The 548,054-nt window shown below is 45.4% G+C and overlaps 53 protein-coding genes and 3 long non-coding RNA genes across 181 annotated transcripts; 33 read left to right on the forward strand and 23 right to left on the reverse strand.

Moving 5' to 3' along the window:
- Positions 1-2,011: 2,011 nt before the first annotated feature.
- Positions 2,012-10,621, reverse strand: slc17a6a (solute carrier family 17 member 6a). Its single transcript, XM_037253603.1, has 12 exons — positions 10,082-10,621; positions 8,829-9,084; positions 8,564-8,682; positions 6,712-6,826; positions 5,698-5,785; positions 5,454-5,540; positions 5,209-5,351; positions 4,967-5,116; positions 4,562-4,694; positions 4,362-4,472; positions 3,729-3,856; positions 2,012-3,615 (listed from the first exon to the last, which is right to left on the reverse strand). The coding sequence occupies exons 1-12, from the start codon at positions 10,168-10,170 to the stop codon at positions 3,286-3,288; spliced, it is 1,749 nt and encodes a 582-aa protein (XP_037109498.1). The 5' UTR covers positions 10,171-10,621; the 3' UTR covers positions 2,012-3,285.
- A 1,225-nt stretch (positions 10,622-11,846) lies between these two features.
- Positions 11,847-23,225, reverse strand: ano5a (anoctamin 5a). Of its 7 annotated transcripts, none has more exons than XM_037253518.1 (22): positions 22,977-23,225; positions 21,606-21,658; positions 21,169-21,297; positions 21,057-21,098; positions 18,641-18,742; positions 17,862-17,933; positions 17,523-17,801; positions 17,313-17,432; positions 17,117-17,232; positions 16,923-17,057; positions 16,742-16,847; positions 16,586-16,646; positions 16,164-16,315; positions 15,508-15,585; positions 15,045-15,267; positions 14,787-14,965; positions 14,612-14,709; positions 14,399-14,529; positions 13,907-14,112; positions 13,627-13,820; positions 13,418-13,523; positions 11,847-13,294 (listed from the first exon to the last, which is right to left on the reverse strand). In XM_037253518.1, the coding sequence occupies exons 1-22, from the start codon at positions 23,038-23,040 to the stop codon at positions 13,016-13,018; spliced, it is 2,925 nt and encodes a 974-aa protein (XP_037109413.1). In that variant the 5' UTR covers positions 23,041-23,225; the 3' UTR covers positions 11,847-13,015. The 7 variants fall into 7 exon arrangements, with proteins under 7 accessions (XP_037109413.1, XP_037109412.1, XP_037109414.1 ...); XM_037253517.1 differs by lacking the exon at positions 15,508-15,585 and adding an exon at positions 15,857-15,937; XM_037253519.1 differs by lacking the exons at positions 15,508-15,585; positions 21,169-21,297 and adding an exon at positions 15,857-15,937.
- A 2,756-nt stretch (positions 23,226-25,981) lies between these two features.
- LOC119124001 (anoctamin-9) lies at positions 25,982-36,917 on the forward strand. 4 transcript variants are annotated; one of them, XM_037253553.1, is made up of 24 exons: positions 25,984-26,354; positions 27,962-28,036; positions 28,790-28,918; positions 28,994-29,130; positions 29,273-29,322; positions 29,401-29,459; positions 30,708-30,787; positions 31,193-31,327; positions 31,402-31,495; positions 31,565-31,625; positions 32,447-32,529; positions 32,627-32,731; positions 32,803-32,967; positions 33,046-33,082; positions 34,007-34,118; positions 34,203-34,260; positions 34,327-34,424; positions 34,515-34,711; positions 34,797-34,949; positions 35,334-35,481; positions 35,560-35,682; positions 35,756-35,849; positions 35,948-36,060; positions 36,196-36,917. In XM_037253553.1, the coding sequence occupies exons 1-24, from the start codon at positions 26,334-26,336 to the stop codon at positions 36,245-36,247; spliced, it is 2,379 nt and encodes a 792-aa protein (XP_037109448.1). In that variant the 5' UTR covers positions 25,984-26,333; the 3' UTR covers positions 36,248-36,917. The 4 variants fall into 4 exon arrangements, with proteins under 4 accessions (XP_037109447.1, XP_037109446.1, XP_037109448.1 ...); XM_037253554.1 differs by having other exon boundaries at positions 28,796-28,918; XM_037253552.1 differs by having other exon boundaries at positions 25,982-26,354; positions 28,796-28,918; positions 29,273-29,459.
- A 544-nt stretch (positions 36,918-37,461) lies between these two features.
- Positions 37,462-40,891, forward strand: sigirr (single immunoglobulin and toll-interleukin 1 receptor (TIR) domain). Of its 3 annotated transcripts, none has more exons than XM_037253610.1 (10): positions 37,462-37,712; positions 38,302-38,601; positions 38,661-38,868; positions 38,937-39,064; positions 39,355-39,495; positions 39,562-39,705; positions 39,845-39,947; positions 40,030-40,180; positions 40,255-40,432; positions 40,601-40,891. In XM_037253610.1, the coding sequence occupies exons 1-10, from the start codon at positions 37,643-37,645 to the stop codon at positions 40,771-40,773; spliced, it is 1,596 nt and encodes a 531-aa protein (XP_037109505.1). In that variant the 5' UTR covers positions 37,462-37,642; the 3' UTR covers positions 40,774-40,891. The 3 variants fall into 3 exon arrangements, with proteins under 3 accessions (XP_037109505.1, XP_037109503.1, XP_037109504.1); XM_037253608.1 differs by having other exon boundaries at positions 37,465-37,712; positions 38,252-38,601; XM_037253609.1 differs by having other exon boundaries at positions 37,466-37,712; positions 38,252-38,577.
- A 2,445-nt stretch (positions 40,892-43,336) lies between these two features.
- pkp3a (plakophilin 3a) lies at positions 43,337-56,612 on the reverse strand. Of its 2 annotated transcripts, XM_037253549.1 has the most exons (14): positions 56,392-56,612; positions 54,000-54,177; positions 51,212-51,297; positions 50,070-50,806; positions 49,309-49,432; positions 48,684-48,888; positions 48,086-48,260; positions 46,956-47,073; positions 46,703-46,867; positions 46,199-46,381; positions 45,959-46,112; positions 45,504-45,699; positions 45,316-45,403; positions 43,337-44,310 (listed from the first exon to the last, which is right to left on the reverse strand). In XM_037253549.1, the coding sequence occupies exons 1-14, from the start codon at positions 56,392-56,394 to the stop codon at positions 44,269-44,271; spliced, it is 2,454 nt and encodes an 817-aa protein (XP_037109444.1). In that variant the 5' UTR covers positions 56,395-56,612; the 3' UTR covers positions 43,337-44,268. The 2 variants fall into 2 exon arrangements, with proteins under 2 accessions (XP_037109444.1, XP_037109443.1); XM_037253548.1 differs by lacking the exon at positions 56,392-56,612 and having other exon boundaries at positions 54,000-54,277.
- Positions 56,613-59,104: 2,492 nt separating this feature from the next.
- LOC119124085 (CD81 antigen-like) lies at positions 59,105-65,834 on the reverse strand. The gene is made up of 8 exons (XM_037253750.1): positions 65,652-65,834; positions 64,441-64,555; positions 60,524-60,621; positions 60,366-60,440; positions 60,178-60,291; positions 59,864-59,962; positions 59,673-59,756; positions 59,105-59,587 (listed from the first exon to the last, which is right to left on the reverse strand). The coding sequence occupies exons 1-8, from the start codon at positions 65,715-65,717 to the stop codon at positions 59,525-59,527; spliced, it is 714 nt and encodes a 237-aa protein (XP_037109645.1). The 5' UTR covers positions 65,718-65,834; the 3' UTR covers positions 59,105-59,524.
- A 1,335-nt stretch (positions 65,835-67,169) lies between these two features.
- On the forward strand, positions 67,170-77,624 carry kcnc1b (potassium voltage-gated channel, Shaw-related subfamily, member 1b). Of its 3 annotated transcripts, none has more exons than XM_037253599.1 (4): positions 67,170-67,968; positions 71,857-72,772; positions 73,645-73,818; positions 74,663-76,459. In XM_037253599.1, the coding sequence occupies exons 1-4, from the start codon at positions 67,405-67,407 to the stop codon at positions 74,800-74,802; spliced, it is 1,794 nt and encodes a 597-aa protein (XP_037109494.1). In that variant the 5' UTR covers positions 67,170-67,404; the 3' UTR covers positions 74,803-76,459. The 3 variants fall into 3 exon arrangements, with proteins under 3 accessions (XP_037109494.1, XP_037109493.1, XP_037109495.1); XM_037253598.1 differs by lacking the exon at positions 74,663-76,459 and adding an exon at positions 76,912-77,624 and having other exon boundaries at positions 67,303-67,968; XM_037253600.1 differs by lacking the exon at positions 73,645-73,818 and having other exon boundaries at positions 67,303-67,968; positions 71,857-72,750; positions 74,638-76,459.
- Positions 74,483-85,383, reverse strand: sergef (secretion regulating guanine nucleotide exchange factor). 4 transcript variants are annotated; one of them, XM_037253678.1, is made up of 12 exons: positions 85,281-85,383; positions 84,953-85,091; positions 84,573-84,725; positions 84,345-84,439; positions 84,189-84,249; positions 84,004-84,117; positions 83,864-83,926; positions 83,457-83,615; positions 83,239-83,390; positions 81,998-82,034; positions 80,776-80,824; positions 79,419-79,624 (listed from the first exon to the last, which is right to left on the reverse strand). In XM_037253678.1, the coding sequence occupies exons 1-12, from the start codon at positions 85,320-85,322 to the stop codon at positions 79,561-79,563; spliced, it is 1,128 nt and encodes a 375-aa protein (XP_037109573.1). In that variant the 5' UTR covers positions 85,323-85,383; the 3' UTR covers positions 79,419-79,560. The 4 variants fall into 4 exon arrangements, with proteins under 4 accessions (XP_037109574.1, XP_037109571.1, XP_037109573.1 ...); XM_037253677.1 differs by lacking the exon at positions 80,776-80,824 and adding an exon at positions 82,695-82,891 and having other exon boundaries at positions 79,566-79,624; XM_037253679.1 differs by lacking the exons at positions 79,419-79,624; positions 80,776-80,824 and adding an exon at positions 74,483-74,529.
- LOC119124123 lies at positions 79,622-81,821 on the forward strand. The gene is made up of 2 exons (XR_005098188.1): positions 79,622-80,836; positions 80,914-81,821. It is a non-coding gene; the product is annotated as an uncharacterized LOC119124123 (long non-coding RNA).
- Positions 85,384-85,466: 83 nt separating the features above from the next.
- On the reverse strand, positions 85,467-89,886 carry tph1a (tryptophan hydroxylase 1 (tryptophan 5-monooxygenase) a). 2 transcript variants are annotated; one of them, XM_037253636.1, is made up of 11 exons: positions 89,694-89,886; positions 88,429-88,560; positions 88,103-88,286; positions 87,925-88,025; positions 87,781-87,848; positions 87,502-87,698; positions 87,296-87,431; positions 87,100-87,226; positions 86,919-87,014; positions 86,438-86,571; positions 85,467-86,351 (listed from the first exon to the last, which is right to left on the reverse strand). In XM_037253636.1, exons 1-11 carry the CDS (start codon positions 89,781-89,783, stop codon positions 86,177-86,179), a joined length of 1,440 nt encoding a protein of 479 aa, XP_037109531.1. In that variant the 5' UTR covers positions 89,784-89,886; the 3' UTR covers positions 85,467-86,176. The 2 variants fall into 2 exon arrangements, with proteins under 2 accessions (XP_037109531.1, XP_037109532.1); XM_037253637.1 differs by lacking the exon at positions 89,694-89,886 and adding an exon at positions 89,173-89,277.
- Positions 89,887-94,576: 4,690 nt separating this feature from the next.
- On the reverse strand, positions 94,577-98,177 carry saal1 (serum amyloid A-like 1). Of its 2 annotated transcripts, none has more exons than XM_037253641.1 (13): positions 98,030-98,177; positions 97,633-97,829; positions 97,380-97,478; positions 97,223-97,306; positions 97,045-97,124; positions 96,907-96,966; positions 96,716-96,831; positions 96,163-96,325; positions 95,974-96,056; positions 95,712-95,897; positions 95,573-95,641; positions 95,294-95,386; positions 94,577-95,016 (listed from the first exon to the last, which is right to left on the reverse strand). In XM_037253641.1, exons 1-13 carry the CDS (start codon positions 98,031-98,033, stop codon positions 94,976-94,978), a joined length of 1,275 nt encoding a protein of 424 aa, XP_037109536.1. In that variant the 5' UTR covers positions 98,034-98,177; the 3' UTR covers positions 94,577-94,975. The 2 variants fall into 2 exon arrangements, with proteins under 2 accessions (XP_037109536.1, XP_037109535.1); XM_037253640.1 differs by having other exon boundaries at positions 95,484-95,641.
- A 2,095-nt stretch (positions 98,178-100,272) lies between these two features.
- On the forward strand, positions 100,273-123,913 carry LOC119123967 (mucin-2-like). Of its 50 annotated transcripts, none has more exons than XM_037253409.1 (68): positions 100,273-100,430; positions 100,501-100,756; positions 100,831-100,945; positions 101,319-101,409; positions 101,516-101,637; positions 101,708-101,924; positions 102,014-102,139; positions 102,213-102,327; positions 102,465-102,615; positions 102,719-102,832; positions 102,904-102,973; positions 103,054-103,191; positions 103,280-103,444; positions 103,518-103,612; positions 103,771-103,897; positions 104,283-104,538; positions 104,704-104,756; positions 104,849-104,952; positions 105,017-105,189; positions 105,275-105,413; positions 105,549-105,659; positions 105,755-105,934; positions 106,054-106,293; positions 106,368-106,524; positions 106,722-106,850; positions 106,978-108,099; positions 108,208-109,446; positions 109,552-110,004; positions 110,170-110,544; positions 110,650-110,850; positions 111,076-111,123; positions 111,289-111,723; positions 111,769-111,969; positions 112,195-112,242; positions 112,408-112,842; positions 112,888-113,088; positions 113,314-113,340; positions 113,506-113,961; positions 114,007-114,207; positions 114,433-114,480; positions 114,646-115,080; positions 115,351-115,620; positions 115,834-116,052; positions 116,278-116,325; positions 116,716-117,111; positions 117,172-117,516; positions 117,742-117,849; positions 118,018-118,317; positions 118,378-118,710; positions 118,873-119,139; positions 119,226-119,386; positions 119,706-119,880; positions 119,965-120,212; positions 120,526-120,709; positions 120,784-120,994; positions 121,059-121,234; positions 121,335-121,404; positions 121,497-121,597; positions 121,673-121,704; positions 121,781-121,958; positions 122,038-122,142; positions 122,235-122,275; positions 122,368-122,490; positions 122,851-122,949; positions 123,115-123,243; positions 123,326-123,365; positions 123,449-123,572; positions 123,644-123,913. In XM_037253409.1, exons 1-68 carry the CDS (start codon positions 100,325-100,327, stop codon positions 123,852-123,854), a joined length of 14,169 nt encoding a protein of 4,722 aa, XP_037109304.1. In that variant the 5' UTR covers positions 100,273-100,324; the 3' UTR covers positions 123,855-123,913. The 50 variants fall into 50 exon arrangements, with proteins under 50 accessions (XP_037109304.1, XP_037109303.1, XP_037109284.1 ...); XM_037253408.1 differs by having other exon boundaries at positions 109,552-109,731; positions 109,957-110,004; positions 115,834-116,325; XM_037253389.1 differs by having other exon boundaries at positions 108,208-109,005; positions 109,051-109,446; positions 115,834-116,325.
- Positions 123,914-125,548: 1,635 nt separating this feature from the next.
- LOC119123960 (mucin-5AC-like) lies at positions 125,549-134,850 on the forward strand. Its single transcript, XM_037253380.1, has 24 exons — positions 125,549-125,670; positions 126,243-126,281; positions 126,593-126,854; positions 126,934-127,048; positions 127,423-127,495; positions 127,586-127,674; positions 127,747-127,957; positions 128,037-128,165; positions 128,587-128,704; positions 128,787-128,925; positions 129,101-129,205; positions 129,277-129,346; positions 129,450-129,587; positions 129,656-129,820; positions 130,064-130,158; positions 130,364-130,506; positions 130,616-130,799; positions 131,353-131,504; positions 131,584-131,722; positions 131,802-131,909; positions 132,362-132,474; positions 133,963-134,144; positions 134,491-134,690; positions 134,782-134,850. The coding sequence occupies exons 1-24, from the start codon at positions 125,586-125,588 to the stop codon at positions 134,848-134,850; spliced, it is 3,123 nt and encodes a 1,040-aa protein (XP_037109275.1). The 5' UTR covers positions 125,549-125,585.
- A 15,655-nt stretch (positions 134,851-150,505) lies between these two features.
- gtf2h1 (general transcription factor IIH, polypeptide 1) lies at positions 150,506-154,546 on the forward strand. Its single transcript, XM_037253604.1, has 15 exons — positions 150,506-150,702; positions 151,053-151,222; positions 151,297-151,489; positions 151,612-151,780; positions 151,867-151,960; positions 152,046-152,195; positions 152,274-152,353; positions 152,449-152,582; positions 152,655-152,736; positions 152,811-152,899; positions 153,038-153,155; positions 153,278-153,368; positions 153,476-153,591; positions 153,672-153,764; positions 153,941-154,546. Exons 2-15 carry the CDS (start codon positions 151,069-151,071, stop codon positions 154,025-154,027), a joined length of 1,650 nt encoding a protein of 549 aa, XP_037109499.1. The 5' UTR covers positions 150,506-150,702; positions 151,053-151,068; the 3' UTR covers positions 154,028-154,546.
- A 97-nt stretch (positions 154,547-154,643) lies between these two features.
- hps5 (HPS5 biogenesis of lysosomal organelles complex 2 subunit 2) lies at positions 154,644-163,760 on the forward strand. Of its 2 annotated transcripts, none has more exons than XM_037253495.1 (23): positions 154,644-154,759; positions 156,840-156,973; positions 157,093-157,203; positions 157,395-157,459; positions 157,522-157,714; positions 157,840-157,970; positions 158,224-158,442; positions 158,522-158,593; positions 158,711-158,799; positions 158,880-159,058; positions 159,152-159,310; positions 159,458-159,617; positions 160,240-160,357; positions 161,046-161,192; positions 161,263-161,331; positions 161,500-161,996; positions 162,082-162,202; positions 162,273-162,422; positions 162,492-162,611; positions 162,676-162,789; positions 162,874-162,980; positions 163,055-163,328; positions 163,414-163,760. In XM_037253495.1, exons 2-23 carry the CDS (start codon positions 156,866-156,868, stop codon positions 163,472-163,474), a joined length of 3,264 nt encoding a protein of 1,087 aa, XP_037109390.1. In that variant the 5' UTR covers positions 154,644-154,759; positions 156,840-156,865; the 3' UTR covers positions 163,475-163,760. The 2 variants fall into 2 exon arrangements, with proteins under 2 accessions (XP_037109390.1, XP_037109391.1); XM_037253496.1 differs by lacking the exon at positions 154,644-154,759 and adding an exon at positions 155,103-155,124.
- A 74-nt stretch (positions 163,761-163,834) lies between these two features.
- On the forward strand, positions 163,835-169,193 carry epx (eosinophil peroxidase). Of its 2 annotated transcripts, XM_037253536.1 has the most exons (16): positions 163,835-164,648; positions 164,716-164,776; positions 164,852-164,936; positions 165,000-165,184; positions 165,303-165,435; positions 165,548-165,677; positions 165,744-165,950; positions 166,022-166,364; positions 166,496-166,656; positions 166,746-167,004; positions 167,075-167,245; positions 167,309-167,546; positions 167,616-167,827; positions 167,888-168,052; positions 168,130-168,213; positions 168,318-169,193. In XM_037253536.1, the coding sequence occupies exons 1-16, from the start codon at positions 164,631-164,633 to the stop codon at positions 168,467-168,469; spliced, it is 2,604 nt and encodes an 867-aa protein (XP_037109431.1). In that variant the 5' UTR covers positions 163,835-164,630; the 3' UTR covers positions 168,470-169,193. The 2 variants fall into 2 exon arrangements, with proteins under 2 accessions (XP_037109431.1, XP_037109430.1); XM_037253535.1 differs by having other exon boundaries at positions 164,852-165,184.
- On the reverse strand, positions 169,036-174,440 carry rab3il1 (RAB3A interacting protein (rabin3)-like 1). Of its 4 annotated transcripts, XM_037253665.1 has the most exons (13): positions 174,308-174,370; positions 174,189-174,225; positions 173,879-174,119; positions 171,757-171,940; positions 171,576-171,671; positions 171,419-171,496; positions 171,141-171,353; positions 170,716-170,844; positions 170,535-170,647; positions 170,296-170,319; positions 169,915-170,014; positions 169,780-169,846; positions 169,036-169,689 (listed from the first exon to the last, which is right to left on the reverse strand). In XM_037253665.1, the coding sequence occupies exons 3-13, from the start codon at positions 174,046-174,048 to the stop codon at positions 169,604-169,606; spliced, it is 1,260 nt and encodes a 419-aa protein (XP_037109560.1). In that variant the 5' UTR covers positions 174,049-174,119; positions 174,189-174,225; positions 174,308-174,370; the 3' UTR covers positions 169,036-169,603. The 4 variants fall into 4 exon arrangements, 3 of the variants coding, with proteins under 3 accessions (XP_037109560.1, XP_037109559.1, XP_037109561.1); XM_037253664.1 differs by lacking the exon at positions 174,189-174,225 and having other exon boundaries at positions 174,308-174,439; XR_005098163.1 differs by lacking the exons at positions 170,296-170,319; positions 174,189-174,225 and having other exon boundaries at positions 169,915-170,082; positions 174,308-174,440.
- Positions 174,441-174,498: 58 nt separating this feature from the next.
- Positions 174,499-179,187, forward strand: best1 (bestrophin 1). Its single transcript, XM_037253569.1, has 10 exons — positions 174,499-174,821; positions 174,933-175,199; positions 175,419-175,513; positions 176,013-176,246; positions 176,817-176,971; positions 177,047-177,124; positions 177,201-177,353; positions 177,598-177,678; positions 177,817-177,968; positions 178,111-179,187. The coding sequence occupies exons 2-10, from the start codon at positions 175,048-175,050 to the stop codon at positions 179,156-179,158; spliced, it is 2,148 nt and encodes a 715-aa protein (XP_037109464.1). The 5' UTR covers positions 174,499-174,821; positions 174,933-175,047; the 3' UTR covers positions 179,159-179,187.
- Positions 179,188-179,233: 46 nt separating this feature from the next.
- Positions 179,234-185,770, reverse strand: LOC119123996 (inner centromere protein). Of its 3 annotated transcripts, none has more exons than XM_037253538.1 (21): positions 185,607-185,770; positions 184,781-184,944; positions 184,592-184,702; positions 183,885-184,504; positions 183,763-183,799; positions 183,474-183,537; positions 183,277-183,397; positions 183,160-183,193; positions 182,910-182,994; positions 182,671-182,811; positions 182,335-182,352; positions 182,041-182,150; positions 181,841-181,961; positions 181,670-181,777; positions 181,463-181,593; positions 181,142-181,226; positions 180,879-181,010; positions 180,633-180,668; positions 180,365-180,427; positions 180,102-180,255; positions 179,234-179,506 (listed from the first exon to the last, which is right to left on the reverse strand). In XM_037253538.1, the coding sequence occupies exons 1-21, from the start codon at positions 185,607-185,609 to the stop codon at positions 179,328-179,330; spliced, it is 2,517 nt and encodes an 838-aa protein (XP_037109433.1). In that variant the 5' UTR covers positions 185,610-185,770; the 3' UTR covers positions 179,234-179,327. The 3 variants fall into 3 exon arrangements, with proteins under 3 accessions (XP_037109433.1, XP_037109432.1, XP_037109434.1); XM_037253537.1 differs by having other exon boundaries at positions 181,667-181,777; XM_037253539.1 differs by lacking the exon at positions 182,335-182,352 and having other exon boundaries at positions 181,667-181,777.
- A 345-nt stretch (positions 185,771-186,115) lies between these two features.
- On the reverse strand, positions 186,116-190,380 carry pgghg (protein-glucosylgalactosylhydroxylysine glucosidase). Its single transcript, XM_037253573.1, has 15 exons — positions 189,992-190,380; positions 189,708-189,847; positions 189,378-189,629; positions 189,063-189,273; positions 188,554-188,989; positions 188,359-188,478; positions 188,137-188,268; positions 187,958-188,069; positions 187,669-187,741; positions 187,463-187,599; positions 187,259-187,392; positions 187,072-187,167; positions 186,910-187,007; positions 186,619-186,842; positions 186,116-186,525 (listed from the first exon to the last, which is right to left on the reverse strand). Exons 3-15 carry the CDS (start codon positions 189,613-189,615, stop codon positions 186,449-186,451), a joined length of 2,088 nt encoding a protein of 695 aa, XP_037109468.1. The 5' UTR covers positions 189,616-189,629; positions 189,708-189,847; positions 189,992-190,380; the 3' UTR covers positions 186,116-186,448.
- Positions 190,381-191,111: 731 nt separating this feature from the next.
- zmp:0000001167 (protein phosphatase 1 regulatory subunit 12A) lies at positions 191,112-202,915 on the reverse strand. Of its 3 annotated transcripts, XM_037253532.1 has the most exons (25): positions 202,489-202,914; positions 199,661-199,791; positions 199,427-199,545; positions 198,507-198,663; positions 198,281-198,425; positions 198,112-198,186; positions 197,912-197,991; positions 196,247-196,452; positions 196,062-196,171; positions 195,609-195,803; positions 195,448-195,530; positions 195,285-195,374; positions 195,063-195,164; positions 194,182-194,283; positions 194,014-194,104; positions 193,802-193,936; positions 193,606-193,708; positions 193,269-193,372; positions 193,129-193,188; positions 193,021-193,043; positions 192,898-192,946; positions 192,713-192,817; positions 192,453-192,503; positions 192,235-192,285; positions 191,112-192,073 (listed from the first exon to the last, which is right to left on the reverse strand). In XM_037253532.1, exons 1-25 carry the CDS (start codon positions 202,762-202,764, stop codon positions 191,987-191,989), a joined length of 2,730 nt encoding a protein of 909 aa, XP_037109427.1. In that variant the 5' UTR covers positions 202,765-202,914; the 3' UTR covers positions 191,112-191,986. The 3 variants fall into 3 exon arrangements, with proteins under 3 accessions (XP_037109427.1, XP_037109429.1, XP_037109428.1); XM_037253534.1 differs by lacking the exon at positions 195,285-195,374 and having other exon boundaries at positions 202,489-202,915; XM_037253533.1 differs by lacking the exon at positions 192,235-192,285 and having other exon boundaries at positions 202,489-202,915.
- A 1,583-nt stretch (positions 202,916-204,498) lies between these two features.
- On the reverse strand, positions 204,499-210,122 carry pnpla2 (patatin-like phospholipase domain containing 2). Its single transcript, XM_037253611.1, has 9 exons — positions 209,589-210,122; positions 208,768-209,000; positions 208,594-208,659; positions 207,200-207,409; positions 207,053-207,113; positions 206,759-206,962; positions 206,530-206,662; positions 206,330-206,452; positions 204,499-205,683 (listed from the first exon to the last, which is right to left on the reverse strand). The coding sequence occupies exons 1-9, from the start codon at positions 209,773-209,775 to the stop codon at positions 205,314-205,316; spliced, it is 1,587 nt and encodes a 528-aa protein (XP_037109506.1). The 5' UTR covers positions 209,776-210,122; the 3' UTR covers positions 204,499-205,313.
- Positions 210,123-211,603: 1,481 nt separating this feature from the next.
- On the forward strand, positions 211,604-217,551 carry pidd1 (p53-induced death domain protein 1). Of its 2 annotated transcripts, none has more exons than XM_037253524.1 (14): positions 211,604-212,526; positions 212,756-213,169; positions 213,260-213,461; positions 213,547-213,748; positions 213,819-213,968; positions 214,048-214,221; positions 214,307-214,454; positions 214,610-214,757; positions 214,825-214,975; positions 215,087-215,210; positions 215,284-215,399; positions 215,635-215,742; positions 215,822-216,018; positions 216,895-217,551. In XM_037253524.1, the coding sequence occupies exons 1-14, from the start codon at positions 212,001-212,003 to the stop codon at positions 217,130-217,132; spliced, it is 2,898 nt and encodes a 965-aa protein (XP_037109419.1). In that variant the 5' UTR covers positions 211,604-212,000; the 3' UTR covers positions 217,133-217,551. The 2 variants fall into 2 exon arrangements, with proteins under 2 accessions (XP_037109419.1, XP_037109420.1); XM_037253525.1 differs by having other exon boundaries at positions 214,622-214,757.
- Positions 217,552-217,884: 333 nt separating this feature from the next.
- On the forward strand, positions 217,885-231,445 carry slc25a22a (solute carrier family 25 member 22a). Of its 3 annotated transcripts, none has more exons than XM_037253706.1 (11): positions 217,885-218,091; positions 223,004-223,129; positions 223,210-223,335; positions 223,411-223,466; positions 223,975-224,065; positions 224,516-224,570; positions 225,090-225,150; positions 227,053-227,197; positions 227,270-227,424; positions 227,496-227,571; positions 227,653-231,445. In XM_037253706.1, exons 2-11 carry the CDS (start codon positions 223,110-223,112, stop codon positions 227,804-227,806), a joined length of 939 nt encoding a protein of 312 aa, XP_037109601.1. In that variant the 5' UTR covers positions 217,885-218,091; positions 223,004-223,109; the 3' UTR covers positions 227,807-231,445. The 3 variants fall into 3 exon arrangements, with proteins under 3 accessions (XP_037109601.1, XP_037109603.1, XP_037109602.1); XM_037253708.1 differs by lacking the exon at positions 217,885-218,091 and adding an exon at positions 218,549-218,692; XM_037253707.1 differs by lacking the exon at positions 217,885-218,091 and adding an exon at positions 219,811-220,304.
- Positions 231,446-236,511: 5,066 nt separating this feature from the next.
- syt7a (synaptotagmin VIIa) lies at positions 236,512-305,540 on the forward strand. 6 transcript variants are annotated; one of them, XM_037253566.1, is made up of 13 exons: positions 236,512-236,779; positions 267,430-267,533; positions 272,889-272,968; positions 273,922-274,056; positions 276,745-276,912; positions 279,063-279,464; positions 282,836-282,973; positions 290,270-290,372; positions 291,149-291,416; positions 291,514-291,683; positions 291,815-291,929; positions 292,952-293,151; positions 294,444-299,650. In XM_037253566.1, exons 1-13 carry the CDS (start codon positions 236,746-236,748, stop codon positions 294,546-294,548), a joined length of 2,022 nt encoding a protein of 673 aa, XP_037109461.1. In that variant the 5' UTR covers positions 236,512-236,745; the 3' UTR covers positions 294,549-299,650. The 6 variants fall into 6 exon arrangements, 4 of the variants coding, with proteins under 4 accessions (XP_037109461.1, XP_037109462.1, XP_037109463.1 ...); XM_037253567.1 differs by lacking the exon at positions 273,922-274,056 and having other exon boundaries at positions 236,513-236,779; XM_037253568.1 differs by lacking the exons at positions 279,063-279,464; positions 282,836-282,973 and having other exon boundaries at positions 236,514-236,779.
- Positions 305,541-311,418: 5,878 nt separating this feature from the next.
- On the reverse strand, positions 311,419-312,767 carry LOC119124054 (leucine-rich repeat-containing protein 10B). Its single transcript, XM_037253691.1, has one exon. The coding sequence runs from the start codon at positions 312,757-312,759 to the stop codon at positions 311,623-311,625; it is 1,137 nt and encodes a 378-aa protein (XP_037109586.1). The 5' UTR covers positions 312,760-312,767; the 3' UTR covers positions 311,419-311,622.
- Positions 312,768-316,317: 3,550 nt separating this feature from the next.
- fads2 (fatty acid desaturase 2) lies at positions 316,318-320,897 on the forward strand. 4 transcript variants are annotated; one of them, XM_037253650.1, is made up of 13 exons: positions 316,318-316,350; positions 317,326-317,533; positions 317,598-317,708; positions 317,974-318,171; positions 318,242-318,343; positions 318,406-318,531; positions 318,617-318,677; positions 318,754-318,830; positions 319,242-319,339; positions 320,250-320,346; positions 320,426-320,505; positions 320,570-320,695; positions 320,763-320,897. In XM_037253650.1, the coding sequence occupies exons 2-13, from the start codon at positions 317,342-317,344 to the stop codon at positions 320,812-320,814; spliced, it is 1,320 nt and encodes a 439-aa protein (XP_037109545.1). In that variant the 5' UTR covers positions 316,318-316,350; positions 317,326-317,341; the 3' UTR covers positions 320,815-320,897. The 4 variants fall into 4 exon arrangements, with proteins under 4 accessions (XP_037109545.1, XP_037109546.1, XP_037109547.1 ...); XM_037253651.1 differs by lacking the exon at positions 316,318-316,350 and adding an exon at positions 316,669-316,900 and having other exon boundaries at positions 318,248-318,343; XM_037253648.1 differs by lacking the exon at positions 316,318-316,350 and adding an exon at positions 316,672-316,900.
- Positions 320,898-321,034: 137 nt separating this feature from the next.
- Positions 321,035-323,864, reverse strand: LOC119124058. 2 transcript variants are annotated; one of them, XM_037253697.1, is made up of 6 exons: positions 323,658-323,864; positions 323,036-323,129; positions 322,875-322,962; positions 322,558-322,798; positions 321,725-322,365; positions 321,035-321,659 (listed from the first exon to the last, which is right to left on the reverse strand). In XM_037253697.1, the coding sequence occupies exons 1-5, from the start codon at positions 323,674-323,676 to the stop codon at positions 321,734-321,736; spliced, it is 1,074 nt and encodes a 357-aa protein (XP_037109592.1). In that variant the 5' UTR covers positions 323,677-323,864; the 3' UTR covers positions 321,035-321,659; positions 321,725-321,733. The 2 variants fall into 2 exon arrangements, with proteins under 2 accessions (XP_037109592.1, XP_037109591.1); XM_037253696.1 differs by having other exon boundaries at positions 321,035-322,365.
- Positions 323,865-324,210: 346 nt separating this feature from the next.
- Positions 324,211-325,171, forward strand: LOC119124092 (CD59 glycoprotein-like). Its single transcript, XM_037253771.1, has 3 exons — positions 324,211-324,572; positions 324,686-324,787; positions 324,921-325,171. The coding sequence occupies exons 1-3, from the start codon at positions 324,275-324,277 to the stop codon at positions 325,121-325,123; spliced, it is 603 nt and encodes a 200-aa protein (XP_037109666.1). The 5' UTR covers positions 324,211-324,274; the 3' UTR covers positions 325,124-325,171.
- Positions 325,170-327,762, reverse strand: kcnj11l (potassium inwardly rectifying channel subfamily J member 11, like). 2 transcript variants are annotated; one of them, XM_037253661.1, is made up of 7 exons: positions 327,659-327,762; positions 327,069-327,228; positions 326,632-326,871; positions 326,066-326,335; positions 325,911-326,009; positions 325,802-325,820; positions 325,170-325,710 (listed from the first exon to the last, which is right to left on the reverse strand). In XM_037253661.1, exons 2-7 carry the CDS (start codon positions 327,225-327,227, stop codon positions 325,292-325,294), a joined length of 1,206 nt encoding a protein of 401 aa, XP_037109556.1. In that variant the 5' UTR covers position 327,228; positions 327,659-327,762; the 3' UTR covers positions 325,170-325,291. The 2 variants fall into 2 exon arrangements, with proteins under 2 accessions (XP_037109556.1, XP_037109555.1); XM_037253660.1 differs by having other exon boundaries at positions 325,802-326,009; positions 327,659-327,761.
- Positions 327,763-328,348: 586 nt separating this feature from the next.
- mphosph6 (M-phase phosphoprotein 6) lies at positions 328,349-329,592 on the forward strand. Its single transcript, XM_037253773.1, has 5 exons — positions 328,349-328,505; positions 328,619-328,731; positions 328,998-329,088; positions 329,156-329,259; positions 329,365-329,592. The coding sequence occupies exons 1-5, from the start codon at positions 328,458-328,460 to the stop codon at positions 329,510-329,512; spliced, it is 504 nt and encodes a 167-aa protein (XP_037109668.1). The 5' UTR covers positions 328,349-328,457; the 3' UTR covers positions 329,513-329,592.
- Positions 329,593-329,618: 26 nt separating this feature from the next.
- gpia (glucose-6-phosphate isomerase a) lies at positions 329,619-334,368 on the reverse strand. Its single transcript, XM_037253586.1, has 18 exons — positions 334,063-334,368; positions 333,340-333,430; positions 332,424-332,492; positions 332,237-332,356; positions 332,085-332,168; positions 331,809-331,955; positions 331,670-331,741; positions 331,544-331,588; positions 331,400-331,453; positions 331,271-331,331; positions 331,151-331,194; positions 330,932-331,084; positions 330,708-330,837; positions 330,558-330,634; positions 330,284-330,412; positions 330,149-330,224; positions 330,006-330,072; positions 329,619-329,922 (listed from the first exon to the last, which is right to left on the reverse strand). The coding sequence occupies exons 1-18, from the start codon at positions 334,182-334,184 to the stop codon at positions 329,799-329,801; spliced, it is 1,665 nt and encodes a 554-aa protein (XP_037109481.1). The 5' UTR covers positions 334,185-334,368; the 3' UTR covers positions 329,619-329,798.
- Positions 334,369-334,515: 147 nt separating this feature from the next.
- lsm14aa (LSM14A mRNA processing body assembly factor a) lies at positions 334,516-338,797 on the reverse strand. 2 transcript variants are annotated; one of them, XR_005098164.1, is made up of 10 exons: positions 338,450-338,797; positions 337,669-337,832; positions 337,357-337,513; positions 337,031-337,216; positions 336,785-336,958; positions 336,400-336,544; positions 336,280-336,318; positions 335,932-336,145; positions 335,618-335,722; positions 334,516-335,473 (listed from the first exon to the last, which is right to left on the reverse strand). XR_005098164.1 is itself a non-coding variant. In XM_037253670.1 (9 exons), exons 1-9 carry the CDS (start codon positions 338,571-338,573, stop codon positions 335,699-335,701), a joined length of 1,227 nt encoding a protein of 408 aa, XP_037109565.1. In that variant the 5' UTR covers positions 338,574-338,796; the 3' UTR covers positions 334,516-335,698. The 2 variants fall into 2 exon arrangements, 1 of the variants encoding a protein (XP_037109565.1); XM_037253670.1 differs by having other exon boundaries at positions 334,516-335,722; positions 338,450-338,796.
- A 223-nt stretch (positions 338,798-339,020) lies between these two features.
- On the forward strand, positions 339,021-344,056 carry LOC119123993 (transcription initiation factor TFIID subunit 4-like). Of its 2 annotated transcripts, none has more exons than XM_037253529.1 (15): positions 339,021-340,185; positions 340,264-340,421; positions 340,501-340,596; positions 340,686-340,889; positions 340,966-341,088; positions 341,159-341,248; positions 341,322-341,480; positions 341,581-341,644; positions 341,722-341,827; positions 342,026-342,195; positions 342,304-342,434; positions 342,508-342,633; positions 342,709-342,765; positions 342,870-342,992; positions 343,162-344,056. In XM_037253529.1, exons 1-15 carry the CDS (start codon positions 339,135-339,137, stop codon positions 343,321-343,323), a joined length of 2,820 nt encoding a protein of 939 aa, XP_037109424.1. In that variant the 5' UTR covers positions 339,021-339,134; the 3' UTR covers positions 343,324-344,056. The 2 variants fall into 2 exon arrangements, with proteins under 2 accessions (XP_037109424.1, XP_037109426.1); XM_037253531.1 differs by having other exon boundaries at positions 340,501-340,590.
- Positions 344,057-344,422: 366 nt separating this feature from the next.
- nup160 (nucleoporin 160) lies at positions 344,423-352,299 on the forward strand. The gene is made up of 34 exons (XM_037253484.1): positions 344,423-344,539; positions 345,108-345,219; positions 345,325-345,535; positions 345,600-345,825; positions 345,904-346,088; positions 346,176-346,415; positions 346,490-346,587; positions 346,672-346,756; positions 346,833-346,901; positions 346,983-347,066; positions 347,154-347,324; positions 347,400-347,499; positions 347,566-347,719; positions 347,791-347,915; positions 347,993-348,153; positions 348,258-348,394; positions 348,482-348,552; positions 348,786-348,936; positions 349,045-349,114; positions 349,274-349,372; positions 349,447-349,569; positions 349,658-349,753; positions 349,836-349,930; positions 350,000-350,096; positions 350,174-350,279; positions 350,352-350,506; positions 350,574-350,634; positions 350,923-351,033; positions 351,113-351,236; positions 351,317-351,418; positions 351,503-351,644; positions 351,751-351,876; positions 351,984-352,079; positions 352,151-352,299. Exons 1-34 carry the CDS (start codon positions 344,449-344,451, stop codon positions 352,232-352,234), a joined length of 4,158 nt encoding a protein of 1,385 aa, XP_037109379.1. The 5' UTR covers positions 344,423-344,448; the 3' UTR covers positions 352,235-352,299.
- A 537-nt stretch (positions 352,300-352,836) lies between these two features.
- On the forward strand, positions 352,837-363,832 carry LOC119123972 (zinc finger C3H1 domain-containing protein-like). Of its 5 annotated transcripts, none has more exons than XM_037253463.1 (34): positions 352,837-353,510; positions 355,141-355,533; positions 355,599-355,744; positions 355,916-356,195; positions 356,266-356,453; positions 356,516-356,639; positions 356,735-356,796; positions 356,863-357,024; positions 357,094-357,249; positions 357,318-357,580; positions 357,708-357,815; positions 357,898-358,072; positions 358,141-358,266; positions 358,371-359,003; positions 359,055-359,176; positions 359,268-359,399; positions 359,486-359,607; positions 359,684-359,785; positions 359,846-359,971; positions 360,037-360,202; positions 360,278-360,464; positions 360,525-360,713; positions 360,779-361,019; positions 361,084-361,189; positions 361,260-361,458; positions 361,586-361,680; positions 361,756-361,863; positions 362,010-362,120; positions 362,209-362,347; positions 362,422-362,522; positions 362,592-362,693; positions 362,768-362,807; positions 363,022-363,084; positions 363,272-363,832. In XM_037253463.1, exons 1-34 carry the CDS (start codon positions 352,955-352,957, stop codon positions 363,401-363,403), a joined length of 5,955 nt encoding a protein of 1,984 aa, XP_037109358.1. In that variant the 5' UTR covers positions 352,837-352,954; the 3' UTR covers positions 363,404-363,832. The 5 variants fall into 5 exon arrangements, with proteins under 5 accessions (XP_037109358.1, XP_037109361.1, XP_037109360.1 ...); XM_037253466.1 differs by having other exon boundaries at positions 359,073-359,176; XM_037253465.1 differs by having other exon boundaries at positions 357,711-357,815.
- Positions 363,833-364,640: 808 nt separating this feature from the next.
- LOC119123971 (receptor-type tyrosine-protein phosphatase beta-like) lies at positions 364,641-376,251 on the forward strand. Of its 4 annotated transcripts, XM_037253461.1 has the most exons (33): positions 364,642-364,854; positions 365,374-365,809; positions 365,930-366,484; positions 366,593-366,700; positions 367,241-367,790; positions 367,891-368,164; positions 368,288-368,563; positions 368,654-368,920; positions 369,000-369,266; positions 369,336-369,599; positions 369,666-369,929; positions 370,013-370,276; positions 370,366-370,629; positions 370,708-370,977; positions 371,044-371,307; positions 371,475-371,741; positions 371,969-372,265; positions 372,430-372,720; positions 372,792-372,941; positions 373,063-373,312; positions 373,378-373,472; positions 373,549-373,657; positions 373,715-373,791; positions 373,929-373,956; positions 374,279-374,360; positions 374,441-374,531; positions 374,597-374,673; positions 374,753-374,887; positions 374,969-375,091; positions 375,155-375,318; positions 375,382-375,517; positions 375,615-375,705; positions 375,919-376,251. In XM_037253461.1, exons 1-33 carry the CDS (start codon positions 364,803-364,805, stop codon positions 375,945-375,947), a joined length of 6,867 nt encoding a protein of 2,288 aa, XP_037109356.1. In that variant the 5' UTR covers positions 364,642-364,802; the 3' UTR covers positions 375,948-376,251. The 4 variants fall into 4 exon arrangements, with proteins under 4 accessions (XP_037109355.1, XP_037109354.1, XP_037109356.1 ...); XM_037253460.1 differs by having other exon boundaries at positions 364,641-364,854; positions 373,715-373,792; positions 373,936-373,956; positions 374,969-375,318; positions 375,919-376,241; XM_037253459.1 differs by having other exon boundaries at positions 364,641-364,854; positions 374,969-375,318; positions 375,919-376,241.
- A 140-nt stretch (positions 376,252-376,391) lies between these two features.
- Positions 376,392-380,442, forward strand: LOC119124028 (fibroblast growth factor receptor substrate 2-like). 3 transcript variants are annotated; one of them, XM_037253617.1, is made up of 6 exons: positions 376,392-376,847; positions 377,637-377,733; positions 377,827-377,923; positions 378,096-378,282; positions 378,947-379,084; positions 379,159-380,442. In XM_037253617.1, the coding sequence occupies exons 3-6, from the start codon at positions 377,855-377,857 to the stop codon at positions 380,301-380,303; spliced, it is 1,539 nt and encodes a 512-aa protein (XP_037109512.1). In that variant the 5' UTR covers positions 376,392-376,847; positions 377,637-377,733; positions 377,827-377,854; the 3' UTR covers positions 380,304-380,442. The 3 variants fall into 3 exon arrangements, with proteins under 3 accessions (XP_037109512.1, XP_037109513.1, XP_037109514.1); XM_037253618.1 differs by having other exon boundaries at positions 379,183-380,442; XM_037253619.1 differs by lacking the exons at positions 376,392-376,847; positions 377,637-377,733; positions 377,827-377,923; positions 378,096-378,282 and adding an exon at positions 378,401-378,539 and having other exon boundaries at positions 378,850-379,084.
- Positions 380,443-380,840: 398 nt separating this feature from the next.
- On the forward strand, positions 380,841-385,778 carry tbc1d15 (TBC1 domain family, member 15). Its single transcript, XM_037253577.1, has 17 exons — positions 380,841-380,948; positions 381,643-381,744; positions 381,837-381,911; positions 382,158-382,311; positions 382,377-382,590; positions 382,899-383,001; positions 383,069-383,263; positions 383,339-383,467; positions 383,537-383,640; positions 384,085-384,179; positions 384,268-384,384; positions 384,466-384,566; positions 384,631-384,730; positions 384,803-384,900; positions 384,982-385,098; positions 385,176-385,262; positions 385,411-385,778. The coding sequence occupies exons 1-17, from the start codon at positions 380,925-380,927 to the stop codon at positions 385,609-385,611; spliced, it is 2,016 nt and encodes a 671-aa protein (XP_037109472.1). The 5' UTR covers positions 380,841-380,924; the 3' UTR covers positions 385,612-385,778.
- A 1,382-nt stretch (positions 385,779-387,160) lies between these two features.
- On the forward strand, positions 387,161-389,748 carry tph2 (tryptophan hydroxylase 2 (tryptophan 5-monooxygenase)). Of its 2 annotated transcripts, XM_037253613.1 has the most exons (11): positions 387,161-387,412; positions 387,482-387,598; positions 387,709-387,892; positions 387,961-388,061; positions 388,140-388,207; positions 388,280-388,476; positions 388,548-388,683; positions 388,756-388,882; positions 388,948-389,043; positions 389,141-389,274; positions 389,342-389,748. In XM_037253613.1, the coding sequence occupies exons 1-11, from the start codon at positions 387,242-387,244 to the stop codon at positions 389,514-389,516; spliced, it is 1,506 nt and encodes a 501-aa protein (XP_037109508.1). In that variant the 5' UTR covers positions 387,161-387,241; the 3' UTR covers positions 389,517-389,748. The 2 variants fall into 2 exon arrangements, with proteins under 2 accessions (XP_037109508.1, XP_037109507.1); XM_037253612.1 differs by having other exon boundaries at positions 387,161-387,598.
- Positions 389,749-390,055: 307 nt separating this feature from the next.
- On the forward strand, positions 390,056-395,738 carry rpgrip1l (RPGRIP1 like). The gene is given in 24 exon segments (XM_037253491.1): positions 390,056-390,195; positions 390,411-390,494; positions 390,581-390,716; positions 390,785-391,104; positions 391,183-391,282; positions 391,363-391,455; positions 391,522-391,627; positions 391,720-391,866; positions 391,949-392,022; positions 392,085-392,221; positions 392,339-392,445; positions 392,518-392,568; positions 392,642-392,794; positions 392,859-392,976; positions 393,047-393,185; positions 393,187-393,464; positions 393,524-393,633; positions 393,697-394,027; positions 394,103-394,407; positions 394,476-394,700; positions 394,775-394,961; positions 395,037-395,121; positions 395,184-395,320; positions 395,394-395,738. Coding segments are annotated over 23 exon segments (3,528 nt in total). The 5' UTR covers positions 390,056-390,195; positions 390,411-390,418; the 3' UTR covers positions 395,507-395,738.
- A 42-nt stretch (positions 395,739-395,780) lies between these two features.
- Positions 395,781-399,531, reverse strand: LOC119124113. 2 transcript variants are annotated; one of them, XR_005098178.1, is made up of 3 exons: positions 399,393-399,531; positions 398,661-399,155; positions 395,781-398,555 (listed from the first exon to the last, which is right to left on the reverse strand). It is a non-coding gene; the product is annotated as an uncharacterized LOC119124113 (long non-coding RNA). The 2 variants fall into 2 exon arrangements; XR_005098177.1 differs by having other exon boundaries at positions 395,781-399,155.
- nox5 (NADPH oxidase, EF-hand calcium binding domain 5) lies at positions 396,005-400,113 on the forward strand. 6 transcript variants are annotated; one of them, XM_037253546.1, is made up of 16 exons: positions 396,005-396,150; positions 396,217-396,367; positions 396,449-396,659; positions 396,726-396,963; positions 397,027-397,180; positions 397,241-397,413; positions 397,530-397,712; positions 397,785-397,917; positions 398,002-398,141; positions 398,253-398,459; positions 398,524-398,568; positions 398,629-398,753; positions 398,825-398,909; positions 398,986-399,085; positions 399,148-399,314; positions 399,399-400,113. In XM_037253546.1, the coding sequence occupies exons 1-16, from the start codon at positions 396,031-396,033 to the stop codon at positions 399,528-399,530; spliced, it is 2,364 nt and encodes a 787-aa protein (XP_037109441.1). In that variant the 5' UTR covers positions 396,005-396,030; the 3' UTR covers positions 399,531-400,113. The 6 variants fall into 6 exon arrangements, with proteins under 6 accessions (XP_037109441.1, XP_037109442.1, XP_037109437.1 ...); XM_037253547.1 differs by having other exon boundaries at positions 398,253-398,450; XM_037253542.1 differs by having other exon boundaries at positions 396,217-396,659.
- A 74-nt stretch (positions 400,114-400,187) lies between these two features.
- Positions 400,188-407,687, forward strand: ambra1b (autophagy/beclin-1 regulator 1b). Of its 3 annotated transcripts, none has more exons than XM_037253485.1 (19): positions 400,188-400,465; positions 401,385-401,569; positions 401,645-401,703; positions 401,793-401,976; positions 402,048-402,220; positions 402,297-402,366; positions 402,431-403,776; positions 403,842-403,928; positions 403,999-404,187; positions 404,257-404,337; positions 404,402-404,505; positions 404,582-404,692; positions 404,809-404,997; positions 405,078-405,232; positions 405,309-405,448; positions 405,630-405,734; positions 405,804-405,985; positions 406,065-406,169; positions 406,418-407,687. In XM_037253485.1, exons 1-19 carry the CDS (start codon positions 400,456-400,458, stop codon positions 406,840-406,842), a joined length of 3,900 nt encoding a protein of 1,299 aa, XP_037109380.1. In that variant the 5' UTR covers positions 400,188-400,455; the 3' UTR covers positions 406,843-407,687. The 3 variants fall into 3 exon arrangements, with proteins under 3 accessions (XP_037109380.1, XP_037109382.1, XP_037109381.1); XM_037253487.1 differs by having other exon boundaries at positions 406,083-406,169; XM_037253486.1 differs by having other exon boundaries at positions 405,312-405,448.
- Positions 407,688-408,104: 417 nt separating this feature from the next.
- Positions 408,105-409,598, forward strand: LOC119123961 (muscarinic acetylcholine receptor M4-like). The gene has a single exon (XM_037253381.1). It carries the CDS (start codon positions 408,105-408,107, stop codon positions 409,287-409,289), a length of 1,185 nt encoding a protein of 394 aa, XP_037109276.1. The 3' UTR covers positions 409,290-409,598.
- A 1,729-nt stretch (positions 409,599-411,327) lies between these two features.
- Positions 411,328-422,042, forward strand: phf21ab (PHD finger protein 21Ab). 5 transcript variants are annotated; one of them, XM_037253555.1, is made up of 18 exons: positions 411,328-411,569; positions 413,001-413,035; positions 414,983-415,034; positions 415,167-415,256; positions 415,633-415,665; positions 415,747-415,812; positions 416,305-416,457; positions 416,575-416,811; positions 416,872-417,198; positions 417,264-417,374; positions 417,446-417,497; positions 417,637-417,716; positions 417,834-417,894; positions 418,385-418,605; positions 418,806-418,961; positions 419,141-419,216; positions 419,297-419,400; positions 419,677-422,042. In XM_037253555.1, exons 3-18 carry the CDS (start codon positions 414,993-414,995, stop codon positions 420,268-420,270), a joined length of 2,403 nt encoding a protein of 800 aa, XP_037109450.1. In that variant the 5' UTR covers positions 411,328-411,569; positions 413,001-413,035; positions 414,983-414,992; the 3' UTR covers positions 420,271-422,042. The 5 variants fall into 5 exon arrangements, with proteins under 5 accessions (XP_037109450.1, XP_037109451.1, XP_037109453.1 ...); XM_037253556.1 differs by having other exon boundaries at positions 416,875-417,198; XM_037253557.1 differs by lacking the exon at positions 418,385-418,605 and adding an exon at positions 418,362-418,384 and having other exon boundaries at positions 411,329-411,569.
- A 207-nt stretch (positions 422,043-422,249) lies between these two features.
- Positions 422,250-432,103, reverse strand: fkbp16 (FKBP prolyl isomerase 16). 2 transcript variants are annotated; one of them, XM_037253647.1, is made up of 8 exons: positions 431,343-432,103; positions 430,176-430,345; positions 429,228-429,316; positions 425,149-425,366; positions 424,339-424,529; positions 423,118-423,195; positions 422,681-422,809; positions 422,250-422,616 (listed from the first exon to the last, which is right to left on the reverse strand). In XM_037253647.1, exons 1-8 carry the CDS (start codon positions 431,740-431,742, stop codon positions 422,530-422,532), a joined length of 1,362 nt encoding a protein of 453 aa, XP_037109542.1. In that variant the 5' UTR covers positions 431,743-432,103; the 3' UTR covers positions 422,250-422,529. The 2 variants fall into 2 exon arrangements, with proteins under 2 accessions (XP_037109542.1, XP_037109541.1); XM_037253646.1 differs by having other exon boundaries at positions 424,339-424,532.
- Positions 432,104-433,307: 1,204 nt separating this feature from the next.
- On the forward strand, positions 433,308-446,272 carry LOC119124019 (RNA polymerase II elongation factor ELL2). Of its 2 annotated transcripts, XR_005098160.1 has the most exons (13): positions 433,308-433,471; positions 435,515-435,562; positions 440,076-440,197; positions 440,952-441,106; positions 441,990-442,231; positions 442,392-442,516; positions 443,621-443,753; positions 443,903-444,308; positions 444,458-444,512; positions 444,748-444,919; positions 445,024-445,068; positions 445,383-445,582; positions 445,633-446,272. XR_005098160.1 is itself a non-coding variant. In XM_037253602.1 (12 exons), exons 1-12 carry the CDS (start codon positions 433,334-433,336, stop codon positions 445,491-445,493), a joined length of 1,752 nt encoding a protein of 583 aa, XP_037109497.1. In that variant the 5' UTR covers positions 433,308-433,333; the 3' UTR covers positions 445,494-446,272. The 2 variants fall into 2 exon arrangements, 1 of the variants encoding a protein (XP_037109497.1); XM_037253602.1 differs by having other exon boundaries at positions 445,383-446,272.
- Positions 446,273-447,080: 808 nt separating this feature from the next.
- pex11a (peroxisomal biogenesis factor 11 alpha) lies at positions 447,081-449,743 on the reverse strand. The gene is made up of 3 exons (XM_037253743.1): positions 449,472-449,743; positions 449,249-449,364; positions 447,081-448,229 (listed from the first exon to the last, which is right to left on the reverse strand). Exons 1-3 carry the CDS (start codon positions 449,525-449,527, stop codon positions 447,661-447,663), a joined length of 741 nt encoding a protein of 246 aa, XP_037109638.1. The 5' UTR covers positions 449,528-449,743; the 3' UTR covers positions 447,081-447,660.
- A 7,263-nt stretch (positions 449,744-457,006) lies between these two features.
- On the reverse strand, positions 457,007-468,510 carry gnrhr4 (gonadotropin releasing hormone receptor 4). The gene is made up of 4 exons (XM_037253692.1): positions 468,411-468,510; positions 467,096-467,654; positions 458,988-459,192; positions 457,007-458,379 (listed from the first exon to the last, which is right to left on the reverse strand). The coding sequence occupies exons 2-4, from the start codon at positions 467,606-467,608 to the stop codon at positions 457,967-457,969; spliced, it is 1,131 nt and encodes a 376-aa protein (XP_037109587.1). The 5' UTR covers positions 467,609-467,654; positions 468,411-468,510; the 3' UTR covers positions 457,007-457,966.
- On the forward strand, positions 460,096-461,566 carry LOC119124125. The gene is made up of 2 exons (XR_005098190.1): positions 460,096-460,156; positions 461,243-461,566. It is a non-coding gene; the product is annotated as an uncharacterized LOC119124125 (long non-coding RNA).
- A 9,537-nt stretch (positions 468,511-478,047) lies between the features above and the next one.
- On the forward strand, positions 478,048-490,691 carry slco3a1 (solute carrier organic anion transporter family, member 3A1). Of its 2 annotated transcripts, XM_037253570.1 has the most exons (10): positions 478,048-478,594; positions 481,287-481,743; positions 486,641-486,739; positions 486,808-487,083; positions 487,273-487,437; positions 487,511-487,709; positions 488,176-488,320; positions 488,425-488,472; positions 488,550-488,662; positions 488,729-490,691. In XM_037253570.1, the coding sequence occupies exons 1-10, from the start codon at positions 478,433-478,435 to the stop codon at positions 489,177-489,179; spliced, it is 2,115 nt and encodes a 704-aa protein (XP_037109465.1). In that variant the 5' UTR covers positions 478,048-478,432; the 3' UTR covers positions 489,180-490,691. The 2 variants fall into 2 exon arrangements, with proteins under 2 accessions (XP_037109465.1, XP_037109467.1); XM_037253572.1 differs by having other exon boundaries at positions 478,049-478,594; positions 488,425-488,662.
- A 147-nt stretch (positions 490,692-490,838) lies between these two features.
- st8sia2 (ST8 alpha-N-acetyl-neuraminide alpha-2,8-sialyltransferase 2) lies at positions 490,839-497,776 on the forward strand. 2 transcript variants are annotated; one of them, XM_037253671.1, is made up of 6 exons: positions 490,841-491,223; positions 492,962-493,009; positions 493,539-493,679; positions 493,774-494,031; positions 494,725-495,018; positions 496,095-497,776. In XM_037253671.1, the coding sequence occupies exons 1-6, from the start codon at positions 491,072-491,074 to the stop codon at positions 496,411-496,413; spliced, it is 1,212 nt and encodes a 403-aa protein (XP_037109566.1). In that variant the 5' UTR covers positions 490,841-491,071; the 3' UTR covers positions 496,414-497,776. The 2 variants fall into 2 exon arrangements, with proteins under 2 accessions (XP_037109567.1, XP_037109566.1); XM_037253672.1 differs by lacking the exon at positions 492,962-493,009 and having other exon boundaries at positions 490,839-491,223.
- A 121-nt stretch (positions 497,777-497,897) lies between these two features.
- On the reverse strand, positions 497,898-500,131 carry fam174b (family with sequence similarity 174 member B). The gene is made up of 3 exons (XM_037253777.1): positions 499,554-500,131; positions 498,832-498,963; positions 497,898-498,389 (listed from the first exon to the last, which is right to left on the reverse strand). The coding sequence occupies exons 1-3, from the start codon at positions 499,844-499,846 to the stop codon at positions 498,386-498,388; spliced, it is 429 nt and encodes a 142-aa protein (XP_037109672.1). The 5' UTR covers positions 499,847-500,131; the 3' UTR covers positions 497,898-498,385.
- Positions 500,132-507,852: 7,721 nt separating this feature from the next.
- chd2 (chromodomain helicase DNA binding protein 2) lies at positions 507,853-522,284 on the forward strand. Of its 8 annotated transcripts, none has more exons than XM_037253471.1 (38): positions 507,862-508,972; positions 510,970-511,201; positions 511,366-511,479; positions 511,735-511,796; positions 512,080-512,184; positions 512,792-512,974; positions 513,127-513,266; positions 513,359-513,584; positions 513,664-513,764; positions 513,824-513,865; positions 513,948-514,123; positions 514,194-514,318; positions 514,395-514,611; positions 514,684-514,773; positions 514,890-515,080; positions 515,167-515,355; positions 515,446-515,608; positions 515,687-515,839; positions 516,407-516,478; positions 516,607-516,756; positions 517,142-517,290; positions 517,364-517,460; positions 517,546-517,638; positions 518,081-518,251; positions 518,376-518,545; positions 518,630-518,671; positions 518,748-518,887; positions 518,947-519,085; positions 519,157-519,307; positions 519,420-519,542; positions 519,621-519,740; positions 519,980-520,120; positions 520,237-520,353; positions 520,427-520,605; positions 520,725-520,824; positions 520,901-521,081; positions 521,161-521,401; positions 521,465-522,284. In XM_037253471.1, exons 1-38 carry the CDS (start codon positions 508,914-508,916, stop codon positions 521,742-521,744), a joined length of 5,424 nt encoding a protein of 1,807 aa, XP_037109366.1. In that variant the 5' UTR covers positions 507,862-508,913; the 3' UTR covers positions 521,745-522,284. The 8 variants fall into 8 exon arrangements, with proteins under 8 accessions (XP_037109373.1, XP_037109366.1, XP_037109367.1 ...); XM_037253472.1 differs by having other exon boundaries at positions 512,083-512,184; XM_037253474.1 differs by having other exon boundaries at positions 511,366-511,452; positions 512,083-512,184.
- Positions 522,285-526,065: 3,781 nt separating this feature from the next.
- rgma (repulsive guidance molecule BMP co-receptor a) lies at positions 526,066-533,206 on the reverse strand. The gene is made up of 4 exons (XM_037253662.1): positions 532,595-533,206; positions 529,861-529,976; positions 528,197-528,708; positions 526,066-527,038 (listed from the first exon to the last, which is right to left on the reverse strand). Exons 1-4 carry the CDS (start codon positions 532,606-532,608, stop codon positions 526,394-526,396), a joined length of 1,287 nt encoding a protein of 428 aa, XP_037109557.1. The 5' UTR covers positions 532,609-533,206; the 3' UTR covers positions 526,066-526,393.
- Positions 533,207-548,054: the final 14,848 nt, after the last annotated feature.

A 548,054-nucleotide genomic window follows, 5' to 3' on the forward strand; every position in this document is an offset into this window, starting at 1 on the left:
AATGGCTACGTAGGCGATAGTGTGGAGAGGCGCTAGGGTACAATTTGGCGAGGGGAACACGGCCAGCAGGATAATTGCATGCTGGCGGGCTCCCCGGGGAAGAGCGCAAGCCCCGTCATCAAACACTCATTCGGCTGCGGCCTCATCCCATTACAGTCCCGCAGGAGCCAAACTGCACCTGCCCCACACTCCGACAACAGGACATCCTCTCGCCCTCTATTTCAAAAACAGTGACGTGAACCTGATGATCCCCAACGTCAGCATTGTGACTCCAGATTTACAGGTAGTCTAATTATAGCGCACCGTCAAGCTAACAAGCTTGTCACCGGTGCAACGGCCGTGACCACTGTGACTGGTGTGGCAGGAGGAAAACACATTCCGCATGACTGCAGACTCAATTGGGTTTTCCGTCAAATTAACACGTGTGCTTAGGAGGCAGGCAGTAGCGAGTGTTAATGTTTTTTTTACCTTCCTTTCTCCGCCTCGGCCGACGAGGCGATTATCCAGGGAAGAACTGAGATTTATTGTAATGGCTTGATGCTTGCATAGAGATATTTTAGTGATCAGATGGAACAGTAAACACTAAGATGACTCCATCGTGGGCAAAGAGCCACGCTCGGCCCCCACCCTCATATAAATAGCTCGCCTGTTAACCCGCCACTGGTGCAAACTAAGTGAATAAAAATAATGAAAAAAACTAACCACTAAATACTTTAAGGACATTTAATGTGAGTAAATGCCACGTAAATTTAAATGGGCACCAGTGCAAGCTGCCATGATAATGTAAACATCATTAACTCAAAACTGATCGTTATAATCTTTGTAAAGGCAATTTGCTTTACTCTGGATCTCATTAGATTGTGGAGACGTACATACAAGATTACAATTGGGCACAGTGATATTCCATTCATGAAACCGTCAAGTCGTTGTTACTGCAGGGGAGGGAGAGAGGCTCACAGTGATGCATGCGAATGGTTAGGCGCCATCTTTGCTCTGAATTATTCACCGCCTTGTGAGCGAGCTGTAGTAATCAGTCGCTCGGGCTGGGTGTTGGGCTGGCCAAGCTTCTAACATGGCTGCTCACAATCGAGACTGAACACAAAAGACTTTCATTGCCAGACGTTTTTTTTTTATTACGATTGGCCGTTCATTCACATTTGACTGACTGTCTGCCTATCATCCATTCGACTGTCTGTCTGTCTGTCTGTCTGTCTGTCTGTCTGTCTGTCTGTCTGTCTGTCTGTCTGCCTATCATCCGTCCATCCATCCATCCATCCATCCATCCATCCATCCATCCATCCATCCATCCATCCATCCATCCATCCATCCATCCATCCATAAAAACCAACAATGTGACCCGACCTTGTTGTCAACTCAATTGAAACTTTATTGCTACAAATGTATGGAATACGTTATTTCACTCCGGAGGTATTGATTCGTCTGTATCATGCCGAGATTTAATTTTGAAGCCGGGTCAATATTTGCTGCGTGTTGCACGACTGACCTCAGAGGTGTGGAGAAGGACGCGCTGACGTGCGTAAGGTGTGCCACACTATTGTATATCCACACGTGCGCCACAAATAGAATAGAATGCCCTCTATTGTCATTGATTCACTTAACTGTAGTGTAGCAAATGCTGTTAGCAATTCTTAGATGCATAGACCAGGGGAAAAAAAGTAATATTTTGTCCCTGTCTGTTAAATTCGTTCATACATAGGCTTACTCATAGATTTTACACCATTGAATAGAAAGATAATGATTCTTGTGAGAATGTTAACTCCAGCCATTCCAATTAACATTGCTGTTCCTCCCTCCGTCTACCAATTACCAAGCGACCGAGTCCAATACTTTGCTTTGGACCCAGGAGACTTCCATCATTGATTTACAAATGAGAAACTCTGAGAGAATGGGAACACAACATGCCGATTGGAGAAGGCGCTTAAGTGGTTCGGTTGCTAAACACCCCAAGAATCATCGCTAGACCTCCACAAGGAATGAAAAGACAAAAGCATAGTTGTTGTTGGTTTTTTTTTTATATATAAAATGAGAATTTTTATAGCACTTTTTCAACATCAACATACCTCTTTGTTAAACACAATATTTGTATCCATAAAATCACATTTATCAGTATACATTGACTTCAGGCACAATGCCATGAGAACATCTTTTTGGCCATCTTTAAACATTCTTAAATATTCATATAGTTTAAACATCCTTGCAGATTTCATACAGTAAATGGTGGAACAAAGTAGCAAAGAAATTTAAATGGAAGAGCCTTTTTATGAATCAATGCGGTCCACTCGCGTGTCCATAAAGTAGCTTGAGTGACAAGAAGCGAGAAACACCAAAGGAGTCGTCCACATACAGTACTGCATTCCTCACTGTCAAAAATCGGCACCATGAGCACTAAAGCCGGAGTCTCGGGAGGGACACGAGTAAAATTGTTAAAAACACACATCTCATCGATGACTCCAAAGCAAGAACAATTTGATACAGCAAGCTAGTGTTACGTTACAAAAACAGAAGGTGGCGGACGGGTAGCAGCCGTTACACAGGATTTATTGCAGTGCACACCAAATTTGTATGAACAACCGCCTTCTGATTTGTCTCACTTGAACGTCTCACTGCGCAAAAGTTTCTTTTCTCTTCTATCGTGGCGGGCGGGTGTATGGATGAGGACAACGCTGCATCTCAACATTGATTGCAAAGTCATGCAACAAACACACTACAATCCTAGAAGGTTCACTCGCTCTATTTTTGTCTCGGAGTATTACAGGTCTCGCTCGAGGAAGACCTTTTTTGCAAGCAGACATCTCCCTGAAAAGGTGCTGTCCATGAAAAATATGGCCTTTTTATATTTATGTTCAACACAGATCAACGACCCAAATCCACAATAGTCTCACAGAAACAGTATACAGGTATATACAGTACATAAAACACAATAGAATCTGGGGTTTTTTTTCTTGTAGAATTCTTGTAGTGGTTTCAGTGCAATAGAAGACCTTGCGTGACGGTCTACTGCAGTATCATCTGGCTCATGTTGTTCAAGTAAACTGATGAGGTTTGGATGCCCGAGACTACAACATAGGCCTGCAGCTTGCTTTGCAACCTCTCTACGCTTGACTGTAGATGGAATGAGATGTGTTTGAGAATCTAACATGGATTCTCCATTTAAACTAGCTGTCAGAAACAAGAACAGCCCGAAAACTAGACTACACAGAATGGATTCCTCTATCTATAATGTTGGATTGTGCAATCTTTGATGGCAATCGGACATTAATCCTTTTAAGAATAGCCTCGCTCTGAGTAGATCTTCCCGGCCGGTTCCTGAACGTACTCCTCGGTCTTATCCCAGTCCTGGACCCATCCGCCATTGAGCTGCGCTGTAGCTCCGTAGGTTTTAGCAGGGGCTCCCATAGCGCCGTAGCCCTGCGTGATGTCACCCGTCTCTTCGGCCAGCTCGTCCTCCTCAATGAATCCGCACTTCTCGTCGCTGGTCTCCTCTGGGTCGGCCCATGGCTGTTTTTCCCCGGAGGCGAAGATGCCATAGAAGACCACGCCCCCGTAATGCACCAGGGAGGCGATCAGGAAGACATACTGCCACTCTTCCCGAGTCTGCATGTCAGCAAAAATAGCGATTAGACCTTATTACAATTTAAAGGCCCACAGAAGTGAGTGAGCCAAGTCCAGGGTGTACCCAACTATTTGTCCAACCAAAATTAGCTCACCTTATTCTTTGTCATGGCTCCCACGATTAAAGGGCAGACCATCCCTGACAGGGTCCCCACGCCATTGGAGATGCCCATGAGGATGCTAGCATAGCGCGGAGCGATATCTAAATGGTTGACATTGAAACCTACAAACAAAAGAATGTTGTACAAATACAAATAATAATTTATCACTGTCCTTGAGTGTTATTTTAGTCCTTACAACTCAAATAAGATTTTTGTTGTTTGATGTTGCTAGCTACAAGACTGATTCATAGCGAATGTGATGTCTTGTGCTAGCTTCGAAACCACCTGAGCTAGCGTTCAAAAAATCAGATACAAATATTTTGTTACTGTCCATGAGTCGATTTTCCTTGAATGTTATTTTAGTCCCTACAACTGGAATAAGATTTTTGTTGTTTGATGTTGCTAGCTACAAGAGCGAATGTGATCACATAGCGAATGTGATGTCTTGTGCTAGCTTAGAAACCACCTCCACTAGCGTTAAAAAAAATCTCTCTAATCTAGGACACATATGAACAGGCCCATTTTTTCATCTTCATTTAGTCTCTTCACAGTGTTAGCAAAGCTGTGGGAATTTGTAATTTTGCCACCTCTGCCTAAATCAAAATCTGGAATTACTTGAAGCCTCACCTGATATTGCAAAGCCACTAAATCCCACCGCCAGCACCAAGAAGGAGATGGCTATCCCCTTACTGTGTGAGTAACCCACCACCAGGAGGAGGGTGGCCTCCATCCCGAATCCTAAAATCAGCCAGACGTCGCATTGGTGAACTGTAATACATCCTTGTCGCCAATTCACTTTGTACACACGCACACGCTAGCTAGCTCACCTCCGCAGTTCATGATCTTGCGGACGGTCGTGGTGGACATGATGTTGTGCGTACGCCAGTAGTCGGCTAACTGGCCTCCTAAGGGCACGATGATGGTCATGACCAGGTGGGGGAGCGCTGACACAATTCCAACCTGGGTAGCACATGTAAAAGAAAGATGATTCTTTCGGTGTGTGTGTTTATGTTTGAGTGTGTGTGTGTCTACTGTCTGGGCCGTATATCACCCTCAGCAATCACACTCTCCTCCTCAACCTGAATCACAACTGCCAGACAGGCTTGATTCATGCTTCTCTCGCATGAGGGGGGTGAGATTATTCCGTTTAAAGATGAGACAGTGACAGATTTGGGAACGCTAAATCTCACGAGTGCTTTAATTCCGATTTGGTTTCTGGTTGATAGGCTTACCTTGCTTATTTCAAAACCAAAAACCTCCTCAAAGTACGCAGGCTGGCTGATGAGCAGCAGATAAAAGGTCCAGCTCCTGCAGAAATTTGCCACGATAATTGCATAGACTGGCATGGAGGTGAAGAATTTCTTCCAGGGGGTTTTGAATTTCTGATTTAAAATAGGAGGAGAAAAAATAGGCTTGAACTGAATGTGTCGCTTGTGGAGTTAGACAAATTACTCGACTGAGATGGACAAGTGACCTCCATGGCACCCATCAGCTGGGCGCTTTCGCCGATGCTCTCCTCGATATAACGCCGCTCCTCCTCCGTAATGGTCGGGTGCTCGGCCGGGCTCTCGTAGGACACCAAGATCCAGAACATGTACCAGATTAAACCAAAGGTACCTGTGAGGATTGAAAGGTCCACTGGTGAGATAATAATGCGATCCGGAATGATACCCGAACTACGGTGTACACGTTGACTGAGGAGATGACTAGTTTACTGACCATACACGTAGAAGACGGACGACCACCCTGTGTACTGCACCAAGATTCCCGCCAGAGGCATGGCTATGACCGCACCAGCGTAGGATCCTGCACAGGACGAATACTATGAGCAGGCAGAATATCACAAGCCGCCTATCGACACTATCGAGTCTTCAGTAGACTTCAGCAGAATCGTGCAATATTTTGCAATTATAAAGCAAAGTATGTCATTTCCAGACATGCTAATTGTGCTTTTTCCAAGTACCACAGAAAGAGATGGTTGCCAAACGACTCCTTTCCAGAGGAGGAGCCCATTTACTCCAGATTCCGTGACAAGCTGGATAAGTCACTCCCTGAAAACGGAAACATCACTGTGCTTAGTTTACAGCACGTCAGCAAAGAATTCCCTGTAATTGAAAATAATTGTCTTCTGAATTTAACACAACGTATTGTTAGCAACCCTGGCAAATTTGAATGATTAAAAAAATTGCTGCAACAACGAGGCGCTCTAAAGCAGGCACACCAATATAAAGACTTTTTTTCTTTGAAAATGGTGGAGAGGGGCTTTGTTTTCATGCACTCCCCCAAATAGCCTATCATTGTTTATTTTCTACACAAACCGTATCCAGTGCCGTGCTAAGTGTGTCGGTAACAAATTGGAATTGATAACAAAGAACGCGACATGGTTGTAGCTGACCTCTCTAATGGTGACTAATAGGTGAAGTGTGAGTCCGTACAAATTCAACCAGACTGCCACTTGATGGAGGAAAAACAAAATCATCATTAAATCTTCATTAGTCACTAAGTGGCATACAATCAACTATTGATAGACACAAATTGCTGGGGCTCGCAAAGGGACACAAGTCCAAATGCTAATGTTTAATTTGCAGTAATAAGTGGATGCGCGGCTTTCGCTCATGGTCACGAGGCGCCATTGAAGTGACCATATGTAGCCGAACAAAACAACATAACCTTCAGTCTTATAATAGCAAATGAATCTTTCTATCGAGCCGCGTGCATTTAGTGCTTTTGTCCAGAGCGCTTTTGTTCTGTGTGAACATTTGGAGTACACCACATAAGCCCCGCGATTCACTCTTTGTTGAGCACTCTGGCAACCGTATGCGCTACGGTGAAAGGCGTGATCCATAAAGGAGACAGAAGGTCATTAAATAGAGAATGTCAGGACACTTTCATCAGGGGAGCGGACAAATTCTAGTTAGATAATGATTTTTGTTTGTTTTTGTTTGAACCATGCTAAAGTTTCAAATGAAAGCAGTACCTCAACCAAGCCTTGTAATATCCTCACAAAGATGACGCAGCCGTAGTGCGTGCGGGCCGCAGAAGGGATGAACATGTTCAGGATGGATGTCAGTACGATCGCAGCCCCAAAAACTCTGCACAGACAAGGCAGTCGGGTATTAACAAAGAATCGAAAAGTTTTTACCACATATTGACAGTAGACGAAAGACAAAGAGACACAAGGACGTATTTCACAATAGAATCAATCTGCTTCTGTAGTACAGTGTTAGCATTTTTTTTTTGTTAATATATTCATGTGAATTTTATATTGTCTGTCTTCATGTGTTGCTCCACTGTTGGTGGTCAAATTCAGTATTATTTTCTTGAAGGGTTAGAACATTTCGAAACTGTTGCTATTATTGTGAGATTTTTTTGTCAGTTTTTGCATGGAAACAAAGATACAAATATTTGTAGTAAGAGTATTTTAATGTCGTTATTAACTAATTTTACACTTGTATGTCTTTTACAATTTTCCTTAAAAATGCCTGCATGAGACTCCGTGATGATGGCAGCAGTTCGACCCTGCAGCAAGTTATTTCTTTTTCCATTATTTAAAAAAATAAAAACGTCTCGCGACAAATTGTGTTACACTGTACAACGTAATCAATAATATTCCGTATATCGCATACGGAAGTATAACACACACACACACACACACACACACACACACACGAAAATTGCCGCTGTTAAAGCATATAAATCACACTTAAATTGGATGCAACACACACACACACATACACACACATTGGGGAGAGAAAAGGAGGTGTCTGGAGCAGAAGGTGTCTGTGGGCTCAGCTTACTTGGCCACATGATACCACTCAAATATTTGCTCCTTCGCTTTTTCAAGCAGCAATATTTTTTTTCTCTTGCTTCTTTTCATGACTATCAATATCATTTGAAGTGCATACTGGTTGTTGCATAAGCAGTACTCTGAGATTTGTGCATATCCCATTGTTTGTTTGCACACTATTGGAGATGACTTTCACTCAAAGGCCACTTCATTTTAGATTCTTCTAAACTTTGCTCTTTGCTGCCGCTCCTCCTCTTGTCTTAATGATATTGTGGCTGCTCCTTCATTCTATCCAATTGTCCCTGTTGAATAGTTGTAGAAATCATGCGTCACGGATCGGAATCATCCCACAATTATTAGTCTCAGCCACATTTCACACAGGGCCTTGGCTGGGGCGGTCGCCATGCCGACATGTGAACATAAAGGATTAGACACGGTGTCTCCCATGGGAGCTCATTAACATGGAGGGAGGATGGAGGCACGCCTGCCTGGTGGGCATCAGCACAATTCTCACTTTTATCAACTGGGACCGTTTCAAGATACACACTCGATGTGGACATGGCTGATATTTCTTTTGTTTCAAAAGAAGGAATGCATTTTTAAGTATGGCCACAGTATTGGGTGGATTATGATTTGTGCTATATTTTACCTATTTATGTATTTATTTATAGGCTTCACATTATATTAAAAAAATGTCATTGCGATAACAGCATGTGCAATATGAATATCGCAACGACGTGTGATACATTCACACTTTCAAATAGAATTGTAAGCTTTTATCTGACTTGGACCAATCAGAGGCTACCTTAGGAGAAAAGTACATTTACAAACACAAAATAACTTATCACATATTGCTTTTATCCAATATCATAAATCCCTAAAGTATAAAATTTTGGTTTATTTCCGTTTCTTCAAATGTGCAAGAAAAACGCAATTTCATACAGACGAATATCATTAAATACTAAAAATGAAACACAAAGGTAATTTTAACAATTATTACAATATTGCATCCAAGCAGGCTGTTATAACCAACTGGATCAACCTGTTAGCGGCCAGTCTGGAAGAAATGTATCCCCCTGGAATTTGGGTGACGATATAACCCCAGAAGAAAGAGCCATGGATCATCCCCACCGTTTCTGGATCCCAGTTAAATTTGGCTTTCTGTATAAAACAAAACAAAAAACGAAGACATACAACAAAGACTATTAACGTATTGCATGAGACGAGTGGCATGCAAATACGAAGAATGGATTCCCTGCACGAACTCAGAGGGGAGGGGCTGAGTGGGGGTTATTCCACGCACGCACCTCTTTAATGATGATCTTGCCGTTCTGGTGGATGGTGCTGTTGTTGACCATGCTGACGATGGCCACGCCCAGGTTGCAGCGAATGCCGAAGGAGATGCAGAAGCCCAAGCCGCTCAGCATGGCGATGATGTACCTGCGTGGGAGACCGAAACACGTGCAGTCGCACAGGGGCCCCCTGCGGCCCTCCTCGGCCCGGGGCCGGCCATCCTCGGTCAGCTCGATGGCCTCGCCCGTTTGCTGCCGCTTCTCCAACTTCCTGCGCGGCACGAAGCATTTCAAAAAGAAAAAAAAATCAGTCGTGCCTTGTAGTCAATTAAGTATTTCTTCACATTCACATCGCAAGCAACTCGGATATTTAAGGCAAATTCGCAGAATGTGCATTCGCAGATTTTTTTTTATTTGCAAAATGCTGCCTGTAAAAGCACACTTTTTTTCGGTGGTGGTTATTTGAAAATTGAAAATTACATTCATTTCCCTCAAAGGAAACGCAATGACCTTCATACCGCATTGCAGCAACAACTGCCTCTCTGCGTTTTTTGTAAATACATGTCTTTTAAATATATCTCTAATGAACATGATATGTCGCTGTTATTCCTAAAATAATAAAAGATCGTTTTAAAACACCAAAGATGTTAAATGTTTTGGCCTTGACAAAACGTGGGCCTGCACCAGATTTTTTTTAAACACCTTTGAGTCACGTTTTTGTTTCCAGCTCGAAGGCAAATGACTTTGTTTAAAATCCGTTATTTTTCTCTCTTAAATATATGCGCAACCACCAGAACCACCAGAGAAAATAACGCTTATTTGTTATTTTCCTCGCCTCACAAGATTCGTTAAAACGTCAACTAAATACTTGGAAAATGTATCGCAGCGCTATATCTAAAAAAAAAAAAAAAAGAGTCGATTAACTTGACTGGCATCGATTTTGCATTGATATAAACGGATCCAAATGTTAATAGATATCATGGCAGACTTTCTGTCACGACCGCTTCAGTTTCATTTATTATTAATTTAAAAAAAAAGACGCACAGCTGCTGGTGAAAGGGAGGGGGACAACCTCCTGGGAAATATGTGATCCTTAAATATTCGTGTGCTCTCTACATCCTGACATTCATCCCAGCCTGTATTTTTTTTCTCTTAATCTTGGCGTAAATATTGACAAAATGAGCTGACATTTTCCCTTCAATATTCTTAACAAGAAAATGCATTTTATTCATTTTAATAGATTCATAAATGATTTACATTGACCTTACCTGTACAGAGTTCCGAGGGCCTTTCCCGCAATTTGTTTTAGTCCATCTTTAGTCTTTGGTAAAGCTCCCTCATTGCGCTCAGGCTCCATTTCCCCTCCCCAAAATGATTTGCACGACTATTCTAGTGTAAGAAACGCAAGTGGTGTGTGTACATATTGTTAGTATAATCCGAATAATGCGAGATTTTGTTCTGCTTCTCCCAAAAGAAACGTCTGAATATCCTGGAGATCCAACAGAACTGGAATCAGGAGAGTCCGAAGATCCTCAGTGTGCACACTGCTTCCACAGTCACAAAGAGGCGCTCCAGTAAGTCCGTTTTTGCCTTGCGCAGTCTCTTAATCCACGCAGAGCCATTTTTTTTTTAAGATCCAGCGGCAGATATGGAAAGACGAGCGTCAAGTTTTCAAGGGGCGGGGGTTGGAGGTGTCGTGGTGGGATGATATTGTACGGGGATGCTGGGGTGAGGCAGCTGGTTGAAAAGGTCCGGGTCCGGAGTGAGAGAAGCTTTCAGCACCAAGGACAGAGCAGGAGCGCCCCACCTGTATGTAGCCGGAGCCCCACCCATTCGTGATCACATCGAGGATGCTACTTACTCCTCCTCCTGCTACAATAAGATGGTCGGACGCCATAAATCGCATTAGAGAGCGAACCCTGACACTTTGCGCGCGTCGGAAAAAATTGGAAAGTGAACACACAAAAATCTAAAAATGATGCAGTGGTTGTTCACATTATCACTGTGCCTAATATAATGTGATCGAATGCAACTCAACGTCGCTAACATTGATTTTTGTTATTGATTAGCACCACGTGATATTGAGTTACCGAAAGCAATTCTTAAAGTTCAGCATTAAAGATTCATAAGGATTGTGCTAATGGTAAAAATCCACGCGAATAATTCACTCATAAATTTCATGAATAAAACAAACAAAAATATCTAAAAAAAAAATAGTTTGATTAAAAATTTAAAAAAAAATCACAAATAGTGGACTCTGCAATGCCGAATCGCTAATAGCAACATTTTATTTTACAATGTTAGTAAATGTGAAGAATATTTATCAAATATAAATTATGCATGAATTAATTTAACATATAATTTGTGGCTAGAATAATTCTATGAACAGCCACATAAATCAGCTAGAGGCAACAGCAGTAAGGTCTGATTCATTTAAAAAACATGATCATTTACAGCGATCACAGGTCAAATTAGACATCTGCTCCATTCCATGCCTGCATATAACAATAAAAAATAATTAAAATTGCAACAGACAAATCTTAAAATGAGTGCACTTCAGGCCCCCACCAGCAGATGGCAGCAGCAAACGTAACAACTTCCAGCCACCGTCAATTGACATTGTAAGAAACTAGTTGGTAGCCTTAATGCATCATTAAACTGGTCTACAAAGTACATACCGCAGAAGAATATGGAAAAGCAAAACAATTAGGCACAGGCATGTTTTGTGCTCACTCGCCATGTCTGCAAACAGAGAGCAAATGTTATTAGTTTTGTTTTTGATGTGTCTATAAAGTCAGCGTGGATGCAGACCGACCGATCATTTTGAGGCTGTTGCCTTTGTGTTTTTGTCTGCCAGGTGAGAAGAGCGTGCCAACGTATTTGGGTGTTAACCACACCCACTAGTGTGAGCAAACACCGACTAGGAAGCAGCCTCTTCTCGAGCCATCTGTTGTGCGAATGTTCATGCTTGCCAATGTCCTCGGCAAAGCAGTGCAAGTGGTCAGTTTGAGCATTTAGGAATTATGCAAACGTGGGCTCAACTGGGCTTTATTCTGGACATTTGGGAAATGCTTAAAAAAATACAGAAGCAAATGATTTGATAGAACATGTACAGTAAACGTTTTTTTTTTTTTTTTTAAATGCCAAAATACACCAGGCTTCAAAACATGTTGCTAATTCACAGAGAAATAACTGAAAAAAAAGCACAAAATTATCAAAGGACCGAATTACATACATTTAAATACTTCAATTGAGACGGACAACCTTTTATAAAATAAAATATCCTTCATATTAGCAACCTCCATTAAACGTTGCTGTTTTAAAAACACTCAAAAGACTGGACGTGTTGTCATGACAACGGAAAGACTGGCATGCTTGTGACTTGTTAAGTCATCTCATCAAGTGCGTGGTGCGATTTAAAATCCAAAACATTTCTCTCGTTCTGCGTACAGATGCAGCTGAATGTGACCGTGCTTTGTGTAACGGAGAAAACACAGTTAAGCAGGCGGGTCACGGGATTTTCATTATCTCCAGCATGTTGGTAAACATGAACCCATTAAAAGGGATCTCTTCACTCAGTGGTGGCTTTCACTTCACAACACACAGCAGCTGTTAAGCCTAGATGACCCGGCCGTGTCAAACCATCTTTTTAATCACAGTGGTAAAAGCAACAGATTTTTGAAACGACAAGTCACATGTCAGATTTTGGTTTCAAGAAATGTTGATACTTCATATAAAAAGTGTAGTTTTGTAGGCCTATTCTGCCTAAGTTTTTAGCTTTTTATATGCGAATGGCCATCTTATGCCTAAAAAGTGATTCCTCAATTTTTGGCAAGTAACACCGGAGTTGTTCAAACGATTGCACATATGACGGGAAAACATTGGCATATCAAAGTAAGGACAACATGTGATACATAGCTACTATATATTTATATATATTAAGGCGTGTACTTTTAAGCTAGCGGCTAAATAAATAGTCCTGAAAGGCGTGGCTTAACTTCCTTTTAACTGCATCAAAATGTGATCATTTTACAGCATTGAATCAAAGGCCATAAATACGAGGCAGATATGTTCAAGTCTTCTAGGTTTTCAACATGCTTGAAGCAGGTTAGCTGAGAAAGGAGGACACCTCTAGCTCAATTCGTGCGGCATTACATGATGACATTTAAAAGTCAACACCAGTGATCAACATTTTTAAATGTCTACACATCACCGCCATAACGTTTTGCTAAATGAGAACCATCTTCTCTGTGATAAAGATTCTCAGAAAATCCCTGATGCCTAGGCAAAGCTGGGTCATCCATTTCATCACAGGTACAATCGTCCAGGTTTGCGCCGATTCGGTTCGTCAGCCTCTCCACTTCGTACTTGTGCAAGTACTCCTGGACCAGGTAGCGCTCTCTCTTTATGCGATCCTTCACGTCGGCCGGAACGTCAGGAATCATCCAAGCCAAAAAGAACTTGACGAAAAAAACGACGTGCTGTAGAGCAAAGAGGCGGAGTACAAATAATTATGCATGGCCAATGGCCATGTAGAGACACACTATACTAAGGAACATTTCTTCAAGCATCTATTTTTTTGTCAGTGTATCTATTAGGCTTACCTCCATGACGATAATGAAGAGCAGCTTGGCAGCAAAAATATGCCAATACTGCAATGTGTGGGTGTACTGATCCACATGGCCAGGAGGGTAGCGGTAGTCAGGGTACCTGCGTAATTGGTGTGTTAGCATTAGCATTCAGCACTCTGATACCAAAGTGCAGATAAAAAATCCGTAGTAAACAAACATACAGCTAAGACACACACACACACCTGCAGGTTGTAATGGAGCCGTTGAACCAGGGCGGAATCTCGTCGGCTTCTGGCCTGCTGTCCAGTGGCATGTCTTCAATTTTGAACACAGACAGGCTGTTGTTGATGTAGCCTTTCATCGTAAATCCTGGCTCGTAAGCATACATATACACCAGTCGGGGGATCATTTCAGACGTGTAGGCCACAATGAATGCCTGCAACAGAAAAAAAAAAGGATTTTTATTTTGTGTATTTGGGCAGATACCCAGTGGGGAAAAAAAAGTTGTAGTCCACCTCTTACATTGGTAACAACAGAAAGGATAGCGACCCCACTCAGGATTTCCTCCCAGGCGCCGATGCTGTGAGTTTTGGATGCCACAGGACGTCTGAACTGAGTGGTAAGTTTCCAGGCATCGACTCTAACCTCAATGATGTTGTTGAAGAGTGCCAGCAGGGGAGCCAATGGGAAGGAGGCCACAAACAGAGTGATGAAACCAAACTGGATCACTGGAGCACAAAGGAAAATGATAAGGGAGTCATTTAGGCAAGGAACACTGCCATCTGCAGGATGTAATTGTCTAGGCCTTGCACTGCAACTGGCTTTGAAGTGCAAGTATAGCAATTTATAGCAAAAATAGCAAAAGCAATAATTCCTCCAACATTCTCTATTGAACCCGAGCATTACATTTTTTTTTTTTAGCAAAAGCAGAATTTATCCAGGCCTTGTACTGTGTCTCAATAGGTTGCGCAAGTGTACCTAAAATAACCACTGAAACTAAACTGGCTATTTTACCCATTTCCAGATACTCGTAGAAGAGTTCCAGCTGCCCAAACATCAGCAAGTTGTAGTCTTGCTCCCAGCGGGTGTACAGACTCTCCGGTTGGCAACGATTTTTTCTGCCGCGCCACCAGTTCATTAACCACCTGACAGACACAAGTAAGTGAACGAGAGCAGGCAATTTTGATTCGTACGGTTTATTACTAGGCGATATTTGGGCAAACTTACGGGACCAGAGACTCCTGGATGTTGCCCCACACTTGCCTACCAGTCATCACGATAACCAGCTGGGTAGTTAACTCAATCAAACAGCCGCCGGGGTCACACTGAATGTAAACGGACAGAAGTTGAATGATAGAAACAGAATGAAGCTGGAGTTGAATCAATACAGATCTTTATCTACCTCTTCGTTCCTGAGTTTGGTCGTCTGGCCAAACATGTATGAATAACCTCCAGGATAGCCGATGAATTTGCCCTTAAAGAAAGCCACGTAGAAGCAGGAGGAATAATAGTTGACAAACTGGAAAAGGAACATCTTGACTGTCAGCTTGTTTTCATATTCCACGTGGGTCTTGGGAATTTCTGTTGAAACGATAGACGAGAAAAAAAGATGATACGTTTGAATCATTCCGAATGTATCACCGAGAGGCGATGTTCTTACCGAGGTTAGTTATCCAAATAGCCACTCGTTCATACATGACGTTGAGGATGACGATGGTGACAAAGTTGATGCAGGAGCCCGTGACAGCCGTGGCCAGCTGCGGCGTGATAGCCGAGCCCATCTTGTTCAGGTGAGCGTTTTCCTTCATGAAGCTGGCGAAGGCGGCGTATACCGCCAGGCGGTAGGCGATCACACCAATGATGCATGAAATAGTCAGAGAGATCTTTGGGACAAAAACAAAGATGGCTGCCATGACAGGATGAACGAAGCGGGAAAACCCCACACAGAGGGCGAAATACAGACACGCAGGCATAACGCAAGCTGAGAGTTGGAATGATGCATGAAACACCTCACATGCACAGTTGACGAATTTATAAAACACCACATTATGGTCGTAACAAGATACGGCTGCGGCTAGAATTAAAAATAAATGTGAAAGATAATATGTAAACAGAATGCTCACCCACAACAGGACAGTGGCTCCAGACAGACATATGCGTGCACACGTGACTGTTGTTACGGGTAAATAAGGCTCCACTTCCTATACCGCGAGCAAGCAAAGCGTATACAGGAAAAAAAAAAAAAAAAGGTCAGTCACACTTTGTTATATCTTGAAAAATAACTCCACAAGGTTCCTTTTGATTCCCGTTTATATTTGAGACAAACCAATTTAGAGCAATTATTTGCGTGAGAGCCCAATTATCACACAATACAGAAGGAAACTTGTGCCTTTGAGTCTTTTTCAGCAACGTACACCACAAGAAAAACACTCCCACATGAAACTGGCAATCCACTTTCAGCACCACCCTTACCCAGAATAACACGGCGACCCAGCAAAGAAATAATTTCCCCACTAGGTCAGTTGCAGTCCTCTCAAGAACAAACTCTGTTTCCTACAGGTGGGCACCATACGGTCAAAACAAATGTTTAACCATCCATTTTCTCCAGTTTCAGTTTCTATCAAGTCGGTCCTTATCCAATAAGTGGTGCCTTGAGAAACGAGTTTAATTTGTGTTAATGTGTGCCAATTGACCTCATTAAAACAAATGGATATGTTAGTGTTAGCTAGCTTTCGTCGCTCAAGACACCACTATATTTAAACGTCCAGCACATAAACACCTGAGTGATGGGATTCAGCTTGCGGCTGGTGCATTTGCTCTCGTACTCGGGCCGGATCTGCAGTCGTTGTTGCTCCTCCTCAAAGTCCACCAGATCCCACTCGTACGCCAGACGGGCCTGACGCCTCTTCCAGAGCTCCAGGAATAATGTGACTGTCAAATGAAACAGAGGTGGATTGTCAGGCTTTCTATGTTGCCATATATCAGACGTACTGAGCTATATTAAATCACATTTCTAAAATATGTTTTTTTAAATTATAGCAATACCTATGTAGCAATTTATTGAAACAATACATTGTAGACAATAACAGACAAAGTTACGGTTAGCCCATTTTTTGTGCTCTAGTGACAAGCTGGCAGAAGTTTGACAAGGTCCACTAGGTGGTGCTGCAGCTAAGAATTAAAAGTCTTGAATTGACTCACCCCAAATCCCCATGAAAACAGCAAACACCAAAGTTCCCCCGTTGTCAAATAGATTTGATTGCTGGAAGAAAAAAAAAAAAATAGGAAGAGATTGTTGAATCATACTTGAACAGTTGCCATTTTAGAGTCGAGCACGTATTTTGAAATATTTCTCACCCATGAAGCGTTGCATGTTATGTTGAGTTTCCAGTAGCTACATTTCTTGTCACAGAGCGGACACATGATAATATTGCCTCCGATTTCTTCACTGCAGATTTCCTTACTAAGCACAATTGGACATCAAAGCAAATGATCAGCATAAGCGTTCTTCATCTAATGCGCTCCTTCCCAAACTCACCTCCACTGATTATCTTTGTATGTGGACAATCCGTACACAAAACAAAGTGTTCCTACAATGGCGGCAACAAACAACATCTCAGTGTAGAAGCCAAGCCAGGCAAAATATAGTCCAATCCTCTCCCCGTAATACTTCCTGTCGAGGGGGAGAACACGTTTTAGTATGAACACGCACATGCAACTCCGTTTTGTTACCGTATGAGGTCGAGGGGTTGCTCTTTGAAGAAACACGAGAGTTTGGCCCAGTATTGGTAGAGACTGTATCTTTCACTTTCACAACTAGCATCTTTAGATCTTGTCCAGTATCTGCACTGCAGTACACATGAGAAAGTATTAAAAGTCTTCTTTTGATCAAATATTTCAACAATATTGCCACAAAAAAGTCTCTCACATCGTGCAGAGGAAATGCGGCTGTGTAGGTTCCGTTGTTGAGCAACCTCTTGATTCCCTTTTTGTCTTTATCTATGCTTTCATTCTCCACATATGGACATCGGGAGAGGATATAGTAGACCTTGTTAAAAAGAAACATAAAACATTGTATGGTTTTACTTTTCAACTTGAGATAAAAAATGAGCAACTATATGTTGAAAAATATACGTACTATCCTGTTGCGAGTGGAAGGGTTAAAAAACGTGTCTCTGTCCTCGATGAGGAAAAAGTCAGACTTATCCTTGTTGAAGGTGGCGGTGAAATAATCCGGTTCGGGATTCATGATGTGATCCGGAAGACGAAAAGAGTCGGCCAGGCATTTGATGGTCTTTTTCTTTGGTATGTCACTAGCCTTGAAGGGGACTTTGATCTTCAGCACATCTGCGTAGGTGGCCAACACTTCCCACGGAGCGTGGATCTTCACAAAATAGGTATTTCCATCTTCGGATTCCTGAGGGAAATCATTTGCTTTTCAGGCTTCTGTTGTGAGACGCTATCGGTGAACACTTACAGATTTATGTTCCGTCTCCAGCTGCAAGCCGGCTTTCTGTAGGTTGGCCTCGAAGAGCTCCCTTTTTCTTCCCTTTTGGTAGAAAATAATGCAATATTTTATTATTCTTTAAAGTATTGTCGGCATCATAGACTAATTATAACATTGGTCATATGGTGCTACACGTTTTTATAAGTATTACTTGGTGGAGTTTGAAAACCACTAACCCAGCCCATTAAATGACGGGTCAATCAGCCTCTTGTTATAGCTGACATTTACCGAAAAATACAGACAACAGCCGGGACGTGTCTTCCTATTTCCTCCTCTTTAGAAAGAAAAAAAAAAATGCTCATGTTCCCGGCAGACCAGTGATTTGCCTTTTTTGAAAAGACGTTGAATTCAACAAACCAAAATCACATAGAAGTGCAAACAAGCAGACGTGAAAGCTTTTCTGGCGACCTCTAAAAATCTCAGCAACTTAACAATGCTTGCCACAAAGTTTGCTGTGGAAACCGACCTTGTCAAACTGAGGATAACTTGTAGAAGCTGAAAACACTTGTGTCTTTTTATCAGTGTTGTGCTATCGACAGTATGTCGCTGCTGACTCCTACTGGGCTTGGGGGGCATCCTGTAAGAACCGTTTTTTCCCAGACAACTCAAAAAGGGCTAATGGAATGGAAAAATGGTAGCTATCTTTTAAAGACACATACTGTTGGACTGTTCCACTTGATAAGAGCTATAGCGAAAGCTCTAAAACTAAAATAAAAAAAATAAAAAAGTGGTGTGCACTTGTTTCTTACCTGTTTGCTCGCATTTTCCTCAGTGTAGGCCAGGACAAAATCAATCCTGCGCACTCCATCGCGGAAGAACACAGAGTCTTTGCTCTGCTGCTGTCTCTCGATCTAAGACGGGATAGCGGAGGTCACAACATGCATGTGTGATTAGAATGACAAATATCTTTGAGCGCAATTAATAACATCTCACAGTGTGTGTCAGTACAAAGCAGGCAAGTGATGTGTGGACTTCAATTCATACCATAATGTTATGTAGAGGCAGGTCGAGTAGCCAAAAGTTGCATTTGCATTCACTTTAGTAAGTATTTGGGGGGGAAAAGCATATAATATAATATAATATATATTGCTCAAATTACATTGGGTTAGCATGGTAATGCCAAGAGCACTCGATAATAATAAATCAGATAGCAAAATCTAGCATTTCTCCCCTGTAATTCATGCACTTTTATTGGGCTTAATCAATTTTAATGCAGCCTGTGTACATGTCAGGTATGAGGATTAGTCAGCAGCAGCCCCTGCAGTGCTTTGCTGAAGGCAAAACAACTGCACAGGAATGGTTCAAAAGAGGACAGGACATTATGTCTGCTAGCGGCCGGTGCTTCTTCAGCTGTTCGCTCAGCTAAACATAACCAACATCACCGCAGTTGCAAAACACTTTTAGTAGAAAGACACCACCCACCACCACCAGCAAAAGTGGGCCCTGCCTGTCTGCACTCTGCAAGGAGGAGACATCGCACTTTACCTCCATGTCCCTCCTCCCTTTATGGCTCTGATGCATCAGGGAAAAAGCCGGCTTCCCGAACGAGCGCCCTCGGCTTCCTCCGGTGTGTGCAGGCGAGCACTCAAAGCATTGCTGCCTTCAAGTCTCACTGCAAGCCCTCACTCGCTCACGCAAAGACTCGAGGTGGAAGGGAGCTCAGAGGGCAAAAAAAAAAAGACTACTAGGATGAGAAATGCTATCTGCTAGCAGGCTAATTCAATAGCAGCCATGGCTATTCCATTAAAAAAACATATCATGAATAATCTATTTTGAAGAGGCTGATAAAGGGTGAAGAAGCGCTGCGGTCTGGCTACTCAAGAGTCTAAAAGCAATCAATCAATATGTGCAAATCCTTTGTGGGAGGGAAAAGCTGGACACTCATTTGCCAGAGCAGCCTTTAAGTCTAAATGTTTAACTTTTTCAACCGCTGTCTGATCCCGAATAAAACCCGAATTCCCACATTTGCTCTTGTATTGAATTACTTCATGCTGACCATGCGAGGGTGGCGGCCTTCCGTAACAACGGAGAAAAAAAACTCTCTAATTTGCTGTAATTACAGATCTGCCATATGTGCTTCTGTTTGGAGCCACGTCTGCCAAGTGGAGCGGCTCAAGGTCTGTCCATCCGCCGCTAACCTCAAACTACTGGGTGATGTCTTGCTTCCTTTCTTGTCTGCTTTCTACGCCATTATGTATGTGGTATGTGTAAAACATGGTGTAACACAGCAAGTTACTAATTTCAAGGGGAAACATAAAACTAATATTTTTAATTGTGACTTTTTCAGAGGTTGACATTTTTGGCACCTAAATACTACTTAGAAATTCAAGTTTACACACCCCTGGTCAAATGCTGGGCATTTGCGAAAAAAATAAAATTTTCAAAATTGGCTCCACCAATGTGACCTACATTCTGTACAACTCAAATTGGAGGGGGAAAAATAAATGTTTTCAAAAGGTAAGTTAATATAAACAATTGAGATAATGCGGTTGCACAAGTGTGCACACCCACTGAGAATGTTCCTGTATTTATAATCAACCAATCATATTTAAAGTTCCTCTGATTAACCTCAAGTAAAGGTTTGAATTGTGCTGTAAAATGTCTATTAAAATATCAAAAGCCTTTTAGAACATTGATTTGGGATTTAGTACTTGAAATGGTGGCTGGTGTGTGCTGACATCCCTGAACCATGTTTTTTAATTTAATTGGATATTTCAGCACAGCCACATCCCACCAACAGTTTTTGGTGTCATTTTTAAAACTCTTCCTCAAAATACATTTTCAGTCATGCAAGTTAAGAAAATCTCTATAAAGTTCAGCCCTCCCTGTAAGTTCAGTGCAGCATCTGGATCGATAACATACTGATGATGCTGAGGTCAATAAATGCAAAAGAACACACAAACACACACCGAGGCCAATAACAAGTAGCAAACACTCCAATTACCACTTCCTCAGTGAAGCATAAAAATCACAAGTGAGAAGAAAGCAGCTTTAATGAACTCTCATGATGCACCGCCCCAGCATGTTTCCATGACTCGGCAGGAGTTAAAAACATGCTACAAACAACCAGCTCGTGCAGATTGATTTCAGCCGACAAACATTACGCAAACAATACGACGCATGGAATTGCATCACATCAAAAGCATGTTTTTTACCATGCCATACCCTCGAACGAAACTTGAAGAACAGCGCCCGCTTTTTCCAGAACTGTGGAGCAAAGGAACCCAGTTGACAGTGAGGTGAGCCTCACAGTAGAGTCCTACGACTAGTGTCTTACCCCAGTCAAAGAACTGATGGGCTCTAAAGTGTGAGCGTCCATCTGATCTTCATCACTGTGGTCAGACGAGACCAGCGTAGCCATGCTGGTGTTGAGAGACTCACAGGTCTCCACACACACATCATGACACTTTAGGAAGACGGGGAAGAGGACACATTAGCATGGGGCCATCTCAAGACTTTCAAAACCTGCAGTTCCATATAAGACTGACTAAAAACAGGACTGCCTTCATAAAAAGAACCAGGCCTGGTTTGCAATCTCAGATCTCTTGGCTAGTTGTCTGTGCACTTGAGTACTGTCATGTTGGAACAAAAAAAGGGCCTTTCCCAAACTGTCCCCACAAAGTTGAAAGTTGATAGGAGTATCCAAAATGTGCAAATCACAGAATCAAACTCTAATCAATTAATAGATTTTTAAGGAATGCATGTTGTCTTTACCGCTGCTTCTCGATGTCGAGATCCTGGGCCGCCGTGGTAGCCATTTATATCATCTGCAAAACAACAACATGAGAACCACAAAAATAATGTCAGACCCAGGTTCGAGTAACAACACTGATTCATTGATTCAAGAATGTGACCGGCATTTCTGTGGCACTGAAGTGGACTTAGAAAGTTTTAATCAACAGCTGCAGAAAGGTTTAGTGCAGTCAGTGTTGGGGTCTATTTTTGGACTAAGGTTCCCACCAGCCACAGAACATGGCTATGACACACTTATGGTGTCATGTGCAGTCAGTGTGTCAAGTCAAAACACTGCCTAACAAATTAATTCCATTTTTAGAGACAAGACATTCGCATAAATTACATAACCAAATACCATCAGAATTACAGAACTAAATCTATTTCTGCACAACTGGTAGAGTGCCTGTAAGCAAGCAGCAAGCACGTACTTGATAGTCGCAACTTTGTTCAGAAGATACAAGATACACATATTGCAAGTGTTACTTTTTAGATGACATTTTAGAAGCATGTTCACAAGTAGCCACAAAAACAGTGTCATCTGTGGAAGCCAAATTAAGTTAGAACCAGAGAGATTTTTTTTTGGACGAGTGGCAGCCTGTCTCTGTGAGGCTGTTTCCAGTAAGAGGGCCAGCTGTCAGACTGAGTGGCTTGAAAAGTCACTCTTTCCATTCACACCACAACATACTTGCGAGGAGGCTAAACTTAGGACAACCATTCAAGAGGGATAGTGTTGATTATTTAATGTTTAAAAAAATGCAATGCAAATGTAAAAAGGATCATTTTGACAAAGATGTAACACTACTTTAGTCAACACTGATGGAAATGTCTCTTATGATTCCAGAACTCTTCTTCTCTTTACTTTTTACACCTTGAGACCGCCAACAGGCCGCTGGTGGAACAGCAGGCAGCTAACAAAGTTTGGTCAGACACAGGGGAGGCACTGTGGGATGTCACTGACAGCTTTTATGCTTTTAAAGTTGAACCTTTAATTATAATTATCAGTAATAGTTTTTTTTAATGCACATCACTTTATTTCAATTTATTTTAAGATGCAAAATGTACTGAGGTGGCGAAACTAGAGAGTCATTTTTAAGGTGCATGTAGTTAGTGATGACCTCATCTCAATGGGAAAAACAATCTTATGTGAAGGACAGCTTTCACTGGCTGAAACAGTTGAGCAATTATAATCTCAATATGAAATTGATTTTGCAGAGTTGACATCCTTATACTGTAATAGAACCCCCTCCAGAGTCAAACCACCTCGGATCATTTCAGTGGGCGCCAGTACCGTCCAATTTTAAACACTTTACGAGTCATGCAATGCAAACTAATGGTGCTTCAGCTACTCACCATGACAAGAGTCAGTCGGGCTCATCTCTATCAAATTATCCACTCCACTCCTGCCTCGGTTCATGTCGAGTCTTTTGACTGGCCAAAAGGAGCGCGTTAATCCACATCTAGCTGAGTGTGTCCCGAGACAAAGACGACCTTCCTCGGGGTCTTTCTCCTTTCTGGCTGACTTCTACCGGATGACTCTGCAACCTGGTCCCGGGGGTTCCATCCACTCAGTGACCTGACCGCCGCCTGCTACCGTACGTCCCCCCAACTGCGCAGAGGGAGGTCCGCGAGGGGAGTGGCGACCCGTCTCAAGCCAATGATATGAGCCTGACGGAAAACTGAGAGCCTACTTGTAATTTAGATACGACACTGAAGTGCACATTTTTAGTACAAAGACGACTAGACGGAAGCTAACTAATGATGTCCCGCTTAGTTAACCTGGGGCAACTTGCGCATCCTGCACCTGCATGAAGTAAATGACATTTTGTTTGACGTGATATTTGTCTTAACGTTGCAACTACGTGTTTTCTTTATTAACTTGGTTGCCTTATGATTTGCGTTGTCACGCCCACTCACATTGTTTTTTTTTGCCCATTCGTTGTTTCAAAAACTTTGATTGAAAGATGTGACGTCACATATGCCAGCCAATCGTGTGTTGGAATTGATCGCTTTAACTACAAAAGTATTTGGTTTTTTTACGTTGTCTTTGATCTGTTTTTATACAAATTGTATGACAATACAATACAAGACAGGGGTGAAAGTGAGTCAGTATGATCAAATGAAATGTTTAAAATGTCAATTTTGTTCTGACATTTTTACTTGGTACTTTACTTTTACTTGTCATTAGATTTTGCTAATGTAAAATGCGCATCTATCACAGTATTACAATATAAAAGACCCCAGGAAGCATAGTGCTGTTGTCATTTGACAAAAACAAGGAATCACCTTAATTGGACGAATTATAATTGAGAAACGTTTCTTGGTGTTTTAAATGATAAATAATATGTCACTTGTATGCCGCTTTTCCGCACACTAAGGCCTTCAAAGCACTTCACACTGATTTATAATTGGATGATAAGGTTACAGTCAGGAAAGGTTTACACCAGCCTTATTAAGTTATTGCAATGGTGGATATCTGCTGCCCTGAACATGGCTGCCGAGTATGGCTCCAAAAATGTAATAAAAGAGGAAATACAACTAAGGTGTAACAAGCAAAGTTTTGTGACATTTCTTTTTTTCTCTGATGCAGTTCACAGCGTTTAACCTCAATTCCACTCTGCACCCTGTCCTCCAGTTCAGGAAAGCCTCTCCCTTGCCGTCGCCCATGAATTTAAATTTAGTGTCCGGGCCTTCTTGCTGTCCTTCATGTGGCCTCCATCGTCCTGTACTCGTGTAATTACGTTGGGCTGCACTGCGGGGTGTGGCAGCATGCACAGAAATACAGCTACTCATTTCCCCTAACCACTTTTTCTTCAGTCTCATATTGTCCGTTCTCCGCAACATGTGGCGCTTCTTGGGTGTGCACTGCCAATGTCTAATGGTAAACAGTTGCCAGTAATGACAAGACAAGCAGGACCACCTTTGATTTTGATCCGATGAACTGTAATATTGGAATATACAGTAGGTAATTCAGTATATCGCTTACAGTAAATACAAGTTGAAAGTGGAAATTTTAAGATGGACACACTTTGTCCAAATGTTTCTCTTGTGTGTCGAGTTAAATGAAGACTACTGATAAAAAGTATGATATCCCCTCTGTGACCAGTCCTGAGATGGCCGCTGTGGAAAATTATTTCATGTGTCCAAATACTCCCAAATTTGATCCCCTTGCAATCTTGCAGGCACATGTGGAGGCCCGCCTTATGTTCACCAGTGAACATTTAAATGATACAGCTCTGGCGAAAGTGCTGTGGTTAGATGAGCCCAAAGTTTTTTGGCATCAACTCGTCTTGTCGTGTTTGGAACACCATTCCCACAGTTAGTTTTGGATGAGGAAACATGTTTTAGGGCTGCTTTATAGCAAAGGGCACGATGACCCAAACCATACTGCCAGACAATAAAGGAGCGGCTCAGGAAGAAGCTTATCAAGGTCATGAAGTGACCTCAAATCAACAGAAAAACTGCTGGAGCTGGAAGTTTCCAGGGTAATCCAAGAAACTTGAAGGCTTTAGCGCTGGGGTGTCACATTTGTTTTAATTGGAAGATACATTGAGCTAAACTCACGGAGGGTGAGCGACAGTTATAATGGTAAAGCCATATGCAAGAATGCATTACCACGAGGGAAGCAAACGGTTGGACAAAAGTCACAGTTTGATACATAGCTTCGGTTCATCTAAGGCAGGGGTCTCAAACTCCAGTCCTTGGGGGCCGCATTCCTACATGTTTTCCAAGTTTCCCTCATTAAACCCACCTGATTCAATTATCAGGCTCCTGCAGAACGTGAGGATGAACTGATCATTTGGTAGGAAACAAAATGCAAAACAAACCGCATGTGTTTTGTGTAAACAGGAACAGATTTATTGACATTTAAAATAAAACATCAAGTTTAGGTCACCAATGGGCAATTTAAATGCTAGAGTGGGGGCACAATTGGTCATCAGTGTTAAACGGGGTCCATATATAGACACACTTCCTAAACAGATGTATGACGTAAATGCTCTGATTATTTCATTTTTTATAATACATTTTCCTTTTTTCAACGCAGGTTCAAAAGATTCATCCCATGCAGTATAATTACATAATTGTCCAGGTATGTGGTTGTCATTTTTATGGTTAATTTTGAAAGGAAATTAAAATTGTAGTAAGCTTCCCGTAAGAGTCATGGCTCGCTACCCTTGTGTGTGTCTCTCACTACACGAAGTATAAATTTATAAGACAGACAGACACGAGTAATTGGTTCGTTTAAAATGTCCAAATAACCCTTTCGTACTCAAGCGTGCCCATCCCTGATTTAAATAATTGCATTTGCTGCCACCTAGCGGTCAGCACAAGCCACTATGCATCACTTGAGGAGGCGGCAACAAATTCATTCCATCGCACCTGAGGAGGACCTACCTACACCAGAGAGAAAGCTTGGTCTGCATGAAGCTAATACGTTCGTGGCTCAAGTGTTTACATCGCCCGCTGCTCTCAGCGAAGCGACAGAAAGGAAGAGGCTGGTCGTATCGGCGTCAGCAACAGGTGGAGTCGCTCCTACATTCTTTGCAACAACAACGACACGTTTTTTGCGTAGGAGGACTACGGAAGTTACCTGGCTGAGCTCAGGAGCTCAGAGCAGGCTACGGAAGGACGTGGAATCACCGCCGAGGAGAGTCACTTCTATTTTCCTTGTATTTATTTATTTTTTAATCCGTTTGCGCGCTGCCGATCATGTCAAGACACAAGAGGCAGGTAGGAAATCATTCTTAGGCATTTTATAGTTTTAAAAATTGCGTTACGTTACTAAATGTATGCCACCACATTCGGCAAAACACATGCATGCGTGTTGTTAACATGACACCATCTCACAATATAGCCAGTGGTCAAAGTACCAACTGGAATGGCCTCACATCATCATCAGATGTAGGTCCAACTCGAGAAAAGCATTCAACAGTCCTCCCTTTGAAAGATTCACTTTTGATAGACACCGTGAATAGATTGTTGTGGGTGTACAACTGCCTTGTTTCATACCCGAAGGCTTTTGTCAACATTTTTGTTTACCACATTTATCCATATAGAGTTCTTCTTCTCGGCATGGTTCTACTTTGCATTTTTCCACCACTGCAACTATAAGTATAAACATTAAATAAATACCTCCGTGATGATGTCGATTAAAACGGAGCATTAATGTGACCTGGAAATCCCAGGTTAACAATTGTTAACCTGGGATTTCCAAGTCAGTTTCATTTGTCAATACTGACACCTAATTCTTGTTTATCAGCTTTTATGATGCATGTACTGTGTCAATGATTTGAAGACTTCCCTGAAGATCAAAACAGTGAAAGCGTTTGTTGCTATTCACACTGCAACAATGAAATGTAATAAAATAGCGGTTTTGAAAAAAAAAAAAAAAAAGGGACAACATTGTGCAGTTAACTCGCATGCACGTTCTTTGGATATAAAATGTCTCCACACCACTACTCGAACTTCCGGATTTTGAAATATAAAATGTGACACCCAAGATTTTCTCACCATGAATTTGACCTAGAACACATATAGCACAATCTGACTTTTTTTTTTTAGAAATCTAACAATTGAAACAATGTAGTGGGAGTATACACTAAAGGCGTCACGTTAATCAATTAATTGGCATCTAATCGATTATCAAAAACAATCAGTCCTACTCGTGTGACATTGCTCAATTGTTTAGTTTGTAAATCACTAAACATTATGTAGTTTTTAACAAACACAACCAAAAAATTAATCTGTATTACAAAAACAATTATAGATATTTTTGGGTGTTTTCTAAGTTAGCCTAATGTGAAGGCCAGTTTATGAATTTGATAAATTGCTCAACGCTACTATTCACAAGCCCACCGATTCAAATGGTCACGTTCAATATGTTGCATGTGATCGCTGTAGGGTTTGTGTAGGTGTAGCCAATGTAGTGTCATTATGTTGTCATCATGTTGATACACAATCACAGCCTGCCACACGCAGTTTTGTGCCAATTGCGTCTGTGCATAAAACAGCGTGACATTGAGAACGCACATGCCACCACATGCTCCCCGGTCATATTGGATTAACCTCGTCCGCTGACAGCGGTGAGTCAGAATAACCGCGGAGGGGTGATAAACAGCAGGCCTTCTCTTTCCCCCACAAACACACACGCTCACACGCCCACATGAGCGTTTAACTGGATTCTTTTCTACGTCGATAATGATCCTTCTACCTGATTTTTATCACCAACCCGAGTGTTATTCCTTTAACTGAGATGTTTCAGTCGTTGCAAAGGAATCGTTCAGCAACAAAATAATGCATTGCTTGTTGTTGTTGTTGTTGTTGTGTGTGTTCAATAGTCCAGCATAGAGCTACTGGAGTTAATGGGAATTGTACAAGAGAATGGCAATGAGCAGATGTCACGTCCTCATTTGGTAAGTTATAAAATGTGTTATTAACAAAGCAGTGCTAGATACCATTAAAACATTTTTTGCCAATCTGTTTCAATTTATTTAATAAGAGGCATCAAGAATTTAATTTGACCATTTTACAGCGACGGTTGGATTCACTTCAAAAACTTTCTGCCTTTCCAAAAATGATAATGGTTTGATTACAGTATTTGGCTATGTGATAAACAATCAGCAGTTATGTACCACTGCCAACTCTAATTGCAAAATTATTGATTGACAATCTCAATCAAAACCCATTTGCTCTTTTTGGATACAGTTTTTGTACTGGAGCTCACTTCTATTGATGTCAAGATTAATTGATTAATCTACAAAAGATTGAATTAAATTAAATTATCAAATTAATATCAAATTACTCACCTCATATTTTGATAATGGAATAATAGAGCCATTTTTAATCAAAATAAGACGTCTGCAAACATCTTGAGTGCTACTGCTTAACTGTTTAGTTATTTTTTAATCACTAATACCAAATAAACAAAAATAATTGGTTAATAAACATAAATTGTGCAAAAACATTTTTTAATAGACTAACAAAATTAATTGTATCCAAATTATTCAATTTATGAGTTGAATCATCGATAGAACAATCCATTCTAAAAATATTCATCAATGACAAGCCCTACTCACATCAGCAGAAAGAACAACTTGCCGATTGTTGTCATATTATGTGTCTCTGTTGCATGTCAATGGTCAAATTATTGTTCCACTGTTTTTGAGCTACAGTACAACCCACTCGCATACGACTACGTCCTGGTTGCCAAATCAAGAGAGCACCTGGATCGAGAGTCCATCAAGAAGCAAAATGAATTCATTGAGCAGCTGAAAAGGAAGAAATTTAAAGTCACAGTGAGTGGGAAGATATTAAACAATTCTTTCCGCGTGTAACACTTAAGTGACATAATTCATCTTTTCGTTCAACAGAAAATTCTAAACGATGACTTGGTTTTCTTTGGCGTAAAAGCTCCTCTTGAGATTTTTGAGAAGTACAGATATCTGCTCAAAGTATCTGACACCTGTAACTGGAGCTCAGACCAGAACAATCTGCCTCTCAGCACCAGGTAAAATGGAAATAATTGAAGAAATAAATGGAGAAAAGCAAGAAGACATTCTTCTTGGTCACATCATTTAAAATCACAACACAACATTGTGCATTGAATTCCTATTCAATGTTTTTGTAAACAATGGCCGTTTCTCTTTCAGGATAAGGGTTGTCCACTTTATCTTGAACCACACACCTATCAGTTCAGGAGGTAAGATGCTATTAACATACTGCCAATCCTCTTTGAAAATGGAGAAAGCTCATTTGACTGCTCTATTGATCCTGCCAGAGGGTCTGCGAGTTCTGATGAAGACGAAGGTTTTCGAGGCAAAGTTTTGCCTGCATGAGGTAACGAGTTCATTATGCTGTCATTGATTTAACTGGTCGGACATCCATCCATCCATTTTCTGAACCGCTTAGTCCCCACGGGGGTCGCGGGAGTGCTGGAGCCTATCCCAGCTGTCATCGGGCAGTAGGCGGAGGACACCCTGAACCGGTTGCCAGCCAATCGCAGGGCACACAGAGACAAACAACCATTTGCACTCGCACCCACACCTAGGGACAATTTGGAGTCTTCAATCGGCCTACCAAGCATGTCTTTGGGATGTGGGAGGAAACCGGAGTGCCCGGAGAAAACCCACGCGGGCCCGGGGAGAACATGCAAACTCCACACAGGGAGGGCCGGAGGTGGAATCGAACCCGCACCCTCCTAACTGTGAGGCGGACGTGCTACCCAGTGCGCCACCGAGCCGCCCTGGTCGGACATGTTTTTTTAAAATAATATCTTGCATGTGTCCCCGCTAGTTTAAACACGGCATTCTGATTAATATTGCGTTTGTGGAATATGAGTTATGCAGCAAAATTCACCCGTTTGTATCCATCTCAGGGGGGCGGCCATTTTGCCACTTGCTGTTGACTGAAAAGAAAGAAGGAAAGTGTGTGGAAAGAGCAATCGGTCACATAAACGGTCCAATTAAACACAACAGAACAGGAGAGCTCGTAACACTGTTAGCAACTGTTAAATATCAGCACATCACAGGTCACCAAAGTGTTTTACATTCCTCTCGAGAAATGTGTAACACAACTCGGCAAAGGTCTTTGCAAACAATAAAACCGGTGCTAGTGAAGTTCACTGACTGCATGTGAGTCATTAAGTGACGTCTCATGCCGGTGACTCATCCAAGTCAAGTGAGAGGGTTTGATTTCTTCAAGCCTGCGCCTCTTCAGGTCAGCAGGTTTTTCCTTTCACGAGATTCATTGGTGGGAAAGCGGAAGCAAGATGACACGTGATAGTTGCATTGCTGATTTGTGCTTTTAAATCCTGTAAGGCTCATTTTCATGAAATTTAAGCAATAATCAATCATCTTAGTGTCTTCAGTGTTCCTTTTTTTTAATTATTATTATTATTATCTTTATGATTATTATTATTAATATTATTACTGTGATATGGGGGGTCCTCCGTCTTTGTCATCCAAGATGTCCTTAGCGTTATTGCCACGTTATGAACAGCCTTATGCAGTGTTTTGAGATGATGCCATCCATCCTCACCGTGTGCTCTCGTTCCCTTGATGACGCTGATTCGCTTTACCTCCGCAGAAAAAGAAACAGCGAGAGCTGACGGAGAGCTGGGCTCGATGGACCGCTTGTTTCCAAGGGCAACCCATCACTGCTGTCAGGTTGGCATTGCAACACCTCTTCAAACGTTTGTTTTCTTGTCCACACATCAAGCCTTTGCGGCCATATTGTTTATATGATATAATGAGATTGTCATCCTTCACACGTGACGTGACTCATATGACACACACCTTGTTTGAAGTCATTATTAAAAACAAATTACTAAATGCCTGGGAGGGTTGGAGTTGTGTTCTGTGGGTTCACTTTGTTAAAAATAGCATGTAAAAGTTCACAAAATGGCATCTCTTGATTTACTACAGTTTCACTTTATTTGAATCTTCCCAGTTGCTGCCATTTTTACATTAGAATTCATGTGTGCATATCAGCTTGGTGTTCATTTCAACAGGCATGGATTTAATGCGAGGAAGTTCATTTGTGAGCTTAAAGATACCGTGTTGTGTTTACAGGAACTATTTTGGAGAGAAGGTGGCCTTGTACTACTTGTGGCTTGGCTGGTACACGTACATGCTTGTCGTTCCCGCTCTCATCGGGGTTGTCGTCTTCCTCTATGGCGTCGCCTTTTTCAACACGTCGCCCCTCATGTGAGATTTGATCCTTAGATGGCAGCAGTTTTAACGAGCCATTACGACCAACCCAAATGTTTGTTGTCTTGCAGAAAGGAGGTCTGCGACATCGATGTAGTCATGTGCCCTCTTTGTGACAAGAGATGCAAAGTGTGGCTGTTGTCTGACACGTGCACTTATGCCAAGGTTGGTTGCTGCATCACTTTCCCAATGTGTTTTTTCTTTAGTCTTACTGTTGGTTTCACATGTTCACAGGTGAGTCTCCTGTTTGACAACGAAGGCACGGTGTTATTTGCCATGGTCATGGCTGTTTGGGGTAAGTAAACTAGCCAATGTTATAAGGAAGATATTTGAATGCAATGGTGCAGCAACACATGTAGACAGACGATACACAAAGGCAATCATAGGATGAAAAGATGCTATCATTGTTCTGGGCCACCAAGGGAGCCACCGTGAGACAAATTTGAGATCTAATTGGAAAAAAAGAAACAGTCTCATAGCTATTATAGGTCAAGTTACACAAGCTGGCTGATTGTGAAGACTCTGGTCAGTTTAGGTTGTCATGGCAACACATCAAGGTTGAAGTCTGAATGGACAGAAAAATAATGTAACATCAGTGAGAGAAATACTCCCAAATGAAGATTCTTGGAATCAAATGAATACAATTTCATGGAACAAATATTAGAAGAGTATCAAATGCAGCAGAGAATCCTTTTTTGTGAGTGTTTTTGTTCACTATTTTTCCAGATGCAGCCTGTGTAGTTAAGCAGTACAATATTGATTCAGCCAATGATGTTGGTTTAACGTTATTTGAACAACCTTCTGAAGAGTACACAATTGGGAGGAAGTACAGTCTTAGTGACAAAGGCCCAACATGACTGTACATAAAAGAGATAAAAAGATAAAGAATCAAATGGGGGTATAAAAGTGGAGGCGCGGATGAACATAACTTATCTTCTTTGCACTTTGGACTATCCTGTTTGAAGTGATGACAAATATTTTCCTTAACATGGTTGTAACCCACTGGAATCTAATTTTAACAAATTATAATATTATTATTTTAACGGGCAGAAGTATGCTACTAGGTTCATTCAAGGCTTGTTAATTAATTTTGCACATTTTCTTTTCTTTTTACAGCCACACTATTTTTAGAGTTCTGGAAACGACATCGGACTTCCTTTGTGTGTGAATGGAAGGTGTCCGATTGGTGTGAGGAGGAGGTATGAGCGATCATCTTTTCAAAGGAACGGCATCTTTAGCTCTAGGCTTACTCTCCGTGCTGTTTCTTTCTCTTTGTATGTGTCTTTTTTTATTTAGGAGGAACTCATCTTGCACGTTGTCAACAATGCTAACACTGCTCCCAAGAAATTCAAGCACTCCTATCTGCGCAGCACGCTGGTTTTAATTTGTGTTATTATTATGGTAGCTACTTTTTCTTCGCCGGAAAAATCCAAATGTCCCATTGAACGGTACTAAATAATGTGTTTTCACAGATATTGGTTATCATCGGCCTGACGCACGTGCTGGTGGTGTTCAGGGTGATCGCAGCGGTGCAATTGGCCGAGGGGTCATGGGAGTTCATGACCACGCACTCCAACAGCATAGCCATGATGCTTGGAGCTGTTCTTCATTACCTGATTATCACCGTCATGACTCGGGTACAAAAAGGCCTAATTACGTCCTTGTCTTCTTTGAGTAGCGTCTTTTGTAAGGTTGATCACACTTTGTGCTTGCAGGTCAACAGGAGTGTGGCTATGAAACTCTGTGAATTAGGTAAATATTTTTTTCAAAATGTAATTCTATTTGTTTATATAGTCTAAATCCCAAATGAATGGTGCTGCTGTGACAAATATCAATAAAACACCAAAGTATGTATTATTATTCTTCTACACCTAATTATTTTCCAGATTTGAAAAGTTGCTTCTATTTGATTGACAGTTCAAACTGGTTTGAAGAGCTGAAGGCGAGCCATATTTGGATTACACACATTCCTCCAGAGAGCATCCAAAAGACACAATCACACACGCAAAATGCAAAACAATGCAAATCTTCATTCACATGATCGCATACAATAAGCAATTTGCAAACAATAGATGAAAATTAGCCGGATATGACCGTAAAGTGATCCTTCTGATCTAAAATTTGGAAACTGCTCAAGTCAGAAAAACACGTTTTGAGTTGTCTGGTATCTGCCCACGTAGCGAGGCTGTCAGTCAAAGCTGCACGCTGATAATTTGCAGCAGAGCAGCCTGGCACCAGAACGTGGATCCAATAGTCCAAGAGCCCTCTGGCCCAGATTCACTGTTCACTTTTTGAATTAAACTAGTAGCTTGGAAAGGCAACACTTTTTTTTTCTATGTGACGTTAGCGTCTGGGTTCTTGGAGAAAGCAAAGTGTCGCGATGGTATCAAGGTGTGGTCACAAACAAACAATTAGGTGACTAACTTTGAATGAACTTTGGAACTGGGCCACCACAAAGAGTCACATGAAACAGCAGGTGACCTCCCAAAACAAAGCTCAATGATAGGCTGCTTGACGAATTGCAAGTTTATTTAAAAAGACGCTTAAATGTATTCGGCGTGGAAACGGACTATAGATGACAGTCACTGGCGTAGCTAGGGGGGGGTCTGTGGGGGCACTGCCCCCCCCCCAATTCTAAATGAACCTTATTGCTGATAAGAATGATGTCTCTGGCAGAGAAAACCAGATCGTTTGCTACCACGGAGAGGAGTTTCACCGTCAAGATGTTCACCTTCCAGTTCTTCACCTATTTCTCCTCGCTCTTCTACGTTGCCTTTTTTCTCGGCAGGTAAGAAACTCCGCAATGAACACAATTGATTGTATTAAAAGACACGATTCTAATGACTGATGATGTCTCATCTTAAATAACCAGGATAAATGGTCATCCCGGTCATTATGTCCGTATCGCAAGTAAATGGAGATTAGAAGAGGTGAGTAAGCGTATTACAGTTCAAATTTTTCCTTTTCACCTTACCGTTTTCAATCCATCCATCCAGTGTCATCCCAGCGGGTGTCTCACAGATCTCTTCATCCAAATGGCCATCATAATGGTCCTCAAGCAAACCCTTAGCAATGTCTTTGAGTTCACCGGCCCGTACGTATGAAGCAATCGTATGTATTATACAAAACGCGCTCTCCCTACAATGTGTCCAAAATAGTCTGCCTTTCCTCCTGCTGGCATCAGGTGGTTTGGCAAGTGGCTGAAGCGGAGAAGAACTCACAAGCTTCAGAGGAAATGCGCCAACTGCTACCTAAAAGACGAAGCTCAGGTGAAACTCGGAGCCGAGCTGTGCGATAACTGCAAGATGCGAGACTGGCTCAACAACTACCGACTCAATGATGTGGACTCCTTCAGCCTCTTCAAGGAGTTTCTAGAAATGAGTACATATCATCGCAAATTTAAATAAATAAAGAGATAGTTAAATGGCTGCTTTGCTTAATGTATATTTGTTTTCCCTCCATGCAGTGATCCAGTTCAGCTTCACCACCATATTTGTGGCAGCGTTTCCTCTCGCTCCACTTCTGGCCCTCATCAATAACGTCATTGAGATTCGCCTGGATGCCATTAAGATGGTCACCCTGGAGCGCAGATTGATTCCTAAGAAGACCAATGATATTGGTGAGTAGGATGGAGAAGCAACAGCTCATCTTTTTACATTAGGTGTCATTTTAGAGCATTCATTGGAGATTGTGTAAGAATAGACTTTCTCCTTTTACCAGGAAACAACATGACTGCCTTTTTCCATTGTTTTATAATCAGAAGTGAAACAAACGTAGGTTTTGGATTTTTGTTTCTGCAATAAGTTCCGCTTCCAGTTTTGTTCTTATTTTTAGGTGGTACTTGATGTCAAACGTTTGAGGGCAGTTTTGCGCAATGAACCTCTGAGTAGGGGTCAATACAAAAACTGCAAATGTGCGACTCAAAATACTCCCGTGGAGTGTAACTTTAAATGCTGTTTGGATAAGTTATGATGGATTTGTTGAAATATTTGCTTTTGCTCAGGTGTGTGGATCGATTTGTTGGAGGCGATCGGGGTCTTAGCCGTCATCGCAAACGGGCTGGTCATCGGCGTGTCGTCGGACTTCATCCCTCGACTGGTGTACCGTTTTATCTACGGACCTTGCGCCAACGGCACTGCAACCGATATCGAGTGAGCATCCAAAAACAAATCCCAACATTCTGCTATGCCCCGCTCAATATATTTGTCTTTCTTTTCTTTCTCCCTAAGTTGCATGGTCGGCTACATAAACAATACTCTATCCACTGTCTCCACGTATAACCCAGAAATCCGCAAGGAGTTTTCGCCTCTTCAGATGGTGACTCCCAATGGAGCGAATGTCACTTCTTGCAGGTTGGTTAGCAGTTGTCACTCCCACAAGGAAGACATTTTCAGAATCAGATTCAATCCACTTTATTTTTCACAGCTATAAAGACTACAGAAACAACGAGGACTATAACCTTACACCGCAGTTCTGGCTTATTTTAGCCGTGCGCTTCGCATTTGTTATTCTGTTTGAGGTAAGCTTCCAGCAAATGCCTTTATCACTAACCTAATTACGACGACAATATATTGTATTTGTCATTCCTTGAGAAACTGATGTCATTTCTATTTGCAGCACATTGTGGTCATATGCAAATTTATCGCAGCCTGGTTTGTACCGGAAGCGCCCATGCAGGTCAAGAACGACAGTCTCTATGATAAATTCGAAAGACTAAAAGAAGAGCTCAGGTGAGATACTGAGTTCTGATTCTCAGTTTTTTTTTTCCAAAGTTCAATATAAAAATGTCAAATCTGTCAATCCTTATTGTGATTCACAATCCTGAGAGAGTTTCTAAATGTAAAGACCAATTTAATTCTCCACAGGTCATTTGAAGAAAGCCAGCGCCGACATTTTGCTGGAGCAAATGGAATGTGAACCCACAGTTTCCTTGTGCATTCAAAGTATCCCAAAAATCAGAATTGAGTTGGGTCAACTTCCAAGCCATCACCTTCAAGTGTTCAGATAGAGGGCTCCGACTGTCTGTCTGTCTGTATAATGGCTGTGTGGATTCCCAACAGGCGTATTCGTGGACCAAACAAATGTACAAGTCACTCATTGTGCTGTCGTCTTCAATGAGATTATTGGTATTCTATTGTCAGAATGCACTCAATGTTTTTTTTAATGGTGACTTTTATTTGTGGTCCTCGCCTGATGACGATTTATACAACTGGTCCCCCAGTTTGTTCTGATTGTATTACAATGTTGCCTTATATCGTGAAAAGCGTTGTGGTGATCACCATTATTGCCGAGAGACTAAGAGAGGGCTTAGAAATGTTTTGCATCGTAATTTTTATAGTAAATATAAAACAAAAATATCACATCCTCACCAAAATATATGGTTGTCTTGTGTGGCAATTGTTAATAAAAAGTATACCTAATTACATTTTTGACAACAAATGCATGTAAATCTACTTCTGCCTGAGGTTTTTATATAATTGTACACAATGTTTACAATTGTTTGTCAGTGTTATTTGGATACAGTCTCTTTTTGACCCTGACCAAAATAAAGATCTTCCTGTGGTTATGGTGAGCACTTAAGTAATCAGCATACAGTGTATTTCTCTTCTACACTCCAAGAATTAAAAGGCTGATTTCTCAACAATGAATAAATAATTATTGGTTAAAATAACGTGTGATTTGCTGGCACACTGCTTGGATTGTGAAAAATCAATGATTAAATTAATCATTGAGAGGGATAATATTTGTCAGAGCTTTAACAATACTTTTTGTAATATCATCATTGAAGTTAAAGGTAGGAGTGAATCATTTATTTGATTGATGCTGTATTAAATGTATGTTTATTGTGAATGTTAGTGGTTTACTGTATATTTAGTTTCACTTTTATTTACGCAGTGCTGTGTATTGAAGCTGATCAGGCTCGCATTTTTTTAAACAGCTCATTTAATAGTTATTTTTATTTATTGGATCAACCACAACAACTATTACTGTTTTACTGTGCATGCGTACTTTTTCCACTAACTTAATGTATAAAATGTGTAGGTTGAGCTCAGACCAGATTTCAACTACAATACTATACTTCCTATTATGGAAAGCAGGTGATACTCGTGGCTAAGACCACGTGACAAGGCACAGCCAATAGGAAGAGGTCTCTCCAGGTGCAGGTGTCGGACGACTGCGCTGTTGACTCGATCCGTACCTCTGTACGCTTTCGGTAAAGTTACCATTTCGTAGCAAACAACAAAACAAACAAAAGAGCTGGAATTGAAAAGTTTCTCCATTTTTTGTTAGCGGGAAAGGACAACGGACGACATGGTATTCTTTTTTGTCGTATGTATTTTGGTGACCTCGTTTTTGTGGACCAACTCTGTCCTCTCGCTTGGTAAGGATGCCCTATATAACACATTTTGTTTACTTAAATTGGAGTGGGGAGAGGTTTAGGCTTAAATTGTCATACACTGTGTTATTTATGTCTACGTTCGTAATTAAAAGTAATATAATTAGGGCTGTTCAATTGGCTATCTATGTGGGGTCCAGCTAGCTGTCTCGCAGTCACGTGCTGTTGCCTAGTAACAGAGGACCAGATTTAGACTTTGGACTCGGATGAGTGGTATTATTGTGTGTGAATTGTCTAACTGAAAGCACAAAGAGGCCAAAACAAAACAATCTATGACCAATCAGCCAGGGCCAGTCGTGCCGGTTATTTAGTAGGTTTGGTCACGTCGCACAATGAATGTGCGCATGCGCAAGATAGCCCGTCCAACTGGTCCGCAATCAGTGACACCTCAAAGTGCTGTATTCTTATTATGCGATCAGTTGTCAGTGTCCTCTTCCCATCTAATTTTTAATAAACAAATACAAACAGTAATTGAAACTGCTACTCTAACCCTGATCTCCAGCATCGCTGTGTTTGCCTCTTAGCAAAGAAAATTCTGCGTGTAACTCTCCTGTGTTTGCAAATCAACATGAAGCTTGTGTTGATGAGGACCGTTTTGAAGAACGCATACTCAATGCGGGACAGCAGGACCCCCCATACCGGCTCAACTGCTCCTTGGAGCCATTTCCTCATGCCCAGGGAGACTCTCGGCCCCAGGTGGCTTGGCTGAAGGACTGTCAGCAGCTCAGTGCCCAGCAGGGAAATTACTACCTGGAGTTTTCAAACATCTCTTTCGAAAGCGGAGGGAACTACACCTGTTTGCAGCCTGGAAACAGCACAGCTTCGTTCACGGTGCGCCTAATCGTTAAAGGTGAGCTCCACATTCGCCTCACATGTAAGTCTGAACGATTACAATTACCCGTATAGATTTGTTTATTGCTCTTGTTTGTGCAGCTTTAGAATGCTCCAAGGCTCCAACGTTTCCTTCTAAGGAGGTTCAGAGCAGCCTCTGGGGACAGGTGGGCTCCGCCGTGGATCTGAATTGCACCGCCCTGCTCTCCTGGGACCCGACTGACGAACAATGTGACGCCTCACTGCACTGGACCAAAGATGGCCGTCCCCTGGACAACGGCTCCTTGATTTTACAAAACACCTCCTCATGGTGAGTGGAAGGAACTTTCACAGTGTGTGTGTGACCAAGGAGAATGCGACCGTTTATTTTCTTGCTAGGTTTCAAGCTGGAGGTCAGCTGGTGGTGAGCAGCGTGCTGGTGGTCCAGCTTCAGGAGTTAGAAGACTTTGGACTGTACAGCTGCACAGTGAGGAACTCTTCTTCCAACTTCAACCTACAGAAATCAAGTAAAAACCCCCACATGATTTTGTATTTTAGTCATTTTGATGAATGCGGAAGTCAAACTTCTCACGTTTTAATGTGAGCTATATCTTATAACATGAAATCTATCACTTTAAAACGAGGCTGTTAACTTGCTCGACTACCTCTACTATCGCTATGCTACAATTCACTACAAATGAAATTCACCTTCATGACGAAAAAATCCAAAGCCTGGTAGCGCAGCCATTTTAGTTATTTCATTGATTTCTAATCTGTTTGAGTTTTTTTTTATTAAATATTTTTTGGCAATCCTTAGGCACCCCAAGCCACACTGCTGCTGTCACCGGGGCCTTAGTCCTCCTCCTCTTCTTGGCTGTGGCTGCTGTCATCTACTCCAAGTGCCACCTGAACATCAAACTGTGGTACCGCGACTCTTACGGGGACTACGAGATGAGCGGTGAGTGCTAAGAGTGCCCCGTGTCTGAGGACATTGACAACTTGACAAATGTTGTGTTTTTGTCAGATGGCAAGTTGTACGACGCCTACATCTCTTACGTGAACAATGACTACGACAGGAAGTTTGTCAATTTTATTCTCAAACCTCACCTGGAGAATAAACACGCACACAAGGTGCATCTCAATGAAAACGACATCATGCCTGGCTTGGGTAAGTCAAACTCAACATATATAATAAGTCATCATACCAAAAATAACCCAGAGAAAGAAAATTCTAGATTTTCATTTAATGAACTCGTGTGTGTGTTTCCTTGTCTCACATCTACCCATCAATGCAACTCCAATTAAAGAACCTTCGGCAGAGCTTTTAATGAACATTAGTCGCTCCCGACGTCTCATCGTGTTGATGTCTCACGCATATCTGGAGCAGGACTGGTGCTCCAACAACTTCAGGTCAGGACTTCAGAATGAGTCCATACGTGTGTAGGTGATGTATCATATGTTGTACCCTGCATGTATGTGTGTATTTTCTCAGACAGGGCCTGCTGCACTTGTTGGAGCTGTGCCGGCAGCCCATCGTCATCATACTGGAAGGTCAGCTGAAGCGCATGAGGCCTGAAATCAAGCAGCAGTTTAGTGAGCACCAACACTGTCTCACCATACTCACATGGAGGCACAACTCTGTGGTAAGAAAGCGCAACCAAGTGGCTCAATCGTGACAAGAAAAAAAAATTTCCAGTGCCTGTCCTCCTGTCCACAGACTCCCTCCTCCGCATTCTGGAAGGAGCTGGCCTTGGCCATGCCTCGCAGGGTCGTCTTCCGCAACAAGGCGGCGGGGGACCCCCAAACCGTCCTACAGGATGACAAAGACCCCATGCTGACCCTTGACCCTGACTATCTGGACTGCCGCTCTGACACAGACCCCGCTGGGGACCTTGGTAAGAGTCATAAAATTATATTTAATAGGATAATCAAAAAGGAAGTATGATGAAAGCATTTTTAATATTTTGGCTAACTTATCACAAGCATTAATATTTTCACAATTTAATATTTGATACCTCCAGTCAATGAACATGACATGTAAGTGTTGTTTCTTGGTCTTGTAGGAGTGCGTCTCCCCATATACAAAGCTATGACCTCGAAGGCCCCGGTCCTCCCAGTTGTATCCAGTAGCGAGCGAGGACCCAGAAACCCAGACATAGACGTGTCGGACTTGGGAGCACGCAACTACGGAGCCCGCTCAGACTTTTACTGCCTGGTCACGAAGGAGGACATCTGACCCCCGCACACACACTTACCTCTGATGAACACAATTAGGAAGTCTAGCTGTATTTGTCCCGTGTCATTTTTGTGCATTTGTTTGAAATCACAATGTCCCTCGTGGTCCTTTCCATTTATTGACTCTGTGTTTCGAAAGCAGTATTTGCAATTTTCATTTATGGCACTGAGCTTCCCACTGTTGAAAATGTTGCTTTGTGCCCAGCAGAGGGCAGACTCTTGACAGCTAAGACTAAAGTACAAACAGACAGCCGTGAGCATAACAAGTGCAAAGTACAAAAGTCAGAACATCGCTGCTAGGCACAGCTTCAGTTTGCGAGATAAACACAACCTTTAACCGAGCGGGACTGCAAGCTAGTGTTGGCTCGTGAGTGAACGATTCGTTCAAAAGAACGAATCACTTCCTAAAGTGATTCGTTCTTTTTTCAGTTCATATGACTTCAGCCAGTAGGTGTCGGTAATGCGCAATGAAGCTGGTACCACCTCGCCGTAAAACAAAACGATGAATAAAATGACGTAACTTCCCGTTCACGAACGAACGAATCAGTGAGTGAGTGATTTGCATTTCCAGTTCATCGCGGAGAACGGATCAGTGAGGGAACGAATCCTGACTTTCCCGTTCGCGAACGAGCCAATGGGTGAACTGCCTTCTTCCCGTGCATCAACGGATCAGTCAGTGAACGTGTTGCGTCTCCCTCCTGGCGTGAACTATGTAAGCCAGAATGTCGATTTACGATTTGCCAAGGAAAGAAAGAACCACTCACTGAAACACCACTTCTTTTATGCACGTTTTCTCCAAGCTAACGGCTGACTTTATTGCATGAAGCGATGCGCCGTTATGCAAAAACGGGGAGATTGTGCTTCTCTTTGGGTAATCTTAATTTCATAACACTTAAAATAACGTATGCGCATATACGCCTAAATATTTTTATCCAATATATCTACTGCAATTTCACCTCAGATTGCTGGTTTGAAATTTACTTGAATTATTTTAATAAACATTAAAACCTGTTAAAACTTGTCTGGTGTTTTATTCCTTGTTTTTACTTTTTTGGGCATGAAAACAAAAATCTGACATTTGGTTAACTGCTTTATATGACAATATGTATACGTGTTTTACGTTGTGTAATATGTGTTGGTGTCCCCCAAAATAAAGAGCAAGTAGTCAAATACACATTCTTGACACGTACAAAAAATGCATAAAGTTATTAGGTACACCTGAAAATTGTGGTGTACCTAATGGAGTGTCCGTGTGACGTCACAGATCAACCAGCCAATCAGGAGGTGGGGGTGAGGGCGGGTGTGACACTTTTCACTTTCTGTTCAGCTTTGGCCATGATTTTTCCCTAATGAAGTGGCCTGTTATTAGGTACACCCGAAAATGGCGGCATACCTAAAGGAGTGTCCGTGTGACGTCACAGATCAACCAGCCAATCAGAAAGTGGGGGTGAGGGCGGGTGTGTCACTTTTCACTTAAACCAGGGGTGTCGACCTCCAGTCCTCGAGGGGCCGCATTCCAATATGTTTTCCAAGTTACCCTCGTTAAACACACCTGCGTGAAAAGATTTTGTTTATTTTCACGTTCTGCAGGAGCTAAAACTTTTCACGCAGGTGCACTTAACGAGGGAATCTTGGAAAACGTGTTGGAATGCGGCCCCGAGGACTAGAGCTTGACACCTGTGACCTTTGACCATGATATTTACCCAATAAAGTGGCCTGTTATTAGGTACACTTGAAAATGGCAGTGTACCTAATGGAGTGTCCAAGTGACGTCACAGATCAAACAGCCAATCAGAACGTGGGGGTGACGGCGGGTGTGGCACTTTTCACTTAAACTAGGGGTGTCGACCTCCAGTCCTCGAGGGGCCGCGTTACAATATGTTTTCCAAGTTACCCTCGTTAAACACACCTGCGTGAAAAGATTTTGGTCATTTTCATGTTCTGCAGGAGCTGAAACTTTTCACGCAGGTGCACTGAACGAGGGAATCTTGGAAAACATGTTGGAATGGGGCCCCGAGGACTAGAGCGTGACACCTGTGACCTTTGACCATGATATTTCCCTAATAAAGTGGCCTGTTATTAGGTACACTTGAAAATGGCGGTGTACCCAATGGAGTGTCCAAGTGACATCACAGATCAAACAGCCAATCAGAATGAGGGCGGGTGCGGCACTTTTTACTTTCCGTGAAGCTTTGACCATGATTTTTGATTATTTGATTTATAAAAAAAAAAATAAAATAAAAAAAATAAAATAAAAGGATCAGTGTGTGTGTGAGGCGGGACGATTCGTTGAACGAATCTTTTGAGTGAACTGATTCTAAAGATTCAGTTCACTTAAAAGAACTGGAATGCACATCACCACTGCAAGCCATGTCACGGTTAAGGCAAATAGAATTTTTATTTCTCTCCTTGTGCTCTCATTTTGAGCCACGGTGAAGTGGGAGACTGAAGAAGGGTGCAGCAGGGAAGGGCTGGAATCATTCCTGTCTGAGCAAGAGAAAATATGTAAAGAGGGAGTGGTCGACACGTTGGCCCGCTGCAGCCTCAAATACACATGCACCTCATTCAGCAGATCTGTTTCTTTATTAAATCAGATGGTACAGCTTCACACAGAGCAAATAACTTTTATTTTTAATACAAGAGAAGCCAGTCCCCAGAGTTGAAACAACTTAACTAGGTGTCAGGTCATTTTACAACTGAAAATTTATAGACTCCATATCTTGACAGGTGTCAAATGTAATGGATCATTTACAAAAATAAAAAGCAGTGACTAAACACATTTGAAAACTTGTTAGGACTGCATTCTTTTGTCAAAGCATGGTTTCTCAATCACACACATGCATGCACTTACAATACCACTGTAACCTTTTTTAAAAACTGCATAAGCTAGACAATATAACATAACTTACATTTGTAGCATAGCATTTGAGACTAAATGTTCATCTTCTGAGGTGCACACCAATATCCCAAACTTTGTGAAGCAAAAAGCATAGACAATGATAACATTGTTGTTATTATTATTGATAACTCTGGAGTACATTCACTTCCAAAGCATTCTCACTTAGTTCATACACTATTAAAAAAATAAAGAGTGACAAAAGTCACAACATGAGAAAGTCCTTGGTTACAGTGTATAAAACATGATTTTTAAGTAGAACTTTAAGCAATATATACAAATAAGCCGTATAAGTACCACAATGTCATCGTCAATCATAACTTCACACTGTTTTTTACGTGTGCTTGTACAAAACACACATCCCCACATTAGAATTTAGAGCTCACATTTGCTTAGCAGTAAATATTCCAGCATATTCCACTCCTTTCTCTCTAACGTTAATTGAATGTTTATATCACAAACATTATGCCAGATAAAAACAGAGCCTGGATTATGTCGGAATAGTAGACAAGGCCGATGTAGTGCTTCGCCGTCCGATGACCCGTGGCGTGCAGGACTGATGATCTAGAAGTCGACTTCTACTTCACGTTACCTTCCATTTTAAGCAAGCGTGTTTACAAAGTCTGGTCTCATAAAGCCTTTCTGTAATGTTGAACAAAGAAGGCAAGATAGTTATTGAAAATAGTTGTGCATAGAAACGGATAGTTATTGAAAATAGTTGTGCATAGACAAACGGACAGGGCATTCTTCTTAGGTAGTACAACATAAATCTAGTTGACGACACTACGCACATGGATGAAGAACATACAGGAATACCAAATAGATCACAAAACTCCCTTTTTTCTACAACAAGACAGCACATATTTTATTTGAGTGAAAGCATTTTCGTGTCGTCAAGACTTGTTCATTAGCACATAAGCTAAATGCCGCGCCCTTGGATGGGGCAAGTCAGAAGCTGCAGGCGGTTAACCTCGAGTTTTGGCTGAGACGCGCATGAGGGCTTGGGTGTGACTGAAGATATGTGATTTTTGAACGACTGCCTTCAAAATAAAAGGGAAGAATTCCACAGAATAATTTACCTGTCATTTTTTCCCTGGGACGCATAAGCACACATTCCAAAAGTCAACTGACGGGGGTTTTCCGAAAGTGTTTTGACCATGAGAACATGCTATATTATATGTAAGTGAAAATATGGGTTTGGATGATTATGGAAATATATAAATTTGAGTATTAAAATCTCAAATAATAAACACATTTATATATAAGAAACTTTAACTCCAAAATCTCACCTTTATATTTACTTTGTAATAATAACTACAAAATAAAGAACAATAATACATTCAAATAGCAATAATAAACAACTGATGAATATGAATTCCAGCTGTTATGTTCACCTTGGCCTCTGAGGGGCAGTGTTCTCACTTACATTAAGATAAAAAGAGTAGAAGAATAACGATGTTCTGTCACTTATCACCTCCATGCTAATTTTCTATGAGCCTGTCAATGGGATTTTACATTGACTACTAGCATTAGTGCCCGCAATGTTTCTAAAAACAAAACATGTCTTGTATTTACATATACTATATATAACAACTAATTTAAAAAACTCTTTGAAAAATTAGATAAATCTATTAAGAGTTTCCATACGTTTTTGTAGTCTTTGTGCAGCTTCTTGTACTGGAACATGTTGCTGAGCACTGTGGCGGCTGCTTTGGCTGCTTTCATTTTTCCATAACTGCAACAACACCAAAAATAACAAACCACATGTGGCACCAATACTTGTCTATTCAACATTCTTGTACGCCACAAATGGAATGTCGGCGCTGTCGCCTCACCTGGAGTCATTGGTGTTCTTGATGGCGACCAGTTTGGGCAAGCCGTCAAAGAAGCACACGTCTCTGGCGGCGACCGAGCTGGAGGTCACCAAGTTGTTAAGAATCCCGCAGATGTTGACCACCACATCGCTGGATGGCTCCTTCTGGTAGCCGTCGGCGGGCAGCTTGGTCACTAGATTGTTCACTACTTTTGTGGCTTGAAAAACAAAACAGCAACAATCAAAATCTGTTAGAACGTGTGTTCATGGGTCATTTTGTTTACTTATTATTCATTATTTCAGTTTCAGAAGTTTATTTTACCACTGAAATCTGTTAACATAGCTTATTGAAATTGTCACTAATAATTATGATTATCATTTTGGCTACAATTTACTCTTTGTATTACAATTTTACACATAGTACGGGTATTCTAGAAAGTATCTCCAGTGGGTCACTTTAGAGAGAGACTGACTCACCCATGTGATTCTTATCCTTGGCGTGGCGGGACAAATTTCGTAAGAAACCCGTGATGGAACGCAGCTCCAGGTCGTTGTTGGTGCGCAACAGGTCCAGTAGAATGGGCAACATGCGCTCCTGTTCCAAGGCCAGGCGGCTCAGGACTCCCGCCCACTGAAGCAAAGTCAGACAATTCACTTCAATTAGTCAGCGTTGCGTCATTTGGATGAAGTCCGAGGTCTCCGTCGCCCGGCGCTGACCCGCTTGTCTCCTGCCGTGAGGTTCTGCAACGCTCCCGCCGCCGCCTCTCGCGTGGTTGAGTTGATCTCGCACTGCTGCAGCACGCGGTTGTACAAGGTTAAGATCTGCGGATGCCACAGCCACTCCATCCCCTTTGGAACGCGGACCACCTCGGAGAACGTGGACAGGTCCTGGTTCTTGCTCTGTGGGGGAGGGAAGGGCCAAAAGAGTGTTAGGATCTGGGCTGAGTACAAGACAAAAAAAAAGTATTAGTAATACAAATATTTATTAGTGATTTGATTGGTAGATGAATTGTGTTATTTACATTGTGTGTCCGTGTGTGTGTGTGTGTGTGTGTGCGTCTAGTTTGGTTCCAAAGGCACGGTGCCATCAGTGCCTTTTGTCATTCAGACAGCTTGGTGCGCGGGGCTAGCATGTGCAAACATTTTCACGGTTGGCGCCTGCGGTTTTGAAGCACCTCATGAAATTCATACAAAAGAAAGGGAAGCGTCACGTGTGCGTACTTTGTTGGCCTTCTTGCTCTGAGGCGTGAAGCAGCCGATGGCTTCGCCTTTGCCGGAGTCCTCGGCTCGGCTCGGCCCCTCCAGGTGAATTAGAGCCGACGGCGGCATCTCGCTGTACAGCTGGTAGGAGAGGTTCCTCAAGACACACACTGCATTTTCCACCCCCTGAAGGACACACACACACACAAACGTCAACACACAGACACCACAAAGGGCCGAGGTAGTTCTTAGCTCGGCGCTCAGGTGTGCTCACCTTGTCCTCGGCCTTGTTCTCCTCCAGCGAGCCCTTGATGTATCTCACCAAAGAATCGACCAGCCCGTGGGTTTGTCTCATCTGCTGGCGGGTCTTTTCATTCACTGAGCTCAGATTCCTGCCAAATGTGTGACAGACCATTAGAGGTGGCTTCTATTTCCCTCTGCCTTAAAATCAGCTAGTACTACTACTTTTCTTCTTCTGTAGCTACTGATGTGCAGCAAGACCAAAATAAATACATTCAAAATTAATTGTGAAAGCTCGTATATTAATTGAGAAAGACAAAAACAACATTTTTACTTTGGTTATAGTTAGTTTTAGTGCCGAAAGATAAACTTAGTTTATGTGTTTTCAAAGCATTTTCCTTTTTTTTTTTTTTTTTTTTTTTTTTAAAATGAAAAATATTTTTTCAATTTAAATTTTATGATTTTGGTCAGTTTTCTCGCTCTTACTCAGTATTTTTAAAGCCATATAAAGCTCATGCGAGAAGTCATTTGGAACGACTGGCAATACCAAAATAATTTGAACTATTTGCACAGTTGAACTGATCCATCACATTTTCCAGAGTAAAAGTTGGAACATTGCAAAGTCACAAATTCAAAGACATTAGGTTGTCATTTGATGAAAAATGAAGGAGAAAATTAATCTACTAAAAGTGCACAAATAAAAAAAAATATGTGTAGTCTGTATTTAAATGATAAATGTCTCAGACAGGATTATAGAAATTTTGGATTTGTTATATTTAGTTTTATTTTATTTCTTTATTTTTTTAGATTGTTTAGTATTTATAACAAGTCTGCTTCATTTTAGTTGACTTTTTATTCATTTGTTTTCTTCGTATAATAAATATTTGTTGAATGCAAGTTACAAAAAAAAGCTCAAACTAAATTCTGTGTAATAAGATAAAAAACTGCTCATTGAAGAAATACCGTAATTAGAGATGTTACATTTTAGGAATGTGTGAAAGTGATAGCAACTATTCAAAACATGACTTGTTTCTTTTTATAGGTAATCTCACAACCTTTCCCCGTGATTACAAGTTGAGTCACATCATTTTGTGACTCCATACTGACACGTTTGCACTTCACAGAGGCCTTAAGAAACCAAGACAAATATGAGCTAAGGCGCACCTGAGACACCCGGTGGTATTGTAGAAGATTTCCGCCTCAGAGGCCGACTGCGTGATGGCCTCCGAGCCCTCGCTGCCCGACAGCGGGATGAGGATCTTATCGGTCAAATCCGGAAGAGCCTCTCGGGCTAGTTTCTCCTTCAGGGTGTCTTTGGATGAAAGGTTCCACAAGATGCCTGGAGGAGCAGAAGAACAAGTTAGTTATGTTGAGCTCATCTCAGGCCATGACAAAATAAATATGATTTGAATATTTAAAATGATTTCTGATAAATTAAAGTGTTAGCTAAAAAGCTAATACAAACTTTTTTTTTTTTAGTAGCTGTTCAAAATGGAACATTTAATCCATATTATGAGAAAGAATAAAGGCCTATTGAGAATAAAGGCGCGGTCGCTATCATCTCACTTTAAGTTCATGAATGAGCCAACACAAAAGAGCAACAGACGAAAGGGGAAAAAAGTCAAAAGGCCCGAAATGGGTGTGGCAGGTATGATGGCAGTCCAGAAAATGAAATGAAAGCTGCATGTGACATTTGGCAGGAGATGATGAACAACAAGTTGAGCTCTGCATGTCGCGTCACGCTGTGACTGCACATTCTTACCGGTGATGTTCTTTTGGAGCTCGTCGTCGGGCTCCTTGAGCGCCTCCACCAGCTGGGGGATGCCGCCCTCCTCGATCAGTGCCACTTTGTTCTCCATGTTCTCGTAGATGAGGTTGCGCGTGGCGCCGGTGGCGTAGCGCTGCACTTCTTGATTCTCCGAGTTGAACAGTTTAACCAGCTCGTTGATGCCCTTGGATTGACGCACCTTGGAAAGAAAAAAATTGTAGCTGGTTTTTAGCTAGCTGAAGCTTCCTTCATTTTTGGCCTCAACTTACTCTAATGGTCAAAACCACCACATTTCATTTCTGCACTTTTTGTGGGGAGGAAATAACGTCAGCATTTATTTTGAACGTAAACCACTCTGGTTCTTAGACGCCAGCTCCTAACACCAAACAAGAAGCTGAAAGTAGCTGGACCAAAGTGAGTCGCGACAACAGTGTCCGTTCATCGATGACACCTTGTTGACCAAAATGACAACAAACAGTCACGTATGGAACCCGCCCGACCAAAAGTAGAGCGTCACCTCCAACGTGTTGACGGCAAAAATAATTTTTGTGGTTTGAGTTCCTCAATAATATGTTAGCCTGAGGAATTCCAAACCACAAAGCTCATCTGTTTGTCGTACCTCATTTTTGGCGTCGCTGTCATTGTAACACTCGTGTTGAATATAAGCTGCACCCAGGACTTGCAAATCGGGGTCCGGTTCTCTCAGGTACTGGACAGCTCTGGCCATATCCAAAGTTTCAATCCTGTTTGAGAAACACGAGAACTTACATCCAAGACAGTAGCTGTTGTTGCACAAAATATTACTTTTTTTTTTAAAGCGCAACATCTTCATTTTCTTCCAGTGTGATGAATTGCCACTAAATCTCACAGAAGTCTGCAAATCCACTTGGCTAACCGCACCGTGTGGGATGTGTGAAACGCGAGGCCTGAAATTGAGCCACCACGCCCAAAACCAGTCGTACAGCTATGAAGCCAGGTCACAATCCATGGCACTTACTGTGAACTCACAGCACCATAAAACACTCAAATTTGAAAAGAAGGGACACCATCACGTCTTCATGTTGTCGCTGCCCTCTATCACCCATTTGAAAATTAATCACATTTTTGCACTGATTGAAACATTTCAAAATAAATACATTTGAGGACTGTAATTGCAATACTGTGATACAATAAAACAGCAAAATAGTTGCTCAAGGTTATCACAGCTTCGGAAATCTGAGACCGGACCATATCTTGGATCTGCCAAAAGTGTACAGTTTGCTATCATTTATCTTAAGATATGCTCGCGAGTTTAAATGTTTGGTTGTAGTACTCAACAAATCCTCACAAGAATGCAAATGAAACTTTTAGAGACGAGATAAACAATGACAAGCGTCTTACCCGTTGAGATTCCCCAAGCTTCCGATGCCCATCTGCCCGTTGAAGACGTCGTAACCTCGGCCCACACTCTGCATGCTTTTGACCGACATGGCCCGAGACATAGTGCTTTGACGCCGCTGCATGCCTAAATTTCCCTGGGAACCGGAGGAAATTCCTGGCCCGATGAAGCCCGAGTCCACTTTGTCCCCTCCGAACATGCTGGACGCGCTTGACATCTGGCGCTGCAGGGTCCCCGACATGGAGCCCATGCTCATCCGGTTTCGGTGGTTAATCCTGTTGATGGTGCGGTAAGCCGGGCCTTTGTAGGAAGTTTGCTGGACCATCCCCATGTCAATCTCCGGGCCACACGGGATAGTGCCGCTGAGGGATCGGCGCATGGACCCCGCCGGGAGCGTCATGCATCCTCCTCCTTGCCTCACCTGGCCCATGTAGCCATTGCCTTGCACGAAATGGCGGTTGAAGCCGGCGTCACGGTCGGAGGCCAAGCTGGCTCCGTCGCTGCCGTCCACCTTCCAAGCGTTTGCCGGCATCGTCTGCTGCCTCATGGTGTGCAAGGCGACCATATCAGGTTCCAGGCGGGCTTGGTACTGGTTCCCCTGGTAAGTACCCATGTGGGCATCTTCACGGTAATGACCTCCGCCGAGTCGTCCGCCGCCGACGCTGATCTTGTGGATCTGGGCCATGTCCGGGCCGGCCGAGAGAGAGCTGTAACCGGACCTTTGCGATATCTGTGGCGTCTGGAGATGAAGGAGGGAGCGAGTGTTAGACTTCAACGTCGAGGGAGTGTTACTTATTGCGATCCGTGTTCTGTTTGTGTGGGAGCGCGTGTATGCGTCACTTAATTTAGAGGAATCAACGTCGGTTTCCCAATACCCAATGCATGAGTCAATCGCAAGGTATTGATTTCCTCACATATTCTACAGAGGTCTAAAATTTCATGTCAGTATTTAATCTAGACAAACTAATCCAGGGACCTCCTGTGGGGGTAAAAAAAGCGCAAAATTGGAATCTAGAAGGTGGATTTGAAATCCCTGAATGGATCTTTTGACAGCTGTTTGTGAAATACCACACATGCCAGTAGAGGGACCGCTCACACTTTGTGAATACACGCTCAAAGTTGGAGTTTAGGGTGAAATACTCACCATTGTCCTGGAGCCTGAGAAGACGTAGGACGCCTTGGAGCTTGGATTGTACGTCTGGTATTTCATAGTGGAAGACCCACCGTAGTCTGGAGGAAAACAAATAGTTACTACCGGCCGTGTCAGTTAAACAAGCGCACCACCTCAAATGCCTCTTAAATCTTTCAGCTCGACTTTTCACATGGCTTGAGAAAAATGTGGACGTAGAGCAAGACATTTCACGTGGCTATTTGAAATACATTTGTTACTTGAAATAAGGATGGTATAAGTTATTTTGTTCAATGTTTTAGTGAGGAACAGGACGGGAGTGATTTCAAAAAACAGGTCAAGGCAGAAAAACAACAAAGATGATCGGAGGTTTTGTCCAAGGAAGGCTCTCCCTCCCACACATTTAACTTCCCATCACTGTTTCTCTTCATACGAATTTTCACTTTATTAAGCAAAGCGCTTCATAAAAGCTGGCTCAGCCTTTGAGTGCCACTCAGAGGTCAAAGGAGGTTGGAAAAAAAATGACTCATGCATTTTCTGCATTTCTGTTTGTGTAATAAACACTCAGCAGTGAGACTGAACAAGTTTGAGAGAGACAAATGCGACCCTCCCCCACCTTTCAATACGTATTATGACTGTGATTTAATATGTTATTATTTTTTATTTTTCAAGGTCCTTTTATGTGTTTTTTTGTATTAAAATAAGCAATATCAGATTTAAGATAAAGTGTTTTGGTGCAAGAATAAATCAGTAAATTGGGATTTTCAGCCCTTTTCAGCAAACAAGAGCCATGTCAAAAATCCTTATTTTAAATCAACGGTCTTAAAAGGATATTTTTGTGGCTTGTGCTGGTGTTTACTATAATACAACACGTTCGTAACACTGCGCATTTTGATATACAGTAATTCAGTCATCAAAACAAGGACTAACCAAATCCTGATAATAAGGGGACTTAACCCGCATCCCTGAGGATTTAAATACGGGGCAAAAACTTGCTCTTTATTTATAGTTCACAACCAAAGCACATCCTGCTCATTTTTCTCAGCAGTCTGTTCCACAACTCAAAGCAGGTATCTTTTCAAATAGTGGGCCAAAAAATGGGTCACAAGAGAACAGCAAAGTGCAATTCTATTTAGTCAAAGATAGGTGGGATAGTCACAACCAAGCAGTTGGACTTAAGTTAACGTCTGTTAGTCCAGTCCAAACATGAAAGTCTGTCTCATCAACCTGAGAGCAAAAGTGACATGAGTCGCCGCTTCACGCTTGATAAGACGTGAACACACACAAACCGGTTTGTACAGAGAAGAATGATGACTGATGCGTCCCTAACACCCCCCCCCGCGTCAAGTGTCAACGCCCAAGCACACCTGAGACATCGCACATAAAAACGCGCCCCGTCACCATTTAAAAAAATCGCTGAACTTTTTCCCCCCTCCCGTCTAAAGTCATCAATGACTGTTGCCAGTGCCTCCCTCGGACGTTGATATTTACAGGAAGCGTGTACTGTACAGGAAACACAGGAGGACTGACTTTCCTTCTAAATTCTTATTTTAAACACTGGCTCCTATTTTCTCAGTAATGGGCGTGTCTTGTGCTGAGTCTTGTACCAGTTGCAAAAGAGGGTCTATGGCGTGACGCAACAACTCGCAACTTGAAGTGATCCTCCTCGCCGAGCGGTCATGTTTTACCTCAAGCGTGCTTCAAAGTTAATCCAAAGAAATATCGACACTAAAATGCTGCATTCCAGACGTTTAGGAGGATACTTGGAGTGTACATAAAGACAGAACTTACAGAACGTGCCTGTGGGCTGATGAAGCTTCATTTTGAAGAAATCATTTTGAAAGGGTCACGTGAGCTTTATTAAAAGAATCAAGTGAACAAACGATACACAGCTTAAGGAAGTTCACTCATGACCCTTCACTTCCCCTTTGGAGACTCCAAGTTTATGTAAGCACCTCACCGTGACGTGGGCATACATGAGCTTCTTGATAACGCCAAGCTCACGAATAACTCACGATAGCATGACCTTAGAGGTGTCGGTTTTTCCGTACCACTGTCACCTCTTAACATGTGACTAAGAGCAGGAACTCGGAGGGGCAGCCCAGAGGCGCAAGTTCATCTCACTCTGCTATCGCAGGAACGTTGATGAAAGCCATGCTTGTTGCAGCCTGTTATACATTAACCCTTTGAAATGCTCAGCTCGCAAAGAAATTCTGGCTGGTGTGTGGCAATAACCTGCAGGCAACCTGAACGGACACATTCCGATTTTAGTTGATGAAGTTTCCTGCTAACTTCACACTGCTATTGGTGACATTTTGAATTGTTGGCTAATTATGGAAAGCAAATGTTTTCTTGAGACCAACTTAATTTTAATTTAATGATCTTTTTATTGAGTAGTATAAATTATCACTAATTTTACTTATATTGAAGGCTCTTAAGCTTCCTGTGAGAATGTCAATTTGTTTTCTACATGTATGTAACTTTATTTCTTATGTACAGGCTGTCTTATCAATTTGAAGAAAACACTAAGGGGGTGGGGCTTGTGCTAAGAAAGATTTCAAATTGCAGATATGGGATGTTTTTAAGTCCCTACTATCACACATACAATTTTTGTTTATTTTTCTCAATATCACAATATAGGATTGCAATAAATGGGTGTCTCAAGTGCATTTCGGTCATTCTAAATTTATGCGTGTTTTTTAAATTTATTTTATTGATTTGAATAACTTTACTTTTATTAATCGGACGTCTCGCGCTGCGGATTTAATTAAATACAACAATGGCGGACTAGTTGTTGTCTTACCTGACATGGCGGAGGTGACAGCGGAGCCATTGTGACGCGGAAGTGTCGACTTTTCGGCCAACCTCATCTGAACCTGCTGTTGGACCCGGCGAGCCCTCGCCATCTCGTCCGAGTTCGAGGTGCCGCACCCGAGATGGATGTCGGTCGGGAGGCCGTAGGTGGTGACCGAAGTGTTGGGCTGCAGAGCGGACAGAAAGACATTCTCAGAGGCCACGGAGCTCATTTTGGGAAAAGTAGCGCGTCCAGGCGCGGTGCTCGCGGAATGAGGGAGTGGAGGCGCGCTGAGGCTCCCCCACTCAGCAGAGGTGCATCAGGAGGGGGCGGAGCCATAGCACACTGGATCGCGCCTGACGCACACAGGTGAGCGAAACGCTTCTTGCGTAACAACATACTTACAGAGAAGTACAGACGTTTGAGTCAAAACAATACTTTTGGCTTTTCAGGTTCAAGTAGAAGCATGGATTCAATTCACGTCCTTCAAAGTAAAACACCATATACTTTGAAGTATTAAGTCCACAGCCTGGATTCAACCTCCCAACTGTATGACCAGTCGAAACGTTGGAGACACCCTCAAATTCGAATGGTCTCAAACACAATACGAGATAAATCTTAATAATGTACAGGTCATAAAACATCATCTACATCATAAAGCCGACTGAGAAAACACTAAGATGTGCAAAGCTGCTATCTAGGCAAAAGGGGCATACTTTGAAGATTCAATTATAAAACATTTAGTTGTGCATCAGTATTTATTCATATTGTCAATGACTTAGGTACAAATGTACAATTCAGTAAATTTGTAAATAATAAAAAAAACACTGGATTAGTTTAATAACTTAGTTAAGTCATACTGTACATTAGTGCTGAACACTTTTCTAATCTAATTGTGACTTTTTTCTACAACATTGTGATTTAAATACAGTAAGGAAGTATTTGTACCAAAAGATGTTCAAAGATACTACAAAACAATAAAATACTAGCTTAGTAATGAATACAGTAATTAAAAAGAAAGTGTATTCTTTTTTATTTTCCATGTTTTTATTTTGCTTTCTGTGACTTGCCTGTTTCCAAAAGGAGCTGAACAAAAATGCCCCCCCCCCCCCCCCCCCCCCCCCAGACACAACACAGACATCCGTCTGGATTAGTCATTGTGTGCAACTCTGTGGATCTACATTGCTTAAAGACTCAATGATCCCATTAAGAAATCGCATCCATTCTGTGATATCATCATGCTAAATTATTACTTTTCAGGGTCATTTTCAATGATTTTGTTGATTTTATTTTTTTAGGTATACCCTGCCTCAACAACATCTAATATTTACATAATAACCATGTGTTGTTGGAGTTTGATTATAGTTTAATTTTAGTTTAGTATGGCTTAGCTTATCTTAGTTTAGTTTGATGAGTTTGATAACACATTAATCGCGAGTGTATGTGCACGAGGAAGCAGACAGTCTTTCCTGCCAAACTGGCTCATCAAATGAGTCATATTGTATTTTTTGTCCACAAAGTTTGAATAAACACCAGGATGCTTTGTTTTTAAAAATATTTTAAAGTTTACATGTTATTATAAAATATTATATGTAAATGTATTTATATTTGTGGTTTGAAGACAAAATACAAAATGTATTTTGATTCCCACTACTGTCCGTCATGTACAAAATACTGCACGTACATGACAAAACCACAGCAGTTCACCTTCATATATTTTGTAGGTTTTAAATTGGGATTTGAGTTTATGTGTGAATAGCCACAAATGGGTACAAGGTGTGGCGCAGTCGTTAGGTGACTCCACACCCAACATTTATCTCGAGTGTGTTACTATGAGTCAGTATTCTAACAGCAAGCAAAGAGCAAGTTTGCATATGCCTGCATGTTTAGACTTAGACTTTAGACTTAGACAAACTTTATTGTCATTTTGTGCTTGCTTGGGATATTACCCTTTGACAAAAACATGTTCTTGATTTCACTTCTACAATTAATTGTCCACCAAACATGGCAAGTGGTTGTTAAAATTTGATAACATGTGGAAGGATGCGATTCCACCCAACCCATCAGTGAAGGAAAATAAACACTGCCAACTGTCAGGCAATATTTTAAGTTTCGTTAACATTCTTATGTCTTAAGTACAAGTCATAAAACACTCAAGTTTTGGCTTAAGGACAGACGACAAATGTCAATAAAGAAAATAGTAAAAGATAAAAAGGCCTAGCGGGGTACAATAAATGAGTTATAATTAAATATAATTAGAGAAGTACTGTATGTTTAAAAACATGATTAAAAAATGGAATAGAAAATACTTTTCTGGAATGAATTAAGCAGTGAAATTAGCAATTCTAAAATATATAGCTAGCTTTACATTTCTAACGCTAATGAATAAATGCTGACCTACCATTGCCACTGAGGCTCAGCTGTTTGTAGATGTGATATACCTTCCTTCCTTCCAAGCGGGTGAGCAGATGTGTTACAATTTCGTCCCCAAGTCTTAATTGTTACGTCTGTGTGAACTGTCACCGCCCTGAAAAAAATTTAAATTCTAACTGCGTGTCAATACAAGACAGGCCCCAAACAAAAGATGAGTCAATGAGAGGCCGGTGACAGCGCAGCAGGGTGTGTTAGCGAAAGGCCGCAGGGGAGTGCACGGTGACAGGAAAGAGAAGTGAGATCCAAATAAGTATGACGCTTTCCTACAAGACGTGGGAAGTCTTCACGAGAAGTCGGGGGTGGTTCAGACTCGCTTCTGCCAAATCCCCGCATTTTATTTTTAGTCTTTCATGTACTGAAATTATTGTGAAGGGTGTTACTTTTGTGAAGGAATGATTCAAGACATCACATCATCTATTCTCTGTCCCATTCAGATGATGTGTGTGACAGGAATTTAGCAAGCGTGATCTCGTCACTGTTAGTTGGTCAGGGTGTGTTTGGGGTTGATATGAGAGCGTGATTGGCAAGTGAGAGTGCTAAGCTTGTTTTGCAAGCTGGCTCATACCTGAGGGGAAACGGCCCGCAACAGTCACTACCGCTTTGAGATCAATCTGTCGGTCTGTCTATCGATTAGGGACGGAATACTGGAATGTGAAAAAATGGGAGAAAAAACAAAACAAACTCAGGTCATGACTTTAGTAAGGTGACGATATGATATATTGAGAGGAGACATGTTGGCTTTTGCATGAAAATGTCTCCACAGCCATCCAGTGTAAAATAAATAATGTTAATCTTTGGTCATCCGTCAATTTCTGAAAATGCGCCTTTAAGTGAGCCGTTGTGCACTTTCACCCATCTGTTACATAACCATGCCCACACATGAGATTCTCGGCCCCGACCATATCCAGCTAGACTGGGCGAGCTACTACTCTGATAAGTTTATTTATATAGCTGATAATCACAAGCTAGTGTCACAAGCTAATCACAAGTGTGTCATAGTACCATGCTTTTATGTAAATACACTAAAAAACATACTGTTTCGGTATAATTCAAAAATTTCCAGCAAAATACCACAAAATAAAAGTCATAGTTTCTTAAGAATGAACACTGGCAACGAGTTTCAGATAATTTGCCAGAGGCGTCACGGGTAAAATTATCTATCAGTACAAAGCTGTTTTTGAAGGAGGGGAACTCAGGTTAATGTGGGAGAATTTTACTTGGCACACGACAGTAACAAGCAGATGTCTGCGCCGGTCGCCAGGCAACTGCTCTCCGTTTGAAAATAATAAGATGGTAGTAATCCTCGCTTATCCCTCTGCCAGATAATTCTCTTGAAGCACACTATTATGATCCACAGTGCCGTCAAATAATCAAATATTGTTTTGGATCAAATGGAATGATCCAACTAATGCAGTAGTATTTTACAAGAGTATCGTATAATATTGGCAAATATCCCATCACAACATCTAGATCTGGGGATTTTTCCAAAAATTTCTGAATGACAGACATGGCAAACAAATCTGTTTTATGTAGAATTAAACTTTTTGTTTTATTTTCTCATTTAGAATTCTATTAAGCTCTTGTCAAATACATACAAAATATGTTGTATTGTATCATCATCTGGTATTAGTTTAAAATCCAAGTCCTTGAAAACATCAATTAATTATCAACAGCCAAGAATAACTCAAATTAATGCACTGTACATTATAGCTTTTGGAGTGGCTACAGCGGCGCCCCCTGCTGGCCAATATGGTAATTACAGTAGCATATACACAGTATAATGGTTCATAATCATAATACAATAGGTATAAAATGCAAGTGACTACATCCCAGAATGGTGAGTGTAAAGTTAATCGTGCGTTGTCGCTGCCTAATATAGATCAAATGATAGGTAAACATGTAAACACTATTTTATCAGGTATAAAAAGTCTTAAAAGTTAAGTCATTGTTTGACTTGCTCTCGCACACTTTGCGGTTGGTTGCACACAATTGCTGCTTCGTGCCACAGGAGCTTCACACGCCATTGCTCTCATTAAAGGTACCCGGAAGAAGGCCTGGTAACCTTTATCATCCTTAAAATAGTCATTATTTTTCCGCATCATAATTTAAAACAGTTACTAGGTATCTAAGCTTGTAACGATACATTCCTATTCAATTTCACAAGCAATCTTAATCGCTCGCAAGCGGTTCCATTATTGACCAAACCTGCTGGGTTCGACCTTGTGACGTCACCAGCAAGTTTCCATGACAAGGAAAGTGCACTGGGTGTGTCTGTGCCGGAAATACAAGTCAGTTAGGTTTTGATGTTGTGGGAGTGTACTGCGCGATGTTTTACAACCTGCCTCCTCGTGGTGATGTAAGGCATTACAATAGCCACTGTTTTTTATATTGATACGTTACACCTCAATAAGTGCAGTTTTTAAATCAAATATATTGTTATAATGTACTAAAACCAAGCATATTTTTATTCTCACAGTGTTCTCTCGACAAATCTGCATTAGATGTTAATTGTGGATTTCTGCATTTTTTAATGGATTTAAGGAGGCAACATGTGGTGAAGATCTGAACACATCTGCCTCACTTTCCTCCTTTTATTCAAATCAGGGAGATGTTAGCGCTCTGAGGCAGATGTTCTAACCACTAATCCACCACGCTGCAGAAGACAAAAAAATCTGCACAGATACAGCACGAAGATGGTTTATTAAACAAAATTGACTGAAAACATTGCGGTGCGATAAAATAATAAGGTTGCAGGTGACTGTTGAACCCCTGCTGGTCCGATCATGTAACAGAGAGACGTCACAATCAAACATGGCCGCTCCTGAGATCAACATAAGACGTGCATATGTACATTTTATACATCCATAAAAAAACAGAAAGTCAGCAAACTATTCCACAGCATACTGTTTGTACACTGTAGAGAGTTAAGTTATGGATATGCTATATAATAAATAGACATATACCCTAATTGTATTTAGTATAAAACAAAATAAAAGCAGAAATATCCACCATGCTGTGTTCTAGAAATAAGAAAGAGGAGCTACTGCATGAAAACCAATGTAAGTCCATGAAAGCGTCACGGTGCTCATCCGTGTGTGGGCTCAGTACGCTGGAGCGTTATGGATCCCGCAGCAAAGCACCATGGTGAAGATCATCTCAAAGATCTAAAAAGGGAGATAAAGAAAAATCCCACTTGACTCACATGGTTCTTGCGTTGGCATGCGCATGTAGGTGGGGCAACCGGCTCACCATGATAACGGCTACCACCAGAGCGGCCAGACCGATCAGATAAAGCTTCTCGGAAAAGAGCTCGATCAGCTTGTCGTGACAGCTCTATTTGGAAACACAAACATTTTACCACAGTTGTACAGAAAATACAGGCTGGAATAAGGAGAACAAAAAAAAAAAAGGAAAATACCAAATTAGGAGTGTTTTACTACCTGAGACTTGAGAAAATCTTCTGGTGACTTTCTGGGACATAAAGTGCCGACGACTTGTTTGAAGAGCGCTGTGTCTTCTCCTTTACCACAACAGTCGAGCTGGAGCGAAGGCAAATCAAAACTTGATTATCTAAATGTAGCCTAACTTGCCAAAACATTAGATACACACGCATAATTTAATTTGGTACAAATGTTGATCGTATTGTTCAATTAATAGCTCTCCAAGGTGATGAAATCATTTCTTATTCTTGTACAACTAATATGGCTAGAAAAAAACTGAGTCTACAAACCCTAAAATTAAACCTTTGACCTACTGTGGTGTGAAAAACATCCAGCACTTTGATGGCAGCGTCTTTACTGGGAGAGCCTGAGACGTCCACAGCCTTGATGTACGCCGAGTCGTAGAAATTGATCAATTCTTTGGAGATCTGCAGACAGGCTTGTTGTTACTGTCAATCAAAATCGTTGATATGATGAGCAAATGTTGCAAATGTGTCCTCACTGTATCCTTGTTCATGAAACCCCAGATGGCTGCAGCCACTTCACAAGCAAAGAGGATGACCAAAAAGAAAAAGAACTGCAGAAAAAAAATAGAATTTCAGTCCAACAATATTTATGAATTTTCAATGTATTATGTATTTTAAGTCAATATATTCTCACCGTTCCCAAAAGGCATTGAGATTCTTGAATGGCACCATAACAGCCGAGGAAGCCCACCAGCATCATCACAGCGCCAACAGCTATCAGAATGTAGACACCTGGCAAAAAAAAAAACCAAAAACATGAAATATGACCCAATAGAGAACGCTCACTACCACCACCAGGGGGCGACAAAGACAACATAGAGCTTGTATGTTCCTTGTTCATTGATCCATATACTGTTTGGTAATGGACTTCCTGGATGTTTCTGGCTCCCTGTAGGGTGACATGACATTATTGACATCCTGGAGATAAACAGCTCCCAGATCCCGTGTGGGGAGAAGAGGCGGAGCCTCAGGCCAGGAAGTGGCTCCCAGACACACTCACACAATAAACCTCTCTGACCTCTCACCCCCACACAGCATTATCCATCCCACGCAAGAGACATGAGCGCCGCGAAGATCAACACATCTAAACATTCTCAAACTTAACATCGATATCTTCCTTGACATCTTTGACTGATTGTGACATCCACTGATTTGAATGGCGGTATTGTACAGGCGGTCCTGCAGTAGTAAGCAATGAGTAAAAATAAAAAATATAAAAAAATAATAAAATATATAAAAAATATAATATAATAAAATATACAGCCAATTTTTTCTGGATTCATTATTTAGCTCCGGGAAAGGTGGACTTTGAATAATAATAATTTGTACATTCTTTGTATAAACAGACAGACACTAGCCCAGTAAGAATTTAATTGCTCAGTTTTGTGTTTTTTTTATTGTATACAGTAAATTTTGAATTTCAAATTTTTGTTAGTGTTACATCTAATCTTATTACTCTTATTTGTAAGTGAAAAATAATGTTGATGATTTTTAAGGAATAATCTAGTTTCACAGCAATTCCAAGGCCTCTCGGCACCTGCAGAATGAAATCTTTTCAGGCAGACGCTGTGGGAGCAGTCGGATTTGAAAAACAACATCCACACTTACGCAGCCTGACAGTGGTCGAAAAAGAGTCTGACAGATTCCGACTCTCTGCAGACCTCACAAACAGCACACGCACAAACCTTCCATATATCTCCATCCCTCCTCCTCCTCTTTCAGGACCCTGAGGTTTTTTTTTGTTCCAGCGAGCCCAGTTACCAGGCTCGGTAACCCAGCAATGTGGGAAAAGCAGCCATTATTTCCACTGCCTTCCATTACTATGACAACACCCTTTGAGATTTGAAGGCCATTGAGATGGCACCGGGGAAGTTCATTTATTTCTTGTCTCACTGTGTAATCTCTATGGGGGGAGGGGGGAGGTGAATAGCCACTAAAAGCCCCCACTTGGATGTCTCTTTTCGTCTTCTCTCAGCCACTATTTACAACAACAAAAAAACATGGCGAAGTCAAGTCCTTGCTGTCTTTTGTCATTGGTCCCAGTCTTAGGGAGTGCTTGTTGATCCATGATAAAGAATATAATCTTTGAAAGGAGTCATAGTGAAGATAAGCGTTCATGACAAATACACGTAAGAATGAAAATACTAAGCGCAATAATCTCTAATGGTACTTAATATTATGATTATGATGAAAATAAAGGTAGACAATATTTGCCATGACCAATATAGTAGCCAAATCCAGTAATTAGCGCTGGATAGAAATGATGAAATTGACATTTTTGGGTGTGTAGTCGAGGTGATTAATCGACAACTAATCCAATTATTCAACTCGAGACCTTGTTTACGTTCAAACCGTTTTTGTTTATTTCAGCATTTTAGCAGTAAATATCCCCAGATTTCTCTAGTCCTCCATAGAAGCAGACTGATTATCTTTGTGTTGAATAATAATAATAAAAAAAACATTTGAAAAACAATCAGCAACATTTTGGCTGTCAATTTGAAAAACGCCCTGTTTTTTAATAAAGGGTGGAAAATTCAAATCAAGATTCATTTTTTGCTTTGGTTTGGTGGCATTTTGTTTCATTCTTATTCCACAAACGCTATATTAATCAAAATTCTGTATTTTAGACTAGTGGGGGACGCTTTATGGCAAATAAAAATGTTGCCTTGAGTTCCCCTTTAAGATTCAGAAGTTACAACATAATCTCGAGAGCATTAAGAACTGCGTCTTAAAATTGGATTTTTATTGTCTTTCCCATTCTCGGTTCTGAGAAGAAGCTGCAAGCGGCGTGCCAGCAGCAACTGCGCTCAAGCAATGCCCCAAAGTTTGGACAATATGTATTTTGAGCCTTACATAAACACCAGGTTGATGTGCCAGCGTGCTAAAAACATCCATGCTAAACTCTAATTTGAAGGTTAATGTGCAGATGTCCAAGGATATTTGAATTATGTCGGGGCGTATGTTTAAGGGCGGGCCAAAACAGAAACAGTCCCTTGATCTTGCTTGGGTGGGCCTCTCCAAAATCACTAGTGGGCCTTTCCTCTATAAAAAGCCTGCATTTGTGAAGCTTCCTTATACTTAGTGAGGAGGGAAGTATGGGAGAACGGAGAGCGGGCCAAATTGAAATGAATGGGTTCACGCCACAAAAAGGCAACATGATGGAAATGTTGAAATTGTATCATGTTTCGCATGTTTGGGGGCCAGCTGAAGGCACTGAAGGAAAATGACGGATGCCGTGAGTTAACCTGAGGAGCACATTCCCGATTGTGGAATTCCGTTAAGGAAACAAATCAACACGCGTGATGGCTTTATTTTTGCACCGTGCTCGCAACATCTGTTGACAACATCTGGCCTCTCTCAATGGAGCATGCTGTTTTTTTCTTTTTTCTTTTTTTTTTTTTTAGGACTTGGAGGTGGAAGATTGAATGCACACCTTCGGAGTGTCAGACAGACAGCTGGTTGAAAATGTCACGCTGCGGATTTACGCAGGTCCTGTTTCCTGGTCTTTTCTTAGAGGTCAAAGAGATGTTTGTATTTGAGCCCCAAGATTTGTATCTTCTAGAAAATGACCTTCCTGTCTCGTAAAAAAAGTCATTCAAGAGACGAGATGTCTGCGACTTCAAGGGTTGAATACATTTAGAGAATAAACTATGGTGTGATTTAATAAGGCGAGGCTCCATTAAACATTCCCCAGCAACCAATATTTCCTTTCCTATTATTAAATATTTAAGATTCACTTTGGAGATGGATGCCTTTAGTTGATACTCGCATTTGGATCCAGCTCCAAAACATCTGCTTTTACTCACTTCAGTAACGATTACTGTTGTGATTATTATTATTGTGGTTGTAGTTTTTATTGTTGCAGAACGCCACAGTGTCATAAATCACACAGTGGGTGTTAAATTGCCAGTTTGCTCACGCTAACAAATTGGGCGCTGTTGGCAACAGCTGTAAAAATGGTGGCGAAGTCCATATTTAAACCTGAGGCAAGTAAATACAGAGTTGAAAGGGGATTTGTCATCTCCCATTTGACCATGGGCGGAGCTAGGATCATTTTCGTGGAGGGGTTGGAGGGGATGGGTAAAGGAGTGGGTACACAAAACATTTTTTTGACAAACCCAAATAATTTGTAAGAAAGTGAGAATAAATATTCATTATATTGTCCTTACAGAGGATGGGTGGAAATGTTGAAAAGAAACATCCCAAACAAATCCGAAAATACCCAAAAGTAAATTATCTGCCCTGGAAACTGGGGGGGGCGTACTTACTCAAACTTTTTTTCATTGCTTAGTGTTCAACCCTGGTAGATGTCTGCACTCTACTGACAACAAATTATTTGTAAGGACGACTTATTTATACAAAGTCGAACAACCCCCGCAACCAACAATGTTGACAAAGTTTCTTAAATGAGAACAAGCAACCACAAAGCTCAAGCTGTCTCCCTGTGCTGGTGACTAACATACAAGTAAGTCTTTAACCCCAAAAAACATTCTAATTTGCATCAGTTACCATGAGCAAAGCTTTAAAATGTTTATTTCCCACTTGACTCACTGATATAGAAGGTGCCCGGTGCCTGTTGGCCTTCAAACTGAAGCATGAGGAGGCTGCCTGTTTGACTGTCATGACGGAGCCACAGGGCAACTCCTAAGATCACTCCTCCAGCCAGCTGCAATGAAAGGAGGGATACTATCAGTATGATGTCATCGTTATTCTCGGTCCATCACGAAGAATTCCAAATTTTGTTAAAGTCATGTGTTACAACATCCCTCTTAGAAATTCAACTTCTATCAGCGCTCACGTGTGTGCAGGTCTACTGGGAGGCTGTGAACTGTCCGCTGGGCTTTATGGAAAGTGATGAGAGGACTTCCTGACACGGCAGTGACCTACCGTGGCCTCCCAAAAAATGAACTCTTCAACATTATCTCCTCTCTGTTTCTCTCCTACGCTACGCAGAAGGAATGCGGACCACAGGCTGAGATGTACTACAATGTCACACATGCTGTGATTGTACAAAAAGTACAAATTTGTAGTTCATCCAAAGTTTATACAAAGTCATCCACACATTTAGAACCCTCACGGCATTGCATTGTTCTCCAAGACAGGAAGCCAAATCCTCAACATGAAAAATGGCTTTTTTTTTTCACAATGACAAGCCAACAGAGGAAATACTCGAGTGTGTGTGCGTGTGGCATGTCCAGGATATGCTGTTCATCTAAAAAAAGACAAGTAGCGAGAAAAAGCAAGTGGAAATTCACAACTGGTCAATTCCGGGTATTTATGAAACAAGAATAAAGAACGTGAACATGTTTTCAGGAAGTATGATGTGATGGTGGCAAATTAGAGAATTATAGAACCCTAACCCCCCCCTAATAGCTCTGTTCATGTCTTTCTGTTTATTCTGAGAAAGGGCTGGAAATCATCAATTGAGAATTTTGAAGTTGTTCCCTGTAACCCGTTATTTTGCTCACATGGTTAACGTGAGATGTATAAAAAGAGGAGTAAATGTTTAGACCCAAGCCCACCCAGCGTGAAATCCTCCCCTCTCCTTCTTCTTCCAGCCACCCCACACTGCTGCTTGACCATGCAGAAAATTACAGCGACATTTGCTGCACTTTGCCTCCTCAATTGATGCAGCTCCCTTTGCACAATTAGCAAAGTAAAGTAACCAAAGTTCACAAAAGCACACAAATGTTACGCCGCTCGCTCGACAAAAATGCTATTTGTTGGAACACAAAAGATGAAAAGGTTAAAAAAAAACTTACCCAGAAAATAAAATTAAAAAAGAATAACATATATTTAATGCATTGCGTGCATCCTGTCACCGCCATGTTGCCAGCTTTTTTTTCTCAGTTTCTCTTCTTTGAGTCCGGTTAGGATGTGAGGCCAGTCAACAAATCCAGAATCACCCACACTCGCCACCAGTTGAGGTATAAAGAGCCCGAATGCTGCAAACTCCTCCTTTATAATGAAGAGTGAAAACTGAGACACAGAACTGCCCACTAGGAGGGGGAAGACTGAGGGGATAACATGGCCCCCGTCTGGTCTGCGCCCACTTTCTTTCCAAGTCTGAACTTAGAAAATAAACTTTGGCTCTACTCTAAAGAAGTTCAAGAAAATATCAAGATACACAGAGCCAATAAAAACATTTTGGAAGGGAAATGTTCAACTATAAAATGACCTAAATTGCTTCATTTAACAGTCATTGTTCAAACGGGACTGTCCACCCACCAATAAACCAGGCACTAAAAGTCTACACACCCACTTCAAATGCCCCTTTTTTTTTTTGTTGCGATATATCTTTCACCAATAATGTAGATGTAGAGAAGTAAACATGTCTTAAATGAATCTAACGTGCATCTCAAAACTGTGAGGCAAACATGCAAAAAATCTAGTCCACCGAGAAGCCCGCGTCAAAAGCAATTATTATTTTAGTACAGCCGGGATTATCACGATCATTACATTCTACAGAAGTGCTTAATGAAGTGTCCATTGGGTGTATGCATCTATTAGGAGTGAATGAGGTATACTTTCGAGATCAGCAAATATAATAATGGGCAGCCTCCGTGACTTCTCCTCTTTACAATGAACAACAGCTCCCCCTGCTGGCGGATTAAAACCAAACAAAAGCCACCTTTTATTATGAGCGGATGCGCACAGGAGCCACGTCTGACTCACGGTCACTCTTTAACTCTCGCAGTGCGTCTTGGTCACGGCACACTGTTGTTAGCGCGAAATTAAAATGTAACAGTGAACGCCTTCAATCATTTTCCTCCATTGTTGTTGTTTGGTGAGGGGCGGATCGTTGCTCACACCTTCTGCGTGACAAGAAGGGAAATTGGGCATTTTAAAGCGCCGTAATTGGAGAGCAGTCCTATCAGGATGCATCACTGGGCATGCTCCGTTTGATATGACAGTGGAAGCAGCGGGCATGTTGTGAGCCACATTCCTATCTCAGCTTCTCCGATTTTGGATTTCTGCTACTGACTGATTGCTTTGCTCTTTTTTTCTTTTTGCGGCAGCAACAGTAAAAGAGGAGAGGGAGACGTGTCAGTGGTGCCGAGACAAAGAGCTACACTCGGCTGCTGCGCGTCGGTGTGAAGGAGGCGCGTCCGGAGGAGGGACCGAAAACCAGGAGGACCAGAAGCAGCAGCAGGACAGGCGCTGTCCGCTCAGCACCAGCACCGTAATCACCTTGGCTCAGACGAGTCAGTAAAAAGTGAAGATTAGTTAGACGCGCGGACTTGATTGTCTGTTAGTTCTCGCTGGATTTGGTGACGATGTGACGCCCATTATCCATGTGATGCCATTGACCGCGTTCATTTTGGATTTCGCCTCCAGCCTGACGGGCACGTCAGCGTCCACATCCCCAAAGCGCGCCGCCGCCTGACGCGCGACGAGCCGGCGGCGATTTGCTTTTGTTTCCCCGCCGGGGAAACGACAGGTGGCTCGGCGCGTCGCTCTCACCTTTGCCACCATGACGAGGGGAACTTGGCTAAGCGATGTTTAAGGGACGCGATGGGCCTGAGCGACGACAAGGATCGCATCGTGATCAACGTGGGAGGGATCCGGCACCAGACATACCGCAGCACCCTTCGCACCCTACCCGGCACCCGACTGTCGTGGCTGGCCGAGCCTGACGCTCCTAACCACTTTGACTATGACGCCAAGATCGAGGAGTTCTTTTTCGACCGCCACCCGGGCGTCTTCGCGCACATCCTTAACTATTACAGGACAGGTAAGCTGCACTGCCCGGCCGATGTGTGCGGGCCGCTCTACGAGGAGGAGTTGGCGTTCTGGGGAATCGACGAGACGGACGTGGAGCCGTGCTGCTGGATGACCTATCGACAACACCGGGAGGCGGAGGAGGCCCTTGATAGTTTCGGCGGCGGGGGGTTGTTGGACTTGGGCAACGACGATGCAGAGCCCGAGCAGGAGCACGGGGAGGACGATATGGATGAGATGACGCGGAGGCTGGCGCACGGAGACTCTCCCGACGCCCGGAGCGGCACTTTGTGGAGCCGCTGGCAGAAGCGCGTTTGGGCTTTGTTTGAGGACCCCTACTCCTCCAAATATGCACGGGTGAGTTGCTCGCATACTTCTCTTTTTTTCCTACCCGTGCAATCACTGGGTGAATTCATGAATGACTGGTGACCTTGAAATTGTTCTCCCAATGCATAGGTGGAACACTAAGGCTAGTAAAATTATAAACCCAAAATCTAGCTGGCCAGAGGAATAATAACTAACAATTTTGCAAAGGTACAGTATACATGGGCACATTTTTCTTTCATACCATATAGACAAAAATCAATGAGTGATTAATTGTAAAACTTATCAAGTGCCATGCAAATGTTCAAGCATGCAATGCATGTACAAATATTCACAGTGAACACTTGTTGCTAGGCAGAGTTCATAGGGCTCAACCCGCGATGCTGCCAAAAAAGGGGCTGATGGTGCTTTGCCAATCGGAATAGGAAGTCAATCAGAAACACATTCAAGCACTGTTGTCGTGTCCGAGAGAATGAGGGACATCCAATATCATATTTATAATATAATATAATATAATAACATATTTCGTCTTTCTATGCCAGCGACATATGCTGACCGGCAGAACAATTAAATGGTCTTCCATTAATTAGCTGAGGCAGGGCTACCTGTATCCAGTCCACCATTCATATAAAAAGTCATGGCTTCCTGTAGATTTGTGTTCAGTTTAACACGCAATAGGCACAATTGAAACCATATGAGATATGGAGTCAAATATGCATCCCAAGTCACTACTACTATATGTGTAAAATAACTAAGACATTAAAAAATGCCCCTGATTCAGAGTCGCCACAGCTCATATGAGAAAAATTAGGACTGATCTTTCCGGGGTACGTGGCACCCTGGGTAGATTTGGTAAATGGGTCAACAGCACATTAGGGAAGCACATCTTTTGCACCATGTAGCAATATTTCAGTGGCAAACCTCCAGACTAAATCAGGTTGCTGTCCAAGGTGACATTTTTGGTCCCCGCTTTTGGGCATTTTTCCATTCGAGCCTCTAAAAAGTGACAATTACTTCACATCTCCACATGTTCGTTGACAAGTGTCCTCTTCTGAAGCCTGCTGCGATGCATGCTGCTTCAACAGCTGTAGCAGCCTGATTATAACCCCCCCAACGCCCTCCCCCATCCAGTGGTAGCTAACTATATCCGCAGTTTCTCACTCTGGATATAATCCACAGTGGATATAAAAAGTCTACACACCCCTGTGTGCCAGATTTTTGTGGCATAAAAATGAAACCAAGATAAATCATCTTCATTGACAACTTATAAAATTAATTGACATTTTTGATTAATTAATTCAAATAAAATATTGTGGTTGGTTAATTAATTCCAACAAAATAATGTGGTTGCACAACTATGCACACACTTTTAATTACGATGTGACTGTGTTAAGAACATGACCAATCACATTCAAACTTCGATGTTCAGCACACCAAGCACCATTTAAAGTGACTGATTATCCCAGAATAAAGTTCTGCTGTTCTAGTAGGCCTTTCTTGGCATAATGTTGGTTTTCTAGCAAAACACAAAGTTTTCTGCTAACACTGAGCTGTTCATTATTCCCTCCACCTTGAAAACCAAACAGAACAAAAACAACCCCAATGTCGGCTTTTCCCAGAATATTTTGTTTTCACCTGGAATTGGGACAAATAACAAAAAATGCCACACGTTGCATCATCTTTCAAGCATCACATAGAAATCTCCCACAGCACATCTTCCGTTTAGGTAAAAGCAGAGCAAGGTTGGACAAAGTGCAACTAAGACAGGCAAGAAAATTAATTAGAACAGAGCCCCAGACTTAATTACAGACTCTATTCACAGTGGATACATCAGTGGAAAAGCCTTGTCACAGCACATCAAGCGCCAGCTCGCTGTTTTAGAGTTCATTAACCAATAAACAGGCCGTGGTGTTCACCTGGCACCTTTCCCTCAATGCTCACGCTTTTCCCAAGTGTCACTGAGACAAAGGCGCTGTGATGACATGGAGTGTTTGAAAGGGTGCGATTGTTCGTTCACAGGCCACAGAGCAAAGTAACTTCATCACACTTATGACCGATAATGACCTCGACTTTGCCAAAAATATCAACGCGTAATAGTCGCGGGAAGCAATTGAAACGTAGAAATCAATTCTAATCAAATCACTATGTCACAAGATACTTTCAGATGGCAAAATACAAAGATAAACATGAACATGACTAGCTCGCCTCAGTATTTGACATCATAGATCCATAAATCTGTGTAATAAGTTGATCGGCATTTTCGATTTTTGAATTATGCATGATCCAATCATAGCTATAAATTAGAGATTAGATCATCCCAAAGCATTTTTTGTTAACGTAATCACATTACGGCGTGCCTGCATGGCCTGGATTGATTTTATTTTTGAGGTTGAAGTTTCTATTATATATTATTGTCGGGATTTATTTTGTGCATAGCGCAACGTAGAGGAGGCGTAGCGAACAATAACTTTATGCAATAGATCACAACAAAAGCATACACAATGTGAGCACCTCAATGCTGGTAACCAAACTGATGAGATGTCACTGCTTCGAAACAGAAATAAAAAGAAAAGCTTCATATAAAGCTAAGATTTAGGGGGAAACTATATCATTTGGAGCTCGCGTGGTATGCATGTGTGGTGTTTGTTACTCTCGAGCTCACCTTTTTATTTTAGAGTGCGTAGCTGCGGGGGTTTGTGTATGCGCACAAAGCTTGCAGAGGCGGAATGCGGTGCTAAACTTTCGCTCCAACATTTTGTGCTTTAATTCGAGGCTGATGGTAAAAAATTGGAGGAAGAGGGCAGGGGGGGCGATGTTGACAGAAAAAAAGTCATCGAGCTGGAGTCAAGTCAACAAGAAATCTTACTCGGACAGGAAGCAGACGTTCATCAGCAAACCATTTCCTCGTCGCAATTCCAACAATTGCCACTGATGACTCGATGTAATGAGGGCCTGCTTTCCATCTCAGCCGGCGTCGAAGCACTCGAATGACTTGAGATGCAGTTTTCCCTTTGCTCACTAGAATATATAATTCTCTCATGCCTAGACATGCCCGGTTCCAGTTCCGTCGTCCCTCCCGTGTGTATTCATTACTCCACCCAACTTCTTAACTTGTGCATTAGCGAGAACGCGCACTTACTGCACCTACCCGCTAAACCCAAATTTGTTGACATCATAAAGTGACAACGGACTCATTTCTCAGTGATTGATCTGCTGATTGGCTGATTTCCCCCAACTGGCAGGGGTGGTAACGCATACTGTAATCCAGTATGATCAGAGGATAGCGCAAAGACAGAGCCAACGATCAATACCCAGGAGAGCATTGTGTATCGGTTACACCTACATATGTAGTGCAGATCAGAAATATCACAGGCTAAATGTGATGAAATGCGATCGTCAAATCAATGCCGACGAAAAGTAAAGCACTCTGCAGCCATCGGGGATGATGTTGCTTCGACATAAAAGTGGAGCTCATCCTGATCAGTCTCGGCCCACCCTGATGAGTCCCAGGAGTTGATTATCTAGTCAATGTGACCTTGGTTGGGGAAAAACCAGCGCTGAATCCAAGTTTCACACGTAAATGTCCCGCATGTTACTGCTGACGGCTCCTAACCTTGAATATTCTGTGACCTTGAGATGGAGCAGAGGAAGGAAGGAGGGGGGGTGTTGAGCTCGCATTGATTGTTCCTGTTTAATGTCACTTCGGAATCAAGACGCGGCGCGCAGAACTGTCATTGTCACTGCAGATGCCGATGTCTCCGATTAAATTGCAATGCTAAGAATGGCTGCCTGGGGTTGATTACATTGTGTGTTACTGTGCTCACTCACCACTCTGTCCTTCTTCATCCTCTACCACTCCACCCCCACCACCCGCCCCCCTCTCTGTTGCTTTCTCCTGACTCTATGTGGTTTCCCACACAGTGGGTGGCTCTGGCCTCGCTGTTCTTTATCCTGGTTTCCATCACTACCTTCTGTCTGGAGACCCACGAAGCCTTCAATCCCATCATCAACCGCACAGAGGTGGAGCTGGTGGACAACGTCACGGTGGAGCACACCTACCAAGAACCTGAGACGGCGGCCTACCTCACCTACATTGAAGGCGTTTGCGTAGTGTGGTTCACTTTTGAATTCCTCATGCGAATAACTTTCTGTCCGAACAAATTTGATTTCATCCGGAATGCCCTGAACATTATCGACTTTGTGGCCATCCTTCCTTTCTACCTGGAGGTAGGCCTCAGCGGGCTATCTTCAAAGGCAGCTAAGGATGTGCTGGGTTTCCTCCGAGTGGTCCGCTTTGTTAGGATCCTGCGTATCTTCAAGCTGACTCGCCACTTTGTGGGTCTGAGGGTGCTGGGCCACACGTTGAGGGCCAGCACCAACGAGTTCCTTCTCCTCATCATCTTCCTCGCCCTGGGTGTCCTCATCTTTGCTACAATGATCTACTACGCCGAACGCATCGGCGCCAACCCAAACGACCCTCGAGCCAGCGAGCACACGCAGTTCAAGAACATCCCGATCGGATTCTGGTGGGCCGTGGTGACCATGACGACCCTTGGCTACGGCGACATGTACCCTCAGACCACCTCTGGTATGCTGGTGGGAGCCTTGTGCGCCCTGGCAGGCGTACTAACCATCGCCATGCCCGTCCCTGTGATTGTCAACAATTTTGGAATGTATTACTCCCTGGCCATGGCGAAACAGAAACTACCAAAGAAAAAAAACAGGCATATCCCACGGGCACCCCAACCTGGTTCTCCAAATTTCTGTAAATCAAGCATCAGCTCACAACACCAGAGCCCCATCGCCCACGACGACGTTTTCGAGATAAAGTTTCAAGGTAGGATGAAGCTCTTTACATATTATAACTCAAAAACATTCCTTGTTGACATCATCAACAGTTTGCTGGCCTGGGAAAAAAAACACTATTCAGCTGTTTCTCTCTTCCCACACTTCAGTCAGCTGGTGAGTCAGGCGAGAGATTAAACAGCAGACTTCCCCAGCACACGATCAATAAAATACATGATTTTCATACCCTGAATGGAAAGAATGACTGAATTGGGCAAATCATTAGTAGTTTTGCACTTGACTGTTCACAACTTCATTCAGTGATTCAATCAGCTTGGCTTTTAGGGAAGAGCAGTGTCATGTCCACTAGTGGAGCTAGAGGGGGGGCTTTTAGGGAAGAGCAGTGTCATGTCCACTAGCGGAGCTAGAGGGGGGGGCTTTTTGGGCACTGGTCCCCCTTTGAGTATTTGGCAGGGTCCATTCATATGATCAGGATCGTTACCAGGCTCTTGCTGATTGGCTGATCATTTGAATTAGGTTTGATGGAGGAGGGAAACATCTGAAAAATGCAGGATAGCGGACATCGAGGCCCAAAGTATGTCAACTGGGACTCAAATGAATTCTAGCTTGGCGCATGTGCCTCCCCCAATACTTTGTGTTATCATGCTCAACAAAGAATTGGCAACCAAACTGCAAATCAAACAATGGGCTACCTCTTGCGTTTACATTTTTACCTTGGTATATAAACAGAGCCCGCATGTGCTTGCAAACCTTCGAAAGACAAATTGCAAGGTAAACATGACACAGCAGCGACACAATAATCCGCGTACGGAGCCATTATGGAAAACGTAGACATGACGATGACTAGATCCCCCCCTGCCGCTCCCTATGTGCTCTTTTATTTGTTCTTTGTTGTATGCAAAGATTCCAAGCTGAACGGTGAGGCCGCCAACGCCGCTCTGGCCAATGAGGACTGCCCTCACATCGACCAGGCCATATCTCCCGAAGAAATCTTCAGCCCCAGCGAAAGAGAGCGGCCCTGCTTCCTGGTCACCACGGCCGAGCGGCCCAACCACACGGGGGGCAGAGTGAGGAGGGGTACGTACAGTAACAGCCAATCGCAGGCCCCCGTAAGATACTGACACGCCCTAGACAGGACACGCCCCCTTTCCCCCCCCCCCTTCTTTGCAGAGTGTTATTACTCGCACAAAAAAACACACTCACACAACTGCAAACCTCTTAATACGACACCTTCACAGCCGCTGCTTCTCCTCGATTATTCCCTCGGGAATTGTACATAGTCCGAGTTAAGGCCAAGCACAATCACCACAAATGTCAACAATAGTTGTCTACATCTACATAATCTATTTTTTGATACCACGCATAATGTAATACCCCTATTTACTTACCAGTAAAAATATTTTGAAGATTTATATGATCTAGAATGTCATGCTTAGGAATATATTGATGTGCTATGTATGTATGTATGTGTTTTTAATGACAAATATCATGTGGGATCCTGATTTTGAGTACATTGCCCTTGACCATAATGGTGCATGAAGTGTCTTGCTGATGGGTGCTATCAGAATGGTGAAGGAGCACAACACAATTTTTCTTTTTTTGAAGTCCCAACTTTATGATTCTACCCAAACATTCCCAATACACCAAGTAGCCCTTACCTGAGGTGCCTACCTTTTCTAGTGTTCTCCTCCGAACCATTCCAGTACCACCCGGTGCATGTCCTCATACTCCGGAAGCACTCAATGCATGAAGAAATCTAATCCGTCTCAAGTGTGTGTTGACCTCTCTCTTTGGAGACAAAAACAAGAAAGCAACAGGTGTAGTATTACCGAGGAGAAGCACACCAAAAAAAACAACAACGGTCATGTCATGGATACGGTGCTGCGGTGTACTCAGAACGTTCTCTGTTTTTCAACTGAAGGTTATGAAAAGCCTTGGAGCCTTAACAGCATGTCTGGCATGAGCGGGGATGCCTCTGGAGTGTCCTCAGTGTCCGCCCTGCCCTGCAGCCCACCCTGTCTAATGCAGCACTCACATTCTCCCATCCCATCCATTATGTAGCATGGTTGAGTAGCAGATACAATGCCATTGGAAGGCCAGTCCACACTTCTACTCGTATCGTTTACTGTCAGATAACCCTGCCCCCACACACACATTTTGTTTCCTACTTTTTGACACTTTTTGTTCCTGCTTTTCCCTTTCCTGGAAAACTCAACTCTCTCTCTCGAGGGGGGTGTCATCATATCCTAGACGCCACACGTGCATGGGTCACCTCAGTTGCTGACAAAGTTCTACAAGTTCTTAAGCCCACCACTTTCGCCTAAGTTGACTTCATTGCCTGTTGCTCTGTTGCTTTTGAGCTCACATACTTTTCTGCCGACAATTTTTTTTTTTAAGTCTCATCTGCTTTTGACAATTCTGTGAAGGGAACTTTCATAAGATGTAATATTATGCTGGATATTAACAACACATGGCTTTTTTAAAACATATCCAACATTGCCAGGTGTTAAGGAAACTCCTCTTAAGTGCTTTCTTTGTATGTTGCAAAAGTAGTAGACGATTCTGAACAAGCCAATGTTGTTGCAATGGCCACACACAAAAAAAAAACAAAAAAAACAAACAAACAAGCACAGCAAGATGATGTCCGATGCAGCTTGGAGATGATGAGAATTCTTATGACACTAGTAATGAATAATGTCAACAAGAACTAAAAAAAGTGTTTGGTCCTTTGCATGAACTGCATGAGAAATTATGTTCTACAAGAAGCTAACTGTAATGCAGTAACTGTAAGAGAAAAAAACATTTGTCTTTCAAAACCATCGCAAAGCTTTGCCATTTTTATGCATTTCCTGAGACAGCTTTATACAAGAGACTCAGCCATAGCAAGATTTTTATGTAGCTGCCATTCTTTGCCTTTCCCCAATATATCAGATATTTTCTTGGATCCATTCGACAACTGAAATTATTTGGTACAAATAATTTATTTGGTACAAATAATTTTTTTAAACGACTATATCTACCGATAGGACTTTTTTTTCAAATCGTCTGTTGAAATTGAGGCAAAGTAAAAAAAAAATATATTTTTGACCGAATACAACTTTGTTGTAGCATGAATACACTTATAAGCTGCTTACGATTTCATTTAACAACACACAGCTTAAGTCCAAGGAAATAATTTTTTGCTTATTATGGTGAAAATATTTAGAAAATAATTGTTAGAAGAGGGAAAAAAAAAAAAAATCAGTTCGCAAAATGAAGCACATAATTTATTCAGGGGCCACTCAAAAACATACGAGATATATACTGTATATTACGTTAGAATAAACTATAAGAATAATTTAAAAAAAAATACTGTTCTAATTATGATACACATTTTTTCAAGGCACTTTAACACATCTTATGTTGACCAATCAGAAATTTGACAAATTTCAAGAATATTTAAATACATAGTACGTTCATTCTGAATGAGCAGAGTTTTACATTTCAAGTCATGTCTTTTGTGGTGATCAATGGACATTATATATTAAGAAAAAAAAATCTTGTGAAGATTTGTTGTGAAGAGATGCAGGTGGAGAAAAAAATTTACAAAACTATGGGATGTGGGTCTTTTTGGGGAAAGGTAAATGCATGTATTTTCCATTTATGCAACAGAAAAGTATTCAAATAAAAAAAATGTACAGATAAGTCCTTGCATGAAATAAATTTTGTACTCAATGAGCGTTTAGACTCCATTTTTATTCAACTGCACATGCATACAGACCCCCCCCCCCCCCCCCCTCCCGATACTCGTGTATCGGAACAACAAAGAAACAAAACAAAGGTGACCAACGGTGAGAGCATGACAAAAAATCCGCATGACAAAGACTGAAAATATCTCTACCTTTAAAAGGCCGCATGATCGGGCATGTTGATTAACCGACTCTTGAGTCCGGACCAGACAATCCGTTTTTTGTCTGATGCCTTGGCTACGCATGGGAAGTACCACACATGGTAAAGCTGCCTTTTACCATGAGCGACTAACAGAGCACTTTTTTTTTTTACCCTCCAAGTGTCATTTCACCTCTCCCTGCACCGCGGAGGTATCAGCCATCAACCATCAATTCCGTCATAAAACATACTTGGTGTAATAATTTCTTTTCATTATTTTTGTTTTTTTTTATATGTTTATAGAGATCCAGAGACAGCACCGGAGCAGACAACCAACTGAGTCAGTTTGTGTTATGAACCATGGTGTACCGACCACTATGTGTATGACCCATAATGGCCCATCACCCACCTGATTAGCATTATTGTGTGTATTACTTAGTATTTTGAAAAAGAGCGTGAGAGCGGCAACCTGATCATCACAAACTCAGCATAGATGTAGCACCGAGGACGTTTTGTTGTCAAGCCTTATGTAGCTAAATATCTGTGACTGGTTACTGTGTTGTAATCTGTGTGCCTATTTTACGTGTATGTGTGTGCCAGTGCTGTAAATACGCTTTTTTTGTGTACGTGTGCCGACGTTGTGTGTAGCAATGTTTTGGAGTGATCATCAAATATGTGTGTGCTTCCTGTGTTCAAACACAAAAGTGGTTGCTGCGATTTGTGATCACCTTCCTTCCCCCCCTGTCACGAAAAACACACTTTGCACACTCATGCTCACCTCTTTTTTAGACTTTTGCACTTTTTTGCACCGCTCTACTTTTAACATTCCTTTGATGAGGTTATAGGAAACATCCATGTCATACTTGAACTCCAGATTGATTTTGTATTTTATTTTAATATTTTTTTTTTTTGAGGCCTTGAATGGTTAAATACGCTGTTAAGAACTCACAGAAAATCAAATTAGTAATACTTGTATTTACAGATGCCAAAACACTGTAAATACACACCGTGCTGGACAAGTGCCTCTGTCATACAAATTCTTATAACTTGTTTAATATGATGAAATAATGTATCACAGGTAGCGATAATTTCATTGTTATCAGTCAACAGATAGAGCTCATCCAACACACAGACAGTTGATATATAAAGTTAACACCTCCTGTAAAATAGCAAATTTGGTGGTGATGATGGTTGTATAATAAAATTAACAAAATTTAAGTTTGAACAAAATCTCTTAAACCATTTGTTCAGACTCAAGACAATTTTTTTGGTAAATGTTATATTTTTTTACTAATTTGTTCTCTGGGGTCAAGTCAGTCCCCATATGTATGTTTTTGTTATTTTAAGTGTGTAGATTGTTAATTGTTCTTTGGTTTGGTGAAAAATAATAATTTTGGGACACCAGAAGTTTATTTGTCAAATTTTAAGTAGTAGTCTAATCATCACAATAAAAATGTCATTTTACAGGGGGGGTTGATTTTTAATACATGCAGGATGCCCAGTGTGGATCAGTGTGGAGAGGCAACAAACATCATAACGAGTAGATAACAACCACGATCGCCTTGTTCGAGACGCAGCTTTCATTGTTTGGAAAAGTTGAAAATAAAAGGGACTAGCTTTTTAACAAACAATTGCAATTACACTGCCAACAAACCACTGGGAACTGTGTGCTAGTCACTATCAGAGAAACAATAACACATCGGCACCATTACGATTAAACACACTCATTAAAGAATTCATAAAACATACGAGGCAATGAATGTGTGACATTGAGTGAGATTTAAAGAGTGTGTGTTTTTGAACACCGTGCAATTTGTGGTTAGTTCTCTTAGTCGGGTGTTCAGTGGTAGTTTTGATTGGTTTGTTGGTTCAGGGTTTTTTGGTGTCTTTTCTGAACAATATTGTTCGGACTTGTACAAGAAATAGTGTTAAATAAAATTTCAAAAATAACAAACACGAGATTTTCAGGGGGTGTTGGTTTATTGTTTTGGAAAATCGTGTCTGTATTATATTAGCATAAATATACATACCTAAATAAAAGCAGCAATAAATCAACTGGAGTAGATGAAACAAAAATCCAATACTACCCAAGGGCCCATTGCCCTTGACCTTCATGTGGTCACCAGGTACTGCACTGCAGATGTCGGCATAGCTTATAAATATTCAAGCTGGGTCAAATGCAGCAGGCAAAGTTCCCCAAGTGGAATTAATGCCACGTACGTATGAAAGTGGTAACGAGAAAAGCAATTCTGAATGCGACAGTAAATCATGAGGTGGTATTTGCTACGACGGACTTTGAGTCCCTCCCAACATTCAAGATCACGGTAATAAAAGCGCTGACGTGGAAAGATGAAGCTCTAGCCCATCCCTCACACTATCAACCCATGGAAAGAAAATTTTCTAAATTGCTTTCTTGTGCTGATTTTGAATATGACCGCATTTTTTTCTCTGGCAGGTTTTCATAATAATAGTATACTAACCATAATATACTGTATTTTTCAGACTATGAGGCGTACTTAAAATTCTTTCATTTTCTTAAAATTGACAATGTGTCTTATAATCAGGTGCGCCTGTCAAATTGGAGTTGAACGCAAGCTTTTATAGGTCAAACTTAAAAACTTAAAATAACCTCAAAGCCTAATAAAAAGAACGTAAATAAATTTTTTGAATCAGTGTTAAAATGATACAAATATGGGATTCATAAAGCCATGTCTGATTCAAATTTGCCGTTGAGCAGTGTAATCAGTCAGCTGAACGTTCATTCATAAAATAATTCCAAAATATGAATGCAGGTGTAAATCCGGGTTGCACGTTGGCTCCAATGTAAATGGCGTGCATGTAGTTTGTCACTTGTCTTCACACGTATTCCCGGCGCACACAGCCATAGAGTGTCCGGCCCCGCAGCCAATGACAAGAGGTCTGAGGCCGGGAACGACTTGCGGCTCAAAGACGTCAACCAGCGAACCGTCTCCGCACATTCCGTGTTCGTTCCAGCCCCAGGAAAGGAGACGCTCCCCTGAGAAGCAGACGGATCGGGGGGGTCAGTGTAGCAACGCCTGAGCTAATCTTAACAGCCTGGGGGCGGATGAAGCAGAGTTGCAAAGGCGAAAAGAAATCAGAAAACAAAACACGCACACATGCTGACAACCAGTCGGCCTCCCCGCTCATCACAGCTGGACGGTTTGTTAGTGGGTGTGGTCGGGGCTGCATCACCGAGGAGACACGTGCCATGGCAACACTGTTACCTAATAGGCTCCATCACCATGGCAACAGAAGCGAGGGTAACACATCCTTGAGCTCTCCCAATCTGGCTGTCGTGTCTTTCATGCTTTGTTTGTCCGTCCGTCCGTCCGTCCGTCCGTCCTCTCTCGCTCGGCGTCAAAAGATTTGAACACGCACAGCCAAACATATGCGTTTGCCGGCGAGCACACCAAGATGTCATGCCAGCAAGCTTATGTCAAGTGTGACACTCTGCCAGCTAGCAAGGGCTACCAACAGACATGTGCCGAAGATAACGTTTACCTCCAAATCGCTATTCGGGATCCAGTAACAAGTGTTCATCTCGAAGTGAATTTTCAGTTTCAGTTTCAGGCCTGTGCTCAGCGGAGGTGAGAGCGCTATTTGGGCGCCGTGCTTTATTCATGGACTCACTGACAGGAGCATAGCACACATCAGTGTTTCCATGGTAACAAAGTGCTGCACTTTCTGCGCAACAAAAAAAGGATCGAGATCAAGATGCTGAGACCAAATGCAATTTCCTTTTCAACGCATCCTGTTGATAATGATTTTTCCCGTTCGGCCGCCTAAATGTCAACTAATTAACACTTGTACAGTTTGGGATGACTTCTTGTTCTATTTTAGGGCATGTGAACCATGTTTTGTCATAAACTAAAATATTTTCTCAGATTGGATGAAGAGCACCTTCGGACCCTCTCGCACCCTTGACCACGAATCTCATCGGTGGGGAGGGGCACTTACTCAGGTGCAGAGCCGGCAACAAATATGCTATGCTCCTGGTTGCTTTCCGCCTGACCTACTTGAGGACCAGAAATAGCAGCACTCAGGTCTCTATTTCCAATCCTGTTTTGCTATTTCATTGCTCCCGCCGCCGCTGCGCTCAAGACGGCTACAATGAACGAGGGGACCGTGGTGGAGGAAGGGAGTTACGTGAGGTTGACTTGAGCACCTCCCGTTCCCTGGTCTGCCTTCTCAGCATCTGGAGCGAGGGGTGGGCAAAGTCAGTCAGCGGGCCACACATGGCCCGCACCAGCGCTGACTTTTTAAAAGCTAAATCACCTCTTTCAGAATCCAAGAAGCAGTTCCCTGATGCTTTGTTTTTACAAATTAACACTAATGGTCAGTCCCTATGTGGGTCTGTTGTTTTCACAAAATATTGAATATTAAAATGGCTTGCTCTTTAATTGCTCAATAAAGATGCAACCCCCCCTGAAAAGTGATGCTTTTGGAGAGATTCCACTTTTTAAATTTTTAATTAAGAGTATTATAAAGAAATAGCATTATTATAATTTTTACAGAATTTATGAACAACCTGGCCTAAAATATGGCCCTTGAACGTTAGCCTATCCCTGTCAATATCGATTGCGAGTTCCTGCTCACTATTTCTTCATTTTGTCCGAAGAGCACACAATGCAACTTTAATTTTTAAAAGAAAAAAAAGAGAAAAGATATATATTTATCTGCATGTGCTTTGAAGGAACATTCTGCTCGTGTTTCATCTTCCTCAGATGTATTTATATTCGCTGTGATGTAACAACTGGGTCAGTGTTCAAAATTTAATGTGAGAAAAATTTGACTTCTAAAAATTCTTCATCAAGCCAGTTGCTGGATGTGAGGCGGGGAGTAAAAGAGGCACACATCTTTGTATATTTGATGAGAGAGCACAAGAAGATTTGTTGCCTTCTCGTTCTGGAATGTGTCATATTTTGCTCTTACGTGTCTCAAAGTCCTCCAACAGGAAAAAGTCGCCTGAAAATCTGTGTGGGACTAATTCCGCTCATTTACAGGCCTGCTCGCGTAATTGCATCCGTCAGTGATCCCAATCCCGGTGTGCTATAATTACTTCCTAGTGGAAAGGGCCGCAGAACCATGAAATGACATCAGAAACCTTCAGAAGCCGACAGAAGGATAAATGTTTCACAATGACGTGTAATCTCTAACATACTGCCAGAATGAATCTTTGGGAGTCAAAGAGACTTATTATGTCTTCCCTCTCTTGTTTCAGCCGCTTGTAACAATGTGGCATAATCGCTTTAGCGTTGTTCATTTCCAGTGCAATTGAGTGGATAATTTGCCCAGATCTTAGTCATAACACATCATCTAAGACAACATAAACAATCGCATGACATGTAGCCTTTAGGAGAGTACTCACCTACAATGGCAAGGTTATGTTCAGATCCACAGGCAATCTGCAGGGGAAAAAAAGACGTTTAATATGCGCACTGGAGGCTGCCGCTGAACTTTCACAAAGGGCGTCATTGCGACAAACTGCTGAGCCAGCAGACACGCCAAACGTACACACCAATATCTACACAAAAAAAAAACAGCAAACCTTTTTCAAGACTGAATTAATCTTGTAGGTAAAAACAAAACAAATCCCAAATTAAGAAAACACTGCTGTGTTGCCAGAGGACTTTATGCTAAGGACAAATGTGTGCGCTGACTTTGTTGACTTTTTTTTTCTTCTTCTAAGCAATTGATTTTCTTTCTGGAGCTTTTCCACTGTTTGCAACAGCAGCAGAAATTGGAAGTGACACCTAGCAGCAAATGAATAAATCTCCACTTGAGTGGAAGCCCAGAGGTCTCTAAGTGCTACTATATAGCTTTCTCCTATTGCAATCAACATCTTTACTAATCGGGCTTTATCTGCTTACTGCCTGTTCCCGCTTCCGCAAAGAAGAGTTGCAGGTCAGCCCGACGACAGACAAGGCTATTATTTGTTGTGCTCATACGCCTCATAAAAATGTGACGGCTATGTAAACATTGACTCTGTGGGTGTGGACGCACGTCACGCCGAGCCCCGGCGGACTCGGAGAGATTCATTGTCCACTCAGCAAATCCATCTTCACCTTTAGCTTTACGCACGTAAGGTGACGGCACGATGACATACGCCGCCGCTGCGTCGACGATCCCCGCGCGTTGGATAAAAACGATCCGGAGTTTCACCCTTGGCCAACCTTGACATCTGTTTTATAAGCAGCCCTCTCTTGTCATATAGCAACCATTTGGATTGCAGGTTAACAGCCACGCGGCCATGCAATGGGCCCTATGGGAGAAAAAAAACCCTCTGACTGCGCAAGATATTAATGGTTCCCTCCCTTGTGGGTGATAATGGAAAAGTGCGCATGTTTTTTTTATTGCGCGTATAATGATGTATTTCATCAAGGTGTCTCACTCTCACGAGGCGAACTATGACACATCCAATGGCAAACAACTTTCAGCTTCCTTTATCTTCCTTTTGTGGGTGTTGGCTGCCCCCTGCTGGACTACTAAAGTACTTACATGATGAATACCTGCCAGACCACAAGGCCAACGTCGAAATTAATAAAAGAAAATATATATAAGTTGCGTTTCTTACAGGGTCATCATGCTTTATATGGCTATAAGGCTTACCTGTGTTGCTCCGTAGAGGACATTCACCTCAGCAGGCAAGAAAGTCTGCCCGCCACTGTTTGCTGATTGGTGCTCAGGATTTGGGCCTTTGGGCGGGGGTCGGCCCAGTTGTCCGTAATTCCCTCTGCCCCAAGTGAACACTCTCCCAGTCTCTGAAATATATGCCTCTCTTTAATTATGTGAGACTAAAAAAACACATTGCTTATACTGCAGCTCACCTGTTTGAGCAACAATGTGAGTCCAACCGCTCCACACATTTACAATTTTCTTTCCATTCAATCGTGAGCGCTCGAGCGGAGCGGGCGTAGACAGAAAGGGCTCGGTGGCCGTCAGCTGGCCGTGCTTGTTGCTTCCCCACAGAAATAAATCACCGTCTCCTGGATGAAACAAACAGGGCAACATTAGTCTTCATTTGGCAAAGGCAGAGCAGTAATCAGGAGCCACCGATCCACTAATTACAAGACAGACTAAATAGAAAGATGGGTATGTTGTGCATGACAGTTCAGAAGTGCAAACCAGCAGGCCTTGCAGGTAGAAAAATATTTGAAATGCACTTTTAAATGATGGTCTCTTGACAACCCTGGTTATTAATGTACTTTGAGGTGAACTATTTTGCTATTATTACCTGTAAGGCACCCACAGTGTGCTGAGCCTGCAGTGACAACACGAGAAATCTTCTGATCCAAACCTGCAACATGACCAAAACAACCCATGTCACCACAACAAATATCAAACTAGGCATCACTCCTCCCCTTTCTGTCTTACCTGGCACCAGAGAAGGAACCTTGGAGTTGAGGTGTGACGGAACAGGGTCGGGACTCAGTGCTTTCTTGGCAAGGCTATGAAGACCTGTCCCCCACTGGTAGACGCATCCTGAGTCTGGGAGCAGAACAGATTGGGCAGGATTTATTGCTGACAGGAAACACAGTGATGCCTTTTATAGTGAATACCTGTGATTGCAAGAGCGTGCCGGAGACCTGCTGCTACGTTCACCACACGCTCCTTCAAACCCTAAGAGTAAGCAACAGAAGGAAAAATCAGAAGCCACGACATAAGGTGCAACTACACACTTAAAAAAAACTTGAATGCATCTATTATGTGCTCACCTCAATGAGCACCAGTTCTGCAGAGCGTGAAGTCATCTGACCAATACCCAGCTGTCCAAACACATTGGAGCCACACGCTAATAGCTTACCGCAATCTGTGTGAAATAAGATGATTAGCGCTGTTTCAGAATATTTACGGCTTAACTTAATTCATTGTTTGTTTTTTCTTTCAATGGAATGTTAACATTTGCTGCAGTGAGACAACAGTGAAAGGCTCTCAATAATCACCAGTAAGAAGAAGAGTAAAGTCCCAGCCACAGGCAACATTTGTGACCCTCTGATTCAGGCCCGAGCAGTGCTGAAGTGTTGAGCAGCTGGCAGTGTGGCCGAGTCCAAGCTGGCCTCTGTGATTTTGCCCACACACAAACGCCTCTCCATCGTCTGTACAAAAGCACATGATGGTGGAATTCTGTTTCCAGTTTTTTGTTTTATATACACCCTAAAAGTCTTTCACAAAGTACACAATGATCGTACATATACATGAAGTACACGGCAGATGCTGAAAATGTGTTAGGTTCATTGAAGCTATTGAATACAATGTGGCAATTTTTTACGAGTTGGTTTATGAACTGCTCAACTGATGCTTGATTGTTATATTGATGACGTACCAGTGACAACCACCGTGTGTCCCCCGCCACCGCAAACAGCCTGGACCGTCCTTCCATGAAGAGCAATTTTGTTCGAGAGGCGTGGGACTGCCTGGTCCTCCTCATGTCCCTGCCCATGTTGCCCGTAACTGTTGGCCCCCTGACAAACAAGTTTTCATAAAGTTTGATTGCGTCCAAACATGGCTTATATAAAATGACGTAGCGTCGAAGTTAAAACCTTTTCAACGAATTTTAAGATAACATTAGAAAAAGAGCATGGCAGCATTCATGAAACGAATAAAAACACAACTCCTAAATGTAAACATTGAATACTAGGTTACAAACTTACCCACGCGAGTAAACAAAATTCCTGCCGCAAGATAGTTGCCATGGGCCATAAAGGGTTACGTTGGGATGATTCGCGACACTGTCGTACAACGTAATTATGCAGTGCTGTGAACGTGTACGTCGTACACTGTACGCGATTTTTTTTTTTTTTTTATCAACCGCAGTCCTCAAACTAGAATTCCAAAAGTTGATTCAAACATTTTAATTTCATGCAATAAACTACAAATATGCATATATACATACTACAGAAGCAGTTATAACGATTTTTACCAAATTGAGGCAAAAGACATTTTAGACATCATAATTAACTCTTATGTCTATACATTGATTTGTAGAAAAATATGGTTTTTTTTTGTTATTTCAGAAGAGCTCTAAATATATCTGCATTTAAAAATGTAGGCCTATTACTGGAAGGTGTGCATGGGCTTGTCAGAAGAAACCACCAAAATACTTTCATTACATTGCTCGTATAATTTCACTCAGCATTACACAGAAAGAAGCATGATACATAGACAATAAAAATATAAAGGTGCATTTTATATTTAATCACAAGTGTGAGGAAGATTGGATAATGAACCAAAACAATAAAATAAAAAAAAATCACAAGATCATGTACAACAGCAGGTTAGCCGACAGGGTTGACTTGAATTGAGGGGATTTTCTGGTACAAAAGCATACAGACAGGACGCAGAGTAAAAGCCAAATAAATGAATCTTTTGGTTTGTGCAATTCACTGACATCATAGCATGAGTGTCTCTGTACGCAGGAGGGACAACAGGGTCTTTTTGTCAAAATTAGTGCACATTCAATGACAAAGGTTGATACACAAGCAGCATATCTAGAGCAGCAGTGCTTGGGGGGTACGACACAAAAGGGCTGCAAGCGGGCTTTGAAATTTCAGACTCCGAGTTGCTTGTTGAGGCGGTTCAGCGCGTCACCCACAATGTCGAGCTCATGTCGGAGTTCCTCCACAACACTGTTGATGCTGGGAGTGTCTTTAAGCACATCCACACTTTGGGTGTAGGGGTTGTACCGTACTGTGAAGGGACGCTTGATGGTCTTGGCAAACTCCCTGGAATAAACGAGATGAAGAAAATTTCCTCTTAAATCGTCATAATCTGGAATTTGGATGAAGATTCGCGAGTAGATCATGTTTACCTCATCTTGACTTTGGCCTCCTCAAAGCTGTCTGATACAAAGTAAACATCCTGAAAAGTTGTGATGATGCATTCTTGTTTGGATGTTACTTTGGGGTCGAATGGCATGATCTTTGATTTTCCAGAAAGGGCGTGCTGCAAAAGAGGACAATGTACCTTAGCTGACACTTGATTGAATTTGATGGGAAACAAGGACTGTGACAGTGCGGATGAAAAGAAGAGCAGCTGTGATTTATACTGTGTCAAAAAAGTTCCAGGACTGGTTTCACATAAGATAGAATGCCTTGAACATCTATCTGACAGTTCCTGGCTGAGAACATTGTTGTGCAGCTAGAGCACTTTAGCATCCCAACCAATCTGGCTAATAAAATAAAAATAAAAATAAAATAAAATAAAATAAAATAAAATAAAATAAAATAAAATAAAATAAAATAAAATAAAAGCCAAAAAGAAAATTCAGATTCAATTGTTTATGTTTTCACCTTGAGCTCACTGATGGATGAAAGCAGTCCAGCCCCATATGCTCTCAGCTGTCCTTCCTGTTTGCATAGGCCAAACTCCACTGTGAAAAAATAACACTGAAACAAAAAAAAGACAAAAGGAGTCATGAAAATCAAGCATGAAAGCATCGATTCAAATACAGGCTTTAGCAAGTTCACTCACTGTGGCCAGTTTCTGAATAGAGTCGTCCGAGGCTCCCAATGAAGCCAGGCCGATCTCCTGGGAAAATTGTGCAAAACTGGGCTCCGCCAGTAGGGGGACGTGACCCAGTAGCTCATGACACGTGTCCCTGGATAATGATCAGGTTTTCATGAATGCCTGCTTTCTTCTTCACATTTGCGTGCTGTGTAATACTCACGGCTCAGGGGTGTATAAGGGGTCAGAGCTGTGTCGCACATACTGGGTGCAATGGAAAACACGGAAAGCCAAACCAGCCAGGAAGTCACGAGGGGACAGGTAACCAGCCACAGGCCTGATGGTAAACCCGGTGCGTTCTGGAGAACACCAACATCTTCAGCATTTCAAAATCAACACAATGGGATATTCAGATTTAACGAAACTCACCCCTGAGGAAGCGAGAAACGTCTTCCAGTTGGGGAATATTGTCTTCTCGACATTCACAGTATTTGGAGAGCAGTGGCAAGTTTTTCAAGTATTCCCTACAAGCGTGGCTGGGGTACAACTTGTTGAGCTCTCTATACACAACACCCCATGTTTTCACTTCCTCCTCTGTAAACTCTATGCGAGGAATCAGCTCACCGCTTTGGAAAACAAGAAATCCCCCGTCAGTTACACAAAAAAAAACATTCCACTAATTCCTAAATGAGACTTAACAAAGCTTACTGTTTGTAGGCCATTGCGAGATCTGCAAAATACTTTCGTCTTTTGCGGTAGACATTGTCCTTGAAACCCTGAAGGAGTCCAATAGAACAAATGAAAATTATTAAAAGGTGAAGAGTCCAATTAAATGGAATTGCTCCCACATACCGGATGATCAGCATCCAAATCAGAACCGTACATCAGGACACGATTGGCACACTTGTCCAAGTCGGATATTTTCTTTGGGAACCACGGTACATTCTGCATATCTGTCGGTGACGCTTGAGTGAGTTAGATTCATGATGGAAAAAATAAAATAAAAAAATAATAAAAAACGTGACTATACCTTCCTCCGGTAGACAGGAATTATCTGGAGGCTCCATGTCCACCACGCTCACATGCTTCCGCAACAGCTGGATGATTTCGTTGAGTTGTTCGTGGTTGCTGTCACAGTCCACAAAGATTTCAAACTCGGAGTTGCGCCTTTTCGATTTCCTGGACTCGATGTGCACTAGGTTGACGTGATTTTCCTGCAACCCATGAAAAAAGTTTACCTTCCAGTTAAACTGTGTGTAAATCAAAATATTATAACATTATAAACCAACCACATGGTACCGATCACCAAACAGTAATTAAAAAATTTAAGATGTAAATATGATAATATATTCATACCTGGAAGAGTTTGAGTGCCTTTACAAGTCCTCCCACTTCATTCTTAAGGGAAAAGATAATTGTTGCTCTGCCTTTCTCCAGTGTATTCTTCTCAGTGTTTTCTTCTATTTTTGTGAAGGTTGATTTGTTAATCTGGAAACAGTAATCATTCATAGATGGATCGCAAAAAATATACAATGTGAGGCACAAAGGAATTAGCACCTTTTCTTTTCATTTCTACTTAAAAGTTACTTGCATGATTTGCATATCCAAGTAAATATTCTGAATACCTTGGAAGAAAAAAATATGTTATAAAATTAACAATAATTATATTAAGTAATTATGCAATTAATAATTATTATTATAATCAGTTCATAATGATTCTTGCAAAATAAAAATATTCCCTTTTGTTGATTGCTTTTATAGCGGCTCATGTCAAATAAGCTACAGCCACTTAAAAGCATGGCGCCATCCAAAAAGTATTTCCACATATGCAGATAAGAGCGCGCTAAGTATGTCAATGTTTCAGACAGACAGAGGCACACATGCAGAGATTAACGTCACGAGATTCCAGTTTCAGAACCAGGGACAGTACCCTCACGTTGACGCACATATGCTCACGCCATGGGAAAATTCATTATAATCCTTATCAAGTAACATAGTAGCATTTAAAATAACATTGTCATATGCAGAAATTGGAACACATTAAAATTCAAAAGACATTTTTATTCTAACATTTTCCCACAATATATAGTTGCTGCCTACCATATTTTGCCTTTCAAGTGTACCACAAACCACCCGGGTGAGTATTTTTCGGTGGATCCATGTCTGTAAGGCCCCTGAAAACATCACTGCATCAGGTTGTCCCGGGTCAACTTTTTGCGTCTCGGTTTAACCAAGATGAACTCGTCTCTGTTTCCTCAAATCGCCCTGCAGCAATCGCTTGTAGAGTTAAGGGAAAGCCTATTATTAACCCCTCGTGAGTTCAAATCTGAGCAGGCAGCGTGCCTTTCACCACCCACTGTGGAAAAGTATTTTAGAAAATTTTCTGGGAATAATCTGATAGACAGCATCATTTGTTGTGATTTCCCCTTTTTGTTTTGTGGTAAATTAAATCTGTTTTTTTAATAAAATTTTATTTGTATTTCTTTAAAATAATCAAATAAAAAAATAATTTAAGAAAAAAAAGTAACTTCAATTGAATTAATTGAAAGAAAATCCTTGAAATAAATTTATGTGACAAAGTATCTTTAGCATTTTGGTCAAAAGAATGAAAATTCTCTTACCTCATTGTTGAGTAGTTTTTCTTCATAGGCTTTATTCATGGAGTCGAATGATCTCCCCCTTCGAGGTCCATCAATCCTGTTGGAATACATTTCAAAATGCAGCTTGGCTTTTTCCACCTCAACTTTATTATTCAGCCGTTGCAAGTGGATTATCTGTCAGCCCCCCTCGATGTAAAGCAGGATGTGTAACCCTGAGAACCAGCGCGCTTTGCTATTTAACCACAGAGAGAACGAGGAGGGGGGCTTAGGAGGCCAATAATCTCAGGGACAGCAGCAAATGAAAAAAGAGCATCATCACTTACGTAATTTGGGTGGGAAAATGTGCCATCTATTTTTTGAAAAAAAGCTTTGCAACCAATCACAAAGCCTGATTTTGGCAAACTGGATTTTTTTTTTATTTATAGTTGCAAAGTCATTTTTTATGCAGATGAATAAAAAAAAAAATCAAACAGTTAAGCATGGACAATGTCGACATTGATGCTGGAAAACATTACAGAGTTCATTCCGGTAGTTTGGCCAAAGAGGAGGTCAAGGTTTAAGAGGATTTAAGAGCGTAGACCACCTGCCTTCATTGTGCAATGATCCCAACATACCCCCCACCCCCTTCCCTTTAAAATCCACAGCTCTGCACAGTAAGCAGATTCGGGTTTGGGTGCACATGACACCAATAATCTACATGTTTTGCTTTCTCCAAAGCAATCAGTGAAAAAGGGGGCCAATTAAAACAAGTGCAAGCTTTAAATAAGTAACTTAAAACAACACGGCCAACTCTCGGCAGGTCGACTGTGCTGGTACATGTGGCTGATGCACATGGCGATCGTCTCAGGTGGATCTGGCCTATGTCACCCGTGACAGAGACGCTTGCTTTACACAATCGAGGAAGCAACCAGGCCAACTTCCTCCAGTCAGAAGCTGGACCCAGATCAGCACTTATTAGCAATATTATGCAAAAAGATAAAGAGGGGGAGAGGTATGAGTCAACAATAATGTGAGCGCTTACTGATGTATGTTTTAAATGATTTTTATGGAGCACAAGGGTTAAATGGTGGTCACTAGGAAGGATTTAAAATAAATCCGGCTTATAATTAACACAGTAGAAATCAGTGCACAGGAAGTCTGTGCTCATAAAAGAAACAATTATTGCTGCACAAAGAGGAATTCAGTTCGCACCATATTTAACAAAGTAGGTTGAATCATGATGAATTTACATTTTTTAAAGCAATCTAATGGCTAAAGCATTTTTTTTTTTTAGCAGAAATGATGACATATCTGGGGGCTTAAGCAAAATACAGTTTTTATGCTAGGTCATGGAATTCTTAAGACATTGATTGTAGCTAATGAATAAGGTGGCTCATTGGCGAATCCAAAAAGATATAATAAAATTAAATTGCCCCAAAAGATGACAAAACTCACTAACTTGATGATGTGAACTTTTTATATTTACGACAGATTAGAATGACTTTCTCCTCTGGTAGTACGTCGTGTGGCAGACCTGTCTGAGCGTGAGTCTGTCCCAGTTCTGTTCACTTTAATCAAAGAGGATTTACTTTGTGTCTGAGCATCAAGCTACAGGAGATTTGGATGGCTAATCTCACGCGAGGCGCTGCCCAAAACATTTATTAGATTGAAATCTCACTATATGGTGACTGGACCAAACAAAGCTCTATGATAGACTAATAATTCATTAACTAGAAAATCCCAGCAGAGATTTAAATTCCTGTCAATCCTGTGAAACACATTTACTCTTATTTAAGGTTTTAGAAAAAAATAATGCAAACATAAAAAATGAAATTATTCAATTGCAGGGCTTTGTGGTTTCAATTTAAGTGAATCATTCCTATTAAAACATTATACCAATGAAAAGTATGCTTATTGAATTTCAACAATGAACTCAAGGTCCTCAGGATGCTTTCTGTCAATAGAATCTTTTCACACGAGCCTGGCTCTTGTTTAAACGAGAACAGTGAATGGCCTGCTTACGTGCATTTCCTCCCGTAGCTTTAATTACCGCCAATTCTTTCACCGCACAGCAAACAGCGGTGCATGCTACTTGGTGACAAGCATCGTGCGCACAAGGACAAGATGCAGCTGCACTTGTAAACACCTGCCACATTCACAATGCAAACAACTACCGTGAATGAGGTAAATGCAACATAAAATAAATATGACAGAAAAACATGTAAAATCAAACTGTGAAGTAGATAAATGTGAAAAATAAAAAATAAAAAGGAAAATATATGTGGAAATGAATACAAAATTAAACCAATTTAAATATTTTTAAATTTATTTTTCAAATTACCGTTTTTTTCCATGTATAATACGCACCCTAAAAATGGCATGTCGATGCTGGAAAAAAGCCTGTACACATGTATAATACGCACCCAAATTCTGACTCCTACTTAAATCCGTAAACGTAAAATTATTTCAGAAAAAAGATCATCTTTGGGAACAACCGGATGTTATTCTGCCGGTCAGTATCACTGCGCATGCGCTAGCAAACTCGATAGCGAAGAAATGTTTCGGATTTGTGTAGGGTACATTGTGACAGCAAACGAGCGGGTGATCGAGCAAGCGTCTGATACGAGAGCATTGTGTTCGTATGGAGCGTGTTTGAAGTGAACAGCAGAGAAGAAAGGAACAAGGCAAAGTGTTGTGAAATAAAATATTACCTGTAATATGCATTTAGGTAGAGAACTGAACTCTCGCTCTTTATATAGCTGACGTGTCTTGCGCATCCGTTCTGCGCATCTGTAATGGCGGCCTCCGTATGATATCCGGTTTGCGATGGAGATTAAAAAACAAACAATATTTGACAATAACACACCATCAAGGATTGCACCATCGCATCAAACGATGTGTCGACAATTATGAATTTTACTGACTAAGTGTGTTGGGCAGGATGGCTGAATGCAATGCGCAATTGACAACAAACAAGAAGAAAGGTGATTTCAAGTTTTATTTCGAGGGAGATTTTCTTCAAAAAAAAAAAAAAAAAAAAATGTACCCATGTATAATGCGCACCCCAGATTTTAGGACAATAAATTAGTTACATTTTGCGCATTATACATGTAAAAAACGGTATATACTTTTTTAGATTTGTTTTTATTTGAAACAAAATAAATACAACAGAAAAAGATCCAATCAAACTGAAAATAAGTAGAAACATGTGAAAAGTTAAAAATAAAAACCAAACAATATGTAAATTAAACCAATTGAACTATTTTAAATTTATTTTTCAAATTATATTATTTTTTTAGATTTGTTTTTATTTTCACTTTAATGTAGTATTTTTGGATTTGACAGTTTTGGTCCTACATGAGCATAACATGTAGTGAATACCATTGGGAGAATCTGCGTCATTTTAGCCGCACGTCACTTGTCTATTCATTATGATCAGCTGACAGGAGACAGAAAGCCAAAGAAGGCAGTAGACAAGCAGAAAGCCGCTTTGATCACATCCAAAAGCATCACGTTTGAATATGAGCATGCCAAGACCAGGTGCTTGTGAATAAGCCGGCCGGGCCTAGGAATGAAAGGACACGACACCACGGACGTCATTATTGCTCCTGCTCACCCAGCAACACGTTTGCAGTTGCATCCATTTGCAACTCAGAAAAATACACCAATTATTTTTGTGATTTCCCACATTTTAGTTGGGATATTTACTGATACTATAATAATGCTTAGTTTAGTGACCGTATGAATTACATACAGAGGGACTGGAATAGTCACAAAAAGGCAGAGAAATGGATGGACATCCTTGAAAATGTATCGCTCATTGGTGAATGTTGTCATTCAGCTCCTTGTTGCAGAACATCAAGTTATACAGAGTGATGTCATAGATGCTATTTTGAAATATGCACCAAAACAAAGCTCTTTAAGTTTCTTCATTCAAAAAATCCATCTAAAAATTAAATAGCCAACTTGAAATATAAATTTGAATCAATACCGCTGTTGTATATTTAAGGGAAGAATTAAAATATCAAGTGTGGTACATTGTGCTAGATAAAACGCAATGTAGTTATTATTATTGGTCTTTGTGTACATGATGTGACGTTCATATCTTGAAATATAAACATTCACATAAAGACAACATCAAAATAGAACATGTTTCACCGAAATGTCAGGTCATGACAAAGAACAGCGTGGGCGGCGATGAAAAGTCAAAAGTTAATAACTGCCATCAAACATCAGCGTCAGATGGACAGCCTCATGTTACGAGCGTGCCGTCGGATCATATCACACGGCGCCCAAGACTGGCAGACCGCCGATCAAGTTTGGCAGGGTGGCGGCAAGCATCTGAGCTTCATTCTCATCTGGGTGACGTGACTCGCCCGGGAGGGACACCTAAGGGCCTCGCGCCCGTTAGAGTGTAAGACACAGTCCGTCGGCCATCTTTAAAGGCCACGCACATTTCAATCTGAATTATTCTATGCTACACAAACATCCTAGTTAAGGTACTGCGTGTACAACCCAGATTTAAAAAACTGTTTTTTTTTGTTCCCATGAGGTGATCTGTGTCCCTCCTTACTTGCTCACCATCTCCAGATTTCCATTAGAAAGCGTGTTCTCCATATCAATCCAAGCTTTAATTAAAAAGCTGCTATATTCACAGCGCCCTCCTGGTAAGCACGCCGGTAATACGTAGGCAGGTCTGTTCTTTGCCGTGAGTGGACGAAATGGTGCATTTGGAAAGCAAATGAGCTCATTGTTGCCAGGCATGAGCCTTTCATCTAATGTTATTGTCCTTACTAGGTGACTGTCACCCTCGGGTAAACACTTGATGTTGCCAATCAGCATTAGTACCATTACTCATACGCTTGGGAGAGATGACTCAATACCAGTTCGGTGAGGTTCAGATGATGCAAGAAATAAAGACAGAATTTGGTTCAAAGGGCTTTTTAGTGTTTTTTTTTATTTTTTTTTTTATCATATGGCCTCATGTAAAACATTCAGAACAACCTTTACACAAAAAGGAGTATCTTTAATGATTAAAAAAAAAACAATCAAAAAATACAAAAAAAAAAAGTTATATTCAGAGAACAATGCAATGCAAGTGGAGGGAAATACTAAGAATAAAAAAAGTCAGTTTGTCAATAATAATGGACTGACTAAGTTGGATGAATGACTCTCCAGTGGAAAGTCAAATATTGGGACTGGGGCAGGTCTGGAGGGGGAAGAAGGCTTCCGGAAAAAGCAAGCGGAATTGTCCGAGTGAGGGCTGAACACTGACCTGCGGCGGCCATCAGACAGGAAACTGCTTCCTCACCTTGTCAGCTAACTCAGGATCCGCTTGGGACAACATGAGCAGCAGGTGTTGAAACTACCAGACGAAAGAGAACAAGTGGAGAAAAAATGGTTAGGTTAATTTTCCACATGAGTTGCTTGCTTGTGACATCAGCATGTCCTCACCTGACACAAAGACCAAAATTTAAAAAAAAAAAAATTCTTCTGTTATTACGACTTGATGATAAAGCAAAACTTGAAAAATCAAATTCCTATTATGGTCCTGTTAAAAATAACAGGCTAAATTAAATTAGACATCTTCACAGGTCTGCAAACATCTTTCGCTTGAATCTGAAGATACTGAAATAACTTACTGATGTCTGATAGTTGGGAAGTAAACTTCCAAAAGCCGTTATATAGTTCTTCTCTGTCAGGTAACCTCGCTTTACTAAGGCTGTTACCGTGTCCTGCAAGAAAAACAAAATATATAGTCGTTTTTATTATTTTTTTGGTCAGTCTTGGCTTCACGAATCTAAAAATCTCCTGTGACACTTTCAACATTACCTTGGAGGTCCGACTACATATGTCTGACAGAAATTCACTTGTGATTTCTGATAAAGTTAGGAGCTGCTCATCTTGAGCATCTTCCTTACTCGTAGAATCTTCTTTGTGGTCACTCTGGCACTGCATCACCCTCAAAATGGCTCCAACAAGAGACAGACCTCAGAGAAAAAGAACAACAACATATTCAGACTGCCTGCAATTTGTTGCTCGGCAAATAATTACACTTACTTGTGTCATCTTTGCTGCCCGACTGTCCCTGGAACCCATAGAGTGCTTGTAAAACAGAAAAGGCCTGCATCAAAGCGCCTTTCTGCTCCTGCAGAACAACTGCAAGATCATTTGGCTGGCAGAGGTCATCGCAGACAACCTCACACACAAAATTCCATATCGCTTTTCCTGGTCCTTCACTGGAAGCTGGAAGAAACAAATGGGACAATTTGTTCTGTTTAAACTGCTGAATGGATCCCATAACTGTGTTCATCGCACTTACCAAACATTTGAATGCCCTCGTTTACAGTAGTTAAGAGCTGCATGATATGAAGGTAAACCTCCAAGCCGTTTGGACTCTCTGATCTGTATGCATAAATAAATAAAATAAAATAAATAAAAAAATAAATGAATAAAGAAATAAAGAAATAAATATAATAAATACAATGCACTTTCAGCTGGAGACTCATACCTAAGCTGCTTGGCAGCCTCGAGAAGGCATGAGGCTAAATCCAGACAGCTATCCCCATCATCGCTCTGCTCACCAGGCTGAGCTGTGATCCAACTTTTCATCAGCTCCTCATCAAGGTCAAACAACTTGTCAACGAGCTCGCCTACTTTCTCAAGAAGGTCCGCTGGAAAAACAGCACCACTAACGTCAGCAATCAATGGGACAAAGAGTTGCTGACAAGGACAAAATGTGTAAGCCTGGTGTGTTATCTAAGATACAGTCTCATTTGTCATACTTATGTACACAAGCCAAAATGAAACAAGCACCGAAAATAATACGTCATTGTTTTAGTTTGTGACTTCCGTGAAATGATCTGCGTTTATATTGTATGACGATAGCTGTTGGTCCCTTTTTTTTGGCTCAAGTGAAGTTTACATTATGTCATCATTCACAAACCAGATGGCATCCTGCTGAAAAAACAGATTTTCGGTAACTATATTGTGCAGTTGAAGCTAACGTTGCGGGTGGTGCACATCGCACTGAAGCATTTGTAAAAGTAAGTAAATGTAAATACTGTTGGTTGAACTGGACATGATGAAAAGGAGGTTGGCGCGCACAGACATCTGCTGTCGTATTCGCTGAAGCCAGAGGGACGTGACATCTTTTTGGGAAAGGCAGGTCAGAATCAATCTGTAAACATCACAAGAGAAAATGAAGAATTTGCTGAGGGTTGTCTGACGCCCTCTCAGAAGTTGCTCACGACACCTGCTTGTCTCTAGAAGGGTTGGTGGATCGGTATCTCCAAACAGAAGCAACAGCACCGCCCTGTGGACAAACGGGAAATCGCATCAAAAAAGGATGAATGACAACTTCGTATATATTTGAATGCAGGCTGTCATTTACCCCAAATCTTCATTTTGGCTAAGAGTCAAACAAGTGTCTGGAAAGCAAGCAATGTTTCCAAGTATTCCTACACAAATTTCCTAAGGAAGCACAACAAAGAACTTTAATAAATTGCACAGGCTCATAAATAATGTTGTGTTGAAAATAAAATGTTACAAAGTTCAACAGGGAAACTTACTGTCAGACGTGGATTAGTAGACTTGGCAATCACTCCAAGAAGGATGTCTGTAGCTTTGAACTCTTGCAGGAAACCAGCCACATCCTGCACACAGTAAATTAAAAACAAATAAATATATTATGTATCCAAGGCTTGACATTAACAATGACACACCCACCTTATCCATTGCCATGTCCCAAACTCGACATAGATCATCTTCCTCATCATCAGTGAGTTGCATCTGGCCATCTGACTCCTCTGAAAATTTTGTGACCATCTGAGGGAACCACATGTTATGATTGCAATGTTTGACAAACAAAAGCGCCCAATATTGCAAGGCTTGCACATCAACAATGCATCATTTAAAAAATCAAGATTAGTTTTTGCAGAACTTTCATTCTAAAAACTGCAAAGATTTTTTTTCTCGTAACCTGGATGAGATGAGACAGTGTGCTGAAAAGCCAGTGCTTGCTGTATACTGTGTCTCCAATTGCATCTGTCTCTTCAGCCTCATCTCCATCGGCTGTACTTGGAGGAGGTGATGGATTCCGTTCCATTTGTGGGGAGAGATCTTTCAGTGGTGAGCTTGTCTCTCTTACTACGTCTTCAGCATCATCAATGCTGTGATCTGAAATTAGAAAAGTGAAAATGGGGTAATATACTCGTCAATAGGACAGAATCGACAGTCCAAAATCGTGTTTGAGCTAATAAGTGACCATTAAGAAACATCAATGTGCTTTACAACTTTAGCTAAATGCTACCCATTGGCAGAGCTTAGATCAATCAATTTTTCTGATGCACACCTACGATGTAAATATTCGGACTTACCCATTGTTGCCGTTTATTTAGTAGACATAATAATCGGTGGCGATTGCGTGTAGCATTGGAAAGTAAAATCTTTTTCAAATTATTACCACCATACAAGTTGAACAGCTAGCGCATGCGCATTGTCGGGACATCGCTGTCTTCTTCGTGAAGTATACGCATCACAGTTCAACCCAATGGCGCCCCTGCGGACAATTGAGGGATCACATGTTTATGGGACCTACTTGAGGGTTGGTGGCTAACGATTTGCCTAATATTGCATTTGGATTTCTTTTTTTCTTCTCATATTTAATTCAGTGTTGTGCGCTTTACTCTTCTGGCCCTTATTTAAACCGCGGCAATCAATAACGCATATAGTTGGTTGATGAAAGTTTTGCAGAATATTTGTTCACATACCAGCTATGTGCTTCCTTCATTTTATACAATCTCATTGGATTTATGTAATTCTGACATATCCCATACGTTTCTCTGCTGTGTAATTTTCGTCATACTATGTTTGCAGTTTTTAACATGTCCACTCTGTCAGTGAGAAATATCAGATGATAAAAAAGCATTTTAGAATATTGAAGGCTTTTTGTGAAATAGTACTGTTTGCTAACTAAATCTTCTTGTTACGTAAGAGTCCAACATGTGCTCACTAAATCTATAGTGTCATTGTCCACCCTGTCCTTCGCTTGTCATGTTTTTGGAAATGGGATCATCATTTCCATGGATCAAACCAACCATTAACCTGTCATGTCAAAGGAAACATTTCTGTGTTATATAGTCAAGGTTTGAAAAATTCATGAATAAAATGAGTTTCAGTGTATGTAAGTCAACAAGGCCGTATGTATTGTCTTTTAATTTCGTGTTCTGTTAAGGTCAAGAAAATACACAAGATAGCTTCATAACTGGCAAATTATTACGAATCTACTGCAGTCTTCACATACAATGAGGGAGTAAATGCAAGCCAATTCAATTGGTTCTATAGTTAAAGTGTTGAAAAAGCTCATCTTAATGTAACCAACAAGAATTGTAAAGTCACAAATTTATGCCCATGCTAATCAAAATTGCTGTTCGGCAATCTGGTGCGTCTGCTGTCCACCTTGGGTCAACACAATTAAAGCTTTCAGTCAAGAATGACTCTACACGTCCTCATCATACAGCTGTACAATAGTGGGAGTTGTCCGTAACCCTGTTTGCACTTGGAGGAGCTTCCACGAAATCACTATTTGGGATCACGGAACGTAACCCTGTGTTCGGTTACAAGAAGTAATCATAATACAATGAGTAAGAATATTTTGGAGACCTAATGTTCATGATAAGCGAATATTAAAGACTGTTTCAGCATTTTAGGTCTGATATTAATGAACAGGTGACACATTGTTCTTGGTACATGTCCAGTTTGTAAATACTGTTTCAAGGTCGCAAGATGATTAAAAGTAAAAGTTGGGTTTTACAATCGCACTGACATGATATGTTTGATGTGGGGAAAATTCAGCTCAGCATTTGAGAGCCAAATGAAATGGAAAAATAATAATAATAAAATAAATGTTTATGTAAGAAAATTAATCAAGATGACCGGTGATTTCCTGAACACTAAAAAAAACAAAGAAATCTTTTTGGAAATTATTACAAAAACATTTAAACCAAAATCCAGCCGTGTAAAAAAAATCATCCAAGTACATTAATTCAGGGAAAAATTTAACTGCATTGTGGAGATTTGTTTTAACAAGATTTAGAGGATTGTCAAGTTTATTCAAGTCATCTCAAGTTTTCACAAGCCTTCTCCCGATGACGCATTTTGATTTAAGAGTAATGGTGTCGTATCCAAGATTGTTTATCCTTAGAGCGTTGGGAACTACGTGTGTTGAGATACACTAAAGCTGATTGTGGCCTCTTTTGTGTGAGAAATGTTGCGTCTTCACTTTTGGTGTGTGCTTGTATTTAAAATATGCCCTAAAATATTACTTCATTTCCAACAGCATCTGTTCCCTTTAAATATTCCCTGCACTTGATAGGAAGAACTTCGAATAACCTTTATAGAAGACCAGGAATTGAATAATACCTTCCTCTGTGATTAATACTTTAGTGTCAGTGGCAGATTATGTTTTTCAATATCTTGTTCATGAAAATCTTTCCATTGATCTGCAAGCAAATTTGCTCAATGATGTCACAAGGAGGATGTGGGTATCATTGTATTGGCGTCAGACCTCCATTCAACTCGTTTTCCATGTGGTGGCAATAAAAGTTGCCTGAAAGAAGGTGTGATCAAATCGAGCAGTCTAAATATAAGGAGCTGCCCAGAAGAGTCAGCCTATGTTACCCGCGTTGTCCATGGGAACTGTGGCAGCCATGAGGTGGGAACGAGTGGCCTTGTTTTTCCTGACTGTGTCTGTTGGGATTGAAGTCAAGGCCAGACTGGGTAAGACCAATCAAACACCTTTTCGTCATTTCATCCTAAAACGCACCACTCTGTTTTCCGTCCCGTTCAGTCAGCAACCATGTCGGCAGCATCTGCAGTACGTGGGGCAGAGAACACTTCAAGACATTCGACGGAGACGTTTACCAGTTCTCCGGCACGTGCGAGTATAACCTCGCTTCGGATTGTCACGAGGCTATGCAAGAGTTCTCGGTGCATATGAGGAGGGAGCAGAATGATGGGAACCCCACCGTGGCCTACCTGGTGGTCACCATCAATGACCTGGCGTTCCGTCTCACCAAGGAAGGGGTCACTGTTAACGGCCAGATGTAAGTTGAAAACCAAAAGATTCCAAGTTTCTTTTTTTTAAATTTAATTAATGAGATGTCTTGTTTTTTTGTAGAATCGAATTGCCGTACTATAATAGTGGAGTTCAAGTCGAAAATAATGCTGTATACATCAAACTGCAGTCTAAAGTCGGCCTTGTTGTCATGTGGAATGGTGACGATGCGGTCATGGTAAGTATCAGATTTTTTTTAGTAATTTTGAATTTTGTACGTTACAAGACTTTTAAGAACTATATTTAAAATGCATATATGTGTTTATAATACACACTGCATCTTAAAATGAAAAGAAAATTAAGCTTAATTTGGAAAAAAACTGATGACTAGAAAAATTGAAATGCAAAGGTTTTATTATAAATAAAGTAATGAATTTTACCAGCATGCCTTAGATGGAACTGGTGGGTTGTTGTTTTTTATTAACTTTAGTAAAATTATAAATTATCGTCATTAATCTCCATACTGACTGGGAAGCTTCCAACTATATCCGACTCTCTAAAAGTCGCAACGTCTGAATCTTATTATTCTCGATTTATCTATGTTTTTGTAGGTCGAGGTTGATCGTGACTACGCTAATCACACTTGTGGACTCTGCGGCGATTACAATGGCGATCATATCTACAATGAGTTGATTTACAATGGTTGGTTTATGAAATTATTATAAAATTGTTATGAAAAACATTATGTTCATAAAACTATTATTATTAATATTATTATTATTGACAGTACAAACAAAACCCTTTGCAGATCGAATAATCAGCCGCATTGAGTTTGGCAATATCCACAAGGTTCATAACCCAAATGATGACTGCGAGGACCCCTTTGAGGAGTTGGAAGATGTTCAAGCTGAGGATTCCTGCGATGAGTTTGTGAGTTGCATTTGTCATGTGTTATCAAAAGCATCCACATATAAGTAACGCTTTTCTGTTTTCCTTTTAGAGAACGACCTGCAACCAATTGCTGATTTCCGAGCCTTGGAGTCCCTGCACGCAGCTTATCGACCCTACGCCCTACCTGCAGGCTTGCGTGCAGGACTTGTGCAGCTGCAACAACCGCACAAACGACACTTGTGTCTGCAGCACACTCTCCGAGTTCTCCCGACAGTGTTCCCATGCTGGTGGAGTGCCTCCCAACTGGAGGACACAAGACTTCTGTGGTAAACTTATACAGCTATTAACATGATTTGAATAGATTGGAAACAACGTTACTGGCATTAAACCACACCCCTGCTCTCTTTTGTTACAGCTAAGCAGTGTCCTTACAACATGGTGTATGAGGAAAGCGGTTCTCCTTGCATGGACACGTGCACGCACCAGGACACCAGTTCCTTGTGTGAAGACCACCGAATGGATGGCTGCTTCTGCCCACCTGGTCAGTCCTCTTTGCATTTGAATCACGGTTTGCATTTACGTTGTGATTCTAAAATGACAGTGACACTTTTTAGGCACTGTGTTTGATGATATTTCCATGAGAGGATGCATTGAGCAATCGGAATGTCAGTGCATGCATGGAAGAATCTACAACTCTAGTGAGGGCTATCAACAAGACAAGGAGATATGGTGAGCGAAATATTTTATAATCATAAAATTAATGTTAATAATTATATTATATTATATTATACTAATAATGATAATCATTAATATTATTATTATGTTTTCCTGTTGGTCAAGTGTTTTAATTCCATGTGTTATCTCAGTACGTGTTTTCAGGGGAGATGGTCTTGTGAGTATCTTCAGGGCCCGGCTACGTGCGCAGTGGAGGAAGGTTTCCATATAAGCACCTTCGATGGCAAATCTTACACCTTCCACGGAGATTGTTATTACACACTAGCCAAAGTGGAAAGCAAGGTGAATTAATCCGAGCTTTCTTTGGTGGAGAAAATACTGTCTGACAGTAATTTAACGTCCTGCTGTGACATTGATCTCATTTAAATGTTTGTGTGTGTTCCAGGATGACTCGAGTCCAAAGTTTACCATCCAAGCGCAGTTGGTGCCGTGTGTAAACCAACGTTTTGACACTTGTCTCAAGGCGCTGAAAATCCTGATAAACAATGACCGAAATAATGTGAGTCAAATATGATAGGCCGTATGCGAGTCTGATCCACGGCTTAACTAATTTTTTATTTTGGTGTTTAGGTGTTAATGTTTATTTCTGATGGGACAGTCAAGCAGAACCAGCAAAGCATCACTTTGCCGTACCAGACAGGTGGCTCGCGCAATCCAAGCCTCATCTTTACTTTGTGTCACCAAGTGATTAATTGTTGTGTTTCTGTATTTTCCTCATAGCCGACATCAACATATTCCACGCGTCATCTTTTCACATCCTGCTACACACCAGTTTTGGGTTGCAAATTCAGATTCAGCACGTGCCTCTTATGCAAGTGTATGTCCGGCTGGATGAGAGCTACAACGGAAAGACACGCGGTGAGTTTTATATGAATACAAATTGTTAGAATTTAGGGTGACAACGCCAACATTTGATTACATTGACATTCCTTGTTTCCCCCAAAAGGCTTATGTGGCAACTACAACCTGGTCGTGTCCGATGACATGAAAACCCCTCAGGGGATCGTCGAGGGGACGGCCACTTCATTTGGTAACGCCTGGAAATCCAGCCTCATGTGCCGAGACAGCAGGGAAAGACTTGATGACCCTTGTTCTCTCAGTCTGGAAAATGGTACACGTCGACAGCGTTTAAACCTTCGTGTTTGTTTGTTGTGATTATAAAAGATATTTTCCATATTTTCCAGACTTGTATGCCAAGCATTGGTGCGCCTTACTGTTACAACCAAATAGCACCTTTGAACAGTGCCATTCCTTCGTGGATCCTGCGGCGTACTACAAGGTACCGACTAGTCTTTATTTAACACAGTAAATCCATCTTAATTCATAAAAACTGTTCATTTCAGTATGCCAAGGAAAGATATTGGTTATTTTTTTGGGTCATTTTATTTTTGGTCACATTTACAACAAGCAGTTAGCAGTTTTTGCTTTATTCTGCAGCGCTGCACTTACGCTAGTTGCAACTGTGACAAGAGTGAAGCCTGCCTGTGTGCCGTCTTCTCTTCCTATGCCCGAGCGTGTGCCTCAAAGGGAGTCTTCTTGATGGACTGGAGAGCCAACGTGTGTGGTAAGAGCTTCCTGATGGCTATCTGATTAACATTTTCTTATATGATCTGCTAAAAATTTCATTTGAATGTAAATAAATAAATAAATTGAAAACTAAATAAATTGAAAACTAACTAAATGAATAAGTAAATACATAAATAAATGTGAATTTGGTGAAGTTTTTATTAGCACTTTAAAGAAAATACATGGATAGATAATTGGTAATTTGTACTTTTTTTAAGGTGAAAGAATACTATCAATGATAAATAATTAGTTTGTTTACATGTCGATAATTTGACCCTTCCTTTGTTACAAGCCATTGGACCCTATAAAATGATTTAGATAAATAGTTTTCATCTGTGACAATCTCCTATGACATAACCTTTCTTGGATTCCGCTCTAAACAGACAAATACACAAGAACCTGCCCACAAACTCAGATCTTCTCATACAAGCATCAACGGTGCGAGCTGACCTGCAGATCGTTGAGTTCAACACTGCAAACTTGCCCATCTGACTTCCTGCCCGTGGACGGCTGCTCCTGCCCCGAGGGTCAATACCTGGATGACCATTCCATCTGCATCCCCAAAGAAAAGTGTCCCTGTTATCATAATGAGGCCATCATCCAGCCTGGGAAGTCGATCAACATCAAGGATGAACACTGGTTAGTTTAAACAGCATTTTTGTATTAAAAGTGGCTTTTAATTTTTATTCCCCGTTTGGCTCAATTACAGGGATAAAATATTAAAACACCTCACAATATTACCAACGACAATTTAAAAAATTATTCTTATATGCACCACTGACACTTTCTATCCAAACACTTTAGTGTGTGCAGTAATGGGGTGCTGCATTGCCAATCTTGGAGAATCCGCTCATCAGGTAAGACGCGTTTGTGTGTGTACCTTTTTTTTTTTTTTTTTCCATTGAGTCATTCATTTGGTTAAACTGCAAATATTGTCCCTATCTTGCAGCATGTCCACCACACAAAGTGTACTTCAACTGCTCCGACCCTGGCTCAGGACAACTCGGAGTCCAATGCGCGGCAACGTGTTTGAATCTGGACAGCGATGAATGTGTAAGTGCTTTTTTTGCCCAGTTTTCCTCTCATCTGGGAACTTTTCCTGTTCATTTTCAATTAGCTCTTTGGTCTTTCTTGGCAGGACTCCAACGATTGTGAATCAGGTTGTCGGTGTCCAGATGAGCTTTTTGACGACGGCAGAGGTTACTGTGTGGAAAAGTCACAATGTCCATGTAAACATGATGGAATATTCTATGCTCCTGGAACACAAATTCCAAATCAATGCAACACATGGTATGAACTTGTTATCACTTTGCAATATGATTGTTTTACATTATCTCCATATTAACAACTCTTATGTTTATTGTTTGTAATCCAGTATCTGCAGAAGTGGAAAATGGCAGTGCACAGAGGAAAAATGCCCTGGAACCTGTATTATATATGGAAGTGGCCATTATAATACATTTGATCAGCGGACATATGGCTTTCAAGGGCACTGCAGCTATGTTGCAGTAAAGGTCAGTAGAATACGACAAATAGAGAATTTCAGTGGTGTCAAATTACAGAATTGGAATAAGACAGAATTATAATTCTTAACAAGGTTTTAGAAATGACTGATTTGTATTTACATTACTATGCATCTCCCTTTTAAGAACAAATGTGGCAATAAAACAGTACAGGACAACTTTGGAGTAATCACAGAGAACGTGCCGTGTGGCACGACAGGCACCACATGCTCAAAAACTGTCCGAATCCAGTTAGGGGTAAGACTTAAAGCAACGCCAGAATATTATAAGACACTTTAAGGTCTGTTCTTGTCATTGTAACACAATCAACATGAACTTTATTTACATTTCAGCGAATGGAAATCAAGCTATCCAAAGGAAAGTATGAGGAGATCGAACTGGACACGGGCAATGAAATAAAGTACACGATAAGGACAGTCGGCATGTATTTGGTGGTGGAATCTGTATTTGGCATGGCGGTGATGTGGGATCGCAAAACAACTGTTCGGATCCTCTTGGAACCTCAACACAGTGTAAGTTCAAGTATATGATTGAAGGGAGAAATAAAGAATTAATGTTGTATACAAATAAGAAATGTCACCTTGATACTGCGCAATAGTTTGAGAAATAACTTATTTGTTTGATTGTGCAGGGAGAAGTATGTGGCCTGTGTGGAGATTTTGATGACAATGAACAAAATGACTTCACTACTCAAGGTCAACTGTTAGTGACAAATATGTTAGAATTTGCAAACAGCTGGAAAACAGGCAGCAGTTGCCCAAATGTGGAAGTAAACGGCGACCCCTGTAAGGCAGCACCTTCTCGTCACCACTGGTCGAAAATGATGTGCGGCATTATAACTGGAAAAACATTCCAACCATGTCACAATACGGTAATGGCAGATTTATCTTGAAAATGTTTGACATTTTACAGTTTATCTGACCGGCATATGATTTGTCTGAACAGGTGGATCCGCTTCCATTTTATGAAAACTGTGTACAAGACTCGTGTGCCTGTGATGCTGGAGGCGACTGTGAATGTTTCTGCACAGCAGTTGGAGCCTATGCTCAAGCTTGTAATGAAGCTGGTGTATGTGTTGGATGGAGAACTCCAGACATCTGTCGTAAGTAAATTATATCAATTTGTGCCTAACAACAGAACTGAGATTTGTAGAGTTCATTTGAAGTTACTAATAAGCAATGAGGAGTGACTCATTGTCCATTTAAATAAAAATTGACCGGCAACTAGGCTTACAACGAGATAAGACAATAAATGGATGGCTTTACAATTTTAATGTTCTTTTCTTTTCTTTGCCCTTAGCCGTCTACTGTGATTACTACAACAACCCAGATGAATGCCGGTGGCACTACAACCCATGTCATCAACCTTGCTACAAGACCTGCTTGAATCTCGAGGGAGTTTGTAGCAACCCCTTACCCAGCCTGGAGGGTAAGATTATGAAATGATCATATTTCATATACTATTAGAAAATGAAACAATAATTAAGCATACATATTGGCATGACACTGACATGGTTAGACAATCTTCAAATTAAAATGTGCTAATTTATTTTCAGGTTGTTATCCTGTATGTCCAGAAGATAAGCCCATATTTGATGAGGATCACCAGATATGTGTTGAAGAATGTGAAGGTTGCTTTTACAATGGATCAAGATATGATGAATATGAAGTTATTTACAATGTGACGGACAACCTCGGAATGTGCTACTATGCAATATGCATTAATAGAACAGTGATATTTGGAAATGAAACCTGTGCTACTACAACAGCGGCTCCGCCAACAACTCCAATAACTGAAGGTCCAAGCACCACCTACACAATACCTACAACCACACCAACAGTAAATTACACTACCACTGTAGAAGTAACCAGAACAACAATATCCACTACCATATCAACAGAACCTCCAACTACAACTGAAGGAATGACAACCACAAAATCAACAACTGTACCTCCTTTGAGTTCAACAACAAATGAAGGACCTATAACTGAAAGCACACAGCCCACAAGCCAAGCAACTGCCCCTGTTGTGACTGTACACACCTCAACAACTGAAGGAACCACTACGACTATTAAATCTACAACCACACCATTAGGTTCCACCACAACGGAAAGTCCGACAAGTACAACTACACTAGCAGGACCCAGTACAACAACCGAAATACCAACTACCTCAACAAAATCTACGACGACACCCGCAAGACCCAGCACCACAACTGAAGGTCCAACTACGACAACAAAATCTACAACCACACCATCAGGACCCACCACCACAACTGAAGGTCCGACAACTACAACCACACCTGCAGGACCCAGCACAACTACTCAAGGTCCAACTACCACAATTAAAGCTACAACCACACCTTCAGGACCCAGCACAACTACAGAAGGACCAACTACTACAACTAAATCTACAACGACACCCGCAGGACCCAGCACCACAACTGAAGGACCAACTACGACGACAAAATCTACAACCACACCATCAGGACCCATCACCACAACTGAAGGTCCGGCAACTACAACCACACCTGCAAGACCCAGCACAACTACTCAAGGACCAACTACCACAACAAAATCTACAACCACACCCGCAGGACCCAGCACCACAACTGAAGGTCCAACTACGACAACAAAATCTACAACCACACCATCAGGACCCACCACAACAACTGAAGGTCCAACAACTACAACCACACCTGCAGGACCTAGCACAACTACTGAAGGTCCAACTACAACAACTAAATCTACAACCACACCTGTCGGACCCAGCACAACGACTGAAGGTCCAACTACCACAACTAAATCTACAATGACACCCGCAGGACCTAGCACCACAACTGAAGGACCAACTACGACAATAAAATCTACAACCATTCCATCAGGATCCACCACAACTGAAGGTCCAACAACTCCAACCACACCTGCAGGACCCAGCACAACTACTCAAGTTCCAACTACCACAACTAGAGCTACAACCACACCTGCAGGACCCAGCACAACAAGTGAAGGCCCAACTACAACAACAAAATCTACAACGACACCCTCAGGACCCAGTACCACAACTGAAGGACAAACTACAACAACAAAATCCACAACCATACCATCAGGACCCACCACCACAACTGAAGGTCCGACAACTACAACCACACCTGCAGGACCTAGCACAACTACTGAAGGGTCAACAACCACAACTAAATCTACAACCACACCTGCAGGACCCAGCACAACAACTGAAGGCCCAACTACAACAACAAAATCTACAACGACAACCGCAGGACCTAGCACCACAAGTGAAGGACCAACTACAACGACAAAATCTACAACCATACCATCAGGATCCACCACCACAACTGAAGGTCCAACTACAACCACACCTGCAGGACCCAGCACAACTACTCAAGGTCCAACTACCACAACTAAATCTACAACCACACCTGCAGGACCCAGCCCAACTACAGAAGGACCAACTACAACAACAAAATCTACAACGACATCCTCAGCACCCAGTACCACAACTGAAGGACCAACTACAACAACAAAATCTACAACCATACCATCAGGATCCACCACCACAACTGAAGGTCCAACTACAACCACACCTGCAGGACCCAGCACAACTACTCAAGGTCCAACAACCACAACTAAATCTACAACCACACCTGCCGGACCCAGCACAACAACTGAAGGCCCAACTACAACAACAAAATCTACAACGACACCCGCAGGACCTAGCACCACAACTGAAGGACCAACTACGACGACAAAATCTACAACCATACCATCAGGATCCACCACCACAACTGAAGGTCCAACAACTACAACCACACCTGCAGGACCTAGCACAACTACTCAAGGACCAACTACCACAACTAAATCTACAACCACACCTGCCGGACCCAGTACCACAACTGAAGGACCAACTACAACAACAAAATCTACAACCATACCATCAGGACCCACCACCACAACTGAAGGTCCGACAACTACAACCACACCTGCAGGACCCAGCACAACTACTCAAAGTCCAACTCCAACAACTAGATCTACAACCACACCTGCAGGATCCAGCACCACAACTGAAGGTCCAACTACAACCACACCTGCAGGACCCAGCACAACTACTCAAGGTCCAACTACCACAACTAGATCTACAACCACACCTGCAGGACCCAGCACCACAACTGAAGGCCCAACTACAACAACAAAATCTACAACGACACCCGCAGGACCTAGCACCACAAGTGAAGGACCAACTACGACGACAAAATCTACAACCATACCATCAGGATCCACCACCACAACTGAAGGTCCAACTACAACCACACCTGCAGGACCCAGCACAACTACTCAAGGTCCAACAACCACCACTAAATCTACAACCACACCTGCCGGACCCAGCACAACTACTGAAGGCCCAACTACAACAACAAAATCTACAACGACAACCGCAGGACCTAGCACCACAAGTGAAGGACCAAGTACAACGACAAAATCTACAACCATACCATCAGGATCCACCACCACAACTGAAGGTCCAACAACTACAACCACACCTGCAGGACCTAGCACAACTACTCAAGGACCAACTACCACAACAAAATCTACAACGACAACCGCAGGACCTAGCACCACAAGTGAAGGACCAACTACAACGACAAAATCTACAACCATACCATCCGGATCCACCACCACAACTGAAGGTCCAACTACAACCACACCTGCAGGACCCAGCACAACTACTCAAGGTCCAACTACCACAACTAAATCTACAACCACACCTGCCGGACCCAGCACAACAACTGAAGGCCCAACTACAACAACAAAATCTACAACGACACCCGCAGGACCTAGCACCACAACTGAAGGACCAACTACGACGACAAAATCTACAACCATACCATCAGGATCCACCACCACAACTGAAGGTCCAACAACTACAACCACACCTGCAGGACCTAGCACAACTACTCAAGGACCAACTACCACAACTAAATCTACAACCAAACCTGCCGGACCCAGTACCACAACTGAAGGACCAACTACAACAACAAAATCTACAACCATACCATCAGGACCCACCACCACAACTGAAGGTCCGACAACTACAACCACACCTGCAGGACCCAGCACAACTACTCAAAGTCCAACTACAACAACTAGATCTACAACCACACCTGCAGGATCCAGCACCACAACTGAAGGTCCAACTACAACCACACCTGCAGGACCCAGCACAACTACTCAAGGTCCAACTACCACAACTAGATCTACAACCACACCTGCAGGACCCAGCACCACAACTGAAGGCCCAACTACAACAACAAAATCTACAACGACACCCGCAGGACCTAGCACCACAAGTGAAGGACCAACTACGACGACAAAATCTACAACCATACCATCAGGATCCACCACCACAACTGAAGGTCCAACTACAACCACACCTGCAGGACCCAGCACAACTACTCAAGGTCCAACAACCACCACTAAATCTACAACCACACCTGCCGGACCCAGCACAACTACTGAAGGCCCAACTACAACAACAAAATCTACAACGACAACCGCAGGACCTAGCACCACAAGTGAAGGACCAAGTACAACGACAAAATCTACAACCATACCATCAGGATCCACCACCACAACTGAAGGTCCAACAACTACAACCACACCTGCAGGACCTAGCACAACTACTCAAGGACCAACTACCACAACAAAATCTACAACGACAACCGCAGGACCTAGCACCACAAGTGAAGGACCAACTACAATGACAAAATCTACAACCATACCATCCGGATCCACCACCACAACTGAAGGTCCAACTACAACCACACCTGCAGGACCCAGCACAACTACTCAAGGTCCAACTACCACAACTAAATCTACAACCACACCTGCCGGACCCAGCACAACAACTGAAGGCCCAACTACAACAACAAAATCTACAACGACACCCGCAGGACCTAGCACCACAACTGAAGGACCAACTACGACGACAAAATCTACAACCATACCATCAGGATCCACCACCACAACTGAAGGTCCAACAACTACAACCACACCTGCAGGACCTAGCACAACTACTCAAGGACCAACTACCACAACTAAATCTACAACCACACCTGCCGGACCCAGTACCACAACTGAAGGACCAACTACAACAACAAAATCTACAACCATACCATCAGGACCCACCACCACAACTGAAGGTCCGACAACTACAACCACACCTGCAGGACCCAGCACAACTACTCAAAGTCCAACTACAACAACTAGATCTACAACCACACCTGCAGGATCCAGCACCACAACTGAAGGTCCAACTACAACCACACCTGCAGGACCCAGCACAACTACTCAAGGTCCAACTACCACAACTAGATCTACAACCACACCTGCAGGACCCAGCACCACAACTGAAGGCCCAACTACAACAACAAAATCTACAACGACACCCGCAGGACCTAGCACCACAAGTGAAGGACCAACTACGACGACAAAATCTACAACCATACCATCAGGATCCACCACCACAACTGAAGGTCCAACTACAACCACACCTGCAGGACCCAGCACAACTACTCAAGGTCCAACAACCACCACTAAATCTACAACCACACCTGCCGGACCCAGCACAACTACTGAAGGCCCAACTACAACAACAAAATCTACAACGACAACCGCAGGACCTAGCACCACAAGTGAAGGACCAAGTACAACGACAAAATCTACAACCATACCATCAGGATCCACCACCACAACTGAAGGTCCAACAACTACAACCACACCTGCAGGACCTAGCACAACTACTCAAGGACCAACTACCACAACAAAATCTACAACGACAACCGCAGGACCTAGCACCACAAGTGAAGGACCAACTACAACGACAAAATCTACAACCATACCATCCGGATCCACCACCACAACTGAAGGTCCAACTACAACCACACCTGCAGGACCCAGCACAACTACTCAAGGTCCAACTACCACAACTAAATCTACAACCACACCTGCCGGACCCAGCACAACAACTGAAGGCCCAACTACAACAACAAAATCTACAACGACACCCGCAGGACCTAGCACCACAACTGAAGGACCAACTACGACGACAAAATCTACAACCATACCATCAGGATCCACCACCACAACTGAAGGTCCAACAACTACAACCACACCTGCAGGACCTAGCACAACTACTCAAGGACCAACTACCACAACTAAATCTACAACCACACCTGCCGGACCCAGTACCACAACTGAAGGACCAACTACAACAACAAAATCTACAACCATACCATCAGGACCCACCACCACAACTGAAGGTCCGACAACTACAACCACACCTGCAGGACCCAGCACAACTACTCAAAGTCCAACTACAACAACTAGATCTACAACCACACCTGCAGGATCCAGCACCACAACTGAAGGTCCAACTACAACCACACCTGCAGGACCCAGCACAACTACTCAAGGTCCAACTACCACAACTAGATCTACAACCACACCTGCAGGACCCAGCACCACAACTGAAGGCCCAACTACAACAACAAAATCTACAACGACACCCGCAGGACCTAGCACCACAAGTGAAGGACCAACTACGACGACAAAATCTACAACCATACCATCAGGATCCACCACCACAACTGAAGGTCCAACTACAACCACACCTGCAGGACCCAGCACAACTACTCAAGGTCCAACAACCACCACTAAATCTACAACCACACCTGCCGGACCCAGCACAACTACTGAAGGCCCAACTACAACAACAAAATCTACAACGACAACCGCAGGACCTAGCACCACAAGTGAAGGACCAAGTACAACGACAAAATCTACAACCATACCATCAGGATCCACCACCACAACTGAAGGTCCAACAACTACAACCACACCTGCAGGACCTAGCACAACTACTCAAGGACCAACTACCACAACAAAATCTACAACGACAACCGCAGGACCTAGCACCACAAGTGAAGGACCAACTACAACGACAAAATCTACAACCATACCATCCGGATCCACCACCACAACTGAAGGTCCAACTACAACCACACCTGTAGGACCCAGCACAACTACTCAAGGTCCAACTACCACAACTAAATCTACAACCACACCTGCCGGACCCAGCACAACAACTGAAGGCCCAACTACAACAACAAAATCTACAACGACACCCGCAGGACCTAGCACCACAACTGAAGGACCAACTACGACGACAAAATCTACAACCATACCATCAGGATCCACCACCACAACTGAAGGTCCAACAACTACAACCACACCTGCAGGACCTAGCACAACTACTCAAGGACCAACTACCACAACTAAATCTACAACCACACCTGCCGGACCCAGTACCACAACTGAAGGACCAACTACAACAACAAAATCTACAACCATACCATCAGGACCCACCACCACAACTGAAGGTCCGACAACTACAACCACACCTGCAGGACCCAGCACAACTACTCAAAGTCCAACTACAACAACTAGATCTACAACCACACCTGCAGGATCCAGCACCACAACTGAAGGTCCAACTACAACCACACCTGCAGGACCCAGCACAACTACTCAAGGTCCAACTACCACAACTAGATCTACAACCACACCTGCAGGACCCAGCACCACAACTGAAGGCCCAACTACAACAACAAAATCTACAACGACACCCGCAGGACCTAGCACCACAAGTGAAGGACCAACTACGACGACAAAATCTACAACCATACCATCAGGATCCACCACCACAACTGAAGGTCCAACTACAACCACACCTGCAGGACCCAGCACAACTACTCAAGGTCCAACAACCACCACTAAATCTACAACCACACCTGCCGGACCCAGCACAACTACTGAAGGCCCAACTACAACAACACAATCTACAACGACAACCGCAGGACCTAGCACCACAAGTGAAGGACCAAGTACAACGACAAAATCTACAACCATACCATCAGGATCCACCACCACAACTGAAGGTCCAACAACTACAACCACACCTGCAGGACCTAGCACAACTACTCAAGGACCAACTACCACAACAAAATCTACAACGACAACCGCAGGACCTAGCACCACAAGTGAAGGACCAACTACAACGACAAAATCTACAACCATACCATCCGGATCCACCACCACAACTGAAGGTCCAACTACAACCACACCTGCAGGACCCAGCACAACTACTCAAGGTCCAACTACCACAACTAAATCTACAACCACACCTGCCGGACCCAGCACAACAACTGAAGGCCCAACTACAACAACAAAATCTACAACGACACCCGCAGGACCTAGCACCACAACTGAAGGACCAACTACGACGACAAAATCTACAACCATACCATCAGGATCCACCACCACAACTGAAGGTCCAACAACTACAACCACACCTGCAGGACCTAGCACAACTACTCAAGGACCAACTACCACAACTAAATCTACAACCACACCTGCCGGACCCAGTACCACAACTGAAGGACCAACTACAACAACAAAATCTACAACCATACCATCAGGACCCACCACCACAACTGAAGGTCCGACAACTACAACCACACCTGCAGGACCCAGCACAACTACTCAAAGTCCAACTACGACGACAAAATCTACAACCATACCATCAGGATCCACCACCACAACTGAAGGTCCAACTACAACCACACCTGCAGGACCCAGCACAACTACTCAAGGTCCAACAACCACCACTAAATCTACAACCACACCTGCCGGACCCAGCACAACTACTGAAGGCCCAACTACAACAACAAAATCTACAACGACAACCGCAGGACCTAGCACCACAAGTGAAGGACCAAGTACAACGACAAAATCTACAACCATACCATCCGGATCCACCACCACAACTGAAGGTCCAACTACAACCACACCTGCAGGACCCAGCACAACTACTCAAGGTCCAACTACCACAACTAAATCTACAACCACACCTGCCGGACCCAGCACAACAACTGAAGGCCCAACTACAACAACAAAATCTACAACGACACCCGCAGGACCTAGCACCACAACTGAAGGACCAACTACGACGACAAAATCTACAACCATACCATCAGGATCCACCACCACAACTGAAGGTCCAACAACTACAACCACACCTGCAGGACCTAGCACAACTACTCAAGGACCAACTACCACAACTAAATATACAACCACGCCTGCCGGACCCAGCACCACAACTGAAGGCCCAACTACGACAACAAAATCTACAACCACACCATCAGGACCCACCACCACAACTGAAGGTCCGACAACTACAACCACACCTGCAGGACCCAGCACAACTACTCAAAGTCCAACTACAACAACTAGATCTACAACCACACCTGCAGGATCCAGCACCACAACTGAACGTCCAACTACAACCACACCTGCAGGACCCAGCACAACTACTCAAGGTCCAACTACCACAACTAGATCTACAACCACACCTGCAGGACCCAGCACCACAACTGAAGGCCCAACTACAACAACAAAATCTACAACGACACCCGCAGGACCTAGCACCACAAGTGAAGGACCAACTACGACGACAAAATCTACAACCATACCATCAGGATCCACCACCACAACTGAAGGTCCAACTACAACCACACCTGCAGGACCCAGCACAACTACTCAAGGTCCAACAACCACCACTAAATCTACAACCACACCTGCCGGACCCAGCACAACTACTGAAGGCCCAACTACAACAACAAAATCTACAACGACAACCGCAGGACCTAGCACCACAAGTGAAGGACCAAGTACAACGACAAAATCTACAACCATACCATCAGGATCCACCACCACAACTGAAGGTCCAACAACTACAACCACACCTGCAGGACCTAGCACAACTACTCAAGGACCAACTACCACAACAAAATCTACAACGACAACCGCAGGACCTAGCACCACAAGTGAAGGACCAACTACAACGACAAAATCTACAACCATACCATCCGGATCCACCACCACAACTGAAGGTCCAACTACAACCACACCTGCAGGACCCAGCACAACTACTCAAGGTCCAACAACCACCACTAAATCTACAACCACACCTGCCGGACCCAGCACAACTACTGAAGGCCCAACTACAACAACTAAATCTACAACGACAACCGCAGGACCTAGCACCACAAGTGAAGGACCAAGTACAACGACAAAATCTACAACCATACCATCCGGATCCACCACCACAACTGAAGGTCCAACCACAACCACACCTGCAGGACCCAGCACAACTACTCAAGGTCCAACTACCACAACTAAATCTACAACCACACCTGCCGGACCCAGCACAACAACTGAAGGCCCAACTACAACAACAAAATCTACAACGACACCCGCAGGACCTAGCACCACAACTGAAGGACCAACTACGACGACAAAATCTACAACCATACCATCAGGATCCACCACCACAACTGAAGGTCCAACAACTACAACCACACCTGCAGGACCTAGCACAACTACTCAAGGACCAACTACCACAACTAAATCTACAACCACACCTGCCGGACCCAGCACCACAACTGAAGGCCCAACTACGACAACAAAATCTACAACCACACCATCAGGACCCACCACCACAACTGAAGGTCCAAAAACTACAACCACACCTACAGGACCCAGCACAACTACTGAAGGTCCAACTACCACGAAGAAAGCTACAACCACTTCATCAGGACCCAGCACAACTACAGAAGGACCAACTACTACAACTAAATCTACAACGACACCCGCAGGACCCAGCACCACAAGTGAAGGACCAACTACAACGACAAAATCTACAACCATACCATCAGGATCCACCACCACAACTGAAGGTCCAACTACAACCACACCTGCAGGGCCCAGCACAACTACTCAAGGTCCAACTACCACAACTAAATCTACAACAACACCTGCAGGACCCAGCACAACAACTGAAGGCCCAACTACAACATCAAAATCTACAACGACACCCTCAGGACCCAGCAGCACAACTGAAGGACCAACTACGACGACAAAATCTACAACCATACCATCAGGATCCACCACCACAACTGAAGGTCCAACTGCAACCACACCTGCAGGACCCAGCACAACTACTCAAGGTCCAACAACCACCACTAAATCTACAACCACACCTGCCGGACCCATCACAACAACTGAAGGCCAAACTACAACAACTAAATTTACAACGACACCCGCAGGACCTAGCACCACAACTGAAGGACCAACTACGACTACAAAATCTACAACCATACCATCAGGATCCACCACCACAACTGAAGGTCCAACAACTACAACCACACCTGCAGGACCTAGCACAACTACTCAAGGTCCAACTACCACAACTAAATCTACAACCACACCTGCAGGACCCAGCACAACAACTAAAGGTCCAACTACAACAACAAAATCTACAACGACACCCGCAGGACCGAGCACCACAACTGCAGGACCAACTACGACGACAAAATCTACAACCATACCATCAGGATCCACCACCACAGCTGAAGGTCCAACAACTACAACCACACCTGAAGGACCTAGCACAACTACTGAAGGTCCAACTACTACAACTAAATCTACAACCACACCTGCAGGACCCAGCACAACAACTCAAGGCCACACTACAACAACAAAATCGACAACAACACCCTCAGGACCCAGCACCACAACTGAAGGACCAACTACAACAACAAAATCCACAACCACACCTGCAGGACCCAGCACAACTACTCAAGGACCAACTACCACAACTAAATCTACAACCACACCTGCAGGACCCAGCACCACAACTGAAGGCCCAACTACAACAACAAAATCTACAACGACACCCGCAGGACCCAGCACCACAACTCAAGGTCCATCTACAACAACAAAATCGACAACCACACCATCAGGACCCACCACCACAACTGAAGGTCCAGCAACTACAACCACACCTGCAGGACCCAGCACAACTACTCAAGGACCAACTACCACAACTAAATCTACAATCACACCTGCAGGACCAAGCACCACAATTGAAGGCCCAACTACAACAACCAAATCTACAACAACGCCCGCAGGACCCAGCACCACAACTGAAGGCCAAACGACAACAAAATTTACAACCACATCATCAGGACCCACCACCACAACGGAAGGTCCAAAAGCTACAACCACACCTGCAGGACCCAGCACAACAACTGAAGGTCCAACTACCACAACTAAATCTACAACCACACCTGCAGGACCCAGCACAACAACTGGAGGCCCAACTACAACAACAAAATCTACAACCACACCATCAGGACCCTCCACCACAACTGAAGGGCCAACAACTACACCTGCAGGACCCAGCACCACAACTGAAGGCCCAACTACAACAGCAAAATCTACGACAGCATCCTCAGGACCCAGCACAACAACTGAAGGACCAACTACCACAACAAAATCTACAACCACACCTGCAGGACCCACAACCACAACTGAAGGTCCAACGACAACCATGGGACCTAGCACAACACATGAAGGACCAACCACTACGTCAATATCTACAACCACATCCACAGGACCCAGCACAACAACTGAAGGGCCAACAACTATAGTAATATCTACCACTCTACTCAAACCTACAACTACAAATGAAGGCACAACTACGCCATGCTTCTGCGTAATAAATGGCAAGCACTACAACCCAGGTAAAGAAATTCATTCGTCCAAACATTCGACAGATTATTACTTTATAGTTTGTGTTGTTTGTTCAACTTTTTTCCCATATGTGCAGGTGAAACAATTTTTGACAGGGAACATATTGGATCGGGAATTTGTCTCACAATGATTTGTTCCAATATTTGTGAGATTCAAAACAAGACTGAACCTTGCTGGACTACACCCTTGCCAAAACCTACCCCCAGCGTTCCTTGGTGCCCTGAATGGGATGTTCTCGTAAGAGCTTCCATTTATCCAGAATCTGTTACGCCTTTATTCAGATGTACAGTGATGCCCTGACATACACGTGACATGGTTTATGAATTCTGTTATTGCTTTATATTGTGCCACTTAATGTAGTTTTGCCTCCCCTGACTCAATTATATATTTTTATAATTTTTTTAGGTGGAGGCCAGAACAATTTAATAGTAAGCGTAGTCACTTAAATAATTAAACTTCTATCTGAGGGCACAACTGTACATATGTATATGTAATCTATTCTGCCTCGTTTTAAATTAATCCATTTTTCTAAACATTCTTTCTTTGTTTTTCTCAGCAAAATGAGACCTTCGTTTTGTGTAACTGCACAATGGCGAGATGCATCGAGAACAACACGATTGAAATCATTCCATACGAATGTCCGCCCTTAAAGAACATCACTTGTGCCAATGGAAAGGATCCTGTTCTTGTTTATGACGACAACGTCTGCTGCCAACAATATGTTTGTGACTGTAAGCTCTTTTCCGCTGATTTCCGACTAATTCTAACTCATTAAGTTTGTTTCATTCCTGTTTTTATCATTTCTTGTTTTTCAGGTGAATGTAAAGGCTGGGGAGATCCCCATTACATCACATTTGATGGCCTCTACTATAACTATCAAGGAAACTGTACATATGTCCTAATGGAAGAGATTACGCCAAAATATGATTTAAAGATTTATGTTGATAATGTCTACTGTGATGCCATTCAACATGTTACCTGCCCACGGTCATTAATTATATCGTACGAAGCCAACGTTTTTGTACTCAAGACCCAAAACCTTATTGGAGCGTCAGAACTAGAGGTAATATATGATTTGTTTTTTTCAATATGTATTATCTTGAAAATTAACAGTGTAATATTTTAAATTTGGAACCCTGGATTTCTTTGATTGTTGATTGTCAAGGCAACTCTTGATCTTTGCTGGTCTGTCCTAGATATATATTACTCTTACATCCAAAGAATGTTCTTATGTTAGTGTTGTATTCAAAAGAAATTATGTTCCTAACAAAATAGTTGACCTGTAATTCCTTAATCTCAATTTTTTTACACATACAAAATGTTTTCCGCTGATACTTTAATAATCCCTTTTTTTGGGTCAAATTTTTGTTTTTTAGGCCTTCAAAGATGAAAAGCGTCTGAGACTTCCTTACATCCAACAAGACATTGTGATCTTCAGTTCTGGCATTGAATTAGTTGTAAAGATCATACCCTTAGAAGTGGTTATTACCTTTGGTATTAGTGACTTCACTATCAACCTGCCCTCTAAGAATTTTGACAGCAACACACAGGGCCAGTGCGGTAAGCTTTCCATTCCAGTTTCTGCATTCATACATCACCATTCCATGTACTTTGAGGTATTGTATTGCGTCTAGGCAACTGCAACAACAACCAGGCAGACGACTGCATGCTTCCCGGAGGCCAGATTATCCAGAGCTGCAGTTTGATGGCAGACTTTTGGCCCGCCAAAGACATCTACCAACCCAACTGCCAAATACCGTCTGTGATCCCGACTAACGAACCTCTGCCCCCACCCACACTGATTCCATGCAAGCCAGACTCGGAATGTGATCTAATCTTGAGCAGGTAGATCGACGGCGGCGTGTAATTTGCCAACATGATTGTTTGAACTTGTGTTTTGCTTCCACAGCGTCTTTGAGGAGTGCCACCCCTTGGTCAAACCCGACGACTACTATCAAGGATGTGTTTTTGACAGCTGTCATGTTTCCAACCCAACAATAGAATGCACAAGTTTGCACATGTACGCCGACGCCTGTGCTCAAGCTGGAGTTTGTTTGCACTGGAGGAATCACACCACACACTGTGGTAAAAAACCCGTTTCCTTTCATTGTCATCGAAATCGTAATGTTTGTTTTATTTGGCAAGAAATGTCATCCAACAAGGAAAATCTTTTCTTCACTCACAGAAAGTGACTGCCCTCTCGACAAAGTGTACAAACCATGCGGTACTGTTCAGCAGCCAACCTGTGAAGACAGGTACGGAATGTTACAATAATGACTCTGTGATCTGTTGCGTTTTTGCTTTTTGTGAAGTGTTACAACTGTATATGTCAATTGGACCTTCACAGTCCTTATAAACAAAGGCTGGACTACCAAACTGAAGGCTGCTTCTGTCCTGATGGTATGAAGCTCTTCAACAAAGACTCCAACATATGTGTCGAAGAGTGCGGTGAGCTTAACTACCTTACCTAACCTTCATCGCAAATCACGAAAAAGTCTAATGACGTTGCAAATATTCCAACAGGATGTATTGATGCTGGGGGTATTCCTCGTGTGGTGAGTCCGGTTCAGAAATCTTTGTGCCATCGATGCCCCAAAGGACAATTTCAGTAATTGTGATTTATTCCGTTAGTTTAATGAAAGGTTTGAGTACAACTGCCAGAACTGCATCTGTGAGAAGACCACCAAGGCCGTAACATGCCAACCAAAGGTTTGCCCGCCACCGCCGGCCCTCAACTGCTCTGTTTCAGGATTCGCCCTTGTTAACCAGACCAACCCAGCGGACCCGTGCTGCTCCATTCTAGCTTGCCGTAAGATGCACTGTCACTTTCCATCTGTTCATGGTCATGAAGATAAAGGTGGTCTCAGGTCATTTCGTCTCATCCACAGGATGTCAAAGCAACACTTGTCCACACATCGACCCGGAGTGTCCAATTGGATTCACTGTCAATATCGATGTGCCAGAGGGGAAGTGCTGTCCCGAATACACATGCGGTGAGCTTTTCACTTTTCGGCTTAATTTCTAGGACCACTAATCGGCCTAACCTCATATGATGCGCTTCGCCATGTCTCTTATTCCGTTCCAGAGCCCAAAAACGTTTGTGTCCACAAAAACGGTATATATCAGGTACATGGTTTATTTAATATATTTGGAACTTTCAGTAAATTCAAGTTGCAGCATCATACACTTATTATGAACACTTCCTATTTATTCTCTAGCTTGGTGAGTCGGTTCCTGTGGTTCCATGTCAGGACTGTGTCTGTACCGATCTGGTGGACCCCACAAATGGTTTATTACAAATAAAGTGTGAGGTTCAGCAATGCCAACAGCTCTGTGAACAGGTATGTAAAAATAAGTACAGTACAAACTGCGGTGTGGCCTGATTTGGGACTTGGCCTGTTGTTTGGCCATTTTTATGCTTTGAAAAAACAGCGATATGAATGCAAGATTTTATAGATTGGGTAATAAATGGCATCTGTGAGGCGGTATTATAACACATATTTGTCTACAATAGATGTAGACAGGTAATATATTCACAGTTATAAATTCTTTATCCTCTGCGAAGATCCGGTAGTATATTACTGGCTACTGAGAAGGTGTGACTGTTCTGTATGTCCGTATTGTACTGCTCCCAGGTGGCCAAGTCGCACACACAAGGCACAGAAATACAATTGAACTGAAACAGTTTCATTATTTTTCAGGGTTTTAGATATGCAGAACCTCGAACAAATGAATGCTGCGGAAGGTGTGTTCAGACGCATTGCCTCTTCAACGTTAGTGGAAATGAGCAGGTGCTCAGGGTAAGTGAGTGTTGCCATTTACACAACAGAATGAAAACTTTGTGTTCAGCTAAACAGGCCAAGATATCACATTGAGTTAATTTAGACAGCGTATCTATGTTTTGGGGCTTTTTTGTTTGTTGGAGTGTCTCGTTGTAAGTGACAGTCATCCGATTATATTTCCAGCAAGGTGACATTTGGTCCCCACCGAACGATCAATGTGAGCATTACACATGCGTGAGGAGCGGCGAAGCTTTAACTGCCATCGGCACACGAATTGTGTGCCCGCCATTCGAGCTAAGCAACTGCCAACCTGTAAGTTTCACCAATGTATTGAGAAATAATTCACAATTTAAAAAAAAAAAGCCTCATTTTGCGTTCATATTTCTTCCTTTAGAACACCATTCAAACTGCAGCAAATGGATGTTGTCAAATTTGTGAGTACCCATCATGTTCTTACGCTTTGCCCCTAGTGGTGAATTTGGTACAAGGCAGCTAATTGTGCTTCTCTGTCTAAAAGGTATGGAGCAGGAAAAGGCTTGCAAGCCAGTGCCAAATAAAGTGCACATCACGCACAAGAACTGCCGATCTACTGAGGAGTTAGACATTCCATATTGTGAAGGATCTTGCAACACTTACACAAAGTACGCTCATTGCACACAACACACAAGAATTGATCATATTTATTGATCTGACATTTTGTTTGCGCCTTCAGATACTCACTGGAGACAGCCACGCTCCAACCTACTTGCTCTTGTTGTAAGGGGTACCGATCTAGCAATCGCACGGTCGACTTGCTGTGTATCAACGGAGACGTCGTTCCTTACACCTACATCCACGTGGACGAGTGTAGATGTGCCCTCAGCGACTGCTCCAAAACTGCGGCAGCTCCAGCTCGAAGACGGCGAAGTTTTACTCTCTTGTAATATCAACATGTTGGCACAGCTCCTGACATTGAACATTAAATAAAAAGTTATGCATCTCATCATCGTCTTAGTGTGTTTTTGTGTTTCACTTTTTTTTTTTTTTTGTATTGCCTTTGATTAACACAAATACGTTTCTTTTGTTCTAGTCGGTTTGTTTGAGCTGAAGCATTTTGTGCTCAGACCTTCAGGCTTCTGCTAAAGAGCAAATAAAATAAGCAAAGTCTACTACAACATCTGAACTTTATTTGTTGTTAATCAGAGGCATTTATAATTGTGGCAGGTGATTGGTTAATTCTGAACACAGCCCTTGTTAAGAGGGTGTGCACACTTGTGCAACCCCACAAAATATTTTTTGTTCACATTAATGGTAGTTGTGAAATGATTTATCTTGGTCTCATTTTTTAATCGCACAAAATCTTGACATTTAACATGGGTGTGTAGACTTTTTATACCCATTGTAACTAAGACTGTCAAGCAGATCCTCCAAGGACAAACACTATAGGGGTCCACACCTAGAATAAAAGATAGCAAAGATCCACTCGTGCTTGTCTTCGTGTGGCAGTGGGCACGGTTTGTTGTCAGAGCTTTGCCAAATTGCTGGAGACGGTTTTGACGAGAGGCTTGATTGTTCTCCAGCTTGTGAATGCGTATTGACACAATGATGTTTAACTTAAGCGGGACATTTTATTTTCCAAAAGTGAGCTATGACTCAGTGGGTTTATACAAACAGAAATATGTGAGTAGGATGGGGCAGGACTTAACAAAGAGGACAGAAAGTTCTGTATTTTGGATAAATGAAAGTGAAACATTATGTGGCCTATTGTACATGATGTTTTTGTGTGTGATCCCAGATAAGATCCAAGGAAAGTCAAAACTGAAGCAAAAAGCCATTTCAAATCCCAAACGCTGGTATGTTACTGACTGTTTTTATTTCAGGATATGTGAGATTTTTTCTGACATTTACGTTTTTTGGGGTCTTGAATTTTTGTAAATATGAGTTTCCTGATGTGGAAGGTTTTTTTTTTTTTATGAGTGAGGCTTGTGTGAATATGAGTGTTTTTTGCATCCAAGCTTTTTTTGGAGAATGTGAGTTTTATTTTTCCTCATTCAATCATTTTTGGCCTCATTTCCAATTGCGTTTCTGTATGTCCGTAAACATTCTAAAGGCTGCCAACTCATCTAGAATTTACCATGCTTGGCTAGATATGACTTTTAGTGGATCCATGCTTGATTAAAATGATGAGATGACTAATATTTAGTCAAGGTACGCTCGGCCCATATGCATAAAGACTTTAAGACATGGACAGCTCAGTAGATAAAGAGGCACTGCCCACTGTTTGAAATGTTCTAGTTGACTGAGAAGAGCATACACTCATTGCTTAAGTAACAACAACACCACACTGGCAACTTCCTTGTACAGAAAGCAGAGAAATACATGAACATAAGCATATCATAAAGTAGGAAAGTACATTTTCACCATCCATCAGCACTGACAATACACTAGATACATTTCAAATGTTGGCTTTACTTTCAGGAGGACGTACGGTGATGTGGAAAGATTATCATAAAAATATATCAAGGGATCACGTCACATGGAGATGGAGAAGATGTGTTATTCTAAGCATATGGTGCTGACACCCACAGTGTCACAATATTACCCCTCCTAAATTGCAAACAGCTAATGAACTATATTAAACGTCAGTGGTCATTTGGGTCCAGTTCACCCGGTTGATGCCAATGGAAACACACAGGATGGCGCTTGGATGGGTGATCCCATGGATCAGCATCTACTTTGGACTGTCTGCTGCATCCAGTGGTATGTATTACCCCAAGGAAGAGCTGTGTCGATGTAGAAATGGAAATGCCGTTAAATTATCAGTCGCCCAAACAATACAAATAGAATGTAAAGAATTAAAGTTAGTGCATCATGATTAATTCAAATATTAATTAGATTGGGCCAATGTATTTAATAAATAAATTAAACAAATTTAATAGATAAATTACATTTAATTAAGTAACTATCTGTTAGTAAATATTGTTGATATTGTCTGTCTATATGTGTTGCAGCACCGTATATTTTTACATACGCATTTGAACTTTAAAACATTCTGAAACATTCTAAAACATAAACGCTATCACTCAATGGCATTTTCCATTCTGTTGGCATTAAACTAGCTGACTTTGATCCCAAGTTGCAAGGCAATGCTAGAAATATGTTGTAGGGTTGCAAAATTAAAATGTATCAGATGAAGTAGTACATGGTATTATTGCTCTCCTGTTTGATTTATGCAGTTTGATTTTGGCTATGTGTAACAATGCAGTAAATGTGTGGGTAGCAATGAGTGAATGGAAATTTCTTCACTTATTAATTGATTTTTCCTTTTCAAGTCCCACTTCAGACTGTGACAGCAGTGCCAGTATTTACAGGTGAGGTCATTTTAAAGAAGACAAATTATGAAATTTCTTGTGTTTTAATAACATATCTGTGACGATATAGATGGCTCCGGCATTATTTTGTTTTGTCACGGGGCTTCGTATATTTTAGAATATTAAATAAAATGCTGGGGGCTACACAGATTTCTGAAGGGGCTCTAATATAGAATGTCATTTTAAATGAATTGATAATTGGAATTTTACTCGACAGTCGATTTCCCATCATATGGCCTGTTTAAAGACAAAAAAGGTTTTAAAAATTATTCAGCTGCTTCCATGTCACTTCATTTGTAACTCCATTACAGAAGTGAGCGCATCCCACGACAACCAGTTCTGCAGCACATGGGGAAACTACCATTTCCGGACTTTCGACGGAGAATTCTTCCAGCTTCGCTCCAACTGCAACTATCTCCTTGCATCCAACTGTAAGGGCAGCTATGAGGACTTTAACATCCAGCTGCAACGACAGGAGACAGACGGGTCTGCTCCTCTCAAATGGATCACCATGAGACTGGAAGGAATGGTGGTGGAACTCTCCAATTCTTCCATCGTGGTCAATGATGAGATGTGAGTATGTGTGAACATTTCATGTTTTATGGGTCATGCATGGAGGTTAACCCATATTTGCTGTCTTTTCTCCCTCCAGTGTGACGTTGCCTTTCAGTCAAGCAGGCCTGTCCATCATGAGAACATTCTCCTATGTTAAGTTTGAGGCGACAAGTGGCGTCATTGTCATGTGGAATGAAGAAGACACGCTCTGGGTAGGTCCATTCACCAAGTCATCCTTCCCTATTGAAATGAATGGAATTGCAATTAAATCGTTCCAAGCTCCGAAAAAACTAAAGCCTGGCTGATATGGAATTTATTGAGGGCTTTGCTGATCGCGTCTCTGCCCAAAGAAATGCCATTAGATCACTAGCACGCATGATTGGCAACACGCTAAAGCGGCTACATGGCTAGCATGATTATTCATGATGGAATATTGCCCAAAATAAAATGCTAACGATTTAATGTTATATTTTTTGGACTTCACAATTAATACAATAAATAAGAGGCCATCAATTTACCTGATGACCCGACAGGAACATTTACGGGTTGAAATCTTAAACACTGTGTATTTTGACACAATTTCCAGGTTGAGTTGGATTCTAAATACAAGAATCAGACTTGTGGGTTGTGTGGTGATTTCAATGGAGACCACACTGATGGTGAGTAAAGCTTGTACAAGGGAGATTATATGACACTATTCTAGCCTAACACAAAGTCAGTATTCAAATGTACCAAACACTCTTTTCCAGGGTCTCTTGAGGAATTAGATGAAGCCTGGAAAACTGACAACTGTGACAAAATCTTGCCTCCTTCCCCTCAGACCTGCTCCATAAGTCAGGTATCGAATTGGACGATAGCCTCAAATGAATATTTATCAAACACAAATTCAACACGTTGCTTTTCTCCGCAGAGGGCTGACTGTGAGAGTTTTGTGTCCGAGGCTTCCTTCCTGAGCTGTCACGAGCGAATCAACAGTGCGGCCTTTGTGGACGCTTGTGTAAAGGACTTGTGCGCCTGTAAAAGCAACTCCACGTCCTGCTTGTGTTCAACCATGGCAGAGTACTCACGGCAATGCGCACACGCAGGCGGGGCGCCGCAGGAATGGAATGCGCATTTGTGCGGTGAGGAAAACAAATATTTGAGATGCTAATTCATCCGAATAACTTTTATTCACTTTTACTCCTCTTTCGTAAATAATAGCTAAGAAAACATGCCCGTTTAACATGGACTACAAAGAATGTGGGAGCCCTTGCATGGACACCTGCAGTGACCCACAGAGGAGCCAAGTGTGTGAGGAACACTGCGTAGATGGATGCTTCTGTCCACCTGGTAGGATTTTATACATACAGAAACAATGCTGCTGCCTTGATAGGTGTGATTTAACTTTCAGATGATTTTTTTTTTTTTTTGCTTTGACTATTGAGTGAGCAATAATCACATAATGAGAAATGGGAAAAACTGGAAAATAGCCAAAAATGAATCTGATCTGACTCTTGGAGAGGTCCAAGCATATTTCAGAGGGGGTCAGTGCCCCTACTGCCCCCCCTCTAGCTCTGCCACTGATGTGCAGTATATCTTGCAATTTCTGTATGATGCTTAAAACAACTGGATAAATATGTATTCATATTTTTAGTGAGACTGTATATTATTAGGCAGGCACAATCAATGAATCAAGCATGTCCTCCCATGTTATTGCTTATGCTTAGACAACAAACAACTCAATCACTAATTTTCTAACGTGTCCTCCAAGGGACTCTCTTGGACGACATTGGTGATAGCGGCTGTTTGCCCGCCGATCAGTGCTCCTGTATGCACAACGGCAAGCCTTATAAACCTGGCGAATCCTACTCCAGGGCCTGTCAGACATGGTGATGACCAATTTCACGCTCTTCTTCATCCAGTTTAGTGAAGCTGCTTTACAAAGCTGACTTTCCGCAAATTATTTCGCAGCACATGTTCTCACGGCGAATGGAAGTGCCATGACACTGACTGTCCTGGTGTCTGCTCTGTACTCGGCGGGTCACACATCTCCACTTATGATGATAAGACGTACACTTTCCATGGGGACTGCTCTTATGTTCTTACAAAGGTAAGGCCTATTGCGCAAGACAGGCTGAATGCTGACTGGATTGAAATTTTTCTTGATAATGTTGCTCTAATTCCAAATTAGCCTTGAGATATGGATGCTAGCTGGTATCGATACCTGGTAATAGTACTTGATCCATAGATGTTATGTGTGTTCCAATGCATGTTTTTCTCTGTAGGAGATGAACGGGACTTTCATTGTCCTGGGTGACCTTGTCAGATGTGAAAAATCCGATCAATCAACATGCCTGACTGCAGTCACTCTACTGCTGCCCAAGTCCACGGTAAGGATTGTTTTTGTTTACACACAACTGAAGACATATTTTATTATATCGAATGTATTCTCCACAAACAGATGATTGCTGTTGACTCGAGCGGTCAAGTTCTCGTCAACAAACTCACCTCTCGTTTGCCTTTCTTCATGGGTGGGTGCTTTTTTTTGGGTCCTTTTGTATTTCCTGTCATGACAAATGAAGACATTGGATCACTTTTATTCACTCGGTAATCACGTGTTTGTTTTCTCTACAGATGACGTGACAGTCTTCAGCCCATCCACCTTTTATGTTGTGATCCACACTGTCTATGGGTTTCACCTCGAGGTTCAGCTCACGCCCATCATGCAGGTTTATATCAAAGCTAGTCTTCCCCATAAAGGCAAACTCCAAGGTGAGGTGAAAACTTTTGTCTGGCCTGGCTTCTCTGTTCCTTTATGCAATTAATTTCTCTCTTTGCAGGTCTTTGTGGAGATTTTAACGATGTCGAATGCAATGACTTCAGAACCAGAAGTGGGATGATTGAGGGAACGGCTGCCGCATTTGCCAACTCGTGGAAGACTAAAGGACGCTGTCCAGATGTCAACCATACACTCGGTGACCCCTGCCTTCTGAGTGTACACAAGGGTAAGCTATTGTGATTTTTTTTTTTAAATGCAATATTATTGCGATGTAGTATATCTAAATACAGTGATCATGTCCAAATCAATATATCGTGAAATAGGAAATACTGGATCTAGGAAAAAATCTATTTCAAGGCGAGGCAGTCACCGTGTTAAAACCGTCATTAACTGTACAGTTATATATTTAAAAGAAATTTAGAACTATATTCCACTTTTCCTGATACTGTACGTTATTATGTCTTTTCAGAAAAATACGCTCACCACTGGTGCTCCCTACTGACTGACACAACTGGGGTGTTTTCCAAATGCCATTCTGAGATCAACCCAGAGGACTATCTGGCTGTAAGCATTTGTGCTACGTGTCTAAAAGGACCAAGGAAAATATTGCATACATTTCCTGCATGTAAAACATATTACATATAATCAGATTGATCAATGACTATATAACATCCTTAGCGAACAGTTAAAATGGATTTTTGACGTCTATTGCCGTCAATGGGAGTGAGTGATATTAACACATTAAGCTTGATATGTTCTCTCCCTACAGTCTTGTATATACGACACATGTGCTGGTGAAAACAGTTTGGACTCCGTATGTGCTACCATCTCCTCCTACGTTCACGCGTGTGCCGCTGCCGGCGTCTCCTTGACAGGATGGCGAGAGGTCGTGTGCGGTGAGTTTCCCCCAATGTGCGGTTTTATCATTTGGATTTAGACTAATGGTATTGTATGTTCTTTCAATAGGAAAATACACATCAGCTTGCCCTTCGACTTTAGTGTTTGACTATCACATGACAAGCTGTGGACGCACGTGCCACTCTCTGGGTCAGCCGGACTTAACTTGCGATGCCGATTTGACCCCCGTGGACGGCTGCGGCTGCGCTGAGGGAACTTATCTCAACGAGAGGGGAGAGTGTGTGCTGGCCTCTCAGTGCTCCTGCCATGTGGGCGACATGATGCTGCGGCCGAAGCAGATCATCAGGGTCCATGGACAGACTTGGTGAGTACTCATAAAAAGTCAAGGATTTAGCATTCGAGTAAAATGTCCTGAAAGATTTTCTGAAATACACTAGAACGTCTAGAGGTGAACTTAAATACGATGACATCACAAACATGTTCACTTGATCCTATCATGGACAAGCTATATTTTTAATCTATTTCAGCGTCTGCCATGGTGGGAAACTCAACTGTACAGGAAACCATCTGACTGAATGTAAGCACACATCAAAACGTTTTTTTTAAATAGATCAGAATTACCTTTTTGATTATTCTACAATGATAATAATAATGAAAATTAAGTATGGATTTTTTTAACCAATGCTAATGATGTTCTCGCTAACAATTGTGCTCTCTGTTTAGCATGCAATGCTCCAATGACTTTCTTCAACTGCTCAAATGCAAAGCCTGGTGACACAGGGTCAGAGTGCCAAAAGACTTGTCAAACTCTGGACACAGAATGTGTAAGACTCAAATTATTCAGGACTGATATTATTCCTTCACTGTGGTTGAATTTGCCATTGTGCTTCTGCTGTTCAGGTTAGCACACATTGCGCGTCAGGCTGCGTATGTCCTGCTGGCTTGTTGTCCGACGGTAAAGGAGGTTGCATCGAGGAGACGGATTGTCCCTGCACTTATAACGGACAATCCTACAAGCCTGGAGAGACTGTTAAAGTGGACTGCAACACCTGGTATGCATTCTCTTAAGTGTCCTTTTGCATTAGTGTTGCGTGCTACTTACCTTATGTGAACTTTATGATGTGATCAAAGCACTTGTAAGAGCCGACAATGGGAATGCACCAGTCAACAATGTGATGGAATCTGTGCAATATATGGAGAAGGCCATTACATCACCTACGATGACAAGAAATTCTCCTTTAATGGGGATTGTGGCTACGTCTTTACTCAGGTATCACTTGTGTTATGTAATTTTTCTTTTTTGCTTGCTTGCATCGTAAATATTCTTCTCTGACATCATTGTCATCTAGGATTACTGTGGGGAAAACAAGAACGGCACCTTCAGGGTTCTTACTGAGAGCATTCCATGTGGACCAAGTGAAACCATTTGCTCTACTGCTATCAAGCTCTACTTAGGGGTATATCATTCTATTATAATAAGCAATAGTATAAAATAAAAGTCAGTAATAAAGAATAAAATATAAGTCAGTAAATCAAAGATAAGTTTACACTAATAATGCGAACAAATCTGAAATTTAGCTAACACGATGTAAATACAATAAAAATATATGCATTGTACAACATTGTGATTTAATCAATTAAATTAATCAACATTTTTGTCTTTCTTTCAGAATAGTGAAATTATCCTTAAAGAAGGAACTGTCATAAAACATAACACAGGGTTAGAAATACCCTATAAAGTCCATACTATTGGGTTATATCTTGTCATTGAGGCAAAGAATGGTCTAACTCTCATCTGGAATAAGAAGACAACACTCATGATCAAATTGAGCTCCGCATTTAAGGTGAGGGAACCCGTATAAGTGATTGGCGTCATCTCTATAAACTAATTCTGTTTAATTTATTCCAGGGAAAAGTTTGTGGTCTATGTGGGAATTACGACGGAAACATCAAGAATGACTTTACCACCCGAAATAAAGAGGTGGTGGTAGACGCCTTCGAGTTCGGCAACAGCTGGAAAGTGTCACAGAGCTGTGCCAACACAAATGCGCTTACAAGTCCTTGCACGCTTTACTCTCATAGGCAGGCATGGGCACTAAAACGTTGCAGCATTATCAACAGTGCAGTGTTTGATACCTGCCATTCAAAGGTAATGCAAAAACAAAATCCACTTACATTTGTGGGTTATAAATCAAACTCTAATTATCTTTTTTTTATTATTCTTCAAAGGTGGATCCCCAGCATTATTATAATGCTTGTGTAAGAGACACATGCGCGTGTAATACTGGAGGTGATTGCGAATGCTACTGCTCGGCCGTAGCCGCCTATGCAGCGGCCTGTAATGAGGCTGGAGCTTGTATAAAATGGAGAACTCCGTCTATCTGTCGTAAGTGCTCATCCTAAAAAACATTTTTGTGCAGAATAAATTTAAATCCAACCCTGCATAATACTCACTGTTTCTCATACTAGATTAATAAATATTCTGTTCCTCATAAAATGTCATAAAATGGTATAATGTACATACATACCACTACAAATAAATCAACATTGTTTAAATGATTGAACTATCTGTTTTATATTCTACCTCTTAACGTTCATTTCTTTAATCAGCTCTTTTCTGTGATTACTACAATCCCGATGGTGAGTGTGAATGGCATTACGAAGCTTGTGGAAAACCTTGCATGAAGACTTGCAGGAATCCCTCTGGAAAGTGCTATACTCACATCCCAGCTTTAGAAGGTACCTTGCTCATGATCAGCATCAGTCAGTAAAATGGAGGCACCCTAAGGGTTGTCTTTCTGGTTCTGCCAATTATGTGCTGGTACCATTGAAAGTTGTAATGCTCTTTAAGGTTGTTATCCAAGATGTCCACCCGATCAACCGTTTTTGGAAGAGGTAACAATGAAGTGTGTGTCACTGGAGCAATGCGGGTGCTATGATGATGAAGGGAAGCATTATGCCGAAGGAGAGACAATGCCCCCGGTAGAAAACTGTCAAAAATGGTAGGATGTTTTTCCATCCAAACTCTAAAAACATCTTCACTACATCTATTTTTAAAATCAAATTGTTTCATTTCCACTTTAGTCAATGTTCTTCATCAGAGAGGCAGTGCTCCTACAACATTGAAGGTAAAAACTGATAATTGTATTGTTACTTTTTTAAAGTCCTCGAAGATAAAAATATTTGAAAAATAATCGTTGCATTGTTTTGCAGATTGTGTTTGCTCATATAATGGAGAATTATACAATTATGGAGATATAGTATACGACACTCATGATGGAGATGGTACCTGTATTACTGCTATTTGTGGAGAACATGGAAATATTACAAGAGAAGTCCAAGCCTGCAGTTCTTCAACTACGCAGAAACCAATGACGACAACACAATTTGTGTTTGTGACAACAGGTAATGATCAACCATGAAATATGCAGTACAGCATGAGTACAATACATATTATTGCCCTGTATAACACACTGATTATTTTTGGTTGTTATGTTTTGGCTATTATAGAAAGACTAACCTCTACAAAGGCCCAAACTACCACAGTGAAACCCATCACACTAACCTTCAAACCCACAACATTCACAAAAGAGCCTACTACAATTACAACAATAACACAAAAGCCATCCACGCCAACAACGACTACCCCAACAGTTACATCTGGACGAACATCAACACCATCGGAGTGTCTTGTCTGTCACTGGTCTTCTTGGATCAACAATCATTACCCTGACCCTACCCTTAATGGTGGAGATTATGAGACTACAGCAAACATAACTGATCCAAGTCTGAATGCCTGCAAACAACCACTTGAAATAGAATGCAGAGCAAAAGCATTTCCTGATGTACCTTTAGATCAGCTAGGTCAAAAAGTAACATGCAACCCGACAGATGGACTCATCTGTCATAACAAAGAACAAGGCGTACCTCCGATCTGTTATGACTATGAGATTAGAATCAAATGTTGCATCAACCATTGTGTCACTCCAACCAAAGCAACTGCAAGGGCCACAACAGAAAAACCTACCACTACTGTAGCTACAACCACAGAAAAGCCTACCACTATGGCCAGAACAACCATTCCACCCACAGAACAACCCACCACAATTGCAGAAGAACCCACCACCACGACAAAAGCCACACAAAAGCCGACCATACCAACAACTACGTCAACAAAGGCAACCACACTTACAACTGAACAGACTAAAACCACCACAACCACAGAAAAACCCGCCACAGTTACAGAAAATCCTATCACCACAGTTACACAAAAGGCCAGTACTACGGTTTCTGTAACAACCGAAAAACCCAATACTATGACCACCACAGCCACAAAACTACCCACCACAGCTACAGAAAGACCAACCACTCTTACAGAATCTCCAAGCACATCAATAGAGATCCAAACCACAACAATTACATCTACAGAAAAACCCAATACATCAACAGAGAAGACAAGCACAGTTGTGCAAACAACAGAAGAACACACGACTACCACAGAAACTCCCAAAACAACTACCAAAGGACCAGCTACTACAACGACCATAGAACAGAAACCCACAACCACAGTTTCAGAAACTGCTGGTATTACCACCACTACATCCAAAGTGACAGAAAAGGTAACGGGAGCAACTACACAACGACCTAGCTCCAAAACCACAGAAAAACTGACAACGCAGGCTACAGAGAAGCCTACCACCATAACAACTGCAAAGGTACCCACAACAAAGTCATCAGGAACAACAACAGAAAGTCCCACAACAACTGCAATCACATCAACTGAAAAACCAATGACCACAACCCCTGAAATTGTCACAAATACAATTGTTCCAACTGCACAGTCGACAGGACCCGTGGTGCCGATTACCGAGTCCCAACCTACAACAACAGAAAAACCCACCACAGCAACCCTCCAACCCACAACATCTACAAAGGAACCCACCACCACCACAACAACTACACAAAACCAATCCACACCGACAGCTACTCCAACATTAACAACTGAAAAGGCCCAAACCACCACACCTACAGCAAAACCCACATCAACGCCATCAGAGTGTGTTGTCTGTCACTGGTCTTCTTGGATCAACAATCATTACCCGGACCCTACCCTCAATGGTGGAGATTATGAGACTACAGCAAACATAACGGATCCAAGTCTGAATGCCTGTAAACAACCACTTGAAATAGAATGCAGAGCAAAAGCGTTTCCTGATATACCTTTGGATCAGCTTGGTCAAAAAGTAACATGCAACCCAAGAGATGGACTGATCTGTCACAACAAAGAACAAGGCATACCTCCGATCTGTTATGACTATGAGATTAGAGTCAAATGTTGCATCAACCATTGTGTGACTCCAACCAAAGCTACAACTACAAGGGCCACAACAAATGCAGTTACAACAGAAAAGACCACAACTGCTGGAGCCACACCCACAGAAAAGCCAACGATGGCTAAAACAACCATTCTACCCACGGAAGAACCAACCACAACTACAATAGAACCCACCACTGTGACAACAACCACACAAAAGCCATCCGTAACAACCACTACTGCAACAAAAGCAACCACAGTTACTACTGAGCAAGCTCGTACCACAGAAAAACCCACTACAGTTACAGAAGTACCAACAACAGCCACAGTTACAGAAAACCCCACCAGCACAGTTACACAAAAGGCCAGCACTGCTCTAACAACAGAAAAGCCCACAAGTGTGTATGCTACGACCATCACAACCACAAAACTACCCACCATAGCAACAGAAAGACCGACAACCATTACAGAATCTCCAAGCACAGTAACAGAGATCCAAACCACAACAAATGCAGTCACAGAAAAACCCAGCACAGCATCAACAGAAAAGATAAGCACAATGGTTGCGACAACTGAAAACCCCGCAACTACCATGGAAAACCCCACGACAACTACAGAAAGACCAAGTCTTCCGACCACTGTAGTACAGAAAACTACAACCACAGCTTCAGAAACCTCAACTACAGGCCAAGTCACAGAAGAAGTAACTGAGACAGCAACAGAACACCCAAGCTCTACTGCCAAAACCACAGAAAAAATGACAACACTTGCTACAGAAAAGCCTACCACCAAAACAACTGAAAGTTTAGCCACTACAAAGCCACGCAGAACAACAACAGAAGGTTCCACCACGACTGCAGTCACATCCCCTGAAATAGTTACGAATACAAATGTTCCAACTGCATCTTCGACTGCACCCTTGGTTACATTAAGTACAGAGGTCCAAACTACAACAACTGAAAGACCCACAACAACAACCGTTCCACCCACGACACTTACAGAGGAACCTACCACGATCACAACAACCACAGAAAACCCCACCACAGTTACTGAAAACCCCACCACCATGGTGACAGAAAAGCCTAGTACTACTGTTGCCCTAACCACAGGAAAAACCACTACCGCTGCTACCTCGACCATCACAGCCACAGAAGAACCCACCACAGTAACAGAGAGACCAACCACAGGTACGGAATCTACAAGCACAGCAACAGGAATCCGAACCACAACATTTACAGTGACACAAAAACCCAGCACAGCATCAACGGAAAAGATAAGCACAACTGTTCCAAAAACAGAAAAACCCACAACTACCACGGAAACCCCCACAACAGCTACAGAAGGACCAACTACTGCAACCACCATAGTACAAAAACCCACAACCACAGTTTCAGAAACTGCTGGTATTACCACCACTACATCCAAAGTGACAGAAAAGGTAACGGGAGCAACTACACAACGACCTAGCTCCACTCCCAAAACCACAGAAAAACTGACAACGCAGGCTACAGAGAAGCCTACCACCATAACAACTGCAAAGGTACCCACAACAAAGCCATCAGGAACAACAACAGAAAGTCCCACAACAACTGCAATCACATCAACTGAAAAACCAATGACCACAACCCCTGAAATTGTCACAAATACAATTGTTCCAACTGCACAGTCGACAGGACCCGTGGTGCCGATTACCGAGTCCCAAACTACAACAACAGAAAAACCCACCACAGCAACCCTCCAACCCACAACATCTACAAAAGAACCCACCACCACCACAACAACTACACAAAACCCATCCACACCGACAGCTACTCCAACATTAACAACTGAAAAGGCCCAAACCACCACACCTACAGCAAAACCCACATCAACGCCATCAGAGTGTGTTGTCTGTCACTGGTCTTCTTGGATCAACAATCATTACCCGGACCCTACCCTCAATGGTGGAGATTATGAGACTACAGCAAACATAACGGATCCAAGACTGAATGCCTGTAAACAACCACTTGAAATAGAATGCAGAGCAAAAGCGTTTCCTGATATACCTTTGGATCAGCTTGGTCAAAAAGTAACATGCAACCCAAGAGATGGACTGATCTGTCACAACAAAGAACAAGGCATACCTCCGAACTGTTATGACTATGAGATTAGAGTCAAATGTTGCATCAACCATTGTGTGACTCCAACCAAAGCTACAACTACAAGGGCCACAACAAATGCAGTTACAACAGAAAAGACCACAACTGCTGGAGCCACACCCACAGAAAAGCCAACGATGGCTAAAACAACCATTCTACCCACGGAAGAACCAACCACAACTACAATAGAACCCACCACTGTGACAACAACCACACAAAAGCCATCCGTAACAACCACTACTGCAACAAAAGCAACCACATTTACTACTGAGCAAGCTCGTACCACAGAAAAACCCACTACAGTTACAGAAGTACCAACAACAGCCACAGTTACAGAAAACCCCACCAGCACAGTTACACAAAAGGCCAGCACTGCTCTAACAACAGAAAAGCCCACAACTATGTATGCTACGACCATCACAACCACAAAACTACCCACCATAGCAACAGAAAGACCGACAACCATTACAGAATCTCCAAGCACAGTAACAGAGATCCAAACCACAACAAATGCAGTTACAGAAAAACCCAGCACAGCATCAACAGAAAAGATAAGCACAATGGTTGCGACAACTGAAAACCCCGCAACTACCATGGAAAACCCCACGACAACTACAGAAAGACCAAGTCTTCCGACCACTGTAGTTCAGAAAACTACAACCACAGCTTCAGAAACCTCAACTACAGGCCAAGTCACAGAAGAAGTAACTGAGACAGCAACAGAACACCCAAGCTCTACTGCCAAAACCACAGAAAAAATGACAACACTTGCTACAGAAAAGCCTACCACCAAAACAACTGAAAGTTTAGCCACTACAAAGCCACGCAGAACAACAACAGAAGGTTCCACCACGACTGCAGTCACATCCCCTGAAATAGTTACGAATACAAATGTTCCAACTGCATCTTCGACTGCACCCTTGGTTACATTAAGTCCAGAGGTCCAAACTACAACAACTGAAAGACCCACAACAACAACCGTTCCACCCACGACACTTACAGAGGAACCTACCACGATCACAACAACCACAGAAAACCCCACCACAGTTACTGAAAACCCCACCACCATGGTGACAGAAAAGCCTAGTACTACTGTTGCCCTAACCACAGGAAAAACCACTACCGCTGCTACCTCGACCATCACAGCCACAGAAGAACCCACCACAGTAACAGAGAGACCAACCACAGGTACGGAATCTACAAGCACAGCAACAGGAATCCGAACCACAACATTTACAGTGACACAAAAACCCAGCACAGCATCAACGGAAAAGATAAGCACAACTGTTCCAAAAACAGAAAAACCCACAACTACCACGGAAACCCCCACAACAGCTACAGAAGGACCAACTACTGCAACCACCATAGTACAAAAACCCACAACCACAGTTTCAGAAACTGCTGGTATTACCACCACTACATCCAAAGTGACAGAAAAGGTAACGGGAGCAACTACACAACGACCTAGCTCCACTCCCAAAACCACAGAAAAACTGACAACGCAGGCTACAGAGAAGCCTACCACCATAACAACTGCAAAGGTACCCACAACAAAGCCATCAGGAACAACAACAGAAAGTCCCACAACAACTGCAATCACATCAACTGAAAAACCAATGACCACAACCCCTGAAATTGTCACAAATACAATTGTTCCAACTGCACAGTCGACAGGACCCGTGGTGCCGATTACCGAGTCCCAAACTACAACAACAGAAAAACCCACCACAGCAACCCTCCAACCCACAACATCTACAAAGGAACCCACCACCACCACAACAACTACACAAAACCCATCCACACCGACAGGTACTCCAACATTTACAACTGAAAAGGCCCAAACCACCACACCTACAGCAAAACCCACATCAACACCATCAGAGTGTGTTGTCTGTCACTGGTCTTCTTGGATCAACAATCATTACCCGGACCCTACCCTCAATGGTGGAGATTATGAGACTACAGCAAACATAACGGATCCAAGTCTGAATGCCTGTAAACAACCACTTGAAATAGAATGCAGAGCAAAAGCGTTTCCTGATATACCTTTGGATCAGCTTGGTCAAAAAGTAACATGCAACCCAAGAGATGGACTGATCTGTCACAACAAAGAACAGGGCATACCGCCCATCTGTTATGACTATGAGATTAGAGTCAAATGTTGCATCAACCATTGTGTCACTCCAACCAAAGCTACAACTACAAGTGCCACAACAAATGCAGTTACAACAGAAAAGATCACAACTGCGGTAGCCACAACCACAGAAAAGCCAACTATGGCTATAACAACCATTCTACCCACGGAAGAACCAACCACAACTACAATAGAACCCACCACTGTGACAACAACCACACAAAAGCCATCCATAACAACCACTATTGCAACTCAATCAACCACATTTACTACTGAGCAAGCTCATACCACCACAACCACAGAAAGACCCACTACAGTTACAGAAGTACCAACAACAGCCACAGTTACAGAAAACCCCGCCAGCACAGTTACACAAAAGGCCAGCACTGCTCTAACAACAGAAAAGCCCACGACTGTGTATGCTACAACCATCACAACCACAAAACTACCCACCATAGCAACAGAAAGACTGACAACCATTACAGAATCTCCAAGCACAGCAACAGAAATCCAAACTACAACAATTGCAGTTACAGAAAAACCCAGCACAGCATCAACAGAAAAGATAAGCACAATGGTTCCGACAACTGAAAACCCCACAACTACCATGGAAAACCCCACGACCACTACAGAAAGACCAAGCCATCCGACCACCATAATACAAAAAACTACAACCACAGCTTCAGAAACCACAACTACAGGCCACGTCACAGAAGAAGTAACTGAGACAGCAACAGAACACCCAAGCTCCACTGCCAAAACCACAGACAAAATGACAACACTAGCCACAGAAAACCCTACCACCAAAACAACTGAAAGTTTAGCCACTACAAAGCCACGCAGAACAACAACAGAAGCTTCCACTACGACTGCAGTCACATCCCCTGAAATAGTTACAAGTACAAATCTTCCAACTGCATCTTCCACTGCACCCTTGGTTACATTTAGTCCAGAGGTCCAAACTACAACAACTGAAAGCCCCACAACAACAACCGTTCCACCCACGACACTTACAGAGGAACCCACCACGATCACAACAACCACAGAAAAACCCACCACAGTTACTGAAAACCCCACCACCATGGTGACACAGAAGGCTAGTACTACTGTTGCCCTAACCACAGGAAAAACCACTACAGTCGCTACTTCGACCATCACAGCCACAGAAGAACCCACCACAGTAACAGAGAGACCAACCACAGTTACAGAATCTCCAAGCACAGCAACAGGAATCCAAACCACAACAATTACAGTGACACAAAAACCCACCACAGCATCAACGGAAAAGATAAGCACAACTCTTCCAAAAACAGAAAAACCTACAACTACCACGGAAAACCCCACAACAGCTACAGAAAGACCAACTACTGCAACCACCACAGTACAAAAATCCACAACCACAGTTTCAGAAACCACTACATCCCATGAAATTGTCACAAATACAATTGTTCCAACTGCACAGACGGCGGAACCCTTCGTTACCTCCACTGCAACTACCACCCCCAAATCTACTAAACCTTCAACATCCTTGTCAACCGCTCAGACAACGGAAGGCAGAACCACTGAATGCTTCTGCAAATACCTTGATCAGATTTTTGCTCCTGGTAAGTACCAATCATTTCTTTGTCTTTGATCATTTTCTTGTTTTATATCTCATAACAACATTCTACTGGTGTCTTTCATCTATCATCATAAAAACCAATCATTTCATTGTTTTAAATTCTGCAAGATCTTCTCAAACTGGCTTTACAAATTGACTGTTTTCAGGTACTACCATTTACAATAAGACAGATGGCGGAGGTTGGTGTATCATCGCATATTGCAATAAGACTTGCAATGTTGAGAAGTTTGCAGAACCGTGTCAGCCAACCACTCCACCAAGTCCTACCACTTCCTCAACAACAACTGCCGTAACGATAGAAGACGTCACAACAACTGCCAGTACCATACCCAGAACCACTGAAGCTGCCCCCAAAGACTGTGATTTCCTCATCCCGCCAAGAAAGGTACCCGACTTCTACAGATGTTGGAATTTGGAAAAACTGAGGAACGCAATAAGAACCACACGGCAGCGTTATATGTGCAGCATAACAGCTCAACGCTGCTTCATCATGTTTGCTTTGAACTTATGTCCATTGTCGTCTGAAATAGGCTCCAGCACCCTCCGACCATGAATGATGTTTAATCTGAAATATTTGAACATGAGCGGAGAAGGCTAGGATTACAAAACTGAATCTTCTCCAGTTCTCTGAATTTAATTATTGTGGGTTGCAATGAGAAGAACGGTCTCTGTCAGTCTAACAGGTGCTTGTGTACTGATTTGTAATTTGTCCTTTTCAGCATGGCGAGTCTTGGATCTCAAGCAACTGTACCTTTTCAATGTGCGATGATGGAAAAGTCCTGACAGAACACAAGCCATGCGAACCAATAACCATGCCAGTGTGTGAAAATGGCCAACCGCCAGTGAGGGTTTATGATGAAGATGGTTGCTGTTTCCATTACCAATGCACATGTGAGTGAAGCATTTTTGGAGATTTAAGAAAAAAAAGATCCTAAAATCACTCATAGTCCTTTCCAAATTGATTTCTATCATTTTGTAGGTATTTGCAGCGGCTGGGGCGATCCACACTATATCACATTTGATGGTCAATACTACAGCTTTCAGAAAAACTGCACCTACGTTCTGGTTAAAGAGATTATTCCTCGGCACAATTTTACCGTCCTCATCGACAATGAAAATTGTGACGCCACTGGTGAAATAACCTGTGCCAAAAGCTTGATTGTGTTTTACAAAAGCTACCAAGTCATTCTTACACAGGAGAGAGGAACAACTACAGTCAACACGGTACAACTTATTATCATTTTACCTGGACTTATTTGGTATTTTGTTGTTTAAGAAGGATCCTTGAGTTTCGAATCTTACTTGTGTTCAGGTTTACGTCAACGGCAAGAAAGTAATTCCGACTTACTCCAACGACGACTTCATCATCACAAGCACTGCAATTGAGCTGGTTTTGAGAATCCCGGCAATCCAAGCCATCGTGACGTTCAAGGGGCTTTTATTCAGCGTTGATTTACCGTTTTCCCTTTTCCACAACAACACAGAAGGACAGTGCGGTGAGCTAAATGTACTTTTTAACATAACATGAAACAAGTTGTCATCTTACGCTCATTATCTGATTCCACCAGGTACATGCGACAATAATAAAAAGAATGACTGTAGATTACCCAACGGGCAGATTCTCACCTCTTGCACTGATATGGCTCATGAGTGGCACGTATCAGATAAGAACAAACCGTACTGCGAGAAGCCTCCTCCTTCACCAACACCAAATCCATCACCAACTCCACCAACTTGTAAACCTGACGTTTGTGAAATCATCATCAGCAGGTGAGTAAGCAACCGAGCACAGTCCAACATCTGTTTTTGTTTCTGTATGAGTAATTGTCTTCATTGTTGTATTTTGTGCTAAGCGTTTTTGCGGAATGTCACAAAATCATCGCACCAGAGGACTATTATGGGGCCTGTAAATTTGATGTTTGCTCCATGCCAAACTCCAAAGTGGGATGCTCCAGTTTGGAGGCTTATGCTATGATGTGTACTGCGGCGTCGGTCTGTGTCGACTGGAGGAACGCCACACAGGGGAAGTGCGGTAAGAGTATTTGGTTTATTAGCGTAGCTCTTTATGCATCAGGGAAACTTAACTAACTTGCAGTATAAAGTGAACATGGAGGCCCCACACCTCGAAGGAACAATGCCTTTCTGTCCCCGGCCAATCAGTGAAAAGATATCATGATAATAATGACCAATAATTTGAAGTAAAGTTTTTTTTTTTTTAATCTCCATTTTCAGTGTGTTCCATGCAAAGGTGGCATTCGTCTATTTAGATGCATAAACTTTTTTCTCTTATTTTAGAATACAAATGTCCTGCACATAAAGTCTACAAACCATGTGGGCCCATTGTGGAACCAACTTGCGATGCAAGGTAACCACTCTCATTTCACTCACTGTATTCACTCCACACACTTTAAAGTTGGTTTTGATATCATACTATTTTCTCTTTAGATACAATTACAAGTATACACAGCAATGCCAAGGAGAAAACTATTACCAGAGGTCTGACTGTAATACATTTGTGGAAGGATGTTTCTGTCCACCCGGCACAATCTTATTCAATTCAAACTCCGACATCTGTGTCATCGCTTGTAAGAGTCACTCACAAACATTTATCAGATTACTGTAGGCCTAATTAAATTAATTTAAAACCCGGAATAATTTGTTTCCTATCTAAGGTTGCACTGGTCCTGATGGTGAACCAAAAGAGGTACCGGCACCAATTGCGATTATTGTTTTCCTGGTTTGTGTTGGACTGGTAACGGTTAACTTTTGTTTCACCACCTGCAGATTGGGGAGTCCTGGCTGAGTGGCTGCCAACAGTGTGTCTGCGACGCAGATACGCTGAGTGTGCGCTGTGAACCCCGTGTGTGCCCCACTCAAGTACCCATAACCTGTAAGGAAGGCGAGGTGCTGGTGAACCAAACGGTGGACTGCTGCCAGACTCAGACATGTGGTGAGTTAAAGAAGCTGCAACACATTGGGACACCAATCAGAGTCCAGATATGGACATCCTCTCATCCTATAAGATATTCTCTGATTAATATTTTGCTGCATATAAACAAACAATCTGTTGTCTTTCCCAGTTGCTCTTCCTTCCAAATGTAAAATAAACACAAACGCCACCTACTTACACGTAAATGATTGCAAGTCAACCGTGCCAGTGGAAATGACAACTTGCGAGGGATCCTGCGGCGCGTCGACATCAATGTGAGATTTGGCTTTAAGATTAGTTGGACTTTTTCCTAATGTGTGTTTAGCACTTCTGATTATGTAAAACCATGTCTATCTGCTCAGGTACTCTGCGGAAAGCAACAGTCTGACACACTCTTGCTCATGTTGTCAAGAAACAGCCACGAGCAAGAAAGAAGTGGAGATGATTTGTGCTGATGGAAGCAAGATCAAACACTCCTACATTTCAATTGAAAAATGTGGCTGTCAACTCACACATTGCAAACAAAGAACAACACGTTAATTTGGACATTTTAACGGCTTACAAAAAAACACTTTGACACTTGATTTCCATAAATGCTAAATAAATTGATGGAATAGCGCATCCCACTTATATGTCAATTGCTTCTTTATCACGCACTCTGTTTTCTCGCAGAATGGCCAATGATATTGCTTGACTTGGCATTCTGAAAACCTCTTAATTCCAATAAACTTTTTCCCTATTGCAGTGCTATATGTTTTATTTATTTTGTGCAACATGAACTATATCAAGTATTCTGCCTATACATATCCACAACAATTTACATTTCACACTCATACTGGTTGTTGCGGAGCCTGAGGACTGTATAGGGGGTTGGCTTGGAATTTTATGCTCTTTTCGCCCCCGGGTGTCGGTCAGAACACAGGAGGGAGACGTGGTTCAGTTTTGATTGCTTTAATGAATTATTGGCAAGTAACAGGCACTGTGGCTCATATGGGCATACAGGCGAACGGGCAAAAGGTATAGGCACATGTTTGGTCGTAAGGATGTGAGAGCATGTGTGTGTAATGTACATGGGTGAGTGTTTGGGTGTTTGAATGTGATTGGGAATGTATATGTGTGGGGTGTGTGTGATTATTGTGAAAGGTGTGTGTGCGTGCGCGCGTGTGTGTGTGTGTGTGTGTGTGTGTGTGTGTGTGTGTGTGTGTGTGTGTGCGTGTGTGTGTGTGGTTCTGCAACAGACAGAAATACAGCAAGTCAATGTTCAACTTCTGACATCACACAACACTAATAGACGGCACACATCACACATAACTAACTGCGCGTAACGGTTCCGCCATACTAAATAAACATAAATGAAGTACTCTAGACAACGCACTAAACATAAGTCATCGAGACAAAAAACACACTTGCAGGCGACCGTTAGCCGCCATGGAGCTACGTAACGGCTACTCGTATGATGCGAGGAAAACTTAAAGGAGCGCGCCGAAGCTACCAACCAAACGGCGCACACACGAAACAATCCGCGATTAGACAAACAGCACAGCAGTAAACAGGAGTAACACTTAAATGTACACTGCTCAAAAAAATAAAAGGAACAGTTTTTTATCAGGGTATGGCATGAATTCAATTAGACTTTTCTGATAAGGTTTTGGTCAGGTACGTGGCAGAGGGGGTTGTTAATTGGTTTCAGCTGCATTGGTGTTGATGGAATTAACAACAGGTGCACTAGAGGGGCAACAACGAGATGGTCCCCAAAACAGGACTGATTTTGCAGGTGGAGGCCATTTCAAGTTCCTCCCTCTTGATCTTTTTTAACTGTTTTTCCTCAAGTGTTGGCTTTAGCTAGAGCAGGGGTCACCAACTCCGGTCCTCAAGGGCGCCAATCCAGCCTGTTTTAGGTGCAGCCCTACAACAACACACCTGATTCAAATGATCAGCTCATCAGCAAGCTCTATTAAGGCTGATAGCGATCCTGATTATTTGAATCAGGTGTGTTGTTGTAGGGCTGCACCTAAAACAGGCTGGATTGGCGCCCTTGAGGACCGGAGTTGGTGACCCCTGAGCTAGAGTCATTATCACGACTGGGAGCATGAGGCGATTTCTTAACCCTCCTGAAGTTGCGCAGATTGTCCAACTCCTCCAGGATGGCACATCCATGCGTGCTGTTGCAAGAAGATTTGATGTGTCTCCCAGTACAATCTCCAGAGCATGGAGGAGATTCCAGGAGACAGGCAGTTACTCTAGGAGAGCTGGACAGGGCCGTAGACGGTCCTCATTCTGCAGGACCGATATCTGCTGCTTTGTGCTAGGAGGAACAGGTTGAGCACTGCCCGAGCCCTACAGAATGACCTCCAGCAGGCTACTGGTGTGAATGTCTCTGCCCAAACAGTCAGAAACAGACTTCACGAGGGTGGCCTCAGGGCACGACGTCCTGTAGTGTTTCCTGTGCTCATTGCTCAGCACCGTGGAGCTCGATTGGCATTTGCCATCGAACACCAGAATTGGCAAGTCCGCCACTGGCGCCCCGTGCTTTTCACAGATGAGAGCAGGTTTACCCTGAGCACCTGTGATAGACGTGAAAGGGTCTGGAGAAGCCAAGGAGAGCGCTATGCTGCCTGCAGCATCATTCAGCATGACCGGTTTAGTGGTGGGTCAGTGATGGTCTGGGGAGGCATTTCCATGGAGGGACGAACAGACCTCTACAGGCTAGAGAACGGCAGTCTGACTGCCATTAGGTATCGGGATGAAATCCTTGCACCCATGATCAGACCCTACGCTGGTGCAGTAGGTCCTGGGTTCCTCCTGATCCACAACAATGCCCGGCCTGTTGTGGCAAGAGTATGCAGACAGTATCTGGAGGATGAAGGAATTGACACAATTGAATGGCCCTGACGATCACCTGATCTAAACCCGATAGAACACCTCTGGGACATAATGTTTCGGTTCATCATACGCCGCCAGGTTGCTCCTCAGACTTTACAGGAGCTCACTGATGCCCTTAAACAGATCTGGGAGGACATCTCACAAGACACCAATCCGCGTCGTCCCATTAGGAGCATGCCGCGACGTCGTCAAGCATGCATACAAGCTCGTGGGGGCCACACAAGATATTGAAAAGAATTTTGAGTTGCAGAAATTGAATTTAGGCAAAAAGGACGAGCCTGCCATATCATTTTTTCACATTGATTTTTGGGGTGTCTGTATACTGAGCCCGCTGTAGGCTGAAAACTTTTATTTCCATCAAAAGATGTGGCATCCTTTTGTTCCTGAGACATTAAACCAGTGGTTCCCAAAGTGGGCGGTACCGCCCCCCTGGGGGCGGTGGAAAGATCTGGGGGGGCGGTGAGGAAGAAAGGGGCGGTAGGGGGGCGGCAGTCGATTTGTACACAACACGCCGCTCTGGCCCAGTCAGATCCGACAGCATAGACTACAAAAGCAAAAGCTCAGGTTTGTAATTTCAAGCTTGTAATGGTCAGAATTTTATCTTATAATAAAAACCGCATTCTGGCGGTCAACATCATCTTGAGTTCAAGTCAACATGAAATTGGGGACTCGCCAGAACGCGCCGTGTTGTGTTGTGTTGAGCTGGTTAGGGCAGTGGTCCCCAACCACCGGGCCGCGGACCGGTACCGGTCCGTGGGTCACTTGGTACCGGGCCGCCAAGCCGCACAGAATATTTTTTTTTATCGACGATCAATTAATTCAGGTCAAGACACTCGTCCCGGTCACGTGACATGTTTCCCCAGTCGAGCCCGCAAAGCTAATATGTGGCGACAGGCTAACTAACCAGGCAGTGAAGCATTCAAACTGCTTCAACACATGGAGACCAAGCATCCTGCAATAAAAGACAAACCTTAAATCACTTCGGGTGTCATTGTCTCCGATTACGTCTAGATGGGACCGGCTCGTTTCTGAGAAACAAACTCAGTGCTCCCACTAATTCAACGTAATGGTAATGATATTATAAATGTATTATTTATTTATTTATATAAATGTATTATTTATTTATATAAATGCCTGGGGGGGGCGCTAGGAATTCACTGGGGAGCCAAAGGGGGCGCCAGCCTGCAAAAGTTTGGGAACCACTGCATTAAACTGTCCATATCAGTATAGATATACCCCCCCCAAAAAATCACCATTGAAATCTGATGTGTTTTCATAGTGTTCCTTTAATTTTTTTGAGCAGTGTATGTTAGAGTGGTGGTCACTCTAACTTATTTTGCAAGAACCACACGGGAGACAGTAATTTGCCCTTTGACACCTGCAGGTGGAGAGTCCATTCGTCGCTGTGCGTACAGCGATGATCGAATGGAGGTCTGACTCTCGCTTCCCACAAGAGCATCTTTATTAAGAGAAAAAGGGTGGGGGTGACAGTGGACTGAATAGAGAAGAGAAAGCCCTTGACCTCTAGTCAAAGCATAGCAGGGGATGTTTTACGACGTTGTGTAGGATGGGACAAGCTAGGTTATTTATTACTGGTTACACACCAACATAAGCATAAAACTAATCTAGCTAGGTTATTTATTACTGGTTACATACATTCCAACATAATCATACGATCAAGATAGTTTGGAAAACCCTGACAGTTAGGGGTGTAACGATTCATCGATACACATCGATTAATCGATATAATGCTCTACGATTTATTGGCATCGATGCGAAACGTAAACATCGATTTATATCGCCGTGTTTGACCTCGGACATTAGACGCGACTTTATTTTGAAATCCAGTTCATTGTTGCTTGCTTCCTCTTTCCGGGAGCAGTACGCGGCGTGTTGTGTTGTGAGCAGAGCAGGCACGTGAAAGGGGAGCCGACAACTACGCGGCTCCTGGGCTGGTGCTATGGCTAGTGTCCAAGAAGACGAGGAAATTCGCTCCCCTTTGGGCTTCAAGTCATTCGTTTGGAAGCACTTTGGATTCCAAAGAAAAGATGGCTCAATGGACAATTAAAATTATTGTAAATAAATAGTTCAGTAATGCACTTTAAAGTTAATGGTATTACAAAAAAAGAAAGAATATTCATTTTTCTTACTTATATGAGAAAAAATATAGGAATTTGATAAAGTTCAGTGTTAAAATAAGCACTTTGTATACTACAATACTCTTGTAATTTCCTAAATAAAGAGTTTGCAGTACCTTGTTGATTTTGCGTATGAATTGTTATAAATCAGGATATTGTTCTATATTTTTTATTTTAAAAAAAATAAATAAAAATAAAAATATCGATCGTGGAGCACTATATCGTGATGTTTCCATCGTGAATGAATCACAGCAGGCTTTAAGATATCGGCAAATATCGTATCGCGGTTCTTTGTATCGATATGATATCGTATCGTGACAAAACCCGCGAAGCATGTTTTTGGGATGTGGGAGGAAACCGGAGTGCCCGGAGAAAACCCACGCGGGCCCGGGGAGAACATGCAAACTCCACACAGGGAGGGCCGGAGGTGGAATCGAACCCGCACCCTCCTAACTGTGAGGCGGACGTGCTACCCAGTGCGCTACCGAGCCGCCCCCTTTAAACATTATACTATTTTAGTACCACTGTGTGGGTGAGGGTGAGGATATGTTTTCTAATGGCATTAGTAAGGGTGACCACCACATTTTAATAAGCGTAAAGACAATTGTCCTGAAATGCAATTGCCATCACAGTGTGAAATGATATTGTGATTTAACGTAATTTAATTTAGGTTACGTAAATCTAAATGAATTTTGTAATATTATTTTATATGCTTATACTCATTAGATGCAGGTTACAGTAGTCATCCAAGTCACTGCAAAATATAACCAAAATTAATTAATTTATTATTATAATTATTATTATTATTATTGTGTTGTTTAAAACATATTTATATCTATGGTAAATGTACAGTTACAGTTACATTTTGGTCGGAACAAATGTTCGGCTCTCTTTTCACGGTCGGACATATTGAGTGTAACACAGTGTCAGCCAGCTATGTCGGCGCTGAAGTATGTCTGTACATTATTAGAGTAGTCTACATTAATTTGCCAGATGGCTCGTTTATTTGCATTCAGGGCCTATCAGGTATTCATTTTGAAATAATGTGTTGAATAAAGGTGAAAGATTCGCAGCGGGGCCCATCAGTTTTCAGGTAAAGGAAGTTATTTTGCCGACTTTTGCTTTCAAGCTTCTCCTCTCTGTTTGAGCTAGCTAACGTAATTCAGGCAAACTGAGTTGCTATTCATTTTAAATACGCGACTACCCACTGAAGTGACGGTTGTTCGTATGCAGAGCAGCAGAGTTTCTTGTTCGGCAGAACGAATATGTATTTAAAAACGATGTGTCGTCAGTTCCACTATTCATCATCTGATCTTGCATAGATGAGTGGGTATACATTTTGTCAAGGTTTACTTTTTATTTTTCCTCTCAAGCATGCACCGATTTGATTATCATAGATGCACTATTAATAACAATGTGACCCTGATTTTTTTTCTCTTTTAGTTTACACATCCGAGCCATGGCCTCACTGTCAGAAGAGGTGCTTCTGGTGGTGAAAAAGGTTCGCCAGAAGAAACAGGATGGCACTCTGTATTTGATGGCTGAACGCATTGCGTGGAGTCCGGAGGGGAAGGACCGCTTCACCATCAGCCACCTCTATGCGGATATTCGCTGTGAGAGCTCTTTTTATGTAAATATCACAATGTAAAGCCATTGTATGATGGAATATTATTTACGGTCTGCTCAGGTCAGAAAATCAGCCCTGATGGCAAAGCAAAAATTCAACTCCAACTGGTCCTTCACTCCGGTGAGAGTACCACATTCCACTTTTCTAATGAGAGCACGGCACTCAAAGACCGTGAGGCTGCTAAAGAGCTGCTGCAGCAGCTTCTGCCCAAGTTCAAGAAGAAAGCTAATAAGGAACTGGAGGAGAAAAACAGGTGAGTGTGTTAGGCTTGAAACTCTTGCTAATTCACAGCATGACGCTAAGCACGTTGAGAATATTTAGTTGAACCTGTTGACTGCTATTGTATGTCTAAATATATATATTTTTTACACATAGGATGCTTCAAGAAGATCCGTTGCTTTTTCAACTATATAAAGATTTAGTGGTCAGCCAAGTGATCAGTGCTGAGGAATTCTGGGCTAACCGATTAGGAGGCCTAAACACACACACACACCCTGCAGTATGCAACAATAAACAGGAAGTTGGTATTTCTGGAGCTTTTTTGGTGAGTGACTCAATAAACCCTTGTGTAAAATTTTAGCCAGAATTTCAGCTGCATTTTAAACCTTTTTTTTTTTTTTAACTTTATAGGCAGACATACGGCCACAAACAGATGGCTGCAATGGCTTGAGATATAATCTGACAGCTGATATCATTGAATCTATCTTCAGAACCTATCCTGCAGGTAAACATGGCCGTGACCGTTTCGTTGTATATGCAACGGTGCTAAGCGTGTACACAATCTATATCAACTCCGCTCGTCATTGCAGTGCAACAGAAGTATTGTGAAAGTGTCCCTCATGAGCTCACCGAGAAGGAGTTCTGGACACGCTTCTTCCAGTCGCAGTATTTTCACCGAGATCGCATCAACACAGGCACACAGGACATCTTCACAGAGTGTGCCAAGCTGGATGAAAAAGGTAGAAAGCAATTAGGTCTCCCCTCTCATAGGTAGGAGTTTGTGTGTGTGATTTTGTGTTTTTTGTTTTTATATGAAGGGTTAAAATCAATGGTGGTGCAAGGAGTTAAGAACCCCCTGGTTGACCTGGAGTCATTAGAAGATAAATCCTTGGATGAGGTAAGAGTTACGAAGTCGATGACAAGTATCGTAGAACCTCTAAACTCAAAAACAGTTTCTTCCGGGACCTTGTCGCTCGCTTATCTTTGTTACAGGGTTACGGCGCCTCGACACCGCTGCCTTCCACTTCAAGTTCAAACCGAACGGTGAAGGAGAGCAGCAACTATGCCATTATCAAGCGTTTCAACCATCACAGTGCCATGGTGCTGGCAGCAGGCTCACGCAAGGGGTACAAATACACATAGAAATATCATAGACGAGAACGTCCTCATACTAAATTGTCACCTCCATTGCTTTAAAGGGAGAATGACCAAAATAGTGAGACTAGCAGCACTGATGGAAACTCGCGGGATTCTGACCTCTTCCAGCCTCCCATCAAGAAGGTAAAGTGTTTTAATTTATTTTTTCGTCCATTATGTGACTTGGATAGGATGGCTCACTTTTGCAATTTTCTTAGGTGAAAATACAAGAAGTCATAGAGTATGAGGATCTGCAAAGGGAAAACGGGCCAAAAGTGGTTGCATTAAACCTCAAAAAGTCAGACAGGTTTGCACTATTTCCTCCATCTCAAGTGCACACCATCGCATTGTTGAATAAGCTATGTTCAAGTCGGGTCTATTTTTTTAAACAGTTGTTCTCCGCAATGGTTTTAATCTCGTACATTTTAACTTTTTTTATACAAAGGTATGCCCATGGTCCTGTGCCTCTTCAGTCTCTAAAATACACAACAAGCCAAGAAATCATTAACTCCGTCAACCACGTCCGCCACGAGATGGCCGATTACAAACCCGACCTAACTCAGGTTTGACCAACCGCTTTACACTTCCTCTCTTCACTCTCGCACCACTTTTGCAATCTCCATGCAAAGCTGCTTCCGCATTAGATCAGGTTGTGCAAATGTCTATGGCCGTTTCCTCTCTGCAGGTTTTGACCAGCGCGGCAGCAACTTCGGCCATCGCAGCACTTTCTCCCGGCGGCCTGCTCATGCAGACGGGATCGCAGCAAGCCATAAATCGTACGTTGATGAATCTCAGTGGGAAAGATTCCAGTTCCTGTGACCCCCCCCCCCCCCCCCTGAACTGATATCACTTGTTTACCTTTTCTCATTTGCGATATTGGCAGAGATGGTACCATCTGACATCCAAGGGGAACTGAAGCATCTTTATACAGCTGCTGGGGAGTTATTGAGACATTTCTGGTCCTGTTTTCCCGTCAACACGCCATTTTTGGAGGAGAAGGTGACAGTAACATGACTGTAAATCACATGGCGTTAGTCATCCTTGACTTAAACTTTCATGCGTCTTTTTGTGTTATACAGTTGATTAAAATGAAGTCCAACCTCGAGCGATTTCAGACGACCAAGCTTTGTCCTTTCCAAGAGAAGATTCAGCGTCAGTACTTAAATAAAAATGTAAGTATCCAATGATTTCAAGACTCTTAAGTGTGTTTCTAGTGATTTCCCTCCATAGGTCGATTTCATATTCTGTCACTCCCCATTGATGACTGGTTGTGTTTCACATAAAGAGATAATGAGATGAACGCAGAACTCTAATTTCCAAATACTTTCCTTTATTAACACCCTCGCAGATCACGGCACACTTAGAGCAGATGCTACAAACGGCCTACAGCAAGTTCCACGTCTGGCAAACACGCCGCATGATGAGGAAAACCTGAGGCCGAACGCTTTGTTAGCGAAGGACAACGAAGACCGTGGACAAGGACGTCCCGTGGAGGCTTTAGGCGCCCTGCTGAGACGACACATCGTAGCCGGGTGGCTTCACGGGAGGTTCGCGATGAAGACATCAACGAACGCTGCTGCAGCCGTTTCCGAGAGGCATATGGCATTTTTAGTCACGAAAACTTGTTTCTTATTTTTTGTGTTCTTTCTACGGATGAGAGATTGGTTTCCGTATTGGGACTGTAATGGTACAAGACTGTATGGCCATATAAATCTTGTAGGCTCCCAGGATGACCAGCAGAGGACTGCAGACGTTTTATCAGTGCAGAGAGCCTCTCTGGAAATAGGACAAAGAATGGATTAGTGTTCCAGAGTTAGTGGATTTAGCAATATTCTAATGACATGTCACACTTGGAGAGTGTTGGTGTGTGTGAAACACAGTTAACATTGTTCGGTTCTGTCTGCACTGGATTGTACATACAAAATGTTACTCTGGATTAAAGAGGTAAAGCGTTTTGATGATGGTGCCTGCGTGGAAGTTAGAATCACGCCTTGATTTCAGGGAGAGAAATAAACATTTTATGAGGCGGATTCTCTCAATTTGCGGATTCTTAATGAGGCGTGTCGTCCAACCAGTCAAGATGCAGAACATGCTCATTGCTCAGCACGCTTTCAGGAAGTCGACTCGCCCGCTCAGGGAGGCAGACCACTCGGCTGCAGTTCCCAAGGTAACGTGAGTGTTTTTCTCTTAAAAGCGGTGCCATCTAAAACCGCGAGGCCAAAATAAGTTAGTGTATTTTTGCTCACAGTCAGTATTTCATCATTTTTATTTGAACGGTGACTCGACTAAAAACACCGAGCGCGCTCGCTATCGACCTCATACAAGAAATCGACGGGGGAAAAAATCATTACCATTTTAAATAGTTTGACGGTTGTGTGAACTTTTGTTGAGCTGCTGTGTAGTTTGAACAAAATTGTTTCATTTCAGGGTCAGCAGACGTGTGTCGTCTCGTGACCGACTCGCCGCTTCGGGTTGTTTACGAGAGCGCCACTGATCGATGTAAACGAGTGAAACGCTGCATTCCGAGAAAATGTGATTCCAAATATGTTTATCACGTGAGAGTTCTTAAACCGTTATTATTCTTAGAGTTTACTGCAGTTCAGTAGTGTGACGTCACTTTCGGCAAATTGACAACAGCTTGAACGTAAGGTACTTCCTGGTGCGATCACGTGACCCATGCATAAACAAAATGTAAACAATATGCTGCCTTGAAAATAAAGAGGCACAAGTTGATATCCAAACACTAAATCACGGCTGATCTTTTTGCCAAATACTTTATGCTTTTTCTTTTTAATGAACCAATCATTCCAGTTTTAAAACTCAGGTTAAATAAGCAGCCTTAGGGAGTGCAGGATCTCTTAAATCAGTGGTCCCCAACCTTTTTTTGCGCCACGGACCGGTTACGTGTCAGAAATATTTTCGCGGACCGGCCTTTATATAAATAAATAATACATTTATATAAATAAATAATACATTTATAATAAATATATAAATACGATGAAATAAAATGGTACGACTGGCATAAAAACAAGTATAAACGACATGAAAATAAAACCCACCATTACGTTGAATTCGTGGGAGCACTGAGCTTGTTTCTCAGAAATGAGCCGGCGTAATCGAAGACAATGACACCCGAAGTGGTTAAGGTTTGTCTTTTAATACAGGATGCTTGGTCTCCATGTGCCCAAGCACTTTTGAAGGCTTCATTGCCTCGTTAGCTAGCCTGTCGTCAGTCGCCACATATTATGCAGAGTGGGCTTGCTTGGCAAGTCAGTCGCCTGTGGCGATAAATCCATATTTGAAGCAGGACTTTCTTTTAAATGCAGCTTTACTTTTCTTAGAAGTCGTAGCCTCTTCTTCCGTCTCCTCATTGGGCTTTTTTCCCTTTCCGAAGAAGCTTTCCAAACATCTTTGTTTCTTGCTCATTTTTGCTAGCTTCGCGGGCTCGACTGGGGGGGAAGAGCTTCTTTACCCGAATTAACCTGTGTCAAGAGACAGATGCACCGACGGATGTAATTGGGAGAGAATCGCTATTTTTAAAACATTTTTCAAAATAAATTCTTACTAATTTTTGCTAGCTTTGCGGGCTCGACTGGGGAAACATGTCACGTGACCGGGACGAGCGTCTTAAGAATTATTTTATTTTTTTCTGTCTGGCTTGGCGGCCCGGTACCAAGTGACCCACGGACCGGTCCGCGGGCCGGGGGTTGGGGACCCCTGTCTTAAGTATTTTGTTCGAGGGCACAGTGAGCTTTTAAATGATGATTCTGTTTTTTGGGGGGTCAGAAATAATCCTATGATGAGAGATGTTCACCAATTTACACTACAGTGCTTGCAAATAAAAGAAATACATAGTCAGAGATGTTACTTTTCACTTCTTCTTGAGATTATCATCACCTACTACTTCTAAATATAGAAATGTTTCCTTTAAATGCCATTTGTAAACAGAGTAACTGCGTTTCAATATTTAAACCGCTGCCTACGTATTGAAATCAAGCACAAACAGGAAATCAAACATAAATCATATTCTGTATTTAAGTTTAAAATATGGACTGTCTATGGTTTCTCTTTTCTCAATTCAGCAGTTTGACGTTGCTTGACACTGTTTGCACGGGCTTGTATAACCAAAGTCATGGCTGTCCAATTTGTGAGACTTAAGAACCCTGCTGAGAGTCATATGATGCCACAGCAGACATGACCAAGCACAAACGTGAGTACTGAAGGCTGGCTCTCTCGTTCTCTTCCAGTTGTGGATGACCGACCGTGAGGGACGATGCCTCGTGTAGCGGTCGTACCAGATGTCCACAGTCACGTCTTGGCAGAATTCGACTGCCTTGACCCTCTCCTCTCCACTCTGCGCCTAGACTCCGGCAGGCTCAAGGTCAATACAGTCACATGATCACTATTTCCATAGCGTTTGTTTATAAGCTTGAGTTTTTTTCTACCCCAGCTAGTGGCTGCAGATGAAATTTTACTGTACTTTTTGGTGTTGTGTTTCAGTGCACATGTTTGGCTGTGTCGAGAAAGTGGCTGGCGTTAGGAACGTCGGCTGGAGGCTTGCACCTGATTCAGAGGGAGGGCTGGAAACAAAGGCTTATCCTGACTCACAAGGTAATATGTGACTCTGGAATTTTTTTCCACATTTCATCTGTCCCCCGTAGCTAACTTAAGAGTATTTATCGGCTTAGAATTTTTTTGGGTTTGTAGATCTTTCTTTTTTGGGGGGATATCCTTGCCCCTCCCCTCACCAGGAAAAAAAAAAATCCTAGCTCCACCAGTGATTGACATGACTTACCTTTCAGGAAGGATCCATTACTCAAGTGTCATGCTGTCCACACGATGAAGAGTTTATTGCTGTCGCAACAAGGTAAAATGCATTTTACCTTTGGTCATCTCTTTATGATTGACATGGCATGTTGTGTGGTCCAGTCAAGGTCTGGTGGTGGTGTGGGAGCTGCAGCTGGAGCGCCGCGGACGTCCAGAGAGAGTGAGCGTGTCATGGGAGCATCGAGGCCAGAACATCACTGCGCTCTGTTGGGACACCAACACGTTCAAAGTTTATGTTGGAGACTCGGCAGGCAAGGTGTCTTTTCTCCGGGCAGGATCCTCGAAACTGGGAAAGGTAGCACACACACACAAAATAGTGTGATTTTACTATACAATGAAACTCGCATTATTTCCACTGTACCAGATTTTTTAAAGATTATTTTAGCACAAAAATATTTTTGTTGTTGTTTGTTTGTATAGGGTTCAGGATTTGTTATGTTTCCTGTTCAGACGGTTACTACCGTCGACTCCAAAGTGGTTCAGCTTGGCTACCAGGACGGTCGGCTCCTGGTGTCTTCTCTAACCCGCTGTTATCTCTGTGATACGGAGAAGTGAGTGGCGGTTGCGATTGTCCAGAGCCGGCCGGAGGTCACGAACCTTTTAGGAAACTCAGAGCTACTTTCTTGTTTACACTCTCAAATGCCAATTTTGCTCTGATTACCATTGATGATATGTTTTTAATAATTAACAATATTCTTTATAAAGACACTTATCAATTTAACAATTTCCTACATGATTTTTTTTCATATGTTTTTTTAAATCTTTTAATAATTTTTTCCCGATGCCTTTATATTCTGTCGCCAGGGAGAAGTTTTGGCGTGTGGGAAACAAGGAGCGTGACGGAGAGTACGGGGCTTGTTTTTTCCCTCAGAACAAAGGATTGTTGGGGGGCCAGCCCCCGCTACTCTACTGCGCTCGGCCGGGCTCTCGCATATGGGAAGCCAGTTTTAACGGCGAGGTTTTAAGCACACAGCAGTTCAAACAGGTGCTCAACTGCCCTCCGCTACCTCTTATCACTTACAGGTAATAATATTAACTCTAACTTGCTTAAACTATTTTTTTCTTTGTGTGAAATAACATTAATGCCCATAAAACTCTGCAGAAATGAGCCACAATACAATCCGGCCCAGAAGAGCCCTCAATCAATTGCCTTCCCCAAACTATTATATTTTGGGTAAGAGTCACGTTTAAATGTTTGCACAATAAATTATTTAATATTATGATAAACATTGTTTAATGTTGATTTACTGCACAGAGTTAGTTGACCAATTGTCCCTTTTTTTTTGGACAGAGACCAAAATTTGCTTACCTGGACTGATTCAGCCATTTATATCTTTACACCTCACAATGGGCAAGTTCTTCTCTGGACTGAGCTCAAAGGTGACTGACTTTGATACACACACACAGACGTGAACATTTCAGTATATTAGACAGTCAACCTTCTTTTTTTGGTATTGTAGACGTGCTCGATATTGCAGTCCACCGCAACGAGCTCTTCTGCCTCCACGGCGGCGGCCATCTGTCGCACCTCTCCTTGTTGTCAGCAGAACGTTGTGTTGAACGTCTCCTGCGACGGGAGTCCTGGCCTCTGGCGGCTTCGGTCTGCTGCATGTTCCAGCACACCGTCTGCATCAGTCGGGTAAGGTGGCTCGTATCCAAAATGCTTTTGCGCTTGTCGTTTAAAAAAATACAAAGTGGTCTGTTATTTGTGCTTTGTTTTTGTCGAACTCAGGCGAGGAAATCAATTCCCATGGACCGTCTGGAACACCTTCGATCCCAGCTCAGTTCTAGCACTCACCCAGAGTTGATTGGACAACTGGATGAGGTGATCGCCAAGCTGGAGCCACTTGACTCGGCCTGCAGCAGCCGCAGAAGCAGCATTTCATCACACGTATGTGAAAATTGAGTTTCCTGAAACTTGCGTGTTGTTCATTGATCCTGTCTCATTATGAACCTGTTGCAAATACAATCATGTTCTGCATGGAAATGTGACATGACCTTAGTCTCTTAACATCATTCGCTTTCTCTCAAAATCCAGGAGAGCTTCAACGTCCTGGACTGCGGGATCTACCGAGTGATCAGTCGGCGAGGGAGCCAGTCCGACGAAGAGACGAGTTCCCTCATTCATCAGTCCGCGTCGGAGGAGGAGCGGCTCAAAGAGTTCAGCTTTGTGCAAGAAGATGATCAAGTGGACCACGGTAGGAGACAATTGAGACGCCTGCACTTGTAATTGTTTGAAGACATATTAAATTGATTAGACAGTGGTGCCTTGAGGAACAAGTGACAGAGCCCCGTTGAGATGTCTTTAGAAAAAAAAATGTTTGTCTTATACTGCCCTCTGGTGGTGAAGGTGGGCATGGCAGAAAGAGCAAATAAAAAGCATTCAGATGCCATGTGACAAAAGCTTTTGTTTTTCCTTTTATTTCAATTTAATTGTCATATTATCAATATTATGAAGCCTTATTTTAACTACCACCATTTTATTGTTTTTGAGAGAAGGCCGGAACTGATTAATGGCATTTCCATTTCTCTTAAGGCGCCACTTATTTGACATTGAAATTTTGGAAATTTGAAGAATAAGCACAAGAATCCGGCTTTGTGTTTACCATGGTTCTAATAATAATGCTGTGTCACTGTGTCCTACACACACATCATCATCACCTGTGTTCAGTTTTATTTGCATTGCACAGCATTTGTCCCCCCTCGACCCCATCGTCCACCGACTACATGCATGTGGTGTTCACCCTCTCATCGTACGCCACCAGTGCCTCCATCCATCTTTGTGTTTCTCCTCTGGCTCCCCCCCCGACCTCCATTCAGATCCACAGAGCAGCGAGCGTGCGGAAGCCGACCGATCCGAGCAAGGCCTGCAGTTTCACTTGCCCCTCTCATTCCGCACCAAACCCCCTCGCATTGCGCTGCAAGCCGTCAAAGACAGGTGCTTATAATTAGTTTTTAGAATTTTTTTTTTTTTTGTGAGTGTCCAACCGATGAATCCGACGAATTTAATCAAACAATATTAGCTTTTTTTATATACTTTGTTTTAATTTTGTTGTTACTTGTTGTGAATTAAAATGGGTTTTTTCTCTACAGGTTATTTGTCAAATATGAGGTAAAATGTCGTTATCAGCATTCTTAGTCAAATTTTAACCAAACCGTTTTAAAAATGTGTTAAATCCACGCAACTAAAGAATAATGCAGTGCATAAAATTGCCTCTTAAATTAAATTAGACGCATCAAAATGTACAGTGAAACTATTCACGAGGAACATAAAGTAATGTATCAGCAAGTACATTTTCACCCAGTAAGCACTCATTTTTATTTCATTCATGATTTTTGTTTTAGCTGTGTTTGTTTTTAACTCTAACAACCTTGGAATGCTGATGAGATTATCTTTGGCATTTTCTCGAACAATGAACTGAAACGTAACTAAAATGAGGTGTAGCAGCGGCTTTTCACTTCCCCTTTCCAGTAAAGATTTCAACCCACACACTAAGTTTTATTTCCACGTCACTCATTAGTTTGTAAAAAGGCTGACATGTTTCATTTCCATGCATTACACTCAGCTGCCCTCCATTACCTGAAGAAACTCATCCATTTTGTTTCTCCCTGCCCCCGATTCTCAGTGTTTCTAGTTTTGTCAAAAAGACAACCGAGAAGATCAATACGCTCCAGATGAACTCTGAGCTGTGGCAGCGATCTGACTTTCGAGAGAGTGCTCACGCCGAGATGCCTGCCACCTCTGCTGCGTTCATGGAGGAAGCAGATATTGAGTAAGATTCACTTATAATTAATTACCTGAATTACGGGATTGAATCGCTGACAATTCATTTATTGTCGTAGGATTGAATCGGACATGCCCAAAACAGAATCTGAACTACTCGAGCTTCAGTCTGCCACTGAACGGGCCCTGTAAGTACAGAGAATTCTACTAACCATGGCGTAAAAAAAAAAAAAATGATTTAAGCACTTTTTTGTTTTACAAAATCTACAATATAGACCACTTGTCAATGGCCAATATCTTTGCATCTCTACCTTACTTTGGTACGCACAGTACATAAAAACCTGTTCTGGCATCAGTTTCCAGATCCAAGATCCTTTAGTTCTGCTGGATCCATATTTCCTGCAAGAAACTCTTCAAGAATGGTTGAAGGTGCTGGAGCGAGTCCTCAGGCCGGCTCAGCCCGAATCAGACGATGAAGCTGTACACGCATTGGAGCCGCTTTTAAATACATCCTCACAAAAAGCAGAAGAGTCAACAGAGAGCTCGCTGCAGGAGGTGGATCACGACCGTCAACTAGCCTCAGAAAACGGGACAGTGTTGTCCGAAGAAGCCGTGCGATTGACGTCTCCCCAAGCGCTTCCCTCCGATCTCCTGGCGAATCTCACCCAACTGGCCACGCTTTACACCGAAATGAGCTGCTTCAGCAAAGAGGCGGATGCTCACGAGTTGAGCTGCGTCACCTTCCTACGGCGCTATTTCTTCTTGCTGGATCAAGATCGCATTAGACGCATGTGTCTGCGATGCGGCCAGGAGCGGCAGGACGTGCAGAGCTCCTTCGTCAAGGCCATGCTAGGTCAGAAAACGCTCTCTAATGTTTGCATCAGTACACTCACAAATGATTAGTTATAAAATCTCTGCCAATTTTTTTTTTTTCATAGGTGTGACAAAGTCCAGTAAAGTGGTGGAAATCATTCATAAAGGAGATTTACAGAGATCACTACGCTATCTGCGAGAACTGCAGCCGTGGAGTCCTCCCGTTCTCCTCGCTCACTTCTACAGGTCGACCGATATCCCGATTGTCTCTCTTGTGGAAGTCGTGTCAAACGTCATTTAATATGTCGCAATTTAGGTTGTACGAGAAGCACGGAGAGTCGGCGGTCCGTTCTTTTCCTCCATTCTATCCCACCATCACTCCAGCAGATGTGATGCGGATGGCCCAGCAAAGCCACTTCTTGGCTTACCTGGATAACTTGGTTCTATCCCAACCTGAAGAACACAGGTACACTTGCATCTTGAAAGAAAAAATAATCCAATAGGGGGTGTTAAAATTTGGATGAATTCTCCCTAGGTTGTCATTCCTGCAGTCACTTCTTGAGCCCGAATCTCTGCGGCAGGAATGGCTTGAGCTGGCGCTTACCCACGATGCACCTCAGCGCTCCGATACAATGACAGCCGAGGGACGGCCCAGGTAAGCGGCTTGATTTTATTTCCATATTGTGTCTTAAACAATGAATAATAACCTTTTGTTGCAGGTGGAATTCTCATCGTCTCAGTTGGGGTTACGGGCGCCTCCTGTCTTTGTTGATCCAAATTCCCGCAGACTTGTCATCCAAGCAGAAGATGGCAGAAACCTGCCGCAGTCACGGGTACTTCATCTCACTGATAGCATTTCATTTCCACATTTAGAAGCAAACATCTGCAGTCATTTCACTTGTTTCATGTATGTGTAGGTACTGGACTGGTTATCTCCACCTGTGTTGTCAGCTACAGCGCCGCGACGAAGCTTTCTCAACAATCTGTCAACTGGATGATATCAGCCTGCTGGAGGAACCAGAGGGTGCGTTTCAATTTCAACACACGTTTCATTCAATTCAATAATAGTTGACGTATGAAGACTGTTTTTTCATCCAGGTGTGGAGCCACAAAATTTCTCCGAATGGAAGCTCCTGATCCAGTTAGCTCAGGACCACAGCTGTATGTCGGACGTGAACGGGGACGCGTTGTCCAACGGCTCGGCAGATTGCAGCAGAAATGTCAACGCCGAGGCCTTGACCCTGCGCTTGGCCCGCACGGCCGGGCCGGAGCGAGCCCTGGCCGTCTTGGAGGAGTGTGGAGTGAAGCTGAGTCTTTCTCCTCACTCACAAGTGGTCTGTGAACTGCTGAAGGTGGCTGATAAGAGGCAGCGGTGAGTCATTGTCCATTCCACGGTTGTCCAAACAAAAAGTAAACAAAGCGGGCTTGCTTCATCACGTCTGTCTTGTGTTTTTCAGGGCGACCATTCAGACCATGCTGGAGCGCTGCGATCGCTTCCTGTGGTCCCAACACGCCTGATGTTTGAGAAGATACCAACAATGCCAGATTCTTCCATGAGGTTTTACCTCTGACTGATAGGAATTAATTTATTTGCTTTATTACTAATGAAGGTATTCACCCTTAAAATGTGTTATTTGCTCTTATTTTGCACTAAAACTGTTTGGAATTGAATGTACTGTTGGTGCAATACTGATTTTTCAAGACTGTTTGTTTTGCATGTACCAAAGACCATAAATCAGTCGTTGACTTTGAAACAAATGTTCTAACCAGGTATTATTATTTAAATAAAAAAATGTCCCATCGCAATTTTGTGAGTGTTTTATAATATGAGTACTTACTTGGGGCTATGGAAAATGGATGCGTGACATGTTTAACATCTTGATAGAATGGAGACGGCAGACAAAAATAATGTGGGTCAATGTTAATAAAAAGTTAATGACACCGGATTTTTGATTCCTATGATTGTATCGCACACCTGCCGCATCAAAGGAGCAAATTGGGGATTCACATTTGAATGTTCTTGGTTTATAACTTTCATTTGAGTCACATTGACCTTTTCAACTTCATTCCTGCCTTCAATTTGGCAGAAGTCCTTCCTCCTCCTCTGACTCTGGCACAGAAACAATCAGCCGCTTCAATGTTTTTTATGGACTTGTATAATTAAGGCCCAATGCTGTCAGAAAAAAATGTAACTCATTATTGTATTCGTTTATATCTACAAAGCTACAAATGCAGTGTTGCTTGGGGTGGGAAAAGCTCATATTCAGGCTTTTATTGATTGATATCAATGCTGTATTCGATTAGTTGATTTGTTAACACTTAAATGAAAACAAAAAATATACATGATGTGGGCAAGGCACAATCATTTGCAATATTAATACACAGAAAGTGTGGCCACCCCTGAAGCACAGCAGGCACACACTTTTATTTATTTGAAATTATCCTAACATGGTACAATGCTTTTTATCATAAATTGAATTTAAAAAAAAAAAAAGCGAGGTGGAGCGGCTTATGTTTGATGTTGCCTTCCTGTCACCAGCGGTCTGATAAGGGGGATTCTGCACATACCTGCTGCTGTATAAATGGCCATTTGATACACACACCTGCTCAGTCAGCGCAGCAGTAAGATACTGTTCTATACTAGCAGCCTGATTTGAACAAGGAACATATCAAGATGGAGACTTTACAAGGGGTGAGTTGCTTGAAATTCACATTGTTTTGTGCTAGGTGTCTTTTTTTCCCATATCTACTCCTTATAGATGATCATCATCCTCCTCTTGGCCCTCCCACAACGAGCGCTGTTGTTTAAAAACACCTCAGGTAGGACCTCAGTGACCAGTTTAAGGTTCATGAAGTAACACTAAGCCCGATTCTGCTTTTTTCTGTCTGAAACAGTACATGCGGGCTCTGTATTTGTGAAAGAGGCTCTTCGCAAGGCCATCGAGCTGACTGACGGCGCCTACGCTCAGACAAGAGAACGGTCCGCAACATCCATGGCAATATTTCCCATCTTCAGTCATTTTAACAACATGCCATCGTTTAGGGTGAAGAAGTCTCTATCCGAAGGCTCCCTGAGACCAACTGATCTGCTGGTTCACTTCAAGCAGACTCAAAGCACAAGCAGGACTCACGTTCGGGCTGGCGAGCTGCTGGATAACACGGTGGAACTGATCCGAGAAATGGTCTACACGCGCAGTACAAAGTTGGAACTAACGGACGGTTCATTAGGTACAGTTGTGTGATCAGGATAACAGTAGCTGCTCAATTTGATTTGATTGATAAAATCAACCTCATCCCTAGCCAAGAACTATGTAAATGCATATTCACTTTTATTTGTCCTCCTCAGAGCTGCTGGGTGAAGCAGATGTTGAAAATCTACTTCAAGCCACTGGTTGCTTGGCTCAACGACGCACATCCGGATGTCCGACTGGCTGTGTGGCAGAACGTTACCGATCCATCACTGCCCACTGCAACAACAGGTTGGTTCTTGATCATTTTCTTTCATTTCATTTGTTATAAATCACAGTTTATGACTAGCTTAAGAAAAATAAATAGAGAAAACTCCATTTAGTTGCTGTTCCTCCTGCTCAGAGAACATCCCAGATGGGGCTCTGCAAACATTCCCTACTCTCGCTGGTTGCCTCCAGAATATGAAGACTCATGGGGGACACCAAGAGGCTGGGATTCAGACCACACCTACCATAACTTTAGCCTGCCGCCAGTAAGACCCCATGGAGCCACTCCCCGTCGCCCACCCCCTGCCTCCCTCACTTGGTGGTCTTCGCAGGTCCGACTGGTGTCTCAGGAGGTTCTCTTCACTCACAATGACAACATCTCTCTGGACTCCACTTTGTCCCACCTGCTGGTCGAGTGGGGACAGTGGATTGACCACGACTTGGTGCTGACCCCCCAGAGCCCCAGCACGGTGGCTTTTCGGACGGGGGCGGACTGCACCCGGACCTGTAGCCGGGATTCGCCATGCTTCCCCATCGAGGTGTGTTTCATCCTAAGCTCCGCAAAGACATCAGATTTCTTTTTTGTTAAACTGAAGGTTTTTCCCGTCAGATTCCACCATCTGATCCACGGTATGGCCTTCAGAGTTGCATGCCCTTTTTGCGCTCTGCTCCAAGCTGTTTGGATGGAGCTGGGCGCCCGTTGCACCGTGAGCAGCTCAACGCCATCACCTCTTTTGTGGACGCCAGCATGGTGTACGGGAGCTCCGATAGCCAAGCTCTGGAGCTACGCGACCGCTCCTCGCTGCTCGGCTTGATGGCTTGTAACTCGCAGCACTCGGACGGGGAGCTGGCCTACCTGCCCTTCTTGCCTCGTCCGCAGGATCACTTGGATCCCTGTGGCCCGAGAGAAGGCTCCAGACAACGGGACAATGCCACGTCCTGCTTCCAAGCTGGTGAGCGTAGTCCAGTCTAGGATGAGATAGTCATGCCAAATAGCCCTAAGAAAAATACATGAAATGTTAGGCACCAAGTATTTGAACCATCTTACTTTCCACCACCAGAGCTCATGAGTCATGTTTGCTAGGTGATTCAAGAGCCAATGAGCATCTCGGCATGGTGGTCCTACACACGCTCTTCCTGCGAGAACATAACCGTCTGGTCAAAGAGCTTCATGACCTAAACCCCCACTGGAGTCCCAACACCCTCTACCAGGAGGCCCGGAAGATCATAGGAGCCATCCACCAGGTACAATGCTTCCGAGATGGTAGTCGCTGTGGCTCCAGAATTTTTCTCTCGCCCTGACCCTCGGTGACTTAAGTCTCGTTGCTTTCCAGATCCTAACGTGGGAGCACTACCTTCCTCGAGTCCTCGGAGAGACGGCCATGTCCAAGCAGATGCCTCCCTACCAGGCTTATGACCCTAACGTGGATCCCAGCATCGCCAACGTCTTTGCCACAGCCGCTTTTCGTTTTGCTCACGTCACTGTGCAGCCCATCGTGACCAGGCTCGGGCCAGGGTACGCCGCAAACTCCCAGCATCCCTCGCTCCCTCTGCATCATTCTTTGTTCGCCTCGTGGAGGGTCGTCCAGGAGGGTAAGATGAAGCATGGAAATGAAGCTTGGTCCAGATATCAAAATATGTTCTAACCTGGTGTCCTCATCAGGCGGTATCGACCCAGTACTACGTGGCCTCTTGCTGTCTCCTGCTAAGCTCCAGACTCCTGGTCAGATGATGGTGGAGGAACTGACAGAGCGTCTTTTTCAGGCGCAAGGTGGATTGCCACTGGACCTCGGGGCTCTCAACCTTCAACGGGGCCGGGACCACGGCCTGCCAGGTACCAAGAGTCCCTCGAAAAGCACAAACGTTTTCTTGACCGTCCTCGTCTGATTCCAACCAGGATACAGCTCATGGCGAAGGTTCTGCGGTCTCTCGGTTCCCAACACAAAATCCGAGCTGGCAGACATCCTAGATAGCCCAACATTAGCTCATAAATTCCAGCAACTGTATGGCACGCCGCACAACATCGATGTGTGGGTAGGGGCCATTTCTGAACCGGCTCTACCCGGAGGCAGAGTGGGACCACTCTTGTCCTGCCTGCTGGCCCGACAATTCAGAACCCTGCGAGACGGTGACAGGTAGATTACGTCTCTGCTCAGTGCTCACTGTCAACTTACATCGCTTTACACACGAGTCTGTGTCTGAAGGTTTTGGTGGGAGAGGAAGGGCGTGTTCACCAGCACGCAGAGGACACACCTCCACGCCGTCTCTCTGTCCCGAATCATTTGTGACAACAGCCACATCACCCATGTGCCCGAAGACCCCTTCTCACGCACAGAGAACCCAGACGCCCTGCTGGCTTGCTCCAGCCCACTCATCCCTAAACTCGACCTCAGCCCATGGAAAGAACCCCACTCCGGTGAGAAACGTGACCAAAGTTGTCCGTAATGTGTTGACAGTTCTGTAAATGTTCCCCAAGATCCCAAGTGCGGTCCCGTACCCAGAATCCAGTCTGGCTACTCCTTGCTTTGCGACGCTGTGATCCAGTATAAGTGTCAAGCTGGTTTCAAGCTACAAGGTTCTTCATCTATCAGCTGTGATGCACAAAGTCAACAGTGGAGCTCCCCACCTCCAACATGCCACGGTATTCCAATGTTACCTTTTATGAATACAAGGTGCTCAAATAACAGTCGCACCCAGATTGTCCACGTTTCCTTTCAGACATTAACGAGTGTGAGCAACCAATTGCTGTTTGCCCACAAAATATGGAATGTCTCAACCTGCCAGGTTCTTTTTCTTGCTCAGGTTGGTTTATTATTCTCAAACGAAACCCCTTACGACATTAACCAATGTATAGTTTAGCATTTTGTATCTCTCATGACTGCTCCTGTTTGTGTGCACCCATCCAGAGTTCTCCTCGCCGTCCCCCGTCTCGATTGCAACGGCAGCCATTGTGGTGCTCGGTGGGGTTGGCGGGATGTTGATTCTCCTTTACTGTTTTCGGAGGCGAGTCGCAACACTGAAATGTAACTTGTCATTCATTCATCTTCGGAACAAATAAATCTTTTCATTTCAGGTGGTTGCCAAACAAACAGTCAGCCTGTGCTGGAGGTTGCCAAGGGGAAAGTTAAGCACACATTTTAAAAAAATAAATAAAAAATATGTGCAAACTGACTCGAGCTTTCGTTGATGGAAACGTACAGCATGAACAAATAGCAAAGAGCCAGCTTGTTGTTTTGTCCTTTGTGCCATTATGTCACCAAGCACCTACTCAATTATTAACAAATGATTTATTGAGCTTTCCTGCAAACTGTATGGAGAGGTCACGGAAGCAGAGCGGCGAGCTTATAAAAAGCGATTGGAAGCCGGAAACCACAGGCTTTACAGGAATGTCTGATTTTCTTTCCATAAAGCCCCTTCGAGTGCTACGTGGCCTTGATGTTTATTTGCTACGCCCGTGTTAAATTCCTGCTTCCAAACCTGTGTAACAACTGTGGGTGTGTCCCAACGGTGCTTTGTGTGGCTGTAAACAGGTCATTCATGGTGATGACCGCAATACACCAGACTCATTCTCATACTTCCAACTAATCTATTCACTACAAACTGAATAAAAGAAATAAAGATAGGTACGGCATAGTCAAACTTTAATGGAGTGTTGGCAGTTCACTGCCATACAAGCGATTATTGCACCTACATATTTCTTCATTGTCACCTTCAAAATACAGTTGACTGTTCAAAATAAAAACTATAATAATACATAATGAGGTAAAATAACCAATGCAAAATGACAGAACATAGCTATGGACTACATTTATGCATTGTTGTCAATGGCTCATACATTGTGTTAATTTTGGATGTGCAAAACGTCATTTGCGTAATTTAGATTTTAGAGCTTAACATCTCGTTTGATACCAACACTTATGGCTGAGCTGTCCCTAAAAGATGCTTGTAAAACTTTACACTTTATGTATGTAATATTTTTCATACTTTACTTAAGTCTTCAGGTACAATTGAATGTACTGAAAAGCATTTGTATGGACAAATAACATTGTGGGGGACTTTATGCACAAGATTAAAAACTAAGCATGGAAAGATCATAAGCACTTTTGTACTTTGCCTTTTATTGTATAACTGTTTTCTCGGTTGACCTCTTTGTAAACCATACGTGTCATATCATGCTGGTCAATCTGGTCATCTAACTCTGCTCTGTGAGGAAAAAACCCAACTTGGCCACACTCATTTCCCTTCGTAGTCGCATCACCTCCCAGAACATCTGCTCGGCTGGAGAAAATGACAACTATCTTATTTTAGGTGCGGTTAAAAACATGACAGCAGGAAAAAAAAATAAAAGTCATTTGTGGATGGACTTACCATTATGCCTGACCAAGCCTTGCTGGATGTAGCGGATATATGTAGAAAAGTTGCACACGGCCGTGATCTGGAAAGTCAAAACGAGGCCGTGCTTATCGTAGAAGCAGATGATGATAAAGTGACGGACGCACTTACCCGTGCTCGGCTGGAGGGGGAAATATAGTAGTAGTTGCCCTTATCGCCGAGTTTAATGCGATGTCTGCACTGTCTCGACACGCCGCTTAGCGCACATTTTCTGCCGGGAAATTGGGACTGTTCAAAGAACCGCGGCTTGAATAATGGAAACATGCTGTCCAGTCTTTTCTGCCAGACAATGAACATCAAGGATGCGCTTTTAGGTAAAAAGGCCCATCCCGGCTGAGGAGAGGGCGAAAAATAATGAGGTGAGGTTAGAGCAATGAGAAGAGGTCAGGCGCATGCATGTGGTAAATTTAGTGACATTTATCACGGAGTTATCTCATGCTGGCAGTAAGTGCGGATTAGTGAAAGAGTGACAATCTTGCTGAGTGGACTTACGTCTCCACTGCTGCCCTAAAGTAACTGCAAACACAAGATTTGGAAGTGAGACAGTGATTGGAAAAGTGCCCACAGGTTAAATACCCTTATTAGAACTACAATTGGAACCCAGGAAGTTGTACAGTTGGAAATGTAGATTTCCCACTCCCCATTCCATTTTCGATTTTGCAATGGCTGGCCCAAGTTGAGCAGAAAGGAAAGACAGCGTTGGCCGTTGTCGCACACACATAGCAACTCACTTAGGTCCTCCACATTCGATGGCCGAGGCTTTAACTATCGGTAACGCTGACATGGCCACGGGTTCGATAGTCAGAGAGTTGTTTTCGACGGCGCTCTGCACCAGCTGGGACAGCTGTGGACACAAGCAGCTCCACTGATCAGAAAATGAATCTCAACCGAATGTGGCGAGAAGATTCTAACCTCAGATCGCGTAAAAGAGAGACAGGGCCCGATGTCTTCTCTGTAGATGCGACTCATGAGCGCAGATGAGCGATCTAGACTCGGATGCTCTTTCCACATGAGGAACTCTGCGTATAGGACCGAGTCCATCTGTGAAGACAAGACAGTCCCTCACTCATCTCGTCAGCAAAGACAAGGTTCTTAGTGTCGGTCCGGAAGTCAACGTAACTAAGAGGCTGAGCTCGACAGAGGTGGGGGACAGTTACCTGTTCACTCTGCCAAAAAACTCAAAGACTGGCCAGAAAGCTGACAGAGAATGAGAGGAGAACGGGAACAGCAGGCTGAGAGAAAATTTACAAGGAAAGGAAACAAGGTTAAGAGAAGAAAGCCTGAGACTTGAAGGAAGCAAGGAACAATATGGAAAAGCTTGTATTGCTATTCTTTACCTCTCGGTCCTCTTTGACCACGGGCTGAACGGGAAGTGACGGAGGTTCCGGTTTGCCAGGTGGGGACGGGAATCCGCCGCTCATACTCTTGTTGCGATTGTTTCCGCCGATGGAGAGCTGCAGCTGAGGATGCAGTTGGCGGTTGGGCGCGGATGGAGTGGAGGTCAACACCAGAGACTTGAGCACCGTCACTTCAGCTTGAAGGACGTCAATCTGCCGGCATAATGCAAAAAATGCAAGTTGCGTATCACTAATTGTTTAGCAAAGAGTACACACACCTTTCCCTGAGCCTCCTTCAGTTGTTTCTCTGCTCCTGCTTGTTTGACGTTTGCCTCGCGTACCATCCTGTGAGCCTCCTGTGGAGAAAATGGAATCAATTCCAATTCATTTCAACCAGTAAAATAATTTTAAGGGGGACAACTTTGTAATGATGACCTCAAATAAACTGGCGGTGAGCTCCTCTAGTTCTTGCTCCAACTGAATCCTGACCTGTGACAGACGCTCACATTCTTTATCTTTTAGTTTGAGTTCCTGAAAAGTATGAGGAGAAAGGACTTCACTTGTGGCACTTCCCTTTTTAAATTATTGCAGTGTGTTTACGTGTTAAAGGCAGCACCTTCTTTGCAGCATCTAACTGTTCGCTGAGGATCTCCGAGCCTTTTTCGCGAATTTCTTTCTCTCGCATTTCCAAGGAGGAGCTGCGCAGGCGGGACTGGACGTCATGGTCTATATCCAGTGTGGGCCCAACCTGGCCTCTTCCCTCCAATCTGGGATCTGGCTCGGGATCCAGATCTACCAACCTGCATGACGTCGAAAACATAACCTATGTTAATTTTCTACCTGATCAGATTTTCTACCACTGTGTTTGCAGACAAATATTGTTTTAATACTTTCAATTGAATGTACTCCCGCACGTTAACCTCATCTTACAGTATCTGGTATGTGGTTGCATACCACACAGAAAACCAGATCTTACACACACAGATGGATAAGTTACTGCTGCACCACAAACATTTCATTTGCACCCAAAAGGAGCTCTTGGGCTCGTCCTTTATTTCATGCTTTCACACCCTCAGCGAGAATCATGCTACAGCCACAATAGTAGGCTGCTTTGTCTAGAAATATGCCACGAGGACAGCTGTTGTTGTTTTTTTTGCCTCAGTGATACTTTATCACTTTGTTAAGAAAAGGTCAGCTGCACTAGAGAGAGAAAAGAAAAAGTCACATGTGCTGCTTCTCATTTTGGCCCACATTGTGCACTAAAGTTTCAATTATGCCATGTCATCATATTTATTTTTGGCCAATTTTGCGGTGATCTGACAGTTTTGTGATAATATTGTAAGTTTGAGACACAGGATTGGGATTGTTTTAATATTATTCAAACTGTTATTAATATTTGTTTCGGTGGGGAAGAAAATCGTATATCGCTGAAATCGTTTTGATACGGTTCAGTCGCAAAGTGGTCTCACGTGACTTAAAAAACATCTGGTTATAATAAACTGGACAATGTACGCCAACTTTCCTAGCATGGCATGGTTATAAACTTGAACGGCAATAATGGGAAAAGCAACTTTTTACAACAACAAATCAATTCCTGGCTATTTGAATGTTCCCAACATTATGACGTAAAAGCTCAAAGTCAGTTTCGCGCGACAGAGCAGTCGCACTTTAAGCTAGCCAGGCGATTTTGAACTTTGTTCATATCTTCCCCTTCAAAGAAAGAGTGACACTTTTACCCTGTCAGCGTCCAGAAGAGAAGACCCTGTCCCCACTTCAGTTTGTCTGCCGCCTGCGTCCTTAAGCTGTCCGTGTTGTTCAAATTGTCGAAATGTGACGAGCTCCGAGTTTAAAATCAGTGCCTCACACAACGCGAAGGAATGCGGACGCTGACGTCATCAAGTACTGGCTCAGCAGGCAGCAAACAACAATGACCGCGAATGCTTATTTTGCACTTTTCCCAGCCGTAACTTCATATTTCCCCTTATTTTTAAAAAAACAAAAAAAACATTTGTTTTATTCTGCCTGTCTTCCAAGTCACGTGACACCAAACCCACTCTCGATGCCAGTCCCGACATATGTCACGTGACCAAATTCGTCACACCATATAAACTCCATATATATTTTTCTGAGCATCCAATCAAATTGCTCTTAGATCAGATCACAATCTATGATATGCTGTGAGAAGTATTAAAGGTAAAGTCAAGTCATTCTCTGAGCCTAATACTGTCATGAAGGAATTGGAGCAGGGCGACCAAATGCAGCTCGGACCAGGGTTTAATGAAGAACTCAAAAGACAAACTATAGATGCTCGACAAAAAATAGAACAGAACAGAACAGAACAGACTGGAGACTAGAAACGAGAAGACATGAGACGAGAGACGAGAACAATCCGACATGGAGACAGGATTTAAATATATGACAGGTAACGAGAGGCAGGTGACGGCGATTACATAGAGCACAGGAGGGGAGGGGCGAGCACACAGACACGCGAACCGAAACGATGACATTAAAACAAGGACACAAACTGTGACAGAGCTTGACAAATACAGTATTCTGATTTTGTGGAATATGAATAAGGCAATAAAATCCAACCCTTTTTATCCAACTGGGGGGGTAGTCCTAGTACCAGTAGTTCTAATCTCTTTGTCCATTAAGAATGACACATATTGTACAATAATCCACTACAATCTCTGCATAAATCAGAATATGTCCCCCAATTGTTTCCCATCATGGCATACCTTCCTACCACACAGCCCTTCTCCTCAGCCTCGGATGGCGTCCCAAAGAACACAGCAGAGGAATACACTGCTATTCCCGACCTCCCTGCCTTCAGGACTTCATAGGCTCGACCGGACGGCGGCGGAGAGGGGGAAATCCGAACACTGTGAATTCCCTCGAAAGCATCCATGTCACTCAAAAGAAGAAATCTGGTTCAATTGTGTGGAAGTGAACAATTGGACCAGAGCTTATGGGTGGCCCCTGAAAACCGAGAAGGGGCGTTAGACAATGCTTCATACAATAATGCTATACAGTATATAAATAAATGACCTTTAAATGTTTTCAGAAGTGCCACCACACCTCAATGCTGCACACAATGTCCAAAGGTCTTTAAAGGGACTGTTCATTCCTAACTGAGGTCATCTGATATGCAAGAAAGTCACACTTACCAAAGTCGAACATGAAAGAGCGTTGCAGGAGTTTTGGCGATCGAGCTGTGTCCGCACTTCGCCCTTGCCGCTGCTTTTCTGGTTAGACAGCAGGGGTTAATAATCACTCACACCACTAACAGCTCCTGGCCCACAACTACCCGGCTGTGCGCATTTCTTCCGTCAGAGGGCTCACCATGCTTTCTCATAATAATAATAATCATAGTGAAACACAAATTCATAAAAGACAGAATTTCACCGTGAGAGCGCCTGAGTGTTCTAATAAGTTTTTTTTTTTTTATTGATATTATGTATCTAAGTGACCGGCTGTGTGTGATTTGTTGGGATTAACACAGCCTGCGGGAGCCAACAATGCAGCTTTGTTGCTCAAAAGAGCTTAAGACATCAAGTGACCGGAGGTGTAGAAACTCCACGCTCTCCTTTTTCTGGTCCCGCTTCTCTTTTCTCCAACATTCTCTCTCCACGGAGGCCAAGTGTACGGCTCACTTGCTGCTATGGCGATACGCATTCAGCGGTGAGTTGTGAATCTTTCAAGTTGACCTTTTGTGCTCCTGAAGACAGCAGATCACATTTGGCTTCACGTTATCAAATCATCATTGTTGGCCGTATGGATTTGGGTAGACAGCAGATCAAGCCGACCGATTGCTGATTCTGCGATCTGACGAGACACCGGAGGCGTCCTTCATGTCAGGCCAATGCGAGACGAGGGAGTCGGCCTTTAAGAAGAAGCGGCAGCGGCAATGACAGTGACCTACTCTCGCAGAGTGGCTGACGCAGGCCTCGGCACTTTCTTCCACCTGTTACTGCGCTGGAAAGGCAGCATCTATAAGCTCCTCTACAGGGAGCTCATCATCTTCACCTTGCTCTACTGCTTCTTCAGCATCGGTTATAGGTACCAATACCTTCAATGATTTTAATGAAATTATTTACATTTTTATTATTTATTTTCTTATTTTATTTTATTATTTTATTTATTCAATTTTATTAATTTAATTTATCTTATTTGTTTTATTATTTTAATTATATTCATTAAGAAACTGATCATGTTAGTTACTCGTTATTTTTGTGAATGCGATGTTTTAATGTGTTAACAAGTTATTTTCCACACTAGGTTTGTGTTAAATGTTGAGCAGAAGAGGCAGTTTGAGAAGCTGTCCATATACTGTGACCGCTACGCAGAGCTCATCCCAGTGTCCTTTGTTCTCGGTAGGGCTGTCACTATCGAATACCTTTAGAATGGATTATTTTAATGATTATTCGTCGATGAATCAAATAATCGGATACAACTTTCTTTTCATTAAAGTGCATTACAAACGTTTTCGCCAATTACTGTTTATGAATCAATTATTCGATTATATCTGGTATTATTTAGCGATTAAAAAAACAACTGAACAACAGTTAAGCAATATCACAAAGTAAAAGTAGTCGTTTGCTAATTATTATTCATATTTTGATTAAACACAAAAGATAAATCAGTCTGTTTTCATGAAGGATTGGATAAATTATAGAATTGTGAGAGACTGAAATTAGAAGATGTGGACAATTTTTAATTAAAAAATGTCTCGAGATGCTTACTTGATTAAAATACTAGGCGATTTATTTGATAATCAGTTTATTTTCGATGAATTTGGACACCTAGTTCTCTGTGAGTCTACCTTCTAGTAAATAATCCCAAGTGGGTTCCAACTTCAACATTGCTTTGCAGGTTTCTATGTGACCTTGGTGGTGTCCCGCTGGTGGGGTCAGTTTGAAAACGTCCCCTGGCCGGACCGCCTGGCATCACTGGTGGGAGGTCACGTGCGCGGAGCAGACGAGGCCGCCAGGTTGACCCGGCGCACTCTGGTGCGGTACGCCAATCTCTCCGGGGTGCTCATCTACCGTTCGGTCAGCACGGCCGTCTACAAGAGGTTCCCCACCATGGAGCACTTGGTGCAAGCAGGTACGCTGGTCAAACGGAAACGCTGAACCTTGGCTTGAGTACTAAGCCCAATTCAGGCACAAAGTGGCGTGTTTGAAGTCTTTGAACAGTACACACTTTGTGTACCAATGATGTAATGTCGCGCTGAGATTAAGATTTCAAGGTGTTTATAGCCATTCCCAATTGAGGTTTATTATCAAACTGTCAAAGTAAACAACGTTTAAGATAACCACCTAGCTTTTTGTTTTCAAGTCCGGTGACCTAATGTTGAAAAACAATGCTAACCCCATTGGCAGGCTAACAATTAGCATCTTCATATTGTCAAAGTCAAAAGTCAAAGTCTGCTTTATTGTCAATTTCGTCACATGCCAAGACACACAAAGAAATCGAAATTACGTTCCCACTATCCCACGGTGACAAGACATAGTACACAATATAAGTAAACACCACAAAAAAAATAAAAACAATACAGCAGAAAATATAATGACTCACAAGCATATATTCTTTATCCTCTGCAAAGAAAAACAAATATTATCCTGACTATTCTCTTTATGTGTATTGACTTCAAAAGAGACATGAACTTTTTTTCAGGTTTGATGACATCAGAGGAACTGAGGCATCTGGAGGACTTGCCCTCCCCCCATAACAAGTTCTGGGTTCCCTGCATGTGGTTTGTGAGTCTGGCTTTGCGTGCCCGGACTGAGGGTCGCATCAACAACGACGTGGCTCTCACAGCCATCCTCACTGTATGTTTGTCCCGACTGCAAATGTGAACATCTTTGAACAGTCCTAAATAATGTCTTATGTTCTTCACCGTTTAGGAGTTGAACAGTTTACGTGCAAAGTGCATGAAGCTGTACGGATATGATTGGATCAGCCTGCCTCTCGTGTATACTCAGGTTTGTTTCAGTTGATATGAGGTCTGAATGTAAAAAGCAAATCTCTGCCCCTACTTGACTAGTATGTGGTGTTTAGGTGGCAACGGTGGCAGTCTACAGCTTCTTCCTAGCTTGTCTGATTGGTCGTCAGTTCTTGGACCCGGCCCAAGGCTATCCCGGTCACGACCTGGACTTCTATTTGCCCGTTTTCACGCTGCTGCAGTTTTTCTTCTATGTTGGCTGGTTGAAGGTTTGACACCATTGATGATCTACCGTAATTTTCGGACTATAAGTCGCGTTTTTTTTCCATAGTTTGGGTGGGGGGGCGACTTATACTCAGGAGCGACTTATATACATATATATGTTTTTTTTTCACTTTTTTGGGCATTTTGTGGCTGGTGCGACTTATACTCCGGTGCGACTTATAGTCCGAAAATTACGGTAATCTAATCTGTTTGACGCTTGGTCCGTGTCTGATTTGGTCTTGCTTTTAGGTGGCAGAGCAACTCATCAATCCTTTTGGCGAAGACGATGACGACTTTGAGACGAACTGGCTCGTCGATCGCAATTTACAGGTTCTGATGTGATCTGAAATTATTCTTTGTGATTGGTCCAATGTGATGTCAAATATACACCTTGGCTGAAAAATGGCTGATTTACATAAGAACAAAGGAGCTGTCACTATTGGTCCTAGCTGTGTGATTGTGTTTCAGGTATCTTTGGTGTCTGTGGATGAGATGTACGACAGTCTCCCTCTAGTTGAGAAGGACATGTACTGGAATGAGTCCGAGCCTCGCCCTCCCTACACTACTGCCAGCGCAGATCACTGCAAACCGTCATTCATGGGTTCGGCTTTGGATATTAGGTATGCTTTAAAGTCAAATCTTCTACGAGAGTCTAAAATCAGTATTCTGAATACTTGAGCGCATTTGGAGACTCGATATAGGGAATCTGGAATCATTCTGAACAGAGTTTCATTGCTATTATGATATTGTTGTGCTCTATAGTGTTCCTAAAGAGGAAATGGAGTTTCAGTCCAACTTGGAGCAGATTAAAGAAAACGAGGAAGCCAACTACTCCACTCCGCTGTTGGGAGGTTTGGGTCGCTTCCTGGGTGTCCAGTCCCCCAGCTTCCCTCGCTCTTCTCGGGTCTCCCTGCTCCGGCGCCGTCCCGGAGCCCCATTGAGTCGATTCCCCCTGTACTTACACCCAGAAGCTCAGTCGGTCACTAACCAAGCCCGCCAGCCCTTAAATGCAGATCGAGATCAGGATTATGTCTTCTCCGGGATGCCCTTATATGAGAGAGCAGGCTTCTACAGTTGCCCCCAGACGCCAATCCACTGCGTTCCCCCAGCAATGCCCCGACTTCGACCTGCCCGGCGACCTCTGAATGAATGGGATCAGAGCTGCAGCTCCCTCGCTCCTCAGACGGTCGGCTCACAGCTTCTACCCCCCGACACCCCCAGTCACAATCCGCCACCATCGTCGGCTTTCCCCTGGCTGAGCGAGGACGGCGGAACGTCCGCCGCCCCGGCCTTCTCCTTCCCCGACCCTCCGCCCGAGCTTTGTCCCATATCCAAACTCCGACGTGGACACGGCCTGCTGTCTCGCCGGCCTCCTCTTCCGTGCCTGACACTGGAAACTTTGCCGTCCGCCGACAGCCAGGCGGGACCCCAGAGCGCTAGAACGACAGGAAGCGGGGGAGAAAGGGTGTTCTCGTTCACCCCTCCCTATCGTCATGGACCGGCAAATCCAAATAATCCTAACAGTAGCTCAAGCAGTATTAATGTGACAAGCAGCACCGGCGCTGGCACGACAGGAAATCTTCTCAACACCAACAATCTTAGCAGCTTTGGTAACTTTGCGGCCAATGTTAAGGCCAGCAACGGCGGGCTCAATACAGTGACGGCACCCAGCTCGATGCCTTCGCAGCAAGAAGCCAATCAGCAAAATTCCCCTAATGATTCTGGAATCTCATTGGCCGAAGGAGACTTGCTGGGCGTGCTCGTAGATGGCGGCGGAAACAAAGCAGCAACGAGCAGGAAGCAGGACTAAGAAAATTCTGTCTGTATGTCACATTTCAATTTCAGGTATATAACAGTAAAACAAGTCATCTGTGATAGACATTCACTTATTTTCCATGAAAACCGATTACCTTTTTATTGGGATTAAGTTGAAATTAAAAAAAAAAAAAAAAAAATGCGTACAGCACGGGATCACTCCATCAGTATTTGCTGGCGTTGGGGGGTGAGTGCCACACAGCAGAGCTGGTGCGTTTAAAGTAACGAGATTTCCTCTTGTAAAACAGCTTCTCCAGTTTTGGCGGCTCGATTGGTCCAAAGAAAGAATCCATGTCTGGAGGGTTGAAGTACTGCCTCAAAATAATCTGCTCTAGATTGTGACCTGGGAGGAAGATTAAATAATATTCACTATTCATACAATGGCTTTTTTTTCCCTTTTAATTTGCGTCATTCCGCCCTGATGCTGAATATAATCATACAGCAATTAAGACTAAGATTTACAACAATGACAAGACATTGGAAAAAAAAACAACAACAACAACTATACTTTGGGAATCGCTCAACAAAAGATGATTCAACAACGATTCAAGGCTGTAATGATTCAATTCGGTTCACTTGAAAAATAAAAAATGGCTCCCTTCATGAATGCACTGTCATCCTATTTTGGGAAACGGTTTCTCCTGCCTCATCTGTCCGGCATTTTGTCCTCTGCTTTGGGAACTCCCAAGTTGCTATAAAATCCTCTTCCGTGCTTTTAACAGATCCCACATCATAATTCTGAAAATTTGGCAACCCGGAGCAAGTCTGCACTGAAACATTTTCCGCAACACGACCCAGCTATCGAAAGACAATGACGATTCGAGGATGCAACCATTTTGAAAATGGAACCATTTGATTCATCAAATCAAAACAACAGTTGCCGATTCCAGACGCTTTTTCTTACACCTCTTTAGTTATCCAAATTTTAAGATGCATACCTTTTGCCCAAGAGGGAATGGGCTTTCTTGGCTTAGACTCATCATCGGTAGAATCATCACTGTTTAGGTCCATCCCATAGTTTTCTGGATTTTTGGGCAAAGTCAAAGTTTTGTTGACACCCTTTGGAGTGATGGAGTAAGACTGTGGTGACTTCTGCCAGGGAGGAAACACACTTTTTGAGAGCGTCTAAAAGATATATATCTCAATGAAAATTTGAATGAACCACTACACGTGCTTTGGATGCATCAGTTTCCCGATTTACCTCAACATCCACAGTCACGTTGAGGCCGACACCTTTTCCTGCCGGAGTTTTCAACAAAGAATTCTGTGGAGGGGAAAAAAAATCGTGGAAAGGGGTTTCAAAATATTCTGCCTAAAAAAAAAAATCTATCTCTTGTGAAATTGGTCAGAATATTAAATATTATCTAGCAAAATGCAACAAGGTAATGCGCACAAGAAAGAAAAATGACGGGTTTGGTGAAAGTAAAAGCAAAAAAAATAAATAAAAAAATCCATCAGATTGACGGTACCTCAACATCCATTGTCACATTGAGGGGAACAGCTTTCTGTATAGAAAAAGAAGTCACAGTGGAAGAAAAAAAAGAGATAAAATCAATAAAATCTTTACATTTATTTTTAAATGGGGCGGCAGGGGGAGAAGGGGTGATATACTTTAGGGGGAACCCGATTACAGGTTTCATTACAGGTATTCCCACTGTAATTACTTAATATTGATTCTATACATCTCTGACAAATTTTTTTTTTTTTCTATTCACCTTTGTCTGTGCAACTTTTATAGCAGCAGCAGCAGCAGCAGCAGCGGCAGCAGCAGCGGCAGCAGCAGCGGCAGCAGCCTCTTTGTCTTTAGCAGCCTTCTTCTCTGCAGCTAACCTCTGCTGTTCCTCTTCCTGGTGGAACAGAGAGAATTTTAGAATTTGAAATGACAAAGCAGTAGGGAAGCATTTTTGGGAACAAACTCACACGTAATTTGCACTTTGTATATATATATTTTTTTTGGGAAGCAAACATCGATCTTCACCTGTTTTCTTTTCTCCTCCTTCTCACGAGCTGCTCTTTCCAGTTCCCGTTGCAGAGCGAAAGCCTTTTCTTTTTCAACTCGCTCCCTGGACAAAGAACAACACATAAGAATCAATATAAGGTAGAAACAAAATTATATGGTTGACCATTTTAATATTTAAACATACATTTCATTCTTTTATTTTGTGTGCCTGTTTTAGAGTCAATTGTTGAAGACACTTGTGGTGTCAATATTGCTGCTTTTATTGGTGGGTCTGAACCATTCCCTGCATTAAAAAAAAGGGGGGGGGGTTGAACTATCAAACTTGTTTCAAAAGATGACCTTTCAGCAGCAGCAGCTAGGCGTTGACTCTCCAGCTCCAAGGCTCTGCGAGCTTCTGCTAGCTTTTTGGGTTTTAATTCATCCTCCTTGGCCTTCTTAGTCAGCAACTCTTGTTGGCGCTTCTCCTCCTCCTAAAGTTGGAGGAGAAAAAAAAAAAATGCAGGTTTAGATGTGTGAAGACATCAAATGAAATACAAATCTTACCGCTTGTTGAATCTTCTTCCTTTTCATTTCTTCTTCCAGCTTCCGTTTCTGTTCAAGCTCTTCCTGGCGTTTAGTGGCAGTTCGCTTCTTGGCCATCTCTGCCGCCTGCCGCTGCATTCACAGACCGTTGACCCACCTTGACGTGGCACAACCATCCCAAATGCAAAACCTCACCTTATCATTTTTCTCATCAATGTCGGCCATTTTTTGCTCAATCTTCTTCTTTTTTTCTTCTTCCCTCTGCACTTCTTTCTCTTTTGCCTCAATCACCTTTCTTAGCCTCTCATCCCTCTTCCTAAAGGACAAAAAAAAAAAAGTCATTTGAGCAATCCAGTCACAAAGCCAGTGTTTCCCCCCCCCCAACCGGATCAAACCTTTTGTACTCCTCTTGCTTCTTTTTTTTCTCCTCCTCCATTTTCCTCATTCGCTCCTCTTCCTGTTCCTGCTTCTTTCTCAGTGCTTCCAGCTTTTGCCGCTCTCTGGCCTGTCGAATTTAGAAAATAAGCGGTAAAGCCGCACCCAAAAATGGAACTTCACTACGGCCTCTCGTATCAAGACAAACGGTGAGTGCATACAGGTTAGGATGTGTGGGAAGGGGGGCTTTAGTTTAGTACTAAATGAGTGGGCACTATCACCAAAATGACCACCAACAGTGCTCGTGTACTTACCACTCTAGTCATGCTCATCTGGAGAGAGGAAATACAAATAAAATGATGCAATGCAATGATTCCGGCTCAACTAAATTGCATCTACAGCACATTGAAAATGGCCCATGATGACTGTAGTGTGTAACGTCAAATTCAATTTGATACATTATCGTCTACTCTACACAATATCACTTTTAGAAATCAGTACTTAAACTAAACATGCTTAATATACTCAAACATTGCCTGTAGTTAATAAAGGACTCATGATGCTGACGTTTTAAAAGTGCTTTGTAATTTGAACAAAATTGTGCAAGTTTGCTGTTTTTGTGTGTGTGAGGGGTTGGGATTAATGCTGACCTTTGGGTCAAACTTCAGAGGAGTGTTCTGTCGAATGAAGGATTTGACCACAGAACTACGGCTGAAGGCAGTTGGAGTCATCATCAGCATCTGATTCTTCTGCACAGTGTGAAGAAATGATTTCATGTGCGGTCTGGGAGCCTTGTAAGAGGAGGGGGGAAAAAAAGATACTTATAAAACTGTCAATTTAAGACAACATTCTAATTTGTGGATTTTTATGATTTATTTGGCAATCTTACACTCTGATTGTTCTTGAGGTTAGAGAACCTCTTTGTAGGTCTTTCTGGAGGGGAGGCCGTTTTGCGTTTGACGCAATTAGTTGACCTGGGGAAACACAAAAACAAAACAAAGAACATATCAGATACGTGACACTTGGAAATAATAAAGAATTGAAAATAAATTAAGTATAATCATTCACTTGATACTGGTCACTTTTAACAGCCATAGTGGGACACGGGGTCAAATGAGTTTAAACAGTTTGAAACTCACCTTTGACTCGGCAGTGGGGTCTGTTTCATGTTAACTGGAACAAAGAGAAAACAATTTATTAACAACAATTTAAGGCCAATTAGTATTGGAGGATGGGATGGAAGCATAAGCAAATACCTGATGTATTTTGTTCATTGTACCGCTCGGGAGAATACAGTGAAGGTGGGGCCAGCTTGGGGGAGTTTACCGCCACAGAACGAGTGACATGTGCCAATAATGGCTGCTCACTCAACACGGGCTGCATAAGTGGAATTGTATGACACAAGTTTTAACAATCGCGAATGATCAAACTGGAAATTAGGTGAACACAGTACCTCAGGAGGATCGGCTGAAGTGATCATGGCAACTTCAGGATCTGTGGTCACAGGTGCGGATGCTCTGTGGTGGTCATAAATGATAATAGTTAAAGGGGATTATTAAAAAAGGAAGGAATGGAAATGATCGTGATTGATTTTAGCAATTTGATAACCCCAAATCACATCACTGAAATTACGATATCTGTGTGATAAATTTTTTTTTTTTACTGAAATCGTTCAGTCTTAATCATCTTGCAGGTGCTGAATGTAGAGTATATCCAACCAAGAAAATATTTGTAGTACTTACACTTCATCTATCTCTTCCATGGACTCACAAGAAGCGGCTACCAAAAAAAAAAAAAAAAAAGTCTTAAGATACACTAACAAGCCAAATAAGACTGAGAATCTGAATAAAATGTTGAGTCTCACAGTCGACGATGCTGCTTCGCGATGAGTTGGCCTTGCGAGCCGCGTTCTTCTTCAGCAAGGACCGCCGAGAGCTACGGCGCAGAGACTCCTGCATCATGCTGTGCCGCAAACTGGCCAGGGAGCGACGGGCCTTCAATGAGCACCTCACGGAGCTGCGCCGTGAGCTTCTGCCATTGCCGGCTATCGCGATCTTTGCAGCGCTGCGCCCAGGAGAAGGTATGGGCTGGATTTCTTGCTCAGCAGACAAACGCTCTGATGCAGAGATGCTGACCACAACGTTAGGTGACTCTATCTTAATTGGAGAATGCCTTCTGACATCACACGGCTCTTCCGGTGGGACGTCTGTGTTGTCCACCTCGGTATTTTTAGCCACGCTTTCATCCTCAACCAGCTCTGGCTTTTTGTTACACTCAACTTGAATCTCGGGGATTGTACGAGAAGGCCGGTTCACATCCTCGGCAATCTCCGCGATGGTTTGTTTATTTTTGCGAGTAGTGCGTTTTGGACGTGCACTGGTGCTGCTGTCAGCTGCGGAAACATCGGCAATGGCATTCTCAGAAATGAAGTCCAGTTGCTTGACAGTGACGCTACGGAGATTACTTCGTCGACCCCTTGACAGCCTGCATCACAAAGGGCAAATTAAGTCACACCAGGTTTCAAAAATCAATAATTATTGAAACTGGAAACTTTGTCAAAGTGTAGCAAACCTGCGCCTGAATTGAGAATCTTCCTGCCGGCCGACCGACACGCGCTTCCTGCGACTATTCTTCTTTTGTGATGGTGTTTTGGGCATTAACTCCGGTTCAAAATTAGAATCACTACAAATTAAAAAAAGCACAATTGTTAGAAGTTTCTTCACTATTGTTCATGTTGTATGTTATTAAACATTCACCCACCTTGAGAACATCAGTTTGGCCTCCTGTTGGATCTCCTCAAGCCAAACCATGTGGACATTGTCAATGTCATTTAAAAACTCTTGCGTTTTATCAGCAAACATCTTCGTCAGAGACAACAAAGATGATTTTACAGTGCTCATGGTGGCAGATGGAGGCTTGTCGCTCTGAAACACATGAAATTTGGGAAAATCTTAACAACTGGGGTTCCATTACAGAGCAGTGGATTGAGGAATACACCTAGCCATCGCAAATTTAAGTGGTTGGATTGTAATAATCACTTAGATACAAAGCGCCCTAAGGGCATAGGCCTATTACCGGTTTGACAAACTATGAAATCAAAGTTCCATCAACCACTCAAACTATCCATCGGCGGTAATGAAAACAACAGACGTACAAGACAAAAACAAAAGTTTACCACTTGCTTTAGGAAATCGCTTTTGACGTCTGGTTCGGTTAGATATCAGTTCATTGTTGATGTTTCAAATAGTTGCCCACGAATAATCGAAGAATATGTCGGATTAAATAACAACAACAACAAAACCAGTCAATTCAAGGATTTTAAACAAACAACTAACGTAAACGCTTAACCAGGCCAAACTGGATTCTGTTGCATTCACGCGCGCTGGGCCTTGTCTGAACACGGTAATGTTACTGCGATTTATCAAATTGAAACAAATTCGATTATTTTTTAGGACGCTATTTACTAGTACGTTAAGTAGTTACACCAATATTACGACGGTGAGTAGCAAACATAACATTTTCTGTCATTTATGTACAGGCGGCAATTCCCAGAAGCTATGAAAGGAAGTAATGTCACATTATTTACCATGTTAACAGGAACAAATATGAAGGGAATCCAATGATTGCGCCTCCGTAAAATCGAATATGATCTTAAGCAAAAGCCATAAAAAAAATGTCTTGGTTAATCGTCAAGTAAATTTTACCGAGCGCCGATATCCAAAACAGCCCCACACTGGCGCAGCTGCAGAAACTTTGAAATTCAAACTGCAGCGGCCAATGGGAAGGTGAGACTTGGTGACGTCATTTGTCAAAAGTAATGTTCGTTTTGTAGACCAGGTACTCTAAAATGGGCGGCTTTATCTGTGCAAACAGTTTACGGGGTTAGGAAACAATCGAAAGCTAAATCCAAATCGAGCAAACCCCAATGGAAAATATATAGGCGGGTATTGTGTCCAGATTTAAATCCACAAACAAACTCTGCCCATTCTTAGTCGTAAACAGGAACATTTTGCAGCGTGAGCCTCGTTTATCTTTTTGCAGAATGAAGAATATATTCTTGCTAAAGAGGCCAAAATACTCACACTCTGCATTATATTTAAGTATAAAGGTAGTTTTATTGAATAAAATTATGTCTTGTAAAATTGACACACTAGAGAGCAAATCTGACAAACTTTAAGGAAACAAAAAAAATCACCAATCACATTTGATAAGGCTAAAAAAATCATAAAAATGACTCATACTTAGAACTGTGCTTACATGGTCGCTGAAGTCAACTTTCAAACTTTACCTGTCAATCAAATATGTTGCTCCGAAAGTGACGGAACTGGCCCGCCCACAGTCTGTGAGAAACTGATGCTTTTATTTTATTTGCAAATGTGTGGACAAGGGAGGTAATGAGCAAGAGCTGACTTGTATCTGTCAAATTATTCACAAAGGCCAGCAGAAAGATGACAGTTCACATCTGCAAACATATCCAGGCTCTCGTGGAAATGTTACTTCCACCCCTACAAAGACATAATATAATACCAATTAATAATCTACCATTTAATAAATCAACCTCAATGATTCCTTGTTCATAATTCTAATGTGCATGTTACCTGGTGTTAAAGGAATTTTAGTCTTTGATGCCTTGAGGACCACCTGCAGATCACACGTCTTGGAACAGGCAAAACCGCCTTCCTGCTCCTTCAGTATGAGGCGCACCTCATCTCTCCGAAACAGCCAGTCTAGCTGATGGCCCAAATAGTTGACACCACGGATACAGAGTTCACTCAGCTCATCGGGAAGGATTGGGGAAAAGGCCAGGCACTCCTTCTGAACTCTAGTAAATATTTTTTTCGATTGATTGATTTGATTCAACAAGCAAGGCGGGTTGATTGACGACTGACCTGAAGCCGCTGTAACCAAACACAACCGCTTGCAAGAATCCTCCCATACCCGTAAGAAAGTTAACTGCTCCCGTACCGTCTGATGACTCGCTCCATACCTGGAAGGCCATTACACATTTTCTCAGGAAACAAATAGGAAGTTTTTGTCGTCTACATCGATACCTGGAAAGGTCCTTGGATGTTTCTGAAGCATTTCTCCAGCAAATGTTGAGCTTTCTTTGCATCCCCCAGTTCCAGCCAACCAATCGCAAACATTCCCTGATTGATGAAGAGAGCACAGTTTATGAAACCTGGACAATAAATCGGAACGATATATTAATGTGAACAAAACTGCAGATATGCGTCTAACCCAAGTCATAGCTGGTCCATGAGGGTCAGTGACACTTTCATAAGCTTCAAGGTCATTTCTTCTGATTTCCGGCGACATGGGTAGGCCGAGAGGATAGCTCAGCATCACGGTGTCGGCCTGTTTCACTGGAAGACCTGCAAGCAAGACAGAACCAAATCAAAAATATGCTATTTGAAATTCACTCATTAAGGTGACAACAAATACCTTTGGTATAGCCTTCAAACTCCGGATGGTATTGAAATTGTGTGTCAAAAGGTATATGGAGGTTGTCTGCTACATTTTGCCATTCCTTTGGTGCAGAATATTTGAGAAGGTCAGCTAATTCCACAGCAAACTGCAGACTGAAAACAAGATCGTTATTGCATCAGAGGTGCGATTGAAAATTAACATGTGACCAAAGAATCAAGTACCTTAATTTGGCCACTGCGTTTGTGTAGACAGAGTTGTTGACATTGGAGTGATACTCATCTGGTGGCATGACACCTAAAATGCACAACAAACTATTAACAATTGAACCAGGTAAAATAAAAAGCAATAAACAGGAGGAATCGTAGTCAATTCCCATGAAGAATGTGTCAATTGTTATATTGTCTGTCTAAATGTGTTGCTTCACCATTTGAGTTCAAATATCAATTGCATCCCTAAAATTGCTCAGCTCACTTAGTATAGTGAGAAAACTGACTATCATGCAGCCTTTACCTAAGAGATGATACTTCTGGTCGTCAGGGTTCCAGGTCACCCTGGAAACCCAGTAATCAGCCACGCCCCTTATTAGCTGACTTCCCTGTCCGTCTGTAAACATTGTCACATCCTGCAACAAAATAAGCAAAGTCACTGGGAGAAGACTTGCGATGACGTGGTGGAGCTGAGCAGCAAACCTCAGTGAGGTAGTAGTAATTCTGGAAGGCCAGCGCAACATCTCCGTTGATGTGAATCTCTTCTTGGCCGTAAATATCTTCAGGGCACATCTCCCTCCCTGACACGGCACTCTCCCATGCCAACTTTAGTCCCTGTGTGGAATTACTGCAGTAAGTTCCATTTGTAGTTTTATTCATTCCATCTGTCCACCATGACACAAGTCACGTTATTCTTGACCTTACCTTGTATCCCTGCTTTTGAGCATTGTATTTTGCGCCATCCATAGTCCTCACCCTGTACTCCAGGGCTGCACGGGCCATCTTGGGGTAGAATAAAGCTATAGTCGGAAATATCCACATCTCCTGTTGAGTTGGAAGGCGTCGTTAGATGGTGACAGAGGAAAAAGGAACAGTAGACATTTTCAATTTCATTCCAACCTGGTCCCAGAAGACATGACCCCAATAATCCTGAGCTTCGGATCCATTGGATAGTCCACCTGGACTGACGCCGCCGAAACCACCAGATGTGTCGTGAATGGAGGGAAAAGCACTAAGAAGGTAGAACATGCAGCCGATCACAGCTTTCAAGAGGCGCTCGGATCCCACAACTTCCACATTGCTCGTCAGCCACAGCTCCTTCCATGCCGCTTCGTGAGAAGAACGCAAGCCGCCTGTTGCCATCAACTCCAGGCCCTCATCAAAACAAGCCTCTGTGACATCTAAAGAGTTGGCCACCGCCACAATGAAGTCCCAACGGTCCTGGCTTTGCTCAGGTGGAAGCGTCAGGCTGGAGGGAATGGGGGTCCAGATGAGGTGAACTGTAGGGCTCGGGCATCCTGGGAATTCTGCTTTGTGTGGGTGACCTTGAATGTGGCTGGAACAAAAGAAAGATGCTAATATGCTCAAAAAAGGTTACGATTTTTGTTTCTTGACAGGGGGGGGCTCACCTTCCACCTCTGTAGTCAGCCGAAGCCTGAAAATCAATGTCTTTGCTCTGAGGCGTAAAGGAACTGACCAGCTTCACTGTCAATGGCACCTCTGAAGTCACATGGCGGACCAGCACAATCTCCATTACCATCAGGTTGGAGAAGTAGCGGTGTGAGTAGAAAGACTGCGACACTGTCACGCTGGGTGAGGTCAGTGTGTTTGTGAAAACACCTGTTGGAGAAACAACAGAGAATTGTTTTATGTACACACTTCAGCTCACCTTTGACCCTAAAGAAAAATGAATGGATGAAGGGATCAGGTCCTCAAGGAACTACCTGTGTGGGCATCCAAGCTGTAGGAGTTTTGACCAGCTTCCTCTGTCTCAACCGTCACAGCGAGAGGACAAGGAAGATCTGCACGGTGGCATTCTCCTTGTTCCCCGTTGTACACCCCCCCCATGTGCATGGTGCTGTTGTAAACCTGCCATCCCAAAAGGCCGTTGGCCAGCGGAGGCAGGAAACTGGGGTTGTCGGGGAGAGAGTCAGTGGTGAAGGTGTAAGGGTCACCGGACATGGAGAGATGGGGACCTGTAAAACACAGCAACACAGAAAAACAAAGATTAGATTGAGTCCAGCGAGGTGCACTACCGTAACAGTAATGTTTACCTGTATGACCAGGTGGAAAGGTTAATGAGATGGGACGATGAGCACTGCTTTCTCCCCAGATTGCGTTTGAGGAACGGCCGCAACGTTCTTCCTCTTGACAAGTCCCGATGCGGAGCAACTTCAACAACTACTTCCTCTTGCTATTATTAATGAAAACAAAATTCGTCTCCATCTCAATGTAGTAAAAATTATACCAGCATGAACATAAATATTAAAATCATAACGAAAATGATTTGTTTTAGTAATTGCTCGTAATTTATCTTTTACTAGTTTGATCACCCTACCTCAGGAGTGTCACATAGTTGGATTTTAACAATGGAATGTAACGTGATCCGCTGTTCCTGTTGCGCTGTTGGTCTCGCACGTGATCGGGAAGCAGGAGCATTCGTTTGCCACAGACTGGAAAGTTGGAAATGATAGAAAAATTGGAAGCAAAAGTTTATTTTAAAGTTTGCAGCCGTCTATGAAGGGAATGTTAATATGTAAGCTACCAAAATTAGTCCAAGTTTTAGCTCAGGGGATAAAAAGTAGAAGTCTGCAAAATCTGGAGGTGGCTGACGGTCAGTCACAAAACCTGGCCTGGAATCTTTGCGGATGCAGGGAGAGACTCGATAGCCCACCATTTGCCACTTGAATGCATCGTCTTTGGAGTTTCATGACTATGGAGCATCTTCGAAAGCTAATTTAAGATAATCAGAGTCGTTTTATGTGGATTTTACAACTATATAATAGGTTTGTGTTGAGATCGGAGAATGAGTTTAATCATATCAACAATCCATCCTCAGTTTTACCAAAACTTTTTTTTTTTTGCTGAACCCGGTGCATGGGAAGTGACCTGGAAGAAATTCCACTTTATCAGTGACCATGAGGCTTAGTGAGATAATACGCAAAACGTTCAACCAACTGTGACTTGTTTGTGCATAAGAGCATCAAAAAAAAAAAAAAAAAAAAAAAAAAAAAAAAAGGCATACACACCGATATCAACTGATCGACCTGAGCAACTACTACTTTGCCCCTCTTGGGGGCGTCAAGGAGCTGCGTCTGGCATCAAGCCGTAGGGAAGGTCAGCAGCACAAACCCTGGGAAAAGCAGTGCTTTGTCCATATAAGGCCACGATCCATCCGCTTCCCTCTTCCTCCCTGCTCCCCTGCCTTTCTCAGACCTTCGGGATATTTACAGTGAGCTCCTTCCTTATTAGGAGCTCTGCTTGTTGTCTAGCCTGGAGGACAGTGGTCCGTTAGTTTGCTCTCATGTGAGATCAAAACGGACAGATCTTCATGCAACCAAGCATTGATGACACCAAGCCTCATGTTCAGAACAACGCAGAGAGCGTAGGCAATATAATTACTAAATTCCATTGCAATTCTGTAGTATTTTCAATCCACATTTCAAACAGGCACTATATTTCTTTTGGGGTGCAGACATCCATTTTAATATATTAGAAAACCAACATGTGAAAGAAGGCTACATGGCAGTTGACTTCAAAAAGGGTATTAGTCGACTAATATTTATACACATGTAATATACAAAACTGTTCCCCTTGAAAAGAGAAATTTACAATGAAAAACTATGACATTTATATTTTTATCAATGATAAAAAAAAAACATTCATAGCTTAACAGGCTTCAACTGAACAGCAATTTTGTTGTTTTATCATTGCTTTACAGAGGGTAAAGTGCCATGACCTGGTTTGGTGGTCTTTTCATTTCCGAGCATGGAGTGTGTATGTGTGGTCAAAAAAATGTAAAAATAATTTGGGGCAAGGGAGGGTGCACAGGTGGAGAGGTAGGTGGGTTCAAATACTTGCATGTAGTGAGACGACCGCTTTTGGCTGAATCTTGATAAAAAAACAAACAAATCAAACCTTTCCTGCTTGTTAACACAAGATCAGGACGGCCAGCAAGATAAAACTTGTGAATGTGTGACGCAAATGTGTTCACAAAAAAATTAAATACCAAGTGGGAGATTCAAGACCAATTGGCCTCATGCACCATCCAAGACGTATAAGAGCGCGCACTTAAGCGCGTGCACGTGGGCTTTAACATGAAGATTTTGGCCTGACCGGTCAAACGCCAAAATGCTTCTTCCTGTGACAGACAACAAGGCACAGAAAAGCCACTACAGCTGTTTGAAAGGCATCACAAGCCAAGTCAACATTTGGCTGCCCCCCCTTCTCTTGCTCTTTGGCTTTGGGAGGAATGTGTGTGGAGGAATTGAAGGAAGGAAGGAGGCAGAGGAGAAGAAGAGTCCCCGCTTTCTGTGGCTCGTCCCGTCTCAGACTATTTGGAAAGTTTGCTGATGACGCGGATTAAGGCTCCGTTCTCATCTTTAAGTCGCTGGTTGTCTGCTCTCAGGTCAACTAGAACCTGATGGTTGGGAGGACACAAAGTCAGACTTTTCAGCTTTTGGGTGAAACTTCAGGATGGATCTCAAATACACTTGGGCTCTTCCAGTCAGGTGCCAAACGGCACACGCTAAAAGCAAAGCTAACCAAGTGGCGACATGCAAAGCGCACACTAGTGCTCACCTTATGCTCCTCCTCCAGCTCTGCCATTCGCCGCTCCAGCATCCTGCGGTCCTACAGTGTTGAGGGAACACGGAAGGAGGGGAGTGGAAGTGATGAGGGAGTGTGAAAGTTGAGTGGGAGCGAGTGATGCCAAGTGGTTTTGGGAGAGGTGGCGGTCAATCGTGCGAGTGGCAGTAGTGAGGCAGAGGAAGGACGCAAAATAATGAAGACGCTTTTACCTTTCTCTCGAGGTCCAGCAGGGCTGAACAGTCAGTCAAGCGCTCTTGTCTCTGGAACGGAAAAAAGCCAGAGCACAATGGGATCACTGCACTGATCAGATTAATTGAGGAATTCACATGCATAAAATATATAAAACCAATTCTGTTGAAACGCATTTAGCGACTTAGCATTGTGACAAACTAGTAAGACCAAAAGCGGCTTTTTGATTTGAGAGAGATTGTATTTAAACCGCGTGGGTGTGCATTTTGTGCATTTGCACCTGCGTGGCCTTTTCGAGATCCAGCCTGGTCTGACTGACAATCCTCTGTGTGTCCTGCAGCTGAGACTGCAGCTGGCTGTTTTCTCTGGTCACCTCCTCAAAAAGCTGCGACCGTAAGCAAACGAGACATATTTATAACAAACATGAAAAAGCGTGCGAGACAAAAAAATAACTTGTCTGCTGACCTTTTTGAAATCCTTGCTCTCGCCGCCCTCATTGCAATGCGCACTGGACCTGCGTGAAATTCAGAGACGCATCTATTGTAGTGGTGACAGAAGGAGGAAACATGTCAAAAGTATGAGTCATACCTGGAACCCAAGAGCTGGTCTGACTGTAAACAGAGGAGACAGGTCGACAAGTTATGAGCGCCGTCTTTGGTTACGGCTCCTTCGAGTCGGCAAATAAAGCACACGCACCTGCAGATTCAGCCGGCTGCTTGAGAATTCTTCCTCCCCGCTGGGATCATTGTCATCAAGCTTGAGATGAGACAGTGTTTTTCAGTAAAGCCTCCCCCAGGTGTTTTTATCTTTTCTATTCTATCCAGAACTAAATATACCTCCCCGCTCCTCTGGGCCTTCCTCCTGGCTCGGGCTTGTCTCCTCTCCCTGCGCTCCTGGGCCCATCGCTCTGTCTCGCTTTCCCCGGCGGTGGCCTCAGTCGCTGGAAAAAAGCCAGTTGTTTAAAGAAAACGACTTTATGGAGCTGACCAATTAATCAAATTCAATTTGACATCGCAATGTAGAAGATTGCAATTTTAAAACCGCAAAGGCTGCAGATAAGAGGTGGAAAAAAAAAAAATGCTGCTTCATTTTAGTTAGTCAAAAAAAAAAAAAAAAAAAAAAAAAGACCAGCAGCAATTTGAGCTGTTAGGAAAGATAAGTGGAGACATCTACTTCTCCCATCGGTGGTCTGAGGCCGCGGGGTGCCGGCGGGCTGCGTGAGTCCCAGCAGGTCGGACTTCTGCAGGCTTGCTATTCGAGACCTCCAGCTCACCTCCTGCAGATTTGAAATTTTAATGGCATTATAAGCTCATATGATGACACGAAAAGCAGCATCATACGCAAGCCTGCAACAAGAAAAGCAGCTCACCCCTTCCTCTCCCTTCTTAGACTTTGCTTCTTTCTCTTTTTCCTTCTCATCCTCCTCCTTTTCTCTTGTTTTGTTGTCTTGCTTCATGGTCTTCATTGTCTTCTCAGCTTCCTGCAGATCTGTCAGCGTCACCCCCTTTCAATCACAGCGCGACATTGGCATAAGACTCCACAGCCGTCGTTCATCCTGTCAACTCTTGAGCCGCATCGTACCTGAGTAGAGCGACGAGACTGGCGAGCGTGCCGCGAGCGAGCTTTTCTCTGTGCCTCTGCCTCTTCATCCCGAACTGGTGTCAGGTAGGACCTAAATATGGCAAAATCAAGTTAAAAGGTCAACATAACACAGAGAACATTATGATTGAGATTAGTGTGGTGACTCACTTGCGCCGCTGCTTGGTCTCTGATTCAGGGCCGGTTGTGTTCTGAGAGTTGGAACTGGTGTCCAACGTCGACAGATCCTTCTTCGTCTGTTCTTGAGGAAGTCTAAAAATAATAAAAACGTTAAGATATCATGATGAGGTAGAGGATTTGAGCTTAGTCCAACTATATACACATGACTCAAGCACAATAAAACAACAGGTGGTGCTGTAAATCCCAATTATAAGGTCATTTCAGATATAAAAATTACAGTACAAGTACACACAAAACTATCTTGAATTTTAAGTGATTATTGTTTACAATAACAACCCTTAAAAAAAAAAAAAAAATCACAATGCTTACTGCCCTAATTTGAAGATCATCATCAGTCACCATGCACACACATTGTGCAATGTCGCAATACCCAGACTGACCTTTGGGAGGCAGCATGATGCCACAGGGCATCTGTACCACTGGGGGAGGTTGGGTACAAGAAATTAAAGTAGCTAACTGGTTGTTAGCTTGTGTCGTGACTTCTGTCTATCCCGATTGAAAATTGTCTTTTTTTAAATTGTGGCAAATGAGTTGAAAGATGAAACATTCACCACTATTCATTGTTTCTCTCTGTGTGTGGCGACAGCACATGCTTCAGGTGGCTTCTAAATTGGCTCTTGTTCTGTTTCACATCACAATCACAGTGATCAATTGATCACACACATGGGTTTAATAGTTACGAGTGTCAGTCCAATTATTTTCTGAGCACCTCAAGAGGGGGTGGGGGGGATAATTTCAGCTTACACCACAAAGACTAACGCTAATGTTTTCAGTCGAAAATAAAAAGGACTGAAAGATGCATCGATTTCTGGGTGGGAATTGAAGTGTCCTAAGAAAGAGTGAATACACACCTCTGTGCCAAAGCACTGTTAAGGCGACTGAGTCCAGATGTGCTTGTTCCTGTACTACCTGAGTTCACACTGGCTTCATCAAGTCTCCTTCCATAAGAAGAGCTGTGCCATAAAAAAATAATAATAGTAAGACCTCTCCACTGCAGCCCACAATAAGATGCAACACTTACAAAATAAGCACAAACATTGCACACAAACACAGGGTGGGTGTTCGTGACCAACCTGCGAGGCAAACAGGGGTTGAAGCTAGTGAGATCATTCCCTGATTGGCTGTGAAGGCGACGGGTGTAGGACGAGCTACGACTCAGCCAACTGACAGGGACGAGGTGAACGCGGTGAGAAAAGCATGCTGGTCACAAATGCAGGTAAGCGTGAAAACAGTCACCTGTTGGAGTTGTCCGAACTACTATCTGGAATACTAAAGAGCCTCCTTGTGGGAATAGGAGGAACCCGGGCAAGTCTTGGTTCCTGTGAAGACCAGATGATGCATTCACAAAATAAGATCAGAGTGCATAGATGGAAAAAGACAGAGTCTGGGCTTGGTACCTTGGGGTCAGTCTCGGAGCTCAGACGAGGACTGGAGGCCGAGCGGGTCATCCCCAGGCCTGACTCTGGAGGCTTGTTTTGGTCCGGGATGGAGTCCGACAATCCAGCTGAGCCCAGAGTCACCGAGCTGCCTGCCTTCCTCAGTGATGTTCTCCACGAACCTGGGGCCTCAGTGGCTACGGGTTTGCCCGGTTCCTGGTAATCAGTAGGACATGAACCGTTACAGGGAACACAAAATGTTGTTTCTGTATGCAGCAAAACATTTTGAAATCTGGAAAATGCTTGGTTGAGGGTTACTTTCAATTCAGTCTATTTGAGTCCTTGTTTTCATGAAATTAAAGCCAAACTTGAACCACTGGTGGTGAACCAAAAATGCCAACCACAAATGCTGTGAGCTTTACAAGGATCATTTCCCTTATCCGTGCAAAATACACAGAATATAAATGACTTTACCTTTTTGACTTGGTTTGCAGCGGTGCCTGCAGGCATGGAGGTAGGAAGGAGGCCGCCGGTGTTGCGTTTGTTGTTCAAGTTGTTTATAATCTCTCGGTTTTTTGCTTTCTCTGCGGCCGAGCAAAAAAAAAAAGTCAGGGATGATCCAAATCTCATGCGAAACAATTCCCTCCACTTTTTCTCACCAGACTCCGCGTCGCTCTCCGATTCGCTCTCCTCCTCCGAGCTGGAGCTGCTGGAGGCTTTGGGTTGACTTTGCGACTGGCCGCGTGAGGTCTGGCCTTCTTCTTCCTCGTCCTCGGCGGGGCTGCTCCGCAAGGCAGGCGGCGGGTGCTTCTCGCGCTCATGGAGGCCGATTTTTTCCTTGCTGCTCATGCGCGAGATTGAAGTCCTGAGCGAGTGGAGAGACAGGTGGCATGCAGACGGCTAATCAATTGCATGTGCGGCCAATTACAAGGAGCACACACACACCTACACACACCAATCAACATGTGGAGACTTAAGTCAGTTAACCGCAAAATGTAACGTCACTCGGCGACCACAAGTACACCTCCTGGACAATATCTGCAATTCTTATTCAACAAAATCTTATTCAACATTGATGACTTTACTTGTAAAGACTGACGAGAGTAGTCTAGTAGCGCCAAGTACTGTAGAAGCAGATAATTTGCCTAAATCCAGTGACAGACATTGCAGTTTATATTTGTAATCATACGGAGACATTTTATGCCAATATAAAAATCAACACGATTGTAAACACACACTGGAACAAGCAACTAAAGGATCAACATATTCCAAAAAGTGAGACGCTGTGAAAACCTTCCCGATGCACTGCATGCAGGTCGTGAGTTGGATGACTTTGAGAGGCCCGCACGACAAAGCAAGTTCAACCTGTTCATGAGATCTTAGCTGACTCAGCTAAACACCTTCATGGTAAAGCACTGTTACAACTGTGGTTAGCACGAAGTCAAGCCAGGCTTGTGTGCATGTTCACGTTCACATGAAATGTGATACGATAAATATGGGAAGATGCCGTGCCACATACGTCAGCCAGTGATGACAAATCATAGCGCTTATCAAGTTTGAAGCGTTAAAAACCCCCCACAGTAGTCTTGTAATTTAGAAAGCCGGCTGTGCTTGAAAAGTCGCTCAAATCTGAGTGAACCCAACATCAGTTGCCATCCAATTTTAATGTTCTTCATCATTTGTTTATTAAATATGCTAATCCAATGTAGGTCAGCCTTTTGTATGTGGCCTTAATCCTCCTTTATTATGGTCTGATGTGGGTCACGTTTAATTTTGTTCAGCGCTTTTTTCAGCGCCCAAAAATACACTTAATATTGGTGCACACAAAAAAGAGACAAGAGGAAAACAAAAATCCTCCTTTAGTGGATGCAGTACGTGAAACTAAACAGCCATACTGCAATGTGAAAGCTTGGTCAGTAAACGCAGCGGTATAAACTCATAATTAAGTGCATCCCAATTTATTTCTATGCTGTAGAGATTTTATTTGAATAAAAAAAAAAAGGGGCAAATATAACTGTTGTAGGACTAGAATGGATTAACCGCATTCCCATTCATATCAAGGAGTGATGTTACCTCGGTTTGTGACGTTTTGGTTTGCACACATGAATCATACGCACATATTGCTTGATCAATACCCAATCAATCAAAACATATCGATTGGGAGAAACATTCTTTCTGCTACAGCTCTTGTATTGGATCTCATTACTTGTGCATGCGGACCTACACTGGAGGCCGATGAGAACGCCATTCGTTACTCGGGTTCATCTTAGGGCCGTTGCCCGCATAACGCCGCGGCGACAAGCTGACAGACAATTGGCACTGACCTGCGTGTGCGTACGGGTACAGTGGAGATTTGCAGGCTGGTCTCGATGACAGGAGTCTGCTTCTCTTTCTCGCTGCGTAGCTGAAGAGGAATATAAACACACATAAACACAAGAGGACATTCAGAGCTCTCGCATTATCAGTCATATCAGTTTCATCTGACAGAATAAGAGTTGTGTCGCCTGCGCGCGGGCACACTCACAGCATTCTGTTTCTTCTGCAGCTCCTCCAGTGTGTCCACGAGGTTCTCATCAGCAACATCTAAAGGTGTTTGGCCCTACAAGGACATTCACAGCGCGGGGTGGATCCTCAGCAAAGGCTAAGCGCGTCACGCGGTTAATGGCGAGTGGGATTGTTTGTAAACTGCTCACCACGTTGTTGACGGCACTCATGTCGCACATGTGGTCGGCAAGCAGCGTGCACACCTCCTCCTGACCCCAGTGAGCTGCTGCATGGAGCGGCGTCCAGCCATCCACATCCCGGCAGTCCGTATCCACCCCACATTGTAACAGCACCCTGGTCCACGTGAGACAAGAAACACATGAAGAACTCCGTGGGGCAAAAAATATGTTTTGAGCGGCACGATCAGATTCTCACTTTAAAACTTGGATGTAGCCTTTGGCCGCTGCAACATGCAGAGCTGTTGCCTTGGTGTTTGGGTGAGGGGTCAGAGTGTCGCCGCCGTCTCGCATGGCCTTGGCATCCTGAAGCATGATACGCTCTTCTTCTTTTCGGGCCTGGTCCACATCAATTCCTGTGACGTGAACACGAGCGCGCAATTAAATTCAAGCGTTGACCGAGTCCATTCATTTCTAGCCAGACTATTTCAACTTGCAGAAAATTGACTCTAGCAAATTTTGATGTCCTGACGGGAAATTCTGTGTCGTATTTACCGACAAGATGTATCACACCACGCAAAACCAATTCCCTTGTCTGTGGCTGTGTCAGCAGGGGACAAATAAAGTAACAGCGCCTGGGGGCTGCAGTTGCATCCCAGATAATTCATAAAAACAACTTTTTTTCCACAATAGCCAGACTTAATTTCTATTTTTGGCCCACAACAGCAGTCCAACATTCAGACTGACAGGCAAGTCTTTACAAACTGAGCTGCTATGACCCAAATAATAATACATATATGTATTATGAAATAACAGCGAGGCTAGTTATGACAGAAACTCCTGGCTAAATGCTGCTCAGTTCAACTGGTATTGAGTATTTGTGCTGCCAACAGTTAGCATCTGGATAGAGTGACAACTCCCTCAAAAATATGAACTGCCATCTTCTACTTTTTGTAGTCTGAATGGATTCTTAAGCAGGGCAAATCAATCCCAAATGTACCCGCCACCATTTTATATTCCATCAAAAGTTAACAGCACTCAGATGCAAGCCATCACACAATTTGTAGACTGGCACAAAACTTCAACACGTCACACAGCAAATATTTTGGGTATCATTGTCAAAAAGCTTTTATGATTTTTATGTCTTCACAACAATACGGTATTATGTCAGCACATCACCTTGCTTTTTGATTTCTGCTTTCAGCAGTCTCTCCATGGGATCCTCCGTGGCCACGTCGAGAGGAAGTTCCCCTTCGCTGTTCACCGCTCCGACGTGGGCACCGCATTCTATCAAGTACCTTCAAAGAGACACACACACATACAAACCCATGTGTGGAGCTCATCAGGACCGACTGCCTGGAAAGGAAGTCCTCCACGCTGACGTGGACCGACTAAAATGGTTCCAGAGCTCACTTGGCGATCTGGATGAAGCCACAAGATGCCGCGGCGTGCAGGGGGGTCCAGCCCTCGTTGTCGCCCGTGTTGACGTTGCTTCCGCTCTCCACTAGAAACTGAACCATCTCTGCGTTCTCGTCGATACAGGCCTGCCAGAGGGGCAAACAGACAAAATGCTTCATTCGGAAGAACGTGTCAGCGCGTGTTGGTCAAGAGGACATTTTGCTTTGTTGTTAGAAAACAAAAAGGAACAGCAATCTATGAAAATCATCTTTCAACACAAACTGTCTACTTCCAGAAAAGTGAGCTGCAAAAAGGCCTCGAGTGCATTGCAAAAGAGCATGTGGCACGAGTGATTATGCAAATCGATGTCACTGTTTTTCCTGAGCTCAACACAATGAAGAACTTCATACGGTTGAGACTTTAAACTGCCATGTTACTTGTCACTTCAACTTGAAAAACAGTAGATGCATTCAATCTACTGTAAAAATCAATTTGTTGGTGACAAGTTGCCCTAACGTTGGAGAGTTTTCTATTAGTTGCTGGAAATCAGATTTAAAATCACACTGCACTCTAACTTTTCACACGCCATCTTTATATCTGCTCTTTTTTTTGTTTATTTGCCATCATATCGAACGACATAAAATTCAGGTTCCAAACGCAAGGTTTTAATGTTCATTAGACGTTTAGACCTTTAATTCCTGTCTTTTTTTTTTTTTGAAAAGCCCCGTTCTACAATCTTTTTATTTTTTTTATAGTACCTTGAATTGTCTTGTATCTGAAATGTGCTTTACAAATCCAAATGCCTGGCCTCGAACCAAAAATCGTCTGGAAACGCTTTTGCACATTTTGACTGCCCAAAGGGTCAATAACAGAGGAAATGTCATCACTGAATTGCAATTCCATTGATTAGAATAAAGTGTCTCAACATCTGTTGAATGCGTTTGATGGGATTTACTTTTTTTTTTTTGCCACGTAACATTCTGTCAGCATTTCACAAATCTGAGTCATGTAACAATGGCGACAATCCATGCAGTCTGGCTTCAGTGGCTGGCAGTCTTGAGTTTTAGTTGACTCCATGTGTTGTCAGCCCTCAAAAAGCACGAGGCAAAAGGCCAAAATGAGTCTAAAAGCGGTCATTCGAAAGCCGTGTTGTCGCCCTGGCAAGTCGTGAACAGCCTTTGTGATTTGATAAGTGCTTTACATGACAATGAGATGTTGAAGCCAATAAATTGCTTTATAGAATGTGTTTTAACAAGTTGAAGTAAATGTCACATCTGTCAGCGACCCACATTTGGAGAATCACTGGACGTGAGCACCCCCCGCTGTTCCACTGTTGCTCTTTAGTAGCTTCTCACCGCAGCCACGATGAATCTTGCCCATCAGGCCGTCTTAAGCCACCTAAGAGGCTTTGCTTTTAGACTAAATCACAAAGCTGTCGCAAGCCTTCGTCCTAATTTATACTTCCAATCAAGCCCGCCAGTTCTCTGTATCAAATAAAAAGAGCTCCAGATGGGCGGCAGTGTGAGTAATCAGGCTGGCTAAATGAACAGAGGGTACTTGTGGGCAGGCACCATTGTGCGTTACGAGGGGGGCAACGCGTAGCCTCCCAGCAGACTCCTTCCCTCGTTCATCAAGTGAGTCATTGTGGAACGCGCCTTGGACAACAGCAGCTCCTGCTGTTGGAGCAAAAGTTTTCCATTTCCTCATCTTGAACTCCCAAAAGTCCCCTCTATGGGGAATTGGGGAGCGGGGGGAGAAGAAGGCGGAGGCGGGGGTGGCAGAGGAAAGAGGAATGGCGGAGAAGACATAAAGGCTTTGGATGAAGGGGACGGAAAGTTTGGAGTGTGCGCGACTATATTTAATTCCGGTCGCTCGGCAACTGATGAGCAACACTTGGTGAAAGGGATGGAGACAGCGGAGGGGACCACACTGGGTGACACGTGTGACTCAACCAAAAGAGGGCACGTTTGCGGAATATTGTTGGCACACACAAACTCCACCATACAAGTCAATCAGGAGGCAGGAACACCGCTTTGAACTCCGAGCATGACATCAGCGGGTCCACACAGGCCAGAACAATCTTTTCGAGTATGCAGACACTTAAACTTTACAGCTAACTTTACGCTTGTGTGGGGACTTTATAAGGCGAATGTGCGTTTGTGAAATGATGCATGGCAGTAATAGGGGAAACGATGCATCACTGAGGGGCTTGTGTGACAGTGAGGATTTCCAGAGTGCCTCAAGAACAGAGGAGCACGATTTTAGATGCCTATATTGTATTGCAAAAAAGAGATTCTGGTCTTTTGATTCCAAACCAGAGAAGAATTTAATTCAATTTAACCTAAAGGGTCTGAAATGTGTTACACAAATGTGTGTCCATTCTAATAGTGATGAAGAGTGACAGGCAAAACGATGAAATGTCCTTGCTGCCATCTTCATTGCTAGTGCACATAAATGCTGAGTTTTCTCAAATTTCGTTGCGAACAGTGTTAAGAAAATTTGAGTTCGCTGATGAAACAGGCCACTGAATCCAATCAGCCAACACAGTCCATTAGGAACTTGTCATGTTTGCTATAAACGTGACGTTCAAGTCGTTCGAGGCGTCACCGTGAGACAAAGTGGCCATGCAAAAAATACATATGGCGCTGCTAATGACGAGTTTTGTTTTAGTTTTTTTTTTTAAACACAACCAAAAGGGAACAATGTGATGGACTGAAGTTTATGCGCCACTAGCGGCTAACGGAAATGTTTCGATTAGCCCCGCTTTACACTAAACACGCGCTTTAAACGTTGTTTTTCTACTTAAATGCTCCGTTCAAATTTTCCAGAGTGACTCGACAGACCTGGTGGAGCGCTGTCAGCCCGTCTACGTTGGCGTGGTTGATGTCAGCTCCCTGGCGGAGGAGCGCCGCCACCTCCTCCCGGTCCCCGGCGGAGCAGGCGGCCATAAACACGGCTCCCTGGGCGAAGCGGACCCGCGCCCGACGTGTCCCCGAGCTGCTCGCGGTATCCCGAGCTTCCGACTCCGTCTGGTCCGTCTCCGAGCCCAGCCATCGCTGCAGCTGATCTTGCCGTCGCTGTTTGGCAGCTTCGGACCGGGACTGGTCAGTGGCCGCCATCTTCCCTCGTCTGTCCCGGACCAAATCAGCTCATGGTGCGGGAGAAGTTGCTTGGATGGGCTTGGAAGGGAGGCTCTCCCAGGATGCGCCCCCTGGTGGAGAGACGCCCCAAATGACGCTGTTGAACTTCACGACAAACTTATGACTGAGTGGCAGTCAGGTGTCGCATTCGAGGCGCCTGGGAAACCATAAAATATAATAAAGGGCGTTTCTACTTTTCTAGTTGTGTGGCGCTGTGTTTCAGTATGATGAATAAATGAATCGATCGTGTCCTCAACAACATTGGCAAAAACACACTCTGTACTTACGTAGATGTAAATCTGTTAAAAAGACTGGTAAAAGTACTGACCCAATTTTATTTCGGTAAAATTACAACCATTGAAATCAGGGGCGTAGCTATCCTATCAGAATTGCGGCAGACAATAGCTTAATGAGCAAATTGTCCTCTCGCATTGAGCTGGATTTTCCTATTATTATTTTTTGGTTCTATTTTATTTAGAGAAAAATTAATGTATTAAAAGCTAAAAACGCATCTTCACCGTTCTAAACATGACAGAGGGCAATGTATGTGTCCTACAACAATCATAACTAACCAAACAAGTTGTTCTTCTCCCTTCCAAACAACAATCGAGATAATGTGCTTGCACGAGTGTACACACCCTCTATTAACTGTGTTCAAAATTAACCACATTCACATTCAAACTCATGTAAAATTGGAGTTAGCTTGTGCCTCTGATCCAATATATTTGATGGGTTAGTTCTCACGAGTCCAACATTTTGAGCAATGAGTGTCCCCTAATTTCTAGAAGCCATTATTATCACGTGAACTGTAGCTACCCCAGGAGCATGTTGCAGAAAGGTGGCAGCATCATCATGTTTACAACCATGATTCCCTCATCTTATCAGTGACTCATTGTCTAACACTTATGCAAGAAAGCACAACAAGATAAGCGTTTGATGACAATTATGTAATGATTTGTGAGAGCAATAAATCATTCGTGGACGTAACTCAAACGTTGGCATTGATCTATGGCTGATCAATAAAAACCTACTGAATGCGAGACCATTCTTTCCAAGAGATGCCTGGACAGGGGGTTAATTTTACACTTTGTGTTTGAACATCATTGGTATGACAATTGCGTATTTGAATGAAACTATACTAACAAAAATGTAATGAGATTTGGCTTTTAGGGGAAATTTCTGGATGAACCTAAGAGGCACTATCCAAATGACCTCCTGTAACCTGTTGAATGACCATTTCCAAATGACCTCCTGTAACTCCTGCAATGACCATTTCCAAATGACCTCCTGTAACTCCTGCAATGACCATTTCCAACTGTTCAATGTTTCAGATACTCTATTTCACTTTGGAGAGAAATATTTTCCACAAAACTGTGCAAACGAACCTATTTGCTTGAGATTATTAAAACAAATGCAACAGTGTTGTGAACAGTATTAGTAGAGTATGAATGCATACATAAAGTTTGATTGAGGTTTGTTTTTGCCTCGGATGTCTTCCAAAGCATACAAAGGGGGTCATTATTCCAGTGCTTTACAGTCATGAATCATCATCACTGGAATATTTATATTATAACGTTTCTGAAATCATTTCAATCAAACTCCACTGGTGGCATTTGGTTAGAACTGTGCGTGTATTGTTCTTCATTCTGTGAACACACTTCACGCCATCATTTGTGGGTAATCTGGATATCAAGAATACAGTCATTGCAGCTGTCTATGGTAAACAACACCAGTTTATTGGTTGGTCACAAAATGTTTGAGCCTGTGTCCATTTAATTACACATTAAACCCACTATAAAAGTGAGTTGAATAAATTTGAGGCTCAGTCACACAGAAGTAAAGACGATATAGGTAGATTAACTATCACAGAATAAATTCAGTGATAAAGTCATGTTCATAATAAGCTGATTCTGTGTTTTGTTAAAATCAGGTCACATAGAATAACCAGAGGTAAAGAGACCAGAATTACAACATGTATTAAATCATGTTTCTAAAAGCTGTACACAGTTGTCACTTAAGATTATCGATACAAATATGACATTGGTATGCATAGTATACACATGTGCATCAATTACCATTCATTCACATACAGTACTTACACAGACTGGAACCAAAACACAGTTGAATTCATATTATTGCATTGACAGTTTGCTTAAAATGTATGGAGTAACTTTCTGCTGAGTGGTGACTTCACCGTTTCCTTCCTACAGTCTCAAAAGAGCCCGATGCTACACATTGCACGCCAAACTCCAAACCCTAACCTATGCTTACGTACAAGTCGAACCACATTCCAGGAAAACGTAAACACTCATCAACCATGGCACGTACGTTTTTTGTTTACAGTATCTTGCGTTTCAAGTTTGCATCTTCTATACATAAACATGTCTTGGACTTTACGGAATACATCGGAAAGGAGCGTTTCTGAGCATATCGCAGCTAATTTGAATTGTATACAATACACATTGTGTTCATGGTAAATTGTTACCATTTACAATCATCATTAAAGTGCAAAATAACAATCTGATTTTTCAACCGGACAACTGGTAGTAATTTGTTTGAGGTGGACCAGGATTTAAAAGCGGCAGATCTGAATCAAAGCGCCGCATGTCATCTTTGGTGTCACTAAGACCACCACCCGTGTGCGTTGGGAAGCCTTCCACGGGGAGGAAAGAAGCAGAGCTTTTGTCCACCGACATCGGCCCCGTTTGGAAGGTTCCTTCCAGATCCATGTTGACGCAAAACGTTCCGGACAGCAGCTGTCTCTTGTATTGGTCGAGACGTGTAAAGATCTCCTGGACTGAAAGAGTGCCGCTACCTACCCAGGTGGCATACAGGCCGGTGGAGCGGATATGCGATGGGAGCGACTGGTAATGGTGCAGCTCCAGCTGACAGGAGAATCTATAAAGTGCAGATCAGCGTGTTACCAATTAACTTGTAGTAAATTTCAGGACAGCATCACAAAATTCAACCCTATCATTTAATTAATTTCCTATGCCAAGACAAAATGTGCTACGTGTTTTAATCATAGGTTATCATTTATTTTCCAAAATGTTTCATGAAAAATTTGTAAAATTGTGAGCAAGAAACAATTACCAGTTGGTGCAAAAACCAAGGCCAAACACTGCCATCTATTGGCTTGTTCGTGTCAGCGCAGCGTCTGCTAATCACAGAACGGGTTTGCTGACTTATACGAGATGAGTTGTTGCAAATTACATTGTAAAAGAACATTGTCCATATTGTTCATTGGTGTTCAATTCCTTTTGTTGACTAAGCTTTGACAAAACACCCTCAATAGTTGTTTTTCTTCTTGTGTAAAGATCTCAATTATCTGTTTTGTCACAGGTTCTGTACACTAAGTAAACAAACAACCCATAGCATAGCCGCCTTCAAGGCATGAGACTGAACTTATTACGCAATGTAAATATTTAAAGGTTATCACGAAAGGCACACTTTTGTTAATAGACCAAAATGAGTGCTGACATTGTGCATACATACAAAACAATTTACACACAAACAAAATCACGGATGTTGACAGCACACCTACCGGGCGGAAAAATGCTGAGAAATGCTTTTGGAGGCCTGGCGCAAAACATGATGGAGGACTTTCACCAGTTGCTCTTGAATCCATCCGACATCCTCCTGCACATCTGGCAACCACTCTAAAAGTCTACATGAGACATTCGAATTAAAATCGACACAAAAACGTCCACATCAATATGTATCAATGATGAAGTCTAGCAGTACCTGAGAGTCAAAGACAAAGCGGACTCAAGCGGGAGAGTGTAGGGCAGCATCATGGCAGATGCCATCCTGAAAGGAAGCAGGTTGCCAAGCGACTGCACTAGGCTCCTTCTCTCTGTGCAGGCTTCAATTAGGGCTGCAGAGGGAAGCACAGTTGAGTACAAAAGCACCCACAGAAGCTGCCAAAAAGCATTTTTGAAACAATTACACATGGATTTTGTGCTTCCGTTACCTTTGTGGAGAGTTGGCGGAAGGCGTACAATGATGTGCTCCTCTATTGAGGGATAAACGGGCAACGGTCCATCGACCGTATTGATCTTTTCCTCCTCTTCAACATCGTTGACATCAACATGAACGTAGTCAACTTGCTCCTGATGCTCTTCTCTGTTAGCCAGCAGGGCTCTGTCTATGTGAGGTTCGCCGGAATTGAGCAATCCTAAAAATAGAAATATCAGGTTTGTTAACAAAATGAACTTTGAAGATGCTTGAAAAACAAAACTCTAAATCACATTGTGTTGATTCCTACCATTCTTCTTCAGGAAGTGCAGTGCGTCATTATAACCCTGTTTACACATGGCTTTCATAACCTAGACACGACAAAATCATTAAGTTCACTCTCGTTCATGGAATGTGTACATAGATTGAGAAAGGCGCCGCCTTCAAGTGACCTTACCATCGGATCAGGTGGGAAAAGCGCCCGGGAAATTCTGTAAAGGTTGGTGAGGGTGAATTGGATGCTGGTGTTGGTGAAGCGGAGCTCATGTATGTTGGTGGAGGTGTCTCGCGGACAGATATCGCTCTCGCCAGAGAACGGCGACACGGTGATTGTGTTCTTTAGCTCATAATGAGGCAAGTTGTCCGAGATTCCCCCGTCGACGTATCGCTGCATAAAAGAAATACAGACACAAATTGTGCTTTAGTTTCCGGCATCACCGATTATTTCTCTCTTTTTTGATGACAATGGATTCAATTGATTCAGTCAGCGGCGAAGAGATTATTCCTCAGCAAATCTATCAAATGTCTTGTCACTTTTTTTTTTTTCTTTTTTCTCAACCAGCCTCTTTCAAAGTTCTGAGATTTATTGTTCTGCAAAGACAAGCTATCTATTTACTTTGAATGATAGAATGAGGTGGTTGGGTTCAAAATGACATATCTAAGTATTTTTTTTCCTCCATCAGCAGGTCTGCAGTAAACTTCAAATGACTTTTCTTGATGATATCAGCAAATTCCCTTAAAAAGACCAAAATAATACATTTTGTTGCTTTGTGCAGCCAGGTCAGCATTGAAAATGAGAATCTGTTCTCAACTGGGCCAAATAAACATGACTGGTAAATAAAATAGATTTAGATTTAGTTTGACAGCTATGCTGAATTTAGACTGAATTTCAAAGAAAAGGCAGTTGGGCATTTTTTTGTTAGTATTTTTTTTTTAGGGGGTGGGGGGACTAAGATAGTTTAATTCCTCTTATGATGAATGTTTTTACTGAGACTGTTGCTCATCAAAACAGGCTCTGTTTGTCAACTGATGTGATCAGCGTGACCTCAGTATCTGCTCCGCAGAGGGTAAGAGAGGACAGAACGACCCGACAAGTCCGAGCTACAAGCTGCAGAGGGGAAAATGCTGGGAGCTGTCATTGAGCAACATTTCGTAGAAGACTTCAGTGCTACTGTCAGCGAGTCCAGAGAAACACAGAAGTTCAAATGTGCTCATTAATGAGAAACAAAATCCTGAAGTTTTGTTTGAGCACATTCATAGCCATTCACAAAAGCACTTTTCCTTTTTAGTAGAAGAGCTAAAAATAAGCAATAAAAGTAAATGTAATACGCCAAACAAATATATCAAACGTTTTCCCCATTGAAATTCATAGAAATGCCAGTTCAAGACCCACAAAAAATCTAATGTGTTTTTACTACAACAAAAACAGCACCCAGCACACAATAATGATATTGTGCTCATCCTGATTATGATGATATGACATTCTAATTTATTGATACACACTTGTACGGCCATTTTAAATGTGCTATTCATTGCTATTGACCCTTGTCATGCATGCATAATGCTACTCACCACTCCTTGCAGTGTGGGAGGAATAATGCCACAATACACTGGGATGTAGGCACTGCAAACACATGCCTGTAGGAAACAAAAGAAATTTAATACATCAGTATTAACACTTCCAAACCTGAAGGACTAATAATCTGGCATTAGTTTAATATTAATAAAGCTAATTAACATTCATACCTGCACAATCTCCTCCTTGTTGTTGAAGTGAGATACAAGCACATTTTCTCCATCTGTTACTCTGGTCAGAGAGATTCCCAGCCTCCCGTTTGCAAGCTGGTGAGAGTCAGTGGGCAGAGTGCGCTGCAACATGAAGCGCACGATCTTCACCAGGTTGAAGGAAGGATGCATGGGACCGAGGAAGCGCTTTCTTGCTTCCTTGGCGACCTCAATGATACTGGCACCAGCTTCTCCTGTGTAGGCAACAGGACAAGGAATGAAATTGGTTTTTAAAGCCAGAGCAGTACTATTCAGAAGACAATTATGTACAATTTCAAAACCATAGTGATTAAAAAGCTGTTATGCATGATGTCACATGTTTTTTTCTTGAGTGTTATCAGTGGAAAGTCAAAAGATACATTTGTTTTGCTTTCTCATTGCCTTTTTGTGAATGAAATGAGTGATGGGAAAAGGTGCCCTGGGTGGTTTAACCACTTCTCCGTTAATATATTTGTAATTTTATTTGAGGATCACCTTCCTTTACGTTATACAAGTCTGCCCCTTATGGGACAGGCTGGAGGTCACAACAACTGTTGCACTTTATTACACAATGTACTACTATTAATTACTACGTATATTTCACCAACTCTGCTAACAGGCCAATAACAGAAAAAAAGTAGCACTCCAGTCGTGTCCAGTATGCGGACGTCATGCAATTCAGACTTTGCAAGCAGAAGTTCTCACTTTCGAAAGATTAGCAGCCGTGTACTGCACTCTAGAACAGTTCCAGAGGCCAGCCATCATAAATTGTGAGGCCGATTAGTTACAATCGTGTGACATACCAAGGCACACGCCGGTGACCAGCGCGGTGGCGGTGAGCGCTCCGGCTGAAGCCCCATAAATGTGCTTGGCGTTGTGCACCAGGAACGGAGCCTGCTCCAACAGGCAGCTGGCGACACCAACATGGTAGATGCCCAGGAATCCGCAACCTGCGAAAGAGATGTTCCATGACGAGTCCAAGGGGAACATCGCGTGCGTTGACAGGCGGATCGAATGGACGCCAGCCGGGGTCCCTCCCCGATTTGGGGACTAAATAAAGTTTTAAATCGGTCCGCTTTTGTTAGGTCGGAGTGCCGCTCGGATTTTGCTAGCTGTCTTTTACATGCTGTGTTCAATCCGGTAGCGAATAGCGTTGAGATCTCTGGCGATTCCGTAGGGTAACCTTTGTCCCAAATAAAACCACTAAATTCACATGTTTAAAACAAAACAGTAGTAGAAGAAGCGAAAATAAGCTTTTACTGAGTAAATAAAATATGTCCCGAAGCGAATTATTCCGACACAGTGATTAACCCTGGTTTGCTCCCGAACAGTTACGCTTTTATGCATAAAGGGGCGGGCACTGTAACTTCAGTGGCCTCTCACAATTGAGAACACGAATGACGTTGACGAATCAAAATTGACGTGTTAACCTTGTGACCAATTACAAGCCGCGGTGTTGTCGCCCAAGTGAATGCGATTATGATAGGACGATTTGCACAGTAAACAAACGTCACGTGAGATTTTAGTTTTTGTTTTGTATTTTTTTGCTAATTGTATTTGACGATGTGTTTTCATAATTTATATATTCTCCTAATTATTGACGTTGGCTGATGTAATGACAGTTCACTCCGTAAACATTAGAGATATACATTCCCAACTTTTATTGAGTCAAGGCACCATTAAAAAAATCTCACCACTAACAAAAACGTCACAAAAAGTATTACTGGAATAATGACGATCTCGTTGTAATTTACACACAAACGTACTGACGTAGTGTGCAATATGGACCTGTTTAATTAAACAGATATCTGATGTAATCACCAGAAAGATTATTTTGTATACAGGTTTATTGTGCCCTCTGCTCTTAATTCATTTTTAATTGGATAAGGAATTGTTTTGCCTGTACGTCAACGGCATGAATATAGGTCAACAATGAATAAGTAAAAATTGGATGTCATACAGCACCTCTGATGATCTCTCACCCCGATTGTGAATGACGACAATACAATTAACAACATTCTTCTACGACCCATAATCTAGGTGTATTTTTTATATTTGTGGATAATGTTTATTTTTTATTTTGTTGTCATGGCAACGATGATACCCCGTGCTGGAAAACATATTATAGGAACATGTACAAATGGGACCGTGACCCCTTGAATTGGTCTCAAAGTCACTGGGAAAGCCTGTTTCACAACAAGTAGTGTCGAAATTCAGAATCCCATGCATTCTTGGAGAATGTCATCCTTGTATTAATAGTTGTTTTGAATGATGTTTTTCTGCGATGTTCCTTTCAGAATGTTCTTGAGCAGTGATTGTAGTGACAACATGATTCCTCAGAGAGGATATTCTCTTGTGCAACTACTTTAGAAGATAGTAAAAAAATTGTATTGATTGTGGACAGACAAAACAAGATTATATTTGACTAAAACATCCACATTGTCACCATAGTTTTTATCCATTCTGTATTACATGAAGTTTTATGACAATTTGCATTTGAACATTTCGTGATTATATACCGTCCGTCTCTATCCAACTACTATTTATCAATTTCGTGGCTCGCGATACAGTACTTTTACGTATACAATATGAAAGGGGTAGTAAACAGCGCCCCCGGCTGGCTGATAGCAATATACCCAGCGTCAGTGCGTAGTTGCATTTTGTCTACTTAATCCCGCCTTCGGTTGAAACCTTCGCGGCACCCACCAAGAGACGTTCGTTTTGTTTCCACAAGAGCCAGAGGGGCGGAGATTGTCGCTTTTGAATTGAAAATCCACGTTGTAATCTTCTGCCGCTACTCGACTGTATCCAAAACGAACATAGTTCGAAGTGACGTAGGACGTTTCACTTTTTGACCCAGTTGAATTTAAGGAAGTCCAAATCGTGTCAGAGAAGAGTCTTTCCTCAAATTAGGGAACTTTAGGATAACAATAATAAGATAAGAACACCTATATTGTAAAACGAATCGCGATATTAAAAGACCACCAAGTCATAGACTCACGGCTAAAGTTCACGTTTACAGTACAGTATACTGTATGGTGAGTACAAGCTATAGCTACCATTCGTTTATCTTAAGAACGGGTATCATATATTTTCTCAGTATTTTATCTCGTGTTCACTTTACTGACACTAAACATGTCTGGACGTGTTCCACGTATATGAAGCAGATAAGAAAACGCGGCCACATCACTTGACTTTTGCTCACAGTCAACTTAATGGAAAAAAGTAGCGAGGAAGAGAAAACCAACGATGGAGATAAAGCTGCTGATTGTAGATTAGAAGATGAGGATGTTGTAGTGACATCTACGTCTCAATGTGGGGAAGCAGACTGTTCTGAGATTTTAGGGAAGGAATTGCAACGGGTGTGCAATGAGCAGCTGGAATCGGAGAGGACACCCGGAGTGCAAAGGCAAAATGATGAGAGAGATGCTGCCTCCTGCTTCATGGACACCTGCAACCCTTCCATATCCAGCCTTTCGTCATCATCGTCCTCCTCTATGTTGTTTCTCACACCACCCTTACCTCCTTCTGTGGAGCTCTCAGCTGTCTTGACTGATACCAGGCTGACCTTGGATGTCTACCTGGGAGGAGCAGCTGCACTGCCGCTGCTATGGGGTTCCATTCCGGGACACCTCCGGAGGCTCCGTTATTTGCGACTTGGTTCTGAGGATAAAAGTGCACTGGATGGTGCCCTGAGTGTCCTTCCACATTTGACAGGACTACGTTCACTTGCCATACGAGGTACTTAAAGTATATTTCTCACACATTCAAGGCTGCAGATACGCTCCAATGTAGAACACAAGGTGACCCCAAGTAGACAAAATTAATAACTGCAGTAAATAAATATAATATAATACTTATATAAATAATATAAATAAATATATAGTAAATAAATGACCACTACTTTTACTTTCAAATTATAATTTCAAAACAATGTAGCTCATTTACCTCTGTTTTTCTCTCTTTTAAGGGCACTGTTTTTATGATGCACAAGGAAATCCCTTGCCTGGCCTCCTCACCACTTTGCCCACATCCCTTGTCTCGCTCTCCCTCCTGGTGCACGTGGATCTCTCCTTCAACCAGCTCTCCGTCCTTCCATCATGTCTTCTCAGCTTACCTGCGTTGTCCGCCTTGCTCCTGTGTCACAACCGCTTTTCGGAACTTTCCACTGATATTGGCCAGCTGTCCAGCCTCACCTATCTGTCCCTCATTGGAAACAAGCTGGTTTCCCTGCCTGCGAGTTTAGGCCAGCTGAAAGAGCTACAGACACTGGATGTCTCAGATAACCTCCTTGAGGAGCTGCCCAATGAAATTGGTTCTTTGGGAGAGCTTGTTAAGTTTGAACTTTCCCACAACAAACTGAAGAGGCTACCGGACACGATGGGTATGAGTAATGATTTGGTGTGTTCATGATTCGTGTGAGGCAAATGAAAATGCTAACCAAATGAAATCACTTGTTCTTGGCTGTGCCCAGGCTCGCTCCGTTCCCTGAGGGAGCTTGTCATCTTTAGCAATGACCTCCGCTTCTTACCATCCTGCCTGAATGATTTGCCGTTGCTGAAAATGGATGTTCGAGATAATCCTTTGGGGCGACCGCCGACACCTCCACCTGTTTTCTCACCAGATGAAGGACAACCAAACATTCCTGAGTTGCATCTACTATTCAACCAGCACAGGTAAACATGTTTATTTTCTAAGTTTATCTTTGTTTGTAATTTTTCCTAACATATGACAATAAACACAATTTCGCTCCTTTGACAGTTTTAGTGTTACGTCTTCTGGATGTCATGTGTTTCTCCCAGGGGGGACGCAGCTGCTGTTCCCCCCAGGGTGCCTGCAGTCGCCGACAACTCTGGAGTGGGCAGAGAGAAGACCACAACGAAAATGGGTGTTGCTGGGGGAGCATGACATTCTCCTCAGTCGTCCACTGGAACTTCGTCCTCATGGCGTTTCATTTCTTAAGGTGCTGCACTTTGAAATGCGTTGCGCTTAATCCAAAATATTCTGTATGTCGAGACTCAACTTTCTTGCAGCCGGTCGAGGTGTGCATTGCACATCACCGCAGAAAATGGAAGGAGGTGGTGGTGCGCAAGTATGACGGAACCTCGTGGAACACTTTGCCTACTTCTCTCAGGAAAGGAAGTGAAAGACACAGCATTCACTCTTTGGAGCGTCCAGCCAGAGTAAATCAATATCACATACTCTACTAACCATTGTTTGAAACAAATTTTGTTTTAGTAAATTTGTTGTGTTTCTGTATAGCTGGCTTGTTGTTCCGTGAGCCAGTTTTCCTGGTTCATCGTGATAGCCCGTCCAGTGACGGACAGCTGCTCAGTTTCCCCAGCAGGAGCCCTGTTAGTGTCCAGTGCTCACCCTGGAGTCAAGCTCAACTTCCCCCCAGACTCCACCAGTCAAACCCGCACCATAACTTTACAGGTAGTCACTGATTGTGTATAATATACTGTCTGCAAGATATACACGGTGGGAAAAGTCAAACACTGAATAATTTCCGCTGGCGTAGGTGCTGCAGGTGTCAGTGTCAGAAGTACAGGTGTTGTGCGGTGATCCACAAGCTAGTGTCAGTCCTCTCCTCTGCCTCTCACAAACTCCCAGCATGCATTTCCTGCAGCCAGTCAAAGTTCAAGTTCCACTGCCGCCAGGGGTCACAGGTGCGATCACGTTTTAGATGGTTTTGTTTATTTCTTATTTTGTGTACAATTTCTAGGCATGATTTAAAAAATACACAGTACTGTGCAAAAGGTTTATGTGCTCGTTTTCCTTCAATTATTTATTACGTTGACTTTCTTTTTCATATTGATGTTGGGTTTGTGTCCAGGTCACACAGTTGACAAATCCTGTTTGTATCTGCTGCGCGGAGACTCCACTGCCCAAACTTGGACAGACATCACATCACAAGTGTCTCTCTATGTTACGCACTTGTACGCCATTTTCTACATTAAACATTTCTCCTGGTAAGTATCTAATGAAAGCTGGACATATTGAACATTTTAGCGTTACAACTTCTGTTTATGATCACAGGTACTGGTTGTGGTACAAGACTCAGAGTTGTGTTGGTGGCATGGTTAGAAAGGTGTACCAAAGGCTAAAGCAGTTTAAAGTCCAGTTCATGGCTCTCCAACGGAAAACGGATCCTTCACAAGTCCTGCTGCAGTGTTTACCAGCTACCAAGGTGGGTGTTTGGATGGCAGTAAAATGAAAACACCGCTGCTGTTTCGCTAACGTCCCCTGCGACTCGGCCCGTGAGAAGAAAACTCATGTTGGTTAGTTCATTCCTTTGCAGGTGGAAGACAGAGTGCAGTCACTGTCAGAACAGTACGAGGGACCCCAGCCTTCAGACCTGTGTGACCTTCTGGAAGGAGAGCAGTTCTTTGCCGGCTTTGAAAGAGGTTTAGATATCTGCACAGGTCAGAAGTCTTATTTTATTAACAAGTCAATATTTTGGCAGCTCAGGTTTTGTTGGTTTCCTGCTCTCACCAGACAGACCAGACTGTGTCGAGGGAAGACTGTGTTTTGTGTTTTACTCCAGTCTGAAGAATTTGAAGGAAGTTTACATCTCTCCTGCAAAGGGCCTCCAGGGTCCAGTGAGAGGAGAAGTATGACATTTTTCTCAATAACCACAGCGGCTAAAAATGTACAACGCATGAACGTTTATAAAAGGCAATTTCCAATCCCAAAAGGTCTTTTGATGAATATGATTTTTCTCTCTTTTGTTAATTACAGGATAAATGCCCACCTTGTATTTTAAGATTCACTTATTGTTAATCATGTTGAAAGGATGAAGATGCTATTCGAAGTAACATCATCCTGACAGTGACTCCTATTCCACAGGTTTCTTTTTACAGAGGCGAGATTCCCAGTAGTTTACCAAAGGAAGTAGTGAGCAAGAGGAAAGGACATGACAGCCAATGGCTTGCAACTTTACCGCTAAGACTTCCTGTCAGTTGCAAACCTGTTTTCAGTTGACACATTTTTTCCCCCTGCCACAATTTCACATGCCTTTCTGCTGTTTTGCCAGGCGCTAGGTGCCGACAACAAGTACATAACTGAAGAATTCCAGCTTCCTCCTTTGAATCTCGGAGACCCCGAGAGTGGCTACCTGACAGAAGCCAATCTGCTGTCCATCTCACTCCAGATTGGACAGGATTGGCGCGTTATTGGCATCAATCTTGGCTTAAACTACCAGGAGTTAGACCGCATTCAATATAAATACAGGTTTGTATTGGCAAACAAACGAATCTCCTGCAATGTCAATCCAACCATATTGGAAATATAAATATGGATTTATTTGACTGAATTGCTTTCTATGGCTCTTCATTTGTAAAACGAAAGGAAATACAAAATATACACTAGTATTGACGCAGATCATTAATTACTACTACAGCTCAAATAATAAGTTCAAATGAAGCCCCTTAATGTTTAAAAACATGAAGTCATAATAAAATAGACATTTTTAAAAGCAGGATAAACGTAAAATAGTATAACTGATTTTTGTTTCTGTGTAAGTGCAGCTAAACGAAAGCAAGATATTGAGTGAGATGACTGCAGTGGGAGAGAAATGGTAGAGAATTTTGATCGTTTTAATCTGCGCTGTTTGGTGCTATTAAGCCATCTGGGACATTGCAGGAGATTACACACACAGTCTGACGCTCATCTCCCCCCACCACCACCACCCCCTGCGTGCTCCTCATGCTCGTATGACACATCCTGCAGGCGTACAAGCAAAGCTAACAGCTCTAATGTCCGCTTTCATGGTGGTTAATGTTATTTTCATAATAGATGGATTTAAGATGCCTTTTATGAGACAGGTGATTTTTTTTATGGTTCTATAGGATGTATTTGCTTTCCTGGTGTATACTTGGTGATTAGCATAATCAATATTTACAAAATAGTTCAGCACATGCTGTAAATTATGGTCATAAAATGATAAATGTGGTGCCTTGATGTCAGAGTGTTCCAATATAATTTTGCCCAAAGCACTTTCCAATGTTTTCATCACGCACACATTTTTCACAAACAGGTGGTGGCTAAATACTGCATCACTGTAGTATGGAGGTTCATTAACTACTGACATTCTGCTCTTCTCACCAGGGACAATCTTGGAGCTCTGGTGCTGGACATGCTCTTTCACTGGGCCCAAGGACAGAAGACCGCCGGGCCCGGGGCGGTGTCCCGATTGAAGGCGGCCATGATTGAGAGTGACAGGAGAGACATTGCAGATGAGCTCGAAGACATAGTCAGTCTGGGAAAGCAAAAGTACACCGAGTCACTGAGGAGAGTGGGACTGGAGGCGGGGAGGAGCAGTCCCTTCTGTGAAAGCCAGCAGTAGAGAAGTTCTCACTGGGTGCAGGTGGCTTTTCTGTTTATTTGTCCTATTTTACACAACCACAGTATGCACTACATTGGATTTGTTTTATCTAACGTGCCAACAGTCCACTTAAAAAAAAATTATCAACTCAAAGAGATTTTAATTATGTTGTCAAACCTTTGAATTTGGATCCTCTTGGTTTCAATCTGATAAGATTACAGGGAGGTAGCTGAGCAAACACTAAATGTTGCTAAGCTTTCACTCACTTTTGACTCAGAAAGTTCACAAAGTGTTTTTTACTTGTCACAAAAATCATTTTAGCTCTCTGTTGATCATGCAACAGAATGCTCATTTCGAATTGATACATTTCTATCCTTTTTATTGTGTGAATAAAACCAACTGCTATGAAAATATTAATTAAATTTCACATCCTGGGCTGACGTTGCCTCCTATTAATTACATAATAGTTAGTTCAGGGGGTACCCCATGAGAATCCCATCCAAATTCCTCTGCTGGCCACTATATGGTTTTATTTTGCTTATTTAATGACTAAGACGACTTACAAGACTACATATTTATTGAAGTATTTAACATGGCTTCCTGCACTGCTTTTCAAGGTCACTCTATTCCCATCCCCCAGCTCCTACACCTTTTTCTTATTATTCACTTACAAAACGCGTGTAGTTCATCCATAAAACCACTAGAGGACCCCTCTTTTATATCCACTTTTCCTTTTTTTAATTCAAGTCATCCTCACTCAATCCACTATCAGCTTCCCCCTCCCCTTACCTTCGAACGTCCCACCCTCCTCCCTCCATCCCCACCTTACTCCCACCTCCTCTTCCTTGGTTCCCGGTGCTTAGATGCTAGTAAGACCGGTGTTTAATCGCTCCGTCAGCCTAAAACATTCACATTGTGTAAGGTTTTGATTTGACCATCTGCACCGGAGAAAGACGGGTTAACGGGAGCAGATATTTGTGGTATGTATTTAAACGCTGTTTTCTTTTTTGTGTGCGTACGTGGCTCTTTGAGGCGCATAAATATCTAACGAGATTTCGAATCGACGTGCATGCTTAATGCATTTAAAAAATTGACGCGACTGTCAAATGCATAGAAAATGTGCAGACGTGAGCGCGCTAGCTAAGCTTCGCGAGAACCGGCGAGCCTTTCGTTTGTAATAGGAAGCGATACAACCTCACCGTTATATGTCATGTCATTTAAAAAGCTGCGTGAGGGGGAGGCAAAACCTACATCGGAACGATTCTGATGCGTTATTACCACATATTCCACATATGCATCGGACAGGTGTTGCTGTCCGCTTTGTGCTGAATGCATTCAAATCTACAATTTTATTATTTCCTTGAGATATGTACTGGACCACCGCGGTCGTTTTGCCGGCTTCCGCACCTCTAGACGCGGTTCATGTGTGCGGGGAGAGAGCTTGCTAGTAGTGGATCTTCTCCTCTCTCATTGATGCTGTCATATTATCATTAATGGGTCATTGTCGCTGATTTTGGTGACTGTACAGACTGAACTACACCAGTGATAAAGAATCAGCAAAATTGACCGCTGAGTAAAGAGGTCATGCAAACGTGAGGGATTTAATAATTGTTGGTTTTAGTAGGCCACCAATGTAGCCCCACCACCAGTTTTGGCTTATGGCTTATACGAGGCTTGCCGGCCCCGGAAAATATTCCTGCAGCCATGAAATTATTGATGAGGCAGACCATTCTTGGTGTAGGGTGGCATCCTGTACGTCCTGATATGAAGTCTCATGCACCATTTGTCCTCCGTTGCATGTTTTTTCTTCGTTTAATCTGTACGCAACAAGCTCAGATCCTCCAGGGAAGGACTTTGAATGTCACTCGGACAGTATGTGTTTTCAATGGCTTGCTGTTCTTCTCTTACCGTGTGAAAGTCATTGAGGTCATTTGGGGTTTCTACTGTCAAAGTGAAACCAGATGCTTCAATGCTGCTTATTGTATTGTTTTGTGTGTGTGTGTGTTTCTTAGGCAGGCTCATTTACAATGCTTTTGTTATTTTATATCCATGCTGTTGGGAAGCAGAGAGGCAGGCAAACCCAAGGGTCACAAGGGACGCGACTATGTATGCTGTCAGGAGAGGCTGCCATGAAGGTGTTATTTCTTAGTCATTGCAGTGGGCTCAAACAAGTACATGGCACTTGTGCAGAAAAACAGTTGCTGTAGCTAGTTCACGACTCACTTGCACGAAGAGGGAGATTGCAATGGTTTATAATCCTCATGCTGGAGGCAAGCGGGAATAGTAATCAGATTTATCCGTGACACTGCATCGTTCATCCCTTGTTTCTGCAGTGCTATCCAAAAATAGATGACGTTTCAAAAACCGCCACAAAAACAAGCGTAATATGTCCTGGCTAAGCTTTCAAATAAATGCTAAATGAGAGCTGTAAAATGTACGCCTACGACTAAAACGTCAATAACCACAAAAACACATGGAATGAAAAGAACACCAAGCCATCAAGTATGCGCCACTTTTCAGAAGCTAATGGTTTTTAGCTAAAGTTAATCTGTGGATTAACAATATACTGCAGGGCCATCACGCAAGGAACTTGGACCCAGTCCGTATCGCTTTTTTAATCAGATTCAGATATTTTACTAAATAAATTTCCAATAAGTGATGAATTGGTCAGTTAATTTAAAAAAATGTGTTTGTTTAACTTAATAACAGCGAAAATAATTGGCAAAAATTCGATGTCTTGCTTGACTGCAAAAAGCCAAAGAAAAAGCGAAACGTTTCAGTTAATCGCTTGATATTCTGAACTCTCACGAGATCTGCTCATGACAGCTCATAGTCCTGTGTGAGGTTCCACTATAATTGTTAATGAGAAACATCAGATCTCCAGACGTGATTGAGGACATTATGAAGTTATTTGATAAAATGTTGCTTCATCAAATGATCACAGAAATATCTGACACTTTTTCAAAAATATTTATATTTTGAATATTGTCATTGTTGATAAGCACCCATTCTACACTTTTGTTTTTTTACTGCTTTTGTTGAGGATAATGTCGAGGCACACTCACATGACGACCTCAGTGCAGGGCCACTTCCTGTAATGATTCACCAAGTGACACTGTCAATGAGTGAGGGTCCTATTCCAGTATTTGTCACACAAGGACTGAAAAGCAGCCAAGGTGGTGTGACGCACGAGGTACGCTGATTTGAATGAGTGGAAAGAATTTGCCTTGTAAATTAACTTGGACGTTATTCTGGCTCCAGATTTTAAAACTATTACTGTGTGTCTTTTTAGTGAGAGCACTACTGTGCATGCTTTATAGCAGATCAAATCAAGCAACAGTGCTGTGTCATCATGTTTTACTTGTCTTATCTGCACCGCCCTTGCGTCTTGTAGGAAGTACATTTCTAAATGTGCATTCTAACGTTCTTATCAGTTGGCTCAGTGAATTTGCAAATCTATGCTGCATTGCAGTAAATGTCATTTCAACGTTTTTAAAGTAACTCCTGACATTGGCGATAAATTCTCCCACATGACGTATCACTTAATTTTCAAGCATGTAAATGACCACCCGTGTATTTTGACCAATGTGTTATTACATTTTGTTTTTTTTTTCTTGCTTCCTGGCACTGTCGTTGAGCGAAGCAATATTTATGGGCTCATTGTTGAAATGATGAACAAGGGTCACAGCCCAAGCTGTTATCTGCCAGACTCAGTGGGCACACTCACCGGATTTATTGAACGTGTCCAATGGGCGCTTAAAGTGCCCGAGTTCAAGGTTCTGTAGCAGAGACTACTCTCACAATCACTTCGACTAATTGTTTACTCATCAGTGCTTACAGCTGCTAGACCAACTTTAATATATGTATGTTGGTGTCAGGGTTTAACTCCTTACATGATTTCCATCAATGCATAACATTCCTATAATGCTTATTGACTGGAAAATGATTATGTACAGTTCCACTCCAGTCCTGCAGGTGGCAGTAGCGTACATTGCAAAGTGGATGGCAATTTCCACACACCAGATTATTATTTTTGTTTTATCGTGTCTTTGCCCCTACCTGGCCGTTGTGCAACCAGACTGGAATATTCTGTGGAGTGGGAAGTAATTCTAGCCTCAGTTTGTTCCCAAAAGGAATTTGTCTTGGTATTTGGTTGGCTAGTGATGGCACTTTGCAGACTGAGGCCCCTTGTCTCATTCAAACAGACTCTGTTTGTTGTGACGGCAAAGCCAGGCAGGAAGACTGGAGGTCAAATAACTAACGTGCTGATGCGACAGCGTAGTCTAGTGCGCTGATGGACTACATTGGACAAGTTTAGCTGCGGGCATGGCTAAAAAAAAATGGGCAATGCTAGTTTTTTGGGTGACTCACAGAAGTGTGTACAAAACGGTTATACTCAGAAATATGAAGTACAGTTTATGTAAAGCCTGCTAAAGTGAGAACAACATGGATGAGTGCGGCTGCACTAGTTAGTATTCATTTGAAGAGCAGGCAGTCAACAAACACGGTATTCATTTAATTACATATTTGCTCATGATGGTGGTTGTAGATGGCATTATTGTATTTTTGTGTCACAAAAATTTGTTTTTCTATCATTATCAAATTGATCTCAACTGTTAGTGATGTCACAATACAATCCTAATCAAGTATAAAAATCAGCAAGCCAATACACTTTTCACAAATTACAAATTGAAAGCAAATATATCTTTGAAATATGCTTTCTCACTCGTGTAATGTTTGTTTGCCCAAAACAAATAATTGTTTTGTAAACAATGCCACTGGGCTTGCCTGGTTCAAGTTCATGTCCGGGAAAAATTCACAAACAACATGACTTCACTAGCTTTTGCTATTGGCCATAAATATGTAAACAAGTGGAAAATTTTCTGTACGTATTAGTTTTTAAAACGTGAATGCACGTAGTGGAATAAAACTGTTGGGTCTCCAAATTATTTTAGTTAGAGTAAAAAGACCTTGTGAAAAGTTGCCTGGGGCCGTTTCCTGACCTCATCTGACCTCCAACTCCACAAACACACATAGTTCTTTCTCCACTTGTGGAGGAGCCCAGGGTGCCCTGGGGTTGTTTCAAGCTATCCAAACATAACACACCAGACCACAGTTTCCCCCATCCTTTCTGCAATGGAAACATCCTTTCTCATTGTGCAATCTGTCCATGTGCTGAGCCTAATGATATTTGCTAATGTGGGGTAGACACAAACAGAAACATCGCTCGGCAGGGTTGCGATTTGGAAAAGCTCAGTCGTGACTCGTGACTGACTGAGAGGCGCATTACTAGGAGGAGGCGGGCTTTGGGCTCTTGCAGAGGTGATTGGTGGATGCAGGGGGTGGGGGGACTTGAAAATGGGGGGAGAGGAAGCATCAGTGAAGAACAGTTTCAAAAATAGGGAACAGCTTGACAACATCTGGCCTATTTAATGTGAATTCATTAAACGAGCGCAACAACACAGCCACGGTCATGTGGGAAAGATTTACAGGCGGCGGATACATGATACAGTTGAAAAGACACAATTATCTTTAACATGGCAACATACCTGACTAATGATGTGCTCTTTTTCTTGTTTTTGGCAAATTAATGTATTTAGTCAGTTTATACCTGGATTAAAACCACCCTTCTAATATTCAGAGCAGGCCAAATGATTGACCTTTGGGTAAATCCTGTAAAAAAAAAAAAAAAAAAAATAGAATGAAATAAAATAAAACAAATAAATAAATATATATATACGTATATTTAAAAAAAAAAAAATATATATAATATATATTTTATATATAATATATATAATTTTTTTTTTTTTTTTACTGGATTTTTTTTCTCACATGCCCACCTGTATTTCAAATCTACCGGTATTTCATTGAAATCTCCACATTTTCTTTCAGATATCCCCCAACTTGACCTATAAGTGCAAGAAGACAAAACAGGCTAAAAATCAGCCTTCAGAATTTATAGTCCCACTTGACAGTGAGGAGCCAGGGCTTCATATAAATGGCTGACAAGCAAATCAGGTAAGGTTGTGCTATCATAATAGTGACACTTTGGCCTTGTTTTCTTCTTGCTTATTCATGTTTTTGTTTTCTTCTACTAGTTTGCCTGCCAAATTGATCAATGGGGGTGTCGCTGGTCTAATTGGAGTCACCTGCGTGTTTCCCATCGATTTGGCCAAGACTCGCTTGCAAAACCAGCAAAATGGATCTCGCCTTTATACCAGCATGTATGACTTATCCTCACACACAAGCGCTGACATCAGCGTAACGTCCGTCTGTTGTTGTTTCTTTTTGTATTTCAGGTCAGACTGCCTTATCAAGACCATCCGCTCAGAGGGATACTTTGGGATGTACAGGGGTGAGTTTGGACATTTAGGAAGACTGAGATAAGGATTAGGAAAGCAAGACGAGTCAAAGGACATAAAGTGCACTGACGGCCAAAGATAATTACAGTGGATCCTCTGAGGTCAAACGCAATCCATTTTGAAATGCTGTCTAACCTCTGATTAGTTGCAATTTAGCGTCACTTATCCCATCTGTTCATTTTTTGCATTGAACGTGTCCTCATGGTTGAGTCAGCTAACCTATCCCAGCGATTGAGCATTTATTTTACACTATAAAAAATGTGACATTTGTTGCCACAAACTGTTTTGTTAAAATGCATTTCTTTCATTTAACAATTTATTGTAAATAATAAAATAAAAAATATCAAAAAACACTATTCTAAATGACCTATTTATTTTGCAAAATAATTGCTCCATTTGTTATATTGCAATTAAATATGAGACTGAACTATTATTCTATTATTAATTTTTCCCCCCCCCCCCTCCTTTCTTCCCCTTCAATCCACTTGTTCCACTTGCCAGGAGCGGCAGTGAATTTAACACTGGTCACACCAGAGAAAGCCATCAAATTGGCCGCCAATGACTTCTTCAGGCATCACCTCTCCAAGGATGGGTGAGGGATTAACACGCTTCCAGACTGCATCTCAGTCACATAGTGATTATCACGTTTACTAACATGTAACGTGACACCTTAGCTGCCCCCTCTGCTCCTTTCATCATTACTGAGCTGCCTAACATTGCATAGCTACAATTTTGAGTATACTTGTATGCATGCATGACACCAGTCAATCAGTTCACTCGCTTTTTTTTTGTCCCTCATGAGATAACGTGTCCCCATCTCCGTGGTGACATACATTCAGGCTGATGAATGATTGACTTAACTTGTCAATTATTTATCCTTGTGCGTGTCTGGCCTGTTGTGATGGCAGACGAACAGTCACAGGTGGTGGAAAATCACTTTTAAACTCCAGAAATAAATCTTGACTTCTAACATTCACACAGCTGCATGACTGAGTGCCTTAAATTCTAAAATGACTTTTTTATTTGCTTATTGTCTCTCCAGAAAGCTCACTTTGCCCAAAGAGATGCTGGCTGGGTGCGGCGCAGGCACTTGCCAGGTGAGTAATTGAGGTGGCGCTTGAATAGCAGCCTGCTGTTCTCCATCTGGAACTGCTGCCCCCTTGAGCGCCGCCAGTGTCGGTAGAACACCAAATCTTTGCCTCATTTGTCTGTGCCTGCAGCAACAATTAGTCTGCACCATATGTAGCTGAAGCTTGTTTTCAGGATCGGAATGTGAAGTGCTGTGATATGTGAGCTCTGTTTTGCTTGGCAACATCCACTGAGTGACTCAAAGGCCTTGCCCGTTGTCAATGAGGGCAAAGGCTTCGAACATGATTAGATTAAATAGAGTTAATCTTGGATTAAGATTGTAGCTGTTAACATGACCATCTCATTCTTAATCCAGTTAACTGCTTCCTCCTGTTTGGATGAGAAAGGAAAACATTTTCTCGGTAGCTAACGTGAATGTGTAGTTTGAACAAAAAGCACGCAATTGGACATGCAGGTTTATAACAATGATTGGAATTGCATTTTGTAAATAAAAAAACTTTTAACATGTAAACTCTGTTTTGTTTTAGGTTATTGTCACTACTCCTATGGAGATGTTGAAAATTCAGCTCCAAGACGCTGGACGTATTGGTAAGCGGTAGACATGCACTCATTGCTCCATTTTTGCTCCTCTTATTTATTATGTTATTTGTTTATTTATTATTCATTCATCACTCTTATTTATTCTTTGTTTGTGCCTTCTTGTTTTTATTTTATGTGTTGTTTACTTGTATGTATATTGTGTAGTATGTCTTGTCACCGTGGGATAGTGGGAACGTAATTTCGATTTCTTTGTGTCTTGGCATGTGAAGAAATTGACAATAAAGCAGACTTTGACTTGGACTTGGACTTTTGACTTTGAGAGGCGTAAATTGGAGACATAGCGACGCCATGTGGTCTTTTGAGGAACTTACAACTACAACCATCTTCGTTTCATACATTAAAAAATGTTAACCCCAGAAAATTGTGTTTCACCATTCAACGTCATCTTGGGAGCTATTGTCAGAAAATGGATGAAAATTTAAATATTGTGTTAGGTTCGTTCCCAGCTCTTTATCTTTAATGCTCGATATTCAAGATTCAAGAGTTTTTATTCGCCATGTTTGAGCGTGCCAAACAAGGAATTTGACTTCGGTAAAACACACCCTCTGTTCAACATTTAGGTGACTAACAACACTCAGGACATGTGAATAATGGCAAAAACAGTGTAGACAAATTCAAAAAGGTGTGAAGAGCAGGATGTTATTGCACAGTAATGACTCTGAGACTCTATGAGTGGTGTGAGTTCATCAGAGCAACAGCCTGGGGGAAGAAGCTGTCTCTGTGTCTGCTGGTTTTGGCATACCGAGCTCTATAACGCCGTCCGGAGGGGAGTAGTTCAAACAGACTGCAACCTGGGTGAGAAGGGTCTGTAGAGATGTTCCTTGCACGTTTCCTGGTCCTGGACAGGTACAAGTCTTGGATAGATGGGAGGTTGATTCCAATGATCTTTTCTGCAGTCCTGATTGTCCGTTGCAGTCTGTGCTTGTCTTGTTTGGAGGCTGATCCAAACCAGACAGTGATGGAGGTGCAGAGGACAGACTGGATGATGGCAGTGTAGAAGGTCTTCAGAAGCTCTCGCGGCAGGTTGAACTTCTTGAGCTGTCTCAGGAAGTACAGCCTCTGCTGGGCCTTCTTCCGGACAGAGTCTATGTGGCCGGTCCATTTCAGGTCCCGAGAGATTGTGGTTCCCAGGAACTTGAAGGTGTCTGTGGAGAGAATAGTATTACTGCGGATAGTGAGGGGTAAAAGTGGTGAAGGGTCTCGCCTGAAATCCACTGTCATCTCCACGGTCTTGAGCGGGTTCAGCTCCAGATGGTTTTGGCTGCACCAGTGGACCAGCCGCTCCACCTCCTGTCTGTACGCAGTCTCATCACCGTCCTGGATCAGTCCGATGAGAGTGGTGTCGTCTGCATACTTCAGGAGCTTCACAGGAGAGTCACCTGAGGAGAAATCATTGGTGTAGAGAGAGAAGAGCAGTGGGGAGAGGACGCATCCCTGAGGGGCTCCAGTATTGGTGGTCCGGGTGTCAGATGTGATGCTAACTGTAATTACCAAGAGGCAGCCTTCACAGTTTAACTATTTAATGTATGCCAAAATGATCGATGCACAGCTGTGGAGCCCTTTCTGCGAGATGCGGAAGAAGGTCTAACTCCCAGCGCCAAGGTTCCTGCTCTTATACTACTCTGGGCCATCTTCCTGCAAGGAGGCGACTGCCTAGCTTGTGTGATAATGTGTGACCTTGTAGTCTTAACTGAGAGCGACTTCTACATATGTGCAAAGAGTGTCATAGAGAAGAGAAAGCTAATAAAGCAAGAGAAGGGTTACAGCGATATAACGGCATAGCTCAAGCTACCTAGCTAATCACATGTGCCAAAGAGGCCTATTCTCTATTCTATAACTGTAATTCTTCCTTATGACTTAAATTGATTAATTGTTCCCTGTGCTGCTTAGCGGCTCAGCGGAAGCTGATGCCAGAGTCGGTGCCAGCAGGCACCGTGGAAGCCAAGTCGCCAACTGCCATGCAGCTCACCAGACAATTACTGAGTGAAAAAGGAATTGCTGGATTATACAAGGGTCTCGGCGCCACATTGCTCAGGTAAAACAAAGGTGGCACAGCCGTTTAAGCTTTACACATGCAAAGCATTTCACATCACCTTCTGCTTCGTAGGGACGTTCCTTTCTCCATCATCTACTTCCCTCTTTTTGCTAACCTGAACAACTATGGAAAGCGAGGCGCCGAAGGACCCGCTCCTTTTTACGTTTCCTTCATATCGGGCTGCTTAGCAGGGAGCACGGCGGCTGTGGCGGTCAACCCGGTCGACGGTGAGTAGCGTGCATCGTTGATATGACGTGAGTCATTCTGATATTCTGACCCCGACTCTGCGCTTTCGCAGTCATAAAGACGAGACTTCAATCTTTGAACCGGGGGAGCACGGAGGACACGTACAGCGGAGTGACTGACTGCATCAGGTGACCTCATTGTGTCTTTACTGCCGCCGCTTACGCGACATGACCGGCTTGTATAACGCATTGTCGTTATGGGCCTTCTAGGAAAATCTTGCGTAACGAGGGTCCGTCAGCATTCCTAAAGGGAGCCTACTGTCGAGCCTTGGTGATCGCGCCGCTCTTTGGCATCGCCCAGGTGGTCTACTTCTTGGGCGTGGGCGAGTATATTCTCAGCTTCTTGCCCAAAAGGGACAACTAGGAAGCACATCCTTCTCTGCCTTTCCTGCGTGAGCAGTCATCTCATTCTTACTGACCTTTATGTTTGTATTTTTAATGATCACGTGCTGCGTTTTAGTTCAAATTTATTGTCTCGAATGTCCGAATCATGCAGGAGGGAACCTCCGTTTTGCTGCCAAGCTGCCTCTGTCGGCGCATATCAATTCTGAAATCAAGCCGCGAGCGTCAGCCTGAGTTTTTGAAGGAGGCTGAATTTGGAATTACACAATATGTCGTTTTATATTATGATTGTTGAAATTTCGGGGTAGACTGCTTGCCCTTGGTTGCTGCAGATTTGCAAGCTCCTCCTTACTTACTCCTCTCCAAATCAAATAGACTAGCGACACATAAAAAAATAGAATTACCTTAATGATAAGCACACGTATCGAGATTTTTACTAACAAAGGCTCTTCAGGATATTTCCCAATGCTCGTGTTTGAAAACATAGCGCTGAAAAATATAAAGGGAACACTACATGAATGAAAGATTCCACTGTAAAAACATATGTATGTTGAATTACATAAATTAATGAATTTTTTGACCGCCAAATAACATGATAAACATCCCTGGAAACTGAGATCATACACAAAAGTGGAAACACTCGATCACAGGCTGATCCAAGTTCAATGTTTCCGTAACACACTCTTGACTATGCTGCTGCTTACACAGCATATCCTCTGGCCATGGCGATTTTGCGTGGAGAATCTGCACTGCCTGAGCGACTCGTGTGGGCTGCAGATAAGGCCTCAGGTATCTATACTTGCGGTGAGAGCGCTGGAAGCAAATGGGCAAATATCCCGTTAGCACAACAGCAGCGAAGACTGATTTTCAATCGTCATGGCTCGCAGGTTCATGTCCCTTATGTGTGACTGACTTAGATAAAAATGTGTTCCCTTTTGCATTATTTTAATTGTGTAGTGCAGGGAATGTGTTGATGTGATACCAGCACACCCGAGAAGCCACGACCCTTAAACCATACGACGACATTACCTCTTTTTTTTTTTTTCTTTTTTTTTTTTTTTAAGTAGATCAGATTCCTACCGATGCTTTCATAGTGACTCTACTGCTCACCTTGTCTCAAAGATCCTTCTGAGTATCTGTCACTTATCATGCAAGGCAGTTTCTAAATCATTGTTTACAGAATAGTTCAGTTGATGTTGATTTATGAAACTTATCCGAACTTGAATGAACTGGCAGGGCCCAAAGAGCCAATGACAAAGTTTTATCATGAAATCCCGAATCAAAACCAATGTTTTGTTTTGTTTACGTGCTTGTTTGCTTTAAGCTGCCCGGGAAAGCAGCCTCGTTTTATCTCAATGTTTGCATCGCACCTCCAAAACCCCTGCCGTTGTTTTATCTAACCGGAGATCAAGGTGACTTTAACGTCTTTTTAATCCAATCACATTCCGTCCGTTCTGGCGCCCACTTTGCTGTATTGTTGCACAGTAGATATATCTGATGCAACTTTTTAACGTGTACTCATCTGTGGGAGTAAGAACTATTTATCAAGTGTCCATTTCTATGGATGGTGCGGCACTGTATGTTTGTATGTGTTGTTGACGTGTCCACCTTGATTATATTGTACATATGCAGATGCTATGAAGTCTATGCTTTAGGATGTATTGTTTTGTACATGATAGCTATTTTTTTTTTTTATTATTTTTTTTTTTTGCACACCTACCTCTCCTGCCTTTATCCATAACGTGGTGATTTTTTCGTTATGATGAATTAATTCTACAACCATCATTTTTGCTTACATGTGAATGGGCATATGCAGTCAGGAATTCGCATGCTTGGAGGGGTCAGTTCTATTACATGGACCTTAAGCTGGATATCAAGGCAATTGAATAGATTCTGAGGGGCTTTCCATAAGTCTCATGAGTCTCAGCATTGTCTATTTGGACCAAATGACGCATCATGTAATGGTGATAGAACTATAATAAGCTGCAGGCGAGTAACCTTTGGCCTTGCTGAAATGAAGAGTCCCATGGATGAGGCCCGGCTGACTTGAAAGTGTAAATGTAACAATCGGTCTTTCTGAACGCTGCTCCCTCCATTAAACGGCCGCGCCACGATGGACACGCCATTAATGAAAGTGACCGAATCACATACAGGCAATTGTCAGCCGTCTTAAAGCGAAAGCCATAAGGTTGCGTTCGGCCGTAATGACTACAACGGCTGATCCACCAAAAAAAATATCTCGTGTAAGCTCATCATCGTAAATGACTCTTCCCTCAACATTCCAGCTTCTGTTTTCACCTCATGTATGCGGTTTCTGTGATTATGCCCGTTTTGAGTGCTGTCAATGATTTTCTTAAATCTCTGCCCTGTTTTATTTTTAGCTTTGACAATGTTGTGTAAGTCATCAAGCTTTACTTATGCCATGAATTATTGCTGACCTTGTGAATTTGGTTATGTGAATGCGTGTGTCCAGACAGTGTAGTGTTGTAGCTGATGTGTAGTGGTTCGCTTTGCTTCTGTCTGTCACACTCTCGTGTCGTCCCTCTCTCCATGTGCAGAAGAATTGTACCACACCAAGGGCTCTATTTTTGTAGACGGCACATCTGCACAAAAGCGTGCAGAAGCCTTTGCTAATTTGGCAGACAAATCTCTGGCAAGCTGGGCGAGGAGGTGTCTTTGATTGGCTATGAATGAAGTCGGCCTGCGCTCTTCTACAAAATTTCATCAGAATTTAATTGGTTTAAATTGGGCAAAAATGGGCAGATTTTTGCTGATTGTTTTTTTTTGTGTTCACATTAGCACAACATAAAAAAAGGGAATTACACTAAAAAAAAATTCATTCGTAGCTTTATTTTCTAAGAGACCAGAAAATAAATGATTTCATTTATTGTATATTTTTCTTAAACTAATCTGCCGATTAATCGGGTGTTGGATTTTTTTTTTTTTTTTATTCTGCCAAATATTGGATTCGAATTTACGCCGATCACAAAAATGGAGCCCTTGAGTGTATGACGACTGAGTGTTTTTTAAAGAAAGCACAAAGGAGGACTAAGGCACACAGGATCATATTTTGCTGACTGACCGTTCCAAAGGGTGTGTAGAGTCGACACACAGATTCAAATGTGAAATGTCTTAAAGTTCTTTTGAAATGAAGAATTTCTATTTACTGCGTTGAGGCAACAGAGGCCCGTGTGATGGTGTGCACTATGAGCAGTTATCCACAGAATATAGAGATATATTGCCTACATATTCTAAATTAATCAAATACAAGAATGTAACTTAGATAGTATTATAAGATGTATTTAGTGAATAATTTATCTAAAGATTTATCGCTTTACACATGCACACAAAGCCAGCTCACTGATATGCAATAAGTAGAAGCGGCACATACTAGCAACAAAAATAAACGTATCCACCTTTTTAGGGTTTGAGCCCTTCTCACAAACTGTTCACTTCCTCCGAGAGGAATTGTGCATTATATAGCACTTAAAAAAAAAACAGCAACAATTCCCAATCCTACCAATCTCCATGTTTATCTTCATGTACGCTGATTGACACATGTTCTATGCATTGTTTACGATGGCATGGTTAAAAAAAAAAAAAAAGTTATAGTGTTTCCTGTCACGATTTGCTGTTCAATAAACTGACTGTACTTAAATCACTCAGGGTCATGTTTGTTTTTCCACGCATCTCAGGCGATGCTCTCAAGGTTCTGCAGCTTTCTTACTCTGTTATTGTGTCCTTCTATTGTTTAGTTCAAAAGGGAGAGAGCATGTGAATGTGCGCTATTTTCGAATACAAACCAATCATTTCCACCCACTTGCAAACGGCTCACGGGCGCTTAAAATTTAAACCATCCATTTTGTATCACTCATTCAGGGTCAAGGGAAGCTTAAGTATCTCAGCTGGCTTTAGGTGACGGGCACAGAACTGCAATGTATGAATTCACATAATTTTTTCAGGCTATTATCAATGCAATTCAATGAAGAAATGAGTGGGTCATCTATTACCCAGATGTGATCTGCACAGCAGAGGTGAACCTTTTTATTTTCCCAAGTGATCAAATGTGTCAATAACAACAATTGTAAATAAAGTGAGCTGAGTTCAGTTCACTGCCACCATACAGGGAGTCCTTTGGGATTCTTTTCTTGGCTGGCAGTGATTTGATTGTGTCCACACAACCCAGATGGTATGTACTAGCTGCCATTGCCCACCATCTGGGTTGTGAATGGTCAACGTCACGTACATCCATCCTTTCTGTGTGGAGAGTACAAAGTGTATATAGTCTGACTTTTGCAAACAGTAAGAATATCAATATTATGTGTGCCCAAAATGACTTGTGCAGCACCAGTGTCAAATCCAAGCCATGTGATTGTGCAGCCTGTTAAAAAGAATACCATGAATTTCCTTGACTTCTGTTTAAGAATAGTTTTCTATCATAAAAATAAAAAAAGTAGAATACGAGTATACTTTTCTGCATTACCCCAAAACAAGACAAACTAATGATGTTGCACTTTTCTGAAAAAGGAAAAAAAAAAGTCGTCAAGCTTCATTTTTGCAGTTTTATTTTATTTCTAATAAAATAAAAACAAAAGATCGATTTACAGTTATGGACAATGATGGACATGATTAAAAAACATTTTCAAGGCAACCTTTAAAAAAACAAAAAGAAAAGACATTTTCGGCCAAGACTTGTTGCTGGCTTCCTTGATTTCAGTTTTCTTTTTTTTTTACTTCGGGAACAACAACACCTTGCTAACTCGGTGGACCCAACACTAGCTAACTCTAACAAACAAAACACAATGAATTTTGTTTCAGGAATTTAAACGTCTATGGTGAGTACAATATATTTTATTGAAAGTTTTTATGTGTTTGTCATGTTGATAGACAAATAGTATTGACTGTGGACTGCTTGAATTGTTTTGGGGTGGTGTATATTGGACAATTAACGTTTTAACTATCAATATGTTTGTCGCTAATAGTTTTCTCCTCAAATTCGCGAATGGCTCTATCCATGTAATGCAGTTTTTGTAAATTATTTTGAGAGGTGATAGCATTTCTACAGAGTAAACTCTGACCAAATCCAACATCCAGATTTAAGTGTCTTAATCATTAAGTCGCTTAACTCGCCATTGAAAGATGTCCCCGAATCATGAACTGCATTTATATTTGTTACTGTTCACAAAAAAAACGAGCAGTTTGTTTTGTATTTTGTTCCCTCATTGTGCCGAATTTGAACCAAACTTAAAATCAATGTACTATAATAATATACTAACTTTACACTGCGTATGTGGAAATCGCCGATTCCAAAGTTGCCACCAGGTGTCAGTAGAGTGCTGTAAGAGAGCTTCAGGAAAAGAATGGGAGGAGGGATGGCTCCTATTTTGCACTACAGGTGTATATTGAGCTTCCCATCCTGCTCTTCATCCCACTATCATTCCTATCCAGCAGCGATTTTGTTCATGATCCCTGCAGGCTCCACTAGAACACACAGTAATGCTGAGAATATTGAAAAATGTAACTTTCCATGTTGATTTTTTTCGCTCCTTTTGTTTTGGGGTTCAGTGAAATCATCCAGCGTGATTCCTGTGTGTTTTAGCAGAACTTATGGCAGAAGGTGATCCATTATTAATCTCCTGCTGTTTTCACCATATTCAACATTACGCTTCAGAGCATTAGTTTCCAGGAGTGCAATTTCGAGGCACCCTGCTGAATAATTTTACAAGCAGGCATCTTCATATAACAAAGTATACATGCAGTGCCACATACTGTATTAGTGTTCTCAGCTTTAGTGAGAGCTTTGGAAGTGCAGTGATGCCACATGAGACAAGCCAGGTTAACACAATGAAAGAAACTTGGGCAATATGAAATTAAACAGCAGGCACTAAATCCCCTTTCATGTGACATGACTTCAGATAGCGCCGCCGACTATTATTAACCTTTCGAGCAAGCAGAGGAGAAGAGGTAGAGCAAAGGTAGTATGGAATAAGAATATAAATGCAACACTTGTTTTTTTTCATTTTTTATGAGCTGGAGTTGAACCAAGGATTGCACTATATCAGAGCTAGGGGACGCTATAGCCCCTTCAGAGATTTGTGTAGGCCCAGTTAAGCCACTCCACCATTTTATTTGATGTTCTAAAATATATGTATAAATTAATTTCTCCGCCCCTTTATGTTTCCTTTAGCACTGGGAGGGAACTTCCTCAACATAGACAATAGGCTTGTTTCTCTCAAATATTGCTCACAAATCTTTCGAAATCTTCTTTGCTGAGGTTTGCATGGCCCAAAACCCAATATATGCCGATTTAGAGGACCTAAAAGCAATCAAGATGTGTGAGTACAGTGATGCTAAGCTAATGCTAAAGTTTAGTCGCCCCTGCTAACATGGCCGCAACAGGTTTTACAAATGTGCATCACGCCGGCGACAGCCATTTGCCGTCTAGAATTTACTTATTCCATCGCATAGTCAGACGTATACAGCGAGTTCTATTTTGCATTTCCTGAACATAATGACAAGGTCACGATAAAATGGATGAATTAATATCGATTACAAAGCTTATAATTGCGTCGTTTTACCATTCATTACTAGTCATTTAAATAAAACATTTTTATTTTGTTAAAGTAGCTCGCAGCGTAGAAGGCCGGAGATGTTAGATTTAAATGGACTTGGTGATTAATTGAGACACAACGTCAATTAGAGCAGAGGCCACCATTGGAGGAAATAAGGAAGCGTTAAGGGAGAAAATGAGGGGAAACCACGGGGTGTTGACGGAAACGGGGGAGCGTGAAGAGAGGACAGAAGACGAGAGCGGTGATGCCTATATAGGTCACTAAATCAATATGGGAATCAGTATTTTTATTATTTTTTTTAAGGGGAAGAAGATGGTACTTTCAATAAAGATGGCAGTCAGTGACAGGCGCCACAAGGATAAAAATGCACGCCGAGGAATTTGGCTTCAAATGAGTCTGCAGAGGATTCACATAACAAATGGCCAGAGATTGTCAGTGTAACGGCACAGCGAGCGGCGCAAAACAAAGTATTATCAAATGGAAATCACCACGGGATGCTGTGGACAAACGACCTTCCCGTTTCCACTGACAGAGCGCCGCTTACCATTAGTGGAGCCGTTGCCACTCTTCTAAGCCTTTGCATCCAAACACTACAGCTTTGCTCATATCGTATTGAATTGTAATCTGCTATATCAGCGAGAGCAGCGCATGATTGAATACGATATTAGCTTTTTATTGTGCACACGAAAGGAAGAAGATGCAATATTTACACGCGTGCGCACACAGCCACCGGACACTATTAAAAATGTTTAAATATCATACATTAATCATATAGCTATTTTTAAACCATGCTAAATGCCAATATAGAAATACTGTCGCGTGAGGGTTTAATGATTTTTTTTTTGCTTTTACTCCATCTGTTGTGTAATTTCCCAGAAGGTCTTTTACAGATTGGACTTTGTGAAGAAGGAGAACAAATATAGGAAATATAATCAAACAATTGTCCTTTTTATTGTGGGATTAAATCATGTTCTTCTCCATTTGGTAGCCACTTGGTGCTAAAATATAAGCAGCTATGTCACCTTGCAGCAAAGTAGCGGCCGTTTACTCAGCCGATTACTCGAGATCTTTTCATCCCAAATCCAGCCTAATAAAGAGCTCCATGCTTTCTTCTACGAGACCATCTGACCACCATCTGTGGGAAGATGGAATATTGATATGCAGCAGTAGGTGGGCCAGATGGGTGCCACCTTTCTTTTCCCAATCAGTGTCATTGTGCTGCGTTGCAGGTTTTTATAAAACATTGCTGGCCATGCACCAATACAGATTTTTAACAGCTTAACAGATTCTTTTTTGAATGTGAGACATCTACATGATGGGGATGAACAACAACAAGTTTATTCATATTTCCCTTAATTCACCTGTAGTAGGCAGCATGGTGCCCGAAAAAGTTGTAGAAAAAGAAATAGAAGATACTTGGCAAAATGTTCGTAACTCTACTGATAAAAAATTAGAAATGATACATGGTGGTGTTGTTATCCATTAAGCTACTTATATCTGAACAACAATGGTGCTACAACACATGTAGACAAACTCATACTGTAGTTGTGAAAAGCTTATATCTGTCTTATACTGCCCCTAGTGGCCATGGTGTAAATACGGCAGCACAATTGAAGTACAACGTGCGATGAAAATTATGTCGTGTAGTGTCTCAAAAAATGAACAAAAACGAACATGACTGAGTCTACTAGTTTTTGTGTTTTAAGCTTAGCTCATCCTCGACAATATGGCGAATAAACAAAAAAAAAAAATTTCATCTTGTTACATATTGGGCCCTGTTTTTGTAACCTGCATGAGACTAGACCAAAGTGCAGTATCGCCCAATATGGCGCAGCGTGGTCTGCCAAATCTCCCAACAAGGAAAGGAAGCTTGCGCCTGTAAAAAAATAAAATAAAATCAAGAAGCTCCAGTTTTTTTTACCAAACGCATGTGCGCTGTCTTCTAAAATACAACTTAATGTCTTTGTTTTTATTTGTTTTTTCTTATTTGGAAACTAATCCAATGCAAGAGCAAATGCATGTCATTAACAAAATCCACATGCAATTATGGAAAAAAATAAATGAATATTTTCTTTTATGTGAGCTACCAAATCCAGATACTGCTTATTAGAAAGGAGGGAGGGGAGTCAGAAGGAGGAGGAGGAGGAGGAGGAAGAGGGAGCTAGTGAGAGGATCTATCAGCCTGTACCTACACACTCTAACTCTTAGGAGGAGACGCACGGAGAGAGAGAGCGAGAGAGGGGAGCGAAAGAGAGAGAGAGGCTGTGCAGGAGCAAAACAATAAAACAGCTCCAACTACACCGGAGGAGGAGTTGAGGAGTACACTGACACCGCTGCGAGCTCGACATCACCACCTCCACCGTCGCCTGTGCCGCCAACTCCAAGAGCCATGTATCTCAACAGGGAGGAGAACAATAGCAAAGGTAAGAAGGGAGGGGGGAGAGAGAGGGGGGGGGCGTGATACTTTCAAGGTGTTTCACCAACGGTAGGACTCAGAGGAGGGGCGCGCGTGCAGCCTCCTCAGCGTCCTTTTGACACCGCAAAGTGTGTGTGGTGCGCTCATTATGTAATGTAGCAAAGTGTGCGTCGAGCCGACCGTGAGATGCGTTATTGACCTGTTGTCGGGGTGTGTGTGTGTGTGTGTGTGTGTGATTGCAATGTTTTGCACATGTTTAAGGACAACACTGTGCAAGGTCAAAGCGCCCCCCCCCCCCCCAAAGTAGAATCTTTGCAAAAAAAAAAAATCCCGCAAATGCATCTTGTTTATTTCTGGGGGAAAGAACAGTGCAGCAGCCGTAGGGGTATAATGGGGGGGGGTGTTAGTGTGTGGCTTGGAAGGGGAGGGGGGCACATTTGAGTATTCTCCCACGTGTTTCTGAGGCGTGATTTCTCCTCTCATCACACGCCACTAGTGGCCCCTGCTGTTAGAACGCTGCACATAATACTAATTGCAGTGGAAAAAAAATCTTCAATAAAATAATAATAAAAATAACACCTGCTGCTGCTGCAGATGAGGCGGATAAGGAAAAGGAGGGTGTAAAATCAAGGAAGAAATAAATGAGCCATAAAGGCGGAGTGGGAGGAGCCGTTCTCGTTCATTTCACTGGACAACAGCAGAGTACAGTATAGTGTATGTGCATGCGTGTGCAGGCGGATGCACGCGAAATGTGGGCATGTCTATTTTAGTCCTGCAACTTGGAGGAAGGAAGCTTCTAACATGTTATATTTTCACACGTCTGCATGAAAACAGATTGCTTAATGCTATGACCTCCAAGGAAATGAGTGATTGCGCAATATCTGTGTGAGCATCATATTATGGCTGCTTGATTAGAATGGAAAATTTAGGTTTTAATGGAGGAATTTTGCTCTCTCGTAAAGTGGTATAATAATCTGTTGTAGTTCATTCCAAAAGATGTTTAGTGGGGTTCGAGTCGGGGTTCTCTGCATGTTTTTCCAATTCAGTGAAGTCTTTTTAAGATCTATGCGACTCAAGAGGTCTAGTGGGTATGTCCCAATACTTTTGTCTATACGGTTGACTTTTCTTTCGACGTTAATCCACATGCTCTCACAAAGAAAAGTTTTTTTTTTTTGTAATTTACAACCCATTTCAATTTTGCTGGTTGGGTTAGCAACACATAATTTATTTTTGTCAATGGTGAATTGTCACTTTGAATATAATGTACCAGCTGTGGATTTTATTTGGATTTTAAAGTATTGATTACTGTAATCAAAAGCCACACAGACACGCTATAAAAAAAAAAAAGATGTAGGTTTAACATATTTGTATTTTCTGATTTTACCATACAGCGTCATGTTACAGAACTGGCGACGGGTGGAAGTAAATGTATACTAATCCCTCATTTATAACTTTACTTTCAAGACCACGCCCACAATAAACTCGAAAAGTTATGTGTTTGGGGCTTTTCTTTAGAGGAGGAACTTTGTATTTGATTGACATTCAACTAATTGACTCCATTAAAAGGGTGTTCTTGGTGTTTCCCCTTTCGGCTGCTTTATATTCATCCCGTGTCTCAAGGTGGTGTGCCAAGGCGGGGGCGGAGGAACATATTGATTATGGAGGATTAAGGGGGGGCACTAAGTGCAAAGAGCTTGATCATACGTGAGCATGGGTCACATCCAAAGTAGAAATATTATGGGGTGTGTCAATACAGAAGAGATATGTAGGGATGACGGGCTAGCCAAGATAATGTGGCACTCTTATCGTCGCTGCAGTCTGATGGCTTAATGCTTTCTTATTTATACCCACCGGGAAACATCCATCCATTTTCTGAACCGCTTAGTCCCCACGGGGGCCGCGGGAGTGCTGGAGCCTATCCCAGCCGTCATCGGGCAGTAGGCGGGGGACACCCTGAACCGGTTGCCAGCCAATCGCAGGGCACACAGAGACAAACAACCATTTGCACTCGCACTCAATCCTAGGGACAATTTGGAGTCTTCAATCGGCCTACCAAGCATGTTTTTGGGATGTGGGAGGAAACCGGAGTGCCCGGAGAAAACCCACGCGGGCCCGGGGAGAACATGCAAACTCCACACAGGGAGGGCCGGAGGTGGAATCGAACCCGCACCCTCCTAACTGTGAGGCGGACGTGCTACCCAGTGCGCCACCGAGCCGCCCCACCGGGAAACAATCAAGAGCTATTTGGACTATTGGCTGAGGTTCAAAATGCACTACGATGGTTGTTTGCCTTAAAGCAGCCATATGTAATTGGGTTGTTGGAACGATACAGATGTCAGACAACAATTTGGACCGCAGCTTTTAGGATGAGTTGTCTTTGCCTCTGACAGGGTAATTAGGCTCACTAGCTGGTGTGCTTACAGATGACACTTTTGTAGTGTTGGATATTAAAACAGCCTACATAAAGCAATTTTTTACACCCTTAACAGTTTTTAAAAGCATTTTAAGACTTGTGACATTCAGAGTTGCCCCTCTGGTTAATTCTTAAGCCTGTAGTGGAGTGAGGACCCTCGTGTTGGTCAGTCGGAGGCTTATTATCTCCATCTTAGTTGTGAGTTTTCAAGGACTGTGTGCTCCACTTGTTCTATTAGCACACAGCAAGTGTGAGAAATTATCATGCAGGCGACATCGCCACCGCCCTCCCTATGAACACAGTTAGACGAGCTTCCCCACTTGCAAGAAGTCAGCAGAGTTCCTTTTCCCGCTTGGTTTTTCAGCTCAAGCAGTGTAATTTTTATTTTATTTTTTTAAATCTTTTGCTGTCGTTTTTGTTATCACCGAGTGAGGGTTGGTGCATTGGGAACAAATTGCCACAGATTTATTAGATGAGTGCTGTGGCACCCTGCACTCTTGAATATGATTTATATTTAATTCTGTCAGGGTTCTTGTTGATTTAAGTTGACGCTATTTGGCAGATATGGGCGCAAGTCCAAGCCCTCCGGCCAGGGATACTGATCCAAATGACTTATTTTTGGCACCCGCGGACTGCACTAAGACAGCTCCTCAGGTAGAGTGCATTATTTTCAGGGAGTTTTGGCAAAGTGATGCGCTTGCATTTATTCCTCATGGATTGTTTTAGTAGAAAGTGAATTTAGGATTCCAATACATTTTCTTTTCCATTATTTCTGAAACAACTTTTTACAGGCTATCCATCAACTTATGGACTGACTTATTCTAGTGTTGGTGATTGTTTTTGTTTTTTGTGATATACACATTTAGGCGGTTTGGCAAGACAGACTAGAAATCTTGTTGTATATATTCATTCAGTTGTTCAGTTCATTACACAATTGAAAACCATTATGAATATCAATTTGTTTGCGTTCAGCATTTCTCAACATGCTGCCCTTGTGCTTTGTATGTAATTTTATTCTTGTTCCGAACGGTTTGTAAGGGTTACATGAGTAAACATCTGATGCTAATGCTAATTCGCGCAATGCTAGTTCACGCATTTGATTAGCTTAAAAAAAAATTACAAGTATGCAAAGTAAGTCGTACTTAAGACGCAGGGATAATTAATGTTCTGGAAAAACAGACCCATTTATTGACCAGTCGGATGATACATTTTTAGAGACAGGCAACCTTTTAGCATCCCTTAAGGAGCATCCTTATGAAAGCTATAGATTTTCTGCTTGTCAAGCGTGTTACACATTATGAATAAAGCATGGAAGGCGGCAATGCGATAACCGCGGATTCATTAGACGGAAGCATTCTTCCATCATTAAATTCTTTTATTAATTCTTAATTATTCATATTCTCCTGAGAGAGTCAAACACCAAGCGTATACACAATTGTATTTAGGTCTATTGGATTAACAAGTGGGCCGATACAGAAATACTTTATTTCCGTGATCATGGAAAATTGCTCATTATTTTTTCTTTAAGAAAGACTTAAAAAAAGATTAAATGATCTATCTTCGGGGTAATCAGAAGTTAGAACCTATTCCAGTTGTGGACCGGTTGCAACGAATCACAGGGGATTTATAGAGACAGAGAAACATTCACTCTCACATTGACACCTTAACAGAGGACAATCGAACACACACTGCTTGCAGGAAAGTCAGGCAAGTGAATCGTTACATCATCAGTGAGTCCTAAAGTAAAGATGAGTTTTAGAATTATTTTTAGTTGGAAGAAACTACTAAGCCAAAGTGGGGTTTTTTTTCTCACGTGCCTTATTCTTAGAATAATATTTTTAAACCTTAAGTGTTGGTCATTGGTATTTTTGTAAAGAATTATTTGGATTTATATTATTTCCAATAGAAAATACTGGTATGTCTGTTTCAATTTTTTCAAATAGTTGTAGTCTTTCATTTTGAAATATGCTTGTAAAATGACCAGATGATGTTAAATGATCAGAAAAGAGTTCAACATTTTCCCCTTGTTTTTATCATCTCTTATTTGTCAGCTCTTCCATTTATGTGTACGATTGCCGTATTGATATTAGATGTGCCTTGGAAAATGTCATACTTGACAACAGCAGGCTGAAGGCAATCAGATTGAGTTTGCGCACGCCATGTGCAAACACAATCCCTCCAGACACCATCCGAGATGTGCGAGGTGTAGAAATTGGCACGGCAATGGCGTAATTACATAAGCCCACAATCAGCGCATCAATTTGACGTTTAATGGATCCCTCCGTCACTTCAGCTTTAGTTTATTTAGCTTTCAATGAATAGTCAAAATGGTTCATAGGCCCCCCGATATATTACACAGATGGATGCGTAGCGTGCTAAGCCGACGGGAAAACCTCAAGAGGCGTTTTGGAGTCGAAGGAGTAGGTTACAATGGCGCCATGGCGGCAATTAGACGCTTTTGTCAGAACACCTGCAAAGAAACGCTGATTTCAACCTGCTGCCACTTGCGAGCGAGCGCTCGTCATCCTCCGGTGGAACAGGAAGTTGTGTCGCATTCATGTCGAGTGAAGCGGTACAATTGCATTCAGAATTGTGATGGAAAAGGAAGCCACTTCAAATATGACTAATTTGGAATTGGCTTGAGTTTCGGATGATTTTTTTTTAATGATAATGTAATGTTTTATTACTTGTTTGGTTTCATAATAAAATAACAGAGGAAGTCTGCTCAGAAAAAAAAACAATAAGACTTGTTGATAGGGTTTGGAGAGCTGGAGTTATTTTTACAACTGACTCTCACTATGCTGACTTGATTGCAGAGGAGGAGGAGGAGATGGGTGGGCTCGCTCTCTCTCTCGCTTGCCCTCTCTCTCTTGACTCCCTTTCTGCCATCTTCTGTCCCTTCCTCCTGTGTGTCTTGGAGACGGAGTGGAAAAAAAGGAGAAAAAAAACAAGGGAAGTGCACTGCTTAACATCAGCTGTCCGGGCGAGAGTGACAGAAAGCAAGCAGATGAGAGGCAGACGATGGAGTGGGAGTGAACACGAAAAGATGGATGGAAAGAGTGAGAGAGAGAGAGGCAGAAGCAAAGAACAAGCCCCGGAGTGCTAGCCAGTCAAGGTCACACAGAGGAGAAGAGAAGAGCGGGCCTTGTGTGTACGAGTCTGTGTGTGTGCGTGCAATAGGAGGCCTAGTTAGTAAAGAAAGGAGGGATTGATTCAGTCTAGAATGCTGGGGGGGGGGGGTGTTGAGGAAAGAAAGCAGAGTAAAAGATGAAAAGAGCTTGTTACATGGATGATGACAATGTCGGCATACTTGAAATTCAATTGAGTGCTGGTGTTTTTTTTCCCCATACAACAGGAATGCATTTGTGAATGTGTCGAATGAGCCGTTGTGACATATACAGTGAGAGATTGCGGTCTCTCGTTCATGTATAGTTATGTAACCATCACATCCTGTGGGGTGGGAGTCATGTTTTTTTTTTTTCACAGTCTCCCCATTTGTTGACCTCTGCTGTCACTTTGGACTTCATCAGTTCATTGTCAAATTTTAGTTGAATGTAGAAATTGCATTTTGTGGGTTTAGGCTGCATTTCAGAAAGTATGACATTGGGCGCTCTGATGATTTTCAGTGGTGCATTGAGATACACATTTTTATCATATCATAATGTAATCGTAAACAATCATATCCCAAATCATCACTCCCCTAAATAACATTAATATGTCCTTCAATTCATTGTGCTACTCATTGGAGACAGTTTCAGCTTCTTGGTACGGCAGTAATATTCGTCATTCTATGCAGAGGATAAAGAATACTTGCACGTGGGTATTGTCATTTTGTCAGGCCACTCAACTGCCACATACGTAAATGCTAATCTTTAGCCCGTGCCTATGACGTTTCTTCTTTGCATGTTTTTGGTGTGTGTGTATGCCAGGCCTTAGTATTAATTGAAAGTTAAGCGATAGACTTCTTTACTGTTGTCCACATTCATTTGTGATAAGCTTGATTGAAGGAATCACTAAGCTCTGCCTCTTCAAACACATTAGGCATGTTTGCATGTCGCACCCATGAGAGATGGCGTGAGCAAGCTGTTTGCCTTAGCGGTTGGAAACACCGAGGGGCTGATGTGAAAGATCGCATGTGGCTCGGTAGCTGCTGCGATCAAATCTTTGTAGCGTGGCTATGCCGAGCTCTGATAACATATGACCAGCTCATTTACACTGGGGTCAAGGGGTCCCCATTTTCGGTTCTTCTGCTAGTCTGGTCATTAGCGGCGCCTCCTTTTTGCTACTTAAGACCGCATCTGCATCTTGGTGTTGTTTCATCTCGTCAGGGAATTGTTCCTTCCGCGCTGTTATCCTATAAAAGGCAATCCACCATCGCTAATCCACATGAAACCTCTCGCAATCACTCTCAGTTGGAGTAAATGATCCTGTTGACAGACGTCATTACCATTTCGAAGGGTAATTAACAAATTTCCACGCGATGATTTCAAGCAGATGTAGGAGTCTCTGTTATATGTTTAAAGCTGTAATTTCACTAATCTTTAATAGACTTTGGAGGTGACCCTTAGACATGAAGATGGGTTCTGGCGAGAGACAGAGATGTGACAGGAGAGAATTTGGCTGGAAGTGAATCGTGATGACGCGGCGATGTTCATCGATCAAAAGGTCGTCTTAACTTTAATTGAGTGGAAACGTCCGTATGGGTCTTTGAAGAAGAGGCTTTCATAGTTTGTGGGAACTGCGTGTGTAAATCCAGGATCTAAATTTATCTCAGGGAAATGGATGCCATTGGAGTGAGCAATTTATATTCCACGTGAAATAAAATTGGTTAATTTTAGTTTCAGTACAGCATGTTCCCTAACTTTGCATGCTTGGACTCTAATTTGTGTGGTTTTTTTTCTGCTGTACTGTCATTGGGCATTTAGTAAGGAGTGTGTGGTTTTGTGCGACAACCCCCCCCCCCCACTCCCCTCCACCCTCCGGTATCTGGCAAGGTAGTACGACCGACAGATTGGGCTGTGTGAGTGCCATCGCCTCAGCTTGGCTGCCTGAGCGTTTCTCCCTCGTTCTTCCTTCCTCGCTTCATCTCATCTCGCTATTAGCCTGCTTCAGTGGTGGCCAGCATTTTTGCCCACGTTATCTAGCTAGCCCTTCTCCCGGGGATGAAATCCACCCAGCGTTCCATAACCGCCACAACAATACCTGACGGGTCAGTCGCTTCCGTTCCCACCCTCCTTGCGCTGTGTGAAATCCATAAGCGGCATGTCTTGGTGTGTCCCTGCATCAGCGTCAGCCATTAGAGGTGCTGTTTCCAGAGATGGGACCAAGTCACACATGTGCAAGTCTCAAGTGAGTCTCAAGTCTTAACCTTCAAGTCTCAAGTAAGTCCCAAGTCATTTTTGTCTTGGGCAAGTCAAGTCAAGCCAAGTCCTTAAATAGGTCAAGTCAAGTCCAAGTCAAGTCCTTAAATAGGTCAAGTCCAAGTCAAGTCACCTTATTATTGCAATTTTACCCGCAGAATCTGATCTTAGTAACGTGAAAAGACAAGATATAAGTAACTTTAAGTAACCATCATTGTCCAATGTGTCTAACCTGTTTAAAAAATATGACAATAATTTGGATTTGCACTGTAATTACTGATATTCAGTAAAATACACCATGGAATCAAACAAAAAAGAAATTACCTCATACAATGATTGACAGCTCAATCTAAACAAATGAACGTCTGCCGACAGTGTCTGACACATTTGAGTTGCAAATGTGAAAAAATAATCTGAAAAAAATCTGAAAGAAGAAACACATTAAAGAGCATTAGAAACATTTTATGTTTCATCTGTAACATCTGGAGACACCAGAGCTCTATAAACTTCAAACGGACAAAGTCGTCTGGCTGTCTGAAATGTTTCTGTTGCATATCTTGCACTGTGCTGTCCGTCTTTTGCCTCGCGGTACCGCTCCCGCTAACATGTTTGTGCATGTCTGATATAAAGGGGCGTGATTCTCCAATAAACACGTTAGGTAGGTAGAGAGGGCACGATTGATTGACAGGGTAGCGATCCAATCATGACAACGCCATTCTCAGCCTGCGCTCCTACCGTGTTATCGATATTACTTTTTTAAATGTATTATTAATTTTATATTCAAACTGAAAACATAAACTAAATAACACGGAAGTCATTCAAGTCATCGTGTCTCAAGTCAAGTCAAGTCCCGAGTCTTTAACTTCCAAGTCGAGTCTCAAGTTTTTTTATTTTTGTCAAATCAAGTCACAAGTCATCAAAACAGCGACTCGAGTCGACTCGAGTCCAAGTCACAGTGACTCGAGTCCCCATCTCTGGCTGTTTCACACTTATGCAAAGCGTGACCTTAATAGAAGGACTTTACATTAGCCCAGCCTAGCTTGAGCCCAGTTTCCACCAAGCGCCACAGTCCTTTCTGTCAGTTTACCCATCCGTCATATTATGTCATCATTCCGCAGTGTGTAAATACAAAGAACGAGATTTAGTAAACAAAGTGTCAAAATGGCGGGATATGTTCATTTAGTTTTTTTTGTTCTTGGCATCCATCCAGTCATCCAGGGTAGTGTCTAAACGTTGAGCCCTGACTTCCCTGTCCTTGTCCTACAATTCCACCAAAGAGGACACAAAGTTGTCCCAAGGCGAGCTGTGAGAAATCAAATAAAGCCACTTTTCACGCAACAGTAGGAATGTAATGTTATTATGAATATCTAAATATATCTGGTTTCAGAATTGGCACAATAATGCCAGGCAGGACGGTATCAAACGCCGCCGGGCAGACAATAACATTTGTATTATGAGAAGAACAAAATAGAAATGTTTATCTGGAGTATTTCATTATTTGCAAAGGCTTTAACATTTACAAAAAAAAAAAAAAAGGGAGTCTGCCACCCGAGGTGGAAATGTAAAACTGATCAGGGTTCACCAAAATCTTTATGAACCAAACGGAATTGTAGCGCTAAGGTCTGCCTGCTTCAGCTCTGCTGCCTCTTCTCAAAATGCGATACCATATCTCCAAGGACGAGCCTGTGGAGGAATTATTTCTGCTCATGATGTTGTTCTTTTCAATCACTACCCAAAACCCATAGCCATAGGGTTGGAACATCGGTCAACCGGCAAATCAAGAGTTTCACCTTTTGGCTCGGCTCTCTCGTCAAAGAAGAGCAGGAGAAGGTTTTACAGAAAACAAAAGTTTGTTGCTCTTGCAATTCCTTTCCAATTGCTGCATAGAAATGACTTTTTTTCCCAGTTGACAGCAGTGTTTCCAGCTTTGTCACCAGAACAATTATCTAGGTACCCGCTGCCAGTGTTTCTTACTATTTATTTTGCCAAGGCACACATTTTGCATTAGAAAAATCTCATAGCGCACCACCAAAAAAAAAGCCACAAAAAGTATATACAGTGTACATTTAACATGAATGTACAAAATAACAATCTTTGAAGGTACCTCCCTGAATCCATTTCGGATTTACTTAGGCTTATCATCCATATCCAAGTCCACATACGTATGTAAGATGGAAGGCTTTGAACCACTGTCCTTTTGACTTTTCCCGACTGCATGAGGCCCCATGTGGAGCGAGGTGGAGACGAGGAGGAGCAGGAGGTGGAGCAGGCAGGGAGGGGAGTAATGAGCCAAGCCAGGAGGGACGGATGAAGTGGGACATTGAGGGCCCAAATATACACTCGTGTCTCTCAACCAAAATGCGCATTTACTGGGCTGATTGGGAAATTTCAAGTCTGGTGGGGGGGGGGGGGGGGGCAGACTCATGGGAACCAGCGTGATTGTGCCTGTTATGACAGCGCCGAACAGAAAAACAAAAATCATATCATTGAGTGGTGGAAAACACCCTTATTGTTCTGGCTTCCTCCCACTTCAAAAAATGCTCACTTTTATTGTTTTTGATTGACCATCAGTCATCTAACTCTTGTAAGCGTATCATCCACTGTTTGATTTGGCAGCAGAGGGGAATTTGTGCATCTGGAGGAGCATAGTCAATTGGAGGCAAGCAATTGTGCATGCATAGGAGAGAGTGAATGAGTTCAGCCATGGACCTAATAGGGCAGAGACATACAAAATGCATATGTACATATATATCTATATCTATATATATATAGTATATAAATGCATATGGCATATAGATCATGAGGTACTCCCCATTTGTCTTGACATTGGTGGCTTTTTAAATATTGGGCTACGAATCGTTGAAGTAAATTTTCCCACAGAGTTGGCAGGCAGTCAAATGCCCTCTGATTGCATTCGCACGAGCAAACAGTCAAATCTGGACTCTGCAGTCCCACAGTGAGTTGCATGCGTTTGAATGTGTGGTCACTGGCACAATCCTGCTGCACAGTCCGCAAAAACAAACACGCAGGTCACACAGAGCGCTCCCAGAATGCAACAGCGATTCCGCTCGACTCACTCACCACCCAAAAAAAAGCATGTTGATTACATAATAAAAACAAGAACTCTAGTATATGATAATTGTCATGCTATCATCTCGTCGCATCTTGCCCGTGGTGGTATCCCTTCCTGGGTGCTGCAGTAAATAAGACTCACGCTGCTAAATTATGATGTCTGCTATGTGATTATCCGTAGGGAAAGTGTTTTGTTTTCCCATCAGTAGTGTTTGAAAGTCCTAACGAGACAACGGCCGTTTTAACTCGTTAATTAAGCCACCCTAGTCGGATAATACGTGCATGGGACAACATATCGCTTCTTACATGATCCCTTTGGTATTTCTGGTCTCATCTGCTCTCTGAGTCCACTCTGAAATTACGATCCGTTTACGTTACGTCCCCGGCGACCGCCGCCATCACGTTTCGGGCCACAAAATGAGACGGTTAAGACAACGCAAGGGATTAGATGGGAAAATGTGACATTCTGTGATTGCTGCGAATGCCCGGCGAAAATTGGAAACTGTGAAAAACAGTCGAGGGACTGTACTGGCATCCATGGTTGACCATGAGCTGAAACTTTAGTGCGCCTTTGAGCCTCTGGGACTCAGCAGCCTCTTCTTCAGGGATACTGTGAGAAAACTTACCAAAGTTTAACAATGAAGAACAAAATGGCTAAAATCCCACAGCGCACTACGTTTCGGGGAAATGAAGCTGCCGTCGCCGTGGGGAACATTGTGTCGAGGACAAGTAAATATAGCAAGTTTGAGGTAAATCTCATGGTGGAAGCTGTGACACGTGACGGGGAGGGGATTCACATTCAGGTTTGCTCTTAAATGTCGCTTTTCAAACAAATAACACTCATAGCGAGCTCTGACGGCCAGCCACACCAGTGCACATTGGACGTGGCTGAGCATCGACAGGCGTGGGGCCGCCGGCTTCTTGCGACAATCTTGCCTTTGTCTCGGGGTGCCCGACAGAGCTCATTAAAAGACAGTTCGCGAGCTCCGTGGACTCACTCGATGAAGCGTCATGTATTAAACATGACTCACCCAAGGTTATACGCCATAGTTTAAACATAGATCTATAGCAATTAGAGAAGCATCTGTGCTGCATTTACCATTAGTCTTGGATTCAATTGTATGCTTTATTAGTGAAGTCAATATCTTTCTGGGCATACGGTCAAATCCTATATAGACACCACAGACATATTCATAAATCGTAATACAATGAATGCCCAGTACGGAGAAACCATATAAAACATGCATTTTTGTTTTTTAATTAAACTCATCGAAACAAAACAAAATGTATTAAAATACATTTTTCACATCTGTTCTTACTCAAATGTGAATTTTAGTAAATGAAGATGACTTTGTTGTTTGCACAGTTCTGCAGTTGAGAAGCACAGCGTGCTTGCTTCAAGTCGCTCGTCACTCAGTTGTATTTAACTATGATAGTAACACATAAAAACAAAAAGGAAGTAAAACAATGTATATTTAAACACTTAAACGTACAAAAAATTATTTTTGTTAATGAAAGTTTGCTAACTTAATGCTAGCATGAACTGGATATTGATGATGCGCTACTAGAAATTAGCATAGATGTTATGGTAAACCTTCAAACAAATGCTATTTAAACCGCTAGCTTAATGCTAAAAATGGGCTAACGTAAACACATCACAGGCATATATGCTAACAAATTTTAAATGAGTAAATATTTGTCGCATTAATTAGTAGCTTTAAAAATCTGATACTGTATATAGCAGGCCCACAAAGGATGACTTGCAATATAGCGGGGCGACACTGTCCAATTTTTTGTGAATATTTGATTCTTTCTTATGTGATTGCAAGTATTACTTTGGAAATGCCAAGACTCACAAGACTTGGATAGATTTAAAATGTCAGCTTGGAATAGCTTGAGGAAGTAGATAGAAAAAGCTTTTTGTCTTAATGTCTATTCTATTACATCCTCCTCCTTTCCTCAACTACCTGTAAAACACAATAAAAAAAAAACTCCCATAGGTCTTCCTTTGTTTACTAGCCACTTTTTGCTGTTTGTGCGATGTACTCCGCGCGCCTGGACGTGGCCTATAAAGTATCTCCTGCTTGAGCAGGTGGATCAAACCTGCATGTACTTAGAGATTTAGAGTTTGGGCAGTGTAACGGAGATAAAGAAATGGATGGAACGGAAAGATAGCTTGAGGACACGGGAACCGCTGCCGAGTTGGAAATGAGGTTTTGAAGGTTTCCTTGTGATTTTAAAATATTGCCTTGGGGGAATTCAGGCCATATTCTTCAGGAAAGAAGACCATTCCTTGTCATGAATGTGGTCTGATTTTAAATACAGAGCAGCATATAATCAGGATTGGCACTTAATTAGAGATAAGGATGAAAGATTGAATAAGAAAGTGGATATTTGTGGTGAGTACCAGTACGTTTTTCTTAGAGGTGCTGCCTGCGTTGGGGATTATACAAGCGCTGCTTTCCAAGTTTATGCGCATTTTTCTGTCGCATGGAGTCACCTGGAGATGTATGGTGCCATTGTTGTTTTTTTTTTTGATGATAGCGCTTGGATCTACATTTGTACGACAGGGCCGCTCGAGTTTTGCATTCATTGAGCTGCTGCGGCTGGATGATTTGCACTGATTTTCAGAGGGAGCTACTTGTAAACAAACTAGACTCAGTCCATTCTGAATGTTTCATTTTTCTTGGGTGTCAGAATAGCTTAAAGGAGCAGATTACAAACGGCTATGATGTCCACAGTAAAAAGTGACTCAGACAATGGTGTCAGAATTATGCAGGGGGGGGACAAAGTTGGTAGTATTTCATTATTGGCCAAAGATCTGTTTTTTTTTAGATTTTATAAAAATGTACATCACAATTATTATTGCTCACAGCAATCATTTGAGTAATGCATAAAAATACTAATTGCAGAAATAATGATGAAAATATTTAATTCAATGTAAATTGCATCCACTTGGAAAAAAATAACAAAAACAGCAAACGCTTAATCATTTGGTACTTAGGTGGCGTTTTCTTACTTTGGGTATTTTCGCAAGCAGCCGTAGGCAAAAAGGGGCGTTTGCGCTTTGTGGGAGCGAACACTGCCGTCGATCGAAGCGGCTCTAACCTGCTTCAACATGCAGAAATGTTCTATAAAGGGGAAATCGGAGATGTCAGCAACTGAGAAAGTCCTGCCTCGTTGTTTTTTGGGCCGCACGGTGAAAAGCCGTAAGCAACCGTTGGCCTGCTTGCCATCATCATCGTCCTCTTTAAGTCGCCGATGCAGCCAAGCAGACGTGTGGACTCCTCGCCCCTTCCCCACGATGCGGCCTGTCAACCCGCAGCTTATGTAGCCTCTAGGTAGGACACGTAAGCAGTCCTCCTTAATGTTTTTTCCCCCCCTCCTCCGATCCGTCTAAACCTATTTTGGTCGCTGTGTTTTGAGAAAAGGTTTGCATAATCTAACTGGACCAGATGGAGGAGATGCTCCAGTCCCCTCCCCACCAAGATTATTACATCATTTGTTTGTGACCACCCAACCATTCAAGCAAACAGTAATCCGCTAGAAATGCAGTGGAAGTGACACTTGTCATTTTACTAGTCCATGCACACGTATGTACCAGGGTCCCTTGTGGACTCCTCTTGAACACACCCCCACCCCGTTATCTTAGGTCCAAACCTCCAAGACTGTGAGGAATCCCCTCGAGGTGCCTAGAATAGCAGAGGCTGTGCACGGTAGAACAAGCACACACACACACACATTCTGTTTTACATTTCATTTTTGCATCAATTAGTCTTTTGAAATGATGCGATGGCAAGCACTCCACACACACATAGCCGTTAGATAATTGCTGGGGATTTATGGCAAAAACTGAGCCATTAACTGATGTTTAAAGCAGAGTGGTGTGTTTTTGTCACACGGATGAAATCACTGATCTGATATTAGTTTCAGTGTTGTGATTGATATCACCGCGCTCATTAGCATAGCTTAGATGGAATTTTAAAAAATATTTTCTCATAACCACCAAACTAACTGTATGAGGCTCAAACTATTTTTGTATTATTTTTCACGTCTGACTCACTTTCATTCATAGACATGAAAGATAGAACAAAATAAAGAGCAAAACCAAACAAACAGTCCAATAAAAAAAATTTTTGGTAGATAATTAACAAGGAAGAACAAAAACACAAGAAAATATTTCAGCTATACTTGTTCTTGTATCAGAATTTCTCCTTGGGCGTATTGAATGTCATTATTTCATATCCCAAATGCACTTTTCCTTCATGGCACTATCAATCATTGTTGACACTAAAAATTGATTTGAAATATCCCAGCAAACAAATGAAACCTAATTCAAAGAGAAGAGAACGCAACGTCGATTGTATTGTTGTCGTTTTGTTGTGAAGCTTTCCTGGATCGGTTTGTGCTCCGGAGAGCACCTCAATCGTCCTAAAGGTCAGGTTGCATACAAATAGCTCAAGCGCCCCGTTTGTCCTTTCGGTAATTTAACAAACCTCATCGAGACGAGGCTGAGAGGCTGCCTCTTAGCATTCGTTACTCCGGGCTTGCTCCATCTGGGCCGTGACACGTGAAAGGAGCTATAGGTTTCCTGAAGACAGTCAATAAATCAACTTTGATCAGGTTAGTTCTGCCTCTTTGTTTTCCCCCCCAATCCAATCGCAATAAATAATGTGCGTGCTACCAGCGAGTTTGCTTTGTGGCAATTTAGCATGCGTCTGCCCTGGGCACTGCGGCGAGCTCTCAACAGAGCTGCGAGTAAAATGAGAAGAAGGAAAAAAAAAACCAATGGAAAAACAAGACCATTACTTACGATACATTTGAATTTGCTTGTTAGTTGGCCAGATGTAGCCAGAAGTTGAAATGAATTCTTCGGCAGCACTCAAGCTTGTGTTTCTTCGTAGATTCCGATTTAGTGACTTGAAAAGCTAACAGCTTTTTTATTTATTTATTTTTTTATTGTTGTGGCCAGGTTAGTCTTGCTTCAATGTCAGTTTTAAATTCTCATGGTCATCCGCAAATGGTTGAATGAAGGCAACTTGTGGCAATGTTTGGAGTGAGGGATATCAGGATTTTGTCACAGGCAAGGTGATGCCTTAAACGTCCTTCTCTCTTTAGAGACTTGTTTTCTGGTTTGCCGATTTGGCTTCTTTTCTGAAAAATCAAACTAAAATAAAAGAAAAATTGCTGGAATAAATTATCTATCTGCATGTAGGGTCATTTTCTGATTGCTTCTAATAACCTCAATCTCTTCTCTCTGCTTCAGTTTATCCTCACTCCTTTTATTCTCCCACGGTAGTTAGCTAACTCACACATTTACTATGATTTGTCAGGCGACGGCGTCTGAAGTGCACTGACTGCGTGTCACCCAGACCTGTCATTTATTCTTCTATTCCATTGCGCCGCTGTCTCCATTGATGTGACAAACCGTGACGTCTCTTCAGCTAATGCAGCCATTCTCATACGCCACTCCGCAAGTATGCTAGCTCCAGAGTTGCCGTTGATTAATATACTTGTGAGTCAGAATTAAAGCTGCCAATCTGTCCCTCGGCGATGTATAATTGAGTTTAATGCAAAGGGAAACTTCCAGTCTGTGATTTGGCAGACTGAAAGCCACACGAAGAAAACTATATTTCCCATGAGCCAGCGATTCCATCCTGAAGAGAGTCGGCAGCTGCGCGTCGTCAATAAGGCTCAGTCTGCTGGGTGTTACGCCGCTGTAAATTGTTGACAGTTCTACAAGCAAACACATCAATGGGCAGTCAAGCAGCAGACAGCGGCGGTGGGGGACTGCGTGTGCTTATGGAGAGCAAATTGTATTTATATAGCGCTTGCTGCGGGCTAAAACAAAAACTTCATTTTAGAGACTAGCCCGTATGTTAAATGGTGTCATAATAGTGTTTGTTGGATTTTAAGATAGGCGATACGTCAACGGATCATCACCGAGATAAAATCAACATGTGACTTTGAATGCCCGAATTTCAAAGTAACAAAACTAGCTAAATAAGCTAACGAGGACGACTGGAAAAAATATATAATGAATATTATTTCAGATTAGATGGAGAACTTTTTGAACACCAGAAGCTGGTGTGTTTTGGGGCTAGCACACTTTTCAAAGTATTTCCCAAGAGTTATTCTGAGCGTTGACCACATCAAACAAATTTCTTAAATGAGGCCATGGATGCCCCTCTGAAGCTATTGCAGTTATCCTTGTTGCTACTCTCTCAGTTCTCCTTCCCGCCCTATAAATCCCCGAGATCTCAATCAGTCAGTCAAGTGTGTAAAGGTGAAAGGTCATTGGGGAAAAAATCCTAAAAAACAAATCTTCTAAGACTTTCTACTTTGTTACTTCGCAACACTGGCAGCGGAGGTTATGGGATGTATTTCATTACTTTGATATGCCCTTGCATTGACACTGCTGATGCTAATGAGGGTTATTTTTGGTGCCGCCTGTCCAGAAGGAGTCTAAAAACAGGTGCCTCTAAACCAATGTAGTCTCTTCCCCAGAGCTTTTCCCTTCACTCGGCTTAAGGGGACGAGATCAGCGGCACCATTGTGGAGGGTCGCCTCTGATAGATGAGAGGTCACCTGGGGAAAAAAAGGTAGCCACCGGGGAAATAGGATTGTCCCTTCCGTCTCATTTGAGCAACAGCCCCTGAACAAATCTAATACCATTCGTTGTGAAGTTACTCTCTTCTTCTGGTGTACTCTCGACGATGTAAAGTGTAGTTAGGAAGCAGGCTGTTTCTCATACAAAGAGAGGATCACAACGATTACACCTTTCATCGCTCCTTCACTTAGCTGCCGCACTTGAACACGCACAGCTCCTCCCACTTTGGGCCAGCTGCGAATTCTGCTTTGACAAGTTTCCGCTCAAGAATTTAGTAGTAAATTGTCCTAATCAAGTTGACGACTAACTTACGAGAATTGGACGCAATTTCCTCAAAGAATTTGGAACGATCCATGACGAGGTCAAACAGTTGCCTTCCTAGAATGTTTACCAACTGCCGAGACAATGTTTCAAGTCGCGTTTTATCTTGGGATGGGCGTCATAATCGATTGTGTGGAACTGATTATTGATAAACACATCTGAGTGCACTACTTTGTTGACAAAAATGTTGGTTGGAATCCAATTTGCGTGACCACAGGAGCGTTTGACTATCTTTCAGCAACAACGGTGCCTGTTCAAACACGCTGCGCTGATATCCGAGCGTCCATTTTGATTTTCCAACTAAATGTCAGGTCTCTGTTTTCACCTTCATAGGGAGTTCTACTATATTCTAATGCATAATGCATTTAGCATAATAAAAAGTAAAACAAGATGTGCATGAGAACTGCATGGATATGCCTGCTAAAAGATGGAAATGGACTTTGCAGTTTTTAAATGTTTAACCACATTAGGAGAGATTAGACAAAACAATAAAACAGGTTTACAGAACATTTAGAAAAAGAAGACTGTAATGAGTGACATCAGGTAGCTTGAGGTCAGAGTTTTAATGGCTTTTAATGGAGTCTTAAGGAAAATGACTTTGATTGGGTTCACCATCTAGCTCAGTGATGAATGTTTTGTTTTCTATTAGCTGCTCTAGACAGGTCATAAAATAATCGTATACAAGCAGAATTTAATTGAATGTAAAAAGTGCAGGTGAACAGCCCCAGGTAGCATTACTCATTCATGGTGAGCGCATCCCATCTGCCTTCTGATGCATGTGAGAATGGTGTCTGTGAATTCTCTCACGACTAGTTAAGGCACTCAAAAAACACAAAAATGAAAAGTGCGCGGTGAGGCTGGCTCGCTGTCATTTAGCTGTCATTCAATTACTGTTGCACTTGTCCTGCCAATACTTTAATTACACTCTCAATAATTGTTTTGCCACTTTTGAAGGAGAGAGGAGAGTGGAGTTTGATGAGGAGAGAGGAAAATTGGACATAGAGGCTAACGCTCACCGGCGCACACACACACATAAGCACACGCGTATATACAAACAGAGATACCGCATCCGGCAGCTCCGTATGCTTAGGCAAATACAATCGACTCGGATTAGATTTTATAATGCCACCCACATCGTACATCTGGAGCACAAGAGACCGCTTTGTCTTGGTTTATGTGCCCGGCAGCGAGCTGATGATGTGGGCGCACGGTAGCTCTCGGCCCGTGTGCATATAATTGCTCCTCAATAGCATTATAGTGAAGGCCTGCTTCCAGCGCTCCCCGCTTGACTTGTCTCACCACTTTTTGGAGGTCTTAACATCACTAAGCACACACGTCGCCCTCGCATGTCACCGTGTTTATGCTAGCTCGAGCGTTAATAACATGTTTATTAGTATGTGCGTGTGTGAGATCATACGCATGGACAACACAACTAAAAGGAAGGCTTGCTTCCGTGTGGGTGACTGAATAAAAGTGTAACAAATATGCTTTACTAAATGAATGCAAACCTTTGCGTGTTTGCATGAGGTGAAGGTAGTGTTAGCTAAATTTAATATATACAAAAGTATAGCTAATGGATTAGAGCATGTTTACCTCCGCCTGCTTTTTTAAGATAGCTTGATGAGGAGCAGTGTAGAAATTTCACCAATGCGCTGTTGATACTCGGACCGAAAATAAAAAGTGTTATACTGTGTCTCAGTGTGACTTAGAGAAGTCAGCCTACCTTGGGAAAGGGAGCATATGGCTTTCTGCTTTTAGTTAATGACGCATGTGTCATGCCTCGTTCCCAGTTTTGCTATGTATAGGTTGTCATCGTTTCTGTGTGTCCTGTTTGCTCGTCCCTCCCTTCCTGTGTGCCCTTGATTAGTGTATTCACACGCACTTGCCTCTCGTTACCTGTGTCGTATTTAAGTTCTGTTTGCGTGTCACTCGCCGTCGGAGCATTGCCTGAGAGATGTGGACAATGCATGTCTCACTGTCACGCGGTTTGTTTGGTTCTTGTCTTTTGTTTCACGCTTTGGCGGTCAGTCCTTTTGGTTTTGTTGTTTAGTCACGTCAGTTTGCCAGGTCTGTCTTTTGAGTTCCTGCAATAAACCCTGGTCCAAGCTGCATTTGGTCGTCCTCGCTCCATTTCTACACTCCGTTCGTGACAGCATGTGGATAACCGCAATCTTCTTTGTAATTTAAGTAGAAAGAAAATATATGACTGTATTACAGGAATAGAAAAAAGGAATGGCACATATATAAGTCGCTCCGGAGCATAAGTCGCATTTTGGGGGGAAATTTATTCGACAAAATCCAACACCAAGGACAGACATGAACGAGCAGCAACAGGCTAAACGATAGGTATGCTAACGTGACATAAACACAAACGAAGAGCTGAGAACGGGCCTGACGTAACATTCAGAGTTATTAAAAAAACTATTACATAAATAACACGTTTATAAAACCATCTGTGTCACTCCAATTCATTAAATCCATCGATCGTCCTTTGTCAACAATCGGTGCGCGCCGCTGACGGCGCTTGCGCTTCAAAATATTCCACAGGCCCATATAACGATATATAAATTAGATATCAAATAACTATTATATAAGCAATAATATTATCAAACCATCTGTGCACTCTAAATCATTAAATCCATCGATCAAATTCCTCGTCCTTTGTCAACAACGCCGCGCGTGCGCCCTGACGTCAGCCTCGTCGTTATTCCACAGATCTAGTATATAACTAGATTGTAGCGTTAACAAAGTACAAGGAAAGACGTGGGTTTGGTAAACGGCTCTTTATTTAACAAAACAAACTTCCAGGCGTGTGGCGGCGTGGACTTCCAGCCACGGAGGCGGAAGAGAGATCCATAGAATAGGACCGGGCGTGCGTAAAAGCCATGACCGAGCCCCATCCACCGTCCCCGGACAGCCACCCGGCCGAGCGCCGGCCCTCGACTTCCATCCACGGAGGTGAAAGAGAGCTCCGTAGAGTAGGACCGGGCGTGCGTAAAAGCCATGTCCGAGCCCCATCCACCGTCCCCGGACAGCCACCCGGCCGAGCGCCGGCCCCCGACCTCTATCCACGGAGGTGAAAGAGAGCTCCGTAGAGTAGGACCGGGCGTGCGTAAAAGCCATAATAGTTTTTCAAACCTTCTCTGTCACTCCAAATCCTTAAATCCTTCAAACTCTTCGTCCTCCGTGTCATTTAGAAATAAAGCCGCTAATGATGCCGGTAGTACGTGGGCCCTTCGTCATCTTCGTCATCCCGTGATCAATCTTTGTCCTTTTTGTAAACAACCGCCGCGCCACGCCGCGTCGCGCTGCTGACGTCACTTGAAATTCAAATTACAGTAATCCCTTGCTACATCGCCGTTCGTTTATCGCGGTTTCACTTTTTTTTTTTTGAAAGATTTTGAAAAAAAACACATAAGTGGCTCCTTATTATAAGTCACCCCCCCGACCCAAACTATGAAAAAAAATGCGATTTATAGTCCGAAAATTACGGTAATTGGGGCCACAGCATCATTGTATATGTACTGTTTGACCTCATTCTGAAGGTCTTTGTAACTCATCCATAAATTGAACACGCTATCATGTTATGTGCGAAATCGAAGCATCCCCTTGTACTTGACTATATAAGCACTCAAGTGCTTTCACGCACACTGATGAATATGCAGTCTGAGCGGTGGAAACAAGGCTAGACTCTTCCCCCAATGATCTCGATAAGAAAAGGGCAACTGGCGCTAGCTTAAGCATTCTGAAATTGCTGTCCGAGGACTTGAACACTACGGCAAATGCTCTTCGGGTCAAATTAAAACTGTAGTGTAAATGGTGAGTACCACTCCCAATTTTGTAAACGCGCACTGAGAATTATTAGCTTAGGCGCTATTGCAGTTAGCACGTAGTGTGCAAGTGCTAGGTGGAAAAAACATTTGAGGCACAGCAGCATCGGTGCTTCCTGGAAATATATAGTTTGACAACGACTGCACCGAGAGTTAAAGGTGTTGTTATACATATTAAAGAGCTGAGGAAAAACGGTTAACAAACCAACCAGGAGAGGATAGTAAAACCGTTCAGTACAATCACATTTTATTGGTTTTATTTATTTCCACTACAAAATAAGACCTGTAATTTGATGTTGGTCATGGGTGACTTAGTTTACAGCTCACAGACTCATTACAGTGATGGACACTCGTCGACCTCCTGAGTACCAAGAGCCACCTCGCGGATTCCAGTCAATAAAGTCAAGGGCACGAGAGAGGCAGTTGACTAATGGCTTGTTTGTAACCGTGTGAAGACGCTATAAGATTCCAAAGCTGTGGGACCACTAAACAGAAGAAGCTTCTTCAGTTCCATCGGTATTTCAAAAAAAGTCGTGACACTCAGGAGATGCAAAGTGGCAAGGAAAGTTTTGGATGGCAAGGGATTTGAATCCAGCAGCGGTGAGAAGCTTAATCAATAATCATGATCCTGAATCTAATGGAAAGTCTTGATGGATTAGAAGAAGTTGGTGCAGGATATATGAGTGTAATCTTTCATCAGTGCAACTTTCACAAAGGCGGGCCTTCCTACCGACGGGAAAACGAATCACCCTGCTAGCCGTTGTTTGTATAATATGTTGCGGGTTTCATATGAAAGCCATCTATTTCGAGCCGACTTGTTAATTTAGTCTTTCCGCGGCTGAGGCATTGATCGATTATGTGATAGATCAAGACCATGCATACTTTATAAAGACTTTATGAGAGATGCCAGGGAGAGAAATAGATGCGGGTGTTATTTCCCATTCAGTCACAGTCCATCTTAAAATTCACTCAAGCTACACCGTTTGATTTGCCGCTTTTACTCAGTGGTCCAATGAAGTTCTCGAGTTTGAACGCTACATGACTTAATCGCGTTGACGTACATATACGTATATAGGGTACTATTTAAATATATTGTGACCGACAGAATGATTGTTCATTCACATTACAGTCCCAAAAGAGCTTGGATCAGTCGCTGCTCTGGCCCCGCTTTACTTCATCTTGCACGCTGCTCTGGCCCCGCTTCACTTCATCTTGCATTCAGCACATGCAAGCACATAAATTTTTCCTATCTCCCATGTGTCCACATCTCCTCAGTTGCTTTCTCATTCCGTGTCAGAGGTGCTAATAAGAAGATGGCACTATGATATGTCACATGACGTCTTTGCCATCCAACTCCAGCCAAGCTCGTCGCCGAAGTTCTCCCTCATTTGAGAGCAGACAGGACGTGGGTGGCGGCCCTCTCGCAACTCGGGTGGCTGCTGCATCTGAGCCACGGGGAGCATGCAAGGACAGAAAAGGAGGCCACGCGTTACGCTTTATGTAGCCTACAGGGGCAGGTGCTCTTAACCGCAGGTGTTCTCCACCTGACAACTGCTCCACTACTACCTGGTCTGCATTTAGATGAGCTTGTTCCTGAAGGGAAATATTGAAGGAACATTCCAACAGGTTATTTTTTTAGAACAAGGATTTTCTACTGGTTTTATCCGTTATAACCAAGAAGCAACTCTTGGACCACTGTTTTGGCGGAATATTATTTTATTTTGCACCGAAGCAGGATAGACCTATACAGGCTATTTGTTTTCATCTGTATGTCTATTTTGGGAATCTCGGTTACATTTGACATCATTTGGATGGGTAAATTATTTACAAAATTAGCTGGAAAATAAATTGGGTCTAAATAATGAATCAAATTTATTTTTAGAAATGTTACGATTATTTTCCATTTCCGATTTCGCGGACCACCTGCAATACCGCCACAGACCACTAGAGGGCAACCGGTTGTCAATCCCTATTTTAGATAATGACGAATATTTTTCTGTGCATGTTGGTTGAGGTCTGCGCTCACCTGTTGTAGCTTTTTTTGTTTTCTCAAGTTTATATTAAATTTTTGTTTGGTTGCATTATCCTGGATAAATTAGTTTTGTACTACATTTAGGGGTCATAGCGCCATCGGTTCGCAAGCGGGTAAGGGTGTGGCCTGAGGGTGCCTCTGATGCGCTTCGAGACTGCTTTGGCATTACTGACTGGGAAATGTTTAAGCAGGCGGCCACTTGCAACGATCAGACGGACATAGAGGAGAAAACTGACTCTGTTTCCTCTTACATCACGAAGTGCATTGATGATGTGACCCACTCGAAATTCATCGTCACTCGGGCTAACTGGAAGCCATGGCTGACAGGGGCTGTCCTCAGGCTGCTGAGGGCCAGGGACAAAGCCTTCAGAGCGGGGGATGAGGCTGGCTTGAGGACGGCGAGGGCCGACCTGTCCCGGGGCATCAAGGAAGCAAAATGGGCGTTCTCTTGCAAGATTACCGCCCACTTCAAGGACAGCAGGGACGCACGGAGCCTTTGGCAGGGCATTCAGACCATCACGGACTACAAGCCGGCGCCGCAGAGCTGTGAGGGCGACGTCCGTCTGCTCAACGATCTTAACCGCTTCTTTGCTCGCTTCGACGCTCAGAACAGCACTTGCCCGCTGAAGACCCCTCCCCCTCCACACGAGCAGCCCCTGTGCCTCTCTGCCGATAGCGTGAGGAGGGCGCTTGCCGCTATCAACACCCGTAAGGCGGCGGGCCCTGACAACATCCCAGGTCGAGCGCTGAAGGACTGCGCTGGGGAGCTGACGGGTGTCTTCACGGACATCTTTAACATTTCCCTGCAGCAGGCCATCGTCCCTTCGTGTTTCAAGGCTGCCACCATCGTACCTGTGCCGAAGAAACCTGCTCCGTCCTGCTTCAATGACTACCGCCCCGTGGCACTGACACCCATCATCATGAAGTGCTTTGAGCGGCTTGTCATGGAGCACATCAGATCCATTCTCCCCCCCACCATAGACCCCTTCCAGTTTGCGTACCGAGCCAAACGGTCCTCTGAGGATGCCATCTGCTCTGCCCTCCACTCGGCCCTCACCCACCTGGAGAGAAGGGACTCGTATGTGAGATTGCTGTTTGTGGACTTCAGTTCTGCATTCAACACCATTGTACCACAGCGACTCATCTGCAAACTCCACAAGCTGGGCCTCAGTACCTACCTCTGCAACTGGCTACTGGACTTCCTCTGTCAGAGGCCTCAGGTGGTACGTGTTGGCGACAAAATCTCCGCCAGCATCACGCTGAGCACGGGGGCCCCCCAGGGCTGCGTGCTTAGTCCGCTGCTCTTCACCCTGCTGACGCATGACTGCACTGCAACCTACAGCTACAACCGCATAGTGAAATTTGCTGACGACACGACTCTGGTGGGTCTCATCACCGAGGGCGACGAGACTCAATACAGGTTGGAGGTTGACCTTCTGACCACGTGGTGCAGGGACAACAACCTCCTGCTGAACCTCAACAAGACCAAGGAGATTGTTGTTGACTTCCGGAAGGGTCACACCCAACACCTGCCGCTGACCATCGACGGTGCTGTGGTGGAGAGAGTGAGCAGCACCAGGTTCCTGGGGGTGCACATCAGTGAGGATCTCTCCTGGTCCACCAACACCGCATCGCTGGCGAAGAAAGCTCAGCGCCGCCTGTACTTCCTGCGGAAACTCAGGCGAGCAAGTGCTCCTCCGGCCGTCATGACTACATTCTACCGTGGCACCATTGAGAGCGTCCTCTCCAGTTGTATCGCTGTTTGGGGTGGTAGCTGCACTGAATACAACATGAAGGCCCTGCAGCGCATAGTGAACACGGCTGGTAAGATTATTGGTGCTTCACTCCCCTCCCTGAAGGACATTTACACCTCCCATCTCACCCGCAAGGCGACCGCGATTGTGAGTGATGTGAGTCACCCCGCTCACTCTTTGTTTGATCTTCTGCCCTCTGGGAAGAGGTACAGGAGCCTGCACTCCCGCACCACCAGACTCACCAACAGCTTCATACTCCAGGCTGTTAGGATCCTGAACTCTCTCCCCCGTTCTGCGTAGCGTCCTGTACTTTTGCGCTATATTCTGACTGTCTGCTGTATGCACACTTGCTCCATTTTTGCTCCTCTTATTTATTATGTTATTTGTTTATTTATTATTTATTCATCACTCTTATTTATTCATCGTTTGTGCCTTCTTGTTTTTATTTTTTTGTGTTGTTTACTTGTATCTATATTGTGTACTATGTCTCGTCACCGTGGGATAGCGGGAACGTAATTTCGATTTCTTTGTGTGTCTTGGCATGTGAAGAAATTGACAATAAAGCAGACTTTGACTTTGACCTATTAGTTTACCATCTGCTTTACAGCCATATTTTATGGACTCCTGCATACAGGAAAAACAACCACTTGTATGCTCAATTCTTGAGCCCTTTTGTTTCAGTGTTTGATAAATGACCAAGACCAGCTCCACTCCAAACTCGTCAAGGTGCCTATTTGTTCCCCTAATTACCATTTTGCTGCATAATGACAAAAGAAAACGCAGCCTTCTAGTCATCATTACGAGTGTGAAATGGTGGACAGAAAAATACCAATCGAATGTTGTTGCTCAACACTCACTTGCTAATGAAACCCAAACACTGTGGAAATGTCTTTGGGTTTCATTTCAATTTCTTTCCTCGTAGCATATAAATGTATGACGTGTCTATAAAATCTAAAACACTTGCAGTGATGACAATTTAACACAAAGTATACATTTGACATACAACATAATAGATTGACAAATGTTAAGCTAAAAATACAACAATGTTATAAAAAATGACATCAAATTGCCTGTGAAATTTGTCATCACACAATTCTAGCATGAGTGTCCATGAAGGGCATTGGGTAGACAGCAGTCAATCATCCGTCAAATGTCACTTTGTGAGTGCTCTTATGCTCATATGAGTACAAAACATCCTCAAATCCTCCTGGCGTGGCCATCGCACCAAGCCTGGCCCGCTCACAGTGTGAAATGTCCTCTCAGCTCTTGAAGTCGCAATGACATTATTCACGTGGAAGTAGCTATTACTCATTTTGTCTGCATTTCACAGCTTCAAATGTATTTTATGCACCTGGAGAATTGTTTAGCTTGAATGCATTTAAATGCTTGACTCTCTGTCACGCTGCGCGATAACTGTCAGACAAATGCCTCTTAAATGCGCTATTTAATTAAAGCACAAAGGCAGACAGGAGGAGTCTGAAATTCAGGCTAAATAGTGTTTTGTGAGTGCATGCATTATCCGCCACAGTAGACACCAACACCTGACCACTACTGAAATAGCAGCAGGCAGAAAATTGTTACTGGTAAAAAAAGATAATGAGGGAAGTGATGTGTTAGTTTGAATTGAAATGGAATAAAAACGGCCATTTTGGCTATTAGCTTATAGAGCCTGAAAACACACAATTTGAAAACTGGTCATTGAGTGTGATAGCTTGTTAAATTGAAAGATATTATTAACACTGACGATGGTTGTTGAAGATGATGGACAGTCCTATTTCGTTATGCGACGGAAAAGCCCTCACAGTGCCGAGGGCTTAGCTAGCGACCGCCCCGGCTAACCTTTTTTCTGTATTTGGTCATGTGACTTGACAAGCTTTGCCCTTCGGCACTGTGATGTCATTTTCAGCCAACAGCAAGTGGCCTTGTAAGGCAAAACTCCTTACAAAGGGACATTTTATACATTTTTGGGGGGGCTTGTGTGAATCATTCTGACATGTGTAAGTAAAACATTTCAAAAAAACTCTATATTTTACATTATATCTTTGTTAAGTGTAACCTACCCTACGGCATATGGACTGCAGTGCCCGTGAGACATTTCTCCTTTCCACCTCATTCACAGCATAATGATATTTTGCATTCTACATTGTGGCAGCCATGCTGACTGGACACTGCTCGAGATCTGCCTGTCCAATTAGCACTTTCTCTTACCCCTGAGAAGTGGTCCCTTTCCGCATGGTTTAACTCCCCGCATATGGGCCACATCACCTACAGGTACGAGAGCTTGTTACGCTTTCAACCGGTGTGTTACGTAAATTCTAGATTTTTGATGAAGTCCTGCCTCCGCTATCTTTGTCTAAGGCCCGCCTCTTGCGTGACTTTTTTTTTCCCTTCGGAAACTGTGCATAAGTCACCTTGGTATACTGTACGTCCGGCCGTTTGGTTTCTCTTTTATGTGCGTGTAAAATAAATGACCGCTGAAATCTAAAGGAAACAAGCGCCTGTCAGGACCAACGGGGCTGTGACTTATAGAGTTTCTGATCAAACGGCTCAATGGCTTCTTCTACTCTACTGTCACATTTACTCAGTGAGCAAATCCATATACGACCCCCCCCCCCCTACTCCGAGTTTAGAATAACGGTGATGTTTTGTTCAGGGCTAGCTGCGAATGATCACTTGACTACTAAATGTGGGCTAACCTATTTGATATCATTCCTATTAACGTCAGTATGACATTATCATCGCCCATAAAATATTGAATTAAGCAGACTAACAGGGGATGTTGTTAGTCATGTCTACTTGTTGCCAAACATTGCGAGATGACATTGTCATTGCGTGATGATGTCATTGCGTAATTACATAGACCATTTTGTGGAGGCATTATTCAAATGGACCCGCTCAACTCAAGCAGAATTTTAATGTTTTTCAATTGGGGTACACAGACAGAAAATAATTGATGTTATTAAGAGAGCTAAATGCATGAATTTGATCAGTTTTTAAAAATACAGGTAGAGCTAACTTTGTTGCTAGGGGATTTTTCAATAGTTGCTGGGGTAGTCTGAAAAGAAATTTGTGATAATAGAAAGTATTTCTCGTATTTCCTCCTCAAAAGAAGGTTCTCCCTTGGTTCAAGTTTTATGAAAATGAGCTTCGTAGTATTTGCGTAATCCCGCCGCCGAACAAACATACAATCGAAGGCGGAGGAGGCAGCGCTGGTGCTCCAGTGCTGAGAATTTGCATATCTTCTCAGGGGGTGTATTTCCTTCCCCCTTTTTTTTTTTCAGTTGCATAAATGAAGTCTTTTTTTTTTTTTATCAATCCAAGCAGCGGGACGCTAGCATCCATCAACAAATAGTAATCCTGATTGGATGCCGCATTTTATTCCAGCTAACTGACACACGTCATCAAAAACGTCTCCTCCGCATCACCCTTCTTTGACCTTGAGGAAAGCACAAACAGCCCTAAAACTACTCAATAAAAAAGCCTCCATCACTGTTCCACTTTGCGCTAGCTCTCTTTATTTAAGAACCTTTACGTCGCCATGATGATGTCGTGCATGTAATGGACTCACTCTTAGTGACCTGTGAGTGAAGACTCCCATTTTGAATTGAGACGGAGCGCAGACTGTAAGCTTGAACCCACTTCGACCTTCTCCTACTAAAGAAGACAACAATGTAGCGTTTGCCATTAAGAACCTCTTTGAGTGCAGATAAATATTAGCGGGTGAGAGGGGCAACACGCTCGCCAGGTTTAAATCCACATTTTTACGATCGCTACAAGATTAATCAAGAAGAGGCCAGGCTGATGTCAGGACATAAAACCATGCCGGGTGGGATGATTGAGACGTTTAGGACGCAGTCCATAAGTTAGCTGCAGCACAACCGCCTCGTAATTTGGTGAAAAACTGAGGGATTATTATAAGAAAGTAATACCTCAATTTTTATTTGCATAACAAATAAAAATTGTGCAAAATAATAAGTGGAGAAGACTTATCTCCATCAAACTTTGCTAAAAGCAATTTTTTAGTGTTGTGGCTTGATTTTTAAGGAAGATTGAGTGCAAGGTCATCATCAAGGTGTCGTTTAGTGTCTCCAAATCCCGACTTCAATCGACCTCAGGTGCGCCGTTAACCTCAAAGCCGTAGCCGGAAGGCTGCGCACCCCGATGTCAATCCGCTTCCTTATTTTCCATATGAAACGCGTTTACCTCCTAGTTTGTCGGCCTTGTCGAGCTCCTTCTTTCCCGGAGGACGCTTGGGAGGTGGGAAGAAGAGGAAGACAAAGAAATGACGGGATGAAAAGGCCAGCCTTGACAAGCCAGGGGGAGACGAGGAGACGGCGACTGGGGAGAAAACAAATCTACTTATTGAAGGCAAAGTGCGGGTGGTTGTCACTCAACGGTGTGGAAATACCTGGTGACACCTGCTTATCGGCGTATATTTGGGTCGAAGAAATGTTGGAAGGGATTCGACGCATTTGAATACATTAGCATCTCCGTCCCGCTGTGCAAATATCAAAGCTCAATGAGGCTTTAGTTCCTTGTTCTCTCAAGTAAAGGCCATTGAGCTGGTTAAATAGCTCGCCGGGGTGGATCCACTCATTTTGAAAAGCAGCGTGAGTGACTCAGGTGCATTTGCCACGCTCTCGCACATGGAGACACAAAAGAGCAGAAGTGGATGATATGATTTTTCTTCTCCCTGGCATGATAGCCATTAATCATGAGCTGTGTTGTATTGTCAGCCTCCACGGCCACTCCCTCTCTTTCCTTGCAGCCTGTCATTTAACAAGCTGTGACACATGACAGTGATGCGTGTGCCTCTGAGTGATGCCCGACTTTAGCTTCTATTGGAAAGGTATTGAAATGCTCGGGCGCAGGAGCAGGGACGGGACGGGGGGGGGTCAGTGATAGCCATGAGATTGTATTACCCGACTTGCTTATGACAGAATGTTAAAATGGCAGCAGTGCTCGCCTCCTTTTCAATTAAAGCTGGCGCTGGCGGGCGCAACTTAGCTTTGTCTGGCAAGGTGGGCTACTGTGGCGTGAAATCAGCTCCCTGGAAATGCTTGTTTTTGTTTCAATGAAACAAAAAAACTCGTGTTTTGAGCAAAAATGGAACCGCTCACAACAGACTCAAGCTCTTTTACCCAGAATGGAGGGGAAAAAAAAGCATTTTTTTGCTGCAGCACATTTATTTGACTTAAAAAACATAATTAAATCAAAAATCAGTTCCACTAAAAAGTGTTTTGAAATTTGTGTTTGTGCACACAGGCTCGGTGTCCCTCAGTGTGTTCCTGGTCTCCTTAGCAGTGACAGTGTGTGCTGTTTGGCTTGTGGCTCTTTGTGGCGTCTGCGGTTGGTGTCAACGCAAGCTGGTGAGTGTATGCACCCACGCACGCATGCACACACACACACACACACACCAGCCCCCCCTCCCCGCACATACACACACTAGCTTCCAGCCACATTAGTAGCTCTACAAAAAGCTTTACTAATCAGAGATGCTTAAATGTCACTGTGTGCTGTGAATTTAAATCTTCAAAGGGCAATTTATTGAAGAAATAGCAATGTGTGCAAATATTTACGCGTTTCTCTAATCCAAAATAATGATGCGCGCATGTTCATTGAAGTGAAATCTTTGGCTTGTTAGACAGTAATGAATAAAAACCGATTACAGAAGCTGAAACGTGGGGCCCCTGTTGCGTCACTTTCCAAAAAGCAGCTTCAAGACTGTAATTCATTCCCAGAAGCCGTTACGATATTAGCCAAGTGTGCTGACACAGCCTCGGTTAGACGACAACAAAGATTGAGCGCACTGACCTCTGGTAAGGGCACATCATTGTGATTATGTGCTATGAAATGTGATTGATTAAAAGGGAGGCAACCCCTTATCAGTCAGTCGGAGCTGCTTGCCAAAACTGCCTTTCCCCCTCGCTATGTCGCTTTGGAGGCTCCAAAATCTACTGCGGGTTGACCGGGAAAGAATTTTTTTTAGCCGACGCTAATGTGATGAAAGTCGCGGCAAAGTCGATCGATCAAAGTTGTCATTGATATTTTCTCTGATTGTACGGTAACTTTTTTGTGCACCACCAACCGGTTTCATGTCAAGTAATGTTAGGGAATAGAAACAAAAAACAAATGGGTGGTTGCCGTCAGTGAAGATTTAGAGACTCGCGGTGACCAAAATTGTCAAAGCTTGCGAGGCTAAACGCGATTGTCCTCCACTGCCAGCCTATTTTCATACTCACAGTCCCACGCAGATACATATATGACGACTTTGTTGCCTTCTTGGCTGGATATTTTGCTAAATATGCCAACATGGATGTGAATACCAATCACGCTAATATTACACTAAGGTGTGAAAACAGTTGCTAGCATGCTAAGGGTGTTAGCTTTGGTTGTAAGAATTCAATTGAAGCACGTGTATACATAAAGGCTCTACATAAATTACTAAAATATTAAATGACTAAAAAATAAATGATTAAAACTTCATTGTAAACTGGGAAGACGAGACGCTTAAAACATCACATTAGCGATTACGACGACCTACAAGAGCAACGGTCAAGAAGTGTTGCTGTGAAACTTATTGTTGCACAGATGGCAGGCCTCGACATCCAAGCAGCCCGTGCAGACAACAAGCTTCTCTACATAATGTTTGCATTAAAGACACGCCCGTAATGGGATTGTAACTAGATTACACCATTATAGCGTATACGAAGCAGGTGGGTAATGATCTCAGTGCCGTACTGTCCCTTCTTATTTTCTTCACTGAAACGTGTTATATGAGATATTCCACCTGGAAGGAAATGGAGCAGGGAATGGCTTCTGATTTCCTGTTGCGAAGCGAGAGAGTCGAGCGGCCCGGCTCTTTGGAAGTCCCTGCGGCCCTCTCCGGGAGCTCTGTTGTAAATGGATCTTATTTCTAGCGTGTGACATTGCAGCAGCAGCAACCCGACAGAGCGGAGGCTGTGCGGGATGAGGCGGCGGGTGATCTGCTGGCCTCGCGACCCGGTCCGGCGCATGCGCACACGCGAGATGATGTTGTTCTTTCTTCTCACGTCAGTGAGTCACAATTTGGCCAGGTGTGAGGGTTGAAATGTGGGTTGAGCTCCTTGTCTTTCGACTAGTGTCTGCCTTTCGCCGGTGTGAAGGCACATTAAGCACTTTGGGCTACATGCTCGAGATAATCGAGTGGAACTGTGATAAATGCGCAGCCATTTATCCTCGACAAATTGCTGGTGTCATTTGTGGTGTCGCCATTTCATGTGATAATGTCGTCACCGTTAAAGTTTTCTGTGGGCTGTGTCCTACATTAACTAATATTGTGATTGGCATGTTGCACAAATCTCCTTTCAATGTATTGTCTGGCTGTGGCAGACAGATTCTTTTGTTAACATGCACTTTAGTCAACAATATCCTTGTAGACACTTGCGTAACAATCTAAAGGTCCAATACAAGATAAGTATGTAAGGCCTTGTAAAGATAGCATCATGCTTATTTGTGTTTGAAGAAAATTTTTCTCCTTCCTTGCTTCTGAACCTGTCCAACGCTCCTTTCGAATCCACATTCTTATTTTCAGACTTTAATTACCTGCTATAAAGTACTACTTTTGTCTAAATGAAGCTCCTCAACTTATTTCCTCTGCACCAAGATGACACAAGAAGGCGCCAAAGCACAACTTGTGTCTAAATGAAACTTCTCAACTCACGTCAACATACGTCCATGGTTGCAGGATGCCACAAGAGGGCGCCAAATAAATCAAATTGTATAGCTTTTCAATCGCTTGAGTCTGAGCACAAAAATGTGAGTTTGTATTTGAATGATGACAAATAGGTGTGGATGTAGTTCACAAAAATCTTACTTCTGGTGATAGTCAGCATCTTGTGTTGTTTGTAGCATTTTGTGACCACTAACAAGCACACAAATAGGGCTCCCTTGATCTTTTTTTTTTTTTAGGAGCCCTATATGTATTCCCTGGACTCGTCATTAGAATGTAAACATATTGTAATTTGCATGAGCACGTTGCATGCCTTTAATGGAGGTTATACTGTGTATTGACACAGGAGGAACGTTAAAGAAAAGCAATCGTGAATCTTTCTTTTTGTCCGAGTGTACTCTTCGACGGTGTCAGCTTTCATAAAAGCAAATGTTTGCCCGCAGCTTCACGTGTCACTCGTGAGGAGACCCGTGGCAGTTTTGCTTCTGATTCATAGGTTAATACACAAGCCGTTTTGAGTAAATCTTGCTTTCGGTGTTTTAGCTTCGGCAACCGGCGCAAAACGTTAAACTAAGATGCCTGGTTTTTTTTTTTTGTGTATGCTTGGAATAGTTTATGAAGTTGGAGGTTGGTTTTAACGTCATTGGTAACTGTAAAGCTCCTTATGATTGCTGACAATATTTAAATGCAGGGCAAATAAATTCATGTGGAGCTGCGGGTTTTGCGTTGTTGGGATTTGAACGAATCAGTGTTGGTGTTGCTAACATCTATTTCAACAGCGGCAGCTACTTGGCATTCAGAGCCTTCTTCTCTGAGCTCTTTGCCGTTTGGTGCGTGACATAACTGTGAGCGTGGATGAGATAGGACTCGACCACATTCGGAGCTCCATTGACTCCATTGTACAAGTTTTTTTTATTTGGGATCAGATTGGATGTTGCGAGTCTCACGAGGAGAATGGCAAGGGGACCAATTGGCGTAGTTGTGAAAATCAATGATTGCAGTGCTTAAATAAAATAAATGAGTCTGATAATGACTAGCCATTAGCATTATCTAAAGCCCAGATGCAAATTGTGCTAATATGTGATTTCAAGTTAATTCCAGTTAACATACAATAACATTTTAACAGATAAAGGATCATTCTTCTAATGATAGTGTGATGTGTGTAATATTGAGCGAGCATGTGGACTCTTGCTGTCTTAGTTCAAACAAACACAGCTGGGTGTTGGAAGGCACAATGCTGCCAACTGATGCAGACAGAATGCTAGCTTCTTTCATCCCTCGTGTCTCGAGCCTTCTGAAAAAGAAAAAAAAACGCTCATCATCACTGCGGGCAGTCTTCCTCCACTTAACCAGACTTCTCTTTAGGTCTCCCCCCCTCGTATGAAAATGCGTTTGGTGTAGTTTGCCGCAATTTGGATGGCTCTCACAATTAAGCTGTTTTGACTGGATGGCTCAGAGCCAAGCGGTATTGTAGTCGTGAAATTCCCTTTGTCATGTGGCAAAAAAAGTAGCAGATTTAAATTAGGCTAAAGTATTTTCAAGGGTATTTGAGTGGAGGATTAGAAGGGAATTGCTCACTCTTCCATTTGGTTTGCTTTAACTCTCATTTGGGCGCTGAACTGATTTTTTTCTGGATCGTGCATGTCGTAAGAGCTTTGTCATATGCGATGGATCCCTGCAGCATTCATTCGTCTCACATGCTCACATACAAGTGTTTAGGAAGAAGGTGGCGACTGTGAAACTGTTGCATCATGCGCGCGTGTGTGTGTGCGCGCGCGCGCGTGTGCATGCGAAAACGAAAGCAGTGGGACCTCTGCATGTTTGAGTCTATTTTTATTTTCACCACCAGTCCGCTTGAGACTTCCTGCCTCACTCACTTGGCACCTGTCCCGCCCCTCGTATCCTCCCCGCGCCTTGGGCTGACACATTTATTTATTTGTTTGTTTGTTTGTTTGTTTATTTCAATATTATTTATTTATTTAATATTACAATTTGATCATTTTTATAATTGTATATTATTATTTGTTTATTTGCCTGTTTATTTAGCAAAAATATAATTCAAATTTTTTTTTTTGTTGCTTTCGCTCTCTCAGGACTGTACTCTGTCTTTTTCTTTGTCTCACAAATGTCCTGAAATGTTTCCAACACCACTGCCTGGGTCCAAACCTTTTATCTTTCGAGATGTGGGCTTTAGTTTGAAATAATATCAAGCGTTTTCTAGGAAAAGCAGTTTTCCTGGTGCCCTATCCTCATATAGGCGTCGGAGCTATTTGCATCCCGATGTACTCTGTGAATGAATCATAGATGCGAGTCATTTCGGTCTATCTCAGAAACTCATACATAAGTGCAGTGCTTGGCTCTTAAGGACTGCGTTCACATAGATGGGCTCAAGATGGGCCCGTGTACGCTCCAGCGGTAGTCATCAAGCCCTCTGCAAACAAATCTTTCTCTCGGCACGCCTCATCAGTGCACCTCCTGTTGTCAGAGTGTGTATCGATCAGACAAAGAGTTAAGACCTTATTGTTAACTGGCCTACAAATCTATACATTTACTGGACATCTGCAAACCTTTCAGATCAATGCTTACATTGATTGCAAATACTAATACGGACCTTTTAAAGAGACTAGAGATGATCTCCATTGTGACGATTGCCAAACACATTTGATTCTAATGAGCTTTTCTAGTAGAATGGTCAGGTCATCTGTTTAAAATCAGAATGGAGCAGGACTTTCCACTTTTTTTTTCCCCCAGTGCCCAGACGATTACCATTAAAAAGGCAATTGCCATGGAAATTTCTAGGTGGCTTTGATTGATAATCATAGCGGCAAATGGCACTCCACTCCACTGCAGATTTGATTTGACTAAGAAGGGTATAATCAGGAGAGCATCAGGTAAAGGACCGGTGTTGAAGTGATAAAAGGGGCGGGTTCTTCACCTGCTTCCCTAAGACAAATGCACGCTAACCTTTTTGATTTTCTCTACGGTGTCCCTCCCTGCGCTGACTCGGATCAAGGGGAAGAGAAATAAACCGGGAGTGGAAACGGCAGATACTCCAGACTCGGCTCGTGGGCGAGGGGAGAAGAAAGCTATCAAGTAAGTGCCTGCTAACTGGTTGCTTTTGAATAATTTGCTTCATCTTTAAGGCTTTTCAATCGAAACAATGAAAAGAGGCCTGTTGTTCATTTTCAGAGGCGGCGTGATCAAACGATGACGGAATTTATCCGTCATGTTAACAGCGACCGCTCGTATTGGTGCGTGCGGTCGGTTTGCCGTGACCGTGTTAAGTTTGATAAAACAAAGTGTGTGTGCGCTGACATTCAATTATTTATTTTTTTTTCCTTTGCGGAACGGTCTAGTGTAAAGGTATGAAATGATTTTCAAGGTGCTTTTCTCCCTCTGATGAATGAAGGCTATAAGGTCAAGACTGGAAAATGTCAGCTTTGTAATGCTAAGTACAATTCTTAATTCCACAAATGTCTTTTGAACTTGTTCATCACATCTTTTTCTCCTTCTATACCGCTGTTTACTGTTTCTCTCTGAATGTCACGCTTTTTATTTCATACTTGAATGGTTTTAAGATGTGACTCTTTTTTGGGTGACTTCTCATTATGATTTTCATTTATGTCCTTCTTACTCGCGGGGCTCAAGCAGCATCGATGTGCTCTGTTGTTCATCTCGGCTTCCGATTCTTCTCTTTGTGCTTTGTCTTTTGTTTCCCGCGCTGCCGCAGCTCCTTGAATGCTGCTGTGTGACATCAGTGATTCTGCTCACCTTTTCCTCCTTTACTACTGTGATTGATGTCTCATGCATTTATGTCTTCTTACGTCCATGTTGGGGGGGGAAGCTAGGACATCCAGATATCTGAAATCTCACTCAAACGTCATCACACGCTATCGGTGACTTTTCCCCATTCAGGCTGAGAAGCAGCCTCCCATTTCACGCATCTCTTCTCTATCCCGAGAAGGGAGCCTTGTTTCAAAGTGTGGGTTAGTGCCAAGGCTGTCCGCAGTTGTGTTGCTCTGACCTGTCTTTCTCTTTGGCCGCAGTGATCTAGACAGAGACTTTTGGAATAACAATGACAGCAGCACAGTGCAGCAGAGGTGGAGCTCCTATCCGCCGAAGGAGTTCGTACTTAACATTTCTCCCTATGCCCCATACGGAGACCCACGCCTCACACTCAAGTGAGTCTTGGTCCGAGACTGGTAAGAGTCCCTCACCCTTGAGCAGGGCTGTAACGAGACAGGGACGCCACGCTTTGCTTTTCTTATCCCTCTCTCTCTCTCTATCTGTGACCCCCCTCCCTCCCCCCTCGGCTTCACAGTCACCACCACTTACCACTCATCTAATTAAAGCCATTCCATGGGCCTGCCAAACGACATTTTAAATCAAATTTAAAAAAAACATTTTTTTTTGTAATTCGAGAAAACTTTTATTTCCACATGAGTAATGAGGCGAAAGGCTCAGTTTAAAGGCCACTGTATAAATATTCTAATGCATTGCAAAATGAATACAAATTGCGCCTTTCGAGGCCGAGTGTTATTGTTAAATGTAATTTCCATGAACTAGTGTTAGAACAAGAAAAACAAACGCAGCCAATGTAACAGTACTGCAGGGCAAATGGTTACTAATGATTACTCATAATCTGCTCTGGAAACGGGAGTGGGGGGGAAAATGTCACACACGCACATTACAGCGTCCCCGTCATAATTCCTGCAGAGCAGCCCCGAAACTCCCTCTGGCTCCTTTCTGCCGATCCTCCTCACTCCCTGTCACCTTTTAATGAGCACCCAGGCACATGTTGCAAAGCCCGCTACAGCCCTGCTGGTCATACTAACACCTGACCTCTAACCTCTTTCCCATGGGTGGTAACCATGGAGACGGCCAACCCTCGTCGTTTAAGATGATCGTACGTCTTTGTTGTTGAGGGTTGACCGTTGGCCCGGTTTGCAGTGTGATGCCAACGTCGTTGACATTCGTCTGTGCGCTTCCTCCGATCTGCCGAAACTAACACCGAACTGCATGTTCTGTCGCTCACGATGGAAGTCAAGGCATTTTTACGTGAGGCAATAAAAGTAAACGCTCAAGCAAGGTCAGACTTGTCACCTTCCAGGCAGCGCGAAGGCTTCGATTTCCCGCTACCGGAAATCTGTCAGATAAACTATCTAATGAATGGTCATTTTCAAAAAGGCTGAGCTGTTGAGTGTGTACTAAATGGCCTGGAGACATGAAGCTGCAGAAGATGATGGCTGCTGATTCCCGTCATTCCAAGCCAGCTCTGCTTGAGAGAATTTAAAATAAAAATGATCCATAATAAGGCTGCCGTTTATTGTCCATAAAACTGCTCGTTATTTTGTCCACTTGTAGTAATGGACAATTTCCCCCCCTGCAAAATGGATTTCTTTCTCAATAGCATGCCAGAAAATATATCGGCATTGACAAATGGAAAAAAAATCTGCAATTTGTTTTTATAAGGAGACAAAGGATGGCTTCCCAAAAAATAACTGGTCGTATTCTATGATTTTCAAGCAAGACAGTTACAAGATTATTTCCTGTTGAAAATTTCCTTGAAATCAGCAGCTCTCAGCTCTCTGTCATGACAGCACTGGGCCTCATTTATCAAATAGGTTCTCTGATCCATTTGTAAGGAATGACTACATTTTAAAGTCTGTAGAACCCCCCCCCCTCTCTCTCTCTTTTACAGTTTTTTTTATTTGGCTCTAGTGACAACGACACAATTGCTGGATTGACAGCAATCATTTGTCATACAGTATATGAAACTGAATACTGTATTTGATACGCCATCTTATCAAAGGGGAGGAACTGTCAAGTGTCAAGGATAATGTGGCCATATATTTTTTTATACCTTAGGCAGTCAAGAGATTGATGCCAGATTTTACGACACATTCCTGTAAATACCCTTTGTTGATTTATGAGCCCCCCCGTTCATTTACACGTTCCTACTTTTAATATAAGTAAGACCTTGTTCACCTGAGGCCCAGGTCTCGTCGTTCCAGCGATGTCATCCGTGATTGATGACTTATCCACGTGCGCATTCGGGTCAGTTGGTCACAATCAAACGTGAAGGCTGACCTTCAAATGGAAGCAAGACAAATATTTGCCTTCACATTTGTGATTGGACATGATAATGAAAAGCAGTCGTGTCAGCAGATGGCACTAATGTGCTTTATTTTTTTCATTACCGCTCCTTTCAAATTTGACGTGATTAGTTTCAATCCCCAAAACAGCCGTGAGTTAGCATTCGAGTTGGCAACAAGTCAAGTTTTGATTCTAAATTGCAATCCCCATTTCATTGGAACGCCGTTAAGCTAAATTTCACTTTGAGCGAGTCGGCAAAATGCTCCATTATTTTCACTCCGCTATAAAGCACAACTCGTCGCCACCGTTGAACTGCCTCGTCTCGAGCTCCCCGACGCATAAATGAAAGAGAGAATGAGAGTTTAACGGGCAGCATCCACACAGCCATGAGATCGGCACGCTGGTCCCAGACGGAGTGACCTTGTTGATTTTCCACCTTCCACAGACTTCCCTGCAAATGCTTCTGCTCTCCACTCCCCATTTTTGTGTTTGAACACACAGAGCCTCCTTTTCATTTACCTGCTTTTCACCGGCCTTGGAAAGCTGTCTCCTCACACACACACACACTCTACTAATGTGTCACACTTACTTAGTCATGTGGTTGCTCAACCTCTTTTCCTGTGTGTATGTTGTACGTGTGTCTCGCTCTCTCGCTCTCACACGCTTTTCGGTGTTTTTCCCCTTCCTCTGCTTGTCGTTGCTCTCTCTCTATCTTTCTTTTTCTGTATCGTCTCTCTGCTGCCATACCTCTGCATCCTGTCTGTCTCCCTTAGTGGGGCAGTGTCAGGGTGTCAGAAGGGAGCAGCCACTGGGCATGGGGATGATGGGGGTGGGCCTTATCGCAGTGACAGCATGAAGAGCATGATGACAGAAGGAGCGAAGGCCGGGAGATGGCAGACCGTCCAGGGCCACGTGCAGTCCGGAGGATTCAAACCCAGCAAGTGAGTTTAGCCTGCCGCGCATCGGGCAATGAGGCGGAATGCGGCTCGACTGTCGTGCCGTGCTCAGGGTTCTGCGGATAATTTTCAGAAGTGGCCGCCGGCAAGTGCTTATGGTAAAAATTGTGTCGCAATAACGGCTAATTAAAAATGCCAAGTTATGTCACATAAGCTTTCACAACAATTATATTTCCAGGTATGAAGCGAGTATATTTTCACTTATTTTTAGAAATTACTGTTTATTTTCAACTAAAAAGGGATTCAAATAAGAAAGAAAAATACATATGTCAAAATTTAGATATAAGGGGGCTGGTGCGGATTAATCGTATTTTCATTCATTTCAATAAGCGAAGGAACCTTGGTTTACGAATAGTCACGTCACAAATAATCACATTTGTAACTTGAGGCTACCAATAAAAAGAAAAAAAGGAATACAGTATGAATGTGAAACCTCAATACGTCGTCATAAGAACACTATATGTCGGATATGTGAAGTTTTTGTGCTCAAGGATGTGACAGAATTTGTTCACAATCCTCCGGTGGCAGTCTGTTTTGAAATCCTCCGCCGCTATGTTTAGCATTCTGACTAAGCAGGTCATTTTCAGCAGGGAGCGAGGTGGCGCTCGGGTATCAAGGTGAGCTCGTGGGCGCAGATCTTGGTACGAACCCAGTACGACCTTGAGCTGCCTCGAATGTTCGGCTTCGCTGCACAATGTCACCAAATTGGCTGCAAGTGCCCCTACTAAAATAAAACTTGCACACAATGGCTACAATGATGCGTCATCCATCTGGCACCTGCCGTGTCGTATGACATCACTGAGACTATATTCAGCGCCTATGAGGATGTTAATTTCCAGCTGGGTGTGAATTTTGCACCTTTTTTGCCACCTTGTGATTTTCTTCCAACGCAACGCATTCACTACCTCATCCTTCATCTGCTCCCCACCCCCCACCCCCATTTTTTTCCACCCCTTCTCTATAATTGGTTTCTATTTTGGGGCAGCCATAAGAGTCTGTGCGTCTTGTGTTTGTGTCTCGCACCCCATTTCCCGACCCCTCCATCCTCACCCTTTCTCCATCTTACTTGTATAGCCACTCCCACCCGTCTCTGATTCCTGCTTCATTTTCATATCACCCTTTTTTTTTAATGTTTTCTACATTAAATATGATTGAGAAATAATGTCTGGTGAAGTCGTGCAAAGCGGAGTAAACTGAGGTGAATAGCTCCCATGACCTAATTCATGTAGTCGGGGTAATGCAGTCAGCTGACGGCAGAGGATATATTTAGTTGACAGCAAAAAAATAAAAAATTAAACAGAAGTGCACGTAATGTCGCACAGCGTTATGATCATGTGATTGCTAAAAGTGTCAATTTTGAAAATCCTAAAAGGAGGTTGGAAATTAGCCATTGATAGAGGGAGGGAGACGTAATGTAGGCCTTGGTTGGCTGATGAAAGTCTCCAGAGAGGGCAGCGTGTGTTTAAAAGACCCAAAAGGATGAAAGACTGTCAGATCATTTTCGAGTGCAGGAAAATGGGCATCTCGCATCAGAGCAGAAAAACCTCGCCCGCAAGCTGCAAAGCTTCGAGCCAAACGTCGCCGAGACGCCCGGCGCCCGTTCGGACTTCGCGCATCCGAGCGCTACCGCTTCGAAATACTCTTCCACGCAAGCTCGGCGGGCAGACGCGCAGGCTGCCTTCGCACGTGGCGCAGACGCACAGGGCGAGCGTGCAGACGCGCAGGGCGAGCGTGCAGCCGGCGGCACATTCGGGTTGCACCTTCTCCTGCTATCTCTGCTATTGTTGTTACTGCTGCTGCCTCACATTGCTCTCCTTCTCTTTCCTCCTCCTCCTGTCTCCAACTCCACCCTCTGACTCCTCGTCCACTTCCCCTACCCCCGCGCCAACATCAACTTCCCGTGTGGATGAACTTTCGACACCTCCTGACGTCAACTTGACTGTTTCTGCCGCGTCACCCCGCCTCACCTCTGACGATTCTGTCGTCCTCCGCCGCACTTGCGCTCCTGAACTGCTCACCCCCACCACCTCTCCTCCTCCCTCTTCTGGCTCCTCCTTCTCTTTCCATCGCCACATGCTATGTCGGCCGTGGCCATCTTCTCGTTCTCTTTCCTCCCTGCTCCTCTGCCCTCCCAGCTTTGGGGATCCCGTATTGTCCTACGCGTCCACACTGGACCACATCCCCACCCGCCCTCGGACTCTACTACGTCAACAGAGTCTCCAACAGCCCCTCATGAACCCGCCGGGCTCCGGATTCGACCAGCCGCCCACCACGTCCCAGAGTTTAGGGCAGTTACACACGGCACCCGGACATCCTGCGGGAGGCGGGGCCGCTGGGAGAGGAGAAGCAGGCGGTGGCGAGGGCGGGGGCGCAGGTAAAAGAGCTGCTCCACGGGCCGCACGAGGCGGCCCCGCAGGAGCGGGCGCCTCTCGCTATCGAGGAGGCGGCGCAGGAGGGCGCTCGCGGGCCAATCCGGGCAGTTGGGATTACATGATGGACCAGATTCGGAATCGCGGCCTGGACGTCAAATCCTTCCTGTGAGTATTTACCTCAGCGTGAATCTCGTCATCAATCAGTGACGTCATTGATGGATCAGCAAATTATGATATTATTACAGATCAGCAATTTTTGCAGAATTATTAGTATTAACCAATCCTTATCTGCATCTGATTTATTCTATTTTAATTTATATCTGAGGTCCAGGAAAGGATATTACAAGTTTTTCTCAAAATGCACATACCAACTTACTCTATTTGAATTTAATTAGTGTGGGTGTGAGCATCATTATTATTGCACTGTAAACCATATTAATATTAATCACATCTCTGTGTGAAGTCATTTTTGCCGGTGTTCATGTGTACGATTATGCTAATGTTGACGGTTTGGGTTGATGATCCTGCCGTTGGCATGTTTGCAAACGCTGTCATATAAATGTTAATCCAGTGTTGTTGACGGCCGCGAGCATTGTTTTTGAGATGGATCAACAACTCTCATTTGACTGAGATGAGATATAGTATCTCCTTCTGTTCTGAAGATTACATTTGCTGTCAGAGATGTTGTTGGTTTTGATATTGTTTATGCTAATACATAATTACACAATTAATCAAATACTTGTTAATGCATGCAGCCTTAGCAGTAGTGAGTTGAAGTACATTGCTAATAAGTCTTTTCTTGCTAACGTGTAGGCCTAATCAATACTTTATGAGTCGTGCAAACTAATATTGGGGAGATTTTTTGGGGGGGAGATTTTCTCACTTTCATGCTAATGGCAAACTGATGCTTGGGCTGCTGACATAAGTCTGCAAGGGCACATGGTGCAGGCCATGTGTCACTGTGCATCAGTATAAGAGCAAGGGTTAAGCAGCTGAAGCATTGATCTTATGTCAGCAGCACCATTACGTCTCCAACGTATTGTTTCTTCGGGCCATAAGAGGATGGAGTCGCACCGGGGAGGGGAGGGCATGAGGAAGGACACTGCCACAGCACAACAAACAAATCTTTTTAACGTTAGCCTGCTTTTTTTTTTTTTTTTTTTTTTCTTTTTTTTTAAACATGAGGTTTAAAGTTCCGCGGGCATATGGGAATGACACAGCTGGATGAATGCCTCCAGCTTCAATGAGCATTAGCAATGGAACACATGCAAGGTCACTCATTGCAAATGTAAAGCAGAAGTTAACTTTTTCTTTTTTGCAATACCTGCAACGGTGACCTAGTAGTCGATTTTAAATCTCTGGAAAAACAAGTGAAGCATTTTTGAGTGAAATTGTTAATGGCTTTGTCACGGATATAGCTCAATGGATCTCCAGGGAGATACTGTACATGTGCTTTTAGCCTTAAATTAGTGTTATTCATGTCTGTTAATTAGCTCGCGTCATCTTCTTTTACATCCAGAGTCTCCGTTGAAGTGTTTTGCGGAAATGTAAAGGTCTTTATCAACAAGTAATGGGGGACGAGTGAGCCATTAGCTATTTATTCAGTCAACTGTGCACACGCTGTACTAATATATTGAATAGTGCACAGCAAATAGACAAATACTTATAAAAATGAGTCCTGTATGGAGTTTTTTTTTTATTAATTAGGGTAATTGGAGACTTCAAAATGTTAGAATAATAATTTTTGTTTTTTTGTGTGTGTTTTTCTGCCGTACGATTGTCTGGAAAGCAGCCCGGACGGACGGACTCATTGAAATATTTGTCCTACGCTAATGCAAAAACGCAACTTGTATTTTTTGCCAGCTAACGCAATCATTTAAGTTGGAACAACTTTAAAATATAAATTATTGACATTTATGGCAACATTTATGTTAGTTAGTTAGTTAGTTAGTTAGTTAGTTAGTTAGTTAGTTAGTTAGTTAGTTAGTTAAACTATCCAGCCTTTATAATCATTTAATCCTTTATAATCCTTTTCTGTTTTAGGTTTTTGAAGTTTGTTGGACAGTTTTAGGTTACCGCTTTCCCAAGTTTTTTTAAGTGAGCAATATGGGACATCTTTGTATAATAAATTAGGACCGGGGATGTGCCTTCTTCTGCTCGGATGACAGAAAAGGTGGGGAACTACAGATATACGTATATGTGCAAGCAAAGATTATTAAACGGCTTAATCGCTTCGCTAGAAAAGCTCTGGATTGCATGTAAGAAAAGCCAAATTGTGAAGCAAAGGCGGATCTATTTCTGCAGTATGACAGGACCATATTTTCTAAGCAGAGGGTACAGTAGTGCCATCAGCGGCTTAAGCTATAGAAGCATGGGTGTGTGTGACACGCGGCGGTGGATGGTTAAGACGAAGGGGATAGAGATGTGGGGGGATTTGGAGGCGGGCAGCCAAATAGTGAAGTGCGAGGAGTGCAGTTTGGTGGCGGGCGAGAGAGCAGTGACCCAGAAAGCGGCGATACGCGGCGAGCACCTCTAGACGCTATGTCACTCAAATAGAAACAATTAGTCCAGATTCTTGTAATGAGGCTTAATTCAATCCTAACTCCGGCCAAAGTCAAAAGCAGCCATGTTGGGAGGAGGACGTGCACCTGTGTGGATTTTACTTTGAAAAGCATATCCATTTAACACGCATTTACGATTCATTAACAGTTCTTAATTAATTCATGTCTGTGTGAAGTTGATAATTCCTTGCCACAAAGGCAAATTTCTTTTTAGGGTTTTGATACTTGGGTGATGTAAAAATGTGGTTTTACATCATTTATTCAACTTGAAGTTAACTTTGAACATGCTAACGCTCTTCCCCATGTTTTTTCAAGGAGTTGGGTTCATAAAGTCACCTGTTACAACCAGGAGTTGGCAAAAAGTTGCAAACATTCTCAAACAGTCTCAAATTGTTGCTAATTTTTGCAACAAATGAGCTAACATGTTTCACAAACGCTTTTAGCATTGCTAAAAGTCGCTAAATGTCATGCTAACAATTGAGGCGACCTCCTCGTTTTTGCTAGCAGTCAGTAAATTGGCGAATCCAACATTCACTACGTTCACAACCAGCGCAAGAAATCTTATCACTGTGTCAAATTGAATTTTAATTTCCCCTCTAGTCCATGAAGGAAATTTAGTCAAACACAAATGGCTCGTTCCGTCTCAGCAGAGATTTCCACCGAGTGCCGTAATTATTAGCCTTTAATTTGGATTTTGTTTCGGGTTCGTTAATATCCTTCCCTGGACAGTGTTAGTGTTCTCTAATGTTGCAAAGTTTTTTTTTTCCAATCTGAAGGCGACTTGTTTCTTCTTCTAAGTTCCTGAAATGTCCTAGCTGTCTGTCCTCACCTTAATTGACTTTTCTTCTCTTTCCCCCCACCAGCACGCAGGTCACATTTTCCTTGTACTCAATTTCTCGCCACTCTGCAGCTGTTCTCCTTTCTTGCCATCTGTGTGTCTGCCTCTTATCTGATTTTTGTTTTCCGGGGAGCCAGCGAAGGGAAGCTGGTGGTCCTGTCTTTGGCCATCGGTGTGGCCGAGCAAGACGACTTTGCCAATATCCCCGACCTGCAGGAAACGCAGCAGCAGCAGCCGGTCCCAGCGCCCAGTCAGGAGCCCCCTCTCGAGAAGAGGTACCCGATAATACGTGAAAATCAAAAGGATGGCAAATGAACAAAAGCGAAGAAGATATCAAAGAACGAGCTTAGAGAGGATATCCGGAGGATAGTAGTTTGTCTTATGATGAGTCCCGGCACTTAAATACTTTGCGATAAAGACTGTAGGCCAGATAACAGCGCTGATATACACGGAAATAAAAAAAATATGATGGTCACAAGCACACGTGGGGAAAAAATGGCAAAGCACTTTGGATGTTGGCTGTAAAAGCCAAAATGGAGGATCACTTTCACACGCATTCTAACCAATCAAATCAAACAGTGTTTTCTCAACAAGTGATCTTTTACTTTAACTCTGGCATGATAATCATCTGCTGACATTTTCCTCCATGTTGTCATTACCTTTTTCCTTGTCATTCCACCCCCTCCAGTTATTGCATTTTCTTTGTATTTTCACGCTTTTATTATTCCACTCTGCTGTCTTTTTTTTTTGTGTGTGTGCCTCATGCTCATTAGCTGCCTTCAATCACCCTCTGCTGTTCTGAGAGTCCCGTCTCTGTAGCTCCACCAAGGGCCCAGAGAGCCTTCTCATTATTCCACAACATGTTCGTCGCTTCCATAAATGCGCTGCTAAAAATAAACCCTTTCCTTGCCTGCCATCTTCCACACTCCAAGCCAAAACATTTCCACTCATCTATCCATTACGCTCATCTAAAAATAAATGCTTTTGGATTGTCCACCAGGTGGGAGAAGCGGGTCTTGGGAAATGTTTTCTGCTATGGTTTGTTTTGGTGACCCAAAACGCTCAAAGTGGTCAGTTTGACAGTATTTGTAGCTTCTCGGTAAAATTCGATAGCCTACTTGGTGTAAGCTGCGAGTTTGATTTCCCCCGCTGGCCTATTAATCTCCTTTTAACCTCACTTCTGATTCTGTGACAAATTGGAGACAATTTGGAGATAAACGATGTGACACGCGGCTTGAGACGCCGTCGTCGGGTGAACAAATTTGGATTATTCGTCACACCAATTATATCTCACTCGCAGGTGTTTCATCAGTGTTGAGACGCCGAAGACATGAAATTCCAGCGTTAGTATTACAAGACCGAGCAGTTTTATCTTTTTTTTTTTTTTTGTACAGCTGTAGAACAACACGACAGTCGTCCGCTATCTAACAAACGCACTCTCCGACTTTAATACAAACCATAAGTTTCCCGTGACACATTTTTCCTCGAGGTTAATTCAAAACTGCAAATATGAAAGAGGTTTTTGTGAAAAAATGCCTCTTTTATGAAAATCAAAACTCTAGTATGAAATCCAGAATTAGCCTTTTCTGCCATTTCCTACATATTTCGTTTCGGGGCTTCTTCAGTCATTGTGCTCACCTGGAAACCTTCTTTAATAGCTTGTGAAATCCACTAATAGGAGCAACAAAGGACAGACGCCGAAAAGTCAAACACACCTTGATTAGCTGTGATTGAGTGCGTTTAGATTAACCTAAGGTTCATGTAATTTCGTGGAGATAGAAGAAAAAATGGGAAGGAATCTTGAGCTGCTATATTGAAAGATTTAAATGTCCCTCACCTGTGCTTTTAACTAATTTGGCTCAAGCTTCCTCTTATTTTGTTTGTCTATTGACAAATTACAAGCTGGTTTATAGTGAGTGATTTAGCCACATTTTAATTGGATGCTAAATACAGTTAGCGACGCTGACTTTCTGGGAGTTGATGATCCCCGCAGTGTTAGTGCTGACTCGGCAGATGTCCGACAATGATCGAATCGATCAAGCTTTTGGCATAGCGCTTATTATCGTCTGGAAGCTGCCTAGAGCTGGAGACACAACTGCACTCGCTTTCATTTTCACTTTTTTCCATCTCATAACAACCTGTGTATTGACATCAAACATGCGCCTGTCACATATCCTTACGCTCTAAATGGATACAAGTATTGAGACAAATAACATTGTCAACTTTGAATGAACGGCCCAAAACTCAAAGAAACACATTTGTGTGGAAATTTCATTTCCTGTAAATGTCCTCATGCTTTTGTCCATGTAGAGAAATGTAGGCAACCCATTTGGCAATATGAGAAATTTTTTGCCGGCATAAGTCAAACATCATGTGAGTACGACTTTGTCGAATAATCACTAAGCTTTCTACACACACTTTTCATTATCTGTTTTGATTTCAGAGCAATTTCATTTATTATTATCCAGAACAGACACCGACTCTATAGTAAGCTCAACTTAAATTCAATATTGTACGTTAAAATTGCTAATTAATTGATATGTTTGATCTCATGATAGTGTATTTCCTGACACCCTTAACCTTGCCTAGTGATTAAGAGCGCACGTATGTAAAAGCATCAAAGGGTCAAACATCCGCCGAATGGCCCTTCTTCCCCTTCAGCGGCACGCTAATGCTTAATTGTTACTTTGCTGTACTTGAAAGCTGAGAAAAGCCGCGGCATTCATTGGGGGACCTTGCGTATGATCAAAAATACGATAAAACCGTTGCGTTTACGAGACGGAGCTTGGGTTGACAAATAATTTTCTCCACGTGAAAACATGAGTTGAGTCGGACTGGAAAATATTCCATTGCGAGAGATTGGAATGGAGCATGCTGAGAGATTGATGTCGCGGGCATCCACAGGCCATCGCTATTAGAAAGCTTAATTAGAACGTCAGAGTGGCTTGTTAATGCCTCATTGGTCCTTACTCATACAATTCTGTTGCGATTCACTGAACCTATACAGTAAAGGCTCCTCCCGTGTTGCTATAAAGAGAAGCCACATTCCCCAAGAGCTTTGAATGTAGATCTCTGCGTGAACAGCGAGTCGGGCGCCCAATGAAGACGGAGATTCGGGAGAGAGGAGGCGGGATGTATAGTCGTGCTGCATTAACATTCAATCCGCTTGCCTGTGGCCTTTCAATTATTCAGGCATGGAAGTTGCATCATTTTGTGTAAGCCAGCAGAGATGTTGCTTGTGTTAGAATACATCTGGGAGATATTAATAGATATAGACGCAAATTTTCCGAGCCTGAAAGATGGTCGAGAGTGCCTGTTTAATGACAAGTGGGCTAGACCAACGTGTTTTATGTTTTATCCGATGGGCGCTATGCTTACTTACTATATGGACGTGAAGAGCAAAATCAAAGATAGATGGAGGTCATGACCTTTACCCGAAAACCACTCGAAACAATCTTTGCCTATAATAGAAATGTCATATATTGATTAGACCTCAAACCTTTTATACAAAATATCACCTAAAAAAATGCAAGATCTAATGTAAACGCAACTAAAATATGTCTGCCATCTAGTGGTGATTGATGGCATTACAACTTATAACTATAGTCAATATTTGCTAATAGGCACCCGCAGAATTGCATATTTACAGATTTTTATTTCCTCCATTTTTTTTTTTTCAATTTCTTCCGGGATTTTGGGGGTGGCAAAGTTTATCAAGGGTCCGCTCAAAGTGGCCCGTGGGCCGCCAGTTGCCCACCCCTGCACTAGATGGAGCTTTTTGAGCACCACTGGATTACACATTACTATGCTGCCCTGACACGACTTGCCTCCTATCCCAGGAGCTTTTCAGGCCTAACTAATCAGCTCTCTCTCCAGGCGTGCTGATTAAGTTGGCCCATGAATCTTCCTATCGCTGCGGTTGGCGTTCATATGTGTACATCTCCTGGGAGTGCACATCTTCCTTCCAATTGAGCAATCGGAGGCTGTGCTGTGTGTTCTGTGCATGGGCCTGACAGCAGGTACAAGGCTTGGTACACATGTGCTCCTCAAATAAATAGACGGGAGACGAGCAATTAGGAGCTAAAATGGGATTCAACCGTATCCTGCCCCAGAACAGGTGGCTCATTTGCTTATGCCAGAGTCTTCCATTTCAATCTGTATTCAAAACATCTAGCGGCAGTTTAAGTGGACCTTTAAAAATGTTACGTTAATAATGTTAAAGAAATCCTTCAGTTGAGCTTAGAGACTAAAAATTACAGGCGCTGGGTTGATATTGATTGTCTTTAGACAGTCTGATCATATTGGCCATGGCTAATGGAGTGAACTCCACAACTGTGATTTGAAAAATTCCCAAAAGCATTTAGACCTCGTTCTCTGTGAATGAGGCAGAGACACGGACGGCGAGGTTTAGTGCCTCCCGTGTTGCCTCTTGTCGAAATTGGATTTCAGCACACGTTGCTATTTAAGTCACGTTCCCAGCCTCTACGCGCACGCAGCAATCAGTTAACAGTGAATGCATCCGAGGCCAGTTTTGATCTGGAGGGGCGCTCAAGCAGCAGGATGACTGGCCCGACGTCGGTTCATGTGAGCCTTTCATCCCGGGGAGTTTCCACTGTGGCCGCAAACGCGCGACTGGGTTGAGGCAGCACCGAGATTGCAAAACGCCATGGCGTGTTGGTGTGTGTCTCGGGAGGGGCTGGGTTGGGCTTTGTTTCTCGCGTCTCTCTCCAGCCTTGAAGTGGAGTGTCGTTCCCCCTACTTCGAGCTGCTGGCCCTCGGTCAGGTAACCAAACAGGATAGTATCACAGGACGGTGAAACCCACAGTGGCCCCGCCCGCCTCCACGTGTGTTTGTGTGAACGTGTGTGTCCGCGAGGCGCTCACCCGTACCTGTCATATATCCTCAACTTTGTTCTCATTGTGTTTGCCTGTTTGCTGCCCCCCCTTTTTAATACCCCTGCCCCCGTGCCCACCCCCAACACACACACCCTAAATCCCAATATGTATGATCTATGTTTCCAAAAGCCGTTGCTATGCCAACAGCCCACTTTCTGAGCTGCAGGGGAGTCTGATCTGAATTCGTCTCAACACTGCTGTCTACTGGCTACTGTAGGATACTGCAGGCTTTAACGCTTCAAGATCCCATAGGGTTGCTGAAAAATGCTATATTACGTCAATTCCTAGATTTTAGGAGAGAGATTAGATAAGACCAAAGCCAAATCTTATCTGAAATCACGATACACTATAAGACCTGGAGGACAGCAATGTATTTCCTGCTACTAATGTGCTGTAGCAGCCACTTTGTTAAAAGAAGCAGGAGGTGCTGCCGAGCAGAATGGTAGGAAAGCCAATGCCCAGGTTGCAGATGTTTCTACCCGAGAATGCAATGACGCCTTGAGTGAAGCATGAAGGCGAATGAATGAATAATTGAAGATGTTGACTCCCCCATCGTTACTTGGTAGGTGGGGGAGGAGGGAGGTACCTTGCAAAGCATCACCTTCTGCTTTCAGAGCTCCTTTCATCTCAGTCTCCAATCGAGGTTTAGAACTTTTTTTCCTCCGGCTTTTTAACTTGTTGCCTGCAGTTTAAAAAAAAACAACAAAGTAAAGCCCTTGAAAATGGAATCCCCGCAACTAATACAACTAACAGATTGATAACTCTCCCCCTCCCTCCTGAAATTGATTAGCACCCCCCCACCACCACCCCTCCTTCCCTTTGCTGGTTGAAGTGATTGTGATTTTGTGCTTGTCCCGTTTGCTCGCTTTTTCTGTCTGTCTTTTTGTCAGTATATCCTCCCCCCCAGTTCTGTCCTTGTGTCTGCAAAACAACACTCAAATTTGGTGAAAGCGAGCATTTTCAATTCAGGCAAAACTTGACAGATGCTGGCCAGACAGAAAGACTTTTGTTTCCTGCCTATCCAAGGCATTGCCCTCACTCTCCGAGTGACTCCTACTTGCATATGTCTTATATGCACATGTAGCCAATGCCAGTTTGTGCTTTGGCCCGCCCACCTGCCGGCCGGCCGTTGTGGTCCCAGTCGTCACTTTTAGAGTGTTGCTAAATGGTTGGCAAATCAGGCTAGATTCCAGTTGACGTGACTTCATTTCAAGTAACACCCTCTTTTGTGACACTCTAAATGTGCATTTCCCCTTTTGAGTCTGTCTCCTTTGACATGTTATCCTAAAACGTCATATTTTATTCCATGATTGTCATATTTCATATTTTCCTTTTCCGCTGATGAATGTGTTTTGTTTTTTTATCGCTCTCTCCCTTCAGCATGCGTGTTCCTTTGTCTACTGTAAGATTGTGAACTCTTTTATTTTATTTTGGTATCTTCTTCTTTGATACTGATCAGACTGACCAAACTAAGCCTCTCTTGTGTTTCCAGGCTTTCCTACCTACCTTCCTTCCTTCCTTCCTACCTTCCTTCCTTCCTTCATCCCCTATCTCTTCTTGCAGCTCTCTTTTTTTTCCTAATGTGGTGTTTGTAACAATCTGTTTTGTTTTTTGCTTTTTGTGACCTCACTGTTCACGCTATTAATACTTGCTATCTTTTCTTATACAGACAAAAAATGATTCTCTGCTTGCTTTTCTCTTTCTTACATCCCTTGTTGGACCTTCTATCTTATCTACAGTCTTTATGATTTCCATCAAGTTTATGTCTTCAACCTTCTGCATCCTCTCCTTTGATTATTTATTTATTTTTTCCATTTATTGCCGACCGGTTTTTCAGTGCTCTTTTCCAAAGTGTCACATTGTATTTGGTCAGGACATCTGGATATTTGTATTGTATGACATGCTTTCTTTAATTCCATATTTTAATTGTATGACCTTCTTTTGCTGTTGACATTGTGTACACCTTTGACTTTTCATGCTGTACCAACTCAGACGTGATTCCGCCTTTTCTACAATCCACATTGGAAGGAACAGCTGTTGAGATTTATTCACATTTAAACATCAGCTCTTCCATGTCAGATCTATTTTTTCTTCCCTCCTTTTATTTTAGAATTAAGATTTTGTTTCTGATTACACAGACTCGACACACACGACACAAAACTGTCCACTGTCTCGTTAAATGTCTTGTCTTCTACATGTTGCTGTACATGTTTGTCTCGTTGTTTATACGTGTCAATTATCTGTGGGTGTCTTGTCCACGTCCTCCCAGGGAACTTAATGGTTGGCTACAGAATTGGTTTCAATTAATACAAATTTAGTGGTTTATTTTTGTTCACTTGCTGGAGGTTACTTTCTTGTCGGAGGTATGGATGTTTGCCACGCTGGACATATTGTCCAGTCATTTCAGATTCCAAGTTCCATCAAATACAACTCCACACATCAAACAAACGTCCTCCCTCCGAGCACCCGTTGTTAATCTGTGGACTTTTTTTTTTGGCAGATCTGATTTGGCTGCACAATCACCTTTTGAAATGTCATCTATCCCCCAAAACAAATTTGGACTCAATTGTGATAGATAGTTTTCATGTGCCAAACAGGTGGAGGTTGGACTCAGACAGACATTCTGTCTTTTTCTGGAGATGAGTTTGTGTGCTCAATGTGTGTTTGTGCTTCCAGGGGCAACAAGCCAGCGAACAGTCCCAAAGGCCAACCTCCTGATGGCGATGGCCACTCCTCCGTGACCGACCTGGCTAACTCCCTCACTGGAGACATGGTGATGGTAAGACAACGGACACAAATGTTTTGGCAGCGCATTGCTACGCCATGTGAGGTGTGTCAGAAAAGTTCCAGGACTAGTTATGTGAAAGATACATTTCAAAGCCCAACTACAAGGGACAGTGAGTTTTGGTATAATATCTCATGTCTGTGTCACGGTGACAACGCGCCTGCCTGACAATGGCCTGAGCATCTGACAGTTCCCTACTTACCCAACCTGGCTTTATAAGATATGTTTTTCTTCTCAAGGGCGTGATCAAAGGAAACCATTTTGTCATCAAAATGTGGCCATGATGTTTCTGAAAGAATCCCTTCAGGAGTCCGTTAAGAGAAAAAAGTGCCATTGAATCCAGGCGGCTATGCTTCAAATATAAAATAAAAATCTATTTTTTTTCCTGACACCATTCTTGAAACGTTTTTGACACACCAACTATTAGACTTTGGTCAAATAACAAACTTATAAGAGATTTTCCTGAACAAGATTCAGGTTATTATAACTTCTTCAGAAGATTGAAATTTAAAGTTCCGTTGCACCGTGCTGCTACAGTTCAGGGATTGTCCACCGGTGGTCCGCGGCCCTCTAGTTGTCCGTGGCGGTGTTGCAGGTGGTCCGTGAAACTGAAAATGTACAATAATTTTAACATTTAAAAAAAATCAAATTTATTTATTATTTAGACTTGATTTATTTTCCAGCTAATTCTGTGAATTATTTACTTGTTTACAAATCAGGAAATTGCAATGTGCTGGTTTGAAATTTGAGAGCACTTGTGGTCCTTACAGCTGTCTCCAGGTTCAGAAGATGATGACGGCGAGGGTCCAATCAGTGAGAAGCTTGGTCGGATCCAGTTCAGTATAGGCTACAGCTTCCAGAACACAACCCTTACTGTCAAACTTCTCAGGGGCCAGGAGCTCCCGGCCAAGGACTTCTCTGGTACTTCAGATCCCTTTGTCAAAATCTACTTGCTGCCTGATAAGAAGCACAAACTGGAGACCAAGGTCAAGAGAAAGAACCTCAACCCCCACTGGAATGAAACCTTCCTATTTGAAGGTGTGTGGCGTTTTCCTTAACACTTAACGTATGCTTTCATTTCAATGATAAAATATTTGCCCGATTAAAAAGAAATCTTCTTCCACCTCTGTGTTAGGTTTCCCCTATGAGAAGGTGAGAGAGCGCACACTTTACCTTCAGGTGTTGGACTACGACCGCTTCAGCAGGAATGACCCCATTGGAGAGGTCTCCATCCCACTCAACAAGGTGGAATTGGGTCAGATCAAGACCTTCTGGAAGGAGCTCAAACCCTGCAGTGACGGCAGTGTAAGAGAGCCCGATGATTCCATTCCAAAGTTTGAATTGCTTTTTTTTTTTTTATACTTCAACCGACTCAATTTGATATTATTTGATGATTCATGCCGAGCACGATTTTTGTTTGTGTGTGTGTTCCTCAGGGGAGACGAGGGGACTTGCTGGTGTCTCTCTGCTATAATCCCACTGCCAACACCATCACTGTGAACATCATCAAAGCCCGTAATCTCAAAGCCATGGATATCGGAGGCACCTCAGGTAGACTTTGCGTAGTATTTGCTCTTTCTCTCTAACCCTTGCTCAGCAGCCATGAGACCTTGAAGCGACTTTGGATTGTATGACGTCGAACAACGCCTGCTCAATATTTATATATTCAATGCCCCGCTCCGTTCCGAGGATGCCTATCGCCTGGTTCCCGATCAGGGTCGCGCCGTATATAGCTGTGTAGCAAGGTGACATTACACTGTCAGGGAAGGTTCCTGCTGTCAAATTAGAACCATTCATCACAGTCTGCCAATGCACACAGCTTCTCAAGAAGATGCAGTCATGTTATTGGTTCTTTACAGAGGAGAAAGAATATAGGCCTATTCATTTCTATTATACGTTTTTTTGTGTTCAAATATCCGTCGTTTAAGAAAATGATGACGCCACAACACCGATGTATTTGTCTGACAGTAAGAATCACATCAACGCAATCGGAACAAACACATTTTTGTACACTTTCTTTTTTTGTTAAAAGTCAAGTCTTCAACCCTTCACACAATCACAGTCTCTTTAGTTGATTCTTTTGCTGTAAAGTGAACTAAGTAATTGTACTTCCCCTCCATAATTATCTGCAAATGCATGACTTTAGGAGTGCATGGTGCTATTATGCCCCGTGCGGGTTATGGCCATTATAGAACGACAGTCTGATAAGGCGGCACAGTAAGTGCTTTGAAGCGACATTGTGGTATAATTTTCACACACACACACACGCGCACACACACGCACACACACACACACACACTGCTGCATTTTTTTTTTTTTTTTTTTTTACAAAATGATGATTGGTGATTCAAAATGAGTGAAAGAAAAATAATAATAGAAAATTAGTGTATTTGTTTTTCATAAAAGCATCAGTATGGATGCTCAGCCCTTGCTTATTGATTTCTTTGTTTTGACCGTGAGCTCAAACTATAAATCCCCATCATTGCAATTAAAAGAGAATCACACCAAAAAAAAAAAAAAACATCATGGGCATTTTGATGATAGCTTACCTGCGTATGACTTCCGCATTGCAGATCCCTACGTGAAGGTGTGGCTGATGCACAAAGACAGACGTGTGGAAAAGAAAAAAACAGTTACAATGAAACGCTGTCTCAATCCCATCTTCAACGAGTCCTTCCCCTTCGACGTTCCCGCCCACGTGCTGCGGGAGACCACCATCATCATCACTGTCATGGACAAGGACAGACTCAGCCGCAATGACGTTATCGGCAAGGTAAAGTCTAGCGTCAAGGCTTTTGTTGTCATCGCCCTTTATTACGACAGGAACGTCTCCTTCAGATTTTCCCCTCAGGTTAGACGCCAATGTAAATACTTCCAAAGTTTTGGAGTCATGATACAATCCCTCATGAATATTTACAATCCACACATAAGCATACAGATAAATATCATCAGTCATCTTCAGAGTCACTTGATTGAAATAACAATACTTTATTTAATGCCACAACACGGCTTGCCCTATACGTCTTCTTAGTGATTGACTTTTCTGGGGCACCTGACGCTTGTAGCCATTTAACATTATGTTGCATTTGCATACAGCACTGTAAAAATATTCCGGTTTCTGCAATATGTAGTAAAAATGGAGTCAGAGAAGGAACGGTTAACGTAGTTAATTAGTTGAACTCGAGCTGACTATAGGTGAGAACCTCTGCCTACTCCAGCCTGCAAAGAGAGTATAAAAGATGTATTATTCCAAACTTATGACTTTCACATTTTCAGAGTGACATAAAAGGGTGAAAAATAGCCGTAACTACATTTCACATCCTTTCCATATAGAAAGGCTTTTTCGCAGAAAGCTGCTGGCATAAATTTCGAGCGCAACCACGGTAGAACAGCTCTTTGCTGACAGTCAAGTACAGTATTACATTAGCATGAATACAAACAAATAAACTCGGCCTATTGTGCATTCTCTGAGAGTGCCTTTTCGCATCAAGGTTTTTGTTCTTGTCTTGGTTTTTGTGCAGCAGGTGTAAAGTCCCTGTCAGGATTGAATAATGGTTCTAATTACTGACTTTACTGATAGTTACAGCCCTACGAATAGTGTATCTTAATTAATTCTGCTACATTAGCGCTGTATCGTGAAATCCTCTTCTACAAGTTGACGGAAGGTGCAATTAAATTATTTTTCGACCTGCCATCATTCACGCGACAAAATAATAGCGTTTTGATTGCATGCTGACTAACTCACACTGGGTAAATTAGCAGTTTTGTTTGGCGCTTTGATCACTGCCGGAGCTAGGGGGGGGGCTGCGGGGGCACTGACCCACCCCCTCCCGAAATATGCTCGGCAGGTGCCAGGCCATATAATTGACACCTGGATATTTTCATTATTTTTGTTTGTTTTTTTGTCTATATTTCCATCCATAACGCGCATGGAACACGCAATAAATCTTTATTGGGATTTGGCCAGAGTGTTTGTAAAAAAAAAATAATAATCCAAACGGTGTGTGAAAAAACGTTTTCAGCCATCAGATTGAAGATATTCAATATTGATTTGCCTTCTGTTAGATCTACCTGTCGTGGAAGAGCGGTCCAGCGGAGGTGAAGCACTGGAAAGACATGCTGGCGCGGCCGCGCACCAACGTTGCCCAGTGGCACGCTCTCAAGGCCTGATGGCACCGCCCACTTTCCTCCATGCCCCCCCCCCCTTCCTCTGTCCTCCCAGTCCCGTCCTTATGCACAAGACTGACTTGCTGCCGGGCCGCGAAACACGGGTACAATTAGCCATCTGCTCTCTTAAACCTTTAAACTCTTTCTCTTATTCCTCCTTTCATACGCTTCTGTCTCCGTTTTTCTTTCCCACCACTCTGTCAATGTTTCTGTTTTTGACTCCTTCTGCACTTCTGACCTTAGTTTCAATCTGCGGCCCCCTTTGGTCCTGAACTGCACTGCAGCCACTGACCCGTGAAGGTGCCAGTCCCTTGGGATCACATAGAATCTTAAATAACTTCATATAGTGTATAATAATTTCAGAACACAATACTATCCAGTATGTACTGTATGTACATAAACATGAATATATTAATTAGGCTTCTAGATTGGCCGTTCCCTCTTACACAAACATCCGTCTGTTGCTCTTTCCATTCATTTGTCTTCATTGTGCTGTATCTTCCATTATGTTGCTCCCTCCTTTTATGTGCAGTTAGTGTGGTTTAATGTTTGGCTTAAGCCGTAGAAAGCAATCAGTCCTTGTTTTTTTGGGGTTTTTTTTTTTTATGAAACCAGCTGAGCTCAAGATGGTATTGTTGATACTCGTCTCTCTCGTCTTTTCTCTTCTATTCTCTCATTTCCTCTTTATTGTTCCCTTCTTTCTTATCCTCTGGCACAATATTAGTGCCCCCCACCCCGACAACCGCCACCCCCCCCTCCCCATGTCGTCTGTGTGCTGTGGGTGCTGTGCTGTAGCTCAAAACAAAACTAGAGTTTAAAAGATATACTGTACATGTACTGAACTTTTCCGAAGCTGGAAAAGCAGGAACACGACAAACTCATGAGGCGGATCACTCCTGATTTTTTCAGAAAATAAGCCCTTGACCCGGAGAGAGAAAAAAGAAGACGTGGCGGAAAACAAAACAAAACAACAACTCTAAATCCCAGACGCTACGATGATGTCATTTTTTCACAGCGAAGGAGGGAACCACTTTCAAATGTTCTCGCGACAAAGGCAACGCAAAGGTTGTGCTGTTTTGTGTGCATGCCTTCCAATGTGCGCGCTCACTTCAATTTGTGGATTGAATTCTTTGTGCTGCCCTGTGCTCTTGTTTTTGCCCTGTTGTGCTGAACATCTCAAAGAATCGCTCCATTCTCCCAAACCTGTTTGCCTCCGTGGCGCATCTGGTATTAAGTGTGTGTGCGCGCGCGTGCGTGGTGGAGCAACACGATTCAAGTCTTCTCTTTTCTCTTTCTCTCTTCTTACTGCCATCGCTTCCCCATCCTCTTTTACTGCCCTGCCTTCTGAACGAGGGCACGGGGGAAGTTCTATCTGCACTTTTTCAAAACGTAATAATAATAATAATGACAACCTTGAGGTTGAGGATGGTTTTGATGATGATTATAGTAGCGGTGAAAATGAAGGGAGGAATGAGCGAAAAGGCAAGTTGGGGAGAGGTCGCCTCTGCGCTGTGACTTGAGGGCGTGGAGATGCGGAAGAAGACACGGAGGACGGATGAAGGGCTCTCGTTCGCCTCTTTTTGTGCCGCTTGTTATTTTCGGCGTGTTCGCTGGCGTGCATTTGAATATTTCCTCTTGGCGCTTTGCTGTGGAGAGAAAGATCTCGTCCTTGCCTCGCTTGTCATAATGAGGCTCGCCGAGCCAGTATTGTGACATAACGTGTTAAAAGCATGATCAGAGCTTCGACTGGGAGAGCAACGTCGTCTGTATGTTGTCTGCCGGTGTCGCGATCAGTCAGGCCGGGAGTAGATTCTGACTTTGTTGCTGACCCCCACCAAAAAAAAGTTAACATGGAATTTTGTTTCGCACTCCGTGGGTGTGATTTTTGAGGATGGACTGATCTGTGACTGTGAGATAGTGGAGAAGCAGATAATCTTTTTCCCGGGGTGCTTGAGAGCAGCGCTGTGTTTTGTCAGCCACAGTCAACTCAAATTCGCCCACAGTAAATAAAATAGATTTCCACGGACAGCATGGAAGAACCTTTTTTTTTTTTTTTTTTTTTAATCCAATCTGGGAGTGTTGGTGTATCAAATTTACAAGAAACATTTAACAATTAACGTTTAACAATTGCACTTGACATAGGGGTTGCCATTGATCATGCTGTTGTGTATTTTTCTTTTGTTAAAAAAAAAAATAATTTCGTGAAAGTTCTGCTAGGCTCAATAGCAAAAGGCTTAAAACTGCTGGGTCAAAACTAACTCAAGTTGGGTGCAATAGGGTCTAACCCAATCTTGGGTAAAGGTAACCCAATTAGCTTAAAATCCACAGTGAGTGTGTTAGGAAAACCCTCTAGCATTTTTTAGTGTTTGTATAACAATTTGTTACCAGGCAGTACAATTTGCTTGCTCCTCTGGATTTGTTCATTTTATTTCTTTTATTTAATCTCATTTGCTGCATTGTCATGTAGAGAGCAGAGATAACCTCTGTCTTCTGTTTGGCTCTGCATTAGAGAGACAGGCCCGAGTTAGCAAGTGTGAGTAGTTGGCCACTGAAGCGCACAAGCAACAAACTTCGCTTCAAGATGATGTCATTGCCATCAGCTAAATCTCAATCTTAGCCTTATCTGCACAAGATTAGACATCTCCTCTGCCTCTAAGCTACTCTGGCCTGTTCGTGTGTCCATTCCTTGGACAGAAGGGAACACAGTTTGCTGAGGCGACATTTGCCAGGAAAAAAAAAATGGAGTGTGCCCTCATTAGTAATCATAAAGATGCTGGAAAAGGCTAAAATGGAGGAAGATAATCACCCAGCCGGTTTCCTAAGGTGAAAATGCAGGTGATGCACTTGCACTGCGTTTTCGTTTCAACGTGATTACACAGTGTTCAAGGAGGGATAAATCGCCCCACTCGACCCAGTAAACTGGCATTATTCGAGTTTTGTGTTCTGCTGCTGCTGCTGCAAGTAGAATTGGGGCAGGTAGCTTGCTAGGTGGCACAGTGCTTTTGTTTTCCTTCATGCAAATTTGTAAAGTCACCCTATCACCTTGGTTTCAACGAAAATATCCCTTAGGCACAATTTGTGATATGATCTATGTTTTTTTGTTTTTGTTTCCATGATTACATCTAATGCAAACCAAATGAATAGTCATACTCAAGGTTGCGAAGTGAATAAACATTAGGATGCACTTTTTATGATTATTCCAAAAGTTGCATAACAAACAACCTCTCTTTGCCAGCTGCTCTAAAAGCAGCACAATTAGAACGAAGGCCATTTGAAACAATATAAAAGAGAAAGCAATTTGCCAACCTAACTTTTTATGGAATTAGCACTTGTCGCCGTGACAGTTGTGACCAGACCAGAGTTAATTTTCAGGTTTTAGAAAGTTTTACGTCTGACTAGCCAAAACCAGTCGCCACCACTGTTGGAAAAATGCTGCTGGTGTGATGTCATCAGGGAAGGCGTGCATGCATAGATTGGAACAGCTGAATCAGCAAATTGTCGTTTTGGGTCGTGTGTGAGTCGCAACCTTACGCAGGCAGACTCGACCTCCAGCCCCAAACTCGCCTTTGGACTCGTTTGAAGCATTTGTTAAAAACCAGTGTGACTTCTCCCAATCAGAGTTGAAGCAAGCGTTATTTGAATTGTAACAATAACGAGAGTCAATATATATTTTTCTTTTTGTTCACATTTGATTGTCGGTCAGTATGTGTGTGTGTGTGTGTGTGTGCTATGGTGTTCTTGTGTTGGGTTTCTTTCTTTCCAAACGTGATATGGAAATGCTTCTGTTTTTGACAACTTTATGTAAATATCCTTGGTGGAAATGAACATTTGTTGTTCAACGAGTTTTCCTTTGTCACTTGAAATGATGAAGAAAACACGTTCGTGATAACAGTGGTGATGTTGACCATGCCGATTCTAACAGCCCTTCTTGAATAAGGGCTTTTGATGTCCGCTGTATTTTTGTGGGAGGGGGTCCCTGCACTTGGAGGAGGAAAAGGGGAAGGAGTGCTAGCCGATGCATCCCGGGCCCACTGTAGCAACACTGCCACGTAGCTTTGCTCCTGGAAATTGAATGTGGGAGGAGCCTGAGCCACTAATGCACTCATATGTGTTTTTATGCCAAGCATCAAAAGGCCGTCGCTCTGCCCCGCCCGCGCCCGTTCGTCTCATCCTGTCTTCTTATAGGCTTTGGGATTGACTCTAATGCCATTGTGTTGGACAGGATTGACCATGCTCACACGCTGATGATGCCAGAGCAAATTTGGAGGCGGGCATTATCCAGCTAGAGGCCGGAAGTGGATAAGCACCCAGCAACCCTGAGGAATATTTGCGTGTATTTGTCTCATTTAGCACCACAAAAGCGTCTTGCTAGCTTCCGCGGGGAAATTTAGCGAGACAAATTATTGGATTAGAGGTACCTGCAAACTATCAACACATGTTGGAGAATTGACCAACAATAACTTTTTTTTTTTTTTAATCATCAGATTTTGACCAGAATTGATTGACAAAGCCACATGCCAAAATTGAAAACGCACAATCTGGCTCCCATTATTTCCATCCATGTCCACTGTAATGACGACTATGGTTTCCCATTTCATATTTCAGACCGGCCCCAACCACAAAAGTGCTACAGTTACTCCAGCAGCCGGCAAAAAGGACTGTCAATGGGCTCTGGCCTCCATTTGTAATGTCATCCCATCGCAGGGGGGCGGGGCGGGGCGAGGGCAGACAACGCGCATTTATCGATGCTCTAAAAATAATCTTTGACTCCACATCCATTTGCTCTCTCTTGCCGGTTGAAGTAATAATAATTATAAAATAATAATGCAGCTTGGATCCACTGCCATCATGTGTAGGAAATCGAAGGGGTGGGGGGTCATCACAGTTCTTTTGGGATGCTGCGACTAGCACTTGCGTTTCTTCACCTCCTCTCGGGACTTGCCGTGGCTCACCTCCTCAACAAAGAGTGCTCAAGCTTAAATACACACAATTGTGATGTGTACAATCTAATTCCATGTATTGATTTCTTTCTGTATTTTTGCCAACTTTGTAAAGTGTATAAATATCTATAAATATATGAACAAGACAGTACTGTATAGATTTTAGCTGCCTGGTAAGGTTCCTAGTATATACTTGGTAGACTAAAAGAAGTGTAGAGCTGTTCAAAAGCCAGTTACTGACATTTGCGCAGTAACTCGGCGCCACTGGCACTTTTTATATCCTTCGTTTTAGCCCTGCTTTATTTTTTTATTCTCGCCAGTGGGAGCCAAAGTGTGTTGTTCTTAATTTTGTCCCTTTGTTACTTTGTTCTTTTGTTGCTGTTTTTTTTACAAGACACAGCGAGGTTCTGGCAGTCAGGAGAGTGCGGTGGAACGCAGACTGGGACCCAGTGCATTAATGTGTGTGCGTGTGCATCAAGTGTGTGTCCGCCCACGCAAGTGCTTGTGCTCTCTGTGCAAAGCCCCCTTCCTTCCGATGTTAGCCGCCGTGCGTTCAGGTGCAGGATGACCATGTTGGGTGAAGTTGGCAGACCCCGGCCCCTCCATGACCACTCAACTCCTTCATTACAAGACTCCATTTGAATCCTCCACCAAGTATAGATTTCCACTTCCTCCGCTCAATTGTTCATTTACTCTCCCATTCAAACGGTAATGCATACACCTCCAGAGTCTAATTCAGCAGTAATCCATGCTCCCTCATCTATCTGGGATTCACTGCCCATTAGCGGCTCCTATTCTGCGCCGTTTTTTTTTACGTGTCTGCCGAGCTCTGTGGACCAGACATTGATCAAGCACAAAAAAAATAGAAGGTCCTTGCACCTCCTCCCCAGGGCGGAGTAGTAAAAACAGAAGCAGTGAATAAAAGCTACATAGGGAAATTGTATGGCACAGTCAGGTCAGTCAGATTTATGTACTGATTAGCGGTCATGTGCTAACAACCTGAAATGATCGAGACCAGAGGTGTCAAACTAATATTTTTCGCGGGCCGCATCGTAGTCATAGTTTCCTTCGGAGGGCCATTATGACTGTGACTTATATTATATACAGTATAGGCGACACAACAAACTGATAACTAGTTTTGAAATCACAGACTAGTAAAAACTGTTCACATTTTTTAAAAAGATGAATGGTAATAAAAATTGCTAGCAATTTCTCTAGTTTTCCAAAAGTGAAGGCAATTTGTAATTTTAGAACTGACACATAAAGTCCATGCACAATTTGTCTTTGCGGGCCCCATAAAATGATGTGACTGGCCGCATCTGGCCCCCGGGCCTTGAGTTTGACACCTATGATCCAGACAATCACCTATAATAAAATGAAACTTCCATTTCAAAGTTGTCACAGGTCGAGCTGAAGTCATAAGACCCTGCAGAGTGAATTTCTATATTGGTGACCCCTTGAGCCCATAAAGCTACCTTCTCATAAGCGGCCATGCTTTTCCTGGTCCCTCAATGGAGGCGCGGGCTGGACAAAGGGCAGCTGTCAGCACGGCCAACTTGAGGTCCAAAGCAGCCAAGCGCAAGCCTGCTTGGCACCTCGTTTGTAGCAAGAGACTGACTAAGACCAGCCTTAAAGATGCGACCCGCTTGCTTATCGGAACTGTTTGTTAACGGATCATTGCGACCCCTCCCTTACCCATTCTAACTTTCAAACTAAGTGCTCTGACGTGTTGCCCGGTTGCTCTGTACATACGTGTGTTGCGCTTCTGTTGCCGTCTCGTCTCCGTGTTGGCGTCGCATCGGGTTCTTACCGGGCGGCCTCCGCAGACGTCCTCGGCCTCTTGACACCACAAGTTGTATCGTTGCTTCGACGCCATTCTGCTGCTTCTGTATCTGCCAATCTCGCCGACCTGGCTTGAGGAGGCGGAAGAGCCCAGTGAGGCAGCAGAGCGGTTACTCGCCATCATGGATCAGGAGGTCAAAGCGAGGACGTCTGGAAGTCATACCCGGTAGCACTTTGGTTTTGCGTTCCATGTTTTTTTTTTCAGCCTCTCCTGTTTTTTGGGCCGAACGGACTGTGATCTTACTGGTGGTCGTTGTTCTCCTCCCATCAGTGTTAGAGTGTGATGGACGGAGCCATGGAGCTGAGCTCTGATTTTGTTCCATATTAAAGGATCATTTTTACAACGTCGGCTTTCTCAGTGATTGATGAATCATTTTCTAAGGCAAACCTGCTGGTAATTATTGTAACGTATTGTTGTGAGTTCATTATATGTTGCTTATTGTTGAAATCAGTGAAATAGATTTTCATGAAATTGAAGACGGAATTTAATTTGAGCAAATAAATGTATACTCAAATTTTTACTTGAAGTGAAGGTAAACCTCGAGAAATATTATCACATTTGTTTCCATATATAATATTTTTGATGGCAGCATAATGCGTTGAGGCCAGTGCCGGCTCTACGCAGGGGCAAGAGGGGGCAACGCCCCCTCAAACAGATGTCCTGCCCCCTCGAATCAAACTTTTAAAAGTGAAAAATCCGCTGATAGAAACACACGTTAATCAGCCCCCTCTCTTCTCTCATGTCGGTACAGTGTGTGTCCTCACACAGCCTGCTGTCAGGACTCCGCGACCCTCCGTAAACATCCAATCACTGTGAGTATGCAAATGAGGCAAGACGCCGCCAGAGAGTGTCAAGTTACAGTCAGCGCGGTAGGAGTTGGAAGAAGCAGTAAAAACTCCACCAAACTCGTCGTAATGACCCGCGCGCGATATAACTAATGATTAACGACAACTCAAATAATAGTTAATATAACATTCATATTATATGTTCCCCCCCCTGAGAGATTGCCACCTTATTGTGGTCAGGGGGTTTGCGTGCCTCAGTGACCCTAAGAGCAATACCAGCAGAAGCTTTAATCTTCAGGTGGGACACCCAAGCTGGACAGGTCTTAGTGTAGAGGCCTGACAGAGTGCAATCCACTTCTCCAGGTTGAGATCTGGACACACAGCTAACAACTGCCGTGAAGAAAAGCACTAACAGTGTTAAAAATGTGTAAAAAAAAAAAAAAAAGAAGATGCCCCCTTCACATTTCTGACTGCCCCCTCTTGTGTGCATTCCTAGAACCGGCCCTGGTTGAGGCTATTTTTCTTCACTTGCAATAATAATATCCACAGTACATTCCATACAATTCAATTTAAAAAAATTAATAAGACGTTTTGTGTGAAAAGCTGAGAAATATAGAGTAAATGACAACATGTTAATTTGCCTTTTCTTCATTCCATCAGCAGCAGAAATATCTCAATGTATTTAACTCCAAGCTGTCTGTGCCAGATTGGCCAATTAAGAGAAGTCCAAATGAAGCAGGACGTAGATAAGAAGGAACATCGATGCAGTGAGGCGGAGCCAAGGCGACTCAGAGAGCCGACTCGCAAGTAAAAAAGGCTCTCAGCTGTCTTTTTTTTTTTTTTTTTTTTTTTTTTTTTTTTTTTCCCTTTTCCCGAGTATAATCAACTCCATGGGCCGCATATTACAGGTTGTGCAGACACTGCAGCGATCCTCCTCTGTGGGAAGACCAGGTCAGCGTCGGGCCAAAACAAGGCGAGCTCAGCAGACGGGGGGACGGGGGGGACATCACCTTCTATTTTTGGAAGTACCGCGCTGCGCCGCAACCACCTTCATCTTTGATTGAGGATATTTATGCCAATTGTGCATTTTTCTCAAATGTAAGCAGAATTGGTTTATTTTGAAAAATAATACTTGATTAATTTTCCCCTCGGTATTGCGATTAAATGAACAATTATTTATTTTAAGGTCCTGTACTCAATATTTAAAAAAAAAAAACAATACAAAAACATTAAAACTATTTGTGTACAGCAACAGTGGGGCCAAGCAGCTATTGTAGCAAAACAATGGCATGGTCTACCTCGGGAAGCTAGGGTTTCAAACTAGGGTTAGGGTTTCAAACTAGGGTTTTAAATTAGGGTTAGGGTTTCAAACTAGGGTTCGAAATTCAAACTAGGGTTTCAAACTCGGGTTAAGGTTTCAAACTAGGGTTAAAGTGTCAAAATAGGGTTTCAAATTAGAGTCAAAGTTTTAAAGTGGGGTTTCAAATTAGGGTTAGGTTTCAAAGAAAGATTTCAAATTAGAGTTAAGGTTTCATAATCGGGTTCAACTGCAGGAGGTGCCACAGAAGTGATGCGACTTCATTTGCGACCAAAATCACCGCCTGGCTTCCCCCTGTCAAATGGAGCCTCTGCAAATAGATGATTAGAAATATGAAATATGCCCGCGATATGCACATTGTATTTAAGAGAAAAGAAGCAGGAAATAAGACTGTCACTTTCAATGTCGGAGGCGTTTCCCTCAAGTTATTTTTGCGGGCCAAGATAATAAAGTGCTCCAGACTTGGCATGACAAGATGTCAGGCAAAAAGTAATTATATATATTTTTTCCTAAGCTGCAGTGAAAGCTTGGTAAAGATAGGCCATGCAGACTGGCAGCCTTGGACAGATGGGAGGGAGGAAGACGAGCAAAAAGTGACGTGATAGAGGTGAGGATGCAGCATGAGACCAGGTGCTGGGGGAAAAAGGGAGGGACAAAAAGATGTGAAAACAGTGTGATTATCTGTGTCACATTTATTGATGCACTAATCCAAAGGATGGGGAAGCTGTCACTGAGTGGGGGGCCGGGGGGAGTCAGATTTCGTGTGGTGAACACACACTGAAGTTATCATGCTGTGAGTTTGAAGTATCCATATTGAATCCGCAGGCACAAAAGCACAGCAAAAGAATTAACATCGCACTGTTTAATAGTGTGATGACTGTTTTAAATGGCTGACTTAATTTGAGGGGGGGAAATGTACAAGGGAATTAGATTGTTGGAAAAATCACAGATATTCAGCTCAGGCTGCTTTTTTTCTGACTCTCTTAAATGTCTTCAATACACCAGAGGGTGTCTGAGATGATAATGTGATGTACGTGTAGATGTATCGCATACAGATGGCGAGAAGACATTTTCTTCAAAGTGTCATCCTGCCTCGGCTGGACGTTTTTATCAAGATGTCAAAGCAAATTTCAAATCATCCATCAGTTTTACATAACCTCCCTTTTATATCGTTTTAGGGCAATTTGGTGTCATACTGCTATCCAGTGGCCAAACGTTGAATTGAAGGTAGGCTCATTTATAGTTAAAAAAACAAGTGAAAAAGATAATAGCAGACAAAGAGACCAAACTATACTATTCTAGGTCTACATTTTCGAACCCTTAAAACTTATAATTTATATCTTTTCAACAACATCCATATGATTCCGCAGAGCTACACTCCATTTGTAGCATTGTGTTTTGTTTTATTGGACATAACATGCTTTAGTGATATATCTACATTGTTGTGAGAATGAATGCAATTTAAGGGCGTTGTTTTCAAAAGCTCTTTGGCACTCATTTAATAAAGACTCACGTACATCACTGTCCACTACAAATCCCATTTGTGACATCTTCCAGTTGAGCTGTGTTCCATTAAATCTCAAAGAAAGCCATCCAGACAATATTTGCCTCTTTTATTTGTGCTTACAGTGGCGGCCAGCATGCCTCAAGGATTTTGTCATCCATCAGTGTATCCAATGACGTTTCCATTACTGTATGGTTGCACATGGCTGAGCAGCAGCGAACGGTTGTGATGACTGAGAGGCTGAGAATGACCACCAACAACCCCCATGATCTTCTTCTGGGTAGAGAATGTGATGATGTGAAGGAGTAGCAGAGGGGGAAAATGGAGGGATATTATATAGAAAAAAATCTAGCCATTGCACTGTTGGGAATGTGACACACTGAATTTGAACTAAAATTAGGTACAGAGACAAGAAAGAAAGTCTTAGACAAACAAAAGATATACAAATTAGCAACAGAAACAACAAAACAAAAACTCGGAAAAAACGGACAACTAAATACATAAATACATTTTTAGTTGAGTTCATAAAAGCAGAATCTCAGTATTATTTGTCAGTAGATTGTGCAGCGATGGCATCATGGTGGTGAAGTTGCACGTTTGTGTTGAGAATCTTGCAGTGCCACTTGGCGGTGTTCGCTGACCTACATAGGATGAGAGGAGAGTAAACAAAAAGGCTCAATATTGCGAGGGAGTGCGACACAGATTCCCACAGACGTCTGTGGCGTGTCAGCCTCTCCGCCACCCGGCGCTGAACCTAGACTCAAGCACTTTGTGTTGTCATCACATCATGTGGCCTCAACACTGAGGGTCCAAAAGTGCACAGTGCTTGCGTCATGCATACGAAATACATGCTTGCTTTGTCAAAACAAGACATTTAGTTCGCCAAAAATATTTCTTTACAAAACGTTGTCTGTGGCCCCACTAATCTAAAACATGGCATTCTAATCAATATTGGGGTTATGGAATAGGAATTAAGCAGCAAAATGTATTTGTTTTTATCCACCGCCGAGGTGGCCATTTTGTTACTTGCTGTCGGCTGAAAATGACATCAGAGTTGCCAACCAATCACGGCTCAGCTTCAGAAAACTGGTGCATTCGGCATAGCTGCGACTCCTGTACACACACACACACACACACACACACACACACACACACACACACACACACACACACACACACACACACACACACACACAGTTAGTGCTAATAATCATGGTGTACATGGTGACATTAACGAGGACACGTACGAAAGGAAACGGATGGATAGTGATAAGTTAAAGTTAAAGTCCCAATGATCGTCACACACACACACACATCTGGGTGTGGTGAAATTTGTCCTCTGCATTTAACCCATCCCCGTGTGATTTTGATCCATCCCCTGGGGGAGAGGGGAGCAGTGAGCAGCAGCGCTGCCGCGCTCGGAAATCATTTGGTGATCCATTTACAACCCCTTACACTGAGTGCCAAGCAGGGAAGAAATGGGTCCCATTTTTATAGTCTTTGGTATGACCCGGCCAGGGTTTGAACCCACAACCTTCCACGCTCAGGGAGGACACTCTACCACTAGGCCACTGAGCTGGTAATAATAATGAAAAATATATTTGTTTGCATCTTGATATTTAATGCATTCCCCTTCATGCGTGAATCTTGTGTTCCTCGGATGATAAATATTCCAGTAAAGCAATCATCAGATTGAGTATGCTGGGCAACACCAGTAGCAAAGACAGGCAGACACATGAGAGTATGCGGCAGCATGAATATTTCAGCGCGCGGGGGATAAATATTTCACTCTTTCAATGTGAGGAAAAAAGATACGAGGATTGCGTTACGCTTAGAACCCTCCATGAATAATGACTGTGGGGATGAGAGGAGAACATGTTCACGTTCAGAGAGACAGGTAGAGGAAGTGTGGATGCAGAAGTGGGAAAAAAATAAGTATACAAAGTTGCTGATGGAACGGAGGCCCTGACCTACAAGGAGGTAGCGCTAGTGAGCAAAATCATTACTTGCTACCCGTTTGTAGCCGACCTCCATGTGGACTTGCCTTTTATGGTCTGGCCACGCTTCTTTGTTGGACTTTACAACAGTGCTTACACAATGCTGACACCGGAAAGAGGCTCATGTGTTTACCACGTCATAAATATTTTGTAGCTCTAAATCCAAGACACATGGTCGCCTTGAGGTGTGCCGCTAGGTACATTAAACAGACGCAGTGTAAATTCTGTAAAGTGATGTATACTTCCACGAACAGAAACGGGTACACTTGGACAGTATTTCCCAAGCTTTATTGAGCCAAGGTACATATTTTACTGAGAAGAAGCCCACTCCACACAGGTGATGCCTTGTACCTTATGCCATTCCATACTATTCGCTTGAGCTGCTCCATTAAACCATATACTTACTTACTTTCCATATGGCGTAGGCGAAGGTTCCATAGTGTAGTTGTTAGTGCTCTGGCCTCTCACCTTAGCGACTCGAGTTCAAATCCGGGTGGGACTTGTCATAGTTTATCATGGAAAAATTTGCAACACAGTTACTCGTGTGCTGCCCCATAAAACCATACACCTCCCTGAAGCTTAGGGCTAGGGCAGGGATGGGCAAACTACGGCCCGCGGGCCACATCCGGCCCACGGGACCGTTTAATCCGGCCCGCCAACCCTGAATTAATTGTATTATTCAACTTTTTTTTTGTCATTTTGCCTGCAATGACTGCGTTTCCCCAGTAGATGGGGAACCGCTCGCCTGCGCATTTACTACCGGAAGCCGTGTCAGAAAGCTCGGTGCACACTCACAAGTGCGTGTACGTACTCAGTAGTACGGACATGGCGCACTCGCGCTCTATTTGTATCAGTCCCGAATTTAGAGCGTGGGCTGTGACGACAGCATTCTTGTAATTCGCGCGCTGAGCTTTCAGATACAGTTTGACGCTAAAGCCACCCACAAACCTTCCCCTGGAATCCTTCTATTAAAATGAGTCGCCCAAGGAAAAGCAAGGTGGACACAGTGCCGAGTGTTTAAAAAAGAGTGGCCAATTTGGCTCGACGTACGCGACGTGACATTCAGCCACATGAACGTCAACATCAACCCGTCACAGATCGAGGTAAACGGACCAACACCTCGGATCTCTCCTAAGAATTGCCACAACAAATTTTACTCCAGACTATGACGCACTAGCAAAAAAGGGAGACCAACAACACTGTTCCCACTGAAAATGAAGGGGAGGCTCTCAAGTTTGTTGTAAAAAAATGCATTTTGAATATGATTTGTACACATAGCAGGGATTGAAACTAGCGACCATTCTCATTTTCAAACAATGCAGGATGCCCAAGGACATTGATGCACCACCTGTTTGCGACTAATCTTAACCTGTAAAGTTCTTAAGGCTTACTTTAAGAAAGTGTTTCCCGTTTCCTCACCTCTGTTATCAGGTGTTTGTGAGTTAAAACTGCTCTGATTTTCAGATACCCCTCCCCGTGTTGCCGTTTTGATTACTTTATTTGGATGTATGCTTTCACCGATTCTTCAAGATGATATATTTGGTCAGAATGTTTACCGTTTGATGTGATCTCATAAGATAAACATCTTTCATTAATCTGACCTGCAGGCACTGAAGTGATGGAGACTGTTATTCATAATAACAGTGTCGTATTTTATGAGAATCACTGATAACAGTTTTTTAGTGAATTTGTTTTTTTTTTAATGCTGTTAATAAATGCATTTGTTTTCAAAAAACTTGTTTGGAATATCCATGCTTTACTACCTACTAAAGGCCAAAATCTTTTATGCAATGACCTTTACAGGTCGCTTATATTACTTCACACAAACATTACGTCCATCTGCTCCTGGTTCGGCCCTCCGGTCCAAATTTAGAACCCAGTTCGGCCCGCGAGTCAAAAGGTTTGCCCACCCCTGGGCTAAACAAACAACATGTTTACTCGACCCTCTTCCAGACAAACTACTTAAAGAATTATTTCAAATTTTAGGACCGTCCGTCTTAAATATAATCAATCTGTCTGTCTCCTCTGGGATAGTGCCAACAGCCTTTAAAACCGCTATCATTAAACCGTTACTTAAGCGACCAAATCTTGACCCGGACTGTCTCAGTAATTATAGGCCAGTTTCAAACCTCCCATTCATAGCAAAACTTCTTGAAAAAGTAGTAGCGCAGCAGCTTATTGATTACATGGTCGCCAATAATCGATATGACTCTTTTCAGTCTGGTTTTAGAGCTAATCATTCCACTGAGACAGCACTTGCTAAAGTGACTAACGATCTCCTCATAGCTATGGATTCAAACACTTCATCTGTATTGTTACTACTCGATCTTAGTGCTGCCTTCGACACTGTAGACTTCGATATTTTATTAGGGCGTCTTAAAAGTTGTGTTGGTATTTCAGGGTCAGCACTAGGCTGGTTCCATTCCTATCTATCAGACAGGACGCACCGAGTGGTCCATGGCAATACGTCCTCTGAGCTCTATAATGTTACGTGTGGTGTCCCACAGGGATCGGTACTCGGACCAATTCTATTTAATATTTATATGATTCCGCTTGGGGACATAATACGTAAATATAATATTAGTTTTCAATGCTACGCGGATGACACCCAATTATATATGCCGTTATCGATGACAGATCCGCGGGATTGTTGTAATCTTGAGGCGTGCCTTGCGGAGATCAAGCAATGGATGTCTCTCAACTTCCTTCGTCTTAACCCAAATAAAACTGAGATGTTGATAATTGGTCCAACTCGTTATCAACATTTATTTAAGGAAACCACTATAACTATAGATAACCGTACTATCACTCAGAGCGATACTGTAACTAATCTCGGGGTAATATTTGACCAAACGCTCTCCTTTCAAAAGCACATTAAGAATATAACCAGAATTGCGTTTTTTCACCTTCGTAATATTGCAAAGATTCGTCCGATCCTCTCGACCGGTGATGCGGAAACTATTATACATGCGTTCGTCACGTCACGCCTGGACTACTGTAATATATTATTCTCTGGTCTTCCTAAGTCCCGCATCAAAAGTCTACAGTTTGTACAAAATGCTGCTGCGAGGCTGCTCTCACGCACAAGAAAATTTGATCACATTACCCCAATATTAGCCATTGGCTCCCGGTCCATTTAAGATGTGACTTCAAGGTTCTTCTATTAACCTATAAATCACTGCATGGCTTAGCGCCTTCATATCTCGTCGACCTAGTTGTTCCTTATGTTCCGTCTCGTAACCTTCATTCGCAAAACGCTAGTCTTTTAGTGACACCGAGGGCCAAGAAAATGTCTGCAGGGTCTAGAGCATTTTCTATTCGGGCTCCAGAGCTTTGGGATGCCCTATCAATGGATATTAGAACTGCTACCTCAGTAGAAACATTTAAGACACGTTTAAACACACATTTCTATGATATGGCCTTTAATTAACCTGTAGTGGCCGATTCGGCTGGAGTTTGTTTTCTCTCCCTCTCCCCACCCAACCACCCTCCCCCACCCCTCCCCGGCTGGGGAGGTGGTTAGCTGGCACCCAAGCTGACAGCGGCTATCTGGATTCTCGTGGACCAATTCAGGATGGGGGAACTGCAGCTCAACCTCCTCGAAGACACTGCCAGGACAATTGAGGGCTCCTCCGGCAGCTCTTCGCTTTGATTTGGACATCCACTTTTTCATTGATTTTCATATTATGTATTATTTGTGCCCTCTCTGCATCCATTGCAGCCTGGTGATCCTGAAAGGGGGATCCTTCCATCTGTGGTCCCTTCTCAAGGTTTCTCATTTCCCCTGGTAGGGGTTTTTTGAGTTTTTCCTTGCCCTTAAGCTTAAGATCAGGGGATGCCTTGAGATTAATTGTCAATTTTTGTCTATGTGAAGCCCTTTGAGACTGCTTGTGATTTAGGGCTATACAAATAAATTTGACTTGACTTGACTTGACAAACCTTAACCACTTTGGGTGTCATTGTCTCCGAGTACGCCTAGATGGGACTGGCTCGTTTCTGAGAAACAAGCTCAGTGCTCCCACTAATTCAACGTAATGGTGAGTTTTATTAATAAAATGTAATAAATAATGAATAAATGATTACTAATAAAAAAAATGTATGTCGTTTATACTTGTTTTTATGCCAGTCGTATCACTTTATTTCATCGTATTTATATATTTATTATAAATGTTTTATTTATTTATATGAATGTATTATTTATTTATATAAAGGCCGGTCCACGAAAATATTTCTGACACGTAACCGGTCCGTAGCGCAAAAAAGGTTGGGGACCACTGATCTAGTGGACCAGCATATAATTGTTCTTCCTATCACATATACTTTGTTGGCATAGATAGCAAGAACTAAAATACATTATTTGTAGTCTATGACGTTGACAAATGTATCTCAAATTTTCTTCCCCCATTGAAATGAATGCACATGCTGTTAATCCATTTCAGCAATACACTGCTGCTATTTTGCAGCTGAGAGCAACTGGTGCGCTTCTTTTATCAGAAATGATTGACAGTGACTTCCTCAGGTGGGTGGCAATTTAATACTACAACACACGCACAGTTCTGCTCTGCTTCACAGTAGCCTGAGATGAAACTCATACTTTCATGTTCACAGCAAAAGAGAAAAGTAAATAAAAACAGGAGCAAAGAAGCCTGTTGTCCACCTGCCTGCAGATAGTCTGGATGGAGGTTTGATGTCATGCCTCTACCCTCGTCTCCATGTCCTCCTCATATTCATAATCCACGTAAGCCCTGTCGTACTCCAGCTCCTCTCCTTCGTACTCCAAGCCCTCGGCCCCGCAGATCAGTTCCTCCGTCTCGTACTCAAACGCCTCCTCGTCATACTCCAGCTCGCCACCGTCGTACTCGAGGACCGGAGACCCGGCCTCCTCCCCGTCCTCTTCGTCGGCATCTCGTTTGGCGCTGCTGTTCTTCAAAATGCCGTGAATGATGGGCTCCTCTCCCGCCAGAGCCGCCTCCTCTTCCTCCTGTCGTCTTCTGTCCTTTCTGGCCTCACGCTCCTCCAAAAACTCCGCAGCGCCCTCCCCGACCACTATCACCTCCTCACCCACTTTAGGAGGCTCCTTGACCGGGTTGTGGTCATAGGAGAAGAGACGAAGGGACTGGAGGCGCTTCAGGCTGGGGAACTCGGATATCTTGTTGCGGTCCAGGTCCAGGATCTCCAAGCCCTCCATGTTTAGAAGGACTTTAGGGAAAGTCTGGAAGCGATTCCCGTAGAGCCACAGTCCCCTCAACGTCTCCATGCGGCACAGGTCAGGAGGCAACGTCTTGAGGCGGTTGTCACCTATCTGCAGGGACTTTAGTTTGGGAAGTTCATAAAGTTCTTTCGGAAACCATTGAAAGTAGTTGCTCTCCAGCCACAGGCAGCGGAGATTCCGAAGGTTCTTCAGCTCGGGCGGGAGTGTCATGAGGCGGTTGCTGCCCAGGTAGAGGCGGCTGAGGTGAGCCAGCTGACAAATGGCCAGAGGAACATCCTCCATCTTGTTGAAGTCCAGGGCAAGAATCCGCAGACCTTGTAGCTGGGTGATACCCTCAGGAAGAACACGCAGGCTATTTCCACAAACGTAAAGCTTCTCCACATGCGTCAGTCCGCAAACCCGAGCAGGTAAGCGCTTAAATTTCCGGTAGCTCAAGTCCAAGACTGGATCTCCGCTTTCCAACAACTCATCCACCCCCAGTGGAAGTTCTTCTTCCACTTCCTCCTCTTTTTTCTTCTTTTTCTTCCTCTGCACTATTTCCACCTCTTCGCCGTCTTTTCCCTCCTCCTCGTCTTCCTCCTCGTCGCCCTCGCCCTTCCCGGAGGAGTTGCCCATTCTGTGGCCCCCTGACTCTGCGCTTGAGTCAGAGCAGTCATGTGATGTGATGACAGACCAACTTGGTAGCCGCTTTTGTTTTGAGCTTGCAAAAAAACATCACGCCTCAGGCCAATTAACTATCGCCATGCCGCACTCCACTAGGCGTCTCTATGTGCCTTCATCTAGCACAATGCCGAATAATAAAAATAGTAATAGTAGTAATAATAATAGTAGTAGTAATAGTAGTAGTAGTAGTAGTACTGCAGGTAGTCAAGGTCAAATATATAAAAGTCAATTTTGAGTTGAGTCTTTGCCAGTCTGACGCTTTGCTATCATTAATTTTTAAACACCTTTTAGATCACATGATCAACACTCATTAATACAGGTTCAACCTTAGCGCTTTAAATTGTCGGCAACTGTCCAGCTCAACTCGGTGACCCCGCCGACGGCAACGAAAAACACTTAAAGGAAGTTGGTGCGGCTAGTCCCCATTAGAAACGAGCCGAGGTCCATCCGAAGGTCTGTTCCACAAAGGCGCAAGTAATTGCACATTTTAGCAACACTGCAAAGCTGACCGCAAGCCGTTCGCGTGTTGCCATCGGGGAGAAGGTTCACATTCAACTGCTGCGCTTCCTCCCCCTTCCTTCCTTCCTTCCTTCTTTCCTTCCCTCTCCCCCACTGTGTAACCGGAACGGCTGGGCATCACATCACATTATCAAGTGCGTGAGTATCAATCGATACTAACTTGCCTCATTTTTAAATTCATGACAAAGGAAAACCTGACAACAAGCTAAGGTGGAAACTATGGATGGGAAAATATTTGCGAAACTGATGAATGGTATTTACAATCGGAGAAATAAATATGAGCCGTTGGTTTGTCTCACAGCTTTTTATTGACCAGTTTAAAAGCTGTGACGACAACCTCTGGTAACATTCGGCTAACAGGACACAAAGCAGCCACACAAACACAGGACAACGTGACAGTCCTTGACCAACAGCCACTTTGTTGTTATAGCAATGTCACAATGACCATGCACAACTATTTTTGCAATCTACAGGGTCGGAACATATTCTTAGTTTATGTCATAATGTGTGTAATATTTTTCTGGCTCATAAATATTGTGCAATCAAATGAAGTGAGTACAGTTGAAACTGAGCGTGCCTTCTTGTGCCGCATGATGACGCACAGTGGCGCCTCTTCTTACAAGTGACCTCGTTTCTCTTCAGTTCAAACAGAAAAAGTTCACTAAAGGGTGGCAACAATTAGCAGACAGTGAATAATTCAACAGTGCTGCTTTAATAATAAGTACAGTGGAGCCTCGGTTTTCGAACGTCCCGGTTCTCGAACAAATCGGTATTCGAACAAAAAATTCGAGATTTATTTGCTTCGGATGTCGGACGAAATTCGGTTGTCGAACCTCGCGAGATGAGCCGAGAGGACCCGCATGCCAACTGACTCCGTTCGTTATTACGTTCTCGTTACTCTGAGGATTGCATCAACTCTAATCATGCCTCCAAAGGAAGCAAGTGGGAGCAGTGAAGCCATCCTAAAACACAAAGACGCTCCTAAAGCAATGCGACACTGAGCGCCCGGCGCGCTGCAGTTGCGCGATCGGACCAAATTAAGCTCCCTGCGCACTGAGGTCCACTTAAATTTTTAGGATTTTAAAAATATTTTCGAAATTTTAGCGACCGCTCTGTCACAATAATGCGACCAGCGCGGTGCAGTTGCGCGGTCGGCGGCGCGCAACGGTTGCGCGTTCGGCAGTGCGCTGCAGTTGCGCAATCGGACAAAATTAAGCTCCCTGCGCACTGATGTCCACTTAAATTTTGGAAAGTACATCAGGACTTTAAAAATATTTTCTAAATTTCAACGACGGCTCTGTCACAATAATGCGACGAGCGCGGTGCAGTTGCGCGGTTGGCGACGCGCTACGGTTGCGCGTTCAGCGGTGCGCTGCAGTTGCGCGATTGGACAAAAATGCGCAAATGAAAAAAATGCTTAAAAAAGGCGTTGTTGTTTTTTGGGCCTGGAACGGATTAATCTTTTCCCATTATTTGTAATGGGATAATATGATTCGGAATTCGAACGATTCACTTCTCGAACAGCCTTCTGGAACGGATTGTGTTCGAAAACCGAAGCTCCACTGTATTTGCAAGTATGTTTAACTAAACTTACAAAAGTCCCCTAGTTTGAGTTTAATGCTAGCACATAATTCAAATTGCAGTAGACAGTCTAACAAAACTCATATTGATGCCCTCTTAACAAAGACAACTAATATTATGTGTTGTCACTTATTTATGAAACTCTTCTTTATCATACACTGTGTTTGTATTATTCTGCCGTCTGGTGTCCAAGGCCATCACGATATCATAGGCATTGAAACATGAAATTATTTTCTGTACTATGTTAATGTCATAATTTCAAAATGATGTTTGTCAAAAAAGTCAGATGTGTCTATGAAATGACTTCATCCTTCCAGACCACTATGTAAATGTATTACGACTGTGAAGAAAAGCCTTGCAAAGCTGCTGGGGTCAGATGTTCAACGCCTCGATTTTTGAAGCGGCCCGGCGAGGAGGTGGCATGAGGGGAGAGGGGGGTGACTGGCTGCTTGAGGATAATCCTGTCTGATATGCTGATTTGCACTTTTCTGTTCCACATTGTCCTGAAATGACTCGGCCCGCTTAGAGCAGCAGACAACAGACGAGACAGCTGAAGAGGTCAATGAATGTGACTGTAGAGGTGAATGCAAATGAAAAAATGATGCCGTGGTAAATATCTGTGCATCTGTGATGTGATCCTTTTTGTAGACAAATTATAATTAGATAGCATATTATATCATAGGAGAATGACTTACAATTGGTGTCTTTGATGCCTTTGATTGGAAGGGCGACCAAATAGACACTATGCATGTAGACCTTCGTTGAGCTTTGAGAGCAGACCTCTTTCAAAGTGATGTCACATAGATATTGGCTTCAGAAATTTTAAAGAAGCACTAGACCTCGGGAAAGGAACTTCGGGACGAGAAGCAGAGGAATAGAGAGGCCCAACGTAGGTTATGAATCTCACAATATTTTCCAAACCCCCCCAAAAAGCTCTCTGCTTTTATATAAGCAATTTTGTTTGTCTTATCATTTTATTATTCATGTTTGATCTTTGAGTGTGGACTACAGCATGGAGAAACAAATAAACTGTTGAATTTTGTTTAAAAAAAGAACAAGGTCATCGTGTTTGGCGTTTTTAAAAAGACAGCCTGTCAGTGTGCTTCATTACAGGTCGTTCTAATCTTTGGACGGGCAATGTGTTGATTTGTTTTGTTTGATGACTGCAAATAGTGGCTTGATGGTACCGAGCAGCAAATAAAGCGAAGCACCCGTCTGACAACCTCTCGCTTGCACCGAGCTGACAGACAGTGACCCAATGAATCACTACACATGGAGTGTTTTCATGGCACTCCACCATGTTCCAAACGCAAATCATGTCATTTGAATTTTTTTGGTAATTTTTTTTTTTTTAGGACGATCACAGATGCGAGTACACGTGTTTTATCCACCTGAGCACAAGTGTCTGTCTGAGCTGCTCGTTTGTACTTCCTGCTGGTTGAGGTCAGTATTAAAATGCAGTCACAAAATGATTGCTTTAATTTGAATTGTTTAGTTAATAAATTGCATATATGGCTTAACACATTGGACGGACAGACAGAAATACTAAATTTAAAATCTAGTTAGAACCATTATTAAATACTGCTAATACCTTTAATGTGAATTTACATCGGTTTGATTTTTAACTTTAATAAGAAACGTGTATAATAGAAAAATTATAAGAAAAAATACATTAACACTAACTGCATACTAATGTTAAAGTAACAGTCGTCCATATTCATACAAGTAGATGGGCGTATTTGACACATTTGGGCACCATGAAGCCGGTCCTTTATTTACTGTACGCCGATTGGTCCAAAAGCCGTCGGAAGATCGCCTCGGAATTTGTAATGAATGACACCATGAAATAGTCAGCTAGGCAAAACGAGGTAAATACATTCTAATTCGGCAGTTGTTCACAATTTTATAAATGGATCCGAACAGGATGAGTGAGTTGTACAGGCGCGCCCGCGTGTGCTTCTAAAGCGCAGAGCGTGAGACCAACCCAAAATATGTGAGTCTATTATTTTATTTTATTTTTTGTCTTAACGCTCCAATCCTGCAGACAGAAACACCCTCGCAGTCGATATTGATATATTTGCGATTGATATTATTGCGATTAATGTGACAGTGCTAAAATGTGGTTTGGTAACGTCGTATTCGTGTCTATTTTTGGACTATATTAATATTACAATATGACATGAATTGTAGCGGAGCTCAGGTGTGTAATCATGATGCACGTCCAATTTGACATTAACAGCATCCCGCATATCAAATTCATCATAAATTATTTATGTGTCTGTTCCTCTGCTCATTGTCCTCGTTAACTTGCGTTACAAGCAGGCTGCGAGCACACAGCAACGGGTAAAAAAAAAAAAAAAAAACGTAGCTGTCTACACAGCACACTGTACCAACTTTCCCAGCCACTGTGTGCTTTAGACTGTGGCTCTGAGGAATGGGTGCCGGGGACCAGCAGACAGAGCCAGCGGGAAGCGCTCTTTTCACCTGGGAAGAGGTGCAGAAACACTGCAGCAGAAATGACCAGTGGTTGGTGATCAATCGGAAGGTGTACTGCGTCACCGAGTGGGCCAAGAGGCATCCTGGAGGCTTTCGGGTCATCCGGCATTATGCTGGAGAGGATGCCACGGTATGTGATGCTTGGGATTTTTTTGTGTGATGTTTTTATAAAAAAAAACATTTTTTTTGTCTAGGAAGCGTTTACTGCTTTTCATCCTGACAAGAAGTATGTGCAACGCTTTTTAAAGCCCTTGCTGATTGGAGAGCTGGCGGAAACAGAACCTAGCCAAGACAGAGAGAAAAATGTAAGAACCATCAAAATTGTTTTTTGGAATAAGAATTAAAAATAATCTTTCCTAATTTTCATCCATCACAACTGCTCTTGCGCTTACAAAAGTCACATGACCAAATATTGTGGCCACCAATGCCTCTTTACATCCTCTGTTGGGCCTTTTTGAGGATGGTATTCATGTAGGTCTCCAACTTCAGGTCTTGAGTGACTTGAGGGTCTCAACGGTTGGATTTCCGAAATCCTCACGGTGCGTGTTTATGCTCCTCCCCGTTTTCCAGGTTGCAGTCATCCAGGACTTCCGGGCTTTACATGCATATGCAGAGCAAAAGGGTCTGTTTCGGGCCCACTCTTTGTTCTTCTTAGCCCATTTGGCTCACATCCTGCTGATGGAGCTCCTAGCCTGGTTGCTCATACGTCTCGGGGGGACCGGCTGGATCCCGACGGCGCTCTGTTCCATCTTAATGGCAACTGCACAGGTAATAGCAACAACGTGACTACCTGTCGAGTTATTCTATGCAAAAACTGAGGCCTCTTTTCTCTTGTAAGATCCAGGCTGGATGGCTGCAGCATGATTTTGGTCATCTGTCTGTCTTCAAGAAATCCTCATGGAATCATCTTACGCAACAATTTCTCATTGGGCACTTGAAGGTAACAGAACGTCTTGTACAACCCTAATGACGTGGAAGGAAAGAACGTTTTCTCATCTACAGGGAGGTTCTGCTAACTGGTGGAATCATCGACACTTTCAGCATCACGCTAAACCCAACGTCTTTAGTAAAGACCCCGACGTCAACATGCTGAAGATATTTGTTGTCGGAGCCACTCAGCCTGTAGAGGCAAGTTTTACTTAATGGCTGACCTAGCCACCAGCACCCAACATGCTCCTGCCATCCTAACCCAGCAATCGTCTTTCTTTCACAGTATGGCACCAAAAAGATCAAACTTCTGCCCTACAACCATCAGCACCACTACTTCTTCCTGGGTATTCTCCTATTCTTTTCCCTCTTTTAAAATACAATCTGAATCAATGAATTCAATGTTCCAATGTTTCGTTTTAGTTGGACCTCCACTGCTAATTCCAATTTATTTCCAACTTCAAATCATGCGTGTGATGATCTCACGGTGTGACTGGGTGGTAAGAGGACGCCTCTGCTCAATTGTGAATTTGGAAACAGTTAGGAAGAGGGTTTTTTTTTTTTTGCTCGTAAATATTTAAGACTAGCATGTTGTTAGGAAACTTGCTGACGAGTTAGCATGTTATTCGGAAACTTGCTAACAAGTTAGTTAGCTTGCGTGCTCAAAAACAATACCTCATTTGGAGGCCTTGGTCATTTGCATGCTAAATAATTCACTGATTTGTCTACCAAACTTTGTCAAAGTGGAGAACACTTAATATTCACTGTGTGGTATTGTACATTATTGATAACCGCTTCATTTCCCAATAGGCTCTAGTTTAAAAATGGCTTCTATTTGGCTTTACTATGTAAGACAGAGTAAAGAATTATCATCGGTTCGTTATATTAAGACGTTTTTTTTTCTTCTGAAGGATATGGTCTGGTGCTTTTCTTACTACCTTCGCTACTTCAGTTGTTATGTTCCACTTTATGGTCTCCTGGGCTCAGTGGCGCTCATCATGTTTGTCAGGTAAGTGATTTAGTATTTCAATAAGCTCATGCCTTTTCAAATCATCTATTTGATGTAAAGTTAATGTGCTGTGGCTGCCAGGGTTGTGGGTTTAAATCATTGCTGAATAATACTGTGGTGGAAAATGAGCCCTTGGTTACTCCCGAATGTGAAGTAAATGATTTAGTGCTGACCAAAGTCACACTATGCGACCATTAACCGACAATATTACTTCGCAACGACGTGCTTAAGTGCGCGCTCATTCTTGTAGTCCATCTTACAAAGACGTTCGGAAGCTTGTGAATAATTCCAACATAAATGAAGATGATTGTTGCCATTGCATATATTAGAAATTAATTTGTCTCAAAATACTCTTACTATTTCAATGACAGCAAACCTGTTGACGTCATGCTAACATTAGCACTTGATCCCACTGCTTGGATGCAATAAAGCATTTCCTTCATTTCTGTGTGTCCAATAAAACTGTGCAGCTCTGCTTACCTTTGGCTTTGACAGGATAGCAGGGGCGTCGCAACTGTTGGAGGCTGTGTGTGTTTCTGAATTTGTCGTGCTTCACAGTTTTTGTCCTGCCATCATTGGCAAGTGGCTCGCTCAAGAGCTTCAGCCAGCCTTGCTTCCAAATCAGGGGAAGAGAAACCCTCTGTGGAGAGGTTATAGACACATTTTCAGAAATAGGAAAAAAATCCTTGATTGTTTTAATTTCATACTTGATGATTGGACAGGTACCCTAGAGACCCGATAGTTGGTATACAAACAACAAAAAAGGGCATTTTCTATAGTTACAGTACTTGTGCATAGGTCATGTAACAGTAACCACCTGCAGAGGCCACTGTTGTTCAACTAAATCCATCAAACAAATCAAATCGTTCAATCTTTACCTTCAAGGTCATCGTTTTGGTGTGCTTCTCAGGTTTCTAGAGAGCCACTGGTTCGTGTGGGTGACTCAGATGAATCACCTCCCCATGGACATTGACCACGAGAAGCATCAAGACTGGCTCAGCTTGCAGGTGCTAGCTTGGAAATCTAGTCAACTTTTATTTTGTTGTCACTACTTCAGAATCATCGTGTGTCTCGTTTGTGCTTTAGCTACAAGCCACCTGCAACATTGAGACGTCCCCCTTCAACGACTGGTTCAGTGGGCATCTCAATTTCCAGATAGAACATCAGTAAGTCCTTTAAGCAGGATAGCAAGAAACTTGTGAAGCTAAATGGCTACATTGTGCGTTGCAGTCTTTTCCCAACCATGCCGCGTCACAACTACCACCGGGTGGCGCCACTGGTGCGCGCCCTGTGTGAGAAACATAAAATTTCTTACCAAGTGAAAACAATGGGGGAAGGTCTGGTTGATGTCTTCAGGTAACATCTGCTATTTGGACAAAAATCCATCTTGGTGTTTTAACCACTTGCTGTCTTCATTTTGCAGTTCACTGAAGACTTCAGGGAGTCTGTGGCTTGATGCATATCTTCATAAATGATCATTTTCATACATTAGCTTTTTTTTTTGTCTGGGATTGTATTGTATTTGATTCTGTACTATAAAATGGAGTGTCTACCCTGATTTTCTTGGGGACTGATGTAATTTCTTTTTTACATCTTTTAATAATCAAAGGGACCACATTGTTGTCAAACTACAGTGATGTCATGGAATATTGATGATTTCGACGTCCACCAAAACCAAAATGAATTATAAGATTGTTTAACATCAAATATTTGCCAGCTTTTAATCAGGTTGTCTTGCACTGGTTTTCCATCCTATTTACAATCCTTTTGATTTGGACTCAATCTTCATTTACATAATTGAAGCACAACAGTATAAATACAAATTCACCCGTGCAGACAAACGACACGAAAATTGACGGCATTTGACGATCATTTACAGATTCCATGCAGAATTAAGGTGATGATTCAAATGTAGAATATGAACCTGTAATGCTTTTTGTATCTCCCGATTCATTCTGTAAACAGCAATATGCAAATTCATTGGCTATACATACACCATAAGAAAAATGTGTCAAACTTCCTGGCACAAATTACACAACAACCTTATTCACCGATTGATATTGCCATTAAGCATCAACATGCGCCATATCGCCTTTCCAAGCATGTTCTGTATTTTACATAAATGTTGCGCGCACCCAAAACTGTACATTTGCTGATCCACACAGGTTGAGACAATTTAAAATTAGCTTGCACATGTACAAAATGGGAGATAATAAATACCGTATTGGCCCGAATATAAGACGATGTTTTTTGCATTGAAATAAGACATTCATTAAGTCAAATAAGTCTTACATTCGGAGTCTAGACATTATACCCATTCACTTGTGCGCAGCGTTAAGTTAAAGGTTGCTGGCACCGCCTCACAGAGGCATTCTGGTCAAATGGGACGAGCCTCTAAAGTTTGTCCACCAGCTTGCTGAACAACGACACCAGTCTCCGCGTGCTCTCCAGCTGCTCAGGTCTGACTTCGATGGCCATCAAGTTCTGATAGAAACTAGTCGACACCATCCCTTGCTTCCCAGACAACTCGTTGTCTTCCCTGGCCGCCCGCTCGCTCTCCAACATCCCCTTGCCATCCGTGAGCAGTGATCGGGCCCGGGCTGCCTCTTCCCGAGCCCGCTCGGCTAGCGCCCGGTCCCGCTCCAGGAAAGCTCGGTCCCGGTCTAGTAAGGCCCGGTCTCGATCAAGACACACCCTGTCCCGCTCCAGCGCGGCCCGGTCCCGCTCCAGCGCGGCCCGGTCCCTTTCCAGCGCGGCCCGGTCCCGGTCCAGCGCGACCCGGTCCCGCTCCAGCGCGGCCCGGTCCCAGTCCTGCCTGTCGCGTAGCAGCTCGTGGTCGGCGGGGCTGCCGCAGGACGGTACCTCCCCCTCTGCTTCCACCTCCACCTCGAGGCCGCCCCTGGCGAGGCCTTCGTGCAGCAGCGCAATGTTGTGGGGGCGAAGCTGCTGGCCGGCGGCCTGCTGCGTGTCCATCTTAGCGTCACCGTTCACCTCTGGGACGTCCACGCTCAACAGGTTCTGCACAGCTGAAGAGTGCGCAAACACTCGCTTTAAGGATGGACGGCATCAAGGCGTTTTGCTATCAAGACTTGGGTTCCCCTTTAATTGCTGACATCATCAACTGCCTGAATAGCCCACTATACAAAAATCCTCATGCAGAGATTCCTAGCACAACCTTCCGTGACAAAACAAGCCATCCGGCCGGGCGTCAATCTCACCCGTGTCGACGTCTTCGTCACATGCCTCCGCTTCTTCGTCCGAGCCGAGCTGAGCCGTGTGCTGGGCCAAGTCGTCAAAGGTGAAGCGAGGCACGTGATTGTCGTTGTCATCCAGCGCCAACGGCTCCAGCCGCTTGGCGCTGGTGGCCAGACGCCCGGTGGACGCCTGGTCCATCAGCTGGAACCAGCGCCACAAGGGTCGCCCGGATCGCTCCATCCCGGCCGGCGGGTTCTTCAGAATCTGCGCCACAGAAAACTCGTGCAGGGTCACCGACACAAAGCAAAGGCTTGCGACTGACCAGTTGCGCTCCACCCACCCGGTACTTCTCCTTCAGGTTGTCCCACTTCTTCTTGAGCTGGCGCGCCGACACCATCCCCTCGAGGCCCAGCTCCTGTCGGATGGCCCTGATGCCGAGCGCCGCGTCAACATTAGCGTACGTGCGAGTAGAAAGACGGACAGATGGATGGACAAACTGACCTCCAGCCCCGCATGGCCGAGTGCCTCTGTCCCGTGAAGATGGCGCTGTTGGCGGCCCGGAGCTCGATCATCTTCCTGATGTCTCGTTCCGTCACTGGAATGGATATGCATGCGCGCACAGAGTGAACACATGAAGGCCTGCCTACCGCGAACCATTACTTCCATCATTCATTCATCGGACTGAAAATAAATCCCTTAAATGAAAACTAGGAGATTTTAAATTGGCATTGCAAAAACTTGGCGAACTGATGACAACTCTGGTCTGGTCTACAACAGCCATTAGAAACTGTGCAATTATTAGTTTATCAAAATACACAGCCTAGCACAAACGTAAACACATGCATGAAAAACGCACACTGGGACGCGCGACCAAACAATATAACGAATTGATGAGGGCACATACTTAAAGCAAAACACATTTATAAACACACACATGGCCTAATGAACACGTCTTCTACATACATGTGCACACATCAAACACTTGAACACGTGAATCCGAAATAGAAACTCGTCAGTGCGAGTTGCAGTCGCACACGAAATCTCAAAGTCGACTTTCTCGCGTGTCCTAACTTGTGTGTTGTAAAATGTATGAAGAATATCTATAAAAATATCGAAATCTTACTTCTGTAAGCGAACGACATGCTTAGGTTTGTTTGGTAGACGTCTTCAATACAGAAGCAGTGACGTAGCTGACGCTTCTTCTTCGCCTGTTCGGCAACAGTGCGTTAAGCTACGTCTCTGTCTAGCGGCTGAGTGGGTGAACTGCACAGACGTGGACAGGCAGGAAAAAAAACTTGCTTGGTCCTAGGTGGTCTCAAGGTGTGCTACAGGGTGCAGAGCGCTGAGCAGGGACAAAGCAGAGGCTGAGTCTCAATAAGTCTGTTCTTGTGACGTCATCAGTGCGGGCCCAAGTCCAATTGAAAGTGCAAAATAAATGGTGCCGCGATCACACAAACATGTCACAGGGAAGGGAGGGAAGTTAAAAAGTTGCTGTTCCAGTTTACAAAGAGGCGTGCTTGTGCGGGGTCTTAGGAAAACCGGGCTCGAAGTGACGCAAGCGCCATGACCTTCATCAGCAGTCGAGCAGAGTGGAACAAAGTGCCCAAGTGAGCGGTCGAGGCAAGCGCCGACCCAAGCAGCCCGGCCAATGAACCGTGCCATTCTTGACTAAATGTTTGTGTGCAAGTGTTTTGTGTGCTTTTCAGCGTGAATCGGTGAAAGGACTCCAGTGTTGATTTTATGAGCGGCCAAAGCATTTTCCAGTCTCATCAACGGCGGACGCTTCTCAATCGCCCTTTGTGTGTCTTTGCACATCCTGATGTGACTGTCTTTCTGTGTCCAGATGTGTGTGTGTGTGGGAAGATTAGGACAAAGGCACATTATGGACATGTGGTGTGTGTGTGTGTGTGTGCGTGTGTGTACGCCTCATCCTTATGTGGTTTGCGTGTCGAGTGGATTGTAGCAGAAGACGACGACATGTCGCCACGCGCAGATCCAGTCCTGGTCCTGATGATCTTAATGGCCTCGGTACACGCAAGTAAGTTAGTTTAGCGTAAGAAAAGCCGAGCGGCCACTTTTCCTTCACGTAGGATCTCGTCTACTCGACAAAAACTTGACTAGTATCACGTCAAATGTTGTGGTGGGCCGCAGGTGGCGCTCTCCGCTGCTACAAGTGCTCCGACTACACTGGCCGCTGCGAGAACGTCCACGAGTGCACGTACGAGGACGCCTGCCTCACGCTCAGCGTCCAAGGTCAGCCCACGCCGTGACCTCAACCCGCACTTACCGTGTGTGTGTATGTGCTCATCGTGTCGTGTGTTGTGTTGTACATTCATTTGTTACTGACGTGTGTGGGCATGTTTTTATTGTGTGTGTGTGCGCGTAGGCGGCAAGACGGTGCGTCAGTGCATCCGTTACACGGATTGCGACAACTCGCGCCTGTCTCAGATGTTCCCAGCCATGTCGCCCTTTTCCTACCGCTGCTGCAACAACAACCTGTGCAACTCCAGCGGCGCGCCGGCCGCGACCCCGCTGGGCTCGCCGCTGCTGATCAGCTGGCTGCTGAGCGCGCTCGTCTTCTGGCTGTGAGGTCACGTGACCTCTGGCTGCTCAACAATAAAGACAAAAACAAAGGTTTGTCGTTTCAAGTTGTTTGGAGTCCAATCGCCTCTGCGCCGGTGTTGTGCGTGGGTTGTGCTGTCTGTGAATGTGTGTCTGTCGGCGCCCCGCCCCCAAAAGGATTCATTCGCACATCCCTCAGCCGATGACCTCAAGGGGCACGGCCTCCTGGTGGGCGGCGGGTTGCGCCTCCACCCGGGCGGCGGGCTCCGCCTCCTCCCGGGCTGGGTCGTACCAGGGTTGGGATGCAGCGCCCTCGCAGGCCCGCCCCCCCCTCCGGATGGCCCGCCTCCCGGCCCGCACCAGTCCCCAACCCTGCGGTCGCACGTCGGCGGCATCGTCAGCGCCGGCCTCCCGGACGCCGCGCGTCTGCTCCAGTTCTTTGGCGCTGAGCCCCGACATGCGCACGGGAAGCGTGTTGCCGAACTTGGAGTAGTCAACGCAGTAGCGGCCGTCCTCCTCGCTCACGATGGACACGAAGCGGCGGCCCCACAGGATCTCGTCCGGCGTGTACGACGTTCTGGCTTGCATGCTCATGCCTGTCGTCTCCACCACGCCTGGACACAACGCAAATATCAAAACATTATTATTACAATACAACAACAACGGGACTCTTTAGGATTATTCCACCAGGAGGCGCTTGCGGACCTTCCAGGATGACGATGACCTCAAGGTCAGCGGTGGCCAGAGAGTGAGCAGACAGGTCATAGAGTGGACTTCCTCTCTCTAGCGTGTGGCTGATGATGAGCGGAGATACCAGGAAGATGCCGTTGCTCCTCAGCGGGTTCTCCACTTGGATGTCCAGCTGGCTCACCGGGATCACTTCGCCCTCCGACGTCACCGTGCGACGGATCACCTGCCGCACAACAATGTGAAAAAATGGAATCCATCCATCAGTCCAAGCCTCCTTACCTGCAGCTGGACGGTAGCCGAGATGATCATGCTCTTGCGGAGGTCGCCCACCCTGAACATAAAGGTGGGCCGCCCGTTGCGGGGGGCCACCACGGCGTTGCGGGAGAAGATGAGCGTCTCGGCCCGCCGGTTGGCCTGCGCCGTCTTCATGAAAACGCAGCCCAGCATCACCGCGTTGATGATCAGGCCCAGGATGTTCTGAACGATCAGAACCACGATGGCTGCCGGGCACTCCTCCGTCACCATACGTCCACCGAAGCCAATGGTCACCTGGACGCACCACCCTCAGCGTTAACCAGCTAGTTCGTCATCACTGAGCTACTGGTTAGCATACGGCGTCCAGTGTCCGGGTTCAATAGATGGCCCAAACGGTTGAACGTGAAGATACTCATCCAAAAAGGAAGCTCACGGGTGGAAACGTGTTTTTAGTCATCACTTGCCATTAGCAATTGTTAGCTCTTGTTGTCAAAATGTTTGCGGAGCACCGATCTTGCGGATGTCATCGTGGATGCTAATGGTAAAGCATGCTAGATGAGCCGTCAAGAATACAAAGGCAAAGGTCCAACCTGGACTTCGATGGAGAAGAGAAAGGCGGATGTGAAGGAGTTGATGGCGGTGACGCAGGGAACGATCTCCATCCCCACGCGGTGGTGCAGAGGCTGGAGATCCCCGTGGGCGAAAGCCAGGAGCCACCAGATCATGGCGAACAGCATCCACGAGCACAGGAAGGCCGACGTGAAGATTAGGAGCAAGTGCTGCCACTTCAGGTCCACCATGGTGGTGAACACATCTTGCAGGAAGCGACCCTGCCAAGCAACCGCAACCACGTGATGCAACCTATCAACTCCAGGTGGCGCCACAACAACTCAACTTGATGACAGTCATTCCAAGTTATGTGAAAGGTATTTTAATTTAAATTCATTCATTCAATCAATCAATAGTCTAAGCCAAAAGGTGTTCAACAACAACTTCGAGAGCGTTCTCCATTTCGCCATCTACTAACCTGCTCCCTGATGTTCTTGTGGGCCACATTACACGAGCCGGTCTTGGTGATGAAGCGCGCCCGCTGGCTCCTGGAGCGCTTCCGGTTCGGATGCTCGCGCTCCTCTGCTAGCCGGGTCAGTAAGAAGCCGTCCGGCACCAAACCTTTCCTGGCCAGCATGCTGACACACGGCCGCCCGCCCGTGTGGCACACACACACGCACACACGCGGGCGGGCGCGCACACGCACACAACGCTGTATTGACCATGGTTCAGTCACAGTAACTGTATGTGTGTGTGTGTGTGTGCGTGTGTGTGTATGTATGTATGTGTCATAAATAAATAAATAAATATATTACTAATTGTTACTAATTGTCATCGGGTCCCTTGAAAGCCATTATTATGCAATGAATTTATCCTGTGATTAAAAAAGCGCGCAATGAAAATAAAACCCACAAATTCGTGGATGGCCTTGGCTGTCTTTTTGTTTTTTATCAATGAGGTGTGCGATAGGATGAGTGCAATGAGCTGATCACGTCCAAATTTCGCCTTTCAAATTAATTTGATTACAGGTAAACCTGGAAAAGATGAACGCCACGGCTCATTCATTACCTGACAATCGGCGATGGTATTGTTCAAAGTGACGTATTTGTGCTCTCCATCGTTTTGCGGTTCTGATGTGTGAAGGACAACTAATGATTGGTCAAAACTGGTTAAATTTTACTACAACAACACTTCCCGGAGCTCTTTCAAAGTAAAATGATAGGCACCACCTGTCCTGTGGTTTCTGTCTCATCAGTACAGAATAACAACAGCCAGATAATGAATGTAAACTTTTACAGACACAAATCAAACATTTGTTAAGGGTTTTTACGACAAGTGTCGTTCATTTGCTTTCTATTGACTTATTTTGAAAGGTGAGGCTGATTTGTTCTGGTGTGATTTAAAGCGACATGATAACGCCAGCTTCTCTTCCCCCCCGAAAAATCCAACGGAACCTGAATGCACCGTAAAATGGCTCCTCTCCCAAGACGGACCCGTATATGGGTCGGAGGATGCACAAATAAATAGCCTTTTCAAAGAAATTTTGTTTATGAGTATGTGCGCACAAATAAAGTAGAAGGGTTTAAATATGCATGTATGTATGTTTCATTAATACATTGGTAGGTATTTTGTGTCTTTTGACAAGTTCCATAATGATCTGGCCCGTGTGCCATTGCAGTGACGACGGAAAACCACTTATTGGCGGTAATGGGCTGCCAGTGTTAGTAAAGTGCAGTCGTACACGGCACGAAAAGGAGGAAGAAGAAAAGCCGTTCCGCTTTCTTCCGGTCTGGACTTTCTTTCGCTTTTCTTTTGGTGATTCTTGTTTTTCTTTGACGTTCAGTGGTCGCGTCGAGCAACCTTGAAAATGTCAGCAGACTCGGCGAGACTCTCCAAAAACGTTCTGCGAATGAAGGTACGTCACGCCGGCTCGTCGTTAAATCATGACCCGATCGATGCAGCACGTCAACGCACATGCGAACCTTGCAATGTGTATCGCGTATGTAATCCTCGCGCGGTTCTTGGCAGTTCATGCAGAGAGGTTTGGATGCCGAGACGAAGAAACAGCTGCAAGAAGACGAGAAAAGGATTATCAGTGACGAGCACTGGTACCTGGACCTGCCCGAACAACGCACGCAAGAGTAATAAACACTTAAACATACACATGCTTGATCGGCGTCATAATTAGCGACAGTAGAAAGGCATCATGGGAAAAAAATGTTACGTCTGAAAACCGCGACCAATCCTCATCCAAATTCATTTGCACGTCAGTCTCAAAAATGGGAGAATGATTAAAGTGATTTCCTAATGCTTAACGAAATGTCAGTCTTACTCCCAACATCCCAACAGTGGATCAATTGTGATTCGTCGTGTTACTGGATGACCAACTTGATGCTTTGCCCTCAAGGAACATGATCGTGGAGGAGAAAAGTTTTGTCCCGTTCGAGGGTCTTCTGTACGGCCGAATGTCCTTCCGCGGTTTCAACCCCGAAGTGGAGGTTTGTGGCCCGGTGGTCATGTTGGATGTGGCACGGTGACACAGAGTCTGACGTTGCGCTTTTGCAGAAACTGATGGCGCTGATGAATCCTACCACCGGGCAACGGCAAGCCGACCCCGCTGACGTTGGTCGCATGCAGACGGACGTGACGGATGAAGAGATGGCGCTCAGGTGTGTTGCTTGGCAGCCATTTTTGACGCAGCGGACCAATCTTGAGCGCTCGTCCACTAGGCCTCTTGGGGTTGTTAATTAGCGTTGTGTTGTGTTGTGTTGTAGGTACGAGAGTTTAGTGGGAAGCCTGAAGAAGAAGTTTGCTCGCAAGCGAGACCGAAACGCCATCCCAGACGCAGACGACAACCTCGACGTCAACCAAAACGCGCTGGAGAACAAAAACAAGAAAAGGTTCCTTAAGCCTTCCGATTGACGCACACGGATGTTTTGTTTTTTTTAAAGACATTTTTTTCCTTTTTTAAAAAAAAAAAACTTTGAAGGAGCTTGAACTTGGTGTTGTCAAGTTAACACGCTTTAGCAGAAAATATTTGGACGCTTTTATTGTTTGCTGACAAAAAGATTTTCACCACTGCTGGCTGCAATAAGGGCCTATTAAACCGCAGGAAGCGTTTGCGTGGTCTTTTTTTTTTTTTCCGACAAGATGTGAGACACTACACGGGGACGAGACAAAGTAGGTGCGGCAATGTGATGTGACAAAGTCAAGCAAAGTTCTTCTTGAGGAAGTTGATGAGTCCGTTGGTGGAGGCGTCGTGAGACGAAACCTGGGCGGCGTCACGCAGCTCCGGTTCGATCTTTTTGGCCAGCTGTTTGCCCAGCTCCACGCTGTGGGGGTGCGGGGGACAAAAAGGCAAACTTAGCACCAATTTGGCTGACTTGACATAACGCAGTCCTAGCGGCAAACTCACCCCCACTGGTCGTAGCTGTTGATGCCCCAGATGACGCCTTGGACGAAGATCTTGTGCTCGTACATGGCTGAACACACAAAAATATCACAATCGTCATCGGTGGTCGCTTCACATGGCAGCCGTCATCGTGTGTGGCGACTGACCGATGAGCGCTCCCAGCATGAAGGGCGTCAGCTTCTTGAAGACAATCGAATTGCTGGGCTTGTTGCCCTCGAAGACCTTCAAAAGAAAAGCGCTCACAAACCACTCTGAGAGCCTGCGTGCGTGTGCTTTGTTACTTTGTGAGGAAGAAGTTTGTCCAGGGCTTGTCCCGACAAGCCGGAAGCCTTCAGCTCCTGGCGAGCCTCCGCCTCCGTTTTGCCTTTCATCAGGGCCTCCGTCTGAGCCAGGAAGTTGGCACACAGGATCTGAAAAGACGAGCATCTTAAATTCAAGCTCCTGTTTTGGAAGGAAAACTACAATTGCCAGATTAGGTGAGCTCTCAAGTTGGCTTGTGTTGCGCAACACCGAGCCCAATCTTGCTGGCCCAAAATGTTGCGCTTGTTGTCTGACCTTGTGGTGCAGGTTGTCCCTGATGGGATTTTGCGACTGCGCCGGAATGAGGAAGTCAGCAGGAATCATGCGGGTGCCTGCCAACAAAAATCACGGCCAGTTGGCAACTCTGAGTGGCTGATAAGCCGCCATGTTGTGCGCGTGTGAGACCTTGGTGTATGAGCTGATAGAAGGCGTGCTGGCCGTTTGTTCCTGGCTCGCCCCACACGATGGGCCCGGTGTGATAGTTGACCCGACTTCCATCTTTGGTGATGTACTTGCCATTGGACTCCATGTCGCCCTGCGAACGTCACACCGGCCGGCTCTTGGTCTCTCGCTCTCTCTCTCTCTCTCTCTCTCTCTCTCTCTCACACACACACACACGGTGGGCGTACCTGCTGGAAGTAGGCGGCAAAGCGGTGCATGTACTGGTCGTAGGGCAGCATGGCATGCGTCTCGGCCTGGAAGAAGTTGCCGTACCAAACGCCCAAAAGCGCCAGCAGGACCGGGATGTTCTCGTCCAGACCGGTGTTCACAAAGTGATTGTCCTGCAACACGTCAATCGTCAATATCGGCGTAAGTATTTGCACCAACGCTACGATCATAATCATCACCATCCAGTGAGCGCCGCTCAGAAGCCGCTCGAAGCCGTCGAAACCTGAAAAAGAGCCGAGCAGCGAGTTGAGAAGGCGTAGGGGTCAAAAGCGGGACGGACGGTGCGGCGACAGGTGTACCGATGTGGAGCGCGATGGAAAGGCCGATGGCGGACCACAGCGAGTAACGACCTCCGACCCACTGCGGACGACACGGACACATGGGTCAAGCGTCAGCACGCGCGCACACAGAGACAAACGCATACTTACGTCCCAGAACTCAAACATGTTTGCCGTGTCGATTCCAAATTCCTGCACTTTGACCTGTATGCCAAAAAAAGAAAAAAAAGTTGACAGATTGCTTGCGTGCCATTTGACCGGTCGTCAGAAACGCGACGACGGAGGTTGACTTACCGCGTTGGTGGAGAGAGCCACAAAGTGTTTGGCAACAGCACTTTTCTGGAAAACAGCAACATTGAGAACGTCAGCAGCACGACATCAACCCCCCCATCAAAAAGAAAAAAACAGAAAAATGCTTACGTCGTTGGCGGCGCGAAGGAACCAGTCCCTGGCGGACTCAGCATTGGTGATGGTCTCCTGCGTGGTGAACGTCTGCATGCAAAAAAAAAAATCATCGTCATTCTCACCCTCATCAAAGCGAGCCGAAAGCCGTCGTGACCTTGGAGGCAATGACGAAGAGGGTCGTCTCCGGGTCAAGCTGAGCCAGCGTTTTGGCCAGATGAGTGCCGTCAATGTTGGAAACAAACCAGACGTTGGGGCCGCCCGCCGAGTAGCTCTTCAACGCCTCCGTCACCATCAACGGCCCCTGAAAATCACAAAGCCAAACATGTGCATCAGGCGAGCGTCAAGATCAGACAAACGACAGTTGCTGGAGAACCCGCGAGAAGCATCGGCAGGACTTTTTCCCTTCGGGCCGAACACGAGGTCAACTCACCAGGTCGGAGCCCCCGATGCCAATGTTGACCACGTCCTTGATGCTTTTGCCCGTGAAACCTTTCCACTTGCCGCTGCGCACTTTCTGTCCACGACACAAGACACCAAAGTCAACACCTTCCGTTACATACACACGCACACACACTCGCACACCTGCGAGAAGACTTTCATCTTGTCCAGCACGCGGTTGACTTCAGGCATGACATCTTTTGCATCCACCAGGATGGGAACGTTGGAGCGATTGCGCAGGGCCACATGCAGCACAGCGCGACCCTAAAGGCGCACGCACACACTGGATGAGCGCCAACTGGAGGACGGGGCCAGCGAGCGGCGCACACACCTCGGTGAAGTTGATCTTGTCCCCTTTGAACATGCTTTCCCGGGCCTGCTTCACCCCTCGGGACTCGGCCTGTCACGGGTCACATGATCGGGCATAGATATGAAGACAGACCTTTTCAAGAGCGTGCCTCCAGCAGCGCTAAGCTAGGAGGGGCAAAGGCACGTTGCATGAGCTTGCGCACAATAAGGTTTCACATGTCAAACAAAAACTTTTGTCCTTCTGTATTGATAGCACACGCTTTGACCAAAAAGATTTTGCAACTTCATTTCAAAACTTTGATAGGAAGATGGCCCCTGCCAACACTGCCGCCGCGTAATTACGGGGAATATTCCGCTTCCACTTGATCACCGATGGCAAAGCAAAAATTAGTGGAGTCCTCCAACATGTTGCGTGCCTCCACCACAGATGGATGACTCAGATGTCCACCCCTTCCCCACTTCTTTGTTTTTTGCCATCCCCCTCAACCAGTGTTGCCATATTTGAACTGTTTCGGAGCACGAGAGGTCAAGATTGCGCAAACGTTTCATCATTTTGGTCCAACAATGAGGTCGCTCAGCCGGTACATTACCCCATTGAGCAGGAAGTTGGACCGCCGCCAGCTTTCACCTGCTGGCTTGCGACATTCCCACGCAGCCCTTACACAAGAGTCAACTGCCTGCTTTTGGACTGGTTGCAAACCAGTTCCAAAAGATACATATCACATACAGAATGATACGGAGGCCATTGATTTAGACTCTGGGTTCTGGTTATTATGATGGAGCCCATTTTGGCTGACAGGCGAGAGGCCAATAGGAGGGCACATGGAGGTACAATCCATCCTTTCTTGCTCTTGGACAAAGCAAACGTTGCAATGGAAAAAGCCCTGCGGACTCAATGAAGCGAACCTCGGAGCTGATTAGAGAAGAGGAGCGGTTACCATGGCGATGAGCATGGACATGACTTCCGGGGTGATGAGATTCTTGGAGTAGTCCAGCAGGAGGTCGCCTTCAGGCGTCTCCACCTGCACACTGACTCGCGAGCACAGACACACAATAACATCGATTACGTTCAGAATTTTTTCAAGTTCTTTTGGACCAACTGGTTAAGTGGACCGGGCACGTGCATCAAAGATGTCACGCTGACTGACATTTGAACTATTACGTAAACAATCAGGATGGAGGGGAGGGTGCAAGGTGAACGTGCGGCGGGGCACGTCTCACCATTCGTGACGTCATGGCCGCTAACGGCTTGACGCTCAGTGTAGAATGTTGACGTAGAAAAACGCTTGAGTCAGCATGAAGAAGATGATGATTGTCATTTTGGATGTGTGGAACACAAGCGCTGCTGTCCGACAATTGTGGCCTTGCCTTTTGCCCTGCAGCTTGCATTTGCGCTGAGCCTGCTTTAAGCCGCCAAAAGGTTTAAAAGCTGAAGAATCCGCGCCACCTTTACAATGTGACAATACATCAGCAGCAGAGGAATTTACATATTTAAAAAAATATATATACAAATTAATGTTGACCTAACGACGACAGGCGGCGATGACCTTGTGGCGCACGACGAGACAACGTGACGAGACAAGACGAAGCCAGCAAGCTTGCGTCCTTCGAGCGAGGGTGCAGCTTCGGACAAGTTCGCTATTCGGCTCGGTTTCGCCCACCTGAAGCGACTGAAGCGGTCGGGCTCGGCGGCGAACATGTCCCTCATCTTCATACTTCCGCCATTGGCCCGGTGCCATTTCTCCAGCCGCTGGTAGTTGGGATCGTCGCTCAGGAGGGACATGATGAACGGGGCGACCGCGACAATGAAAAAGACAAGAAGTGGAAGAAGATGAACGCCCAGTTGATTCGCTCCGACTTGCTGCAGACGCAGGAAGACGACAGACGTGAACAGTGAGGACTCAGTCGACTTGCACCCGCCCCCCACGCCAATAAGGAATAGAGAGCCACTCCCCCCCCCACTTGTACTGACCAATGAGCGGCAGAGAATCCGCCCTCCGCTCGCGTCCTGCCCAATCAATGGCGGAGAAGATGGGCGTCCATAAAGACTTGCCAAATCACTTCGTCTGTACATCTACAGGTGGCTGCCAAAAATGACATCGAAGGTGAAGTCCATTATTTGAATTATGTTTTATTCATCCATCCTGAGAACCGCGTATCCTCACAAGGTTCGCGGGCATGCAGGCAGTCAGACTTTGGGGCGGTAAGCAGGGGACACCCCACATTGGTCGCCAGCCAATCGCAGAGCACATGTAGACAAATTATTGACGATCACAAGCGCATCTACGGACAATTTGGAGAACTCAATCGGCCTAATGACAAAAAAAAAGAAATTTGTATATCAGTCCACGACACACAAACTGAAATATTTCAAGCCTGTTTCAATTTTGATGATGGCATTAAGACACAAAAGTACACTAATCCAGTATTTTACAAAATTCCAATACGTTGTGTGTAGTGAACTACTGTAAGATATTTGAAACAATTTATTTTTCAATTTTGCACTACCCACCTGTAGACAATTTGGAGATCAGAAACCATTCAGCAACACCGACTTTGCCGGCAGAAAACAGGACAGACTCATGAATGCGCTTTATTTGAATCACCTTAGTTGTTCCTGGTAACGACCAGACATTGTGTCATGTGATTTAATGATTGGTTGACATGCGTTGGCGTCTTGTTTGTGAAGAGAAAGTTGTGAATAAAAATGGCAAACATTTAATAGTTGGAGATTCAAAAGTTGGCTACGTAATAGTTTAAGTGCATTGTAGGGTTAGGGTTGAAGTTTCAGGACAAATTTCCTAAGTTGGTGACGTTGTCAATCCAAACCGTCAAGATTGTCGTCTTGACTTGCACACTCATCAAAAAGCAACGAAGCCATAAAGTCATCATGCACACCCGCCAGCTCACGCTGATCATTTATTTTGTGTGCGTTGGTGGTAGTGGGGGTACTTTTGACTTGACATGGAGGCTGACTCTTGTTTCAGACAGTTGGAAGTGCAAATTGTATTGGTTCTGAGGTAAAGCCTTTGCCGCACATTTGAGCGCAAAGTCATGAGGATGGAGATGAGGCTGGGGAAGAGTGAGTGAGTGAGTGAGTGAGTGAGTGAGTGAGTGAGTGAGTGAGTGAGTGAGTGAGTGAGTGAGTGAGTGAGTGAGTGAGTAGGGGGTCTAGTAGAAAAGAGAGCTGCACCATACCTCCCAAACACAACTTACAAAATGTGAAGCACCCTCCCCCCCCGCAAACTGCAGCAAGCAGTGCTGGTGACAAAAGCATCTTCAGGTTGGTGGTCAACGCTACGCAGGTATCTTCTTGTCCTTCTGAAAGCAGCAAAACAGGAGTCAGTCGACAAGATGTGATGATTGCCGGCAAACAGAAAGGTGGTGCCTGGAGATGGGATGCGAGCGGCTTACGAGGAATCTCCTTTTTATGGTTTGTATTCGAGTCTCTCGATGCCCGAGCCTCATCTCAAGGCACCGCAGTAAGACATCACAATGCTCTCCATATATGCAAAAAAAGGTTGCGGCACCCTGTAGGCGGCGCCGACGTCTCCAAACTCCCGGCCAGCCTGGTTCCCCCTGTATCCTCCCCTGAAAGCGCTCCCTTGAGGCGGGCCCGAGGACCCCCGGCCGGCGGGCCGCCCTCTCCCCCGACTCCCCCGGTAACCGCGGTTGTGACGCGGTGGGAGGCCGAACGTCTCGGCATTCATGCGTCGCTCCTCCGCCCACGTCTGCCGACGCTCCCTGTGGGCGGGGCAGAGAATTGCATTTAAACGTCAATGACGTTTTTCCACTGAGTGGGCTGGGGGAGTGTCTGGGGGGTGCTTGGGAAGCGCGGTCACGCTACTGTTGGGATGTCATGTGAGTCACATGACTACCTGGGGAAGCCACTGCCGCCGCACCTGTCGTGAGCGTTCCTGTTGGAAGTAGAGCACACGTTAGGAAAGGGGCGGGGCAAAGTGGAGACTTGATGCTGACATATGACGTAATGTGCTCACCTGTTGTCGTCACAGGAGATGTTGTCAAAGAAGGACTTGGTCTTGTCGTAGTAGCACTTTGGTCCCAGCGCATCTTCTCCCTGTGGGTGCGCGTCGTCAGCGCCGTCTTTTTCCTCGCCGTTGAGTGCCTGCTCACTTTTCTCATCTGCACGCAACGCCACCAGCACACGCTTGCATCATTCGGGATGACATGATTAGCAAATTGCCAGTTCAGTCTTTTCATGTCTTCAATCAAGTTTCAATGAGCAACAGGAGGATTGTGCTCTGCCAGTGCTATTCCCCTTCTTGAGTCGGCCCCTTGTGGTGGCAGAGGGGATTGCGTGCACCCCAGCCCCCACCCCCTGACAAAGCGTGACAATGCCTGCAGTAGCGTGTAAGCCTGCACCTTTCAGCTTCAACTTGCTCTGAAACTCGCGCTCGATGTCGTCTTTATTGAATTGTGCGTTGGCGCTCTCAAAGTCAAAGTCCTTGTCGAACTTGACGCTGGCGCCGTCTCGCCGCACGCCAAAGTGTCCCCTGCCGCGGTGGCCGCCCCCTCGGCCTCGCCGGCTGTTGGGTGCTGGGGAATGAGAGCAAAATGGTCAGCGATGCACTTTTGAGGGCTGGAGCGCACACGCACAAGCGTTCTCACCCCTCCTAGCGTCTGCGGCGTCCGGGCGGTGGCGAGTCGAAGTGGGAGGGGCCGCACGAGGCTGGCCGGGGCGGCCCGGGATGGCGCCGGGATTGGCTGCGGTGGCGCTTGGAACCGACGCGACCGACCGTGCGGCTGCCAGCTCGGCGCTCTTCTGCGGCACGCCGGCGGACGACCCGCTGCTCCCTGCAGGACAGCCGCAGACTCAAAAGCTTGGAGAACACTCGCTCGCCCTTCTACTGTCACCTACACAGGTAGACGAGCTCTTTCCCTGCCACTGACAAGTATCGGAGATGATGCCGTGAGGCAAGCACGGAAGCGCTTACCACCGGCGGCAGGTACTGAGTGTGGCGAGAGCTGAGGTGTGCCGGCAAACTGGCCATAGGAGGCGGCGGTGGCCCGGTTGAACAGCCCGTAGGAAGATGCCGACTGGAAAGAGTTGGGGAGCGAGGCCGCGGCCGACGAAGTGGAGCTCATGGACGACTGAGGAGGGAGAAAAAAATACTTCAGATTTCATTCCAGTGAGAAACTCATGTCTTGCTTAAGACTCAAATAACCTCAAGTTGTCTCGAGCTCATCAGCTATTTGTCCTTCTACGTTATGTTGTCGTTGCTCAACATAGATGCTAATTGACGCACCTGCACGATGGCGGGGTCCTGGGGCAGAGAGCCGGTGGGCCTGGGGGGCTCGCACACCGTCAGGTCTTTGATGTCGCTGCCGCGGAAAATTATATACTCAAAGGTGTCATCTCGAGGGGGAATGGGTCGCTCGGTGGGCCGGTCCTCGGTTCCGAACGAACGCACTGGAGACACACGGTCGGTTGGGGGCTTGAGTGTGCCACTACGGGAGTGTCACGAACTGTTGCACGATTCAACACGTTAATCACAGGAGCAAATGAATTGATCCATCTGTGGAAATTTGCCTCAGCGTTTTCTGCCAGAGATCGTCCATGTAACCTTAGACAACCGAGTGTGGAGTACAATTGTCAACAACAGTGCTCTCCAAAAGTATTGCAACTGCAAGGTCACTTCCTTCGATTTAGTTGTATACTGCAGAAATTGTTTCAAAAGATAGGAGACAAGAGTTCAGCTTTTCTTACATTTAAAACTAGACGTAATGTTTAATGTTGAAGCAGTCAATACCTGAGCAACCAACAACATTGCCGGGTGGCTTCAAGCAAAAGGCGCTCAACCATCTCAATGTAACAAGCATGAAATAAAAGATGCACTTTTATTTTGTCATACTCATCTTTTGATCGACATGTCTGAGCATATGACAAAAACAAGGGAAGTGAACTTGCCCCTCCCCCCTTGGGAAGGAGAGTAGGGAACTGAAGGACCCTGGCAGTGACTACTTTCAGCGTTAGCTGCGACCGGTTCCAGATTTAGCCGCCTAGCGTGCTAATGCTAACGGGGTTACCTTTGGCTAAAGCCACGGTAGAGTTCTCCGTGTCGATGGTGTACAGAACACCCTCATAGCGGATCTCGGCCTTGGAGATGAGGCTGATTTTGCTGCCGAGGTAGGGCGTCCCGCCGGCGCTCATGTTGTCCTGTATATGTGACCAGGGCCAAAAGACTGAGTAACGGCGAGCGAGCTGTCCGAACTGGGCACTCAATCGCGCTGTAGGGACTACGTCGTCAGTTCAGTTGCTCGGTGCTACGCGCTAACATGCTACAAACATAGCTTCGACATCATCCGTCCTCCTCAGCCGCCATTGAGAGCCCGCGACCGCGAAGACTGATGGGACATAGACCGAGCACGGGCGGGCACCTAGATCTACATGTTCAGGAACGTCCGCAGCGGCGCCATTTGCTCGCGTCCAAAAAATCAAACAAATGTTGCTAGTTTTGTCACGACGCTGCCACAAATCCAGCAATTTTCAAGTTTATAATATAATAGGCGAATTAAAGAAAATGAAAAACTTTTTCCGTGGATCAAAAAACAGCAACAAGTTGTGGAAGGGCCTTTCGGTTTTTCAGGTGCAAAGCGTTCGGTGTTTTCGGGTTGGAACTAGTTGCTATGTTTCTATGCTCGAGAGCAACGCGGGTGCTCGGCGCATGCGCAAATTCTAAAATACGATTTGCACAAGGGTCCAATATCAAAGATGGCGGGAGCCTCCGACCCGCTGGAGGACATGCTCTTCAATGAAGTGGACGAAAAGGCGGTCAGCGACTTAGTTGGCTCGCTCGAATCGCAACTGGGGGAGTCCGAGCCCCCTCCTGCGTCCTATGCTACCGACCGACACGACGGAGCTCCGGCTGCCGCCACTCACTTCTCAGGGAAAGTGCGCGAGCAAGAGCCGCAACAAGGACACCCGGGGGCGGCTTTAAAGCTCCAGCCCGCCGCCGCTCAGCTTCTCCCCTCTTCCTCTTCTACCTCCGGCGAAGGGAGCGCCGGCCCGGCGGTCGGCGGGGCCGGCCCGCACTCGTTCGGGCCGGTTGCTTCTAGCTCGCCCGCCCCCGTGACGGCAGTCCAAACTTTGAGCGCCCAGCCCGCCGCTGCCGGCGCCGCTAGCTTCCAGTGGGCACCCGAAGCAAGTAGTAGGACGGCGTCGCCCGGCATGCAAAGTTTGAACGGTACCGCCGGAGTCGTCAAGTTGCTCAACTCTGCACCGGCAGCGGCGACGGCAGCGTCGCCCACGACGGTGACGACGACGACGACCAGCCCCCTTGCGGTCATGGCCTCCCCGGCCAACTTCCTCCCCGGAACTCAGTCCGCGGGTCCCACGGCTCCCTCCGCCGCCCAGCATAGACTCCCCAGCGCCGCTCAGAACGGCCTGGAGTCCAAAGGTGGGCCTGTGGGACCTTCTGGGGCCCCCTCACCCTCTCAGCTGGTAAACCACAGTAAGATGCTGGTGCTAGGTCAGCCAGCTTCCGGGAACATCCTTGCTGGCACCCCACCACCCCCTGCAGCGGCCCGCTCGCCTGTCACTCAGCCCCTCGGCCCCCCCGCTGTCAAGCCGGCTGTCAACGGGCTGGGCCAGCCTGCGGTGAGAGCGGCTGGCGTTGTCCAGCTTCAGAGACCTGGGCTGCCGACCGGGACTGTCGGGCCGGCGAGCGGGACCATCCGGCCGACTGCCCCTCATCCCCCATTGGCCGTCCGGCCTCAGCAGCAAGCCACCATCCAGCTTCCCCCGGGGTTCACCATGCCCGCAGGTTAGCCGTTCGACACATTGCGAGAGTCCAGATGTTCTGACGCAAATGCTTCACCTGTCTGTGTTTATCTTGCGTCAGGTATGGTTCTGGTCCGCATCGAGACGGGTCAGCTGGTGATGGTGCCGCAGCAGGTCCTGGCCCAAGCGCAAGCCAAAACGCAGCAGAGTCCCAGCGTGACCGCCGTCCCTCAGAGACCCGCCGCGCCCGCCACCATGCGAGTCAGCAGTGCCGCTCCAGTGAGTTGTGACGCCACTGGCGCAAGAGTCGCTACACATACGAGCAAGCGGTGAGGATTCTATGTGTGCGTGTGCACAGGCTCCTGCTGCGCCTCAGAATATCCGTCTGGCAACACCCCCCCACACGAGACTTCTTCAGTCTCCTTCCTCTTCTTCCTCGTCCTCTTCGGTACAGGTGAAGCGCTTTCTCCTCTTCCAGTCAAACCTGACACTGCTAAGTTTGTTGATTGCCGTTGCCTTGGTGCTGTTGTTTTGTGACCAAAGGCCGTCACGGTGACGTCTGTCGCCGCCGGTGTCTCTGTGAAGATGGCCCCGCCTCTGAAGGCACAGACGCCAATGGCAACGGCGACAGAGGCCACGACCGTCGCTCCCGCCGCAACGGGCGCCGCAGTCAAGTCGGCCGCGGCGGCGCCCGTGAGCGGCGCGGCCGTGCCCGGCAGCTGCAACAGAGTGACGGTGGTGTCGCAGGTGCGTCCGTTGTGGGGGAAGGGGGGTTGGCGTCGACGCCGCTCGACCAAAGTGTGTCGTGTTTTCACGTCCTCAGGAAATGCAGGAAAACGTGAAGAAGTGTAAAAATTTCCTGGCCACACTCATCAAACTGGCGTCCAACAACTCGCCCTCACCCGACACCTCCAAGAACGTCAAAGCGCTCGTTCAGGACCTCCTCGTACGTCAGCGTGCATGCGCCTGCGTGCCCGTCTGCTTGCGTGTAACACTGGGGTAATGTGTGTGTGCAGGATGCAAAGATCGAGCCCGAGGAGTTCACCAGTCGTCTGCAGGCGGAGCTCAAGTCGTCCCCACAGCCCTACCTCATCCCCTTCCTCAAGGTCATCATCACAAATCACCAATGAATAACGTTTGCTGCTCGTCTCCATTGACTCAAACATTTTACATTTTCAGAAAAGTCTTCCTGCCTTGCGTCAGTCGCTACTCAGCAGCCAGCAGTCGCTGAGCGCACCCCCAGCCTCCGCTTACGCCCCGTCCCCGAACGCCGCCATCCGACCCCGCTTGCCCATCTCGACGCCCGGAGTCCGGATGAATGCCCCACTCGCCACCGTGGTACGGAAACATTTCTGCTCGCTTGTTCCTTTGTCTTTCTCGGCTTGTCACTTGAAGTTGAAAAGAACATTAATTTGATGTCTTTTGTTTGGTTTTTCAGGCGCCGTGTCGTGGTGGCATGCAGACTGTTCGTGCTCCCCTGGTGGTGGGTGTGAGAACTCCTAGTGAGTGTTGACGAGATTTCCTTCGAGCAGTCGCCACCAATGGAACACCGTACTGAGCTTTTGCGTATGTTGTGCAGGCACTCTGACACGAGCACCCACCGCCATGGTCGCTAAAAGCGTGGTCACATTGGCGGCGCCAGCCAATCAGAAGAAGCTGGGAGACCCGGGGGGCGGGACTTTCAGGTGAGTCATGTGACATTTTTCCATCCTCAAGTCGGTGTTTTTGAGAAGGGAAGGAAAATAAATTTACAATAAATTACATTTTGTTTATGCGGGTTTACAAAAACATCAATCGTAAATGTGGATGCTGAATAACTGTGGCCAAAAACAGACTGCACCAACTTTTGGCTCCAGTGGTTGTATTTCTTTGTACTTTTGCAGAGACGACGACGACATCAACGACGTGGCCTCCATGGCGGGCGTCAACCTGAGCGAGGAGAACGCTCGCATCCTGGCCACCAGCTCCGAGCTGGTTGGCACCAAGATCCGCTCGTGCAAGGACGAGGCCTTCCTGCCCGCCGGCCTGTTGCACCGACGCATTTCGGATACGGGTGAGCGACTGGGGGGTGGAGCGGGGAAAGTGTGCGACTCGCTGGAAGGTAACTGGCCGTCAACTCCGAAAGCTTGCCGAGTGACGAGTTGTGTCGATGTGCTGTCAGCTCGCAGGCTGGGCGTGAGCGAGGTTCCTCTGGAGGTGGTCAACTTGGTGTCGCACGCCACGCAGTCGCGACTGCGCTCGCTGCTGGAGAAAGTTTCCGCGCTGGCTCAACACCGATCAGACGTTGTCAAGGTGACGCGACTGCCCTGCGAACGCCGGAAAAGCGCTTGCAAGAAGGATGTTAATGCCGTGACATTACGCTCAGGACGAAGAGCATCACGAGCAGACCGGCGACGTTCGCGCCCAGCTTCGCTTCTTCGAGCAACTGGAGCGTCTGGAGAAGCAAAGGAAGGACGAGCAAGAGAGGGAGATCCTGCTCAAGGCCGCCAAGGTCCCGACCAGGAAAACGGCACCGAGGCTCGGCCTGACCATTTGACTCTCATTTGTCTGTGCGTTTGTGTGGCAGAGTCGAGCCAGGCAGGAGGATCCCGAGCAGGCCCGTCTCAAGCAGAAGGCCAAAGAGGTTGGTTCGGGCTCACCACTTCTGCGAAACAAAAAATTCCCATCAGAAATGACCAAAGTCAAAAGGTCTCAATCTTTGAACATGTTTGATGTTTGCGTTGCCAGATGCAGCAGCAGGAGTTGGCTCAGATGCGCCAACGCGATGCCAACCTGACTGCGCTTGCCGCCATCGGGCCACGAAAGAAACGCAAGTTGGACTCCCCGGGCGCCACCGCCTCCTCCGCCGAGGTAACGCTCGTCCGTCCCCTGCCAGCAGTGCCTTCCTCTTTTTGCTCTCTTGACTTTCTTCATTTTAGATTGCAGAGTGACGAGTGGACACTGGATTGAATTGACACACTGACTACAGAAAAGGAAAATGCGCCTGTGGCATAAATGTGACGCGTTCTTCTGTCCACAGGTGGCGTCAGGCGCGTCCTCGTCCTCCTCGTCCTTGTCGTCGCCGCGGCAGCCTTGGCGTCAGCGCATCACCAGAGTCAACCTCAGGGACTTGATCGTGTGTCTGGAGCAGGACGGCAGCACCGCGCGCTCGCTAATGCTCTACAAGGCGCTGCTGAAGTGAGGACCGCCCCCTCGCACTCTATGAGTGTGCCCCGGCCGCCCCGAATACCCCGCCCCACCCCCTCCAACAGCACCGACCTGTGTCTTCCCCATCGCCGCGGCAACACTTTCCATAGTATCGCAGGACCACATGTGGGGACGCCTCAGCCGGCGGCTGTTAGCGTTCAGATTAGCCTCGGAGCTAATGAGCGACATCTCGGATTTGGTGGCAGCCCATCTGGAAAGGGAAGTTTCAGAAAACTAAAACATTGTGACTCCGCCCACACACGTATATAACCAATCAGAGTCGCGCTGGCCAATGATTATCATAACTTGACCATTAAAGACATTCTGGCAGTGAAGCACCACCCCCCTCCCATACCACTCAAGCTTGGTGAGCGCTATGCTAACATGCTAAAGTATGGTAAACACATTGTTGCATTTGTGGTTCAGCTGAAAAGCGGAAAGATGAGGCACCCTGATTCCGATCTCCTCCACAGCAGCACACTCCCCACTTGGAGCTCGTCGTGCCAATTGCAGGTTTTCTTCACTTTTTAAGACTTTTTGCAGGTTTTTAAATGCTTTCAGTGTATTCTTTTGGTTCTTGTGACGAGCACCCCGGTCTGCCGGTTGTGCCAACTTTTGCGATTATTTATATTTCCTACATTCTCTACTCAATCATGGACTTTTACACCTGTTTGTACCTTTACTCAAATGAAATAAAGACCTTTGGAAAGTGCGCACGAGTCGCATGAGCGGGCAGTGATGTCAACATGTTACTACATGCGGGTAACCAAGGCAATGACAGGGCCTAGCAAACTTTGGAGCTCAACTGAAGCCAGAAATAAAAATAAAGTTGAAATAAAATATGCTTTCTCTTTTTGAAATTGTTGTTCATGCTTGGTTAAAGGGGAACTTTGCAGTTTGAAAAGCATAGCCAAAATAGGAATGTAATTTGAGGAGTTTTTACATTTACCAAAATTGGATGTAATGATTATTTTGAATCAGTATTACATACCCCCTTTCATAAATTAAAGATCGAAAAACAAAACTCAAGAAACGAACGCGTTGGCGCTGTCTCTTTAAAAGCACCAACTGCAAGCCGCGCGCACATTCCGGCAGTGACGTCACGCACCACGAGGCCAACATGGCGGCGACGCTGGGCAGAAGCTTCATTGAGGTCTGCGCATTTGAACGGGAAGCTGTTCAGCGGTTCCGAGAAGTCGAAATCAAGTTTGGTAAAGTCAAATCAACGCATGCCTGCACTGTGCCTCTTTGGAAGTTTCCAACACTTTGCAAAGTGCTAGACACGAACCTTACACTGACCGGATATGCTAATAACAGCTAGCTTCCCTTAGCATTCTGCGCGCGCCTTCTATGAATGTCAATCGTTCCTCTATTATGGAAGGCCATTCCCCACAGTACAAAAATACACTTAACTTAAGAATTTTTTACTACGAGTCTCAAAGCATGTTTCCACATTATGTTGTTTTGACGTTTTATGGCGGAGCGCGTTTCCGCCACTAATAAAAAAGACATCTATATTCCAAATGGGTTTCCATAGCAGTTGTCGAACACCTCTTCGCGTTAATGTCACTTGACCTTCCGGGGCGCCACTTTGTTTACTGTCCGTGGGTGGGAGAAGGAAGAAATTAATGCATACAAACATTTGAAGGCCAGGTTTTGAGCGTCAAGTGGTGTCATATGGTTTGTGCTAAACCAACCTCTGGATTTGCTGTAATGTAACCTTTATTTGGTCAGATGAGTCAAGTGAGAATGTCTTTCTCGTTTGTGTGGTGTGTGCAGCTTCAGCACCTCCCGCAGGAGCTGTGAAATTTCCAGATGCAGCCGGAGCCTTCCACTATGCCGACGGCGGCGACAAACTGCACTCCATCACCAGCAACAGATTCATCTCATGGTCAGTGACACTCGCCTTCTTCTTATTATGACTACCGGCAAGAGCATGAAGATTGTTCTTTTACATTGCTGGCGGCGTTTCCCCTTTGACCTTTCTGTTTGCCAGGAGCACGTCGGGCGACGCGGTGCAGTTGGTGGAGCACTCATTGGATGGCAACCTGTTAAACAACGCCGTGCGGCTGCGCTTTGCCAACTGCCAGGTGGTGCCAGGGGGCGTGGCCGTGGTCGAGACCCTCAACAACGTGGTCCTCCTGGTCGCCACCAATCAGAGCGTCCATAGGATGCTGCTGCCGCACCCAAAGCCCGTGTATCGCAACGTAAGTAAAAATAATGTCTCTCCCGCCCAGCTCCGACTTGTAAACGCGCGTCCGTGGTGTTAAGGACGCAATGACGGAGCTCCACATGCAGTCAGTGCTGACGGACTTGATCAAGTTAAACCTGGACGACTCCTGCCACAGCGCCGCCATCCCCGCCACGCTCACCCCCGCCGGCGGTGCCGCAGGGGTGAGCGCCGTGTGGCTCACGCAGCACGGAGACGCCAACTACGCCTTGGCCTCACCTGCAGGGGGCGTCGTGGTTGTCACACAGCCCGCGAAGGCGCGGCAAGGTGGGCCTTGTCTGTCTGTTGATTTCTGTGTCTCTTCCTTGTGTATGTCTTTATACCTGCGTGCGTGCGTGGCCTCAGGCGAGTGCTTTGTGTCGGAGCTGAAGACAAGTTGGGTGATGCGGCGTCTGTCAGGGTGGATCCCGAGCGCCATGCGCGGCGAGCAGAGCGACGACGTGGCAAGCTTGGCGGTGCGAGAGCTGGACGACGACTCGCTGGTCTTGGCCATGTGCCAGGACCATAAACTGCGCATGTGGTCCCTTCGGGTGAGCCAGTTGATGCCGTGCGTTTGCGGCCGCCGGCCGAGAGGAGCCTATTGCCCAATCAGCCGTCCGCCGCATTTATGTGTTCAGGATCAGACGTGTGTGCTGGAGGTGGACATGTTGGAGTACATGCCGGTGGCGTGGAAGGGTGGCGGGCGGTGGTCAGGCGCGGGCCACCGCCTGCGCCTGACCTCTTGCTCAGCCTCGGGCCTGTGCCTGGCCGTGTACCTGGCGGTGCCCCACAGACGGCAGTTTGTGGTACTGCAGCTGCTGCCGGCCGACACCAACCGCTACAGCGTGGAGCGCATCTCCTTGCTCTTCTGCACTCAGGTGAGTTCCACCGACGAAGGGGAGCAGGCGGCTTCCAACGCTCAACCGACAACGCCTGCAATGTTTGGCTGCAGGAGACGCTGGTAGACTTTGTGCTGACCTCCACCGACATTTGGGCCCTGTGGCTGGACGACGACGACAACGCCGTCGTCAAATGCATCAACTTTGAACAGTCAGTCAAAAGCAAAACTTACTCCTTTGTTTGTAGTCCCTCGCTGTCTGTAAAGAAAAAAACGAGCGCGTTGTCGTCTGTCAGGAACGTGTCGGGTCAGTGGAATCAGGTCTTTGTTCAGCCTCGCCCGGAGGAGGAGGTCCTCGTCGGCATGGATCAGGACCCCCGAGTAAGTCGTCCGTCGATCAGTCAGGCGGCGCCATATATTCCCAACGATACCTGAACTCCCGTGTGATGATTGACAGGAGACTTACTTGGACGTCATCTTCTCGCCGCTTCGCTTCACGGCGGCGGCAATCGTCAAAGCCCTGCAGGTGAGCGGCTGTCGCTTGGCAACGGAACAAATGTTTGTTTGGGTGACACTCCGTCTTGACTCGAGCGGTTGCCTCCATCAGATCTTTCGCCGAGGCGCCGACATCCTCCCCGACGCCTCGTGGGAAGGACTGAGGAAGGAAGTCACGCTGGCCGTGGAGAACAAGGTGATTACCCGAGCGTGTGCCGATTGAAGTGAGGCTTCCTTACAGCCAGGCAGCCGCCTTCTGAATGTTTGTGTTGATCTGTTCAAGCTCCAGAGCAGCGTGACGGAGTTTGAGTTCTCCCAGGACGAATATCGCCACCTTCAGGTGGAATTTTGGTCCAAGTTTTACGCGTGCTGTCTTCAGTACCAGGAGGTTCTGGCCACGCCGCTCGCCATCAGCGTCAGTCCTCACAGTCACATGGCGTGCCTGCTCAAGAAGGTATGGGATGGCGCAGCCGGCCGGCCGCCTTTTCTGGGCACGCTTTCCTCGTTAAGACTGGCTTGCCGCTTTTAGGGTTTCCTTTCCTTCCTGTTGCCTTGTTTCGCCGTTGACCAGCTCTACCTGTCCTCCGACGACCAATTCTTGACTGAAGACGACGTGCCTTTCGTCGACGGTAAACGCCGAGCTCCCGCCTGCAGGATGCGTGTCGGTGTCTCGACAAGTGTGTTTGTGTGTTCAGAGGCGGACAAGGCCGCGCTGATGTCGTGTTTGCGTGTGCTGAGGGACGGCGTGTCCTCGGAGATGGCGCACGACATGGAGAGCGCGCTCCAACATGCCGAGTCGCCGGAGAGGAGCGCCAAGCTGGTTCTGGACAAAATGCTGGCGCAGGACAAGTATGTCTCGCGTACGCTCGCAGACGCACTGCCGTGTGTTGATGTCACATGGTTGTATTGTGTGCTCAAAGCATGATCGAGGACATCCAGAACAAACTGCAAGATGTTTGCAACCTGACGGCGGCCGTGTTGGGTCTTCTCAAAGAGGTGGATCTAGAGACGGACTTGGACTTTGGAGATGGTCCACTTTTACCGGGTACGGTCTTGTGCTCGAGGAACGTATTGGCTAAACATTTGAACTTTAGTTGACGCTCGTGTGTGTATGTGTTTTAGGCGAAAGCATGAGCGTGCGTGTGAGCGCGTCTCAGTTATACTCGAGCACCACCGCTGTGTCGCTGATGTGTCAAGCGCTGAGTGATGTGAGCGCCACGCGGACGCTCCTCTGCAGGGACGTGCTGCTCCTCCTCAAACTCTGCCTACGGCTCGGCGAACACGTATGTACACATGCACACACGTGTCTCCCCTCAATCCAACCGCATACATTGCGACCGTCGCAAAGTTGCGCACACGCAAGATTAAGTGCTCGCGTATGCGGCAGGTGTTGCCAGGCGGAGCGTCTCAGCTACTCCGGATCCAACAGGAATTGATCCCACTGGCGTCTCAACTATTGTCCTCCTATTTCGTGCTCAAGCACTTCAGTCGAAGCGTTGGCGTGCAGGTCGCCGACGACGCCGTGTGAGTGTGTATGCGCGTGCAGTGAGTTGCCCGCTGCTTCCATTCGTGACCTTTGCCCCCCCCACCCCCCTTCCCGTCTTTCTCCAGAGACGCCAACCTGCAGCACCTCAGCGCCTTACACCTCAGCGACGCCCCCGCGCTCACCGGCAGCGCTGCAGGTTGCCCACGTCGCAAGTGCTCTGTCTGTGTCTTTCCCAGGGAGAAATCTTTTTGTCCAACGTCTTGGATGGATGCCGATTTCCCTCGACGTGTCTTTTGTTGTGCCCGTGTGTTTGAGAAATTGTGCGGGAAATTGTGTCCTGTGTTTGAATGTGCGAGAGGCCGCGAGCTAGCGCGCTGGCGTTCAAGCTGATCGTGGCGGTGAAGTTGAGGTGTGGGTGCGTGTCCGCAGCGGCCAGTCACCAGTCGTCGGTGGAGATGTTCTACCAGAGTTGCGGCCGCAAGCTGGCCATCCGACACCTCTTCTCCCGGATGGCAGACGGCGTCGCCGTCACCTGGAACGACTCGATGGCCATCGTCCTACAGGCGCTCGCTCAGCTGCTGTATCCTTGCCGCCGTTACCGTGACGATGGTGGGGGCGGGTGTTGAAGCGCGTTGGCGCGACAGATGCATTGTGTTGTTTTTGCCCTGACTGAAGCGCCGCGTCATAGCTGGCCCAGCAATTCCACCTTCCACTTCCCAGAATGCCTGATGGCCAACTGTCAGTACACTCACCTGCAGGTCAGTACGCATTAGCTATAATGTTGCTTGTGAATCGGGGCTGGCCTCGAATGTTTTGAGGAGTGGCCGACGTAGCCATTCAAAGACGTGGCGTGAGCCCCCAGCTTTGCTTTATTGCGAAAGAGGCGGGAAGCCCTCAGCTTTCTATTGTGTGCGCAGGACTACGTGCGTCTGATTGGTTCCTGGTGTCAAGTGAACGTCGGCTCCTCCCGCTTCATGTTAGCTCAATGCTACCTTGCCAACGGCGAGGGTCACAAGGTGAGCGCGCACGCCCGCGCCGGCTCCTCAAAGGCTTCGGCGCATCACGTGACCGTGTGCCGCCTTCCCAACAGGCCTTGCGGTGCTTCCAGGAAGCCGCCTCTGAGGTGGAAAAGGAAGACTTTCTCATCAAATTGTCGGGTGTCGAAGACGAGCAGGCCGCCGCCTGCTCGCCCACCTTGCGCTACTATAACAAGGTTTGCGCTAATGCTAGCGGACACTGCCACGACAAAAATGTTCACGCTAAAACTAACGTTGCAAAAACTAATGCTGTGTGCGTTTCAGGTGCTGCGTCTGCTGGAGGATGTCGGGCTACCAGAACTTGTGATCCAGTTAGCCACCTTAGCGTTAGCCGAGGCCGTCTATGATGTCAGCAGTCAGGTGATCTCACGCAAACCCCCAGAAAGGACGCCATCCTGAGGTCCAACTAGGACTCAAAAAGCCAACCCGCTTTTGTGTACAGGCGGCCTTGTGGACCAGAATCTTCAAGCATCATTTGGACCTGGGACACAACAACGAAGCTTATGAGGCTTTGATCCAGAACCCGGACTCCAGCATGTGAGTACGCACGCGTGTGTTGCACCCAGGCGGGCACGTGTGTTAGCGTGTGTGCGTGTTTGTGTGCAGGCAGCTGGACTGTCTCCGTCAGCTGGTGGTGGTTCTGTGCGAGCGGGCTCAGCTGCACGACCTGGTCCACTTCTCCTACGTCAATCTGCACGATGAGGTAAGGACGATAGCTCCGCGGTCATGCGAGCATTACCCCCACCCTCTCCTCACTCAGCTGTCCGTTTGTCTCGTCAGGTGGTCGGAATCATCGAATCGCGTGCGAGAGGCGTCGACCTTCTCACGCACAACTACTACGAACTCCTCTACGCCTTTCACATCAACAGACACAACTACAGGAAAGGTAAAGGTGCAAAGCGGTGTGAAATGTTCACACACGCCCGCTAAGTCACATTTTGTCCGTGTGTGCATGTAGCGGGCACGGTGATGCTGGAGCTGGCCATGCGTTTAGGTCGCGAGGTGTGTTCGGTGCGTGGGCTGAAGAAACAGGTGAACTGCTTCCTGGCCGCCATCAACTGTCTGCGCCTCATCCGGCCTGAGTACGCGTGGATGGTTCTGCCCGTCCCGGAGGTACGCACGCACATGCGTGGCACACTCATTTGTGTGCGTGGCTGATTTCTTTTTTTCTTTCTTGCAGTCTGAGCGTCCGGGAGCGTCACCCAAACGAAACTCGGACGGTGATGTTGTGAGCCCCCCAGGTCAGATTTTCATCATTAACTCTGGTTTTGCTGCCGTCTTGTAGGATCTTTTGGCATTATGCAAAGAAGGGGAAATAATGTGGGAAGTTTTTACTAAAGAAGGGGAGAGGTTTTAAAAAATAAAAAAAAAAATAAAAAACATCTTGGTGAATTTGTTAGTGTTAAAGCAGAAAAAATGCGCATTTGGAATAATGGAAAAGATTGCAAGCAAAATACTGAGTCGAGTGAAAGTGATGATGTCATCAAGTAGCCAACTTTTGTCCCGTGATGTCATTTCCCATGTGTCAGTTAAGCGTCAAGTAGAGATTTTGGAGCTGCGCGACCTGGAGAAAGAATTCATGATTGCCACCTGTCGACTGGCACTAGCGCAACATCAGCCGCAGGCGGCCACCGTCGCAGGTACGCATCACCTTGATCCTCCTCCTCATCATGTTGGCGGCAGTTATTAAAGCGCTCGCGTGCGCCCCCTTGCGTTCAGGCGGCGCCGGTCCGCACGAACTGGTGCGCCTCCTGCTGGACGCCGGGCTCTTCATGTGCGCCCGGCAGCTGTGCAACGTCTTCAAGCTGCCGCTAGCGCCGCTCTTTGACGCGCTGACCTTCAGGTGAGACCCGTTGTGCTGAGAATGAGAATACGACACGTCTACTCAGGAAATGTAAAAACCCGTGGCTTTTGTATGGTCAGGTGCATCAAGCTTCAGTTTGGTGGCGAGGAGGCTCAAAACGAGGCCTGGCTGTGGTTGGCCGCCAATCAGCTCTCGTCCGTGGTCAACACCAAAGAGTCCAGGTTTGATGATGACGCTTCGACTTTCCCCCGGCGAATTACCGCTGATGACATCACAACATGTCCGTGGTTCTTTTTTTTTTTTAGTGCCGTAGACGAGGCATGGCGCCTCCTGTTCTGGTTCCTTTCGGAGTTCCCGTCATCCGACGGCCTTCACCACCGCCAAGTTCTGGTCAAGCTGCTGTCACACGGCGTGCCGCCACCCGATTGGCTGGTCAAGTCCTACAAAGTGCGCCCGCCTCTCAAACTCTCACACAATGTTTGCATGTCATCCGCACAATCAACAGCGATTCCACATTATTCTTGTCCATGTCCGTCACATGGGTTCCCTCTAGGAGGTGGATGCGGCAGCATTGCTGCGTGTCTTTTTGAACTTTGACCTGCTAGACGAAGCAGCCGAACTGGTGATTGAGTACGTTGACGCTCTGCTGGGACGCGGACACCAATACTTTGGCATCAAGGTCTCACACACTCTGGCGCCATTTTCCACTGCCACGATTGCATGCACGGACACTTTGGGACACTGAGACAATTGTCTCACTCGCCAAATGTTGTTTTTGCTGCTCAGACGCCGCTGTCGGCGCGCAATCCGAGCGTGTGGCTGCCATACACGCCCATTGATCAGCTGATGGCGGCACTCAAGGACACGAGGAGCAACCAAGGCGTGAGTCTTCCGCTGCCTCACTGCGCGTTTGCGTGTAAGCGCCGGTTGTTGACGTGTTGCTGCCGTTTCAGCTTTACGAGCGACTTGCGGACAAACTGGCCGACTACCACAAGATGGTGGCGAACGCCACCAGGATAACGCTGGCCACTCGTTAATCTTTTTCATGTAAATACGACCTTTTTTGATATCATGAGAAAAATAAATTACATTGTGAAAGTGAGGTTGTGGGTTTTTTTTCCGCACGTTTGTCCACTGGCAGCAGTAATATTTGTTTTTCATTTGAAACTGTTCGCACAGTGTCCAGAGCTTCGTTTCCCATACAAGCCGTCGTCGTGCCAAATTGAACAGTGTGAAATTGAAGCATGATTACAAACTTTAAAACAAATGTTTTAAAATTGAAATATAGGTTCGACACAGTGTTCATGCTTTGATATCTGACTCCAGAGGAGTAGGGGCCTCACCAGTAATGAATGGACCTCTCTGCACCTTACTGAATATTTGAGGGACTTGGATACATCACTAAAGAATATGACAAGAACCAGGGAGGAGTAATTCTGTTGTGGAGTTTTTATTTTATGACGGCGAGAGTTGGCGGGAACGGAGTCAATTCACTTTCTCCCATTTCCTCAGGTAGCATGGCCTGTCAAGTCCTTTTGTACTTCCTGTACATTAGGTGGCGGTATGCACCCAAGTGACGTAATCCGCCGGTTAATTGAAAGAAGAAGGAAGTCGCCGGTCTCGCGAGATTCAACGGGACTTGAGCAAACGAGACTTGACTTGTCTCGCAGCAGGGCAAGAAACGCCAAGTGCCACAATGCCCTAGACGAGTTCAAGACGGCGATTGGCAGCTTGTCACTTTCCCTGTGCGTGTCGACATGAATTTAGAGTCGGCGGGTCAGGTGCCGACGCTCGACGTCGAGCTGGAAGACGGAGAAATCTGCGACGACGACAGTGAGGAGCGCTCCACCGCCCGGCGGGGGGATGGGAGCGGCAACAGGCCCGGCGGCGCCGCGGCGGTTCCTCCGCGAGGCCCGAGGCCGCCCTACATGAGCCACCCGCCGCCAGATCTTCGCCACCCGCCGCCAGATCTTCGCCACATGGTGCCCTACGACGTCCACGGACCCTCGAACCACCGGCAGCAGTGCGGGCCGAGTGGGCCCGACCGACCTCACGCTGCTCCCCCGCTTCCGCACTCGCTACCTCCGGGGCCGCCGCCGCCGGGGCTCAATCCTCTTTGCGGCGGGCCCGTGCCGCGGCCCAGCTTCTGGGAACGGAGCCACGGCGCACTGTGGAGGTTCCGACACCGAAGCGTCCCCAACGGCGGACGAGGGCCTTGGAATCGAGAAGGCTGGGCCGGCCACAGGCCCCCCATGGCTCGTTATGGGCCAGCGGAGAACATCAACAGCCGCAAGGAGTCTCCGGGCAGGAAACGTATCCTTCATGGCAAACAAGCTTCGTTCGCTCAGTTACTTTGCTCACACCAGCAAACACACCGAGGACAAACTATATCTGCCGTTGCTCACACATTTTTAGACCTGTTGCCGATAAGACGCCTCGAAAGTCACGCTAGACTCACTCATGTTCACTTTCGGCCATTGCTCGCTCTTTCTACATGGAGCAATCCATAAGAGCAACCTGTCTATTCAATAGTTTTTGTCAGTATGGCATGTGAGTACCGTAATTTTCGGACTATAAGTCGCGGTTTTTTTTCATAGTTTGGGTGGGGGGCGACTTATAATAAGGTGCGACTTATATGTGGGGCGTTTTCAAAAAAAAAAGTGAAACCGCGATGTAGCAAGGGATTGGTGTAATTTGAATTTCAAGTGACGTCAGCAGCGTGGCGCGGCGGTTGTTTACAAAAAGGACAAAGATTGATAACGGGATGACAAAGATGACGAAGGGCCCCACGTACTACCGGCATCATTAGCGGCTTTGTTTCTAAGTGACACGGAGGATGAAGAGTTTGAAGGATTTAAGGATTTGGAGTGACACAGAAGGTTTGAAAAACTATTATGGCTTTTACGCACGCCCGGTCCTACTCTACGGAGCTCTCTTTCACCTCCGTGGATAGAAGTCGGGGGCTGGCGCTCGGCCGGGTGGCTGTCCGGGGACGGTGGATGGGGCTCGGACATGGCTTTTACGCATGCCCGGTCCTACTCTACGGAGCTCTCTTTCACCTCCGTGGATGGAAGTCGAGGGCCGGCGCTCGGCCAGCTGGCTGTCCGGGGACGGTGGATGGGGCTCGGTTATGGCTTTTACGCACGCCCGGTCCTATTCTATGGATCTCTCTTCCACCTCCGTGGCTGGAAGTCCACGCCGCCACACGCCTGGAAGTTTGTTTTGTTAAATAAAGAGCCGTTTACCAAACCCACGTCTTTCCTTGTACTTTGTTAACGCTACAATCTAGTTATATACTGGATCTGTGGAATAACGACGAGGCTGACGTCAGGGCGCACGCGCGGCGTTGTTGACAAAGGACGAGGAATTTGATCGATGGATTTAATGATTTAGAGTGCACAGATGGTTTGATAATATTATTGCTTATATAATAGTTATTTGATATCTAATTTATATATCGTTATATGGGCCTGTGGAATATTTTGAAGTGCAAGCGCCGCGCACCCATTGTTGACAAAGGACGATCGATGGATTTAATGAATTGGAGTGACAGAGATGGTTTTATAAACGTGTTATTTATGCAATAGTTTTTTTTAATAACTCTGAATGTTACGTCAGGCCCGTTGTCAGCTCTTCGTTTCTGTCACGTTAGCATACCTATCGTTTAGCCTGTTGCTCGTTCATGTCTGTTCTTGGTGTTGGATTTTGTCGAATAAATTGCCCCCCAAAATGCGACTTGTACTCCGGAGCGACTTATATATGTTTTTTTTTTTTTTACTTTTTTTGGGCATTTTATGGCTGATGCGACTTGTACTCCGGAGCGACTTTTAGTCCGAAAATTACGGTATTTTGGATTTGTTTTAACGGTCATCATCGAGTTTGAGCTTGTTTGGATTCAAACTTTTGACTTGAAGATAAGCGCCTCCTTGACCCCTGACCACAGAAAAGCTGTTTGGAAGAAACCTGGCGAGAAGAGCGCCCCCTAGTCAGGCCAAGTGCGATGGCACCGAGTCCTTCGAGGACCTGCTTTCCAAGTACAAGCAGATCCAACTGGAGCTGGAGTGCATCCGCAAGGAGGAGAGCATGGCGCTGGAAGCCGAGGTGGTCCAGGGGACGGAGGCCAAGGGTCAAATGGCAGAGGCCGTAGCGGGCCAGCGGACGGAGGGCTGTCCCGTGGAGGCCCTCGTGCTTCCCCAAGTGTCTGTGCAGGTTCCAGTGGAGAGCAAGAAAAGTTTCCAAGCGTTCAACATCAAACCTCTGCGCCTGAAACTCTTCACGCCTGCCAGTCTGGATACGAGCGTCGAGGAGGCGCAACCGCAGCAAGAAGAGAAAGACGGTGAGGAAGTGCCCCAAGCCGTTTCGACGGCCCCACTTGAAGCCTTGTTGTTCTCGTTGGCGCAGCGGCGCGATCGGACGGCGAGGCCAAGGAGGCGGTGGAAGCGGACGAGGCGCCTACGTGTCAGCATGAGGAGGCCAAGGATGACGAGAAAACCCCTGGCAGGGAGTCGTCGGCCTCCAGCGAGGACGTCTTCATCTGTCTCGATGAGGTAAGCTAGCAATAGGAAGTACCGGTTGAAAAAAAAAAAAACACGGAAGTGGATTTTCATCTGCACAGTTTGAAAAAAAAGTAATGCTATGTGGCTACTTTGGTCAACGTCAAATGGTGGGAAAAATTAAGAAGAGGTACCCAACCAGTGTTGTGACGTTTGTACCTGCAGCTGGGCGGTCAGGTGGAGGAGGAGGACCTGTCGGAGCTGCAGCTGCGTCTGCTGGCCCTGCAGTCGGCCAGCAGGAAGTGGCAGCAGAAGGAGCGGCAGGTGATGAAGAGGAGCCGAGAAACCACCAAGCCCGACGGCAGGACCGGGCCCAGGTCCAAGCCTCAGGACCGGGAGCGAGACAAGGTCAAGCCGGGGAGCCGAGAGCAGCCTAAAGCCGCTGCCAAGCCCACCGCCAGAACCCCCGTTGACCGAAGCAGGCCCAAGAAGAGCAGCGGATCAGGTGAGAAGACCGAGCGAGCCCGGCCAATCACTTTTGGCAACGCTAGGGCTGACCCGTTTGTCCTCCGCAGCCTCGGCCGGCAGACAGGCGTTGAGAAAGCGACAGCTGCGTTCGCGAGAGCTTCAGCGGCAGCGGGAGGAAGACGAGCGCCACAAACGGGAGGAGGAAATCCGCCGCATCCGTGACCTGTCCAACCAGGACGAGCAGTACAAGCGCTTCATGAAGCTGGTGGGCGGCAAGACGCACAGCTGCGCCAAGGTACGGCCGCTCGCCCGACTCCGCCTCGGCCTCTTTCAAGCGCGCCTGCCTCCGCCCTGCAGGCCAGAGACGGCGAAGGGAGGAAGTCCGCCGGCAGGGCGGGCCAAGACAGCACGGGAAACCTTTACCAGTACGATAACTACGACGAGGTTGCCATGGAGACGGACAGCGAGCCCGGTTCCCCGGGTAGGTCATTGTGGCAATCCAAAAGCATCGCAAGACGTCTTTTTAGCCTTCCGAAGTGCTTGGATTGATTTTGCCTCCTTGTGTGTGTTGGTCAGCACGTCTTCCTTTGGCCGCCCAAGGCTCCGCCTCTTTGACCGCGACGCAGCTTTACGGGACGGTACGTACGCTCTGTCCTCTCGGACATCGGGTGACCCACCTTTGACCTTCCTTTGTCTGGTCGCAGCCTTTCTGCGCTGCTCCCACGCCGCCGCAATTCCCTCTTCCGCCCGGCGACCAGGCGCTCCCGCCCAAGCTGCCGTTGGCTGATGAGGAGGAAGAGGAGGAGATGCTGCTCAGGGAGACGTGTCTCATGTCCATGGCCAACAAGCGGGTGGTGACCGCAGAGGTCTGGTTGCTTTCCTTCTTTCTTTCCACCGCTCACGACATCAATGACACGGCGGCGCTCACCTGTCAGCAGGAGCCGTTGTGGAGCAGCCCCCCCTCCCCGAGCGCGGCGCTCCCCATAGAGCAACCCAGCAGAGGAAACCTGAGCGCCGTCAGCCTCAACACCATGACGGCGCCCCGTGGAAACAAGTTTGCCCGAGGAGGAGCTTCCAGAACCACCCTGGTGGTAAGAGGACGACGAGGATGATGGTGACGAAGACGATGATGGTCACGTCGTGTCGTGCGTGTGCGCAGCTGCCACGCCACAAGTCCGTGGTTGTGTCGCTGAACGGGTCGGACGACAGCGACTCGGACCTGGACTCGGCGCAGCCGCAAGGCATGTTCGGCGGCCTGGAGTTTATGATCAAAGAAGCCCGAAGGACAGCCGAGGTCAACGCCAACAAGTCCAAGGGAGCGGCGGCCACCTCGGAGAAGGAGAACAATCCGCTGCGGACGCCCGAAGCCTTGCCGGAGGCCAAGAAGGCCGAGTACCGCTTGCTCAGGGAGGAGCTGGCCAGGTATCTTCTTGCCAAAGCTACGGTGGTCACCAGCAGATGTTTGGAATCCAAATACATCTCATTTTTATGCAGACCCCAAAGCGATTGGGCGTCACTCTTTTCGCATCTTTTTGTGTTTGGCCGACAGCAGGGAGAAGCAGAAGGCGTCCGCTCACGACGCCCGGCAGGTGAACGTCATTGATCCCGCTGCGGCGTCACTAGTAAGCGAAGCCGAGCAGAAGCTGCTGAAGCAAAGGTGAGGGGGGAGATGACCCTAACGCCGCCGCGGCACGACAAATGCGCCGGCCTAACCCAAGGACCCGACTCCCTCGGCTCAGGGAGTTGCTGGTGCGAGACGAGGCGCTGCTCAAGAACCTCCTGCAGCAGCAGCTCAAGAAGTCCGAGTCCCTCAAGGCGGCCGAGTCCAAGGTGGCCAGGCTCCGGGAGCAGATGCAGGCCTCTGAGAAGGTCGTGATGGCCAACAAAATTCTGCTCAAGAAGATCCAGGAGCAGGTGAGCTCATGATCTAGTGCCGGCCGGCGATGCCACACCCACCTCTCACCTCTGACGTGCATGTTCAGGTGCAGCGTGTGGAGCACCGCGTGTCCATCAAAAAATCGCTGGCCGCCCGCTTGGAGCAGGAGCTGCTCTGGACTCAGCGAGCTGCCGGAGGAGAACGCAAAGGCGGAGCCTTCCCCAAGCCGCTGGTAAGTCCTGCCCGGGCCCAGTCCTGTCTAATATTATTGTAAAGCGGAGGGCTAGCAAGTGTTTTTTTTTTTTTGTGTGTGTGTCTTGCGTCTTGCTGCCTCAGGCCAGGAAGCTTCAGCGGGTGGACGCCGCCAATCACTTTGCGGCGCTGATGGCTCAGAAGCAGCGTCTGCAGCGACTGGAGTCCGAATACGCGCTGAGGATCCAGAAGCTGAAAGAGGCCCAGGCCTTGCGCAACAAAGCAGCGCTGTCCGAAGTGCCGAGCGAGCGGCGGCCCAAACCTGCCACGCTTCCCGACGCCAAGGCTTGTCTCCCGGGCTCCCCTGGCCCGCCTCAGCCCTCCCTGCACGACCTCACCCAGGACATACTGGTCCTGGACAGCGATGACAGTCCAGATCCCGAGGCGGAGGAGCCCGAGGCGCGGGACCCGGAGGACGCGGCGCCGCCGGGCGCGGCCTCCCCTCGCCGCCGCTCTTTCCAATGCTCCAACTCCACCAAACCCAACCTGGAGCAGACGACTTCCACTCCAGTCGCCAAAGGCCTCGCCTCTGCCAAGCCTGCCAAGAATGTGCCGGAGGCGGCCACCGAGGCGTGCGCCGCCGCCGGTCTGGACTTGGAAGCGCTCCGGAGCCGCCAGTGTGGAGAGCCCGGGTTGGCAGAGCTGCTCGTGGATGAGCTGGTCGCCCTCGGGGAGCTGCACCATGTGGAGGAGCAAGACGCGTCCAAAAGTGCCAAGGTATGCTCGCCCCCCATCCACGCCACTTGCCATCCATCTTCGCTTTTATAGATTTTGGTTTGTGCTCAGGTGCCGCCGGTGTGCACAGAGACGAGTAAAGGTGCGGCGTGGCCCACCCGGCCGCTTCCTTTTGGCCCATACCGAAGTCCTCTGCTGGTCTTCAAGTCTTACAGGTGAGCTTGGAAGTGCTCAATGGACACCGGCGACTTTTTGCAGGAAGCTCTCAGCCTGAAGGTGCGGCCCGGTCATCTGTCGTGTATTCAGGTTCAGTCCATACTACAGAACCAAGGAGAAGTTGTCCCTGAGCTCGGCCACCTACAGCAACGCCATCAAGCCCAAACGCTGCTTCTGCCGCTTCGACCTGACGGGAACTTGCAACGATGACGACTGCTCGTGGTGAGGGGCGACGGCGGCTCGGCCGCCACGACGACGGCTCGGCCGCCGCGACACGGCCGTGACGGCTTCCTCCTGTCCTCCCGCAGGCAACACGTGAGGAGCTGCTCGCTGACGGGAAGCCTGCTCTTCCAGGATGTGCTCTCCTACAACTTGTCTCTGATTGGCTGCTCGGACAACAGCTCCGACAGCCAAGTCGGCGCCGCCACAGGTGGGCGTCGGCCCAAACGTGACTCTCAGAGCTCCGCAAGACGAGAAAACATGAGACGAGTTGTGGCGTGTTGTAGGAAAGTACCTGAGTAAGCTGTTTGGCCCGCACAAAGACGGCATGGCGGTGGACCAGAAGGCCGTCTTCCTGGTCAGCAAAGTCAACGAGAGCTGTCGTCACGGTGAGCGCCGCTCACAGTTGCTGCTCAGGAGGCAGAGCCTCACGCTTACTTTGTGCGCAGTCCCGCCCTTCACCACCTGGAAGGGCAAAAGGAAATGGAGGCCGGCGGCGGCGCAGAGTCAGCGCCGCGAGGAACGTGACGGCGAGGAAGATGCCGCCGGAGGAGAGCAGACGTCCCCAAACTCGGGTCGGTCCTCGTGCATGCGTGTCTCTCCGTGCATCTGTCCTCACACGGACACTGTGCATTTGCAGACGTTGCCGTGTGCTGGTTGGACGCGCGCGTGACGTCTGAGGACAAGCGTTACTTTGTCAGCGACACGGACGACATCTGCAAGCTGGAGAGCAGCGTGTTGGAGAACCCCGGAGACACGCAGCTGTGGATCAAGCTGGCTTTCCGATACCTCCACCAAGGCGACACGTACGACGCCGGTCACGCGCTCGCCTGCATGCCCGCCAACCCTCCACCCACTCGTTGAACGGCGTCTTTCCGCAGGCCGCCCACCGAGTGCTTGGAGGCGGCCCTGAACACACTTTCTCGCGCACTGGAGAATAACTGTGATGACCCCGAAGTGTGGACGCACTACCTCACGCTTTTCTCTCGCCGCGGACGGCACGACGAAGTGGAGGAGATGTGCCAAATGGCCGTGGAGCACGCTCCGCACCGCCGTGTCTGGTGGAACGTGAGTGACAACTTATCCCCCACCCCCCTTACGCTTGTGACCCGCGTGCGATTTGTCCAGTACCTGAGCTTGGCGAGCACGTTTGAGGCGAAAGACACTGTGTGCGAGCGTCTGCTCAACTTCCTGCTGGGCGAGGCGTGCGGGGGCGTGTCCGAGGAGCGCTCCTTCCAGCTGCTGGAGGCGCTGCTCTACCGCGTCCATTTGAACGTCTTCACGGGCCGCTCGGAAGCCGCCCTCACCATCTTCCAGGTACTTTGGTTTCTTGTTTGATGTCGCCACGATCGTGTGACACCAAGCGTACGGGCTACTTTCAGGACGCCTTTGCGCTCACTCACTCGCCGGTGGGCGTGGCCGGGAGCCTGGTGGCGCCACACCGTGCACTGGCCTGGTTGGCGTACATCCACCTCAAGGAGTTCGGCCGGCTTCCGACCGCTCTGTATGACCCGTCCGAATCGGGCCCGTCCCGGCTGGTCAGCGCCGAAGGCTTCCTGCTACCGTGGCGCTCGGCCGCCGACATCACCACGCCGCATGAGCAGCTCGTCGGCCTTTTTACAGGTAGAAACCGCAAACCTCGTGACTCGAGCGGCACGCTAACGCGTGTTGCTTTGCGCATTGCCAGACGGCATCCGTCAGTGTAGCGACCAATCTCTGTCGCCGAGCGAGAGGACGTCGGCGTGCCTGCCGCTGCACACCAACTTGCTGCTCCTGCACAGGCTGTTGGGCAGGTGAGCCGGTCAGAGGTCACGTTGAAGCTCCCGCCACACGTGAGCGAGCTCACGGGGTGCTTGTGTGTAGGTCGGAGGAGGGCGTGTCGCTGTGCGAGGCGCTCTTGGAGGCGTGTCCCGAGTCATGCGCCCTGCACGACGCCCTGTGCGAGCTCCACGTGCACTCTGGGAATGCCGCGCGTGCCGCCGACTCGTGGCGCCGCGCGCTGGCCGGATGTCCTGGCAACGCCGAGGTTTTCTACCACTGCTGCTGCTTCCTCATGGCTCAGGTGGGCGCAACCAACTCGTGCCAGCTGGGCTGGGCTGGGCTGGGCTGGGCTGGGCTGGGCTGGGCTGGGCCGGGCCGTTTGATTGGTTGGTTTCTGGTTAAACATGAAGTGACCTGTTATTTGACAGGGCGAGCAGAGCACTGTGGCACCACTCTTCCGAGAATTCGTCCTGTCTCTGTGCGAGGAGCCATGTGCTCAAGTGACGCCCATCGACCTCCTGCGGTGCGTCGGCTCGCTCCCTCGCTCACGCGTATGTCAACGGGTTCGGGGATCCTAACGGCCAGCCTTTGTCCGCAGGAGCATCCTGGGCCTTCCCACAGATGACGTGCGGGTGTCGGCCATCGTCAGGAAGGATCTGCAAGACGGGCTCCTCCGACAGCGCTCTTTCCTGCACCTGCTTCACTGGTACGTTTAGCGCAGATGTTAGCGTGCGGGCGCAATTCCGCTTCGAGGGAGCAGAAGGAGGAACGACAACTCCTGTCAAGAACCAGAGTTGCTCTTGCCCCCTTCTGCGGTTCCGCTCGAAGCTGTTTGCGTGTGGGTGCTTGCAGTCGCTGGCATTGGCTGCACGGCTCTGCGGGGGACGCGCTGGACGCCTTCGAGAGGGCGCTGGGCTCGGCCGCCGCAGCGCCGCGCCACCAGCTGCACCGCCTGTGGACCGAGTGAGTGCCGTCCGACGAATGACGGCGAGCGCGTGGCAAGGCACAGCGGGCACAAAAATGGATGAGCGCCGCTCGCTTGTGTCCGCAGCTACCTTCAGTTCTGCAGCGCGCATGCTGCCCAGCGTTTGCCCGACTTGATCCTCCGCTGCCTGGGCACTGTGCCCGCCCGCCTGGGGGTGCCCTTTGACCCCACCCACTTCTGGACTTCCTACCGCTTCCACAACGAGGCAAGAAAGTCTCCGATGCGACCGACGCCCGACGGCAGCCTCCGTCACCGGCGCGTGTCGCCGTTTGTCCTCAGGTGGTGGCGCTCTACCTCGGCTGCGTGGACGAGTCCCAGCACGCGGCACTCCTGGAAAGACTCCATTACATGATGCCCACCAACATTGGCCTTTCGCTCAGGTACGGCCGCCTCTCCACCTCGCCTCGTGCTGGCGCGCACACACGCTGTGCCTCTCTGTGTGCGCGTAGGTTGATACGGCACGAGTGTTCGGAGGGAAATATGGAGCACGTCCGCTTCCAGGCCAGAATGCTTACCAACAGTGCCCCCAAGTGTTTGCCCGCTTGGAACATGTAAGGACAGCTTAGACGCGCGTGCGCCCCCGGCCCGCCCGCCTGCCTGACTGATGCCGTGTGTTTCTGCGCAGAGCCATTGCTGCGGAGGCGGAACTAAGTCAGCCGGCCGAGGTGAGGCGCACGCAAGTCTGTGATGCTAACATTGCTAATGCTATCCCGACGTTCTCTCGCCCGGAACGTTTGTCTCGGTGGCGATGGAAAAGAATCGAGTCTCCGCCTTGCCTCGACGTGTGACGATGGTGCTAACCATGAGCCACCTTGGCGGCGTTTGTCTCTCCTCATCTCCACTTTGTGGCCTTCCTCGCCTGTGCTTTGCTGTTTGCAGGCTCGTCGTGTGGTCCAGCAAGCACTCCAGAATCTTCCGCTCTGCGCTCACCTCTGGAAACATGTAAATCTCGCTCGCTAGGCTGCCCCCTAACCGTATCGGGTGACTCGGGTTCACCTGTGAACTTCACACTCCTGTGTCTTCCCTCTGTCCTGTTTCCCTTCCTACTAACCCCTACCTCCCTCCCTCCTTACTTCTCATGTCTTTGCACTTCCTACTTTCCCTCCTTCCCGCGGCCTTCACGCCGCAGCTGCTGCAGTGGGAGGCATGCGTCGGCGGCGCAGGTGCGGCGGAGCGCGCGGCCCGCGTGCTGTCTCGCGGCGAAGAGGCGGGCGTGACTTTTGCCGAGCCAGTCGCCACCGCTCAGACGGACGCCGTCTGATTGCGGGCGGACGTCGATTGACGTCCGAGGGCGGCGACACTTTGGGTCAGAAATTGAGAGCAAAAAGCTGCGCCTCCTCCTGGTATACGTAAGTATGTCTGCTGAGTGACGTTTGCTTTGTCTCACTTCCTCTCTTTTCCCTGTGAGGGGGGGGGGGGGGGGTGGTTTCATGGGAGTGTGGCCCGAAGGACGTTCGCCGCCATCTTTTTGTGTTGTTCAAAACGAAGCAGACTTTTATTTTGTTAACTGCTGGGAAACAAAGACTCTGGAACGTGTTTGGCCTCGGCCATCTCAGCAGGAAGTGACAAACGCTGGACGAGAAACGGCTCATTTGAAAGTTTGTCTTTTTTTTTACTTTTTCTTTTTTTGTAATTAAAAGTATTGATCATCAGTCATCTTTTTTATATTAAATTATTTTATCAACATAAACAAAACTGGTCTGTGTGGTCTTTTGGAAGCGGCACCTCCGAGTTACACTTGCCTGACTTTGTGTCTTTCGCAATTCAATTATTTGGACTCTTTAAATGATATAAGTTGTCTCAAATTTTTATGTCAGCACAGTGGCACCTTCAGACCTTCGTTACATTCACCGTGTGTGAGTGCATGCGAGCGAGCGTGAGGGGTCAGGATGTTGGTGTGGTCCAGGGCAGGGGGGGGGGTGTGTGTGTGTGTGTGTGTGTGTGTGTGTGTGTGTTGTTGCAGGGGAGGGAAACACGGAGGTCGTTTGAGGCGTGTGCTTGCCTGTTCAAGGGTCATGGAAACAAAAAGAAACTTTTGTCACAAAAGTCCATTATAGTCCAAAGCACAATAGAAACGCCTTGCTTTGCAAGAAAGAAATGTGGATTAAATCATTCGTTACATCAATTGTGTAATTTGACAATGATCTTCCAAACAGAAAGTGAGCAGCTCTCAAGGGTCCTCGCAACGTTGGCCACAATGACGGTCGAAAATACCCATTTCATGCCAGGTCTGAAAGTTTCATGAGTTTTCGCCAGACCCTCAAAACAGCATCTCACAAGGCAGCATTATTATTGCGGAAGGACTAATTGGTGTTTGTGTCCTTGCTAGGAAATCGCCGAGAACATTTTGCAACGATAAAGTGTAGCGTCTTTGCAATTGTTGACGTGTTTTCTTGGCCGTGCGAGCGTGAGGTGTTTTGTGGAATTTCCTGGCGTGCTAAAAGTGTGCGTAGAAGAATTGAATGGAAGGAAGCGTCGCCGCTGGGCTTTTTCCTGTACCCGGTGCCGCCCGTGACGAGAGGAGACGCTCGATTTGTTCCCTCCCTTCCCTTGCCTTGCCTTGGAGCGTGCGTTTCGACGCGAGGAGAATCTACCGACCGATCTATCTACCTGCCTGCCTGCCCGCGTGCGTGCAGCATGAGCGGCGCTCGGCTGACAACATGGACGCGCTTCTACTTCTACTGGGCTTCTTGATGACCACTTGTGCGACTGGTGAGTATTCGAGTAATTTGTCGTCTTCGTCAAAGGCTCGTCGTTCAATTCCGATGATTGGTGGTAGGCAACTCATGGTCAGTCAAAGACTTTCCAACAATGTTGTACATTCCACGCAGGTGTCAAACTCATGGCCGGGGGGCCCCATTTAACCCAAACCCTAATTTTTGGGTGGCCCACTTAAGCAAATTGGCAGAAAATCTGGACAAAGATGTTTATTTTGCTTATTTATTTGTATTCTTTGTCTTCTGACCCAATTTAAGACTGACTTTGTTGTTACTGGTGTCTACTCTTTCGGTAGATTACTACTACTGTATATTTATTTGTGTTTTAATTGACTGTTTTCACTCTTTGCAGTTGTATCATTATTTTATACGTTCTTTCTTACAGCTGTAGCTGTTAAATAAAGTTGTATTGAATATTAATATTGCTCTCATTCCTTTAATTTCAGAATGGGCTTGAAATCCCACCTTAATGATTTTGGTGTTTTTAAGATCTTTTTGTTTTTCTTCCATTCAGACCAAAGTTCAACCTTTAGGCATTCCTCAAGGACACAAGAAAGTTTAGCGGTGACAAGGTCAACTTTACGGTCACCCACTGCTTCACCATCCCAACACGTGACCTTTGGCCTTGTATCTCCGAGGTCCACGGTGACGCCTGATCACTCAAACGCAACACCGCCCCCGGCAGCGTCAGATTGGCCGCAAATGACAAAGATGATAACGTCAGAGACTTCCCTTCCGCTTGCGTCTGATTGGCCACAAACATCAAAGACGATATCCTCCCACATTCCACCTTCAACCGGATCTGATCGGCAGCAAACGTCAAAGTCGATAATGTCAGAGATTTCACAGTCGGCTGCATTCAACTGGCCACAAACGTCAAAGATGACAATGTCAGAGACTCCGCGTCCGGCTGTGTCTGATTGGCCACAAACATCAGAGACGACGTCAGAGATGACGTTAGAGATGACGTCAGAGATGACGTCAGAGACGACGTCAGAGACTACGTCAGAGACGACGTCAGAGACTACGTCAGAGATGACGTCAGAGACGACGTCAGAGACGACATCAGTGACGACATCAGTGACGACATCAGAGATCTCAGAGACAACGTCAGAGACAGAGGCAACATCCGAGATGATGTCAGAGATGACGTCAGAGACGACGTCAGAGACGATGTCAGAGATGATGTCAGAGACGATGTCAGAGGCGACGTCAGAGGCGACGTCAGAGGCGACCTCAGAGACGACCTCAGAGACGACCTCAGAGACGACGTCAGAGGCGAGGTCAGAGGCGAGGTCAGAGACGACCTCAGAGACGACGTCAGAGGCGAGGTCAGAGGCAACATCAGAGGCGACGTCAGAGGTGACATCAGAGATGAGGTCAGAGGCAACATCAGAGACTTCGCCTCCGGCCACGTCAGACTGGCAGCAAACGTCAGGGACAATAACGTCAAAGACTCCACCTCCCACCGTGTCTGATTCGCCACAAACGCCTGCGTCGGATTGGCTGCAGACATCAAAGATGATAATGTCGGAGACTCCGCCGGCCGCATTTAATAGACCGAAAACATCAGAGACGGCAACGTCAGAGACTCCACTTCCGGTCACGTCTGATTGGCCACAAACATCCAAGACGATAACATCCAAGACTTCAGACCAATCTGATTGGAAGCAAACATCCACCATGATAACATCAGAGACCCCGGTTCTAACCGGTTCTGATTGGCCACAAACATCCAAGACGATAACATCCAAGACTTCAGACCAATCTGATTGGAAGCAAACATCCACCATGATAACATCAGAGACCTCGGTTCTAACCGGTTCTGATTGGCCACAAACATCCAAGAAGATAACATCCAAGACTTCAGACCAATCTGATTGGAAGCAAACATCCACCATGATAACATCAGAGACCCCGGTTCTAACCGGTTCTGATTGGCCACAAACATCCAAGACGATAACATCCAAGACTTCAGACCAATCTGATTGGAAGCAAACATCCACCATGATAACATCAGAGACCCCGGTTCTAACCGGTTCTGATTGGCCACAAACATCCAAGACGATAACATCCAAGACTTCAGACCAATCTGATTGGAAGCAAACATCCACCATGATAACATCAGAGACCCCGGTTCTAACCGGTTCTGATTGGCCACAAACATCCAAGACGATAACATCCAAGACTTCAGACCAATCTGATTGGAAGCAAACATCCACCATGATAACATCAGAGACCCCGGTTCTAACCGGTTCTGATTGGCCACAAACATCCAAGACGATAACATCCAAGACTTCAGACCAATCTGATTGGAAGCAAACATCCACCATGATAACATCAGAGACCCCGGTTCTAACCGGTTCTGATTGGCAGCAAACGTCACAGCCCATAACGTCGGTGACTCCGCCTCCGGCCGTGTCTGATTGGCGGCAAACAACAAAGGTGATAATATCGGAGACATCGCCTTCTGACCGGCCACAAACTTCAAAAACAGCGCCGCCTCCGTTCAGCTTATCAGATGAGCCGCTTGTGTCAAGTGAGGTCACAACAAAGATGGCGTTCAGCATCTCCGCCGTGACGTCAGCGAGCCGAGGCACCCCTGCCACGTCTGACTCTACTCCTGCCGATCCCGGTCGTCCCACCTCCCCTGGCAGCAGCCCGATTGGCTCAACTCATCGCAACACCGCTGCAACCAATCCCGCCCGGACTCGGGCCGGCACCCCTGCCTCCCTTGTTGTCAGCACTCCCAGCCTTCCTGCGGCCTCTAGCCCCGCTTCTGCCACCTTGCCCACCTCGGTTCTGTTCGCCCCTGCAAGCAGGCCAGCGACATCTTCAGCCCCGCCCACAAGCCCGGCAGGCCATGCATTGGTAACGATTGCCATGACAACAAGCAGTCCCGCAGCAACCGGGCCAAAGGTCAACTCGCCCGTAAGTTGAGTGACTTTTCCTTTCTATCGCTGTGCCCTGGCCACTTGCCGGCTAGCTTAGACTTACATTAATTTTTTTTTTTGTGTGTGTGACATTTCAGAATCGGCCTGGCTGCTCGGTGACCTTCGGGAAGGTGAAGGTCGGCGTAAATTGGGCGCTGCTGACGGTCAACCCCCAAAATTTGTGCGGCAACTTCACAGCAACGGCGGCGGCCTGGCGTGGCGGCCACGTTAGCGTGAGCGAGTGCCAGCCGGTGGCGGCCGCTGCCCTAAACTTCACCTGCGGCGTCACAGGATTGCGGGCGGGAAGCGCGTACCGCGTCAGCGTCGCCTCGGCCCTACACGGACCACTGGGACAACTGCAGGTGCGCACAGGTAAGCGCCCACGTCAGCCATCTTTGCTGTCAATGTATGAAAGTCATCAGTCAAGGGTGCCACAAGCGCAGAAAAAAACCAAACAAGCTAATGTTTCCCGTGGTTGTTGTCGGGGTGTTTCAGCTCCTGAGGCGGTGTCGGCGTTGTCGGCCATGTCGCTTTCAAATGGCACCGCGTTACGTCTGGCCTGGACGCCCCCGAGTGGCGACTGGGAGAAGTACGGCGTGCTGCTGCGTAACGGCTCGGAAGTTCTGGTCAACGACAGCGTCGGCAAGATGAACCGGGAATACGTATTGGCCGCCGGCGAGTTGGACCTGGTGCCGGGCCGGCTCTACGGCGCCGAGGTCAAGGTCCACAGCGGCATGCTGTCGAACACGGCGCGTTGCCAAGCACGACTGGGTCGGTTTTCTTTCCCCTCAAACATGACTTGTTCTGTTCTGTTGCGAGGTGGTTGGACTTCCCGTTTCTCAAGTGTTTTTTGCTCCTTAGCCCCCAGGCCAGTTCAGGAGCTTCGCGTCTATCGTGTGGACGAGTCCTCCGTAAACCTCCGGTGGCGCCCACCGCGAGGCGAGTGGGACAGCTTCACGACGGTCATCGGCGCAGCCCGGCCAGACTCGGCCGCTGTCCAGAAGCTCCTCCCCCGGGAGGCCACCGGCTGCGCCTTTGGCACGCTCACCTCGGGACGTCTGTATACCGTCACCGTGACAACTACCAGCGGCAACCTGAGTAGCTCCGCCTCCATCAACTTGTGGACCAGTAAGACGGAGCCTCGGCATCTTTTTGTGAAGATGAATGGATGGTTGTGGTGGTCTTATTATGTCCTCTTGGTTGTCAGCTCCATCTCAGGTGAGCGGACTACAGGTTCGTAATTTGGGAAGCACCGAGAGCCTCCTGGCTGAGTGGGAGCAGACCAGCGGGGAGGTAGACTTGTACCTAGTCCTGCTGCTCCACGAGGGGAGCGTCATCAAGAACCAAAGTGTGCCGGCCGAGGACGCCAGTCTGAGTTTCCGTGACCTGAGGCCCGGTGCCCTCTACGGGGTGGTGGTGACAACGGTCCGAGCAGGACTCCGGTCCAGGCAGACGGTGGCCGAGGGCCGCACCGGTAAGACTCTTGATGGCATCAAAACAAGTGTTTGTGGCTCTTCTGGTTCACACCTCAATCCAAATTTAGTTCCCGCTGCTGTCGGCGAGGTGACGGTCAGCAACAACGGACGCGTGGACTTCCTTAGCGTGTCCTGGCGTCCCGCTTTGGGGGAGGTGGACAGCTATCTGGTGGCTCTCAGGGAACGGGACAAGACACTTCACACGCTGGTGGTCTCCAAAAGCAGTCACCAGTGCGATTTTAGCTCCCTGGTATCGGGACGCCTCTACAACATCTCCATCAGCACCTCCAGCGGAAGCCTCCGCAACCAAACCTCCGTCCTGGAGAGGACCCGTGAGTGCAGCAGACACAAGATGGCTCTGACGGGGAGTTCTTTTTGACTCGTTTGTCGTCGGCCAGAACCGTCCAAGGTCCAGGACCCCACCGCGATCCACGGCGCCCGTGACGACTTTCTGAAGGTGTACTGGCGTCCCGCCTCCGGAGACTTTGACTTCTACCGCGTCGCCATCACGCACGACAACACGGTGCTGCAGAACCAGACGGTGTCCAGGTTGCGCAACGAGTGCGTCTTTCACGGCTTGGTCCCGGGACGACTCTACACGGTGGTGGTCGGCACGCGCAGCGGCGGCTACGAGGCCAGCGCCTCCACCCACGCTCGCACCTGTGAGCCTTTTCGCGTCCGGCGCCGTTTGCACGCGGGTTTGATTGAGCGAGGACTCAGCAGAAGGTACGATTGTTTTGCCCAGTCCCTGCGGCGGTGCGTTCCTTGCACGTGGCCCGTCGGACCTCGCAGGAGCTTTGGGTGTCGTGGACGGCGGCCCCGGGCGACGTGGACCACTACGAGGTGCAGCTGCTCTTCAACGACATGAAGGTGTTCCCTCCGCTCACCCTGGGCGGCGCCGTGACCGAGTGCCAGGTCACCTCACTCACGCCCGGACGACTCTACAAAGTCTTGGTGTCCACCTTCAGCGGACCCAACCAGAGGACCCAGTTTATCGAGGGCCGCACCGGTTCGGGAGCGCACAGCGGACACGTCACGGGTTCTGTTCCGCTGCCCGGCCGAGATGCATGAGGATTGCCGTGTTGCTTTTGTGTCCAGTTCCCAGCCAGGTGAAGAACATCCAGGTGACCAACGGCGGCGACAGCAGCAGCTTGATGGTGAGCTGGACGCCGGGCCAAGGCGACGTGGACCGATACGTGGTGGTTCTGTACAGACAGAACCATCAACTGGACGCACGGCACCTGCTCAGACATCAGAATCAGGTCGAGTTTGGCTCGCTCCAGCCAGGTCAGCTGTACGGCGTGACAGTTCAGGCGCTGAGTGGCGACCTGTCCAGCCACCAAACGGCCAGCGCACGCACAGGTGAGGAGGTTCCGCACCGTTTTGCCGTTTCGGTGCAGCTAGTTCTCTGAAGCGGGCTGCTCGGCGTGCTCTGTTCAGTTCCGTCGGCAGTCACGGCGCTGCGGGTGGAGAACCCGGTCGGTACCGGAAGCCTGATGGCGAGCTGGCGGGAAGCGGCAGGCGTGTCGGACGGCTACTTCCTGCAGCTCTTTGACGAACGAGGCACCATCCTCGGCAACGCCACACTGACCGCTGCGCTCACGCGCCACACCTTTGACCATCTCAGCCCAGGAAGGCAGTACAAGGTCCTGGTCCGGACCACCAGCGGGGGAGTCCAAAGCCTCGGGGCCGCCGCCCAGGCCCGCACACGTACGACTTCTCGCTTGTGTAAAACGCTCCACGTGGCGTTCACGATCCGCTTCCTTTTCCCGTTAGGTCCGGCAGCCGCCACCCAGCTGTCCATCCAAAGCAACACCAGCACCGCTCTGGTCTTCTGTTGGTCCCGGCCGGCGGGCGACTTGGATTCGTACGAGGTTCTCCTGTACGGCGCCGACGAGGTTCTGCGGGAGCGGCGTCAGGTCGGCCCTTCCGGCCTGGCCTGCTCCTTCCAAGGACTCACGCCCGGTTCCGCTTACAAGATGGTGGTGGTCACGCGCAGCGGACAATTGAGCAACAGCTCCAGCATTTGGGCCGGCACAGGTCAGAGTGCGCTCCGGAGGTTTGGCGACAAATCATCATTGCCATCCTTGCCGGCAGCATCATCGCAATCATCATCTTCATCATCATCGCCATCACCGCCAACGTCTTCATCGTCACGGTGGTGTTTGTAGCCACGCTGATGTCCCTGATGCGTTGTCTCCCGTCAGTCCCGTCCGCCGTCACGTCTCTGCGTGCCCAAGGCGGCCATGCTTGCGACCAGCTGCAAGTCTTGTGGCGGCGAGGCCAGGGCGGCGTGTCAGGGTACCTGGTCTCGCTTTCCGCCCCCAACGGCTCGCTGCGGGCACAGGAGCATCTGGGCTCTGAGGTCACCCAATTCGTTTTCAACGGCCTGACGCCAGGTCGGCTTTACCGCGTTGACGTCCTGAGCCTCAGCGGCGATCTCGCCAACGGCGCCAGCGTGCACGCCAGGACAGGTAAGTTACCCTAACTCATCCAAATCATCAGCATGAGTTTCCACACAGGTTATTTATTTATTTATTTATTTATTTATTGTTTTTATTTTATTTGTTGTTTGTTTGTTTGTTTTTGTTTTTTTTGTTTTTTTTATTTGTTTGTTTATTTATTTAAGAAATTAATGAAAATAGCAAATTTGGGTTTGGATCAGGACGGACCGAATTGAGCTTGGCAACTGTCCTTTCAGCTCCCCGACCGCCCAGCTCCTTCCTCTTCCGAGGGGTGACCAATACATCCCTGGACCTCACCTGGAGTGTCCCCCCAGACTCGGATTACGACGATTTCGAGGTGCGCTGGACGCCGGGCGACCGCGGCTCTGCGGTCAACCCGTACGAGAATCGCCGGTCCGGGAGTCGCATCGTGAGAGGGATGTTCCCCGGACGCCTCTACAACTTCAGCCTGCGCACGGTCAGCGGAAGCTCGCAGGGAGGGGGCGAGGCCCCGCCCTCCTACAGCCTGCCCATCCAGGGCAGCATCCGCACCAGTAGGTGGCGCCACCCACATATCTGTGACATATCAATCTTGATCATTTCAATCAGGTGTGGTAGGGTTTCTTGAACCCGTGACCTTTGACCTCTGGGCACGCTAACAGCTTGCTTCCTTTTGAAATCCGTCACATGATTTGCACTTAGCGCTGTGTTTCCGCAGAGCCATCCCCCGTGGTCGGCCTGCGCTGCCGCCCTCAGAGCTCCACGTCCGTCTCCTGCTCCTGGGCGCCCCCGGAATCTGACTTTGACTCCTACGTGGTGGAGTGCGCTCGCGAGGACTCGCAGAGTCTGGTCTACTCGCGGCGTTTGGATCGGCGCCCGGAGGGGCGTCCGGCCGCGTACGTCATCGACCTGCTGGAGCCTCACAAGCGCTACAGCGTGCACGTCAAAGTCATCTCGGACACCAGCGCCAGCGAGGCAGCCCGGGACGGCGTGCTCACCATGATCGACCGTAAGTACCCGACAGCGGCGCTCAAGTGGGCCTGCCTCGGGCTCACTGTCGGGGTCCCGCCCTGTGTGCAGGCCCCCCGGTGCCGGACGTCGGCACGCGAGTGGACGCCGCCTCAGCCCGGGCGACCCGTTCGTCCATCCTATTCCACTTCAACTGCAGCTGGTTCAGCGACATCAACGGCGCCGTCAAATTCTTCAGCGTAGTCGTCACCGAGTCCAAAGGCAGGAAAGGAGCGACCCGCTTGATGATGCGCGATTTTTGTTCAAGCTTTACTTTTGACAAAATTCCACGTCCTCTCAAAAACTGAAAAAGCTTCTTCACAACGGTCCCATCGTCCCACAGGTGAGGACCGCGTTCTTCCCGAGCAGCGCCACCCTCTGCCCTCGTACGCCGACTACATGTCCAACGCGTCCATCAAGTCGTACCAGACGTCGTTGTTTGCCGCTGCCGCTGGCTCGGCTGAAGCCTGCGCTTATGACATCATCGTGGGGGCCGGGACGGAGGTCTTGGGGGGTTCGTGTGAGCCCACACACGCACGGCGCCACCTGCAACGCTTCTGCGACGGACCCCTCAAAGCCACGACCGCTTACAGGTGCCCAACAACGCCCCCTTGTGTTGACACAGATGTGAGCGGCCGCTTTGTTTGCTGTGCTTCAGGCTGAGCGTGCGAGCGTTCACGCAAGTTCCCGATGGCTTTTCTCCGCCTCTTTACGCCGACACCTTCCTGTCGCTACCCGTGCGCACCACAACAGGTCAGGAAAGGTCGGCCCGCGCCGTCGCCGTGGTGACCACCCTGATAACTCTGCTCTCGTCCCGTCCCGTCGGCAGACCCCGCCGGCGCCCTGGTAGGAGGAATCATTGCCGCCGTCTTCGTGATGGTTGCCTTGGCGATGCTGGTGATGCTCATCGTATACAGGCGACATGCGCGACCCAAAATGTAAGTCGTTTGTGAGTGAGCAACATCCAGAAGAGTGACTCGTGTGTATTTTAAAAGTGTGCAGGAAAGCGTGTCGATCAATATGGGTTTGAGGAGAGACCGACCTTTGCCAAGAAATCATCTGGGGCTCAGAGGGTGAGCTCACACGCACTCGCACACACACTCACACACTCACACACACACACACACACACACACACACACACACTGGTAATGTCAGGCAAGTGGTCTTTATTCAACGAAGCCACCAACTCTTGTTTTTCTTTCTTCCCGTTGCAGAAAGCCCTGTCACATGACAAGGTAAAAAAAAAAATCAATCATAATAATCATACTTTTTGTAGTATATGTATTTTTAAAAACTGTTAACATACATTATTTTGGGGTCGTTTTGTAACTTTTTTTAACTTTTTGAGTGTTTTTATTTTTAAATGTTTAATTTTGTAAAAAAAAAAAATATTGTTTAGATGTTTTTGGGGTCGTTTTTAAACATTTTTTTTTACTTTTTAAGTTTTTTATATGTTTACATTTCTTTATTGTTTAAATGTTTAATTTTTTCGTAAACACGTTTGAGTAGCTTGTTACAAATGCTTTTGCTCACATCGACATGTTGCCGTTCTTTCAGCCCCGTCAAGGTGGCCGACTTTGAACGGCACTACAACAAGCTCCAGGCTGATGCCCACTTCCTGCTTTCCGAGCAGTACGAGGTGACGTTTGCCATCATCTTCTCTTCTTCTCCCACATTTTCTTGTGGCCTTTCATCGTTTTTTTTCTTCCCGGGGGGCAGAGTCTGAAGGACGTCGGGCGCAACCAGAGCACGGACGCCGCTCTGCTGCCCGACAACCGTGGCAAGAACCGATACAACAACATCCTGCCCTGTGAGACGCCCGCCAATCGTCGAGCTCGCGCCTGCGCCTGCGTCACTGACAGCTTGTGTCTGCAGACGACGCTATGAGAGTCAAGTTGTCCTACGTGGATGACGAACTTTGCTCCGACTACATCAATGCCAGTTACATACCTGTGAGACCCCCCCCCCCCCCCACACACACACACACACTGTCCCAGGGCAACCTTGAAGTTGCGTGCTTTGTGCTTTGAGGGCAACAATTCCCGCCGCGAGTACATCGCTACCCAGGGGCCGCTGCCGGGAACCAAAGATGATTTTTGGAAGATGGTCTGGGAGCAAAATGTCCGCAACGTAGTCATGCTCACGCAGTGTGTGGAGAAAGGACGCGTGCGTATCCCGCACACACACACCAAAGGAGCGTTTGAGCTTTTGAAGAATTGCCTCTATGTGTGTGTGTGGCGCCCTAAGGTGAAGTGCGACCGCTACTGGCCGCCAGAACGGGAGCCCCTCTACTACGGAGACCTCATCGTCCACATGACCTCCGAGTCGGTGCTGCCCGAGTGGACCATCCGAGAATTCAGCGTGTGCAGCGTAAGCGAGGCCGTGACGAATGCGTGTGTGCGCGTCCAGGTGTTGAAGTCTCATGTGTGCCAGGAGGACGACATACGGCGCGTGCACACGGTTCGTCATTTCCACTTCACTGTGTGGCCTGATCACGGCGTTCCTGATGGCACGCAGTCGCTGGTCCACTTTGTCCGGACCGTCAGAGACTTTGTCAACCGGAGCGGCGCCGGAGGACCCACCATTGTGCACTGCAGGTAGGCTACACGCGGCGGCCCCGAGAAAAGCGGCCGTTTGACACCGCCCTTGTGTTGCGGCAGCGCTGGAGTGGGCCGGACAGGGACCTTCGTGGCGCTGGACCGCCTCCTGCAGCAGTTGGACTCGTCGGACACGCTGGACATCTACGGCTGCGTATGGCAATTGCGCCTCCACCGCTCACACATGCTGCAGACCGAGGTACATCCCTCCCTCCCTCCGCCGTGGCTGTCCCTGAGCCTGACGTGACCGGCCTGTGGGTTAAACCTTTCTCGTGTCTGTATGTGTGTGTGCGCAGCGTCAGTACGCCTTTGTGCATCAGTGCATCAGCGACGTGCTGCGAGCCAGGAACTTGATTGTGTATGAAAACGTCGGCTTGAGCCAGGCAGGTCAGTCGGCTTTTAGTCTGTGATTCGATGGCTTGGTGCCTGTCTCGGAATTGGGTTGCATACTGAGTTTTTGTGTTAATTGGCCTCTTTTATGTGCTCTTTGTGTGTTTGCTCAATTGTGTTCTTTTGTGTTTGTTTTTCTACTTACATTTAAAAATGCCTCTTTGTGTATGCGCGCAGTGATCAACGTTGTGTTATGTTGTGTGTCCTCAGACGCTGTACGGGCGACATTAACATCATAACATCACACCGTATGTATGACGTCAGTGAAATGAGAAGTCTGGAGATGTCATCCAAATATGACGTGGCCTATATGGCTTGTTTTTTAATTTTATGCAAGACGATTTTGCACATTGCTGTTAAAGGTTGTACAGTATAGTCATTTACACTGCGCAAGCTTGTATATCATATATTAACTACATATTTTATTTTATCATTGTTGTTGATCTTAGCAAATTTATTGTTGCGTAAAGCACACAAATGCGCACTATTATCAATGTGATCGAAATGCATATTAAAGTTGCCATTAAAGTCTTCGTCGTCTGATGATGCCTGGACGGAGTACTTCGTCTGCGCGTGCGCAGATGGTAGATAGAGCTGGTTGGCTAATAGCTGCTTGGCTTGGGATACCCTTGCTCGCGGTTGGCTGGCTGGTGGTTGACTGGCTCGTGATTGGCCGGCTGGCTCGTGTTTGCCTTGCGACTGGTCGCCACCTGGGGGCCAACTTTGAGCCCGATGGTCGAGTTCGCTAGTTAGCTATCGGAGTAGCAACAGCAGCGGAGAGACCAGCAAACTTTCTCTTTCTTTTTCCTTTTTTCATTTTCCCCCCCCACACTTCGCGCTCGGTTGGCGGTGACGGGCCGACGGTTCTCGATGGATTCCGGTTGTTTTCCGTCGCCTGTGGTGCGTCAAAGGGAGCGTTAGACGACTTTGGGAGAAGTTGTGCCGATTGTTTTTTTTTTGGCGGAGGAGGAAAGAGAAAGATGGACGCGGCGGGGGCTGATTCTGATCTATTGCTAATGCTAAGCTAACTGCTGCTAATGGTAACGCCGACCGTCCGTCGGAGCTGCTCGGCCGGACGCAGCGCGAGGACTTCCGCCACCTTTGGAGGGCTCCAGTCGGCTTTCAGTTGGTTTCGTGCGGTGAGTTTGTTTAACTTTATTTTCTCACGTTTCTTCATTTTTTTCGATGATGCGTTCGCCTGTTAGCGGTGCCTTTTAGCCTAGCTATGCGCTAGCCAGACCTGTAGCCTAGCCGTGCTAACCAAGCAAGCGAATATGTAGCTGGCATAACAACTCAACTTTCCAAAGATCTTTCAATCACTTTAACAAATTTGTCGTCTTCTCGCATTTTGGACACCTATAATTTTGTTATTATTTATTTGACCCTTCCAAAAACGGCTTCCATCAATTACTTTTGTACGTTTGACGAAACACCAAGGTAAACAGGAGATGTCAGCAAGAGTAGGTTTTCATTTTGCGTCTTTTTTCTTGAATCTAAGGAGCAATAATAGCTACTTTTATTGAGCTTTCCATGGGCGTGTACTTCTAGAAAGCACACTTTAATTTTCGAATTCATTATACTCTGCAGCAAGTTCAAACTTGATCAATTTTAGCGTTTAATACGTCTTAATCCTACAACATTGTCCTTAGATTTACTCAATTGATTTTTAATACAATATTCATAATGTTTATAGAACAAATCAATGTGCGTATTGGATGCATTATTATTTATCATCAATCCAGGGCTGGTTTCCAAGCTGTATTATTTGTCTCCCTGCTGCAACACACCTGATTCAACTGATATGCAAAAGCTGGATAATGATCCTGATCATAGAATAATTTTCAAAATAGATGAGTTGCTGATTGTTGCGCCTCTAATAACAACATTGATCATTATTGTGTTGTTGTTTTGTTTGATTGACTCTGCAGCTGATTTGATCCTCATCGTTATCATCCTTGTCATCATCGCTGTGACAAAGGCTCGCATGCTGAAGATTGTGCCGCTAACCATGGAGGAGGATCTTAGGTATGCCTTCAAGAGTGCCATCTTGATTGTGATGTGGTCGCATCCGTTTGCCGTTGTCATGATGTTTTTTTGTGTATGTGTGTGGGCACGCAGACGAGCCGCGTGGGTGCAGTAGGGCATCATGGGTAGTAGCTGTTCAAGCTGTCCAGACAAAGAATTGATTGCAGATAATCATCAAAGTAAATTCAAGGTGGGTTCATTTCCACGCGTCGCCAGTGGCACAAGTCTCAAGTCAAAACCAAGCTGGTCAAAACAGAGTCCCCAGCAAATTCCGATCAAGCGATTCGTAAATGGTGGAGGCGTGTGCACGCAGTGGCCCATTTGGTATGTAACCCGGAGCACGTGTGGTTGTCGCCTGGCAGGTGGTCAACGTGGACGACGATGGGAACGAGCTGGGCGCCGGCGTGATGGAGCTGACGGACGGCGAGCTGGTCTTGCACACGCATCGCCGCGATGACGTCAGGTGGCCGTACCTGTGCCTGCGTCGCTATGGTTACGACTCCAACCTCTTCTCCTTCGAGAGCGGGCGCCGCTGTCAGACCGGACAAGGTGACATGCCTCCGCTCACCCCTTTGCTGTGTGTGTGTGGATGTGTGCGTGTGGATGTGTGCGTGTGGATGTGTGCGTGTGGGTGTGTGTGTGGATGTGTGCGTGTGGATGTGTGCGTGTGGATGTGTGCGTGTGGATGTGTGCGTGTGGATGTGTGTGTGGATGTGTGATCGTGAGTATATCAGGGATGTCACGATCACACTTTCTTGACACCTGAATTTGAAAGATTGTTTATTGTTTTTGGTTCCTTCTAACCAGTAAAGTTAAAAGTTAAAGTCCCAATGATCGTCACACATCTGGGTGTGGTGAAATTTGTCCTCTGCATTTAACCCATCCTCATGTGATTTTGATCCATCCCCTGGGGGAGAGGGGAGCAGTGAGCAGCAGCGGCGCCGCGCTCGGGAATCATTTGGTGATCTAACCCCCCAATTCCAACCCTTAATGCTGAGTGCCAAGCAGGGAGGGAATGGGTCCCATTTTTATAGTCTTTGGTATGACCCGGCCGGGGTTTGAACCCACAACCTTCCAGTCTCAGGGCGGACATACTACCACTAGGCCACTGAGCTGGTAGACGCCAGTGTTACTTGGAACGCATTTGCTGTACATTTTTTGCATATTGTATTGGTGATGTCATTATGCGCGTGTGTGTTTACGTGCGGCGTAGGTATCTTTGCGTTCAAGTGCGCACGTGCTGAGGAAATCTTCAACATGCTGCAAGACATCATGCACAGTCACAGCATCAGCGTTGTGGAGGAAGCCGTGCTGGACGCCGGCCACCAGGGGGCGACGCTCTCACCTGCAGGTACACACGGACACAACAGCAGAGAAATGAAAACCCGGTTTTGTGGAGCGTTTCTTAACACCCTTGCATTTCAGCCCTGGGTTACTCTGTGCCGACGGTGCCCAATGGTGTGACGCGGCTCCCGTCAACGGGCGATGTCCCGTCCCACCCGTCCAGCCGCCACCCGTCGGTGGCCAGCACCCGGCTGCCGTCGGTGGGCGAAGAGTCCACGCACCCCCTGCTGGTGTCCGACGAGAGCGCAAGTCCGGCGTGCGCTCCCGCTGCCCCGGCGCCGCCCGACGAGCGCTGCCCCTGCTTTCAGGCGCACACCTACGTCAACACGGCGCGTCTGCTGGAGGAGCCGCTGAGCACTGACGTGCCACCAGAGAGCCCCACCTCCCCGGATGCCCGCGGCCCAGCCACCCCTCCGCCCCCTCCACGGGTGAACTGCGATACGCCGCCGCCGGAGCCCCGGGTGCTGCTCGAGCCGCAGGGCGCGCGCTTCGTGCTGGGACCCACGCCGGTCCAGCGACGGCTGAGGGAGGCGGGAGAGACTCGAGAGGGCGACAAGGAGGCGGCCGAAACGGGCGCGGCGCCCCACTGCCGCCGCCCGCCCCCGCTGACCCCCGACCTGCAGAATGTCAACAACTCAGCGCAGCGCCGCACGGCGTTGCTGGACTACGAGAACCTGCCGGCGCTGCCGCCCGTGTGGGAGGCGCGCAAGTCCAGCTGGGAGGAGGAGGAGATCGGCGGCGGCCTGAAAACGCCGTCGCTCAACGGCTTCAACCCGCATTGTTGCCCCCTCCCGCTGTCAGCCGCCTACGATCCCTCGCACAACTACATCAACACGGAGAACGTGACGGCGCCGCTGAGCGCCCACCGACCTGAAACGGCGCGACGCCGCCCCGACGGGCCCACCGTCTTCAACTTTGACTTCCGCCGAGCGCCGGGGGTGGGCGAGCCGCCTAAGACGCTCAACTACATTGAGGTAGAGACGGACAACGGGGGCGGCAACCGGGGTGCTTCGGACGGCAGCGACCCGCACACGCCGCGCACCCCCACCTCGCCCCCGCCGCCCGGCACGCCCACGCGCCGCACTGAGCTCTATGCCCTCATCGACATCGAGCGCACGGCTGCCATGTCCAACCTGCAGAAGGCGCGACCGCGGGACGACGGCACCTCGCGCAAGACGCGCCACAACAGCACCGAGCTACCTAGCAAGAGTGCCGCTGCCTTGTGACTTTGCTCTTGTCTGGTACAAATCAGTATTACTGAAGCAAGCATTCCATTCAGCTCTGTTCATGCTGCTCCAACTTCCTGGTACACTACTTCCTTTTTTGATTGCGGCACAATAAAAGTCTTTTCTCTTTGTACTTGAAGTTCTTTCACTCCTTACCCACGCTGCACGGGCCAGCCAAAGCCAAACCCCCTTTACATGGGTATAGCTAACATAAAATATTTTTGGAAGGAGCAGACCTTTTGTATCTTCCACGGCTGTCTACTTGAGCTATCTGGCGTCCATTAAAGTCTTCTGCAATTTACTATTAGCGAGTATTCAAGTTGAAAGCAGCTTAGAAGATGAAGAATTCCTTTATTTACATGCATGAATGAAATTGTGGTTTGCCGCAGGTTAAAACGTGTCGTGACAAACGAACACAACAAACAACTGATCAGAACTTGTCTTTTTTGTTGTTTACATTCGCCTCGAACGAGGTCTGAATGGGAAAATCTAATCATTATCCGAACCATTTGAGTCGGATAAGTCTGAATTCCCAGTGTCCATGAATGCATCGCGAGTGCTTACCGGAAGCTGACGTATATGTTGTTGTGGCGTTCGACAGGCACGTGACGTGTCGGCGACATGGCGGCCGAGTCTTCTGCTAAGGTAAAAACAAGGCGTGTCTCCACCGACAACGGTTGACGTGGCAGCGCTACGCTGACGACGTTTGTCGGCAGTAAGCGAGCGGAGGCGTCTTGGCCGTTTCTCAATTTCAAAAAATGTCTTGGCCGTCTCTGGCGCTCTTCCCGCCATTGCTGGGGAGTGTACCCCCTTTAGCAGGCGCTGCAGCTAGCTCGCTCGCAGCAGTCGGCAGCGTTGAGGCGGCGCTTGAAAGCTGTCGTCAGTCACAGCAACGACCTTTTCAACTTTGTCTGACGAGACAGCTTGCACATGCTAAACGTGTTTGTTTGTAGCCTGAACGTTGAGCTGCACCCTCACACATGTGTGCAGCTACTGACTTACTCCAATGCTCGAAATGAGCCGAAGGAGACGATTTATTTATCTTGTGTGCACTGCCAGCAGCTTCAAAGGCCTCGCTGCTCCTTTTCCCTCCCCACCTCCGCTAATTTAATGACAGTGACACACAAGTAACCGCTGGTGCTTGACTGATAACAGGACGCTAATGACGTCAGCACAAGAACAGAAATCCGAATTCAGATGTGCTCGTATGAGACAATTGCATGGCGTCCATTTTTCGCCTAGAAGCTCACTTATGCTCATTATAGTCTCGGGCCGAAGCAATACATTCATTCCTTTCTGGCTATTTGTTCACATGAGCTCTTGTGTGTGTTGTTTTTAGGTTCTATTTGAGCATGAAGGAGTTTTTATGCATCCCTGTTGTGATGAAAAAGACAAGGAAGAAGATTTTCTTGTTTGTGGTTCACTTCGAATAGTTGAGAAGGTAAAAGGTTTCACGCACTAACGTTTCTTAAAACAGTTGCTGCCCGATTTAGGACGAGGAGGATGAATTTAACAAAGTTCTTATGATATCAGGATGCTGACGTCATGTTGGAGTTCACGCCTCTTGAGGATTCCGTGGACCCGTCGCACATTTTATGCGCTGCCAAGGTGTGTGTTCGTTTCCAAATGCACTTGCTCTAACCAAGGTCGTAGCGCCTTCGTATTTACTAATCAACTGTGGAAGACGTGGCAGGACCAGCGTAGGACAAACCAAAACTCGATTTTTGGCGATGTCACTCCATGCGGGGTAACTGCGCTGGTTGCCCTAGCTCTAACTCGCCAAGGCTGGTCCTGCCTCACAATCGGGCCACGTTGGTATCATCTGAGCCCAGTGACTAAGCAGACATTCTGTAGGACTCCAGCTCGGTCATGGAGTGGGCCCAATGCGGCAGCCGGTGTCCGGGCGAGCCGGGTCGGCGGCCTGTGGAGAGCCAGCCGAGCTATGAGGCTGAGTGGGACCTGATTAACGCCACGTCTTTCAAGAAGAAGTCCTGCGCTGCAGGCGAGGGTCGGTTTGCAGCTCGGCGGCGAGCGCTCCGGCTTCTAAAGGCTGACCTGTCGTCACTCCGTCAGGTTCCGTGACGGGCGGCCACGAGCGCGGCGGACGCTTCTTCTCGGTCAGCCTCGGTCAGCTCGCAGCCGTCACGCTCCAGGAGGACCTGTGCGGCGACGTGCCCTCGCTGCTCTTCACGCTGAAGGGATCTTCATCGCTGCCACCTTTACACTTCCACCAGGGCGGCAGCAGAGAGCTGTTGGACAGCCTGAGGAGAGTCGTCGCGCTCAGCGAGTGAGTAGCGGACCGGCAGCCGTGGCGCTTCGCTTAGCATGGCCCCGCCGCCTCAAACCTTGGCGAGCGCCACCGAAGCACATCATTTGTATGCTAATTGTCTTCCTTTGAGGTAAAGATCATCTGATGAAGCCTCTTATCTCTCTCTCACACACACACACACACACACACACACAGGAAATTGTCTGAGCTGTGGCACATTCGAAATCTGTTAACCCTGCTTTGGGGCAGCATCTCACGACACACACACACGCAGCGACATCATTTACAATTAAATGGAATGACGACGGGCGCATACGTGGGCTCAGGTGCGCGGAGGACGAGTCTCGTCTGCTGATCAGCTCTCCCGACAAAGTTCTGAGTCAGTCCTTTGAGAATCTGGTGGAGGATAACAACTTCGGCCTGGTCCAGGTACGTCTCCAAGCGCCGGCGACACACTCGCACGCAGAGGCGCTGACGCAGCCACCCCCCCCGGTAGAAGTTCCGCAAGGACCCCTACGTGACCACCCTGGGCCGCTTCTCCAAAGTCACCAACTACATTTTCGACGCCTTCCGTGGCACGGAGGAGCAGCACCAGCGCCCCCCGGAGGAGGTGGCCCACCTACTGGGGGAGATCATCCCGGGCCTGGAGATCAACCAGCAGGAGGAGCCTGGCTTTGAGGTGGTCACTAGGGTGAGACGCCATTTCCTCATTGGCCACAAACACGAGTCCACGGCTCGGTTACGCTCTTTTGTGTGTGCTGACTAGGTGGACCTGGGGACGCGACCGCAGGTGTCACGGAGCGCTCCCGTGTCTGCCGACGCGTGGAACGGACATCAGGACCAGGACGGTCACTTGATGCAAGTGGCTCGGCTCCAAGAGTCCATCTTCAGAGGGGCAAGTTGCGGTCCGGGCCGCCCGCCGCTAGCAGGTTGGCCTTTTCTCTGATAGCGTCGCCTCTTGCAGGGTCTGTGCCACGCGGTGAGGAAAGAAGCCTGGAAGTTTCTTTTGGGCTATTTTCCCTGGAACAGCACTCTGGACGAGAGGAAAAGTCTGCAGAGAAGCAAAACGTACGAGTCGTCGTCATCGGCCACCGTCCTTCCACATAAAGCGCTTTTCCTCGCTAGCGTCGCAGGGACGGAGCCGGATGGAGAGGCGGGCTACGCCCTGGACTGTTGGCCAGCCAATTGCAGGCCCGCCGCGCATGTAGAGACAAACAAGCAGTCACACTTTAAGAGAATATTCAAAAACTGAAAGCCCGGTGTGCGCCGTCACCCGCTCACAAAAAACCCGGCACCCGGTTCGGCCTAGTTGGGCCGCATGGGTTTGCCGCTTCATCCAAGACTCAATTGTCCTCATCCCAGCTGGTGAGGCTTGTTTGTCCATATGTAGCCTAGGATTGGTTGGCCGCCGGTCCAGGCCGTGCCCGCGACTCGGGCCGGAAGCGACTCCGGCCGGCTCCCTCGCCGCTGTCTGGAAATGCACGTGACCGCGTATGCCGCTCGCTGCCGCAGGGATGAATATTTCCGCATGAAGCTGCAGTGGAAGTCGGTGAGCGAGGAGCAGGAGAGAAGGAATTGCCGGCTTCGAGACTACAGGAGTCTGATCGGTGAGGGTGGTGCCCAGCCTCTCAGGGCCCCGCCCCTGCGCCTCTTGGGGCCCTGCCCCCTTGACTGACGCTCCGACTCCCCTCCCAGAGAAAGATGTCAACCGTACGGACAGAAGCAACCGGTTCTTCGAGGGGCTGGACACTCCGGGTCTGGTCCTCCTGCACGACGTGCTCATGACGTACTGCATGTACGACTTTGACCTGGGTGAGAGCGAGAGCCCATCTCCGTGCCCATCTCCGAGTCCGTCTCCGAGCGTGCTCACCGTGCGTGCGCTTGTGTGTGCAGGTTACGTGCAGGGCATGAGCGACCTTCTGTCACCCATCGTCTTCGTCATGGAGAACGAGGTGGACGCCTTCTGGTGCTTCGTCTCCTTCATGGAGCACATGGTGAGTTTGCGCGTTTCGCACAGCGCTCGGGGTTCTGACCGGCATTCTCGGCCCTCCCTGCCAGCACCAAAACTTTGAGGAGCAAATGCAGGGAATGAAGACTCAGCTGATCCAGCTCAGTACGCTGCTCAGGCTGCTGGATCCGTCCTTCTGCAACTATCTGGGTATGCACACCTGGATGTCTGTCACATGAGCGTTCTCGCCTGACCTTTGACCTGTCCCCGGTGCGCCCGCAGAATCTCAGGATTCCGGTTATCTTTATTTCTGCTTCCGCTGGCTGCTCATCCGCTTCAAGAGGGAGTTCTCCTTCCACGACGTCCTCAGGCTGTGGGAGGTACGGGCGTGCGGCGTCGGTACGGGCGTGCGGCGTCGGCATGGCGACGGGCCGACCCCGGCTGACCTCGCTGCCTTTCAGGTCATGTGGACGGGGCTGCCTTGTCACAACTTCCATCTCTTGCTCTGCTGCGCCATTCTGGACTCAGAGAAGAGCAAAATCATGGAGGAAAAGTTTGGCTTCAACGAGATCCTCAAAGTAAGCTCGCGGCCCGTTGTGTTGTTTTGCGCACGCGCTAACGAGCGTGTTTGTGTGTTTTGGGATGGTCTGGGTAGCATGTGAACGAGCTCTCCATGAAGCTGGACGTGGAAGAAATCCTTCAGAAGGCTGAAAGCATCTGGTTGCAGATCAACCAGTGTCAGGTAAAAATGTGAATTTGGTGCAACCTCCTCTGTCCAACAGCGGCGATACCTCCCGCCGCATCAACAGCGCGCGTCACGTGACGACAGCTTCCAGTTGTGTCAAGTTGCACTCTGTGGTGTGTGTGTGTGGCCCCCGGTGCGTCCTCAGGGCCTGCCTCAGGCCGTGCTCAACATCCTGGCGTCGGACTCTGAAGCTCGCGGTTGCCGCGGCTCCAACCAGCGCGCGGCGTCCTCGGCCGCGCCCATGGCGGGAGCCTTGCATCGAGACAAACGTGCCTGCGCCACCTCCAGCGGACACTTGCGAGCCATGGACTCTCAGAATCTCAGCAAAGTGGCCTTCATGTCCTAGCCAAGATGTTTATTTTTCTACCACGTGCACGGACGGGAAGTTGCATCTGGACTCCTTTTGTGAAGCAAAAGACATTTTTTAGCACGCCGGACGTCACAGCTATTGTAAACATACAGTTATCCTCCACGGCAGGTTTCAAGCATTAAAAAAAAAACACTTCTACTTTTTGTGGTTAACTTTCATTTTATTTCTTCAATGATTAAATACGCATCTGTATTGTATTTTGTAATATTTATGAAAGAAGGGTTTGTTTCTACACAAGTAAAACAAAATTACAAAAAAATCCATATTGTGCAAGCTTTTGTAGGTCAAATAAGAAAACATTCTCAAAATATTAATTTGCTCTATTAAAAAAAAACCTCTGAGATGTAATGTGGGGCTATACCATTACAATATTTGAAAACAGAAGAATCTTAATATTGACTAGAGCAAAAAGGGGAGCCGTTGAACTTTGGCGCTCCTTCCAACGAGCAGCGGTATTTTGGACCAATTGGAGACATTTGAGACTCCATAATAAATGTGATTACAATTTTTTTGGTGCTATTGTGAAAACAAATCCTTTATATTATGAGAAAGTATGTTCAAACGAACCATCCAATCAAATTAGTCTATTTAGTGTGACGTACGCAACGAGTCAGTAAGCCTTCAGAAACAAGCAGGCACCGGAAGTAGCGACACATCACCTCAGGAGGGACGATGCACGACAACTCGAGATGCACGAAGCTAACTGCTCCACAAAACAACGAAAGATTAAAAGGGTTAGTAGTTCTTAAAATGAGCAAGTTACAATGAGCCTTCTCATTGTAGTTTGACATTGCGTCATTCAACTTCAGATTTGTTTCCTTTGGGCCCACCAGTAAAATGCCAGTGTGTTTCAATCCAACATGATGTTCTGATGTTTTGAGTTGTGTTTTGATGACGAGATGAGAAGCACCAAACATTCATAGAGTCAGACTGGAGTCAAATGGTGAGGCCCAAGTCCTCCCCTTGGCTTTGGCATGAGCTGCCATCAAGTGCATTGAATCTTTTTCTCCCCATTTTTTTTTCTCAGCTTCAAACCAGACTTTGGTGAAGCAGGCTGGATGGATTCTCGATGGTCACCAGCGGCTGTCGGATAGGAGAAGTTGAATGCCGGCTGCTATCGGCGCATCAGCTCATAAGGCGGTGAGCGGGGGCACATCTGAGAGGCGCCGCTTTCATTTCCTGACTGACAGGATATTGGCGCAGGTGCTTGCTGCCGTTATCAGCTGACGTACTGGCCGGGCTTTTTGTTGCCACACACAAAACACACATACAGCATGTTTAAAGATGGATGACAAAATGCAGCATCCCCCGATGGACAAACGTCGTAATCATCGAGTCTACATTGTTGTAGAAGATCTAAGTAACAGTATGTAATTGCATGATAACATAAAATGATGCTAGTGACATCATAAGTAGACTGTGCCGTAATCGCTAATGGTAATTGCACAGCGTGACTGTCTCAAACTCCGCCCCCTTCCTCCCTCAGCCCCTCCCACCCTTCTCTATTTAAACACGGCGGTGGCGGGCGCACGGCGGTTGCGGATCGGCGCACTTGCGAGCGTGCAGACTGGAGCGCTCGTGGTACTCGTACACTCACTGGTTCCCCATGGCGTCCTCTCACGTCATGAAGGACGACCAACAAGAGGCGCCACCTACGCCCGGCATGCAGCCTGCCATGATGATGTTCTCCAGCAAGTACTGGAGCCGCCGCGGACTCTCCTTCGACTCGGCCATGTTGGAAGGGCGCCCGCCGCTACGCCACACCGGCGGCCAGATGGTGACCGCCCGTGGTCTTTGGTGTCAAAACACCTCGTGTTTGGTCATGTTGATGTTTTTGTGTGTCCAGTCACGTCGCCCGTCCTTCAGTCCCATCAGCGAGACTGCCAGTGGAGCGAGTCAGGCCGTGGTCTTCTCGTTGAAGAACGAGGTGGGCTGTCTGGTCCGAGCGCTGCGACTCTTCCAGGTGAGTCGCTCTGGCAGACCTTTTAGTAAGTAGGCCCGAGAGCTTGACTGGGGTCCAGTCGAGCTTCTGGGACTTGTTGACCCGTGTCACGTGAGAGTTGCCTTCCACAGGAGAAGCGGGTCAACCTGAACCATATAGAGTCGCGCCCGTCCAAGCGCGTCGCCGACCAGGTGGAGATCTTTGCCGACTGCAGCTGCACCAAGAAGGATTTCAATGAGCTCTTGGAGGTCCTGAAAGATCACGTCAACATCCTGAGCTTTAACACGCCGGCCCACGTTTGGGCCGCGCAGGCCGGTCGGTGCGCCGGTCGGAGGGCAGCCACGCGTCGCTGACCCGCACAAAGCTGTCTTTGTCTTCTGCAGATGAAGAAGACGTTCCGTGGTTTCCCATGAAGATCTCCGAACTGGATCAGTGCTCCCACAGAGTGCTGATGTACGGATCCGAGCTGGACGCTGACCACCCGGTACATTCTGTGTGTCCGTGCGTGTGCAGTGGCTTATCAAGCGCCGGCCCATTTTTTATTTTTTTTTTCGCTCTTCAGGGCTTCAAAGACGAAGTTTACCGCCAGCGGCGCAAGTATTTTGTGGAGGTGGCCATGAAGTACAAGTTGTAAGCGCTCACGACGATCATCGGCCAAAAAGCGTCTCGCTCACGTCAAGCTCCTTGTCGATCGCTTTGCAGCGGTCAACCCATCCCCCGCATCGAGTACACCCCGGAGGAGGTGCGCACGTGGGGGGTGGTCTTCAAGGAGCTCAACAAGCTGTACCCCACTCACGCCTGCAAGGAGTACCTGAAGAACCTGCCCCTGCTCAGCCAGCAGTGCGGCTACCGACACGACAACATCCCCCAGCTGGAGGACGTCTCGCACTTTCTCAGAGGTGGCACGCTCCTCCCGGCCCTGAGCCAGCCCCGCCCCCACTCCTCGTAAGCCGCCTTTGCTGTGTTCCAGAGAAGTCCGGTTTCACCGTCCGGCCGGTCGCAGGCTACCTGTCGCCCCGGGACTTCCTGGCGGGTTTGGCCTACCGAGTCTTCAACTGCACGCAATATGTCCGCCACAGCACCGACCCGCTCTACACGCCTGAACCGTGAGCCGGCCCGCTCCCCGCCATGCCCATTCGGGGATGTTCCCCAGTGAATGTCCTTCTGTTGCCTTTCAGGGACACGTGTCACGAGCTCCTGGGTCACGTCCCTCTGCTGGCCGATCCAAAGTTTGCTCAGTTTTCTCAGGAGATCGGTCTGGCGTCTTTGGGAGCTTCAGATGGCGACGTGCAGAAACTGGCCACGGTGAGTGCCGGTGGCGCCGTCCGTCTGTCTTTTCTTTTGCCTTTACGATGACCCGTGCTGGGCAGTGTTACTTCTTCACTATCGAGTTTGGCCTCTGCAAGCAAGAAGGCCAGCTGAGAGCCTACGGCGCCGGCTTGCTGTCTTCCATCGGAGAACTCAGGGTAACATGCAAAATGATCAGCTGACTCACAACGCCCTATGACCTTTGACCTTTCCTGAAAAGACAAGCAAACTTTTAATTCTCCATCTTCCCCGCAGCACGCCTTGTCCGATCAGGCCTGCGTGCGGCCCTTTGACCCCAAAACCACCTGCAAGCAAGAATGTCTCATCACCACATTCCAGGACGTTTACTTTGTCTCTGACACCTTTGACGAGGCCAAGCAAAAGATGCGGTAACATCTTGTATCGTGGCGCCTGTAGGCCGCCGTGGCTTCCGACTCAGCGTCTTTTGTTTTTCAGAGAGTTTGCCAAGACCATCAAGCGGCCGTTCTCGGTTTACTACAACCCATACACGCAGAGCGTGGACCTCCTGAAAGACACGCGCACCATCGAGAATGTGGTGCAGGACCTCCGCAGCGACCTGACCACCGTGTGCGACGCTCTCGGCAAGATGAACACCTACATGGGCATCTGACCGTGCACCTCCAGAGCCCTTCGCCGCCATCCAGTTCAATCCGACCAGCTTTCTTAGCAGTAATTCCAGAAGACAAAAAGATCTTGTATGCCGCATGACGTAAAAAGCTTTCAGTATATATTTAGACGGGGGCGAGTCAAGTGTAAACAACACAGCTGCATTGCATTTCATACTGTATATGCTACGACTAACATGTGTAAGTATGGTGTGAAATAAATCTGTCATTGTGACTAAAAACGATTTTTTTGTGCATCAGTGTCTTGGTAACAAAGCAAAAGTGGGTGGGCATGAGGTGGGGGGAGCACTCTTGTCTCCAATCTGGCCCATTGGACATTTAAGTCCTATAACATTTCTCAACCAATACTTTGTTTGATTTGATGTAAACATCGACAGACTAGACAGTTAAATGTATCCAAAAACAAACAGACGAACAGATAAAACTGACACTAAGCGAAGAAGACGTGTCTTCCGTTTACAAGCACGATGGGGTGTAATGAAGGCAATGACCAGTAAGTAGCAGCACGCGTAGACATCGCTCCCAGGTGTCTTCGGTAAAAACCGACGAAGAAGATGGCAACGAAGAAAAAGAAGAAGAAAAGATGCTAAAGGATGCGGATTGTTGACACTGGCAACGCTCTTCAATGAGAACTTCGCGCGGACGCAGAAAGTTCTCAAACACGTAACGTAGATTATTTTAATAATGTCTTTCCAACATGGATGATAGTGCGCTCATCGAAGTGGGCGGGCGCTGGCTGTTTTGCCGAATGCTAACATTGCTCGGAGATTTGTCGTCACTTCTTTTCACCACGTCTGGATTTGACACTCATCAATTTAACACTAAGTAGCCTGTGTATGTATTTCATGTTCGTCTGACTTTTGTTTTTTTTCTTCCAGCGTGAAATATGTCTTTTCTACTCGATGACACGGCAGTACATGAACCTGTCAAAGACATCGGCCACCCTCTCAGAGCAACACCAGGTGTGGAGATTTCCTTTTGGTTGTGGGAGAAGACAACGAGGAACAAACACGGAGGTCTTTTCTTCTTCTTCCTCCTTTCTCATCAGATGCTCACGATGTGCGGCTGCGTGTGGACGTGTCGCGGGTGTCCAGAAAGGAGCTGGAGGACAACTTCCTGCAGGTGTACGACGACTCGCTGCTTCTCAAGCAGCACATCCACCAACAGGAGGACAAGATCAGAAAGTGAGATGGCGCCTTTCCCCGCTTTGCTTGTCTTCTCCCCGACACGCAGTGTTTGTGGCACCTCACAGGCTGGGCACCAAGTTGCTGAGGCTGGTCAAGGACCGCCGTCGCATGGAGCAGCTGGCCCGGGGGGTCGGCGCTCCGACGGGGCCCAGGCGGCGGGACCCGGAGCAGGAGGACTTGATGGACGAGTTCCAGGAGAAGGTGCGAGCACTGGAGGCGTACAACGAGAAGCTGAAGCAGCGGTTGTTTGTGGCCCAGCGCCAGCAGAAGCTAGCGGCCTCATCGTCCTCTGCGCGCGCGGCTCACCTGCGCGTCCAAACGCGCGCCGCCTCCGCCCCCAGGAAGCGTGACGACCCCTCATCTCCTTCGCCCACGCCGCCCAGACGTGAGTGGCGCCTAAACGCCGCGCCGTCGTAGCAGTCAGACGTTGGCTGACTCGGGTGTCTCGCTTCCCCGCACTCAGGCGCCAGGAGCGCGGCGGGAGACGAGCGGCCGCCGAGCGGCCCACCGACGGCGTACGTGCACGCTATGCTGGAAGAAGCGCGAGAAAAGAGCCGCAACCTGTGAGAGCCACACGCCCTCGCTGCCGGTGCAACGATATGTCGACCATGTCACGGCGGCGTGTCGATGTTTTGTGCGGCAGAGAGAACGTGATCGAGTCGCAGCAGCGTCGCATCGCTCAACTGGAGGAAGAGAAACACGTGACGCTTCAGCAGCAGAACAAGTCTGAACTCAGGTAGAAGATTTGGACGATGAGGATGGCGTTGGCGGTGCTGATGATGATGAGGTGGGGGCGGGGCAGGTCGCAGATCAACAACAACGTGACCATGATCAAACTGCAGAAGCAGCTGGCCGAACGATGCGGCGCCGTGGTGGAGCTGGAGGAGCGCTTCCTGCAACTAAAGGAGGTGCGATATTCCGTCTTGCTGTCAATCAAATTTTTTTCAAAGCAGAGATGCTTTCCCCTCCAATATTGAAGCAAAACGGCCGTGTTTTGCAGAGTCAGCAGACGCAGAAAGCGTGCTACGAGGCCGCCACGGCCAAGATGGCCGAGCTGACGTCGCAGCTGAGGGACGAGCGCGCCAAGAACGTGGAGCTCAGGACGCAGCTGCAGACGGAGCAGCTGTCGCACGCCAAGATGCAGCAGGTGCCGACCCGCCGCCATTGCCTTCGCCGTCGTTGCTGCCGTCACTCACGTCCCATCCCATCCCGTCTCTTCTGGCCACCAGTTGCAGGAGCGTGTGGACGAGGTGGAGCAGGAGAAAGCACTTCTCAAGGAGCACAACGAGAAACTGCTCAACAGGTGAGGCGGATGTCTGTACACACCACAAGGTCACCAAAAATTGTGTGTGTGTGCGCGCGCAGCGTGTTGGATGGCTCCCAGCAGCGCTGTAGCGCTCAGGAGCACCAGCTTCAGCAGCACGTGGCTCAGCTGGAGGAGGCGCTGCAGGCCGACCTGCTGGACAAGAAGGAGATCCTGGAGCAGGTCAAAGCTGAAAGAGGTGAGACCCACTTCAATCTCCTCATGCCCCGCCCCCTTTTTTTCCTGCCGTGCTCTTGGTGATATGTTGAACGGAGCGCCGTAGCGTGGTTGAAGCTATTGTGTCCTATTTGTTCAGATGCCTGCCAGAACCTGAGAGAAGAAAAGCGCAAGCTTGAGGCTCAGCTGACCCTTGAGAAGCGGGAGATGGAGGACCTCAGATGCCGCCTGGACATCTTCTGCGGGGTGAGCCCACATTCCGCAGATGCCACCTCCATTTTGACTTTGGCCCCTGACGCTTGTCTGTGTCGTTCACAGGCGGACGACTCGGATGGCGAGAAACTCACAGAGGCGCTGCTGCTCATCAAGGTGATCGTGGCTGGAGAGACACACACACACTCAGTTCTCGCTCCGACCTCCTTCTCAGTTTCTCCTCCTACAGACGCGTAAATCACAGCAGTGCGGAGAATTGAGCTTCCTGCAGGAGGGCCAAGATGGCGGCCCGAAGGAACACGCTCACCGTGGAGACCATCAAGAACTGGAGAAGGTCAGGCAGCTCCTGGCCGTGGAGAGTCGCATCAGCGGTGACCTGAAGGGTACCGGCGGTTTCCTCAATCAGACTGGCTAGCTGGCATGCTAATGGTGTGATTTGTTTGCAGGTGGAGCTAGACCGGGTCCAGAAGAAAATGGAGTCTGACAAAAGGTCGCACGCGCAGCAATTGGAACATCAGACGCAGATGTTGGCCGCCAAGGATGCCAAGTTGCACAAACTGGAAGGTAGCGGCTTTCCTTCTCACGGCGCACCGCCTTTCCGTCGGGCGCTCAAGCTCCTGCGCCCGCTCCTCAGCTCAGTTGCGTGGCGCGGCCTACGGCGCCAAGAGCGTGGACCCCTCAGACCGGGATCTGAGTCTGTCGCTGGAACACGGAGAGAACCTCATGGAAGTTCAGATCGTGGGCGCCGCCCTGTCCGAGGCCGCCTGGAGGCTCTGGCGACCCGGCGCCGTCCACCTTCTGTACGTACGCCTTCTACCTCTTTGACCTGCACGCCACCCCGGTGGCCGCGGGCCCGACGCCGCGCTACGGCTTCACGTCGCGGTACGTGGTGAGCGTGGACCAGGATTTCCTGGACTATGTGGGCCGGCGCCGGCTGTGCGTGGAGATGCATCAGGCGCTGGGGCTGCGCTGGAAGACGGTGGCCAGCGCCGCTCTGGATCTGCGCCGCCTCCTCCGGGACGGGGCGGCGGCCGGGACGCTGCCGCTGGTCGGTGAGTACTTCCCGCACCGGTGCGCGAGAGTAGTTGTCATGTCCCGCTGTCGCTTTCAGGAAATTGTGGCGCCGACACCTGCTTCGGATCGTTGGAGTATTGGATCAAGCTGCGCAATCCCATCGCTGAGTCCAAGAGGCTGGCGGTGGTCGGCGACCGTGACCGACATGTACGTGCGATTCATCCCTTCCTCGTGTGAGCTAGCACGCCTTAGCTGTTGCATCTGCCCTAGATGGCGTCCGCTGCAGAGAAGGAACTGCAGGTGGAAGTGCGCGGCTGCAGCGGTCTGCGCTCCCGATGCTCGTCGCTGCCCAGCCCTTACGTGGTCTACAAGTTTTTCCACTTCCCCGACTACCCCACCTCTACGGCGCACGACTGCCGGCAGCCTCGCTTCGCCGACGTCAAGTCCTTCCGGGTGGCCGCCGACGGCGCTCTGGAATGCTACCTGGCCTCCCAGACGCTCGGCTTCTACGTGTTCGACGACAAGGAGCCGCAGATGGACGAGTATTTGGGCAAAGCTGGTGTTCCTCTGGCGCCGCTGCTTCAGGATCAGGAGATCACAGGTACACTTTTGACCTGAGTCACAAACACCTCCACCTCATCAAATGTAGCGTGAGAACCTTTTCCACCTGTCTAAGGCACCTTTGACCTCCACGACACCTCCGGGCACCACGCCGGCCATATTGACCTCGCCCTCAAGTGGAAGATGCCCTCTGTCCAAAGCGACAATGTTCTCCCGCCGGCGGAGGTCGGTGGAGGCCGCGCGTTGTCCGAAAGCCACGCAGAGCCCTCAAAGCTCGGCGGCGACAGCAGCGGCTACGTCTTTGACCCGAAAGCGCCAACGCCCCCGCCGACCCCGACGTCCGCCAAGAAGCTTCCCGGCAAAGAAGAGCAGGTGACCAAGAAAGTCACCTTCCGAGAAGCACCGCCCCCTGACCTGCGGGTGAGCTCAAAGACACAAGAGAGGCGGTCGAGTGGGCGGGGCCTCATCCGTCGACTAACTCTTTGCAGGCGCCGCCCGGCGGGCCGCTCCGCCCGTCCGAGGAAGACGAGGATGGCGAAGAGTCTTTGATCTCTGAAGGTCAAGTTTTCCTACCATGCCGGACCTTCACCTCTGACCTCGGTGACACGCAACACCCGTTTCCATCTAAGACGGCGTGCGAACACAACGCCGCTTCGTGCGCTCCATACGACAGCGATGAGGACGACGGCATCGTTCTTCGCCGGGTCACTCAGGTCAGCCTTCACCTCGACGAGATGGACGGTCTCTTTCTGAGAAAGAGTCGCACGAGTCACGGGCGTGTGTTCAGGACTTTCAGCGAGTGCGGGTGGAGGTCACGTGTCTCAGCCTGGAGGCGGAGTCCCGCTTGTGTCGAGACATCAACGTGGTGCGACTCTTTGTGGAGTTCTCCTTCCTCGACATGCCCACCGAGGAAACGCCCGTGTCCCTGCCCAAACCTCCTCCGGGGAAGAGCATCAGCTTCAACTTCAGCAAAGGTGCGTAGCGCCAATGCGCAACGTACGTATGTGCGCTCTATTGAACTTTCTAATCAAGTCCGGATCGGTCGGCAGTCATCGGCGTGGGCGCGGCCGGCGACGCTTCGAGACGCAAACTCCTCAAGGACGTCCTGCGAGGAGAAAACGCCAACATGGAGAGGTGAGGCCCACTCGGAGCTTCATCCATGCGACACTCGCCGACCGCTTGTCGTCGCCGGGCAGAATTCGTTTCACCGTGGTGAGCGAGCCGCCGGAGGAGGAGGAGCAAGAGCGCGAGTGCGAGGATGTGGGCGTGGCCTTCTTGAAAATTCCCGACCTGCTGAACCAACCCGACGACGTCGTCCACCTCAACCTCCAAGGTCTGAGCGCCTCATCGCTATCATCTGGTGGAAACGCTCCGTGAACCCGAATCTGCGCATGTGTGCGTTGCAGTTGTGGATGCGCAGGACGGCGTGTCCCGGCTGGGGAGTCTGCGGGTTTCGTTTGAGGGAGTGCACACGCTGCGCGCCATCTTGGACGAGCCGCACGTCGCCCCGTCACGATGACGTCTGAGGCTCCCGACGGCGGTCACGTGACAGGCTAACGTGTTAGCGACTGAGTAGGCAGTAAGCGTGAAGAAGGAACTCCATTTTACCAACTGGTCTTGGTCTCATGTGCTCCTGGTCCGCCGGTTCTTGGGAGTCCCGAGCCATGTGAGCTGCTGAAAAAATTTCGTGTCGTTTGCTCCTTTTACTTCTGTCCTGTTTTTATCCAAAATAAACACATTTTAGTATTCTCGTTTCTACTCAGCAACCTTTTGTTTTTGCACGCACATTCGCACACGCACATTCGCACGTAAGAGCCCGCCTCCACGTCCATCTTATTGGATGAGCCCGTGTGGCGGAGGGGAGGCTGTCACCGCCAGCTGACGATGAAGATGACCAAGATTCAGTGGCAGCTAAGGAAGACTCGCAACAGCAGGTAAAAACTCTTTTTGCAGAAACATGACCGACCATCTCGACGTGACTTTGACTTTGGCTGGCGTCGGGCGTAGCATCGCAGTCCATAACGGACGCGGCGGGTGTCGGCAATGAGCGCGGACGAGGATGCACGTTGGCTGGAGTGGGTGACCAAGCAGTTTGAGAGCATCGCCGGGGACGACAAGGAGATCGACCTGGATGAGTTCAAGACGGCTCTCAAAGTCAAAGAGGTTGGTCCGGCATCATTCGACCCTCTATGTGTCACGTGACCCCCCCTCTGCCCACCTCCGCCACAGTCTTTCTTCGCCGAGCGCTTCTTTGCGCTCTTCGACTCGGACGGGAGCAGTTCCATCAGCCTGGATGAGCTTCTGGAGGCGCTGGACCTTCTCATCCACGGTAGCGAGACGGACAAGCTTAGGTTCCTCTTCCAGGTCTACGATGTGGATGGTGAGTGGCACCACCGAAACCAAATGGGCCAACGAGATCGACGTGAAGCCGTTGTTACGTCATCTGCGACCTTCCACGCAGGGAGCGGTTCTATCGATCCGGACGAACTGCGCACGGTTCTGAAGTCGTGCCTGCGCGAGAGCGCCATCTCTCTGCCGGAGGAGAAACTGGATGACCTGACGCTGGCACTGTTTGAGTCGGCCGACAAAGACCGCAGCGGCGCCATCACCTTTGAGGAGCTCAAAGCAGAACTGGAAGACTTCCCAGAGGTGATGGAGAACCTGACCATCAGGTGGGTGCGGCCCGGCGGCCCGCTCCTGGCCCGCCCGTACTCACTCCAGAATCATTTTTGCTGAAGCGCGGCAAACTGGCTCAAACCTCCGGAAGCGGAGCAGAAGAAGCGTCAGACCCCTCGCTACCTGACGTGGGCATATTGGCAAAACAACAGTCGCAAGCTCCTGTTCCTGTGCGGCTACGCTTGCCTCAGCCTGGCGCTCTTCGTCGGCGCCGTCCTGCAGCATCGCCACGGGAGCGCCTGCTACATGCTGGCCAAAGGATGCGGACAGTGCCTCAACTTCAACTGCACCTTTGTCATGGTAATGCCAAGTACAGACTGCCGGGAAGTCGGATGCGCCTCATCTGCGTGCGTGTCCTTCAAGGTCTTGATGCTGCGCCGCTGTCTCACGTGGTTGCGGGCCACCTGGGTGGTCCGGGTTCTGCCGTTGGACCAGAACATTCTCTTGCATCAGATTGTGGGTTACGCCATCGTCGGATACACGCTCGTGCACACCACCGCCCACATCTTCAACTTTGGTAAGGCGCTTGCCAATACTCAACCTCCAAGCGGTCCGACGCCACCTGTGTGTCTTTTAGCTCAGCTCTCCCAGCATAGCGGATTCAGCGTGTGGGAGTACCTGCTGACCACGCGGCCCGGCATCGGCTGGGTGAAGGGCACGGCCTCTGTGACGGGCGTCGTCCTTCAGGTGGTCATCTGCCTCATGGGGCTCTGCTCCAGCACCTTCGTTCGACGCAGTGGACATTTTGAAGTAAGCGCACCGCAATAGCATTACTTGGTCAGTAGAGGACGCACCCTTGCCGCCATTGGAAAGGAACAAAAATTCAAGATGACTTCCATATATATATAAAGTCCGGTATGCGGCAGGTGTTCTACTGGTCTCACTTGTCCTACGTGTGGGTGTGGTCACTGCTTATGATCCATTGCGCCAACTTCTGGAAGTGGTTTGTCGTTCCGGGTCTGCTCTTCCTGCTGGAGAAGATCATCGGAATCGCCGTGTCCCGTATGGGAGGTCTGTACATCGTGGAGGTCAACCTGCTGCCGTCCAAGGTGATGGATGACCCATGCGTGACCTCCGTCTGACCTCACCTCATGAGGTCTCTGATGACTCTGGCTCTGCAGGTGACTCATCTGGTCATCAAGCGTCCACAGTTCTTCCAATTCAAGCCGGGAGATTACGTGTACATCAACATTCCGGTCATCGCCAAGTACGAGTGGCACCCGTTCACCATCAGCAGCGCTCCGGAGCAAGCTGGTGTGACCTCCTTTCTGTCTACTTGCACTTCTCCTCTGGCAGGGAGGCCAAGTTGAGTGTGCGTGTGTGTGCGTGTGTGTGCAGACAGTCTGTGGCTGCACATCCGCTCCATGGGCCAGTGGACCAATCGTCTGTACGAGTATTTCCGCCAGCCGCAGACTCCGGCGCCGAGTCCCAGGAGGCTGGCGGCGAGCCTGCGGAGCAGACAGATGATGAAGACTCAGGTGGGAAAAGGCTCAGTGCTGTCACAGAGGCGCCATGTTGTCGCTTTGTGAAATACACCCAGAAGTCTGAAAGAAGGTAAAAGCTGATGACATTATCGCACGTATCGGCAGGAAGAGTCGTTCAGCTCGGCACACGCCGACGCTGCGGTGGCGTCCAACGAGGACAATGCAGTGGAGCTGATCATGTACCGTCACAACGGCTCCCGGAGCGGCGCCGCCTCCCCCGCCGCCGCCATCTCGCTGCCTCTTCCCGTCCCTTCGGACGATCCGGGCCCAGCGGAGAGAGGCGAGGCCCCGCCCCCGAGAGAGGTGGATCAAGTGAGTGTTGATGAGCAATGGGCTGGCGACACCCACTGACGCCGCTCGCTTTGTGTGCTTGAAGGTTTCTGCCAAGTTTGGCGAGAATCACCGCTTCTGCAACATCAAGGTGAGCAAACCGCTCGCGTTGGCACGGCAGTCATGTGACCTGCTTCGTGCCGGCCGACAGTGCTACGTGGACGGACCCTACGGCACGCCCACCAGACAGATCTTTACGTCCGAGCACGCTGTTCTGATCGGGGCGGGCATCGGCATCACGCCTTTCGCCTCCATCCTGCAGAGCATCATGTACAGGTGACTTGCTCTCGCTCCCGGCGCCTTGCTGCCACGTCCTTCACGAGACCAACACGCTCGTGGGTTTCCAGGTACCGGCGCAGGAAGCAGAATTGTCCCAACTGCAACTACTCGTGGTGTGAGAACATTAAGGATAGTGAAATGAAGCTTCGCAAAGTAAGTCCACGGTAAATGACAACGGTCAACTTTGGACAGCACTTGGAGCAAACGTCCGTTTTTGGCGCTTTCTCAGGTTGACTTCATCTGGATCAACCGTGACCAGAAGTCCTTCGAGTGGTTTGTCAGCCTCCTGACCAAACTGGAGATGGACCAGGCCGATGGGGAGCCCGAAGGTGACCGCCATTGCCGCGTCTGAGGTGTGACCTCGCGACCTCAATGACGTCTTCTTCGGCAGGTCGCTTCCTGGAGATGCACATGTACATGACGTCAGCCTTGTGCAAGAACGACATGAAGGCCATCGGTCTACAGATGGCGCTGGACCTTCTAGCCAAGAAGGAGAAGAGAGACTCCATCACGGGCCTGAGGACGAGAACGCAGCCCGGGCGACCCGAATGGGCCAAGGTTAGAACCTCCCAAAAGCTCCTCACTTTTGCAATATAAAAGGAGAAGCAAAAGCATAAATAACCAAATGTCACTTACGATCAGGTGTTCCAGAAAATTGCCGAGGAGAACAAAGGAAAAGTTCACGTGTTCTACTGCGGTTCTCCAGCGTTGGCCAAAGTCATCAAAGCTCAGTGCGAACACTTTGGCTTCAACTTCTACAAGGAACACTTCTGAAATCAGAGAAGGCGTGGTGCAAGCATGTCAACCGGGAATGCTCATCTCGATGGTCTTTCTACGGGCCGTCCTGCTCTGCAAACGGAAGGGAACTTTGTCTCTCAAGCTTGAATAGGACCGCTGCACCCCCCCCCCCCCCCCCCCCCCCCACGGGCATCTTTACACCCCCTCAATGGACGACTGCCAACAACAGCGTCAGCTGCTTTTAACAGACGCACACGAACATCCGTTCAAATCTACACTGTCTAAGAATATATTAATATACGTATATTGATTAGTATTATATTATTGTATTATATATTTAGATGTTATTTGTATATCCGTGGTGTTAGTGAGTCACCCAAAACGAAGGTATTTAAATCTAAATAGATTCTTCCATTAATATTTAGATATTCCAGAAATAAATGACGACCAAGCGTGGGTGGCCTTTTGCCTTTTTTTTTTTTTTCCCCACATAACCTCACATTTGTAATTTTGACATCGGACTTTTATAATGTTCGTAAGCGCTGTCAGCTAGTCTTCTTTAAGAATTATTTCTGTCGATCAGAAATATTTCATTGCATTAAAGGTGGAAGGATCTAAATGTGTGTTTTAGTGAATGACACTGGAGGTTGGTTTCCGTTCGTCGGTTCGATCGATGAGTAGTATTCGACGCTCTGTTGGTTGGCCTGTCTAGTGTGCGGCTAGCCGTTAGCTCGCTGGCTACGCAGGAGCCATTCGGCGTCGGGCAGCTTGGCTAACTGTGGACCAAAGCCTTCGAAAAGGTCGCTTCTTTGCATCCACAAAATGTCAGCGGTGTCCGTTTGTTCAAGTGGACGTCGTTATTGATTACAAGACGAGTGAAGATTGAGTTTTCTTAGCAACGGATACCTTTTTTTCGTTTCGGCTCAAGCTAGCTCCATGGCTAATGTGAGCAGCCCCTAAGATGGAGAAAGGTAGGCCTTCCTTTTTAAACATCATTTTCAAATTTCCTGATCGCTGCATACCTAATCGTACGTAAACGCTACTTAATGTGTGCTTATTGCATTTGACGATTGCGGCGAGTTACTGGATGGAAAAGAAGAAAAATAATGTCATCGAGCGGCTTTCGACCGACGAGCTATTTGCACTTTTCATTTTTTTCCCGTGTCCAACTGCAGCATTTAGTCGTCTTTACTCGACACATGACGTACATAGCGTTGAAGTAGCTCACACAGTCGTCTGTTTGACTGGCACGGTTTCTATCTATCTATCTATCTATCTATCTATCTATCTATCTATCTATCTATCTATCTATGCATATCATGAATGCATGGACTTGCGTATACACACAATCACGATCCATTGTGGAAATGAAATATGAATGGTTTTTTTGTCAAAGGTTAAGCCTGTCGTTTTGTGGAATAAAGTCATTGAAATCTGTAATTGGCACACACACACAAGATTGCACCTTAGTTCCATCATCAACCACATTTGCTGTGTGAATGTGTCGTCAGTTGTCTAACGGCAGCCTGGCAGCTACACAACCCAGAGCCGGCTGGCCGGCCGGCACCTGCAACCAGGACAATTGAGGGCACCTCCTGCAGCTCTTCACTTTGAATTGGACATCCCCTTTTTCTTTTCTGGATTGTTTTATATTATGTGCCCTCCCTGCATCCATTGCAGCCTGGTCACCCTGGAAGGGAGATCCTCCCATCTGTGGTCTCTTCTCAAGGTTTCTCATTTTTCCCCCAGTAGTTTTTTTTTTTAGTTTTTCCTTGCCCTCCTGGGAGTTTAAGGTCAGGGGATGTTTGAGAATAATTGTCAATTTTTGAGGCCCTTTGAGACTTGCTTGTGATTTAGGACTATATAAATAACTTGACTTGACTTGACTAGGACCAGCCAATCCCCCCCGGTCCCGCCCCGCCCCCCCGTCCCAACAGCGTGATGTCGTCCCGTCCCAGGAATCGGTGCGCCTCCTGTCCGCGGCGGGAAGCCGCGGTTGGCAGACGTGCAGCTCGCAGCGCCTCCTGCATTTGCTGGTGGAGGAGAAGGTGTGCGGGATGAAGTGGCAGAGCCAGGTGAGCTCGCCGCCGGCCGCCATTTTCTTCTCTTATGGCGACGCTACGGCTTACCACTTTCCTGTTTATGTTCAGAAAGTTGAGCTGCCTGACAGCCCCAGATCCACCTTCCTGTTGGCCTTCAGCCCTGACCGGTGAGGATGCGAATGTCTGAAGGCGGGCGTGGCTTGAGTGTTGTGTGGCTGTTAATGTTGTCTGTGTTTCCACGGCAACACTCTTCAAGGACCCTTATGGCCTCCACGCACGTCAACCACAACATTTACATCACGGAAGTCAAGACCGGGAAGTGCCTCCATTCCCTGGTGGGCCACCGTAGGACCCCCTGGTGTGTGACCTTTCATCCCACCATTCCTGGCCTAGTGGCCTCCGGATGCCTTGACGGCGAAGTCCGCATCTGGGACTTGCACGTGAGTGGGCGAGGCGGCGGATCCGGACGGCGGATCCGGATGGCGATTAACCGTCGCGGTTGTCGGCACAGGGCGGCAGCGAGAGCTGGTTCACAGACAGCAACGTGGCCATCGCCTCGCTGGCCTTCCACCCGACCGCTCAGCTCCTCCTCATCGCCACCAACAACGAGCTGCATTTTTGGGACTGGAGTCGACCGGAACCCTTCGCCGCCGTCAAGACTGGCAGCGACGCCGAGCGAGTGCGGTGGGTCTCGCCAAGCTGGCGTTCAACTCTTTCTCCTCGTCATTTGACATTGACATTGTTTGGGTGTGTTCCTCAGGTTGGTGCGGTTTGATCCGCTGGGGCACAACCTTTTGACGGCCATCTTGAACCCGTCGTCCAATCAGCAGGTGAGCCACGCTCCATTCCCGCGACGCGATCTCCGGCCCGGTGCCGACGTTTTGTGTTTTTTAGAGCGAGGACGATTCCGAGGTTCCCATGGACAGCGTGGAGCAGCTGCCGCACCCTCACTTCCGCCAGCGTTCCTTCTTGCCTCAGCCCGTTCGCCGCACGCCCATCCTGCACAACTTCCTGCACATCCTGTCGTCCCGCTCTCCCAACGCGCAGAGCCCCAGCGAGCAAGCGCGGCCCCTGGCCGACACCACGGAATCGCCCGCCGCCCCCCTGGGCCACTTTGTCTCCACGGAGCGCGGGGTGTCTTTCCTGGAATGCACCCGCTTCCTGGGCATGGCGTGCATGTGCAGTCACTGCTCGGCCAACCGCGGGCCGCCTGGCGTGTCGTCGGAAGCCCCCCAGACCCCGCCTTCTTCGGTCGCCTCCTCGGCGGCCCGCACGGAGCCGCGCCCCTCAGCCTTCACCTCGCTCTACTACGGCGGCAACGGCGATCCCAACTCCACCTCCAGACCGGGACCGGACTGGACGCGCAGCTTGCTGAGTATGAGGGAGGGCGGCGCCGGCGCCAACGTGCTGCCGCCCAGGACCTCGTCGTCGTCTTCGCTCGGCCTCCTGGCGGCGTTGCGTCAGCAGGACAGCTCGTCCCACTCGCCGGTGTACACCTCGGCCAGCGACGGGCGGGGCTTCTCCCAGCAAGGGGACGGCTCGGGCACCAGCAGCGGGCACCACCCCTTCTGGGACGGCTCCCGCGGCAACCCCGCCTCCTTTCGGAACGTGTTGCAGTGCAATCTGAGCCGCTACTTCCTGGAGTTTGAGCGCATGCAGGACCTGGAGCCTCCGCCGGCGGGTGGCCAGGAACCGAGCCAGGAGCTTCTCAATAACAACGTGGACTCGGACAGAGCCGGCCCTTCCTCCTCCTCCCCCACCATCATCCATTACCAGCCCCCGCCGCCGCCTCCCCCTTCCTCCACTCCCCAAGCCCCGGAGCCGGGGGGCTCTCGGGGGCACCTGAACCGCTGCCGCGCCTGTCACAACCTGCTGACCTTCAATCACGATTCTCAACGTTGGGAGCGCACCAACCAGACCTCCTCCACCTCCTCCTCATCCGCCCTGCAGCCCACTTCTGCCTTGTCCTCCTCGCCCTCTCCTTCGCCTGACGGTCCTGTCCCGAGCGCCGGGAGTTCTCTGGACAGCCAGCGACGGCCAGTGCCCACCACTGCGCCGGCGGCAGCTTTCCCTCTGCCGTCGTCTGCCGAGCAGACTGTGGGTTTGGTGTACAACCAGGACACGGCCCAGTGGGAGAGGGTGTACCGCCAGGCCGCCACCCGTGCCCCCGACCCCTCCGAGGCCTTAAGCCAGGAAATGCCTGTGGATCCCTCACCCGTGGACGAGGACTACCTCCGAAGGTAGCGTCGGTCAACTCAAAGTCCGCGAGTCATACTTTCCGCTCACCTTTTTCTTTGTCTCTCAGGAGACTTCTAGAGTCTTCTCTCATGTCGCTGTCTCGCTACGACATGACCGGATCTCGGGACCACCCCATCTATCCCGACCCGGCCAGGTAAGCTCGTTGATCACAACCCAGCGATGAGCCGCGAATGCTAACAGACGTGCCGCCGCCGGCTGTCCAGGCTGTCGCCCGCAGCGTACTACGCCCAGAGAATGATCCAGTATTTGTCCAGACGGGACAGTATCCGTCAGCGCTCTCCTCGCTACCAGCAGAACCGCCTGCGGGCCATGTCTTCGTCTTCATCCGACGGGCCGGCCGGAAGCGTGTCGGGCTCCGTGGAGAACCCCGACGTGGACTTTGACGAGTTGGAGTGAGTTGGCTGCGCGTGGCCGCGGGTGTCCGCGGCTGGCGTGGGCTAACAACGATGTTGTCATTTCAGTGATAACAGCGAGCGAGCGCGGCACAGGGCGCCCCGGAACGCCAGGATGTCAGCGCCGTCATTGGGTCGCTTCGTGCCAAGGTGAGTTTGCGTCAGGTCCGGTCGAATATTTATATATAATTTTTGCGGTCCCGCCCGCCCGCAGGCGCTTCCATCTTCCCGAGTACCTGCCTTACGCCGGAATCTTCCACCACGAGAGAGGCCAGCCGGGCTTGGCCACGCACTCGTCCGTCAACAGGGTGCTCGCCGGTAAGCGTGCGTCCCTCAAACTCAACCTGACTGCAAGCACGGCTTGAGGAGACTCTCCCAACTCCCCCCCCGTCAGGCGCGTCCATCGGCGACGGCCAGTCTGCAGTGGCGAGCAACATTGCCAACACAACGTACCGCCTGCAGTGGTGGGACTTCACCAAGTTTGACCTGCCCGAGATCAGCAACGGTACCAAACAATGGGGATCTGAGTTAGCATCTGTTAGCTAAACGACTAGCGCGGCCATCTAAACTAGGAGTCTGCGGGATGTTCGCCACCTGAAGTTGTTTTTTCTTTGTGCGCAGCCTCTGCCAATGTGCTGGTGCCAAACTGTAAGATTTACAACGACGCCAGTTGCGACATCTCGGCCGACGGTCAGCTGCTGGCTGTCTTCATTCCCAGCAGTCAGCGCGGGTTTCCCGATGAGGGAATCCTCGCAGTCTACTCCTTGGCGCCGCACAACCTCGGGGAGATGCTTTATACCAAAAGATTTGGTAGGAGACATGCGTGGCTGTCTTCATCTCAACACGACTTGTGACTCCCGTCCTCATTTTCTTCCTCCCTCCCTACCCAGGTCTGAATGCTATTTCAGTTAGCTTATCACCACTGGGCTGCTATGTGATGGTGGGGCTGGCCTCTCGCAGGATCCTGCTACATCCCACCACTGACCACATGGTGGCGCAAGTCTTCCGCTTGCAGCAGCCGCACGGAGGAGAGACCTCCATCAGGGTGAGCGAATGTTGCGGTCATCTCGTCATCATCGTTGCCGTTCAACCAAATGAATGAAGGGACTCTTGGCTTCCAGAAGGTCTTCAACGTGGTCTACCCCATGGCGCCGGACCAGCGGCGTCACGTCAGCATCAACTCGGCTCGCTGGCTTCCCGATCCCGGGCTGGGTCTGGCGTACGGAACCAACAAGGGGGACCTGGTCATCTGCCGGCCCGTGTGAGTGCTGGCGTTGATATGGCTTCCTGTTTACTGGATGTGATTATCTTGCTAATGTTAATGGTCAGTGGCAGCAGGAAGTCTGCTAGGTCAAGACCTTCAATTTGCTTCGTTAATGTTAACGAGGTTGAGCCCCCGCCTTCCTGCGTACACCTCAATTAACACACGCGCGCGTGTTCAGGTTCTACCGCAGCGACGGCGAAAGTGCCACCGAGTCCGGCGCCGAACCTTTGTTTTCCGTCAACAACGGCAGTGGCGGCCGGACGCGAGGTTCCGACCGACCCGGGTTAGTACTGTTGTCGCCTCGACTGTGGGGGACCCCGGCGTCGTCTTAACGTGCCACGTGGGTGTTCAGGCCCAGTCGTTCGGGATGGAGGCTGGATCGAGACATGGGCCTGATGAACGCCATTGGTCTTCAGCCCAGAAACCCCGCCCCCTCCGTGACATCCCAAGGAACGCAGACGCCCGTGGTCCAGCTTCAAAACGCCGAGACCCAAACGGAGCTTTCCGAGCCCGGCGCCGCTCGCCTCCGAGCCGGTACCGATGTCTTCTGTGCGCCTTCCTCGCACTTTGACCTTTTCCACTGATCTGCTTTCCATCTCGTTCCTTTGCTTAGCGCCGCCCGCCGGCCTAGCGGCCGACGGCCTCGAGTCCCAGACCGCGGGAGCTTCGGACGGGAGTCATGGCGGCCGTGCCTTGGGGGAGGTCCCGGCCAACGCAGGTACACCGCACGTCAAGTCCAAAATGTTTTCCACCCCGCCACCATTCATCCCACTGATTCATCTGACTAATCTTTTTTTTTTTTTACCTGAGAAAGCTACATTTTTAAATGTTTTCAGTTGATGCCTAAATGTCAATGTATGTATCTACAGTCATTTCTGTAATTTCCTTACGTGCTGTTTTTAAAAGCTTGACGCGCTTTGAGTTGAAAAGCTGCTTTGCCTTGATGACACGTCGTGGTCGTTCCAGGCGAGGTCCCGGAAGGTGGAGGTTCCAGCGAAGATGCGCTGGCTCGGATCCACCGCCTGATCGCTGAGCGCGGGATGACGGCCGTGGTGCAGCGCGAACAGAGCACCACCATGGCGTCCATGGGTGGATTCGGCAACAACATCATCGTCAGCCATCGGATCCATCGTGGCTCGCAGACTGGCGCCAGGACAGGCAGGACCGCTGTCGGGCCCGCCGCCGTTGCCGCCTCCTCTGGGGCGTCTCTCGTCGGCCGGGCCGCCGACCCGCCCGAGCGCCTCGCTCCCCCGTGGGGCCCTCGCTCCGCCGAAGGCGCCGACGATGTTTTTGACGGCGGCAGCGCGGAAGAGGACTCGCTGCCGGGCCCCTCCTCCTCCTCCCCCCCCTCCCGTCACAGCAGTTTCCAGGGTGACCCATACAGTAGGTAGTGAGGGTTGGCCCCCGATCTGAGCGAAGTTTGCCCTTATCTTCCCTTCAAACCTTCAATGGCGTCAGCGTGCACTTCCCGCCCATTTGGAAGCAGCGCCAACATTCCCACCACAAAAGGGCTCAAGCGCGGAAGGGCTCGAGCGCAACCCGCGCCCGCCCACCCGCCGGCGCGCTCGCACGTTAGCTCGAGCGCCACGTCCCGGAGGAGCGGCGGCTTCCTCTACCAGCTGGTGGTTAGCTTGCACTTTTGTATTATGTGACCTTGAAACGCCGTTGTCGGTCATCCGTCGCGACTGAAGCTCCTCCCGACAACCGTGTGCGCGCGACTCGGCCGCCGCTCGCTCACCTAATTTATTGCGGGAAGGAAATCTTCTTTGGACTGCTTGGGATCACGCGTTAAAACATTCCCACTGTCAGTAATGTCGAGCTTGTGATTGGTTACAGCGACGACCAAAGTCGCTCTCGCTTCATCACCACCAGAAAGCCGCGCGCACCTCCCTTGTCCCCTCAGACTCCTTGAAAATAAAACTTGAAATGTTTCCTGTCGACTGTACAGGCACCACGTTTACATTTCCTGTTTTAAGCGAGTGTGTGTGCGTGTATGTGTGCATGCCCGCACAAATGCGTGCGGGTGATGAACCTTGAGAAGTGCAGTGAGACTTGTGATTGTTAGGGTTTGGATGGTGACCTGGCCCAGGTCCTCCTGGCTTTACTTGACTGGTTAACACTGAACTAAAGGCGCTGGTCGCAGTGGCGCTCTCGCTGCCGGCGCCACAACGCCGCTGTCACCAGTCATTGCTCTGATTTTTAGATGTGATGTCATTAAAGAACGTTGAGACTCCAACGGCTTCTTCCTCTTGTTTGAAAGTTTCAAATTGAGACCATTTGTTTTCTACGCAAGACATGAGAGTGATGGCTATGTTAGTTAGAATGGAGAGAATGATGGATGGATGGATGAATTTAAAATGACGCACTTAATCCACACGACTGTGTTAATGTATTTTCTTAGCCTCATTTATCAAAAGCAATCGCTGATTTCAGGCAGACTGTCTTCTCTGGCAAACAAATGATGAGGGTAGATGTGATGAGGAGGAGGAGGAGCAAGGAGGGACGCCACGCCACTTGTTGAAGTGAGGCGAGCACATGCGACATCAAGTTGAAGACTTGTTGGAGGCGTCGGTGCTCCTTCGTGGGTAAGTCAACACTAAGTCAAAAGTTCTATTTGTACAATTGACGTCAGTTTTGTGTGCTTTGAAAGAAAATGGCAAACGGGTCAGACGGCAACGCCTCCAGCTGGCCCCGCCTCACGCTCAACACCTCCGGTCAGTCCGCTGCCCAGCTGCTGCTGCTCACCGGCGTGACGGTGGCGCTGAGCGCCGTCACCGTGCTGGGGAACTCGCTGGTCCTCCTCTCCGTTAAGGTCAACCGCCGCCTGCGTACCGTCAACAACTACTTCTTGCTGAGCCTGGCGACCGCCGACCTGCTGGTGGGGGCGGTCTCCGTCAACGTGTACGCGCTTTACGCGGCGTGCGGCTCCTGGCCGCTGGGAGCCGCCCTCTGCGACCTCTGGCTGGTCGTCGACCACAGCGTGAGCGCCGCGGCCGTCTTGAACCTGCTGCTTATCAGTTTGGACCGCTTCTTCTGCCTGACCCGGCCGCTCAGCTACCCGCTGAGGCGCACGGGCAAGACGGCCGCCCTGATGATCGCTCTGGCCTGGCTGCTGTCCTTCTCCCTATGGACACCGGCCATCCTGTGCTGGCAGGGGGCCGGGGCCGAGCGCCTGGTCCCCGAAGCGGAATGTTACCCGCGGTTGCTCGCTAGCCCCGTAGTCACTCTCGGGACCACCCTGCCCGCCTTCTTCCTGCCCGGTGTCGCCATGGTGGGCCTGTACAGCCACGTATCTGCCGCAAGCCGCCGGCGTCTGAGCGCGCGTCGCCGGCCGCCGGGGGACCAGGTCGGCACATCTGCTTTTTCCCTGCGGGGCGAGGCTACCGGCGACCGCTCCTCCTCCGGCAGATTCAAACTTGGAAGGAGCGGAGGGGCGTGTGCGAGTGCAGACCCGTCGGAGTGGACCGCCCTCTCGCTGCGCCCGTCTCACAGTGCGGGCGACTACTCGGCTCGATCCCGACGGCACCGGGCGGCCTCGGCGGCGTTGTCTTCGGCCGCCTCCACCCGGCATCGGGGCGCGGCCAGGGAGAGAAGGGTGACGCGCACCATACTCACCATCCTTCTCACTTTTATCCTCACCCGGGCGCCGCACAACGCCATGGCGCTGGTGGCCGCTTTCTGTCACGTACGTATCCCGGACGTCCTGTGGCAGGCGGGTCTCTGGCTGGTTTACGTCAACAGCGCTGTGGACCCCGCCTGCTATGCTCTGTGCAACCCCACATTCAGGAGCACCTTTCGCCGCCTACTGCGATGTCGCTGCCCTGACCCGTCCGTCTGAACTTCAACGGGCTTCATCATGTGATGAAAATGAGGGGCGTCTGGGTCAACGTCGAGAAGCTGATTTCTGCCGTTTCAAATATGGCAACTGGAAATGACAGACAGCATCATTCATGCTGTCACTTGACCTCATACATGCTGTCGTTTGACGTCATGTTAGGTCTGTTTTGATGAGACATCGTACTTTTTCTTAGTTTATTTGATCAGTGACGCGCAGTCAAGGCCTTCAAGGCTTCTGCTGGTCCAAACACAACCAACTTCCATGAAATAATTATGTTTAAGTTATGGCACCTTGAGCGGTGCGAGCGACGTTTGGAAAAATAGCATCAAATTAAAAAAATGGTATGGCTTACAAAATAAAAATACTGAAAGGTCTTTTCATTTATGTTAACCATAACGAGGTGTGACAAAATGTTATAACATCTCGACGAGTTTTATTATTTGATGTGTGTTTCTGTTTCCTGTCTCGTCTGGAGCTCAGTGACGTCACTTCCTCCAGCTCGACTCGCGCTCGTATTTGGTTCAGTCGCTGCAGCTGCGGTGTATGAATAACACCGATTAGCGTAATTTAACACAAAAATGGACCGATGGCCGGCCAGTCCAGGATTCCCTTTGGGAGAAAAAGAAGAAATTACATTTGGACACACTTTCATTTCATAGACGTGGAGAAGAAAACGGAATATGTGGTGGGAAGAAAAGATGGGGAGTAATACGGCCACAAAATCACGCACCGCGAATCTCAAGAGACATCCTCAAGGCATTCTATAATGAAATGGAGGTAAGTCGAGACATTAATGTAACCCCTGGTCTATACTCTTAGGGAGTTATTCTATATTGACAGGGTTCTGAAGAATTGCAGTATTTAAAGAGACAAAAAATACTGACTAAAACTGAAATAAAATATCAGTTTTCTTTGACTATCACTGGACTAAAATAAAAGTTTTGTTTATACTAAAACTGGACAAAAATAACAGTTGTCAACTAAAACTAGACGAAAATAGACTATTCTGACTAAAATAAAATAAAATGCTCAGACTTTGTCAACCAAAACTTAAAAGAACGTTCATGAATGTTAATAAAACAAATTAAAGCTAATGTGAAAGCTTGACAAAGACCAGATTAATGCCTCAGACTCATGGGTCCTTTTTTTCCTGACAACTCGAACCTCCTATTGTTTAAAGGGGCGTTCTAGTGTACATACGTTTCCTAGCTGCAAATATATCACGAGGCATTAACTGGGCAGTTTCTGATATAGTTTTCTTACTGGCCGATTTACTACAACAAAATTTCAATATCCAGAAATGATAGCTTTTAGTTTTGGTGTGCCATCCCAAGATTTTAAATGTCCCCATTTTGCCCGGCCACCCCTGTGAAAAATTTCCGGAGGCGCCACTGGCCCCAGTTCACCCAGGCGACCGACCCTCATAAACGAGGGAGGAGAAGCGCTATGGAAGATGGCTGTAGCGGCCCCTGCTGGAAGAGGTGCAGAACAACAAAGTGAGTAAAAATAGTGCTACACTGTCCACTCGTCGTGTCATGACTGCCGTGAGTGGCTCCACGAATTAATCGTGAGAAACACGAAGTGCACGAGAAAACGGGCGTTCTTCCACTTCGAAGGCGGTCATACACCACTACCGTACAAATACGTAATACGGTATGTAAATGATCTGCGCACAGACTGTAATAATTGAAGCGAGTGAGAGAAGACGTGTCCCGTGCGTGTGTGATGCGGGCGCGTACGTGAAAACGCTCGCGCGCTCACGTTGACTTTCGGTAGTTTCACTGAGTTTACATCCGGGTCTTTTCCCTAGGCAATGGGAGACGCAGCACCGCCGTTCCTTAGGCAAAGTGAAATAAATTCGCCGCACCGACACAAAAACTAGTCCGCTTCGGGAGGACACCTTTTTACGGGCCGGCGGGGTCGGTCGACGCCGTCAGACTAACTTTCGGAACCAGCGTCACTGATATCGACGACCCGATGGCGGCTGAAGTGGCTTTATGGAGACAGACAAGTAGTTTTGCTAGGCCTTCGTGAAGCTCCGCGGCGGAGCGATATGAGGTGTGCGCAGGCCGAGCTGAATGAGATTGAACAAGAGTTCTTGTTTTGTAGCTTCAGTTTGTGTCTTTTCTCACGAATTTGACTAAAGTAAGCCCAAAATTTAGTAACTAAGTCGCGGTGCTTGGGAAGGAGCGAGTGGGACTCTTTATGGGCTTTTGTTCCATCGTGGATCGGGTTGTTGGAGATATCTATTGAATTAATCTGGAGGAGGACTGCTGCTGAGTAAGTGCACATCGAGCTCTTCCATTTGCTAACTTTAATGTCGCCCTCACTCGCTCGCTTGCTCGCCTCGAGTTGGTGCTCGTTGCGTCCCGTCCCGTCCCGACCCCGTCCCCATCTCCGTGTGCATTCTCGCGTGCGGCCTCCGGGCTCTTTTGGGGGCCTCGTTGCGCTCTTTGCGGCTTCTTGTCGGAGTTCCTGCGGAGGAGGAGGAGGCGGTGGAGGAGGAGGACGACGACGAGGAAGAGGCCGACACAAGTTGGGCAGCCAGAGGCGGCTCGTAGCCTCCTTATCCCTCGCTCGCAGCTCTGTGGCCAGCGTGGGTGGTGGCCTTTGATCCACCTCGGAGGCATCCGTACGCCACCCTTTGGCCGTCGTGTTGTCGGCCGGGTGTCAAAGCGCGCTCCGCCGGCCTCCAGTCGCCTCTTCTTCATCTTTGGGAGAACTTAGCCGCGTTAGCTTGCCAGGCTAACGTGGCGTTAGCGTCAACTAGCTAGCGAGCTAACGTTAACGTCCACTTGTTCTCCGACATTCGGCGCTACCGTCACTTTCAATGTCTTGGACCGGGTGAGGCTTAGAACGACCGCCGGAACCGACGACCGACCTCGCGGTTGCGGCGGCCCGAACTGTTCGGAAGGAGAGCTGGAGCACCCGGCTGGCCATGAACAAGACTCTTATAAAACATTTATTACAGCACTTGACTTGAGTGCTTGGAACACAAAGTGAAACCTCCATCTTAACCGTCGTCCGTGTTCGCGGCCCGCGGCGGCTCCTCGCCAGCGACGTCCCTAGACCTGACGTCCCATCCCGGCTCCAATTACTCCAATTAACCCGGCGGCGGGCGCGCGACCGCCCCCTACATGCGCTCACCTGTGTGCCCTTAAGGAGTGACGTGTGTAACTTTTCAACTTGGAAAAGCATTCATCGGGCAAGTTTAGTTGCAAGTCAGATAGAAATAGAAAGCAACGGAAATACTTTACTGCCAATATATGGTGCTGATACAAAGAAGTGTGCGTGGGGTGGGGGGGAAGGGGGGAGCGCACTGTGATGATGTTGTAGGACTCCATCGGTACACAAATTCTACCTTTTTAGACCTGATTTTTATCAATACAACTTCTGCAACATGCCTTCTCTAATAAATGCCACGCGTAGCGATAATGCACTGACCAAACTGATTTATGGATTGAATTTTCTTGCAAGTATTTTAAGTGTTTTTTTTTTATATATTACATTTCTTTTTTTTTTTATATTACTTTTCAGACGAACAGATCATATCAGTCATCAATACACCTTTATTGGTTCATTTGACTGGGTCAACCAGTTGACACTTATTGATCAGTCATTGATTGAGCGAGCTAATGTCTGACATTGGTGTTTTGCTGGTGTATTGATGAGACGTTGATGATCGATAGCTGTCGTGTGTTTGTTGTGCAGGGCAGAGGGGCGGAGTCCAGTCCCACAGCCAGGTGGTGAGTCCCCATTTATTCCATATGATTCATCCCGTAACCTGAGTTGATGGATATTTACAGTACATTAAACATGTTGACTTAATTCAAAGCTAACTTGTCACACAAGTGAACTACAAGATAAAAATGTTTTCAAAAGACCATCGTCAACTCAAAGTCATGCGTGCACCGCATAAAGTGAAACAATTTAAAATAAGTTGCTCAATAAATGACTTTTCATCATAACACATTTCATGCACACAGATGAACGGACCGGCACGAATTCCCTAAGAACTTTGTTCAGAGTTTCAACTACTTCAATCTTTCTTAGTCAAAGGAGGAGTGACTTGGGCATATGCGGCAATACTTGGGCTGCAACCATCTGCTACTCCTTGGCATTTGGATATCCTACTGAAAATTCTATTGAGTAACTGAGGATATGAATAGTTTTTTTTTTTTTTTTATGTAGACAAGCAGCATTTTGTATTTAAATTTATATTGTGCGTATTTTCCTCCCTAGAAACATAATAATTTGAAAAATAATAATTTGCAAAATAAAAGCATACCGAGGCATCATTGTCCACATATGACTTTGTAATGAAGGTTTATTATGTAGTTGGTCTTCTTCACCGCCGTTGGGGTTAGCTTGACTTTGTCTCCCGACAGGGAAAAGTTAAAAGCGCTCTTGGCAAGTACCGTAATTTTCGGACTATAAGTCGCGTTTTTTTTCATAGTTTGGGTGGGGGGGCGACTTATACAGAGGAGCAACTTATATGTAAATTATTTCACAAATTTTCAAAATTAAAAAAAAAAAAAAAAAGTGAAACCGTGATAAACAAACCGCGATGTAGCAAGGGATTACTGTAATTTGAATTTCAAGTAACGTCAGCAGCGCGGCGCGGCAGTTGTTTACATAAAGGACAAAGATTCGATCACGGGATGACGAAGGGCCCCACGTACTACCGGGATCATTAGCGGCTTTGTTTCTAAGTGACACGGAGGACAAAGAGTTTGAAGGATTTAAGGATTTGGAGTGACACAGAAGGTTTGAAAAACTATTATGGCTTTTACGCACGCCTGGTCCTACTCCACGGAGCTCTCTTTCACCTCCGTGGATTGAAGTCGGGGGCCGGTGCTCGGCCGGGTGGCTGTCCGGGGACGGTGGATGGGGCTCGGACATGGCTTTTACGCACGCCCGGTCCTATTCTATGGAGCTCTCTTCCACCTCCGTGGCTGGAAGTGGCACCTCCGGGGATGAAAGTCCACGCCGCCACAGGCCTGGAAGTTCGTTTTGTTAAATAAAAAGCCATTTACCAAACCCACGTCTTTCATTGTACTTTGTTAACGCTACAATATAGTTATATACTAGATCTGTGGAATAACGACGATGCTGACGTCAGGGCGCACGCGCGGCGTTGTTGACAAAGGACGAGGAATTTGATCGATGGATTTAATGATTTGGAGTGACACAGATGGTTTGATAATATTATTGCTTATGTAATAGTTAACGTGATATATAATTTATATATCGTTATATGGGCCTGTGGAATATTTTGAAGTGCAAGTGACGGCGCGCACCCAGTGTTGACATAAAGGACGATCGATGGATTTAATGAATTGGAGTGACACAGATGGTTTTATAAACGTGTTATTTATGTAATAGTTATTTGAATAACTCTGAATGTTACGTCAGGCCCGTTCTCAGCTCTTCGTTTCTGTTTATGTCACGTTAGCATACCTATCGTTTAGCCTGTTGCTCGTTCATGTCTGTTCTTGGTGTTGGATTTTGTCGAATAAATTTCCCCCAAAATGCGACTTATACTCCGGAGCGACTTATATGTTTTTTTTCACGTTATTGTGCATTTTATGGCTAATGCGACCTATATTCCGGAGCGACTTTTAGTCCGAAAAATACGGTAATGTGCTTTTAGCAAACTTGAGTAAGTTGCAACGCTTTTTTCTCTCTCTCAGCAGCACGTTCATGCTTCAGTTGGATGCTTTTCCCACCGGAGACGGCGTTCAGGTACCGTCACGGCTCCCAAACATCGTCTGACCTTTACGAGCTTTATGAGTCGGGGAAACATCATGTCTACACAGGTCACGCGTTGCTTCGGCAACGCCCCGAAAACTTTTCATTTCTGCTTTGTGTCTTCAGGCTGATCCATCAGCTGAAAGACTGACTGCGTCAATGATGGAATTACAGACGTTGCAGGAGGCTTTGAAGGTGGAGATCCAGATCCATCAGGTGCCACTTTTTTCTCCGCTCACTTTTGCTGCCTGAGGAACGTTTCAAATTTCGGTCAGCAAATTAAATGGCAATGTGCAAAACAAACACGCGAGGCTTTCTAATCGCACCCACGCCTTGCAATAAACAAGTTTTGACCGAGAATGAATATAAACGCAGAGGTCTCAAACGTGTGGCCTGGGGGCCATTTGCATCCCACAACTTGATGCGACAGTTGAACATCAGTGTGGCCCTCAAATTTGTTTTTTTTTACCAGTCGATCGCCATCCGATTCAATTGAGACTGGCTTGAAATGGATTCTCATTCTATTCTCTTTTTATTAACCAGTGCTGTGTGTTTGTGGTGTGTGTGTGTGTGTGTGTGTTGCCGCACTCAGAAATTGGTGGCCCAGATGAAACAGGACCCTCAGGTAAACTCGCCTGCGATGCCAGTCACAGGAATAAGCAGTCACATGACTTGTCACTTGACCAATTTTTTCTCCGTCTCCCAGAATGCTGATCTGAAGAAGCAACTTCACGAACTTCAGGCAAAGATCACTGCTCTGAGTGAGAAGCAGGTAGAGACACGTGCTGCCGGCCGAGGTTTGGACTCGACACAAAATTTCATCGAGTGTCTCATCTCATGCGTGTTTGAGGCTTGCTCCTCTGAGGAACAGAAAAAAAGCGCCAGAAAGGCTCAAACTCATGTTGGGATTGACCGGCGCATTATTCATATCTGGAAGATATTTGTCTTGGAATGGGGCGAGTACGCAGCGCTTGACCGACACCACGACGGCGTACTTGAAAACACTTTGAGCTCTTTGAACTTGTCGTCGCCCTAGTTTCCATGGAAACCGGCACTGAGACGCGAACATGGAAATTGCCTGAAAAGGTCACAAAGAAGTTGTTTACAAAGGACAAACTTCATTTTTAGCGGAGACGAGCAACATACCGACAACACAATGAGACAGATATAGTCCCTTCCAAGGACACGACGGTGCCGCTCGTCCTTTTCCCATACGGGCCAGAACATTTCACCTCACATAAAAATGAACATTGTACTCCAACAGAAAAAGGTGGTGGAGCAGTTGAGAAAAGAGCTACTGGTCAAGCAAGAACCAGAAGCCAAAGTGCAGCTGCAGGTCCACGCGCCTCCTGTAGGGGGCGATGTCAAGCCCACCAACCTGGTGCAGACTCAGCAGATATCTGGAGGACTTCAGCAGGTAGGAAATGGATCACAAAAGATGTTCCCCAAAATAGCCGGAGACGAGCGTCGGGTGCAGATATTTTCATGTTTGAACTTGCATTTCAAGTGTTGTTCTTTTGATGGGACTCGCCAGACGCTGACGGTTACGCCGGTCCTCACGACCAAGACGCTACCTCTGGTGCTGAAAGCTGCGGCCACGCCCTCTTTGCCCGGTTCCATCCTGCCCCAACGCCCGGCCACCGTCACCATGGTAACCACCGCCATCTCCAAAGCCGACTCGCACAATGCCCCCATCAACCTGCAGGTGGCGGGCAAACTGAGCGCTCACAGCTTGGAGCCGGTGAGGCTGGTATCCAAGAACGCCATGCTGGTAAGAAAGCGTTTGGCCGTCGTCATCGTTGCGCTTTTCTGATGCGCTGTGATCGCTCAGCAGGTCAGACCAAAGCCCGCCTTGCCCGCTAACGTCCCCATTGCTCCCGCCCCTCCCCCGCCCATGATGGCGGCGCCCCAGCTGCTGCAAAGGCCTGTCATGTTGGCCACCAAGCTGTCACCTTCACTGTCGTCCGCCGCGCCCATTCACCAGCTACGCATCGTCAACGGACAGCCCTGCGTCAAGACGGGCTCCGCCCCTTTGACCGGCATCGTTATCGCCGCGCCCACCACGGCCGCCTGCCTGGCCAGCCCCGCCCGGGCGCCCGACCCTGCCTCCGTCCCCACTCAGCCGCCCCAGATGGGTGGCGTGACCGCCGAACCCAAGGTAGGTAAAAGCGGCGCCGATGGTGCGGCGTCCTGGCGAGTCACCCGTGCGTCTTCCCTCGTCAGACTGTTAAAGCGGGCGGCGCAGCCGAGCACAAGATGACGGTCACGCTCCCCTCTTCGTCGACTCCGCCCTTGTCTCCGCCTCCCAGGCCCAAGAAGGAGGAGAGTCCGGAGGTAGGCCACGGTTGACGTCGTCGCAATGGCGTCGCGCCGCTTGTCTGATTGCATGTGCGTCTTTCTTTCAGAAACTGGCCTTCATGGTGTCCTTGGGTCTGGTGACGCACGACCACCTGGAAGGTGAGTCTTCACCCCGCTCACATGGCTCGTATTACAGTTCGAAGGAAGGAAGGAAGGAAAGAAAGAAAGAAGGATGGATTTTGGCCTTAACCCAAATATTGGAGGAAGGAAGGGTTTTCACTGTTGCGGCTCTTTGCAGAGATTCAGAGCAAAAGGCAGGAGAGGAAGAGGAGAACGACGGCCAACCCGGTCTACAGCGGCGCCGTGTTTGAGCCTGAGGTAAATCCGTGTGAAGGTGAAGATGTGCTGGCGGTCCGAGGTTGCCTTTGCTTCCTCAAGTTGACCGTCCACGGTCAAGCGGACCCGGAGTGACGTGCTCGCTGTTTTGTGTTCCAGAGGAAAAAGAGCGCTGTGAGTTACCTGAACAGCCCTCTGCACCTGGGGACCCGGAAGAGAGGTCGGTATAAGCTGGCCGCGATCAGCGGTCCACCCGGCGACCGAGCGCGTGACTGCCGAGCGGCAGCGGTGGCGAAACCCGCTCGTAGAATGCCGAGGCGTCGGCACTAGTCCCACCCCCGTCGTGTGTCTCCACATGCTGCTATTAACACGCTTCATGTCCTCGCTGCCGTCACGTCTGACTCACTCGCACCACTAACCCGGTTTCCACGCGTCCGCCCGAGCGGCCGGGTCGAGTCACCTCCGTCGACGGCAAAAAAAAGCGACTCGTCCGTCCCGCGAAAGCAAAACGTTAAGACGGCGTAACTGTCCGAGCGGCAAGCTCTGCGAGTCCCTCCTCTGGATTGTGTGCGGCAAAGGAGCGTCACGAGCATGGCGGCGCCGTGTGCACTAACACTGTCTGTGCTTCTGACTCCTCCCCTTCCTCCTCCCGCCCCTCCTCCCCCCTCCTACCCCACCTCACGCTAGCCAACGACGACTCCCTTTCCAAGGTATGTCATGCAGACTCTTGTTGTTCTTCCCCCTCTCCATCTTTCTTTTTCTTTTCTTTTTTTTGTTTTTTTTGTTTTGTTTTCCGTCTTTGTCGTCTGTCTCATTTCACCCAGGTCGCCCACCCAAATACGGCGGCATCCCGGAGCTGGGCTGTCTCACCCCGACCTCCCCCTCCAGCCCCGCCCGCCCCCTCCCCCTGCCCAGCCCCAGCTCTGGGGATGTAAGTAACCGAGGGGGGGGCGGAAAAAGCCGCCGCCGTCGGTCGGCTCCGTCAGTAGTCTGTCAATCATCCACCCACATGTCATCAGTCTTACAAAGTGAACAGCCTCTCGGCCAAATTAGCGCACGAGCGGCCCCCCCCGCGCCGCCCCCCTGACTAAAGCTCCGGGGGCGACTGATTGGTCCGATTCTTGCTCGCAGGGAGACATCCATGAGGACTTCTGCACTGTGTGCAGACGCAGTGGCCAGTTGCTCATGTGCGACACGTGTTCTCGTGTCTATCACCTGGACTGCCTGGAACCGCCCCTGAAAAGCATTCCTAAAGGCATGTGGATCTGTCCCAAATGCCAAGATCAGGTAACGGCCCGCTTTAGGACTGTTCAACCCTTTGTAAGCATCCACACCGCACACTCGTCCCGTTCCTTGTGTCACGCATCCGCCCCCTCCATCGTGCCCGTCGGCGGCGCTCGCCTTCCCCCCGATCCCCACCGCGTCTTTTCCCGTTCTGACTCGCGCCGGCCGCTTTCTCCCGGCAGATCCTCAAGAAAGAAGAAGCCATTCCCTGGCCCGGAACGTTGGCCATCGTCCACTCCTACATCGCCTACAAAGAAGGTGAGCGCGTCGGTCCGCGCCGCCGCTCGCCTTAGGAGACAGTCGGCTTACCGACGCCGTGCTCCGGCTTGTTCGTGCAGCGAAAGAAGAAGAGAAGCAGAAGCTCATCAAGTGGAGCGCAGAGCTGCGGCTGGAGCGTGAGCAGCTGGAACAACGAGTCAAGCAGCTCAGCAACTCCATCACGGTAAACGCTTATGTATTCGTTCAAGGACGATGCCATTTTGGAAAACCGTATGTTTCTTGATTATAGTGATAGCGATTTTTTTTCTTTTTTTTTTATATATATTTAAATATATCGTGCACTCCATTTGTAATGCTAGCCAAAATTGAGTGTGGGGGGGAACAGCACATTGAGGACATTGTGTCCAAAAATCATTCGCCACCTATGAAGTGAACTTGACGGAGCAGGTCGCGTGCTAGCTTGTTGTTGACTTTTCCACTTATGTCTTTCCGCTGGCAGAAGTGTATGGAGACCAAGAATGGCATCCTGGCTCGCCAGAAGGAGATGCAGCTGTCCCTGGACAAGGTCAAACATCTGGTCCGCCTCATCCAGGCCTTCAACTTCAACCAGGCGGCGTCCGACTCCAACGGCAGGGACGGCCGAGTCCAAGACGTCACGGCGGCGCCGCCCGAAGCCGAGCCGGCCTCGCCTCAAGTCGAGCCGGCTGCGTCCGAGGCGGAGGCCGGCGACGCGGGCGAGAGCGAAGAAGCCGGGGAGCAGGCGCCGGAGAGGAGTGAGACCGCTGCCGCGGATGCCGACCGTCAGGGTGGCCTTGCGCAGGCCCCGGATGATAGGGGAGGAGCTAATTCAGAAAACAACGTCCGGGCGGAGGACGAGACTGTTGCATCGCCGCGGGTGGAAGAGGCGGCCTCCACGGAAGCGCCGCTGCCCGCCGCCAACGGTACGGCCGCATTGACGCGTCTTTCCCCCGCCGACGACGCCGAGGACAAGCCGGCCGCCGCCGGCCCCCCGGAAACGTGGGACAAACAGGACATCAGCGACAGCAACGACAAAACCTCAGAACCCTCCCAGCATTGTTTGCCAGCCGAGTGAGCGTCGCCTTCACCTGGAATACGATACAGAAAAAAAAAGTTGCCAATGTGTGTAAATGTCGTTTGTTTGCGTCGTATTGTCAGCCTGTGTCGATGGTAGATAGCGGCTTGGTCGCGCGCGCTCGCGCCCACTTAGCCATAGACGTTGTCACGAGAACGCTCGAAAGAAGACAGAGTCCATCACACCAGAGTGTGCCTGTCCCGGCGGTTTGTGAGGGGGATGGGGGTGGGGGGTCGCAGAGGGGGTCCAATAGCAGCCGGCAGACCGTCCGACCGACCCATTGCCCTTCAAACAAGGAAGTGCAAGAGAACGGTCCACCTAACTCGCCCACGCATTCACTTCTTTGTTTGAAGTGCCCCCCCCACCCCACCTGCTGTAGCCACACCCACAAAGGCAGGTGCAGAACAGGCGGAGCCAGAGCGGCATTGTTGTTGTGAGTCGTCATTGGTGTGTCCGTGTGATGTGCTTTTGTTTTCTGAGGACAACGTGTTCACGTCTTCCTGGTGTTGGGAATAAGTGCTTCGTGTTTTTCTCCGCCCGCCGCCATCTTCAACTGCCAAATGCATCAAATGCGCCGGGGGCGGAGCTAAAGCTTCCGCCTGATAGGCGACAAAAAAGAAAAAAAAAAGCACAACTTGGGTTCTTCTGGTTCTGTGATGCCACCTGACTCCTCCCACTTCGGAGGAAGCACAAGAAGAGCCCGCAGGGGGCGCCGCTCACTTTCCGCTCCGTCATTCATGGTGCCTCATTTGTTGGCGTTTTCTTTTTCTCTTCTCTCGAGGTCACAACTCGTGTCAGCCAATTTGCATATCTCATGGTCACGACTCCGCCCCCCCACCAATAGGTACCTCGAGTGCCTTCAATTTGTCTCGACTTGCACTGTGACGCGTGGACCCACCCCCTTCACCTCATTGGCCGCTCAGTGTTCTACTGCCTTAAATGTTTTTAGTTTTTTGTTTTTTTTAACCTGATCAACCGCTCATTGAGGGGTCAAAGGTTGCCAAGTCTGCCAGGTTGTCATGATGACCAAGCCCAGGCGGTGATGCACTTTTTCACTTGAGCAGTATTATAAGAAAATATGTGAGCCCCTCCCTCTCCTGTCAAAGCATGCCTTCTTATGCAATTTTTTTAGGAAGAAAGTTCATGATGCATTCCTGTTTGTTCATTCATTTTGCATATGGATTTTTGTGTTTTTGGAATGGGCGGAGCCGGGAGGAGCTGTCATTTGAGTGGGTGGAGCACAAAAAAAGGGTCCATTCATCCAAAGAACACAGATGGCACGTGGCTCATGTTCATAGAATTGCGCCGTTGCCCCAAGTCAAAGCGTCTGTTTGCCAGCGTCCAGTCATGACCGTGGCCTTCGAGTGTTGTCCTCACATGACCCCGTGACCCTGTGATTCCCCACACCTGACTTTTTTTTTTTTTTTTTATCTTCCATATGCTCAGAAGCATTGTAGCGCTCTGAATAAAGAACAAGTGTACATTGGGAATCTTTGTATAATTGTTTGTATTTTTTCATAATTTTGGAAATGAATGTGTTTATTTTTTTGGACTTGTTCCACACGTGTCTTCTGTTGGCCATGTCGGTGGGATTCTTACCTCTGTATTGAGCCTCCTCTTCTTGTGATGATGATTTTAATGATGATGATGATGCAGTGTTTCACTAAATACTGTTGCTAGGTTACATGATGGCATCAGCCACCACTAGGAGCATTTGATCAATTTCTATTTATTTATTTTATCAGTTTGCTAATAAATCCTCAAAACCATCACTCTTGTGGTCTTTTTTTTCTTAGTTTTTCAAATTAGGGTTAGAGTTTTGAAATCACAATAATTTCTCATAACCAAAAAATACTTTTATTGCAAATTAAATACTTCCAATAAATCATTCACAAAAATATGTAACTATGTCAAATGGTCCTAACAGTTTTCAATTTGGGTTAAAATAGGATTTTGGAGCACGGTTACAAATAAAGGTAGGGCATTCATATTAGGAGTAGGGTTTCAAATGTTTCAAGAAGAATCGCTCCCAATGTACAAACTTGCTTCTGACTAGAGGTGTGGAGTGCAAAAAAAAAAGACAAAAAATGGAACTCAACCTTGATTTAGACTCATTCATCTGAAGAGCAGTAGGCAAGCCTTTTGTCTTTGTATTAGTGACCTTCATGATAAAAATGGAGATAGGCCACAGTATGTAGTACTCAATGGCGCACTGTAAACTGGAGTGAACATGAGGGTCGCCCGCCGATGAGGTGGCGCTCAATTTCTCACAGTGAGGATGACTGACGTCACTAAGCTGCAGAATGCCACCGCCAGAGCCGCGAGGATCAACTTCCACGAGATGTTCTGAAGCACAACAAACACGCACGTCAAACATTTGGCATGCGCTGACGTTGCACTTTTATCTCACCAATGTTGTCTGCTTGGAGGGGAGGAGGAGAAAAGGGGCCCCGTTGTCGCCGAGCACCGCTGCGGGCTTCGCTTCTCGATCACCCCCCGACTGCCTCCTCACCAGCTTAGAAAGTTCAGCGTGGATAGCCTGGGGAACACAAATTGCATATTTTAGAACGAAAATCACAAATACTCCCCCCCCCATCTTTTTATAAACAACTACAACTCTGTGTTGTAATCTTTAAAATGGCCAGCTGGTGGCAGCAGAACAATAAAGTGTGTACTGAAGTGTACCGTAAACAGCACACACAGTGGCCCAAATTAGACATTTTTGGTCAATTCCAGAAGTCAAACGATTTGAAAATATCTAAATTGGCTACTCTCCTTCACTCTTGAGCATTTCATTTTCTGATGAATGACGTTAAATGTGACGGTCTTGGGTTGTTTTTGTCTTACCTTGGTGGCGGGCTCCAGCTTCAGGGCCCTCTTGAGTAGCTCCATGGCCTCCGCGTAGTCACCCAGGTCGGACAGGATCTGAGACCAGAGCACATTTATTGCAGAAGAAAATCCATTTTAAAAGCATTCCAGCGGCCAGGAGAAGGATTTTATTGCATTTTCACTTTTTTTTTTTTTTTTAAATTTAGTGACTTTTTAAGAGCAATGGTTTTGGTTTATATTTTCTTTTTTTTCTTCCAAAATGCTTTGTTTTCCTCGTTTTCTAAACTCAGTTCTTTTTTTTTCATATATAGTCTTTGTTGAGTGCAAGAATCGGCTCAGTTTATTCCTTTTGCATTCGTTTTGCGTGGATGTAATTTCCCTCCATGCCACTAAAGGGACTCTCATGCATTGTAGTGTGAAGCATATAAAAGCCGTGGTGAACTTGAACATGGCAGGGCTTGACAGGAAGCCAACAGTTTTCAGCAAGAAAAATACGTGGTTATTTTGGTTCCCTTTATGTTATGAGTTATTTGGCGTGTTATTCGTTCGGGAAAATAAATGCACACGTCTTAATGCTCCGTTTATCATCCCCGGGACTTGACTATATCGGGTTTAGTCCATTCATTCGGTCGAAAACGACCTCATTTGGATTCTTTTGGAATTGTTGTTCGTTTGGAAATTCCGGATGTGAGGAGGTCAAACGTTTGGGGGTTGCTGTACACTGGGGCGGAGCGTCATCAAACCGGGAGAGATGCTCCACTAAGGTATGGTTCGATCAGCGCTATTTTTGTTTTTCATGGCCATTGTTTCTTACGTGCGTCTAAAAAAAATCTCTTTGCTCGCTTCGTACTTTCAGGAATTAAACGATATAGAAGTAGTTGTTTTTTTTAATTTGTGATGGAAATGTTTCCTTTTTTGTAATAAAATTGAAGCACGCGAATAAAGTACATTTACACGAGTAAGATAATATTGCATTTATGGATTTAACATCATTTATAGCTGGAGTGTGAATCTATAAGGCCAACGTTTCACTTCTATTGACTATCTGGATCTGGAAATATTTATGTTAAAAGTCAAGATTGTCTCCGTTGAAATCATCATCGTCATTTCAAATATTCAGATATTCAAATAAAACGAGTAAGAAAATTGCAACGAGTTAGGATGAAAAGAGACGAAAGTGAGTTTTGTAAAGTGCTGGAGGAGCTCTGAAATGGGTAGGGGAGGGGGTGAGCACCTGACCTTCCCCGCCCTGTAGAGGGCCTTGACGTTGTTGGGGTCGAGGGCCAGGACGTCGCGGCTGGCATGGAGCGCCTCGTTGTACTTCTCCAGTTTGAGCTGTGCCGTGGCCAGGTTGTTCAAACACTTGACCCGGTAGTCGCGCACTTCCTGCGCTTCCTCCTTCGCTTCCTCCTTGGCGCCGCCGACGGCATCTGCTGAGGGGGAAGACTCAAAAATGAAAATATCCTTTTCAACAATCACATTTTTGGATACACGTGTACCCGAGAGCTACACGCAACTGCTGCCTCACACACATGCGTGTAGAGTGCCGCCGCCTCCTCGAGTGTGCTAATGACGACGTCTCGATACCTTGCGTGTCATCCGACAATTACGAGGCGTTTTGCATTTCCCCTCTATGCTCGACCATGAGTGTCATTAAGGAGGTCCCATTGTTGATTATGCAAAAAGACGTTGGCAGTTCAACACGCCACTCGGCTTTGATATTGCCGTCGCTGGTGGGCGGCCGACTCCATTCACATTTGTAACGCCACCGATTCGGGATTGAATGTCGCCTGCTGCCACAGCAGTGATTTCCATCCACCCGGGAGGACTGTTTCATTGTCCTGATGGCTAATTGGCCATTGATTGGCTCATGAGAAGAACAAGTGAAAGTCAATAGACAGGAATCAAGCCGGGCCTATTTGATCCGACTCGAGCATTTTGTCTCCCAAAACAGAGCAGACGAGTAACAGTGGGCGGCTCGGACTCAAACTGAGGCTACCGAGTCAAACTCCGGAACGTGTGTTAAACGCTGACTCGGCGACGTCGTACCCTGGCCGCAGGTGGTGAGCACGTCCAGCGCCATGCAGTAGGCTCGCGCCGCCTTGCCGTACTCGTCCCTCTGGAAATGGAAGTTGCCTCTTTCCCGCTTGTGGTTGCCGAGACGGATGCGGTCAGATAGCGGCAAATTTAGCGGATCCGCTTTGTCCCTGACGTCCAGCAGCTGCAGCTGGTAGAGCATGGCAGCCCAGGCGGGGATGTCGGGCTCTCTGGAAAACACACAAACTTCACAATCACAAAGGCCAGCCAGGCCAGGCCAGGCCAGGCCAGGTGAGCCTGCTGCCGCCGTCAAAGCCATTGATGGCTGAGTTTGTCCGGATCGATAGATGCGCTAAGCTAGTTAACTTCCTCAATGACGCGCTTGCTCGAGTGTGATGCTTCTCCGAGGCCGATTCTCAATCAATTGGAAAGTGGGAGAAAAATTTAAAGTCCAATGGAAAAAGCAAAACTCGGATTCCTCGGAGACGTGTGCCCTTCAAACTGGGACTGTGCTCAAAATTAAGCCCTCATAGTAAAACTTGAAATTGCCATCGTTCAAAATAAAATTCAACTGTTCATTCCCTCCACCTTGCCAGCCGTAAAAAAAAAAAAAATCCCAAGGCATGATGCAGGCAGCACAGCTTGTGCTGCTTATCACGCATGTTTGTCTCCAGTCTTATCTTCCCGTTGCACAATATGGCGAAGGCTGTCTATGATGTAACACTGAACATCAAGTGACAACAACACACCTTGCCCTAAGCCCCAAAATCAGCTCATCATTTTTCTGTATCAGTGCAGAGGAATCAAGCGCTTGCAGTTATTATTTCTGCCTGTTGCTGGATTTGAAATTCAAACGCTAAACCTGTGTTAAAACAACCCTGCGGCAAAATAGACCTCCTGTTAGCCTGTCTAAAATGACTTCCTGTAAGCTTCATTTTCCGCGGGCATGAAAATGAAGTCGTACGCCGAGCGTACCAAAATAGGGCTCTGAATGTTGACAGAGGAAATGAAATCCCCAGCTGGACACTTTTGGGTTTCCAAAAAGGCACGTCTTGTTTCTTTTCATTCATTGGCGTGTTGACGTAGGTTCTGTCCGTTTTGACTCTGGCGTGGATGTGCAGCTCGCCGACGTCGGTGTAAAGGCGCTTAGCCGTAATCCCGCCCTCGAGACGTCACAGCTGTTTTTCCTCGCGTGCTGCCACACTGACCAAGTTTTTCGACAAGCAGAGTCGACCGACCGATCTTTCCAGGTGGACAATTTGCCTTCAAGCAGTCGAGTCCAATTTATGTATATAAAAAAGAATCTGTTACATTTGTTGTCTGAATATGAATTTCAAGCTGCAAGGCAGACTTTCTCCCCACCATGCTGCTTATTCAAGTCAGTCATGATGACAAACTCGGGCAGGACCTTCCATTTAACTCGCTTTGGTGTGTGCGTATTTATTGACCACGGCAAATCTTTTCATGTATGGCGGGCAATAAATGTCACAAATGGATATGCAGCAAATTAATTTTCCCTTCAAGTCGCTGCTGACATTGCTATCATGCAAGCGGGGCAGATCATTTCCACCGAGAAAATGTCACCTTCCTCTGATTCGTATCGCCTTGCAAATTGACCGCACGGCAGAAAAGTGAAGTCGACGTTTGCCCGTATTTACACACACGTCACTGCCCTTCACCGACTAACAACTGAGATTGACTTTTGCTGGATGCTAACGCACGATGCGAATCATCGTAGACAGGCTAATGAATAGCATTTGTATTTAACCGAGGGATATTGCGCACAAAAGGTGCAGCAACATAGGTAGACAGACAGTCAGACCATCTCAATGGAGCTGCAATCATTTCAGTGTGGAACAAATTCAACTTGTCTCTCAAGGCACCACTGAAATCTTTTTTTTATTAACATATATTATTCTGGACTAAAATACTTTGTTTCTGGACCATCATGCTTTTTGTCCCTTCTCTCCTTCCACATTCACCCAATTCAGAAGGCTTGTTTTTTTTCTACTGCCTTGTTTTGACCAATACAAACGTCCAGTCTTCGCCAATGTTCAAAGATAACGTGACAAGCGTCATATCTTTACGTTGGACGTCAAACATTTGTGCAGGTGCACGCGTGACGACCAAGTGGTGACGTCTCAGCAAGATGAGTCACACGTCCCCGGTGACGCCGGTTCTCCGGGCAGCACTTGGTCACCTCACACATTTCCTGTGTGCGCTTGCTGAATTCTCCCACGCGCAATAAATTGTAATCGTCTCCAACGAAGGAAATGACCTCCCCCTCCTCCAAGCATGCCAGTGCGTAACATCACTATCCGCTCCATCTGCTTCTATTTTACAAATGAGGAAGTACGCGTGATGCTTCTCGGGTTGCTGGGCAACGCTACGTCACTCGTCTGCTGCAGTCGCCGCTTACACTTCGTTCAGAAATGCTAATACCGGGCCTTCGTCTTGTACGAGCAAGCAAACTTGCAGTCACCGTCTCCTGAAGCGTGATCATCAAACTATTCACAGTTCAGGCTAAAATCTATGACTTGAGGGGTTCCCCAAGGTTTAACCTCGAGCCCCTTATTGTTTTAATTTTTTTGTTCCTGATAGTTAAGGCTAAAATCTATGACTTGAGGGGTTCCCCAAGGCTTAACCCTAAGGCCCTTGTTATTTATTTATTTATTTATTTATGTATTTATTTATTTATTTATTTATTTAATTTATGTTCCAGTTCAGGCTAAAATCTCTGACTTGATTGGCAGACCGAGCGGCAACAGCACTGCGAATGGTTCCAATCCACGTCATGTTCTTGAAGCATCGATTTCGACAGAATGCTACCATGAAAAGAGAAAACCTATTGTGGACTGTGCACTTATTGAGCAGACACCCGGTGCGAAATGTCGAGCACACGCTTCAGAATCCACACAATCGACTGATGGCCATTAATTAAACGATGCGCTTCAACACATTGTGTACCACGGAGCGGTTCTCCGAGTCAAACAACGGCATCAACTCTGAGCTAGCACCTCGACGCTAAGTCCGTGTTTCTGCCTGTTGCTGATGTGAAATTGCTGTGCAGCATTTCACATCTCATTTATTGACAGCGCGCAGATTTACTGGTGTCCTCGTCATCAACACCGTATAATGAAGATTATAGTTCTGACCAAATCATGAGCATAGGTGCTAAAGGTCAATCAAAAGTAATAATAAAAAATAAAAAAAATCACCTGGACCATCTGGTGTGCCTCCACCTAACTCCCGAGCACACATTTCTAATCAGGCACATGAAAACAATCATTAACTGAGCCAGCACAACTTCGACTCGGGCAAGGCCGAGCGAGCTGCGACACATCTTTGCGCCTCACCTGTCACGCACACACACAGAAGCAGTAGCTCACTCTGCTTTAAAAACATCCCGACGTGATGTCGACAGCAACCATCGGGAGTGTTGCGTCATGTTTTTTGTTTTTGTGGGTCTCTGACCCCTGCATTAAGCCCAATTTCCTGCTTTTATTCAGCTCCAACAGCAACATGTTGCCTTTCATTTAACAGCAGCGGGAACAAAAATTGCACATGGCGTGCGTGGTAGTGGAAAATGACCTAATTAGGTTTGCTTTGCTCTAATGCATATGTGCAGGTTTGATGTTTTTTTTTAAAGCTTGTTTAGCCACAATGACAAAATGCAGTTAAGCCTGAAATTTCTCTCATTAAATCAGGTTTTGATTGTCCTGGCCTAATCGGGTGAGCTTTTTAACGTCTGGGCCTAATCTGGTAAAGTTACCTAAAGCAAACATGACATTCTAAATCAACCTCGGCCCGTGTTTATACTGGCCCTTTAATGGTGTGAAGGTTATAAAGCGTCGGTTGTAACGCGAGTCGTTGGGAGGTTACAAACCGAGTCCGCCTCTCAATGGGACTCGGCGGAAGCCATCTGCTCCTGTTTATGGTTCATTAACCCCGCTGCCCTAGAAAAACAGCCCCCCTCCCCCCACGGCAACAGGTAGAACGGGGCCCCGGCCTCAACCCGCCATCGCTGTCGGTGAACAAAAACACGAGCGTCCAGACTCCTCCCTGCCCACGTTTACCATAAACAATCCTACCTGCCCAGTAGCCCGTACGTGTACTGGGAATCGGCCAGCAGTAATGCGATTTCGCCCTTGCGCATGGATAGGACGCACTCCTCCAGCGCCTGCACACACATATGCATACACACATGGTACATAAGTGTGTTGTCAGACAGCAAGTGCGCCAACATAGCATGCAAAGGTTTTCTACTCTCACTCAATGAGTTGAATATGTACAGTGGCCATGTTTGTATCTCAAATCATCTCTCCTCATTGAAATGAATGGAAATGTTGTGGATCTGTTCCAGCCTCCCCAAAAAAGAAATACATTTAAGACATTTTATTATTTATTTTTGTTTTTTTATTTTATTTTATATATTACATTACAAGACAAATATAATTCAGAGTTTTATTCTTCTTCTACATCTCCATGATGATTGAGTGACTCTGATGAGGTCACCAGAGGACATTGATGCAGATATTGTTGTCTGCGGGTAAACATTACAATCAGGCAGTGAGTGCTAAGACTTGAAGTGAAAGCCCGGCCTTGGAAGTCTGCTTTTCCTGGAATAGCGCTCAAGGTACTGACTAGTGACGGCATTTTTGCTTACATAAAGAAACGCAGCGTTTCTCACTATAATGCAACATTTTGGATCATAGTTGGACATTTTTTGTTTTGCATTTTTCTTTTGAGTGACACCACCAACTTTTCAGTGCACTCCACAATTTCAATATATGTCCGGAAAGTGTACAAATTCAAATATTTTTTATTTCTTTAATCAAATGAACCGAAAGCAACGTGGTTTTCTATGAGCACACATCATTTAACCAAAGAAGGTGGGAAAAAAAAAGAAACAATTTGACTACAAAATAGTCTTTCATCATCACATAGATGGCATGGAAATGAATGAAAAACAGAATTCCTCTCAAATACTGGAAATGTGCACAGGGGGGTGCTGACTTTCGCACGTCCCGCTCGGTTACCTGGCTCACGTCGCCTTCGCCGATAATAAACGAAAGCTTGGCGTCCTTCTCCACCACGGTGCGGTCTTCCAGGACGGCTTGCATCTTCACCGTGACCTGCTGGCCCCAGATGGGCCAAGGGGCCAAGGGGCCGGCGGGCTCCAGAACCTTCTTCCTCACCAGTCGGTCATCTACGTGCGCAAAAAGGACAGCGGTGCCGGTCCTGGAGGTCATCTAAAGCAGTGGTCCCCAACCTTTTTTGCACCACGGACCGGTTACGTGTCAGAAATATTTTCGCGGACCGGCCTTTATATAAATAAATATATTTATATATTTATTATTTAAATATTTATATATATAAAAAGGATGAAATAAAATGATACGACTGGCATAAAAACAAATATAAACCACATAAAAATAAAACGTTGAATTAGTGGGAGCACCGAGCTCTTTTCTCAGAAATGAGCCGTTCCCATCTAGGCGTAATCGGAGACAATGACACCCGAAGTGGTTAAGGTTTGTCTTTAAATGCAGGATGCTTGGTCTCCATGTGCCGAAGCAGGTTTGAAGGCTTCATTGCCTCGTTAGCTAGCCTTTCGCCACATATGCGGAGTGCACTTGGCGCGTCAGAGTCACCGGTGGCGATAAATCCATATTTTAAGTAGGACTCCAGAAATGTTCTTTTAAATGCAGCTTTCCTTTTCTTAGAAGTCGTAGCCTCTTCTTCTTCAGTGTCCTCATTGGACGTTTTTCCCTTTCTGAAGAAGCTTTCCAAACTTCTCTGTTTCTTGCTCATTTTTGCTTGCCTTGCGGGCTTGACTGTGGTGACATGTCACGTGACCGAGACGAGCGCCCTGTGTCAAGAGTCCTTATTTTTCAGATGCACCGACAGATGTAATTGGGAGAGATTCGCCAAATTTTTTATATTTTTCAAAATAAATTCTTACTCATTTTTGCTAGCTTTGCGGGCTCGACTGGGGAAACATGTCACGTGACCGGGACGAGCGTCTTAACCTGAATGAATTGATCGTCAATGGAAAAAAAAAAAAAAACTTTTTTTTTTTTTTCCTGTGCGGCTCCGCGGCCCGGTACCAAGTCACCCACGGACCGGTACCGGTCCGCGGCCCGGTGGTTGGGGACCACTGATCTAAAGCACGCAGCATAGCGGACGGGCCGAGGTTGCGCTACCTGTTAAGTGCTGCCAGTCTTCTTTGAGGAACAGCTGCTCAAAGCAGATAGTGGTCCACTCCTCCACAACGTATTCCGGAAAAAGACTCTCTGCCGAGCTGTCCCTCTCTGCTACGTCCTCCTCTAAAGACGGTTCTTGGAAGCGCACCATCTTCCAACTGTTAGTCTTCTTCAATTGCCCACGTCTTTGCCATCGGGTCTCTGCTCCTCTTCCTTCTGGACAAGCGGTGCTCTTGAAGTTCTCCAATGTGATGTCTCCTGCAGGGCTCTCATCTCCATCCCTCTTGGGTCTACCCAGTTGGTCCTCCCTTCCTTCCTCAAATCTGAGCTCAGATGTATTGTCTCTCACCTCTCTCTCCGCAGGGTCCTTGTGGTCCTCACAACGACAATGTGATTCCATTTCCCGGTCAGAGAGCGGTGGACACCATCTGCTCTAGTCTCCAGAATCGGATGATCTTCTCAGGTTTAAGTCGGTCAGTCAGTCGGTGGTTTTGCTGTCAACGCCTACAAGCGGCCTAAAAAAAAATTCCCATGTCATATTAACGGAAAAAAAGAAGCCGTGCCTCTTTGAATCCAGATGGCACAGCGTCCCCAAATCCTGCCTTCATCCACGGAAAAAAGTCCCACGTCCCGCCAAGTCTTGCGTACGTCCTGCAGTGGGTGTGACCTTTGACCTCCTCTCAGGTCCCCTGCACTTACATCTTCCACCGCAAAAAACGAAACAAAAATGAGCGACGTAATGAAACCGTGCAGCGGGACAAAACACTCTCGGGCAGAGAGCTAGCGCGGGCGCTAATCTGCGGGATTACAAGAGAAAAACCTAATCTGCCACAACGTCTGTAAGCTTCTTAATGACTTCACTGTTGTGCCCAATAATGTGGGTTCCACGAATGCCAGTGACCAATCGGATGGCGGCCAACAGAAACTAATTTGCCTTTGACGTGCCGCTTGGAAATTGAGGAGAAAATGAGGCGATTACAACTGAGCGACGCACGTTTCATCGGCGAGTTGGAGGAAAATGTTTGCGACTTGAAGGTGAAGTAATGTTTGCGTGGGCTCGGGAAATGATGTTGGCAGAAAAACATTCAACAAGAGCTCGCTTGTTCAAGACGTCGCCTTCGCCGCAAGACAGAATTTCAAGCTTCATGGTCCTAACGGCGCACGCTAGCAATCTTATAGACGCTAGCTAGCTACTGGATACTAGCAATGAAAGCATGTTTCTGGCTTTGAGCCAATTGTGCTAATTTCGAAACACTTTTTTTTTTTGCACATGGTGCTCTCAGACTTTGGAAAAAGTGGTCCAGCCACCTTTTTATTGGTTCAAAACAAGGCAGAGAAGAACCTAAAAATATTTTGACATTAATAGCGAGCGCAGTTGTGCCCTGGTTACAGACAGCCACTCCGTCTCAGCCTTTTGGTAAATAAACACGCTATGAGTCACATGATGTCCATTGAAGTAAATCAAAACAATAATTTGGCAAGTTGAGTCTACTTTTCTCATGTTAAGAGATTTTTTTATGAGATTTTATGAATATATTTTTAGAAATAAACCCCCTTTCTAGTTTTTACGAACAAGTCTGTTTACTGTTTTTTTTTTCCCCCTAAAGTGGTACTACAGTGGTAAAGTTTGCGAACCACTGAATCCGCAATGCATTCCAGGGCCATTCTAAAAACTTTGTCCTGTCTCCGCGTGTGACTTTGCATACCAATGCTTGTGTTTACAAACACACGGACACGCGCGGACATAAAAAGCACGATCCAGTTTTGCCGCCCGGGAGACCAAAATAGATGTTAAAGACCAAAAACCCCTCCCACTGTGGAAAAGTGCGACCTGGAAACCGAAAGGGAAAAAAAACCAACCTGTCCGTACTTAAAGGTTGTACTTGTACGTGCGGCTTTGCGTGTGCATGTTTGCCCAGGAGCAAGCCTGGCCCCACCCCTCGCCGTGACGTCACAGGGCAGGAAGTCGCTGGTTGCGTTCAGTTGTAGAAATGGCAGCGCTGAGGCAAGAGCGTCGCTACGGGCTCTCCTGCGGCAAAATCCACAAAAACAGCCCCAATCGAACACTTTATCACGTCAAACTCACTGACACCGCCATCCGGACCCTCGAAACCTACCAGAACTTGAAGGTAGGACAAATTATCATCTTGAACTGCCTTTTTTTTTTTTTTTTTCTCCGCAAACGCTTTCTTTTCTTTTTATTTTCATTTTTTTTTTTTTTTAAATCGAAAGTCCAGGAGCTGGAAAATTCCTGCTGGGAACTAGTTTTCGTCCTCCAATGTTGGTGGTTAAAGTTATAAATGGAACCGTTTTCAAATGAGAAAGCAGTTCTGAGAAAACGTGTTGATTTTCGAGCTTGGCTTCTTCGGATCATAACACAGCGCTGCGCTCCAAATAGACTTTTAACCAATGAAGGGATTTGATCAAATTCTCATCGTAAGCCTCCAGAACAATTTGTTTTTAGCGCAATAAGAAAAGCCGATCTAATTTCGAATGGTGCTTGTTTGTCAAAGAATAATCCCTTCCGCCCCTGAAAGAAGTTGCCATATGATAAGAATGTCCTGCTGTTTTCGTATTGCGTTCAAAACCGCAGCAGTTTAATCAGTAGGTCACAAAGTACCAGCAAGTATAATATGTCACCCTCAACGTACTTCCATCGGCAATAAAATACAGTATCAGTTAATAAAAGTAAGAATTATATTCCAGAAAGCTACTGTAACATGATTCGCAGTTTGAACATTAACACGGCACTTAAATATTGCAAAATAAAAACCAGTACTTGAAGAATATTTCCATTAAAATTAATTGATCATAAAGGTAAAACATGGACTGAGGGGGGAAAAAGCTGAAAACAAACTGTTCTTGAAGTTTAACTTGTATCTTAAAATTGATCTTAATGAAAGTTTAGAAACAAACAACTCTAAAGGCCTTGATGCAAATGTATTGTGCTAAAAAGCGAAATACAACTAAACTGCAGTGTGTGACAATCTTTGGCTTGCTTCGATAGTTTCACTTTGCCAATCAATGAGGTCACCGATTATCATCCCTGCTTGGTCAATAAATCAATAACTGTACTTGCGGAATGTTTCCATTCAAATGTCATGCGCAAAAAAGGTTAAATACAACCAAATGGTACTCTGGCTGTGATTCTTCAGCCTACCACTAGGGGCATTCTGACACCCACTGAGTTGAGTGAAGTTGCGTCACTGTCAAAGCAAATGTACTGACCTGAACTTTGGCACAAAAAAATAATTCCATGTCCTAAACCGCAGCAATTTTTTTTTCAACTTTTGCATTAAATAAACATTAAATAAAATATACTTGAGAAAATTCATCTTTCCTGCATGCCACAATGTACACATGGTTGTTAGCTCGCAAGCTAACAGCTCGCATTGAAATTTGTCAGCGTGGAGGCAATTTTTGACAACGAACACGTTTCTTCTTCTTATTGCGTGCAATATGGAGTTGAATGGCAGCCAAGAAAATGGGAACAATGCTCCGCAACAGGGAGGATATTTCCCCAAAGCATTAATAATGAATTAAAAGCCCTGTCAATCACTGGCGCAGCTGTAGTTCACAGATAATAGTCTCATCCTATTAACCATGTATCATCTTGCCTTAAAGGCACCACATTTTTTTATATTTCTTCTTAATCCGCAGGGGGGCAAAGGGGAAAATAGAAGTGGTCTTATGCCAGCCCCACTTGTACGAGAGGAAAAAAAAAAGGCCTTTTAATGAAAACTAATTGCTTTCAGAAGGAGGTTGCTGCGTCCTCGGGGATGCGCCGCGCTCCTGATTTGCATTTCGTGAAGAAATCGGCTGCAATGGCCCCGCCCCCCACCCTGCAAACACGCTCCAGTGACACGAAGATAGTTTTGTTTTCACCACGCGTATTTCTGGCAAGAAAGAAAGCCCAGACGACCAACGCACGTCGGGAGGCCTCGGTGGCATTTTCTGCCGGTGACTCCCGAGGAAGCTTTTACTCATCACTCGTCACGAATTGTGGCAGAGTTAGGAGGAGGGGCAGGGCAAAAAAGTGTGACGGGGTGCTTCATCTTTTCATGTATGTGTGGGTGAAAAAAACTTGTTTGGCACATTGCTGTCATGTTTTGAGGCTATAAACATTTTGGGCACGATTCCAAAATGATCATTTTGCTTCTTTTGTCTCTCAGGCATCACTGCCCAATCAGACGTCAATTTGCTTCAAAGGAAGTCAGGGGGTAAGTTTTTTTCCCTCGTGCATCAGAAACCACATTGTAAAAATATGACCCGACTTCTGGCTCACTTCTTAAGAAGCAGCCTTAATTGCGCAAGCGGAACAGGTCGTCGACTTTGTGACTCATAAGATGGTGCCCAGATTTTAGCCACAAACATGACAAGTGTGAAGGAGAGGCTCTTGCTGAGCTCAGCTTCTGTGACAAATATTTTGAAAGAGAAAAGACCTGCATCGCGTCCGCCGCGGGTTTACCCCGCCGTCCCTTGTCTAAAAGAAGTCCGCCTAATCCCCGCCAGAGCCGATTGCCAAAGTGACTTTGCTGCGTGCACAAATGCAGGCCCGATATACGGCCACGAGGTCCCGGAAGCTCAAAGACGTCCCCCCCCGGCCGTGTTGCATTTTGGGCCGATTGTTGGCAATTAAATGGCGGCGGCCTTGCAAGCGGAAAACGAGAGCAAGCTGGAATCATTGAAGTGATCAATAACGGGTATACAAATGAAGGTGTTGCAATTTCAAAGAAAGACGAGTCCAAGCGGTGCGAGAGCACCACGCTTTTTCAAGGAATTTTTCCCGGGCGGCTCTGCGTTCCCAGGGCAAGGAATTTCACATCCCTGTGCCGGGCAACTGGCGATTGTGCTTGCCAGCTTTTCTCAGCGGGACTGAGACGGCCTCTGTACGTTGTTGCTCAGGTGTTGCCGACTTGAGTGTTTGTACGTTCTGGCGCTGAATGACCCCACCCCCATCCGCCCTCTCCATTATTGGGTTGTTTCACCATGTTTGGAGTGACTGAAGCACCACAAATGAGTCTTTTGCACTTGTCATCTTTTTGCTCGCCGCCTCCCCCTTCTTTTGTTTGTCTTGAAGCTAATCGGAATAACAATTGTAGGAATGCAGCGCAATCTCAGCGAGAGGGAGAGTCGCGGCACGTGTTGCCCATCGCTTCTTCCAGGTTGCTCAAGTCCCAGCTGTCTTTGTTTCCACCCATGAATCACACATTTATTTTATTTTATTTATTGAGGCCCGCCCGTCTGTCCTGATTGCGGTCTGGAGTGTCAATGAGGGCCTTTCGAGTGACCGGGCCGGTATTTGATTGTGGTCCGAGGACCGGCTCGGGAGAGGCCAGGAACGCTCTGCAGCGCAGTTAGACAACCGCGAAACGCCAGCTTGTGTCTTTGTGCAGGTGTACCTAATGAAATATCCAGCCCTGTAAATGTTGACTATATTTACAGCCATTAGATTTTGTGGCATTGTAGGAAATAACCAGGCATCCTCCAGGGAAGCGCTGTTATTGTCTTTGGATCTGAGGTAGAAAAAAAAAAAAAGTCAGGCAGTTGTTGTTGTCTCCATCCTAAAGGGGGGGCGAGGCTTGGGGTGGGGGGACGCAATGAGGCTGACAGATTAGCCCTGGCTCGGTGGAGAAAGACTGATTCTGCGTGGCATAACAAGGCGGCAGCACCTTGGGGGATGTTCGACAGTTGCCCATCCCCATCTCCATCTCCTCACGCGACTGCAGACAGCGCCCCCCCCTCCCCTTTTTTTCCGCTTTTTTGCTTTCCTGTCTCGACCCACCCCCCGTCCCCCCCCACTGTCGTCAATAGTTTTTCAAGCACATCCCAGCTGGGCTCACAAAGAGCTTGTTGAAAAAAATGTTTTCTCGGCCACCTGGGCTTGATCTTCTGCAAGCTGGAGGTCTGAGAGCTTGAAGGTTTTGAGATCCAGTTGGGTCCCAAAGTGGCTTTTTTACAGGATACTTTCCTTTTGAGGATTGGACTCATTTTCTGTCAATACATTTTATTTTCAAAGTTCACTTTTTCCTACTCTTCAAAATGTTTTGTGTCAACTGCCCCTAAAAAACAATCGATCAATGACTGATGGTGTCAACAAATCGTTCAGAGGGAAGCAGTCAGGTGGAAATTCTCTCGCTTGACCACAATGCCCCCCCCTCCCCCGGCGTGGAACATTCCGAAAGGGGGACCGGACCGTCCCTCATGCACCGGCTTTCCTGGAAAGCCAGCCCCCCTCCCTCCCGGCCGGCCACACGTCCCCGCTGTTCATGAATAATCCAGGCGAGCGGCGGGGGGATGCGGCGAGAACAAAAGACGGCAGCTACGGCTGAGCAGGCTCCGATGAGAAGACAATGGGGACTAGTGTGAGGACAGACAAGAGGGGGCAAGAGGCACAAGACTTCGAAATAAAAAAATAGATGGATCCCTTTGGTGCATCTTAAAAGATGAGCCACTTGAAATATGCTCCAGGACTTAAAGATGGACTTTTTTTTTTTTTAAACAAGGACATCAGCGATGGCGTCTTGTGTCCCCCTCCCCCCCTCCCCTCAGAGTTTTTCTGTTCCAGTCCAGTTCACACCTTACGATGGCTTGAAGGTATTTGACATCTCCAAACACAGACCGTGCCCGGAGGAGCAGATGTGGCCGGGTCGGGCCGGGCCGAGCCACAGAGGCAGTTATTGTATCTGAGGGGAGGGGGGCAGCACAGTGACACGATGCCAGCAAACGTGGCCGTCCTGATGCTCGCCTCCTTCTGGAAGCGTCTAAGCGGTGGGTGGTATTGCGACACACGCACGCCGCTAATCACGTCTTCCCCATGAAGCAATTCATCATCAGATTAAATTTGTACACTTGTAATTAGCGCACAGCAGAGAATAAGCCGTTTAATGAATTCTTGCCTTCATAGCCAGACGGACAAATATGTCCTCTTTGCATATTTCCCGGAACGACGCGATGAGCGACAGCGTCAAAGCGCCGAAGACGCATACGATGATTATTCAAAGGTGCCGCGTTCGACCTTTTAATTGTTCCGAGTCCATTCAAGTCATTACGTAACTTGATGACGTAACTTGAGCGTCTAAGTAGGCTACGGCCAGCCCACGGTGATAAAAATGTCACCCGCTGGAACAGTCAACAGAACATTTAGAGGCAGAGCAAAGAGGAGCGTGTGTACTTGGAGAGCAAAGAGGAGCAGGAAAATGCTTCAGTTGCTCTCCTCCAAACGGTCTGACCTGAGTGACATTGATTAGAATTAGAATGCAAAGTGTGCACGGTGGCGTATAGAAGGACGGGGTGGGGGGGGCAACAGTTGAGGGTGGGGGAGGCTCGTGTGCTGCTGCCTCCAGCCCCAAAGCCAGGACGGATGTGCTGGCACCGTTTGGCTGAGCGTCGCTTGGACTTGTTGCTTCTAATTGTGGTGGCTGCTGGATGTCCCTCACAGCAAACGTTTGTCCTCCCCCCGAGGACGAGTGAGGTCCGTCTGTTGCCTGCTCCTGTGCACTTTGATGCTTTAATGTCTCTTGATTTGCCCCAATCCCAAAGCAGACATACGCAGCCCCCCCAATACACTTTGCAAGCGTCCAGGCAGAAATAGGTCAGACTTAATGATCAGCTGCGTGTCTCAAGTGTCCATAGCCTTGCTGCCTTGCTTCCATGCTGCATTGCTTCCTTGCTTTCTTTCTTCCTTGTGTCCTTGCTTCCTTGACCCCTTACTGCCTTCCTTGTTTCCTTGCTTCCTTGCTGCCTTGTTTCCTTGCTTTTTCATTTTGTGCTTGACATGGGTGGGCCGTGCTGTTGATGGGGGCAGGGTGAATGGCATGCATTGCCTTTCACAAGGGGAGAGGGGAGAGCTGCTGCTCATTGGCTACCCATCCCAAAAACAAAATGCTTATGGCTTTGCTGCATGACTGGGCATTTGTGACAGTCCTGCCCGCCACATCTGCCAGGGGCAATGAGCCCTGAGCGACTCAGCTTATAATCAATCACTTATGACCGATGGCGACGCAGGCAGCCTGACATTTGTTTTCCTTGAGTCCCAAAAAACCCAAAACTGTGCCGCTTTACCCTCTGGCGCTTTTGGCCGCGACATCCGACATACAAAGACAACAGCACGCGGCGGCCACTCGGTCAACAGTTAGCGCAAATTCACACTCTCATATAAAAGATGGAAATTATTATCGGGTGTCTTCAGAATCTAGGACAAAAATGTGGAGGGCAAAAGACAGCCGGTGCGTTGTAAAGGACGCATTACCTGCTCGCTAATGACTTTGCCAGTTGAACTTTGCTTTTAGTGGAAGTAGGTTTTGGGGTCGTTTGATGTAACGTGTCCCTGACAGAGACAGCCTCACTCGCCATGCTGTGTTGCCATGGCTACATGGACAGCCCGCGATGAAGAGGGAAAAAAAAAAAAACGCTCTGCCATTGTTCTGTTCAGCCTTTCAGACAGACTCCTCCCACAAACGGTAACAGGTCACCATCCTTGACCTGGGACGACGAGTCGAGTCAGCCCGTATGAGAAAAAAAAAAAAAAAAACGAAGTGAAAGTCAAAATGGGTACATCGAGTATTTTTCAAAACTCAGGCGACATCTGGGATTGATCAGGCCCGCGTTTTACGGAACCAACTGGCAATGCCAGCTACACACTCAAGGCGACGCCGTCAAACTTTATTTACACCTCCGCAAAATATATTTTGCTGCAACTCTTATTTTTTTACTCTATTTGACCCTTTCCAGTACATCAAGATCCCGACTTCGGAATCCCCCGATGGATTTAGAGTCTTCTCGTTCTACCTGTCCAGCGACAGCAAAGACAAACCCCAGTCCAGCTTCGACTGCATTCATCAGTTTGTTTCCGGGTAAGCAACGACGTGTATTAGCAGACAGGACACGCGAGGCTAATTGCGGTGAAAGGCTTCAAGATATTTTGTAAAGTGGGACAAATAAGGTTGAACGTCACTAACAATTGTATGTGCGATGCGCCTTGCGCCATTCACACTTTCATACAAGACGCTCAAGCTGTGTTAAGCTACACAAGAATTTAGCTAGCTTGCTAGTAACCAACGTTAGCCGCCAACTCTGCTGACTGAAATTTACAATGTCTTCCTCCTTGAAATCTGTACTCAAGCTTTGTTAAGCCATACAAGAAGTTAGCTAGCTTGCTAATGACCGACGTTAGCCACCAACTCTGCTGACTGAAATTTACAATGTCTTCCTCCTTGAAATCTCTACTCAAGCTTTGTTAAGCCACACAAGAAGTTAGCTAGCTTGCTAGTGACCAACGTTAGCCGCCAACTCCGCTGACTGGGATTAAAATGAGTTCGACTGATGCTTTCCACGAAATTCATCATAAGAACGAGTTTAGCACGCCGTGTTCTGAATGTTTCTGTGTAGTCTCCATCTCAAAGACGCCAACTGTTTACGGTTGTCGCCACTTATCGACTAATGAATAGAATTGACGTAACCCGTGCTTTCCGTGAAATAAGTCCAAGAGACTGTTGTGACCTCGTAAATGCGCTCAACTGACGCATGGGTGCTATTATTATTATTGTGATGGATGGCTAGCGCTTAGCTTGCCACGCTAACACACATTTTTGGCGGTTCCATGAAAAGGGAGGGCAAGGATCAGCTGGAGAGCCAGGGCAGCATCCAGGACAAGATCACTGTTTGCGCCACCGACGACTCGTACCAGGCCACACGGGAGCGCATGTCCCAGGTGGAGAAGGACATCTGGAGCCGCTCGGCCATCGAGATCAAACCGGGGCCAAGTAGGTCACGTGATGCGCAAAACTGTGATTTGATCCAAGTGCACCGTTGCGATTATGCGTGGAATCGAGCAGATCGCCGACACGATAACGGGCTTTCGTTTAACTGCTGTCACGCTGATCTGGATTGGCCTAAAAAGGTCATTTGGCTGTCTGAGATTGGCCCACTTCTGCAAAAAGAAAGTCACAGGGAAAGCGCAATGTTCGCTAAACAGGCATTTAGGAGCAACGTAGCATAAAATTTGTTTGTTGCTTGTAAATGCACCACTTTAATTAAATCTGAGGGTTGAGCTATTTATACATCTGTGCAAAGTTGACATAGAAAGGCTCAAGTTAGAGAAGAGCACAGACGAGTTTTTTCTTTTTTTTTTGCCTTCGGTCTGCAAATAGCCGCAGAAGTTGGCTTGCTAGTTTTCACATCTAACTCTTTGAGCGAGGTGAGTTACGTCTGCCTCAGCCACGTGCTTCTTCAAAATGTACCGTTGCGTCTTGGACCTATGGCGACCTCCAAAGCATGGCTTAAAGTTGTAATAAGATTATGGAGCGCAGATAGCTATAAGCGGCGCCTGCCCAGGTCCGGCTGGCCGGCCCAATTAGTGGATGGATGTTTGCAAGAAAGGGCCTCTGTTTGCTTGTGGCTTCAACTTTCCTGCTATTCTTGCAGCAAGACTTGTTTGGCCACTTTGCTGGATTTCACAGGAGAAAACGTGCTCGGTATAATGGCCCGGGTCCCGGTTGCGTAACGCCGCAGAGTAACTGTGCTGAAGGCATTTGGAAAAGCCAACAGATGACTCCATTTGGGTCCCGGTTCTGCCATCTGTTTTGTTTCCCTTTGACAAATGCTCGACTGAGATCTGACTGCACGTGTCTTTGTTTTTGATCTCAGGTAAGTGCGTGAAGGTCCACAGGAAGCAGGGTCCGGTTGCGGGCTCAGACGGCAGCAACAAGCACTCGCCCAGCAACAAGAGGAGCCTTGTTCCCAGTCCTGCGGCACACCGGCCCTTGCGAGAGCGCGTGGTCCATCTCCTGGCCTTGAAACCGTATAAGAAACCCGAGCTGCTGCTGTGGCTGGAAAGAGAACGGGCCGCTCCGAAGGACAAGGCTGACCTGACCTCGGTGCTGGATGAGGTGAGACGTAGAAGAACAATCCAACCGTAGAGATAAGATCACCGAGAGAAATGAAACCACAAAGGGATGGATGATCCAGAAAAAGAGTTCATCATAGTGCAGTCGGTTCTGTTGTTCTCGAGATGTCCCGACAACTGATTGTTGTTGTTTTTTTGTTCAGGTTGGCAAGCTGAACCTTAAAGACAACAGCTATTCTCTGAAGGACGAGCTCTACAGACACGTCCAAAGAGACTGGCCCGGCTACCTGGACGAGGAGAAGCAACTCATCCACAGGCTTCTCATCAGGTTCACTTCACCATTACCACTTTCGCTGCTCTGGTTTGATGTCCAAACATGTCTGACTGTCAATGTGCGAGCATTTCTTCCCTCATATTTAAAAAAAAAAAATAAAAAATTACTTGTTGACTGAATCAGCAGCGCCCCTGCTGGCGGCAACGCAGTAGTGCATTCTGCATTGATCAAATTTGAAAGGCTTAATGACATCATTATGATCTGACATTATCACGTTTTGTAGTTGAGTTAGTTTGAGTCTCAGGAAGAAAATTGAACTGAAAATGTTTTGGTACGTTTTTTTCGATAACCGCTTCAAACACGATAGCACGATTGCCAATTCTGTGCTTCAAAAACCAAACCGGATCAAGTTTGTGAGACTCCCGATACAAAAAAATCTCTTGCCACTATTTTATTTTTACTATTACAGATGTTATTGCATTTGAGAAAAAAAAGGCTGGATGTGGCAGCAATAGCAATGCTAGAAAAAGTCCGCTAACGTCTACAAAAGGGCGCTGCGGTCACGCCAAAAGGCGAAGCATTCTCTGCACTGATGAATCTCTTAAAGGACACATCAAAGCGGATGGAAATAGATTGGCCTCGTACTTGCTTGCCAAGTGGCATTAGCGTAGCGTAGCATGGGTAGCGTAGCACTGAAGAGCTAAGGCTAGCGAGGCTGAGCTTTACAGGGCTTTACGCTTTTTCTTTCTTCCCTCCTTCATGTGCCTGCCAGTAATCACGCAGGCCGTGTGCTTCTCAAGTGTATTTGGCTAATTGTGCCCCCCCTTCCCCTCCCCGCCTTGTTAACAACCCCTGCTAAGAGCAAAACACTTTGGTTGAGGTAATTAAATTGTACTCCAAGCGTGAAGATGCAAATACAGGCAGCGGGGCTCTTTGTGTTTGTGGCGCGGCGGGTTCCAAATCAGACTCGCTGATCATTTCTCAGAACAAGGTGATGAAAACGTGGAGGAGTTACTTATGGCACTTTTTAATGCAGAAAAAACACAGCAAGCAGATGAAAGGAGCCGAGAATTTGCTCCCGCATCTGCCGCTATTGTGGAAACACGTTCACTCGTCTCGTCGACGGGCTGACAGCGCTGTTCTTCATCTCGTCTTCAGGAAGCTTCAGCCACTCCACAGCAGCAGCGGCGGCAGCGGCGGCCAGTTGAGAAGTCCCCAAGGCAGCCAGTCATCCCACAAAACGCCCGGGGACTCCCCTTCTTGCTTCAGCCCCGCAAAGACGCTCTCGGCGGTAATTGTTCACCTTCAATGCTTTGGCCTTTCCCCGGCTCGTAAGGGAAGTGGAAGGGAATTTCCTGAGTGATTGCGATCAGGAGAGCAAAGGCACTTGACCCGTGTGTCCGTTTTGCCGCTAATATCCAAACTTTCTCCCCCCCGTAGAAACGGCCTTTGCCTTTGGATCCATCCAACTTTCAAAGCCCCAAAAAACAAAGACTCCTAGAGCACCCCTTGCCACACCAGTTGCCGTCCCACGTGGACGACGGCACCGACCGGGCCCAAAGTTCCTCGGACCACAAAGGCGACAATCATCTCTGGGCCTGTCCCAACGGCCTGCACTCGCCCCATAAACTGAGCGACTCCTCGTCCGCCGTTCCCAAAACGGCTTCCAAGGCGCTGAAGTCCCCCAACGCGGACGCTTCCCTTTGCACTGACCAACAACTGCCCAACGCTCTACATAAAAAGAAGAAGTCGAAAAAGCACAAAGAGAAAGAACGCGAGCGCTTAAAAGCGGAGTGGATGGTGGAAAACAGCCCGGACCTGAAGAAGAGCCAAGAAAATCTCAAAGGTAAACTCGTTAAGTCAGCCCGCTCGTCTTAACGCGTCACAAATTGATGATTGACAGCCGGCTGACCTCCGCGCTTCGATACGACTTTTATGTGACGCTGGCTAGCCTTATGGAATTTGCGTTGGCTCATTTGCGTGCTTTCTTCTTAGGAGAGAAAACCCCCGTCAGACAAACCACAAAAAAGGACCTGCCGGACTTTTTCTTGTGAGTCAATACCATCGAATCAGCCCAAAGCTTTCAAAACATTTACATGAAATCAAAGTTAAGCCAAAATGTCTGCGTTCTTCCCTGAAACTGGCTTTGAAAACAAATGACCTTATGCTTCCATCTGTTCAACTCATTACGCAGCAATGGCAACTCACTCCACTATCCTCTAGCGTCACCTAGTGGAAGATCAAATAAAGACACTTCCCTTCAAAAATAAATGTTTTTCTTTCAGAAAATACGGCCCAATTACAGCACTGGAACAACGCGAGCAATACAAAGAAGACTTCTGCTCCGAGTACGACGAATACAGAGCCCTTCACGACCGCATCGGAGCCATCACCGAGATGTTTGTTCAGTTAGGCTCAAAGATCAACACGCTCTCGCCGGGAACGCAAGAGTACAAGGTACTGCCTGGACCCGCCAGGGTCAATCCGGTTCCTCTACTTGTAAAAACACATCTGATAAGCAAAGCTGTTTGCTTTTCTCCCCTCTTTTAAATGTTTTCCAGCTAATGGAGGAGCAAATACTACAAAAGTACCGCAAGTATAAAAAGGTACGTTTCAATTATACAGAAGCACTTAGGTGACAAGAAAAGTCAACTTTCAACTGGCATTTCAGTCAGGCAGTCATTCTTTCGGGATCCCAATTATTGATTAACAAAGTGTCGCCTTGACGCCACCAGGGAACGCTGTTTGCCGAGGCTGTAACTTGTGAATGAACCAATTGTATTAGAACAGTCGAGTTAATCAGAGGCGCTTAAAACGGTGGGGCTGATATTTGTGTGTTGCTTTCAAAACAACTTTGAATGCGACTGCTTCATTTGCAAACCCAACTCACTCGAGCCCTCTCTCCTTTTGCGTCTCTTAGAAGTTTCCCGGCTACAGGGAAGAGAAGAAACGATGCGAGTACCTCCACCAGAAACTGTCACATATCAAAGGTCTGATCTCAGACTACGACCGGGCGCAGGAGCTCTCGTAGGAAGGATGAGTGAGTGCCTTGAGAAGGGACCAAAAGACTTGCAGCCGAGCCAAAGACTGATAGGTCGGTCGTGTTTCCGCGACTCGCTTGACTCCTTGCGACTCGCTTGACTCCTCCTCCGTGTGTCGACGGGGCGAAGGAGCCGCGAGAGGCTGCAAATGAATTGTCCTGCTGTAAACTGGGCAGATGTGCAAATGTAAGCCAAATCCTGCTTTTGACCTTTTCCCCAAATTCTAGAGTTGATGGTTCGTGCCCAAATGATTCATGCGATTCTTTCTCATGCCACGCAGAAAGTATTCCAAGGATGGTACAATCAGTCGTAGGGGGGAACAAACATGCATCACTCGGAGAAAAGCTTTCGCTCGCTCTTTGACGCACTTTATTAATTCACGTCAAAACATTGATTCGTTTGAACGACTCAAATAAAAAAAACAGGGCTGTCCCTCCCTCCTGATCACGTGAAGACTCCCGTCCGTCTTTTAAAACAAACCGGATTGTGATTAATCATTAAGGGAAACAAAAACCAGCACAGCAAAGAAGTCAAACTTGATTCAACTTGAAGCCTTAATTTGCATATAAAGAAATGTATTTTTCTGACCATAAAGATGATGACATCATCCATACAATTTGAATGAATTCTATTTTTTGTAAAAATGTTTGGCGGTAGTATCGGGTAAGGACTCGGCATCGGAGGATGCTGAAAATCAGGTGACTTGAGTGCCAAAAAAAATAAAACACATCATCCCTACCAAAAATAATCTTCCTGTAGCACTGGAACCTGAAAATGTTGATCATTGAAACTTGGGCCATGTCAATTTCTGCGTTTCTATCGAGCTTCGTGTCTGTCGCCCATGTCGGCTAGCTGACCACAATTTTTGTTTCTTTTGTATATCACAAACACATCAATATTTATTAGCACGGAAATAATCGCAGATGTGATTTGAAAATGGCCGCACGCCGCCGTTGCTCAATTTGGTGCGCTTCAATAAAGACGAGCGAGCGAGCTCAGTCAGGTCAGAGGACAATATTTATTACGATTGCACAGAATATTCTTTTCATTCCAAACAGAGGGGTGCCAACGCATTTCTTGATGCTAAAGCAAACTGGGAAAAAAATTAAGTGAGTCAAGGAAAAGCCAACAAGTGTCATTGCGAGATGACGACGCGCTCGCTCATCATCCCGATTGATTGTAGCCGTTTTTGTAAGCAGCAAAATACTGAAGGTGCCTTGTTTATCCACAGGGACATAAAAGAAAAAAAAAGTTCGGCACCATTAAAGTGCTTTTGCGTCGCAAGTTCATTTTTCTCGTCCTTCGTGGCAAAAACGTCTTAGTGGGCCGGATAACAATTAACGCCCGAGCTTGACCCCACGTGGGCCTCCAGAACACCAGTATATGTTTTGGCACAAGGGAGCCATTGGTCATATCGATAATGTTACACGGCAACTAACGTGAGCGACAAGCCCTCATTTTTCTCTACGTGACGCAACCAAATATGAAATGAAAGAAATCCCGGCAGGCAAGCCATCGGCCGGAGAGAAAAAATGTCTTATTTATTTCTCCGTGTTGGGATTATTCCTCTTTGCAAATTATTTGTTTTCTTTTCTACAATAGAACCTGCAAGTGTGGGCCAAGGAAAATGGAATATATTTTTTGCAATTCTGATGTGTTGTTATGCAAATACTGGCTTTGGAAGAAAAAGCTCTCAGGAAAACAAATGTATTCTTGTCTCAGCCCCACCCCCACAAAAAAAAGAAAATAAAGCTATTTTCAGGGGAACAGTGTGACATTTAGAGATGTGTGTTTTAAAAAAAAAAAAAGTGTTTTTAAATGCGAGCCTACAGACTATTTATTGGGGGTTGAAAAACGGTTTTTTTTTTCCGTACTACTTGACGCCGACTGCCAACTTATGTCATCTCGACCGTTAATATCAAAATTGGCGAATAATCGAGTTCAAGCCGCAATCGTCAACGTCGGTTCATCCCCCTCATACGTGAAAAAAAAAAATCACCTCACATTTTATTTGCTGAGTTATCATATTCAATCTATTGTGCTGCCCATTCAAACAATTAAATTGAGAATTAAAGTTCAATGAACAATTATCAAATTGTGCCTTTCAAAGCTTCCAATTTTAAAAATCGTCCTTGTCCGAGCCAGGAAAGAAACACATCACGCTTTGATTTTCAAATCGGGCCGCACGAGGGTTACGATTCCGATGAGCGATGACAGCAGGCCGCAAAAGGCGACGGCGCCCGCGTTGGAGCGGTAAATGCCCAACTTGTCCAGCGGGATAGACAAATCACAAACGTTCTTGACAGTGTCCAAAAGAACGGCCGGCTGGGATTTGAAGCAGTGCAGCAGCAGGAAGACCAAAGCATCCAACTGAGGGACGGTCACCTCGGCCACGTCGGGATTCTGCTTCAGATGTGAAATCATCTTCCGCCTGAAGTGCTTCTCCCTGGTTTTCTCCGCCACGAAGCGGGAGATGACGTAAACATCTCGACTAAGGCTCATGACGAGCGAGAGGAGGTAGCATCGCGAGGCGGCCGCGCTCCAACGCTCCTTGTCGATACCGGCCAGGAGGCCCACGCCGGCGGCCCACAGTGTGTTATCGCAGATGAAATAGAGAGCTCGGCCCACATCAGCCACCGCCAGGCAAAGGCAAAGCGCTGGGTCCGAGAGGCGTGCGTTGCGCTTGGCCGACTCAATGGCGTTTATTGTGTTCCCCAGCCTGAACACTGAGGAAAGGGAACAGACAAAAAGAAGGGGGTCAGTTAGGCAACATGATACAGCAAGCTAATCGTTAGCCCGTCCAAATCTGGCCAACAGATATATTATTTCGGTGATTGTGCAATTTTTTGCCTTTCCACTGACTTTGTTATTGTTCCATTTATGTTGAAGTAGGATTGGATTGTTGTACACGTTGTCACATGGTTATTTGAAATATGCCCCACATCAACAGCATGAACTTTCTCAGACATTTTGTGACCACCATGAGCCAAAATCTGGTACCAGCTCTGACCTTTGAAGCAGTTTGGGTCTGGAGGCTGCTCAGCTGGGACGCTTTAGAGAAATAATCAAGCGCTCTGCCAAGCGAGCCTTGACCTCATAACAGCAACAGGAGGGACAAGAATGTCTTTGTAAAGCAGAGCCAGCAGCTCGTATACAGTCCGTCTGGGAATTTTAGATTGAATCAGAACCTTGAAGTCCAAAAAGTGAGCCCGGGTAGAAAGTCAAAGCTGTCTGTCACCACACACACACACGGATCTCAAAGAGACAAGCCTCAAAGTCTCCCGCCGTTCACCACAATGCATTTATTGTGTCAAAGGTGAGAGACACACAGTGGTTATTTTGCCATCAGGTTTTCTCGCCATTGCTTGACTAAAAAAAAAGTTGCAAGCTGATCCTCTCTGGCTTTTATATTTTGATGACAATTGATTAATATTTATACAGAAATGTGTTCACGACTGTGAGTCATGGATGGAGGAGGAGGGGGGGCTTTTTTTTCCTCGTCATCGTCGGGGTCGCGGGTTCAATTAACAATAAGAATGTTTGGAGATTTTAATGCTTGGGTAAAATGTAATGACGTCATTGAAAACAAGCCCACCCCTTGTACAAATTTCATTGCAATACGTTAAAGAAAGAACAGCTTGTCTGGTATGTAACAATGAAATATTGATTCTACAGGCAGAGTTTGAGAGGGAAGGTCAAATAAGATTAGCAAATCTTTCGAACAATCATGATTGATGGAACTCACGCTTTCGTCCAGCACTCATGTTTGCCTCCAAACGTTCAAGTTTGCTCACAAGATCCTTTCGCCGGTTGTCGTTTCGAAGAGCGTACGCACACAAGGCACACGCGTATTGGGTGGCTCTAAAACAACAAGAAACAATTGTTCCCGGTGTTGTGAGCTAGTACTTTCTTTTGCGTAATAACATAAAATAATAAGAAATATAAAGTATGTATCTTTAAAAACCTACCTGAAAAGACGATCCCTACCCTGACTCTGGTTGATGACGTTTTGCACCAACTCCATGCCTGCTGCCTGGATCGTTGGAGAACAACTTGTTCTACTTGTTGCACGCTCTTTGGATCTGATTTCCCTGACTCAGCACAACGCCTGCGATAGTGTTCGGTCGTGCGGAATTACGCTCAGGTTTAAATTGGAGGTCAAAAACAAAAAGTTTGCAGCGATGGTTAAGAATTAAACTCGGTCCAAACTCGTTTTAACACGGAAGTTTTAGTGGGCGTAATAAATGCCGAGAGAGTTTTCGTCACGGACCGTTTGCGTTAGTGTTACTATGGTAACGCCTTAACCACTGATTTATTTTATTTTATTTATCAATCGATCGATTTATCCATCCATCAAGACCAAGACCCGATTTTAAGACCACGGACTATTCACACCGGATGTCACATTTGTTCATCCAATTCAGTGTGACTCATCTAACATCTTGTATTAATCATCTCAAAGGTCAGATCGAGTGGCGAATGTGATGAATGTGTGGGAGTAAATTGGCACGCATGGTTAATGTCTATGAAAATCCTACACAATCACAGCTTCGTTTGCTTTTATTTGACCTGCGGCATTTTGGAATAGCTTTTTTTGTGTTTGGAATATGTTGCGCATCATCTTCTGCGCCTGTTGCTAGGGAGATCACAGGCAGAGGCGTAGCCAGGAATTTTTCCAGTAGGGGCGCACGCCCACAGGAAAAAAAATCGAACATCACCCACGCCGTTCGCTGATCGCTAAAACAACATCCGGGTCCGGGAGGCAAACGGTGAATGGATAACATCGCGCACATAGAATAGCGCAAGCACATTCGCGCAAGACCGAAGGAAAAAAACGTCATGAAAATGAAGAATCGAAAAAGCTCGATTTTTTTCAACCGGGGCGCAGGGAGTCCTAACCGGGGCGCTGCCCCGGCTCGCCCCGGCTTGGCTACGCCTCTGATCACAGGTATCAAAAATGACATCCAGGATGGCCGACTAATGTCCGACAACTCAAATGGAATTATTAGCGACAAGTGAGAAATCATTTTAATGTGTAAAATATTTTTGCCCCGTGGAGAGTGTAACTGTTGTATTTCTTTTCCGAGGCCGAGAAATGAGTTTAATTATATACGTCCAGCATATTGTTTCCATTTTGGTTGCTTTTATAGTGCTTTGGAAATAAACATACATTTCATGTGGATGAGCAAGAAAGATTGGCGGTGAGTTGATAAAGCAGCACAGATGTTTGAACATCTTGTCTCCAAACCAGATAGCCGTTGCAATACCAGGATTGACCTGTAGATAGCAGCACAGTGTCACAGAGCACCCAAAACAAGCAAAGACAACAAAGCCAGCTAGCTAAGTGTTACCTTATCAGGTAATTACTTTGCGCTCGCAAACTATCGTACTTTTTGTTGTTATTTTGGTAAATTATTTGAGTAGTCTGTGAAGTCTTGTACAGTTAAATCTTAAACAAACACTCAACACAACTAGCCTGCTAAACGAATAGAATTTCGTTCAACGTCCCTGGCTTTGCTAAACCGTGCGCTCTTTTTTTTTTTTTTTTTACTTGACCACACACAGGTAGGAATTTGCAATAAGTAAATCACGAACAGATCTTAATCTTCAATCTTAATGGGAGGGGCGACAGAATGGAACATGCATTCATCCTAGGAACAGATTATTTGTTGTTGAGACACACAAAAAAACCCATTTATGTTTAATTGAGAGTTTAGCAAATGTTATTTCAAAATCTGCCAGGGGAATTGCAACCCGTCTCATGGCTGGATCTGATATCAAAAGACACCCGAGCGGATGGGAATGTGCTAAAACAGGTATTGTTTGATACTGATCATTGAGAATCGTGTCAATTTTCTGAAATCGATTGTTGATGAGTCAGGTGTTGCGGCAAAATGACAAGTTTTGCCCTATGGGTGAAGTCTTGACTAGTTTGCAGTTAGTTTACTAGTTTCCAACCCAATCAATCCAATACTAGCACGGTAATTGGAATTCAAAAGGAAGACTGTACTCTACCATGACCAATAAATACAACAATCGCTCAATTAACTGGTAACTCGTCCCCGGAGTCAGTCTGGAAAATAGAATCAAAATGTCTGCTTAGCTCTTAGCTGCGGTGCTGTGAGCGCCGAGCAAATTAAATCTATTTCAAGGCACGTTTGATCCCGAATGAGCGTAGTGGCGCTCGCGTAGCTTTCCATTTAATTGCTCCGCTGCGCGGCTGCAACAAATTGGCTATCGCTGAAATGACAAATTAAATTTTGGGCAAATGAGCGGCCAGCCGCCAAAAGGTCAAGCAAGCCGCCGTCAGCCACGCACGGCGGATGCTAATACAACTCTATCTTCCAAAATGGCAGCGGCTCGGCCCGCCTTCTCACATATTTCACCACGAGTCCGGAACATCGCTTTCCTTTACGTTGGAATCGAATGAAAGCGTTGCGAATGATGTTTGGCTTGATGATGTCATTTCGTGCAACGCTTCTGACGGCGTGTGCATTTGCGAGGGGGCTGACGGGCGTCCGTTCACGTGCCTGAATGATGAAAAGTCGCGTGCAAATTCAAGAGTTTTTATTCGCCATGTTTGAGCGTGCCAAACAAGGAATTTGACTTTGGTAAATCACAGCCTCTGTTCAACATTTAGGTGACTCACAACACTCAGGACATGTGAAAAATGGCAAATATTCTCAAACATCCCCTGATCTTAAACTACCAAGAGGGCAAGGAAAAACTCAAAACTCCAGCTAGGGGAAATGAGAAACCTTGAGAAGAGACCACGGATGGGAGGGTCCCTCTTCCAGGATGACCAGGCTGCAATGGATGCAGAGAGGACACATAGTACAAACAGTGTAGACAATTCAAAAAAGGTGTGGAGAGCAGGATGTTATTGCACAGTAATGACTCTGAGACTCTAAGAGTGGTGTGAGTTCATCAGAGCAACAGCTTGAAATGCTTGACTCTTTGTAGATGAGCGCACTGCCTTTTGAGGCCTGAGGAGCAAAGCCGTGCCGCTGGTGACCTTGGATCCTTTCCGTCTCTGCTCAATGTAAACCGGCCTAAGAGGTTCTTGAAGCGGTGATCTGTCAATCAATCGGGTTTCCGTGCTAATCAGCATAAGATGAATGATGTAAATCCGAGTCATTTTGCATCGAATCAAACGGGCCAGCTGGCGAATGTCGGATTTGTGGACGTGTTGACTGAGCCCTGTCCAACAACCGCTGGAAATTCTTTTTGTCTTTTTCAAAGTGATTCTCTGCGGAATTCATTTTGGAAGGGTGCCTCGTGCAAATGTAAACATGAAACGGCGCAGCTTGTTGTGCCTCCTCCGCCAGCGCATTTGTGCCATGGTGAACAGACGCTTCCTCCTTTCTTGGAATCAACACACTCCATGTTGCATGTCAACTCGCAAAAATAGATTGCATCTTTCATTGTCCGAAAGCAGATGAATGAAAGAAAGAAAGTGGACGCATTATTTGCTTTCTTTGATACTTGATGTCTCAATCAGTGTGTCGCTGTCAATACCAACTTTAAAGCACAATTAGCTTTGTTTTTTTGTTTTTTTTTGCTTAAATAATGATTCAATTAAGATGCATCGCACACGCCGGTTTAATTCAAATTGGAAGCACTCATGCAAATGTGTTCAAGTGAAAATACAAGCACTCGGGCAGAGAACACTTTGGGAATTACTCATTTATTTTATTCCACTTTCATTGTGAATTTAACATACAAAGCTTCAGCTTACTGGGGGGGAAGTGTTTTGCAGGTCAAAGGTCACAATCAAAGTGGGATAAAGTGTGAAATGTGGAAGTTGAACACGGGTGTGTAGACTTTTTCTATCACTGTCCCTGTGGACGCCCAAATCGAATCATTTCTGGGGGGTTAGTAATAATAATAATAATAATAAATCTAATAATTTCTGGGGGTTAGTAATAATAATAATAATTATGATTATAATTGAAATAATTAATTTCAGGCTTCATTCTTTCTCCTCAATTGTACAGGCAATATTGCTTTCTCAGTTAAAAGGCATCAAGATGTGTTCAATAAAGCAACGCGAGGTAGAGAAAGTGTTTTTCATCAGGCCGGCCGGCCGACCACTTGATCTGGTGGGCGTCCGTCTCGCTGCCTCTTCAGAGCATCATCAGTGGCACAAATGTTTGCAGCTCTCCACCAGATGAAACCACAACATCAGAGCGTCCTCTTTCTGTTTTTCTGGCTTCTGCCGCGTTCGCTGGAATTCAGCCCGCAGCTCTTTGGGTTCATCTGCTGTCATCTAAATTTTTGTTTTGTTTTCGCCCGTTATGGCGAATGAAGTCATTTTATTATGCAAATAACATTACGTGTTTGCATTTTCATTGCTAGCGTTTGACGGACGGTGCCAAAGGCTTCTTATCTTTTCGCCTATTCACAGCACGGGTTATTTGAAATTTCAAATATTTTTAGCTGACACCTTGTCGTCAAATCGCATCAGCGTTCCGTCACTCTGTCATTATTTTGGACCCTCTGCGTTGTCAAAACAAATCGTGGGAGTTTGCAAATACGGTGGGATGGAAAAAAATGAACTGTGTACTATTCAATGTACTGAATAGCAAAGTGCAGCCTACTTTGTATTCCGCTTTGGTCTGCCATCTGAGGGGAAATCAGCATTTTTTATTTTCAGAGGTCACAGAGCCAGATCCATCCATCCATCTCGCCACATTTCAGACAAACGAAGCCGGCCGGCGCTTTCTACTTTGGGCGAGACCCGGAGGTATCGCAAACAATGAAGAAGAGATGAATGTAGATTTTGGATCAGAACCGAGTCCCAACAGACGGAGGCCAGCAAGTGGCAATGTTTGGCCGACCCGCTGTTTCAAATATCACTGTTGAAAAAGTGAGCGAGATAAATCACAATATTACATAGATAATAGTTATTATAATAATAATAATTATTACTAAATTAAAATAAATTATATTAATAATAATAATTATTATTAATATAATTTATTTACGATGTATAATATTTTTTCAATTTCCTTATCAATAAATGGGAACTAAATTTCAGAGTTCAGCAGTAATAATTTGCACCATGTGCCTTTTTTGTTGAAAAAGTGAAGACATGCTCGAAATCGAAATCCTCTCCCGGCGGTTGTTTTGTCGCAGCTAACTACTTTCTATTTTTCTATTGAGTTTCATCACTCCAAGCGCAAATCTTGTAACAATACCGCCGCCGTTCACTCCTATGAAAAGACATGAAATCCGTTTAGTAAACGAGGCTTGTTGCCATGGTTACACGCACTCTATCTGTCCACAATCATTCCATTTGAATCTCATTAGATACCGCAAGCCTACTTGTTTGTTTTTTTTGGGGGGGTGACGATGATAATTTGCCAGCGTCGTCAGCCATTTGAAGCTCATCTACAAGTCAGTTGTTTTTCTCACGCCAAATTTGATAAGTCACACCGCTCTTCAGTGAGCAACCGAGATTGATAATTTGTCTTCCAAACATTTGCAGGAAAATGCCGGAACCAAAGTCGCAAGAGAGCTCAACAGCAAATTTGAACTTTTGTTAAATCTCATTTCGATCACATAAAAAAATGGCCGTTTAGCTGCTATGAAGTGACCAATCTGAAACTTATTAAAAATAATAATAATAATAATATGTAATAATGTAAACACATTACCCGAATGGCAGGCCGTAAATTGACTTCCCCAGGGCAAATTGTGTTTAATGGCGTCTTCATCAACAGCTACTCAAGTTTAATTATCGCGCGTGTACTACTCACTTGAATGCGTCACAACCTCAAGCAAACACCCGATTTCGCTCGCCATAAGTCGTCGTCGTGCCTTTCGCATATCGTTCAAAGCCACACGCATGGCAAAAAAAAAGCAGACTTTAATTAAACACTATCAGAGTGGGTTGTGTAAAGAAATGAAATATGGGAAGCCGTTGAGTCGTTCCAAATCCTCGTCATATGAACTGCAGCGGATCACAAATTCTTTGTGATTGTTTGGAGTTGTTTTCCATGAGAAGAGCCGCCACCTTCCTTCGAGTCGCTTCCTTTGGCCTTTGACCCCACACTCTCCTTCAAACCACACATCAGCCACGTTACCAAAACATCCTTCTTTCATCTACGAAACATTGCACGCCTTCGACCCTTTCTTTCCACCCCTGCGGCAAAGACATTAATTCATGCATTTATTATTATTTATTAATTCTGTATGATCTCCCCTCAACTGTCCTTCACAAACTGCAATATGTTCAAACTGTGCTGCCCGACTGCTCACCCAGCAGATCACCCCAGTCCTCTGTCAACTTCACTGGCTTCCCATAAAACAGCGTATACATTTCAAGATCCTTTTCACCACATACAAGGCCCTAAACAACCTTGCCCCCCGCCACCTGTCTGACCTCCTGCACCGCTATACCCCCACCCGCCGACTCCACTCTGCTGACGCCAACCTCCTCACCCCCACCACCTCGACCAAATACCAGACCATTGGGGATAGAGCCTTTGCAATCGGACGCTCCCGGCGGACCAGCGCAAATTTGTCACGTCTTCGCTCCAAGTGGCTCCACTCTTCATTTCCTTTATTGGAGGAAGACACCTTGCTTCAAGTTCACCTTTTTTAGGGCGGCTAGCCACGCTAGTTGCGTTAGCGCCTCTGTTAACACGCGAGTCTTATTGTGAATGCAGCCCAATGGATCCGTTTTAGCCATCTGGCGCTAAGATTGGCACTTCTCCATCTTGAACTTCAAATGTTATCTATAGAAAAACAGTGCAAAGGGGGCAAAATGTTTCCTCCTTCTGAGAACCTCACCTCTTGGCCCGCTGACTTTTTACAAAACCGCCGATAACATCGGCTGAAAAGAGCAGACTGTCAGCTTTATCGCTCCTTAACTGTCATTTCATTTATGGGATTTCAAAGAATGGGGGAAAAAAAAAAAATTGTTGGCCCAATATGACAGCACCTTTTCTATTCCACTTCGTTCATGAAAGAAAGTCACGTTCTCGAATCTGAGCCAGCTTTCTCTGCATCAATTCTTTCTGGAACAAAAGAAAAAATATTTGAAAGATTCCGAAGCACCGTTTGACAGTGGTGCTCAGTGAAAAACAACATTCTCACCTTGTACATTTTGACTGAAAGCAACATAATTTATTTATTTTTTTCTTGGAAAGGACCCGAGTGCAATCAGCCACTCGCTGCCGCGAAGCCAATTTTTGTGCTCTGATGACAAGGAATTACGTTTTTATCTGCTTGGAAAATCGCACTATTCGCCCTTGGCTCATAATATTTTAGACAAGAAAGCTTTGGAATATTTTTTTCAAGACAGAAATACATGATTTGTGCCATCACAAACGAACCAAAGTCTGGCTAAAAACGCTTCATGCATCATTGACATACATATCAATATTCCCTAACCCTAGCCCTAACCCTAACCCTAACCCTACCCCTAACCCTACCCCTAACCCTAACCCCTAACCCCTAACCCTAACCCTATTTTTGTGCTCTGATGACAAGGAATTACGTTTTTATCTGCTTGGAAAATCGCACTATTCGCCCTTGGCTAATAATATTTTAGACAAGAAAGCTTTGGAATATTTTTTTCAAGACAGAAATAGATGATTTGTGCCATCACAAACGAACCGAAGTCTGGCTAAAAACGCTTCATGCATCATTGACATATCAATATTTCAGCAACAACAAAAACACAAGCATGCAAATATCAGAAATAACACTGCAGGCACTTTTTTACAAAAAGAAACAACATTTTTTTTTTACATCACATATGCCGAAATATGAACTAAAAATAGATTATTTTTTATTCCAGGAAACGAATGGCCAAACCAAAAGAGCAACTGAACGGACCACTGTCAACTGTACAAAAATGGAGGGAAACTTACAAGAACCAAAGTTCCACTGCGCCAAGGTAAAATCCATCTTCAAGCAAATGAATTTAGCGTGTTGGTTCTTTAGAAAGTAAGACACGCGAGTGACGCACAAGTTGCCCCTGCCATCTGACAGATGGACACACTGACAGACATGGTGTTCATTCAAACATCGGAAGTCCTCGGTGCAGCATCGAAATTTAGTCGGAAAGAGAATATACAACTGTGAATACTTTTATAGTGTCTGTATGTGTCGCTCCACCTTTTGTGTTCCTCACAAGGTTGTAGCGCCACAACATAGATGCTGTTCAGCATTAGCATTAAGCTGGCGGCCTGAACCTTTAGCGACGCAATTCCCAAAGTCACCAGTTTGAAATTTTCCCCGCTACTATTCTGATCTCTCCGGGTTGTGGTTACCGTGGCAACACTCATCCCAACACACCCAACCCACAAGTCATCCGCCGGCTGCGCGCTTCAATTCATTCCGCAGGTGCTTATTTGGCCCATCATCGCTCAGTGCGTTTTAATCACATCCTCAGAAGTCATTAAGGGGCTTATCGTTAGAAAGGCGCACATTTGGATGCCAATGCCACAAATCAGATCTCGGTGACGGGCATATTGATGCTGCTGTTGTCGCTTCTTTCCTCTGCGGTGGCGCGGAGGCGCGCCATGTACATCCTGCAGTGGTTGTTTTCCGACGTGATCTGCGTGTTGGAGGCACGGCTGTCGCTGTGGCGGCCCTGGCGCAGGTGGATGGTGAAGAGGCCGTAGGTGATGGGGTCCAGGCAGGCGTTGAAGAGCCCAAAGATGAACAGCATGTGCGTGAGCGAGTGCGAGACAGTCTCCTCCATCCTCTCGGGGAAAAGCCAGTACCACAGGCCCAGCAGGTAGTAGGGCGTCCAGCACACGATGAAGGAGGTCACGATGACCACGCTCATCTTGAGAGTCCTCATGCGGGCTTTGGGGATGTTGTTGTGGGAGCGGCGCAGGTGAACGTCTCTGGATAGCACTGAAACACAGCATTGGCGTTTTCAAGCTTAGAAGGGTCCTGCTTACGTGGGACAAGCGAGCCGTGAGCCATTTATTTTTTATTTTATTTTATTTTCCAACCTGCGTGTGAAGCTCACCGATGTCTGCTCAACTATGAATGTAGCTTTTTTTTATCTTCTCAAAAGTGTGGCCTGCACTTGGAGTTGCATTTCTGGCCCTGTGTGTCAGCCATCTTGGATGTGGCAAGCCCCCACCCCCCACCCCTCCACTGATGCACATCAACTATTTTGTTTTGTTTTTTAGCTTGAAACTTTAAGGTCATGACTTGTACCTCACTTGTGATTCACACAGCGGCCACCTCCGCGCCAACTATGTGGTGGCACCGCTTAATTGCTCGCTGTAGCCAACCAGCAACCAGAGACTGGATGTTGCTATGGTGGACGGCTTTTTTTTTTTTTTCAACATGCTTCTCAGTGAGAGGCAGCCAATTAAACGCACAACTCGCTTGCCACTAATCGGCTATCGCTGGCTCAGACTTTTCCCCCAACAAATTGCACGGAAGTCACATATGGGAGGAAGACAAGCTGGGCAAAAGCTGCGTTGGATATCTCAAAAGGCACCACCTACGGTTGTTGCGAGCCATGCGGCTGGAGATCTCGATGAGGATTCTGGTGTAGCAAAAGATCATGATGGCCAGAGGGAGCAGGAAGAGGCAGGCAAAGGTGAACATGTTGTAGAGCGTCTCCTGCCAGTGCTGGACAAAACTGCCGTGCGTGGTGCACTGGGTGAAGTTCTCCGGGACGGTGATGGTCACCTTGTGGAATAGAAATATCTGCGGCCAGAAAAAAAAAAAAGCAAGAGGCAGTGCACATGATGTTCTTGCAACACTGCAATGGAAAAAGCAACGTTTGCCATCTTTAATATTCCAACAGATATTCAAATGGGAGGAGCGCTAGTCATTAACCCGAAGATTCACAGAGGAGGACAGATTGTACCCTGCAAAGAAGAAAATTACTGCTTCAATAGGACGGCTGTCAGGGTTTTCCAGATTATCTTGATCGTATGATTATGTTGGAATGTAACCTGTAATAAATAACCTAGCTAGATTAGTTTTATGCTTATGTTGGAATGTAACCTGTAATAAATAACCTAGCTTGTCCCATCCTACACAACGTCGTAAAACACCCCCTGCTATGCTTTGACTAGAGGTCAAGGGCTTTCTCTCCATCCAGTCCACTCTCACCCCCACCCTGTTTCTCTTAATAAAAATGCTCTTGCAAGAGCCCAGAGTCAGACCTCATTCGATCATCGCTGTATGCACAGCGACGAATGACTCTCCACCTGCAGGTGTTTAAAAGGGCATACTGTCTCCCGTGTGGTTCTTGCAAAATAAGTTAGAGTGAGCACCACTCTAACATTTTGGTGCAGAAACCCGGGATCTCTCATACCCGCCATCTGGCTGACGGAGGAGGACGTGCTGCATTGTCGACAAGCCAGCGTCCATTAGGAGGACCTGGAAAAGAAAGACCTGGGAAGAAAATTCTTCGCTGGGCCAGCATCTTAGGTCTGACAGAGGTGGATTGACGGGATCCGGCAGTGCAACGAACCAGGGGACAAGTAAGTTAAAGCCCTAAAGTTGTGTGATTGTGTTGTTGTGAAACGCGTACAAGTAAAAGTGCACAGAAGAGCTTAAGTTTTGTGGAAGGAGGGGGTGTTGTAGAGTCCCCCTCCGGATGAAGTGGCTCTTCTGGAGCAGTGGTTCTCAAACTGTTTTATATATTTTTGTAAAATCTCATGTACCCCCTAGAGCAGGGGTGGCCAACCCGCGGCTCGCGAGCCGCATGCGGCTCTTTGGCTGGTTTCATGCAGCTCTTTTACATTCATATCAACATTTGTGTTTATTTTTTGTGCGTATTTGCTTCGCTTGAGTTCAATATGGTATTTTGGTCAAACGAGCATGCGCGTGAGGTGAAATCCCGCAAAGGAGGAGGGACAAACCCATTTGAGGAGTGTCAATTTCGCTCTCAAAATGGCAAGGATTAAATGCACAGCTAAATGAATATATGACGATGAACACAGGACGTTTTTAACAGAGTTAAAGTTGTTTTTTGTTGAACGCAATGGCAAGCCATTCTGCCTGATATGTCGGACGTCATTAGCGCATTTAAAAGCTTCAAATGTTCAGCGCCACTTCAGCTCACTTCATGCCAATATCGATAAGGACTTTCCAAAAGGGACTGAATTTCGCAAGCACAAGTTTGGACACTTTGAAAAGTCAGGCAGAAAAATAGGTACAGTTTTTCAAAAAAATTACGAAGCACTCGGAGACTGTCACGCTTGCATTGTTTCAACTGGCTTGGAACATTGCACGGGCTAAAAAGCCATACAATGAAGTGGAGTTCATTAAAAAATGCCTCAGTGACGTCATTGAAATCTTGTCTCCTGAAAACGACAAACTAAAACGAATGGTCTGTCCCGCCACACATAGTAAGTGAAAAAACTTATGTTTTTGTTTGTGGAATTTGTTGAACTGAGAGTTTGTCTGTGTGAGACAATGCACACAATGTTCATTGTTGAAAATGTGGTCTTTGGTCTGTGGTTTTAGTACTGTAGGAGTCAATTTGTCATTATCATGTTGGTGCGTGACATGATAATGTCACACAATAAATTTGGCTGAGCAGAGGGGTGTGTGTGTGTGTGTGTGTGTGTGTGTGTGTGTGTGTGCGTGCGTGTGCGCGCGCGCCTGCGTGTTTGTGTGCGTGTGTGTGTGTGTGTGGGGGGGGTGTTCATGTGTGCTCATGTGTATGATGTGGCTCTTTGCGATGACACAGTAAAAAATGTGGCTCATAGTCTCTGACTGGTTGGCCACCCCTGCCCTAGAGTACCTCCGTGTACCCTCATTTGACAACCACTGTTCTAAAGAGTACAACTTCGCGTTGGCAGGGCTGGGTAACAGGACTGTTGTCTTTAGTGCCCAGGGAAGGAGGGGGTGTTGTAGAGTCCCCGCTCCGGATGAAGCAGCCTTTTTTTTTTTAAAAGAGGACTTCGCGTAGGCAGGGATAAAAAACTTGTGTGGTTGAGTGTGTGACTGGTAGGATAAATTGACTAAATAGCAGTTCTAGCATTGATCCACAGCAATAACACAGGCTAGTAATTTGTTGAAAGGTCAATTTAAACCTGCATTGAGGATCCTCAAAGAAAAAGAAAAAAATAAAATAAAATTGGAAAAACTAAAACTACTAAAATTAAGATGGAAATAAGAACGATAAATCTCTAGCTCTTGAAGGAGATGACAAGTTCACGGCGAGTAGATTTTCTAATTGTATGCAATACGTGCCGAAGTGGAAGAAAAAGTATGGAGTACAAGGAAAGTTGAAATGTGGAACGTTGTGGTAGAACTTTTGGAGGAGAGTGTGGCTAGGAAGCCAAAGGGACTGAGAAAGGAAAGAAAAGAGAGAGAATTGAGTTGTGCTAGAGTGTGGTTGAAAGCTTCACAAGAGAGGAGAAAACAAATCCAAAAGACAAAAAATAGAAAGGTGAAAAGTGATGAGGCTGCGAGTATCAAAAAAGGCGAAAGTTCCGATGTATTTCATTTAGATGATGATGGTAATGATCGAGATGAAGATACAACGGTCTTCTTTCAAAGTTCCCAAAGGGGCAGAGGAAGAGTTAGAGACCAACAAGGCCGAAGGCCACCATACAATTCAAAACCCCCATCAGATTCTGACAACTGTTGGAACTGTGGGAAACGTGGACACTGGTTAAAAGAGTGTTTTAGAAAAAAACAAAACCAATCAAAGGGCGGAGGAAGAGGCAGAGGAAAAGTCACATTTTCAGCATGACAAGCTTCCTCCCCTTTGACCGCTCATGCTAATACAGAGAAAGAAAGAATAGATGCCCATATGACAGCAGAACATGTCATTGTCAGATTATTAGAAATTCTTTTTAGATTATTAGAGCTCCTGTCCATCCAAGAAGTATGACAATGCTGTTTGTATGCCCAATGACAAATGACCAGAGATCAAATTGTGTGCACACTAAAGTTAAAATTTGCAAATCAAGTGGTAAATAAATGCAACTTGCTTCTAGAAGATAAATAAAAAATTAGAATGTGCTGTCCTCGTGTGCGTGGGAGGGACCAGCTCATGATTGACTGCAGGAAATGGCCAGCCTGTGACGAATCATTGGTGCTGGGACCTACCTTTCGCGCGCGAGAGCTGTGCATGTGTGTGTGTATGTGTTAAAATTAGGGGTGTAACGATTCATCGATACACATCGATTAATCGATATAATGCTCTACGATTTATTGGCATCGATGCTAAACGTAAACATCGATTTATATCGCCGTGTTTGACCTCGGACATTAGACGCGACTTTATTTTGAAATCCAGTTCATTGTTGCTTGCTTCCTCTTTCCGGGAGCAGTACGCGGCGTGTTGTGTTGTGAGCAGAGCAGGCACGTGAAAGGGGAGCCGACAACTACGCGGCTCCTGGGCTGGTGCTATGGCTAGTGTCCAAGAAGACGAGGAAATTCGCTCCCCTTTGGGCTTCAAGTCATTCGTTTGGAAGCACTTTGGATTCCAAAGAAAAGATGGCTCAACGGACAATTAAAATTATTGTAAATAAATAGTTCAGTAATGCACTTTAAAGTTAATGGTATTACAAAAAAAGAAAGAATATTCATTTTTCTTTACTTATATGAGAAAAAATATAGGAATTTGATAAAGTTCAGTGTTAAAATAAGCACTTTGTATACTACAATACTCTTGTAATTTCCTAAATAAAGAGTTTGCAGTACCTTGTTGATTTTGCGTATGAATTGTTATAAATCAGGATATTGTTCTATATTTTTTATTTAAAAAAAAAAAATAAAATAAATATCGATCGTGGAGCACTATATCGTGATGTATCGTGAATGAATCACAGCAGGCTTTAAGATATCGGCAAATATCGTATCGTGATTCTTTGTATCGATATGATATCGTATCGTGACAAAACCCGCGATTTACACCCCTAGTTAAAATGATGAAAATTGGCTAAACTTTTAGTGTAAAGAAATTTGCTAGACTGTGGTCTATCCAATTTGCACCGCAGAACAGAAACGATTTGGAAAGATAAAAATGAGAGGAAAAGAGAGAAATCTGTTTGCGAGCAGAAACTGATCCACACTAGTGCATGTTAGTGTCGAGCCCTCATGAGAAATTCGGAAAAAAAAAAACGACAGAACATGCTTTCAGGAATTGGAAGAAGCAAAATTGTGAATTTAAGACATTGCAATGCTACATTTAATAGGAATAATTGATTAGTTGTGTTATAAGATTATACAAACCTCTATATGCGAGCTAAATCTGAGAGATTGAGTTCTTTAAATTTAAAAACAAAGAAAAAAATCTGATTAATTTGCCAGTAGTTTTTTTGTGTTGAGTTTTTTTTTGGGGATTGGTGGATTGTTCTATCAGGAACCTTGAGTTGAAAATGGTATATGAATGTTGTGTGGTGAGCTTGGATGAATTGGGACCAATGGAAAGACTCCTTTTTGGAGACTGTGTGTGAGATGCAAATGAGCATTGATGAATGATTGCCTGAATGAAAGGAAAATACAGGTTGAATGGTTGAAGTTGTTGGCGACTACTGTGGAAAATTAGTAGAGCGACTTTGATGAAAGAGTGATTTTGAGTAAGTTAAATGCTAAAAGAAAAAAAAGGTTGTTTTTGGATTGATAATTAACAAAAGGGAAAAAAAAGAAAGAAAAAACCTGGAGAACCTGTAACACATGCAGGAGATGTGTGAACTGGGAAATTGAGAAGCGTTTTGGAAAGAAAGTCAAATTAAATGATGATAGAATCATATGTAGTAAAGAACACGTTCTCCCAAAATGTTTTCAAGGTGTGAGGCATGGGCGTTGCCAAGCCTCAGAAAGAGGGAGTGAGTGAAGAAAGGGGGGCTAACTTATAAATAATGAGGAGATATTGGGAGTAATCTGATGGTCCTTTCTTTAAGACCCTTTAAATGGTTTCCTGGTGTAGATAGGTTAGCAACACGAGAGATTTAGAGGTTCAAAAGAAAGACAGTTAAAAAAAAAACATTTTTGATTTGGACAATTGCAGGCTAACAGGAGCATGAGAAAGAAGAGCTAAGAAGCGGGATCCAATTTGATCGGGGAGATTGGAAATTCACAGCACCATATTCTAAGTCACATTTTTGAGCAAGCATGACACAGGTAATAACGTTTGAGAGGTCAAGACATAGATCAGGGCTAGATGTGGAACGCAGACCTCGATGAGTTAATTTTGAATAATGATACTGAAGACAACGTACTGTTCCATTAAATTGGAAGTATAGACGAAACGTAGCTCGAAAATAGGATGAGTTGCAGGACTTACAATATAATGAGATCGTTGTTACTAGGAGAATTTGAAGTTTGGTAAACAAACGTTACTAGCGAATTGATGGCAGCAGCTACATTTGGTTACAAGTTTGATGTCCCAGTCTGTCACTCTCAGTGCCAGGGTCCCTGAAACTCGATCCCGAGACTCCGCCTGCAGCCGTGGACGACTACAAAACGGTGCCTGGCTTTGAGGCACCTTTGACCTTTGGCAAGTACAAGGAAAGACTGTTGTTGTGCTTGGAGGGGGCAAGTACACTCAGGAGGAAAGACGACATCCTCGGGGACGAGAAAAGACAGTGAGAAGCGGAGGAACTCGCAATGATGAAAATGGACTCATTCGAACAATGGACTCATTCGAGAGTGATGGATAGGTTGGCTCTGAAGCAACAACAAAAGAACACCAACTTGAGAGGGTGAGGTGCTGCAAAAGACACATGGACATGAAGTGTCCGACAACAAAATCGCACTCCTTGCTGTGGCGTTACCAAACTTAGTGGAGCTTGGGTCAAAGTGGAAGGGAGCTTCATTGTGCACTGAGTTTGACAGAACTGAGGAGATTTGATAAAAAAATTGAATAATGCATAGAGCTACAGAGAAAAGCATCATAATCGGAGACTGAACAGATTTGGATAGAACAAATAGGCTAAAAAGGTAGGAAACAAGAGCGAGATCTGATATTTTGGCTCGTCAGGCTTAAGAAGTAGAGGTCGAGTTATATAAATTTTAGAATAGGACATTTGGACTAAAGTGAATTCAGTCAAGAGGAAGCTAGGTTGTTCTTATCATGTATCAACCTACGTCCACTATCATCTGTTTTTTTTATCTTTTTTTTGTTATTATTTTTTCTATTCTTCTTTCTTCGTTATATTTTCTTGCTTGTATTTGTTGATTGGGGTGACATAATCATATGATAAACAGGTGGGATATGTCAGGGTTTTCCAGATTATCTTGATCGTATGATTATGTTGGAATGTAACCTGTAATAAATAACCTAGCTAGATTAGTTTTATGCTTATGTTGGAATGTAACCTATAATAAATAACCTAGCTTGTCCCATCCTACACAACGTCGTAAAACGCCCCCTGCTATGCTTTGACTAGAGGTCAAGGGCTTTCTCTCCATCCAGTCCACTCTCACCCCCACCGTTTCTCTTAATAAAAATGCTCTTGCAAGAGGCCAGAGTCAGACCTCATTTGATCATCGCTGTATGCACAGCGACGAATGACTCTCCACCTGCAGGTGTTTAAAAGGGCATACTGTCTCTCGTGTGGTTCTTGCAAAATAAGTTAGAGTGAGCACCACTCTAACAACGGCCATGTGTCAAGAAGTCCAAAATGACTGCCCTAATAGCACATGACAGAAATTGTTATTGGTCTGAATTTGTCGGCTCAAAATACAATTTTGGAAACGGCGCCATCGGGACTTTCCTTGCCTTCATTTCATCACACGATTTTACACTCGCAGCGCGTTGGGGAACACGCTGGATTGGAATGTGACAAAATAAATCACAAATCCCGGAGACCATGCAGGCAAGGTAAGCCGTTATCGGCCAAAGAAAAGCTCTTTGGAAACGTTTGAGTCTCTGAATCTACTAGACGCCCTCCCCCGCCCCACTTTCAAACTGGAAATCAGGTTTTGATTGTGGCTGCCGGAAAGGATCAGGATGCAATATGTGTGAGATGTTCTGGCCGTAAGCTGATAATTCATGAGGAATCTGTCTGTATGTATGACGTGTTCGTTAGCAGAGGGGAAAGGTTGCGCCGACCGCGTTGCTACAGCTGAATTATTCACTCGGCGGCTTGAGAGGTTCCGTCGCTGCTTACACTGCACTCGCTGCTTTATTTTATTTTTTATTTTTATTTTATTTGGTATTTTATTTGATATTTTATTCTATTTTTCAATTTTTTTATTTTATTTTATTTATCTGTCAAGGCTTCCTCCATGTCAAATTGGCGCCCGCCGGCTCGTCTCCTAATGGCAACGCTCGGCTAAAGTCACGGCGCTAGTGCTCTCCAATAGAACATTTCTGGATCGCGGGCGCCTCGCCGCGTGGGAAGGGCTTAAGCAAATCGTCACGGAGGTATTGGTCACGCGAGATGTTCCGAGCGTTCCCCGCAAAAGCCGCAAGCGGCGTTTAACGGCAAACCGGACTGCGACTGCGGAGCGGCCGTGTTCTGATAGTATGAGCTGATGCTTGTGAAATGTGAGTCTTGGGCCTTTACTGCCCTGAGGACGTCACAAGTAACACGGGAGCACCACTGCCACCTACTGTAGTGGAGCTGCAATTACACGTTCTTCGAGTATGGGAAAAAAAATCAAGCCTTGCCCCCAATCATCAGAGAGTCACCTGAGGGAGCGACAGGAGGACGCTCATGCTCCAGGCCACGGTCAGCATGATCTTGCTCCTCCTCCTGGCCTCGGAGATGCCCAGCGGGTTGAGGATGGCCGACTGGCGGTCCAGGCTGATCACCACGGTGACAAAGGCGCACGAGTACATGGCCACCAGCTTGAGGAACATCAGGAGGCGGCAGGCGGCGTCACTGGCCTGCCACTGCACGGTGATGTTCCAGGCGGCGTCCACGGGCATCACCACGAAGGTGACCAGCAGGTCGGCCACCGTCAGGTTCATGATGATGATGCGCACGTGCGACTTGCGCCGCCCGCCCTTGCCCGCCGCCCACAGCACCAGCAGGTTGCAAACGGCCGAGGCAGCGCACAGGCTGAAGGTGATGATGACTCGCACCTTGGCCGCCGTGGAGAAGGTAGGCAGCTGCAGCGCGTCGCCAGATGAGCTGCCGTTGCAGACGGCCCACGCGCAGCTGTCGTTGGCCGCCTCTGGGTCCGCCGGATAGTGGAGCATGGCCCGAGCTTCTGATCCCAAACCCGTCTCAAGGTTCTTCCAGACACTACAGAGGAAGGAACTTTGCTCAGCTGCGTTTGTGCTTGCCACCATTTCGGTTCTCCAGACGGTTTGACGGAAGAGCGAGAGGGGGCTTTTCGTCTTTTTTAAAAGTCTGATTGACAGCAAGCATGCGGGCCGGAGCTTTGTGTGTGTGCGTGTGTGTTCGTGTGTGTGTGTCAGCTTGACAGACAAGGGCTTGTCACAGGTGTGGTTTCTTTCATCGCCCGGTCTCGCTTTTCCACCTGGCCTGCAGACGCTTAAATTAGATTTTTGCGTGTCCAGTATAATTGTCGTGTGAAGAAGTGAGCGAGCATCCTTGCTGCTCCCGGTAGAGCAAAGAGAACGGGTTGGCAATTTTGAAGCCTCGTGGCGTTCGCCTGCCAACTTTTGTGGCCAATTTTGTCGCCTCAAACTCGCTCGCCACTCGATGGCTCTCGTCTGCGGTGTCGAGATCACATCTGTGCTCGTGAGCAGACAATTAGAGTCTGCCTCGTGTAACTCACCCCCACCCTCCCAAAAAAAGAAAAAAAATCTGATGACACTTGTAGCTAAACTACATTAAACTACATTTTGAACATCAATCATCAAGCTCCTCCATCCAGTTGAGCATTTTTTTGTCATCAAGTATCAAATCCACAACAATTTGGTGACAATCACACGACCGAGAACCGGAGTTCATATTGAGTCCCTCGTGAAAGAAATATGGAGCCATTAAAATAAAAATGAAATGAAACGAGAGCAGGAACAAGGACGAGCTCACCTTGTGGGGATCCGTCAGGATTAACGGGGGCTCATCAAGTGCGGCTCCGGCTTCGGCTTCATTCCTCCACTGACGACCAGACTGCAGGCATGGACCACGAGGTTCCCTCAAGCGTGATGAAAAAAAGGAAACAGACAGGAGAGGGAGGGAGGGAAGGAGGGAGGGGCAGAGAGCGAGAGAGAGAGTTGCTCGCTTCCATTCTGCTTCTTGGTCATATCTAGCAGCGATTCCGATTATCACATTTGGGCTTGTGATGGCAAAATTCAAATCGCTTGTAAATTTGACCCAAAGTTTGCAACCCTGCTAAATTTAAATGATTTTAAAAAAAAAACATACTTTAGGGTCATTTTTGGGAGGAGGTGGAGCTACTCTGAATTTCTTCAACTCTGATTTTGAGGCTCCACTGGGACTGTGCTGGCAAATAACCATTTGATTGATCTTGAGGCCGAGTCCACATTGGCTCGTATAGAAAAGGTCAGCGGAAAGACGCACCAAAATAAATTCAAGCTCCTAATGAAGACCGTGGCATGAATCCACCTCGGGCTTCATTTGTGGATTCTTATCTCTTATAGTCAAATAGCGTTCAACTCCGACTTTATGTGTGTGTGTATGCTCAGAGTCCCGCCGAGAAAGATGTCATGCGGTGAGCAATCAGCTTCACAGTACTTTGGCTCGCTGACCTTGGGAACCTGCGCGTTCCGGTAAGCAAAGACACTCGCTCGACTTTTGGATATATTTGGTATGTGTTTGCAAGTGAGGAACAAAAAAGTCATTCCAAACATACACCAATAACAATTACCGTCTTTTTCCATGTATAATGCGCAAAATTTAACTAATTTATTGTCCTAAAATCTCGGGTGCGCATTATACATGGGTACAACAATTTTTGAAGAAAATCTCCCTCGAAATAAAACTTGAAATCACCTTTCTTCTTGTTTGTTGTCAATCACGCATCGCATTCAGCCATCCTGCCCAACACACTTAGTCAGTAAAATTCATAATTGACGACACATCGTTTGATGCGATGGTGCAATCCTTGATGGTGTGTTATTGTCAAATATTGTTTGTTTTTTAATCTCCATCGCAGACCGGATATCATACGGAGGCCGCCATGACAGTATGCGCAGAACGGATGCGCAAGACACGTCAATCGCGCATCGCATTCAGCCATCCTGCCCAACACACTTAGTCAGTAAAATTCATAATTGACGACACATCGTTTGATGCGATGGTGCAATCCTTGTTGGTGTGTTATTGTCAAATATTGTTTGTTTTTTAATCTCCATCGCAAACCGGATATCATACGGAGGCCGCCATTACCAGGGCCGGTTCTAGGAATGCATATAAGAGGGGGCAGTCAGAAATGTGAAGGGGGCATGTTCTTTTTTTTTTTTTTTTTTTTTTTTACACATTTTTAACACTGTTAGTGTTTTCTTCACGGCAGTTGTTAGCTGTGTGTCCAGATCTCAACCTGGAGAAGTGGATTGCACTCTGTCAGGCCTCTACACTAAGACCTGTCCAGCTTGGGTGTCCCACCTGAAGATTAAAGCTTCTGCTGGTATTGCTCTTAGGGTCACTGAGGCATGCAAACCCCCTGACCACAATAAGGTGGCAATCTCTCAGGGGGGGGAACATATAATATGAATGTTATATTAACTATTATTTGAGTTGTCGTTAATCATTAGTTATATCACGGGTCATTACGACGAGTTTGGTGGAGTTTTTACTGCTTCTTCCAACTCCTACCGCGCTGACTGTAACGTGACACTCTCTGGCTGCGTCTTGCCTCATTTGCATACTCACAGTGATTGGATGTTTACGGAGGGGCGCGGAGTCCTGACAGCAGGCTGTGTGAGGACACACTGCACCGACATGAGAGAAGAGAGGGGGCTGATTAACGTGTGTTTCTATCAGCGGATTTTTCACTTCTAAAAGTTTGATTCGAGGGGGCAGGACATCTGTTTGAGGGGGCGTTGCCCCCTCTTGCCCCTGCGTAGAGCCGGCACTGGCCATTACAGATGCGCAGAACGGATGCGCAAGACACGTCAGCTATATAAAGAGCGAGACTTCAGTTCTCTACCTAAATGCGTATTACAGGTAATATTTTATTTCACAACACTTTGCCTTGTTCCTTTCTTTTCTACTGTTCACTTCAAACACGCTCCATACGAACACAATGCTCTCGTATCAGACGCTTGCTCGATCACCTGCTCGTTTGCTGTCACAATGTACCCTACACAAATCCGAAACATTTCTCCGCTATCGAGTTTGCTACCGCATGCGCAGTGATACTGACCGGCAGAATAACATCCGGTTGTTCCCAAAGATTATCTTTTTTCTGAAATAATTTTACGTTTACGGACTTAAGTAAGAGTCAAAATTTGGGTGCGTATTATACATGCGTACAGGCTTTTTTCCAGCATCGACATGCCATTTTTAGGGTGCGTATTATACACGGGGGCGTATTATACATGGAAAATTACGGTACAATGAATGGAAAGGATAAAAGTGCATGGAGATCATTTAGTGGGCACCGTGCTGCTCATTCCTCAGCCAGCAGGGGGCAGTAGAATTCATCAATGCAAATAGATTTGATGATGAAACAGCAGGAATATTTGTCATGAGGATAAAGTGCGTAGCGTTATTTGGAATGCCTCCTTCCTTCCTTCCTTCCTTCCTTCCTTCCTTCCTTCCTTCCTTCCTTCCTTGCACATGATATTTCTGCAACACTTTGCATTCTTTGCATTCTTCATATTTTATTATTGATCACATGCACGCAACACGGGTGGCCATCATCACAAGCGTCGCAATCATGTCGCATTGACAAAAATGACCCCGCCAAGCCCACTTTAGTTCACGGCGGGAAATGATTGTCAGGCGGGCGGCCGCCGGTGTTTTGCATCGGAACATGGATTTTTTAAAAAGACTCTGCCAAGTATTTGTCGGCACACGTCGGACGTGGCCGGAAAGCCAATAAATTACCGACCGATGATGTTTGTTGAGGATTAGCCACGGCGGGCAGATTTCTGTGTTCGCCTTCCTTCTTTTGTTTACCTTTCCCGTATGTCTGCGGGAGATTATTTTGGGCTTTGCGCCTCGTCGGAGGTCTTATTACCCGTCGGGATGAATTAGCCGAAGCACTTATCTGTTTGGGCCGAGCGGGTCTGCGGGTCATCGCGTGATGCCGTTCCTGCGTGAATGCCGCTCATGTTTTTTTTTTTTTTATGGCTTCCTATAAGCTCCCGACTGTGGAACAAAAGGCTCATGAAAAACGCATTCAGGTGTGATTTAGCAGATGGCAGCCGACACAACGTTTGGCGTAAACACCTTTTTGCACCTCCAGCTTCTTTATGAATATCATTTGCATGCGTCACAATCCGATTTGTTGCGTGTTGTGGAGCGATATATGCGCTCAAGGTTGGCCAGCTATTCATGATGAAACATCTTTAGAAAAACGTTTTTCTTTTTCTACTCGCGTGGCTTTGACGTGGCACTGATGTAATCAAGTTTATGCGACAAAAGCAAGTTAAATCTGAATGGAAAGAAAACTTTCACTGTCGGGAAATACTACAGGGCTTGCTTTTACATTCTTACATGACGTAAATGTAAAAAAAAAAAAAAACAATGCCTGGAAGTAAAGTGTCGATATTTAGTTACTGCAATCAAGTCGCTTGTGGCTCCTTCTACTATTTTGTTCAGAAAATGTCTTGTTCCTCCAATGTTGAGGTCATCACTCATTTGCTTCTCTGGATTCCTGTGCCCGAAGTAGATCTGCTTTCGTCTGAGGATCTTTGGGGAAGCTTTCTCCGACAGCGCAGCCACATAAAGGAGCACCCACCGCATTCCTCCTGCTGTTTGTGTCTTCTGGCTCTAATGAAGATCGATTAACTGGCACGACGCAGCGTCGCTCGGCAGCCGACATCCATTTATTGTGACTAACTGCAGGGGACGCTAATGGAGCCATCAATGGGGCATTCTTTTTCCGAGGGTCACTTTAATAGCGATGACAAACTTGCAGGGGGCCGAGAACGGTGCCCTGCGGTACACCCGGCTGCCGGTACGTCTACGACATCACCTGAGCCCATCTGTGCCTTCTGCTCTCCGACAGCGGCAATTAGAGGCACCGGGATTCTATCGGCTCTCCAGATTTTCAGCAGTTTCGCTCTATGGTAACGTGGATTGGAATGGAGTTTGTCTCCCGGCATTCGTTGGAGAGCAAGATCTCCTTCTTTCTACTCGACATCTATTTTGAGTTCTCCTTTCGCGTTGGTCTCATTCTGTTAAGGATGCAGCCAAGTGAACATTTTTGTCTGCCTCATTACGTGCGTATATTGTCGCGAGTCATCCTTTCAGGGACTTCACGTCCTTGACGCTCATGAGCAAGTGGCCTCGTTCTATAGACGCTTTCAAACTCTTCACTTTTTTTTCTGAAAGGATTAGAAGCCATAAATCTTCTTTACATTTTTTCCTGCTCCAGCAATATGGAAAGTTCTGCGCAATTTTGTCGTGTGCAAATGAGTGACTTGAGGCTATTCAGCTTCATGATTTATGCCTGTATATAGAGCACATCAAAGGCTCCAATGTAAAATGGGCACCAAAAAAAGCCCTTCAACTTTCTTTGCGATAGGTTTGCTTCTAAAAATGGCTTCCGCTGGCACTCTTGGTGTGGATGTCAGCAAGTTCATGAATCTAATCAACATTTGTTTGACAGTCAAGCCAAATTGCATCGCTTCATTCGGCAATGGAGTTGGCAGCTCATCTACAGAAAAGCTCACAAATTGTGAGCCGAGTCGGACTGAAAGTGTGAGTAACGTAATGTCTGCTGTCTTCTCCTGCTTGCCTACCTTTTCATCTTTGGCAACCTTTGACCCCTGCCGTGTTCGGGGCTGCCTCCATCATCACGAGGTCTCCATGGCAACTTCAACACGAGCACTCGGCGGCACCTACTAACGAAGACCTGCTCGTAGTTGATTGTGTGAAACAAATGACTCTTTTAACTAGAAGTGGTGTTTAAAAATAGCTCCGGGTGCAGGTTATCGTTAATGAACGTGCTCGAGTATGCCCTTGTCGTCAGACGCGCGTGCCTGCGAACAGGGACACTCTTTGAGTGTTTTCTTCTGCAGCATCAGAGCTCAAATGGATTGTCAGGAGAAGGCCAAAAAAGCATTTCCAAGGCCGCATGAAATATGCCACGAAGGGAGCACAGTTGGCATCAACTACACAAGGAAAGTTCTCACAGTAATGTTCCCAAGAACTAGAGGACCCTCCAAAATCGATGAGAAGCCAAGAAGAAAATTACTCAGGGAACATTGAAGACGCCGCAGGAAACGTGACGTGGCAATTTCCCGTCGTCCACATCCAGAGTTTCCGAACAAGCCAGAAGCGCTGCTCCCAACTCTAGAGATTGTTTTCTTTGCGCTCTGCTGCTATCTAGTGGACACCTTTAGTACTACTTTTTGTCTACTTCCTTTGCATCCGGGATACTCTTCCTTTTCCCTCTTAGGGACACAAAAAAATAGAAGGAAGGAGGATCCTGGATCTGGACCATTGGACACCGATGTACCTTGACCTTGGACTTCACCTTTCATTTTTTTGGAAGTTGTTTTGGGCTCTTTTTTTACATTGCCCGTCATCAATTTTCCACGGGACGCTCTCCGTTCCCATGACGACCACGTTATCTTCCATCAAGAAGCTGAGCTGAAAAATACTCGCCACTAGAGAGCAGCGTATATCAACAAGCGTCGTGCAACCGAGGCTGAGTGCTGCGCGTGCGCGTGGCCTGCTTTACAAATGTAAAGCAGGCCACGCGCATAAGGCAAATGCCTTATTGAAATCAATTCGTCCTTGCAGACTGAGACTTCATCAGGAAAACTGTAATGAATTGTATTTGAAGTTGAAATTGCGGTCATTTCTCTCTTAGCATGACATTGATTTGCTTGGGAAAAGAGTTAAATAGCCTCAAGCTGCTCTCCTGCAGCAGAGTGTAACTTTACAAGCAAATCTTCTTAAGGGCTTAACGCGCACACACTCCTTATGTTAGGCAGTGTGAGTGTGTTGGTAACTCCACTCGGGAAGAAGATGCAGCAGAGTCAAAGCTTCTTTTTTTTCTCCTCCTCCTCTTAAATTTGGTAGAGGAAGCACGATGTGCTCATTTCGATGGCTGCGTCGCGCTGGACATTTAATGCCCCATTCGGAACTCAACCAACTGCCCCTAAAATTTGAGCCGATGCCACTCGTATGAAAGAAATTGTAAAACTCGTTGAATGGTGGGAAACGCCGCCTCGCCCTAAAACAGGATACGCCTTGGTGGGCGACGCCTCACCGGTCGCCATGGTGACGACCGGTGTTATCGCGCCGTCTTTGCTTGTGTCATTTGGGCGCTCAGCATTTGCAAATTAACTCCACAAAAGAAAAGAGCCGCTACAACCAGATGGACGAGTCGGATGACGCGCAGAAAAAGGAGCCACCTATTTAAGGACAGTCACAAATAAAGGTGGAGAGTTTCAAGTTGCGTGACACGTCAACAATAGGAAAGCAGTCGGAAACGTCACGGCAATTCCTCAAAATGAACGTCAGACAGACGCCATTCTGTAACCACATTCAAAATGGCGGACTGCGTTTTCAAGTGTTTGAAATGGGAGGTCATTTGTTGCAAAGATTTATTTATTTATTCATTCATTCATTTATTTAGCGATGTGAGATAAATAAGTTTTGATGTGTACAGTGGGTGAGTATGTGAATCTGCACTGGGCGGCAAAGCCTTTCATTTACCTTGGACTCGTTTAAACTCTCGTGGGGAGCAAAGTGGCCTATTATGGACTTTTTTTTTTCTTTGAGGGTTAGTTTGAGTTGGAGCTGTGCTTGAGAACAAGATGAGGTCCTTCTCATGTCCACATCGGTCCGGTCCTGGTCGAGTAGGAAGCGACCGCAGCTGGACCGCTTTCTCCTTTTGCTTATTTTAGCCGCTGACATTTGGATTGGGATCGTTTGGCAAGGCCCGCCTTGAAACGCTGACTAATTGGATCCCGCGTCGAAAAGGTTCTCTGCCACTGGAGGCTCTGAGATGATTTCACAGCACTGAACTGAACTCTTTTTTATTTTTTATTTCTCCCCCCTCCCGAACTCACTCATCACTGCGTTTTTCATTAACGAGATGCCAAATCACAAAAACGTTTTGCATGCTTTTACTGTGGCCATTTTGGAACTTCCTGCTTCTTATTGAACACAGAGTTCGGGCAATTGAGTGCAGCGGCAGGCGGGCACACCGTGGCAGGCGGGCGCGCCAGATTTTTCTGGCCCAATGGCTGGCTGCCTCGCTCTCATCCTGTAATTGTGAAGGTGTGAGTGTGAAGGCTTCCTTCCTGCCGGCGGGGAAATGACACCCTTCCATCTTGTGCCGCAGCTGTCTAATGAGAGCTTTGCTTTGTGAAAGTGGTCGCCTGGTGATGGACGGATCACGGGCTCAGGTCTTATCAGCTGAATCAACTTACCAATGACTCACCCAAAAAAATAAGGCCGGATTCAGTTTTGTGCACTGGACTGTGCTGAATCTGACAGCGACACAACATTTCAGGAAAAATCTCATTTGGATCGATGTCGAGAGAGAGAACAGTGGGCCCTTCAGTAAAGCCGCATTTGAAAACCAGCACCGGTGTCCCGTGGCTTGATTTCCCCCCGAGAGAAAAGTGGAGCGTGTTGCTTTGAATGTTTGTTCCCCCCCCCCCCCCCCGTGAGCAGCGCAGACGCTATCGCTGCTCGCCAACCTCGCGCTTGATAGCAGTGTAAAAATAGATAGCATGGCCAGTGTGATACACTTTGCAAATGTAAGAAGCAGACAGCGGCGGGCTATATTTAGACGGGATGCTATTACCAAACTAAAAGGCGCCTCTCGCTGTAAATTCCTTTTATGAGCCACAGGTTGACTTGGAGGGGCACCGTGTACGCACGTTGGCGGCGTGCTGCGTTTGATATTGCTGCGTTTGACCCCTGACCCCTCCATTAAGCTCCCATTTGTCCTGCGAATGAAGACTGACAAGCGTTTAAAGCACCTCAGAGATCAAAACAGCAAGCGACTTGGGATCTTAAATTATTGTCGTTTTACTGGGCGCCTGTGAAACTCAAGCCACACACACACACACATGCCATTCTAGCTCCATACTGTGCTTCTTCTTATGTGTGCCTTGGCCACTAGGGCGCAGTATGATACAGACATAGACAAATCTTTCCACAGAGGATAAAGAATATGCGCCCACCTGAGTATTGTTTTATCGCCTGACTACATGTGTTGCTTCACTGCTTGCGTTCAAATATCCTGTTGCAACTAGCGATGCTATTTGTTAGCCTTTTTATGGTGTTTTGCGTTTTGTTAGCATAAAGCTAGCAGGATTCTTGAGTGTTGTGTGTTGTTTCACTTCCACAGTATGACGCTGGTAGTCAAAGTAAAAAACTGGCGGAAGTATTACTTAAAAAAGTCGCAAAGTGGACTGACTCGTCGTCAAGCCTTCGAATTTGTTGCAGTGGCCCGTTTTCTTGCTCAGTCTCCTGTTGAATAGCAACCAGCCATGTGTTTTCCCCCCTCAAAAGTTGAATCAGGAAAAGCAATACGAGAGTAGTATATACTTTTGTATGAGTCTGTGAGCCTGGAGACATCCCCGCCTTGCCACAATGTCTCCCAGCCGACGGGCTGGGCCTCATTCCCACTGTCCACACCCTTTAACAAAGGCTAAAAATAGCATTGACTTCTCCAGGCAAAACAATACAAACACAATGAGCGGCTATTCAAACATTCCTGGCAGCGCCATCAGGAGTACCTGACTGGCCTTCCCAAATGTCCACTGCAAGTAAACACACACTGTATTTACGATAACTCTGGATAATCCGGAGTTACACTTCAGTCGTTTTGAAAGTGGCCCACGACCGTCTATGTGCTACGTCTCTCACAACCCTGTCATTTAGCATTATATGCGTACTTAACTCATTTTGAAACCAGCACGATATGAACTGACCTGACTTATGATTTTGCTAGCATCATCAGAGTTTTTTTTTTTTTCTTCCCCCATGTGAAGAACCGGGACACCACTTCCACCGGGGCGCCTGTAAAAAACAAGCAGGTCATCTAGCATTCATCATTTATACTCTCCCACAAAGGGTGACATCATCTCTACTTTTAAGTGCACTGTGTATACTGTATACTTTTATGACCTGGGTGAAATTCAAGTGTCACGATGAAATAGCATTATATGCGTTTGTGCGATTATTTCAATTTATTTTTTGTTTTAATTATTTAGTGGTTTATGTATACCTTTGTTTATTTGTATACATGTTTGAAAAATTCAGAGTTAAAAAAGTCGTATGAAATAATGAGTCTTTATGACGTCATCGGAACGCTTTACACGTCCAATCGTCACTATTATGTTCCCGTGACTACTTAGTCTTTGTCACCCTAAAATGACTTCTTCCAAAAAAAAAAATCTTGTCATACGTCTATGTTATATGACTACTTTTATTGCGATAAGAGTTCTTTATATCAAAACAACAAACATAAACAAACAAAAAGTGTCTCTTGTCCCCTGGGCCAAGTGACGGGGTACGTCCCAGAGAGCTCGCTGAGCCCTCGCCTCGCCTCGCCTCGCCTCACCTCCTGTCTGTCCCGAGTATGAGCCTCCAAGGGGGCGGGGAGACAGACATTCACAGTCCCGAAGAAGAGTTGAGAATGTGAGAGCCGAGCCGAGCCGAGCCTCCACGCGGAGGACACTTTGCGACCTTATGCTCGTCTTGTGGCACCCTCGAGGAGCTCACACCTTCGACGAGGAGGGAGCCAGCGATGTTTAGGCGAGCCAACAAGGTGCTCGGACGTGTGCCGCTCAGCTTCCTCGAGTAGACCGGAGCGACGGTTTGGTTTTTTATTTTGTATTTTTCTTGGGTTGGGGGAGTAAAACCTTCCGACGAGGCGGCTCTCGTGCACGGATGTAGACGCCCTGAGTTGTTTCTGCTGCTTCTGCTTTGGCTGGAAGTTGGTGGGCATGCAGGTGAAGAAGCAGCGAGGGTCGAACCAGAGCAGCGGGGACAACATGCCGCAAGTGGACGACCCCCGCAAGAAGTCGTCCTGCTTCTCAAACATCAAGATATTCCTCATTTCGGAATGTGCTCTCATGTTGGCGCAGGGGACCGTCGGAGCGTACCTGGTGAGTTTACCTAGGCTCCCACTGCACGGCTGGTGGATGGGCACCTTGCTCACGGGGGAGCTACTACTGTCAAATTAGAGAGCAGAGAGACGCCAACTCGCCCTGCGTGAAATAGCGTGGCGAAAAGTGTGTCGTCGAAAATAGGAGCTTGGAGAACTTTGGCGTTGTCCAACGAGGAGCATGGGAAACTTACGCTCACGGCAGAGACGTGTACGCAGGCGGCAGGGTTCACCCAGGCAGGCAGGAAAAAAGGCAAATTATACGGTGTACAGTCGAGACCATCAGAAATAGGGAGCGGCGGGAATGTAGACTGTTTACAAGAACTTCAGGAACGTACACAGACTTTAAAAAGATCAGCCTGGAGAATGTATTGGTTAAATGGGCAGCAATGGTGTTTTTCCATAAGGAGCCTTTCAAACCTGGTAGAATTGAACACACCGAATACGGCTTGCTTCTTATTAGGCTCCTTTTTCCAAGGCCAACAATCTGTAAAGTTCTGATACTACTTTTCTCACTCACCAATGCAGATACTTTTGTTATATAAAAATCTTGAACAGATTTCCTGATGATGTTTTGGTGATGTGTGACAGTATAGCGCCACCTACTGCCAAGGAGGACGTCAGATTTTTTTTTGCCTTAAGTATCGGTGGACCCGATACTGAAAGTAATTGTATGTCAGCAACATCCAAACTAAATATTGTTCCTTCCTCCCGAGTGTGCCGTCTGTCGTCCCTTCTGTGGAAATCATCAAAAAAAATGTTGGCTGCCTTCTTTAATGAAAGAGCCAAACTAATCAATGACCTCAAAGTGTTTGTGTCTCAAGATGAACTGCCTTTCTTTAGGATGCCAGCATTTTATTGATTGTCCCAGAAATGTCTCTCAAATGTATACACATCAATAACTGTCACCGGAAGAAAAACTCGGGCACGACACGCTTTGCCTTGTGAGTTTCTCGTGCTATCTGTAAGAGTCCCTAATTGGCTGACGGGATCTAAAAGCGCTTGCTGCCAGCCAGCACGGCGACAATTCCGGCCAGCTATCACGACGGCCCATTTTTTGTGTGAGCTGATAATTAGCATCAGGCGCTTAATCAACACGCCGGGCGCCGGTGGAACATGGCAGCCAAAAGTCGCAGGAGTGCAATTAGCACCATCAAAGTTCTTTCACTTCATTCATTTAGTTGTATTTTTTGGTCTTCATCTCAAATGTGCACAAACAATACGTCCAGCTTGCGTTATATTGCTTTTGGTCAAACTGCCCGAACAGCAAGAAAATAGCAGTCTTAAAGAATGTGTCTTTAAATCCAAATGTATTCAGATGCTTTTATTTTAAAGTCGTTAAAGTCAAGTTGTTATGAATCATTTGGCAAAATTGCCTGCTTGTTGGAGTCTGAAAAATTACAAGACCGGCGCTGTGAGGTCATGGGACATCCCAGCACAAGGTTTATTTTGTTGCCATGCGACTTGTTAAACAATTTTTTTGATGAGACGTAGCTGCGGACATTTTTTTTTTTCTCCTCCCTCCCCTCCATGTTTGGTTTCGCCTCTGGGCAGGCTGTCTGCTCCATCTCAGTGGAAGTGCACAGGCATGTTGAAGTCACTGGAAGTAACCAGTGCAGCCTGTAACTAGTGCGAGAGAAAAAAAGCCGCTCCCCCCGGGGGAAGAGACTTTGTGGTTTTCCGTCAACTCGTTGATCAGGCTCGAGGCACTCTGATGAGACGCCATAGTTGTTTGAGGGCAGCCGTGAAAACAACTTCTTTGAAAATTGTCACACGTCTAAATTTTTTCCGCCCTTGGACATCAACACGTCCCCAGTAACAGCTTCAAAATGTTTTGGGGGTGCTGGGGAACACTGTGACTTCTTAAAGAGAATTCAAACAATCAATGTTCAAATTTATTTATGAATTTAAACTGTACCAACTATTGTATTCATTTTTTGATAGATTGTGTTTGATGGGGGAAAAAAGCCGATTTTATTGACCCAAATATTGAAAGAAAAAAAACTTCAGAGATGTAATTTTAGTATTGCGACACCATGTCAGAATCAAATATCGGCTCTTGGCCACGCAACATTCATTCATTCATTCATTCATTCATTCATTTATTTAACCCATTTATCTTATTTATTTATTTATTTGACCAGGCTGGGCACGTGAAAGCGCATTCAACTCAGTGTCACTCCTAAGTGAAGCTAATTTAACAAAAGGATTTGTTTGTAACCATCAAAGCATCCATTTTCTTCCCCTTTTCGGGTCACGTGGCTAACCCAAATGACCGGTTGAGAAGTTGCGTGCACCCGAGACTGATCATCCAAAATAAATGCTCATCAATCACATCAGTGGAAAAATAAATCTTCCAATGCTACAAGCGCTCGTTGATATTTTTTTTCTTTTCTTCCCTCATCGCTGAAGACAGTTTCAAGGAGCCAGTGGGGGAATGGAAAATGAGGAGGCCCATTTGGGACTGATTTGAAAATAGTCTGAGGAATGTTTGGATGTGTCACAGTGGTTCACATGGAAGCTCCACCCGCCACCGCCCACAATAAAAAAAAAAAAAATCTTCTTGAGGCATATGTTTGCTCATCTGGCTTGGCACCTTCCACGGGAAATGAGTAAACTTGATCACAATTCCATGGAAGGGCCGCTGGGAAAAAAAAAAAAAAAAACGCCATTGTTTCTGCTATGTCTTTCAGGTGAGCGTGCTGACCACGCTGGAGCGGCGCTTCAACCTGCAAAGCGCCGACGTGGGCGTGATTGCCAGCAGCTTTGAAATCGGCAACCTGGCGCTCATCCTCTTCGTCAGCTACTTCGGCGCCAAGGCCCATCGGCCCCGTCTGATCGGCTGCGGCGGCATCATCATGGCGCTGGGCGCACTCCTCTCGGCCCTGCCCGAGTTTCTGACCAAACAGTACGAGATTGGCGACACGTGGAGGACGGACGTGGGGCGTGACGTGTGCTCCAACGCCAGCGGCAAGGACGTCCAGATGGCTGAGGACGCCGTGTGCGCAAACAGGACCAACACCAACATGATGTACCTGCTGCTGATCGGCGCTCAGGTGCTGCTCGGCATCGGGACCACGCCGGTGCAGCCCCTGGGCGTGTCCTACATCGACGACCACGTCAAGAAGAAAGACTCGTCTCTCTACATAGGTGAGCCTTGATGTTCCATTTTCTGCGAAAAGCACCTTCATAGCCGTACTGAAAGGTAAAAACATCCGTAGAAGCCCCGCCCCCTTCAACAACAAGGAAACACGTGTGTGTGTGGGGGGGGGGCGTGTGGATTTTGGCAGGCGCCGGCTCCTGTCCCGCTCGGATAAGCTGCAGCAAAAGTGAGCGGCGAGCGGGGAACAATGCGCTATTGAGTGGCGCTCAGCTGATGGTCCTAATCCCGCCGCCGCAGTCGTGTCATGTGGTCCAGGCCGCATGAATGGAGGAGATTGTCTGAAATTTGCCTTCACCTCCCCGAGGTGTGCTTTATTTGCATTCTATAGCCGCGTACCATTTGCGTCTCTTTCCTGTCGCTTTTGCATACGTCCCGACGATAACGTGCAAAAAAAAAAAAAAAAAGACCTGATGTGTGCTGTGGTGGATTTCCAAACAATCAAAGTTAATCCAGTCGTCATCTGACTGATGTTACATCCTCGCACGGCATTTGAAGAGGATTTTCGGAGCGCTTTGAAGAAAATTGGAGAGAAAATAGAGAGCAGCTAGTCAACTTTTTTGCTTACAAGCTCACACATGCTTTGCAGACGGCAGGCAGGCGCGTTAGCACGTGTGCTACTTGGCACTTTCCGATTTGCAGCAGCGAACCTTCGTCTAGGCTAAAATAAATAAAAGCACGCGAGACACGTCCGATGTCGCCTGGTGAGTGACGTGGGTGTCAGCCATCATGTGTTTATTTTGTGGTTAAGCAGCTGCGTGGAAGCCAACTAACCTGTTAGCCAACAGATGAGCTGTGGCAATAATATTCCAATAATGTCTTGATAGCAATGCAACGTTAGCTTGTGTGGACATGCGGTCGGATAAGCAGTCGCTAACTTAAACGAGACAGAAACTTTAAAGCTACTTTTATTATTTTTATTTTATTTTGTAATTGTTTATTTTTTTATTTTATTTTCAATTTTTATATTTTGTTGTTAAAATCTTTCATTTTTTTATTTTATTTTTTTCATATTTTTATTTTTTATTTTTTTTTAGACGACAGCATTTTGGCAGTTCCGCTGCATTTCTGGCTCCAGGTTTTTTGACTGAGACACATCCCGCCTCGTCCGAAGTGCAGTGAGAGCCGAGGCCCGAGTCGAGACCAGCTTGCGAGCTGTAATTGCTGCGTGCAGCAGGAATGCCAAGCGGCTTGCCCATGTGTGAGATGGCAGTGGGCAGGGCGGGGCCTTGCGTGCATACCACAAAGGCTTGTGAAAAACAACTCTGCCGCCCGGGACAAGTCAAAAGCATTTCTGGCAAAGTCTGCCTGCCTGTTGCTGTCCAAGCTCCTCACACCTTTCCCAGCAACAGGAAGCCCTTTCCCGACTTCCCCACCTTCTGCTTTTTCTTTCACGAGCACCAAGCGAGTAAATGTGCCCGTTCGTCCATTCCCAGCGCTCTCTGACCTTTCAACGGCCACTGCTAATTTTGGCTTTTCCCACAGGAGCCCGGCTGGCCGGCATAAATATATACGATACGCACCCAGAGCGGCTTGACGGCGACTGGCGGCTAATGTCGGCCCGCTCTCGGATTTTTAAACAGCCGAGAAATCGTCAGCAAATGCCGTGTTTTTGCTCGTCACATTGACAAAAGGTTCTGGGGAGTCTTTTCATGATTCCTGCTCAAGTGCTCCAACTGCAGCAGGGCGTTTGGCTAAGCTACTTAAACTCGCCGCCCGCTAATGTCATCTTGAAGGATTAGATCCAAAATGGCTTTTTCGGGCCTCGCCGTAAGCCGCGTGCTGACGTTGCCTCCTAACACAATTTTTTTGTTTAAGTCGGATTCTGTGGAGAAAAGAGCAAAATATTTTGATGTCTTCTCAATCCCGACGACAAGTTTGCGTGCGCCGCCCACCACGCGGCCGGCTAACAATGCGCGCAGTGTCTGTCTCCGTCTCGGCCCCCGAGCAAACATCTCGAGCGGGAATACCAATAGATGTGGAATTCCGCATCTTTGGATCATCTCGGCCAGTCCTTTGGGTAAACGTGCTTGTACGTGCTTGGGCAATCCGTTGAGGTCAATCAGGACTTCCTGACACGAGGTTAATTGGACTCAGCAGATTATGTTGCCGCAGGTCAATTTAAAGGAGCCTAATGGCATTGGCCTCCATGGCCGACCAACTCATTGCTAAGCGCTTTGCTTTTCGTGATAGGTCGCTTCGTCATTTCCACAACGCTCTAGCTTAGCTTCAGCGCGAAAATCGTCTGTATTTTCAGCGGCGTTGACATCGCAGACCTTAACTGTCTGCGTTTCTTTTCGTCGTCTCGCTGCGGGACGGGACAGCTCGCTTGACACCGCGTCTGAATTATACAAAAGGACGAAGCTGGTTTTCAAGTGACACAAATGTCAATTTAACATCGATTCCCTTTTTCTTTTTTTTCTACGTCTTTCTTGCACATTCTAAACAAGAAGGATGGTAAACTCATTTGTTAACGTCAGGATTGGTTAGAGAGTGACGTCACGCTATTGGTTCCTTGAAAGCGCAGCAAAAGGCTAGCAGGAAATGCAGCAGCGGTAAAATCCCCTTTTACACTTGACACTTGAAATCCAAATCTCCTAAAGCATCTGCTGCACTTTTTATTTAAGGAACTTCCCCAACGTGTCTCGCGTTTGTTTGGGAGAGACGATATCCCGACCGAAAGTTCCCCAAGGTTTTGTTTTGCCAAATTTGGCCTGATTAGAAGTGAGCGCGCAAAGTTCTTTTTTGCGGGCTGGCGAACGTGAGCGAGTTGAGCCTTTTTTAAGCGTGTTATATAGGTCACGGGCCGCCGCTGCTGCTGCCACGGCGCACGATCGGCGGGGTCGCCGCGCCATCGGAGACGGCGCAGCCGCGACGCGATGATTTGTTGTGAGAGGATTATGTTGCCCGACAGGAAAGCACCGCTCGGAATATTGGGCCACTGCAGGCATCTCGAATTAAAAAAAAAAGAAAAAATGCAAAATGTTTAGCAACACCATGTTGCTAGTAGAAATGTCATTTTTAATCATTTGAAGTGCAGTGGTGACTTTGCAATTGAATTTGTTCGGTGACCTGCTAGCAACTCAAATCATATTTCCGCATTGACGCAAATGGAAATTCCATTCATCTGTTTGAGCCGCCCGAATAATCTTTGCGCAGTCCCCGTCCCAATACTTTTGATGATTTTGACTTAGCCTAATGAATGTAAAGACGTTGTCTAAGCACGAGATGAACCCTCAAAGTCGCTTGGAACACGGCCGACTTGACGTGGCAGGTGAGAGCTGCCGTCAAATGCCTGCAGCGCATCCTCAGCCATTCATCTCGCGTGTGTCATTCAAAGAGACTCGCCGCTGCCACGGCATTTGCGTGCCTTCCGCCTGTTGCTTGGCGTTTGCACAACTATAACATCACCATGTGTTTGGAGCCGACACCCTTTCAGTTTGTGTTTTGTCAAAAAAGGCGACTCGTGCTAGCGCTTTTTTTATTGTGCTTCAGTCGGGAGGGTCACGCGTGGCCTAGGCGCTCCTCTGTAGTTCTGAAGATGCCACACAAAAGATACCACTTGTTCGTTTGACATGTGGCCGCCATGGCCCGTCGTCACTGTGCGGTCCCGCTTGTGAAAGTGGACCGCCCGCCCGCGTCTTGTCTGGCTCGGCAGATTAACCGGCCAATTTGAGCGGGATTACTGGAGAAGACGAATGAATTGGCTTTGTGCGGCGAAAACACAAAATAAACTGCGGTCGGAATGCACTTGACGTTTCAGACGCCGCTTACCAAACTAAAAAAAAAAAAAAAGGCAGTTCTGTGCCGCTTTCCAGGATTTAGAATTTTCACACGCTTTGATACGGTCATTCAGCGTCCCAATGGCAGCCATCTTTGCATGATGACAAATACGACATCAAGTGCAGCTCCTGTTGCCTTTTTTCCCCGAGTCAGGTTGACCGTTTCAAATGCGGCAGGGCAAAGCCAGCTGCCTTGGCCTGTTACTCGCTAAACAAATTAGATGGCGGCCAAAACAGGAGACCAGATCTCGCTTATTGAATTAGGTCTGACGTTGGCGCCCCCCCCCTCTCCCCCATGGGAGGATCATTTGCAGGGCTGCTTGACGACAACATGAACAAATGAGTTTCCGCTAATGGCAGCGCCGCAAGGGCCAGGCCACGCCTCTTGCACACGTGTGTGTGTGTGTGGGTGTGTGGGTGTGTGGGTGTGTGGGTGTGTGTGTGTGTGTGTGTGTGTGTGTGTGTGTGTGTGTGTGTGTGTGTGTGTGTGTGTGTGTGTGTGTGTGTGTGTGTGTGTGTGTGTGTGTGTGTGTGTGTGTGTGTGTGTGTGTGTGTGTGTGTGTGTGTGTGTGTGTGTGTGTGTGTGTGCGTTGCTACGCCACGGCAACGTCCGCTTGCTAAGAAAGCGTTCGGTCGAGTCACACGCCGACTTGGCGCTCTCGAACGTGTGGAGGTGCTTCTCTTCCCCTTCTGAAACCGGAACAGTTAGCTAAAAGGAAGAGGCCTTTGGGTTTTTTTGGTGTCATTTCTGTGTACGCGTTGCTGGTAACCACAAGTTTCAACTGCACGCCAAGATGAGAGCGATGACAAAAAGTCCGGGCTGGATAATCTCATCAAGTAGTTGTTAATTTATTCATTCTATGCTCACTGAACAGCCTTTATGGTAATAAATTGGTAATTAAATCCCAAACATATTTTCGGGTTCAATAAGAGACCTCTTATTTTATTTTCACAAACTAAAACGTTCAAAATCTGAATCAATTTTGCTCATTTTGTTAACGCGTCAATGTTTTGTGTCAGCGTTAAGCTAGCAAAGGCGCTAAAAGCTCCATTTTGCGCGCAATGTCCGCTTTCAAATTGATGTGTGGGCTCTTTTTGCGTGCAGGAATCCTCTTTTCTACACTGGTCTTCGGGCCCGCCTGCGGCTTCATCCTGGGCTCCGTCTGCACCAAATTCTACGTGGATGCCATCTTCATCGACACAGGTGAGTGCCCTCGTGGCGCACGCGCGATGGCATGGCCCCATGTGACCCGGTGCCGCTCGTGCCGACAGAAAAGCTGGGCATCACCCCGGAAGACCCGCGCTGGATCGGCGCCTGGTGGGCGGGCTTTCTCCTGTGCGGTGTCTTACTCTTCTGCTCGGCACTGCTGATGTTCGGCTTCCCCCAGTCGCTGCCCACCAAGGAGCGGGACGAGGCCGCCGACGGCGAGCGGGCCATGCTGGCCTCGGCTCCTCTGTCTCCCGGCGCCGACGTCCCCAAGACCAGCAATGGTGCCGCCGGCGACAGTCGGCCGTCCGACAGCCCCACCTGCTGCCAGCAACTCCGGGGTGAGCCTTTTTTTTTTCATATCATGTCACTTCTTAAGCAAATATTGAGCTGACGAGATGGGAAAACAAAAAGTGTTTAAAGAGTAAGCCATTAACTCCATTTGGCTGCATTTGGTTCATTATCATGCGAGCAACCCCTCCCTCCTCAAAACAAAAATGGCTGCGTCTTTGCCCCGCCCCCTTCCGCAGTGATCCCCAAGGTGACCAAACACCTGCTGTCCAACCCGGTCTTCACCTGCATCATCCTGGCCGCCTGCATGGAAATCGCCGTGGTGGCCGGCTTTGCCGCCTTTTTGGGCAAATACTTGGAGCAGCAGTTCAACCTCACCACCACCTCGGCCAACCAGCTGCTAGGTCTGTGCTCGAAAAGCAAAATGGCGGCGTGACGGCGACGTGACGGCGGCGTGTAACCGGCGTGGCTGCGCAGGTATGACGGCCATCCCGTGCGCCTGCCTGGGCATCTTCATGGGAGGCCTGCTGGTGAAGAAGCTCAACCTGTCGGCGCTGGGCGCCATCCGCATGGCCATGCTGGTCAACCTGGTCTCCACCGCCTGCTACGTCTCCTTCCTCTTCCTGGGCTGTGACACGGGCGCCGTGGCCGGCGTCACCGTCATGTACGGCAACAAGTAAGGCCCGGTGTGCCGCCTTCGTTTCCATTTTCTGTTAGTTGGCGGCATCTTGTGGCAATTGAGAACATTGTACTGTTCAGAATAAATCTCCAACTAGCTAAGGCTAGTCCAGCCCACCAAAAAATACCAAACAGGTCAATTTTCTTTTCTGGCGGCCTCTCAGGTTTGAACCCTTTAATTGCAGTCTGAACGTGTCAATAAAAATGCTTATCGTCACTGCAGGCCACAACTGCTTGATATTTTATTGAAACTATTTTCCTGTTGCCTTCTTGAGCACATCAAAAAGGGAAAAAAATAGATTGGCTGTGCTGGGAGCGACCCTCACGGAATACAAATGCGGCCAAGCGTCGACTCGATGACTGCTTGGCTCGCGTCTTGTCAGGCTTTTTGGATTTTGGCCTGTTGTTGTTTTTACCGGCAGTTTGTTTTTGAGCGGGCGACCGTGTTGTGTGTGTGTGCGCAGCACGCTGCAGGTGGGCAAGAAGCCAGAAGCGGCGTGCATCAGTCAGTGCAACTGCTTCACGTCGTCCATCAGCCCCGTGTGCGGCTCCAACGGAGTCACCTACCTGTCGGCCTGCTTCGCCGGATGCACGCGCAACCAAGATCAGGTGGCTCACACTTGATTGCACAAACTCGTGAACATCTGCCAAAAAAAGGCTCCATCCAAAATAGCACATTCTTCTAATTTTATTTTATTTCTTCCTGCACGCAGAACCTTAGCGGCTGCGCCTGCGTCTCCTCCGACAGCGAGCTGGCCACGGCGGTCGCGGGCAAATGTCCGACAGCTGGCTGCCAGGAAGCCTTCCTGGTCTTCCTGTGCATCATCTGTGTGTGCAGCCTGGTTGGCGCCATGGCCCAGACGCCCTCCGTCATCGTCCTCATCAGGACCGTCACTCCCGAGCTCAAGTCCTACGCGCTTGGCGTCTTGTTCCTTTTGCTGCGACTCTTAGGTGAGATTTTTTTTGCCGCTTGCCTGCCAGAGATTGAAAAAAAAAAAAATGTGTTGGTTCCCCCAGGCTTCATCCCGCCTCCCCTGATCTTCGGGGCGGCCATCGACTCCACGTGCCTGTTCTGGAGCTCGGACTGCGGCGACAAAGGCGCGTGCCTGCTGTACGACAACCTGTCGTATCGCCGCCTCTACGTGAGCCTGGCCATCGTCCTGAAGGTGGTGGCCTTCCTCCTGTACGCCACCACCTGGTACTGCCTGCGCCGCAACTACAACACCTACATCAAGAGCCACGAGGCCAACATGGCGCCCGGCGACTTCTACCCGTCGCTCTCGGAGGCTCCCAAAGTGGACCGGACGCAGTTCATATACAACCTGGGGGACCACGAGTATTGCGAAAACATGGAGTCCGTTTTATAGGCTCGGGCTTTTGGCCGAGGAACTTGATCGTCCCTTGCCGTATATCACGGCCACTGACATGGTCATCCTCAGCGGGCAAGGGGTCATTTTTGCTGGTGTGACTGACGCTCGCTCAGTGGACAGCCAAGCTAAGTTTCATGGCGAGTTTCCATGGGAAGATAAAGTGGGGGATTTTTGTCGTTCTATTTATTTTTCTTTACTGCCGTCATTCACTGAAAACGTCAGCCGTTTTATTCTGGCCCCACCTGGTGGCATTTGACTTGAGCCCGACTGTTGTAAAACCTACCAAAGGTTTGTAATCGCCACAAAGCTGGTGTTTTGCTGCCCTCTTGTGGCACATTTAGGCAATTACAACCCTTTTTTTGTGACTGCCTCTCCATGAATGCAGATCAATAGAAGTAACTAACTCAATTTGAATAAATCCTCGGTTTATTCCTGCAAATTCCCATGACGAGCTTTCAACGTTAAGAATTCCTGAAATCTTGCAAACCTCATTTGAAATGTTACAAGAATAATGTTGATTACTTTTTTAAGCTTCAATGCACTTGCTTTCTACGGACCCGTGCAATAAAGTTTACAAGTATATATTTGAAATGTTCAAAGAATAAATTTAAACTATTTCAACAACTAATTCGAAATAGTAATACAAGTTGAAAAATTTACAAGAATAAGGTTAAAATGTTGCTCAGCTAGATAAAATAAAATATTGCAAGATTAAATTTGGAATTTTCCAAGAATACTTTTGAAAACTTTTAGAATAAATTTGAAAGATGACTTTTATGTAAGGTTGTGACTTTTGTCTAGATTTGTCTTCTGAAATTGTGGCAAGTGAAATGCCAAAATTTTGTCTTGAAAAATGGCCATCTATTTATTCTGTTGCCCATGTTACGAATGCTCATAACGTCCTCGTCTTTTTCCTAGCAAACTTCCAATTGTTTTCCGAATTTTGTCTCGAGGCAAACCCTTTCTGAACGTGTATCCTGCGCGACCTTTGTGTATTTGCAGAGAAGACAAAAGTTGTTTTAGCGCACGCAAGCCAACGGGACTTTTTGCTCTTTCTCGTGGCCTCTTGGACCTTTTTGAAAACGTTGCCGTTCTCATGCTGGATCCACGTTTGGGGCGGATGTGCTAATGTGGGCAATGTCGACGCGGCTTTGCTTTTACAGCAGTTTAATCAGCCTAATTTGTCTTAATAAGGGAGCATATATATATGTGTGTGTATTATATATATTATATATATAATATATATATCGTATCAATGAGATTATGAGTCGAAGGAGTGCATTAGGAGATGAAAAGTCATATTTTTGTGTGTATTTGAAAATGCAAGAGATAATATATTTATCTTGAAGGGGCCCAGAACGCTCTGTCAGATATTACGACAGCAAATGGCTGATTGCGGTGAGAGTAGCAAATATGTCGCACATTAGTTCTGTGCTAGCTAAAAATCCACAACAGGACCGCGTGCGTGTGCGCGCCCGTGCAAACCATCCATTTATTCCTGGCGTGTGAAGAGTTGCTACTGATCTCTCTGCAGTTCTAGTTTGGACCTTTTCGTACTCTTTTTCTATGCCGTTTATTTTGCTCTGGAAATAAAATACTTTTTCAAAGAATTAAGTAGATTATTTGTTGTTTATTCTGCCCATCGTGAAGCAGCGCAGTCTTTACATAGAAATAGTAACGAGGACGGCGCCTGTGCCTTTAAGACAGCATGTGGTCCAGATCATCGAACCGCCCCCACACACCCCCAACACCGCCTCTGGAGGTGCCCGCTTTGAAAGTTGGACCAGGGAATTAGCACTTAGGCAGGCGCACGCACACACAAGGCGGAGAAGGAGAAGGGGGGCTTGCCTCATTGAGATTGGACTGCAGCACGGGTGGGAGGGGTCCGCCGATCACAACAAAGACACACACACACAGCGCACGAGAGTCGAGACTCGAGAGGACAGACGTCGGTCGACATGCGAAGGAGAAGAAGGTGAACGCGGGGGGGATGCCAGCTGCCGGATTTGCGGCGGTCCCCCAAGCCCGGATCATGACGCCCACATCACGCACGCTGTTTTTCCTCTTTGTCACGCTACTCGTGCTTCTCCTCATCATTGATGATATCTCACAAGTGGAACAAGGAGAAAAGCATGAAGCCTCGTGAGTAAATGCTCATCTTCCCCCCCCCCCCATGTGTTCCATCCATTGTGTTCAATATTCAGAGTTCCACTGACAAGTGAGCGCTTGTGTCAAAATACAGCAGTTTTTAATTTGTCCGTTTGTAACTCAAATCATCTTTCACCACTGAAATGAATGGAAATGTGATGAATCCATTCCAGCCACCAAAAAAAAAGAATTTCATTTTTAAGTTTTTGAACGTGAAATGTTGCCAACGGTGCTCTTAACGAGGAGCACCTGCCAGTGCAGTTTTTTTGTTTTTAAATGAAAATGGGTAGAGAAAAATCTTGGCCAATTCAGGTTTGACCATACAGCCGGGAAAGTAAAAATGAACCCCAACTATGGCAGCATTGGGTCTCTTGGATGAGATTACCTCTTGTGAATATCTCAGGAAATAGTGAATATTTGAAAATACATTATTCTTCCCTCAAAAGCACATTTTCATTGCTGTTGGTATTTTATAAAAGAAAGGTCATGAAGTTCAAAAAACAAAACAAAAACATACTTTGCTATTTGTGGTTTGTTTGGATATGCGAGGCGGTGGGTGATATTGAGCCCGGCTGGGTCCCCATGCACGGCTTGGCCTATTTGTCTTGCAGCAGCTTGCATGTGGAATCGGATCGGGCTACACCCGCAGGAAGAAAGAAAGGAAGGAGGGAGGGCAAGTCTGCACAAGAAAAGGCTGCTCTTTCATTCTTTTTTCTCTGTAATTGAATTTTTAAGCAGTGCAGGGCCAATCGCCCCAGTGACACACACACACACACGGCCCACTTTTGATTTTGCAGCACATGCAACAATTCTTAATTTAGCAGAAGCCTTCATTGGGATGCTCTCATTTCGCTTTCAGGATTGGTTTCGGAGCGCATAATGTGCCCGTATCGACTTGTGATTTGTCACAGGGGAACAAAAAAGATGAAGAAGAAGCACTTTGACCACAGGCTGAATGCAGCTTAATACAATTACAACAATGGAGGTGGTAAAGGGGGAGGACGGGGGAGATTGTGTTACCTCCTGCGAGCTCCGGCCAGCTCGTGCATTAGCAAATAAAATCGTAGCTCATTTTATTTAAGATTTTGTTTTTCTCAAAAATGCAACAACAACAAAAAGTCTCCATGAATGCAATTTAGGCAATTATGCTATTGGGCTGACAGCCAAATTACAGTTTAAAGTATGCTAGCTCGCTCAATGACTCACGTTTCTTTTTACTGGTTACATGAGAGCCATTATTGGATCACATTAGACCATAGGTGTCAAACTCAAGGCCCGGGGGCCAGATATGGCCTGCCACATAATTTTATGTGGCCTGCAAGACAAATTTTGCGTCGACTTTGTGTCATTACTAAAATTACAAATTGTTTTCACTTTTAAAAAAAAATTGAGATATTGCTTGCTATTTTGGTTACCATTCGTCTTTTTAAAATATTTGAACAGGCCCTCCTAGGGAAACTATGAGTACGATGCGGCCCACCACAAAAATGAGTTTGACATCTCTGCATTAGACTGTTTTGTCTTTTCTTGAGAAAATGTGCATTATATATGTGTCTCCGTTTATCTAGCTAATGTGATCCATTGTGATTGCATGTCTACTCATCACCAAAGGGGCCCATGGTGGCTAGGTCTAAAAATACCGGCTCCATTCCTGCCTTTCACCTTCATTCGTTCTTACAGGCTTAGGAACGCAAGACATGCCTCATCATACTTGTTTTGTTTTTCTTCTCAGAAATAGCGGCGGCTCAAAGATGAAGCGGCTCTTCCCGAAAGCACGCAGGTCTGTAACGCACCTGCTCGGAATGCGATTGAAAGCACGCAGCGGGCCGATGGGAATCTGGTTGCCACTTCGACGTAATTGTCAATCGGCAGCCTCGATTAGCCGCCCGGCGCTTCTCACTGCGCACAGAATATCTGCTGACACTTGATTTGGAGGAGGCAGCTGCTATTTGCAGGCCGGCCTGTGAGGGAGGAAAAAAAATGCTGTTCTCCAATCCACAAGTGCCAAACCGCGAATGTGCCGGCATCCTCATTGAGATTACTTTGATCAAATTCCCAACTGTCATATAAAGATGATGAAATTCATTTTGTTGTGATATATCTGAAGTTTTGGCTTGTAGGACCTCAAATGTCACACAATTAATATCAAATATTGAGGCTAGTTTTGTTAGCGCGTTGAAGGTGTTTTGCAATTGTGATTAGCATTAAGCTAATGTTTAGCTTCTCATGTCAAACTAGTCTCTGGTAGTTTGACCATTTCCAATACTTATTGAAGTTTAAAAAAAAAAAAATCTTGTGTGCATATGTAGAACGACAGCGACGACACACGTGGACAGCACGACCTCTCCGAAACAAGCCGCGATGAATCTCCTTCAGCCAGCCTACAATAATAGCGCCAAGTTGCCAACAGCTGACTGGACCTTCAACAGGACCCTCTCCAAGATCATCAGGTACCTCATCACTTCCACTTTCATCAACATGGAAGCGTGATATCGCAAAGGACGAAGCTCAAATCATCGCCAAACAATATTTTTTTCCCCGCAGGAAGAACGTGCTAAGATTCCTGGACCCGGAGCGAGACATCTCCATTCTGAAGGGCTCGCTGAGACCCGGCGATGTGGTCCACTACGTTTTTGACCGCCACAGCACCACCAACATCTCTGAGAATCTCCACCGGCTTTTGCCAAGCGTGTCGCCCATGAAGAATCAACGTTACGGGCTGTGCGCCGTTGTCGGCAACTCGGGCATCCTGCTCAACAGCAGCTGCGGTTCCCAGATCGACTCCCACGACTTTGTCATCAGGTACTGACTCTGGCGACATATTATGACGTGCTTGCCATCTAGTGGTGATTGGCGGTAATACAACCGAAAAAAATGTTTTTTTTTATTTTGAAACTAAAATAAATCCGCTGCATGCCATCTAGTGGTGATTGGCGGTATTACAACCTAAAACTAACATTTAAAAAAAAAAAAAAAGAAAAAACTTTGGAAGCAAAATAAGTCAGCCGCATGCAGTCATCCCTGCGTTAGAGACATTTCTTTCCAATCCAAGTCCAAATTGAAGATCCTTTTTCACTGCATTGTCATGTTAAGTGTGGAAATTTCCACTTGGTGAGGCAACCTGCAAGTTAGAGTGGGCCGTAATTGAAATGAAATAGCAAATTGGCTTTGGCTTTATCTCCTCCCAATTTAATTGAGAATCCCGTCTCACTTTTAATTCTGGTTTGGAGCGCTTTTTTTTCCATCGAGAAGTTTGAAAGCCAGCGTCAGGAGAGAAAGTGCGATTAAAAGCACAATTATTCATGAAGTTTACTTTTTATTTTTTGCACGAGTGCATTTCAGATGCGCTCTCTCAGAGGTAGCGTTCTCATCTGCCAAAGCGTCAGGGCGTTTTGGGGGGGGGTCTTTTCTCTTGTCTCCTGCCGCATGTTCATGAGTAAAGGTCATGACTCAGCAACACGCTGGGCATAATAATGACGAGCGTGATGTGTGAAGGTGCAACCTGGCGCCAGTGGAGGAATTCGCGCATGACGTGGGTCGTCGGACCGACCTGGTGACCATGAACCCTTCGGTGGTGCAGCGGGCCTTCCGGGACCTGGCGGACGAGGAGTGGCGCCAGCGCTTCGTGCGGCGGCTTCGCAGTCTGAGCGGCAGCGTGCTGTGGATCCCGGCCTTCATGGCCAAAGGGGGGGAGGATCGCGTGGAGTGGGCCCTGCGCCTCATCCTGCGCCACACGGCCGACGTGCGCACCGCCTTCCCGTCCCTGCGCCTGCTGCACGCTGTCAGAGGGTGAGGAATTTTGCACAATTGTTAACTTTTGCTTTTTAATCAAGGAGCGCAGACATTAAAGACTATCAGTTAATTAAAGCTGACGAAATGCCCGTTAGGCCAGATTGTGCCAAAGTACTACTTTTATTGCTTTGGCATCGACACAAAAACAGCAAATACGGAGATGCGGCGTTCGGTAAATGACGCGGAAGATGTTCCAATAAAATCCGCCGAGGGACATACGGAAGGAGAAACGGACGGACTGGCGGTGCTTGACCGTATTGATCAAAAGTGCTGCAATGTGATCTTGGTCGTCTTCTCATTTCTTACGTTGAAAAATGCCAAAGTTATTCCTTTAATTGGGTCTTCCGAGTGCAACAGCTGTGACCTTTGGCGACTGATCCACAGTCAGCATTTCATTAGCTCCCATCTGAGCAAAATGTGAATTTATCGATTTCCTGCGTGCAGCCGGCCCGACAGCAAGACGTTTCAAATATCACAAATAATGAGCGAGCTTTTGTGGTTTTGTCTCTATTATGATTATTTTCCTTGATTTTGTTTCAAGCTGCTCGTACGTTTCCTTGAAGCATTTCAATCCACCGTCGGCTGCCTTTTTTTCACATTACTGTTGCTTCTTTCCTTTTTTCTCCCTCATTAAAAAAGAAACACCTCTGGTCAGGGAGCAAATGATCCCATTTTCCATGGGTTGGCTAACAAGCGCGCCGCCACTTCTGCCATTAACCGTGTGTGTGTGTGCTCAGCGTTTTCACTCCATGTTCTCGCTGACGGAAACAAAGGCCTTTGCTTTTTTTTATTTTTATATAAAGCTGTGAAATGAGTGCTTCGCCAACCTTGTCGTTTTTCAGCAAGCATCAGCTATTATGTTCCGAGTGCACAAAAAAAGCTTAGAGTGCAACCAAATGCCAAGAGTTCTCATTAATGAAACGAACATCTCGGCTGCAAAGCATAGCAGACCTTATACCGTCTGCAAAATCTACCAGTGAATTTCATTTTTATTTGCAAATAGATAAATAAATAAATAAATTCAAATAAAGAAAATATAATAAAATATGATAATTTGCTTTCTTTGTTTGCAGCTACTGGCTGACCAATCAGGTCCACATCAAGCGTCCGACCACAGGGCTCCTCATGTACACGCTGGCGACCCGCTTCTGCGAGGAGATCCATCTTTACGGCTTCTGGCCCTTCTTACGCGACCCGGCGGGCAAGGCGGTCAAGTACCACTACTATGACTCTCTCAAATACGAGTACACGTCCAGTTCCAGCCCGCACACCATGCCGCTGGAGTTTCGGACGCTTAGCGCCTTACACCGACAGGGGGCGCTGCGGCTTCACACTGCCAACTGCCGAGCTCCCGAGCGAGTAGCCGGTGGAATATCACCATGGAAACACTGACCATGCAGGCTACGCTCACGTCAGCTTGCTTTTGTACATTTTGTTTTCTGTAATTGCTGTGGGACTCCACTTTGTTCGCAAGCTTTTTGACCTTCAATTTACAAAGCAGCTTTTGACTGCGGTAACAACATTGAGAAGACAATGGTTCTAAAAAAAAAAACTTGGTTCTCCACCCAAGATATCACCGTGACCATCATTCACCAACATAGTAAGCCTAAATTGTGCATGAAAATGAGACTTACATTTTATTTTCAGGAACAGCATCATAACAATCTTTTGAACATGAATGAAGAAGTAATTTGACTGCAGTTACGTCACCTGAAGCGATTAGCACAGGGGTGGGCGGGGAACCCGGGGAACCCCAATCTACCCGTTTCCCAGCCGCAATACACCTGATTCAAATGATCAGGCAGGATTCGGCTCTCACAGGACCAGGGTTCCTCAACCTGATTTAGAAGATTAAGAAGTTCCCAAAGAAGTCTGAGTATAAGAAAATAATTCCACTATTGAACCTAACGGAAGATGAGATGAACGCATTTGACCATCTAAATGGTAGTATAGCCACGTGAAGTGGTTTGAAGATCAAGAGGACTTTCGAAGCTCAAAGAAGAGGCCTGATGACCTTGAGGTAAAACAAAAAGAACCTGGTTGTGTGACTAAAAGGCAGAAAATCAACTTTACAAGTTAAATACAACTGAACTGGACTTGGCCTGAGATTTATTTCCCTGGTCCACCATTAGAGGGAGCCCACAAGCCACTACTGAAAATCCATCTTAACTCATTAAACACAAGTATAAGGGCATCCTTTATTCGATTCAAGATTCATGTTGCATAGCCTGCGGAGGCAAATGAAGAAAGGGGAAAATGTACTATTTGATTGCCCTCCCCCCTCCCGATGAGAAACAAAGTAGAAGTGTAGCAGCTGGCCACACAGTCGTGTTTGCACAGACTTGCAAGAGTCAACTTAGTGAAAAGATTGCAAAGAACACTAGCTTTCAATGCAATGCTGAGAATGTATTTTTTTTAAATGAATGTACAAGGTCTATCTTCTCAGACTTGCGTCCCCTAATGTGTCATATTCAACCACATCAATTGTATATTGATTTTCTGGTTCTTTGACTCAAGGACATTTCAATGTTTATTTACGACAATATGAATGTATTTTTGTGATGCAAAAAAAAATCTTAACGTGACAAGAGTTGAAACAGGTGTTTTTATTTCACAAAGGGAAACAAAGGAGGCCACTGTGGCAATATTTCAAACTTTTATTGCAACTAAGCAGGGATGCCATTAAAGCCCGTTTACAAAATTAACGACACTCTTCAAATAGCTCACAATTATTATAACCAAGAATTATAGGTAGCAGACGATTCTGTCCAAATATTTTCAAAATCTTCAATGTGGAGTTTATGAAATTGCTGACTGCTTCACAGGATGAGGAAAATCAGAAAAATCAGATTTGGTGAAATTTCAGTGAGGTTTTCTTTTGCCTTCATATGTCAAAAATCACGTCATTCTATGAGCAAAAATAATTGCTAATGTTTGAATTCAAAATACAAAGAGAAGACACTCAGTCTTGATTTGGTCGTAACAACAAAAAATATATAAATGGTAAGACACAAATATAGCATATTATTCTTCAGATACTCTAGAACCGAGATAGCAGCAAATTAGTTCACAGATAAAAAAAAAAATAATAATATAGAGGCTCATCTTTTAATAAGAGTGCACTAAAGTTAGTACTGTGGACGTATTTGCTATGGAAGTCAAGTCCAAATTTACAAATGTGCACAATGTGGCTCGCAGGTCCAGATCAGATATGACTAAGCCAGTGTGAAAAATGCAGATGAACAACAACATTTCCATTCGTGCGAGACCATTCAACAAGAGGCGTTAACAAAAGACCAAAGACGAGGCGCTGCACGGGTCCATCCAAAAGGAGAAGGTGGTCACATTTTGCTCGGTGGCCAATTCACCTGCGAGAAAGCAGAAAGACCGCCATCACTGGACGTGTGATAGAAAAGCAAAGTGAGTTTGGACAAGGATGGCGTCAACAGGACGCCGGATCTTCCTTTTGAGGAAGCGCCCACACACCAAGCAACAATGGGAAGGACGGAAGGGTGAAACCTTGTGTCAACATCCCATCGCAGCCGCTTCTGTATAACAAGTTTCGCTGCATGAGCGTTTCGCTTTTTCGGTTCCCTTCAAAACAGTCCATGAAGCGCATTTGTATAGCACCAAAAGTCAATTGGGTCACACTCGGACAGTTCTAATCAAGTTGATTAGATGAGATTATAGAAAGATTATAGCATGTTGCCGATCACACTGCGCGGCACTTTGCTAGCATCGCCCGTCAATAGATATAATATTATTGTTTATTATTTGCTGTACCCAAAGCAAATATTTTAAAGAGCAAACCTGTAACTGACGTCAAACAGAGTCGAGTCGTCCTCGTCGTCGTTTTCGTCGTTGAGGGGAGCCATCTCCACTCGCTCTGCGGGGGTCGTGATGATGTCATACTTGCGGGTTTTCCTGATTCTCCTCCCAGATCTGTAAAAAAAAAAAAAAAAAAGAGTAATTAGCAATTAAAAGACAATATTTCAACATTTTTACGGGGTAAAATTTTGAATTGACAGCGAGGGAAGTAAATTAATCCCCTGCTGATTTTTTTTAAGGGCCCAAATCTGTCTTTAGCTGTATTCCAGTAGTGAGCAACTACTAAGAAAAAGTCTCGTCACTGTTCGTCAACAAGGATTTCTCCACCAAGCATTACCCACAATTATTTGTTCCACCGAATAAAATGCACATTTGATTACTTCTACATTGTGTCTAACCCTACAAAAATGTCAGGTCAAATAATTATCCTCCTGCACGATAACAGAAAAAGCTGTTTTGTATGCATCCCTAGTTTCAAAGTGATCCAGTTCGACTGCCTCTGATAGAAGATGATAAAACAGACCTTGACTTTTCGCAGAATTGAACACAATCACATGCTCCAAATTGGGTCAAAAGACATTTCACGCAAACAAACTCTCAAATCATGAGGTGCCAAACAGACGCTTGTGTTTGCACGCTCATGCAGGGAATTTGGAATAACAGTACAAAGATTGTCCCTAAATTCCGCACTTGCCCTTGCTTACCTGACCACTTTGAAGAGCAGGCAGGTGATGAGAGCCCCGGTCAACACGCAGGTGCAAATGACGATGACTTTGAGCGTGGGTAGATGCGTCATGAGGGAAGAAGTCGGGGATCCGACGGCCGCTCGGGTGCCGTTGTCGCCGCCGCCGTCATCATGTTGGAGGAGGTTAACGGATGCCGCGGCGGCCGACGTCGCGTTCGGGGGCGAGGCGAGAGAAGGCAGACTTCGGGGCTCGCCTTCGACGCTCCAGAACGCCGCCGCGATTAAAGTTAGAGCTAAATAGAAGGTCGCCATTGAAGCCAAAACGGATCCACTTTATAGTTCCTCTCCAAAAACGTCACGTTCGCAACAACAGCTGTCACATTGTTGACTACAGGTTGCTCTGACGTTTTGCTATTTTACAAAATAAAGAAAACGAAAGACACAAAATAACATCTCGACTGTAGTGCAAATCTACAATGAATTAAAAGATTTTGTTTTCAACTTGCATTTGATTCTGTGAAGCGGGTCCCTTGAGGCAAATTGAAGGCAATACCTTGGATTGGGATTATCCACCCCCTCCGGAAGCGCTCAATGGACCAGCCCCCTCTTGTTGCTCATGTGGGATGTAGAAATCCAGTGACGCCTTCCTGACAAACTCGGAATTGGCAATGTCTACGGCTGACGTCACTGGTTTAATCTGCTGTATCTAAATGATAAGATTTAATCTTTTGAATGGAATACTGTTATTTCCATAACACCCTACCACCCAAAAAATATCATGGCACACCACCAAATAAAAAAAGGTTTATTAAATGAACACGTCCACAGTCATGAATCGAATATGTGAACTAAATTAGCCTCGGAATTCAACTGCCCGTTTGACGTCAACATCTGACCAAATTACAAAATTTAGCCTATGTAGTCCTTTTGAATAAAATGCTGCAATTTGATAACTAATCTGTTTTTTAAAATGTACTGCTTAGTTTGCAAGTGAAAGGCACATCTTGTTCGTTTCGTTTCCATTGCGAGCTTGCTGATCGACCGAGTCGTCTTTGTTGCAATATTTGTAATGCCCACCAGGTGGCAGCACAAAACAACAACAGACGTCATTTGACTGTTGCCTTTCCACGAAGTATGTTCTGGTTGGAGGCCATTTGTTATAATAGGATGCAACCATTGCCTAAGGAGGAGCTACCGATAGGACAGTGTGACCTTTGTGCACACAGTTCCATGATCACGTTTGACAATTCTAATCGTTTTGAAGATTATTGAACCTATTATTAATTATTGGTTAAGACATGAGACATGCTGTTTTGAGTGAAATGTGATGACAAGAATTCTTTTTGACAGGTTGAAAGAAGCTGCTCCTAAAGCGTCTTGCAAATGAACACTTGTCACGCCAGGTAAGATGTTATAAGAAACCGATGTAACGTGGTGCAAGGTGGGGAGTTTTTAGAAACGTTAAGCCAATGAATGTAGTAATCCTGTTTGGGCTGTTTTTGCAGGGCACACCTTCACATGCACAACAGCAGCTGTAATTTTCTGCGTACAAATTACACGTCATCTTTGCTTCCAGGATTAATACAACAATGCTAAACACAAATATCTGCACAAGGCTGCTCAGATGTAATTTGTTTGGTCTGAGAGACTAAAACGTGTGCACGCCCTCTTAAAACTGAGGATGGCTGTTAGAATATGATGCAACCAAGGCTGAACTTTGTAGCCATAATTCCGCAACATTAACGGAATACAAAACCACAGCAGAATCCCATTTAACATGAGTATCAATGTGATTGGATGAATCGGAACACAGCCAGTAATAATAGGATGTGCACACTTTTGCAATGATTTGTCATTTGGTTTTGCATTTTTGTATTAATTGTACGTCAGGAAACATTTTGATGTTATTTATCTTAGTGACAGTTTCTTTTTAAAAACCACAAAACCCAGGCATTGGAATTAGGGTGTGAAGACTTCTTCTATCCACGTAATGTCTACCTTTATGAGTAGAGTCGCTTTACATCAGTGTCAGAATGCATTGACACCAAGGCTGACACCTTTGGTACGTGTGTACTTATTCCCTTCCCCCTATAAACCAGTTTTGCTGGCCACAGTGTTGGCTCATCTTACACTGGCCACATTTTTGCAGGCCGCTGCTGTTGCCAGGCGGATGATCTTTTTTAAGATGTCTTCCTCCTGCAATGGGCATGCGCCGCAGCGTACATCATCTCATTGGCTCCCAATGGGGGTGGAGTGCATAGCACAGGCGCCACAAAGCAGCCAACAAAGGCTGCATTGACTGAACTGCCAGTTAGCGAGATTTAGATGATGTCACCGCTGAATGTATAATAACAAATTTGATTAAAATGGTGATGAATAATAAGACGAATACGAGGGACCGTGTTGAGAATTGTTTTTCTTGCCTGTAACTATGAGACTATAACGTGAGGCAGCTTTTGCTAATTACCTTATTGGTTACTTATAGTTCAAACCAAACAGTGTCTTGTGGTGCAATCAATCAATCAATCAATCAATCAATCAATCAATCAATCAATCAATCAATCAATCAATCAATCAATCAATCAATCCAACTTGTATTGTGCATGAAGAGACAAGGCAAATCTGAAGAAAATTCTGCTGGGTTTTCATTCGTTTATAGTTTATACCACTATGTTTATAATCCATCTTTCTGTATTGCTGTCCATTTTTACAATGCATTTTTATAGTGACAAAAGTCAAAGTATAAAAATATCTTTAAGTATGATAATCTGGCTGAATGAGGGAAAACAAACAAACTAACAAACTAACTAACTAACTTAACCTGACCAAGTTCTTCTTAAAAATTAAATCGTTTGGAGCTCAAATCCAGGCAATAGTGAATTTTCACATTCAAACCTAAAGAAAAAACGGATGTAATCTTCAGTTAAATGTTTCATTTTGTTTGAATGGGTGGCATTATCAATAACCAAAGCTAGCTGTATCATTTTATTTGATATAAAAATAAGTACGGACAACGTGTGCGACTGTTTCTTCTGTCGTGTCAGGAAACAACAAGACGACGACATTAGCGCTTAAATGGCGGCCATTGCTATTGCCGTCAACTAGGCGGGGAGGAAGTGGAGCTTCGCTTACGTTGCGAGGCAAAAAGTGGGCAGAGCCCGCGAAGGATATGAGCTGGTCGGGAGGCGGAGAAGAAAGACACACGCAACAGAGGAGGCAAGCGAGCTGCATCAACAGGAAAGCGCACCAGAGCCATGGCGCCCAAACGCTCACTAAAACGACGAAAATTGCCAGAAAACAACACGCCAACCGGGGCAGACGACGGCGGATAGTCGGAAACGACGATGTTGGTAAGAACAAATTCAACAATTACACGTTTAAAGGCGGGAAAGCGCGTCGACAGGGTGGACGGAGCAATATGGTGGAAAAGGACGACAGAGACGCAGTGTTGTAAAAAACAAAAATGGCTATGGTGTGCTGCCTGAAATAAAGACAACAATTTAGACGACGAAATTCGTTCTGTATTTAGTGGTAGTGAGTGTAAAATAACTTAATTGCTTGCCCTGCATTGTATTTACATGGATGATAGTCGAAGAAAGGTATTTTTCTCGATGTTTCTCGTTGTCTTTCAACCTACGCATTTAAAATTTGCTTTGTCCTTGAAAGGACAAATGCCCTTGTGTGTTTTATGTCGAATAAAAGCAATGTATTCGGAAAATGTTTAGTCTTTAAACCGTGTACAGGTGCTTTGTGACAAATCCTGTATGGATTTATGTGTTTTGTGATTTTCCCCTCTTATAATCATTTTTAAGGGTTTTTGTCGAATTGTAAAATTCCCTTAAATGGCAGATAGACGTGTTTTGCAATCACACGATCAAATTCACTGTTAATGAAGATGTAGTGTAGTTATTTCAAAGTCTTACACAATTTAGTTTTAAATATTTTTTACCAATTCGCTAAAAAAACCCGAAATGATGTATATACAGATTTACAACAAATCATTTACTGAATACTCCCTAAACAAATTGCACTTGGTAAATTCATCAAAGGAAGACACCGTATGTTTAAATACTTAGTATATCTAGAAATATAAAATAGGGTGTTGGTATTTAACCCTTTAAGGTACTGCATGGAGATTTAATTTAAAATTTGTTTTACACATGCAATCTATATTACATTAAACCTGCAAGAAACATTAAGGCATCATTTTAGAACATATGAATGCACATTTATATTGACTTAAGTCTAAATAATAAAGTAGGAAAATGCACAAAATGTTCTTTAAACCACAATCCCGTAGACAAGACAGTTGCTTAGTGACACTAGTAGACAATTACATCTAAACAAAATACCTAACCATATGTGAATATCAAACGATATATGTTGAATGTAAGAATTAGTCCACGTTATGGGAAAAATATCTTGGCTCACCAATTCCCTATGGGTTTATACTGTAGAGAGCAAAAATAATAAACCCCCAAGAGATATTAAGTGTTTTCCAATTGACGAAGCACATTACCATAATTAAACTCATTTTAACTACATTACACCAAATGTCGGCAATATTACTGAAAATATCTGAAAACAAATTGCGCGTTTTAAAAAAATGATGATCCGTCTAAATTAACAACCATTTTGTATTTCAGATGGATTCCACTTGGCCGATAACACTGGGCTGTAGAAGGACAGGATCGGCTAACCCAAGGAAGATGGTACGTTTTTTTCGTTGTTTAACATGTTGTGTAGTATTGACTGCATGTCATATGTAGCCACTAGGTTGTGCTATTGGCTTGTCTCGTCTCGTAACGCAAACTTTTTGTATTTTAAAGGGCTGACGTCAGGCTACGAAGACATTGCGGATGGATTTGTCCGATTTACTCTCCAGAGTAGAATTGTAAGTGTTTTCTCAAAGAATGAAAACATTTTTCGAAATACTCCTTGGCTGCGAGTTGTAAAGCGAACACTATGAACCAACGAGAACAAAATTTGAAAAGTACGCGAATATATATTTTCTTGCTAATGTACAATTTCGTAACTACGGTGTTGCTAAAACCTGTTACCCGCTATGATTTGTTGCATTTCGGAAATAGTGACAAATGTTCATATTCATAGAATGCTAAAAAAGGATAGGATCTTACTGTTTCGTTAGTTATTTAATTTTACGAACTGTTAAATTAATTGGGACTTCATCCATCGACTGGATCGCTTGAAGAGATTTTTGGCTAGCTACTTAAACGTGCGACACAAATGTTTGGTTATTCCGAATAGGGACCCTATTTACCAAATACAATTCACAAAAACTGATTGTAGTCATAATAGGCATTCATTGCAATACCATTTGAGAATTTTTGGTATTTGTGGTGTCATCACTTACAAGTTGAGGTTTTCATCTATGGGCGTTTATATACCTCAAAGAATTTAGGCTAAGGATGAAGTTGAGCATCGACTTGGATGGAAGTTTGTATCAATCGGACAACACTGTAGGCCTTTTTGACATTGTCAGTAATGGTGGATGGCTTATTAAAGATTATTAAAAATCTCAATGTGAAAGTAAGATGAAAAAAAGATGACATGAAGACTAACAGCCATAGGTACCTATCTAGACTAAGCCACGCCCTCGTCAATCCAGTGGGACGGTTTTCACTTCCAAATGGGTGGGATACTATAACTACCCAAACGAGCCTACGAAGGTGAATTTTGCAGATGAGAAGGTCATTAACGTTCTGGAATCACAAATGACTATATAGAAATTACCTGGTTGTGCCTGTGAATATTCCCATTTAGCCATATTTCATTCTCATTCATGGCCTTGGGCAACCGCAACAGTCCAATTGTGATCAAGATCGCTGCGAAATTGCCTGGTCCAAAGATGTAATCTGTTCAGTTGGTTCCATAACTAGCCATATGGCTTCCATGGCTCATTCCAGCGACTTGGCCCCTTAATTTTCAATGATGGCCCATCAGAAACTAGGAGTTGAACAAAATAGCCATTCCCATGAGCCACATTCGTTTTTAGGACCTTCTCGACAAGTAAATTTCAAGATTGTACTTCACTATATCTTCAAATCTTGAGGATTCATGTTCACAACTCAAGGAATGATTAAGGATTCTGAAAATTTAGCTACACTCAAGTGAAGAACTTTGACTTTGCCAGCAAAAACATACTCGTTAATTCCAGTAAAGTTAGAGTACCCAACCCTTGTCTTCATTTTGAAAGAGCGCACTTATTTGACATTTGAAGAAAATCTTGATTGTAGACTCTGGAGCTGGTTGCTGACTATGGATTTGATGGACAGTGATAATCACCATCTGGAACTAGTTCCCAAAGACCATTCCGCCCTGTACTCCTTTGGAAAGCTTTCTAAGATCAGTGCCCCCCATAATGCACCACAAATGGTTTAAAAAATAGGTAAATAGTTTGCAAAGCTGGGATAATGGATCATTCACATCAGATCATTCAAATTTGGCGCGATCATAAAAGCCAATGTGTTTCCAAAACAAACTGGAGACATAGGCTCGCATGACAAGCACATCAAGTCATCATTTTGGATGTCACTCATTGTTGTCCTCATCTCTTCCACAGAGGAGACATGGACTGGTAGGAGGATTTTTCAAATTGGGATCAATAGAAGACAGCTCAGTAAGTTTTTTTTCTCTCCAAGTTTCATCTTGATTTGGAAAAAATATAACCAATTGAAATATTCTTTGTTTTTTTGTTTTTGTTTAACTTTACAATAGCCTACGATCTTTTCCTTATGACACGTGCTTACAATTCTAAAGACTTGCAACAGATGTCATTTCCAGGATTAAAATTCGACGATAATTAAAAAAATTTAAAATTTTCTCAAATGCTGAGAATTTGACAATATTCTCTTTTTTCGTATTGTCACTGGCCCATGGCATTGTTCTGTCTGGTATATTCATTTTTCTTAAATCGATGCGCTGCTATGTTATGACGTGACTTTCTCGCTATCGTAATTTCAGCAGCATATAAATTGGGAATTTAAGATTGATCATGTTTTACTGCATACAAATTATACTGAACCGTACCACTTAGTGGAAGTGGACCAAAAAGGCATTTGCCACAGTTGAAGATAGAAAAAAAAACAACTGCTTTATTCTGAACACTACTGGACTTGGAAACCACAGAAACAAAAAGGACAGTTGTAACGTAGTAGTTGTAAAATGTCTCGCTTTGTATGCTATTGCATTCCGTCACGGCAAATTGTATATTCACTCAAATTTTTTGTTTTATACTTGACAAATTTTATTTTGTACTCCATCCACCCAACAACCGAAATTTGAACAATGAAAAATGTCTTGAATGGCTTTTGCACGGTTGCTAAACCATCGACTTAACCACCGAGACCCACTTGCCGATGTTTATCCAACTTTTTGTAGATTCTCTTCTGTCTCTGCTGTTGAGTATTATAGTAAGAAAACTTGGGGATTTGGTCTTTGTCTACACCTGACACACCACTAGTGGTCAATTGTTGAATTGCTTTTTCGAACAGTTGCTAACATTTGACCAACGCAATAGTCTACTTCAGCTTTTGATTTTTGATAACTGCGGCACAGTGAGTGATCATTTGACATGTATTTGTGGCCTGAAATGTTTCCTTCTTTTTTGTCTCATCAAGACCTCATACAAGTGGATTTCGCAGACAATGGAGACAGCGCTAATACGCGAAGATAGCGTTGTTTAACGTGAAGATGGCAATTTTTTGACAAGCTGAACCCGTTTTTTGACGACGTTTCGTATGGATTTTTAAAAATATTTTACAACGCAGCGGACATTGGAACAATGTTGCTAGCTGTGTTGTGGACTTAACATTTTCAATGTATTTGAGACGCACTAAATTAGCAAATGTACTCATGCTGCTTTGAATAAAGTATACTCTGTATTTTTTTCTTGGCTTTGTTTTATTAGATATTCCGCTATTTGGCACTGTATTTTGAATTTGTTTACATTCATATTTCAGATGTTTGCAACAGTTATTTTCAAATAACAGTAATTATAAACAATGCATTTGTCATTGAATGGTATCCAGAAAGATTGATTACTCGTATACATTTCAAATATTAGTGTTCTGTATGACAAAAGGATGTGAAGTGTTTTCGTGTCATTATTCCTAGTGGTTACTGCAATATGATGTCAAATTAATAAAAGAGTGAAACAGGTTCTGAAATGGTTAAGTAGCATTTTGTGAGAAATGAAATGGCTTCCTACGGCTTTCTAAAATGGCTTCTCTGGCTTATCTTCTTCCTGTTCATGCAGGAAGTGATGCAATTGCTGCAAAAGGACAAAATATTTCCACTCTTCGATATTCTTTGTCCACTTAAGTGAGCCGAACACTTTCGGTGGTGTTTGTTTAGTTGTGATGAACATAATTTTACGTTTTTGTAAACGAAAAGTTATAGATGAAGGGGAGGGACTTAAACATCACCTGAGTGTTGGCTAAATGAAAATAACGTCAATCAAAGGCTTTCAGAGCTAGGAAGGAGCTCTAGATGGCGGATGATCCTTAGGAAGGCTGCTATGGGCTGTCGTCATTCCGTTTTTCTTGCCCCTGTGTCGACTGAGGCGACGTCCTGCTATGTTCTCGTGATGCCTCGGCTCACTTGCTCGACGTTTTGACGGGTTTGACGCCGTTTCGCTGGGCTTTTGTGGCCGTTTTTGCGCGTCGAAGGAGCCGTCTGGGTTTGCCGTTGTTTTCCATGCAGGGCTCCGGCAGCCATGGCGCGCCTCCATTTTTAGAGTGCTGCTCGCCTCTTGTCTCTCTGACGCTTGACAGCAGAGCGGGTTCCGAGAGGCCCACGATGTATTTAAAACCTGATTCTTTTTGTATTTAATAACATATACCTTATTTTTTTGCAGTCTGGTTTGATTTTTGAGATTTTATTATTTTGCAACCGCGGCGAATCGAAACGAAATAGTTAATCTATCGGTACTGCCTTGCTATGAGGTTGCTCTGTTTACATTATTTGCTGAATTAATCCCATATTACTTTATTTTTAATGTTGTCATTTTCCCCGCGATGACGCAGTTACAATTAATTGATGCGACTCGGCACTTGGACAAATCGCTTGCATATGTTGGCTAATGGAATAGCACATACCTTTTGGAACTCTATATTCCGTCTATATAATGATAATGATAGATAATGCCCAATCATTTGTATTTAATTCCACTTTCTCCTCTGGCGTCGCACCGCTTGGGATTTAAAGTGCCTGTCGAGGGGCGAAGGCAATCTTGAGGGACTTGTGTGCTACTTTATGTCTCCTGGAACTTTTTTTTTGACACGAATACCAGGACATCAGATCACCTCTCCCAAAGGATATATACACACATTTAAAGCATACACATTTTTCTTCAACGATGAAGAACAGAAATAAAAAGCAAGTCGAAGAAGGATCGACTCAGAGCAATGCTTCCAGGTATGGAACTAATTGTGTTTTGTATAAAATAGACTCTTGGCGTCCGCTGAATTTGTTTACCTTGTCAAGCATAGTTGATCACCTGTGTGTGTGTGTGTGTGTGTGCATGTGTATGTTTGTGTATGTTTGTAGTCCAGCATTTGCATATGCGTGCCACTGACGAAGTGCACCACTGTCACCAGTGACCTTGGTATTGTTTAATAGCCACACCCCGATCTTTGTAGTTTTTTTGTTTTTTTTTAACACTACACTAGTGAGTTTGGTAGTGCCCTGCAAGATTGGTCCCTGGAGATTAATGCGGTCGAACTCCCCTTTATCCGATTGCATTAATTATTTTGTTTCAAATAATTTCTTCTACTTTTCTCATATACCTTAAAAACAACACGGCCTTATATTTCTACATTGTGCTGCATTGCACCTGCATTGCACCATCGTATCAATGTTATTTGACCCGTTATTGTTAATGCAACTTTTGCTGCTGTACTAACATTGCTACACTATGGTGGATGTGAACAAACTGGAGCGAGATAATCAAATGCAACATTTACTTTCAAATGAATTTATCTGACACTTTGAACTCTTGTGTGGATGCAGCCTTTAAATTTGCATTGAATAGAACTTCACTAAGATTGTTGCTCACTTTTTAACCTTTTTACTTATTTCAATGTCTATAGTGCTTGCCATACTTTTTTCTTTACTGAAATCAGACTAGGATTACTTTTACATCAGCAGGAATGTATTCCTTCAATTTAGCTTCAGTATTGAGTGTGGATACTTTTCTTCTTGTGACTTGACACCGTTAATCAAGAACGCGTCAATGTAGCATTGTAGCTAATCTACATTGTGATCATGCTTTTTGTGACTTAACACGTTTAATTACATTAAATATAGCAGGCCCATTTTTGCTAACATCTTCCCCAGCTTTTTCTCAATAAAGAAACTAACATTTGCACATTTTGCATCATGATCATAAGGTAAATTGAGCTGTTGGTTTGTGTTTTCTGCTTCCTTGACTATAATATTTGCAGCCAAATTTAAATCTATCAGAATGCCTGCTGTGTGCTGAAAACTATTAAAACACACACATCTTACTGTATATATTTGAGAACACTGTCTCACTCTCAGTTGTGTGTATTGTGCACTCGTGGCAGCCATTTTAGTTTGGTTAAACATTACATTTCAGCTTGTTCCTGCTTGGTGTCATACTGCCCTCTCTCAACACGTAACCATTGTGGGAGCGCAGCAGGGAAACAGCCACGAAATGCTTAGACCTGAACCTCTCGAAATGAGTAACTAACATTTAGTTAAATATTGTTTAAAATGTGCAAAGGCCCTTTGCTCCCCCCGCTGGGTTTGCTTGCTGCGTGTGTGGCTCGGGAACCGGAAGTGTTCATTCCCACAGACTGAGCGGAGAAATCGCGATTACTTGAATGGTCACATAGCAACGTATCAACCAATAAGAACGTGAGATTTCATCAGTCGTCCGCCCTCATTTTGAAAAGGGAAAGTAGCTTTCTTCTTCCGGGTTAGGTCATCGCGAGACGTCGCGGAGTAGTTATATCTTGCCTATACACAGTCATAGCCGTCACCTTTTTTAAATTTTCTGATGAACTATTTGAATAATGATTGTAATGCTCAAAATAAGCATGTTAAATGTTGACGATTCAATTGTAGAGCTTTTAATTTATTGTTGAATGATGCCCTCATGTGTTCGAGTGTGGAACGGCAGCAGACAGCTGTGACGCAATTGTATTGAATTTCCAAATGCAAAACACATTTCGCCTTTTAGAAAGTTATTTCTTCTGGTACCAACTTAAGAAAATTATCTATTTTAAGAAAAAATAAGTATTAACTTCCACAGTTATTATATATATTAGTTATTAGTGTATGATTAGTTATTATTATAGTTCTTCATCAACGACTGAACAGTGTTTTGTATCGAAAACACAGATGTGTGAACATGCAGCTTGAAATGAGCCACGTTCTTGTCCCCGCAGCAATTCAGCCTCGGAAGAATCCAATCGCTCCGCATCGGATTCGGGAAGTCAGTCCGAGAGCGAGCACGGCAGCGAGAGGCGACGGCCCCGCCAGTCGGAGTCCAACAGCTCCTCGGGGTCGGAGAGTCGTTCGGGGAGCGGGAGCGAGTCTGCGGAGTCCAAAAGGCAAGCATGCAGCGATCGCAAAGACAAGCCAGTGAAGAAGAAGGAACGTCTAGCTGATGTCAAGAAGGTAGAGTAGCACCTCCAACTAGGTGCTTATTTTGTTTCTGATATCTGATATTTATTTTTTATTACGTGAAAAAATAAAGACTTTGCTTGAATTTTGATAACTTTGAAAATTCTAAACTTTCGGGGCATTGTCGTTAATAGTCGTCATTCTGATCTTATTTCCAGATGTGGGAGGAGCATCCGGACGTGTACGGCGTCAGAAGGTCAAATCGCAGTAGACAAGAACCATCTCGCCTGAACATTGGCGCTGGGGTAAACGCAAGAAAGCATACACATACCGCAGGTGGTCCTCTGTTTACGGAAGCAAACAACACAAATTTGTGTGTAAACGCAATAATTAAGTCATACTGCATTTATCAGGAACACTTGTATAAAACAAAGCAAATGATGAGTCAGACAGGGCTTGACAAGTTATTCTATAGTTACAAGCAGTTCATTGTGTGTGCCCTTGAAAACCGATGACCCCCGGTTGGAGTTTTTTTTATTTTTTTTTTATAGATTGGATACTTTGAACCTGTGCTCCTATTTTTACAGGGTAGCAGTGACTCAGAAAATGAAAGTCCAAAAAGGAAAAGCGCTCGTGTAAAAAAGAAGGAGTGAGTATTTGTCTCGTGCAGGTCTCGCATGTATTTGCATCCCTCACCATTTCATGACACTCGTAATGGCACTGATGCATTTGATTTGGCACTCATTTCCTCTCATCTGAACGTGGGTATCTGTTAGATTCCAGTCAGCCAGGTGACGTGTTATTGCCACGTTCACTTGTTTACAGCCCCTTCCAACCAATTGCGTGAACCTCACCCAAAATGACTAACTCGAAATTCGTCACAGCGGTAATGTGGGTGGTGGGTGAACTTGTGGCATCTCTTTGTCGTAAAGTAGCTGGGATGATGAGGATGAGGATGACGAGGAGGAAGCCTCCGGCAGTACAGACAGTGAGCAGGAAGAGAAAAAAGTTAGATCCAGACGACTTCCTGCTAGAAGGTAAGAGCTTAGCGAGGCCTGGCCGGCCTTACCTGGCCGTCAGACAGCTACCCGCTGATCATCTTCATTCCATGTCCTTTTGTCCGTTGTCCGCTTGACTTAAAGCAAGGGTGGGAACACCTCATCTGCTCTGCCAGGCAAAATAAACACATGAAAAACCGCAGAGGCAAAAGTGGATAATTAATAAATGATTGATAATCATTTGCTGTGAAAGTACAGAGCGGAACGCTTGGCAGGGGCAAAAAAATCCCATGGAAAAAAAAAAGTGACGATTAAGATTAGAAGTAGACGCAAAGAAAATAGCAATTGAGGAAAACATTACAGGACAGATATAAAATCCATTACTTTTTGGAGAATCTTGAACGGACTAATGGCATTTACATTCATTTCAATTGGGAACTTTGAGATACTCTTGATTGATTTGCGTCATGGAGCAAATTAAGTTAGCGCAGAATTTATTTCCAAAATGGAAATCCAACCCTGAATGCTGAGGGAAAAAAAGTTCCCCACTCCTGCTTTAAAGAAAACATTTGGAATTGTGTTGCTTTCTAAAGAGGATCAACCCCTCTTCTCTTCCCTTTTCTGAGCTTCGGTTGCTCTTTTACAGACCGCAGACAAAATCATCAAACAAAAAATTGTCTCAAAAAGCAAGAAAACTCAGGAAAGAGGAATCCTCACCCGAGGACGAGGATGACGACGAGGACGATGAGGACGATGATGACGAGGATGATGACGATGACGACACTCCAAAGAGACAAATCCGTCGGAGAGGGGCAACTAAGGTCAAAAGGTATTTTATTTTTCGTATTTTAGTTTTGCTAAGGCTGCTGGGAACATTGTCGTGGCCATCCAACATTTTCGATCAGTGCGCCTTTAACAGTGCCTGAATGAACGATGCGTGACCGCACGATATATCACACGTCTGCCGTTTCCTCACCGCAGCTACAAAGAAGACCAACATGACTTTGAAACGGACTCTGACGATCTGATAGAGATGACGGGCGACGCGTGCGAGGAGCAGCAGGACGATGACAGCGAGACCATCGAGAAAGTCATGGACACCAGGATCGGCAAAAAAGGAGGTGATTACAAGTATTGCGTGCGTCGTGAACCGAGTGGAAATGTGTGACGGCTCTAAATTTACATTTATTGAAACACCATTTGGCATTCTTAGCCACGGGCGCTCCCACGACCATGTATGCCGTCCAGGACAACGGGGACCCGTGCGAAGGTTTTGACCCCGACAAGGACGAAGGCGAAACGCACTATCTGGTCAAGTGGAAGGGCTGGTCTTACATCCACAACACGTGGGAGAGCTTGGACTCACTCACGCAGCAGAAGGTCAAGGGCTTGAAGAAGCTGGACAACTTCAAAAAGAAAAATGACGAGCTCAACACATGGTGACAAACCATTTTGGTTGGCTTCAATACAAAAAGCACCTTTTGTCTTTTTAGAAACGAACAAATTCAAATGTTTTAGGGTGAAGAGGGCATCTCCCGAGGATGTGGAGTTCCACAACTGCCAGATGGAGCTCATTGCCGACTTGAACAAGCAGTTCCAGTTTGTGGAGCGCATCATCGGTAAGAGCCGCTGCACATTTGCATACACGCTGGTATTCATTCCGTTTTGTCATCACCAGCCACCAAAACAGGAAAGACACACGGATCCTCCGACTTCCCGTGTAAGCAAAAAAAAAAAAAAAAAGTCAAAATTATCGAAGCGTTCTCAAGTCCGCACTGGCTTAAACGCATTTGGTCCTCCAGCTCACAGTCACAAGATATCGTCCAGCGAACCCGAGTACCTATGCAAGTGGATGGGCCTGCCCTACTCCGAGTGCAGCTGGGAAGACGGGGCGCTGATCATGAAGAAGTTCCAGCGCTGCATTGACAGCTTCTTGAACCGGAACTCCAGCAAAACCGTCCCTTCCAAAGACTGCAAGGTCCCCCCCCCCCCGCCCAATCGTCTATTCCGTTTGAAATGAAGTGCCTCATATGTCGTTTCCTTCTCAGGTGTTGAAACAAAGGCCCAGATTTGTCGCTTTGAAAAAACAGCCGTCATACATCGGAGACGAGAACCTGCAACTTAGAGACTATCAGCTGGCCGGACTCAACTGGCTCGCTCACTCCTGGTGCAGGTACTGAAATCCAAATCAAGCATGTGTCTCGATGTTAAAGGGACAGTGTGATAAATCATCTCCTCGTCATGTTCAGATGCAACAGCGTGATTCTGGCAGACGAGATGGGTCTGGGAAAGACCATCCAGACCATCTCTTTCCTGTCCTACCTCTTCCACCAGCACCAGCTGTACGGGCCCTTCTTGGTGGTGGTGCCCTTGTCCACGCTCACCTCCTGGCAGAGGGAGTTTGACACCTGGGCCCCCGACATGAACGTGGTGGTCTACCTCGGGGATGTCATGAGCAGAAAATCCGTAGGTGGTCTTTTCTACCACCAGTTCGTCAATGATCATAAAAATAAAAATATTTTTTTCTTCTTTGAATAGATCCGCGACTACGAGTGGGTTAATCACCAAACCAAAAGAATCCGTTTCAATGCACTATTAACCACCTACGAAATTCTCCTCAAAGATAAGGTGTGGGTGCTTCTTTCCACAGTTTTTTTTTTTTTTTTTTAAATTCACTTTGACTAAAACAGCACTGGCTAGCAAAAAAAAAAAAAAATTCATTGAATTGTTTGTTTTTCTTTCAGGGAGTCCTGGGAAACATCAACTGGGCCTTCCTGGGTGTTGACGAGGCTCACCGGCTGAAGAATGACGATTCCCTCTTGTACAAATCCTTGATGGAGTTCAGGTCAAACCACAGGCTGCTCATTACCGGCACCCCACTGCAGAACTCGCTCAAAGAGCTCTGGTCGCTGCTGCACTTCCTCATGCCGGACAAGTAAGTCCCACACCATCCCACCAAAAATGGCGGGCGCACATTCCAAAACAATATATATATATATATGTTTTTTTTCTGATTCTCAGGTTTGACTCGTGGGAAGATTTTGAGGACGACCACGGCAAAGGGAGAGAGAACGGTTACCAGAGTCTTCACAAAGTCCTCGAGCCCTTCCTGCTCCGACGTGTCAAAAAGGACGTGGAGAAATCGCTTCCCGCCAAAGTGGAGCAGATTCTCCGCGTTGACATGAGTGCGCAGCAGAAACAATTTTACAAGTAGGAAAAATGTTCATTAAACTCTGAACTGTAGCAATTTGAAACCCCCTGCGGAAATGTTAAGAATTCAATATTTCTTTGAATTTGCAGGTGGATTTTAACGCGGAATTACAAAGCTCTTTCCAAAGGCACCCGAGGCAGCTCCTCGGGCTTCCTGAACATTGTTATGGAGCTGAAAAAGTGCTGCAACCACGGCTTCCTCATCAAGCAGCCTGAGGAGGGCGAGCCCGAGTCACAACAGGAACAACTGCAGGTGAATTTGCTGAGAGGCCCTTTTTTTTTTTTTAACTCGGGGCGATGCAGATCAGAGCTGCGTTTGTGTGTGTGTCAGGCTCTGGTGCGGGGCAGCGGCAAGCTGGTGCTGCTGGACAAACTGCTCACCCGGCTGAGGGAGCGAGGCAACAGAGTGCTGATTTTCTCGCAGATGGTTCGAATGTTGGACATCCTGGCTGAATACCTTGCCAAAAAACGCTACCCGTTTCAGGTCGGAGGCACCTTCTTGTCCCTACTTTCGCCGTACTAAGAAATGTGGCAACAGAGAAATCGAATCTGTTATGTTTCTCCTATTGTTGTTGTTTTCTGCACTTTGATTTGTGTTTCATCATGACACTCTGATGCAAATCATCTTTCCAATTGACATGAATTGAAATACCATCAATCCGTTCAAGCCCTTTTCAAGACACCACCATTTTTTTTGTAATGTTTGATGAAGAGCAAGGGAGTCAAATTATTGCTTGCGACAGAAACAAAACTAGACAAAGCAACCAATTGTTTGTCCTCATCTAAAACTCGCAAGTGCTTTTAAAAACACTTGGTCATGATGTGTGTTCATGCTAGCCAACCTGTTAGTGTTGACACAGATCAAATATCAGCGCTGTAGCACACATACTTGGCCAGTTCATGTGGTTATTTATATCAGCGCATCCAGGCTCCGGTAGCGCGCGCAGCGCACGCGCTTGGCTCCGTCCTTATTAGTTGGCGCTATTTGTTTTGATAGACTGTAGTTCAGCATCGACTGAACTATGGTGTTATTTGTCTCTTCTCTTTTTAGCGTTTGGACGGCTCCATCAAGGGAGAAATTCGAAAGCAAGCGCTGGACCACTTTAATGCCGAAGGCTCAGAGGTAAGGTCAAGATTTGAGCGCCGTAATCAACGGGTGCTGTTCATAGTTGATTACATTAAATGTTGCTTGATTCCTGATTACTTGGAATTTTTAGCTAGTTCTGTTTTTGCCATCATCTTGTCTTCCAGGATTTCTGCTTTCTCTTGTCCACGAGAGCCGGAGGCTTGGGAATAAACTTGGCCTCTGCCGACACCGTCGTTATCTTCGACTCGGACTGGAACCCGCAGAATGACCTGCAGGCGCAAGCCAGGGCTCATAGGATCGGCCAAAAGAAGCAGGTATGCTACGGGTGGAAATTGATAGCAACTCCAATAGCGGAGCATCACGTTTGCATAGTAGCAGTGAAAGGAAATGCCGTGATTTCTTAAGGAACCCAAGGGTAGCAAATACAATGAAAACAGTAGGGGCCCCAAAACTGAACCCTGTGGAACACCCAACGAGCAGAATGGGACTCAGCGCTATCAAGGCTAATGCAACGAGTCCTGCAGTCCACATACCGTCATATACCGTTAAAGTCAACTTTACTGTAATGAAAGTTAAGTCAAAGTCAGTTCGTCAGTATTGTTATTTTTTCAGCACAGTCCAGTAGTTCTCAAGCCCAAATCCCCGAAGCCGTCTGCTGGAATACATTTGCAGTTATTCCCGCTTTGATCCCGATCGTAGGTGAATATATATCGACTGGTCACCAAGGGAACGGTTGAGGAGGACATCATCGAGAGGGCGAAGAAGAAGATGGTTTTGGATCATCTGGTCATCCAGCGAATGGACACCACTGGACGAACTGTACTGGACAGCAACTCGGGCAACACCAAGTAAGACCTCTTGGGAGTGGCGTCGATGCGTTTGTCGGGAACGATCACACGTGCCCTGTCTTTTGTCTTCCAGTTCGAACCCATTTAACAAGGAAGAGCTGACCGCCATCCTCAAGTTTGGTGCAGAAGAGCTATTTAAAGAGGCCGAAGGAGAAGAGTCTGAACCTCAGGTACTTAGATATTCATTGTCGGTATGCTGAGAGCGCATGTGTCGTCGTTTCAGAAACCAAAGCGGTGCGTTGTCTGTTCTTGCAGGAAATGGACATCGATGAGATCCTCAGGTTGGCAGAAACTCGAGAAAGTGACCAGGGCCAAAGTCCCACCGATGAACTCCTGTCTCAGTTTAAGGTGCCTACAAATCGATGCTGTGGTTTGTTTGCGCATCGAAATAAATGGAAACGCAATTTGTAGTTCCGTTATCTTGCGCAATCTAAAAGAAGTGGTGACTCTGCATGCAGTCTAGTACCATTTACCTTCACCATGGATACCACTATCCCAAAATTGCATGATGGGAGTAGGCGGCCATTTTGGGCTTGCGGTATCCATGGTGAATATAAACAAGCCTGTGTAGTCACGTGCAGTTGTGTCGCCATGTTAAAATGCAAAAAGGGGATCTGCAACACTTTGACTGTGGCCAAGTCAGTGCGTAGCATCCAACAAGGAGAAAGGTGTTTTATTTTCTTTGTTTACTTATGTCATACGAGAAAAGTGTTTTTCTGCGACCATGTTCATGAACCAAAACAAATGTGCCAACTGAATTTTTTTTTTCTTCTTCATTGTACACCTTCAGGTGGCCAATTTTTCCACCATGGAGGAAAGCGCACCCAACCTGGAGGAGAAGCCTTCTCGGGACTGGGATGACATCATCCCAGGGGAGCAGCGGCGCAAAGTGGAGGAGGAGGAAAAGCAGCGGGAAATGGATCTCTTCATGCTGCCCAGAAGCAGGAGCTCCAACAAGCGGGTAAGCGGCTCACAATGACTCTTTTGATCCATTTAAAAGAGACTTTAAAAAAAAACAACTGAAACAGTTGCATGAGTTTGAATCAAAAATTCTAACTGAGTCGAGTCCCTTTTTCTGGCGTCAGGCTCAGGCCAACGACAGTGACAGCGACGTGGGCTCCAAGCTCAAGCAACAGTCGTCGGGCTCCGACAGCGAGACCGACGACAGCGATGAAGATAAGAAGCCCAAGAAGCGAGGTCGCCCCCGAGCCCGCAAGAACAACGTGGAGGGTTTCAATGATGCCGAGATACGCAGGTCAGGTATTCAGTACCGTTTTGCTCCCATTGCTGTGGAAGCGCCCGAGACTCAATTGACTTTTCGTGTTCTTCGTCAACATAGGTTCATTAAGGCTTACAAGAAGTTTGGAGCTCCGCTTGAAAGGTAAGTGCACAGCCGTAACAAATGAATGGCACAAATTAAAGTCAGGATTTTTTATTTTTTTTGTGTGTGTCTCCAGGTTGGAAGCCATCGCACGTGACTCTGAGCTGGTGGACAAGTCCATCGCAGACCTGAAGCGTCTGGGCGAGCTCATTCACGGCAGCTGCGTGGCGGCCGTGCAAGAGCACGAGGAGAACCTGAAAGAGAACCCGGTCGAAGGTAAGCGGTTGTCGGAAACGCCGCTTTTGCCCTCGGAGCTGAAAATGTGCTCACTGCAGCCAAAGGTCCCGGCAAACGGCGAGGAATCAACATCAAGATCTCCGGGGTGCAGGTCAACGCCAAGTCCATCATCCAGCACGAGGAGGAGTTCGAGCCCTTGCACAAGGCCGTGCCGCCCGAGCCGGCCCAGAGGAATACGTAAGTCAGCCGCTGACCCGTTCGACCGGAACCGGCGTGATTATGATGGACTTTGCTCGCCTTGCCCGCAGGTTCAAGCTCACGTGCAGAGTCAAGGTCGCCCACTTCGACGTGGACTGGAACGTGGAGGACGACGTGCAGCTCTTGCTCGGAATTTATGAGCACGGATTCAGCAACTGGGATCTGATCAAGACCGATCCTGACCTCAAGCTGGCTGAAAAGGTGAGTGCACATTTCAATGAAAATAAATGTATACAACCGATTCTTGTGCCCCTCCCTACAGTCATAAACCAAAATTCCAATTATTGCCTGCGTATGCATTTTACCCGCACAGATCCTGCCAGACGATCCGGGCAAGAAGCCTCAGGCCAAGCAGCTGCAGGCCAGAGCCGAGTATCTCCTCAAGCTGCTCAAAAAGGAACAAGACAGCGCAGACGCGTCCAAAACTGGCGACGAGGTCAAACCCGTAAACGCCACCTGGTGGTATTATTTTTTTACCCATGCCGCTCATACGGCCTTGTTTGTGGGCCAACAGGTCAAAGTGAGGAAGAGGAAGCCTCGGGTGAAGAAGGAGAAGCTCGTCAAGGACGAGCAGGGCAACAGCATCTCGTCGCCGCGCTTGTCCGACAATCCGTCCGAAGAAGGCGAGCTCAAGGTCGGTGAAGGCCGAGATGGGCCCAAACACCGTCGGACTCTCTGTTAGCTTGCGCCCGGGATCAAGAGCAGGAATTGACCAATGTCGATAAACACAGCCGTGGAAAGTCTGACAAATTTTCATGGTGAAAATCTGGTCAGATTTCTTTTTCCCTATCCAAAAGCTGGCGATTGAACAGGGGTGTGTTGACTTTTCATACCCGCAGTGAACAGTCGTCTAACAATTGAACGTTTGCGCAGGAGGACGGAGCAGACAAGTCCCCCACCAAGAAACGACAGAAGAAGAAGGATAACAAGGAGAACAAAGAAAAGCAAGGCACTCCGAAGAAGGAGAAGGAAGGCGACAAGGAGAAGAAGGGGAACAAGGCTCGAAAAGACAAGGTCAGTCGGTCTCCTTTTTTCTACCTCCGATGCATCTTGGAAGCCTCCGCTGTATTTATTTTCTTTTACGTAACAAATACTCGCTTGGCACTGAACTGCTCGTCCAAACGTTTTAGGCAAAAGGAACCAAAGGGAGGAAAAGCCAAGGACCGGTCCACATCACGGCGGGCTCCGATCCCGTTCCCATCGAGGGAAAAGAGGACGACGAACTCGACCAGGAGACTTTCAGTATTGTGAGTAGTCCAACGAGACGGGCGGATGGATGTCGGGCGCCGGGTCGTAACCGTCCCCCTCAAACGTGTCCAGTGCAAGGAGCGCATGAGGCCCGTGAAGAAGGCCCTGAAGCAGTTGGACAAACCGGACGAGGGCTTGCCGGACCAGGACCAGCTCCAGCACACGCGCACCTGCCTGCTGAAGATCGGAGATCGCATCACAGAGTGCCTCAAAGCCTACAACGACCCCGAGCACGTGAAAATATGGCGACGGTGGGGAGCCCTGACTTAATGTGCATGTTCTGTTTTCAAAGTCTCGCTGTTGTCCAACTCCACTCTGGAGCATTTTTTTAACTGCCACAGATACTAACGTTGTTGCTGGTTTTCCACAGAAATCTCTGGATTTTTGTCTCCAAGTTTACCGAGTTTGGCGCCCGAAAGTTGCACAAGCTCTACAAAATGGCCCAGAAGAAACGCTCGCACGAGGAAGAGGCAAGTGGCTCGGGATTGTGCACGCTTCATCCGGCGCGCTCGCTCCTCATCCCTCATCCATTGCCGACACTTCCAGAAGGAGCACAAGAAGAGGGACGAGACCTCCGGGAGAGGAAAACCTTTGCGGCCGGACGCTTCGGCGCCCGCTCGCGACTCAGCGGGTGCGCAGTCGGCTTCGTCTCACTCGGCGCAGTCGGACCCGCACGGGCACCACCGAGATTACAACATGGGCGCTAAACGCCACTTCCCCAATGACGGTAGGAAGCACCTGCTATTTTGTAATCACCATAACAAACGTGAAGCCAAATTCCGTTCGAACGAATCTGGCCGTCACAGACCGGGGGGACTGGCAGAGGGAGCGCAAGTACAATCACCCGAGCAACCAGTCGTGGTCGAGCGAGCGCCATTACCCGTACGACGGCCACCGCTACAAGGAGCACTACGGTGAGCGGCACGCCCACGGCGACTCATACCGCAGCTCGGGCGGCTACCGCAATAACAACTCACCGCGCAAGAGGCCCTACGACCAGTACGGCAACGACCGGGACCACCGACCGCACCGGCCCTACTACGACAGGTAAACGCAAACGATGCAGAAAATGTTGCATGTGGACCTAAGTTGCGGCCATTTTGTCTTCAGGCACCAGGACTCCAAAAGAAGGCGTCCGGACGACTTCCGCTCCAACTACCACCACCAGGGGCGCGACGGCCCCTCTCAGGACTTCCGCCGCATGCCGGATCATCGGCCCGGCCTCCCGCCGGCCCAAGACCACTACAGCAGACCTTTCCACACAGACAAACCCCTGCTCCTGGACCCACGCTCCCCCCAGGCCCAGAAGTCCCCCCACGACCCTCGCCTGTCCCCGGCGGACCCTAACGCCCCCCCGCCCGAGCCCGCCTGGAACAATAGGAAGACTTAAAACTTTGGACTGGACCAGTCATAAGCTTGATGGACGTAGACGCCGTTGCGCTCACACACAGACAGATAGACGACAACCATCTTCATTGAAGTGACTGGACACGGTGGAATGGATGTTTAGTCCTATGGACTACTTGCCTCGGGTGGGTTCAGGACGCAATGAACTGTTGACTGACCTTAAAGTGCCTGATTTGTTTTTTTTTGTTTGTTTTTTTAATCCTGACCAGGAGGAGTTTTGTTTATTTCTGCCTTTAGCTTTAAATGTCATTAGACAACGTGAGTACAAAAGAATGTGTCATCACGTGCCCCCCACCCCCTACCCCGCAGCAGCATTTGTGACGCTTGCAAAGAGGTGGAAAATTTCCCCTAAATTTCCATGGGCACTTTTGGAACTATTCCAAATTGGAACATTTTTATGAATTGGGAATGGAGGTTAACTTAATGAGTGTATCATGTGCAAGCATGCATATAAAGAATCATTTTGGGCTGCAAGGTAGCAAAATGATTGCTTTCAATTGGATTATGCAAAAAAAAAAAAAAATCCCCAATTTGTATGTTACATTTAAGGTCACCCATTGAATTCCTGCTATCTTCCCTGAAATTTCCATGCAAAGTTTGCAACTTTCCACCATCGGCGTCAGCACATGCTACCTTTCACTAGATCATGATTCCATCTCTTCTATCCAACCAAGCAAAAGAGCCAGTTATCCACTTGCACATGTGATCCCCATGGATTCTCTGGCATTTGTTGCAAAACGGTGGCCAAAGCTAGCAGTCATGGAAGAGTCAATGCCAGTACTTTTCCTCCAGAGTGATTTTCCCAACCTTTGATTTGAGCCACATGCTGCCCCCCCCCCCCCCCCCCCTCACGGCACACCACCAAAATGTTGCAAAAAGGATCAAATCAAGTTGACCTTGGTTCAATTTCCGCACAGATGTTCTAATTTGAACACAAAGCCATTCTGTTTAGTTTCCCTGCTGCCATCCAGCGGACGAACATTGAATTGTTCTGCTTGTCAGTCATCATGCAAAGATGGATAACCTCGATACATTATTTGTAGTAACTAATCAATTGCGATTGCAAGTGGCGAATTTCACACAGTGGTTGGAAAATGAATTTAAAAACTACCCCAATCAAATCAAAATGAAAGAAGCAGTGTTACTTGTATCAAAAACACCCTTTGGCTCTTTTCCCCTCACAGTATTAACGAATGGCTGTGCGCCATTTTAAGGACGCTTGCTCCCAGTGCCAAATGCGGCCCATTTTGTGTTCCCCGTCTTCTCACACAGATTTCATTTGTGCCTTAAGTAAGGGCTGTATACAGTGTCGTGGTTGGGTGGAGGCTTGCTGTTGAGTATTGAAATTGGTGTTCGCTGTGTTATTCAAATGGGACAAAAGAAATCAGCATCATGCTCGTCTGGGACTTTGGACTCCATGTGTTGAAGTTATATTTACAAGGCCACCTTCAGTTAGGCAAATTACAGCCAAAGTCCCTGAAATCCCCATGGATAGTTTTCAGTTTTAAGCATTCTGAGAATTTTGCAACCCTAATGTTAGCAATCCAGCAAAATGTTTTGAATGAGTGTATGCCGGGAAGTGGCCATACTAAAAATGGCTGCCTTCCTGTCTTGGCTTCTTGACTTCTTTTGTGGGTCTGGTCTTGGTAGACGTGCCTACCAAATATCATGTGGCTTCAGGGGCGGAATTTTTGAAATGTTGCCATTAATTATGTACATTTTCACAAGTATAGGAGGTCCCTAAAAACTAAAAGTGGGTTTTTGCACTGTTAGAAAAAGAAATCAATCCCCTGCAAATTGCGTAAAAGTGATTCTAATATATAAGAAAGATGTAAAGTAAAATAAAACAAAAAAAGTCACATTTTAAGGACATAGTATGGAATGGCTCGATGAAGGGACCATGTGGTATCCAAGTGGTAATCCTCATGTTTTGTGTGTGGTAGAAATACAATGAAAGTGTTTTGGCTTCCTCTTGCTCTTCTTCTTCCATCACGTCACGCAAGCTCCAGTCCTTGTATATCTTCTCAAAGGAAAAGTCTAAATAATTTATATTTGTGACAACAACCACTCTTGATGAAAAAATGTTCTTGTACATATGTTTGGACATATGTAATAAAATTTGTTACACAAAAGTATATCGAGTTTGAGTCCAATTCAAAACATGCTCGTTACTTTACTTTTAATTGCATGACAACGATTACTCTCATTGATTTGAGCTGAAAAAAAAGACCCGGGTTTGCCAATCACATAAAAGATGCCACGCGTTTGTGATTTGTCCCTGTCCAGCTTTGTAATGACGTGCAATTGGTTTAACAACCCGGAAACATGCACGCATGCTCGCCGCCACGCCACAGATGAATTTGCACGTGACAAACGCTGCAGGCTGCCGTCGAATTTAAAGGAATGTTCCAATCATGTTACTGAGGAACTAATTTGAAGTCAACTTTTAAAGTCAACACATGAACCTGCCTCAGCTGCCGATGAGAGGTTTACACTTGCATTTTTTTTTTTTTACAGAATAGTTACTCAAGTCCAGAATGTTTGTACTTTCCCCGTCTCTGGTAGGACAGGAATCCAGACTTGAAATTTTAAAATTTAGTATTGCATATTTTCATGTTGGTTTTGATTGTGCTACCTATAGCAATATATTGAATATGTAAATAAAGGGTGAGGATCGTCAACAGGTGCAATTTTCTTTTCTGAAACGTTATAGCTATAAGTTACATGATAAATTCAGTATCGGACAAGCTTTTATAGGTCAAACCTAAAAACAAAAAAATTAAAATAACTAAATAAAGTAAAGAAATTTGTTAAATCAGCATCAAAAGTATATTTAAGAAAATGCCTTCAATATAGTGGCAGTTTGCAGAAGAACGTGTCTTCTGACATCCACTAGGGGGCAGTAGAAGACTGACATACTCGCAAAGTCATCAAAAAGACAGGGTTCACTAAGACATTTTCTTTTATTCAATAAATAACTAACATTATAAACAGCTGGTGTGTGTGTTGCACCGCTTTTTTTTTTTAAACATACAGTTTGATCTCTTCGGGCATTTCCCAGCTGTTTTATTATTCTTATAATTAATTCCTTTTGAATTTCAAACAACATCAACATGAGCTGGATAAAAACATAAAGTGCGTTCATTTGGCAATCATGAGCAGCAAAAAACACAAAAGTTGACCATTGTGTTGTGTGCTGTTCATGTCTCTGCAAAAAAAAATAATTCTTAACATTATATTTCACATTCACAGTAAGTCAAATTAAAACAACTTTACACACTTTATGTACAATCTCACATCAGCTACTATAAAAATCACAATACAAACCACATCTACAAACACAAGATTCAGATTCCACATTACAATCACTTAAATTGCATCACTGCTGTCGTCAAAGCACCCCAAAACAAAAAAGGCAGCCAGCAGTGACAAATACTTCAGTGTTAAAATCAAACAAAGATGGATAAGAGCACACCCGAGAGCTCACGTTGAAATCAGGACTAACAGCTTCCCGTACAAGTGTCGCTGTCAAAATTCAGTCCTAAAGATGTTGGCACAGAGGCTCATTTCTCTGGCAAAGACTCAAGCCCTCAAATCACTTCCACAGGAATCGTTACCTTTTTTGCCTCATATCGTGACCCCCGCAAAAAAAAAAAAAAAACCTCGTGTATGTTTGTGGTTCAAACGAAAGGGTGTCAAACTCAAAGCCCTGGGGCACTCCACATCATTTTACGTAGCCATAAAAGGAAAAAAAGTTCATGGATTTGTTTCATTTTGTATAGAAATCTCCCCCCCCTACCAAATTCTGCATTAACATTAATTGTTGATTACTTTGTTTGCCATACTTTTCCACGACTTCTGATTTTAAATTCTTAGTCGTCTACACACACTGAGTGCTGTTACCACATACGTAATAATTTGATGAACATTCATGCAGTTTTTGGAAGGAAACAAAATGAAGTATGACTCTCCAATTAATTTAAGCAATTGTAAAAATGTACCACAGATGCTAAAAAAAACTGTCCTATGTTCACACAACCAAAAAATAGGACTCATTTATCTCCACAGCAGATGGGAGATTTTTTTTTTTTTTGTCAGCGCTCCTTTTCTTAGGTGTCAGAAGGCCTGACAAATAATTCAATGTAGCCCAATAAAGTAAATAAGGTGTCTGTCATTGTAATTGCAAAACCAAAATTGTAAGATGCTGCATTTTTTTTTTTAACCTAACACCTTTGTAAAATAAATGTAACGATAGTCGAACAAACAATACAGTGACTACTACTTACTGTATGTTGTGAATTTTTTTTTTAGGGCAAATTTGACAGTAAACTTCATAAACGGCTTGAAGCAAGCTTGCTTCTGTCTTGAAAATTAGTTTTCAACTGTATCGAGTGTGGCTCCTTGAAAAGAAAAATGTTCACTGAACGAGGCGACTATACGCTGAGATGCTTTCACATTCACGACGGCGGAGGGGACACCAAAACGACCAAAAAGAGCTTGACACCGTGAGCGATCAAAAGCCCTCATGTTGTCCTTCTCTGACTTGTCTGGCTTGGGTTGGATGAAGCAACGCCTCAACCGCCCCAGCCAATGGAAGCCCAGGCGGACATTCCCAAGGACTCATTGGAGTGGCTAAAGAGCAAGCGTGCACCACAAGAGGGCGACGACGAACTGGAGTGAGAAGCGATGTGCCGCGGCGCAGCTAGCGAAGGCGTCCTTGTCATAGATGTGATAGCGCTTGCTGTTGGAGTGCAGCGTCTTGACGTCCTCCAGGGCATAGTAAGCGGCCATGGTGAAGTTGATGTCCCCGGACGAGAGCAGGTCAAAGACGCACGACTGGAAGTAGACATCCTCCACGGGCAGACGCTCCTTACACTTGGCCCTGGCCGCCTGGTAGCTGAAGCCGCCAGCCTGGTTGCGCAGCTTCCTGAAGTCCATACGCTGGTTGGCGGGGCAGCCGTGCAGACACAGATACAAGTCCTGCTCGCCGTCGCCACCGTCATCCTCCTCCACCGAGCGCACCACCTCCTCGGGCATGCGCACAGCGAAGGTCAGGTAGCGGCCCACCTGCCGCACCACCAGCGTGGTGCCGATGTAGCGAGCCTGAATCTCCACGTGCTGGCCGGGCACCTTTTCCACCACGCGGAGGGCGTTGGCGCCGTGCCGCTCGCCGCCGTTCTTGGAGCCGTCGGCGAAGGCGGCGGGGAGCTCGTCCGTCTCGGCGTGATACGTCTTCTGGTCCACGCACTCCTGGAAGTTCTTGAAGATGATTGTCAGCTGTGGAAGAAACAGTTGACATTTCAACTTTCAAACGTTTTAAAGCAGCAACAGAAATGTCATTATTGTTTATGGGATTTTTTTTTTTTTAATTCCAAATGCAAATTCAATTTCAACTGTAAATATGAAGGAAAGTACTTCAACGTTTCTATGCCATGTTGTCTCACCAGCTTCAGTGTCACATTTCGGCTAGCTCAACATGGGGGGGTGTAAATGCCCAACCCAAAAAAGTGAGACGTCAGCAGTCAAAATCAGGCCTCAGTGTGCAGACACAAAGACGAGCCATTCATAGCGTTGCAAAACCTGCCAGTGAACCCCGCAACTATGCTCTGAGGGGGGCGAGGCGCTAAGTCACGTGTACGCTGCAGCTAATGAAGCCAAACTGGTCGGCGTTGTGCACGAAGGACATTCACGATTCATTGTCATTGGCTGTGAGATACTCAAAAATAAAAAAAAGCGGCGAAAGTGAGCGTGATTCCATCGTAGCCTGCCAGCCAGCCAGCCTCTTGTTTTGTGCTAATGCTAATCTCTTAGCAGATTGTTTGCACAGGTGCCTTTGGCTCACTGCCCTGTTTTCCTTTTGTCCACACTCAAGTCTCTGCTTTGCTTCCAAGTAGCTCACCGTTTAAAAAAAAAAAGGAAAAAAAGAAAATGGAATGACTTCAAAAGCAAGAGAGAGAAGCCGAAAAACGTAATAGCGTATCATTAAGGAACTTTTGATGAGTGCAAATGATCCCACCGCACATGTGAGTTTGGATAAACTGCAAAGTCAACAAAGCAGGCAACGAGCGCAGTGGAATTCTACTCGGGGACGTTTATCATGCGGCCATTAAACTCTGCGGAAATGATTAGGAGTGCAAAGATGATTGAGCTTGGCGACCAAATGCCTGCAAACATTGTGTTCACTACGCCAAGGGGGGAAAAAAAAAGCACACAAAGACGGCTAAGAAAGATCCAAGAGGCTTTTTTTGTCAATTTGGAATGATGGTGTTTTTGTGGGAAGGGTTGGAAATTATATATATTTTTTAATCCCATTGATCAGTCAAAATCGTCAAAATAATTGACAGCTGGTTCAATTTTGAAATGAATCAGTTCGTAATTGACGGACCGCAATAGTCCATGAGTGAGGAAATGTGAACGCCATGTGTGCCAGCTCACCTTGCTCGTGGCCGTGGCGGAGGACCCGGGCAACACGGGGGTGTTGGTCACCTGGACCGACAGGTACTTGTTGTGAATGAGCGGCCAGGCGCCCTCCACCTTGCACGTCTGGAAGTCATCTCCAAAGGTTCTCAAGTGGGGGTCCCCGAAGAAGCCGCAGTGCGTGAAATTGGGCCGAGCGGCGTTACGCGGGAAGCTGCGTTCGTAGTGGCACACCTCCGGGCCGTCCGAGCGCTCCTGGCTGTCGGGCGGCGACGGCGCGGCCGGGAGCTGGGTGCGGGCACGTGGCTGCGACGTGGGTCCCTCCTTGGAGCAGTTGTGCTGGCTCATGAGGTCCTCGATGCCGTGCTGGGCCGAGTGGTACGCCAAGTCGCCTCGGCAGGTGCGGGCGGTTCGCCGCACGCAGCTGTTGTACGCGCGTAGCGCCGTGCAGAAGTCCTCCTCCGGCCCCGAGTTGCTCGTGGAGGCCCAAAATTCTGAGTTGCACTTGAGGATCTTGCACTGTAGACTTGCTGTTAGAGGGAGACAACACAATATTCATATACCCTCAACATATTAATTCAAAGCAGTGTTATGGCACCATTATATACAGTAAAAGTGTTTTCGTGGTTTCAGTAGTCAACTTGTATTTCCACTTGACAATCGTAAATGAGATTTTACAGTTGACAATTTTTAAGGCAGTGCTGTGTAAAGCCTTTGCAAACCACTGCACGCAACTCAACTTTAACTCGTGTGGTTAGGTCGCCAATTCAGTTAACAGCATCCAGGCAGCCCTTTGGACAAATGTTCTTGGCTTGCGATGCTTTTAAGATGCTTCGGTGGGTGGGGCGTGTAAAAACCACAATAAAGTCCCACAGAAAGCACCCTGAAACACTCACGAGCGTCTCCGAACCTCAACGGCTAACAATAAGACAATCTCGTAACAATCTCAACTATCAGAACGTTATCACATTGTTGTTGCATGCTGATAAGGGTTTGGCAAACATTCGGAGTTGCTGTCATTGGGTTTATTTGAGTGACAAATGTGCTTTTATTAGCATAGCTTCTGCCACAGTAACTTTAAACCAGTCAGTGCCAAGTTTCCCTATTAAGCATGGCCTTAAAAAAAAGGCTGCGGCTCTCAAGTATCAAATTGCCCACTCCTTCTCTTACTCTCAAACTCGAACAATTTCTAAATTATTTTTAGAGGCAGCAATAACAACGGCTCAACACTGAGCCACCCTCTTTGGTATGAGCAGATGTAAGGGGAAAAAGTATTAACTTTCCATGAGCTACTGTTTAAAACCCAAAAGCCCCCCCCCCCCCCCCCCCCCAACAGAACAAGGCAGCAAAAACATCTTCACTTTAAGTTACTTTCTGACTTAACAAATCCAACACAGGGAAATTCACAACTATTTTCAGTGTATACAATATATCGCCCCCGTTTCAATCGATATATTTCCCCCAAGCGCAATTGGTCGTCAATCATCGCCATTTGACGTCAATCATCGCCATTTGTCGCTAATTGCGTAAATCGTTAGCATTGAAGACGCTTTTACGACACTTTGGCCGATTTCCAACACTTTGAGCGGCGCCAATGTTACCCGTTCAAACGCAAGGAAAAATGGTGGAACGTAAGTGTTCAATTGTTCTATCATATATAAGATGAAAAAGTTGCGTCTTACCTGTAGGGAAGAGTGATAAGAAGAGAGCGAGGACTCTGCACACTTGAAGCGCTGAGGGTCTGCCTCTCTTCCCCATAACCATCCATCCAGCTCGGGGTCGCCCTTCACTCCTCTGCCTGGTCGAAGAGGCGACACGGCGGGGAACAAGTTGACAAAAGTCCGGAAAACGAGTCTATAGTCGGGCCCGTCCTCTTTCATCACTTCCCTTCATGACCGGCAAGTGGACCGAACGTGAGCTAGCCAGCCGCGGTTGGAAAGGCAGCGAGCGAGCGGGTCATAATTTCTTTCCTTCGCGAGAGGGAGCGTGCTGGCTGGGGTAGCCGCAGATGTGTGGATGCCAGCCGGGGAGGGAGGGAGAAGAGAGACCCGGTTGCGAACCAATCCCCATTCGGGCCCCACTTACGCGAGCCCCCCCATTCCACACGGTTCGAATTACACCTCAATGCGTAGACTTGTTCCACGACTGAAGCGTTCACAAAGCACGATGAATTAAACTCAATCCCCGCGCTCACTTTGAAACTATATTTCAGATGAATACGTCACGACAGCAGAGTCAAAAAATCACTCATTAAATTGGAAAGGAAGTCATTCTGTAAAATATTGGCGCTACAACCGGTACAAAGAAGCGCAAAATAGTATTTATACGGTTTTTGTGCTTTATCACGCCATGAAGCTTAATTTATTTTAAAAATGAATGAAAAAAGTATTTTGGGAAACTCCCCTAAACTCCCCATTCAATATTTTTGGGCTGTTATTTGTCTTAATATATTAATGAAAATGTATCGTACAAATCGGCACAGACAGCTAAAAAGAAAATATTGCTCTGGTTGTAAAACCATGCAAAACCACCAAAACTTGCTTTGTATGACATTTTGCTTCCAGCATAATAAAACTAATAAATTATTCATAGCTAGAGCATAGTTGCACGCAGCCAATATGAAAGCCGTAGCGTTGGGCTCTCACCACAATGGAAGAAATGACAAGGGGGAAAAACGTCACTTACTGTTATTTATTTGTGAGTGTATTTGTCGTAAAGCGAGCCACGAGGCGCATTCCTGCAGTGCAGGAACCCCAAAGCACGAAAAACACCAAGCAGGGTCATTTGATGCACACATCAGGTTGTCCCAAATTTAAGGAGGGCACCCAAAAGTCAATGTTTTTTGTGAGGTTTATGTACATTACATGTTTATATATTTGATTAAGTTTGTGTTCCAGAAAATAATCTCTTTTTATAAGTATGGGAAACCTTGAATTAAAAAAAATACAATGATAAAGATGATGTAAGATGTCATGTGTGGTTTAAATGTTTGCAACAAGGGTGGTCGGCCCTCCTCCGACACATCTCCAACAATCTACTCCCATTTGATGAATTGTTCGGGCCTTCGGACGAAGATCCATTTTTGCTGACTTTCTCTTAGCGCTTGGATATGAATCATTTTGAGTGACAGTCTCCACACAGCAACCGTTTTGGACAACCTCAAGAGGATCATCTCTAAGTGGAAAATTATGAGGTACAATGTATGTTTACGTTGTTAACTACGCTGTGTGCAGCAAGCATGTATAGAAAATGACTTAGGCCTTTCTGGCAATCTGCACCAGCCGTCGTCATTTCGTTTTGTATGGCCGGTTGATTGACACAAAGACCTGACCAATCATCTAGCAAGCTAATTATGGATCTGAAACGAGAGTAGCATGTAGCATGCATGCTTAGTACAGTTCGATTCTGCAAAAATGCTTTTATTAGCTAATTGAGAGGGATATTATTTAAATGAAATCCAAATGACACCACAATAGCCATTTTTAGTAATTTGTCATTTTTCTTATGCGCAACATGGTAGGCTATGTATCGTTAGCTGAAAAGCATAATAGTCACTGAATAAAATTCTTGAATAAAATGAATAACTGAAATAAAAAAAAGACTAATGTTGCATGGCTTGCTAATTATTGTTTTTCTATCTTATTTAGATTCTCAGTCATCCAGGTCACGGTGATCCGCAAAGGTTGAATCGAGGCAACAGGATTCTTGCAGTATTTTGTAAAACAACTTTGGCAATTATACTCTCAGCCTGATGCTATGTATATATATATATATATATGAATCCACATTGTGTCGCACCTCTTACAGGCACCGTGCAGCATGAAAACAAAACAAAAAAAAAGATCCAGCTATCACATCTCAGCCGCTTGCTTTTATGGAGCAAGGCGTTTAAATCTGTGATTCTGCCTGTAAAATCCGGTAAGGCATATATTGACGAGCACTGCAGCTCCAAATGATGAGCATTAACCTGAGCGTGAAGAGTCAGTGAGACTAATCCGCCTGTTCCAACAGATGGCGCTTGTAAAATAAACTGGACCTCCCGAGACACAAACGCACATGGTGTAACGAGGACAGCCCAACCTGTCATTAAACGTCAACCTTATTGGACAGCCTGCTTATTGCTAATTGCAGCTGTCATGCAATTAAGGCGTACCAACATGAAAATGTGCAGTAAAGGCAGACAGGCGAGTGTGTGTGTGTGTGTGTGTGTGTGTGTGGTGGTGGGGGGTCGTCGTGGGTGATTTCACTGCTCTCACCGATTGGCCTCAAATGTGATGAATGGTCGAGAAATGAAACGCTGCTCCACAGGTTTGCATTCACTTTTTCTGCCAACAGCGGTTGAAATATTTCCCAGCATTTTGCACATGCGCGTATATTTATTTTTAAGATCATTTAATAAGGGACAATCGAACCAACCTTTGCGACTGCATGGAGTCCTCCGGGAACCCAGAGGACGGTGGACCAGACGCCCACGCCACGCCGCCTGGGAAAGCCCCTCTTTTTCAAACCAAATAAACGCTTCCAGTGTCAGTGTAATCCGCAATCGCGCTCACTCGGCGACTCTCTGCGCGACAAATCCGCCAACGTGCACATGACGTCCAGCGCGGAGACAAAAAGTGCCTGGAGCTTCATTCAGAGCGAAGCCAATCACTTGTGCTGTTTGCAAACGAGCGCCAGTCGATCGGTAAACACACATAATGTGACACCAAGTCCCACAAGTGGCCACATCTGCGCGTTTAATCCAAACACTTGCAAAGAAGAAGGAAGCTGCGCGGCGTTGCTCTGCTCCGCTCCGTGGCGAGCTCTGTCCGCTGTGTGGATGTTGTGAAATGGCTCGTTAGAAAGTGTGAGGGAGACAATGATCGGCACTGCGTGACGCCGAGCCACTTCTGCGAAACCCTCCTCGTTGCTCCCAGGGAGGCTCGCTAAAGCATGCGGCGTTCAAATCCGCACACATTCGAATGGTTGCAATAATAAATTGGCTGGGATTCATATTGTTTTAAAGCCTTTTGCTTTGACATTCTAAAAGTAGTTTTGGCCATTAACAGATTCAATTTACAGTGTTGTGGTGCTTTGAGATGCAAATGACCTGATTTATGAGTTTTCCCTAGATGAGAAATGTCATTTAATTGTTTATGCTTTGACTTGGTAGTAAGAATTGTGGATGTGCTGTACTGACAAGCAGCAGTTTGACAGATAGTGAGCAAAAAAAATACTCTTCAAGCTAGTTTATTTGACACCCACAGTTGAAGTTTACTGTGAAACTAAACATGAACACTTTGTGTATTTAAAACCAAAGCAACCACTTTGCCTGTTAAGGCTAACGATGCAAAATGCCGGACCAATAGCATTGCTGAAGCAACCCATGTAGACAAATATAATACTCACAGGCATATATTATTTATCCTCTGTGAAGAATAATTGTTATTACTGAGGAGCTATGATCAGCTCCAAGTATATCAATTTGTATGTTTGTGTTATACTGCGTCAAGCCAAATGTCCATTGAATTAAAGTGGGGGGGGGGGGGGGGTATAAAGTACACAATTAGAGAGTGCTATTTTTATCTTTATAATACATGACCTAATTTTATGTCGAGAGGGTGGAATAGATGAATGACATCTCATTGGAAAAAGATGATTTGAGACACGCGCTTGGTCACAGAACCTGTTAAATGCGTATCACAAGGCCTCACCGTATATACATTTATTATATTATGGTCATTATTGAGAGGAAAAAAACAAAGCCAGCAGGTTACAAGAAGACAAATCCAGCATAATGACAATTGAATGGAGAGAGAGGCACATAGCAATGGGGGGGGGCGCTGCACCTGTGTTTGGGCTGCAAGCAGGAAAATACCAGCGCAAGCCTCCCTCCCCCCCTCTGCCTGAACTCCTGCCCACACGGGCTGCTCTCCCAGCTCTGGTTTCTCCTCCTCTGATCAGAAAAATTCATTACGCCAGAGTGTGTTGAGATTTCCCAGCCAGGTCTCCACCACCGCCAAGATACAAATCCAGACGGTTTGCTAGCGGGGCCTTTGTTGCCGTCTGCCAAATAGTGAGCAGGAGATGCTCCATTAGTATGCAGCCACTGGACAGAGTTTTCACATGACATCAGTGGCCAGAAAAGACCTCTCCAATTCCAGATGGCCGTTGAGGGGCAGCGACATGAAAGGCCCGCTCGTTTTTGGAGGTGCCGGATGCTAGCCGCCTTCGCAAACGCAGCTGTTGCGCATGCCGCCTTGCTCGAGTCAATCTTACATTTTATGAACTAAATGTGCATTTGTTCGGACTGATATAACAATGAAAAACTGCTCACGAGACCTGATGGAAGTTTTTTTTGTTCTCACATAAATAGCTTGGCCTCGTACTGCCTAAAACGGTGCTTCAGGACATTTCATGTTTTTTTTGGTTACATTTTGTATAACTTTATCTACTTTTAGTGGCGCCAGACATTCAAATCAACAAGGAATTGACTTTTTTTTTGGCGGCTGTATGACTCGCTGGTAAACAAACGTGTGCTAGTAAAACCTGCTTTAAGTGCATTTAGCTCACGATTACCCGTGCGGGGAGGTTAGTTAGGCTTTCATCTCTTATTTGTGTTCAGGCATCACAGATTGTCTTGATGCTATTTTGTGGAGGGGTTGGTTGGCCATGCGCCAAGCAAAGGCGGAACCTGACACTTGATGACTCAAATCTGAACAAACAGATACCAGAAATGATGACGATATATTTTTTAAAACAGAATTCCTCAGAATTGCTTCAAAAAGCTTACGTGTCATCTCATCTTTTTTTTCTCTATTATGCTAGCTAGAAGCTAATTTTGTATTCATAGCAATATTTTCAAATACTGAATATGTCTTGCTACTTCTCATCAAAGATGGCGATGATGCACCTTTTTATATTTCTCATACATGTTCATCAGCAGTCCGCCCGCCGTTAGATAACGAGGTGTGAGGCTGAATTCCAAAACTCCATTAGGAGGTGATAGAGGGAGCTCCGCGGAGACGCCATGCGGAATTATGGCCACGTTCAATAACGGTGCGGGGGCGGGGGAGGGGGGGTCGTTTGCAAATTGGCCCCTTCGTGCCCACCGAGGAGTGAGCGTGAATTCGCAAAGCCTCATTACACAATCGCCTTTCTCCTCCGGGTCTTTTGAAAAGCCAGACTGCAATCCACGGAGGAGGGGAAAAAAAACTGTTTAATTCTGAATGTGGGCCGCGCTAGACAGAGTGTGTCAAGATGTAAAGACAAATAATTCACCGTTGCTGAGCTCAATGAAAGGAAGCACGTCAAGACAAATAGCGGAAACATTGGTGAGCAAATCGAAGTTTTTGGACACTGAGCACAATGCCAAGCCTGGCAGAACGTTTTTTTTTTGTATGTTGCTGAGCGTTGAAGGCTATCTCCATATGACAGCTGTCTTTTTAATTTCTCGCCAATCAAATTTCTACACAAAAGGTGAACGGCCACATTTTTTGCTTGCTTACGTTTGTTAATGTGAACTAAAACGATTCACATTTTGCAGCTTTTTTGCTCATTAAAAACGGCTAGTAGTCGTTAGTCCCAAAAAGAAATAAAAATAATATAAAAATAATTATAAAAAAATATACATATAATAATTGTGTGACAAAAAAAAACTTGGCGACCACTATAGTGTGCTGGCAAACTTTAAAAGCAGATTGATGGACTTCGACTCAATATATATTCATTCAAGTCTTTGCTACTCGTTTGTGGGTGGTTCCAAATAATCAGGCCAAATTCTCGTCAAGTCTTTTAAGCCCCGGCTGGCTCGATCTGTGCGCTTGTTGAACTTGACCGTGTCCCGTGGCGCTGTCCTGTGTGCACAGCTGCGGCGCTGGCTACATCCTGCCCTTCCTTTTGTATCGTCCCCTCTTGTCACAATAGATGCAGTTAAAAGTTTTTGCAGGTGTCTTCAAATGATCGGCAACCCAAAGTCACTTTGCTCTGGACGCAGACTGAAACCTGTTTCAGACTTTAATGTCACTGTGCTTGCTGTTGTTTCCTCCTAACCAACATTATTAAAAAAAAAACAACAGTCTAAATTTAGTCCGTTCCACGGCCCAGTAAATCTGCTGCATTGTTGGCTCACAAGATATTCATAAATCACCTTGAACCACTGGTGTCAAACTCAAGGCCAGGGGGTCAGATTCGGCCCATCACATCATTTTATGTGGCCCGCGAGACCAATTTTGCATCGACTTTGTAGCATTACTAAAATTACAAATCGTTTTACTACTCTCTGATTTCAAAACTAGTTATTCATCAGCTTGTTTTGCAGCCTATACTGTATATAGAAGACGTTGAAAATCATAACGGCCCTCTGAGGGAAACTATGACTACGATGCGGCCCACGACAGAAATGACACCCCTGGGCTAAAGGATCTTAGGTAGTAGACTTGATAGTGACCCCGTCCGTCATTTGAACCAGTCAATTCCAAACAAGTTCATTGACGCGAACCCTAAATAGGGAAAAAAAAGTCACGGATTGATTACGGAACATTCCGCATTGTGATTGAAATGAACGTGGGGTTGATACGTGCAAATCCACCCTGCTCGCATAGCTGAAGTGCTACGGCAAAGACGAGATGTCAGCGGCTGTTTAGTCAGGTGCTCGTCGACGGGCGCGACGATGACGGTTGACTGTCTGTTGACTCGAAGTGACGGCCCGTCGCATCAACACCTCACGCGGTGTCGCTCTTGAAAAAAGTTGTGGAACAGGAAGAGACTTGAAACAGAAAAAATAAAGAATTTCATTGCTAGAGACAAAATAACATCAGTGAGTCATAGACAGTTGCCTTCGGGCCAAGTTGGTCTTTTCTGTCTCAACTTGCAGACGGCTCCGTTCACCACAGAGTTTAATTGAAGCAAGAGGAGGAATTGACACTTATTTAATGTAAAGATACATTTCAAGACATGCTAAAGTTCTAAATAGCAACATTTAGTACAACTGAAAATATCTATCATTTCTGACCTCTTTGTTACAACTTGGCGTACCGTGAAATATATAAACACGACGAATAAAAATGAGCTTTTGGTCACAAGTTCCAAAATCCATTTGCATCTTTTTTTCCCAGTTAAATAAATCCAAATGAGGCTCAATTATGACTCAAATCACATTCGTGTCAGGCTATTATCACTTGTTTGTCTCTATTTTCTATCTCAATAAGTGTTCTACTTATTTTTAAAGTGGGCTCAACATCAATATTGTTTTTACCGCAATTATCAAAAGGGCACTCGAAAAACTGCTTTCCACAACCTTGAGGCTCCTTCTGCTCTGACAGTAAGCTGTGGCTAAAAAAAAAAAAGGTTAGCGTCTTCATTCATTTTCATGAGAGCGCCGTTCTGGCCTCTGGCAGCAAACGCTTAACAGCTCCATTTAAAAAGTCCGTTTGGGCTCAGCATTTTTGCCAGACTCTGGCACGGTAGAATGAAAATACCCGGTCAAATATCTCACTCGGATAGATCGGGCTGGATAGTCTTCGGATCATTAGCGTCAATAGGCGAGAAAAAGCTACAACTTGGCGCACCGTGAAATATATAAATAATAGGCGAGCTCAGTGGCCTAGTGGTAGAGTGTCCACCCTGAGACTGGAAGGTTGTGGGTTCAAACCCCGGCCGGGTCATACCAAAGATTATAAAAATGGGACCCATTGCCTCCCTGCTTGGCACTCAGCATTAAGGGTTGGAATTGGGGGGTTAGATCACCAAATGATTCCCGAGCGTGGCACCGCTGCTGCTCACTGCTCCCCTCTCCCCCAGGGGATGGATCAAAATCACATGGGGATGGGTTAAATGCAGAGGACAAATTTCACCACACCCAGATGTGTGTGTGACAATCATTGGGACTTTAACTTTTTAACTTTAAAAGAAGCACACATCTTTGATCAAATAAAAATGACTCAGGATAGTTTTGGGTGATTCCAGATGGCTAACACATGTTCGCTGGCTTTCCAGCTGAGATTTTTTTTTTTTTTTCCACAGTAAGGTGAGCTGTATCTTTGTAGCAAATTCCACTGGCCAACACTCACAAGTTTAATTCATTCGTAATGTGTTTGGATGATCTCAATCCTAGACTAAACTCCATTTTGTCTTCAAATTTGCCCAACTTTGGTGAGATGCAATAGTTAACCTCCATTTCCGAGAGTTTGAAACAGTTTCTGCTAGATTTCAGAGACAAAACTTCTGCCTTGCATTCTAAAAATACAATAGCAGTAAAAAAAGAAAAAGAAAAGAGGAGTACGTGAGCAATCAAGCGTCAAGTTTTCCAATCTCCCTTTATCCACTGGCCTGATAGAGTCCTCAGCTGTGACTAGCGCAAAGCCGATCGTGTGGTGTTAACCTTTCCCCAGCGCTTTATTGATCTTCCTTGCAGTCATTATCCTCTATCTGCTCTTGCATTTAAACATTTCCTGCATTATTCATAGCATCCAAAAGGCCTTCTCTTTTTGCGCCTGTGACGCAAGTGGCAACTGCCTGTAATGGAGCTTGGCAAACATTTTTTCATTTGCTATCTGCAAAGGGAAACAGCTGAACTAAGCCTTGGCAGAGAAGCCATGACAGATGAAAAAAAAAAAAAAGCACAAAAGAGAACCGGACGGTTCAGAGATGAGCACGGATGGACCTCAGACTGATCACGTTCATGCGGCAAGATTCTTTGCCAAAGTAAATAAGGCATTGCAGTCTAACGTTAGAATTCTTTGATCTATTTATTTATCATTTGATCTATTTATTATTCATTATTATTAAGCTATCTATCTAGCTCTCTGCTATCTCTCTGTCTCTCTTGCATGCATCTCTTCACCTTATCAGTCATCCTTATCAATAATTTAAAATTAAAATGAAATCCCTTGGTAGAGGAAAGGGAAAACTGGCTATAGTGGCGATCTTTCACTTTCTTCTGTCTCTCTCTCAGCTTCTTTCAAAGGCCATTCATCCGTTTCCGCACGTTGGGAAGGCATACAAGTGAACAAAGCTGATTGGACTTGATGGCCCTCGCTGTTCTTTGGTCGCAAAACAGTCGGCGATGACCCGCTCGTGCTTTGTGATGTGTCGTGAGCTCAGCAATGAATCCCTTAAGTCGTCCGGCAGTTTAAATCAACCGCATCCCATTTTGTTTGGCCGTAACATTCGGGATTACCGCTTTAAGCGTTTGCCTCCCAGCGACCGAAGATTTCACTTTTCAAATGCTGACAGACCGACTTGTGCAGCACTGGCGGGAATTTTCAAGACACTTGAAACCATTTTCCATTGATGACAAATTGGAAGCGAGCATTTTGAAAGTCTCTCTCTGTTTCTGCCTCTCGTAATCGTCGACACAAAGCCCGTTATCGCCAGAGTGTCAAAATGGCGGGTTTAAGAAGCAGGCCCTGGCTTGCACATGTTTTTTTTTTTTTTCTGCAGCGATGGAAACTTGGCAGACGAGTAGAGTTGACTTACTGATGGAGGAGAGCTGCTAGCTTCTGTGTGGGAGCTGCTCGAAAACAAAAACCATCCATTCTTCACTCTACTGCTTTCTCATCACATTTCGACTCTTTAGCGTCATTGCTAGCCTTCAGTCTTACAATACGAAATATATTTTTGAAAATTTGCTGAGTCCTCTCAAGTGGAAGCTATTATCAGGTTTTTGTATAAATTTCAAGGTGTTTGTTTCCTCATTTCATTGAGCTAAGAATGAAATATCCATCCATAAATTTCAGTGGCACCTTCTTTATTTGATCTGACATAGGATATAATATGGCGTGTAACACATTTCCACGCTGCCATTTCCATTAACTCAGCCGTGCTTCTACCGGAGCGGCCCAAGGCAAACTAATTCCGGCAGCGCCGTGCTGGATCAGTCCAGACACCTGTCATCTTTCTTCTCCACATGGCCTCTTCTGTCAAACACTTGCCCAAATTCCTGCCTGTGGCCCGCACAGCACCTGTGATTGGCTCCCTCGCCGCCACGGCAGCTGTCAAGCTTGGCCCCCGCTGTTAATTAAAGCCACGGACCTCCCAAAAAGATGTTTATTTCAACAGCTCGCTGTTTTAGTTCAACACACCATGGCCAAACATGACACATTGAGTCATATTTGCGGCTTCGGAAAATAACTTGACGTCACGCGGCGTCGCCTTAATGGAGTCTTTGAAGTGTTGTTAAAAGCTCTCGTTACTCGACACGCCTCGCTTTTAGATTTTACGCGATATTCCAGCGACGTGTCAAAGCGCCACTTGTACAGGCACAGCGGAGCACAAGTGTGCCGACTTTGTGCTCAATTGGATTTTTGTCAACTTCATCCCCCCCGGGGACTTTTTTGTTCCCTGAGAACTGGGATTCGTCTATTGCAACACATCGATCCAATCCATCAAGGCAAGACGAGCTTGTTGGCACAAAAACGCAGGCACGCCTTTTTTTTTGTGCAGATCAATTTCAAAAGCATGATTTGCACCCTTTGTAAAGCCTCCCAGCCATCCACAAATAACGTCAAATGTTCTAATTGGAACTCTGCCTCGGGTACAAAAATTTGGCAAAGACCTTGCAAGTTAAAAGCTGCTAGCCTGACCTAGTCTTTTCATTGTGACCAAATATGTAAATGTAGCGCGATTTAAAACCTGCCAAAGTAATCATGGGTTCTGTGCTTTGTTTGGATTCTAAAACAAATGTTCCCCTTCATCGACCAATTAACAGAATATTTTCGCACTTTTAAACAAACTAGTCTTGACTATGAAGGGACTCCGATGCCTTTGCTTCTCTGTCAGAGTAACTTTTGATGTCGGTGGAATGTTTAACGTCTGCGGCTGCTTATCGTTGTGGCTCTGCCTTTTCTTTTCATGTTCAAACGCCAGGAGCTAAACAGAACCTTGACTTTGGATCAAGTCAGGCCGCCACCATATTTACCAACGAGGTTCTGACACTTTCAAATTAGCCAGCAATGAAGCGCTATTTTCCTTGAATAGTCTTTGTCCCACTGACTGAAGGAGTTCCTGAAAAAGAGGGGAAAAAAAACCCGTCCGGTTCTTTAAATGCCCCCATTCAGACCCGACCAAAAGATTTTTCCCATGCCCAGTGTTCTCACACTGGTTTTCGCATCTCAAACAAACCTCCTATGGATTCCAAGCTTAAGAGAATGGCCGTTGGGGGAGGAGAGGGGGGGGGGTCAGCAGGTCCCAAAGAGAGGGGAAGGAAGGGGGACCCATCCGTGTGCCAAATAGAGCGTTTTATAGAGATGCTGATTTCTCATTCATTGGCCGGCCCTCTGTAAGGACTCAAACCCGCTGGAATGCACATTGAGTGCTGCCATTCTCATTCAGAATGCTTCAGTGTATCAATTGAAAGAGACTCGCCCCGCTGGGAACATTCTGACACAAAGAACTCGATGCAAAAATAGCTACGCTTCCGTGATTGGTGTATTGAGGAGGGAACTCCGCTTCTCACCTGCACGGCAAAATAGAAAAAAGCCCTCTCGAGGTGTTTACACTAAGCCCTCATCTTTCTTTCCAGCCAAGCAAAGAAATAATGACGTGAATGGTGCGGAAATTCACCGTGCAATCTCGATCATCATTCACGAGAACGATGGATGCCGTATCTCGTTTTTCCTTAAGAAATATTGAAGCGGACCACGACTGTCAAAACAGAAAGCCATCACACAAAATAAAACACAATCAAACCAGCAACAGATAAATAAGTCAATTCCAATATATGTTTACGTAGAAATTACGAACCGTGTAAACTCACTTCAATGTTTTTGTTTTGGGGCAGCCCGCAAGCCATTTTTCCAGTTGAAAAGAGTCGAACGTAATCTTTACTTTTAATCTGGCAGATTGCCTGCCGACGTTTGGTTCCGGCTGACCAGACTGTTAAACACATGTTGAATTGAAGATGGAAAACCAAAAATAACAACTGGCTTTAAAGAAGACAAAATGGCCTAATAGCTGTGTGACGTGAGCTGCTATATAGCCGATTGGCTAAAGCTAGCTCAAAGGGGTTTCCCGGGTGATGTTACTATTTGTGCCGCTTTGCATTAGCAATTCTTTTTACAGAAAGTTCAATGAGTCCGCAGACTGATGAGTGCTTTGTAGAGAGACAAAGGTTCGGGTTTTTCTTCCGCCCCCATCGCCCTAGTTCGATACCGTATTATCGCAATGCGCCACGAGAGCATACCTTTAAGCCCAATAACAGAGTTGACTAAGAATGCTTTTAGAAAATATTGAAAATGACTTTGAATGAAAATAGACATATGAAAAATACTTAAAAAAATAAGCACACTTTTTTTAAATTTAATTGTGAAATTAAATAAAAGATTACCTAGACAATGATATTAGGAAAACTAAATGTGATTTTGGTTATTCGGAAAATACTTTGGAAAAAAATAAGCACCCTTTTTTAAATTTTATTGTGAAATTAAATAAAAAATTACCTAGACAATATTAGGAAAACCAAATGGTTTGGTTATTCAGAAAATACTTGGAAAAAAATAAGCACTTTTTAAAATGTTATTTTATTGTGAAATCTTGTTAGTGTCGCCATCAACACAGGTGTGAAAAACATTATTTCCATTTAACGCTGAAACCTAACCGCACGGCTTTATGTGACAATAGATGACTGGCAGCTAATGAATGTCAGTGGCACCAACGGGGCATTAGTAGTGTTTAGTGTCTCGGGTGATGCGCCAAAGCAACGCTAATGATTTTAACGCACATGGCTGCGCCTGGCAACTGGCTCCCCAAAACACAGAGCAGAAAATTAACCCCAGGGCGGTCTCGGCTCTCTAATTGGAGTCTCACCAGGGAATAACCTTCGCTAATACAACACACACAGAAATGGAGGCTGAGATAATAATTTTAATGTGAATGTCAAAATTTGCACAAACTTAAAGGGAAGTCAAAAATTGTTTTCACCATAAGATGTCATACTTAAAGAGAGACAATTGTGTTGCTCCAGATCAACGTATTGGGGCGTGCCTTTTCCTGACAGTAGCTCACTTAGTTTGACGTTCAGTCAGTCGGCTCCTGAGGTGGCGACGGTCCAGAGGCGCTAGCTGGCCTCAGGTGCCAACAGGTGTTGGGTTCACTGCCGTGTTGGAATGGGAGCTGTTCCAGGTGCACAGCTGCAGGGTGTGGCAGGCTTTGAGCCCCCCCAGCCCGTGTTGAAATATTGTAACCGAGACGGCGGAAGAAGCAGGCTGGGTGTGACGTATACAGAGGCGTAGCCAGGAAGTTTTCCAGTAGGGGCGCACGCCCACAGGAAAAAAAATCGAACATCACCCACGCCGTTCGCTGATCGCTAAAACAACATCCGGGTCCGGGAGGCAAGCGGTGAATGGATAACATCGCGCACATAGAATAGCGCAAGCACATTCGCGCAAGACCGAAAGAAAAAAACGGCATGAAAATGAAGAATCGAAAAAGCTCGATTTTTTTCAACCGGGGCGCAGGGAGTCCTAACCGGGGCGCCGCCCGGGCTCGGCCCGGCTTGGCTACGCCTCTGGACGTATACATTGTATTGTCAGAATTTAAAGCAGGCCAGAGAAACCAACGCTCATGGAAAAAACAATTGGTGAATTTCAAGGTTAGGGTCACAAAAGGACAGTAAATTCTGATTCCCAGGTACCAGGAATCCGTACTATACTCATTCCAATGTGAAAGGTACCTACAGTATCCCTCTTATTGAAAGATCTCAATGAACTGCCTAAGTTTTGGGTCCCTTTGGGTGACACCAAGCGTGCAGGTCTACAATCTTGAAGTCGTAAATCAGCATTTAGAGCAGTTCAGTGCAGAAGTGCCTTGGATCTCACTTTTAATGACCGAATGGATTGGTGTCACTTGCACTCGAAGCCCTCTTGTGCCGTCTGGTGACATTGATGTAAGGACGCCGTAACAGATTGCTCGAATGGATTTCCCATTCTGTAGTAGTTGTTCACAATTGTGAGCCATCGTCCAATCGACTGCACGGCGAGCAGTCTGACCTTTCATGTCCTTGCCAGAGCTGATGCTGTTTCACATATCTATGTATTTATTATTTTTTTATTTATTTTATTTATTTTATTCCAAGTTCCTTCTGTACAACAGCAATGTTTGAACGTGTGTTCTTGCTCCCTGTATTACTTCTCAGAGCTACTATGGCCACCATGTCGTGTTGGGAACCAAAGCTTCGAGACGCTGTCAGAGTTGAAAATAGCCACAGGGATTGTCAATTTCCACCAGTGGACCCAGGACAGTTTGTTTCCTGCAGGGCCAGATTAGGCAAATGTCAAATCTCAGTTGCAATTTACTGAGGACAAACTACGCTCAACAAGAATGAAGATGTCGTGTCGTAAGTCGTAGTAGCCGGATATCACAAATGCTAAGCTCGCATGATTCTGTACTGTGAGTTATCTGCCTCGCCAGACCGAATGAGCTAAGAATAAACCAGAAGATAGCGTCAGCGTGCATCAGAATACATTACTTGCTTGCTACCGAGTGACTGTAGGGTTGATTAAAAGACGTCGCCAAGCAGCACACATCATTATGCTAATAAGTCATTTGGAGAGGGAGGCGGGGCCAGGGCACCGGCGACTATTTGGAGGACATTGCAGAGTAAATGGCTTCTTGGACAGCAGCGTGAAGAATGACGCTTATTGATGCTAGCGTGATTTCAATCACTGATGGCTTTCCCTTTTGTCCATGAGCATCATTTTTTTTCCGCCTTGCCCCATGGCACATCAAATAACTTTCTGCTTAGGCAAGATAAGACATGTTCATGTTTAAGAAAACTGATATTCTGCACTTGAGCAAGCCACTTTGACATAATGTTTGAAGCAACTTGCAAAACTGTGTTCACATCAAAAGGTCTGTATCACTTGTGAATTTTTATCTTTGGGATGGTTGAGAATCTAGAAAATCATTTGTGCTGTCAGAATATTTCATAGTAACTCCTTTGCGTGGACCATAACTGGAAGGGCTTTGTGGGGTTCATCCACCAGATTAAGGTCATGAGCACCTGTTCGAGGCCACGCCACCTCTGCATCTAATAAACAGACCAAAGTTTTGATCTTCTTGCCTGGCGTTGAGGTCACTTTTTTCTTGCCGCACATATGTGCTTTCCGCAACATTTCCTTAACGTCCCCTTGGCAGTGCAGTGATCTTCCTCAGCTGTCAGCATGCCCTCGGGCCGGGCCGGGGCAGCCCGGCTATGTGCTCCAGCTGCAGGCTTTGCTCCGGCCCCGGGGCCCCACTGAAGGGCACTATTGTCCATTCATGGGGTTCACTGTGTGAGAGGTCAAATTTGGCGCTGGGGGGCTGACAGGAAATGAAGGTTCAGTTCCAGCGCGGGCCATCGTGAGTGAGATTTAAGCCTTGGCAATTAGATATTTTTTTTTTTTTTTATACCTCCAGAATATACTGAAACTGAATGCAGCGATAACGTTTCAAAATCTACTTTAGCATATGCTGATCTGTTTGCCGCGTGACTAGGAATACCGAACGCCTCGCAGATGTGAAGATATAAATCTTCATTTCCCACCCAGTTTAACAATTCACTGGGCGTAGGAGGCAACATTTAAGTCAAAGGCACCTTCTTGGATCACTGCAGAACAAATTGGAGAAGCAACACTCTCCCCGGGTCATTCCCATTTTCCCGGGACCCTAAATAGCCCCGCCCCCTTTTTGCCCCAGTGTGTGCCATGTGCCCGCTGCACCCAAATAAATTCTGTTAAAATTCAGTAATTCGGTTAAAATAGCCCTTATTACAAAGAACTTAGATTGAGAAACACCTAACCAGCAAATAACATTGATACATTGAATGAATTTACCTTTAGGCGAACTATTCTCCTGATATGGCCAACATCCAATTAATTTGGATAATTGAGCTATATATTTTTTTTTACTTTCCCTAAGGAAATCATCACCTGTAATACATTTAATGACTCCTTTTCAGTGACTCCAGACAAAAGCTTGAATTAAGAAAACACTGAGGCTTGAGGGAAGTTTTCAAAAGCGCTTGCAAAGCTTAACGAAATAAGAAAGCGGAACCCAGCAGTTGCTTCCAAGCTAGAAAACCATTAATGACTTTTTTTTTTTAAACAAGGTCACTTTCTTTGAGTCGAAGACAATACCGTGGAAGCTTGTGTTGTGACTCTAGCCAGCATTCTTTCCCCAAATAAGATTGAGACAATAACATTGGACAAGAGTGATTGAAAGTCTAAGGGGGGAGGCGACATTGGCTGTTGGGGGATTAATTGGCCCAAAAGGCTTTGAATGGCAGACCAAATGACCTTTCTCTCCGCAGCACTGGCAACTGATAATCAGGCCCAATTAAACAGGACCCTTGGACACTAATCCTGCTGTGAGGGAGGGAGGAAGCCAAATGTTATGGCAGCCAAACTGCCATTGTTACCTAGCTTAGCTCACATGACCAATGTATCTCAACTAAAGAACCACATACTTATTTTATCCCTCGACATCCAATTGGGATATTTCAAATATAATGTCCTTTGCCTTTATTGTAGTCAAATTAGAAACATTCAAAAAATCTTTAGTGAGCTAAAAATCGGCACAGCCAATGAAGCTAAAACACAAAAACGGTTTTATTTGGGGCGTCTTACCAAAGCCAGTGTTGTTAAAAGGTCTGCTGTCGTTTTTGTACAAATTATAGCCAACAATTTGTCACTTTGGATTCTAAATAAATCTACGATGGATTGATAGCATTTATATAAATACGATTTGTCAATGTATTGTATACATGATGAGACGTACCTCTATTTCTGTTTTGTATTTTGTTGCTACATTGACTTGTCACCCGTGCTGGAAATAACCCACACATTGATATTATCATCTGTCAGTTCAAATAAATACCAGCAGATTCAATGTCAGTCAAGCTGAGGCGGGCGGTGTACACGCATCTTGTTCACCGCTGCAAAATAAACACCCCCACCCACACTTCATTTACCTGTTGGACCGAGTGACTTTCAAATGAAATAGAAATAGCAATCTATCATTATGTGACAAGGGGAAAGCCTCTGGGGGCAGGTGTGCCTTTGAAATAATGGAACAGATCAAGCAGTCAAGTACAGAAAGAAACCATTATTTGCATAATGTTCTGTCTGGCGGAGTCGTCGTCTGGTAGATTAACTTCATCTGATATTTGCAAGGCAAGCCCGAATCAATCCCAATGGAATTTTTTTTTACGGTTTTAAAGAAGCAGCGGTCTGACAATTTTTGGATTGACAATTAACAGTTGGTCATAAATACTTGTGAAAACAGTTTAGTTTACAAAAGCAAGAGTCAAAGTTTGGTAGCTATTGGTAGCTAGTCACTACTCCAACAAAGTTGTGCACTTTACAAACCAAAGTATCAAATCTTTGGCAGATGTTATTGTGCTTAGCGCCGTTGAACACCGTTTCGACACTGTTATTGTAAGGCAGACTTTCTACATGTTGGTGATTTAGCAAGACATCTGCTTTTGAAGGAAGCACTATATTACAAGAGTTGGTCTTGCCTTGACAATGTTACTGCAGGGCTGTTCCTGTCAAGGCAGCCAGCCCACTGGATCAAATTCCCAAGGCAATGCAAAGGCGATCTGTTTAATGGCAGAAATTTCTGAAAACGCTGGCGTTGGAATCTTTAACCACATCACAAATGCAGTGTCCCGTTCCTTATTGCAGACAATTTCGATTTGCTGCCTTCCGATCGGTGTTTGTCAGGGTTGCGGATGTTAGCCAAACGGTTGCCAGATGTTGGGCAGACCTGCACATTTCTTCTGACAAGGGAATTTTGAACATGTTCCAAATTGACCTGCATCAAGATAAACCACTAAAACAGTTGACTAATGTTTTGCAAACATTTGCAACCTTGAACGATTCCCCGACAAGCGCCGATGTGAACGCAACTTTCGCTTTCT

Source organism: Syngnathus acus, chromosome 6 (genome assembly GCF_901709675.1).
Source record: "Syngnathus acus chromosome 6, fSynAcu1.2, whole genome shotgun sequence".
In the NCBI taxonomy this organism is placed as follows: Eukaryota; Metazoa; Chordata; class Actinopteri; order Syngnathiformes; family Syngnathidae; genus Syngnathus; species Syngnathus acus.

Excerpts from the sequence above, each read along its gene's own strand:
- slc17a6a (XM_037253603.1), bottom strand. The coding sequence starts at position 10,170 with ATGGAGCCTGAGCGCAATGAGGGAGCTTTACCAAAGACTAAAGATGGA. Across the intron at positions 6,827-8,563 it reads TCCAGACTGGCCGCTAACAG|AGTTTTTGGGGCTGCGATCG; the intron begins GTTGATCCAGTT and ends TTGTCTGTGCAG. Across the intron at positions 5,786-6,711 it reads TATTACAAGGCTTGGTTGAG|GGAGTGACTTATCCAGCTTG; the intron begins GTACTGCTTTCA and ends TTCCGTTTTCAG.
- ano5a (XM_037253517.1), bottom strand. The coding sequence starts at position 23,040 with ATGAACCGAGGCAGGAGTGGAGTGGATAATTTGATAGAGATGAGCCCG. Across the intron at positions 18,743-21,056 it reads TCTTCAAGTTTCGTTCGAGG|ATCGAGAGACAGCAGCAGAG; the intron begins GTATGGCATGGT and ends ATCCCGTCTTAG. Across the intron at positions 15,268-15,856 it reads GGGTCGCCGTGTTATTCTGG|ATCTCTCTGACTATTTCATG; the intron begins GTAAGGGTGGTG and ends TTTGTCCCAAAG.
- LOC119124001 (XM_037253551.1), top strand. The coding sequence starts at position 26,334 with ATGTCAAGACACAAGAGGCAG. Across the intron at positions 29,460-30,707 it reads CAAAGTTTTGCCTGCATGAG|AAAAAGAAACAGCGAGAGCT; the intron begins GTAACGAGTTCA and ends TTACCTCCGCAG. Across the intron at positions 32,732-32,802 it reads TAATTTGTGTTATTATTATG|ATATTGGTTATCATCGGCCT; the intron begins GTAGCTACTTTT and ends GTGTTTTCACAG.
- sigirr (XM_037253608.1), top strand. The coding sequence starts at position 37,663 with ATGTATTTTGGTGACCTCGTTTTTGTGGACCAACTCTGTCCTCTCGCT. Across the intron at positions 38,869-38,936 it reads TTACAAAACACCTCCTCATG|GTTTCAAGCTGGAGGTCAGC; the intron begins GTGAGTGGAAGG and ends TTTTCTTGCTAG. Across the intron at positions 40,181-40,254 it reads CATGGAGGCACAACTCTGTG|ACTCCCTCCTCCGCATTCTG; the intron begins GTAAGAAAGCGC and ends TCCTGTCCACAG.
- pkp3a (XM_037253548.1), bottom strand. The coding sequence starts at position 54,222 with ATGAGCTCCGTGGCCTCTGAGAATGTCTTTCTGTCCGCTCTGCAGCCC. Across the intron at positions 51,298-53,999 it reads TGTCACCTCCGCCATGTCAG|ACTACGGTGGGTCTTCCACT; the intron begins GTAAGACAACAA and ends GTTTTCCTCCAG. Across the intron at positions 44,311-45,315 it reads TGCACAAAGACTACAAAAAC|AAAGGCTTTATGAGACCAGA; the intron begins GTATGGAAACTC and ends TCAACATTACAG.
- LOC119124085 (XM_037253750.1), bottom strand. The coding sequence starts at position 65,717 with ATGGCGGTGACAGGATGCACGCAATGCATTAAATATATGTTATTCTTT. Across the intron at positions 64,556-65,651 it reads TTTTTAATTTTATTTTCTGG|CTGGCTGGAGGAGTGATCTT; the intron begins GTAAGTTTTTTT and ends CTTTCATTGCAG. Across the intron at positions 60,441-60,523 it reads CTCAATGCCTTTTGGGAACG|TTCTTTTTCTTTTTGGTCAT; the intron begins GTGAGAATATAT and ends TTTTTTCTGCAG.
- kcnc1b (XM_037253599.1), top strand. The coding sequence starts at position 67,405 with ATGGGCCTGAGCGACGACAAGGATCGCATCGTGATCAACGTGGGAGGG. Across the intron at positions 72,773-73,644 it reads TTTCGAGATAAAGTTTCAAG|ATTCCAAGCTGAACGGTGAG; the intron begins GTAGGATGAAGC and ends TTGTATGCAAAG. Across the intron at positions 73,819-74,662 it reads GGGGGGCAGAGTGAGGAGGG|GTTATGAAAAGCCTTGGAGC; the intron begins GTACGTACAGTA and ends TTTCAACTGAAG.
- sergef (XM_037253676.1), bottom strand. The coding sequence starts at position 85,322 with ATGGCAACTATCTTGCGGCAGGAATTTTGTTTACTCGCGTGG. Across the intron at positions 84,250-84,344 it reads CAGAACTGGTGCTCATTGAG|GGTTTGAAGGAGCGTGTGGT; the intron begins GTGAGCACATAA and ends GCTTACTCTTAG. Across the intron at positions 82,035-83,238 it reads TCCTCTACGGAGCAACACAG|ATTGCCTGTGGATCTGAACA; the intron begins GTAAGCCTTATA and ends TTTCCCCTGCAG.
- tph1a (XM_037253636.1), bottom strand. The coding sequence starts at position 89,783 with ATGTATTCCAACAGGATTGATGGACCTCGAAGGGGGAGATCATTCGAC. Across the intron at positions 88,561-89,693 it reads AAAAACTACTCAACAATGAG|ATTAACAAATCAACCTTCAC; the intron begins GTAAGAGAATTT and ends TACTGTTTCCAG. Across the intron at positions 87,849-87,924 it reads ATTTGGATGCTGATCATCCG|GGTTTCAAGGACAATGTCTA; the intron begins GTATGTGGGAGC and ends GGACTCCTTCAG.
- saal1 (XM_037253640.1), bottom strand. Across the intron at positions 97,125-97,222 it reads CTACTAATCCACGTCTGACA|GAAATTTGTGTAGGAATACT; the intron begins GTAAGTTTCCCT and ends GTGCTTCCTTAG. Across the intron at positions 96,967-97,044 it reads AGCCAAAATGAAGATTTGGG|GGCGGTGCTGTTGCTTCTGT; the intron begins GTAAATGACAGC and ends GTTTGTCCACAG.
- LOC119123967 (XM_037253387.1), top strand. The coding sequence starts at position 100,325 with ATGTTACCCGCGTTGTCCATGGGAACTGTGGCAGCCATGAGGTGGGAA. Across the intron at positions 104,539-104,703 it reads AACATCAAGGATGAACACTG|TGTGTGCAGTAATGGGGTGC; the intron begins GTTAGTTTAAAC and ends CAAACACTTTAG. Across the intron at positions 118,318-118,377 it reads ACCCAGCACCACAACTCAAG|GTCCAGCAACTACAACCACA; the intron begins GTCCATCTACAA and ends CCACAACTGAAG.
- LOC119123960 (XM_037253380.1), top strand. The coding sequence starts at position 125,586 with ATGCCAATGGAAACACACAGGATGGCGCTTGGATGGGTGATCCCATGG. Across the intron at positions 128,926-129,100 it reads GCTCTTATGTTCTTACAAAG|GAGATGAACGGGACTTTCAT; the intron begins GTAAGGCCTATT and ends TTTTCTCTGTAG. Across the intron at positions 129,206-129,276 it reads TACTGCTGCCCAAGTCCACG|ATGATTGCTGTTGACTCGAG; the intron begins GTAAGGATTGTT and ends CTCCACAAACAG.
- gtf2h1 (XM_037253604.1), top strand. The coding sequence starts at position 151,069 with ATGGCCTCACTGTCAGAAGAGGTGCTTCTGGTGGTGAAAAAGGTTCGC. Across the intron at positions 151,223-151,296 it reads CCTCTATGCGGATATTCGCT|GTCAGAAAATCAGCCCTGAT; the intron begins GTGAGAGCTCTT and ends CGGTCTGCTCAG. Across the intron at positions 153,156-153,277 it reads ACAAACCCGACCTAACTCAG|GTTTTGACCAGCGCGGCAGC; the intron begins GTTTGACCAACC and ends TCCTCTCTGCAG.
- hps5 (XM_037253495.1), top strand. The coding sequence starts at position 156,866 with ATGCCTCGTGTAGCGGTCGTACCAGATGTCCACAGTCACGTCTTGGCA. Across the intron at positions 161,332-161,499 it reads TCTGCCACTGAACGGGCCCT|TTTCCAGATCCAAGATCCTT; the intron begins GTAAGTACAGAG and ends TTCTGGCATCAG. Across the intron at positions 162,423-162,491 it reads TCCCAACCTGAAGAACACAG|GTTGTCATTCCTGCAGTCAC; the intron begins GTACACTTGCAT and ends AATTCTCCCTAG.
- epx (XM_037253535.1), top strand. Across the intron at positions 165,436-165,547 it reads ACTGCCCACTGCAACAACAG|AGAACATCCCAGATGGGGCT; the intron begins GTTGGTTCTTGA and ends CCTCCTGCTCAG. Across the intron at positions 166,657-166,745 it reads TCATAGGAGCCATCCACCAG|ATCCTAACGTGGGAGCACTA; the intron begins GTACAATGCTTC and ends GTTGCTTTCCAG.
- rab3il1 (XM_037253664.1), bottom strand. The coding sequence starts at position 174,048 with ATGGATGCTTTCGAGGGAATTCACAGTGTTCGGATTTCCCCCTCTCCG. Across the intron at positions 171,672-171,756 it reads AGTTAGATGCTGCAAAGAAG|GAACTCAAACTAAAAGATAA; the intron begins GTGCTGCCTTTA and ends CATACTTTTCAG. Across the intron at positions 169,847-169,914 it reads CCCCCTCCAGCCGAGCACGG|ATCACGGCCGTGTGCAACTT; the intron begins GTAAGTGCGTCC and ends TTGACTTTCCAG.
- best1 (XM_037253569.1), top strand. The coding sequence starts at position 175,048 with ATGACAGTGACCTACTCTCGCAGAGTGGCTGACGCAGGCCTCGGCACT. Across the intron at positions 175,200-175,418 it reads TTCTTCAGCATCGGTTATAG|GTTTGTGTTAAATGTTGAGC; the intron begins GTACCAATACCT and ends TTTCCACACTAG. Across the intron at positions 177,969-178,110 it reads GGTTCGGCTTTGGATATTAG|TGTTCCTAAAGAGGAAATGG; the intron begins GTATGCTTTAAA and ends TGTGCTCTATAG.
- LOC119123996 (XM_037253537.1), bottom strand. Across the intron at positions 184,703-184,780 it reads GCCAAACTGATGTTCTCAAG|TGATTCTAATTTTGAACCGG; the intron begins GTGGGTGAATGT and ends TTTAATTTGTAG. Across the intron at positions 181,011-181,141 it reads AGGAGGAGAAAAGAAAACAG|GAAGAGGAACAGCAGAGGTT; the intron begins GTGAAGATCGAT and ends CTGTTCCACCAG.
- pgghg (XM_037253573.1), bottom strand. The coding sequence starts at position 189,615 with ATGTCCGGTGACCCTTACACCTTCACCACTGACTCTCTCCCCGACAAC. Across the intron at positions 189,274-189,377 it reads CAGCTTGGATGCCCACACAG|GTGTTTTCACAAACACACTG; the intron begins GTAGTTCCTTGA and ends TTTCTCCAACAG. Across the intron at positions 187,600-187,668 it reads AACGCAGTGGCCAAATTAAG|TCTGCAGTTTGCTGTGGAAT; the intron begins GTACTTGATTCT and ends TCTTGTTTTCAG.
- zmp:0000001167 (XM_037253532.1), bottom strand. The coding sequence starts at position 202,764 with ATGGCGGCCACTGACCAGTCCCGGTCCGAAGCTGCCAAACAGCGACGG. Across the intron at positions 197,992-198,111 it reads TGCAGAAGAAACAGAATGCT|CTACGCAGCGAGAAAGAGAA; the intron begins GTGAGTGTGCCC and ends ATTCCTCTTCAG. Across the intron at positions 192,286-192,452 it reads TGCTGGACCTCGAGAGAAAG|GACCGCAGGATGCTGGAGCG; the intron begins GTAAAAGCGTCT and ends TCAACACTGTAG.
- pnpla2 (XM_037253611.1), bottom strand. The coding sequence starts at position 209,775 with ATGTTCCCCTTGGACTCGTCATGGAACATCTCTTTCGCAGGTTGCGGA. Across the intron at positions 209,001-209,588 it reads GGTCACCGGCGTGTGCCTTG|GAGAAGCTGGTGCCAGTATC; the intron begins GTATGTCACACG and ends TTGCCTACACAG. Across the intron at positions 206,663-206,758 it reads TCCGCCAACTCTCCACAAAG|CCCTAATTGAAGCCTGCACA; the intron begins GTAACGGAAGCA and ends TTCCCTCTGCAG.
- pidd1 (XM_037253524.1), top strand. The coding sequence starts at position 212,001 with ATGGAAAAAAGTAGCGAGGAAGAGAAAACCAACGATGGAGATAAAGCT. Across the intron at positions 214,758-214,824 it reads TACATTAAACATTTCTCCTG|GTACTGGTTGTGGTACAAGA; the intron begins GTAAGTATCTAA and ends TTATGATCACAG. Across the intron at positions 215,400-215,634 it reads AGGGTCCAGTGAGAGGAGAA|GTTTCTTTTTACAGAGGCGA; the intron begins GTATGACATTTT and ends CCTATTCCACAG.
- slc25a22a (XM_037253706.1), top strand. The coding sequence starts at position 223,110 with ATGGCTGACAAGCAAATCAG. Across the intron at positions 223,467-223,974 it reads ATACTTTGGGATGTACAGGG|GAGCGGCAGTGAATTTAACA; the intron begins GTGAGTTTGGAC and ends TCCACTTGCCAG. Across the intron at positions 224,571-225,089 it reads GCGGCGCAGGCACTTGCCAG|GTTATTGTCACTACTCCTAT; the intron begins GTGAGTAATTGA and ends GTTTTGTTTTAG.
- syt7a (XM_037253565.1), top strand. The coding sequence starts at position 278,407 with ATGAAAGACTGTCAGATCATTTTCGAGTGCAGGAAAATGGGCATCTCG. Across the intron at positions 282,974-290,269 it reads GAGCCCCCTCTCGAGAAGAG|GGGCAACAAGCCAGCGAACA; the intron begins GTACCCGATAAT and ends TTGTGCTTCCAG. Across the intron at positions 291,417-291,513 it reads TGAAACCTTCCTATTTGAAG|GTTTCCCCTATGAGAAGGTG; the intron begins GTGTGTGGCGTT and ends CCTCTGTGTTAG.
- LOC119124054 (XM_037253691.1), bottom strand. The coding sequence starts at position 312,759 with ATGGGCAACTCCTCCGGGAAGGGCGAGGGCGACGAGGAGGAAGACGAG.
- fads2 (XM_037253650.1), top strand. The coding sequence starts at position 317,342 with ATGGGTGCCGGGGACCAGCAGACAGAGCCAGCGGGAAGCGCTCTTTTC. Across the intron at positions 320,506-320,569 it reads AATTTCCAGATAGAACATCA|TCTTTTCCCAACCATGCCGC; the intron begins GTAAGTCCTTTA and ends TGTGCGTTGCAG. Across the intron at positions 320,696-320,762 it reads GGTCTGGTTGATGTCTTCAG|TTCACTGAAGACTTCAGGGA; the intron begins GTAACATCTGCT and ends TTCATTTTGCAG.
- LOC119124058 (XM_037253697.1), bottom strand. Across the intron at positions 322,799-322,874 it reads ACCTGAAGGAGAAGTACCGG|ATTCTGAAGAACCCGCCGGC; the intron begins GTGGGTGGAGCG and ends TCTGTGGCGCAG. Across the intron at positions 322,366-322,557 it reads TGACGAAGACGTCGACACGG|CTGTGCAGAACCTGTTGAGC; the intron begins GTGAGATTGACG and ends CGCACTCTTCAG.
- LOC119124092 (XM_037253771.1), top strand. The coding sequence starts at position 324,275 with ATGAGCGGCCAAAGCATTTTCCAGTCTCATCAACGGCGGACGCTTCTC. Across the intron at positions 324,573-324,685 it reads AATGGCCTCGGTACACGCAA|GTGGCGCTCTCCGCTGCTAC; the intron begins GTAAGTTAGTTT and ends GGTGGGCCGCAG. Across the intron at positions 324,788-324,920 it reads CCTCACGCTCAGCGTCCAAG|GCGGCAAGACGGTGCGTCAG; the intron begins GTCAGCCCACGC and ends GTGTGCGCGTAG.
- kcnj11l (XM_037253660.1), bottom strand. The coding sequence starts at position 327,227 with ATGCTGGCCAGGAAAGGTTTGGTGCCGGACGGCTTCTTACTGACCCGG. Across the intron at positions 326,010-326,065 it reads CGGCTACCGTCCAGCTGCAG|GTGATCCGTCGCACGGTGAC; the intron begins GTAAGGAGGCTT and ends GTTGTGCGGCAG. Across the intron at positions 325,711-325,801 it reads GGTCATCGTCATCCTGGAAG|GCGTGGTGGAGACGACAGGC; the intron begins GTCCGCAAGCGC and ends CGTTGTGTCCAG.
- mphosph6 (XM_037253773.1), top strand. The coding sequence starts at position 328,458 with ATGTCAGCAGACTCGGCGAGACTCTCCAAAAACGTTCTGCGAATGAAG. Across the intron at positions 328,732-328,997 it reads CCCGAACAACGCACGCAAGA|GAACATGATCGTGGAGGAGA; the intron begins GTAATAAACACT and ends TTTGCCCTCAAG. Across the intron at positions 329,260-329,364 it reads GATGAAGAGATGGCGCTCAG|GTACGAGAGTTTAGTGGGAA; the intron begins GTGTGTTGCTTG and ends GTTGTGTTGTAG.
- gpia (XM_037253586.1), bottom strand. The coding sequence starts at position 334,184 with ATGTCCCTCCTGAGCGACGATCCCAACTACCAGCGGCTGGAGAAATGG. Across the intron at positions 332,357-332,423 it reads ACAAGATCAACTTCACCGAG|GGTCGCGCTGTGCTGCATGT; the intron begins GTGTGTGCGCCG and ends GTGCGCCTTTAG. Across the intron at positions 331,742-331,808 it reads TCTTCGTCATTGCCTCCAAG|ACGTTCACCACGCAGGAGAC; the intron begins GTCACGACGGCT and ends TTTTGCATGCAG.
- lsm14aa (XM_037253670.1), bottom strand. The coding sequence starts at position 338,573 with ATGAGCGCCGGCGGGACGCCCTACCTCGGCAGCAAAATCAGCCTCATC. Across the intron at positions 337,217-337,356 it reads CTCAGTACCTGCCGCCGGTG|GGAGCAGCGGGTCGTCCGCC; the intron begins GTAAGCGCTTCC and ends GCTGTCCTGCAG. Across the intron at positions 336,319-336,399 it reads ATCTCCTGTGACGACAACAG|GAACGCTCACGACAGGTGCG; the intron begins GTGAGCACATTA and ends TACTTCCAACAG.
- LOC119123993 (XM_037253529.1), top strand. The coding sequence starts at position 339,135 with ATGGCGGGAGCCTCCGACCCGCTGGAGGACATGCTCTTCAATGAAGTG. Across the intron at positions 340,422-340,500 it reads GAGTCAGCAGTGCCGCTCCA|GCTCCTGCTGCGCCTCAGAA; the intron begins GTGAGTTGTGAC and ends GCGTGTGCACAG. Across the intron at positions 341,249-341,321 it reads ACCTCATCCCCTTCCTCAAG|AAAAGTCTTCCTGCCTTGCG; the intron begins GTCATCATCACA and ends TTACATTTTCAG.
- nup160 (XM_037253484.1), top strand. The coding sequence starts at position 344,449 with ATGGCGGCGACGCTGGGCAGAAGCTTCATTGAGGTCTGCGCATTTGAA. Across the intron at positions 347,916-347,992 it reads AGATGGTCCACTTTTACCGG|GCGAAAGCATGAGCGTGCGT; the intron begins GTACGGTCTTGT and ends TATGTGTTTTAG. Across the intron at positions 350,280-350,351 it reads CAGACACAACTACAGGAAAG|CGGGCACGGTGATGCTGGAG; the intron begins GTAAAGGTGCAA and ends GTGTGCATGTAG.
- LOC119123972 (XM_037253463.1), top strand. The coding sequence starts at position 352,955 with ATGAATTTAGAGTCGGCGGGTCAGGTGCCGACGCTCGACGTCGAGCTG. Across the intron at positions 359,004-359,054 it reads ACGCGTCCAAAAGTGCCAAG|ATTTTGGTTTGTGCTCAGGT; the intron begins GTATGCTCGCCC and ends TCGCTTTTATAG. Across the intron at positions 361,864-362,009 it reads TTCCTGCACCTGCTTCACTG|TCGCTGGCATTGGCTGCACG; the intron begins GTACGTTTAGCG and ends GGGTGCTTGCAG.
- LOC119123971 (XM_037253459.1), top strand. The coding sequence starts at position 364,803 with ATGGACGCGCTTCTACTTCTACTGGGCTTCTTGATGACCACTTGTGCG. Across the intron at positions 368,165-368,287 it reads ACAACTGCAGGTGCGCACAG|CTCCTGAGGCGGTGTCGGCG; the intron begins GTAAGCGCCCAC and ends GGGGTGTTTCAG. Across the intron at positions 368,564-368,653 it reads GCGTTGCCAAGCACGACTGG|CCCCCAGGCCAGTTCAGGAG; the intron begins GTCGGTTTTCTT and ends TTTGCTCCTTAG.
- LOC119124028 (XM_037253617.1), top strand. The coding sequence starts at position 377,855 with ATGGGTAGTAGCTGTTCAAGCTGTCCAGACAAAGAATTGATTGCAGAT. Across the intron at positions 378,283-378,946 it reads CCGCTGTCAGACCGGACAAG|GTATCTTTGCGTTCAAGTGC; the intron begins GTGACATGCCTC and ends CGTGCGGCGTAG. Across the intron at positions 379,085-379,158 it reads GGCGACGCTCTCACCTGCAG|CCCTGGGTTACTCTGTGCCG; the intron begins GTACACACGGAC and ends CTTGCATTTCAG.
- tbc1d15 (XM_037253577.1), top strand. The coding sequence starts at position 380,925 with ATGGCGGCCGAGTCTTCTGCTAAG. Across the intron at positions 384,385-384,465 it reads CATGTACGACTTTGACCTGG|GTTACGTGCAGGGCATGAGC; the intron begins GTGAGAGCGAGA and ends TTGTGTGTGCAG. Across the intron at positions 384,567-384,630 it reads TCTCCTTCATGGAGCACATG|CACCAAAACTTTGAGGAGCA; the intron begins GTGAGTTTGCGC and ends CCTCCCTGCCAG.
- tph2 (XM_037253612.1), top strand. The coding sequence starts at position 387,242 with ATGGCGTCCTCTCACGTCATGAAGGACGACCAACAAGAGGCGCCACCT. Across the intron at positions 388,477-388,547 it reads CGTCTCGCACTTTCTCAGAG|AGAAGTCCGGTTTCACCGTC; the intron begins GTGGCACGCTCC and ends GCTGTGTTCCAG. Across the intron at positions 388,684-388,755 it reads CCGCTCTACACGCCTGAACC|GGACACGTGTCACGAGCTCC; the intron begins GTGAGCCGGCCC and ends GTTGCCTTTCAG.
- nox5 (XM_037253540.1), top strand. The coding sequence starts at position 396,031 with ATGAGCGCGGACGAGGATGCACGTTGGCTGGAGTGGGTGACCAAGCAG. Across the intron at positions 397,918-398,001 it reads CAGCGCTCCGGAGCAAGCTG|ACAGTCTGTGGCTGCACATC; the intron begins GTGTGACCTCCT and ends GTGTGTGTGCAG. Across the intron at positions 399,315-399,398 it reads GGCGACCCGAATGGGCCAAG|GTGTTCCAGAAAATTGCCGA; the intron begins GTTAGAACCTCC and ends ACTTACGATCAG.
- ambra1b (XM_037253485.1), top strand. Across the intron at positions 403,777-403,841 it reads GACGAGGACTACCTCCGAAG|GAGACTTCTAGAGTCTTCTC; the intron begins GTAGCGTCGGTC and ends TTTGTCTCTCAG. Across the intron at positions 406,170-406,417 it reads GGAGGTCCCGGCCAACGCAG|GCGAGGTCCCGGAAGGTGGA; the intron begins GTACACCGCACG and ends TGGTCGTTCCAG.
- LOC119123961 (XM_037253381.1), top strand. The coding sequence starts at position 408,105 with ATGGCAAACGGGTCAGACGGCAACGCCTCCAGCTGGCCCCGCCTCACG.
- phf21ab (XM_037253555.1), top strand. The coding sequence starts at position 414,993 with ATGCTTCAGTTGGATGCTTTTCCCACCGGAGACGGCGTTCAG. Across the intron at positions 416,458-416,574 it reads TATCTGGAGGACTTCAGCAG|ACGCTGACGGTTACGCCGGT; the intron begins GTAGGAAATGGA and ends GGGACTCGCCAG. Across the intron at positions 417,498-417,636 it reads GACGCACGACCACCTGGAAG|AGATTCAGAGCAAAAGGCAG; the intron begins GTGAGTCTTCAC and ends GGCTCTTTGCAG.
- fkbp16 (XM_037253646.1), bottom strand. The coding sequence starts at position 431,742 with ATGGAATCACATTGTCGTTGTGAGGACCACAAGGACCCTGCGGAGAGA. Across the intron at positions 429,317-430,175 it reads GCGAAGGCGACGTGAGCCAG|GCGCTGGAGGAGTGCGTCCT; the intron begins GTAACCGAGCGG and ends ATGTGTGTGCAG. Across the intron at positions 423,196-424,338 it reads CCCTCTACAGGGCGGGGAAG|ATCCTGTCCGACCTGGGTGA; the intron begins GTCAGGTGCTCA and ends CTCTGGTCTCAG.
- LOC119124019 (XM_037253602.1), top strand. The coding sequence starts at position 433,334 with ATGGCAGCGCTGAGGCAAGAGCGTCGCTACGGGCTCTCCTGCGGCAAA. Across the intron at positions 442,232-442,391 it reads TGACCTCGGTGCTGGATGAG|GTTGGCAAGCTGAACCTTAA; the intron begins GTGAGACGTAGA and ends TTTTTTGTTCAG. Across the intron at positions 443,754-443,902 it reads CCGCAAAGACGCTCTCGGCG|AAACGGCCTTTGCCTTTGGA; the intron begins GTAATTGTTCAC and ends TCCCCCCCGTAG.
- pex11a (XM_037253743.1), bottom strand. The coding sequence starts at position 449,527 with ATGGAGTTGGTGCAAAACGTCATCAACCAGAGTCAGGGTAGGGATCGT. Across the intron at positions 449,365-449,471 it reads GGTAGGGATCGTCTTTTCAG|AGCCACCCAATACGCGTGTG; the intron begins GTAGGTTTTTAA and ends TTGTTGTTTTAG. Across the intron at positions 448,230-449,248 it reads CATGAGTGCTGGACGAAAGC|TGTTCAGGCTGGGGAACACA; the intron begins GTGAGTTCCATC and ends CCCTTTCCTCAG.
- gnrhr4 (XM_037253692.1), bottom strand. The coding sequence starts at position 467,608 with ATGCTCCACTATCCGGCGGACCCAGAGGCGGCCAACGACAGCTGCGCG. Across the intron at positions 459,193-467,095 it reads TCCTCCTGTCGCTCCCTCAG|ATATTTCTATTCCACAAGGT; the intron begins GTGACTCTCTGA and ends TTCTGGCCGCAG. Across the intron at positions 458,380-458,987 it reads CCGCATGGCTCGCAACAACC|TGCTATCCAGAGACGTTCAC; the intron begins GTAGGTGGTGCC and ends GCTGTGTTTCAG.
- slco3a1 (XM_037253570.1), top strand. The coding sequence starts at position 478,433 with ATGCAGGTGAAGAAGCAGCGAGGGTCGAACCAGAGCAGCGGGGACAAC. Across the intron at positions 481,744-486,640 it reads AGACTCGTCTCTCTACATAG|GAATCCTCTTTTCTACACTG; the intron begins GTGAGCCTTGAT and ends TTTTGCGTGCAG. Across the intron at positions 487,710-488,175 it reads ACCGTCATGTACGGCAACAA|CACGCTGCAGGTGGGCAAGA; the intron begins GTAAGGCCCGGT and ends GTGTGTGCGCAG.
- st8sia2 (XM_037253671.1), top strand. The coding sequence starts at position 491,072 with ATGCCAGCTGCCGGATTTGCGGCGGTCCCCCAAGCCCGGATCATGACG. Across the intron at positions 491,224-492,961 it reads GGAGAAAAGCATGAAGCCTC|AAATAGCGGCGGCTCAAAGA; the intron begins GTGAGTAAATGC and ends TTTTCTTCTCAG. Across the intron at positions 495,019-496,094 it reads CTGCTGCACGCTGTCAGAGG|CTACTGGCTGACCAATCAGG; the intron begins GTGAGGAATTTT and ends CTTTGTTTGCAG.
- fam174b (XM_037253777.1), bottom strand. The coding sequence starts at position 499,846 with ATGGCGACCTTCTATTTAGCTCTAACTTTAATCGCGGCGGCGTTCTGG. Across the intron at positions 498,964-499,553 it reads CTGCTCTTCAAAGTGGTCAG|ATCTGGGAGGAGAATCAGGA; the intron begins GTAAGCAAGGGC and ends TTTTTTTTACAG.
- chd2 (XM_037253471.1), top strand. The coding sequence starts at position 508,914 with ATGAAGAACAGAAATAAAAAGCAAGTCGAAGAAGGATCGACTCAGAGC. Across the intron at positions 516,479-516,606 it reads TTAATGCCGAAGGCTCAGAG|GATTTCTGCTTTCTCTTGTC; the intron begins GTAAGGTCAAGA and ends CTTGTCTTCCAG. Across the intron at positions 517,461-517,545 it reads GAGAAGAGTCTGAACCTCAG|GAAATGGACATCGATGAGAT; the intron begins GTACTTAGATAT and ends CTGTTCTTGCAG.
- rgma (XM_037253662.1), bottom strand. Across the intron at positions 528,709-529,860 it reads CTTATCACTCTTCCCTACAG|CAAGTCTACAGTGCAAGATC; the intron begins GTAAGACGCAAC and ends TCCCTCTAACAG. Across the intron at positions 527,039-528,196 it reads CCGCCACGGCCACGAGCAAG|CTGACAATCATCTTCAAGAA; the intron begins GTGAGCTGGCAC and ends TTTCTTCCACAG.